The sequence below is a fragment of the Pteropus medius genome, unplaced genomic scaffold, assembly GCF_902729225.1.
Source record: "Pteropus medius unplaced genomic scaffold, Ma_sr-lr_union100, whole genome shotgun sequence".
NCBI lineage: Eukaryota > Metazoa > Chordata > Mammalia > Chiroptera > Pteropodidae > Pteropus > Pteropus medius.
Window position 1 is genome coordinate 22,602,521 of NW_024340692.1, and position 534,354 is coordinate 23,136,874.

At 37.5% G+C, this 534,354-nt stretch overlaps 3 protein-coding genes, 2 long non-coding RNA genes, 1 other non-coding gene and 6 pseudogenes across 11 annotated transcripts; 7 read left to right on the plus strand and 5 right to left on the minus strand.

The window, feature by feature from the left end:
• Window positions 1–32,238: 32,238 nt before the first annotated feature.
• On the minus strand, window positions 32,239–32,491 carry LOC120588216 (dynein light chain 1, cytoplasmic-like; annotated as a pseudogene).
• A 13,138-nt stretch (window positions 32,492–45,629) lies between these two features.
• Window positions 45,630–316,146, minus strand: LOC120588271 (guanine nucleotide-binding protein G(q) subunit alpha). Its single transcript, XM_039845612.1, has 7 exons — window positions 315,477–316,146; window positions 220,706–220,890; window positions 132,509–132,663; window positions 116,402–116,530; window positions 113,700–113,829; window positions 56,184–56,337; window positions 45,630–50,804 (listed from the first exon to the last, which is right to left on the minus strand). The coding sequence occupies exons 1-7, from the start codon at window positions 315,610–315,612 to the stop codon at window positions 50,614–50,616; spliced, it is 1,080 nt and encodes a 359-aa protein (XP_039701546.1). The 5' UTR covers window positions 315,613–316,146; the 3' UTR covers window positions 45,630–50,613.
• On the plus strand, window positions 122,994–123,112 carry LOC120598387 (uncharacterized; annotated as a pseudogene).
• Window positions 256,124–256,242, plus strand: LOC120600089 (uncharacterized; annotated as a pseudogene).
• Window positions 305,493–305,612, plus strand: LOC120591110 (uncharacterized; annotated as a pseudogene).
• Window positions 316,147–324,042: 7,896 nt separating the features above from the next.
• LOC120588447 (uncharacterized) lies at window positions 324,043–430,919 on the minus strand. Of its 5 annotated transcripts, XR_005649251.1 has the most exons (9): window positions 430,828–430,919; window positions 427,925–427,984; window positions 414,192–414,282; window positions 413,963–413,974; window positions 413,783–413,926; window positions 331,941–332,035; window positions 328,798–329,090; window positions 327,741–327,871; window positions 324,043–327,026 (listed from the first exon to the last, which is right to left on the minus strand). It is a non-coding gene; the product is annotated as an uncharacterized LOC120588447 (long non-coding RNA). The 5 variants fall into 5 exon arrangements; XR_005649269.1 differs by lacking the exons at window positions 413,783–413,926; window positions 413,963–413,974; XR_005649259.1 differs by lacking the exons at window positions 324,043–327,026; window positions 327,741–327,871; window positions 328,798–329,090 and adding an exon at window positions 331,492–331,673.
• A 44-nt stretch (window positions 430,920–430,963) lies between these two features.
• CEP78 (centrosomal protein 78) lies at window positions 430,964–456,247 on the plus strand. Of its 2 annotated transcripts, XM_039845742.1 has the most exons (16): window positions 430,964–431,492; window positions 434,263–434,435; window positions 434,528–434,600; window positions 435,558–435,661; window positions 437,048–437,222; window positions 439,244–439,357; window positions 440,680–440,744; window positions 441,008–441,119; window positions 444,067–444,199; window positions 445,396–445,441; window positions 446,723–446,860; window positions 452,893–452,970; window positions 453,402–453,568; window positions 454,528–454,699; window positions 455,020–455,067; window positions 455,626–456,247. In XM_039845742.1, the coding sequence occupies exons 1-16, from the start codon at window positions 431,240–431,242 to the stop codon at window positions 456,181–456,183; spliced, it is 2,409 nt and encodes an 802-aa protein (XP_039701676.1). In that variant the 5' UTR covers window positions 430,964–431,239; the 3' UTR covers window positions 456,184–456,247. The 2 variants fall into 2 exon arrangements, with proteins under 2 accessions (XP_039701676.1, XP_039701764.1); XM_039845830.1 differs by lacking the exon at window positions 455,020–455,067.
• Window positions 456,248–466,890: 10,643 nt separating this feature from the next.
• Window positions 466,891–481,700, minus strand: LOC120588795 (uncharacterized). The gene is made up of 3 exons (XR_005649324.1): window positions 481,502–481,700; window positions 467,539–468,110; window positions 466,891–467,447 (listed from the first exon to the last, which is right to left on the minus strand). It is a non-coding gene; the product is annotated as an uncharacterized LOC120588795 (long non-coding RNA).
• Window positions 481,701–481,765: 65 nt separating this feature from the next.
• PSAT1 (phosphoserine aminotransferase 1) lies at window positions 481,766–506,351 on the plus strand. The gene is made up of 9 exons (XM_039845936.1): window positions 481,766–481,936; window positions 485,239–485,299; window positions 486,227–486,296; window positions 488,633–488,838; window positions 489,623–489,795; window positions 491,295–491,464; window positions 497,969–498,097; window positions 504,466–504,603; window positions 505,241–506,351. The coding sequence occupies exons 1-9, from the start codon at window positions 481,877–481,879 to the stop codon at window positions 505,344–505,346; spliced, it is 1,113 nt and encodes a 370-aa protein (XP_039701870.1). The 5' UTR covers window positions 481,766–481,876; the 3' UTR covers window positions 505,347–506,351.
• Window positions 500,587–500,726, plus strand: LOC120598914 (small nucleolar RNA SNORA57). The gene has a single exon (XR_005651786.1). It is a non-coding gene; the product is annotated as a small nucleolar RNA SNORA57 (small nucleolar RNA).
• Window positions 506,352–515,000: 8,649 nt separating the features above from the next.
• On the plus strand, window positions 515,001–515,119 carry LOC120593479 (uncharacterized; annotated as a pseudogene).
• Window positions 515,120–529,108: 13,989 nt separating this feature from the next.
• Window positions 529,109–529,227, minus strand: LOC120596340 (uncharacterized; annotated as a pseudogene).
• Between the last annotated feature and the right edge of the window lie 5,127 nt (window positions 529,228–534,354).

Sequence of the window (534,354 nt, forward strand, 5' to 3'; positions counted from 1 at the left end):
CCTAGACGGGCTCCTTCCGCTTTCCGGATGCCCCAGCCCAAGTAGAGCTTGGCCAAAGCTCTTGATCCGCTGGGCAGTCGGCCTGAAAGGTGCGGCTGGGCCTGAGCCCGCTGGCGCTGAGCTCAAGAAGCAGCTGCCACTGGGTTCAGTTAAATAAGAGAAGTGCAAGAGTGGAGAGTAAATATCCTCCGAACCCTTTCTTACAGCGCCAGACAAGGAGGGCTGGCCATGGAGAGAATGGAAACGGGCTGGCTGGCTACCTTGCATTTTATGATGGGAAAGACTCCTGCTTTGTAGAGAGGGCTGATACGTTTCCAGCAACACCTGGCATCTTCCCCGCCCCAGCCCTGAAGCCTGACAGCTGCCTTGCAAAGGTGTGTCCGCACAGCCACATTGGCCCGGTTTCTGGAACGTCGGGATCATGTTTGAGCTGCATTAATAAAAACTTATGTTGAACAGCACCTCTGTGTACTCAAATGGCACTACAGAATTCAGATTCTATCTGATTTTGTCTTCTGTGTAGATTTTGAGGCAGAGAGCAAAACGAGGTCCATGGGAAAAGCAGAAAAGGGAAGATGGAAGGAGGGGATCTTGGCCACAGCAATGAATTTTTTTTTCCTTCTTTCAAGTCACCATATGCCACTTAAACCACTTTATGGCGTTAGGTAATTAGCTAATGCTTCCTCTATTAAGAGTAAGCAGTAGTGCCTTTTATATGAGTAGCATATATTTAATCAATTCAAACGGAGGAGTTTATTGAGTGGAGAGAGTGGTATGTGTCATTATATAAAGAACTTGGCATAATGATGCTATCTGGCTGAAGGTCTTATTTATTTTACAGTTTAGAGAATGTAAACAAATCAGGCATTAAAAATGAATGTGCATACATTCTTAAATTCATGACTGTTTTCATTTCCTTGCAAGCGTAATTGACAGTAACAGTGACCCCTACAGGAAAACTGGATATTTCCCATTTGATACTTGGCCATTTAGTCACACATTTCTCCCTTAGCCCTTACAGATACACTTACACTTTGAGAGTAAGACCTCTTAGCTTCTCAAAATAATAATTGCATCATAATTATTAGTATTTTTTAAATGATTAAAATTAGGGAAAATTTAAACTCCAAGTTAACTGGAATAACTGACCTGTTAGGTCCAAAGTTGCTAAGATTTCAAAAAAGATACAAAACATGTTGCTTATGGTAAATGTGTGGAACGTTCTTGGGTTGACCAATTTGGTAGTAGGTGTCAGAAGCCCTAAATGCATCCATCCCTTTTGAACAAATGGGTAATTCTCCCCTTGAGAAATAATCCCCTTAAGAAGCCATGACTTATGTGCAAAGGTTTTATTTCTAATAACAATAATGCAAAATAACCTAAATGCCCAACAACAAGGAATAGGTCAAATAATGGTAGATTCATGCAATGAGATATTATATAGTTGCTATGTGAATGTGTTAGTAGCGAATTTGAATAACAATGAAAGATTTGGGGGAAAACAAAATATATTGAGTGAAAAAGGCAAGATACGAAAATATAAACAGTATGATACAAATTTTATGGAAACACACATTTTTAAGAGACTAAAGGGACATATTCTAGCAAGGTAAGTTACTCTGATTTGGTTGATTTTAATTCTCTGACATAAAACTTTTTGAGGCAACTCGATTAAAGACGTCTAGGCCTCATTCTCCTCAGCTATAAAATGAGAACGATGAACCAGATGAAGCTCAAAGGGATCTCCCAACTCTAACAATTCTTTGATAGTTTTCACACTTAAAAGATAAAAATAATCATAAACCTAAAGTTTTTATAGAGCATTGGTAGCTAGTGAGAACTATAAATCTAGGATATCACAAGTCAATTATTTTTATACTACTATTATTTGTATCTAATATCCTTATTTTCAAAATCTGAGGGCAGGAGGAGAACAATTTTAAGTTATTAATTCTTTTACAGCATCTTACCAGGAAGAGGAAGTTTTGAAAAGAGATCTTAGTAAAATAATATTTGTTTTCATTTTTTTTACAGAAAAGAAATAGAATAGAAACAAAAAACATCAAAGTATGCTGCATGTATTATTGTTTCATAAAACTTTTATTTCAGTCATATACATGAATATCAACTCTTAAACAGATCAGCCATCAGTAGGGGTTTGCTTGTCCACATCCCAGGTAGGTTGAACTAAATATTCCCAATTTTTCATTCAATTTTTTGAGCACAGTGTGTTTTCTATAAAGTTTTGAGTCCTTCTCCCCTCTCACCACTCCCCACCACTCCTCACCTAACCATCTTAGGTTGTAGATGAGCAGGATAAGTTCGAGATGTCTCTCTACTGTCTGCCTATTGTTGACTTTGGATGAGTTGATGGAGTATTGATGGATATTTGTAGCTGATAATTGTAGCTGGTGGACAGATTTACTCAACGTCTATTTTCCTAAGGCAGTCAACATGTCACCATGTTGCTCTAAAATATTCTCTGCCTGAAAACCAGAAACTATTTGTTATATAACCTCTACTGAAAAGACTAGAATCACAGTTGTGCACTGCATAATGACATTTAGGTCAATGATAGACACCAAGTATGACAGTGGTCCCATAAGATTATATTGGAGCTGAATCTCCTGTAACAAATAGAAGAGAAATATGTGGTTCAGGATGAAAATTTTCTTTGACAGGAACAGTATTTGTGGGGGCTTTGCAAAGCTGCTCCATGAACAAGGATGTGGTCTGGACCAATATCATGGGTAAACTGGCTAGGTAAGGCACAGATCACCTTTACAATGACTGTCAGGAAAGAGCGAAAGGTGGCCTGAGGATCGATAAAAATAAGAAATCAAGGTGGAGCGAGAAAGAAACATAAGGGATTGTCATGGCAATGTGATTTTGGCTATTGCATGTTGGAACAGTGGTCAGATTAAGAAACTTTGTGGTACTATAAAAAAAAAAAAAGATGGCATTTAATATAGAGAGGCGGTAGAACTGAAGACTCAAGATTTTGACTTTGGAAACTTGTTTTTGGTTCCATTGACCCTGTCTTGCGCAAAGTTCTCTCTCTGGAGTTGAACTGATGGAAAAAAAGAAAATTTATCTATTATTTACATCATTATAACCTGAAAATATTTCCAAAGTACAGAGACAGGCTGGCTCCACACTACCACAGAAAACTTTGACCAAATAGCCAGTGGCACTTAATACTTGTTAAGGTAACACCTGTGGACCTGTGTCTTTGTACAGGATTTTAGGTCCTCAATAAAGAATTATCAGCAATGTACTCTGAAGATTATCAAGCTAGATCTGGGAGGGCTGTAATGCCCTCTGAATATGTGCTCCTCTGTGGCTGCAACAGGTCAGTGGCCGACTGTTTTAAAATCTGACTTTTCATGAGAATTAAGTATCTCAAGAATTTAAGGAGTAAACATCTTTTTAAGAAGTTTGGAGATTTTTATTATGCTTGTTTTCTTTTCTTTTCTTTTTTTTTTACTTGTCTTTCCCCTCTACTTACATCACTCTCCTCCTGAAGGAACGAATATTAACAACTTTGTATATTTTCTTCTCTGTTTTTTATGCTCTTATAATGATCCACAGCATAAAAAACACAGGAGTCTGTCATCATTAGTTTAAAAATGAGACCGTATTACATGAACTCTATATTTTGCTTTTCTCATCCAATGATACTTTATGGAACTCTAAGGGCTGGCTAGCTCTGATTCAATCTTTCATACATTCATACATAGTATTCCATGACATGAAAGGACATTTTATTAAACTTTGCCCATTCGAGGAGCATTCATTTTTATTTCCAATTTTTGGTCACTAAAAACAAAGCTGTAAGAGCATCTACGTATGTAAATTCTTATTCACTATGCCTTTATTTCTATGGGATAGATTCCCAGGAGAAAAAGACTGCTGAATTGACGGCTATATCTGTTTTTCATATTAATAGATGTGGCCATATTCCTGTTCAAAAAGACTAAAACAATTCCATTAAAAATATGAATACCCATGTCCCTACCAACAATAAATATTATCACTCATTAATTTTGGGCAGCCTAAAGGGATACAAACAATATTAAAGTTTGCTTTCCTTTGTATTTCCCTGAATACTCATGAATTTGTACATTTTTTCACAGTTTGTTAGCATTTGCATTTGCCACACTGTGAATTATCTATTTACATCTTTTGCTCATTTTAAAAAATTGGGTCATTTTTCTTTTTCTTGGCAATCTGTAAGAGCTCTTTTTAATTACATATCAACTTTGTCATCTGAATTACAAATTTTCAAATACTTTTTTTGTCTTTTATAATTTTTCATGGACTCTTTTGCCATAGAAAATATTCTATTTTTACATATCCAAATATCTCTAATTCCTTGCACAGCTTTCAGAGTTCCAGTTTTTGTAGGATGGCCTCCCCGTTTCTAGATTGTACATGCAGTATCTTAGATTTTCTTGCAAGCACTTTTATTCTTTTGTTTTTAACATTTATTTAATCCATCTGGTGTTTATTTTTGTAAAATGTGTAAGATAGAAGACTAATTTTATTTTCTTCCAGATGGATAGCCAGTTGTACCAACATCATTTATTGAACATTTCATCCTTTTCCCAATAAATTAAACTTCAATTTAATGTAAAACATCATGTCTTACATTCTCATATTGACTGAAATCTATTCCTTCGAGTCTATACTGTTCCACCAAGCTGTTTATTACTATATCCATACCATCTTTGTTTGATTATAGGGGCTCTATGGAAAATTTTTGTATCTGACAGGACATATCACTTGTCAGTGTTATCAAACTCTTCTTAGTTGTATTCAGATATTTATTCTTCCATAAGAAATATATCAGTTATCAATGGCTTATCCCCTAAACTTCAAAGCATAACTTTAAACCTAACTTCAACTGCCTTCTTGACATATTCCCTGGATATCTAATAGCCGTCTCAATTTAACAAGTCTAAAACAAAATTCTGAATTTGTTTTCCACAATTTATCTTCCTGCTATTGCTTTCATCTCAGCACCACCAAACCCCCAATTGATTGCCTCTTTGCTCCACCTCCCACACCTAATCTTATCAATTATGGATAGGCCTTAAGTCACATCTTGAATTTGTTTTGGTACCACCAGGTGCAGCCACCTGCTTTTGTACTGAGCAGCTCAGAGGATGTCACACAGAATTGTCCTGTATTATGTTACATGTGGTCCCTCAGGTACGTTCATTTCTCCTTTTACTGCCACCACTTCTGACCAAGCCAATAGCAGTTCTGACCTGGACTAAAACAATAGCTTTGTCACTGGTCTTCCTGCTTCCACTCTTGACCCTCTAAAATCCACTCACCATAGAATAAGACAGCCACAATGAGATTGCAGAAGTCTAAAACATACCCCATCATTCTCAAGATTAAAATTCACCAAAGGCTGCTGCTGTTCATTTGCATAATACCAGATCTTAGAAAAATGGGACTGATCTCTGTTTATTTATTTATTTTCCCTCCCTCTTTAATTCCTTCCCCCTACACACACACTTCCACCCCGACCTATGGATGTTGCCATTTTCCCTTAAGAACTGGATCTCTGAAGGCGGTGTGTCTCCTCCCACACGCTCGTGGCATGCACCTGAGGCCTGGCGCACCCGGGGGTATGGTCCGGGGGCCTGCCGCACTCAAGGGGCCTGTCGCACCTGAGGCCTGGTGCACCCAGGGCACTCGGCACACTCAGGGCACTTGGTGGGGCCTGGCACACCTAGGGCCTGGTGCACCCGGGGTATGGTCCGTAGCTCCACCTCGGGCGTGAACCCAGAATTTTCTACGTGTAAAGCAGATGTGCTAATCACTACACTATGGAGCAACCCCAAGATCTCTGTTTATTTTTATCTTGGAGCAGAGGCGTTGTTTTTCAGGGAAAAAAAAAATATATATATATATACATATACACACACACACACATATATATATATATACATATATACATATATTTGTTTTCCTAGGAATTACATAATGTAGTACAAAACAGGCAAATATCAAATCACAAATCCCATACTGATGACTTTTCCAAGACTTAACTTTATTGTTGAGAATGTGATCTGAACAAACTTTGATGGTGCAATTTTAAGATGATGTATATATACACACACACATATATATATATATACATATATACATATATTTATATGTCGTGTAGGTTGTCTAAAATGCATTTAAACTAAAAAAAAAAACTCCACCTTTTTTCTTTGGCTATAACTGAGGGCCTTTGCACTATCTGCTCTGCTGCCTGAATCGTGCTTCCCCCAGATCTTGAAATGTTTCCTTTCTACTTGCCAGGTCAGTCTCAAATGTGACTTATTGAGTGCAAACTTCCCTGACCACTTGGTCTAAAGTAGCCACTCCTCCCTGCCTCATCCACTTGACAGCATCACACTCTTGTATATTCATTGTAGTTTCTGTCACTGTCTAATTTCTTATTTTCTTCCTTCTTTACTTGTTTATCCTCTTATTCCACCAGAGAAAGAAGGTAAACTCCATGATAGGGAGGATCCTGACCATCTTATTCACCAGTGTATTCTTAGGGCCTAGATCCAGGAGGCCACATCATCTTAAAATTGCACCATCAAAGTTTGTTCAGATCACATTCTCAACAATAAAGTTAAGTCTTGGAAAAGTCATCAGTATGGGATTTGTGATTTGATATTTGCCTGTTTTGTACTACATTATGTAATTCCTAGGAAAACAAAACACTGCTCTGGACCCTTGATCTGTGGAGATAAGATCGTGCTTGTGTTTGCCGGAACATGTTGATAATGAACAACAGAGACCCAATGTAAATGCATTTAAGTTAAAAATAGAATTTATTGGCTCCTAAGACTGAGAAGTTTAGAGATGCTAATGGTTTTAAAATCTGCTGGATCCAGGTGCTAAAGCAATGTCATAAATAAGCCATGTAGTGCTTAATGAGTATTCATGAAATTAATGAATAAATAACACCTACCTCATTGGATTGTTGTTGAAGATTAGAAGGGATAATATATGTAAAACCTTTGACTCCTTGCCTGAAACTAGTAAATACTTATTAGTAGTAGATAGTATTATTTTTAAAATATCATCATCATCATCATCATCATCATCATCATCATCATTTTTATACAACAGCTTCATTTTTATACAACAGCTCTATTCATGATTACTCTGGTACTGTGGGGAGAAGAAGGAAGAGTTCATACTTTGCACAGTCATTTAGAATAATTCCAGCTGTCTGGGAGCAATGGCAGACAGGAATCGTGTTACAAGGCTTCCCAGCAGAGGCAGAGAAGTAGACAAACACCTTGCCTGGCCTGTCTGAACCAGATAGGATTTAGCCATTAAGTTCTCTTGAAAGTAAATGTAAGTTTAAAATATCCAAATCAAATACGCAGTTTTTTAAAGGTCATCCTGAATGGAGCAAACATCAGAGGACACTCCAGGTTCTCCTCTCCTAAATATTATATAAATTCAGTATCTTTTTTCATTATTTTAAAATCTATAAACTTGGTAAATACCAGTTAGAATTATGTGGAGTTGAAAAGAAAATATGCAGTCGCTTTCTATCCTCTTTAGTACCTGAGTCACACCTTGATGACTTCAGACACATGAAAGTCCACCCGCCCCCTTGTTAATGTCATTGATGAAGTTACAATGGCCAGAAATTCTTGGTCACTCTTTTTTTCAAGAGGCGGGGCATGTGTTCCCTCCTCTTGAAGCTGGGAAGCAATGTGGCTGTTTTGACTGATGGACTATAGTGGAAATGAATTACACTGTCAGTTTTCAAGTCTAGGTCTTAAGAGTCTAGCAGCTTCCATTTCTTCTCTCTTGACTTACTCAATCCTGGAGCCCTAAAATGCCCCATAAAGAATCTGAAAAGATCACCAGAAGAGACTCTGAGACTATATGGCTAACCTCATCCTTCCAGCCATACCAACCAAGGTGCCAGAAATGTGAGTCAAGTTATCCAGGTCCTCCAGCCAATCCAACTGGATATCACCAAGTCACCCCAAGTCAATACCACATGGAGCAGGAAAACTACCAGCCAAGTCTGCCCTAATTTCTGGCCCACAGATCCCAAAATATAATAAGATGGCAGTTGTTTTAAAATACTAAGTTTTGAGATAATTTACTAAGCAGCACAGGTAACATTAACCCTCTCGTAATATTTCATATAGTCAGTAATCTGCAATCAGGTTACTTCTGAACTGATACAGGGCCGATCGAGCACACCAGAAACAGCCACAGGAAGTCTAGAAGCAAGTTGGACGTTATAAATAAATGGTTTGGTGGCCAGAAAGACTATATGACAACAGCTTCACTTTGCAAAATGTTACCTCTTTCTTCTGATTACTTAGAGTATGCAGGTACTGTCATGTCAATTAGGATATGGAGGACCCAGCACACACAAGCAATCCAAAAAAAACTTGATAGTCATATACTAACTTTTTTGAGCTTGTATTACAACACTGGTGTAATAACAATTGTGAGAAACAGACTTATCCTTATGGATCTCATAATCTACTGGAGAAACTATTTATTCAGAATTATTTGCCCAATGATTTTGGTGGAGGAGATTGTGGGGGAAGAGAAGGCTACATAATCCTGTAATTGTACTATGGAACTCTGTCCAAATCCCATTTGAACAATAAAGTTAAGTCTTAGAAAAATCAGCAAATTGTGATGCCTCACATATATGGGATTTTTGATTTGATATCTGTCTGTTTTATACTACATCAATAGCATGGAAAACAAAACATTCATGAGGACCCTTAATTTGTGGAGCTAGGCTAGGACTCTGCCTGTGTTTGCAATGACATGTTGATTGCAAGCAACAGAGACCTGATATGAACTGACTTAAGTTAAAAATAGAATTTATTGATGATTAGAACTGAGAAATTCAGAGATGCTCTTGGTTTTAGGCTCTGTTGGACCCAAAAGCTGAGGCCCCACAGGACATTTGCTTTTCCTTCCTTTATCTCCCTTCTCCCTCATCTTTTTCCCCTCGGAAGAAGTGTCCCCTCAGGCTGAGGTGGAAGCTGAGGCAGATAAACTGAGGTGATAAGTAGCTGCAGCACCTTTTCATCCCTCTGCCTTCTTAGCATATATTTCATGTTTTCACTGGAGTCTACATGCCGGAACTCTGAGTTTAAAATAGATTCACACTGTTTTTCTAGCAATAATGCTGGCATGATTAATCATAACTTTGAATCTGCAATGAACACTGATTCACTATTGTTTGTAGCATGTATTTAGTCCAAGAAAAAATAGGAGGAGATGTACTGAGTGAGACACATGTTTGCTCAGCATCTTTTAAAGAGATAGATACTCATTCACCATTCTATGAAAATCTAATCCCATCTATATGGTCTTGCTTCTAAATCCATGGTTGAGCACATGATCCAGGTTTGGCCTATCAGAGCATTCCATCTCCTTAACCACAGAGATTGGTTTAGAGGTGTGCAAATGACCCAGGCCTAGCCAATGAAAACACTCCAACCTTTAACTACAGAGATTGGTTCAGGGGATGCTAATCCTTCTTGAAACTTCCTTGAGCCATCTGAAAGCCTATATTCCCATTTTTCTAGGATATCTCATTTGAAAATATGAAATAACCTGGGGCGCTGGTGGTCATCTTTGCAAAGATATGGAACCTCTCCACCTGAGTATGATACCAACATAGCCAGAACAACAGCCAAGAGATAGAGAAAAAGAGAATCCTCCTCCCATAATCTGAACTCCTGAATCCAGATTCTTGGTTACTTGAGCCAATAAGTGTCCTTGTTTGTTTAAGCCAGTACAGATTGGGTTTCTATCACTTGCAACCAAAAGAATCATGGCTCATGTACCTAACCTATAAGAAATGAAGAGGTAGCTGTTAGTGGGTGGGAAAAATTGAATACTTTGGTTTTCATTAATGATTATTTTACAGTGCCATAATATTTCAGTATCTTCTTATGACCTTCAGTAAGAAAGACTAATGGTAAATGGCCATCAGATTCTTCCTACTTTGTCACAAAAATAAGTTGGATATGGACCAGGAAGTAGTCAATATAAATGCACAAATAGGTCATTTTAGAGCTGGCATGGAGATAGCTTTTTGGTTTTACATTCTGCTAAACTCTCTTTCCTGATTGTGCCTTTAATTATTGCTTAAGGATCTGTGGTCAGATAGATTTTTTTTTAAAATGCACGCGTTAGTAAACTTTTCAGGTACAAGTGTAGCAAATTTACAAAATTTTCTGAATATGTGGAAGGATCTTTATCTGTTAAATTCTTGAACCAGTTCTAACAACAAGCTTTCTCTTTTTAATATGGTGTACGCTGATTAGTAAAAGCCAACTTGTCAGAAAAATTTGTACCTGTACGGAGATTATTTAGCTTAATCTGAAGAAATAAAAGAAATAAAGTTATTGCTATTAAGGCTGGTCATTCTAGCACTAGCACCATAGAATTTAGAGAGCAAAGGAATCCTGGTAAAAAATTACATAATCAAACTAAAAGACTTCTCTTCAGTCTGAGTGCTTTTTGTGTCTCTTTTGATGATTATTTAAAAGTGATATGGGTTCCCTCTGGCATTGTCTTTATTTTCCTTGGCTGTTTATTCATTGTGTGTGTCTCTCATTGCCTTAGACCCTGCAATTGATAAGTGCCTTAGAAGGAACTGGCTCCGAATGACCTGCTTGCTGGTGCTAACATGTCTGACAGGTTTAGTGACCTCACCATGCACAGAAGGAGCTGAGCCGGCCAGGCACAGGCTCTTCTCTAATGGCCAGCAACCAAGTCTAGGGTTATTTCTGATTTCAAATCCTAAATTTGGTTTCAAGGCTATCTTTCAAACTAGCCTGAGAAAGGCTGTCAGTCAATTAATGCCTTTCTTCCTTCTTTCACATATGTTTATCAGAGGCTATGAGAGTCTCTTTCTCCACCTCTCTCTCTCCCCCCGCCTCTCTCTCTTTTTTTTTTTTTGCAATTCTGTCTTTTAGAGTATAATTCAGCTGTAATAAAATTTATTGTCTCAAATACAGTCCACTAATTAATTCAAAATATCCATTTCTGATTTATTTGTTTCTATAAACGTAACTAAATTTAAAATTATATTTTTTCTTATGTATTTTGGGAAGGTTAATAATTTATTTTTTAAACTTAAATTTTTTTTCAATTACAGTTGCATTTAATATTATATTAGTTTTGGGTGTACAACTTAGTGGTTAGACATTTACATAACTTACAAAATGATCCCCCCAATAAGACTCTCTCTCTTGATGGAACTTTCAGTACTGTCACAAAGATAGGTCTATCAGTACACCTACAGCACACCCTAAAACTGCTTAGATGTGTACCCTGGGCTCTGGGATCACTGAGGAGGGGAACGTATGGAGCTAGAGAGTATTTTCTCTGTTACAGACATTTTCTTGATGAGTAGGCTAGTGTGTAACCCCCTTCCTTGCAAATAGCCCTTTCTCAGAATATTTCTAAATAAAAGAAAAAATCTATTTCTAGCTCTATGTGCTATATAACTCTAATATGGCTAAAATTTTCTTACTTTTTTATTTGGAAATTTTTCAAATGTACAGAAAATTTGAAAGAATAATACAATGAACACCTGTTAAGCTTTCACCTAGATTCACCAAATGTTAACATTTTCCCGCATATTTGCTTTATTTTCTCTTTTACTCTCTTGAAATATGTATTGGCTGAACTGTTTGAAAGTGAGTTGCAGACATCATGGCACTTCTCCCCAAAATAATTCAACTAATATTGCCTAAAAAATAAAGCATTCTCTTACAAAAACCCAATATGATTATCACGCCAAAAAATTTAACAATTCCATAAATAATTTAATATACAATACATATTTAAATTTACTCAATCATCTCAAAAACATCTTTTATAGCTTTTTCTAAAACCCAGGATATGATCAAAGTTTCCGCACTGCATTTAGTTTTTATCTCCTTAGTCTCCTTAATCTAGAACGGTCCTTCTGCCTTTTGTTGTTTTTCGTGCTATTGATTTTATAACAAATTCAAGCCAATTGTAGACTATCCTGCAGTTTCAATTTATTTGAAGGTTCTTCATTATTTGATTCCAGTTTTAAAATATTGGCGAGAACACCACAGGCCAATTAAGTAGTTCTTATTCTATCATACTAGTAAGCATGTAGTGGGAATATGATTCAAATGTTAAATTATTACATTAAAACAAATCAAAACCAAGAAAACAGCCAATTTCTTTTCTGACTGATGAGAAGATCTTACTTAAGATCTTACTATTCAAAGGGTGGTCAGCAGACCTTCTTAGAAATTCAAAATCCAGATCCCTCCCCCAGATATATTATATCAAACCTACTTTTTAAACAATATTTCCAGGTAATTTGTATGCACGTTAAAGTTTGAGAAGTAACATTCAAGGAACTAAGGAGAGCAGTGGTCCCCAACTTTTTGGCACCAGAGCCCTGTGCTCCTTTGAGAATATAATGCCTGGTGATCTGAGGTGGAGCTGAGGCACTGATGTTAACGCTGGGGAGTGGCCGCAAACACAGATTAAGCTTTGCTTGCTGGCTGATCACCCCCTGCTGTGTGGCCCAGATCCTAACAGGCGATGGACTAGTACCATCCATGTTACCACTGGGCATTGGGGAACCCTGAACTAGAAGCTGGGTGTCTGCAATACTGGATTTTCCAAATCAAAGGGTTATTTGTGACAGACATTCTTAGGACATAATATCCATTTCCTCTTTTTTCTAACTAATAGGAAAAATTTATACTTAACTGAAAATCTATATTTTCAGTCTCTCTTAAAGTTAGACGTTGCCATCTGACATGGTTCTGGCCAATAAGATGGAAATGAAAGTCACTGGGGGAAGACTTAAGAAAAGAGCACAGATTAACCTGGCAGACACATTTTGCCCTTCCCCTTCTTTCTTCTTGGTACATGAATATGAAGGTAAAGGTGGAGATACTATGTGTGACGCCAAGGCATTAAACTACATACTGAGGATGGCTACATGGCAAGAGCCCCCATAGAGCCCTGGACCGCCTACTCTGCATCTCTTTTATGCAGGTAAAGTGAAGCCTCTGGTTTTAAGTCACCGAGTTTCCTGTTACTCATAGTCACACTCAGTTCCTAACTAATACACCATTCAAAGGATTTCTTGACAGAAGATTTTGGGAAACCACTGGTATAGAGGCATAAATATGAACAGAGGCAGATACTTTCTTGATTTTTTGCTTCATTTATAATTTTGTCCATTAAGAGAGACTGAAATGTGAAATGCATTGCTTTTCCACTTGTGAACAGAAACAGCTGGACCTCCTCCAGAGAGCTGTCATAGGGAGACAGAGTCCTGCTGTAAGAGCATTTTCATTTAAATTCTTGAATCTACAGATAGGCAATAATGCATGCCTTTTGCTGAATGTGAAGAATATCTCCCATTAATGAAAATGCATGAACAAAGACTCATGCCATGTTGCAAATGTTTTTCCTTTTCATATGACAACAATTCTAGTCCTCTTTGGTGGCCCACTATCTGTAAATTTCTTTAGATTTTACCAAAGAAAAGGAAATAGGTGTATGTATATATGTGTGTGCATGTGTACATTATGGCATATATTTTTCCAAATTATTCTGTATCTTATTCTAAAAACAATTGGAAGTAGTTCTTACATCTCAACTTTCATCACCATCCAGTACTTGGCTTCTTCTCAACTGGGTATAATTAATTCCTGCTTGGATATAATGAGTTCTCATTCATCTTTGAAACCCTCCCCCCACCCCATATTGGTAAGCACCTCGTACTCAATAGAAGGGTTGAATATTTGTTTAATGAATCTATTTGTTAAACATTTGTTAAGCATTCTATTTGCAAGGACTGTACCTGGCCACAGGTTGGCAAGCTTTTCTGTAAAGGGCCAGAGAGTAAATATTTTAGGCTTTACGCATGAAGAGGCAAAAGTAAGTATACTATGTAGGCACTTACATAACCATTTAAAATGTAACCATTGAAAACGTAAAAGCTACACTTACTTTACACCATATACAAAAAATTAACTCAAAATGAACAAAGACAAATATGAGCTAAAACTATAAAACTCTTAGAAGAAAACATAGATATATTTCTTTATGACCTTGGATTAGGCAATGGTCTCTTAGATATAACACCAAAAGGAAGAGGAGCAAAAAAATAAATAAATATTATAAAAAAGAAAAATAAATTGAATTTCACCAAAATTGAAAACTTCTATGAATCAAAGGAAACTATTAAAAAAAAGTAAAAAGGCAACCTACAGAATGAGAGAAATATCTGCAAATCAAATAGCTGATAAGAGTTTGATATCCAGAATATATGAAGAACTGCTGCAAGCCAACAACAAGACAAATAATCCAATTAGAATTTTTAAATAGGCAAAGAACTTGTATAGACATTTCTCCAAAGAAGATTTACAAATGGCTAATATGCACATGAAAAGATGCTCAACATCATTAGTTATTAGGGAATACAAATCAAAGCCACAATGAGATACCACTTCATATCTAAGATAGTTATAATTTTCTAAATAAGTGTTGGTGAGGATGTGGAGAACTTGCACTTCTGGTGGGAAAGTAAAATGGTGCAACCACTGTGGAAAACAAGTTGGCAGTTCCTCAAAAAGTCAAACAGAATTGCTTTATGACCCAGAAATTTTACTCATATGACCTAAGAGTCCTAACTGATAATACGTGAACACTTTCCAAATCACTTTCATGTTCATTATCTCCTTTAAGTCTCACAGCACCTGAGAGCAGTGGCAGAGTGAGAGCTCAAAGAAGATCTCCTACCTCCCTACTAGGCCCCCTTTTTTGGGTTGCATAGCCTTGTAGAGGCAGTGGTAGGCTTTGCTGTACGAACAAATGTGTCAGGCCTCAGCCAAAGTCAAGGACATCCTCAATGCTGGAAGTAGTACCTTCATCATGCAGCCAAATGCTGAAGACAAGATCCAAAGAAAATAAATGAACAAAGAAAGGCTGTTATTTCCTAATGTGATCAAACTGCATGATTTATTTGCTTAATGGTAGCTGAGAAAGAATATAACATGTAACCATTCCCTTCTTAAATCTTGTGTGATCCTTTTAAATACAACCAAGGAGGCAATCTAACAGAGAATTCTTTTGATTTTCACTTGCTACTATTCACATAAAAATAAATCAAGAACAAGCCATAACACCAGTCACAAATGACCACACATACTACTTACGATTCCATTTGTATAAAAGGTCTAGAATAGGGAAATCCAGAGAGACAGAAAGTAGATTAGTGCTTGCCAGGAGCTGGGGAAAGGGAAAATAGGGAGTGACAGTAAGTATGGGTCCCTTTTGGAGGTTATGTAATGTTCTAAGATGAGATTACGGTGATGATTGCACAACTCTGTAAATATTCTAAAAAACATTGAATTGTGTACTTTAAACTGAAGTTTATGCCTTGTAAATCATATCTCGATAAAGCTGTTAAAATGAGAACACTGATAGGAACGTTGCTGTTCTGGTTCATAACTCTATCTTCTAATGTTAACAGGAAACACAAATAACTTTTATTTAATAACAGCAATGTGCCAGTTGTTTATTATATTATTTAATTATCTCTACAATACTATTAGGTATGTATTATTATCCCACTGTACAGATGAAGAAATCGAGGCTCCAAAAGATATTATCTGCTCAGCATTACATAGTACCTAGGAGTTTGTACAGCTGGGAATCAAATCCGGATCTATCTGATCCAAAACCTTTGGGCTTAAGTTTTTGGCTTATTCTTTAATTATGTGTTTTGTTTTGTTGTTATAGCACTTATGGTAAAGATTGTTTATTGAAAACAGGCAGACAGTGTCTGGTTTCTGCAATATACTGAAATATATGTCTTAATGAAGCAATTACTCATCATGTCTCCTCTAACTACTCTATCAAAGGCTCTCTTTGTGGGGGGCAGGATGGCTGGATCATTTCATTAGAGGCTATGGGTGTTAAATGATACTACTTCCCCTGCACCTGCCAGTTCTTTAAAATACTCATTCGTCTGGGGTTTTTATCTGAAAGCCAGCCTGTAGACTTGTGAATCCAGCTCATAGCTCTGGGCACTCAGCTTGGATGAAATTGTGCTGTCAAAGTCTTTTTGAGCTGAACACTTTGTTCGTACTCTGCCTACTTGGAAAACCCTCAAGATTTCCTTGTGTTTCAAAGATTAGCTGCTTTGGGAATCACCAGAGAGGCTCCCTATATTGTTTATTTAAATGTGCTGGTTATCTTTTTCTTTCTGTAAACGGACTTGGATTTACAAGAGGTACTATTTGGCAGAAAGTAAAATCTGTCTTAAATTTCTCCATATTTGGCAATGAATTTCTCTTTAGCAGATTTCCAATTACACTTCATTGATGCATTTCAGCTGGTCCTTTTTCCCTGTTATATAAACTTAAGAATGATTATTTGGACTATGTTTCAAACCAGTCTTTCTTGAACTTCAACCACCAAACACTGCTAAAATGCACCAGAAACTCTAATTCTTTGCCAGAGTTTAGAAACACCACTTGACATTTTTCAACACCAGAATTTCCATTTCCCTGTCTATAGATTTTTCAGATATTTAGAAGCTTCTTCCTGTATATGCCTTGAATCTCTTTCACTGCCTCATTGGTGGCCAGTAATCCAGCCTCCCTCTCATTGGAGAGAGAGGTAAAGAGAGGTGAGCTAGACAGAAAAGAAAGGAAAGAAGGAAGGAAGGAAGGAAGGAAGGAAGGAAGGAAGGAAGGAAGGAAGGAAAGAGAGAGAGAGAGAGAAAGAGAAAGAGAGAAAGAGAGAAAGAGAGAAAGAAAAGAAAGAGAAAAGAAAGAAAGAAAGAAAGAAAAAGAAAGAAAGAAAAGAAAGAAAGAAAAAAGAAAGAAAGAAAGAAAGAAAGAAAGAAAGAAAAGATAGAAAGAAAGAAAGAAAGAAGAAAGAAAGAAAAGAAAGAAAGAAAGAAAGAAAGAAAGAAAGAAAGAAAGAAAGAAAGAAAGAAAGAAAGAAAGAGAGAGAGGAAGAGAGAGAGAAAGAGAAAAAGAAAGAAAGAAAGGTCAGGAGCTTGTTTTAAAAAGTAGAAAGTTCACACCAGTGACCAAGACCAGAGACTCACCCAGTGTTCACCAGTGGGGAAACTTCAAGTGCAAGCCCCTCAGTGGCTGCTGAATAAAAAATGTTCATTCTGGCACAAGTTGCTGAGCCAAAGATTTGAGGAGTGGCGTGTGTCTCTGGGGGTGAGGGATAAGAATAGTTTGTTTGTTATCATCGAATAGCAGCCTCCCCCACCCACTTATTGACGATCACCATCTATTTTGCCTAATGAATCTTTCCAGAAAGACAATTCATGCTTATACGTTTTATCCCTTATTCTCTAGCATGTTTCCAAGTGAGCATGACTTCTTTGTAGACAGATAGGCACCATGCCGTTTATCTCCTGGGATTACATGTTTCAGTGAGTTAAAGAAAGGCTGTTTTTAATGTATACAAACAGGTGTAAAAATACAGCAGACCCGTTGCTCTTCAGGGGGTGAAAGTATTTGCAAATTGACAGCAGGGAGATTCTGAGAACACAGTGTTTCAAACAGACTTCCCACACAATTGCTTTTCCATACATCTTCTCCTGGCACTGAGCAAACATTTTAAATTGCCAGTTGTTCACTGAGGTTGACAATAAATTCCAGCAGGAATATATTTAATGCCCTTACAGAATTTTGATGAAAGTGACTTTTGGTTCTCTGCTATTCCTATAAAGCCAAACAAACTTGGTATTTTAATGTTGTCATTTCTTTTCATATCATGGAAACCAAAGCAATTGTCAAATAAAAGACACCAGGAGAAACTAATGGAATTACAGAACGGTGGAGCCCTTTTATTTTAGAGATGAGGAAACTGAAGCTGAGAGAAGTTAAAGTGACTTGCCTAAGGTCACAGAGATTGAGAGTGTTCATAGAGGGGGCATCATATTCATTTCACTGTGTGATTGATCACTAGATCATATATGGAAAGAAGCTGGTCTTTTATGCCATCTGAAGCAGATCAACACTCAAACTAATGGATACATGCAAAGCCTTATATAATGAAGGGAGGAAAGTGTGTTAATTGTTCACAGTAAGAAGGGGAGAACTGAGGAAGGACTGGCAGTATCCCCAGAGTGGCAGAGAGGGAATAGGGAGCAGACCACATAGGTGCCAACAAGATCTGCGAGATCCTGGTATTACTTGATCCCTCAAAAATAGGATTATCAAAAATACAGCTATACCTCAGAGATATTGTATTCAATTTGTAAAAACACATCTATGAAGCAAAATAACATGGAGTGCAATAAAATCAGATACTCCTGTATAAAAAGGCCAAAGAAGGCTTTAAGTCAGTGGCTCTTAATCTTGGCTACTTTGTAATCACCTGGGGAGCTTTTAAGAGTCTGGATACCCAGGCTATACCCCGAACCAACTTCAGCTGTGTGTTTTCAAGGTGGTCTCAATGTATGTGCAAAATTGAGAATAGTTCCTCTAGATGAATCTAGGATAGGCCCGGTAGAGGAACGATAGATGTAGGTTATCCTTTGAGGCTGACACTCTCCTTTCTAAAGTTTCTGAGTGCCGCTGCCAAAAATGAGGCATTATTCCCTTTTATATAGTTGATGTTCTTCATTAGTAACAATATAGTGACAGATTGGACATGTGCTGAATTTGGGCCACCTGGGTATTGACCACTTTTTTTCCCAGTTAACTGCTACTATGTAAGAAATCACCCTCAAACTTAGTGGCTTAAAACAGCAGTGACTATTCTGAAGTTTCTGTGAGGTGGTTGGATGATTCCTCTGCTGACTTTGCTTGAGTTCAATGACACAGTCGCATTCAGCTACGGGGTTTGCTGGGCTGACACAAGACAGCCTCACTCAAACATCTACAGTTGGTGTTGGCTATTGGTTGGAGCATCTCAGTTCCTTACAGGGTGGTCCAGGTCAGCATTCCAAGAGACTAAAGATGGAGCTACAAGGTCTCTTAAGGGCAAGCCTTAAAAATCACATCACTTCACTTCACTTCTGCTGCACTTTAGTGGCCAAAGCAGGTATAGTGACCAAGAGAATGCATCTTGCAGACTTCCCACTCTCAGAAATGTAATTGGCCGAGGGCCTCAGCTACAGTGCTTTGAAATCCACTGCTGAATTTGTGCAAAAGCCATAGGCTGGATATTAAGGCAGACCTATTGCTGGGAGACGTGGGACTCTTTTTTTTTTTCAGCCAACTTTGGCTCAAAGACTCCTCAATGGCTGTGTCAAACCTTTCTTAGACACTTCTACTCAACCTTCTCTCCCTCTCTCCTTCACTCAGGTTCAGACTTGCATCAAGTCCGATGGCTCTCTTGGCTTTCTCTCCAAAACTTCTTTCACACAAGTGCTTCCCCTAATGAAATCCTTGTATGTTTTTTACAATTGTCTTGGCTTCTGCTTCTCAGAGGTCCTGGATTAACACAGCAACTTCCAAGACCAGCTCAGATTCAATGGGAGGAGAAATAGGCTCCACCTGTTGATGTGAGAAGCAGCGTAGTCACACTGCAAAGGAGGATGAGAGAAACTGTTCCCACCATCTTTGTACACAATCCAGAATGGTTTCCTTGTGGGAAATGCCTCCTCCTGCACTCAGCACAGGTGCTTTGAGTGAAGTTGATCCTATTTCCAGATCAGCATGGACATGTGATAACAATGGAATGATATTAATAGGTGGGGCCTTTGAGAGGTAATTAGGTTCATAGGAAGTCATGTGGGTGGAGTCCTCTATGAAGCAAATGGTGTCGTTATAAGGAGAGAAAGAGACTAGAGCTCACTCTCCCCGCCATGTGAAGACTGAGTGAGAAGCCAGCCATCTGCAAACTTGGAAGCAGTGGTCCTCACCAGACACCAGCTCTACTTGCCTCTTGGTTTTGGACTTCCAGTCTCCAGAATGGTGAGAAGTAATTGTTTGTTGTTTAAGCCACCTGGATTATGGTATTTTGCTATAGCAGCCTGAGCCAAGAAGGTAAAATATCTAATAAGCTGATTATATGTCGAGATAATATTTTGGATATATTGGCTTAGATAAAACACACAATTGTAAATTTTACCTTTTTTTAGTTTGCTAACTAGAAAATACAAAGGCTTAAATTTGTGACTTGTTTAATATTTCTATTGGATAGCACTACCTTTAAATAACATGTTTTTAAGAAATTAGATCAATATTTTTAAACAATTGTAGATTCACATGCAATTGTAAGAAGTAAAACAAAGAGATTCCTTTTCTCAGTTTTCCCCAGTCATAAATTCTTGCAAATTTAGAGTATAAGATCAAAACCAGGATATTAACACTGATATAGTCAAGTAACATTTCCATCATCACAATGATCTCTCGTGTTGCCCTTCTGCATGGGGGTGCACGGTATCATACCCAATACCATGCACCCCCACTCTCTTGGTAACTCCTGGCAACCACAGCACTGTTCTTCATTTCTATAAATTGTCATTTCAAGAACACGATATAAATGGAATCACACTTATGTAACCTTTCGGGGTTGGCTTTTTTCACTTAGCATATTTCCCCAGGGATTCATCCAGTTTATTGCATGTATCGACAGTTGGTTCCTTTTTATTGCTGAGTAGTATTTCATGGTCTGTATGTACCACAGTTTAAACATTTACCCATGAGAAAAGACGTCTAGGTTGTTTCCAGTTTTGGGCTATTGCAAATAAAGCTGTTATAAACATCCATGTACAGGTTTTTGTGTGAACCTAAGTTTTCATTTCTCTGGGATAAATACCCAGGAGTGCAATTTCTGGGTCGTATGGTGGTTGCATGTTTAACTTCTAAGAAACTACCAGACTGTCTTGCAGAGTGACTATACCATTTTACATTCCCATTAGCAATGCACAAGTGATCTAGTTCCTCCACACTTTCCCCAGCATTTGGTGTCGTCACTTTATTTTAGCCGTTCTGATCGGTGTTGAATGATATTTCATTCTGGTATTAATTTGCATTTCCTTAATGCCTAATGATGTTAAACATCTATTCATGTGTTTATTTTCCATCTATGTATCTCCTTTGGTGAAGTATCTCTTCATGGTTGTGCCTATATTCTAACTGGAATGTTTGCTCTTTTACTGTTGAATTTTAAATTCTGTCTTTTCTGGATACTAGTGTTTTGTTTTTGTTTTTGTTTTTTATCAGATATGTGATCTTTTCATGCTTTTACCAGGGTCTTTAGAGCAAAAATTTTTATTTCTGATGAAGCCTAATTTATCAATTTTTTTTATAAATCATGGTTTTTGGTGTCAATCCTAAGAAATTCTAGCCTAACCCTATATCCTGAAGATTTTCTTATGTTTTTTTCCTAAAGATTTTATAGTTTTATGGTTTACATTTGAGTCTATGATCCATTTATGGATCACAAAATTAATATGTGTATACTGTGTGAGACTTAAAGCTGGAGGTTTATGGGGAGTTTTTTGTTTGTTTTGGTTTGTTTTTTTTGCCTAAGGATGTCCAATTGCTTCAGCACCATTTGTTGAAAGGGTTATATTTTCTCCACTCATTTGCTTTTGTGTCTTTGTCAAATATCAGTTGGGCATATTTGTGTGGGTCTATTTCTGGGTTCTCTATTCTGATTCACTGATCTATGTGTCTGTCCCTTCACCTATACTAATATATCACCTATACTATGATATCAATTATTGTAGCTATATAATCTTGAAATCTTTTAGACTGGTTCTTTCCACCTTATTTTTCTTTTTGAAAAATTAAGTAATTCCATTTACTTTGTCATTCTATCATTCTGTATAGAATAACCCTGACTATATTAAAAAATCTTGCTGAGATTTTGGTAGGAATTGAGTTAAATCTGTATATCGATTTGAGAAGAACTGACATCCTTACTACGTCGAGCCTTCCAATCCACAAACACTGTGTGTCTCCATTTATTTTATCTTCTTTGATTTCTTTCATTAGCATTTTGTAATTTTCAACAATGTGTTCAGTATGTATTTTGTTAGATTTACACCTAAGTGTTTTTTTTAAGCAATCGTAAATGGTATTATATTTTTAAATGGTGTTCATTGCTAGTAGATAGAAATACAATTGTTTTTTTGTATATTTATTTTGTATTCTGTGGCTTTGATAAACTCACTTATTAGCCCAGGAATTTTTATAGATTCCTTAGGATTTTCAAATAACAATCATGTCATCTGCCAATAGGGAGAGTTTTATTTCTTACTTTCCAATGTATATCTTTATTTACTTCTAGGATTGCATTGGCTAGAATTTCCAGGACTGTTGTAAAAAAAAGTTGTGAGAATGGACAAATTTGACTTTTTCTCAAGCTGAGAAGGAAAGTATAATTTTAGCTGTAGGTTTTTGTAGATACACTTCATCAAGTTGAGGAAGTTCTCTATTTCTATTTTTCTGAGACCTTTTGTCATGAATAAAGGCTAAATTTTGTCAGGTGCTTTTATGCATGAATTAATATAATAATGTAATTTTTCTTTTTTAACCTATAAGTATGGTGGGTTAGATAGAATGGCTGACTTTCAAATATTAATTGAATTTGGTATCCCTGGAATAATCCCCACTAGATCATGGTACATAAATCTTTTTACATATTGCTGAATTCTATGTTAGTATTGCATTGGTATTGTTATGTATTAAATGTTGGTGCCACACCCCCTCCCCAAATCATATGTTGAAGTGCTAACCCCTAATGTGATGGTATTTGGAGATGGGGCCTTTGGGGAGGTAATTGGAGTTAGATTAGGTCATGAAGGTGAAGGCTTCATGATAACATTAGTGGCTTTAAAAGAAAAGGTAGAGATATAGCTGTTTCTTTCTCCCTCTCTCCCTCTTCTCTCTTTTTCTCCCCCTCTCTTCTCTCCACATGTACATTCTGGGCAAAAAAGCCGCATGACAACATATTATGAAGGCAGATGTGTGCAAGCCAGGAAGGGAGCTTTGACCAGGAACCAAATTGGTTGGTACCTCGATCTTGGACTGTCTAGCCTCCAGAACTGTGGGAAATAAATGTTTATTGTTTAAGCCATCCAGTTCATGGTATTTTGTTATGGCAGCCCAATCAGGCTAAGACATATATTCATGAGGGATATTGGTCTGTAGTTTTCTTTTTTTGTACTTTGTCTGATTTTAGTATCAAGGTAATACTAGCTTTATAAAATGAATTGTTAAGTGTTTCCTCCTCTTTTATTTTTTTGATGAGATTGTGTACAATTGGGATAATTCATTAATATAACAGAATTATCCAGTGAAACAATCTGGGCCTAGAGATTTATTTTAGGAACACTTAAAGTTATAAATTCAATTTCCTTAATTATTACAGGGCGATTCATATTATCTGTTTTATATTAGGTGAGTTGTGGTAGTTTGCATTTTTTGAAGAAGTTACCTAATTTGTATGTATGTAGCATTGTTTACAATATTCCCTTATTATAATTTGGTGTCTATAGTAATATTCCGTTTCATTCCAGATATTGGAAATCTGTATCTTCCCTATTTTCTGTTGGTCTTGCTAGGGGTCTGTCGATCTTATTGATCTTTTCAAAGAACCAGCTCTTTGTTTTACTTATTTGTCTCTATTGTTTTTCTGTTTTCAGTTTAATTCATTTCTACTCTTATTAGTTCCTATTTTACTGTTTTTATTTTTCTTGTTTCTTGAGGTGCAAGCTTAAATTATTGATTTGAGATTTTTCTTGTTTTTTAATGTATGCATTTAGTATTCCGCATTTCACTCTCAGCACCCATACATTTTCACAGGGTGTATTTTCATTTTCATTCAATCTAATGTACTTTTAAATTTTGCTTGAGATTTCTTCTCTGACCTATGGATTGTTTAGAAGTACTCTGATTAGTTTCTAAGTGCTCTGATTGTTCCCATTTAAAATATAATTGTCTTAAATACTTCCTCTAAATTCATTCATATGCTTTTTTTTTTTTTTACTCTAGTTGGGTTTATTTTTTGATAAAATATAACACATTGAAAGAAATTTCTAACTTTCCTACCCTCTTAAGACTATCCTGAAGGTCATCTAAGTTCTTGATGACTCCCAATCCTCTTAATTATTAATCATCCTGATTATGATGCTTATTGTCTTTTGCTCCAATATTTCAGTTGTCATTGATATTACAGAGCTCTTAAACATAATGTAATTAGCTTTGTTAGCATTGTATGTGAAGTAAAAGTCAATAGAATTGAGAAACCTAAGAAAGAGAGGTTTAGTACATTTCCTTTGTGATTTCTCTTTTGGCTTCAGAGATTTCTTTTTCTTTTACATTTAAGACTGTATTCTGTTTTCCTGAATTTGCCAAAGATGTGACTTTCCTTGTGTATCATGATATCTATTATAGGATTTTACCAGCTTGATGGCAGAGAAAAGTGACATATGCCACAGATCCATTACCAACATTCACAAGAATGCTTGAGGTACTCCAGAGAGTATACTTTGTTACGTGTGGACCGAACGGCTCACAGTGCACCCCAAAGTTATCTAAATGCAGCAAAATGGGTTATAAGAAGGAATTTTAACAATTTCATTTAATCTCCTTAAATTTTGCACTCACAAGAAGAGACGCTAACAACTTTGAAGATATAATCTACATGAAACAAATATAGGAAAGGATTTGAGACAGGAAGGAAACATATCTACATTCCATTTCCGGATTCTCTATTAGTCTTTGTGCTCTCAGCCTAAAAATTCTCAATATCATGGGTCCTCTGTCCATGGTGGCTGAATTCCATTTAAAAAAAGAGGCATTAGGATAAAGAGTGATCCTTTGCCATACCATAAATATATTCCCGATTCTTTCTCTGACCTATGCCTAGCCTCCATATGCTCCCTAGATTAGGCCCAGTTTGGGAAGTTAATATTTGAGTCACATATGTGAAACACATGTTCAGCACAAATTTTACAATAATAAAAATCCAACTTTATATTCACTAGGAGACTAGAAGTAACTAAAAAAAATTGGTTGATGAGGCTGGGATTTCCTTCTCAAAGGGCTAGATTGTTGACTATGTCAGAGAATGAATGGTCTAGGGAGAAAATCTTTAATATTTTGTGTTCAAGATAACTGATTTCAAGAGCCAAAACAGAATAAAATTAATATGCCCAAGGAAAGAAAGTATTAATTCTGCTATCTACTTGAGTTTTATTTTATTAACTGACATCAGGAAGGAAAGAGTTATAAGAGCAGTTTATAAGTTAACTCTGTGTCACAGCGGGGCAGTAAGCCAATAAGAAGAAATCAGTGTACACTTTGTCCAACTGGTGTTTCATCGTAGCTCAAATGTACTAATGCTCAAAGAATGTGCTTCACATAGTTTGCTTTCCACATCATTTTATCTACCCTGCCCACCCCACCCCCACCACCCACCCCAAACATTCTCCATTCCTGCAGGGTTCATGGCTTCCAGGTTTTACTTCTGGAAAGTCTTGCACTATTTTGGCAACCATGACTTCATCTGTAGAAGATTCAGGCTAAGGCACAATGCCTGCTCTGAGTTCTGACTGACATTGTGCCAAGTGACCTCAAGGACGGAGTGATCAACTCTTGGGTCAGCCACCCAGTTGCACACTGATCTAGCTGGACTATGAGAAAGGAGGGGAATTCTCAGTGTAGCACTTGGGAGAATTCTCAAGGTCACTTCTGTTTGTGAGCTTTCAGCTTGAAAGAATATCTGACTAAAAAAATATCAAGGTTGGGGCCCAGTAGGAGTCAAGGAATGCAGAGAAGTGTACGTTAATGGCCCTGAACCTGAAGGTTTCTTTAATGAAACAGTTAACTCCTGTCTGACTCTCTTACTATAGGAATTATCTGGAAGGCTCTAAGAGGAATGTGCCACATGACACAACTCTGACTGATTCATGCCATCTCTGTTCTGAGAGGGATCTCATCAGTTGGTATTTTCAAGCTGTGTCCAACCATGCTAATTAGAAAAGGTTTTTGATCCTGTATTGCTTTCCTATTGCCGTTGTAACAAATTAGCACAAATTTAGTGGCTTATTATCTTTATGTTAGTTTATTATCTTATAGTTCTGGAGGTCAGAGGGATGATGCAGGTCTCACTGAGCTAAACTCTGACTGATTCATGCCAAGGTGTGAACAGGGATGCATCCCTTTCTGGAGGCTCTAGGAAAAAATCTGTTTTCTTTTCCAGCTTTTAGAGGCTGCCTGCTTTCCTTGGCTCATGGTCACCTCCTACCTTCAAAGCCAGCAATGGCTAGTTGAGTTCTCACATCACTCCAACACTGCTGACTCTGCTGCCTTCCGCTTCCACTTTTAAGAACGCTTGTGATTACAATGAACCCACTCAGATAATCCAGGATAATCTCCCTCTTTTAAGGTCATATGATTAGCAACCTTAATTTCATCTATAACCTAATTCCCATTGCATGTAGTTTGACATATTCACAGGTTCTGGAGATAAGGTTGTAGACATCTTTGAGGGAACATTATAACACCTACCGCAGACCCCCATTGCCTTTAGAAGTTCTTGTCACCAAAGTTTAATAGTTCGTAGTGTGTTTTCACTTGTCATGGAGGCTGTGAGAAACCCTCCCGAGGCGCTTTTAACAGTCTAGTTTGATTCCCCAAATCTCTTTATCATTGTCTGAACCTCTTGTTTTATTTGGAGCTTTGGAAGGAATTCCTTCTTATGTGACATACAGTTTTGTTTCTGAGGCTTGACAAGCTGGGCACAATGTATCACACAAGTCCTATTTCACCTCAGAAAAGAAATTAGCACTAGTGAAAAAGAAGGAATAAGAACTGAACATCTGTTTATGAAGGCCTTCCATTCATCCAAATGTGTGTATTTATTCAATCAACAAGTATTTATTGAGTACCTGCCATGTGTCTGGAAATGTGATAAGCACTGGGAATGCATTGGTGAGCAAAACTGGTGTTCAAGTTCTTTGCAGTCTAGTGGAAGATACAAATATTAATCAAATAGTCATACAACCAAATGTAAGGCTTGTGTTTAGTGCTACAATAGACAAGTGTGTGGCACCACAAAAGACCATAATAAGGAGATTGGAGCTAGCCAGAGAGGCTGAGGAAGGCTTCCCTGAGGATAGCAAAATAAATCTGAGCTCAAAGTGAGGAGTTAATTCAATGCTATAAATAAGACAAGAATACTCAGGGAGAAGGGACTAGCATATGCAAATGTCCTATAGCAGGATGAGGGATGTGGCGTAAAGAAGGGTAATACAGCAGGAACATAAATAAGGTGAGCTTGCTGCCAGGTGAGCCTGGCCACGTAGATTATGTTAAAAGCTTTGTCTTTATCCTCAGAAGTCATTTAAGAGTTTCAAGTTGGGGAGAGGCGATTATGTTAATGTGTATTGAAAATTTGTCTAGCTGCTTTGAAGAAAACAGATTTTAACGGGGTCACCTAATGGATGTCAAGTCAACAAAGACAAGTTAGGAGGTTTTTGCCATAGTTAAGGTGAGAAGTCTTGGCTTCTTAAACCAGGGTCATAATGATAGACAGATGCACATTAAAGGAGTATTTAGCAGGTAAAATCCTGAAACAATGATGGATTAGGTTTAGTCAGTATGAGAGAGATGATATAAGGAACATTGGGCAGGAGGACAAGAGTAGATTATGTCCTTGTTAACTTTGAGCTGTCTTTCATCTACTGACATGTCATGTATTTATTTGAATATATGAGTCTGGCATTAGGCTTACAGATATTAATTTAGGAACCATTGGCATATAAGTGGTCATTGAACTCTCCTCAGAGCTGAAAGAAAAGTGGCTAGGAATAAGCCTCCAAGTTCTCCAACATTTAATGACTTGGTGAATCTGCAAAGAAAAGACTAAGGAAACAAGAATAATGGGGAGAGTTTCATAACAGAAGTAAAGAGTTTATTTCACAAAGCAAATTGTAGTCCATGGTGTTCATACTTCTGATATGTGAGATAAGGTCTGAAGAATATCTTCAGACCTTATCTCACATATCAGAAGTGATCACTACTAAGCTTAGAGCTCTTGCAAAGCACTGGTAGAGTGAGAAGCCAAACTGGAGGAGGGTAAAGTGAGGAATAAAAATAAAGAGTGTTGATAATTCTTTTGAGTGATGGTATGAAGAGAAAAAAGTGGGGACGTAATTAAAGGAGAAAGGGGATAAATGTGAATTAGGTTAAGTTCGCAATGGTGTTGTGCAGTCTTCTATATTGCTGACTTTTTTCCTGTTATTTGTTCTACCAGTTACTGAGAGAGGGGTGCTGAAATCTCCAGCAAGGATTTTTTTTGTCCATTTCTCCTTTCAATTGTGTCAGCTTGTGCTTCATGTATTTTGAAGCTGTTATTAGATGCATATGTTTAGGATAATGATATCTTCTTGATGAATTGACTTCTTTATCATTATAAAATGTTCCTATTTATATCTGGTAATATTCCTAAAGTCTATTTTGTCAACTATTAACATAAGCAACTTTTTTTCTTATTTACGTATGTTTTCCTATCATTTAACTTTTTGTAAAAAAATTGACTATCTTTTAGGGCAGTTTTAGGTTCACAGCAAAATTGAGCAGAGGTACAGAGATTTTCCATATCCCTTGCCTCCAAATATGCACAGCCTTCACCTGTCTCTAGAGAGGTACATTTGTTACAACTGATGAACCTCCACTGATACATCATTATCACTCAAAGTTGATAATTCACTTTGGGGTTCACTCTTATATATAAAGACATATATTACCGTTGACATATAATATACAGGAGAGTTTCACTGCCCTAAAAGTCCTCCATGCTCTGCCCATTCATCCCTCCCTAATTTCTTCCCCCTGGCACTCAATGACCTTTTTTGCTGTCTCCATAGTTTTGCCTTTTCCAGAATGTCATATAGTTGGAATCATATAGTATATAGCCTTTCAGATTGGCTTCTTTTACTTAGTAATATGCATTTAAGATTCCTCTATGCCTTTTCATAGCTTGATTATTTATTTATTAGAGCTGAATAATAGTCCATTGTCTGGATATAGCACAGTTTATCCATTCACCTACTAAAGGGTATCTTGGCTGCTTTCGAGGTTTGGCAATTATGAAGAAAGCTGCTATAAACATTTGTGTGCAGGTTTTTGTGTGAACCTAAGTTTTCAGCTCATTTAGGTAAAGTACAATGAGTGCTATTGCTGAATCTTATGGTAACAGTATGTGAAGTTTTGTAAGAAACCGCCAAACTGTCTTCCAAAGTGGTTGTATCATTTTGCATTCCCACTAACAATGAATGAGAGTTTCTGTTGTTTTACATATTTGCCAGCAGTTGGTGTTGTCAGTGTTTGGCCATTTTAATAGGTATGGAATGGTATCTCATTTTGATTTGCATTTCCCTAATGACATATGACGTGGCACATTTTTTCATATGCTTATTTGTCATCTGTATATCTTCTCTGATGAAGTGTCTGTTCAGGTCTTTGATAATTTTCCAAGTGGACTGTTTATCTTCTTACTGAATTTTAAGAGCTCTTGGTATATTTTTTTCCTTTATCCATTATGTCTTTTGCAAATATTTACTCCCAATGTGTGGCTTGTCTTTTTATTCTCTTGGAAGTGTCTTTCCCAAAGCAGTTTTTAATTTTAATGAGTTCAGCTTATCAATTATTTCTTTCTTGGATCCTGCCTTTGGTGTTGTATCACCATGCCCAAGATCATCTAGATTTTTTCCTATGTTATCTTCCAGTTTTATAGTTTTATACTTTATGTTTAGGTCTGCGATCCATTTTTGTTAATTTTTGTGATGGGTATAATGTAGATTTTTTTTTTTTTGCATGTACTTATCCAGTTGTTCCAGCAGTGTTTGCTCAACAGACTATTGTTTCTCCATCATATTGCCTTTGCTCCTTTGTCAAAGATCTGTTGGTTATATTTGTTGGTCTGCTTCTTGGCTCTATATTCTGTTCCATTGATCTGTCTATTTTACCAATACTCCACTGTTTTGATTATCGTAGCTTTAGTAAGTCTTGAAGTCAGGTGGTGTCAGTTCTCCAACTTTGTTCTCTTTCAATATTGTGTTGGCTATTCTGGGCCTTTCGGCTTGCCATATAGACTTTAGAATTAGTTTTTCAATATCCAAAAATAACTTGAGGTGGTTTTGCTTGGGACTGCATTGAATCCATATATCAAACTAGGAAATATTGACACCTTGAAAATACCGAGTCTTCCTATCCATGAACATGAAATATCTCTCCATTTATATAATTCCTTATAGCAACATATTCCTAGTTCCTCCCTCCCATCCCTTGTGTCTGTGCTGTCATTAACTTCCTTTATGCATAAGAATATATATATAAATAATCAAATACATTTTGCTGTTATTTTGAATAAATGGTTATCCCTTAGAGCAATTAAGAATAAGAAAAATAAAGTTTTTATTTATCTTCATTTATTCCTTTTCTGATGTTCTTCTTTTATTTATGAAGATCTGAGTTCCTGACCTATATCATTTCTTTCTCTCTGAAGAATTTTTAACATTTCTTGCAAGTCAGATGTACTGTCAACAACTTCCCTCAATGTTTCTTTGTCTGACAAGAACTCTTTCACCCTTGAAGGATAATTTCAAAAGATAGTTTTTTTTTCTCTCAAGCCTTTATCACTCACTCTTTTTTTGATTGTGTGGTTTCTTATAAGAAATTGGACGTAATTCTTATCTTTCCTCTTCTACAGGTAAAACTCGCAAAAGTGTGGGTCTCCTTGGAATTTTTAACTCATAGATTTGTCCACACTGAACATCCAGTAGTTCATCAATTATAATTATTCCCACAGAGGCTTCTGTTTACAGGTTTCAGATCCAGTAAGTTGTGATTTTCTGTCTCTTCCATTTTGGGGAGCAGCAGTTTGCCCTCCCCAAAACTGATCTCACTTCTCAATAGATCTAAGAAGAGTTGTTAATATTTCACATTGTTTATCATTTTATTTGTTTTGGGGAAAGAGTGGCAGCATCCAAGCTCCTTAAATGCTGGACTAGGAAAGAGAAGTCTCTTTTCACTTTTAGCATCCATATCCATGTGTTCATAGTGTTTCTTGTAAACAGCATTTATTTGGTGTTGCTTTTTTATTCAGTTTGATAATCACTGCCTTTTATTTTGCTGTCAGACCTATTATTTCTACATATTATACATTCCACTCTATATATTTTTTGATTTTAAGTTAATTATCTTTTAAAGAAACAAAAAAAATGAGAAAAAAATCTCATGTTTACTCACATATTCATTACTTCCAGTTTTCAGTTCTTTGCAAGAAAGAGATCCAAGTGTTCCTCTAGTTTATTTCTTTGAAGAAATTCCTTTAACATTTATTATAGTGCAGGTCTACTTGTAGCGCATTCTCTCACCTTTTTTTTCCCCTCAAAAAGTGTGTCTTCAATTTTTAAAGAACTTCTCCTATTGGATATGGATATCTGCTAATACTTTTTTCTTCAAGCGCTTTAAACACAGCATTCCATTGTCATAATAGTTTCAGATAAGACGTCTGTTAATTTTTATCTTCGTCCTTCTGGATATATTCTGTCTTATTTCTTTGGCTACTTTTAAGTCTTTTCTTTTCTCCTATTTATCACTGGTTTCCAGTAACTTGATTATAATGGGTCTTAGTGTGGTTTTGTATTTATTATACTTGGGTTTGTTGAACTTTTAATACTGTGGGCTTACAGTGCTCATAAAACTAAAAAAAAATTGCCATTATTTCTTCAATATTTTTTTCATCTTTCTTTTTCCCCAGCTTCCCCTTTCCTCAGCTCCAGAATTTTCATTCTGGAAATCTATGTCAATTTACTCTAAATGTCATCTGTGAATTTTTAATTTCACATATCGTATATTTCATATCTAGGTTTATTTGATTCTTCCATTTTTTCCTCGAATTACTTCAAAGATGTTTTTGTTTGTTTTTACTTCTCCAACAGATTTTATTTTTTTAAAAGGAATCGATTTTTGAGGAGGAAAAACATGGGACAGAGAGATATGGAATAGAAAATAATACAAATGTAAGCTGTTTTGCTAATTATTTTATAACTACAACAAATGAGTACAGAGAATGAACACAAAGTTCAAAGATCAAGGTGTTTTCTTAGGCAAGGCTGAAGACTTCTGTCTCTGCTATTTGGATTTAGGCTGCAGCTCTTGTTTTTGGATGAATCACTGGATGTGTGGCACAGTCCATGCTTTAACCGGATTTGAACAGAAGAATGGCCACTTGGCCTGTGTAGAATTAGATGAAGTATTTGGTTTCATGTGTTGGTAACTACCAAAGTTCCGCCTCATGATGCAGTTCCAGGTGGGATTCTACTTCTTGTCAAACTCTTCCTTAATATGCGCCATGATGTCCTTCTCGTGTCTTATTTCTCCAACTACATGGGGTCCTGTTGCATTTTCTCTGACATATCGACATTTTTTATCACATCCTTTCGGTTTCCCATGGTTACAGTGAAGCAGGGGTTGGTGGATTATAAAGGTCTCCGGTGGGGGTGCTGGTGAGGCTCAGACCCAGTGGGAGGTGCCATCGTCGACCCTTTTCTTTTTTTTAAATAGAGGAATAATTGACATATATTAGTTTCTGGTGTACAACATGATTCAATATGTGTAAATATTGTGAAATGATCACCACAATACGTCTAGTTAATATCAGAGTACATAGCTACTGAATTTGTTTATCTTGTGATGAGATCTCCTCTCTTAGCAACTTTAAAATATGCAATGCAGTATTAACTACAGTCATCATGCTGCATATTATGTCCCCATGATTTATTTACATCTGGAAGTTTGTACTTTTGACCCTTTTTACCCATTTCACCCATCCCCAACTGCTGCTTCCAGCAAGACCTATCCATTCTCTGTATCTACGAGATTTTTATTTTTTAGATTCCATATGTAAATGAGAACATACAGTATTTGTCTTTCTCTGTCTGAAGTATTTCACTTAGCATAGTGGTTTCAAGGTCCATCCATGTTGTTGCAAATGGCAAGTTTTCATTCTTTTTTATAGCTGAATAATATTCATATACATGTATAATTTTTTCTTTATCCATTCATATATCAATAAACACTTAGATTGTTTCCATATCTTGGCTACTGTAAATAATGCTGAAATGAACATGTGTGTGTGGATATCTTTTCAAATTAGTGTTTTCATTTTCTTCAGATAAATACCCAGAAGCAAAATTGCTGGATCATATGTTAGTTCTATTTTTAAATTTTTGAGGACTCTCCATACCGTTTTCCATAGTGGCTACACCAATTTACAATCCCACTAACAAAGCACAAGGGCTCACTTTTCTCCACATCCTCATCAACATTTGTTATCTCTTTTGTTTTTGTTAATAGCCATTCTAACATATGTGAGGTGATATCTCATTGTGGTTTTGTTTTGCACTTCCTTGATCATTAGTGATGTTGATCATCTTTTCCCGTTTGGCATCTGTATGTCTTCTTTAGAAAAATGTCTCTTTAGATCCTCTGACCACTGCTTAATCAGATTGTGGCTTTTTGCTGTTGAGTTATAGGAGTTCTTTATATATTTTGGATATTAACCCCTTATTGGATATATGACTTGCAAACATTTTCCCCCTTTCAGTAGGTTGCCTTTTCATTTTGCTGATGGTTTCCTTTGCTATGCAGAAGCTTTTTGGTTTCGTGTAGTCCTGCTTGTTTTTTTTCTTTTGTTGCCTTTGCTTTTGGTGTCAAATCCAAAAAATCATCACTAAGCCTTATGTCAAGGAGCTTACCCCCTGTTTTCTTCTAGGAGTTTTATGGTTTCAGGTATTACATTCAAGTCTTTAATTCATTTGAGTTAATTTTTGTGCGTGGTGTAAAATTGTCGTCCAATTTCTTTTGCATGCAACTGTTCAGTATTCTTAACACCATTTATTGAAGAGACTATTCATTTCTCATTGTATATTCTTGGCTCCTTTGTGGAAAATTAATTGACATATGTATGGATTTATACCGGGCTCTCTATTGTTTCCCATTTATCTGTGTCTGTTTTTGTGCCAATACAATAAAGTTTTGATTACAATAGATCTGTAATATAGTTTGAAATCTGGGAGCCAATCTGTTGCATCCAGCTTTGTTCTTCTTTTACAGGATTGCTTTGTCTATTCAGGGTCTTTTGGGGTTCCATACAAAATTTAGGATTGTTTTTTCTATTTCTATTTCACTGAATCTGTAGATTGCTTTGGGTAGTATAGATAATTTAACTATATTAATTATTCTTGTTTTTGAGCACAAAATATATTTTTATGTATTTGTGTCTCCACTTTCTTTCATCAATGTCTTATAGTTTTCCAAGTATATATCTTTTACTTCCTTGGTTAAATTTATTTCTCAGTACTTCATTCTTTTTGATGCAATTGTAAATGGGATTGTTTTTTTAATTTCGCTTTATGACAGTTTGTTATTAGTGTATAGATATGCAGCATATTTCTGTACATTGATTTTTGTATTCAACTTTACTGAATTCATTTATTAGTTCTAATAGTTTTGAGGTGAAGTGTTTAGGATTTTTCATATATAATATTGTCATCTGTAAATAGTAATTGTTTTACTTCTTTTCTAATTTGGATGCCTTTTATAATTTTTTTCTTTCCTAATTGCTCTTGCTAGGACTTTCAATAATATATTGAATAAAAGTGGCAAGAGTGAACATCTTTGTCTTGTTTCTGATGTTAGAAGAACAGCTTTTAGCTTTTCACTGTTAAATATAATGTTAGCTGTGGGCTTGCGATATATGGCCTTTATTATAATGCATTTCCTCTACCCACTTTGTTGAGAGTTTTTATCATAAATGGATGTTGAATTTTGTTGAATGCTTTTTCTGTATCTGTCAAGACAGTCAAAAGATTTTTATCCTTTATTTTGTTGGTGTAGTATATCACATTGATTTGCAAATGTTGAACCATCCTTGAATCCTTGAAATAAATCACACTTGATCATAGTGTGTAATCATTTTAATGTATTGTTAAATTTGGTTTGTTAATATTTTATTGAGGATTTTTGTTGAGGATTTATGTTCATCGGCGATGTTGGCTTGTAATTTTTTCTTTTGTGTCCTTATCTGATTTTGGTAATAAATGAGGGTAATGCTAGCTTCATACGATGAGTTTGGAAGTGTTCTCTCCTCATTGTTTTTTAAGAGTTTGAGGAAGATTGGTATTCTTTAAATGTTTGGTAGAATTCACCAATGAAGTCGTCTATTCCTGGATTGTTGTCTTGGGAGGTTTTTGATTACTGATTCAATTTCCTTACTAGTATTTGGTCTGTTCATTTTCATTATTTCTTCATGACTTAGTCTTGAAAGGTTGTATGTTTCTAGGAGTTTATCCAATTCGTTCTAGGTTGTCCAATTTGTTGGCATGGAATTGTTTATAGTAGTCGATTATGAATCTTTGTATATCAGTTGTAACTTCACCTCCTTTAGTTCATTTTTTTGAGTCCTTTTTTTTTCTTGGTGAGTCTAACTAAAGGTTTGTCTATTTATCTTTCAAAGAGACAGCCCTTGGTTTTATTGATTTTTTTTTTTCTATCATCATTTTAGTATATATTTCATTTATTTCTGCTATGATCTTTGTTATTTCCTTCTACTAACTTTGGCCTTTATTTGTTCTTATATTTCTAGTTCCTTGAGATTTAAAGTTAGGTTATTTGAGATTTTTTCTTGTTTCTGGAGATAGGTATTTTTTGCTATGAACTTCCCTTTTACAGCTGCTTTTGCTGCATCCCATAAGTTTTGGTATTTTGTATTTTGATTTTCATTTATCTCAGATATTTTAAATTTCTTTTTGAGTTTCTTTATTGACCCATTTGTTGTTCAGTAGCATGTTGTTTAATCTTTACACATTTGTGATATTTTCAGTTTCCTTCATGTAATTTATTTCTAGTTTCATACCATCATGGTCAGAAAAGATGCTTGATCTGATTCTGATCTTTTAAAATTTGTTAAAGCTAGTTTTATGGCCTAACATATGGTCTATTTGGAGAATGTTTCATGTTCACTTGAGAAGAATGAGACCAAGTTTTTATTAAATCCTTGAGCATATTTATAATAGCTATTCTAATGTATTTGTAAATTCCATCATCTCTATCATTTGTCTTTCCAATGACTAATTTTTTTTTTCCTGGATATGGGTTGCATTTTCTGCTTGTTCACCTGTCTACTAATTTTTAATTAGACATTATGTATTTTATGTTTTTGAGTGCTGGACTTGTTGTATTTCAGGAGTATTAGACTTTGCTCTAGCAGTTATTTGTAGATAAGCTTAATTTTTTCAAGGTTTTTTTTTTTCCACATTTGCTATGGTGGGTTTAGAGTAGCCCTTACTTTGGCTTAATTTAACCCTATTTATGAGGTATGATCAGTGAGAATGCCCCTCTCTGGTTGGTTGGAACTCGAGCATCTACCAATTCTATGAGTTTGGAGAACTGTTATTTGCTTGGTCTCATGCAGTTTCACTCTATGCATGCATGCTTTTGTATTGAGCAACAACAAACTCAAGATCTGTGACCTTTATGCAGATTTTTGGAGCTCTTTCTTTGTGCCACTCTCTTCATTCTGGTAGTATGCCCCACAAATTCCAGTCACCTCATCCTTCTGAACTCTAATCTCTGTGCTCTTCTTAGGATTCCCATTTTTTTCACTATTGTCAGAATGTATTTCTGGAAATAAAACCTGATGATTATAGGGTTCATCTAATTTGCTTTCTTCCTGTTAGAGATCACAACTCTATACAGTCTGTTGTCTAATATCTGAAAACTTTTTTTCCAGTGTTATAGTTGTTTATACTGGGAAGGTAAATCTGGTCCCATTTACTCCATCTTAGCCAGACCATGAGAACGTAAAGAGGGTAAAGTATGGTAAGAAAAAGAGTAGAAAATACGTAGGGTAAGAGACATACAGGTGTAGGCATACACTTCCTTTTATTTATTGTTCTTGGGGATCATTAAATATTTTGAATTTGTGACTTGATGCATTTCATCAGTTTAGAAAACTTCTGTTTAAATTGCCTTTTACCATTCTCTATCTCATCTCCTGGGATTATTTATATATATATGAGTGTGAGTGTGAGTGTGAGTGTGTGTGATCTTCATCTTCTCACTGATACCTGCATGTCTCTTACCTTGTATATTTTCCACTCTTCTTTTTCCGACCACACTTTATCCTCTTTATGTTCTTGTGGTCTGGTTTCAAGTTCACTATTTTTCTCTTTAGTTATTCATAAAGCAGTTCCTTGAATAATGTTTCATTCAACATTTTGTTATAACTTTGATTAGAAAAAGAAATTTGATTCTCAGCCACTGTCTGTGTGGAGTTTTCACATCCTCCCCATGTCTGCATGGATTTTCCTCGAGTACTCAGGTTTCTTCCCATATCCCAAAGATGTGCACATTAGGTTAATCGGTATGTCTAAATTGGCCCAGTATGAGAGAGAGAGAGGGAGAAAGAGGGCGTGAGAGAGCCTACACCCTGCAACAGAGTGGTGTCCTGTCCAGGGTCGGTTTCTTCCTTGTGCTGCTAGGACAAGCTCTGGCCAATAGTGACTCTGAACTGGAATAAATGGGTTGGAAAATAATTATTGTACTTGTTTTTATTAATCTTCCTTAAATGTATGTATAGCCCCCATTTATTTTAATGTTTAATTTTACAAGTGTTTTGGGTCTTTATATAAAAGTTTGGTGATGTTTTTATGATCAGAAATATGCCATAGAAATTTAATTCTTGTTTAAATCAATTAGCCTATGGTAAACTTGGTTTCATTATACATCATTTCATTAAGTCACAGTTTTTGAGGGCTTATTGAGGACATTAAGTGAGGACTTACTGTAATCTGCAAATAAGTCACATCCTGAGTTCTTAATTTAGATTACTGATTTTTTTCTTCAGTGTTCATTAGTTCCTCTTCACAATTACAAGATATCTTCCAAACTTCACTATCTTCTTCTCTTATTTCATTTTAATCCAAATTCATTTTGAAGATGAACTTCAGACCCCATACATTTCTGGTCCATCATTACTCTTAGGTTGTAGTCTTTATTATTCCCATCCCACGGTGAGATATTTCAACTATACCACACTACCTAGTTGGCACTGAACTCTAACACCTATCCTTTTAATTGTAAAAGGTTAATAAAAAAATGTCACAAAGCTTCTCGGCTTCTCCTCTGCCCTTTCTGGAAATAATAAATGCTATCAGAGGAAGAATGGACCCACACACTGGACTCATTCTCCTGGACTTTTGTCATCTTCTGTATTCTGGTCCAGGCATTATTCAATATCTCATCAGCTTGTCCATGCCTTTAAGAAGCTGCTTTTAATATTTTGTCTAGCTCCTCTAAATGATCTTGTTGAGATGGTTGATCTGTATTATCTAGTCTGTTATTCTAAGAAATAAATGTCTCAAGGGCCAAGTTGAGGTTGAAGTTATAGTGGAAATAATCTGCTCTGTTTGGTCATTCTCCCAGCTTCCTTCAGCTTTATGAGTGCAGACATAGGGAAATAAGTTGGCTTCAAGTATGCAACCAGTAGACAAGTTTGGGTAATAATAAGTGTAGAGTGTTTTCAAGTTTGTTATTTAGTTCTAGAATATGAAATCTAAGCTGAATAAGAAGGAAAGGTGAAGAAAAGAGAAGGCTGGTGAATTGGGAGAGAGTGATAAAAACCCTGAAGAAAACCCTTAGTTTTCAGGACAGTTGAGTAGAAATAATTGAAAAAACAATTAGGAAGGGAAGTTGTAGTCAGATGTTTCAGTGCTTTGACAGTAGAGAGATTACAGATTCAAAGAGTGATTGTGAAAATTGGTGGCTAAAGTGGAGTAGAGGAATCGATCACTGGAGATAAAAATGTAGAGTATCCAAAGTCCAGGCTGCCAAATGGGTCATTCATATAGATGCTGAAGCCACCCAGGGTAATGTCAGAGAGGTTAATAGGTGGTAGCAACAGGAGGAAACTAAGCATGTTTATTTTCTAGATCATGGATCAATGTTTTGCAAAATCTTTACAAATTCCTCTGTTTTCTTAAATGCTCTACTGATACCATCTGATGTGGATTGTTTTACTACTAAATGACCTATGCACATTTAGTATATGCTTTAATGATTTTAAAAACCTGGACTCATGATGCAAGGCCCTGTTGAATGACTGACTCAACTCCCATTCCCAACCTTCTCCTTAGTAGTCCTTTTCCTAGAGTCAGCCATATGATACAGAGCTGGCCAATGATATATAAGCAGAAACCTGCTATGGAGTGTCTGGAAAAACTCTTGTTTTCCTGACATAGGTAACCCCATCTCTTTCTTCAGTGTTCCCTTATGTGCAATAATGATGTTTGGCACTGCAGCAGCCATCTCGTGACAATTTAGAAATGGCCTAAAAACCTTAGAGATATCATCAATGTTGTAGTTGAGTCATCAAAGAGTAAGCAGCACTATCTTTGAACTTCCTGATATGTGAAGGAGGGGAAAGCCTAACTGTCACTTTAGCAGACTTTTGTGTCCCAAAAAAATCTTAATACACATGGTAAATAGCAGGTGTAAACTCAAATATATGAGTTTGTAGTAATGAATTGGCCTCTTCCGATGGTCACAAGTGTGTCCCTCAGTCTGCACCATACTGTTTTGCCCCCTCACCGCCCCGCCCCTCCCTTGCCCCAAACTAAGCAAGAGTATGGACAGACTTCATGTCAAAAATGCAGTTCAGAATTAAAACAGGAATTGATCATTTTCTCCCTAGTCTATTCCATGGATAGTACCCCATATTTGGTGGATTATATGTAATATAATCTATAGTACTCACAGTACAACTTATCCCTAATGTTAATTTAACACAGCAGATTCACAAAGTGAGTTTATGGAAAAATGTCCCATTTAAAGTAATAAACCTAACTCTAGAAGGATGTCAAAAAGATAAAACAATCTTCTCATTCTTCAATGGTTTCGTGGATGCCCTCAGACTAGGCAATCCTGGAGGTATGAGCGTGCATCTTGGAAAGGGTAATAAGTAACAATAAAATAAAAGGGTAATAAGCTTGGAAAGTTCTCAACCATCTGAATAATTGAGATGAAGGCATATTTTAAAAATTTATAAATGATGAAGAAAAAGGATAAGAAATTATAATACATTTTTGGTGGCTAACTGGAATGGAGAAGTCAGTCTTGTTACAGATTTTCCTGAATCACTCATATTTTGAACTATTAAATTAGTCTCTTGGTACCTAATTTCACAACAACAATTTACTTCACCCTAATTTCACCCTTCCCCACCCCCAAGTTTATCTGAATTTTCCTCCAAATTCCAGACACATTGGCATATATTCTTTTTATGGATGTCTTTGAATAATTGTTCCTTTAAATATATTAAGCCATCACTGGATTTATTTTTTTTCTGGAAATATCTTCTCACTCTTTATAGAATTATGCCCACCACAAGCATTTGGGTAAAAGAAATCTAGTCTTATGATTTAGAATCCTGACAGTGCCTTCTAAAAAGATAAGAGCATTTAATTTTGAATACAATTTTATTTAGCTTTGAACCATCTCAAAAATGACAGGCATGTGACTACTACTCAAAAACTCATCCTTTACAATCTTGGCCAAGGACTTAATAAAGTAATTAGATATCTAAATACAATTTAAGTACTTTCCAACATATTTTAGAACAATATATTCAGACATTAGTATTAACAATTATGGCATAATAGTTTTTGCATTGGCAGTGAGCCTCTCATTCTAAAGTCCTGTTTTATCAAGATTGAAAACATAGTTTCCTTATTTTTTCTAAAGACATATGTTTACCAACCATCAAAAACTAGAAAAACTTATTTGTTTTTAAAGAAGGCAGACACTCCCTTTCAGAACATGGCCTAGATGTTTTTGTTATAGTTTTCAGTATATGTTCCCTCTTCTCTGATTTTCCCTCAACAATTAAATGTCACTGTATATACCAATTCTCTGATGGAATATCCTTTCCTCTTTCCTCTCTGCCTCTAAGTATGTCAGCACCATCCACTGGCCAGGGGAACATGACAAAAATGCATTTGTGTCTCCAAGGAGGCAGCCGACCTGACATATCTGGAATCGATTAGTCAGGGCTGGTGTGAGGGCTCGTCCTGGAGGCAATGGCCAGGCCTGGGCAGGTGGAGGAAAGGAGTAAAGAAGCCCTCTAAACAGAATGACAATAGGGTTGAAATGTTTGCATCACTCTTCAACAATTAAAAATGATTATCTCTAAAACTGCTCTAGCATTAGCTTCCAGAAAAAGGTGGAATTTTTTCACACACACACACGCACACGCACACACACACAGTGGGCCTTTATAGTGAAATTTTTTTATGCTAGGGTTCCAAGTGCTATCAGCTGCAGTTGAGAGTCCACTGGAAGCAAAGTGTTTATTAGCCTTAGTCGTGACAGGTTCTTGACAAATCCCTATGGTTGTTTCCCCACATAAAAGCCACTACTGGATGGTCTTATGGTCTTAACTGGGATTTCCCCTACAGCAGACCTGTGTAAAGGATTTTGGTGCAAGCTGTTTCTTTTAGGGGCGACTCCAGAAAGCATAGGGACAGTGTGGAAGTGAGGCAGGGAGGGAGAAAAATCAATAAAGGTTGTGTGACTGAGTGGGTTCCACAATAGTAGGTGGGCTCAGCCTACTGGGGACCCTCTGAAAGAGTGTGTCGGACAAGCCTCGGGTGTACCCACTGAGGGCCAGAAGGTGCAGTATGTATCCACCAACTCCTGTATCTCACAGGTTATGTCACTCCTGAAGCATTAACTTTTGGTTTCTGGTCTGTGGCCAGAGAATGCTAAAAGGCAGCTCCTGACCTGAAAGAGAATTAATTGTCTGCACTAAATCCTGTGTGGATCAGGAAACCTGGAAAGGTGGTCACCCTCAGCCAGTCTGAGACTAGTGACATAAGAGCACAGCTCCAAACCCTTTGAATCTGACTTTAGTTCTGTGCAGGTATTTGTGTGGTATGGGTCTGGGGTTCTGGGAATTCATCATCCTTCATGGGAAGTGACCAATCTGCACAGGGAAGACTTAATGCAGGAATAGAAGCGATAACATCCAACAGTGATTGTGCACAAAATCATGCAGGCCCGGCCTTTGTAATTTAGATGAGATTACATCCAGTTTCTGTACCTTCTCGAAGATCCTTACACCCAGTCTCTGCTAGAAATACAGCTCTTCATCTCTCAGACACAAAAGCCCCAGACTAGGTTCATCTGCCCTTTTAAGAACATTATTAATTTGCCACAATTAGGTGTCCTTTCCTAAACAGAGCACAACTCTTTAAAGATGCCACCTGAAAAGACTGGCAAGAGAAAAACAAAATTAAAGAAAACATTAGCCGTGGACTTTGTGATCTTTTCCGTCTTGCTCATGCCGATATGAATTATTTTCTGTGAATTCAAATGCTTCTAATAACCAAGGGATAAGCAAGTCTGACTATATATACTCATGTATTTACATATGTATATGTGCGTACACAAATTTAAGATGAAACTATTTTTAGATTCTAAGTGTATACCTACATGTATAGAGAGATCAGTTTTTGAAAGAGGATTAATCTTGTCACCTAACATGAACATTTGTATAGGTTTTTCCTTTGTTTAGCGATTATTGAGCTGCTTGGAGACATGGAAACATTACACACATGTGCACACACACTCACAAAGTGTTGGGTAAATCTGATATCCAAATTGATTTTACATTCTTAACTCCCCAGCTACCTGGCTATCCATTTCTGCCATTCCTTTTGGGAGTTTAAATATTTTGTACTTCAGGCCAAGCTGCCACTTCTGAGCATATCATGAGCATCTTTGGTAATTAGCTCCAGGTCACAAGAACAGGAGTGTGTATGCTCTGGGAGCTATGAGCTGGGTGGACTTGTCCAACTGCCATTTTCCCAGGTTTACAGAAAGGCCTCGTCTTAAAGGACTGAGGGTGATGCGCAGGTGCAGCTTAAGAGAGCCCGTTGTTAGTGCCTCTTTCCAGCTTGGAGTTTGGTGACGTAACTCATCAGTAGCTTAAAACTGGGCATGGTGGATGTAATTATTTACCCCATGGCAATCAGCACACATTACAAATCAGTACCACAGTCCTGTACCATCCCCCAACCCCTTCCCATTATTAACCATTTACCAAGATACCACTGAGTGGGCCCTTTTGTATTCCATAAAAAGCAGGCCACTTTTGTTAATGCTGCCCTGATACCAGGAATAGAATCGCTGCTGCCATAACCCTAATGCGGGCCCTGCACCTCAGGTGTTGCCCCAACTGGCCAGAGTGGCAGGCAGTATAGGATTCCTAACAGGTTTGGCCTCCTAGAGCCCCCTAGGCAGACACAAACACGAACTGCTCAGCCACTGTGTTAGCTTCTGGACACATGGTGTGGAATTCCCATTTGTACACTTCTAGGGCTTGCCAAAACTCATTTACCAGTCTGTCTTTTCCTGGTCACCGCATTTCTAAAGTTGCTTTAAATATCCACCATAGGCATATATTGGGCAAACTGGGAAGAGAGGGAAAGTCCCAAGGGCCTTTTATGGAGGTCTATCTCGCTGGGACAGGCCCATGGCCCTCTAAGCTGCAAAAACACCTCCTCCAAGGCTACAGAGGCCAAACAAGGCTGGGGAAGGCCACATCAAGGGATGCCTGCCAGCAGCTTTGTTATCTTTTGGTTTAATTACCCTCTTAATTAAAGAGGGTAAGTAAGTTGCCTTCTTGTATCCACAGGCTAATGAGACAGAAAAATACTCTGGCCTTTGCATTCTTGAAGAAAACAGGAAGAGAGAAAATCAACACAGATCGGATTTCAAGTCTTGAGGCATATGAATTCAAAGAAAAATGAATCTTTTCAGAACTCTCCGTACATCTTAGATTTTAAAGAGATTTACATTTTATAACCAGGGCCTTGTTTTGCAGAAACCTGGGAAGCTCCCTTAGAATGGTGTAGTTACTTGTAACAGCTGAATCCATATTTTATTTAGCCATGGCAGTGAAACAAAGAAACAATGGTAATTCATAGATAATTTAAAACAGAAGAAAACAAACCAACTAGAAACTCACCCTTTAATCACTCCCTTCCATTCTCCAATCCTGACCAAAATTTCAATAAGGGTTTTAAATATGGAGTAACTAACGAGCATGGTAGTGACTCAACTTTAGACAAAGGAGAAATGCAAGACACTGGCTATCGTAACATCAGAAATTGCTCTGTATACGTTCTGAAAGAACCATTGTTCCTTAGCACCAAGTTCCTCCACCACTTTTTACTATGGTTTAACTGGTTTCTTAAGAGGTAGCACTCGGGCTATCACAACCTAAGAGCAAGATAGGAGGCGAGGAAGGTGAGGAGCCAGAGAGAGAAGCTTTCAGCTACTTTACTGCTTCTATAAGGATAGGTCAGCAAAAAAAAAATCTGACTAGGCAGGCTTGCTCTATGAGTCAAAAGGTCAAGTTAAAATATTTGGCTCATATAATGTTCTGCAAGTTCACTTTTTTTTTTTTTTTTTTGGTGGACAGAGGGTCTTCAAGATGATGATGCAGATGGACCTGGCTCCTAGAGTGGTCCAGCCATGGCCAGGCCAGAGTGGGGAGAGTTCGGGGCCCACTTAACATCTCATTTCCTCAGCAGAGAGGTTGTGGCAGCTGATTACTGCAGGCCTGCATAATATGACAGTCCCAAGTCATACCATTCATTCCCTTAACAGTAAGATCCAGAGAGAAGGGAACACCATCTACTGGAGATGGCCTCTAAAAAGTGCAGGGCTAGGACAGGACAGCCCTTAAATCAAAGGCTTTTAAGTAAAAATGACACTTTCTTCTGCAGAGTATTTGGGCAGAACAGTATTCTGAAAACCCACAAAATTCCACTAGCAAGGACTAGGCTGCTGAAAATACCTGATCACAGGTAGCAGGAACAAGTTTTGCTTTTGTTGGGGTTTTAAGTCCCTATATAGACACCGATTTTCTAGAAAAACACTTGCCACCATCAACCCCAACCACAAAATTGCTAGTGAAAGAAAAGCTACTTTTTAGCGGATTTCAAAAGCCTAGATATGTGTTTCTAAAAGTCACAGACATGAAGGACACCTATACCAGGGCCTTTTTCCCACTGGAGTGGACCCATTCACTACCAATGTTGAACTGGGAAAACCCTAAACCAAGCATCATGGCCCCTTTAGGCCAGGTTCTTCTCATTAGAAGAGTGCCTCAGATTGAAAATAGGCAGCTCTTTCTAGGTCTTTATTGAGCAGCTATATAAATTTATTTTTACAGCTGCAACTTTAATCGGGGCATTTTTTTTTAAGCAAATTTGATCTATATTACCAATATGAATATTTCTACTAAAGGAAACTGAAGTTTCTGATTATATACATAAAGGAAAAGACTTTTTTTGGTTGGGTTAGAAACTACTGAACCTGCCTACTTTGGAAAATGCATGTGCAGTATAAAGTGTTTTAAGGAAAGATTTATTCCAATACTGCTCATAATAAAAAACACTGGGAGAAACTTAGGCAACTTCGAGAGAAGCAAAACTAAAGAATGAAGAATACTGTAGTACAAAATTATGGCCAAAAATACTGTATTTTTAACCAGCAAGATCATTGGGGCATTATTATACAACATTAGGTGTTTTTTGCAAAACTAGTTCCCATCCCCAAACAATAGACAATACATGCATTTGAATGACATTTTAAGAACAGTAAATATGATTCCTTTAAATACTGCAAGTTAAAAATGTTTTCTGACAAAACTCCCTAAATACATAGGTCTAGTAAGAGCTTCCAATGTGATGACAGGTGAGGAATTCAGCAAGAAGTTGTATTTTGAGAGTTTGTTGAGGAAAAGAAATCCATTAAAACATGTTTTTCAAAATATCCTGAACAAAGGTACATAGTAATTTTTTCTTTCTTCCTAAACTTAAAAATATTCTGAAGAATATCTTCCTCCTGTTATTTTGTCTACTATAGCTTATAAGAAAGTTGGAATTCCTTTATCCAAGTAAAATCCAATTTTATCCAATAGATGTCTTAATAACATGTAAAAGTCATTTATTATTGGGTTGGAATTATGTGGAGAAATGGAGGTATGTGATAGATAAGGGAAGTAAGAAAGAAATATTTGAGCACCTACTATGTGCTAGGTATGTATGCATACTTTGAACAGATGATTCTAGAGGCAAGAGTGCTATTGAAAGGGCATTGGTAGTTGGGAAGAAGGCAGGAAATGGTTTGTTCTGTTATAAAACAAATGACAGGTTTAGACTCTGTACTAAGTGTCTACTAAATAGCAGGTGTCTAGCTCCAAAAATCTCTAGCTAATCATATACAATAAGCCGTTTCTTTTCCTAATTTGATGGAACCAAACTGAAATCCTGAAGACAGTTACCAGGACAGATCTATTAACGCTACATATGCTGGAAATATGTAGAAACAGATAAACATACAATATTACTTGTTTTAATTTGTGTGTGTTTCTAACCAAAGATATATCTTTGGAAGAAAATATGAATGTATACCAAGCACACTTTATTTATATCAATTGAAATGTTCTCAATTACCAATTAAGTGGTTTTAAACCCTTATTTAATTTTAAGAAGAGCAGCAATATACATTACAATATTTGGGTACACTTTATTTTTATATGGGTTAACATTTCTACTATGTTTCATTTCATTCCTTCTTTTTCGAGAAACTGAAAACAAAGGGAAATTGAGGGTAATTTGAAGGTTCTTTCCGACCAGCATCTGAGTCTTGCAGTATCTCATTATGCAGCCCTTTCTTCCCATTATTTTTTTTGCAAATAATAGTCATTTTGACCCAAATCCAGCATAAATAGCATTTCACTGATTCCTAACTTAAGACAACTAAAATTTACAATCATGTGGCAGTATAAATTTTAAGATTACAGTTCATACACCTTGACAATCAAGATAGTCTGAAGTAAAAAAAGTAAATTGTCCTTTAGCTGAATTACCTTTAAAATATTAGACCTGCTAGTTAATCTACAAAAAAATACAAGTTTCAGGTGTTCTTCAAATAACTTGTAGATGTCATCTGCTAGTAAACAACATAACATATGCAGGTTCCTAAGATTTTTTCCCCCCAGTCCATTCATGACATTCAACAGAGCTCTTTATATGGCAATGTTTAAAACAAAAACAAAAACTTTGAGGGGATTTATTTACTTTTGAATGGGTTTATCATTTCCCTTTGTTTCAGCTATGAGGCACAGACTTCTGAATTTAAGCTCTGTAAGGCATAGTACAAACCTCCAATTTATAAATAAGGAATTCTCTGTGGGTTATAACTGCCATAATATGCAAAAAAAGGGAAAAATCATCTGTAAACTGGTACACTGCAATGTGTTGGGTGAGTCATGAAATGGCTGCTTGCCTTGGTATGCTGAAGAAAGGTTTTTGTTTTTGAATAAGACATGCCCAAGTCACCATAAAACTCGCCACAGGCTTCCATTGCCTAGAGCATCACTAGGAGTCCAGTGGCACACGCTTATAACGCTTGCAATCACAATATAATATAAAGCATGAGTAAACTTTGTTTTTATACAAAACTGAAAAGAATCCCTTCCCGCCCCCAGCCCCTTCAATAAAACCCCAAAGAAACAAAAAAGAAAATCCTTTAGCTTCGATTGACTAGTGTGGATACAACTAGGTTTCTATGCATCACTGCAGCTAGGGTGATCAATTTTTTCCTTTCTCAAGAGAAGGGATCTTGTCATGCACCCTAGGAGAAACAGTGAAGCCACAAACCTCAATTCTGCATAGCAATTCCATCCCAATTTCATAAAGACAAATTATAACAATCTTTCCCTGTTTTGCTCAGCTTTTTCGAGCTTTGAGATCAGGTTTAATCAACTACAATCTACTATAGCTCTATTAAACAGAATATCTTGATTCCCTACAACGGTAACACTTATGATCTTGTGATGAGGTTTTCTCTATACATACTGTAGGCCTTCAAATGTTTACTTTTTTTTTTTTCTGCACCAAATTTAAGATTGCCCTTTCAGGCAAGCAGTGGTCTCTAGCTGTTAAAACATTTCCTTAGTGGATCACAATAGCTTCTAAAACTGCCTTTCTAATAAAGGCCACCAGAGAGGTAATACTAAACTGTGCATTTGCCAAATAAGAATATGAATCGTATAAAAGCTCACATTCCAATCCTAGGTCAAATGGCAAAAGTTCTACAAAGTTGGTTTCCATGTTTGTATAAAAGCTCTGACTGATTTTATGTATTTTGCTATGAAATTACCTTTGGGTCTTATAATCAGTATACCTCTACTCAGGAATGTGCAAATGATTTTATACAGCACGATGCTAGTACCGCTCTGTACGATAGTAAGGTTTTTTTTTTTTTCTTCTTTTCTAAATGGAAAAAAAAAATATCCCTAGTCAGAAATAAACTGACAAATTTACATTCTCCTCTCTTAAAAAAGTAAATAAAATAACATTATTCAAAATGTGAATTAGCTATAAGACATACAATACAATTACATAGATACATATCAATACAGCACATTCAATCTGCCAAAAAATTAATGATTATAAAGCCAGTATGGATGCTGCAATATCAAGAGAGAGAGATGTATGTACAATGGTTAGAGCAATCGTAATTGTACTATACCTACAGGCAGTCTGTTTCTTAAATTACAGGTGCTTTCTGAGCAAGGAAAAAAAGTAACCTGTGTTGTCTGAGGCTGGGAGAGTAAAGAATGAGAACATCCCATTACTATTTAATAACTCTTGTATTCATCTAATAAGCTATTAATTTTCTCTCTCCCCTTTGTTGTTCCAAGAGAGTGATTTATATGGAAGTTTAGACTCGTGCCAAATAGTATTGTAGTTAAAATGAGACCAGTGTCATGGCCTAATTTTAACTTCCCAGCAGGTTTTAAAACAATCATGATTTATTTTCTTAAATCATATTTCAGCTCAGTCTGCTTGACAGAAGCTCATCAATACATGTGCTGTATTTTTTGCATTTGTTGAAAATTGCACATATAGAATTCCAAACATCTCTCTTAGTAGGTTCAGTTACATAAATACATGTTCTACAGAACACTGAGAGGTTACTTTTGAGTCGAGTCCATAATTCTTCCTTAAGTTCACCTTAACCAGTCACCAGTTTAAAAAGATCCAAAGGTGGTAAACTAGCAGTAACTTCAGATTTTGCAAATTAAAGGTGTCAGAATAATACTATCAATCAATGTTCTTGGCAGACCTACTTGACCTTAAAGAACATACAGAGAGTAAAATTGGCTTTGAATGAAGAGACACAAGCAGATTTCATGTTGCATCACAGAGGACACTTTTCCAAATTGTTGATTTGGACACTCAACATGGAACACGGACACTAAACAATGTGATTTAAGGGCAAAGAAAAGAATGGACCATAAGAATCAAATTTACAGTTACCAATTGTTTGGCAATTGGTGTTTCAGGTTCACAGCCAATCATTTTAGGCTTCACAGTCTTATTCTCTTACATTTTAAGATACTGGCTTTTATCTTTTAAGTTCTTATTCTGCTTCACAAAAAGCCAGCTTTGGCAACACATACCCATAATAAACGTCATCTAAAAATTGTGGTCCAAACACTAAGTAAAAAAGGAAAAGTCTTAACCAAGGGGAAAAAAATTAAGAGCATCTATGAAAAGGCTCTGGGTAGCAGCCATTGGATAATGTAGTGTCTGTTGGCATATTTTTTGGCATCGGCGATTTAAAGAGAGGGTAAAAAAAAGAAAAAGCAAGGAAAGGAGGAAGGACAATGGCACATGGCATTTCAAAAGAAATGACTCCTTCTGTGTGTCTTTGCCCTTGCCTTATTGACTTCTGCATATTTTCTGAGTAACCAGCTATGGCTGAAGGAAGAAAATGAAAAGAAATGACACTTAACTGTTATATGGGCATCCACTGTCCCAGCCCAAAGTGAGGCAAGACAATATATTTATATTAAAAAAAAAAGATATGTGTATCCAGAGCAATACATTTAAAACCATAGTATTAATACTTATAATCCTTCAGCAAAAACTACAAACTCTTAAATTAAGCTGACGTTGATGGCTTAAATCAAATGACGTTGTCCTGACTTTTTCATTCGAGAGAAAAACCTGACCAAGAATGGAACTAGGATAAAGGCCATTGTAACCAGGGAAAAAATCAGGAGGGAGGTATGGGTTAGGGAAAGGGAAATCAGCTTCATTTTGCTCAATAGAAAAGAAGAGAGAGAGAAAGAAACAACTCTTATTTTTGTGAGTGCATGACTGAGAATTTAAAATACATTGAGTCACAAGGTTTTGCCTAAAAAAAAGAGAGGAAATGTGCTGGGACTGTACTTCAGCATCCTGTTTTTCCTCTGAATAGTTTAAATAAAATCATAATATTTACTACAAACTCTGTGGACACGCTCACACAGAGTCCAGGACGGCAATAAATTAGTATTATGCAAATTGCTTTCCACAGAAATACAGTCCCTCTTGTATAGCTTCAAAAGCCCACCAAGGAAGGAAAGGGCGCTGTTGAGGAGGCACAATTAGACCAGATTGTACTCCTTCAGGTTCAACTGGAGGATGGTGTCCTTGACAGCAGCAAAGACAAAGCGGATGTTCTCGGTATCTGTGGCGCATGTGAAGTGGGAGTAGATAATTTTGTCACTGTCTGGGTTCAGGTCCACGAACATCTTCAGGATGAATTCTCGAGCTGCTTGGGCATCTCTCTGGGGTCCTGTTGGCCAAGGGAAGAGAGAGACAGTTTGTCAGCTGATCCACTAATGTGTTCAATAAATGTTTGTTGAGTCAATGCCCATGAAGATGACATCTGTACCGCACATTTTATAAGGTATCTGCATTCTTTTTCAGTTAGAGTTGACATGCAATACTGTATTCGTTTCAGGTGTACAACACAGTGATAAGACAAATAACTTTTGAAGTGATCACCCTGATGAGTTTAGTACCCATCTGACACCATACCTAGTTAATACAATATTAACTATATTCCTTATGCTGTACTTTACATCCCCATGACTTTTTTTATAACTGGCAATTTGTACTTCTTAATCCCTTCACTTTTTTCACCCACCCCCACAAGCCCCTTCCCATCTGGCAACCACATTTATTTTCTATATTTGAGTTTATTTCTCTTTTGTTTGTTTTTTAGATTCTACATGTAAGCAAAATCATTTGTTTTTGTCTTTCTCTGTTTGACTTATTTCACTCAGCATAATACCCTCTAGGTCCATCCATGTTGTTGCAAATGGTAAGATTTCATTCTTTCGAATGGCTGAGTAATATTTCATTGTATATATGTAGCACATCTTTATCCATTCGTTGGTTCCATATCTTGGCTATTGTAAATGATGCTGCAATGAACAAGGGGGTGGCACATGTCTTTTCAAATTAGTGTTTTGGATTTCTTCAGATAAATACCCAGAAGTCCTATTTTTTAATTTTTTAAGCAACTTCCATACAGTTTTTCATGGTGACTGTATCAATTTACAAGCCCACCAACAGTGCACGAGGATTCCCTTTTCTCTACATTCTCACCAAGACTTGTTTGTTGATTTATTGATGATAGTCATTCTGACAGGTGTGATTTTAATTTGCGTTTTCTTGATTAGTGACGTTGAGCATTTTTATTGGCCATCTGTATGTACTCTTTGGAGAAATGTCTATTCAGGTCCCCTGATCATTTTTCAATTGGATTGTTTGGTTTTTAGCGTTAAGTTATATGAGTTCTGCTCTGAAGATCTGATATGTTGTAATCACCTTCCCCAACACTACTATGTGTACTTGCTCCTCTTTGTCAATTTATTTTGCCCATCTGGTTGTCCATCCATCTGCAAAATGTGGTTTGGTGAAAACAGGCAGATGGCTTGAAGGCCAGGCTAAGTTTAGCTTTGATTCCTTGGGTGATATGGAGCCACTGCAGGCTCTTTATTAGGGGAGTGATAGCTGACTTCTATTGGATTGAGTTGGTCTCAGCTATATATTGTGTGCATACAGGCATAGCTGTCTCAAGCTCTCTTGTCAATCTGTCCCCACATGTACCTCTGTTATGGATCACTTTACATTTTCCAGACTGAAATCTGTCAAAATAGAACACCTGTTCTTAAGGTCAGGTCCATCTACAGCTGTCTTCTGCAAACTTCTTGTGTTTTTGAGCACACCACATTTATGCAGTAGTCAACTTACACTGTGTGATGGTAAAAAACAATTGGTTTATATTTTTGTACATTTATTTAGGGTCTCTTAGGTGACAAGCACTGTCTTAGCTGCTTTTAAGAAAGACTGTGATGTATTTATCAGGATACATTAAAAATATTTAATTAATAATTTTGCAATGGGTTTTTAGCTATGACATCAAACTCACGGGCAACAAAAGAATAAACAGACCAATTAGACTTCATCAAAATTAAAAACTGTTCAACAAAGGACATTATCAAGAAAGTGAAAAGACAACTTACAGAATGGGAGAAAATATTCGTAAATCACATATCTGATAAGGAGTTAATATGAGAATATATAAAGAATACAGATTTCTCCAAAGAAAATATGCAAATGGCCTATAAGCACATGAAAAGATGCTCAATATCATTAATCATTAGGGAAATGCAAATTGAAACCACAATGACATTACTTCCTGTCTATAATGATTGTAGTCAAAAAAGTGGAAAATAAATGCTGGTGAGGATGAGGAGAAATTTGAACTCTTGTGGTGGGACTGTAAAATGGTGCAGCTGCTGTGGAAAACAGTTTGATGGTTCCTCAAAAAGCTGAGCACAGAATTACCATGTGACTCAGCAAATTTTTTTTAGGTATATAGCTAGAGGAACTGAAAGAAGAAACTTTAACAGATATTTGTATGTCAATATTCATTGCTACATTATTCACAACGGTGAAAAGTAGAGACAACTCAAGGGTCCAACAAGAGAGGAAAAGATAAACCAAAGGTAGTATACACATACAACGGAGTACTCTTCAGCCATTAAAGTGAAGTTTTGATGGATTTTACAACATAGAGCCAAGTAAAATAAGCCAGACACAAAAGAATAAATATAGAATGATTTCACTTATACAAGGTACTTAGAATTGAAATTTGGGTCAGTAATTAAGAAAGCTGGCATCAATATTAAATGAAAAAATGCCATAATTATAAATGCTATAATTTCATATAAACATATAAAATTGTCCTATCTTTTTCAATGTATTGTGGTTACTAATTTCATAGCAATAATAAAAAATACTTAAAACTAAACTTAATAGATAATTAGAGCTGGAGAGCTCATTTTCATAAAAACACTAACTTGCTAGCTTATGAATGAACTTCACCCACATGATTTTATACTTACCCTATATGGGAAAAAGGGTCTACTTTTTATTCTTTAAAAAAAAAAAAACTCCAATGAATATCAGAACTAGACTCAAGTTCACTAAAGAGTACTTGGAGTGTGTTATGTTTTTATGTATAAATTATATTATTTGCATAAACATAAACTATAAATAAATCATTATAGTCATCATAGCAGGAACAAAATTTCAGTCTTTATGAACAATTTTGAAGTTCAGGTCCATGTGGAAATGGTAATTTCCCTTACTAAAGAGAAATACAGAAATGACATTAAGATTAAGACTTTGTAAGTGCAGAAATGTGGAAGTGTGAAATTTTAATACTATAAACATGTTTATTATAAAAACATCACTGTAGAGTGGGCCTAGAGTTTTTTCAGTCTTAGCTCATCTTATAAAGGCTTTGAGTCTGATGAAATGACAGCTGCATTTGCTTTGTGACTAATAATCTGTCTTTTTTTTTTTGCGGCCAAGTTTCCTATGTGTGTTATGTGTATACTGGGGGAGATTAAAAATAAATAACATCTTCAGATTTTAAAACATTCACAATGGACACATGTTGGATGGAAAATGCTCATAATGATGGAGAATCTGGAAAAATCATTGGACAAAGATAAGATGTTGCATAGAGAGAGAGGAAAAAAATTGTACCCTCCAAAACCTATCACAAAAAAGAATTAGAGCAGAAAAATACAACCAATGTGTGGTGCAGTTGTGTATGCTACACCAAGTAGCCTGAGCCTCTGTGAGGCAGGCTATGCTGTATTTGTCCTTTATCATCCTGTATATAAGCACATCATGAAAACATGCATGTCTATAGGTGGGTGCTATGTGTGGAGGAGAGGGTTCATTTTTCTCTGCTGATTCCAACTAAATTCGGAGAAAAATTATGAATCTCTCTTTTCAGGGGTCTAAGCCAAGCATATGTGTTTCAGTGCAAGGCAGATGTTTTGTGCCCATCTTACTGAGGTAGATGTGTTTAAAGAACTAGCCTGTTGCTGTGGAAGAGCAAATGAACTACACGCGAAGTTACTTCCTTCCACAGTTTCATCGGGAACACTGAGGATTATCTTCTCAGGCATTTATGATTTGGTGACAAGCTGGTGGCAAATTAAAAGGGGTAAATGTAAAAACACTGTTTAGGCCAGGAAAGCATTTGTTTTTAAAGCAATAGCAGAGAACAAAGGAAAAGGTACTTGGAAAGAGGATGGGAACCCACTGCTAACAAAAACAATACTATCTCTAACACCTGATAATGTCCACAAACATTTCTGTTTTCAGTTCAAACTTCAGAATCTTACACGTATCTGGGAAGGGACCTTCAGTTCATTGAACATGTAATGTTTCTCTTCTGTGAGCCAGCACTGGACCAATGCATGTGGGAAGAAAGGACAAGTAAAACTTCATCTCTGATGTATTTACTCACAGAAATATTCAATATTCATATTGAATCTTAGTGTTTTGAAGTAATTACCTTTCTGAGGGAGCTTTCAGAAGTACAAAAACACTGTCGAACTGATACCCATCCTGGATATGTCGATAAGGTAATTTTAAAAACAGCCTGTCCTCTTGCTGTTATGTGCTCTCTCTCTATAATAGGTCCTTTGGGTTTGTACTCTTCTGTGGCAGATACTGTGCTAAGTGATTTACCTATATAATTCCACTCAATCCTTTTTACTTAGGAAGAAAGTAGTTAAATAAACTTGTCCAAGGCATCATTGCCAGTAAGTGGCAGAGCTGGAACTCTGACAGTCAAAGCTTGTTCTCTAACCACTATTCTGTCTAGACCAGGGTTTGGCAAATTTTCTCTGTAAAGGACCAGAGAGTAAATATTTTAGGTATTTGATCTCTGTCACAACTACTCAATTCTGTTGCTGTAGCATGAAAGCAGCCACAGACAGTGCCTAAATGAATGGGTGTGGCTGTTTGAATAAAACTGTATAAAAATAGGCAACAGGCCACTCCTTATCTAGACTCAAGTAGTATGGGGGTGGGGAAAGATACCTTTCCCCACCCGCTACATAAGCTCTTACAGGCCAGTGGCTGTGACTCCCTTGTTTTAGAGTGGCTGGATGTATTTCTCAGAATGAGTTGGGTATCATGTCTAGTTGTTCAGGATTTCAGTCTAGGTGAGGAGGCAAGATCTGTTTGTAGGTACTGTCCCTAAGGATGGGATTTCATCGGCCCATGAAGCCTCCCCAAAGTAAATATTTCGTGAATATTCACTATGTGTCAGTCATCATGCTAAAATGTCACATACATGATATCTATTACAGTTTACAAAAATAATCCCATGAGTTTGGTCTTAAGGCCCAGAGCAATTAAGTGACTTGATCATGGTTCTATAAAAAGGAAGTATCAGAATGAGATTTGAATCTGGATAGACTGACTTCAGAACATGGGCTCTTGATCATAACTGTGTCCTCTCTCTAGAGAGAGGCAGAGGCAGACTGTCACCAAATGAAAGGGAATTAAAATGGTGGATACACCATCGGTTAAAACTGTTCCCTGCTCTGACATACTTCAAAACATAAGAAGTTGTTTTCTTTTGCTATAATGTTCAGCATTGTAATGGAATGAAATGTTCCGTATCATTAAAGGATAGAGCAAACAAAAATTCTTACTTCCTCAATCACAACATGCTTGCTTCTGAGGGCAAAGACAGCCAGGGTCCACTGCAATGCATTAGCTTTTGCACTGATCTTGTGAGGCAAAACATCTCCCCAGCCACTGGGCTGGCTAAAGACTGCTGACTTACCATCATATTCCGGGAAGTAGTCAACTAGGTGGGAATACATAATTTTCTCCTCTAGAAGATCTTTCTTGTTTAAGAACAGAATAACTGAGGAGTTCTGGAACCAGGGATATGTGATAATTGTTCTAAAGAGTGCTTTGCTTTCTTCCATTCGGTTCTGAAAAAAATCATCAGAAAAACAAGGCATGAATTACTCACTCTGTGAATTATGTTTATTTCAAAAGTTCAACCTATCTTTTGTATGCATCTGATTTTTGTAGCTTTAGGCTGAACTGTAGCTTTTATCAGAATTTACATGCAAACGGTTCAGGACAGGTAGGCTGTTTTCATTATTCAAATTCTCAGGTTGACAAGCAGAAGGAATAATAAATCTGCTGAGACAACTCCTTCAACCTTAAGAGAAAACAAATCCTAGAGAATCATGTATCTGGCACACTGTCATAAATTTTCATGAGAAATTATTTGTTCATGACCAAATACTTAAGATCTCAATTAAGAAATAAATACTAGGCTTCATTTTGCATTTTCTAAACCATATTTAATTTGGGGCCTCAGAATTAACTTTAAACAATGAAAACAAAGTTAATTCTTTGCCCAAAATACATCCATATTTCTAGAATTATTATGACTTACTATATTAATATTTAACTCCTGATAAGAAAACACATGGTGAATATATTTTTACATCATAGATTTCCTATTTATTGGAGCACCCTTCCTTACTATGTTTCACTATAATTTTCATACAGAATTGTGGAGATTATGTGGAGACTATGTAATTACTTGGAGATACAAATGTATTCCTCACCTTCAGCATTTGTGACAGTGTTCCCACCTGAACTATACTATCAAGCCAACCTTGGTAACAAAGAATCTCAATGGATTCTCAAGAAATTGGCTGCTTGCTCTATAATGAAGATGCAAATCAAGGCCACTCCTGCATCAAATCTCTTTAAAAAATGTATTCACCAGCCAAAAGCTAGAGAGCCTCCTGGCTTCGTCCACATCTCATTACCAGTCCTTCCTCCTACAGCCACACTCTTAAATCATTCCCATCCTCAGGTCACAGACAAAGGCAGCAGAGTTGGGGAATCCTCTTTTCCCTGAGAATGGGCATGCTTACTGGACACATACACACACACACACACACAACTTTCCAACCCCCTGACTTGGTTCTATGTGTTATGACCACATTTTGGGCAATGGAAAAGCCTGGCTGGGATTGAGCCCACTTTTACTTCTAACAGGAGGCTTGCTGATTTAAGCCAAGAATCCTATTCCCCTGGCTCCTGGTTGGTTCAGGATCCAGTCAATCTAGGTCCCAGTCACTCAGAACATCCTTTCCCTGGTTTATGGTCTTTAGCTTAGCTAAACAGCTTAATTGGTCCAATCAACCCCAGGACTTTTGCTGGGAACACTAGAACAGAGAAACTCCCTCTTATAAAGAATGTGGAAGAGGAATCATGTAGCCTCAGGTGCTTCTAACAGCCATCATGAAACAGAAGAATAAACCAGGTCCTGCTCACTGCTTCTTCAAACCTGAATTGGCTTCTGGTCAAGATGGCAGGGTAGGTAAATGTTGTGCTTGCCTTCTTCCAAACAAGCAGCAACCAGCCTTAATGTATCTTGAAGCTTTTGCTAAGTGGCCCCAAGCACAAGGGTTGACCAGTCTCAACTTGCATTGTAACTCCAATCTGGTGGCCCCAAGCCTGGCACAAGTGGTGGCTGGCTTCAGCTCACATTGCAGTGCCCACCAAAGGGTCTCAAGCTTGGCAGCTAGTCTCAGTTTAAAGTGTAGCCTCTCTAAGCTTGGCACAAGCAGCAATCAACCACAGATTACTTTGTAGTTCTTATCAAGAGGTCCCAGCCTGGCACAAGCAGCCACTGATCTGGGCCTTTACCGGAGCCTATCCCAAGAGGCTCCAGAACCAACATTAGCCATTGGCTGGTTTCAGACCATACCAGAGTACTGCCCAACCAGCAACATAAGACACCCAAAAGACAGACACAAGAGTCCCACCAAAGTGACTCCTGCTCTGTGGGGTCAGCCTGTACAAAACTGCTCATCCACTGTAGTCATGGCCAGCCCTCAGAGCCAGTCAGCCTGAGGGTCAACCCTACCATGGAAGTGCCAACTATATTGAGTTGAGCCACCCGCTGAGGCTCAACTACAACAGGAGGGCACACACAACCTACAAGGGACCTCCTGGAGCACCTGCCTCAGGTGATGGGGGAGACTGAGCCAGTGGGCCCAACAGGAGACCTTCTACATAAAGCTGCTCTGTCAAGACCAGGAGACATAGCAGATCTATCTTATACACAGAAACAAACACAGGGAGACAGTCAAAATGAGGAGACAAAGAAACATGACCAAACAAAAGAACAGGACAAAACTCCAGAAAAAGAACTAAATGAAATGGAGACAAGCAATCTGATACAGAGTTCAAAATACTGGTTGTTTAATGATGTTTAATGAACTTATGGGGAGAATAGATGAATTCAGTGAGAACTTCAACAAAGATAAAAAACATAAAGAAGGTAGAAAACATGACAAAGAACAGTCAGAAATGAAGAATACACTAGAGGGAATCAACAGTAGAACAGATGAAGCAGAGGACTAAATCAATAATCTGGAAGACAAGGTGGCAGAAAATACCCAATTGGAACAGCCAAAAGAAAAAGTTAAAAAAATGAAGATAATTTAAGGTACCTCTGGGACAACACAAAACATACCAACATTCACATCATAGGGGTACCAGAAGGAGAAGAGGGCAATGAATTGAAACCCTACTTGAAGAAATAGTGACCGAAAACTTTCCTAATCTGGCAAAAGAAACAGACATACAAGCCCAGGAAGCACAGACAGTCCCAAACAAGATGAATCCGACAAGGCCCACACCAAGACACATCACACTTAAAATGCCAAAAGTTAAAGACAAAGAGAAAATCTTAAAAGCAGCAAGAGAAAAATAGTTATGTAGAAGAGAGCTCCCATAAGACTGTCGGCTGATTTCTCAACTGAAACTCTGCAAGCCAGAAGGGATTGGCATAAAATACTAAAGGTGATGAAAAGCAAAGACCTATAAACAAGATGACTATACCCAGCAAAACTATCCTTTAGAATTGAAGGAGAGATAGAGTTTCCCAGACAAGAAAAACTAAAGGAGTTCATCACCACTAAACCAGAAATGTTAAAGGGATGTCTTTAAGAAGAAAAGATAAAAAATATGAATAAAAAAAAAAAATAGGAAAGAAAATTCCCACTGACAAAAGAAAACAGTATAAGCAGTAGATCGACCAACTGTAAAGGCAGTACAAAGGTTAAAAGACAAAAGTAGAAACACCATGTATAATTACAACAATTAATAAAGGGACACATACAAATACACACACACACAAATAAAGACAATAAAGACAAAATAAAAAAATAAAGACAAAAGCAATAAACACGAAGGGGATGAGTAAAAATTATAGTGATTTAGAAAGTGTTCAAACTTAAGTGACCATCAGCTTAAGACTGCTATAAACGTAGCTTGATATATATCAAGAGCATTGGTAATCATAACCCCAAAATCTATGATACACAAACAATACAGAGAAAGCAACCCAAACACAAACACAACAGAAAAAGTCATCAACATACCAGAGAACAAGAGAATAAGAAAGGAACAGAGAACTACAAAAACAATCAATTAATAAACTGGCAATAATTACATAGCTACCAGTAATTATCTTACATGTAAGTGGACTAACTGTTCCAATGAAAAGACATAGGGTGGCTGAATAGATTAAAAAAAAACAAAAACAAAAACCAAGACCTGCCTTCAAGAGACTCATTGAAGATCAAAAGACATACAACAGACTGAAAGTAAACGGATGAAAAAAGATATTTCATGGAAATGGACATGAGAAAAAGTCATGGGGATGTAAAGTACAGCATAGGGAATATAGTTAATAATATTGCAATAACTATATATGGTGTCCGATGGTTACTAGATTTATGAGGGTCATCACTTTGTAAAGTATGTAAAGGTCTAATTACTGTTGTATACCTGAAACTAACGTAATATTGTATGTCAACTATAATTTAAAAATAAATTAAAAACAAAACCCCCAAAATCCCCCATGCCTGAACTTGGTTATACCTCTGGATTTTTAAGTAATATCAGCCAAAAAGTACCTTTCAGTTTTTAAGCTAGTTTCAGCTGTCGTCTTTATTTTGTTTGTTTCTTATTATAGCAAATACTTCTAGTTGCTATACCTAGGTACATCCTCTTCCCAAACAAGCTCTCAGGTGAGGCTGATGCTGCTGACTCACAGAGCACACAGAACTGGAAGGTGCAGAAAGATTGATGAACCATGGACACAACACAAAGGGCTCTATCCCATTAGAGTGCCTGAGTCCTGTGATAAAAATATAACCATGCTAGCTTCATTCTTTTTGTTTTTCTCAATTAAGGGGAGCTAAGATTCTGATTTTATGCTGTATTAGTTGTTTTTCACTCCACAGTGAAAATCACTTATGTTTCCCTGCCCCCTGCCTGCCCCCTGAGAATATTTACAAACCAACATGCTCCGATCAAAGTGTCTAACCTACATCCTAAATGGACCAAATGAGATTTTCACAATGCCTCACAAAGTAGTGGAACATGCAGAATGTGAGGCATAATTCACTTTGCTCAGGAAAAATTGCAATCTATGAGGGAACAGCAGATCCCAGGACACTTCGTGGCACTTGCTATTGAGTCATTTGCCAGGGCATGCGGTTTCAAGGTAGAAAACAAAACAGCAATGTATGAGACACAAGTATGGCTGATAGCAAAAAAAAAGTTTTGCTCACCTCTGAAGATAGGTTTTTAAGACAATCTGGCGGGTGGTGCTTATCACACCATCCTCTCTTTGGGTTTTAACCAGTCAATTCAAAGAAAACACTAGTAAAGATTTTACTACCCCAAACACCAGGCTCTCTTAACTGCACGGTCCTGGCCTATGCCTGAGGCATAGTGAGAAAGCTGGAATAGAGGGAGGAGAGACTAGATAGGCCTGCCAGAAGAATGTCCTGCTTAGTGTCTGCCCCTCTACAGAGACGGAGATGGAAAGAACAAAGAGACCACAGAGAGTGAGGACAGGCTGTGAACAAGTGAGCAGTGTCCTGGTTGGCCTCCATGCAGTCTCCTTGCCCAGACCACACTTGCTATGGACTGAAAATGTGTGTTTCCCCAAAATTAATATGTTAAAATCCTAACCCTCACCGTAATGGTATTAGGAGGTGGAGCCATCAGGAGGTGACTGGGATTAGTGCTCTTATAAAAGTGACCTCAGAGAGCTCCTTCACCCCTTCTACCACATAAGGACACAGTGAGAAGACTGATGACCACCCATGCACTAGGAAGCAGGCCTTCATCAGACACTGAAACTGCCTGCACCTTGATATTAGACTTCCCAGGCTCCAGAACTGTGAGAAATAAATGTTTGTTGTCTATAACCCACCCAGTCTATGGTATTTTGTTATAGGAGTCCAAATGAACTAAGACAATGCTAATCAGGTGACCTTCCTGCGTGGGCTGGAATCAGTGAAAGGGTAGAGTACTAAACTGGGAAGCATTTACCCCGATCCCTGGTCCTGGGAGGATAGGCAGCCTGTTTCCCCCCAACTTTGTAGCCACAAATGGAATGGTATAACCACTGAGTGTCCTTCCTTGTCATCGGAAAAATCCCTATTCAAGCCATCAGCAAGGGGGTCATACACCTCTAATCTTTAAGATCTCAAATTGATTCTCAAGATGTCTAATCAGCAGAAATCACTGGTATTTTATACAATCCCCTGCAACACATGACTAATGCTGCCTACAGGGTAAACCCCAAGATCCTCAGTCTGGCATTCACAGCTGAGCATAGACTGATCCTTGTGCCATCTTCAATCTAAACCCCTACATAAAAAAAGCTCTCTTCTTCACATAAATGGACTCTATATCACCACTGTCACACAAGCGTGATTTACTTTCCTGACCTGTGGCCTGTAATGCTGTCCCCACTGCTAATCCTATAACATCAACCTGATTTCCCCAAGAAATCCCTTCCTGATCCCCATTGGGCTGACTTCTTCATACCCCCAGCACACACTGTCCTATTCTTCATTTGCCTACCAGTCGGTAGACACACATTAAAGGTATGTTAGAGGCTGGGAACGACAGTTTGGTGGAGATGGGGCTTGTGTCCCAGAGGACTGAAGAAGACAAGAGTGTCAATGTATAATTACAGGTCCACATGACGGGCTAATAAAAGTGGTAAATAGAAGGAGAGGAGGTCACATAAGAAGGAAAGATTTGACTGGAGAAGCCTTAAAACCCAATGTAGTTTTGAGTTGAATCTTGATAGATGTGGAGATTACAAGGAGAGAACAAAAGCAAAGGACAATTTACAACCCTTCGAAGAGCTCTGTGAAAATTCTGCCTCACTATTTCCTCTCAGACATAACTCATTGAAGAACATCTTATAATTACTTTATTAAAGAACACTATTATTTTAAAAGACAAAGACTAGTTGATTTTTTATGTAATGATCCAGGTAATGTAAAATTTGAATCAAAATGATCATTTGTAGCTTATCGAACACTGAGTACTTGAAAAACTCACATACATCGTTAACACGGATGTTACTAATTTAGGTATGTTAGGTGCATAGTCTCCCGGGTATTTATTTCATTTACATAGGTCAACTGGGTAAATAAATATGAGTCAAAATAAAATTAACTCCGAAGCCTTATGGGAAAAAATTTGCAAGCCTGATCTTCTGCATATGGGTTTCCTCCCTCGATTATTTAGAAAAGAGCTTGGCGTGTTTGATTTTATATCTCCAGCAGGATCACATTGTTATGTGTCCTGTCTGATGTCAATACTACCAGAATTTAAACATATTCTGTGCCAAGCTCCTGTTGTTGGAAGGAGAGGGGAGGAGGGGAATGTCTGAGTTGTGAGCTGGAGACTTTGGTTTGAAACAAAGGCTCTGCCTTAAATGCTCTGTGACCTTGGGCAAGTGACTGAACCTCTTTCCTTGTATCTCCCAGGGTTTGGGAGGACAGAATGAGGCAATGCTTGTAAAGCACTTAGCTATGACCCCAAAACACAATAGCTTTCACTGGTAGCCACTATCGGTGATGGCAAAATTGCTACATAAGACCCTCTTCTTGGCTTAGGCAATGCACTTACCTCAAATCTCTAGCCAAAATCCAAATCCAGTGAAATCTTTCTATTCCCTGGAATTGTACAAAGTTAATCTATTCATGATTTTGCGTCCAGATACATCTGATTTATGAGAAATGAGAAAATTATCCAGCTTTCTGCCACTTTTGTTCACTTAGAATATTTCTTCAAAATCTTTAAAAAAGTTCAATACTCTCAACCGCAGAGCAAAACAAGAAACAACTGATACATCATATAAATGGAGCAGTTAGGATGAGAAATTAAAGATGCTCCCTAGCCATCCCACTTCTACCATCCAAATCAGACACCAGGAATAGAAATGGTAAGGATACCAAACTCAGCTGGACAGACATCATTTCCTCCATCATTTTCTTAGTCTTTGCAAATCTTTGCAATGATTATTTGAGATCAAATTTGGCATACTCTTTAGGCTTGAAGACAGCTCCCAAAGGTTCAAATATTAAAATTTCTTCCTATGAATCAATGTACTCTACCTGCACAGGATGTTTAGAGAAGCAAAGAAATAAAATATATTTGCCTATTACCTTCAGGTCTAAAGTTTCTAGGCAATGAGATGAGATCACAGAGCAGGGCCTTGCTAAGGGAACTGGTGCAAATCTGTGTGTACTGTAGAAAGGGAGTGGGGGAGGAAAAAAGGAAAGAGAAAGACTGGAGGGAAAGGTCAAGGAGAGGCAGTCATATACCCTCAGACTAAGGAGAATGGAGACCAGGTAACTTCCTTCAGCTGGTTCATCAGACATTTCTTCCACCCTCAATCTCATGAAGACCAACCAGTTCCACCTATATTTCAAACTTATCTACATTGCTATTATCTCTTTGTTTCCACTGGAGCTAACTGGAAAAGACATAAATTTTTACGTAATCAAGATACAGATTTACCTTCAGAGTTTACACAGAACAATACTCATTCAGCATTCCAACCTACCATAAACTCCTTGGGTTATGTCCTCAATCACATAAAATAATATTTTAGCAAAAACCAACCAGGTGGCCATGCACTGACCAGCCGAATAAAAAGCCACGGAAACAACTAGCTAGAGTTACAGAATATAACTGATACTCGAGTGGGCAGACTCTTAACTAGGAACTATGATGGACACATTAGTGCCGTGTCAAGAGTCCAAAGGTAAAACTTGGCTGAATAGCACATGTTCCCATTGCATTGAGGTTATTTTCTTATAAAAAGCTCATTCACTGAGGTCCACTTAGTATCATTTTGCTATATTTAGCCAGAACCAAACACAAATTAAAATGAACAATAAAGAGGAAAATACAGATTACTTCCACAGATATTAGTGATTCTTCTTTTCCTTGGGCATCACTGGTAAGGCACAATAAACATTTAATGTTGGCTCCAGGGCAAAAGTTAAGGCGAAAGACTCCATTTGTAACCCACTTGTTTGAAATTGAAAGAACAGTAAACAGAAGAAATGGGGGTATAATTTTGAATCACAAATACATGCAAACTCCTCCAAGACTGAGTACCAGTACCATGGCCCTTCATTCCCTAAGAACCTGAATTTCTGAAATTCTGATCTGACCTGAATGTTAACAGCAGCAACAAAACAAAACAAACCCTCAATTGTAGAGTTAAATTTTACTTGGCTCTCTTCAAGCTATACTTATATTCATATTCTTTAATTTTTTATTATTTAAAATAAAGTTCAATGATATTTTCCATTATAAAATTAATATATGGTGATGACAGTAAATTAAAGAAAAAAAAGCAGAAGGAGGAAAAAATCTCCATGGTTGAACTGCCCACATAAAACTATTGTTTTCCTGTTAACTTTTATTTTCTTCCAATTTTTAAACTACGTATAGTTTTGGGGATTATTTTATATCAATGCTGTCTAAAAAAACTTTCTGAGATAACGGAAAATCATTTTTATACCTACTGTCCAATTTAGAAGCCACTACGTACATGTAGCTACTGAGCAGTTGAATGGTGGTTAAAGCAATTGAGAAAATTATTTTTAAATTTAATTTTAACTAATTAAAATGTAAATAGTCACATGGGGCCTGTGGCTACTATATTAGTACAGTATTAAAGGATTGTAATTATCTTGTGTATAAAATTTTATATCCTGTATTTTGCTCTCAACATTACATCCTAAGATTTTTGTTTTAAAATTCACAAATATTTTGAATTGATTTTTAAAGTTATAGTAAGCTTAACTAAATTCCAATTAAGATAGCTTTTTTACACTATTATAAACAGCACTATAATTTACAACTTTTTATATAAAGATTTTTATAGGTAAAATTTTCTTTATAGCAGCATATCAAAACATATTGCAAAATGTAAGGCTCTTGATAACAGACTACCCAAATAGCTTTCCAGAGGGGTGAACGAGCTCATGTACCCTGTAGTAATGTGTGAATTTGCTCAGCTTATTGTTCCCTCTCGAGAAAGTTCTTTCCTTTCAAAATCTTTTACATATCACATTACATGTGGCATGAAATGACACATAAGACAAAGAAAAATTATAGCTGTCGTGGTTTGAATTTTTTTGAATATCAGTGAGGCTGAACATTTTCCAAAAGATTTGCTAACCTGTAGTATTTTCTCTTTTGTGAATTATCTGTTCGTGTATTTACCAATGAAAATTATTTGCTCATTTATAGATTTGTATAAACTCTTTATATACTGAAGTGATTTATTTTAGTTTTTATTGCTTTTTGTCATTTTGAATTTTGGGTATTTCAAAGAAGTTTTCTGGAGTGTGTTTCAAATCAGATTAAATTGTTTTCATATTTTTAATCTTAGAAAACAGTCCTGCTTTATTACAAAAATCAAATGTCAGTTTCCCAATGGGTATTTTCCTTAAAGCCAATCTGGTTTCTTGAACTAGCTAGCTCGGTAAATGTAAGCCATAGCTCAACCTGAAAAAGTATTCTGCAATTTATACTACTGCTGCTGTTAGCAAGGAGCAAAGTGTGTTTGAATGTCAGCTTCTTTTGTTTTGGTTGTCCAGTTTTGATTGCACAGTTGATGAATAGTAACTTGGCAAAATTACTGAAGACTTTGGATAGAGAGATATAGAAACAGGCTGTGGGGATATAGAAACAAGAGATTAAAAAGAAAACAGGCTTGGATGATACAATTGAGTTTGGCAAGCCTGAATAGCCTGAAAAGGTCCAAGGAAGATTTGCTCTACCTACACAAACCAATCATATACACATGGGTACATCACACTGAATCTGAGCAAATTCCTGGTGTGTTATGCCAGGAACGTCTAAGTCTGGGGAAAGTAGGGGTGAAATGAAATAAACTAAAGCAATACTGTAAAACATTTCCTTTATTGCCTCAAAATTTTTTATGGATGGGTCAATTTGGCCCAGAAACATGTGGCTGCCTAACTCTTTGGCAAACACAATAGAGTAATATCAGTGTTAGGAAAACGATTTGGTTTGCTTATGTCCAAAGAGATTTAGTTTGAAGGACTTTCTACATTGCTTTTTGGGGCCCTGTCCAATGGGATACTGCTTGACCTGACATGTCCATAATCACATACACACTGAAGTTCTTATTAACTCTTAGTTCCTAAATTTTTTCTCTCCTCCTCTACCCTCCAAAGACTACAGATATATGGCTAGAGTTCCCACTGAGAAGCATCAGACAATAGGTAAAAAACAAAGAATTAAGATAGGGAATCAGAGTAAGTTTGGAACTGAAGGACAGCAATAAGCTGATAAATTGATTAAATGACAAGAAAAATAAGGAGAAAAGAGGTGTAACCTGTTGGCCTGAAAGTTTGCTTTTAAGGAGTATATAAAATGTTCTGAACATAAGCCCCCTGCAAAATGAACAGGTGCATTATATTCCTAAGGATATTTTACATTTTTGAGCATAATGATTTATCATAAAATTAATACGGCTTTTTAAAGTCTTATTTTCAAGAATAATATATAATGAAACTTTTTTGACTCTGATCTGTATTTTTAGCTATATGAACGTTATATTTATTTTATACGAAATTTAATAATATGAATGACAACTAACATTATACACCAGATCGTTTGAAGCACTTTAGTATGTAAAGGGGGCTTTTCTGTAAAAGACTAGATAGTAAATATCTTAGGCTTTGCAGGCCATACTATCCCTGTTGTTAATAACTCTGCCAAGGTAGCAGGAAAGCATTTATGGACAATACACAAATGAATGAGTGTGGCTAGGTTTCAATAAAACTTTGTTTTGGACATTGACATTTGAATTTCATACAATTTTCATGTGTCAATAAATATTACAATTTTTATTTTCTTCAACCACTTAACAATGTGAAAACCAATCTTAGTTTCTGAGCTGTACAATAACAGGGAGTGGGCTGGATTTGGCCTAGGGGCCATAGTCTGCTGACTCTTGACGTAGGACAACATTTAATTCTCACATCAACTCTAAGCCATAGTTACTGTTGTGATTCCTATTTTCTAGGTGAGGAGACTGATAAAAGCAAGTTGAGTAACACAACTATATGCAATTAAATAACTATCATGGCTATTTCATATACACACACACACACACACACACATATACATATATATGTATATTTCAGTATATTGAGTTACAGTTTATGTTCAGAGAATTTGTAATGTATGATGAAGCACACATATGTGAAATAAAGCAAAAATAGTTTTTGTCCTATACATTTGTTGTAATATCTTTGTGCTTTAATTTTCTCCCTATGTATCTTTTTTTCCATAATTCTTAGTTAAGTTCTGAGTTTCTATATTTATTTTTCCTTTTGTTTTTTTTAAAAAAAGGAAAAAGCATGCATTTCTTTATCTCCATTGCATGGAGGATGAAACATAAGAAAACGAAACCAATGTTTTAATTCATTTGCTTAATTTTTAGTGTCAGGGCAGTAAGTCTATTTACCCAGATGTTATACACATGTAAAAATGCCTTTCCAGATGGTTTAATACCACACATCTGGCATTCTAAACTAATAAAATTATTGTGAAATAGTCCTAATTTGAAGTTGAAGATATATTTTTCATGTAACTTTAAATAGCCTTTAAAAAATAATTCTACAAACATTCTTAGGTAAAAAGACACTAATAGTTCTGTCTCTGCTTTTACTCTCTATTGTCTTTTTTAGTAGACAAACCACTCAAACCACTCAGCTTCTCTTATGTCTACTAAAGGGTATGATTATGGGTTTGTTTGTTTTTTTTTTTTTTTTGTAAACTTTTGCCTAAAATTCTTTTGTATGCATTATTTGAAGTCTTCAGTAATTTATTTGACTCTTGTTCTATTACAGTGGTTTTGACAGTATACATTAGAACCAAGTCCTGGCACCTTTTAAAAGCAATGTTTACTGTCTGCTTAAAACAATTAGTCTCCCCATCTTGAATGATTTACTGGTAGATACAAGAAATTCACCCAAATACATGTGGCCTGACTCAAATGATCCCTGTCCTTGGAAAACAATAAAGTGCTCAAATATGCTTTGCACTAACAAGCTTTTAGAAACCATGGACTCCTACCTCTTTTTTAAATCTTAGCATTCTGTACAATGTGCACATGACAATTATTAATACATAAAATGCAAGAGTATCATAAAATTTACAGGGAGACTAAATATTTGTTCAGTGAAAGTATTAACCACACCAATGAAAAACTGAGAACTGGTTATAGTGTTAAGATGGCAGAGTATGTAAAAGCTGTGCCTGCCCCCTCTCATGACCACATTAATTAAACTACAGAACTACAGAAATTACAGAAGAGCCATCTTTGGGAATCACCTGAAGACTAGCTGAACAGAAGTCCTACATCTGGGGACACACAGAAGGGGATATCTTGAGACTGGTAGGAAGGGCAGAGACATGAAATGGGCTGGTCCTACACCTGCGTGTGGCAGTTGAGAATGAAATATCTTGGCTGCAGAGGTACCCCTGAAAGAGCAAAGGGTCTCCCCGCTCCACAGTGGGCTCCCCAGCCCAGGGTTCCAGTGCCGGGAAGATAAGTCCCCACAACCTTTAGCTGTGAAAACCAGGGCAAATTGTGGATGAGTGAGACGGAGGGTTGAGGGAGTCACAGATGTTCCTCTTAAGGCATCTGTATGAAGACTTACTCAGTGACAGACTTACTTGCTCTGAGCTCCAGTTCTGGGAGAGCAGCTCAAAAGGTGCCTGGGACATATGAGGAGGAACTGAGTTGTATGGCTTCAGGGTAAGGGCTGGAGGGGCAGCTTTCTCCCAGACACAAGTGCTGGCAGAGGGCATTTTCCCTTTGTTGAGCCCTGCCCAGCTTGGAGACCACCATATCTGAATCTCTGGCAACGTAGCTGACACTGGTGGCCCCGCTCTGTTGATTCCCTGAGATCCCACCCCTCCCAACTTGTATGCTTATCTAAGTCATCTCCAGTGGATTTTCCATACACATGCCTTTCTTGGTTCATGCTGTGGATTTCTCTAAAATCTCTCAAAGGTTCACAAAACCTAAACAAGCAGCATTTGGCCTTGGTGTGCCCTATACCTTTTGCTGAGCAACCCTAAGCCTGGCACTAGCAGCAGCTGGCCTCAGTTTGTGGCTTGGCCTCTCAAACTTCCAAGCCCAGTGTGGATGGCAGCCATCTGCAGATTGCTTGGTAGCTCATGCCAGTTGGCCCTGGGCAGGGTACAGGCTGCAGATGAAGTGGGCCTCCAGCAGGACCCCTCCCAGGAAGCCCCAGCCTGCACACTCAGCAGCCAGCCTTGGTCTGAGCTGGAGCACCACCTGGAGTCACACTGGAGGACAACACTCCCAAAAGGCAGACAGGGCCAGCATCAGAGCTATGCTAAAGTGAATCCATCTCTGTAGGGTCAGGGCTGCACAACAGCTCCTACATTGGTCACAGCCAATCATCACAACCAATTAGCCCGAGGTTAGCCCCTCCCACTGATAAGCAAACAGCAACCAAAGCTCAACTACAACAGGATGGCACACACAACCCATACAAGGGACACACCTGGAGCACCCAGCTCAGGTGACCAGGGAAGACTGTGCCACTGGGACTCACACAGCACACCTACTACATAAGGCCACTCTACTAAGAGTGGGAGACAAAGCAGCCCTACCTAATACATAAAAACAAACACAAGTAGGCAGTCAAAATGGGAAGACAAAGAAGCATGTCCCAAATGAAAGAACAGGACAAAGCTCCAGAAAAAGAAGTAAACAAAGTAGAGACAAGCAATCTACCAGACAGAGAGTTCAAAACACTTGTGATAAGAATGTCAAATAACTTAGAGGAAGAGTAGATGAACTCGGTGAGAATTTTAACAGAGAAAACATAAAAGTGGACATAGAAAACATAACCAATCAGAAATTAAGAATATAATAACTGAAATGAAGAATACTTTAGGAGGAATTAACAGTAGATTAAATTAAGTGGACTGAATCAGCAATTTGAAAGACAAGATAGCAGAAAAAACCCAATCAGCACAGCAAGAAGAAAAAAAGGGAGGATAGTTTAAGCAGCTTCTGGGACAACATCAAGCGTATCAACATTTGCATCATAGGGATTACAGAAGAAGAGAGAGTGAGCAAGGAACTGAAAACCTGTTTCAAGAAGTAATGACTGAAAAGTTCCCTAACCTGGTGAAGGAAATAGATAAACGAGCCCAAGAAGTGCAGAGTCCCAAGTAAGACAAACTCAAAGAGGCCCACACCAAGACACATCATAATTAAAATGCCAAAGGTTAAAGACAAAGAGAAAATCTTAAAAGCAGCAAGAGAAAAGCAATTAGTTATATATAAGGGCACTCCCATAAAACTGTCAGCTGATTTCTCAACAGAAACTTTGCAGGCCAGAAGGAACTGGAAAGAAATGTTCAAAGTGATGAAAAGCAAGGACCTACAACCAAGATTACTCAGCAAAACTATCATTTAGAATCAAAAGACTGATAAAGAGCTTCCCAGATAAGAAAAAGGTAAAGGAGTTCATTATCGCCAAGTCAATATTACAGGAAATGTTAAAAGGACTTCTTTAAAAAGAAGAAAAAAGAAAAAAAAGATTAAAAAGATGAATAATAAAGTGGTAATAAGTATATATCTAGCAATAATTACTTTAAATGTAAATAAGTTAAATAATCCAATCCAAAGATAAGGTGGCTGAATAAATAAGAAAACAAGACTCTCATATATGTTGCCTACAAGAGACTCACTTCACAACGAAAGACATACACAGACTGTGTAAAGGGATGAAAGTAAAGGGATGAAAAAGGATGTTTCATAAAAATGGAAACAAAAAAAAGTTTGGGTAACAATATTTATACCAGATAAAATAGACTTTAAAAGGCTACAACAAGAGACAAAGGACCCAGTTACCCTACTTCTGGATATTTATATGAAGAAACTCAAAACGCTATTTTGAAGAGACATGTGAATCCATATGTTCAATGCAACATTATTTACTGTAGCCAAGATATGGAGGCATCTTGGGTATCCAATCAATAGATGAATGGATAAAGAAGAGGTGGTGTGTGTGTGTGTGAGTGTGTAATGGAATATTACTCAGCCATAAAAAAAAAAATCTTGCCATCTGCAACATGAGTGGACCTAGAGGGTATTGTCCTGAGTGGTGTAAGTCAGAGAAAGACAAATATCATATGTGGAATCTAGAGAACAGGATAAACAAACAACAGAAACAAGCTCATAGATCAGAGAGCATTTTGATGGTTGTCAGATTGGGGGGGTGGTGATCTGGGGAGATTGTAAGGAGGAGGGGATCAAGAGGTACAAACTGGTAGTTACAAAATAATCATGGGGATGTAGAGTGTAGTATGGGGAATAAGGTCAGTAGTAGTATAATAACTATGTATGGTGTAAGATGGGTGATCGTAAGTTATATAAATGTCTAATCTCTGTGTTGTATACCTGAAACTACTATAACATTATGTGCCAACTATAATTGAAAAATATAGAAATATAAAAATTAAAAAAAAATTTGCTGACAAAGAACGAGTGTTGGTGAAGATGTGGAGAAAAGAGAACTCTTATATGCTGTTGGTGGGACTGCAAACTGGTACAGCCACTGTGGAAAACCTATGGAAGTTCCTCAAAAAATTAAAAATGGATATACCTTTTGACCCAGCAATTGCACTTCTGGGTATTTATCCAAAGAAAACCAAAACAATAATCCACTAAGATCTATGCACCCTTATGTTCATGGTAGCACAATTTACAATGGCCAAGATACGGAAGCAACCTAAATGCCCATCAACAATGACTGGATAAAGAAATTATGGTTCACATATACAATGGAATATTAGCCATTATAAAAATGAAACCCTACCATTTGCAACGGCATGGATAGACCCAGAGGTTATTATGCTAAGTGAAGTAAGTCAGAGAAAGATAAATACCATATGATTTCACTTATATGCAAAACCTAAGGAACAAAAAGAACAAACTAATCAAAAACAGACTCACAAAAATAGAGGACAATTTGGTGACTGCCAGAAGGCACGAGATTTGAGGGGCTAGGAAAATTGCGTAAAGGGTTAAAGAAGTACAAATTAATAGTTGATGGTCATGGGGATGGGGAGCACGGCATAGGGAATGCAGTTAGCATTAACGTAATGGCTAGGTGGAGAGCCAGAGGAGAGAAAGAGCAAGTAGGGGGATCGTATTATAAACTATATAAATGTCTAACCAATGTACTGTATACTTGAAACTAATAAAATAAAATTTTAAAAAACTGCTGAATGACTTCTAAACATTTTTAATAAAATGTTTTTATAAAACATTTGCAATATAAACTTATTACTAAATTGGGCAGTCAGACAGAAATATTTTTAAAGTATCAGAAAGTTGTACTTTCTGCAGAAAGTTGTACTCTGGGTGTTATGTAGGAATTAAAAGATCTCTTCCAGAAGGTAATAATCAAGTAAGATCAGATATAAGTCCAACACAAGTAAACATCTTTAAAGACAACTAACAGAAATATTAAAATCACACAAATCAGCTTCTTCTATAGTGAAATAAATGAGGTGGGAGTGGTGTGTGTGTGCATGTGTGTGCGCGCGCACACACATTCATGTGTAATTCAGAGATCATGAAGAAAACAGACAACTTGGAAAGGCCTGAAGGAAGACCTGGAAAGATCTGTACTTGTGGTCACAGAGACACAATCATTAGACTTTATGGAGATTCAGTGGGAGAGGGCTCACGATTGGCATACAGCTTTGAAAGAGGAAATCCGATTTAAAACCTTTGAGGTGAAATAACACTTCAGGTATCCAGACAATATAAATGTTGGAAAATTTATGAACTCACAAATACAAATGTGCTGGAGACCAGAATATCTGAATAAAGGTAAAAGGAAACAGTATCAAAACTCATTCTACTGTTGAAATGGAGCAGTTGAGGGAAATGGACATTTCATATCTCAAACTGCCAGAGGCAGAGTGAAGTAGAAAGAGTTTAACCACTGAGGATGAATGTGTGTTGTAAGCTGGCTAACATCCAGTTTATTGTGGAGGTCCACTTTGGCTGATGGTCTTTGCAGACTGATTGGTAGCTGTGCCATAGCTGTTGTTAAATATTTAGTGTGTTTCTGAGGCTTTGTAAATTTATAAGCTGTAAATTTCATTCAACTCAGAGAAAAGCATCTGAAATTCCCCAATCTGTCTTTTCTACCCCTACCAATATTTTCATCTTTAAGACTGAATAAAGGATTAAGGAACTGCTGCTCCAGATCTAACTCTGAACTATCCAGTAAAAGCTCAGAAACTGCAAGTGGAAGGAATTTTGGGTGACAATGACATGAGTTCTTAATGGCTGTGAGAACAGACAGGGAGCACAGGCTCTATGCATACATATTTCTGCTAACTTCTTAACAACTAGAATCAGGGTGCAAGGTGAGAATCAGAGTCTAAATTACCCTTAAAAGTACCCACTGGTGCCCATAAGATCATCTTGCTGTACCATATGTCCAACACAGACTGCTATTCCCCTAGTGTTTAGAAAAGGTCATGGTTCCTTTAGTGAGCACCAGATGAAATCTGGTTTGGGTTTGGGTTTGCAGTTAGAGACCTTGTTAAACAAAGAATTATTATCACCAGAGTATCACACCAGGCTCACACCTGGCACTATGAGCTGCTTGCCCTAGGTGAGACACGTAAGAATTGAGATGAGCTGTGTGAACAATTGATTCCATTTCTCCATCTCATTATTTCAATGTTTTCTTTCTCTAGGAGAAAGGCAGCCTAGAGCCTTTTGTTTAATTTATTTCCTCTTTCTCTCCTTTTGTCCTCCCCCCCCCTTTTTTTTTGGCTGATATCTATAACTACATTTTCATAAATCTATTTTTGATATGATTCTACTGTATAATTCCACAGTATGTGTTTCTAAAAGTGACACTAACCCCAAAAGATTTAGATAGTCAAAGACATGACTTAGACAACTTAATCCAATGCATTGTGATGAAAGTGAAAAGAAACTTCCAAAATCATCGTGGCTGCAAAGGAAGCTTCCCCATGATCTAACCTTTTAAAAAGACAAAATGGGGTGTGGAGGGAGGAACTGCGAAGAAAATCACATAATCAAAGTTACTTAGGTAACGTTAGGACTCAAAAAAATTACTGTCAGGTTCTATGCTTGTAGATGCTCAAAAATTGTTAAAATAAATGAAGGTAAAAACTGGAAATAACTCCAAAATTTAAAAAATGCCAAGAACAACTTGGATTGAAAAGAAATTTTCAGAAACTTCCAGAAAAAGACATATTTACTCTTTTCTGTTTCCTGAGACCTCAACAAAATGAAACAACAACAAAACCTAATGAAGAAACTGGAAAACAACTCCAACCACAGATGTGAAAGAATATCTGCTAAATGTGTAATATCAGCACTGACCCAGAAATGATGCCGAAAGCCATTAAACACCTGTTTCAGCCAGGCTGAGATTTATGAATGTAATTGTAGGATCCAGACACACTCCAGGGATAAATTTCTACTCAGAACATGGAGGGCTGGAGGTATGAACTAGTCCTTGGAGAGGCCGAGGAAGAGCAAAGTGGAGGTCTAGTTCCATAACTCATAGCTGTTCAGGAAGCAGAACTGATGCAAAGAACAGCTGAACGATGCCACTTTTATATTCTCCAACACCCAGACTCCTAACTCATTGAACTCCTTAAGAGGAAGCAGGGAACAGAAAGCTGATTAATGACTGACTACTGCAAAATACCCAGAAATTCCAAACTCTGAAGAATTATTTCCAGCATGAAAAAGAGAAACCTAAGCAAACAAACAGGAAAAGAAAAGAGAGATCAATGCAGAAAATTGAAAATATATTGAAAAAGGGGAAAAAAATCTTCAAAAAGACATTCTTGAAACAAACAAAAAAGAGGATACTGATTTAAAAAGGGGAAAAGGGGACTATTTGGAAAATAAAAAGAGCTCTTAGAGTTTCAAGAATAAAATCTATGAAAGCCAAAATATAAGTAAACAAAAAAGATGATTTGGAAGGTAATTCTAGGATAGACTTTTCAGGAAGGAAAAAAAAAAATGGAAAAGTGGAGAGAAAAGTTAAGAAAAACGGGGAAAAAATCAGTCAAAGTAGTTCTCCAGCCAAAAGAAGTTATAGCAAGAAAATATGGAAAGGAAAAGATTTCCAAATGAATAAAAAATTAAAATTTCTTATGATTGAATCTCTAAGTTATAGGGCCCCAGAAGGGTTAGGGTAAAAAAAAATTTACACACACATACACACACCCCCCAAAACAGCTCCTCTCTTAAATTTGAGAATGTCTAGGATAAACAAAAGTTTTAAAACTTTCCATAGAAAATAGGGTCACATATGAAGAATAAAGAAGCAGAAGAACCATGAATTTTTGAAGAGGGATATTGGCAAATAATGGAATAATATATTTGGAATTATCTATATCTGAGAATTCTATACCCAGCCAAAATATCAATCAACTTTGAGGGCAGAATATGGCCATTTTTATATTTGAATGAAAATTTAAAACTATCTCTCTTGGACCCTTACTCAGAAAGCTATAGGAGGATATGCCCCAGTAAAATAAGGAAATAAACCAAGAAAGAATACAATATTGGATCCAGAAAAAGAGAATTCAACACAGGAAAGAAATTAACTTCCAGGATGATGGTAAAACAAGGTCCCAGGATGACAAGTAAGATGCAAGAAAATAATCAGTCGATTATAAAAGGAAGGCAAAAAAAAAAAAAGAAGACCTCCAATTAAAAAGAAAAAGGAGTTGATATGTGATCTGATGTTGACTGTGTTTTGAAAGATTTCACAGGTCTTTTGATGAATTAGAAAAGAATCAGCTAGCAATATACACACACAAAAAGAAAAAGGCATTTATTAACTCCAGAGAAAACAGTTGACCAAAAAATGACTGAAATCACAATTTACTACTTAGCTCATCAATGACCAACATTTGTACTGTCGTACAGGGTAAACACTAAATTACAAAATTGCGATATCACTATGTTGAAAAGATGGGAGAAGAAATGAGTGAGTGTTAAAACACCATTATCTTTATCCACCATAACGCAAACACAATACACCTGACCAAAAACGAACAAAAAAACAGTAGTATAAATATGTTTAGAGATATGAAGAAAATATCAGAAACCAAGAGATAAGAGTTGAGATGAGAGTCTCTTATCAACTGTGGAGCGGTGGCAGTTGAGGAAGTGCCATTTTAAAAACTATATATCTTTTAGTTTTTCAGCTTTGTACACACATTATTTGATTTAAAAATACAAATTAATTTTTAAACTTAAAAAAATGTACTTGTTCATGTGCCAAAAGAAAAGTTCTGGGAAGATACGCACAAAACTGCTGGCAGTAGTTACCCAAATTTGGGAATGGAAAAGAAAGGGTAAGAATATGGAGGAATTTTTACTCTCTTCTATAGCCTTCTGTATATTTAGAATTTTAAATAATGAACATGTATTATCTTGATTATTAAAATGATAAAAATTGACTAATATATTTTAATAAATTAATAATATATTTATTTTATATTAAAAATAACATAAAAATAAAAAAAAATAAGACATCCAAGGAAAAGACAAGCCCATTGCTGGAAGTGACACATGGTGCAAAGTTGAAAAATGTCACAGAAAACCAGAACCTTTTAACTCCTACTTTGCTCCTGAATACCGTCAAGGAGAAGACATTTCATATTGAAAAAGACAGGATCAGTAAGAAGAAAATAAGATTGGTAAGAAGATTATAAGAGGCCACCCTAATTGCTCTAAATAATATCAAGTCATTCTAAGGCAATCCACCAACCGAGGTCTAGTTATTACCATTTTCATGAACATTAGTCTATATGATTAGCAAGGCCAGTAGGGAATGGGTCCAAGGATCCTGAATAGTGATGGGGAATAGGGATGGAATGGGATGGGGCATGGAAGTTTGCCCACACCTTAGGTATTCTAAAGACAGCACAAAGGCTCTACATATCTATCCACTGTACCTCCTAGACAACAGCAAGGGTGATGAGAAGGAATTAGAGACCATTCTTGTTGACTCTAGGAATGTGCCTAGAGCTCATAATTCCTGCATGAGAATTTATTTCTTGAGCATCAGATCTGGGATAGGTGGTGGATGTTTTACTTCAATTAATTCATGCAGCCTTGTGGGATGAAGTATTTGTTTCTGCCACTGTACAGATGATGAGAGCTGAGGCTTTATTTTGAATTTCCCTGTCTGTAAAGTCCATGTTTTTTCTACTAAGCCATGTTAGATGATATCAATTGGTGAGAAATTTTTAAAAAGTATTCTCATTTGGAAAAAGCAATGTATTTAAGATGCTGAAGTTCCTCATGTCTCATTGTCTAGGAGGACAATGTAGCATAGAGATGGGTAGTCAGGAGAGCTTAGTTCTTAGCCTAGTCCCCAAGGCCATGTCTTGAGAAGTCTTTTCACCTCTCTAGGCTCCAGTTTCCTGATCCAGAGATGAAATAAAATCCAGTGGAAGGAATACTAATAGGATAAATATTTTCGGTTATTATTTTTACATAGAATACATTAATATTCATTCACCCTTACATTTAAATCTACATCTCATTGCACATAAACAGTTTTTTAAAAAAATTAAAAGCTGTCATTTCGAGGAACTAAAAATCTAAAACCAAGGCAATGACAGGATGGTAAATGACTGAGACTCTCCTAAAATGCTCTAGAAAGATCAAAGGATTCAGTACTGTTCTGGGAAACGAAAGTAGGTGTTCATAGCACTCACTCCCCTGATACTCTCAATTAACTTTTAAGGACCTGATGCCTTAAGTAGGCGCTACAGTAAATGTGGAGCATAAATTGCCATGCGTTAAACAGCTGTGGAGGGTGAAAGGCATAGATCGGTTTCAAACAACAACCTAGCCCAGTAGGCTAAGGGGTAAAATCCATCACTCTGGGGCTGGACATCTTTGAAAGCTCTGGGTAATAAGAAAAATTACTTAACTTTTTTTTTTTTCTAAAATTCTCCAGTGACAGAGAGAAAATGTCAACTGCTCTTGTCAAAAAAACAAATGGAAATCAGTGGCACAGCATGTATATGACAAATGTTTAATAAGTTACAAAGTAAATATAAATGACAAGTGTTTAATAGGTGGATGTTGGCTCATTAGGGTGGGAGTCAAGTCCAGGTACTACCCCCTGAGCCAGTCCCAGGAGCTGCTCTATCAGAACTGCTCCTGTTATTAGTCAGATTCCACCAGTGTGAACAAGTTGGGCACATGGATGGAGTGATTTGGGCTGGGGGCAGGGTAAGAAGGAGGCCTGAGAGAAGGGCATGTGTCCTGCTTGGACCCTGGCTTCTGACATTTCTAGTGGTTGACTGTATCCAGTCAACCTGTATCCAACTTTTTCATTCTCTGTGTTTTTAGCCTCAGCATTTAGGAAGGACATGGGGTCTTCATTCTCCACTCTCACCCCGGGCTCTCATTGCTGTACCTGGTTTTGACATTTTCTCTTTCTCTCTAGCTGCCCCAGTCAGAACATGTGTGTGATTACCAGACCCTTGTGGAGGAAGAGGCTCACCGGTACAGAAACAATGAACTGATGCCAATCAGACTCTCATGAAGTGAGGGTGCTGTGCATTCACCCTAATGTACCTGCTGTAACTCCCTTAACCAGGTAACAGAATATTTTCAAGGAAAACAGGAAGCTTTAAATATGTTAGCAGGTCCTTCTCATCTTTTCTTTTCTCTTATCTAGGTTTCTCAGGAATATGTATGTATGAGAATAAGTTTCTGATGAGAACTGAGACACTTAGAAATACTCACAGACATAAATGATATATATGCTAAGTGTGGATCATTTTTTCCCCTGGTTGCTAATACTAGGACTTGGAAGGATTTTCTAGGCCAACAACTGTTGCTGTAATTCCACTTACTGTGTACACAGTTCAAAGAAATAAATTGGCATTTCCCTAAAATATTTTTCTAACTACTGATGACAACCCATAGTACGAAATACAATTTACACAGCAATCCAGTAACACACATATAGACACATGCAGCTGAAACTAAAGTTTCAGGAAACAACATTTTTCCTTATAATATGCAATGTACTCTATTCTACTCAGTTGCTTGTATCTTCTCTATGTTCTCTCAGGCACGTGTATTTAAAAATTAATGCTGAAGAAGACTCATTAATTTGATTTTATACCCAGCAGTGGGTCTTGAGTGCCAAAGAAAAATGTTGTATAAATTCTGTATTTCTTCACTTGTTTAGACTACTTCTCAACTGTACCAGACCAGCAAATATTTTGCAAGATTGGGCTAAAAAGTCTCTTTAGCCAAGTGGATACACAGCTTTGAAGTCTTGTGGTAGAAATCCTCATTGGCAAAATAATATCTGATTAGTCACATCTAGTACATCTTTAAAAAATATTGTCTCCATTGAAAATCAGCTGCAACCATATTTTCCTTTTATAAATGCCAATATTAAAAAATAAATCACACAATTCCTTTCCATCAATATGGAAAAATTCCTACTGCATGAACTAACAACTTCAATTATACTGACCCTTGTGTTTGTTATAGGATTATTAAAAACAGATGTTTTGGACACTCAATCTTTCTTAAATGTAAAATATGTAAAACAAGCAAGCAAGCAAATCTGCCTCTCCCCAGCAGTGTTAATCCTAATGAAATTTTACTTAATTAGCAAATATAGATGGGGCCTTAATATTTTAAATATAAAGAGGTTCTTACGATAATATAATCCAATTAGTAATTATCAGGCTATCATCATTAGGTAACTTAGAAAAACAAGTAATCTGAGTTAGTCAAGGTCATTTCCAAGATGGTATACAGAGGCTGACACCATGCCTTCCATTCTCCAGCCAAATGGAATGGCTCAACCTTCTTTGAAAATGTCTGTAGTTTTTGGTTTTATTGCCTTTATTTCTACCATTCTTTCTGAATGCAATATCCTTAATCCTTACCTCCCTTCATTGAAAAAATGGCCTATTCTGAGCTTCAGCTTAAAAACCACCTCTTTATTGAGGACTCCCTAGTTATCAAGCTAGAAAAAATATCTCTGAAATTATACATGGTTTGTTAATATCATTTGTGATATTAACCCCACCTTGAAGTTTCATTACAATTATTCATGTAAATGCTATATCATCCCTGATAGACTGTGAGCTTTTTAGAGGGTAATGGCTGTATCTTACTTATTTCTATACTCTTCCAACACCCAAACATAACCTTGTCGTGGCAAGTGATCAATAAATTGTTGGGTGAGTGAACATTTTGAACAAGGGTGAAAAATGTCATATATCTAAAACAGTAGAGTAGTATGTATTTAATGCTACCATAAAGTGATTTTAATACATACCGACTCAAGAATCTAATAAAGGGAGACACAGTACTGCTTTGCCTTTCTAAGTTTTCCCCTTTTAGTATATTCCTTTACAAATCTGTTTTCCCTTTACTAGTCTAAAGAGCATGCATCATGTGTAGTCAGGGGAATCCCATTTAGTAATTAAAGGTATAAGGGAGCTATTAGGCATCTGCTTTCAATATTATTCCAGGCATGGGAATCAGTAAGGGCCTACCTTTTCTCCCAAGTCACTGCCTAACACCTTGATTTTGGAAGAGTTTCCCCAGCTTTCTTTATGTTCTTCCCTTGCTAAGGTCTGCAATGATTCCACATGTTCTGTGGAGGTATTACCAAAAAAATACGTAGAAATATTCTAGAGTGGGTTGTGTGGCTTTCCTGATTGAATATGCAGGCCTGATGATCTTATACTGAGAATTAACTCTAGGTGAGCCTGACATGTAACCAGTAAAATGAGCAAGCAGATGCTGTAATCCTCACTTAAGTAACTTATATGCACGTTAATATAACTGCATGTGTTTCAAAACGGCCAGAAAAGAAAGGACATGAAGAAGTGGGGTTAACCTAGAAGTAGCCAGACATTTCATGATGGGGGGTGGGTGGGCAGGGACCAGGGGACCCAGGGGTATAGAGAGCTGTGATCTCCCTCAATGAAATGCTGCCACCCTGTGGATACCAAGAGTCAGAATCTGCATCTAAGTCAACAGCTCTTCCTTCTCCTTAGTGATAAACAAGAAAGACCTCTCACTTCCTGTAATTTCAATTTGATGGCTGTTGCCAGGACAACTAGGAAATGAGGTAAGGAACAGAGAGACCTCCAAACAACAACAATAACAAAAACAACAACAAAACTAGGTCACTGAAGTGAAGTTATTATATTAATTCTAACAGGAACTGTGGCCCTGCCAAGGGAAATGTAAAAATGAATTTGAAATGAGCTGCCACTGTCCTGAAATATGATGGTTACAGGTACACCGTGCTCATGTTCAGGCTGTGTGAGAGACTCATATATCAAAGAGTGCTTGTAAATGATTGTCTGGGATGCGGATGACAAAATGACTTTCTCAAACTCTTATCATGCACAGTGAGAAGGAAAACCTAATTTTTAAAAATCTGTAAGTCACTTGTAACTCAATACCTCTGGTTTTTTGCAGTTGAATTGTCAAACAGATAACAAAACAAACATGATGTAGAGAGGTGCCTAGGCAAAACTGCAGTTAATGCACCTCAGTAAAAATGGCAGGAGCATTCAAAAGTACCATAGAAACTTCAAAATTTTAAGATGAAGAAAGAGTTCCTAAGGTTCATCAAGAGGCTTATTAGGAAGTGACTCTATTTGATACTAAGTAGTGTCTCACTGATGCACTGGGCAGGTGGAGTAGGTACTCAATAAATGTTTGCTGAGTCAATGGACTTGCCAGGCTGAGAGAAGTTCTGATAGGACGGATGTGCACAAGTCCTTCATACTCCCACTCAAGCATTAAGGAACAAGGAGGACGGGAACACTGAGTTCATTCAGACCCAATCTCCTCTATTTACAACAGATCCAACTGTAACCTGCAGAGGTTGAAGAATTTGCTCCAAAACCCACAAAGCATTTCTGGTAAAGCCAAGACTAGAATTCAGTTTTCTCACCCTTCAGTGCAAGGCTCTCTGTTTCCTTGTTTTGCTATATGGAGCTGTCTCTGTCTCTTGATAAACCTGTAACCCTGAATGTTGCAATTTCACTGGGTACAAGTTATTCTGCCTACGAATTTTGTCTTGTTCCTCCCAGGTGATTTCAAATTGAGGGCAATTTCAAAATTAGCATTCTTAAAGATGGAATTTTAGTGGCCTTTGCTGAGGATTTTTTTCATAAATGAATAGTAAGGAATTTAAGTCCACAGTTTTGAAGTCCCACTGCTCAGACACATGCTTGAGACACATGTCCTTCAGTATGACCACTGGGAGGTGGTTCGTTCCCCCTCCCTCTCTCCCCCCCACCTCTCTCACGCACACACACACACATACACACACACATCTTGAAGAAAATGGTTTCAGGTTATGATATAAAACAGCTGCAGAAGGCACATCTTCACATTCACTTTTACAGTCTAACATGTTTTCTTAGCTGTAAGATGATAAATAGTCCCTCTGTGAAATTGTCAGTCCTGCTTACCTTACCTATGGATGGCCGTGTAAAGATAACACTGACTTCAGAATGATGAAGGCTAAGAGCTTCTCTTTAATGGGAGAGCAAATAAGCAGCTTTCATAGATTAAAAGATGCCTGTAGTCAGACAGACTCAAATATAAATAATAAACATAAATCAGTTTGGGAGGATTCTCAGGCATGTGGTGATATGTATAACCTGATAAACAATACTCATGATGTAGAAAAAACTACTTTTATGCCCTAGATAAGTCTAGAAATACCAATTTAGTGTCTATCTGGTAATTGTGTTTATTATTCTCTAGCATGCTTCCTAAAATGCTTATTGCATAATATGAATGACAGCGGGATATTTAACAATGTTAAATTACTCTGTGTACTTACTAAATGCGGCAACAATTTCCTAATTTGAAACAGGAAAGCAAAATCTCCCAGAACTCTCCTGTCACGATGGTACGTTGGTCAATCACTTTCTTTTGTGTGGGGATCAATTTCACAAAGCCAAAGTCAAGCAAAAAAATTTCTCTTGAAAGCAAAATCTCAGACTTCTCCCTGTGAGCTCTAATGAATGGTGTATTGAGGAATGACAATGGAGAAATGTGGGGAGGCCACATTAAAAAGGAGTATTCAAAAATCCTAGGGTCTCTTTGCTGGCAACCCTCTACCTATTGTTAAGTATCAGCCTAGGATCACTTCCTCAGCACTGGGTCCCTCCAAGACGGGGTTAGGTGACTTCTGTTTCTGTTCTCATAGCCCTGGCACATGGAAATGCTTTCCTGCCACATCGCGCTATCACTGCCCGCTAACTTGAGGGTCTCCTCCATTGGGCTGGGAGCTTTCAGGACAGGAGCAATATCTTGCTAAGCATCAAGAAGAGTTCCTGAGACATTCTTCTTGAGACACTCCATAAATAATTCTTGACAAAATAAATAGGTATTTTATATGGATTATCTCATTTAACATTCATAACAAGTTCCCAAATCATAACAGGGATTTTAATTTAACGACTCCAGTAAAAAGAGCAAAAAAAAAAAAAGCATTACCGAACTACAGATTTCTCTTGTTCTACCATTAAATTTATATAAATTTAAGCCAATTCCAAGCTCTGGATGGAATAACAGAACCCTGATGGCAGATAGATGCCATGTGGTCCTGGGCAGTGGGCATGTTATGACCAGGTAAGTGAAGATTTTGCCATGTGAGTGCCCTGAACAGGATTTGAGGATCAACAGGAGTCATTAACAGGAAAGACAAGTTTCAACACATGCCAAGCATGTCAAATTAGGAGACTTACTTTAAGGGCACATTACAACATGGATGGAAACATGATATGGTTGTGGATTTCTGAAAAGCCAAAACTGCAGACAGCGACCTCACTAGGAGTCTGCTCTGCCCCTGTGTCAGAAGCTATTCACTATCCACTCAAAGAGGTTTCTCCCCTTTTCCTGTAATAATAGAACTGTAGCCAGAGAAATGACTTCCCAGCTAGACTCCACGTCCAAGTATCTCTTCAAGTTCTATGGGACCCTATGACTAAGTTCTTGCAAGTGGAACATGAACAAACTGATGTGTGTCGCTCCGTGTCTGGGACTTAAAACTGCAGGTGTAACTCCAACATGCTGTTCTCTCTCTACTTTCAGCTGACTGTCACTGATGTGGCAGTGACCCAGCTTCAACTGCCCACCTGAAAGCCATACCCTAGAGAATGGCTGAGTGATGACTTGACAGAACTGGGCTCCTGACTGGCCACGAAGAACAGAGCTGCTCTGCTGAACTGGATCGCTTCCTTAAAAGATAAATGAATGTCTATATTTTTAAGCCACTGTATTTTCTAGATTCTTTGTTATAGCAGCTGAGCTTTCCTCTAACTAGTAAGTTCTCTAAGGAAAAATTTAAATCAGAGGGAGACGGTGGCCTCACGTTTCTGAGCTTCGAGTTTCCTTATCTGCAAAATGAGAAGGGTAACTAAAATCCTTCCTGGCTCTAAAATTCTATGATTCACCATTATTCTTGTTCCCATGAGACCTATCCAGTCCCACTCTAGGAGCCCTGTTCCCTAAAGTTTACTTTCACTGTGCCTTGTCAAAGTCTGCTCCATAGCTTTCATTTATACTGATAACAGCTTGTTATCTCAACTTGGAGCTTTTGCCATTTACTGAGGATCAGTGCCTTAAAGGATTGAGCTCCTATTTGAAAGTTTAGGTACCAAATGGAGTTGAAGAGATTTTGGAAAGGCAAAGGCTTTTGATGAAATGATTCCAGTGAAATGGAACCTTCAAGCTAAGCTCTGCTTGTATTAAAACATAAACATGCTGAAAATGTGTTATAGCTGTCTCCCAACGGACAAAAACCTATCCTCAGAAGTACTATAGACAATGCCTCATTTTTTTTTTTTTTAACCAGCAAAGGAACCATCCCCCAGGACCCAGGGTCATACAATAATTTATCTCATGGCTACCCCAATATTTACCCTAGACCTGCAAATAATTATCAATTTCTGTCAGGTTAAAAAACTCTTCCCCATATTTCTATGATTACTCCCATATCCATTAAATCATTTTCTCTCCTTTTTGCTTCCTCCCCAGATCATTAACATTTCCTATCAGAAAGAGAACTGCTAATATGACTTTCACATCTGTATCTCTTAGAGCCCAGTATCTGCTCTTACTGGTTCATGTCTCCAATTCTTACCAGCATAGGAAATACCCATTATAACATATCTACCACTATTACCAATCCATGAGCTATTACCACAGAGCTCTCACTACATCTTGGACATCAACTTGTATAAGATTGTTATCAACCATAACAGCACTTCTGGCTTCTACCTGCTCTTTGAATCCAAATGTTCTCTAATTTCACTCACTGCACCCAAGCCTTCCATTGGCATACCAATTGCTTTTTCAACTTCCAATAGTTTAGTATCTAGCTCTGAGAGCACATGAAAGCCCTTTTTTGAGTTTCCCCCAATCGACATATAGCTTCCCAACATATAAATATCATACACATTTGAACTGCTTTGAAATTTTCTAAGCCTGCTATGTCCAGATATGTCCCTAAAGCTAAAAGCAAAATTCTAAATAATACAAATATCAATCATCCCAACTATAATATTTCCTGATTAAACAAAGAGTCTAAAATATTATATTAATTTAAGCCAATTCCAAGTCAAAGCAAAGTTTATCTGGAAACCTCAAGTAAAAAGGGTTATTTCTCTCCAGCAGGGAGGCCGCCTTTAATTATTTGTGTGCATTGTCATGCAAAGGACATTTGCCTCACATTTGCTTTCAGAATTCTATTTTACCCATTTTCTTCTTCTTTTTTTAAAAATTAGTTTATTGAGGTAACATCAGTTAATACAATTCTATAATTTTCAGGTGTACATTGTCATTTGACATCTGTATATTCTATTGTGTGTTTGTTTACCACCCAAAGTCCAGTTTCCTTCAACTACCATGTATTTGATCCCCTTTACCCACTTCACCCTCCCCTAAACCCTATATTTGACCCCCTTTATCTCTTCTACCTACCCCATCCTCCTTCACCCCACTAGTAACCACTAGCCTATAGTCCATGTCCCTGAGTCTCTGTTTGTTGGGCTCATCTGTTGCTTTTAGGTTTATATCTGACATATAAGTGATATCATGTGATTTTCAACTTTTTCTGTTTGGCTCATTTTGCTTAGCATGATTATATCGAGGTCCATCCATGTTGTCGCAAATGGCAGGCAGTATTTCATCTCTTCTTATGGCTGAGTAATATTCCATTGTATATATGTACCACAGCTTCTTTAGTCAATCATCTATCATAGGACACTTTGGTTGCTTCTATGTCCTGGCCACTGTGAATAATGCTGCTATGAACATCAGTGTGAAAATATCTTTATGGATATGGGTTTTCAAGTCTTTGGGGTAAATACCCAGTAGAGGGATTGCTGGATCATGTGGTAGATCAATTCTTAGATTTTTGAGGAATCTCCAAACTTTTTTCCATAGTGGCTGTACCAATTTGCAGTCCCACCAGCAGAGTATGAGGGCTCCTTTTTCTCCACATCCTCTCCATTTGTTATTACTTGTCCTGTTGATTATAGCTCTTCTAACAGGTGTGAGATGATATCTCATTGTGGTTTTGATTTGCATTTCCCTAATAGCTAGCGATATTGAGCATCTTTTCAAATATTTGTTGGCCATTTGTATTTTATCCATTTTCAAACTATCCACTTTCCTCAAATTACCTTTTGTAATAATAGCCCTTTCCTCTAATACAGGTTGCATATGTGTTTGACATGATTTTCCTTAAAGGTACTCAGTACAGGCATTAACATATAAGAGTTAAAGCAACACATAAATTATAAGCCCTGAACAACATTATAAATGCTCTAAGACAATATCAAGAAATATATTCAAGAAACATTAGGTAGGAAAAAGCTGTATATTTAGATGGCATAAATGATATGTATTATGTAACTGTGTTTTAATGGCTACTAAATACCGAAATACTAATTTCTAAACTTAATTGTTGGCTAGCATTTAAAATGAAAATTACATACACATGGTAAAAAATTTTTATCAAAAATATAGACAGAAAAATAAGAATTCCTTCCCTCCCAGATCCATGTTACCTTCTTGTGTTCTTCTGTATCATTTCAGAAAAAATGTGTTCATATAAACTTATAATATATATTTATGTATAATTTTTAGATAAATAGAAGTCTACTACATATATTATCTGTGCTTTCCTTTTTTTCATTTAATAATATGCTTTTGAGACTATTCTACGTTAGCACATATGTTTCTGAAAGACCTCGAATAATTTTCTGACTCAGTCATCTTAATGTTTATTTAGTTTTTTCCAGTCTTTTACTCTGTATATAAGTTTTTGTACAAATGTGCACAAGGAAGTAAAACGGGGGAGGCGAAAGACATGCACACTTTAAGTTTTGAAGGATATCCAAAAATGCTTTCAAAAGAGACGGCTGTACGTTTAATTAAAAAAAAAAAAACAAAAAAAAAACCACTATCTTGATGGTAAAGACTAAAAACAGCCAATTAAAATAAATATACAGATAAAAATAAATAAAAGGACTCTAACAGAGTGTCCTTAAGATATAAAACTATTACGGTATGTACAAAGCCTCTAAAGACATACTTTCTTGGCAGAATTATGCAGACCCCATGAAAATACATATTTCAGATTTTACAGATCAATGTTAGCAATGTAAAAATGATATTTAAAACAATGTCATGCCAATTTTATCAAAACTGATCTAAATCTAATGCTATTATATACAGAGCAAAAATCATAATTTTGTAGCTCTCTAAAATTTTTAAACATTTCAGCAAATCACCATTTTGGTCCTTTCAATTAATAATTAGAAAACATCTGGATGTTGATTGAACATGAAAAATCTAAATCTTTTTTTTTTTAATATTTCTGTTAAATTCAATGATAGCAAAAGTGAACTCTTCTTATTAGACATTTTTCAAAAAAGAAAAATGGCATAGTCCCTTGCCAATCAGAATTCTGAGATAACATGTTTTTCTACTTATATGCCACATATTTTAAAGCCCATGTTCTGTTCAGCTCCCTTAATCAACACCTGCAGGATGTGACTGTCGTCAGTGTTTCCTCTGTTGCAGATCATGATGAGGGCTAAGGAACAGCGCTGAGGCTGGAGTGACTTATGCTCCCTTCTTCAGCATGGAACCCAGGAAACCATGCCCTCGGCTATGGGATACATTGTGGAAAGGCCAGGCAATGATACCGATATTTTGTTAGTACGTGAAGAATGAGAAAGGAAAAGACTAGTGATGGAGGCAAGTTGAGGAGGCACAGAAACAGAATGGAAAACTTTAACAATGTAAAACAAAGCTCAGGATTGCAATATGGGTACTGAAAAAGCTAATCCAACAAAAGGGAGCAGAGTTTTTGCCTCACTTTGCCTTCTAGAACTTTTACATGCTCTGATAATAATATTCTATGTGTAAAGTCATTTAAATTGCTTTCCACCACCCCTGTTTTCTGTGGAGCAACGATCTCGCCTTTTGTGATTTTGTTAATTGCTGTCCTTTTCAGGAAGGTAACCCTTACTTTGTTGAGGGATTACTGTACTGTGATCAATCAAGTGCCAAGAAATATCATTTACATTCATTACAAGGGTAAATAAAAACTGTTACTCTGAACATGACTGAGCTGTACAAACATCAGGTCGAAAATGTCCTGCCTGGTGGGATGATTCTGTAAACAGACATAGAGTAGAAAACAAAGCACATTGGTAATGCAGTGCCAATCTACTTAGAGTAAAGACAGGTGAGAAACGGAGTGTGAAAATCTGTAAATGATTAGCAGCCTTGAGCATTTTGAGTGGCTCTGGGAAACCTATATAAATGTCCACATCAGTGCTATTTCTGTACTTTCTGTAATACATTGCTATAAAATAGTTGTATTTTGTTAGTAGTTCTGTTTTAATAGCAGACTTATGTATTATTGGTAATGTTTAGTACCAACACTACTGAAAGTGAAAGTTGTAGAAAGTTAAAAAATAGTGCCCAGATTTCATTCAATGCCATGAGAAAAGAAAAATAAGAATTTCTATCATTTTACGATTGAAAAATACAAAGCTATGCTCCCAAACAAGAAGGTAAGATTAAGTCAGAGAAATATCAGGTTCTAGTCTCAGACTAAATTTTTACATTAACAGAGCATTAGGATCATCTGCATGCATTTAATACAATCTTTTCATTTAATAAGGGTATGAAGATTTGGATATTAAGTGATTTTCCCAAGATTAATGAGTAAATTAGTGAAAATTTGTATTCCTTATCTGTAACCCAAGGGTCTTTCGCAACAGCACTATAGCATCTTGCTCACATCCGTAGTTTCCTTTACTCATGGAAGAAGCCCATACTGGGCTCTAGGACATTCTGGGAAGACATTTTAACAGTAAGCAGTGCCAACATGGGGAATTAGATTCAGTACCAGGTCGGAAGTGAAAGCCCTGCATGGAAGCCTGGCTTCACCAGTAACTAGAGGTATGACCTTGGGCAAGTCACTTAACCTCACTAGATCCCAATTTTTATTTTATAAGGAGAAGGTTGAAATAGATGAACTCAAACCTTTAATGCTAACATTTTGTAAATGTGATTAGTTTGTTCAGCTGAACATAAACACCATATTTTTGTGAAGTGAAAAGTCTTTGTCACGATAGCTTTAGAATTTATCTTCAGCTTTATGCAAATACTTCATGCAGTAGTTAGAGTACCACCTAGTGGACATTTGGCTGACTTGAGTAGCCAAGAGTAATGAAAATTTCCATTTAAGTAAATGTTAGAACTGTTTATTTTTTAAAGAATCAAAGGATTGGAAGGACATTTAAAGGTCATATCACTCATTGTCCTTAACTTTAGGAAGGGTCAAAAATAACTATCTTAGACGTATGAAAATCTGCTTATTTATTAAAGTGATTGAATGTTATTATTTGGCATGCTAGAAAAATAACGACTTCAAAAATTGATATCACCTATAGAATGAGAAAATATTTGCCAGTCATATATCTGATAAGAATTTAATATCCAGACTACATAAATTACTCTTACAACTCAACGACAATGAAAAACGTGATTCAGAAATGGACAAAAGAATTGAAAAGACAGTTCTGCATAGAAGAGATACAAATGTGCCAATAAGCACATGAAAAGATGCTCAACATTAATCATTAGGAAAATCAAAATCATGAGATACAAATTCACATCCGTTAGGATGGCTATTGTTAAAAAAATAAAATAATAAGTGTTAGACAAGAATGTAGAGAAATTCAAACCTTGTATATTGCTGATAAGAATATAATATGGTATAGCCACTATGATGAATAGTATTGCAGTTCCTCAAAAAATGAAAAATAGAACTACCATTTAATTCAACAATTCCACTTCTAGGTGAAAGAAAGAATTGAAAGCAGGAACTCAAAAGAACTGAAAGCAGAAACTTGAACAAATACCTATATACCCATTTCCATAGCAACATTATTTAAATACCCAAAAGGTAGAAGCAACCTAAGTATTCATCAATGAATGATGAAATAAACAGAATGTGGTATATACATACAATGGAATATTATTCAGCCTTAAAAAGGAAATTCTGACACATGCTATATGAATAAAACTTGAAGACGTTATGCTAAGTAAAATAAGTCAATCTTAAAAAGACAACTGATTCCACTTATATGAGATACTTAGAGTAGTCAAATTCACAGAGACAGATAGTAGAATAGTGGTTGTCAGAAGCTGGAGAAAGAAATATGGGGAGTTATCGCTTAATGAGTTCAGTTTCAGTTTTCAAAGATGAAAAAATTCTGGAGAAGGATGGTGGTGATGGCTGCATAACAATGTGAATGTTCTTGATACCACTGCACTGTACATGTAAAAATGATAAATTTTATGTATATTTTACAGTACAGTAAAAAATTGATATCAGTGTGAACTGGAAAATGAAGTTTCTATTTTTAGAGAAGAAAAACTCTTCTTTATTTCCTTAAAGCTTTGTTTTTAACTTTCTTTAGTTCCTTTTCAGTGGTTTAGAGTTCATATATAATACATCATTAACTTAATAAATACGCACTGGAAAGAGTGAATTGCTCCTGATAACTGTTGAAATACTTTCATAAGGGTAATGTGTACTTCTCAGAATCCAGGAGAAACAAAATAAACACCATTTTATTGTGATTTTTGACTAATAAATAATGCACATTTGATGAGACTTCTGGGTCTGATTTTCCTGAGCTTGACCCGGAAGAGAGAAGTGCTAAATGTGAAAATGTTCATTCCATTCCAGGCTGGGCACAGACATGAGAAGAATCAGATGTTGCATGGCCTTCAGATGCCTGGAGTGCTGGCCATGCAGCTTGCTGCCACAGTATGTAGCCCAAGAGCAGGTGTAAACTACTGACAGCTGGAGTTGCCTTTGCTGGAAGGGACTGGGACTCTATGAGAAATGACCAGCTTTTGTCTTCAAAGAGGGGGCTGCGTGGGGCCTCTTTGGGAGGCTACAAAAGGTATGGCTGTCTTTAGCAAAAATTTATGAAGTTAAACTTTGGGTTTTGGTAAGTGCTTTCCAGTGCCTTTCCCTTCTGAAATACTCTTTACATTCCTGCACTTAATCCATCTCTGAAAAATGTGCTTTCGGAAAGAGATACTGGGAAACTAAATTTATTTAATATACAAGTGTCCCAGAAAATGTGTATTGGCATTTTAACAGGGTCTGACATAAGCCAAAAATACATGAACCTCTAACTTCAGAATTCTTGATGTCAGTCTGCTGGCAAGGATAAGGGATGGGGGAAAGGGATGGTGGTTCCCCTAAAGCAGGGTTTTTCATCCTTGGCACTATTGATATTTTGGGCACGATAATTCTGTTGTGGGGGGGCTGTCCTGTGCATTATGGGATGTTTAGCAGCATCTCTGACCTCTCCCACTAGATGTCAGTAGCATCCCTCCAACTGTGAGACCCCAAAATGTCTCTAGACATTGACCCTTTGCTGTTCCCTGGCGGGGCAAAATAGCCTCCCCGTCTCCCTGTGGAGAACCACTGTTCTAAACATACTATGTAGGTGGTCAGCTGCTCTGCCAATATATAGCACTAGCTATTCCTGCCAAGGTGCTCACAATCTCACTAAGGAATTCACATCAACAATGAAACTATTAGAAAATAGTACAAGCCGAGATATAAGATTAAGTGCTCAAAAATGCAAACAATGACAGTAACTCCTAACAGATTTCCACAAGAAGCTTCCAGTGCAATATGATAAAATGAAATGAGAATATTAATATCCAAAGAGAAGTCTCTCTTTTTCTTTAAGATGACAAAACTGCTTAAAGAGAAGAAACAATATAGATCTCAAATTGGACTGTTTTCAGAAGACTATATGCAAAACCTTTTATCTTCTTATCCCTCCTCAGCCCATACTGACTTTTAATGGAGACTGTTAAATCTCGAAGTCATGGTGCCCCCTCCACATTTGCTCCTTCTGCAAGGGAATAAGCCCTAAAAATCCTTCCTCCAAGTGTAGGGAAGTTATTGAGTTTTAATGTTTTGAGGGTGTAGCTTTATACTGAACCTCAGGTAAGTAGCAAATTTCCAAAGGTGAATATTTTAAACTTTTAAATTAGGAATAATCAGTCATGATTATAATAATCATTTTTATAGCATTTACTATGTGCCAGGGATTCTTCTAAATACTTTACATATATGAAGTCACAGAATCTTTACAATAACCCTAACACTGTTGAAAAACACACTATCATTCCTGACTTCACAGCTAAATAAATTGAGGCACTGAGAGCCCCAAGGTCAAATAGTGAGAAAGTAGCAGGTCTGGGGTCTGAATCTTTTAGAATTCTAAGCACTATTTGCTCAAACTGATAATGTGAAGTTAACTCTGAATAACCCTGGATACTCAGATCTCTTTAGGCCTCAATTCCCTCAATTGTAAAAGATATTGAACTAGATGATTTGTTATGATCCTTCCAGTGCCTAGCTCATAATTGATGCTCAATAAATATTTAGCCCTGGAATTTTCTGCCATGACACATTCAACTCAGAGACAAGAATGTCTCCATCAGAGCCTGACATTCAAACACGGTGTGGAACAAACACTGAGCTTGGAACTTTAAGACACGGGTTAAAAGGCTTTCCCATCGTCACAAGATCCAGCTCATCTTCAGTTTCCCTCTAAGACAATGGACTGGTGAAATTTAGTGCAAAATAGAATAGAATACACTTTTTCTTTGAGACATTCCTTTATATCTAGAAGTGCTTCCTGAAGAAACTGTCTCTCTCTGAACTTTTGGTTAAGCAGGTTCTCCTTTAACATAGCTTAACACTCAGAGGATTCGAAACCAACCTGATGGATTTTGAAACCTATAGAGAACTTCAGTTAGCACCGAAGGTGCTACAGTCACTCTGAAGCCTCTGCTGTTGGCATGATAAAGATTTCTCTTCCTGCAACATTAGTTATGGCCTAATAATGCTCTGAATGGAGTTTTGATTCAACAGTGACTTCTGGATATACCCACACGGATGATAACCAAGTGGAATGAGATAGCAAACTCAGAATCCTTTAACCCTGGCGAGTGATGTGCACACTGTTAAAACAAGGGTCCGTATTGCCCTGGAATACAAGGAATGAACTTAGCCTTTGTTCTTTGAACCCTACTGGAGTAGCACTCTATATCAAACAGCTAAGCAACAGTTAGAAGGACAAATCTGTCAAACAACAAAAGAAAGGGGGCATAGCTGCTGGACAGAAGAAATAGGAATTACAAACACCCCTCGACATTCAAAAGCTCTATATATATCCCACGCAGGCAGAAGGTTCAATAAGAATGCATGGGTTTCTTATCTACTGAGACTACGATACTCACTCAAAAGAAGAACACAGACTGTAAGAATCCCAACAAGAATTCTCTCATACTGAGAGACCTATTCTCTCAGTATAAAAGATAAATAGAATCTTAGTGGAGATTGTGTACTTGGGTAATGAAATGGCAATGAGCACTAGTTTCTCCTCATGATGATGCATATTGGTTAACAGGACTGAATAATTGGCAAAATGATTGGCACAATTTGAGAAATTTCAGGTTAGTTTCAGAATGTACCATATGGTCGAGAATATTAAGAATGATTACATTAACTTCAGTGTTTAAAGTGATATATATCATTTCACGAGATTAGGTTTAAAATTCATCTTTCATTTTTTAAAAAGCAGTATCCATGGGTGAGAAGAAAAAGGAAGACAAAGTCCACTAATGAACAATCAATTCATTGTCTAATAATGGATAGAATTTTTATCCAGTTAGATGTTGGTTCATTTACGATGTGCTCAATGCCTGGAGGATTTGTAGACAGGCAGGCAAATACTTCATTTCCCATCCCAAGATCCAAAAAAACAATCTCAACTGAAACCAGAGACCAGAGCTTGCAAGACTCAAAAACACAGGGAGCTTATTATCAGCGTCAACAACAGGCCTTTGTCAGGAAAGGCCTCCTTGCCTTGGTGTCTTTTCATTACTGTCTTTCCCTTTGGAAAGAGCTCTACTGTGAGCTATAGCATCTGAAATTCCAACCTGTGAATCATTTAGCCGGATGGCTCCGAACACCCTACATTCCAGCTCCAATATCTTAGGAGCTTTCTCTCTTGATTTGACAAGGCCCAAGGCAAGACCTTAGGCAAGACCTCCATATCGGGGAGAGAGGAACTGAACAGCACGGAAGCTCAGGCTGTTTTAGTGAATGTGAATTAAAACAAATGATTATGTATGTTTTGTATCTGTGCCAAAGCAACCCTTACTAGGCATAAGGCAATGTGGAAATTGATTCAAAAGCAAAGATAAAATGCTTTTAAGATTTTTCCTTTTTAGATTAAGAAACCTGAAACATTGCTTCACCCAGTTAACCCATAGTTTTTAATTAGTTGGGATTTGGGGAAGGGTGTGGGGGTGGGGGATGGGGTCTATCCACTATTCCAGTTCAGTGGGGGACCCTGAGATGGGAAGGAAGCACTGGCATACGATCACTGTGTTAGAAACTCAGTTTAATGAATACATAACCTGAACGCAAGCTCTTTTAAATTCAATGCTGTCTCTTTCCTTTTAGTTAAGTTGACAGCCTATTTAAGGGATGCGGGGGCAGTGAGAGCATGAGGAGAAATGGGGCATACATTAAACATAAGGTTGGGCTGCCATGGCTTCAACGATTACTTTTTGACCGTCCTCATTGGGCATGTCATTGGGGAAGTGAGGCAAGAAATCAGCTGCTAATTACAGTATGTATTAACATGCTGCAAATTAATCAGGAAGAACACATTTAGTGTCATTTTTAAAAAAAGAGAATTCAAACTAAGAGGCACCAGGTGAAACTAAGTTTAATAGAGAATTAAAAATATATTCCTCTTGTAAGTATCATGTGCCTGGTGAGCACAGGTGAGCACTAAGGATATCCAGAGCTCTATGGGCACAGGCTCAAATGATTGTCATGTGTCATGCTTAGTAGACAGAACTGGCTACATAATTTGTGGGGCCTTGTGCAAAATAAAAATGTGGGCCCTTATTCAAAAATTATTAAGATGGTGACATCAGAGAATTAAACCAAGCGTGGGGACCCGTGTGGCTGCACACTGGTGAAGCTGGCCCTGTAAGTGGAAGGCTTTGTACGTTAAAACATACAAATTGAGTGAAACATGGAGCAGTAGTTGTTTTTGATAATGACTTTAATGCTAAATCGAGTCACAGGAAGGAAGAAAAAAAAACTGCCCTATGGACTCCCCAACCAAAATAAAACAAAAATCCAGCCCTGTTGACTGGGAGGTTGGGGGCAGCGGCTTCCCATTTGCTGCTGTGTGCCACTTCATACTCACTTTTCTTCCCAATGCCTAGGGTCGATCCCAGTATCAGGCAGACCACCTCCCCATTGATGACAGTCATTTACTGGTGAAGGGCACTATGTGATGTAGACCTGGAACCTTTCTAAACTGCGATCCACATTAACAAATACATTCTATATTGTATTTAGTCCACACACACACATGAAACAGTTTCATGAAACAATAACTCTCCTAACTCATTGTGATTCCCTTTAAGATTTTCTATTCAATTTTATTTAAATCTGTTCTATTTCATTTTTAAAAGATGCTGTTCATGACCCACCATATGGAATTCACAGACCAATAATAGTTCCAATTCACTGATGTGTTGAAACCTACAACTTGAAAACACTGTTGCACTGTGTGCTCTCTGCCATGACCCCCAATCTTCTGGAAACTCAACCTGCCTCTGGCCACTGCGTCAATGTTAACTTACATGGAGACAAGTCAACATCTTACATCCCCTGTCCCTAATATTTTCAGTTTGGAGTTGGAGAAACTCCCTTTTCTCTTGGGTTGCTACGCTGGGAAGATGTGACTCAAGGTCTGAGGAGGGAAAGAGAGAGATGGCCGGCCAAATCCTTGGTCAAGGAGCCCCTGAGGCAGCTTCCTGGTTTTATGAGCCACTTTGTGCTTGAGCTAGTTTGTGAGAATTTCTATTGTGTTCCACCACAGAGTCATGACTAACACAAACACTGTGATAAATAAAACATGTAAGCACATAACAAATATGTTATGAATATGATGAGTAGCTGTATGTTAAAAGCCATATTGATTTCAGTCTCTCTTTTTTTTTTTTTTTGCATTTTAAAACCTTTTCCTTGTTATTCCTAAAAGAATTTTCTTAAACATGAGCTTCTTTGTTTTTTAGCATTTGCACAAATAACACTTTCCCCCATGTTTTATCTTATGGAACAGATATCACTTAAGTCTATTACTCTGGCTGTAAGATATAAATGTCAAATCAAAGAGTTCTCTTAAAGAAGACTGAATTAGCCGCAGATGATATTGTTTAGAAATGAAAGTTGTAACAGCTTTTCTTTCACTATTAAAATTAGTGATACTATGACTTATCATTTACTGAATATCTCTGTGCTCCAGTAAGTTTACATGTTATCTATTTTAATAATCCTCATGATACTTTGGAACAAATAATATCCCATTTTATACATTGAAAGGGAGGCCAAGGGATATTTTGTTCAAGATTACCCAGCATGAAATGGGTGGAGATGTGATTCAAACCAGGATTCTTTCTAATTTCTTTTTCCCTGTTGCCTCTTCAGAGAATGTCCTGAAGTCATCCATCACAGCTGTCCAATGTCCCTTAAAAGAAATCTCCATTCTCTTATTCCTTTTTTAAAGTGACAATTCATATTACATAAATTGGTAATTCAAAAAAATATTGCTTTTATTCATTTCTTCATAGGCGTATGTGTAAAAACATGTTGAAGCTGTCCCCACAGCAGTTTTAACTGAGGCAGCAGAAGAAACTTAGTGAATGGCAATTATTCATGCCCCTGAATTTTAATCTAATCTCGCTAAAGAAAATTTTATGTAATCTGGACCTCCCGTTAAATACTAAACCTAGAGTGTCATCAAATCTGCTATTTTTCTCAAGAATAACAGAGCCACAGATAATGATCTTAAGCTTTATGAAAATGCAAATTCTCTGTTAAAAGGCAAACTCTTCTCTCTCTCTCTTTTTTTTTTTTTTTAAAGGGAGAATCAGATGGTACTCCAGAAAGACCCCAGCTGGTTAAATTTGGCCACCAAAGTGGTCCAGATTCCTCTGGCTTTGAGCCCATAGCATTTTCATCTGGTTGTCTACAGTGTAGAGCTTTCATTTATTTTGAGCTTTAAACCCTCTGCATTTGCTCCATCTAACGTGCACAAACAAGAGTTGAGATAAATTCTGGACTTATAAAACTGTCTCCCTTATTTCAATGAACTCCTTAATTTGTATGATTTCTATAGGCTGTCTCAGTTTTGAAGACATTTTGAGCCAATTGACAGAAAATGGATGTTTGCTGATACTGCTAAGCTTCTTTGACTAGTCATTTGTACTGATTTCTTTATTCACTTATGTCTCCATCTTATCCTTCTTAAAGTAATTAGGGAAAGAGAAAGCAGCCTAAAAAGCTTATTTTATTTCACTAGATTTTAAATGATAAACATTTAAAATAGATTTAACTTCTAAAATATCTATCATTTCTTTAATTCATAGTGTATGCGTGTGTGTATGTATGTATGTATGCATGTCTGTATGTGCATATACACATACACACATATATGAAAAAAATTAGAAAATGTAAATAAGAAAAATGGATAAAACCTAAGGACAAAATTACCTTTAAGCCAACCATTCAGAGATAATCCCTGCTAACAGTTTCACACTAATCTTCTAGACGTTTTTGTATGCATCAGTAATAAAACCTGTGTTATATATCTTTAAAAATCAGACGCGTGCTATCTGTTATTTTGAAATAATTTCTTTACATCGATATATAAAGAACAACTTTCTAATATTTATTATACATACATATTATCATTTTAGTATCTAAATAGCATTTTATTTTTTAGATAAACTCTGATTTTTTTAAACCAATCTCCTGCTATTAAATCATTTAGTTGTTTTCAATTATTCACAACTATAGACGATGTTGTGATGGGCGACCCTCTACATATCTTTGGGACATGTAGCCAATTAAATAATTAGTATAAATCTATAGAAGTGGAATTACTAGATTAAAAGGTATAACCACTTTGAAGGATTTAAAAAATTACCATGATTGGCAGATACCAATTTATCCTCCTACCTGTAGCATGTAAGTATATCTATTTTTCTACATCCCTCTTTCTTTCAAATCTTTCCCATTCTAATAGGTAAAAAGGCACTTTCAACCACCAATTATGTTTTTTTAATTATGCAACGGTCAGGTTTTCCTTTAAAATTCAATTTAGAGAAGCTCATATGGATGATGAAGCAAGGACCTCCCAAAATCCACTCTTCCAAAAGAAGGAATAATTGGCAAAATTTTTAACATCAACTTTTTCAGAACTTTGAAAATTAAACAGAGGCTTGCAACCATATAAACAGCAATTACTTAAGAAAAATAGATGAATCTGGGTGAGAACAGTGAGTTTTGTGGTATTTTGGGAATAGTGCATGTAATCTTAAAAACCAATAGCCTCCGAGCCACAGAAGTTGTGAAAACTGGCAGTACTATTAAATGTAAATGAACTAAACACACCATCAATAGGCACAGATTGGAAGAATTAATTGAAAAAACAAACAAACAAACCATGATCCAACTATATGCTGGCTATAAGAGACCCACTTTAGATTCAAAGACACAAATGGATTGAAAGTAAAGGGATAGAAAAAGACATACCACACAAAAGTAATCAAGAGAGTTGGTGTGACTACACTAATATGAGATAAAATAGTCTTTAAGCCAAAAATTGTTATCAGAGACAAAGAAGCACATTTTATAACAATAAAGGTTAAATCCATCAAGAAAGCCTAACAATTATACACATATGTGCAATGAAAAACAGAGCTCCAAAATACATGAAACAAAAACTAACAAAATTTAAGGGAACATAGAAAAGCAAACAACAGTTCAAGACTTCAATACTTCACTTTCAATAATAGATAGCATAACGAGGCAAAAGATAAAAAAAAAAAGATGACTTGAAGAAAACTATAAACCACTAGACCTAACACATATCAATAGATATTTGACCGAACAGCAGCAGAATTCATATTCTTTTCAAGTGTTCAGAAGGCAATACTCCCCAAATTAACATACATCAATCCTATAAAATTCCAGCTGAATTTTTTTTTGCAGTAATTGAGAAGCTGATTCTAAAATTTACATGGACATGAAAGAGACCCAGAATACTCAAAACAATCTTGAAAAAGAATAAAGGTGAAGGACTTAGTTTCCAATTTCAAAACTTACTACAAAGCTACAATAATCAAGACAGTGTGGTATGGGCTGAAAGACAGACATACACATCAATAAAACAGAATCAAGAATTCAGAAATAAACCTGTATGTTTACAGCCTACTGATTTTTGACAAGGGTAGGAAGACAATGCACAGGGAAAGAACAGTCTTTCAATAAACGGTGCTGGAATAAGTGAATATCCACATGCAAAAATAAAATAAAATAAAATAAAGTTGGGCCTTTACTTAATATCATATAAAAATTAACTTAAAATAGATCATTATAGAAAATGTAAGTGCTAAAACCACAAAACTCTTAGAAGACATAGTTGTAAAATCTTTGTAACCTTAGATTAGGCAAGTTTCTTAGTTTTAACACCTACAGCACAAGTAACCAAAGAAAAAATAGATAAAGTAGACTTCATCAAAATTAAAAACCTTTGTGAATCAAAGGACACTTTCAAAATAGTGAAAAGACAACCCACAGAATAGAAAAACATATGTGTAAATCATATTTCTGATACGAGTATCCATTATATATAAAGAATTCTTACCATTTAACAATAAAAAGATAAATAAGACTATTAAACAATAGGCAAAATAGCTGAATAGTTCTCAAGATTATATACAAATGTCCAATAACAAATGAAAACATCATTAGTCACTGGCGGGGAAAAATCCACAATGATACGATTTTACAATTGCTAGTATAGCTAGAATAAAAAAGGCAGACCACAACAAGCATTGGCTAGCATATGGAGAAAATGAAACCCTAATACATTACTGATAGGATTGTAATATGATACAGCCACATCAAAAAGCGTTTGGCAGTTTCTCAAAAGGCAAACATAGAATTACAAAATGACCCAGAAATTTTACTCCTAGAAATATCCAAGAAAAGAGAAAATATATGTACACAGGAAAAACTACATAAATGTTCATAGTAGCATTACTTGTAATAGCCAATAAGTGTGATCAATCCAAGTATCCATCAACTGATGAATGGATAAATAAAATATGGTATATCCATACGATGGAATATTATTTTGCAATAAAAAGCAAGTATTAAAACATGCTACCACACGGATGAAAACAAAAGGTCACATATTATGATTTTATTTATGTGAATTGTCCAGAATAGGCAAATCCATAGAGACAAAGTAGATTAGTGATTGCATAATACTAGGAGATGGAAGGAAAGGAGAGTGACTGATAATGAGGACAGGGTTCCATTTTGGAATAGCAAAAATGTCCTAAAATTAGAGACTAGTGACTTCCTTTTTCCAGCCTAGCATGTGGGGAGCTTGGAAGTTGCCACTCTGCTCTAACAAATAAAAAGGTAAACAATGAAAAATTAACAACTCTTCTTAGAACGGGACGGGTTCACTTAATACAAGACCTTTTTCCCCCAATAAATACATGTAGTACTGTAAATGTATTTTCTCTTCCTTATGATTTTCTTAATAACATTTTTTCTCTAGCTTACTCTATTGTAAGAATACAGAATACATAAAACATACAAAATGTGTCAACTGGCTGCTTACGTTATCAGTAAGGCTTCTAGTAAACAGTAGGCTATTAGTAGTTAGGTTTTGGGGGAGTCAAAAGTTTAACGTGAATTTTCGGCTGCACAGGAGTCAATGTTCCTAACCCCAGCATTATTCAAGGGTCAACTGTATAAAAACAATTAGATAGTAGTCATGTTTGTATAAATTCTGTGAATATACTAAAATCCATTGAAATGTATACTTTAAAAGGATGAATTTGATGGTATATGAGTTATATCTCAATAAACTGTTAAGAAACTCTACTTAATCTTTCCTACTTCCTATATGGCTAGACCTTCAGTCACTACAGACTCTGCTTCTGAAATATTCTTTCCTTCCCAAGTTAGTCATGACCTATTTAACTCACTTCCTGCATGTGCAGTCTGCCCACGGCTGCCCTCACCCTGCTGCTGCCACCAACTGCTTTCCTACTGCTCAGTCCCCAGCTCTTACGAAAACACTGAGCCTTTTCTGTGGATTCTCCCCATCTGAAAGATATGATACTAGCACTTCTGGTTTGCTTCTTGCATAATTGTTTTGTTTCAGCAAACATTTCTGACATAAAAAAATCTTGATGACAAAAAGAACAACTCATCATAAAATATAAATATTTCAAGCTTATAATGTATTCATAATAATGAAGTCTCAAAATGCAAATAGAAGTATGTAATTAAAAAATAGATAAGTTTACAATCAAAGTCAGAAAAAGTTTTTAAAAATCTCAGTCAGTGAGGGGGTAAAAAAACACCCACATACTGTTTTTCAGATGGCTTTATTATTTTTCCCAAAAAGTGAAAGAACATTTTTTCTTCTTTTTTAGGGATGTATTTCTGTATACTTCAATGAGCCAACCAAGCTATACTAAATATTTTTATGACACAGATTGGCAGAATAACTTGATATATAGTATACAATGTATATTACTTATATGTTTTTATTATTATTATATTTATTTAAAAGAAATATAAAAAATAAAAAAAGAAATATGTACCTTAAAATAAAAGTTTAATATATTTACATTTTCTCCAATATTTCCAAATAGTTAATTCATACTCAAGAATTTTAATATCAAAGAAAAATTACATGCCAGTGGTTAGTGACTTATGTTTATAATGTTAAAATGCTGGTGTTAATGTTATTATTTAATTTTTAAATAAAACTCCAGAGGTAATATAACTGAAAGCAAAAAATTTTATAGCAAATATCATGTTAAAACGTCCATTTCCAAAACATAAATGTTATGCACTACAAGTAGGAAGTAAGATTTCTTAAGGAGGACAGGTATAGAACAAAGTTTAAAAGCCCAATAAATTGGGCCACATCAAAAGATCTCATTTAAGGTGGTAAAGAAGCAAGTAAAGGAGTGGCAGAAGTTATCTACAATAACTTAAAAAGGACTTGTATCAAGCGTATATAAAGAATTCTATATTATTATTTTTAAATAAAAAGCCAAATCAATAGAAAACTGGCAATAGAATAGGCATTTCAAGAAGAGGATACGCAATGGTAAAGAATATACAAAGTACTCAATCTCCCTCTAAACAGAGAAATGCAAAATTCAACCCACAATGAGATGCGAATACATACCCTATATCCTATCTGCATTGGCAAAGATATAGATCAACTGGAATACACATATGCCATTGGTGGGAGTATAAACTATTTCCAAAGTTCAAACTGGCAGGTAACTCCCTAAAAAGTATGTCCATACCTTAACTCCAGAACCTGTGAATGGGACTTATTTGGAAAAAGGGTCTTTGCAGATGCAATTAAGTTAAGGATCTTGAGATCCTCCTGGATTATCTGGGAGGGCTCTAAATCCAAAAATAAGTGTTCTTATAAGAGTTAGCCAAGGAGAAAATACAGACACAGAGAAGGCCAAGAGAAGACAGAAGCAGAGATTGAGCTATGCAACCACAAGGAATGCCAATAGTTACCCAAAGCTAGAAGAGAAAAAAGAGGGTTCTCTCTAGAGCCTTCGGAAGGATTTCAGCCCTGATAGTATGCTGATTTCAGATTCCTAGCCTCCAGAACTGTGAGAGAACAAATTTCCGTTGTAACGTACCAAGTTTGTGGTGATTTATTACAGCAGCCCTAAGAAACTAACTAATTCAACTACTGACTGTAGTTGAATATACACATTCTCTCTGAACTATCAATTCCACTGCTGCCCAACAGAAAATCAGGCACGTATAAACCAAAAAACATGAAAAGACTATTCCTAGCACCATTATTCATGATAATTCCAAAGTGAAAACCACTCAGATGTTCGTGAAAAGCAGGATGGACAAATTGTGGTATAATCATTCCATTTTAATAATATACAGTAATGAAAACGAAAAACTACAGCTATATACAACATGGACTTATCTAACAAACATTATTATGAACACAAAAAGCCGACACAAAAGAATGCATTTAATTTCATTTCTATGAAGTTCAAAAAAAGGCAAAATTAGTTTAAGTCAAAACAGTAGTCACCCATGGAGAAAAGGGGGTAGGTGGTGATTAGATGGGGGCACAGGGAAGCTTCTGGGGTGCTGATGTATATTGCTTGTGATGAATGGTGATTTCTTGGATTTATTCACTTTGTGATAATTCGTCAAATCGAACACTTATAATTTATATACTTTCCTATATATGTATGTCAATAAAAACATTAAAAATAATGTCAGTAACTGATCGAGCAGACAAGAAATTAGTAAGGATATAAAAGATTTGAAAAACGTAATTAACAATTTTGTTCTATTAGACATACCCTAGAACCTTGCATCCAAAAATATGAAATTACAATTTCAAGCACATGTGGTATATTTATAAAAACTGATCACAAAGACATAAGCAATGTTCTAAATGGTAAATGGTGAACTATACCGTGTCATATTTATGGATGGTAAAACTCAATACTGTAAAGTTGAAAACCTAACTTCAAATTTACCTATGTATTTATTAAAATTCCAATCAAATTTGTTTTTAAGAATTTAATAAGTTGAGCTTAGAAGTCAAATAGAAGAGTAAAGGACGAAGAGTAGCCAAGAAAACTCTAAAGAACAAAAAGGCAGGTAGATTTGATGTACAAATTATAAAACTAGTGGTTTGATAACTTTTACATTGGTATCAGGAGTAGTAAACAGATCAACCAAATAGCCCAGAAAAAGACCTATGAGTGTAATAAAACCTTACACACATCGTGTGTGTCATTAATATCAATGGGAAGGAGGACGTTCAGAAGAACTAATAAAATAAAAAATTTTATAAAAAATTATAATAGGTCTCAAAGCTAAAAGGTAACGAAGAATTACCAGGCCAGAATGCAAGAAAGGACAAATCTAAAGAACTGAGCTATTACTTGGGGCTACTTTTCCCACGGAGGTATTTGCTGATTGTAGAGGTGGCAGCTGAGAGGCTGAGGGGACGGGGCTCTAGAGAACTATCACTGCTTTGCACTAGGGCTGTGCACTAGGAGTGAGGGTATGCCCAAGTAAACAGGCACACGCAGAGACTAGAGCTCAGTTACTTAGTTACCAAAAGGGCTAAATTGAAAAGACCTGACAATACCAAGGGCTGGCAATGAAGGGAAGTGACAGAAACTTTCAGACATTGCTGGTGGTAGTATAAATTGATACACTGACTTTTGCCCAGTCTACTAAAGTTGAAGATAAGTATTCCTCACATGCCGGCATTTCTACTCTTAGGTGCATATCAACAGAAAAGTGTATACCAAGAGACATTTACCTGAATATTCGCAGTAGCGTTATTTAAAGTATCCCCATACTGGAAACATACCAAAAATCCATAAATACCAGAATGGATAAATAAATTGTGGTATTCTAATGTAACAGAATATTATATAGCAATGTAAATAAATGAATTATACAGAATATAGGATATATATACCTTCCAAACATAAATGCTGAGTAAAAGAAGCCAGGCTCAAAAACTTATGGATGTTCAAAATAGAATACTGTTTATATAAAGTACAAAAAACACAGTATTTGATTCCCTCTGTATAAAAGTTAAACATAAGTAAAAACTAAACTATAGTGGTCAGGGCTGCATATTTAAGTATTAAAATTAAAAAGAAAAGCAAAGAAGTGATTACCTTACAGAACAGTGGTTACCTGCTGGGGGAGGGGCACTATCAGGGCTTTGGTGGTCTTGGTGATGTTGTTTCTTGACAGGGGCGTTGGACATACAGATGTTTTGTGGTGAGTCGGTGCACTGTACATTTTTTATTTGTATATTTTTCTTTATGTGTACGTATATATTTCCTAACTCAAAAGGTTGAAAAAACTATCAGCAGAGATGAATAATGGATTTACTATTCTACAGATAGTACTGGGACAATCGAACAGAAATATGGCTGGAAAATATTAAATCCTTCCTATCATACACAAAAATCAATTATAGATGTATAGAAAACCTGTGTAAAGCAAAGCTTTGTAACTTTTAATAGAAAGTAAAGAATATATCTTGATATTCTTGGGGGAAATAAAAAATTCTTGAAGAAAATACAACAATAAACTAATAAAGGAAATGTGAGTTGACTAAATTAAGATTAGAACTCTTTTGTAAGATAAAGTGAAAAGACAAACTATGCACTGAGAGATAATTTCTATGTGTATAACCAGCAAACATTAATAACCAGAATATATTTAAAATTGTGTATGTCAATTAAAAAAAAAAGACAACCCCACTGGGGATCGGGGTGAGCGGAAGAACAGGCAAGGATAGGAAAAGGTAATCTGCACTAAAAACAACGTGACTCGCTGAGAAGTACATAAAACACAGTAGGGCTTATTCACATAATGGAAGTATACGACGGTCTAAATAAATGAATTAGATCCATGTGCAGCAACATGAAAGAATCTCAAAAACAATGCAGAGTTAAAAAATTGCAAAATAAAATAATTTAAATAAAATTTACAATCATGCATTATATCTAGAATCCCATATTACACACTGCTTATCAACACACACATATGTAGTATAAAAGTGAAAAAATGCTTAGGAATGGTAAATGCCAACTCGAGGCTACTGGATTTTTCTGGGGAGGGACAGAATAGAATCAGAGAAGGTTACATAAGGTCTTTAATTATATCGGTATCATATTATTTCTGTGAAAATAAAGATTTAAAGTAAATATGTCAAAATTTTAAGTTTTCCATAATTTTATACACTCCTGTTTTACTAAAATAGTTTATAAAAACAAAAATAAACATAATCCACTTCCCTAGCTATTCCCAGTTTTAATCCCACATCAAGTTGTGTGTTTAGACTGCACAGTATTGGCCCATCACAAACTCTGATATTATGGCACCAACTTACAACCGAGGGAAGCTTAAGAAACAGCCCTTATGAATTCTAATATTTGGTTTCCTGGAGGGATATTATCATGGATAAAATTTACTACCTCCCATAGCATCTCTTTATGAAGTTACAGGAGAAGTCACTCAGGCTCAGTAACAGGAGAAGCTGACTTATTTTAAAGACACAGTGAATCTTTTCTTGGTCACTAAGAGATGCTCGACTAAATTGTGAACTATCACTAGGAAAGGTAACTGGTTATGTGATTTGTGTTTCAATTCTTAATCTTACTCTCCAATCCTTACTGTGCTTTATTCCAGATTTTTCAGGTGATTTATTTTATCCAACTGTGTGTGCAATTATGTAAATACACGAATATAATCATTAAGGAAAACTTTGATAGATTATATTATATTAAAACTTACTATCTCTGTTCATCAAAAGATGCCATTAAGAGAATAAATGGCAAGCTACAAAGTGAAAAAAGATGTTTGCAATACGTATGATAAAGGGCTCATATCCTACAAATCAGTAAGAAAAAATAGATAATCCAAAAGAAAAATGGACAAAGCTAATGAATAGCAGAGCTAGAATTCAAATCCGAAGTCTTACTTTATTTTACTTAAAAAAAAAATATTTTCAGTTATTTGTAACTCTGTTACTAGTAACAACAACATCACTATTCATACTTGTTCTTCACGAAATCTTAAAATCTTTTTTTTTTTTTTTTACACTTTGGTAGGGGGGGGGAGTACAGTTAATAACCTTCCCTATAATAATTATATATATTAATTAGTTGTGATTATAGAAATCAGACTATATCACATTATTTTATAGTCTTTTTCATATAATATAATTCACCTTTTCAAAACACTATTGCATACGTTATACTAGTATGGGTTCAATGCAAAGTCTTTAAAAGATTTCCTACATACATTCACACACAAAATGTCTAATGTGCCTGCTTTCCCACACCCTTGCCAGCACTAAGTGCAGGTCTCTGGTTCAAACTCAAAAATGGTGAACAGAAAACTTCCTTCTAGCTTCCTTCAAGCAATGAAAACAAAAAAATTAAGGAGTAAAATAATGAGGAAACAAAAATGGTGAGGAATGGAAAGAAGTTTCAAATAGGGACACATGGCTGAAAATGAACAAAGAATGAGGAAATGGGAAAGGGGTTAAATATTAAAAAGTAGGGCATCTTTCAGGAATATCCTCGTTAATCAGGCCATGAATCTGAGACAAGTGTACCAAAGGCTGAGAAGCAAGATGTAGTTTCTAATTTCATAATTTGATTAAGAATCAATAAAGGAGAGTTAGAGTCAATCTAATCATGATCAGACATCTTAACTGGATAACTTAACTCTACTTCTAAGATTCCTTTAGATATTTCCTTTGGAGTTCCAATTTTTTCTCCTCAATTTTTAGTCAGTTTTCCTCTCAAAGCTGAATTCTTTTGGAAAAAATTCCCAAAGCTCACTTGGAGTTTTTAGAGCAGAACAAAGTACATATTTCACACGTTTAAAGGAAATGTTCAAACTTTGGTTGCAGTTGAATAACTTTGAAATGGCTTCATTTTAAAACCTAGTAGAGGAGAAATATCCAAAGGGAATGCATATTGTGGATTATTCGTTTTAAGGTAGTTCAAAATCAAATGAGCAATACAGGAGGTCTGCATGACTAGTAAAGGATCTCTGGCTGTTCTACTGTTACCTCTTAAAATAATAAGAGCTTACAGATAGAGGAAAATTATTTAAATTCCTTCTTGAAAAGGCAGGATTTTGATTTTACTTCCTTGGTCTTGGCCACCCTTAAAAGCTCCTCTTGCTTTTCTTCTGAGTTTGTCTCTAATTTCTGGAAGACACCGTGAAGGACGGGAAAGAAAGCTGGCCTAGAAGAGCAGGAGATTGAGCTCTGGGTGACCTTGGCCATGGGTCTCAATCACTCCATACTGAATCGTCATTGTTATAATGCATACCAGCAAACCTTGGTCAATCTTCACAGGGAGGTCAGCTGGTAAGATTCAAATGAGTAATGGTTTAAGCAAGTTTTGAACAAGTATAAAGAGCTTAAGGTATGATAAATGTCTACTGTCTTCTTTTACTAAATATATTTTTAAATCTACTGAGCAATTCTAAGATTCAGGTTTGAAACAAATGTTTATGAGAACTAATGTTGGAGAACCCATCTTGGTTCAAAGGGGGGACTAGGGTATGGGAAATTCTCTTGATATGTTGAAAAGACTAAAACACAACTGGTTATGATCAATTCGAAAGGATTAATATAAGTTAGAAACGCACAGTTAAAAAAGTGGAGGGGAAAAAGGTCTAAATCTTTGAGATTCTATAAAGTGTTCGGTCTGTAAGACAGATCCAGGGTCAATGTCTAAGAAGGCATCTTTGTATTAATGCTCAAATATTCATGTACCAGAAAACCAGATAAACAAAGACTAAAAAGACACTGATAACTGAAATATATTACGCAAATGCCTTATTGTGTGCTCTGGGCTCTCAGGGGCACTGAAATAATATATGCGTGAAAAGATTACAATGGAAATGTTGGCTCTGTGCTGATGTGTTATCATAGTGAACATCAGACAGCAAAGGGAATATGCAAATCAACACAGCTCTATAACCCTGATTATTCTTGCCTACTATTTGATAATGTATTTCCTTCTTTGGAGAAAAAACATAATAAAAGAAATTCATTCTTCAAACTCTAGGAAGGCTGAGAATCTAAACAGACAAAAAGAGACCTACATAAAATTTTAAGATTAATAAAGTTTTAGAAATATTAACAGTAAAAGCAATAATCTAAAATATTTCTCTTACTTGCTTTTGCTAGTGGTTTGTAATGCATTTTCCACAGTTCCCCAGGATAGAAAGGAGGCTGTCAGCATCCATTCCCAGGTTTTTCTCACAAATATATATATAACAAGGGAGGTACAACAAAGTCTGTTTTGATTAAAGTTATGAATATCATATTTCAAAACCAACAAAATGTTAGGGGCTTACTTCAGTTTTGTCTCACCAAAAATAGAAAATTTAAGGGAAGCAGAATTCTTTAGTTCCAAATTTCCTTAATAATTTAAGAAAGTAGAGAGGCAATGATATTTTCATATATTAGTACAACTGACAAAAAAAATAAAAAAGGATAATGTGACTACATTCCAACATTAAAAAATACTTTTGACAATGTTTCCTAATTACCAACCGTGATGGCTATCGCTAATATGGATGAAGTAATTAAGGAGGACTATTTTTCTTATTACGCTTAAGATTATCTGCAATACTACAATCAAGCTTGACTTGAAGCCTGAGAAACAAATACCATCAAATAAATTTTAGCTCACAGAATTATAAGATAGGCTTTAAAAATATTCACAAGTAATAGGGAATTCTAATGGAAAATAATAATTTACTATTTTAATTTGTAGCATAATGTATCACCATAGGAATCAAAGAAATTGAAAAAATATTTTTAGATGTAGTGCCTACACATTGAATGGCAAGATACTGTGGAAACTTTAATTGTGATATCTGATAATCAAAATAATGTCATCTTACTCTAATTAATATAAAATAATATACTTTTATATAAAAACCTGATCTCATAATGTCAGGTAAAAAATGGAATAAATGATCTGTAATGTCCAGATAATTAAAGGGCTGGATTGTCTAAGGAATTTACTTTCTTTTCTATTTTGCAAATTTTAAAGTGGTAAGTTGATTGGCATTAGATCACAACATATATTTCTTTATAGATACAATGCATTTATCTCATATACAATGTGTACTGACAAACACATTATTTTCCTTTAGCTATAATGTAAACAGTGACATAAAAAAATTAATGTGTCTTACATCTTATAAAAGCACGTCTCTTTTATGAAGTCTTTTATAGCAAAGTTGATTTTTTTTTTTTCATTTTTGTATCTCTTTAGATACCCTGGTACCCAGCACATAGTAGACAAGCCCTCGAAATATTTTTTGTCATGGTTCAACATTTAAAAAATAAGAAATGTTGTCATATGTCTGCTTCCAAAATATGCAGTATGTTCAAAATACTACATCCAAGGCTTATGGAACAACAAACAGACACAGATATAAAGATAGAAATACAGGGAACATGTTCCAAGACCCCTGGTGGATGCCTGAAACTGCAGATAGTACCAAGCCTTGTAGATACTATGTTTTTTCCTATATAAACATACTCATGATAAAGTTTAATATATAAATTAGGCACAATAAGAGATTAATAACAATAACTAATAATAAAATAGGACAATTATAACAATACCACAATAAAAATTATGTGAATGAATTATTGTCGAGAACTTTCACCTTTTCACTTAAAGGAAGCACTTTCCGGCTTCTCTGTGGCATATCTGAATTGCCAATATCACTACTCTTATACTTTGGGACCATTATTAAGTAAAATAAGGGTACTATCACTCTATGGTACTATCACTGTACCACAGAACACAAACTCTATGGTACAGTGATAGTCAATCTGAAAACTGAGGTGGCTACTAAGTGACTAATGGGTGGGGAGCATATGCAGTGTGGATACACTGGACAAAGGCATGAGTCACGTCCTGGGTGGGGCAGTGCAAGATTTCATCATGACACTCAGAATGGTGCACAATTAATAACCTGTAAATTGTTTACTTATAAATTTAACTTATAAATTATTTATTTTTGGAATTTTCTATTCCATATTTTCAGACGACAGTTAACTGCAGGTAACTGAAACCACAGAAAGGGAAACCATGGGTAAGGGGAGACTACTGTATAGAGATATCATAGCCAAAATTCTGATGGCAATTGATTAATTTTGATAACTGATTTTCAGACACTTATCAGGCAAACGCTGATAAAATTCATTCTTAAAAAAAGAAGTTCTTTGATTGATTCAAAGGCTTATATACCTACAACCCAGGAAAGATTCTGAAATGCATAATAGGTAACTCTCAGTTCTATATGGGATAATGATTCATGAACTCTATCAATCCTACACAGAAAAGAAATGATATGGAGGATTAGATGTGTATTTTAATGGAGATATTAATACTCGTAGGAAAATAAAATACTTAAAAGGACTAAGAAGGCAGAATTCTTCTTGTATACCTAAAAAATTTACAATATTAAAAGTATATTTTAATACATCAGATATTATTTTAATCAGCTACCAGAGATATTTCACTTCCTTCTCTTTATTTTCTACCCTATTAGTAGGATATTTAATACTTACTACTGGCATGTCAGTCTACAATCACTGCCTCTATCAGGATATTAATGGCCTCTTCTCCATTCCTCCAACACACACACTGAACTTCAGCTCAAAGTCAGTTTTCTGTGCCCCTTAACTAGCCTCTATAACCAAATCTGACTCATGATCAAGCCTTTATCATTCTCAAAATCCACATTTATACCTGCTAGGTTTTATGTAATGGGGAGGAGATTATAATACAGAATCAGTTCTCCAGACAGGCATATCAAAGATACTTTTTCACTTATTAGTAGACACAAAACTGTGCAATGCCTATAGAGTTCTACAAGAGCAGAAAAATCACATCACCAAGACACACCATCGCCTTATGAGGAACTGATTTAGAGCCCAGCTGCAAAGTCACTTTTGCCAAGAGAAGTTTTAAATTATGCCAAGAGAAGTTTTAAATTATGAGTACTCTTTGGGACCCACCCACCGCACAAACAATGATTTAGACAAAATGAAAACAAACAAAACAGGCTGACTCAGTCCAAAACTCCCAACTCCATCCTGCAAGAAGACTATAAAACAATCTGATTAGCCTAAGGATTTCTGTGTTATTTTCATTTTCAGAGCCTCTGCATAGTGTGAAAAGTATCAAATAGGGTCTAATTAGACCTGAACATACGGACCTGCTCATACATCTAACAAAATGCTTACCTTTCTGAATATACCATGTGGTACCATAAGATTATTTTTGATTATTTTAAAAATCCCCAAATCAGTAGACAAGAAAGCAATGAAGTCAGTTTACTCCATACCCCACGCCCGACCTCCTGTCATTTATTTGAACCAGATATTAAATTAACAATCCAATGCCTGTCCAAAGAGCACTCACCTCATTGTCTGACTCCACGAGAACTTGATCATATTCACTAAGTGCTACTAGAAACATGATAGAGGTGACATTTTCAAAGCAGTGTATCCATTTTCTTCTCTCTGACCTTTGGCCCCCGACATCGACCATTCTGCAAGGTTAACAATATTTGTATTAATAGCATATAAAGAAAAAGTCAATATAAATATAGATTTTACTTATAAACTTAGGGAAAATACTCTATAAAAAGAGTTCGAGTCTATTTTCTATTACCTAACAAAGTCAAGACATTCTGGGTAATAAATCATGATAGTTACTAGAAATTTACCAGATGTGTATGAAAATTGTAATTTTGTAAAAACTATACCTGTGCCAAGCCAAGGAAAATGGTGCTTTATTTAATCAAGCACTGAAGAGTCAGAAACAAAATGAGGTTTTTTTGTGTTAAGCTCCAATGACAAATACTGACTTCAATCTATTTTCCTATAAAATGAGAATAAAGATCCTCATATATCTTAAGGATGCTAGAAATGACTGCAAATACATTTGAAGATGTAAGATGCTATACATTTCAATATGTGTGTGTGTGATGCTTCAACTAAATGCAAATATGACTCCACTGATCCTTTATCAGTAGGTTAAGCATTTTGGGCTGTTTTTCCTTCCAATATTTGCAATAATTTGGGATAGGATCAGTTATTTTGGGTAATATAGTGTAATTAGCCTTAAGTACAAACCAACTTACTAACCTACCAGAAGTGAAGTATATAAAACATTAAGATGCTACAAGATGTCTCATTTGAAATATTTCAAGGATTTGTTTTTAATACATTAGTTCTGTGCTGGGTTACTGCTCAGGAACCAAAAATGACATCAATTAATTTGAGTGATAACGTACATGTGGAAATACCTAGCACTATATGCCACTGAATCCAAGTTTCTTCAAACTATTGTTCCATCTCTCAAATAAAATATGTACAATGTTCATAAGATAAAATACTTTCAGAGAATGAGAGTTTTAGGTACAAAAATTTGAGAGCATGACTCTTCAAGCACTTGCTGAAAATTGCAGTTGTTCCTCATGTTCTCCTGCCTCTAAGCATTAAACCTAAGTAAGAAATCAAGATTCTTCCAGTAACTGCTTCTAAAAGTTTTCTAAGGCATGGAAGAGATATCTGAAGGACAAAACAATGGATCCATGGAGACTTACGACTATCAGCATCAAAACTAGAATTCTTAGGTCTTCAAAAATATTAAAATGCTAGCTCTTCCCTGATGCGGAGTGAATAAGATGCTACTCATTTACATGAAATCCTCATCCCATGAAATTCTGTCACACTAAACTTCACAACATGCTTTTGATGGTGGCAGAAAATTATTTTTCTAAGTTATTACTTTTATTGTAGTGGTAAAAAAATGTCCATTAAAAGCTAGTGCACATAATGTAGAAAAAACAAGATGTAATAGTAACCTGGTTTCAAAGGTCACTAATTATAAAGCAATGAGGAGATAAAAACTCTTCATGAAATGCTATATGTTTTTAAAAAATATTCTGTAATATGGTTATAAGAGGAAGGAAACTTAGGTGTCTCAAATTATAGATATTTAAATGCTATGAACTCGAAACTTAAGTAATGCCAGAGCTGTAAGCAACCTTGGTGATCATCTAATGCAACCATTTTATAGATGGAAAAAATGAGGCTCAGAATTATTTCCAAAATGTCACCCACTTTATGAATATGTCTATTAGAGTAGCGCATGGCAGCCGGAGGTGACCACAGGTAGAGACAGATTAGAGTCAAACACACAGTGCTCTGGCAGGGAATGATGGAGGGCCTGCTCATCAGAGTCACATGGGAGAGTTACACAGGAACAGTTACATTACTCCTACTTCATAATTTCTTATTGCATGTAGTTTTCTCCAAAAGGTTGGGCTCTCCCAAGGAACTCAACTCTCTACGCTCATATAGTCACGTCTTCATTTCTCAAAGAACCTGTGGTTTGAATTCCAACTAAAAGTAGAACTGAGAGTGCAATAAGAGATTAAATGAAAGTATATCAGTATTGCTTACTTCTCATCTTAAACAAACAAACAAACAAACCTATGCTGAATATTACCCAGAAAGAACAGCAGCAGTGAAGGAGGAAGTAATAAATTTTCATTCTATTTTCCTATGTAAATTTAGACTAGGTTGATGAATCTATATTTGAAATCATTTAAAAAATTTTCAAGCAACTTATTTTAGGAATATAAAACATCCCATATTTTTATTGCTATTGAAAAATTCTACAGTAGTACAAGAGGACTTGGAGGAAACAATGACATGAAACTTTCTGACAACATATACTTTCATATTATCAATAGTCATAAGATCATTCGTATCTGATACAAATCTAAAAACATATGCATTTTTCTTCTAGTTAAAATGATTCTCCAAAAATTATAGTAAGGACAATGTCTAACTAAATTTTTGATTACCAGCAAACAGACTTCATTGATTTTTTTTTTTTGGTGATTTAATCTGAAATGAGAAATCTACCCATATATCTTTCCTCTGTTTCCTCTTTCAGGGACACATTATTCCATTTGTGTATCTAATGATAATGACTGGTATAAAGATAGTATTATTTTAAAGCCTACCCATGATTTCAGCATTTATACTTCACCAAAAGTACTCAAGGCATAAAATCTGGGAAGTGGGTGGTATGGACTCAGGTACTACCTGAAAATGACACTTTGTAAGTCAAAGGGGTATTCGATGATCCCTGTGGTGGGGACTCGAACTCTAAGCACATCTTGTTGCGTAGGCAGGTAGGCAGGGTCGGCAACGCGGTCCAAGTCATTAAGATAGCTAGAGGAGGGAAGACACGAGAATGTCAGTGATATCATCACACCACATCTGCCTATGGAAAGAGAAGAACAAAAATGAATCATAAGAAAGAAGTGAAGAAAAGAAAGAAAAATATCAGAAAGTGGTAGAGAAGTTTTGGGAAGTCAAAAGACAAAGTCAATCTTCCAGTGGTTGGAGCAAGGTTACCCATCTATAGATTACCTGGCTCACTTCTCATTTCTTCTCTTACTATCAGTTAGAACTCATACAAGAGAAAGGAGGAGAAGAAATCAAAGGAGTCTCCTACATTTTACTTGTTTAGCAAGTGGTGGATAAAACGAGAGTTTAAAGCAAATAGTTTGAATTACATATACAAATTCTATTTGTATAAATAAACAGATAACAGAATTACACATAAGATCAGAAGGGTTTCTTTTTTTTTTTTTTTTTTGCCTTTTTGCAGAACATCAGAGCTTATTCCTGGAATGTATCTCTTTATTCCCTTAAGAGAGGACAGCAGGATATCATATCCTAAATTCTGCCCAGAGTCTAAGTGATTCGTGATTACGGTGAAGCCACAAGATTTCTAGTTACCGAGGTAACAATGTCTAAGGTCAGATACTCCCAGTGTTTAGAGTCGCTACATCTAAACTTTAAATTTATCTGCTTATATTAGACTTCTCTATTCCTTTGGAGAAAAATAAGACACTTTTTATTTTGAAATAATTTCAGACTCATAAGAAATTGTAAAAACATTACTAAGAATTCCCCTGTACCCTTCAACCAGCTTCCCCTAATGGTAACATTATATGTAACCACGGTACAGTATCAAAACCAAGAAACTGACATTGATCTAATATTATTAAACTACAGACCTTATTGAGATTTCATCAGTTTACACACACACACACACACACACAAAACACACTCACTTTGGGAATATATTGTTCTATGAAATTTTATCACATGTAGAGTTTCCTACAACCGCCACAACAATCAGGATACAGAATTGTTCTGTCACCACAAAGAAACTGCACTGTGCTACCCATCCCGACCCTAACTCCTGGCAACACAGATGTTCCTATCAGAACAATTCTGTCATTTCAAAAATGTTATATTCCATTCACTTTTCATTCTCTCAAAGTGAAAAAAATAATTTGCAACTTTGAGAATGACATAATTTGGTATAATTGATGATAAACAAGTGAAAATGACTGTTCTGCATGGCATCCTTGTGATTTCAAAGAGTCACTATGCTCACCTTGGCCCTAGGGAGGATGGAGTACAAATATGGTTTCAACACCTAACTACAAAGTATAGACACAAAGTAATTAATGTGTTGATAAGATTTAAAGAAAAGTTGGAACCATTAATAGAATTGGAAGTGGTTAGATCCTCAATATCTTTATGCCCACAAACTAGAGACGGTGAGTTCTGAGGTATGTAGCAGGGAATGTCTGGTGCAGAGCATGTTATAACTCAGCAAGCACAAACATTCAGTTGATGTGACCTACCAATGGAAGGACTTGGTCTCAGTGATCATTATTCTTGCCGTTGTACCCAGAAGACTGCCTGGCAATAGTACTCAATGAATATTTGTTGGTTAGATGGATGGGTTTCCTATGTTGAGATTTAGTTTCAGTATTAAATATTCTTACTTGTGGTGTTCCATATTAATGAAATTATTAAATTTGAAACTGGCTGTTGAAAAGAAATGCTACATTAAATCTCTAAGATTCATGAGATCATAAAATAGTAGAGCTAAGTCAGATTTTAACAAAAAAAATTAAATTACTGCCTTTTTAGAGGTGTATCAATCCTTTAAGACAAAAAGGTAGCAGCTTGGAAATTCCTACTGCAAAGCAACTAATTAGTATTCTAGTGACCTTACCCCAAACACATCAATGATTCTCTAGCTGGCAATTAGCTCTCTACTGACTGATAGGAACCAGCCTGATATCTTTAATTATCATAAAACTGGCTAAAAGACAAAAAGGGGGAGGAACTGGGAGAATGTGGGCATGAGAAGCAAAAAGGACATATAAAAACGTACCGAACCCAAAATTTTAGTTGATATCTTGGCATGGTCTTAGAGTCATCTGATGGGGTTAACAAGACTATGTTCCAAGAGATGGTCTATATCTCATTCTGCAGATAAACCAGTTAATCACACCATAAAAGCAAAACCAATGGGCTACTCTGTATTAATGGATTTTTCTGATTTATCAGCTCCTTGATTTGAAAACTTGGGATGAATGTACATTTTGAAACCTATAAGATCACCATTTAACTACTATACACAAAAATTTAATTCAGAGGAATCAGAGAACTTCCAATTTACATTGGCAAGTTTGTTCAGAAATATGCTGCCCAATAAACCATTTCTACTCACTTAACCCAAAACACAGAGCTCAGAACAGAGGGTGGCTGATTCTTGTACAGAAGGTGCTGTTGTTCTCCTGCGGTGAAGAAAAATCGTGGTTTTCTGCTTCTTAGAGATGAACTAAACAGATTATTCATTGCCACTCCGTTTTTAACACGTATTTCCACAGGAGACTTTAAAGAACCAGCACATGTAGTGGGAAATTACCTGTCACACTGCACAGTAGGAACCTGGCTAGTCTTTCTTCAATTTAGAAGAGTGAACTGAGCTCCCTGACTAACATACTCAGGTAAGATAGAATCAGGGTACAAACCTGTGACTGAAGGACCACTTACATGAGTGTAGAGGCTGTCCTAAAATAATGACAGTGGTATCTCTCTGTGAACCTGAGGCATTAGCTGAATATCTAAAGCATTTGTTCTTGCAAGAAGATTTTTTTTCCTCTTCACCTTTCTTTTGCTCCTTTTCAATGTCAGTATAGTTCATAGAGAGTAAGAAGAAAAGCATAACAACAGTGAACTACTGAGTGCTTGCTAGGCTGTGTTCTGTCTGCTCCTTGCCCAGGTGTCATCGTATTTCATGGCAAGGAAACAGCCATCAAAGATGTTCCATATACTTTTGATTAATGTGAAAGTGAATGGTAGTTCTTGCTTGGCATTCTTACTGCTTTGCCTCAGTTGGATGGTAGAAGAAAACGCTCACTCTACTTGGAGTAAAGAAGTTAAATTAATCTAGTTAAAAACAACAACAACAAAAAGAAAACTGAAAGGAAATGTGTCAAGGCCTGCTAGTTGCAACAGACATTATCTAGAACCAAAACCAAAATTAAACCACTAAACCCCAAACACCCCAAAATAAGGTGAAAAAAAGAAAACAACAAGAAACCCTCCAAATAAACAAAAGATACAAACTATGTTCTCCCACAGAAAGGTCTGGGTGGCTCAGAAGTTACACCAGGATTGAGAATATGTCACAGATAATTTGTGAAGCAAGTTAAACCTGCAGGCGACCAAGACCAGTGTTTTCTACTGCCAAGGAAAGGCCAGCATGGAGAGCATCTGCCTGGGTAAGTCCCAAACCCACAAGCCCTCTCACTCTAGGCTTACAGGACACGGAGGGACTCACAGCACCTTCTGCGTTTCACAGTTTCTTAGGGGAAAAGGCCATTCTATTTCCTTAGAAATGTAGTTCTGGTATTCTGAGACCAGAGCATCCTCATTTGTTGATTCCTGTCACATTCTGAGAAAAGGTAATGGAATAATCTCTTAGCTGAATTGTACTTTCCATTGAGGCATTTCATATTCTGAGGAAAAACGTTGGTGGAATATATCATGTTGGATTATTCCATTCATTTAACCTTTTACAAAGAAACACCAAGGTCTGAACAAATTTATATTGCAGAGTAAATTCAGAAAGTTAATTATAGCTATAATTTGTTTTGTAGAAATGATTTTGAGTGGCTGCTGAGGTCATTCTCAGGGTGTTGCTATGGTGACAGGCACAAGGTACATTTCCAAGGCAATGTATGTTTAACAAGTGGCTGGCAGTAGCTCTCTCCCGATGTCAGGGAGAGAAAGCTCCCATGGTATACAACAGATTTATTTAACTGTCTAGGAGACAAGGCATGTTTAGGACTGTGCTAGAAAATAGGAGGTTTAAGTTGATTAAACTCATCTTACTCTGATCCATTCATGGGAATTTAATGACTTGCCATTGCTTTGTGATATTAATAATGGATAACTTCATAATTGATTTAAAAAAAAAAAGTCAATATTTTCCACATATATTTGCTCAGTTAGGCCTCTCACACTCTGTGAGATCAGGGACTATGATGACATTTGTCCGAGGCTGGTCGCCAACACTCAGCCGAGGGCCTGGAACACAGCAGGTGCTCAACATGTGACCCAAATTAAAACTATTTTATTAAAAATACTGTAGCAGTTAGAAAGACAAATTACATCTTTTACGAAAAAAAACAAAGGAGTAGGGGCGCTGTTAGCCACCCAACGCCACAAAATAACCTCTCTGGGCTACTACTGGCCTGCATTATGTAAAAACTAAATTCTGAATTAAAATGCCTATGATGAATGTAAAGACAACACAGAAAAGAAAAGCAGTATTTCTTTAACTTCATTTAGTAGATGTGCTTCCTGTTCTTCTTTAGATCCTGGACACAAAATGATATAATTTGCATATAATATCCATTTTATGCCTATCAAGCTTTCTAGCCTTGGAATTTACTCTAATCCAGTGCAAATGGTGGGAGTGAGTGGTCTCTTAATAACAGGCAATTCTCACACAATCTCTTTAATGAAAGAAACAGGTTTCTGATGGTTTTCAGTGAAAAGCAAAGCAACAAAGAGACTCCTGTAGTAAATTTTCAACAGTTCCTATCATGAAAAAAATGCAGGGCCATCATCTGGAATTGAACAATACATTTGACCATGACACTCTGATGCGTGTTAAGGATATGAAGATTCCTAGGGTATGATCTCTGCATTCAAGGAGATTACCAACTTGTGGGAAGAAAGGGGTTAAATGAAGATGAGAAATGATGGGGTTCAATTCAGGTGGAATGAACCTTTTTTTATTTTGGACAGAGTCATTTTCTGAGAACCTGTTTGAATTGTCTCTAATCCTTGGTGATTATCCACAAAACATCTTTCCACAGCAGGACTGATATGCATGAAAGACTGACAGACAGAAATCATGTACATTAGTTTATTATTACACCTTGTAACTGCTAAATTCTTTATACATTTAACTTCAGGATCATCTCTGGCTGTAGAAAAAAATTAGAAATTCAGAAATCAGATATAATTCATTACTTTAATGATTAAAATATATATGAGAGAAGCTTAAATGTCACTAAAACAATATGCTCAAGTCAAATATGGCATTTTCTCTCTTGAATATGTTTTTAAAAGACATGCTAATTGTTCCTCAGTTTTGACAATAGTTGGTCGGTCAATAACAGTTTTGAATTGACCTTCAAATTTAATTTATGCTCCAATTTGACATGTCATGAGAACCTATTAAAATTTTCTTAAAGTAAAAAAACCTCACTACTTATGACTAGAAGGTTAATTGAAATCTAAACTAAGAATAGTACAGAAACTAGAAATTCAAGGTTTTTTTTTAATGAAGGAAACATGAATAACATTTAGATATGATTTGGTAAGTTATCTACATCACATATGGGTGGGGTTAAAAAATTACTGACATACAAGCCTCAGCAATTATACTAAAAGGAGGAAAGTACTTGTGAGTGGTAAGTGAAAAAAGAAATCTCTGATATTTGGTATAAATCCAATCAAACCTAGTAAGGTAACTGAAAACAGCAAGTTGGGCATTCATGTAGCATGCTATGGGGTGTGTGTTGGGTTCTTCAACTCCTTCATAAGGACCTCCTTTTGAAAGGTTGTGTTTATAACACACTTGCAGTTCATGTCGGATATTGAGATGAAGTTTTGGCACAGAAAGTGACTCTTGGTAGAATTTCACATTTTTAATTATTAAAAAGAAGGTTAGAAAAACTAGGGCGACTTCGTTTAAAAAAAATTAAGAAGACCTCATTGTGAGAAGAACAGTCTCAGGGGAGTTGAAAGCTAGATCATGCTATGAGATCTTATCTGACACTGTCAAAAGCAGTGGAAGCTAAGGAGAAATCAGAAACATGCAGTTATTGAACAGCTGAGATATGACCACAAGGGTTCAAAGGAAAAAAGTAAAAGATACTGTCAAACTGAACTTAAAAAAAAATAGAGTTAAAGTAACAGTTCTGCAAAACTGCAGTCCTGAGGGGAGTCAAGTACAGCTTTTGGTATCAAGACGAACCCAAGTGAATCCCTCGTCTGGCAGGTCCTGTAGCTGAAATGAGCCTCCTTGATGACCTGGTTAGGCTGGTTAGCTGTACAGGTTTGCTCATTACACAAACACTTCCATTTCGTGAAGAGCTCATTTTGTGGAGGGCAAATCAACTTTCCTTTTTAACACATGGCACATTATGATTAGAGTTCAAGGAGGTGTAGTATTTATAACAGGTATTTTGTTCATAAGAAGTTGTTTTCAATACGAAATTCTGGGTATAAAAAGATTCTCGTCTACGGCTATGCCACCCTGAACAAGCCCGATCCCATCTGATCTCGGAAGCTAAGCAGGGTTGGGCCTGGTTAGTGCTTGGACGGGAGACCACCTAGGAAGACCAAGTGCTGTAGGCGTAAAAAATAAAAATAAAAAATAAGGGATTGTAAGCTGACAAGGTGCTTGCAACCTGTGAGGTCAACCAAGGGTTGCCTCACCTAAATAAAAACAAACAAACAAACAAACAAACAAACAAATAAAACAAAGATTCTCAAGAGAGAATATTCTGTGGCATAAAAGAGAACTGTAAGAGATCATGCATTTCAATTTTTTCTTTTCCAAAGAACTAAGCTAATCCAGAAAATCAAATTTTAAAAACTAAGTTAAATATCTCATAAAATATTCTGTCACTCCATTTGGTAAATAGTTTCAGTATCTTATAATTCTTATATATGGATAGTTGATTCAAACGTCCATAAGAGACCAATGGTGTCAAATGGAGAATAGGCTGAACTACTATGTGTCTGTCAGGCGAAAGTCAGGGCCAGGCTCAGGCCTGGGTAACAGAGATATTCTTATGTCTGTTGTTCAAGCAAATAAACTGGCCTTGTAATTAAACACAAACCAACAACAATGGGGAGAGAGAGAGAAGGAAGAAGGGAAGTAGAGGCCTTTTTCAATTTGCCTGTTTGGCTTTGTTAAGTTACTCGTCTTTTACATGATAACTTTCAAAGTTGACTAATTTTAATCCAATTTTTATACTTCTAAAACATATAACAACACCAGAGACTGCTTTTTATTCTAGCTTGCCTGTCTTGAAATGTAAAGGCAGAGCTTCACTCAGTTAATTTACACAAATTTATTGAAAATCTGTTACAGTTAAATTCTGATGTACTTGTATGTGTTGGAGGGAGGGGGATGGAGCACAGGGAGTTATTACAAAATACTTAAAATATATATATTCTTTGCCTTTGGGACAACAGGCTACCTGGAAAGCAAAGATAGCACAGATGAATCAATTAAGAAATAATTAAGTGCCAAATTGTGAGCTGCTAACTATGAATGTAATAAGAAGGGAGAGATGATTATGAAGCATAGTCACTAGAGAATAGTGTGTAGAGAAATGGCAGATGAGTTACACCATGTAAATGAGAAGAGAAAAGAGAGATGATAGATGAGAAGAAATTAGTAAAGACAAAATTTACTTATCCTTTTATTAACTTATCATTTGACAACTTTCACTGAAAGCCAATACTGAAAGCCAGGCACTGTGTTTAGCACTGAGTGGGAACCACAATGGAAAAAAAAAAAAGAAAAAAAAGAACATGAATCCTTTCCTCAAGGAGCTTGTACTTTGGCAATGGAGAGAGAAATGCTATAAATAACCATACTACAATGCAAATATGATGTAGGTCATAACAGAGGTTCCAGTGAGTACAGCCAAAAGTCTGATACGAGCAAAAAGGTCACTGAGTAAAACTGGTCTCTCGTGGTCATGTCATCTTAACTTGGGATACTAATTCTGTAGGATCAGGAGCTTCATTTTGACAAGGATGATGAGGTCTAGGGAGCTGGTCATACTAACCTAATTGAACTAGTTATAGAACAAAATTTAATTCATAACTTTAAATCAAGAAGCCATAGTGATAATGACGAACGGTCAGAGTCCAAAGGCTGCTTGGTAGGCAGAGAGGAAGGATGAAGGAACCTAAATGACCTTAAGGGTTACAGGAAGATAATAAGGTTATCTTCTGCTCTCCTCTGGCTAGAGTGAGATTGTCTTCCAGTCAGTTCAAGTTTTAATAGGCCTCTTAACAAAAGCCTGTCAGTCCTTATCTTTGGTTCAATTGATTGTTAATCCTATCACATTCTCTTTAAGCAGCTGCTGCAGGCACTGTGATGGTTCAAAAGCCAAGACACATGAGACACAACCCTTGCTCTCAGAGTCAAATCAACTTAATGAACATTTCTGGTCATTTATATCATCTTTAGTACTAGACAGTCTTTGCATGGCATTTAGAGGTATTGTCAGGGAATACAATCTAGTGCTCTCTGATGCTCACTTCTTATAAAAAGTTATATTGTCTAAAGCAGGAATACAGGCCATCATTCCCTCAGTACTTTAAATCTTATCTCTGAGTTCATCCTGATCAGGAGTCCTAAACTAGGTTCTATCTAAATGGTGTGATAAAGGTTAATTGGAATTTTAAGTATGGGAGGAACTAGGGCTTGTGGAAGTTCTTGCACTCTACATAATCAGGAGAACCCTATAGGAAGAACTTTATGTTTCTAATAAAGCTCTAGGGTTCTAACTTCCTTTTTCCATTCCTCTCTTTTCCTTTCTGTAAATACCCTTCCATCCTAGCACTCAGAGTTTGCACATGGCTTGCCATGCCTGCACGCTCTAGGTTGCAACACTTCCTTTTTCCATAATAAATCCTTTTTGGTGACAAAATACCTAGTTGGTATTATTTTTCAGTCTAAGAAGCAGAGTACTATTTGCCTTTCAACATCTGTCTTTTTCTATAGGAGGGACTTGTAATTTTTTTTTAATCAGACGGTAAATATTTTAGGCTTTGTGGGCCATTCAGTCTCTGTTTCAACTATATGGGTGCAAACCAGCTATAGACAATACATAAACAAATGAGCTTGGCTGTGTTCCAATAAAACTTCATTTATAAAAACTGGCAGCAGACTGAGTTTGGCCTGCAGGTTTGCCAATCCCTGTTCTCTAGTAACAGTACCCTGGTTTCAGGTGGGTACAAGGCCATGCTGAATAGACAGTGGAAAGGACTGTAAGATAAAGAAGCCAAACTACTGAAGGTGCAAATTTTCTGCTAATATATGAGCAAGCAGCAAACTGACAAAATGATGTGTGTCTATCACACCCACTGTGTCCTTCATGCAGAGTGAATGAATGGGCACACGGGTGCCAATGCAAGCCCTTTCTCTACTATGCCCCTGTTATGAAGGTTAGAGAGTGTTCAGCATACCTAAGCTTTATCTTATCATCTCTAACAGCTCCAAGCATTCTGAAAAAGGAATAATTAAGACCTTAGATTCATCAGAGTTCACTGCAGAAAACAAATACGGGGTTTTTGTTTGTTTTGTTTATTAATTCTTGCAAAAGGTTATTTGGCTCATTAGGTAACAAAACAAAACAAGAAGTAAATATGTCACTTATGTGAAAAAATGACACCCCGTGTTATTGTCATTTTTTAGAAAAGAGCAAACATATTCAAGATCATTGCCCTCTTCTGAGTCTCAGATAGCATTTTTAGTTATTTAACCATAAAGAATAATTTCTCTGTTCATTACATTTTCAGGTAAATTTGGGGGTGCCAGGTTTTCACTTGACTGCATAGGATAATGGTTCCTCAGTTAAAGGCATTGTACTGTAGTGGAATCAAAGGACTTCGGGATTTAGAAGAGAATTTTGAGATTATAGAACACATACCAGTTTCCAAGGCAAGTGAGGCTTCTACTTAGTCCAGGCCCCAGAAGTGGTTAAAGGCAGAAGGTATCTGACTGCTGGCTAGACTCTGACCCAATGTTCTTACCATATAAAAGTCTTGTCTGCTTCTGAAAGCCTGCAGTAGGCTTATACTTCTTTTTCTCATCAGATCAAGAGCAAAGTCAAGATGGCTGTGAGAGGCAGAGTCAATGCTCTCTGAAGTTCAATTATCTGGCTCATCAGTGAGGAAATTTTTATAGCAAGATACCTCTTCAAGAAGGATTCAGCCCTAAATCACATAGATGTGCTGACCTACCTCTGAAATTCAACATTCAAATTCCTTGTGCATTTTAAAATTAAGTTAAAAATTTAAGCATGAAGTTAGAAGTAAACTCCAATGCTGAGTTATGCCCCAAAGCCAATTTATTCATGTGCTTTGGATTTATGGGCTCTGGAGCATGTGAAAATTTCAAGAAGGTATCTGATCTACTGAACTCCTTAAAGGGGACTTCAGTAAAGCGAGATTAGGAATTATTTGGTCTCTTAAATTGAACACAGAGCACACTTTTGCCAAAAGCCTGCAGAGTGAGGATTTTTCTCACTATAAGTCAATACGATGAAACTTGTGTTCTCTGGCTAATGTCAGGGAGCTTTTGGTACTGTAAACAGTGAACTCATTTGACCTAAAGTCTTAGTTTATTAAAGCAGGTGGTGAACCCCAGAAAAAAAAAAAAGTAATCCACGGCCATCTGTTTATTGTGCTCTTTATCTAAAGATATGTGGAGCCCTTGGGTTTTTTTTTTTTAATCGATAACAAAAAAGTTAATAAAAGAATCTGCAAAACTCTTCAGCACCTTAGACTGCTTTTATTCTTGCACTGAAAAGAATTAGAAGAATGGCCCAAATTAAAGCCAATTGCAAACTTATCCCAAACTGCTTACTCATCGTCTGGAATTTCCCACCTCCTTGTTTCTACCAGTGCTGCCTATTTTTTGAGACATCTGATTGCTTATTATGATCAGCAAGTTGGCTAATCAAAGTAGAAAAAGGGAAGCTTAAATCATTTTATTGTGTCCTTCTTATTTGTTCTTTTCGACTACAGCAAAAAGTTACTGTATGGAGTACAGGGGTTGAAGAGGGGTTAAGACTATGACTCAGAACATCTTCCACGTTGTATGAATAATTAGTTGATGCATTGTTAAACATGGCTATATTTTGGGATGATAATAAAAACCCTGCTGGGTCTGTTTTTTAGTAAATTCAATATAATTTTCCCTCTTTATACATATGAGATTACCTATAGGCAATGCTGATAAGGATTAATAAATAACTGTACCTTTCATGGTGAATGATTTATCTAACCATACATATTGATCTATTTAGTCCACTCATCCATCCATCTATCTATCTATCTATCTATCTATCTATCTATCTATCTATCTATCTATCTATCTCCCATCCATTCATCCTCTGTGAGGCTGTATTTCACAGTGGTTAAAAACTTGGGCTCTGGAGACAGCAAATCTTAATTTAACTCCTACTCCTATCATTTACTAAATGTGTGACCTTGAACAAGTTACTCAACCTTTCTGAGACCAGGTTTCTTCCTCTGTTTAATGGGGATAATAAGAAATGTCTACCACTTTGGGTGGCTTTGAAGATTAAATGAAATAACTCATATAAATAACTAAGCACAGACTCTAACATAGCATGTGTTAAGCAAATAGCAGCTATTATTGTTTTTGATAATACAGCTTTCCAGATCTGACATTCAAAAACAGCAGGAAAAAAGACTTGAATGTCTTTAGCTCTGAAACTTCACTGTTCATCCATAATGGCTGAAGAGAGATAGCATCTACATCATGGTCATTAAAACAGTGGAAATTACGCATCTATTATTTCATCTATAAAGGTCAAACATGAGCAGTAAGGTTAGGGTAGATAGACTTTAGTAAACATGATAACAGATACAAAAGAGATGTGTACAAAGACAGATGGCAAAGCAACTCACTATTTTTGGTGCTGGGTGAGAATTACAGTGCGTGGGACTCCTGATTTGGGTCTTGAAGGATGAATAGGAGCTCACTAGATAGAAGAAGAAAGGCATGCCTGGCCTCTGCTCAGTATTCCTGGCAAGGGGCCTGTGCTGACTCTGACAACCAGCACGGTCCTGGAGAGAATAACTGATATGTTCCAAACTTTAAGCAGACGTGCCTGGCAGGCCCCAATTCTCACACTGCTAGAAATTGGATATCTCTGTGTTCCCTCTAAATCTAAACTAAAAACCCACAACTAGAGATGGTGTACTCAGAGAAGGCGGTCCTAAATCCAGAGAGATTTCAGTAAGGTAATGATATTGTATAAGAAATTAGGTCCACAACATTAATGAAGAATTTATTTTAATTGTAAAGAGAGCAAAAAGAACATAGGAACCCCACATGAAGTAAAGGAGGTAAGACACACCAGCAGAACGTACACAAAAAAGTCAGAAAGGAAAAGGCATAACAACTAACCTGAATAGAGAGAAAGGAATTATTTTGAGTTATTCTGTGAAAATGCATTCAGTACTAGGAATCAGAGATGCTCAAAATATGGGACCTATATCCTCATTAGTGTTCTCCCTGTAGTTCACAGAGTATTTGCAGGGACTATACTGGAAAAAATATGTAGAACACAGCAGCAATCGGGTGAATCTAAAATGCTACTTGTCCTATCCTTGAGCTGGGAGAGTTTTCCTGGCTCAAGAAAACTGCCCGGGACTAAGATGGGGAAAGAATATGGTGACTAATACTCAGGCCTTTGATGTAGTAGGATAAAGGCAGGCCAGCCGGGTTCCTCCATCAGTGATCTATAAAGAGTGCTGAGAGAAAGGAGTGAAGGGTTAAAGACGTACAAATTAGTGGCTGATAGATGGTCACGGGGATGGGGAGTATGGCATAGGGAATGCAGTTAGCATTAATGTAATGGCTAGGTGGAGAGTCAGAGGAGAGAAAGAGCAATTAGGGGGATCGTTTTATAAACTATATAAATGTCTAACCAATGTACTGTATGCTTGAAACTAAAAATTAAAAAAAAGTGCTGAAACTTCCTGGGAAGAGATCAGAAATACGGAGCCAGATAACTCAGGTTTCCACATACAACTCTTAACCTAACTAGCAAAAATTGATTGGTTCTATTCTCCTTAAAGTAAACAGAGTTTTCTAGAGAATTAGGGTGTCAGTGTCCTAATACTGGGGTGAAACTTCACCAACGATGGGTAAACCAGTGCACATCACTGCATAATACGCATTCTACTCAATGTTTAACTTGAATCTAATTAAGTCTTCAAATGTAACTTCTAGTTTGCAGAAAATCCAACAGACAGAAGAGAAAGTTAAATCATGACATGAGGTGGCTATCAGGCCAATTCAAGCCAGTGAAATGCAAAATAAGCCTCTACTACATTTAAACAGACTTAAGAGACACAACCCAAATGCAATGTATAGTCCTAAAATTGACCAGCTCTAAAGGACATGTTGGAAGAAAATGAGAAGTCTGAATATGAACTAGGTTTAGAATTATAAAAGTAACTGATAATTACTTTTATATTTAGGATGTAGAAAATGTTCTTTTTCCCCTTAAGGGATGCATACTGAAATATGGGTATAAGAACATATTATAATTTGCTTTATTATTTCTGCATAAATATATGGTTAAAAAAGAATTAGGTGTATGTGAATACACATATACCCACACATAGTTTAGAAAATCAATTTCTCATTAGGGGAAAGAACTGTTTAAAGAATAATCATTTGAAAGGTTTAGATTAGCCTGTCCCAGGTGCCCCAACATCTTTAGCTCTAGCATGAGCAATGTGCCCCAAGAGCAGGCGGTTATGGTCGACACGGAGTATATGACAGCATTCTAAGATGGTGGCTTTCCCAGAATCACAGCTTTAACAGGGGCCTGGAGAAACTGTCTCGGATGGATAGATCTTGGTCCTAAAGCAGTAGATGTGGCAGCATCCAATTCTCATAGTAAGTAATGTGTACCTGTTTAGTAATCCACAAATCTAAACTAAGGGAATGCCACTAGACATGTGGTAGAGCCTTGTATCAAGAATATAACCATAGTAGCTAATAAAGGTGTCCACGGGGCAAAGTGGAATCTCTCAGAGGGCCTATACCGGGAGCAGAAGGCAAAACAGTTGACTAAGGGGGAGACCTAATCCTGGTAAGCACATAATTATTAAACATTGGTGCCCTGATGCTCTAAATAGCAAGTCCTCTCTGTAGGGAGAATAGATATAAGTGACAGGTAAAGAATGAAACAGGTGAGAGGAGGAAGAGACAGGATTTATGATAAAAAGACAGAGGTTAGAAATGATGAGAGGTAGAGAATTAATTAATAAATATACCTTTAAAATGGAAGATTTATTCATTAGTAAGGGCCAGGAGTGGCATCACAGTGGCAAAGTGAGAAGTGAAGAGGAATTAAAGGAGAATCAGTGATGAGGGCAGAGGGGTAAACAAGATGATAAGAGAAGACATAATGAGCAGGAACAGGGAATGAGGGATAAAGCACAACAACAACATGGGGAGATAGATGAAATTTGAAATGGCAAAGGAAACAGAAGGACAGAGGGTGCAGGAAGTAAGAGAAAGACAGCTGGTCAAAGGTTGAGGGGGCAGAATTTGGAACAGACAAGAGCTGAATGCATCTTTTTCATCTTTGTGCTCACAGAAACATATAGTAGGAGGTCAGGAGCAAGGAAAAGAGGGAGGGAAGGAAAGAGGGAGGAAGATGGGGAAGAGGGATGAAGGCAGGCAGTTAGATAGCAGATGAGAAAGACTGGGAATAGAAAGAACGTGAAGGTGTGGAAGAAGGAAAAAGAAAATAAGGAACGAGGAGAGCACACATTTCAGAGGCACGTGAGGGGCTTACATTAGATAAAGTATGATTGACACAATGCTCATGAACACTCTATGTCACAATCCAGAATTATGTAATTCAAATTTACTTTAAAAATACAAGAACTGTTTTGCCCAGGCAACATTTCTGTGTCTGACCCAAATTATAACTTATCTTATACAAATGCCTGGAACTAGGGTAAAAGCATAGGAAAACAAACAAACAAACAAAGCTGAACAGCTCTTGGATCTTCTATGCATTACTGAGTGATGCCAATCAGCCTACTGGGATCCTTATTTTCCCCATGATCCTGCTCTCATCCAGAGGGTCATTTCATCATATGAACTGGCCTGAGGCAGCTACATATTTTTTACCCATTCTTCTGTTTGCCCAAAACCAACACAAGAGGTGAATGCTGGTTAACATAATTAATGTAGACAGAAATCTGGCTAAATACCACAAAAAAATCTATTTTTCAGGCGCCTGATTATCTAGATTGCTGACTACATTGATTACATTAATCCAGTGACTGCCAAATCTCTACTTTCTTTTTGTTAGGTGGGATTTAATCTAGAGAACTCAAAGATCTCTCTAGGATGCAAATCTCTCCGAGGACACATGACTGACAGCTCGCAAAATAATTTTGGCATGCATACAAAATTAGACTCATATGCAATTTTCATGCAAAGGCAAACCTATCCATCAACATAATAGTGGCTCCCAGAAAGCAGTCAAGAAACTGGAAGCTGGAAACTAGGAAGTCTGATGTTTTAGAAGCAATAATCAAACATATTTGTTTGCAGTTTTTACTGTGTGTAGGTGTTTCCTAGCGCAGAATAAGATTAGAAATTTTTATTAAAAATTATGATTACAAGATTTCATATCATAAGGGAGTATGTGTTTGAGAATTGCTGGTTTACAATTTGGGGAAAGAGATGGATTAGTGAACTCAGATTCCTAGAGTCTTCTAGAGTTTGTTTTCCCAACAGAAAACAGTAAAAAAAACCCACTCCCTAACTCTTGATGCCAGTCCTCTATGAGGTTGGCATAAGTTTAATATTGATACTTCCTAACTTTCAAGTTTGAATCAGATACTACATAAAAAGCACAGAACAAAGAGTTACCACTGCAGAGCACCTGCACATGAAAGTAGAGAAAGATCCAAAGGATGTCCTGGGTGAATACTTACTATTTGGTAGAGTCAGATAGCTGATATTCTCGTCGTCTATCATAGCATTCCTGGATTCCAGGATCATTCCATAAACTCTTTATTGCATCTACGTATGGATTCTCAAAAGCAGACACCTTCTCCACATCAACTTCTCGAACTAATTGTGCATGAGCCTATTTAAAAAAAAAACAAAAAACAAAACAATAGCAGTTTTAATCTCGTTTCCATCACTTTGAAAAGTGCCTTTGGTTCGCATGTTACATTGTACACAATTGACAAACTGGTTTATAATAAAGTAATGCCTTATTTATTTTATTTTATTTTTTTGAGGAAATCCAGTCTCATCTTTCCCTGTAGAGTAAATCTTGAGGCTACTTAAAGATGACTAGAAGAAATCAGAGTGTTCAGCTCTCATTGGAACAAGGAATGTGACCGTTTTTCAGTGATTATCATAATTCTAATGCAATTAATATTATTAAATGAAAAAAGACAGGAATAATTATCCCCTCTGTTTATAGTTTATTATAATCAGATGCATAATATACACAGCCCATGGGTATTATTTCTTAGCAGGAACTCAATTAGACTCCTCAACTACTCAGGACTAGTTTCTATAGTTCGCTTTTGAGATAAGGTATAAAACCACTAGAAAAACAGTTAATAGTAATAATGATTTAATTTGAACAACAGAAACCATTCTCACTCCATTCCCACAGACCTCAACTTATAAAATCTGTATTTTATACCTGCCTTATCTACATTATCAGATTGAGGACCTTATTCAATTTTTTAACAAGGAAAAAGGACTTCGTTATTTCATTATACAACATTAAGCAGGAAAGAGGTAAAGAGATTAAAAATTTTTCAATAAGATTGATATAAAAATGTATGGTCACCCCTCCCCCCCCCCAAATCAACCATAATATATACCCCTGCTTAATAACTCCAATTAAAATAGGTTTCATGAATGTAATATATATGCAAATTGTACATACACATGAATATGCAAACAAATATAATAACTAATTACCTTGGAAATTAGAGGCAGATGGCTAATAATTTATTCAAATAGTCTTGATTTTACATAGAAACACAAACTTTTGAACTAGGTTAGTGAATGACTATCATGATCACATGATGACCTAATTATTCATTTCATAAGAGTTTTAAGCAGACTGAATTTTAGTAAATTTAATCTATGTTAGGCCCCTTTTCCTTCCTTCTCTTCTCATGAGTGGCAGGGCCCTATGTCATTAGACTAATCTTGACTTTAATAAGATTTTAAGAAGCCCTACATACTAAGACTGAAGAAACCACCTTCCTTGCTAGTTCTCCTCTGATCTTAACAATCTCATCTAGGAACTGAGAAGCCCCAGCTCTACCCTGGACCCCAATCTTGGAAAACAGATCCTTGTACTTGCTTTCTATACCTAAGTCCCTATCCAGACAACCTGCCTTGTTATTCCACCAGCGATCTTGCTAACCTGGAGTCCTGTTCCCTAGTCCCACTCCAGTTTCTCGTGAGATTCACCCTTCAGAAGCATCACTGGCTCCCCAATGAATCCCCAGTGGTGTGTTCCAATTGGTTCCATAGCACCTGTTGGTCTGTGTTGATACCAAAGACTGCACTAGACCCATCTGCTCTGCCTTTGACCTGTTGAATTAGACCTCCTCCAAACACAAAACACTTGTTGTGTGGGTCTCCTCCACCTTGTCCAGCAGGTATGTCAACCATCAAGATCCAACCACTGCTTTTCTGCTCTTGATTACTAAACACGATCATGTTCTAACTCTTTGTGTCCTGAGACTTGACAATGATCACCTTCAGTATAATCCTAAATTAGAGTACCCATGGGCATATCTATATTACAAGGTTCTCTGGAGGATTCTGGAGGGCAACTGGGGGCAGTAGTGGGGATATATTGATGGTTTCCTACTAGATATACTCTTAAAGATAGGGTTTTGAATCAGACTCTGCTTCTTCTTATGACCTGGGTAAATTGCTTAATCCTTCCAAAAGTTATTCCTGGTGGGGAACACACTGCCCCACCAGCCTCATGTGACTCTGTTTTGTGTTATAATCTGTAGAATCAGTGCTTCTCAAAAGGTGGTCCACTCACCAGCAGCATCACCTGGGAATCGGACAGAAATGCAAATGAACGTGGCTTGGCAATCTCTATTTTAAGAGGCCCTTGAGATGATTCTGATGCATGCAAAAGTTTCAGAACCATCGCGTATAGAGAACCACACAGATGCATTGTGATCATAATTAATTGCCTGGCTGTCTACAGAATTGCTATGGGAAACCAAAGATAAGAGTCCCACAGAAGCAAGGGTCACTCCAAAGCACGAGTCATTAACAGATGTTCGTAAGGGCTAGAAAACTATAAAAGAGAGTAAAACGGGCTGGATACAGGCAATAGTGAGTGATGGGAATCGTGGCACACCGAGAAATACGATCACTAATTAAAGAGGGCAGCTGCCACTTAGCTCCAAATAATTGCTGCCATTGAGAATTCAGGTCCATTGTTGCCAGGTCTTCCAATTTTTCGATGGAAGCCAAAAATCTAGATTTTTCTGTAAAATATCTCTAATTTTAAACCTTAGCAACCCTATAAAAGATAAAGTGTATCTGTGCCTGAGTTTGATTGGGGGCCATTCGTTTGTAGCATTTGTTCTTAAAGAGTCTTTTCCATTTGCTTCCCTAATAAGCTTGACCAGTAACACTATGTCCTGCTCAGAACCTAGAACATGGTGCTGGGCACTGGTTAATACATGGTAATATTTAAGTAGTTATCAGCACTCTTCTACACTATTTTGACAAACTATTAAACTATCCATAGGGATAAATGGTTGAACCTTTCTCTGAACTGGGTAACAGCTATGTAGTGACACAGGTTAATGTAGACAGTATTTTAAAAGCAAATTTCATACTCACTACACTAAGCCAGCCATGTCACTTGGAAAAGAAGTTCTGTTTCTGTTTCTAGAGAAGTTAGCTTCTGCCAGAGAAAACAGTTTCAAAATACCAGATACTTTTCACTATTATGGTTAAATGTTTATTGGACCCCATTGAGATGCTAAGTAATATAGCAATTAAGGAACTGGACATGGTTCCCATGGGGCATGGGAATGGGAGGAATGGTCCATACAGATGGCAGCCAACCAAAGCACAGGATTATATGTTCTAGTAGTAGGAATGAGAGGGAATTTTCAACCTTTCTATCCTTAATTTCAGTTAACTGTAAGGTATTTAAATAAAGACAATATTCTCAATAGTGTATTACTGTAACTTTCCACTGAGAGCCTGCTCCTGTAAAAATGAAACAATTTTTATTCAGAAAATTATAATTTCCTAATTGGGTCTATCTCTGCTTGCTTCTTCCTATGTCTGGAATGTCTTCCCTCTTCCCTTCTGTACCTTCTTTAGCTTTTGTTCTGGGACTGTATCATACGCCATCTCTTACAGGAAGTTATTCCTGATTTTCCTCCTCTCCCTAAAAATGTGATCTCTTGTTCTTTTTGAACCATGGAACTTCTACATTTTGCTTTATGTTAATTGTTACATCTTGACTTATCCCTCTTATAGACTATACATTGAGTGCAGAGGCTGTAGCTTAACTGACTCTTAATTTCTTTTGGGATCCGACCAGAGTGAATGTACAACAAATGTCTGTCTAATTTAAGTGCATTTAACAAATCATATAAATACCAAGTTCTACAGGTGATAGTTTCTTGAGGAAATCTTCCATCCATTACCAATTCTCACTGCACTACATAATCCTTAACAGCTCTTATCCCGGCAGCTGGTTTACATGTATTTGTGGTATTTGTTAATATCTTCCTCCCCAATCACAGTTTAAGTTCAAAGACAAGCTCAGCATTGCAGTATCATGGCTGAGCAGAGTGCCTGCCACCTGGTAGATGCTAAATATTTGTTGAGTGACAAATGCAAGGAAGAGTGGAAACTGTATTATACTGAAAATCAGGACATCTAACTTTTAGTCTCAGCTTTAACCCTAACACTAGCTATAACCCTTAGAAGAAACTCTTTTACATCTTTATAATTTCATTTTTCTTGTCCATAAGATGAAGCAATTGGACCAAATTATTTGTCTAAGGTTTCATCTAGCCATAAACTATGAATATAAATATATAATAAACACATCTACAATGAATACAGTTATGACATGGTCTCTCTAGGAGCACATAATATCATTTATTGAAACAAGACTTCACTATTCTCAACAGTGCCTGACAATATAGAACAGATCACAGTTAAGTCTGTACATGAGTAATGCTACATGTGGATTGAGCAAGTAGAACTCAGTACAGACAAAGGAGGTCAAACAAGGTGTCACAAAGAAGATATGGTTTATCTACCAGGTAGAGATGAAAACGTGTGATGCTTTCAACCAAAAAGAAAGAATAGATGAACAAAGGTTTGCTGGACAAAATAAACATGGCACTTTCTTTTAGCTGAGGGAGAGAGGGAACAGGGGGGAGACAGTCTAGTGAGGAAGTTTCACACTATTAATTCAAATTAATCTCCAAAGTGAAAGCTATAATATAAAACATACCAGCTATGAACCATAACTTAGAAGTCAACCTCCAGCATCCATGAAAGTATATAGCCCTCAAAAAACACAGATCACCACTTTGCATTTACCCAGGTCAGAATTTCTAAGTCACTTTTACTGCCTCCTAAGCTTTGTTGTTTAATTCTATCCTTACTCTTTTGGAAAATGACATTCAAATATAATCAGCTATATAATTTGCATTTATGTAAGAGATTTCAAGTGAAGTTCTCTCTAAGTTATTTAAAAGTATGACAGAAGTTTTCAACATACACATAGAATTTTAAAATTGCCTATATAAATGTCCCCAATGGAAGTTTAATCTGCTCACTTTTTTAATAATATTCTGTATACAGAAAGAACGTTTTTTAATATGCTAGAGTAAGAAGATGAATGAGACCCTTTTCAATTTTTCCCAAATGTCCAATGTGAATAGTAGTAAAAATTATAAGTAATTATGTAAAAATAAACAATACTAATGAAAAAGACTATGATAAAAAGGAAAGAAGTCATTTCTAATATTATAAATAACAAGTCGATTACAACTATCCTTTTTATTATGAACACTGTACACAAAAAATCTAAACAGATATGAGTTAATTAATCATAAAAACAAAATGTAAAATATAATTCTATTTCTTTTTAAGTTACAGCTGAGCACACTGGATGGAAATATTTAATGGTGAATGCTGGCTTTCAGAATTCTTAGCAAACTGGTGGCAAGTCTCAGAGGAAACATTGTGAGAACTAAGTAGCTACTCAGGAACTCTGGCAGAATTCTAGGGAAAGACCACATGGAAACCACAAGATATGCCAATGTGGTAATAGCTTGTTTTCATGATTTGGTGGTCATAAAATTCAGGTAAATCCTAAGATATGTTGAAATTTCCATGGTTACTTCAGCAAAGGGAAGGAAGAACCGAGTTCCACCAAAGTGGGTCTTACTCTTTCCACAGACTAAGATGAAACAAAAAGGATCTTACAGTCACTTTGGAAGGATTTTCAAAAACTCATTAACACCTTAGCGTGGTTTTAGGCTGGAATGTTACACCTATTCCAGCTCCTGTACTCCAGAAGTAGAAAACCAAATGGTAATTTCCACATTTGTGGAAGCTCTTAGACACAAATATTCAACCCATTAAATCTGTTCTGTTTAGAGAGATGCCCAACACACACCTCTAAGTTGGAAAAAGTCCGTGAAACACTGTCAGAGTCCGTTTTAATTCTGAACTGAGACTCACATCATCTCTTTTTTTCCTTGGTGCTTATTTTCATTTTGGCATTTGACTCTAGAGAAAAAACAAACTGCAGACTCCTAAATAAACTGTGAAAAAAGAATCCTAGGCTTTTTGTTTTGTTCTCTGCTCAAAGGAAGTACAAGGTAAAAGAATGAACTCTGAGATCAGATTGCTGTATTGTAATCCTACCTTCACATTGTACAAACTGAGCTTGACCTTGGGCGAGCTATTTAACATCGGTGAAATGGGGTAATAACAGCACCTATCTTAGAGTGTTAGAGGACAGAATGCATGTACAGGCAAAGCCTAATCACCTAAAGCTACTAGTTATTTAAAAAGCAAAAGACAAGGAAAAATAGCAGAGAAAACAAACTGCGGTGTACACATCTACTAGCTTCTGTGGCCTTGGGCAAGCCACCCAAACCTTAATTGGCTCAGATGTGAAATAATATTCTGGAGATCAAACTGGATATTGGATCTCTGGGTCCTCAAATTTGCGAGCACCCCTTAGTATAAAATTTCCTATAGAAAACTTGGACAAGAACTGTCCTTTCTTAGACCATCACCGTCTCTGACTGCATCACAATTTGAACAGCTGACCTTCATTAAGTGCATTATAAACATAGGGATAGTCGTGGATGCATCTTTTTATGAGCATTACTGCATAAATGACACAGAACAGCAAAGTCACACTGAGCTGCTGCTAGCTGGGTTCACGCAGCAAGTGATTCATTCCCACAGTTCAGCCTCTCCGTGTTTATGATTTAACTTGTGGCTCAGCAAAATTACAAATTACTACGTGACACAGCCTTTTGGAGTCTCTGATGAAGCTTATAAATCCTCCATGTAGAATCCTTCAGAGCTAGGGATTTACTGATTTTCCTTTGCTAAGCACCCATGTCCTTCTTCATCCTGGTATATGAGGAGACCACTGAATCTCTTACTGAGAAATCCAGAGAACCAGGAGAGAAGAGGAAGACTGAACAACAGCTTGAGATCAAACCAGGCTTCAATCATAACTGTCACATTCCAGCCCTGTGTCTTTATGCACATCACTCAAGCTTCCTGAACCTCAGCTTCCTCATCTATAAAATGGAGCAAGTAATATATTGTAGGGATGTTAGGAAATTAAAAGAGTTGATAGTAAAATGCCTAAAACAAGTATAATTACCTGAATTCTTGCAGTATCTCAAAATTACCATTAATAAATATATCAATAACATTTATCTACCATGTGTCAGGTAATGCACTAGACACTGATAAAGCAGAGAATTTATGTTAAATAAAATTAGGTAAGAAAGTTTGCTAAACTGTCACATATTATTCTACACTAAGATTTTACAAATTTATTATACCATTATTAAATTTGTTCTTCCATCATTAATTTTTATTATTAATCTCCATTATAGTATTTGCCATGTAATTAATGACTATAAGGTATACTGTTTCCCCCCCAAAATTTGCTGAAAGTATTTTTCTTCCTTTGGCTTTGCTTCACTGTAAGCTGTATTTGCTTATTTTGATATCCAATGGATTCCTTCTTGGGTAAAGGAAATATTTCCTTTTATTTTTTTTTTATTTAAAATAGTATTTTTCTTTTAAAGAACTCAACCTCTTTTTTAGTCATACCACTATAATTTTTTCCATGTAATATATTCTTCTATTTTGTTCTTTGCTTATCTTTTTCCTTCTTCATGTTTGTCTGCCATGTCATAATGATCGGTATCAATGACATGTATTTCAGATACCTGATGCAGAATGGCATAACATAAACCCAGCAATTCTGTTGACTGATGTAATTGCATGGTTCCATTACAAAGAATTTTGCCCTCAGATGCATAAAATCTTGGGATGCAATATAAAATTTTACACTATTTGAAATGCTACTTATTACCTTCATGATGATGACAGCGATATCATACTATGGGAATATATAACTACATATCAATGTGTGTGTATATATATATAAAATGAGTACTATAAAAGTTTATTTTCAAAAAATTCATACAAATTCAGTGATAAAGAAGAAATTAGAAGAGGGGACTCTTTTAAAGATATGCATATTCATTAACATTCAAAATAATTAGGTATACCTGTACAGTTGCCATCAAAGAATATTTGAGGAACATTAGTTACTTGGGATTTTAATGGCTGCTTATTTGAAAAACGGGTTCTAAAGTCAAAATCAGATAAATGTGTACAATGATGGTTATAAAAAGTCAAATAGATGTCTCTACTGCAGAACTCAGAACCTTTAACAGGGTAATGGTGTTAGGAACACATGAGCACAGGGTAGGGTTGAAGATATTATTGTATTTCTCAAACTTATTTGTCCATGGCAGCTTTTTCTCCCTCAGATCAGTCATTGAGCCTGGTCTTCTCATTGATCACATTTTGAAAAATGCTGACTAGAGAAAGACTCCCAAGAACTAACTGGGGGTTGATTTTACACAAACAAAACAATTAATTGACTGATGCTCCCCCAACTCTAGCATCCTAGGTAAATGCCTGCTTTACGGAATCAGATCATCTTTCTTTTTGAGATTACTTTTTGCATGTGGTTCGTTTCCTGGTATTATGTCTCAGAAAAACCTAATCGTTTAGCCCTTTGCAATGTCTGTCCTCCTACAATCTTATTAACCAAGGGAGCATGCTGCTGCTGGTTTGGGATTTTATTTTGTTTGACAACAGGAAAAATAGATAAAGATGATTCCCTTGTTCAGCTTGGTAGACTTTCAAACAAAGCCAGAAAAAAATAAAAAGAACAAGCTTCTTAAGGAAGGGTGGCCCAGATGCTCTCAGGAATTCAAGAGTCCTGCACAGGAAATAATCTTTCTGGGACATCCGATGTGAAACCTGACCGCTGCGGCTTCAGAAATTGTGTTCAGGAGAATTGAAAGTGAAAGGTTCATGGTGCCAGAACCTTGTGAAGAAAAGAAGCTTCTTAGTATGCTTATTTAAATATCCCTTGAATTCAGAGAGCAAGAAAAGATTCCAAAAGAAAGAATGTAAAAAGAAAGGACAGAAATGGTGCCGACTTGTCCTATGAAGTAGAGTAATGAAATGTTTAGAATCTAAGTAGCAAGAATGTAAGAAAAATAAAGAAACCTACATCTCACTAGGGATTATTTTTTTCTGGTAAATTAAAATAATATTTTTTTGAGGGTAAATAAGTTATATAATTTGTCACTTTGAGAAAGGACCCAAATTTCAGAAAGATTGTGGAAAAAAATCAATTGTAAATTACTTGGACCAATGTTGAGAAACCTGTAACTTTCTAATGAGAACATGATGATATAGTTTATAGTCAACATGACACTTTTGAGTATGAACATGGTTACTAAAAAGTTAATGTTATATATGTTTGAAATACTATTCATTGACCAATAAATCATTCTTATTACATTGATATTATTAAAATGTTCTCAAATATAAAATTTTTCAAAGTAAAATTTACATATATATGTGTAGGTTAAAGTAAAAAAAAATGAGCAGAATTTTTCTTAGTTCATTCATTTCATTTAGTCATGTTCTTAGCTATATCTGTTCCTAATATTGTGTCCCTGACAGTTTTCAGAAGACTGTATTTTTTTCAACATGGTTATATTGTATATTTAAGTATTTCATAAAAATGCCTGTAATATTCTTCGAAATTGGATTAACCATTTAGGTTAATAAATTTGAAACTGTTAACATTTTCAACTGGGTCTTTCTCTATAGATCTTAATATTTTTAATTCAGAGATATCCTCTTTTAGGGGCTGAAATATTTGTGAAGCCCAGAACAAATTGGGCTAAATGGAAGTTATTCTTTACTCCATTATTTTTTCAAATGCAAATATGTAAATACTTCAGTTCAAATATTTTCATAGGAACTATTTTTATGTATTAGTTGATACTATTATTCTTTTACAAATACTTTTAGGAGATGAAACTCATGACTAGTAGATTATCATAGCTTGCTTGGACACAATTATGACTTATATGTGAGTCATAACTAATTTCAAGTACATTTCTGCTCCACAGGCTTCTTAATTTAATAAGTGTTTTATCTATCATGTCACCATGCACCATCAAGAACTATATTTATGTAATTATCACAAAATACTTTTATTTTAAACATTTTTTTAAGTAGCAAAAGCATTTGTCGTATTATTCAAAATATGATGGATATTTCAGTTTACCAGAATGAACTTTCAAAATTCACCTTGATCCCATGAATTAAGGGGCAGGGGGAAATCAAAACAAGAGCTATGTATAAAGATTTTCTTTTGCTAAGGGATTTAAGAGATTAATAGCTATTGCTTCATTTTTTGTACATGTATAAGAAAAGTTGGGATAAAAATGAGTTAAATTAATTTGGAAGGAAAGTCAGTTGATCTAAATGAAAAGTCATGCTTCACAAAGTGGTATAAAAATACATTTAGTGTTAAAATATCATCTTTGGGCATAATCTTCTGAAAATAACCGCTAACCTTTGAAGTAGATGCTGATAGTTTTTCAGATCTGTGTCCTTTCAATTGTGTGTGGTTGATGATATCACTATGGCTACAATGGTGGATGCTAAATATCGACAAACCATTTTGTATAAGTTACACATTATCGTTAACTTTCTTGAGAAACAAAAATTCTGTATTTAATTTTTTGCTAAACATGCATTTTCAGGTATTTTTTAAAGCTTATTATGGCCCAAAAGACTTATTGCAAAATAAAAGCATGATCAAACAAAACAAACACTAAAAGATGTACAACAAACAATAAATGATAAAGCCATTGAAGCAAAAGTTTTCAGACCACCGTGGCAAGACTGCTCAGCTTTGATTTTTCACAGACACCTAACATAATCTCCCACTGATCCTGCTCAATGACGGTGTGGTGTTTTAGTGGACCTCACAGTTACAGACAGACCAGATCACAGCCTGATTGACTAATAACTGCATACGGATGATAAAGACAGCAGCGCCACATCCTCTATACTACCTCAGGGGCTGAAAGGAGTTGACCGCCCCTCATCACTCTTTTCCAAACTGACTCCATATTAGCAATGAGTTCCCACGTGCTGTCTTGAAAGAGAGATAGAGTTGCACTGCATCTGGGAAGGATTTGGAAAAGAGTTGGAACATCTTTCAGATTTAACCAAGTGTTAAAGTGAGAAATCTGTTCAATGGCATGGGCAAAATCTGGCAATACAAAATGAAAGTCTATCAAATCCATCCTGGCTTTTTTTGGTGCAGCTATTAAAGAGAATGCTTCATTAAAAAATGAAACACTGGAGCAAATGCTGAACTGGTGGGATGCTGGGGCAAAAGGTGTAAACTACAGGTGTCTTGGGCAAACCACGACTTAGGATCAACCTATGTCTGGGGCAGAGTTGGATGAGAGGACTCAAGAAGCCTAGAAGTGAGCTAACGGTCTACAGGCCTAGTTGGTCTAGTACAAACAAATTTTTTAAAGGGGCCAAATTTTTTAAAGGGACATTCAAGAGGATAAGAGGCTGTAGCCAAGTAGGCTACCGTCTGCCTCTCGCTATTGTCAATAATGATGGGAGAGAGCAATAATTCTTCATGGAAGTGAGGGTAGGGAGTATCTAATATTTCTTATATTCTAGCACAATGCTAGGGCTACTCAATAAATATTTCTACAACGGAACTGAATTGTCTTCCTCTCTGATATATCTGTCCAGAATTGCGATCTAATAAGACTAAGAAGGAATAATGACCAGCAGTGAATAGTGGAAGCAGTCCAGGAAGCTGGGAGGCCTGGCTGGGCCTATGGTATGACCTCTGACTAGTCTCTTAGCCTTTATAGGGTAAGTGTTGACTTCTGTAACTGGGACTGGATTAGAGAATAGCTAAGATGCCTTGCCCTAATGATTACATGCTCATTCAAACATAAGCTGGGGTGAAATGAAAATATTTAACCAGTGGTATGGCATGGCCACTGACCAAACAGAAGAGCAAGCTCTGGACTTCTCTTGCATGTCTCACATCCACCTGGTGGACTACAAAGAGGCCAGGAGCATCCCAGATAGGACTGGGGCTGCTGGGATCACTTGGAGAACTTAGGGCAGTGGCTATATTACAATTTAAAAATTTTTAACTCTGGTACTGTGTTATCAATGTTAGATAAAGGGTGAATACACACTCAGCCAATGAGTACTATCTTTGAGTCATAATTGTGTTAATTTTATTCAAAAGTTATTATTCTTATCTGATGGCGTAGGACTGCTTACAGAGCAAGCAATAAAACGAAAACTGAATTTCCCACTAACATTATTGATAACGTACCTTTTTGATTCCACTCCTCCTCACACTTCTAACTCAACGTTTTTTTGAGGTAGCCATTCTATAACTCCTAGCTTCTCCACAACAGCATTCGTTTATCTTGCAATGAGAAGCCCACACCATGCTATGTTCCCTGCTTTGCTCAACAAATAAAGCATAAAGGCCAAGAAAAGACCTACCTACTAACTTGGCTTTGTAGATGTGAAAGTGTTATGTTTGTACACCATAAAATTCCCTGTGCCATGCAACAGCAATAATAGTCCTGTCTAGGAGCTTGTGGCTGCTTTGGACACAGCTGCAGTTTGTGGCACACCAGCAGCCTTGAGAGCCCAGAAGGATGATACAGAAAACAGTGGAAGGGCTGATGTAACCCTTGTACTAAGTGATAATAAGTATTACTTACTTGTACTAGGTATTAGTATTTGGATGAACATTAGAATCAACTAGAGAACATTAAAAAACACTCATGTCTAGGTCCCACCCTTGGAGATTACAATTGAATTGGTCTGGGAAGTGGCCAAGGTTTGTTTACCGCACCTTAGGTGGTCTAATGTACAGTCAGAATTGAGAAACATTGGTGGAGACTTTGGTCTCCAGAGCAGGGGTACATAATCACCCATGGGCGTAGAAAGAACTATCAAAATCTATGTGTTTAATCAGAAAAGGAGAAAGATAATAAGTTTTAACTATATTTAATGGATAGAAAAACAATGGCCCCCTCGCTCATCTGACAGTCGTGCGGGGTGTCCAGGAGTCTTGAGAGGGAGGCAGCAGGTTTCTGGGGAGTCCTGTCTCCTTCACACTTTCGGTGTGTTGCTGCATAGCTCCACTAATATGTCCCCAGTTAGTAATTTACAGATTTTATTATCTTAAAGAGTAGAATCCTGACAACAGTTTAGAATGAGAAGGGGAATGATCAGATATTTTGAGCCACAAGTGGTTTTCTAATTATATGAAGGCAAACCACTTTCTAGAACTGGATAACTTAAAAAAGATGAGTTGCACATTTTTCTTTTACAAAATGACAAGTGTTTTAAATATGCTGACCTCTCTCCCCCCGCCCCCCATTGTCATGATGGGATGAAGGAACAGCCTATTTGGCTGATATTTTAATAAAAGTAAACATTTAATCTATTTCTTCAAGGTCAAAGAGCATTTTAACAATAGTGTGAGAGAAATTGCTAGGAAACGTGTGCTGTGAAAAGAGCATTTTGAAAATCGATATTTGGAAATGTTTCCATTGTGATGTGATTTTGCTGTCAAAACCAATGTAAGGTGTGACCCTGGACGCAAAAACTATCATATGTAAGCGCGTGAAAAACTTGGGGTGAAAAATCTTTTAAAGAGTTTCAGTGGAGTTTTTAACCGATTTGTTAAAGATGAATAATGTAACACCTTTCGATTAGTTTGAAAGAGCAGCTGGCTGACATCAGTGAAGATGGAAATTTACTAGCAAAATTTCAATTTTAAAAATCTTTGAATTGGTGAATGGAATTGAAAACGAGCACGATGATTTAGTAGGCACAGCCAATGATACAGTTCCTTCCATTGACAGCTACATATCTTATGTGATATCCTTTCAATTATGAGACATTAAAAATAAATACTGAATTAAACTGAACTTAGAACCAAACCACTGAATTACTGTCACATAGTATTAATTAAATTTTTAAAAAAACATTAAAATGTTTTATATTACAAAGGACTCAAAATTTTATGAAGCGTAATTTCAACAAAAGCCAAAATAATTTGTATCAAAGGGATGCATAATCAAAAAAGGTTGGCCCATATTCTGTTTGTATATTTAGTCAGCCACTCTAAAATCAAAGATCTACAGTGAGGAAAAAGGAAGTCTGTGCCAGATACTGTAGACACTGGTTACCTGTCAAGATGGTAGTGTACAAGAGGAAGATGAGGAAAAATTAGGAATTCTGTCCTATAGAGTGAGCCATGAAGAAACCTCTGGAACTCTGCTAAAAATTGGTTTAGACATCGAGCATAATTACGTCAGCAGGCAAATATACATTTCAACAGTTCCATGAATCTGAGGAGAAATTGTGCTTTGTATTTTTATTCTCCTGGTTTCTCATACTATGTTTTTATATGGTGGGTGCTCTAGATACTGTTGACAAAAGCCAATTATTTTTTGGTGGAAAAACTGTACCATCTCAGCAGTATAGCAGTAGGATCCACTTCCACTAATGCAACATAAAATCGCCATTCTTAGAATTGATAATACGTTCTGCTGATATCATATCTACCATGGTCAGCCACTCTGAAGTAGAAAAATTATTAATTAGTATTGCTGCATTATAAAAAGCCTCTGTTAAATATAGTACAGTGGAAAACTACGCAACAGTGTTCTGAGCCCCAGAAAACACCCACATTCAATCTGTTAGAATTATCTGTTTCACACTCCATGTATTAATATTTGGTTTAGTTGCTAGAATCACTGAATATCTTGATCTTGATATTATTGTGCCTGTAAAAATGCCCATGTGATATAATGGATGCTGTTATACAGAGATTGCATCTCAAGATGATCACAGAAACATCATTTCTGCTTTTGAAATATTATCCTGAAAAGCAAATCTTTAAGGAAATGAATTAACTACAGGCAGTAAGTACTTATGAACATTCTTACGTATTCATATAACTCCCCTTCATTTTCCTTACAGTGCCAGGGTCTCATGTGGCCTAAACTAGTTGTATGCAACAGCCCTCGCCAGCTTGCCTCTCAGAATGCATTAACTAGCAAAGAATACTCCAGTGGCTCTGGATCATGTGCTTCTCTCACCTGAAGTGACTCTGCTCTGGATAACTGAGGATATAGCACATGTAGGTCAAAGACATCCTTTACAGAGATTTAAACCCATCCCACACTCTAGGCAGCATTTAGAGCGCACTCCCCCTACCCCACTCTTCCGCTGTTTTCCTGTTTTTCAATATGGGACATAAGAATCTGAATTTTAAGACAAAAATCTCATGCTTCTTAATGTTCTCCATCCATCATACACAACTGTTCTACTCATTTTACTGGAAGTGTCTTTTGCTCCCTGCTTGCTGATTCATAATGGATAAGAGTTTGAAAAGGAACAAACCAAATCCAGGCTAGGTTTCACCTACTAGAACATTTTCTTTTTCCTCAGACCTAGATGTCTAGTAACAAAGCTCTTGCTCCAATTATTTACATTATTCGGTTTGACAGACATCCAGCCCTGCAGAGCTGTATGTATATATTACGCCACGGTATAGCACTAGAGAGTGAGAAGAAATGGATATGGTGCACCAGGAAGAACATATGCCTGGGGTCCAAGTGTATGGTAACAAAATATGTTATCTAGATAGGTAAGTAACCAGAGCATGCACAAAGTTAATATTAAAGTGTATATTTAGAAAAGCACCCAGGAAATCTCCCAAAACATGATCTTGGATATTTCCAAGTCTATGACAACAGGTATTTCCTGTCCCCCTTGTTAAGGTTAACAGAATACATTATTTCCTCTATTTTTCCTTTGACAGTATTCCTCCTATCATTTATTGGGGATGATGTGTGAAATATTTTATTCTACTTATTATCTGAGCACCTATTTTGTACACGGCACTGATATAGGTGCTTTAGAATACACAATGATGCAAACTGTTAGAGAGACAATCATGAAGACCAATAATAAAAGGAAGGAACCCGGAAAAGAATGCAGACAAAGCAGAGTTCCATTAAGAGGGAGCCCCAAATGCACTTACTGGGGAAGTATGCAGATCCTTCTGGGAGCTCTTCATATGTCCATCCCCACACTTAAATCTCTGAAGGGGAAGCTGAGTGAGCACAGTCACCTTGTTCATTTGTCACGTTACTTACTGCACAAGGTCCTATGCCAAGGGGGGCAGTGGGAACTGAAACTCTGCCGCATGGTGCTGGCCAGGCACAGTGTCCACGTGCTGCAAGGCCTTTTCCATGTCACGCAAAGGCACTGCTCAGATAAGGGCAGGCCTGTAGGAAAGGCGCCAACTGTACCAGCCCATAGCTATTTCTCATCTTTGCCTTCAACTGGCATTTATGGCATGTGCTACATAATTAAACAGCAAATTACACACTGTTGTGTGCTGTTCTTGTTTTATTTTATATTTCTAAATATCACCTCTCTAGCTAGACTTTCCCTGAGGAGTAGTATATCTCTTCGTTGGCCAGTTCAACTCCCTGAGCTCCCCTAATAAGTTTTGAATGTCTATGTTTTAGGTATCTGTTAGGACTAGAAGTAAACAACTAGTGGGTTGGTACCCAACTACTTTCCATTAATGACAGACAATTCCCCAGGGTGTGTGGTAAAAAATTCTCATTGCTTTCTAAGGTTATCTGGTTCGTAACTCCGCACTTGGCCATGTATAGACATGAAACCATTCTTGAAAAGATAAGTGTATATCCTGGGTGTAAAGTTTAGTTTCTAATTCTTCAGATGCTCATGCTGAAGAAAACCTGAGACTTGAGAAGTTTTTCTGAGAATAACCCTCGTAGGATAAAACAGTGGCTTTGGAGAGCAAGGAAGCCAGCGAGCTCCATTTCCTCTTTAGGCAGTGAGTCTGGTCAAACATACACCTATTTTTAACCCTGCATTCTATTGCTAAGCAGGCAATTTGCTCAATAAGGCAAGTTGCAAATGTTTTATGTAAATTGTACAGTTGCCACTCTTTTCTTTTGTAGAAATAGGCTCTACATAAGGAGAAGCTGATCCAATAGTTAAAGTATGAAAGACTTGGCTGTTGTAGAAAAAACATTTTCTTTCAACATCTAGGCAAAGACAGTTTCCAAAATTCCTAAAGTATGATAAAATTAAAACCACATGGAAAATGGTGTTGAATTTTTTATTTTTATTTTTACATAGAAAACATTTTAAAATATGTAATAACACATTTAGAATTAGGTACTGGGTACCAATGAATATTATCATTCTGAAATTGAATGTTGAAATTCTCAGTGTTAAAAGAGAAAATAAGTAATAACAGCTGCACATAATGACAGTGTCACACCTCAACTATGCATTTGTACCTGCTGAAATAGAGCAGTTTGAGATTTTTGTTTTAGCCCTTAAATGCATACCAGGTGAGTTCTCATGGAAGAAGCTCAGTTATAATATTTCCCAATTCCTCATTTTGCTCTCCTGTAATTTATAACCATTTTCGGGAAACACTGGCTATTGAGAGATTAATTATGACATCCATTATGAACTGTTAAATAAATGCAGGATATTGCTTTTTGAATCATTTGTTTAAGGTTTGTGATTTCAGCAGGCATGATTTTTATACCAGTAGGCCAACTAAAATTGAGATTCCATGGCTTGGATAGCTTTTGGCAAAGAATTTTTTAAATACATGATGACTCTACCTTTTTTTTTTTTTTTTAACAGAACACTATGGAGATCAACATCATCAGCCAAATTTAATGCACTATATTTTGCAACTCTGGTTGGTTTTAGAAAGAATTATAAACCTTACTTGAGAACAAAGCCTGACCCACATTCGTTGAAAATGTCCTGAGACATTCTGATTCCTAGTGTAGATGCTGGCAGGACAAGGAGATGGTACAGGTACTGGAAAGGTAGTGACTTGTGACCTTGGGAAGTAAGAACAGTCTCTGGCTTATTGAGGTGATCACTTCATAAGTTATTTACATATTTAATGACTATGTTGTACACTTGAAACTAATATAATATTGTATGTCAATGGTAATTGGAAATTAAAAAAAAAAGTCTCTGGAATGGGGAAAAAAATCCCACACACCACCTCCAATGTTTTGTTTATTTGTTTGTTTGTTTGTTAACCTGACTAGGGAGATAGGAATAGGGAAGTTCTACTTCTGGGTCTTTGAATTTACTGAGTTCTAAGAGAACTATATAGGCAAGTTCTGTCATGGTATTGGTTATTTGAGTATTCAACTTCAGATTAGCAAGATAACACATGACTAGGTGATGTATTTCTTTTTTTCAGTTGTTCAGTAAAAATTAAACTCCACCCAAAACAAAATTACAAACATGTTTAATACTCTTCAGACTAGAAGTGACTAATGAGGAGATAAAATCATGAAATCTAATGCTTTAAATCTAATGATTTAAAGAACTGGGATAGGAGTATAACTTTTACAACATTGTTTTGAATCAAAGTAGAGAAATTTTTTATACAGTATAAAATTAATATAACCACATATAGTAAGGACAGAAAAATGGCTATCTTTGAGCAATTACGTATGCTAGGCAGGCACAGATTTAAGCACTTTATATATATAATAGAGTATGCATTTAATCTTTACAACAACCATAGAAGACAGGCACAGACTGCAAAATAATGTGTCCAAGGCCACTCAAGCTTATAATGGCAGAGTCAGGATTTAACCCAGTAAGGCCGGCTCCAGAATGCCTGCATCATAAGGGTACATGAATAATGCAGGCATAAACAAAAGCTACCTGTCTATGTGCTGTAGATAAAGAAGCTGAAGATAACAATTCTAGGTTATTGGTATAGTGGAAAGGTTTCTAAAAGTGATTGCAAAATATGTTTCCTAGTAAGATGATTTTAAGGTCTTAAGAAAAAAAAAGAAAGAAAGAAACCTGGAATCTGAACATTTAGTATTATAAACTTATAGCCAAAATAACCAATCTAAGCAGCTTTACTTGAGGAATGATGGTTAAATATACAGGCTTGACTAGAAGCCAACAGGTGGAATAAATTAGGCCTGAATACCTTTTCTTGCATTTTCCTCTAGACACTCTCATTTCATGATCCTGTGATTAGAGGGCCCAAATCTATCAAAGCTCTCTCTTCTAAACTCCAAGAAAATCCAATATGCTTTCAAATGTTCCATGACCATACTGTTTTGTCAAATCTTGAAATTAGAGGGTATAAGAAAGCGGTAGAATTTCTGTTTTTAACAGTAAGCTTCTGTGTCTAAATATGTGAATATGTTTGGGTAGCTTCCTTAGAGCAAACACCATATACCAAACCTCTAGGCAGAAAAATCAAGCCAGGATCAAAGGCGGAAATCTGAGTCTTCTCCAGAGTAACCCTTAATGCCAGAAGCTACTGGAGCCATGTCCACAAAGTAAGGAGGGAACTCTATAAAGATTCACAACAGACAAAAAGGCAGGGGATAAAGTACTCATCAACTATTCTTGAAATAATAAAACTGTAACTAAAAGATGTTTAAATTCAGTCAACTTGAGAAAAGAACTTGTAGAAAATCCTGTGTCTATGAAGCCTACAACTAAAATTAAATTGTGAAATTTATGTTTACAGAACACATTGTGGATATTATTCATCTCGACAATGTAAAAATAATACTAATAACCTGCACATACTGAAGGGTGGTTAAAGAAGCAGGACATAAATGGTTTCTAATTTCCTATATTTCACGGTAGTGATTAAATAGATGAAGCCTACATTAAATGTACAGTTTTTAAAACTGATTTCAAAATTATGATCTTTTAAGAAAATAATCTTCCATTTTTAGCTGTAGGAGGAACTATTAGGAATTAATTTCCTTTGTGAAGAAATGTTTATCTGATATCGGTAAGCTTTTTTTAGCATCTCCTTAATTTCTCTCTACTACTTTAGTTAAAATAAAATTAAGTTAAATAATTATACATAATATTTGTATAAAAAAATCACATAATAAGTTAATTGGTCTTTTTCTCTATGCATTTGGAATGATGGTCACCAAATGCTGTCAACAGCTGTTTCTCAGGAGTGGGATTCTGAATGACTTTTTAAAATTGTTTCTTTATAATGATTGACCTTTTAAAAAAGTGTATCATTTTTCAAAAAAGAATAAAACCATTCTCAAAAAAGCATCAAAATGACTTCTAAATATATTGACATCAAAAGATGCAAAAATATATTGGAACTAAAATGTAGACTGTAATATAGTGAAACACCATTTTTATTTTAAAAATCTACATGCATAAAATAAACTCCCAATAGAGAGAAAAATATTAAGAGTGATTATACCCAGTGGGATATTGGGTGATTTTAATTTCTAAATTGACCTTTACCATTTTCTGATTTGTCTACAAAGAACAGCACTATCATACAATTTGATACAAATAAATGTACACATTCAAAATACAACCCTGACAACTTTTACTTGGGTGTACCTAAGATTTTTAATGAAAATTCTGAAGAGAAGATGATTTCTGGATAGTACCGATGACTCTAATGAGAAAAAAAAATCTTACTATGAAAGAAAACTTTAATTTCTGAGAGGTTACTCCGTAAGAGATGTGCGGGCTCAACTTAAATAGTATCCCTTTCACAACTGATGCCTTTGGGCTCCATACTGGCTCAGCTGGAGACTACCCTTCTCCATCACTTGTTGCTCTAGAACTTCCATTTCTGGTCCTCAGGCTCTGCCTCTCTTCTCCTCAGGTCTCCTGGTGGACGGCACTACATTATTAACAGGTGAATAATCAAAGTTCTTTCTGAACCATGTGTTACCCAAACTGGCAGTCAGACTTGACTGATGATAAAGACCATAAAGCCTCATCAAGGGCTTCGATTTTTACAGTAAAATGAGATGGTTGTTCAAACACTGCTTTATTTTAGGCAATCCTTCATTAGCTTATTCAAGATAATTAAAGGAGAATTAAGAGTATGATTTCTGAATGGACTGAAATCTGTTCTCTGTAAATCATTACACCTCTCAACAGTATCCAGAAACGATGAGCTACAATATACCCAAAGTCCTGGCTAAGCATACTGGAAAAAAGGGGGCTGGAATTTGACATTTTCAAATTATAGCCTTCCTACACAGGCCAAACTCTGCTTAGGACTCCTCGTTGGATTTCACTTTAAATACAGGTTTCCCCCCAAAGGTCGTTTTGCTTTCCAGCATGAGCTGCCACGTGGATGCTGAAACCATCCTGGGACTGCCAGGGACAGCAAGGGACTCACATGCTGCCTGGCTTGACACATCACTTGTTCCACAACCTAAATGAAGCTCCATGAACTGAAGAGAACAAGAAGGGCAGGGAAGTACAGTTTTGATGGTGAGAGCTGGCTCTACTTTACTTTGAGGAAACATCTGATGAATGAGATGTGAAGGTGGCAAAATTTCTATCTCAAAGTAACTACCTTACTCTGTGTAGTGGGTTACAAATCTGAATATTACTCTCACATTTCTGATAAGACTAAAAAAAGCTGAAAAATATACAAGAACAATATATTTACTTAGAACATTAACCAAAAGATGTCTTCCCCAATACTTCAGCATTCCTATGCCCAATTTATGATGACAGGGAGCTCTGTTTTTTTTTAACACTGCTGAGATTTCTGAGAAGGCCAAGTTCAACTTTTGACTGTCTGTTTTACTTTCTCCATCGGCAACTGGAGAGTACAGCCTTTCCAAATGACTCTATGATTCATCTCTAATTCATTTTTCCTGTCTGGGAACCTGGACATATTTCTCTGCAAATGCTCAAGAACCACGTTTCTTTTTTTTTTTTTTTTAAAGAAAATGTTACAGTTCTTCCTCTGCCATTTTGGATGCACACTGCACTTGGTAAATGGTTGACTGAATAATAATTTTTTAGAATACATAGTCTGATTATATGAAAGAATTCATGTACTTCTAAATAGAACATTTCTTCCTTTTTAAAAAACATGAATGGATTAGCATATAGTTAGGTGCAAGTTATTATCTCTGTTCTCATTCCTAGACTGGGTATTTGGTGTAAATGTGTGCATTTTATTGTTTTATAACTTATATGTTATATAAGTTTTATGTCTGAATCAAATATTTTAAATGAAAAAGTGAACGAGTGAACGATGAACCTTCCAGTATTAATGTTAGAGTTCAGGTCGGTCAAGAGAGGTGATTTGCCCTCGGGCCTTGAGTTGGCAGGGGCACTTCCTTTATCTTTGAGCCCAGGGTCACAATGTAGACTCTTCCCTTCCCTTCAGGGACAGCAGTGGAAAGAGAGGAAAGGAAGGTGGCGAGCAGGGAAAGCAGGTCAGACATGACCACTTCCAAATACTGCAAAAGGAGTACCAACTCTGCTCCAATGAGTGGCATGGATGGAAGGGATATTACTCCCTCTGCGGTGACTGCCGAGTCCCATCCTGTTACATGTGCACCCCAGACATTATGTCTCATGCATTCATGTTTAAAAAAAACAAAACCAAAAACAACTCAGCCCAACTGAAACGGATTGAAGCACAGATACATATATATACACACAAAGAACTTTCACTAATATTTTCTGCCCCCATGGGAGTTTATGCTGACCTATAAAAGAAAAAAAAAATCTCTGTACAAATATATTAGAGAACCTTTCTTAACTGCTTTGTGGTCAGAGACTACATTAAAAATAGATATTGGAAGCATTTAAATAAAAAAACTATCCAGCATCTTACAGTGAAGTCAAATTTTGCATTGACATTTCCTGTGAGGGCAAATGGGACCAAAAAAACCCCAAAACTTTCGGCATATATTTAAAACAGCATGGCCACAGAGAAATGATTGGCAATGGGACAATCATCATTCTGCAATTTTCACAATAAATTGGGGAAAATCACTCCAATTTGCAATAAATGTTCCTTTCAGGTATATTTCTCAGAGTAGGCATCATATTTTATCCTAAGTTCTTTTTCCCTCCTTGCCTCTTAGTTGCATTCTAGATTTTTGTTTAAAAAGAATCTACAGTAATCACTATTATTTCTTTTAGATTTATCAAGGGTTGTAACCAATTATTAATAAGTAATTATACACACAATAAAACGAGTAAGTGAAACAAACTGTATCTATATCACATCAACTTTTTAAAAGACACAGTTTGGCATTAGCAAAAGTCCTCTGATATTGCCTTTATTATATGAATTATTCTGACTAGGCACCATCCTTAACATTGAGATTTTATTTTTAAAATAACAAGGAGAAACTGAGTCAGAGGTAACTTCTTAGCAGGGAGGCACAGTGGTTTCTTGGTGAGGTAAAGAATTCTGTTTTCAAGTCGGGAGTGTCCTCTAATGCCCCAAACCATGGCTTCAGTTATGTTATTCAGGAAGCTCTGCATGATATAAGCAAAGCCATTTAAAATGAGACTATCTTTTTACTCCTCTGCAGGTGTATAGCTTAGAAATCACTATTTGACCTGGAAATTTCATTTTCAGTAAATCAACACCCCTCCTCCTTTCAGAACTTTTATGCCATAAGAAATTATATTAAGTTGAACTTCCTTCACTGTTTTTCCTCCAACAGACAGATGTCATTGCAAGTCAGCAAGGGAGCTGCAACATCCTCCAGCCCTACCCTGGCTGTCCTCAGTTCAACACTCAACTGTTTGTAGGGAGGGATGGTAGCATCTTCTGCTGACGTGAACTGGATGGGAGCTGACTCAGACTCTAGTGCTCTGATCATGGCGAGGAAAGCTGGGTTAAAACCATCAAATGAATTCCCTCTTTATGAACTGATCAATCCTGACGGGACCAAGTGAGCAGAAGGGCATACTCAACAAACAACATTCCTCGGCTAAGAAAACAGATCCGGTTTTCATCGAAACCAGTTTAGGCATGCTATTGGGTGGAATGTAGGAAGAAACCCAATTAATATTTGGCGATGGAAAAAAATCTTGTTTTGGAGAAAAGAGCTTTTTCTTAATTCGATTTCTATTTGCTATGTTGTGGAGATGTTTTGTTGAAGACTGCATAGAGAGAAAGAAAAGCTGAAAGATACATGTCATCAGGCTTATGGCATGCTTTCCAAGGCCAGGGATGCTGGGACATCGAGATAGTTCTGGTTCCCCACATGCTGCTGACTCCTGGGCCTTGGGATTCTCTAAATCTTGGTAAGACAGCCCTTCTGCTGCCCCAAAGACTTCCAGGTATATGCTCCGACCAAACTGAGTTCGCTTTGGGGCTTCTGGGATATTCTGATGAGTATATGCGTCTTTTGTAAGGCTCTAGGAGACATGTGTACATGAAACTTCAGTGCAATGATATCCATTATTAATAGCACCACAGTGACCCATGATTTCTATTACGGCAATGCCTAAGTACGAAAGAGAATACCACCCTCAGGTTATCGTGGCAGCCCGTTTCCCAGCAGATTATGGTATACAAATGAGCCCTGTAAGCCTTTGCCTGGCAGAAGACAATGAAAAGTACCAGTTCCACATCTAGGCAAGAGGACAAGACCAAGGCAAATTGGAAGAAGTAGTGAGAGGGTTCCTCGTCCTCTTCTTCAATCACCCTATACACTCTGCCCCTTTCTCTATTAAAATAAAGTCTAGGGTGGGGGGATCCACTCAGCTGACTGAATAAATATTTATATTATTCTTTATATTATTTCTCCCAGGGACATAAGTGTTTTAATCAGAGGCAAATGCACAGGAATAAAATAAACCATCAGAATAAGTTCTAAGGGGAAGGTCTCAGGCTTCAATCAGCTGCTCAGTGTAGGATGGCTCCCTGATATTCTAAAAATCATTAATTGTAAGAAGAAATTAAAATTGGAAGCTAAGAATATGAATCTCAATATAATACCAGTTCTCCATGTGCCCTTGGGCAAGTCATTTAACATCTCTGAATATGTGTATTTTTAATCTATAAAATAAAACTAAAAGTCTTCTTAAAAACTTTTATCTAACTCTTTATGAAACTATGAGGATTGAGACATTAAATACAAAAGTGTTGCCAAAGTGCAAAGTGCTACTCTAACATGGCATTATTTTTTAGGATTTCAACACTGTGACTAGTTGGGAATATAACTCTAAGAACTAAAGATTTTAAAACAATCCATTTTTGCATTAATTCTTGGTTCCACTTCTTGTCAGAAACCCTAAAATGGTATTGCATTTCACTTTCCCCTGATTATATCTACTGTTTGCTTCTTGTAATAAGCCAGTGGCAATTGTCAGAAACAATTGTTGAATCTAAGTTGGAGCTGGGCCTTCCTTTTTTAAACAAAATCCTCTGGTGGTAAATTCCTTCAGTGCACTGTTTCATTATAAGCTTGAGATGGAATCATGGAAATTCCATAATGTCCGTTTGGCATCAAGAAGAGATATAGGTCAAATTGGCATACATAGGAAACATTAGAAAATCTAACGAGTTCCTTTGTGGACATTAATTTAAAAAGCAGTTTCATCTGAGCAGTTACTTAAGGAAAATAGTTTCAAGTGCACCACATTAATTGCAAGGCTTGTACACACCCCTGCATCGATCTTTCCCTCAAAATCTCATACCTATCTCTTTACAATCAGAAAGATGGCCTCCTCATCCAGAAACACCAAAAGAAGCAAAGATTCCTACTACGACTTTCACAAGGTATAAACAATTTGCAATGGATGAACAATGATGGGTATGAGAAGTCACCCCACTTGAAGAAAGACTGCTATCTTGGAAAGTGTAGCACAGGAAGACCTAAGAGAAGGGTGTAGGCTGGTGCAGACAAGAAGGTCCTAAAAGAATGTCATTGTCAAAGAAAGAAAGAGTTGCTTGCCTGGAGTGGGAGCTATATTACAAGCAGATCAAAAAGAAATGTGGCTCAGTGAAACCATAGACGGGCAGAGGCAGGAAAGGAGGCTAATGCGCTAGCTAAGCATTACACATGCTGCTTATTATCCTTTAGGGAACGAGGCCCACATCACAATGTGCTCAAAGACCAAAGGAAGGTCACAAACCAGCAGCCCGCCAGCAAAACGCAGCTTACAAACATAATTTTGGCCACAGTCTGTTCATGAGCAAAATATTATTTTAAAATATTGAAACAGCACCTGATATTAAAAATAACAGAAATTTCACACAAAAATCCTGATTTCTGCCTTCTCTTGAAAAATCAGGAGATACATGGCAAGTCAGGGCTTGCAATTCCACGAGGCAAGAGCTGCCGAAAGCCAAGTTGCAGCCGCTCACTTCCTACAGTCACTCACTCTCCGTGTTGCCCTGCCGCCCCACTCACTTCGCTAACCTGCGGACATGCAGGGATGTGAGTTGTTTTTGCCCAGCCAGAAGAACAAGCCGGTTGAGAGAGATTAATTATGATAGAAAAAATGGGGACTGAAGGGGAGAGATCCTTATGAGTGTGCAGCAATGGATCCAAAGAGGCCTGGGCAGTCCTGAGTGGGCCAAGAAGACCCCTTCCAGAGTCGGAGGCAGACAGAGAACTAGTTAGAAGGTAACTCCTCTAGAGAGGAGAGAGATGGTTGGACCATTTATCATGTTATTTTCTCCTTTATATCAGAAAATGTGGCAGAGGGTAAAGCACATGTCCCTTTTAACCTAAATATTGTGACTAAGGCTCTCTCCTTGGTTAACCCTCCTGTAGACAAGAGCATCCTTAGAGCCTAATATAATAACATTTTTGTAATGATTTAGTGGAGCAAAGCACTTTCATATACCGTTAATGCATGCCTCAACCAGAATTTTGTGAGCTATAGTAGGCAAACAGTATTATCACATGCTATAGATGAGGAAACAGAGGCTCAGGAACTTCGATGGAATTCAGACAAGCCTTTTGCCACTACAACCCACAGATTCACCATTCGTCAGCAATGACCTATCCTGTACTGCAAGGAACACTGCACCAATTAAACCTGCCTAAAACCGCAGTCGCTAAGATACCATTAGCGCCGACCAGTGATTTAGGAGGTTTTTCTCTTACTCCGATAATCTCTCCCTGAGCAAATCCATCCGCCAAAACTGAGACCGCCAGGAGTTTGCTCAGCCTGCAAGGCAATGGTCAGTTATGTCTAGAAACATCCCTTATTTGTTCACGAAAGTCCTGCAAATATTTTGGCAAATAAATTCAGAAAGCCGGAAACGCTAATTATTAGGCAGAGACAAACCCGCAGTAAAACATAAACAACAAAGTGCCTGTTCAGGGCTGCTATTCAATGCGCCTTCCTGTTGCCAGTGCCACAAAAAACAGGCCAGGAGTGGCTTGGAGGAGATGGAAGAGGAAATGACCCTTTAAAGACCACGTCCTGCAGGCAGACTGCGGCCCTACCACTTGCTACAGCAGATATCAGAAAGGAAGGGTGGGCAATATAATTTGCAGGGAGAGAAAAATGGTTTTAAAAATGGAGTTCCTAAAGAATACTGTTTAGGTGGGGCGCTTACAATTCTGTAATGATAAACTTTTTTGTTTTCAGGTTGGGAATGAAGTGAGTGGGAAGTAAAGATTTTGCTCAACTGGTTGCAAATGCGTGCGGACTAGTCCTTTGTAAAGAAAGATATGCCCCTCTAGGTCCTCCATACGTGGTTGTGCGTTTTGTGCCTTGTGCACTGGTGAGCACAGTGGGTCAACCTGGGGCCTGAAACCCTGCTGGCATTCTGCTCACTGAGTTGTGTGCCTTGTTCAGCCAGAAGAAACATCTTTTTATAACTGGATGTCTTTTTTTTTTTTTTTCATTTGCACAAAGGCACACCATGTATTGGCAACAGCCCTGAGCCTAGGTAAAGATTTGCCCATTTCAGCTTTCGGTCCTTCAAGCCTGTGTCATTTTATGTGTCAGGCAATAAATATAGTCATGTTTGACATCCTAGGTTTGAGCACCAGCCTCACACAAATCAGGTAAGTGATTTTCTGCTTTATTATCTCTGGCTGGAGCAATGAGAACAGCCCCACCTGCCCCTGTCTCCTTGGGGCCATTGTGAAGTCACTGCCAAAAGCTTAATCATATTTCTTTCTTCAACGTGCCTAGAGATGTCTTCCGCAGAGCCTTCCTGTATATTAACATCACCCTCTTCCTCCTCATTTAAGTTCAAAGTCAATAGAAGAATAAAGATTCTAAGTTCAATGACGTGCTAAGTGGCAGAGGGCCACAGGCCCAGTTTAATAGGGCAACTTCCATTTCCCAAGCAAATTACACACTTCCATGTGTCTGAATTCCAATCACTGTTGCAGGTCCACAAGTCACTTCACTAGAGTCTTATGGTGAAACACTTTAATAAGCAACTTCATTGCTGACATTTCTGAGGCAGCAAATCAAAAATCGAACCCCAAATTGGCTTGTTTCCCCTGACAGACTGCTGGGATACAGATTCCTGGCCAACTACAGAAGAGCTGGCAGCTCCGTACCTCTTCTAGAGTCAGCTTGGCCGGGGCGACGCTGGAACAATTGGTCTCATCGCCTTCTGAGATGACAATTAATTAGTGTGGTGGGAACAAGGCAGTGCATCCAGGGAGCCGAGTCTTTCCCCTTTTGAGGGCTGTGGCACTGGCCTCTTGTCAGAGCCAATGTCTGCATCATAAGATGCACTAGAGATGGTTTCTGGCCACCCTTCAGGTAGCCTACAGGGGTACCAGGGATGGAAGACCTCCCGAGGACTTCTTTGTTGAGAAAAAAGAAAAGGGAAAGAACACCGGTAACATTAAAAATCCGAGTCAAAATCAGAGGCAAATGTTCAGCAGCAAAAGCAATGGCATGTTAGAGAACACACCAATCTAGACATAATAATAAAGGAGAAAAGGACAAATGTTTCATTGAGAAGTGCCTCAGAGTGTGGCATGCAGAAGAATATGTGGTGACAGGAATCCAGCCTCATTGAGGAAAATTTGAGCTCAGTGACAACATCCTCGGCAGGCTTTATTAGGCGCCCGTACCAAATGCATTGCTCAACACGCTGTGAATGAGAATGCATGAGTCACAGGATAGCACCCCTCTGACTCTAGCCGACAGCAAAGGACATCGCTTATTTAACTGTAGAAAGGATGACTGATGACGCCCAAGGGCTTTCCAGAAAGGAACATAATATCTTGTCACAGGGATGGGTGAATTAAAACGTGACTCTCAAAACAAGCATCCTAAAATTATTTAAAAACTAGAATTATTTAAAAAATAAAGAACAGTTTTTCACAAAAGATTTTATATGCTTTATAGAGTAGCTCTATTCCTAAGCTACAGACAAAGTCTTGATATTGGGTTGGGGTCAGGAGTTCAATTAGGAGCCATATGGAATTTAAAAATAAAATCTTGGTTTAACTCTGACCTCCTGGATCCCTTGCCTGCCAGTTCTTTCATTTCCTCTTCCAGAAAAACTGAATTAAAATGGTCATCCATACTGGCTTTTCAACCTGTCCCCTGCCCCTCCTCTGCTAGCCCATCGTCACTCACCTTCTGCCTCTACTGCTCCACTGACCCTGTGCTGGTCAAGATGATCAAATCCAGTGGGCCCCTTTTAGGTCTTCTTTTACTTGTCTTCTTTTCAGTTTTGGCTAAGAGTGACTACTCTGTCTGAAATTGTGTTCTTCTCTGATTTTCTGGAAATATATTCTCTTTTTTCTATAATACCAGAAGCACTTTACCCTTCCAGCTTAGCTTCTTGCCTGAGACCCTGGTCAGTACCTCCAAATATCTTCTAGGCCCTCCACCTCATGTCTCTAAGCACCTTCTATCCCAACATGTCCCAAATACACCCCTCATCTGCTTTCCCCAAACCCCCAAAGCTGGTCTTCCTCTTCTTTATCTGTCAGAGTTAATGGTGCCCTCATTTACCTTGTCACCTCAGCCAGAAATGGAATAATCTTGGTTCCTCTCTGCCTCCTGAGTCCCCCACTTCCTATTAGTCACTAAGGATTATTTAACCTACTTCTTACCCCTCTCTCATACTGTTGGCCTCCTCTTCATCTCCAATTGGGCTGTCGTGGGTCTGGACCACATTCTCTCCTACTTGGACCACAGAAACAGTTTCTAAATTCATCTTCCTGCTTTCAGGAAGCTTTCCTTCAAATCCACTCTCCATACTGCTATCAGATGATTCCTCCCCAACACAAACCCAATAATATCACTCGCTGGCTTAAAATCTCCCCATGGTTCCCCACTTTCTATAGGACAAAGCATTTCAAATGTGAACCCTGTAGAATTTCTTGGTCTCTTCACCTCCCACTCTGCACCTTTAACTTTAGCCAAAGCAGACCTCTTTTCAGTTCCCCAAGCCGCTGGCAAGCCCATTCGTAGCACCATGATTCTGGAGGTTCTCTTGGCCTTGTGTGCCCTTGGCTCATCCTTAAAAACGTCTTGTCCTTCATGAAGCTTTTTCTCTGAAGCCTTTCCTGACCCTCCCCATGCCCATCCCCAGGAAGGCACCCCTGTCTCTTTACTTGCACAGCAAATGTGCACCTGCATGGCCCTGTCTGTCATGTCCCAGGGCCATGCAGGGAACAGAGACCACCACAGAGACCACCACAGAGACCACCACTTTTCTTCTCTTAAATAAAGTGCTTGGCACCTTGCAACCATCAATATTTTTTCCTGGAAAGAAAAACAGACGATGTTACTTGTTCCTAGATCTTTACCGGTGTGTGTAACTTCACAGCCCTTCTTTCCATGCAAACCTGTGCTTATCAATGTACAAACTGATATTCATTTCAGCCAACAAGGACATTTCTAAGATGGGGAAGGGGCAGCAAAGTTGTGCGGCTTGCCTAAAAGCTGAGAGGCAAGATTCAGAGACCTAGGTTTTCAGATAAAAGGCCCATATTTTTCCTTTATGATGGACAAAAAGTTTGTAATAAACCTCCCTCAAAACAAGATGTCTGTTGTGCAAGACATCCCTCTCCCCTGGAACAAAGTTTTTAATGTGCAATGACAAGTCTTCTAATGTGTATCATTAACTAGGTATTCTGGGCATTTTTCTGTGGGTAGCCAAGATCTGCGGTTCCCTAGAAAGTATATAGGACTTGTGCTCTAAGGTCATTCTTGTCCATACAGAGGTCACTGACAAGGACCCAAATTTAGTGGGAAAGTAAATGACATCAAGCCAATCTTAACATCAGTGTTCTAACTGTTTTGTTTTGATTTCTAAGCTTTTACATGTACCTCTGTTCTAGTAACTGTGTCCCTGCCTAGTCCCCCATCAGTCTCTAACTCGATTATCCCCTTCCAGCCCCATCCTGCCCTGAGGGTTATTACAACACTGGTAGCGATATGTTGTGAGAAGCTTGCTCTGCCTATTTTAATTATGGCTGCCCGACTTCCTTTTGCTACAAAGACCCCCTTACTTTCTGCTCCATCATTTTTCAGCCTCATGCAATGCTCACCCCCATACCAACTAAGCTGGCGTCTCCTCTTCAATGTATTGTTTCAGTGGAAAGTTATTTTTTTTGGCTTAAGAGGCTTTCTCTTCCAGCTCTGCGTGAAAATCAGCAAAGATTCCTGTTCTTATCAACTGAGTGCTTAAGTAAACAGAGCAGGTGCCAGAGTCAATAGGATCTGGAAAATGAGATTCTGCTGAAGATAATTTGTAATGGGGCTCTACTGTCCTGCTGACATACAATCAGGAGTTCACACTTGGTGGAAAGGGGAAAGAGCCAGAACTTCACAAAGGGGTCAGGGCTGGTTTGCCTGCACCGAAGTGGTCAGGGAAGGTCCATGCTTTCATACAACCAGACAGAGTTTCCTCCTTAGCTGGAAGAATGCTCTCATTTGCATACCCAGAGAAGAAAACACTCCATTCTGCTCTGCCCTCATTTCAACAGAGTTGAAATGTGCCACCTGACCACTTCTCCCACTTAGGATAGCGCCTCTTTTGCGTGCACTCAGAGTTCAAGTGCTTTGGCAAGCAAAGAGGAAAGGGGATGGACTGGAACTGTGCAGGGACAGAATAACCACAGCAACCATGGTTTCCCAACTCACTCTGCCCTGCCAGGCCTGGGAGCACCATGCCCACTGAACAGGGTGTGCTGTTCCTAGCTCTCCCAACTGCTGCCACCAGCAGAGTTTGAATGGTTGGTTCTTCCAGCCCTTCGCTGCAATGTGAACTTACACTTCTCCAAGAAATACCGCTACTCAACTCTGGGGCTATGGAAAGACTCTTGGTACAGTGCTCTTTCTTCTACTCTTCTCCTTTGTCCTTCAAAGCATAGCATGTTTTCCAGGCTGCTCAGGTATCTCAATATCTGATGAGGAAACCTCACAGTTTTATATTTGTAATGAAATCCCTGGCCTTGAATTTACAATTATACTTTCTCTAAGGAGTTGAAAGAACTTGACATCAACTCCTTGATAGTACTTCGATGGCAAGGCAGAGGCGACTTCATCTTCATTTTACCAGCGGGAAAATGGAGACAAAATAAGATTGAAGAATTTATACCCTGGCAGTCAGTGGTGAGGCTCTCAAAATAGTGACTCTTTTAGCATACTCCTTCAGGCATACACAGACAGAAAAAAGACTTTCCAGTAGACCATATATTTCCTTTTTCTCTTTCTATAAAAATTGATGGTATTTTAGAAAAGGACAAAAGAGAGACAAAAGCGGGTAAGAGTTGTTACCAACCAAACTATGCCAATAAGAAGAAAATTTTAGAAAAGTACACTACCTGTCACTTTCCTACTTTCTACCCAAAAAACAGAGAGAATTTGTCAGTAGCAGTCAGACCTGAACTGGAGTTACACTACTGTGTGGTTCTGAGCATATTTTAAACTTCTGAGTTCCTTATCGGAAAATGAAGATAGAGGTGGTTGTCTCAAAGGGATGCAATGGGGATTATATGAAATGATACAAATAAATAATATTAACCGGATCTAGCACGAGGCAAATGGTTGGTTAGTTTAGTTATCAACATTATTTATACTACTGTATGAATAGCAGATTCTGACTTCACTCTGTGAGCATAACCTTTTATTTCAAAATCATTTACCATGAAAGCAAACCATGGAAACCATTCTCTTAACCAACAACTTGACAATCTTTCTGATGCTATAGATGGACCAGTAGAGCCAAAGTAATTCTAGATTATCCGTCAAGCCCTGAAAAATTTTGATCAAATGCTAGTTTTAAAAATGAACCCATGACATGCACAACCATAAGTCACGGCAGAGACAGACATGTCGGATATAATACAGAACAGCGCACGGGGGGCTACTCCTGAGTGCCCTATTATTCCATTAAATTTCAATTTAGGATCTTTGTAAAATTACGGGAAAAAAAAAAACAAAACCAAGGCACTATTTCATTAGAAAAAAGCAATTACCTTTTATATCTACCCTGTCCCATTTCTAAGAATCTTTCCACTATTACATAAACTACCTAAATGAATTTTGGAGTGCCTCCAGGCAAGAGGACAGAGCTTGCTGTGTGATCTGTTGATATGATAATGACAAATCATTGCTATAGAAAAAAGAGTTAGGGGTTCTAACTGTTTTTGAACCAAAACTGGAAGAATCTCTTTCTGGTTTTTATCCTGCAACCCAAATATAAAACTACTATTTCAAATGGATCACATGTCTCCTTAACATCCTTAACTCTAAAATGGAGATCCCCAAACCCCAGGCTGCAGACTGGTAGCCTAGTAAGAACCAGGCCACACAGCAGGAGGTGAGCTGCAGTGAGAAGGAAGCTTCATCTGTGTTTGCAGCCGCTCCCCAGAACTAGCATCACCACCTCAGTTCCACTTCAGATCCTCAGGCATTAGATTCTCATAGGAGCACCAGTGTCAGGTACCAAAAAGGTTGGGGACTGCCGGTATAGGGGACTGCTGAGTTTCCTTTTGGAAAAGTACTCAGTCTTTTTTTTTTTTTTTAATCACTTTTAGCCTAGAGATGAATGTATTTAAGACTATTATAAAATGCAATGGCTAAAGAACACTTTCTTATGAGAGATAAGGACTGACCAACTTTAAGGTTAGACATAATGCAACAGATAGTCTCCATTAATGTTTTAGGAATTACTGGTCACATTAATTTTAACGTCAAAATTCTGGAAACATTTGCTATGGAAATTATCATGAAATATTCAAAAGAAATAAAAATAGGGAAGATTTTTCATGCAACCAGACTAAACATAGGTTGTGTCAGTGATATGTATGCTTGGGAGTTATCTGTTCATCGACTGGTTTGTTCATGTTTACTCTTTCTTTTTAAATGGACCCTGACGCCAGAAACAAATCAGCAAGAGGTAAAAACATCCTATTTTCTCTGCCCTACTCATTCATGAACAAAAGTCTGAATACCTTTTAAGGAGATGAGGCCAAGGCATTCATTCTTCCTCTCTCTCTACACTAAGCCAGTGTGATCATACATGTGAGCTCTGTTGGTGTGGTGTACCTAATGCAATCTACAGGCACAAAGGTGTAGACAGTATAATTTATCAGTTGGCATGGTATGCAGAATAGTGATAGCGACTCTGCTTTTCTGTTAAGAGAGTATAATTTCAACATGTAAGATTTGCTCATCTAGAAGTTTGTTTTGTGTGAAATAGAAAAGTGTAGTTTATTAAAAAAAAACACCCTATACTTTCAAAGAACAAATAAACAGTCTTTCTGGGAAATGGATACTTCAAAAATAGGAAAACAGAGTATCTGATAAAGCTCTGCAAATAGTCCACTGATTATTGCCTTTTTCCCCAGAAATGATTACGGTGACATAATATGAAAGTACCACTGTGCCCTTGTCCCAGCCCAAAAGAAACTACACAGAACTTACATCTTTAGAATGGTCAGTTGGCATCTTAGTGAGGAAATTTCTCTGAAAACACAAATGGAAGTACAGAAAGGAAATAAGATGAGATATGAAAATTGGCATAATGAAGGGAAAGTCAGGGGCAGGAAAAATTAGGATTAAGAAAGCAAAAGCAATTACAGAGGATACAAATAAATTAAAAGCAGCATAGAGAAACTTGTTAAAAATTAATGAACAGGTTGTTTTGTAAAAAATCCCCTTTCATAAAAAAAAAAAAAAAAAAAAAAAAACCAGTAAAAGTGAACTGAAGTATCGTGGCTTCTTGGCCAGAGATGTAAGCTATGTTTTAGATCACAACCCCAAAGAATGATTTTCCAGGCTTATATTTTGATAATGATTGGTATACCTACAAGACTAGTTCATTATCTCACCTTTTTTAAACTCTTTGTTGGCTGAAGTGAGGTCTGTTTTGCATGAAAACACATAACATGTCTATCATTAGAATAAAAATCCCATAATTAAACATGCAGAAACAAATACAACTATCCAAAGCAAAAAGACAAATACCACCACTGGTAAGTTAATCTATTTAAACATTTAGGGGCAAAGATGCTGAGTTTTAACTTCTTGGTGAAAGTCAGTTCCACTACCTACCAATAAAAACACAATAAAATGAACTCTAAAGAGAAATTTGCTATTTGCTATAAATGTCATGACTGGCTGTAGTATGAGAACTAAAAACAGGTGAATCAATCATAAGCATCTATTGATATTTTATAATTGCATTAAACACGAAAAACATTTGATTAATGTCTTATATTTAATACATGCTTTCATCAAAATATGCCTACAATAAACATTCGAGACAAAGGAAGGAGAAAATAACACAAGCTACAGCTTAAATCCTGGCATAGGGCTTTGCTCATGGGTCTTGTTTACCAAATATTTGTTGAATGAATAAATAATCTAAATACCATTTTATTTGCTTTACATTTTGGCATGGGAAGTGTCAGCTTCTCAATGAAAGGCATTCCCGGGCCTACACAAGTTATTTTCATTGTCTGACAGTGGGGGCAGAAGCTGTGATTTAAGAATATGGTTTCCCCTATAGTGAACCTCACACTCTGGAGGAACTGAAGAGAGGTGTCTACTTAGTCTTGAGACTGCAGATGCACCTTCTCCCTATGAAAGCCAAGTACAATAGCTCAGAGCAGAGGAGACAAACATTTTACATTTAAGGGATCGGTGTGCTGCATCAAGAAATGGGGAATTTAGAAATATAAGTACGTGACTACTAACAAGTAATTAAGTAATTATCTCAATCTTTTAACAAACTGGAAACTATGTTTTTTTTTTCTGAGGAAGTGAATAATATCGGTATCTCATACATGAATAGTTTACATTTGGCAGCATGTAATATCTAAATGATTATTTTCTGATGGAGAACACCTTATCCCAAACTTCGACTTTATGTGGTATCTTAAGATCTCTTTAGAAACACAAATTAAACTTTTCCCACATGATTATGGCAAAAAGGAAAGGACAAAGAAAGACTATCAAAATTAAGGAGATTTCCTCATATAAACTTTAGTTTTATAATATATACTTCTGAATACTTTCTATGGGTCTGCTCAACAGGCAATTAAAAAGTATTCCTGGAATAATCATGTTGTGTATCAATTAAGCCTTTGTCACTTTTTCATTATTTTACCTTGAAAATCAATAACATGAAATAAATAAGAGATTTAAACATGACTTCTTACTACCAGTTCTTTAAATTTATATTTAATTGAAAGAGAATTCTGTGAAGAGGGTGGAAATAATTTGTGGAATCAAGAGGTGTTAGTACCATCCGGATCCACACCTCCTCCAAATTCTCTGTCACTAAGTCCTCCCTTCTACCATCAAGAAAAACCGAGAGCTGACCTTCTTGGTAATATGATCACCACCACCTCTAAAATCATGGTAAAGCTGAGAAGTTAAGCAGGGCCTGCTGGGCAAAGCGAGAGCGTGAAATTCAGACCCATTCTGGTTCAGGCAGGTGGGCTCTCCTCAGCCATGTCTGCATAAGCATCTTGCTACCTCAGGCCCTTTTCTTTAGCAAACAGGGAATTCTCTGTTGTAAAATTCAATCACTTTCAATGGGCATCTAGAACTTGACCTTTATCTCTTAGCTTAGTGAGATTAGTGGCGTACAGTTCCCTGCAATACCATTTTTAACAATCTCACATTTCTTATCTAGATCTCTGTTTAACCTGCAGGAATCCAGACCCTCCAAAGCATACACACTGCATTTCAATCCATAGATGGGGAGTGGGAGGGGCCCACCTAAATGCCTGGCCTGAATGTTAATGCCTGTTAACAACAAAGGGAAAGGCCTTTCTCCTTTTTAAAAGTCCCTTTCATATTCTGCCGTTTAACTTAATGAAAAAACAATTTATACATAAAGCTTGTTGAGGAGGCAATAAGGCTCCTTTTGGGTTTTGAATTTAGGTTACATGTTTCACATAGCATTAAGGCTTCTTTTTATTTCCTTACAAACTCCCCAAGAGCTTTTTCAAACAGAGCTGTCAGCTCTGTTTGTTCCAGTCTCTGATTTACAAAGAGCCCATGGATGAGAGCAAGTACCAAGTGGGGAAGTTGCTGTAGCATTCCCATTACAATCCTGCTTTTGAATCTCTGAGCAGGAATCTACCCCTCCTGCTTTGTGCAGCAGCACACTCTGCTCACCCCAATTCTGGCAGGTGGCACATGAGGGGGCACCTGAGGTTCTGGGGGAGGAGATGGTTTTCGGCTCCGGCCCAAACACAGGATTAAGTCTCCAGACCCATTTTGTGTTTACTCTTTTAGCACTGAGATTCTCATTCTGGAGACGTGTAACCTGGACCACATAACTCAGGAGAGCTTCTCAATACACAGCTCGCCCACTTGAGGATCATTCTCTAAACCCATACCAATGAGTAAATTAAAGAAGGTAGGGTGTTCAGCTGCTAAAAAATCAGTCCCCCTTGGCCATTTGGAGTGCCTGCCACTACTTTCTGTTCACTGCCAGACCAAGGGTTGATGTCTTCACTTCTTACCATTCCCTAATCCCCCTCCCTGTCAGTCTTCTACTCTTGTGGGTAGCTGAGATGGCTTCAGGTCTCCAAAGGCCTACTGTAGCCTTTTCTCAGTCTTTATCCTCCTCTGTAGTGCATGACACCATCGGTCACCTTTTCCCTTGTGAAACTGTTGGTTGGTTCTCCACTAACCCCTCTAGCCATGTGTCCTTTATCTCCTTAGCCACTTTCTCTCCTCTGGCTACCTCTTGTGTGCAATGGTTCCCCTAGAGTTCTATACCAGCATGTTATTTTTCTTTCTGCCCTGAATTGACCATGTTGGTCATTCCTTGAGCTGCGGCTACCACCTACATGCAGGTTAATGCCCAAGTCTCTCACTTCTCCAGCCCACTCCTTCAAAGCGTCTAAATCTGCTCTGTAATAGCCTGTGGGCATTTAAAATCCTTTCTCTAACCTGGTGAGGGCTATGGCGTATTCCAGACCAGTTACTCCTTCCCTTGGCCTCCAGCCTGATTTTCCTGTTTCTGTTACTGTCTTCATAGTTCTATACTTGGGTCCCCTCACACCAGCTCTAAATTTCAGCCCCTTGGAGCACTTTTGCTCCTTTGCCCTATGCACCAACCACAATAACAGAATCCTGCCTCTTCCTCCCTAAAATGGTCTCCCATGACATCCCTAATCTCACATCACCTGTGTGAGTGCCCACATCTTCTTAAAGATTAACTCTTAGAAGTAGTTTTTTCCAGTGTCCTTTGAACACAAGGCTTCTCTTCTTGCCATTACTATTCTGTAACACAACTGTGACACTTTTCATACTGCTGATAACAAAATGAAACTCAGGAGCTAAGAGCTACTGCAAGTATATCCTACTGCAGATATATTTGGAATGGCTATCCTAGTCATTCCTTTAATGAGTGTTTTGTTTTGCTCTCACTGAAGAAGAAAGTAGATGCAAAGTAAATTAATAATGATTAATTTAATGATTTCATTAAATCAATTCCACACTTTGATCCACTTATCTGTTTGGCTACACTGCGTATAATAAAAAGCCTATTAAGTTTATTAAGCCATTAGCATGAAACTTGAAAACATGATTTAAAAATCACTTCCATTTGTGTAATTTAGAATGTTTGCTTTAAGTAAAAAAAGCACTGAATGCCTTTTAACATAAGGATAGCAACTCTAAGCCCTGGCAATCATAAGTTCCAGAGTTATAATAAGATCCAAAGTTCAAGAAAATTAGCTTCATTCAGGATGTTCATGTGTTTGTAGATTTGGACAGACTGGATAACAGCACCTTTTCGATGGAAAACAAGATTTTAAAATTATATTTTAAAGTACTTACTGTTGGGCTGGCACCAGCCATACAGAATGCAATAATGTATGAAGCTAATTGTGTAGGATGAAGAGTAATTGCATAAATCCACTTTGCAGCTATTCTGGGTCATAAAAGAATGAAGATCTCACTGGCCTCAGGAAGCCACTTGTGAGCTAGCAAAATTATAACTTTTATGCTAGATTTAGTAAAGCATGCAGTGGTAAAAACATTTAACTCCTCAAGCAAAGAAAAAAAAATCCCTAAATAAATGCACAGACAGACATCTATAATTTATCCTCTATATTAGGAAGGCCAGGAAATGAATGATTTAGTTAAGTGTAGTTTCATGTGAAAATTTCCAAAGGAGGCTAACTTTCTATTCTTCCACATTGAATGGAAAGCAAAAAAAAAAATTCCCAGACTAGGATTACATATCAAGGTTGCCCTGAGCTGAATCAATATTTTTCAATAGCATAGCTCAGCCCCCCAGGACATCTACAGGCTGGCTGGATTAGGGGGAGAAAGGAGCTGCTGGGGTCTGGCTTCCACGTGCTCTTTCTGACTGTTCCCTGCCAGACAATGCATGAGGGAGGCACCTCACATACATTATCACTAACAATGCCAGTGACCTGGAGAAGTAGACATTATTATCCCTGATTTATAGATGACGATACTAAGTTTGACAGAAGGTAAGTAATACTGCCCTTGATCAAGGAGGTTGGTTAGACTCGAAGGACTCCCTTTTCACTGGCAGTGGTCCTCAATGGAGGTTGACTGCCCCACAGGAGGTATTCTGGTTGCTACAATGGCTATGGGATGCTACTGGCATTGAGTGGGTGAGGACCAGGAATTTCAAATGTTCTGTAACACACTGGACAGTCCTCACCCAAGGAAGAATTGTCCAAGCCCACATGTTGAGAGCACCCCATCAAGGAACACTGCACCATGATGGAGACTGAAGGGAGAGAAATCACCTTGAAAGGACTCACCAGTTCGTGTCATCAATAGGCTGAGGTGGCATGAAGACAGCAGGGAATTTCCACTACCACTGGTGTCTAAGAGAACATACATGAACCTTTTCTTAATTAACATCATGTAGCTAACAAAAGGTGGAACCATTTAAAGACTTTACTAAATACTTGAAGATAAAAGGGAAATACTGGCTAAAACATGAAACTACATTACAGCTTCTATCCCAGCTTCTAGCCTTGATGATGGCCACATCATCACTGACTGCTTAAGAAACTATACCGGGAAAGACAGTCTCTGGAAGTCAGGACCTAGGATGCTTGCAGGTTATGTGGTGGACAGGTTCGGTTTGCTCCTCCTGATGCCCCTTCTTCCTTCTCCCCTGCTCACCAGCTGGGGTATACTGCATCAACAGTGCCCCTGCACCGTCTGGCTTTCAGATGGGTTCAGCCAACGGGGAGAGACTGGGAGGCAGAGCATTTATTTCCCTGGCTCCTTCTATATGAGGTTACCTTAGGCTAGGTGTACTCCCAAAAGAAGCTCATAGCTCTGCTGAAGGTAACAAACTGATGCATCTCTCATTCTGCAGTAGGTAGAATAATTCCCTACCCCCACCAAAGGATATCCATGTCCTACTCCCCAGAACCTGTGAATGTGTCATCCTACATGGCAAAAGGAAATTAAAGTTGCTTATCACCTGAACAGGGATTAAAACAGAGAGATTCTCCTGGATTATCCAGTGGGTGCAATGTAATCACAGGGATCCTTAAGAGTGGACAAGAGAGACAAGAAGAGGTAGGAGTGAAGTGAGAAGGATCTGATCCGCTACTGTTGTCTGTGAGGATTGAGGAAGAACCACAAGCCAAGGAATGCAGGAGACCTCTAGAAGCTAAAAAAAGGCAAAAAACAAAACAAAACAAAAAACAAAACAACAACAAAACCCTGATTCTCCCCTAGAACCTGTAGAAAGGAAAGCAGCTTTCCTGACACCTTGATTTTGACCCATAAAATCTGCTTCAGACTTCTGACTTCCAGAAGTCTTCTGTTGTTTTAGGCCACTGAGTTTGTGGTAACTTGTCATAGTGGCAATAGGAAACTCATACACTCTTTTCAGGTAACCAGTCATTCTGCTGTCAGGCCCAGGTCAATGAATCTCCCTGGTGGCTCCCATCCACACCTTTGTCAGTAGCTTCTTTATACACAAACCCTTCTCTAATCATCCTGATTGTGCCCTTGTTAGAACCCAGAGTCACATACTCCCACCATATCACTTGGCTTTTTCCTGCTAAAAGGAAATCAACCCCTTTTCACTCTTAGCTCCAAATGGAGCCAAATATATTAAAACTCAGAATTCCTCTATGTTTGTCAGTAATCTGTCGATGAATTTATTTAACTACACAAACAGTTCATTTTGTTATTCCACATTTCCTTCCCTATCTGAAAGGCCACCAGGCCAACCATCATATCAGAGTCAGTATCAAGTCAGTTCAAAATGATAATAACTGACACTTTTTCAGAATATCATTTCAAGAAACTACATATAATTTATAATATTATGAGAATAAAAGGGTTCTTTCCTCAAATTCTTAGCTATGCATTTTTGTGAAATTACTGAACCTATAGTAAGAAAGCTATCTGCTTCAAAGCCTGAAACTTCAGGAACTTTCTGGCAATGCCAGCCTTGGTTAGAAAAATGTTACTTCAGGATAGCCTAATTAGACACTGTAAATACCAAGAAGTGAAGTCCTTGGAATGTTCATGTAAAAAGCAGCATCGCCAAGTATGTAGAACATTTAACTGTTGGGAAGTGATAGCTGAGTGGTCAATGGCAGTGGCAAGGAGTGTCATAGGAACAAAGCTTGACCACAAGGCACCCAGAGTTCTAGCCCCAGTTCTGCTAGTCACGGTTCTGTGTTCTTTGGAAAGTCAATTATTTTCCCTCTGTATCTCAGCTTTTTTCCGGCCATGAAAAAGGAAATCAGATCTTCTTTAATGGCCACTCCAGCTCCCATGTTCTATGACTCTATGAAGTATTGCGTTGGAAAGCGCTAATAAAGAGTTGAGTAGCATTCATTTTAATTAGCCATAGCAATGCTCATTCATTCAGTCAGTCAATAGTTATTGAAGATTTACTCTGCGCCAGTACTATTGCAGGGGCTAGGGATAAAAATGATGACTAAGACACCTAATCCTATCCTTGAAGAGCTTACTGTTTAGAAGAGGAACATACATTAAATTGTTAAAACTGCTATATTAGAAGTTTACATGAGGTTCAATGGAAACACAGACAATTGTATTTGATTGTGGAATTCTGAGATGGGGTGGGAGCAACCATGCTTGATAAATTCTGCCTTATAATAATTATTTACCATTAGAGCTGGTAAAACAAAGTTGGGCAGTGATCGAAAACAACAACAAAAATAAAAAACCAGATTATTATAGTCAGAATGGTTAGTTGTGATATCCTGTCAATCTTTATTGACTGCTATGGCTGAGCAAATTATCAAATTATCAGCTGTATATGCTACTATTGATGTATATACCATATCGATGGACAAAGTAATCTGATCAGAACTTCTTTAAAAATTTCACACAGTAAGTGAAACTTGCATGTAGCAATGAGTTATAAAAAGAATATAAAAACTGAGTAGTTCTTAAAATGTAAATTAAGCATCAATATCTTGAGTTAAAAATGAAAATAAGCTTAGGAATTAGCAGATATAAAATTTTAGTCAATATTTTATCTAAATTAAAATTAAAACTTTTTAAATGGAGGAATACTATGTTGTTTTTATTGAAAGACAGTAGCCTATAATTTATTATTTTCTAAAGTTAATTTAGTGTCTTTAAAGAAATATATTTATGTTATGCATCTTAAACAGAATTAGAAGATATCCTCCATGTTAGATTTTGAAAGAGTTACTGAGCTTGAAGAATGCATCAGTTGAAAACAGAGCTTCTTTGATAAAATGGAGTACATTCTGAACATCCTTTCTATATCTCTCTCCTGTGCAGACACCGACTTTTATCACCTTCCCTGTGCCCCATTTCAAGACTCAGCTCAGGTCCCACATCTTCTGTAAACCCTTGTCTGAGCATCCTAGCTCCCTAAGAACTCTACACTCAGGACTGACTGTTTGTGCCAGTCATGTGGGCTCTCATCTGTAAGGTCTTAGTTGTTGTTGGTTTAACTATTCATTTGTATTCATTCAACTAAAGTAAAAATTCCAGAGAAGCTAGCACCAGATTCCAAAATTCCTGGCATCACAAATATTATCTTCCTTCTCAAAAATACTTGTAATTTATGTCATTTTGTTCCTTGTAAACCACTGAAAATCCTCTTTAGGTCAAGGCTGAGTATAAAGAAATCGAGCTTCCCCAATAAGAACCAGATATGGTAGAGTGTTAATGAAAGGTAAAAATTGAATGATTAATTTGTTTCAGCCAAATCATCATATTTAAGATTACAACTCACCTGAAACAAATCCCAAAGTGTGTAAGCGGAGAAAAGTCAAGCAGAAGGAGAGCACTCCTGGGTTCAGACCATGGTGTGCCATCACCCGAGATGGACCTCGGGAGGACAAAGAAAGTCTTCCTTTGTGAAAGGGAGGAAGATTGACAATAACTGGGCATGGAAGCATCACATGCAAAAGCACACATTAAGGAAAATAATCTTGATTCTAGAATAAAGTCCTTGCTATGAATTAAAGTTGTATGCCACTGAGAATTGGCTCATCCGATCTGGATTACTTCTAAGCACATATTATGGAATATGACCAGAGATAGGTCTAAAGGACATGCAGGAATAAAAACATCCCGTCATCACTGAGTCCCTTTAGGGGGACTCTAGTAGGCTGTGGGCAGAAATCACTTATCAACCTGGACCGAAATATTAGCTTTGTGGTGTAAATCTATGTGAAATCTACCAGGCTCAAGCATAAATATCAGCCCTCTCAGAGCTTGGCAGAGCCAGTTTTGCTTAAAAGTAGTCAATAATTTGGAGTTACTGATACTCTGACCTCTTTTCTTGTCACAGATGTAATAAGGAGAAGCAACAGCATATATTGATATACTTTGTTTTCATAACTACATATCATGTATACAGTATATGAATATACAATTCCTATGTATATTACTTAGTGAACTAGAAGCAAATTATATTTCTAAACCAATTCAATCTCAGAACAGTTCTATGGCAATACCTTTCAAAATAACCGACTCTGTCCGAACCAAATGGAGTTCAATGTTTGGTGTGGCACAGTCATCTATTTTTTTCCATCTGCAATAATGTTTTTCAAACAAAAAGTCAGTCCTCACTGAAACAGACCCAAGTTTATGAATTTTGAGTCAGAGGATATTTAATGATTTGTGGCACAGTCTAAGAGATCTTTAATAAGGAAACGGTTTATTAAGTTCCTTCTTAAACGATGAGATTTCCCGAAATTTAACTCTTCAAGAAACAGAAATGCTAAATACCTGGAGGCAAGCTGTATTTACTGACCTAGTCCATATATTTCATATTATAAACAATATTATTTTCAACTGTTTCCCCACTGTCTTTGTCAATATTTACTGACATAAAATTTTCTTTCTAAAGAAGCGAATTATGCAAGTAATTATTCATTCTATCATCATTTTGATAGGGGAAAAAAAAAAACCACACAGAACTGACATTCGGGAGAGGAAATTTAACTATATAATTTGTAGGACAAGCCTAATTAAATAAAGTCAGAAAATTATATTTTCTACTCTCCACTGCCAAGCCATTTTCTTTCACAATGGGAAGAACAAGCTCCAACCCTAAGCACTTCAGAAGAAAACACTGAAGAAAGAATGATAACATTAACAGGTCATGGTTGCCTATATTTATCACAGCATTTCAGGGACATATAAAATATGTAATAAAGAAGAGTGGATGTATAGGAATATAATCACCTGAGTCAAGAAAGCAAAATAAGTGTAATCAGTTTATAGAGAATTTTGAATTATCCCCTATTGGAATAATTTAGTTACCTGAAGTGGTAAACAACCATATTTATTACATAAATGTAGAGAGTAAGACAGGAATTAAATCTTCTTAAATGTTACTTTAATGACATCACTGTCTTGCTGAAAAATTCCTAACTGCTCTCAAATGGGTCTAGGATAAAATCCAAACTTCCCTGTGCAGCTTATAAAAATGCTCCTTCATTTGACCACTTCCTACCTATATAATTTTAGAACTACTCCTCCTCAGCAGGGCCCTGATTCACTCTTCTCTGAATGGACCTTACTGTATTGTCTATGTTCAAACCCATCCCCCTCCGGGACCGCCCTCCCCACTTCCCATCACTCAAGGCCTAACACAAGGTCCCCTTTTGCCATTAGCCTCTTCTAGCATTCGAGCTACAGAGAACACTGAAAATATTTAGAATTTCTAATTGGACAGATAGAAAAAATTATAATTTAAATATCTATATGTGTGTGGAGATAAATTCTCTTTTAAGTAGTGTCATGATAGTAGAGACTTTGTCTTTCAGACCTCTGAATCACCTACAATCAGAAACACAGCTAGAACGGGATAAATAACTGCTTCCCTTCATTACTTGGCTCTTTTCAATAACTCTTGAAGGTAAAATGCTCTTATGACAATTTTTAAGAGTAGGATAAAATATGATCTTCTGGGTCAGGAAGGCTACAGAGCTTAATCAGCTAATGAATGAAGAATTTTTGAATAGTTTCCTTTGGGGATAGTTCAGTTATGTGATATTGATAAACACATTTTTTATATATAAATGAGGTTAGAGGAAGCAGTTTGAGATATGTTTGAAATATCAAAGAAAGTTTAATGCCTTTTTTAGGTGCTAGCTTTTTGCCCACCAGTGGCACAAGCTTTATCCCAATCATAAAACCTCAAGCTGTCTACTTGAAATTGGTACATCTCAGTGAATATAAATTATATATCAAAGTTAGTTTTGTTTTTTCTTTTAATTTAAAGCTTTGTGATGACTCTTGTCTACAACATATACCATATAATAGGTTACACACAGTAGCTAAGAAACCAAAAATTAGTTGACAAAAGACAATTCAGTTTCTTTTTTTCTTGTGATACCATTCTGTTTCCTCTGGGTTCCCCAGAAAGGAGTTACAGTCTTTTACCCAGCACTGTGCTCTTTCCAAATCGCAGACACTATCCCTTACCAGGAGTATGCTCAGGAACCAGGGGCGAGTAGCTGGCCCCGTGATCTGCTCAGACAAGATGGGTTAGATGTACAGCTCAGAAAAGTCATTTTCAGAACACTCAGACTGGCTTAAATTTCTCCTTGTTTCTCTAAAGCACAAATGGAGTTTTTGATTCTTTTATTTTGAGAGTGGTTGGAGGGGTGAGGGGATTCTTGTTATGAAATTTCACATGGGTCTTCAACAGCCGCAGGCTTTTCTGGTCCTTTCTAAAGTCGTCTTTAAAGGCAAGGTGTTCAAATGCTGCTTCTTGGTTCCTCTCTCCTTCACCTTGCTTTGCTCCAATGTCTGACTCTATGATGAGCTCCCAGATGGAGTGATAAAGATGTGTCAGCTGTCCAGAGTGTGCTATAAAAGTATCATATTTTCTGATCTAAAATAGAACTGTAGAATGTTACTACCTGAGTGGACAAATGTGAAATCTACGGTTCTCTAACATCATTGATCAGTTGTCATAAGATGAAAAGTACTCCTGTAGGACGACTTGAGATTTTCTGATTATCTGAGCAACACTGAATTTTCCTCAGGGTGTGTGTGTGCGCGTGTGTGTGTGTGTGAACATAAACAACCATGTGCAAGGGGCAAAAGTGGAGACTAAAGGTTTGGACAAAACATTTCTATGCTCTAAATTATTATCTCATGCTAAATTTAAAGTTTTGCTTTAAATTCCAGGGCTAATATGGATTATATTTTAATAGTTCATCCAAATCAAATAAAAGGTAGCTTGTGTCCAAATTTTCCTGGAAAGCAAATGTTATTACTTATTTGTCAGTCATATAACATCATACTATATTATATTATTATATATTATGTTACTCAATATTTCTAGAGCATCCGATACTCAGCACTGAGCTAAGTAATTTGAACTATGTGAAATGGAATACCACTGCACTGTGGTTTGGTTGTAAAATGTGTACTTAAAGTAAAAATTGCATATGGTCAAAATTAACTGTGAAAATTCCTGAAATCACAGTCACATTACCCATAAACTACTAGTATCTGAGTTCTTGAAAGCTTAAAAGCCAAAAAAATAAATTCTTTTGTTTCTATTAGCATTCCTTTCCCTGGAGCAATGGAAGTCAAGGCTTAGCTTCTGAGGGGGCACTGCGTGTGAGCTGAACTTGCCATGTGCTAAATGTGTATATGACACTAGGAAACTCACACTACAAACAGAATTTCATATGAGATACAGATTACAAAGCACATTTTAACTCACTTTAGCACACTTATTCTTGACCGCAATTTGTGATTGGTGTGAAGAAATTATCCTCCATTTCACAGATGGGAAGACTGAAAACCAGAGAGATGGAGACAAAGTCCAAGGTCACACACATGAAGACTCTCAGAGTTTCTGACTCATGATCCTGTGCTTCTTCCAGCATATCAGCCTCTCTCTATATATACCATGTACAGACACATGAAGAGGGCTTTTATACACACTGGAAAGCAACATAATATACCTGAAGATTGCGCACACTGATAGCATACTTTCCCAAGGGTTAAGGACTAATGCAAAAAGAACAGAAACTCCAAGGTGAAATCTAGCAGAAGGATGATCTGGCTTAGAGGAAAGTAAGAGGATATTCCAGGTCATGAGAATGTTCCCACAAAGGCAATGGAGGGAGGGAATAGCAAGCGAATTTGCTTTGCTGGAAGGAAGAATGTATTGGAAAGTACAAAAGAACAGGGTTTTGTGTTCCTCCCTTGGGGTCTACTCCTGGGGATGTTACAACACTCCAACACCCCACTTAGCTGAAGAATAGAAACAATTGCAGTAATGGTGGTAAGCAGATGTTTGCCAGCACAATGAAACAGCTTTATCTGTTTGCACATGCAAGGTACAACAGCTGATACCTAACTCATGGTTGGGTACAAAAAGGAAATGAACCTTATTATATTTATTATCCTTTGTGAGGCTTGACTTTATCCCCAAAGGAAATAAATACTTATGTATTCTCTAACAGGGCTAATGTAGAGATGTCTATCTATTTTATATTTATTTGCAGTGCTCCTAAAGTTGAAAAATTTCCCCCAAATGAAAGTATACATAGGAATCAAATCACTAAGCTGCTCTTCTCTTACTGCAAATAATGTATTTTCGAGTTTGTTGGCAGGTGTTTTTGTTTTTGTGGCATTTCCGGAGACATAAGAATAAGGAAGAGGTGTGAAGAAGAAATGTTTGGAGGAAGACCATGAAAAGCAGCCACAAACACTGCTTCTGGGCCCAAGGGGCAAGAGAATGCAAGACATCCAAAAAAGGCTGGGCATTAAACACATTAAGGACAGAAACAAAACATTTATTGCACTGGTGTTCAGATTTCGTATCATGAGTGGTTCACACTGAAGCATCTAAAGCCTTCCATCATTCCTTTTTCTTAAATACAGAAAACAGCCAGGCTGAAACAGGCACCTCACACTGTTTATGAGGCTGACTTACCTTGGGTATGTCCATTTAAAAAAGGTAAAATGAATCTTTCTTTAAAGTCCCATTTACCTTTTCTGGAACCTTCTACCTATTTCTGGCCTAGGTATGATCTCTCAGGGCAGTAACCCAGGTTCCAAGGTGCCCTTCCCATCACCTGGTCCTATTGCTCACCCTATGTCAATCTATTTTATTTTAACCCACTAGCCCCCCTAGTTTCGTAGATAAAACTAGGCACCAGAAGCCTCAAAAGAAAATAACTGGTTATTTTAAGGAGTTTGGAGCTCATCTTTGGGGCAGGGGGTTTTCCTAATGTCCATCAAAACCCCTTAAATTTTGGTAACCACCATTTCTACTTACATTCAGGGTAGCCAGGTAAAGCAACCCATCTGAAGTTAAAAAGTTTAGTGTGATTTATTTGACCCATTGAGATTTACAGAAAACCAAATTCTCCAGTTACTTGAGAAAACAGCAAAGGAAAGAATAAGAGATGATTTTATCACTGCTTCTGAAAACTAACATCCCTCGCACCACTCCAATCTAAAAAAGGTCAACTAATTACCCCACATCCTAGAACAACCTCCACCTGTGTTAGAAATTAAATCTTCCAGATCAGGGGTCCCCAACCGCTGGGCCACGGACTGCTATCAGTCTGTGGCCTGTTAAGAAGCAGGCCACACAGCAGGAGGTGAGCAGCAGGTGAGAAGCAAAGCTTCATCTGTATTTGCAGCCTCTCCCCAGCACTAGCATCACCATCATCACCACCTCAGCTCCACCCTTGATCTTTAGGCATGAGATTGTCATAGAAGCTCCGGTCCCTAGTGCCAAAATGGTTGGGGACTACTTATCTAGAGAGCCTATGTGAAACTCTGCAGTCAGAGAGCAAGGGTCACATTAACTCACATCGTTGCTGTTAGAAAAAGTATACACCTAAGTATAATTTAACTTCTTACCAGAGTTCAGCAACAATAAACTGTGCTATCGCCAAAGACAGCAGAATTCACCAGCCAGGCTGACAAGCTATTAGGTTGAGAGTGTGAGTATTCACCACAGGCAGGTCCATCTACTCCTCTGCTAATTACTTTATGGATTTGCTTCCCGCAAATATGATCTCCATGGAGCTCTTGGGAATGGGGAATTGCCTTGGAAAATGTCCACTTTCATAGATCAGGGTAAATTTTAATGCCAGTAAAGAGCCTCAGAAGCTGAGCTCATAATCCAGTCACCCTTTCCTGGTTATTAGGAGAATCACAGAAGCCACAATGCTGAAGGCATCACTTTACACTTCAATCAGGCAGACAATGGGAACCTCTCAAAGAGAGTGATAAAAAATGAAGGCCATGCTAGACAGACAACAGAGTTCATGGAAACCAAATGAAATAAAATAACCTGAATCCCTATCCATCCATCCAACAAGTCCATGCCACAATGAGACGAACTAGTTTAACTTGCCATTGTTATTTTTCAGTGTGTGTATGTGAGGGGTGGGGGGTGGGTTGGAGGGAGGCTAAAAAGAGGAAGAAGGAAAAGAAACCTACATTTAGAGAGGTAACTGATATGCAGCAGTTTCTCAAAATCCAGTCACTCACATATCACCTGCAAAATTTTCTGCTGAATTCGCATACTGCCAGGATTATCACTTACTTTCCATTTTTAAAAGATACCTATATCATGGCTATAAATGAAAAACAAATATCACATTCCATATACACTTCCAATAAACATAAAATATAACAATTTATTTACAAAAATAAAGCAGTTGCCCCCTGAAGTGGAAAGGGAGCAGGCCTGGGATCCCGGAGAGCAGGGCCCCAGTGAGCACAGGCACAGATGGCAGTCTAGTCTCCTTCCCCAGGGAACGCCCGGACAGGATGCAGGGCTCCTGCTCGAATGGGCAATAGAATGAACTACCCGCTGAGGAAAAGCGCTTGCTAGGCAGGCCTGGGTTAAATTCCAAGCACCAACCACTGTAAGGCTAGCAGGGTGAGTTTAGGCAAGTTACTTAATCACCCTATTTCACAGAATGGCCACAAACCTACTTTTCACAGTGGTTGTAGAAAGCAAATGAAATAATGTACTAGCACTCAGCACTTCTGCTCGATAAAAGGACAGTTATTGCTGTTGTTGTTGCTTTAATTCTAAAATGAGGATAGGCAAACATAGCTCCTCTATAAGACTGCCCTAAACCCATAGTTTTCAGCTAATGTTTATTAAGGGATCTGCTTACTAGGTGCCAGGCATTACGCTAAGCACTGGATGTTAATTCTCATTTGAGCCTTATCTCTTTTGAGCCTCCCAATAACCCAATAAGGTTAAGCATTATTAGTATCTCTCTCTTACAGAAGAAAAAAGTGGGACTTGCCTCAGGTTATTCAGTAATAAATCAGAGAACTGGCTTCCATTCCAGTCTCTGTGAAAACAATCAAACACTGTGGAGAGCTGTAGGAGTGTGAGCTATCTACAACACCGATATCCTCAACTTGACTTTCATTGCTTCTTAACCACACAGTATAACCGTAAAAGGCCAAAATTCTCCACAAAGAGGAACCGAGGGGAAAAGAAATGAAAATAGGCCTTTGCGTCTATTACAGTATGAAATTAAATGTAACAAATCCTTTCGACTAAACTTATTTTGAACATACTAGCCAAAAACTTATACTTGGGAGCCCTTAAGATTAATCATTTTCAATATTGACATTCCCAAGAATGATGACAACGTCAGTGAATGGGGTAGCTGCAATTAGCCTGTAACAGTTTTCTCTAATAATGTTTCCAATGCTTGTCTTGCATACCTCCAAAGAATATTCTGTGGTAGCTATTCATGTATCCTGTACTTTCATATAATTGATCTATATTCCCTATTCCATTTTATAGACTGTCATGATGCAAGTTATTATTATTATCAATTTTCCTTGAAATTTGTTTTAGTGTCATGAATACAAAGTACAAAAGGTCTCAGTAACAGAAATAACTCCTCCAACATCCCATGTGATGATGGAAGTGGGTAACAACCCATCAATTCTTTTCATTTTGAATTTTGGAGCTGAACTCCAGCTGACAAGTTAATGTATTTTCAAGCATGAATTCTATACATTTGTTGAGAGACTCTGTATTATTTTTCAAATTAGGAGACTCTGCCAAGAGGGAAAAAATATAGGTAGGGTAATAAATGTTTATTCTCCTCTTAGAAAGCTTATTATTTGAGAGGTGTGATACAATTACGGTAACCTGCTTTAATTAAAAATTTTCATATAAAATTATTATGATCCCATTTTGTTTAATCAAATAGGAATAATACATTTTTATTGACATGGGGGCAGGACAAAAACTGGCTTAAACTGCCCTGCAAACAACACAGTCCCCTCTATAACACCCACTTCTCTGTTATTGTAATTATTTACTGCCCTGAAATTCGAGTTCTCTTAGCTCCAATATGTGTGTTCCGACTACAATTGACCCTTGAACAACACGTGTTTGAACTGTGTAGGTCCACTCGTATGCAAATTTTTTTCAATAAATACCTGTACTGTCTTCCATCCAAGGTTGGAAGTCCAAAGATGTAGAAGGCCCGTTGTATGCATTATCCTACTCTATTTTATACAGAAGACTGGAGCATCCATAGATATTGGTATCCACAAGGGGTCCTGGAACCAATTCTTTCAGTTTTAGGAGAATTAAAAATTATATGTGGATTTTCGACTATACAGGGGTAGAGCCCCTAACCCCCGCATTGTTCAAGAGTCCACTGTACTCCCCTCCCTGAATGTCCAATATGTTTTCAGTCCATTCCACTGGCCAAAGCTCACTCTCTAACTCTCTTCCACAGACCAACTGCTTCCCGATTTGGCCTGGTTGCCACACTTTTGATGAGCATGTCCCTCTTTCCCAAGAACCTGGGTGATCCATGAGGACAGAAGCAGAAGTCTCATTCTCTCCTCTAATCCCAGCACCTAGCGTAGTTTTTAGAACATGGCATATAATCAATAAATATTTGCTGAGTGAACAACTGTTTTTGTTTAGTCTCTACCTTAACTGCCAGTTCCCAAGAGCATTAGACAAAGTTCTGGCTCTCTAGAAGGAATTATGCAAAAATAGTGAAGGTTTTTTTGTTTGTTTGTTTTTTTTGAAGAATCCCTTCCAAGCACAGTAATGGCAAAAAGGGGAAGAGAAAGAGAAGATTGGAAAACTATGTGCTTTTGATTCAAAATTGCGGATATCTGGATGCCACCTCTATGCCTTACAGGTTAGGTGACTTGGGCAATTTAATCCTCATGGGCTGGGTTCTTCATTTCTAAAATGGGGATCATAAGATCTACTACAGTACATGTTATTCTGGGGATTTCAATGCATTGTAAATAAAATGGTAACACACTTCCTGGGCCATAAAATGCATTAATTATGTTGGCTTCCTTGCTTTTAACAGAGTATCTTTTCAAACTCATTACTTGATATATAGATATCATGATAATCAAGCTGGGAGGGAGGGGTAGTAGGGTATAAAAATTAAGTTCTATTACAGTGCTATTAAGCTAAATGTTTGAGATAGAAATTTTAAAGTTTATGAGATTCTGAATAATATTTTAAGATGAACAGAATAATGAGTCTGGAAAGTAATGACAAGGGCATCTGAAAAATCTGGAAAAGATGTAGAAAAAGACTGCAGCTTTAAATGTAATTCTAAAATGCCTATTTTTCTTTTCTCTGTGGCAAGTCACTCTTAAATTGTTCTTATTGGATGCTGGATTGTCCTTACTGGACATATATATGCCTTTGAGTAATATCTGTTCAGACTCACAAGAAGCAAATTTTAACCTTGATGATTATTTTCTTGACAAACAACCACTCAATATGTAATAGATATCTGTGGACAAGGCTTAAAATATTTAAAAAATTATACATAATGTCTTTATTGATTTAAAAATGTATTCTTGCAAAGTAGCTACTCAAGGGACAGATTTGACAGTGTGAGAATAGAAAGATTTAAGTTGTGTCTACAAACAAATCAGATCAGATCTGAAGAATCTCATCTAACCAGTTCACTGAGGTTGAACTTAAACTCTGCCCTTTGGGTTCTGCAATGTTGCTGAGCTTGAAAACTCCCAGTTGGATGTATTTTATCAGCCTCATTTGGTTTTCATGATGTGTGCATTACATTTTCCTTCAAGAAAAACACAAGTTCAGTAATTCGTTTAGTGTCCAAGTATGCTGCACAACACATTAGTGAGCAGAAAATTGATTATCACCTCAAGGAAAGAAGAGAGAAAATTATTTCATAATTGATGGTATTTAGAAATGATTTTATCAACCAGGCCTTCTAGACAGAAGCACAGTGTCCCTGAAAGGACCCTGCCATGGGAACTAGAGAGGGCAACTTTGTGAACTAGGCTCATAGCAACACGATGGCTAGTTCGCACGAGCTTGGGAACAAGTCCCGGAACTGCCTATGCCTCAGTTTCCTCCACAGTAAAATGGGATAAAATTGAGAAAGATGTCCTGGCTGATCCTTTAGCATTTAAGGATTCACAATAATTTTTGTAGTTCCACTGAACTCCAAATAGATTTATACCTTTTTGCGTAGAGCTTATTGTCAATAAGCCTGGATATTTTACTGAACCATATTTTCATTTTAGAAAGTCTAGTTCATTAATTTCATGGTATCATAAATTTTATTTAGCTGAGTGTGAAAAAGAATAGGCAGTCATCATGGAGAGTTTTTTGTTCTTTCTGGGACCGATTTGATTTCCATTAGTTTATCCCTGCTGATGCAGGTACATATCGAGTGTGTTTTACGTTTTTCACTGCATGAAAAAGCCACTCTTCCCAGCGTCTGCCTGTGCATGACAGGCCTATAGTTTAAGACAGTACTCTAGAGGCCCATAAGCAAGGTAGGAACTGGGGCTGAACACATTCTGGGTTTGTGTGTATGGGTGTGCAACAACACCTTGAAGGCCAGGAAAGACTTCTTGAAGTCCTGGATGAAGGGCACATCCTTGTCTCAGAGCCTTGTTTCTGGTGTGTCCCTGGCAGGCATACTGTATAGGTCCCTTCTCTCTACAGGTCTTGGCCCAAATATCAGCCTCTCAGTGAGGCCAATATCTTCTTTCTTTCTGTACATTTGTCATCCCCCTTACACTATTATTTGTTTTGTTCATAACACTGATCATCTCCTATCATACTATGTAAATGACTGTGTTGTTTATTTTCTATAACCCCCCATACACACACACACACACACACACCTACAAGGACACACACCACAATGTCGCTGCACAAGCACAGGGGTTGTCATCTGAGGTAACCTGAGCACCCAGAACACCACATGGCACATAGAAGAGGCTCAAAATCTCTTCAGTAAGTAAATGAGAGGTGTCTCTTCAACTCCTTTTTTAACAGATGCAAGAGATGGTTGACTCCTTCAGTTATGGCCTATTTTCTGCCCAATTATCATTTTTTACTGAATTGTTATGGACACCAAGCAAGAGTGTACAGAGGATTCATACCCTGAGAACTGCTGCTCACTAAATCAGCTACCAAGAATTATTTTAAATGGTATTATGAGTGTACTGCCATGTCTTTCTTTATGCAGTTTTGTGAAAAACAGACCCTGCGAAGACGTGAGTTGATTGGAAGTTCTTTTCCCTTTCCCCAAATGATACAGAAATTGAGAGAGCAGAAATGCTGATCCAGATCTTATATTTAAGTGACCTAAATTGAACCCAGAATCCTAGATAAGTAAGCCATCAGGGAGGGCAATGAGGCAAAAGCTTCCGAACCAGCAAATAACACTTCTAGGAATTTATCTAAAGGTGGCAATCAAGCAAATATTTTCAAGAATTTCAATGCAGCATTGCTTATGTTAGTGAATGACCAAAAACAATGTAAATATCCAACAATCTGACGGTGCCAGCTGTTTACAGGCATACAATGGGAAGCTGCACAGCCACTAACACGGGGTAACAGAAAACGGTCAAATGACATGGAAATTCATTCACAATGAGGTTCTCGAAAATGGCATACTGAGATCTAATTTTTGATACAAGAAAGAAGAAAAGCAAAAGTAAAAAGAACGGAAGGACATATTCCACAAGTAATCATGATTCATGGTCCTGGGAAGTAATACTTGATGGAAATTTTTCTTCTTTTTCACTTGTCTGTATTTTTTAATTATTTTTGTAATAAAGAAAAACTTTTGAAGTACCTGTGTGCAGATGAGATACATAAGAACATGAGAGTCTCAGTGAAAACTAAACGAGCATTTAATGTAATGATTTTCACTTGTCTATTGTTCTTATCGTACATATCAATCAAAGGCATGCTTAACAGAGAGTTAGTGCCTTTCTGAGGAAAAAGCAAATTCTTGAAATCAAAATGCAAACATTTCAGTTCACAGCTTATTAACCTAAGAAACTATGTAAGAAAACAGAAAGTGATCAGCAAAATCAATTAAGATATTTAGGGGACTGGGAAAAACATAGTTGCTGGAAAGAGAAGGGGACATGTTTTTCTCATCTGAATTCCATCGGTTAATAGAAATGCAGTTTATATCCCCAAAATTACTATGACAGTTTGTGAAGTAGGCACTACCAAGTTTGTTTCATACTGTCACAGGCTCTCAAATTCTTCTCAAGATTTTGGTGTATGAGAAAAATGTGTATAGCTGAAGAGGATGCCTTCGACTTACTAATATGCTCTCAAAACAGACAGAGGGAGACTTCTCTGAAGACAGAAAAAAGCTCTGAATAGATGGGTGCTCTAGGTGAGAATTAAATTGTACAAAAACTGCCAAAAGAGACAGCCAGCCCAAGAACAAGCTCAAAGCTAACATTTCTATAGCTTCAGAAATACTCTCAAGGTTGCAACTGGGGGAGGGGAAAATATATGTGCATATATAATATATGAAAACAGATATAATTCCTCCATTCAGCAATATAGGTGATTACTCTCGCACTTGCTTCTGGCCAAGTTCCTATGGGGGTGTAAAGCCTTTTTCTCCTCCAATCTGTGGGGAGACCAGCTGCCTTCAGGATGTCGCACATACCAGCTGTCTCTAATCAGTGTGCTGGCCATTTTGCCCAACGTCTTCATTCTACTCTTTGTCAGAGGAAGAGAAAACAATTACGAAACCAAAAGGGGGCTTATTTGAAGTGGGGGAAAAAATTTAAAGCATGAAAGACAATAATGAATGAAGCAAGCTGCAACAAAAGTGGACCTTTCCATAATGATGAATAAGGAGTTAGGAATCTCAGTTCTTCTTGGTTGCAGACTAGAGATGCCCGTATGTTATTTCACCCTACCCTACTGCCACCCCCAAACTGAGGCCAAAACTCTATCCTGTACCTCCTGCCATCAATTTGCGCTTTCAGGAAAGCTCATCTTTTCCCAATGAAAGCATTCTGTGCCTGGTCAGTCTTGAGGTGCAGTTGGCACATCAGTCTCCTGCTAATACAGCCTAAATTTCTGTCAGCACTCTCTGAACTGTAAATGTCTCCTTTTTTACTAGGGAAGGGCCACTGCCCCAAGGACACTGTGAGTTAAGAAACTTGCAGAATTCAGCAATTCCTAGCAAGGGTCAGAGTTCAGAGAGGGAGGCTTTGAGGAAGAAGTACTATTCTCTCATTTGGGACTTTGTACCACAGTTTAGTTCTTAAATGAACAATGACTGTGAAGATTCCTCAAGAAAAAAGCCAGAAATGTTCACTGTCTTTTAATATAGGCAGCATTTTATGCTCTATCCTTGGTTCTGTTTCCTTTAAGAGCAAAAAACTGCCATTCATTTCTGTTTTCTAAGCTGTTCAGAGAGCAAAAGTCATAGCAGCTGCTTCCAGGAAGGAAGAAAGCTTCTTTAAATGGGAGGAATTCAGTAAACCCATCTGTCAAGATTTCTTGCTCTTGAATCATCCCTCTGAAGGTTATGCACTTCAATATCACACTGAAGCGGACCTTGTTTTTGGAGGAGTGGCAGGTGTTTTACAATTAGGGCGTTCATTTACAACAATGAGATGCTGTGCGTTCAACAGTGAAAGATTAGGGGGGGAAAAAAAAAACACTTCAAAACCCAATTACCCATGCTCTTGTCTTGTAGCTAGCCACACTGCTGCGAAGAGAGTGCCCATTCTCTGGTGCAGGGGCTTTCCACCTTGACTCTACATCAGAATCATCCGAAGGTGGACAAGTTTATCAATTCTGAACCTCAACTTCCATCTTTACAAAATTGACATCATAGAACTATGCACAAAGTTCCTAGTGCTCTGCTTGGCATACAGCAAGCCGTCAGTAAAAATGGCAGCCACTGACTTTTCCTTTTTTGGAAGCAGCAGACACGGTGGAGAAAAGCACTGATATCACACAGCCATAGATTGAAACTCCATCTCTACTATTCATTAGCAAGGTGATCTTGGGAAAATCCACCAACTTCTCCACGCCTTACCTGTAAAATGGAGAATATAGGGGTACATATCTGCTGGGTTTCTAAATACTACATAAGACTACATAGATTTCTGGCCCATAACAAGCCGTCCAAAGCTAAGGATTATAACCGTTACAATAATACCAGAGTTGAAAGGGTTTTAGTCCCACATCATCATTTTATAACTAAGAAAATTGGAGCTCAGGGAGATGAAGAGATTTGCCCAAGATCTTGGCCTTTCCCTGAACCTCCCTGTGCTCACACGCATAAGTACACTGACGGAAGTCATCACGCTCACAGAGCCAAGAATGCTCAACAAGCCAGATACACAGCAAAGCAAAGGGGATGATGAAAACAAAACCCCAAGAACAAGGTAGAATTTTAAGAGAGCTCTGCTGAGGGCCCAGTAGGTTTTAATAAACTATTTTCTTTCACCTTGTTAGGGGGAGGGAAAAGAAAACAAACACACCGACAGGGTTTTTCCTCTCCTGCACAACTTTCCTGAAGGTTAACCATGTTTCGGTAACTGAGTTTGGAAAGAAAGAAAAAGCATAAAAAGTATAAATTAGGTTTTAAAAATTTTCCCAGGAACTATGGTATTCTACATTTATAGCCCACAAAGATTACCTTTACCTTTATAGTTTTGGAAATACGAGTCCCCAAATCTAAAGTCCCTTTTCGAACTCACTAAAATCATTCGTGATTTTGGAAAACTTATATTTCCATATGTTGATCTTTTTTAAAAATGAGTGTGAAAGAGGAGAATGAAAAGGATGAGAAGTGTGATATTGTGATTTATAATAAGAAATACATATTTGGTCTTCATCCGTATTTCTGGTACAGAGTTCCTAGAACTTAAAATTTCCTAAGTGATAAGAACCATAAAAGTGTAGGGAGAGTCTTCTGTTATTCATGACAAGCCCCAAAGTTCACGTTAATGAGTGACTTTTGAAAAACACCTAGATAACTATAGGATGGGGCTGGTTGTTAGGGAGAACCAACCATATGATTAGAGGGCTGGAACTTTCAGCCCTTCAAACGAATCAACCACCAATGGCCAAGGTCTGATGGTTTGATCAACTGTGCCTACAGAATGAAGCCTGCATAAAAATCCCTAAAGTGCACGGTTTGAAGAGCTTCCAGGTCGGTGAACACATGGAGGTGCTGGGAGAGTAGCTCGCCTAGAGAGAGCATGGAAAGCTCTGTGCCCTTCCACATACCTTGCCTTATGTATCTTTTCTATCTGGCTGTTCTTGAGTTATATCCCTTTATAATAAACTGATAATCTAGTAAGCCAATTTTTCCTGAGTTCTGTGAGCTGCTCTAGCAAACTGTCAAACCTGAGGAGGGGGTTGTGAAAACCCCTGATGTATAGCCAGCCAGTGAGAAGCCCAAGTAACAACCTGGAATTATGACTGGTGTCTGAATGGGGTTTGGGGGACAGTCTTGTGGGCCTGAACCCTTAACCTGTGGGGTCTGACACTAGCTACAGGTAATAGTGCCAGAGCTGAATTGAATTGTAGGACATCCAGCTGATGTCACAGAAATGTTTGGTATGGGGGAACCTCACCCCATATTTTGTGGCCAAAAGTGTAAAGCAGAATATAGAGAAGACAAAAAAAGTGGTATTATCATCTTAATGATATGTCTTTGGTTGAAACTAGATTCACATAAAATAACCATTGATATTAAAAGAACTAAGAATCTTCCCCTTAAGGTTTAAACTTTTAATATGATTTAGTGACCTACTAAAATGCTCTAATATACTGTTTTCAGCATTTAGAAAAAGAAAAACAGTACCACTTACTTATTGGTAAAATTAAATAAATCTGGAAAAACCTGTCAGAAAATATATTTATACAATTTAATTAAATTGAATTGTTTAGCAGTGACTGTGCTCTTCAGGAAAAAAAGCAGCATCCTAGTAGCTAATTTCTAATATTTCAACCATTTCTCCCAGAAAGTAGGAGCATTATGAATTGCTATAGTGCAGAAAGAATGCCCCATAGACTCCTGGAATGAATTCTGAGTTCTTTTTAAAAATGGATTCCACTGGCCTAAAAAAAGGGGGGGCTGGTTAGCAGGAAAGATTTTGGTTGGCAGGACATTCAAATATATGTCATTGGATAATAGGGTGTTTACAAGACAAATTAAAGAGTAAATGATATAAAATAAACCTTACTGAGAACTGAATATTGTCTGCGGCTCTATAATCAATTATAACAAAGAAGGTAGTAGAAGCTACTACCCTAAGAACCCTGTATCTCTGCCTGACTAAACATATGGATAAAGCTTAGCAAAGCCATCACTTCAGCCAGCCTAAAAAATAAAACAGAGAAGCAGTTGCCTAGAAAAGCTGAGTGGGGTCTCCCACATTTGGTAAAGAGCTTCAAGCTTGCTTTTGACTGATGATATAACAAATAAATGAATCATAATGTCTGAATACTGGCAGAAGCACTCCATGTTACTTAAAAGTGAAGACATTTCCTAAATTTCAAAGTAAAGGATCTTAAAGCAGATTTTCCTATTTTTCAGTTTATAATTTTTAACCAAAATTAATTTAATTTTTTTTTTTTGCCTTTATCAAAGAAAAGAAAGAAACCATTTTTAGGGCTTAGCCATAAACCGCTTATTAGGCTTGAAATAAATCATCAGATTGTTTCTTATTTGCTTGCTTCACTACCTAAGCTTCTATCTGCCCCAAAGAGCAGTTTACAGTTCTATAAGTAGTTTTATGCTCATGCATATAAGTAAGGAATGCCAGCTAAATTGGGGACATTTGCTGGGGTGCACTATTAGTTTGTTCTAGACATCACAGCTAGAGCTTCACAGAATCTTAATCTAATAGTCCTCCCAATTGAAGTAGAATATATTATTATTCATAATATTATGTAAATGCCTAATAATAATACATAACATTAATACATGATATAAATGATACACATTATATGTTAGCATATAATTAGTATTATATATTATAATAATCATATGCATATACATAAGTTATACATACACACACTTAATATTATTCTCAGGAGCTTCTGCTGTAATTTTGCTGAATTTTATGTCAGTACTAGTATTTCATCCACACGCATTCAATAAGCATTTACTAAGGACTTATCATGAGCCAAGTATTGGCTCTTTGGCTCATGTAATGATTCTATTTCTTAGCAATTACTCTAGATAGATAGTTTTCAAAGTGTGATATGGGTGCCCTTGGGGATTGCTGAGACCCCTGAAGACGTCTGAGAGGCCTAATTACTTTCACAATAACACTAGGTTGTGCTGTGCCTTTACTGCTCACATTCTCTCATGACTGTGCAGTGGAGTTTTCCAGAGGCTACAGGACATGTAATAGCGCCATCGCGCTGACAGTTAATGGAATGTGTGCTTGTGTATACTTGTGTTTTGACAGTGTCTCAATTTCAATTTCTGAAAAGGTAAATATCAATAGACCTAGCTCATATAAACAAAAGCCCATACTGTATTCCACAAGAGTTTTTAAGAATGTAAAGAAGTACTGAGACTAAAAAGTTTGAAACTCTCCAATATAGATAGCAATAACTCCTCCTGTTACCATACAGACTTCAGATACTAATTCTTTGGTGACTTCTGGAACATTTATTTTTTAAAATTAGTGTTCCCAGAGAAAATATCTAATTAAGAAAGGACAGCAATAATAGTTCTACGGAACAACTTTACTGAGTGTGGCAGGAAGGAGGCAAGTGGTTAGCTACAAAAGTAAAAACAGTTTAAATGTCTATTGAACGTCAGCAATCCCGATACCTCAGTACAAGAGGACTCTATAATTTAAACTTAAAAAATACTTACTTGGGGTTATCTTGTGATTGGAATTCTGCCTATCTTAAAGAAAAAAAAAAAAGAGTACCTAAATCTAAAAAAAATAAACACTGAATCTGTTTATTCTGCATAAGGGACACCAAATGAGAAAAATGTCAGCTTTTGGAAAGAAGTCTTTGGCCTGGGTTTACAAGGAAGATAAGGAAAATAATCATTCCTGTAAATCAGAACAGCAAAGTGGGAGCTTCCAGAATATTCACTCACTAACAGCCCAGCAAAGTCTCTCCAGTGTCTGATGCATCAAGGCACTAAAGCCATTTTCTCCCTCAGAGACAGCAGACAAAGGGCATGCATAAGATTCCATTTTCATCATGGAATAGAGAATCAAATTAGAAAATCAGAAAAATGTTATTTTCGGCCCATAAGGCTGAACCCCCTTTTGTCACTCTATATCCTTCATGCCCAGAGTTTCCTTTGATACGCTATGTATCATATCTCAAACTAAACACCTCAAAACAATTTTTGATTCCTTCCACTTTAGTCAAAATATATCTACTGAATTAAACATTTGAAAAAATTTACTTAATACTAGCTTATCTTTTATAATGCTGTTTACTCATTTCTGAAGTTTCTAGCATCTTGCCTTTGTCTGTAAATATGGCATTCCAGGCATTGTCAGAATATTTTCAAAGAGGGATCATTACCGCAATGCTTACAGACACAATGCTGATCCTTCCAGACCCCAAGTCATGCTGCAACTTCATTTCCAATTTGCTGTCTATGTAGGACCCTTGATACTAGACAGAAATGTTTCTTGCTTTTTTCTTCTTCCCGTTATTATCATAGTCTCTAATGAGAGTTCTGCTTGCTGTATTAAATTAGTTTGCTTCTCTTTGTCAAAATAAATCATTGTTTATTTCTTACCCAATGAACTACTATCTCTGCATCTATTCTTTTGTTATTTTTTCTCCAGAATCTTAAGTTACCATAGCCTAGAAAGTTTAACAAATTGCCATTTTATCCCATTTTAGAGCTTTTGCCTTGATCTTTAGAATAGTTTTCCAGTTATGAGATAATATTTTTCTAAAAGTCAATTTGCATTAATTTTACATACAGAAATTGTATAACATACCAAATCATACATAATGAACTAAAACAAGCAAACCGATAAGTTAGTTGTTCCTTTTATCTACTTAAAAAACACATAAAAACATATCTTCCAATAGACAATGGTTTGTTTGTTTGACACACTTTATATTCTTTTTTTAATATTTTAGTCTTTAGTTTTTAACTAGAATTTTATCCAAAATTTTTTTCCTTCCAACACGAGATCCTCTTAATACTGTTCCCAAAAATGTAATTGCCAATTTACACATATCTTTGCATTGGTTTATTTGGGCAGGCAGGCAGAAGAACACTATACTCCTTCTACAGTCTTTCATGGCCCTTCCGTCAAACTCCCAAAGAAACATGCCGTTTGACTGGTAAAGACTTGAGAAATTTACCCACGCCAGCCAATATAACTTAAGCTGTGCCTAGGAAAGCTTTAGTAGCAGCTATTTCCTAAATGCTCTTATTTCATTCTGAAAATATAAGGGGCAGAAAAACATGAGAATTAGAAATGAGTCATAAAACAGCATTTCACTAGTAATAAAAATTCTAACGAAAATGCATTGAGGAGAAGTGATCAAGATTCTCACACTCAGTTTTCAAGAGATAACATCTTTGTGCAGGAATCATTTGCCCAGAGACAGGACAAATGAGAATATGTCACTCAAAAGTCCTGATAAAAGAAGGGAATGCTTTAATTCCACAATATGTTTTCTTTATACATCCTTGTTTCAGAGTTTAACTTTCTAATTCATTAACATAAGATTCAAAGATAAAATACACCTAAGTCAGCAGTTCAGCAAAAAAGAACAGCTTTAATTTTCCTTATTTTGATTTTTTTCTGTAACTATTTCACAATTTTTAAAATCCTCATACATATTTTCAACTAAGTTATTCTTATCTTGTCTAAGCTCATTGGCCAATCCCAACACACGGTCTATCCTTTGTAGCAGCAGTTCTTATCTGTTATCCAAAAGTTTAAATAGTTTCTGTATATTTTTGCTGGATTCTTTCTCTTGCCCAAAAAGTTTTTTTTTTTTTTCCAGGTAGAGGGGAGGATGTATATGTGATGTTGGGGGCATAAGACAGGGAAATGGTTATTTTAATTTTAAATCTTAAATATCTAGTAATTTACTCACCTTCCCTCAATACATATATTCAGAAAAAAATTAGTGTTTATTTTGCAAAGCTCAGTACACACTGCCATTGCTCTGTCTTTTTATGTGAACGCTGCGTGTGTGCCTCCATCAGCACTCGAGCCTCAGGGCCCTGCCTTTGCCACTTTTGTGAGGCCTACTCTGCCCCAAGTATTTGAAGAAAGAAGTGTTCCCTTTCCGCTTATCTTGCTCTAATGGATATGTGAGGTCAGAGCTTTAAAGAGTACACTAGTTCTTATAACTGGAGCCTCTATGCCAGCAATACAGAACATGCCAATATGTGCAGTGCTGTTCACTCTTCCTGTGTGATTTGGTTAGAGCAGATTCCAAAATTCCCTTCCTCTCATTCTCAGTTTTTTTTCTTCAAGCACGTTTTAGCCTCTGAGTAACTGATCCTTGTGGACAAACGCCTTTGAACTATAGCTTTGAAGCCAGGGTATCACCCCAGGCATGAAACAAGATGAGAAATAAGCCTTTAATTACTAATTTCACCAAACTCAGCCTTTTTTCACAAGCCAAGTTTCTACCCAGAAAGAACCCCCGACCCCACCCCGTTTTTTTGTTTTTTGTTTTTTTGCTTTCTAATAGGTCTTGAGCACCAAATTTGTTATGTAAAAACTTACTGGATTTTAGTTTCACTTGTCCTTTTTTGGCATCTAGAGAATCTTAAATGTAGCCTTGTAAATAGATTTCAAGTCCACTGAATTCTCTAGAATGCTATCAGACACGCTTGAGGCTTCTGTTTTTACCTTATTTTTACAGTCGGGCCTTATCACTTCTCCTCTCTCTCCCTGGCCCCTCTGAAGCACTCCAGCAATCACTGGCACCTTCTATCATTCTGGTTGCCATGTAAATACATGAAGTAGGCTCAACTTATACTACCACTACAACTGATCATCAAATGCAAAATGAACCGTCCAACACTGGTTTCTCCCAGGGCAATTCCCATGTGCACGAACAGTGTTCAGAGTAATATGATATTTATTGACTTATAAGAATGAATTTCATAATCACAGCCCATTCAGTGACATGAAGTTCCTCAGTGCTGCAAAGCATAATTTTTAACAATAGTCTAAGCAATGTTTTGTTAAAAACTGAAGCTGAAGAGCATTATTGAAAGTCGACATGACCTGGGTCTTATTCCATGGCATTAGTGGTGTGGAAATCAAACACATGCTAGCCATTCTTACTGGATAATGCTTCATTTATGTGGCACAGATAAGAACCTATGAGTGTGTTTAAAACACTGAATGATCCCTCTTGAAATAATACAGTTATTTAGTTAATAACACAGACTTCGAAAAGAAAGCAAACCTCTTGTCATACTTTGTAAAGTTTTTCTTAACCTCTCAAATAGGACAAAAATTAAGGAGAAGTGGATAGACTATACGTGAATTTAAATATAGTACACAAAAGAGTTCCACCGAAATGTCAGTTTTTTTGTTCCATCCAATTCCTAAATACTTGAGGATAAACTGCCCATCTCCTGGATAGTCTAAGAGACTTGGAAACCAGCTGGGTCATGACCAAAGAGGTGAACTAGGAGGTCATATAAGCACTTAGAGCATAAGCTCTAAGTGAATGTCTAGGTTCTTGTTTATTTGGTACCTTGAGAAGAATTCAAGGAAATCGGGTCCTTGCATTTGAGCCATTAGATTTCAAGGCCTCAGCATTCGGCAGATCTGAAGTGTGGCCTCCCACAGGGGCTCCCCATCCTGTCTGTCGCCGTCTCCTCCTCACTCTTACCGCAGTACTCTGTGCTAAACTGTTGTGACCTCTTACACATCTACATACCAGGAACTGTGTGAGGGCTCCACAGCTCCTAAGCCTCCGAACGGCCCTTCTAAGCAGGCTTCACGTTCCCCTAGGTCAGAGTTGAGGAAAATGTGGTCCACAGAAATTACCCAAAATAGCAAACAGGAACAGAGCTAGCATTATAATCCAGGTATGCCTAGTTTCTAAGCTCTTGTTCCTCCTAGCATGTCATGTCATTTGGGCTATTCGTCTATATTAACTGTACCACATAGGTAAGGATTTAGTAACAAACAGTAAAAAAGGAGTATTTATAGTTAATACATTGATTCAACAGAATTATTTTGTGATAAGATGTTGAGAAGAAATAACAAATTACTTTTTTCATTGATCATATAAGCATTATTTTCCAGAAATGTTTATTTAATAATGAACTTAAGAATGGTAACAAACATTTATGAGTACTTACTCTGTGGAGAGCACTCTAGTAATTAATTCTTTTATGAGTCTATTTAATTTAATCTTCACCCTGTGAGTTAGCTATTTTTTATCATTTTCCAAAAACATAGATGGAGAAGGAAGCACAGAGAATGTTACTGATTTGCCCAAGATCACGGCCAGTGGCAGTGCCACTATTCAAATCTTGGTAATGGAGAATCTGACCACTGGGCCATCCTGTTGCTACCTGACATTCAGGGAACTGGCTCTGGTTTCATGGACAGGTAAAGGAAGCCTCAGAGCTCAGCGGAGAGGAGAGACACTGTGGAGAGACCCTTCCTTTGGTCTCTGGGTCTCAGGCCCTCAAAAGAGTAGGGGCAGGCGAGCATGGCCTTTTGGTGGGAGTAGATAGCTCTTGATATCCTTCCTTCCATCTTACGGGAGATGACAGAGAACAGAGAGAACAGGGCAAAGAGCAAATACTGAAAATCCCTACATTGAAAAATATCTAAATTTGTGCAATTCATTGTAGAATAGTAGGAGGTTATGATGAGGCGGTGAGGCATCCTGAGTTGAAGTCTGCTCACAGCTTTTACATACAAATGTAGGGAGTTATTAGCATTTATTTAGTTAATAAATTCATTATCTCTATTTTAAAATATAGGAATTTATAATCAAAGCTGAATTGGAACATCTGTAAATTACTTGAAACTCAGTAGCAGTTTCCTTCTAAAGAACTTTAGAATTCGGTCACTTTAAAATAAACACTATGAAAATTTTCAAATATACATAAAACTTTGGAGAATGGGAAAATGAATCCCTGTAAATCTTTTGACAATCATCAAGATTTTGCCTTTCTGTACTGTTAGCTTCACTTATCCCATCCTTGAATACTGTTCTGCTAAAGTGTTTAAGAGCAAATCCCATTTGTCCTAAAGCTGTCACTGATCCCTATATGCTTTAATATGCATCTCAAAAATTCATACAAATGCATATAAAAATAAATTTTTATAAACCACAATGTGATTTTCAAGCCTGACAAAACTGAGAATAATTTCTTGCTATCAGGCCTGGTCCATATTCAAATTTCACTAATTATCTAAAAGTTGTCTATCTTTTTTTTTTTTTTTAATTTGTTTTGTCAAAACAGGATCCAAACAAGGGACACACATTGCATTTTGTCTCTTTAGTTCCTTTTAATCTAGAACAGCCCCTGCTCAACTTCCTCTTTTTATCAGCCAGTGACTTACGAAACTACCTCAATTAAAACTAATTTTATTCATTTCATGCTTCCAATTATTTACTATGCACATCAGAACACAGTGGACCTGACCAATACCTTCCAGCCTCAGAATAAGTTTTCAGTTCCCTTACTTTTTGTCTTCAAAGAAAAACAACCACATAGGACACATCATAGGGGCAGCTGTGTTTTGTCTTCCAGAAGTTATCTACATTACTAAGGACTAAACATGTCTGTTATTACAATGATACTTAATTACAATGGGAAGCACAGTGAAGTCCTATTTGAGAGACTGGTAGGAACACAGCCAACCCACCCCTTTGCCCCATTACAAAGGAGGCACCAGTGCCAACCTGGGTAATTCTCTCAAGAACAGAGCTGCCCATTGTTAATTATGGAGTCTGGGGAATTAGCAGTCTAACAGATGACTGCGATGCAGGGGGAAAATCAGTTTGCCATATCACAGAATGTGCTCAGCTTATTTTCTGTCAGGGGTTTTTAATTATTTATGATGAAGCTCTATTGCATGTTTTGTAATAATAATGAAGTCTTAGTAACACGAAACCTCACTGAACCAGGGCACGGCTATTAAAGCTTTGCTAAGAGCAGGGCAAGGGAGCCAGGACTTCTTACCAGCTTTTTTTTTTGACTAGTAATGACTATCAGCTCTGTAGACAAAAAAAGGGAAAACTGGCCAACTCTGAATGGCAAATCCAGTTTTGTCAGTGAAGCCACCACCAGTGGCAAAACGACTCTGAAATGGCCTTTTTGCTTTCATCTGCTGCAGCTCCTTCCTGCTCTGCCCTCACTCAGCTTGCCTTCAGCTCTGGGCTTAAACCAAAGGCTGATGAGCCCTGACAGCCACCCCAAGCGAAGCTGCCAGTGGGTACGTCCCCTGAGAGTCTCATTAAGATTGTCTCCTTTTTACACTCCTGGTTTATATTCTGTGAACTGAAACAACAAAAAAGGTATATGTGAATGAAGTGAGGACACTCGAGATCTAGGCGGCTGCTGCAAGTGCCCACGTCAACCAAGTCCACAACGTGACGCTGGAAGGCACTGGGGACAACTCCTTCCTGACCCCGCTCTCCCTCGGCACTCCACAGTTATTCATTCAAACCCATTATCTTCGTTCAGAAATTACCGTGATTTTTTTTTAAAGAGTTTCTCTGAAGAAAAAGCAATCCAAGACGTGCTTCATTTAGAATAAAGAGAGTGAATTAGGTAAGAAGGGCCAAGAAGGTGGGATGGGAAAAATTATTCAGAATTATCACGTACCCTAAATCTATGGAAGGGTGACATCTTAAGAGGCAATAAAATACAGCCACTCTTAATTACCTAGAGGCCTACTGTTCTGTCACTGGATAATCTAGGCCATTCTTCCTCTTTCTCTCCAGTCCGAGGTTATTATCTCACACTGCATTTCTATTACTTAGTGCTAATAAAAGGCACAATACATCACACACTTGCTATCACCACTTTCCTACAGCTTATGGGTTCCTGGAGGACAGGGAATGCGCTTATATCAGCCTAGAGGTTTGCACACAGTAGGCACTCAGTAAATAACAGCTTTAGCAAAGAAGTCCCAGGAAGCTTCCCTGCACCCACCTCACCCAACCAGACTACTGCTAGTCCACGGCATGCTATAGTGTGTCCTACTATAACACCTATTACACTACGTTGTAAACTGGCACGTCCTTCCTTGTCTGCTCCTAGCTAGCAGTTTAGCAATTCAAGAGCAGCTTAGTTGTTAGTTATGTATAATGCTTAGCACAGTGTTTGCCACATAGGTGTTCATTAAATCTCCTGAATGAAGAATGAATGAATGCATGAATAGGGCAGAGAATGAAATCTATAGCCAAAAAACTACTTTTTTCCCTCAAATAAATTATATACAAAAGAAAAGACATAAAAATTGAACACTGATTCCACAATTCAAAAATCAACCTATTGTTTATTGTATAACCATCTAATATTTTTGCTATTCACTTCAATATATACATTCCAGGGTTTTTATTTCCTTTATTGATAGATATTTGGGTCATTTCCAAGTTTTCACTATTATAAACAATGCTGTACAGAACCTAACTCGTGATTAATGTCTGTGTGTGTGTGCACACACACATGCAGACTCTGCTTTGTGCCAATCACTGCACTAGTTAGGCCCTTAGGACATAACAGTGAGCAGATACTAGCCTGGTCTCAGGAAGATGAGACCTTGGTAAGAGATGGACATTCTTCAAAGAATCACATTAATATATTTACATATATATATATATATATATATATATATATATATATATCTCACAAAATGGGATAAATGCTGAGAATGAAAAGAATAAAGTTATGTGAAAGCATCTCATACAAGAATCTGATAGAATGAGGAGGCGGGTGGCACGTGCAGAAGAGGAAACGTGGTAGAAGCACAGAAGTGAAAGACTATCTGGCTGGACCTCAGAGAACACTGGTGGCAAATGGCATCTTTGCATACATCTATGAGCGTTTCAGTCACACATTTATTTAACAAGTATGTATGTACTGAGCACATATTACAGCATGGAACTCTGCTAGGTACTGCCGATTCAGCAGGAACAAAACTGACATGATCCCTGCTTTCATTCTAGCAGAGCAAATTCTGCAGAGAGGAATTCCTAGCTGAAAGAGAACAGTTTAAATTTCATCAAACTGCCTATTTTGGAGTTTGTTCAGCCCTTCCAGGGCCCACTTGTTCACTAAGTTAGCAGACTCCTCAAAGCTATTGTTTGACTGAACTGGGTTTATTGGCTTAACATAGTTCTTTATTAAGTCAATCAGTGATCCTGGGGCTGCTGAGTTGTCTCGGGCCAGAGGGACTCCACAGCCTAACAGAACCACATGTACAAACACCACAATCAAAAAAGACACTTCTGACACTCCATCAGGGGACAGGAAGATATTTTACTGCAAAAGCTTATTGCTAAATTAGATTTGAGGCCTCACTGAAGATTTAAATTATTCATGTTATACCTGTTCTCACTTATCATGGAAAATTGAAGGATGACTGTATGGAATCTGCTACCTAGTAGGGCAGGCTGATAACATCTACTTGTGGTTAGATATAGGTGCTCAGTAATTTTCAGCAATTCATCTCGCGTTCACCCTCTTTCACTAATTCCCAATTATCTGTACCCCAAGCAAATTTTTCCTTCATTTTTTCCCACAATCTTAATCCCTCACCCCCCACTTCACTCACTCCTCCCTTTCTCGGCATATGCTCTTACCCACCAGTCCTGGGGAAACTGGTTAGGATGGTCTGTCAAAAGCTGCCTTCTCTACTCGAAACTCTGAATTTCGGTTAATTCTCTTTTCACTTCCAACAGTTTCAAAGCAATAGGTATCCTGCTTCTCCAGAACTTTGTTTTATTTCACATTCTCCCTATTGTCAACGATTTTCCTCTTTACCAGCAAACTTCCATTGACCTACCCAGAACTCACGTCTCAAGTTTGAAAAACCAACAAAAACACTTGTTTGAATCTTGCTTCTGTGGTCTCCCCCTCAACCTTGCCATTTCTCTCCCACATTAATCCCCTTAGTCCTGGTTGGGATTCTTATCACCTCATTTCCAAGGTGTTCCTCCTGCTTCTAGAAAGTGCCCCGTGTCACACTCTGGCCTCACTTGCATTCTGAAAACACAGACTCCCATTGCCTCCTTCTGCCCTGGGCTCTGGGATGCCCCACGACAGTTGCAATCAATCCTGGGAGTGTAGAATTTGAAGGTTCTCACAATTTGGTTCCCCAGTACCTTTCCAACCTGACCTCCTGCCTCACACCTTGCTGCCTTTGGTTTGTCCTATTACTCAACTTTCCCTGGAACTGTCCTGTGCTTTCCTATTCTGTGCCTTCCCCAACTCCCATTCATCTGTCAGAATCGTCCCTGTCTTTCAGGACCCAGTGCAAATATCAGCCAGCAGAGCCTTTCTGTTCTCTTCCACTTTACTCTTTCAATATCTGGTAAAAGTCTGTGTCCCTAACTGAATGACACAATCCCTAGAGGCAGAGACTATACCTTACTCATCCCTGTATTCCTCACACAGCTGGCATACATATCCTGGTTTTGAATCCATCTTCTCTGTACTTTTGCGATGTCGGCCCAGGGTTTTCTGAATTCGGTTTCTTTATTGGTAAATGGGATTAGTAATACCTTTTCAGGATTAAATTTCAATTTATTATAACCCACCGGGTGAAGCAAAATGAAACTTTCAGAATTTTCTGATACCTAAAGCAAGCTCCAAATATAAAAAATGTATCTTATTTGCTTTTTACTTGCTGTCATCACAATTTCCAAATAATATACTTTATCTGATGAAAAAAACATCCTTTTCTCATACTTGTGGTATATCTCTAAGTTTCACTAAGCATGTTTTTCAATAATATTGCTTTGGCTGTTAGCATTAGAATCCTACTTAATTAAAAATCTCATTCTCATTGAAGACTTCCATGATAAAATTTGCTGTGCAAACAAAGTTGAGAGAAATAACAGGTGATGATGGTAACAGATGAGATACCTGGTCTGACATGGCACATTGGCTAAACCGTTTACTTTTAAATGGCAATAAAGAAATAAAGGAAACTGCGAATATTAAAAATAATAAAGGACAGGTGATCTAAATCATTTTTAAAAAAATCAATCATCCACCAAATGTTATTAATGATGCATTTTGATCAGACTTAAGAAAAGAGTTTATAAAATCTAAAGTGGGGTAAAAAAATGAGTACCATATTCTAGATGAAACAGGATAAATTTGATGGAGACTGTGAAATTTCACCCAGCGTTGTCTGTGGTCGCCCTAGAGGGTGTACAAGTTCTGTCTAATCAGCCAGCCAATTTCCTTAACCATGAGACACAGAAACGGAGTTAACTTACTTCATAGCCTCTTTTACTTCACTTACCACCTCAACATGCAATCTTGGAGTTTCTGCTTTAATAATTTTGCAATTTGGCCCAGACCTCAGTATCACACACAGCTCGAAACCAGAGGAGGAAGTAAAATTTGTAGCTGTCACCAATATCTAGGTAGACATCATAGTCTGTAGGTGGAGATATGAGGAAGTCCAGGAAGGAGCGGCCAGTATCTTAGTCAGAACAAGGGCTAGAAGGTACCATGAGCAATACAGGTCAGAGGTCATTAGGAGAGAGGTCAACTCAGGTCGGTAGGGCCAGGTACTTTCAAATGAGAAGCAGACTGGACATAAAAGATTAAGGTCTGAGGTCCAACTCTACTTAAGTGGGTTTGGTCATAGACATAGAACTCGGGCAGCAAGAATGGAGTTGGCGGTTAAGAAGGCCTTACAAAAATTACAAAAGCCTGGGTGTTAGATTCACCTAGAGGTGCCATGTATCTGCTTTGGAAGCCTGAATATCATTTCATCTCACAAAGCCTCAGTTTCCTTTTATTTATGGAAAGGAGAGGACAGTAGCAGGGAATGTGAAGAATAAAATGGGACACTTAGATGTCCTAAGACAGCTGGTTCCCTGGTAGGCACAAATAGCTAAGAGTGAATTCACTCTCATTAAACATTAATTCCCTTCCCTTTCCCCAGGAGCTCAGGGAAACTCTTCCACTCAGGCTCTGTCTGGTTTACAGGAGGGCAAGTGATCCATCCTGAGAGAGAAGGGAATGAAAAGGGGAGGAAGCAAAAAATTTCTGACACTGGCCGTTCTACAACAACCTATCATTAAAGCACAAGTGAATATACTTGTTTTTAAAGGAGACAGGAAAAAAAAAATGTCCAAAATTGGACTGGTATCTAACTGCAGCTGCAGAGTTGCATGACTTTGAGAGGTCACCTAAAAATCTGTGCCTCTGTTTCCTCATCTAACAACCAGGCTACATGTATCTTCCATGTTTCACGGAAATACTAAAACAAAACAGAAAATACCATTAAATCATTTTCAAATTGCAGGCAAAATGTAAAAGCCCTTACAAGGACAGTGATGAGATGACTTTTGACTTTTCGTATCTATTTGGATAATTTGGTAAGCCAGGTCAGACTTGCTGACCTAAGATAAAGCCAACCCCCGTCCCCTGCTAAGCTGAACATTTCCCGGAGCAAGTTCCTAAGAAGACTAATGATACATCCTGCTCTTACTGGGAAAGAGAGTTTCTCCTATTACATTCTGGCATACTTTTGCTTTTGTTTAGTAAATAGCTGACTGCAGAGACCACAAATAATCAATTTCCAGAACACGAAAAGATCTGAGTGATGGAGTTGATGGAAGTTCACACTTGCTTATGTTTTAAAAACAAAGTTTACAAAATAATTAGTTCTTAGGTCAAATAATTAGCAAGTCTTTTGGGGTGACCCACATTAAAGTTGGTACAGGGTAACATTCTTTTACATTTCTTTGACTCCAGATTGTTGAAATATATCAACATATTTGAAAGTGATGCATCAATTATTCAGAACAATGTTCGTGATAGGGTCTCTAAGGAAGCAGCTAGAGTCTATACAGGCTCCTTTCAAAAAAAGACACACAAAGAAAGATACACACACAAACTTGCAAGGAAATGAAATGCAAACTATAAAAAAAAGTACGATAGTGAGATAGTGTCAATAGAAAAATTTCTAGTTTGCCTGTAGTATTCTATTGCTCAACTAAAGAAAACTAATCTTCCTAAATGATTTATCATAAAAATGGTGCACATATGTGTTTTCTCTATGTTCAGAAGAATGGCCTTTATTTCAAGAGCTCGTTCTCTATTACCAGGAAATAAAATTCAATCAGATATTAAGGATGATGAATACGAAAGTTCCTCTCATTTAACATGGAACTTTAATTAATATTGAGTTATCAGATATATTTACTACATTTGTAACAGTACCATTAGTAAGAATTATATGGTTATCTGTACTGTTTTATTATAATAACAGTAGTTACACTGAAACTATAAAATCACTTCTATGATTATTACTATTATTATAATAATCTGATTATAATCAGGGCTAGGCTACCTTTCTCTAGGCTCAGAGGCTGGGTTCAGATAATCTGCTCAGTAATTAAGCTCCTCAGGTGATATCACATCTTACCAATGTCTGAGAACCACTGTCTCAAGCTCAGACCTACAAATGAAATGCTGGAACATCAAAATTCCTCTTCAGAAGAAGCAGTATGGCCATAATATTTCACATCTGTCAGAAAATTCTATGAGGTAACTGCACGGGGTCACTGGGTATAGACTTGCTTAATCTTACCTATAGGTTGATGATGTAACTTGGAGAGATTTCACACTGAATTCTTCAGATGTAAATGCCATTCAATACCCCTTTTGCATTTAGGAATTTTCTGTCCAAATGATCCTTGAAGGAGTACTCATCGTATGTACTGCCATACTTGTCCATGCTAAAGGAACCAAAGGGACACTATGACGAGCCACATCTGAGAATGAGCACAACATGCCAGCCAGGGATTAAACATATATCTGGCCTAGAGCTTGCTGACACCTACACAGATCTTTGTTCTTTATCACAACTCACTTTTAAAATGAAATAACCAATGCAAGTGATACACCTGACATAATATCTCCAAAAAAAATAAAATAAGATAATAGCTCCAGTTAAATAATTTGCAAATGTCACAGTCTCTGGAATGAATGAATTTAGAAGGTCTATGGCCAAACAGTTTGAAAAGAAATATATCATTAGTATTAAACAATGTAAATTCAAGTATCACTTTCACCTTTTAGATTGAAAAGACTTAAAACACTAATAAAACTCAGAGGTAGCATGGATGTAGTAAAAACAGGCACAGTCTGCCCCACATTGTAATCTGGTATGATCTTTCATGATGGCAATTTAATAATATTTATCAAAAGCCTTAAAAGTATGTATACATCTTCACTCTGTAATTCCATTTCTAGCAATTTATCCCATAAAGATGTTCATTATAGTACAAGTGAGAAAGCATATCAAAAAAAAGTATTTGTGGTATATATCCAATGAAAACAATCATTATTTATATACAAGTTCACACTCTATAAGCAAAGTGCATGTCTTAAGCTTCTTCTGGCCCTAAGAGAAATAAAAAATTCTTATTTTTAAAAAGTTTAATTTCACATTCATCAAATATCCATGTTATCAGTCAAAGATATAAAGAAGAAATAAAAAAAATGCACATGATCAGAAAACAGAAGTCAAATAAATGGTTGTAAGAATTAATTTAAAAGGCCCATTATCAGCTCTTTTTGCTTAAATTTTTATTCATTTATTCTACAATATTTACTGCATTCGACTGTGAATCAGGCACTAAGCTAGGTACTAAGGACACAGCAGTGAGCAGAGCAGTCTTGCCTCTGGCAGGGGCTGAAATGGTGGAAAAACAGTTGGAGGGGCCGCACAACTCCACCTACTCTTTCTCAGATGGAAATTAAATATGTGTGTCCTGGTGTCAAAGGTGTTTATGGAGTTAAGTACATGAGTTGCCTTTTGGGAATTATGAAGTCCAACTCTGGTTTTAAAATCCAGCCTCATAAACTTACAAATTGAGTGATTTGGGACACACGTTTTAAACATTTTTCATCTGTTTGGAATACTACTAAGTACACCTCCCATTTTTGAGCATGTTAAATACCTGGCATTGCGCAAGGCCCAGAAACACTAGGCAAAAGTTATTTCTCTCCTTTTCCTTCTTTTCTCCTTCCCTTTTCCGCACTGGACTGGTCGCCCTTGGTTGCAAACACACTGGAGTCAAGATAATGAGATACTCTGACTATCAAGGAAGAATCAGTCAATGCTCCTTGATCCTAGCAGTAACAAGGATCCTTCACTTAACATTCCCCACTGTTGTTTACAGTCTAGACCAGCTTAAGTCCTATCAGAGGCCAGGCCACTGCTTCCTGGAAACCACTGGTGTACCTGACAATGGGAACCCATGTCTCATTCTTGGGTCATAGCCTCTTCGATATCTTTAAACAATTTATAATTTCTCCTTAACTATTTTGCCCTTTACCCAAAGACCCATACATCTCTCCTGACCCAGCACTTCCTGGGAAGAATTTGACAACAACCATTTAGTAGACACTTAGTCTGATGTTACCATCCTAAAAGTTTTATATCTGTATTCAATCGTTAATGCCCACATTGACTGTATGAAGTGGGTACCATTATTATCCTCACTTTTCAGATGAGGAAGGCACAACTTAGAAGTTTAGGAATGTCCTTTGGCTGAAATTCTATTAAGGTATAAGTTCTGAGACCTTCTCTCCAAAGGGTAGCCCACTGATGATTTCACATTTCCTCTGGCGATGGAGAGTCAATTATTTCAAATACAGCTCTACTTCAGGCAACTTTGACGTCACCTGGGAGCTTATCAGGAAAGAAAATCTTGGGCATACCCCAGATCCACTGAAATACAACCTGCATATTAACAAGGTGTCCATGTGATTTATATACATGGTGACATTTGAGAGCACTGTTCTAAAATATAAAATCACTGTTTCCAACTTTTTATTCAGTGAGAATGACCCAAAGCTTCCACTGGACTATATGACACCTTTACGTAAATTAGAAAAAGGGATCCCATGTGCACACAGTGTTTGGAAAAAACGATAACGTCAGTGTACAAAAAAAAAGGCAACTATTCCTTGGGGCCACTATTCTCTCCCATGGCTGGGCACAAACTGGACAATATCTACTCAGACCATCTGCAAAATATATGGTGGTATTGGCCATTTTATGCCAATTTCATCTTTGAAGTGAAGTAGTATCTTCATACTGACACTGTACTTGGCCCTGGTAAGGCCAAAATTCCTAAAACTCTGACAGTATTGCTAACACTAAATTTTCCATTATAATATGGAATATGGGATCAAGGTCAATTGAAGTGTAACAGAATCCAAAAGTATTTTAAAACCCAACTTTAGTGAGGGTTTGGCTGCAGTGTTCTATAACCAAAGAGCTACACACTCTTACCCCTTTGCCATGGGCACAGCCTGTTAACAGAAAGTAAAAATGGCTAAAAGAAGGTCAAGAGAATGAAGACTAGGCTAGTCTTCAGGACTGCACAATCACCTGAATTGCTGAACTCTTATCACAGAATCACTGGAAGTTCACCACCTCCCAGACATGTCAATGTCTACTGTCAACACAGTCTTCTTTTTAGCTCAAACCATTAGACTTTTTACCACAGAGGATGTGTGTACATCCAAAGAAGCAGATAACCCACCGACGATTCCAGTACTCTTGTACAACTCAGCAGCGATACCAACTTTCTTGATATAAGCCAATAATGCCACTCCTCTAAGTCATTTTTCATTTTAAACAAATAATACAAGATTATAGAAAACTGCATAATCATCTTACAAAGTACTGGTGGCAACAACTTAAAGCTATCTTCTTAGCAGATTCACTTCAAGAAACATAAAATCAGGAAAATAAATGTGTTCAAAGTATAAGTTTACAACAGATTAGCCAAAATTAATAATCACAGCTTTTAACGAAGTATTTTTTCAGCTCTTGAAAGGTGTCATAATATAATAGAACACAAAAATGTCATTATTTTTTAAAGTACATTTGCTTGCTGATATTTGTGTTTGGATATATGTACACCTGTTCATGAAGATTATGAATATTCTAACTTATACTATTTAAAAGCATAATTATGTAGCAAGTATAATTGATTTAGGGCAAAATGACATGGTGGAGTATGGTTTCTCAGAAGTAATAAGATTTTAGGCTTTGATACACGTGACTTAGGTAAGCAATACTGCTACTTTGTCAAATATTAAGGAAGGCCTACTGTAAATATCTCCATAAACAAAAAGTAAGCCCAGAACTGAAATTATTCCTTCGGTGGGGTGAGAATGAGAAGGAACAGTACCAGGTACCCTCACCAGATCCCTTCAGGCTTCATTAAGCATTCACTTTCCTTCGTTCCAACAGATACGTTCTGCCTCTCTAATTGAAAGTAGATGGACTAGCTTAAAATTAAAGGGGAAAATTATGCATTACTTGGTTAAAAAAATAAGTATTTATGTGATGCTTTGCCAGGAGTTAACCAAGAACAGCCAAATGACCAGATTCACAACTTCCTACTCAATCAAGTGTGTTAAACTACGACACGTGTATTTAATATGGTGGCTGTCAGTCCCCGGACCTTCAAGGTCTGAGGGTTGAAAGGGGTTTAGAGGGAGACTGCTTAAGCAGAGTTCTCTCATGTGTTTGGACGAATGAGTAATGTTCCTTAAACTGCTTACTATTTTCTTTTTTTAAAAAACAGCCAAATTAGTTTATGTTGACCAGTACATAGGAGATAGTTTTTTGTTCATTCATTCAACAGAGTAGAACAGTGTGCTAAATACTGTGCTAATTTAAATAATGAAAGCCCAGTCTCTACCCTCAAGTGTGAATTTTCTTCCTTTCACCAATTTTAAACAATGACAGACACATGAGATGAGTTACTTCCAGATGAGATGGGCTGCGAAGCAGACTGGCCACTGGTAAGCTGAGGAAACGTTACCTGAAGACAGTTGTTATATATGTACAACATGGAGAAGATGCTGGTCTTCATCAGCTTTATCCCCACATATATAAACAGGGTCCAAAGGTCATTTCTAATGCACAAGACAATAATCACGCAGGAATATGTGTATATATATACAACTGTGTGTGGATACCTTTGTCTACAGTTCTGCCTGTGCTTTATACCCCTACTTCAACAAAATAAAGTACTTTCCAATATCTCAAGACATAAATAAATAAGAAATTTATGCGATAGGGCAAAATCAGCTTGCATAACCCTCTTTCTTACCTGACTATAGCCCGTTCACTCAGCCAGACTTAGAAGGTCTATTTCTACAATAGTTGGAGACCACAAAACAAAAAAGAAAATCTAGGTGAGCCTGTTCATTCCCTCTAAAATGCTATAGATAGTGAAAATATGAAATCAGAAAGGATTCTGGTCCCAAATCAGCCAAGTTAGTAGAACCCCATTGCACTCATAGTCCAGCCACCACTCTTGTTAAAGGAAATGCTAAAGTGAGAGAACATATGACCCCACTGAATAATGACAAAGCCACATAGCAACTCCATCATCCCTTGTAAATGAAATATCTGATAATAAAAATGTCACGTTATTAATCTAGGAAAAAAGGAGTCCTCTACTGAGCTAAGCAGCCAACATAGACTGAATAAGGAAATAAATTGAGGCCCCAAGAAAGGAAAGATGTTTGTGTTATAAAGAGCAATTACTACATTTGGATTCACTCTGGGAAATCTACCCATTAGTTAAAGAAATATTCTTAAAGGTACCTTAAATTTAAAGTAAATAAATTCAGCTCTTGTACAATCTTGAAGAAGAAAACCAAAGCTGAATGACTGACACTGTACAGTATAAAATTCACTGCAAAGCTCGGGATATACAATATAGTGTTGACACATAGATACACAAAATAGACCAATGGATCAGAGTAGAGAGTTGAGAAACTCATACACACATTCACTTGATTTGTAACAAAGGTGGCAGACATGGTATTACATTGGGTAAAGGATGGTATTTCCAGTAAATGAGTTAGGTTAATTAGATATCCATATGGGAAAAAAAAGAGTGAGCACCTTCACCACCTCGCATCATACTCTACAATCTATCTGAAGTGGATTTTAGATCTGAATGTAAAGTGTAAAACAACAAAGAATTAAAAATAAGAGACAATAGGTTATCTATATGACATTAAAGTAGGCAGAGATTACTTCAAAAGGATACAAAAAGTACTAATCAGAAGGAGGAACAAACGATAAACTAGACTTACTATAATTAAAAACTGCTTTTCACTAAAAGAACCAAGAAGAAAACAAAAATTAAGCCATATCTTTAATATATAAAGAATGCCCGCAAAACAATAAGAAATAAGAAAACACAATAGAAAAAAAAAGTAAAAGTATTTTATAAAAGATAGCCAAATGGCCATTAAACATACGAAAAGGTACTCAACGTGCCTACTTATCAAGTAAATGGAAATTAAAACAACAGCGTAATACCGCAATCCAGCCACCAGAATAGCTAAAACAAAAAGATTAATAAGATCAAGTGTTGTCAAGAATATGGAGCAACTAGAACTTTCATACTCGGCTGGTGGAAGTATAAATTGGTACGATCATTCTGGAAAATTCTTCGGTAGCATCTCTATATTGACACTGATCAGATGTATACCTTCTGACTCAGTGATTTCAAATCTTAGGTACATACCCCAAAGAAATGTATGTTTATGTTTACCAAAAGACAGATACAGGAATATTTATATTGGCATTATTTATAATAGCCCCAAACACCCAAACTTACATGAACAACAGGATATATAAACAAACGGTAGCATATGCATAAAACAGAATACTATTCAACTGTGCCGTTCAGTAGAGCAGCTACTAGACACATAAATTTAAATGTAAATTCAAAAGATTAAATAAAAGTAAAAACAGTTCCTGTCACACTAGCCACATATGGGTTCAACGGCCACATGTGGTTAGTGGCCACTGTGTTGCACAGCACAGACATAAAGCATTTTCATAAAGTTCTATGTGGGTATTGCTATTATGGAGCAATGGGAATAAATGCATTACAATTACAAGTAACAACATGGGTGAATTCCACAAATGTAATGTTGAGTGAAATAAACCAGATACAAAAGAACATATAGTATATGCTTCTATACACACAAAGTCCAAAAACTCACAAAAATAATCTATGTTATGAGAAGTCAGGATGGTGGTCACTTTTTAGGGGTTGGAAATATAAACAAGAAGGGAGTATGAGAAGACCACTGAACCTCTGGTCATTTTGATTCAGATCAACAGATACAGATGCAAATGTGCTCACAATGGTAAAATACATGCACTTGATACTGATGATGTGTGTACTTTTTTGCATATAAAAATTTCCAAGAGAGACAGACAGACAGACAGAGAAGAAAGCACCTTAGTCTATTGTTGAAGTCTTTCTTTGTTTCAGAGTCCCCTCTGATGAAACTAAACTCAAGTTACTCATCCTGGATAAAGGATAGCATGCCTTGGGATTATGGATTAATTTCAGCCAAAAAAAAAAAAAAGGATAAAAAATCTCATATTCATCATCTTTTTTTACATGGCTGGAAGGGGTATAAAATGAATATAGAACTGCAATCAAACACAGAGTAAAGAGAAGAAAATGTGGCTAGAAAGTATTTCAAGATATTAAAAGAGAAAGGAAAGTAGATATTCAAAGGGATTTTTGAAGTTATTAGTACTAGGGAATCAGTGGTGACTCAACTCCCAACCAGAGTCCTAGAGAGAGGGAAGAGGTGATTGATGGATCATGTCAGTCATGAAAAGTTTCTAGATTTCTTTAGACAATTTATTAGAAAGAAAACTCTAAAAGATTTATAGAAGCAGGAGTAGAAAGTGTCCCTATGAAAAAGTGCTGGCTGTCTTTGGTGGCTAGTCACCAATGCAATTAAAATAAGTATCACTAAACAATACCCACGAACCCTTCATCTGATTTGGAATCTCAAACATTGTTTAAAAAAAAACAAAAACAAAAAACAAACAACCTACATAGATGTAAATATTATAATCACTTATGATATTGAGATGCAAAGAAAAATCTCCATTGGGCTAGAGACCATCGTCGAAATGAATCTGTTGTTTACTATCCTTTTTTTCTATAATTTTTATAAGTGCTCTGGAATGGACAAAGTTCCAGAAAGGCAGGAGCTTTAAATTATAACCAAATAACTTTAACAACGGATTTGTCTCTATTAGAATTTTGGAATCAGAGAATCGGCACGAGAGACAGCGCTGAGAAGGATTTCCGAAGTTGTCTAGTTCATCCCTTGTCTTATTTCTGCAACATTTCCTTAAAGAATCTCACATGTTAAAAATACATTCTATTTTTGAACACATCCAGATAAGGAGATTTCTCTATCTCCCTTGGTATCCCATTTCAATGACTGTCACTTCGAAGAAAGTTTTCCTTAAAAACCTCCTAAATCTAGTCATACTGTTTAAATTATTTTCTGTTTATTTTATTCTGAATAAAGATGGAAGATTAATAGTATTCATTCTCTTCATGATGACAATTTATTTTATAACTTCCAAACTCTTTTTTTTTATTTATAAGACATTTTTCACATCCGTTATCTATTTAACCCTATTATTATCTGTCCCATTTTACAGATGAGGAAATTCAGGCTTAGAGAAGAAAGAAATTTAGGCTTAGGAAGGAAATGTGACAAACTGAAGGTTACTCAACTATTCAGTGCTTGGGCTCAAACTCAGTTACTTACTTCATAAATAACTGTTACTAAATCACTAACCCCTGAACCTCCTCCTGCACCCCCACACTGAACAAGCCCAGAAGAAGCAACTGTTCTTTAGGACAGGCTTAGAAAATGCTGAGCAAAATTGGAGGGTTTGCTTCTACAGAGAATCCACATGTCACTTTATCCTCTAAATTGACAGTGTGATTTTGCAGTGAATAATTGTGATTTGTGCATCATTCCTCTTCTTCTACTAACTGTACCCAGAGTCCCCTCAGGGACTGTCAATCAAATTGCCCAGCTTTGTCCAGAGAGCTAGCACAGAATCCAGGGTACACCAATCGGGCAAGTTTTTCCAGGAATTTGAATTTTGAGTAAAGTCAAAGAAGACTGAAAACAGCCAGAATTCATCTGTCTCACAGAGAAGTTCTCCAGACCCGTCCTGGTTTCCAAGAGCTAGTCCTTCAGCTTCTCCTCAATTCTTGGAGTGAACTCATAATCCCACAAATTCTCTTTCTACTTAAGTCAGCCAGTTTTGGCTTCTGTTGCTTGCAAGCAGAGAACCTTGACCGATACGACTCTTCAGAGGAACAGATTAAAATATATGCTGATTAACTTCTGCTTTTACGATGTGCTTATTAAACTGGTGGGAAATATTAAAATGAAATCTGTCTCTTAGCATTTTATAAACTAAAAAAAATTCCTCATGTTGAAAAAAGTACAGTAATTTCCTATTCAACTGATCAAAGACAGGAATAAGTTGGCAAGTTCTTCAGAATCCTGCTATCTCTTGAAAATGGCTTCTGCTATCTTAGATTTCTTCAACAAATACAGAAAATTCAGGAAGTTGTAAATTCTATTTAACGATACTTTCCCTGTGACACATCCTCTCTTAAAGAGTTCAGAGAGGACGAGAGGAACTGTAGCAACATGTCCTCTCGGCCTCTACACTCAGGAGAAAAGGAAACACAGGTGTCAGGACTGCATACTCCTGGCTAGTTAGTCAAAGGCAGCTGCAGCCTAAGTGCTAAATGAGCCCCAGTCATCAGGACTAACAAGTCTAAAATCATAAACTAGAATAGAAAAAAGGTGACGTTACCTACTCAGCATTAACTCACAGCTCAGTTCTATGCGATAACTATCTAGAGTTCACTTCTTAAAGAAGCACTGCATCAGATTCCTTTCTCTTCTTCAGATTGGCAAAGAGACCTGAGGCCTGTCCATACTTTGAAACTGCCACAAGAATACCCTGATTTCACAGTTCACAGAAATTACAAGGCAATGATAAAGGGTTCCAGGATCTATATATCTGGAGCAATCTGCTCAATGAACAAAAGGTCCTATAACACTGTGGTATGTTGTGGAGGAGACAATGACTATAAAACCAGAAACTTGCTTACCATAAGGTAATTTGCAATGTGACTGAGAAAATAAGGTATGTGCCTGTGAAATAAAAGCAGGCAATGAAGGAAGAATGGCAACTGCCGGGTATAGGCAGTAAGTACACAAAACTGAAGGGTCAAAACCTTGTGATCTACTTCCCCACATAGATCTTCAAGACAGTTCTTAGCTATGTTAACACAGAAACTATTCACCTCTTCCTTTTTGTTAAGAGCTGATTTCAGCACCAAAGGAAAGAATAATCAGGAAAACACGTCTTTATAAGACAGGAAACCAAAAAATAATGTGATGAAAATTCTCTTTTGGAAAATAAGGAATGACACAGTAGTCTCACAGTTGAATGCCTTGTACCTAGTAGAGGCTTAAACATATCTTTTGATTTGACTAAGTGACAAATATTTAATCCTTTTAATACCAGCTATCAACAGTTGTGTTTAGGGAAACGGCAATATTTAGAAATAAACCCTAGATCACATACATTCAGAAGAGTCCTCAAACGTGTTCTCTCACTTGGGCTGAGTCCAAGCAGCTCACCTATAAACATTACTTGTTTAGCAAAGAAAGTCCAAGGACAGGATAGCAGATACATAGTCGGGGAAGAATTCATCTTTATTTTGGTAAAATTTTGGAATTTATTACAAGCCACTCCTGAATTAGTGAGCCCTAGAACACTAAGTAAGGTCTACGAAAAGTCATGCAATATCATGCCACCATCTGGGACAGAGATTGTGGCCTAGACTCCCCCTCACCACTATGCTAGCCCCTAACTACAACTTTTAATCCAATGTAGTAATACTTACACAGTAGAAAAAGAAATTCCGATATTCTGGTATGGCATTCCATAGCTAGAACAAATTTCACGGCAAACAAAACTGTGAGCAATTTCCCAGTTAAGAACAGGCCACATCACGTGTAAGTTATGCTTTACCTAATAAAATATATGAACTCAGAAATAAGTACAGATAGGCTGGACAATACTGAAAAGTGTTTGTTTTTATTTATGCTACTACTGTAGATTATGGCCAATGTGGCACTAGGTACAAAGCTTTTTAAAAAATGAAATGGTTATTTATTTTATATCTTTAGTGCTATGAAATAACATAAATCACAATGCATTACTTCCCAGTAATTGCTAATAAAATGCATACTAAATACTTTAAACTATTTATAAAATATAAACCACTGTAACCAAAAACTTCTGTAAAAAATTCTAAACAAAACGTAAAATGTTATTATTAAGTAAGTATCATAGACAAGAAAATAACATCGAGACTTATTAGCCTAGATTCAAAACCTTTCATAATAAGCACATCGTAAACCATATTTTGGTTCTTATTTTCTAGTTCTCCTCTAGAAGAATTCTGCTCAAGGTAAACTGACCAATTTAATTTATACACTGTATGCACATTCCTTTTTCTAAACATTTAGTTCAAGCATTCCTCCTCTCCAGTGTGCCCCTCCCTCAGCTACTCCCTGCCTCTTCCTGAATTGTAAATTCCTGCCTATTCCTGATTAAACTCTGAATCTCCAAAAGCACATTGCATTTATTCTCTTATGCACATAAAACAATGTTGACAGCTATTTGCTGATTTAAGTCATCAGCTCAACAACTCTGGGGACAGAAGAGGTCAAGACTTTCAGTTGTTTAAGCTTACAAAGCATTTACCAATTCATAAAACAAGAATTTTCTGAGCCTCTACTATGTACAAGATACTATGTTAGGGACAAGGATGACTACCAAGATGGAACTGGCACAGTTACTTTCAAGGAGTTTAGAATCTAGACAGGAAATGAGATCAATACACAAATCATCATAATTAATACAAGCAAGACAATTATAAGTACTCCACTATGGGTTCTGCTAAAGGACGGTGGGATTACTTAGTACTATGAGGGAGAGTAGAAAAGAACATTAGGAGGAAGAGGCAGTTGGGTGGAACAGGAAGGAGACAACAAAATTCCTTAACAAGCATTAACAAAGGCAAGGAATGGGAAGAGCTCAGGAACTTAATGGATAAAGTGAGGGGAATGCGATGAGTTAGAATATATATATGTTGTAGTGAAAATGGAATAAATGCGAAAGTAATTTACAGTATGAATTAAAGGGGATTAAACATATTGAAGAATTCAAGGTCAGCGGACAATAATGTCACTATTTTAGGCAGTATTTAAAGTAACCAAAAGATGTGGGAAGATTTCACAGGATAATTATATCTGAGAAAAATTGTATTAATATAATACAATTTTTATATTGTATTATAAATATAACTTTTTATGATGTTGATTGCTAACTGAATCAACATAGTAAAGTCTACTTAACTATAACTGATATAAAGAGCTCAAATAATGCATATTGTTAAATATTCTTCAATGTGTTGCTGTATGAATAAGGTATAAATTCCACTCCACCTTCTACATCTACATAACAATGATTTCGATATGAAAATCTAACATCTACATGACAGTGATCTACATGTGGAAATCTAACATCAAGGCAAGAACCTGAAGGATTCTTCTGGAGCATCTAAGAAAGATGATTTTTTGGTATAATTTACAAAGATTATACTATATTTTAAGGTGTAAGCTGGCAACACATATCAATCATACCACACGACTGGAAACTCAGCCAGAATTCATTAGATTGCCATGTTATCAATCAAATATAGATTGGTAAAGTCACTGGTATTTAAAAAAAAAAAAAATCCCGCAACAGAATTGTCTCACAACTGCAATAAAACAAGCATGCCACCTATTTCAGAAACTCATTACACTGAGATTTCTTAGGGACAAAATAACACTGATCCTTTAAAATTCAGACTGCTGAGAATTCCAGGCAGCCTCATCTGAGTTGGGCGGCATACTCCCAGGCTCATAAAAGGTTCATGCCCAGATCTTTTCACTCTTGAGAACAGAAGCAGGAAGGATTATTTGTGGAGGGTCTCTATGTTATTTGGAAAATAAGAACACTACGTGTGAGAGTATCAGATAAGAAATAGCCAATTAATTTCAAGGAATCATCTAAGAAACAGAAATCTCTGATTTCAAGATTATTTGTACAGTCAGATGCTTCTAGATAGTAACAGAAGTGAAGGTGCACAAAATTGCTTTATTTTACCTATGATTCATTTTTGTGAGTTAAATCTCAGTTTATGAGTCATACTGGGCATGCCAACTCCTTGCTATTACCTATTAATCCTGGTATATGGAAATATCCTTGAGTGTAGATTATCAAGAGTACTAAGAGAATGAAACTTCTGATTGAAGGCCCTAAAATACTGCTGGTACAAATGTGGTGTTTTGTCAACAAGAGGTGAGGTTTTACCAGCTTGCTCTAAGATCGACAACTACACGCCCCAAGGATCAAAGACTGCATCCATTGGGGGCCTCTGCACAGGTGTCACTCCCTGGTGTAACTTCCTGTGGGGCAACTGAAGCATCACTCAAACCTGGAGCCACCATCATACGCGCCAATCTTGTTTGGCATCACGTATCTATAATATTTGGAGTGTGAGTGATTACAACATTTGTTTCCACCAGAATAAAAAACTCCGTTTCCTGTTTCAACTAAGAGATAATGCTGGATATTGGAAATGTTTGTTTTCTAAAAAGCTGACAATTTAGATCTTCCTAACCCTTTCTCAAGTGATTTTAGAAGTTTCCATGACTTTAACACAATTGCAGAGAAACGCGTTTGAAAGGTTATTGGAAGTGACAGATGGACCTATTTTGAAATAAAATTAAGCCTATGGTACTATTGAAAGGAAGTCACGAAATCCAAAATTAAACCGGACAGACTGGTCTTAAGCTGTTTTTGTTCTTTTTTCAAAGAACTATAAAGAGTGGGAGGTTGAAGCAAGGCCACTGCCTCATCTCTGAATTCCCTCATTTTGGTCAGTTTGTCTTGAATTTACAAACTGTTTCCTTAATGGAATGTGCACCCTTAAATTTTAAACTTCCACATATTTATTGCTAAGAACACAACTCTAATTTTTTATATATGTCACTTCAAAGATTTAAGAAAAAAACATTTATAATAACTTACTGAACCATTAAAAGATTCATTTAAGAGATGAAAAAATGTACATTTCAAAAAAACCCACTATGAATCCCAGACACGTGAAGAGACCATTTGCACTATGGACAGCTTTGCCGGCGGTTCCCATGAGGAGCCAGGCCTACCTTATTGTGCTCGTACTTGTAGGGGATCTTGAGCGTGTCCATGGCTCTGATCATAGCCTGCATGGCCGTGAAGATGTTCTGATACACCAGCTTGGTGAAGCCCCTTTTGTCTTCATCGGAGTATCCCGACCCGTGGATGATTCTCATTTGCTTGATAAACGTACTCTTGCCACTCTCTCCTGTCCCTGAAAGATGGACAACAGCAGCTAGTCAGACCACGACACCTTCTCACAGTTCCCAGACAACTCAACTAGAAATGGTGGCCCAGAATTGGCATTTCCCAGTGGCCTGCATCACAGGAGAGTGGCATTGCTAGAGGTGGAAATGCCACCTGCAGTGAACACTTGGCCAAATTAGAGGGATGACAGTCCATTTCAGAGGCAGAGGAGCTTAAAAAAAACCCTGTCACTTCTTTGGAAGCCACTCAGCATGAATTTTGATAGTGATTTGTAACCATGTATCTTCTAAGAAACACAATGAAAACAGCGTCTTTTGAATAGAATAAACCCTTGATAAAGCTCTCTTCCCTGGAGAATATCTGAAAAGTTTCCAGAAGGCTGGGTTATTTAGGCAGGATTTGAATCTGGAAGTGACAATGCACTTACACAAATGCTGTTCGGAGAGTAATAAGAGAAAAATACCTAAAGTTTTCTAGACATTTTCTTCTTATTTTAAAATGGGGTATACAGAGAGTATAGTATCCAGATAGAAATGAGGATTTTTCTGGACAGCAATTGCACTGATTGCTAGGGGGTTTGGTTGACTGATTATTCTAAGGAATAACCTAGTTCAGAATTACTATAGTGACTTTCCTTCCTTCTGCCCATTCTTGATAAATAACATGGCACAGGAATTTATTTTTACTGGATTTTTTCTTCTGTTCTGTCTCATTTTTCCCTTCAATATTCTTTTTCTGGTACCATAAACCTGAAGTTAATCTCTAACAAAGCTACAAATGTCTGTGGGAAGAAGGAAAGATGGAAAGATGATATCATTTCACTGACTGACAGTACATTTCTTCTACAGGGAATATAAAACTATGAATCTAAAAATCTTCCTCTTTCTAAATGTTAATTGACTTTTTTTATATATGTCACTTCATTTCTGAATTACTTCTCACTCACTTTTGAATTTCCTTGAGATTTCCAAAACAATAAATGTCTTTGTCTTCCCTTAACAATGTGAGAAAAAGTTAGAAGTACCAATTTAGATATTAAAGATGGAAGAATACGATAATAAAACACAGATGACTTTGTGACCAGTGTCCTTACTGCCATTTCCTATCGAGGGGGGAGAGGTGGGGTGGAAAAGGAGAACTAAAACCAAGACTACAACATCTACCCTAATTTCATTTTTCTGGTGGTTGGATTTCATTACTATCTTTACAAACAATCACAAAAATTCAAATAAGTATTACAGTTTTCATAGAAGCACTCTTAAGTGAGTACAGATGTCTTGGTAAACACAGAAGTCTCACACAGTTACAATGAAAGACTATTCCTAGTCCCATAGTTCTGCAGTTGCCAATTCCTTTATCATTTCCACATGACTTTTAATAAAGTGATCTGGAATTCCTTGAAATATAAAGTTAACACTGCAATGTGAATGCTATCAACCCATTTTAACAAGCTTAATCCAAAGAGTTGAAAATATTTTATAATCCCAACCAAGAACACTGGACAAAAAGGAAAAGTATCTAAAAAGTAGCATCTCTAGTAGAAATAATGCTATAAAATTGTTTCTCATTACTGATCAACAATTTGTAGAAAGAAATTAGTATCTTGACCAAGCAGTTCAAAATACGTGGGGGGAAAAATCTAGATTGTGTCTTTGAGTATTATCCTTATCACAGAGCCGACCGCTCTGAGGGCCCAACTCTAGACATAATCATCAAATCGAATCTCTGCCAGTTTTTTCCACAACAAAAACAATAAATCTTAGCGAGTGAGGTTAACGGTATGAGGAGAAAAGGAAAGAGAATCAGGCAACAGGGTCTCTTTCTCTTGGCTATCTGAGAAGCTCTGTATACTCATCTTCTCAAAAATAAAATAAAAAAAAAAAATAAAGGCAAAAAAGTAGGAGACGAAATATAAACTACACTGGCTAGTGATTCATTTAAGTCTTGCTAGGCAAGAACCATCTGCACTTGGCACCTCTTTGGGCCTAATCACTAAGCCCCTGGGCATCACACTAATGCAGACTCCCAGAGGTGGAATATGGGACTGATGAATGAATGTGGAGGAATTACAAGGAAAGAGAAAGGAATTGAAAAACATCGACTCCACAGTAAGATAATTTCCTGTTGCCTCAGACAGACTCAGAGCTCTTCTCTAACCATTTTCTCATCTTGCTTGGTGCTCCTGGGGGCTGACTGGCAAGGATTTCACACCAGCTCTGTCTGGTCAGTCTTTTGCTTGGATCAAGTCCATAGGAGACACCAGGAGGAGACCAGAGAGCAGAATGAGGATGGGGTATTTATTTCCCCAGTTCTCTCCCCGCAAAGGCATCACAGATATGCTGTGTCCTCTCCAAAAGGCCCAAGCCCCAGCTGGGGGGCCCTCTCCATGTTCCTGCAACCACTCCCTCCCTTTGCCCAGCTGTTTTGGGGCCCAGTTATTGCACTAGTTCTCACTGGCCCACACCTTTGTAAAAGGTTCCTATATAAAACTCAGTCACTCAGTCGGAGTATGCCACATGGGGACCCTGACTGGTACAAATGCCAAAAGGAAAATGGGGGCAGCTTAATAAGATTTAGGACAGGAAAGGCAAGGGAGTGGAGGGTACCCACTCTTCTTTCTCTGCCCTTTCTCTATAAATCTTATTTAAAAGGTGCTTTGTAGTTTATAAAGTGCTTCTTAGTCACTAACTCACACTCAACACTCTTCTAAAGGGCAATCACGATGAAGAAATGATAGAGCCCAAACCAGAATCTAGGGCTCCTGACTCCCCCCAGACCATAAAGTACTAATAAATCCAGTACCTGTCCCCCAGAGCGTATGCGTGAACCCTTTTTTGCCCCTTTCTCTAAGTCCAATCTCTAAAATATAGAGAGAAAAAGTGGTCTCCTGAATATCCCCTCTTGTAAAGGAAATTAAAATAAATGTATTCAACCCTTTACGCTTTGCCAAGTACTTTGAAATACACTGTCGTTTTATCCTCTCAGAAATCTGTGAGGGAGATGTGTTTACCCTCATTTCATGCAAAAGTAGAGGCCTTGGAGAGGTGAGGCATCATAGCTAAAATGACATGGCTAGTAGCGAGCAGCATGAGGGCACAAGCTCAGTCTTTAGCTGCCCAGTTTGGGTTTGCCACTACAGTTGACCCTTCAACAACATGAGTTTGAATTGCTCAGGTCTAATTATACAGGAACAGTTCAAATCTCAATTGTTCAAGGGTCAACTCAGCAGTTGGGGGTCTGCTTACATGGAGGGCAAGCCGCAGTTCTGTGTGGAAGGTCAGCACTCCTACCTGCCAAGTTGTTCAGGGGTCAACTGTTCACAGCTGCCACAAACTCAGGATAATTAACTTCTTCTGCCCAGAGTCTAAAAATGTCCCAACCTGGCTTTGACTACACCCATCTTTTATCCATTTAAGCTAATTTTGAATTTCTGAATACTAATTCAATTAATGGGGACCTACTTTGAATCTTGGTGCCATCTTCTAATTGACTAGCCATCCCTCCTAGGTAAATTTCACTTATGAACTTAATGTTCACGCTTTGCTTTTATTGCATAAATGCAGCAGATTGAAAGTGAAGGCAAAGCTTCATTTAAGAGAAAATTCATGTGATGCAAATGCTGTAGGTAGAATGATACAAGTAGTCAAGTTAAGTATTATTCTGTACTAATACTGGATTTGACCAAAAAGAAAGTATATGGACTAAAACATCAACCGAGCGAAAAACGCAGCTTCTTTATTCTGTAAAGAGTTTTATTATGGAGACAAATGAACTGTTCTTAACAGATGTGTAAGCCAAAGAGCACGTACTTCTCTTATTTTTATAGACTTAGACAATATTCTCAGGGGTTTGAAATGGACGTTTCGACAATCTACTCAAGATTAGGATGAAAAAATATTTGGTACAATAAAAAAAAAAGCTATTCCCAAATTATACAAAATGATGTTCTCTAAGGCCACATGAAAGTATAATGAGAAACTTCACAATTCTTTAACTATGAATGAAAGAAAGCAGACTTTTCTACTAGCAGACTGCTTTGCGAATGCAGTGATGGCTAATTTCTTTTCGCAGTGCAGGGCACAAATACCTATCCTGACCTATCCAAAGAAATATAAATCTACTGTTTCCAAACCACTGGTAAAATAAAATCTAATAAGGAGCTCTGACATGAAATGCCTGGGGTGGGGGTTGGGGTCTCATTATTACTAATTTGAATATATCGCCAATCTAATCATTAATAACTTTCACAAGCATATCAACACACACAAGGTTATGAGTCCCACAGAACTCCTACTTTCCTTCTTCAGTGGTCTCTAGAAGTATGGCTGAAAATTTCCCCCAAAAAAGTCATTTGTACCTTTGGACAAGTACTCTGCCTTTTCTTATTCCAGCTCATCAAAACACCCAGAAATTAGACTATTTAAGAATCAAGCTATTAAAAAGCCTACTTCATGCAGCATGCGTAATTGGCTTTGAGAGATACTTAATTTTTTTCTCTTCTCTACCCACTGGATTAGGATAAAGCACAGAGAACAATCCCCCAGTTCATTTCACATATCCTTCCATCAGAACAAACATCAAATGTGAATTTAATATCCTAGTATGGAGTGCATCACTTTGTAAGCAGTTAGAATACAGCATACGAGACAGATGCACTGTCACACACAATCCGATGCTTCCATTTTAGGCTTCGCCAAGAGCTTTTCAACACAAAAGGATTTCCATATCCAGCCTCAGTCGCAAATCCATACTTACTCCATGCATCCTACCCATACTAAGCATCTCTAAGTTTACTCTGATTATTCTGCCCATTGCACGATGGAATCTGTAAACAGTTCCATCCAATTAATCACTAAAGGGAGGAAAGCTTTTCTTGTCTCACACTCTACCTGAATGACAGTTTTAAATTCAGTAATATATTAACTTCTTAACGGCTATGTATTATCATTTATTGTTGAAAGTGATCATAGATTCATTGGTTCCTCTCTCCACTTAAGTTGGCTCCTTGGATTATACTTTTTTCAAAAGAGCTGTGAGGCACAATCCGTGTAGAATTGCTCAGTGCCCTAAACATGTCAGCTACTATTGTCACTGTTCTGAAGGACACTAATGTCCCCAGTTTCCATACAAGGGCCCTGTAAAATAATCACTGAACACTGCACTGTCAGGAACTTCGAGGGTCCTCAGGGTTCATTCCCTTTATCCTGAAAAAAGAGAATATACCCTCTCTGGGCCTCTTACAGACTCAGAAAGACCAACACCACTGCCATCTCTTTTAGGCTCCCAGGAAAAAAGAGACATGCCAAAACAAAGTTATAAAAACTGTGGTATTTAAAGTTGTACAATAAATATATTTGTTTCATCATGCCAGTGCCTCTGATGACTGTATTTGGAGATATTGTCAAACCATCAGAACTCTATATCTGAAGGCTTTAATTAATGTGAAGGCTCAGGCCAAATGCCCCTGCCCTGCCCTCGGGATTGGCCAGCACCCAGATAAAGAGCGGCTAAGAACAAACCCAAGTCTCACAGTGCTCAATTATAATTCAAGTCACTGTACTTAAGGTCCACTGTTTTAGGCCAAGAGTCTAAAATATGGAATCTAAGCATTACCAAAGCTGAACTTGGGCTACTTCCACATAAACTTGGTTACAATAGAACCAGAAATTTCAATGAAGAAGTTTCTAAACCACAAGCACATCGTCGACTCACACCTGCCAAAAATTAATAGACTCAGATAAAAGTGATTTAATACACTGGGCCAAAACACAATCCATGTGTTGTTCACGTTCCAGGCTACAAACTCTAAAATACACGTATTCTGCCTTCTGCCCTCTGGATTCTCTTCTACTTAAATTATAAACCTGAATCTGAAACGGAGCAGCTCTAGTATCATAACTACTACTCCTTTAAAACTGTCCTTTGAGGGCAAGGGTTGGGGATACTTAACCCTTTAACCACAGCAAGGTCTGGTAGGAGGTAGTAGTTTTTAAAATGTAGCACAGAAATTAACTATCACCAACTGTGAGTGGAAATTGAATAGATAGGTTAAGTTAGCAGTAACCAGGACAATTAATAACAACTTACCCAGTTAGGTTGTTTTTAAAGGAATGAGAGGCAAAATGGATTGAAAATGCAGTTTCTTAAAAATATCTGTTAGTTCACCTAGTCATAGTTGTCTCAAAGCTGTAGTATCCTCTGGGGAAAGTACCTGACAGTGCTTCCAGGTTACTCAAAGGTACAGAGCATTTTCTTGGAAAATCCACTTTACCATGGAGTGTCCATGGCAAATATCTGTGTATTAAAAACTAGCATCAGTTAGGTGCACGATCTTCTGAATTTACTAAAAACCATTAAAATGTACACTTTTACATTTTAAATGTGAAATTTGTGGTATATTAATTATATCTCAAGTTTTAAAAAAAAATTAAAAACTAACACTAGTATAGTCTGGAGAAGAACAGGATGTTTACATGAATTTTCATGCTAAAACTTTTTCTGGAGGTGACTTTGAGCCATCCTTTCCTCCTGGAGGAGAGACTGTTCACTCTCTTCTGCCTCTGGGAGTGTTTCAGAGAAAAAGTTTGAGAAGTCCTGAGCTCATTTTACACAGAAGGGAAGTGACTTGTTCCAAGAATTCTGCTGGTTGACAACTAATTAGGAAGAAGATGGACTAAACTCTACCACGGTCTCCTGTCTGTCCAGGGCCTAATCTTCTGTCCTCGCAAACTTTCTTTAATAAAACATTTTTTCCAATTTACAAAAGTTATAAATATTATAGAAAATTCAGAAAAATGAGTTTTCAAAATTGCTAAAATTTGAACATTTTAATACATATTTTTCCGATCTCCTTCTCTAGGCAAATGTACTTTTACTGTCTTTTTTCTAAAATAAAACTGGAATAATGCTGTACTATTATTTTTCACTTAATATATTATGATAATTATCCTAAGATACTAATTATTCTTCAGAAATAGTTAATAATGTTTGTCTGAAAGGCCATCATAAAGGTGTGGGGTTATTTAACAATTGCCCCATTGAAACAAATTTTGAGTATTCCTAATTTTTCATTTTATAAATAATGCTGTGATAAACATCCCTGAAGAAAACCCTTTGCCTAAATTTCCAGTTCCTTAGAAGAACAACATAGAAATGTGATTAGGTGAAGTTACAAAGGCTCTGACTACCACATCGTTGTACAAGGTGACACACACATCAGACTCCTTTTCCCGCTTTTTTTTTTTAACAACACTATACTGTTTTAATACCTACAGTTTGAGAAACAAAAAGAAATCTTTTTTAATTTTCACCTTTACTTATGAAACTTGTTGCATTTTTTGTCATTTGTTATGTCTTTTATGAACTTGCCTTTTTTTTAAATTTGAGGACTCAATGTCTTTCTTATCAATTTCTTAAAACAAATGAAGTTTTAAAAACAAAATGAATTCTTGGTTATAAATACTTCCCCAACTTGTCATTTTCTTTTCATGTACTAACAAAATTTGGTACATAAATTTAAATTTTGCGTTTAATTCATCTGTGTTTTCCTTCATGATTTCTTTAATTGGTTTATGTTTTTAAAAAGTCTCAAATTTTTACTTATTCTAGCTTTTGTGGCTTTATGTTTTACACTTAACTAATCTACCTATATTTTGATGTGTGCTGTGCAGTGATTTTTTTTTTTAACAACCCAAAGACTTTTCCCCCAAATCATTCTATACTTTAAAGTTATTTTGTCAAAGGAATATTTCTAAATATAATGGAGTGTTTGATCCAAACATGTGGTTTTTCATGTCTTCTAAAGTGCTTCCAAAATGGTGATCAATTAAGTATATGGAATATACTGAGTCTCTTAAAGTATCTCGGCAACATTCCTTTTGTCTCTTCTTCCTTCTGTCTCTTCTTCCTCAGTCTCTCTAACCAAGTAGTAGATAAACCTTTCCCTCCCTAAGATTAGATTCTTGCTCCCTGAACATTTAAAGGCTTCTCAAGAACCATAGACAAGATATGCCAGGATGTCAAAGATCTTAATCTCTCTCACACCTCATAAATTTATGTCTACCTATATGACATATTCTGCATATGCTGCCTTTCTAAGCTCTGTGACCTTAGGGAAGTTACCTGTCCTCTCAAAGCCTGTTTCTTCACCTATAATACTATTATCTACTTTATAGCTCTGAGTTTTCACTGAGTTAATCCAAGTAAAGCACAGTGTCTGGTACATAATAAGTACTCAGTAAATACCAGCTATAACTTACAATGAAAAATAAAGTGGAAAAATGAGAGAATAGTCTGATAGAGGGCTGTGGAGTGTGCAAAAATGCAGTAATCAAGATAAAAAATATTTTAATGCAATAATTTTAAAAATCAAAATTAATGTCAAAATAATCCATGATGAAAAAAATACGATTTTTAATAAAGACAGGATCAATAACAGTGCTGAGCCATACTGTCATCTCAGAAGCTGGGTTAAATTCTGTATCTAAAGCAAGTACCTTACTCACTCTTGTCTTGGCCCTGATTCTAATTCACCATTCACCAAAATAACTGAGATAATCATCTCCAGTGTCTCAATATTTAAAGCCACAGTGTTTGAAGATTTTTGCTTGAATAGTTTTATTGAGTATATACTCCATGCCAGACATTCTTCTAGGCATCAGGATACATGTAGTCCCTGCTTTCACAAAGGTAACATGCAAGTGTAAGTGGTAGATGACAGATAAATAGACAGAAAGACAGATAAAAAATAAAACATCAGATAGAGATAGGTGTGATGCATTAAAGAATTAAAGGATAATGAAATATAGAGTGATATAGTAGCTATTTTAATTTAGGAATCCAGGATAAAACTTTCAAAGAAGGTACGTTTATACTGATACCCGAATATTCAAGATATAGCCATAAGAAAATTAAAAAAAATAGAAAGCATTCCAGACAGTGTACCAGCTGACACAGAGATCAAAATGGAAACAAGCTTGAGTGGCATGCTGGAGGGCCAATGCGACCGAGGTGAATTGAGTGGTGGGGAAAGAGGTAGATGATCATGCAGGAGCCTTGGCTACAGAGGCAGAGGCAAATCATATGGAGTGTAGTATTTCAGGAAACCAGTTTAGATTTTATTAAGTGCACTAAACAGCTTCAGAAAATTTTAACCAGGGACGTTACATGGTTTGATTAATGCTAAGTAAAGAATGGATTATAAGAACAAGCTAGTAAGGTATTTCAATAACCCAAACAAAAGATAATAGTAGTTTGGACCAGAATGGCAGGAGACATGATGAAGAGAAATGGAATCATTCAGGATCCTGCGTGGAGATGATAAGTAGAAAGGGGAGAAGATGAAATAGGGATAACTCCTAGATTTTTGGATAGATAGAGGTCCTAGATTCTTAAAGCCTGGAAATGAAAAGATTTGGATAGAAAGAGGCTCGTTCAATTTGTAATGCTTATTCATTCCAAGCAGAAGCACTTTTGTACACCTACAAGGTCCACTGCATCGATGTGGAGAATACACATGAAACAGCAGATGCAATTTGTGTCCTACATTCTCTAGGCCTCTAATAAAAGCAAGGACACAGCCATAAACGAAGTCCTTATGCTAATGCATGAGTCAGAGCACACTGCAAAACCAGGGCTATAATTTCATTTCCTGTGAGATAAAACTCCTTATGTAAAAAGGTACAAAACTTTTTAGCCTCTAAGTTACACACACACGCACGCGCGCACACACACACACACACACGTATCTATTTATTTATATTTATAAAGTGGCAACATTACTACATGCACACTTCTTTCAAGAAAACCAGGACTTGACTATTACTTGGAATGCATAAAGATACTAAAAAAATACCAAGTCATAATAACAATAAGCAAGAACTCTTCAGAATAAATAACCACCCACAGATATTTTTACATTGATTATTTTGGGTAATAAAAATATGAACGGAAGCATTCTAGATCTTTTGGTTACACATAATCATAGACTGCATACTTTTAAAATGCACCAGGTGGGGATTGATGAGACATACTTTGGAAAGCACTCTGAAGGCCTCAGTATACCTGTGATACTTCCTCAGGGCAGACCTGCTCTTGTGGCCCTCCCTCAAGGATTAAATTCGTAGTAGAAGAAAAGGCCCAGGACCTTTTCGACCTCATTTCCTATTCACCAGGAGATGATCTACAGGCAGGTGTGTGGAGTGGGAAGAGCATCAATGGCTGTGAGGGGCCCTCCGAAGCTGACCACACTGGGGACAGGGACGTGAACGTGGTCACTCGACCTGAGTGCTGAAGATGAGGGAACTGGCCTGGGTTACCTCAAGAGTTCCCTCCAGCTTTCAGATTTTATGATTATTGTCTTTCTCTGTCTGTTGTACATCATTGAAGACCATTGACTTTATTTCTCCTGAGGCAGAAAAAAAAACTTGGCCTATTATTTACTATGTATTCAAATACTAATTCAAATTAGTTGACTAAAAATTGTAGTAGTCTTCTTTCAAGGTTAATATGTCAAGATATATTTTCTTACTTTTACTCATGTGGCTTCTTCACTTTGCATCTCTAAAAATAATCATCTTTTGAGGTAGGGGAATTAAGGTGCTGGAGGAAGCAAGCAAGTACTGCTCCAATTAAGAGAAGCAATGATCAGGGCTGTCTCACAAAATATACATGAGTATTCAGATTGCAGAGCACTGCATGCTTTTTTGAATTAATATCACCCCAGTATTTTGAATAATGACACTAGGAATACTAAAGAGAACTTGTGTATGTTCAGCATCTTCCTGATAATCATAAAACTATGACAGGATCTTAAAGAGAGAATGTGTTAGGGAAAACAAAAGTGAGTGGTTATCAGGGACTTCTAGAAGTTCACTACTGTTCCTTTAGCACCTGAGATTTAATTAAAATGAAAACTAAACTTAGAGAAATGTTTCCCTTTTCTGAAAGAGAAAGAACCAGTTTAAAACTCACAAACACACACACACACACACACACACACACACACGCGCGCGCGCGCGCGTGTGCGCGTGCGCACAAGCAAGCCAAACCTATGTATGCATTTGTTCACATTTTAAAAATTCTCTCTTGGAGGAAAATGTTGATGCAAATCAAAACTATAATACCTGCTGTGGGTTTCATTCTCAGCATGAATACCACCCAATAAGGACCCTTAAAGCTAATCATTCCAAAAGGCTAATTTGGGAGGATTCAACAACTACACCATGGAGAGATGCATTAGGAAATCATTTGGGTTCTCACTTCCCCTAGAAGCATAAAACAAAAATAATTTTTAAGATTCAGCTTTTTTATAAAGCTAGAACATTTACCAAGGGAGGGAGGAAGTGGCCACTCTGTATTCAGTGTTCAGGAAACCTTGAGGAGAGAGACATGAAATGGCCTTGTCCTTTGAGATTTGAACTACTCCAAAGCGAACCAGGGATGCACCTTGCACTGTCCAAAGACAAAGAGCAGCATCTGGCACCCACCAACTGATGCTAAGATAATTTCCCAGGCATTAAAGAGGTGTACCCTAATTTGTTTCATTAATTTAAATTTTATCCTCTAATTTATTTTGCTTAATGGCCCCATGTTTCTCGAGCCTCCAAGCCAGTGACAATAACAGATACTCAACAGAGCAGTTATGAAGCAGGGCTCTCCCTTCTGCTTTTTTCTCCCACTAGTATTTTCCAGAAACAGCAATGGTCAACCTGTCTCAAAAAGTCAAAAAGTGCCTTTTTCCTCACTCTAAAGTAAGTTGTACATGGAAAATACTCCTTCCTTAAAGAACATAACACACTCTTTGCTCAGAAGGATCACACCTAGAAACGTATACCCACCCAGTGGGCAGGAAAAAAGAAAGGACAGTCTTACAACCTGGTTTGCTCTTTGAGGAAGTAAAAGTAGAGAAAAGCACATTGGTGCATTTTAATAATGTTTAGTAAGGCTGGCACATATGATGACTTCCTATCATTTGACTAATAAAAGGGGAAGTGAAACTAATTACCTTCTCAATTTAAATTGAGCCTCTCCTCTGACTAAACAACCCATGGAATTGTTCCAAGAAACAAAAATTTGACTTAAAGGGAAAGAGATTCATAATCCAAAATAACGTTTAGATCTTGGAATGGACCTTGATTTTAGGTCACACGACCCAACAAATGTCAATATTACATCAGTATATACGCCAATGTGATTTCTTATAAACTGACCTAATAATACATTAATATAACATTTGAGGCTATATAATTATAGTAGTTTGAGTAAAAAAAAAATGACCAGAAACCAATCATTTTATGTGCAACATTTCTCTGAAATATTTCATCAAAGAAAAGGTAGAAAAGTCATTAAGACATTTAATGAAAGCTTGTATCACCTAGACAGTGCTTGCTCACCTGCACTAGTAAAGCAGAAGTTTGCAAAAATAAATCAACTGAATGCAAAATATTAAAACAATTTAAAAAAAGAAAAAGAAATATTGAATCACTGGGCCTTGCAAAGTGTAGTGATATCTCCAGGCATTTACAAAACCATACACATAAACACATGTGCATGCATCTAGTTGGAGCAGGGCTTCAGAAACCAAATGCTTTAGCCTAATGCTGACAGTAGAATAATCACTTTCTTATCATATCTACGTACAGCTTTCACTAGTTACCAGTGACATTTTTTAAAGCCTGTCAATACACTAAATATTAAATGGAATGACTATTACAATATTCTAGATATTCCATAAAGAAAGATAGAGACTAAAGTTGAGGAAACTTCCCCGATCATGCATTCTTGATAATAGTATTGTAAGGTGATTAAATCATTATCTGTTGCTTGTATTGAACTACAACAACAAGAAAAGGAATTTCATGAAGTGTAGGTAATAAACTTTTTAAACAGCTTTATCGAGACGTAATCAATATACTCTACAATTCACCCAATTAAAATGTATAATTCAATGGTCTTTAGTATAGTCACAGATGCATGTAACCATCACCACAATTCTACAACATTTTCATCTTGAGTAGTAAAACTTTAATGAGTTGCCAAATATCTAACTAGCCAAAACATCAGACTACTTAGTTAGAAAAAGCTTGCTGCTAAATGCATTCCAACTCCTTTTAAAGTATATTTTTATATTTGGGCTTTGTTGTAGTTGCTTTGTTCTTTTTCCACTTAACACATGCTAAAGAGTTTGGATTTGATTCAACAACCTATGAGGAGCCATTGAAAATATCTGAGGAGGTGTTAACTGTATTATAGGAATCCATTAAGAGGAGGCATGGTATGAGTGGATAGTTCAGATTTCACAGGAGAGAAACTAGACAAAGAAATGGGACCAAAGAAAGCTACTGCAAAGTTCCACAGGAGGTACAAGCCTCAATTTGTGTGGTGAAAATGGCAAGAAGTAAGGACTTGAACAATACTGAAAAGGCAAAACAGGCAGGTGTGGCTCTAGTCTGTGGTGGAGCGGCAGAGAGAGGAGTCACAGAGGACACCATGGCTCATACAGGGAGACTGGGGAAATGAGTGCACTTAAGCATAAATGGGGGATCCAGAAAGAACAAAAAAACTGATTTCAGGGTAAAGCTGATGGGCCACTTTTAGACGTGTCATGTTGGCAAACGCATTTCTAAGGCATGGGAGAGGCTAGAAGTGTAATTCCAGAAATCATCCTACGGGGCCTATGGAAGGGAACGGGTGCTAGGTATGCACAACGGAATGCTCAAGACAGGGGACAAAAGCATCTGGTCGATGCAAGAAAGCTTCTGATGGGGTGGAACAAGCAGGGGGAAGCAGGAACATGGGACTGAGATGGCCCACTGTTCCTCTACATGCGAATGGCTACATGAAGGAAAAAGGGCAGTCCAGAGGAGAACTGGGAGTGAGATCCTGCCTAGGCTGCTCCGGGAGAGACAACAATAGAAATCAAGCCTGTCACGATTTACAGTGTCATGTCTTCCCACTGTACCTCCTATGTGTCAGGTATGTTCGCCCGATGCCTTTGTAATGCAGCAGAAGGAATGAGGGGTGAGAAAGGTTCTAGAAATGCTCAATAAATAGATATATTTAGGGCTTTTTATGACAACGGCCATTGTACAACATCTCAGAAGCACCAGTGGGCCAGAAGAAAATTCCAAATTCTATTAATGCATGCAATAGCTAGGCTTAACTCATGTGTCTTCGGTCTGGTCAGAAAATTATTCTCCTGCATCATGAAGGTCTGAACAAGTTTCTTCAAATCTTCCCAATATCTTTCAGTCACCTTACTGAAAGTTCACTTATTTTTACTAAAGCGAACTAAAATCTTTGGAAGAATACAACTGATGCCCCAAATTACTGCTCAATGTAAGGTCTTACAAATTTCACCACTTTGAGACAGTATAAAGCATATGTAATTCCAAAATATTAGATCCTCTTTTTCTTTCCCAACTCATCCCCAGAAACCGATAATCTAAACAGCTGAGAGACAGCAAGGAAGAAAATTTAAAAAATTAAAACCACAAATCATTAGCCATCACAATCAGCTGGGGGAAGGAATGATTCTGGAACTTTAATTTCAATCAAATTTTAAAGTGAGTAATGATTCTGTCCAACTAGAATTACTAAGTCCTCAGAATCAAATATATCATACTATAAAGGATATTCTGAAACCATAATATGCTAGGTATTTTGAGACATGACCATTGAACTCTGTGCATATGAACAACACAAGACAATGTGGCAAGCCTAATTATTTATTTTAACCAAATCAAAAAGTGATTCAGATTGAATTACCCCAATTTTATGTACTCACTGAAGTCCTGATATGTAAAGAATAGTGTGACCATATAATTTATCATGTCGATTTGGTAACTTCTGAGAATGAAAGGGGCACTATTAAAATTTATGCTAGGACAATATATGTAAATCACAATAGTTATAGACAAACTGAGACACCTGGGTGTCCCAATAAAGGTATTCTGGAATGGAAGAGGGTTGTGACACTGCATCAGAAAAGGTGAAGAGATGCTATAAGGGTGAAGAACACAGGACACAGAATAAAAATGAATATCAGGGCTAGTACATAGTCCTAATATTATAGGATCAAGAGCTGGAGATGTCACTCCCACCCCCAAAAGTGACATTTATCTCCCAGACTCCAGACTGGGACCTTTAGTGTTTTACATTAGAGAGAAAATCAGGAAAGCTTTGTATCAGATTGCTGTGCCCTTTTTAGGTAATGCCTTATTATGTGATTGCAAAAGAAAATGAGAAGATAAATTCCATGCTGGATGACACTTTATAAAAGTATTAACATGCAAAACAATCCCACAAAAATGGGAGACCTCACAAATTTACCTTTGTGTTAGCCCATGGAAGCAATGCTACAAAGGATATAAACTCTCATAAAACATAATGCATTAAAAATAGGATTTAACAAACTGGGAGAAAATATTTGCAAAAAACTATAAATAGTTCATAGTGAAACATATAAAAAGCATTTGCAAATCATATTTAAAAAGAAGAAAAATCTCCCAATAAAGAAAAGGGCATCAGAAAAAATACTTGAAATAATTAAAAAAATAACTTAGCCTCACTAGTATTAAGAGAATTATAAATTCAAATAGTAATGACAAAATATTTTCACTTATTAAATTGGCAAAGATTGTATATATGTGATCATATTCAGTACTAAGAAATCTAGAGGAAAACTAGCAGTCTATACACACAGAGGGAAATGCAAATAGCTACATCTTTTCAGGGAAATTCAGTAACAGCCATCATGTCTTAACAATGTTGCATAAACTGCTCCAGGGATTCCATCTTTAGGGACTTTTCCTGAAGAAATAATTATGAATTTTGCAAATATTAGCTATGTAGGACTTGTATCCCATAATTGGCTGAAAACACCAAAAAATTAAAAGCTAAGGCATTCAACAATACTGTAAACTGAGTCCAAGCAACCATGAAAAATGGTATTTTATTTCCTTTAATCAAATACAAAAATGTTCATGATAAATATTGAAATAGAAAAAGTGGATTACAAATCCATATGCAAACATCATACCAGTTCTTGAAAATTTACTTACACACAGACACACACATAAATATATAAAAGGGTGGGGTGAAAAGATTTACAATAGTCTTAAAAGTGATTAGCTCTGGGTGGTGAGATGAGCAACTTATTTTTCTTTTTGTTAACATATTTTCTCAATTCAATAAAATGAATGGGTATCATTTTATAAAAATCATTTTATAAAAAGAATGTTGTTAAAAAGAAATTGAAAAAAATATATTCTATCCCCTCACAAAATTTTACGTCATAGAATCAGTGATACTGCTGAAAGAATACTGATATGTAAGTCAGAAGAAGTAAAAAATGAGGTGGTTTAGAGCTCTATTTGGACTTCCCCAAGATCCAGCCTTCTGAGAACAAAAATGGGATAAAATACACAAGACGATCTTAAAGCGCGTTCAAGTATTATGTAAAGAATTATTCTACTAGATGGCCAATCTTTAGCAGAACATGTACTTTGAGTCGAGTTGTTTTTCTTTTCAATTCTGCAGTGCTCCATCAGTCTGCTTTATGAGTATCATGATGCATTTGCAAAACAGTTGGCTGGACAGAGTATAAAGTGAACTGACATGCTGGATTAAAACCATAACCCTCACTTCATTAGAACTTGTTCTCATCAAAGGAAGAAATAAAGAATAGGACATTCCCAATATGTTTCCTGGGAAACACCACTAAATTTATTAATGATAGTTCTTGATCTCAGGACCTTGAACACAGTAGGGGTTCAAAGAAAAAAGGTTGATCAATAATTATTTTACCCCCAAAATTTCATGCATACAACTGTGGGGTTCAGAGCTATTCACCCCAAGATGTGCATCTGTGGTAAGGGGATTGTTTTGAGCTAAGGGCAACTTTAGCTGCAGGCTCCGGAGACATTTCTGTCCATCCCTTGACTACCGGGAAGAACCTAAATTAGGGGCCTTGCCCCAAATGGGAAGTATCAGAGATAATCTCTCTTGGCTTATTTATAGGGTAGGACAAACTTCTATTTACTAAATATCTGATCTGTTCTTATCATTCTGTAATGATCTTTTGATCCTTTGAGGACTGCAAGGCACCTACCTCATTCCCAGCTCAGAATGTCTTATATATCCACATTCCCTTCTATCTCTGACCTTCTCCTGTACATGGATTATCTCTGACTCTCACACAGGTGGGGTTCCCATACTAATGTATGTATTAAATTTGGGTATTTTCTCTTGCTAATCTGTCTCATGTCTATCTGGTTATTAGACTAGCCAGAAGACTCTGATGGTAGAGAAAAGTCTGTTCCTCTCTCACATAACCAATATTTTACCAATAGCTATGTTTGGGTTGTGGGACTACAGGTACTGTCATGTTTTTCTCTGTATTTTATAAATTTCAAAATAGTATTTATTAAATTAAATGTTAAGCAGTCTTTGCAAATCTCAGGAATCTACTGTACTTGGACCCAACCACTAACCTGCTATGAACAAGTCAATTTATCCATGTGGGTTTCAGGTTCTTCAAGTTTATCAAGGAAAGGGCTAGAATACAATAGTGTCTAGCACAATAGCAGATAATGCTTTAAGACTGGTGACTCTTTAATGAATAGGAATAGTATCTATGAATAAAATATTATTTGTAGTGGTTCCACTAGTTCCAGTTAGCACATAAGGCTAATAACTACAAATGGCAGATACCTGTCATTTTATAATCTATTGCTGACCTTGTAAACTCTCAAGCCAACACAGATGTGAAGATTATTCTAACCTGTAGAACCAAAGAAAGGGCTCCACTCAAGGGTTTTGGTTCAAGAGCCAAACTTGAGCCTTAAGATCATTTAAAAATCAAACTACAAAACACAAATGAACACCAGAGATGTTAACTACAATATATGCTGTCACATGTGCAATGCGTCTTGAGAAAAAAAAGCGTATGAAATATTTGCCAAGTATGATATAATGTGCAAAAGAACACCAAGAATGCTAGCCCCTTTTCTGCGATTAAAATGTTTGACCTTGAGAAGTCATGTAAATAACATGAGCCAAAATCCTCTTACATGTACAATAAGAGATTCACACTAGAAAAACTCAAAAGTGCTCTTTATTTCTATCATGATATAAAATGAGGCCACCCTTAAAGTTTGGTTTTTGCCACAATGCAAAGTGGGAAAAACTCAAGTACCTTTGTCATGAGAGTGACTAATGTCTTATTTTAAGACTATCCCACATCATGTTAGGCAACTATCAAAGTAATGCTGTGAAAAAATATTTTAATAGCAAGAGAAAATATTCATCATACATTAGAGGAGAAAGTAGGAAGTATGAACAAATGATACCTGCTCAAAATCTACTGATGCATACAGAATAGACACGTAATATTAACATATAGTATCTGGTGGCAATACTAATGATGTTTTTATTATTCTTTTCTGTATTTCTTAAATTTGGTATACTTGAACATATATTATTTTTAAATCAAAAGCTATAATAAATGGCATTTTACAAATATTCCAATAGGTCTCACAAGTCTTCAAGTGAACGACGTAATCTGGCTCCAGCCCTTTTCTTTCTAAGTTTATTCAAATTATAAATATTGTTCAAATATTATCATAGATAGAGGTTATTTTATAATGCTTTGTATAAACTGTAGGCTGTCATCATTCTTCCAAGGCACCCAGTCACCTATGTGACATCAAGCTGCCTCATCCTATCTACCCTCTTTAGATTAGACACTAAACCATTCCTCGTTCCTCCCCCATTAAACTTAACCATTCTGCAACCCATTCTCTGAAGCCCCTTTTGGCCCAGCCATTGGGAAGATGTTTGGGAGCAAGTGGAGCTTCATAGGCACCTCATGTTAACCTTTGCCGACTGCCATCTCTTCTCTTGCGGTATTGATTGCTCCAACCTCTACTGGTCTGCTATTCTGACACCGACTTAAACTTATCCCGAGTGGGATTAACCATATGAAGTGCAATCACATAATCAATGAACATAATAAGACACACTGCCTCTTCAAAATAGCTGTGATTCTATAATTACCTGCTCATGAATGCAGTGACAAGAACACCTGAATAATTCAGGTGTTCAAAATCTAAACACTCTGTTATACACCCAGTTCCTGGGAGGGCCTAAATTAAAAGATGGCACGGGAAGAGAGAGAGAGCTGTTCAGCTTGGGAGGGATGTTGCATCCCAGAACGCTGAGGGTCTTGGCCCACCACAGCCGAGAATGAAGCAAAGCAGCTGGGGAAGTACAGAGGGCTGTCAGCTTTCCAGTTCCTTTTGAGTCTGTCTTCGCAGTGAGACTTCCTTATTTGTTTGAAGTATTGAAATTCCCAGAATATCAGGCACACCCATACTCAAATGGAAGTACAAAAACACACTACAAAGCCAAATACAAATGGTTCCTCCACTATTAATTGGAGACCATCCATCAGATAAGGTTGATTTTCTTTTACATGTTTAATGTGGCACCTTCACAAAAGAGATAAGAACACTTTATAAGGAAAGACTACTTGCCAGCTTTGAAAAGTTAGCACTCAGAACAGATAGGAAGTGGCTGTTAAGTTGCTTTACACAAAAAGTAGAAAAATAAGTAGTAAACAGAAAACAGATTTTCTTGAATTCCACAGTTTTGTTACCACTAAACTAAATTTACTGCCTTAGGTCATGTTTGTCTGGATTATGATTATATGCAAAACCTCAGCCAAAACTGCTCTCTGCATTTTATTCATGTGGCTTTTCAAGAAAGTGTAAAATGATCTTTGTGTTTATTAAGAATTTAGAAAAACCTTTCTTACTTTGGAAAATGCTAGGTTAGAGGTAAACTGCATACTCAGAAAATGAAAAATAGATCCTCTTAGGGAAAAAAAAATGGTTGTCCTAATTATACATGGATGATCTAATTAAACTGTCATTCACAATTCATTAAAGCTATTAATAAATTATAAATGGGAAAAATGGATATTACAGTTAAATTTACAGGAGTGTTAAAATCTATTACATATAAAGACAGCCAAGAACTGGTGGTGAAATTTCCTAAGTACGTGAACTTTAGACCTCACTTAGGGATTCTTAAACTCCTCATCTAAAGGCTCCAGACCTACACCTCCTCATTTATAAATGAGGAAACTGAGGTCTGCTGCAGTTAAGAGAATTGCTCAAGTCTACATCCTCTAACTAATTTTCCCAGCACTTATATGGTTGCCACACTTCCTGAATTACATGTGTTTCTTGGTTCCAAACAGAAAATGCTAGCATGCCTTGCTGCTGTCAGTGCAAAGGACGGTCAAGAATCCTGGAGCAGTTCACAGAATAAATATGAGAAGAAAAGTTAACTGATGTAGAAGAGAGAAGACCAAATACTGAAGTAGACACATCACCAAGAGAATAACCTCGCTGCTAGTTGATCCGCATGAAGGGAGAAACAGTAGAAACTAAATAAAACAGTAAACCTTTAGTAAATCTGATGTGTTTAGAAAAACAGAGTTCCTAGGAACTCCAAGGCAAATAAAATATGCTACTACTCTACCTACCAAGAGAAAAAACTGCACTTAAAACATGATAGTATCACACATCGACCAAAACAGCAGAACTTCTATTATGTCAGAAAAGGTTTTAAAGAACAAACTTCCTTTCTAGCTCTAGGAATCATGTGTTTTCTTCTTCTTAAGATTCCCCATTTTAAGGAAGCCCCCAAATTACCTAGGTAAAGCAAACTCCATCAAAGACAGGCCATGTTGCAGTGTCAGTGAATGCCTGAACCCCAATCCTCGCATACAAACCCAGGACATATGTACTTCACCACTGGACTGCTGGAAACTAACCTATTAAAATGACTCAGAATCAAAAAAATATATAAAATGTATTTTGTATTGGTGTCCCCTGTATTTATTTTACACATTAGCATCATATTTGTGATGACTTTTAAAGTGCTTGCTGAATTGCTGGTCCCAGTTAGGGGGACTGGCCCAGATTCTCAGGAGAGACAGATCCAGGCACTATGACTAGCTGTGTGTCTTGGGGCAAGTTGCCTAACCTCTGCTGACACTTTCCTCATCTGCAAAATGAAGATAATGATGCCTATCTCAAAGGGTATTTTTGCAGATGAAATACACGTAAAGCCCTTAGCAGACCAGCTGCCACATAGCAAAATTCTCTATCTATATTATAGTAAATAAAGCCCAAAGCTGATCACCCTCATTTCCCATTTCTGCCCACACACTGGCCATACTTCAGGCTACACCCATCTCCACACACCTGTCCCTCCCTTCCTCCAACAAGCAACTTTTCTTTCAGACCAGCAGGCTTTTTCACTCCCTAGTCCCCCTTTTCCCACATGTCCTTCTCTGCCTATCGAAATCTCCCTCCATCCTGTCCTTTAAGTTGGCCCAATCCCCCTGATGCCAGTTGGCTGCTCCTTCTATGTCTATTATGTGATTACATTTGGATTATAATTACTTATGTAACAAGAAAGAAATTTATTTACTGGAATGGAGAGAGGGGGAGGCAAGGACCAGCCTGTCAGGGCAATTTCCATGTGGCAGTGGGAAATTGGCAGGGGCCAGCAGGGCTGCAACTTCCCAGGGAGCACAAACTTTGGGGAGGGTCTCACTGTGAAAGGAAAACAAGATGCAAAAAGCATGAAATGTGACTCTGCCCTGTGCTAATGATGTTCCCATATCTTCTCCAAAGTTACTAAATATCACAAAAAGTCAAATGTGAGTGGATGTGGATGTGTGACCATGTGCGTGTGTGCACACACACACACAGAGAAAGACAAAAGTGTGTGCCATGACAGTGTTTTGTAAGGGTTCTGAAAAGCCTGAAGCACTAAATTCACATTCACGCTAAGCTGTACCCAAATGTAAGAAGGGCAGTGAGTACTAACTATATGAGTTACAAATGTTTATATGTCCATTTATTTCCCTCATTACACTATTCTCCCATTATGAAGTTCTCATGGCTAGGGAAATCATAAGGCAGAATGGTTAAAGCACTTCTTCTCAAACTTGACCATGTATTCAAATCACCTGGGAATAGAATTAAAATACACATCCAGATTCTACAGGGATGGAGCCTGAGACACTGCACGTCTAACCAGTGCCCAGGTGAAGCTGCTACTGTAAGAACACGTAAGTAGTAAGAACTGAGAGCACAGACGCTAAGGCCCAGCCTGTGTTCACAGCTTGGCTCTGCTACTTAATATGGCTGTGTGATCTTGAGCTCTCTGGGCCTCTTTTTCCCTTAATCTTAAACATGAGTACCTACTCATAGAGTTGTTACTGAGGATTAATGAGTGAACATGTATGAACGTGTCTAGAAGAGTACCCAGCACAGAGAATGTGCTAGATAGATGTGAGCTCTTGTTATTGTGAATATTAATTTCTGAATACCTCCTGCACCCATCATAATAGTAGCAATTCAAAAAAGCAGAAATCAATGTTTTTGAATAAAGTTATATTTGAATAAAGTAACATGTTCATCAGATAATATGAACAATAAAATAGTATCTACATCAAAATCCTAAGAGGACATGACTATAATAAAACATAAACAGTATTTAAAATTAGCTATTTTAAACTGATAAGTTTATCTTCCATCTCTCAAAATCTCAGACTCGGCTTCAACTAACTGTCTCAACTCCAGGACACAAACTGTTGGTACTCACTGGTCAGGGTGGCCTTTCACCATTTTCCAGCCAGGAGAGGGAGCTGAGGCCTGATACAGGGTTACCAAAGAAGGTGGGGGCCAGAGATGTGGGGATGAAAGAGGGCATGGAAGCAAAGGTCTGGAGTAGGGTCAGCAGGCATGGGGTTCAGTCAGGAGGGCAGTGTAGGCCACACAGGCTACAGCCACCTCTAGTGACAGTTCAGGTCCCCCAGATGCAAGAATTAGCACACAGTCCTAAAGTAGACTTAGCGCAAGAAGGTGGCCGCTATTATTTACTGAGTATCCTTTGTGCATCAGGCCCCAGTCATCCTATTCATCCTGATGGTGACTTTGTGAGGTTAAGTTTTATTATCCCCAGTGTGCAGCCTCGGATGCTTCCCAGTATTGTTTGAGAGACTCATTACCCATCCTTAAAATGAATAATCCCCCAGCAGCTGACCCTAGCCCCTCAGGACAGAGAGGCCCAGCAGGAGGAGTAAGGCAGATTGTCATGGCAGTGTTCTTCAGTGGGAGCTAAACCAGAATTCAAATTCAGAAACTGAGAAGTGACTCTGGAAGCAAGACAGAAGTCCGAGGTCAACAGGGACCACACCACAGGTCAGCAACAGTGCCAGTCACTCTAAAGTGCAAGTCTAAAGCCCCTGGCTGGGACAAAGAGGGATGACAGCAGCTGAGACAGGGCCACCACCAATACCTCACCCCAGGTCATAGTCCTGGAAGGTGAGTTTAGGTGAGCTAAAGGAAGGGAAGTCTATTGCTCCAACTGTAGGGAATGGGGGGTGGGGCTGGGGAGCAAATATCAGGCCCAAAAGAGCTGGGGGCTTCACTATACTTTTAAAGAAACACACTAAGAGATTTGCATGTAAATTCTGTGTGCAGTAAGCTCTTCCATATTTCCTATATCTTTGTTCATAAAAGCCACCTTGGTTCAGAATCCTATTCTCCGATTCCCTCTTGAATTCCCTGCAATCTGGTTTTTGTCTTAAACTCTTGGAAGAAACTACCCGCAGAAAAAATTCTACCTTCATGTGGCCAAGTCTTACCCCATCTGGTGTAAAACAACCCCTCTCCCCACCACTTCCTGTACTTTATTTCTTACAGATGTACCTCTTTACCCTGACTCTTCCGTATTAAAAAAAAAACAAAAAACAAAAAACCCTCATCATATCTGGTTTAAACTACACGCTGTAATGTTCTCATCAGGTTCCCTTCCTGAAATGATGCTCCTTTGTCAGCAATTATAAACGATTCTATTAAGCTCATACCCATGTGTCGGTTAGCTCTAAACTCATCACCAAATGCCTCAGTTCCCTACAAAGGTAATTTCTCATTTCACGGAACTACATCTTTCCCTACCTGCAACAGGTCACACCTGCTCACATCTTCTCTGCACTGATTCTTTCTTGATTTGTTTCTGTCCCTTCATACTAGAGGGCTGTCACTATACCATCTAGGAAATCACGTTATAACATTTAAATTCCACCTCTGAAATCCACACCAGCAGCCATTTGTTCCAGTAAATCTTCCTCATGAGGCATATGGCTACACTTCCGGGCTCATCTGCACCCTACTGTCCACCCATTCCACATCCTGGTTATTTCAATATCTGCTTTCTCATGTCTTAAAAACATTTGTACAGAGAAATATGAAAATGCTTAGAAGCAGTTATCTCAAGGGAGGGAATGAGGAAACAGAAGGCAGCCTTTTCCCCTAATCTCCATGCTATTTGAAATATTTTATGTTCATACACTGCACTTATTTTTCGCTAAATACTTTTCACAAAAGAACCAGTTAACTTGCATAAAAATATGTATATACAGGGACAGTCACTGCAATGTTCTCATGGCTAGGGGAAAAAAGGATGGAAAATAACAGGTAGAAACTGGAACAATCAATAAATGGGGTCTTGGTACAATAAGATTACATTTATAAAATAATACTAGGCAGCTACGAAAAATACTATGTTGTCACTGGAAACATCTGCAATGTATAAAAAAAGAGGTTATAGAACAACTTTTAATTTGAAAAAAATCTGCATTCTTTAGATAAGATTAAAAGCACTGTGAGGACAAGATTTATATCCTCTATCTTTACCCCAATATATGTTGTTTAAGGCACATCTATAAAATACGAACGCTGAATGAACATAATCAGCCTTTAGAAGAATCATCTTCATTCATTTATTTTAATCATTTGGCTCTTGTTAAAGATATGTTTGTACTCACCTTTCACAAACACCTTCAGAGCCAGTTTACAAGTTATACAAGATAAATTAGTCTCAAGGCCTTATAGTTTACTTCACTGTTCATCTAAAACGTTATTATCTAGATGGTCAACCTATTTATGAAAAGCCCAACTTGTTCTCAATCCACTGTTGGAATGAGCCCCTCGCCTCCAGAGGAAAGGCTTCCTTGCAGAGAGGAGGCTGCAAAGAAGAACTCCAAAGCCCTTTCTACCACCAACCTTTGATTTTTTTACATTCAGTTTGAGGGAAAGAAGCTTAAAGGGGTTATCTCGAAAAGTCATCAGATCCAAGAGCTCTGAATGATCTCAAAGAAAAGTTACATTTCAGTTTCCTCAATAAGCTTTTTCAGTATTCTTCACTCTACCCCAAGGATCAGTCAAAGTGACACAAAGCAAGTCTACTGATGCAGGCCAGGGGAATGGCATTGATTCTGGGCTGAGACTCTGCCTTTACACCACAAAGAGCTCTGCTCCTCACCACACTCATTCAAGCTACCTGCCAAAAGGGATATTGATGGTCATTAGCATAACCATGAGTGCATAAAAAGGCAAAGCTCAAATACATCCAATTCCCTATTAAAAAGTTTCTTGGGAAGGCTGAAATTGCATAATATCTGTATTTTGTATTTCTCTCTCCCACTTAATAATGTGAAAAATATGCACAAAGTTGGGTTGATTCAAAGCAAAAAATATATTCAGTCGTATTTAAGAAGTTTTTGTGATGTTATTCTAAAAGTTCCATTGGGGTAAAACATGACCTAACAATTTTACAAAACAAAGAAGAACATAAAGAAACCTTTTAAATTGCACTTTCAAAGAACTTTCCCTGCATATGTCAAATCCAATATAAAAATAAGAACAGCACACAGAATATTTTATAAGAAATTCTCTTTCCTATTTCTCAACTTTTAGTCATTTTATAACAAAAATATAAATGGCATACAAAAAAGACACTAAGTATATTTGTAGTATGCCTTTATTCCAATGGATTCTTAAGTTTATTATATTTTATTTTCAAATGATTAACTTAGAACACTAAGGAAATGAAGAAAAATTAATATTGCAGACAAAAATTTAATTAAGTTTTAGATTTTATAAAATTTTCTTTAAGTTATTTATCAAATTTCAATACCAAAGAGCCAGTATGCATTTAACTTATATATGCATTTAACTTAGTGTTTTCCAAATTCAATTTACCATGCTATCGGAAATGTGTTACTTGACTACTAAAATGCAACATTTGTTTCATTCCATCTATTGCTTAATAATTCATAGATAAATATCTAAGAAGCCCATTAATAAATAATGAACAAAAACAAAATATTAGATGCTGTGCTAGTGACTCAAACTAAAAGACAAAATTGAGACTGGGAAAACATGAAAAACACTTCTAATGGGGAAAGCAGAGAAATAATAAGTATATATTTAAGAGCCCTATCAAAATGAATAATTCTCTATAATTCACTATAGAAGTTTTAATAAACATAACAAACTATTTTTAAGTTAGATCATGGACAAAATCATACACTTCAATACAGTTGTATCATGTTGAGTTCCGAAGAGTATCATCTCCATTAAGCCTACTAGATGGAAACCACTGCTGACAATGCGGAGGCGAGGTTAGGTGAGGCAGGCTCCTAAGACGCTGCTCTGGGAGACACCCCCAGCCTGTCTGGTGTGCTCTCGGCAAGGCCCATCCCTGGAGGTAAAGGGCCAGGTGTATTTTGACAAGTTCTTGAGATGCTTCTGATGTGCATCAAAGTTCAAGAACCCCTAATTATTCCCTGCTGTCTCTCAACAAAATCATTTCTGGGTGTTTATTGTTATTTCCATGTACACGATATTTAAAAAAACAAACAAACAAACAAACAAAAACCAATCTGTATGCTTTGAAAATCATTGAGGGTTTTTAAGGCAATATCCAAAAGCTGGTGTGAATAAGATGAGAGAGCTCCATGGAGGAATGGCACCGTCTCCCCTTTGCCCTTTCCAGAGGAATATGCCTTGCAGTGTGCGCATTTGCAGGGGAGGAGCCAGAATTAGAAACTGCTTCAAGGGTCTGTCTCCCAACAATGAATCCCTGCACACCTAAACCCAGCAGCAGGCCTTCTTTTCTTTCTTAAAAAGAAAAAAAAAACAAAATCTGAGCATAGTTCATGTGTGACTGCTTTGTTAAGTAATCCTCTTAAGGCATTTAATCTGCCTGTGTTTGAACAGATAATAAATGCTGTGGCTATCAAAACTAAGTAAATCGAATACAGCTGGCTGGAAATGAGACAGAACTAAGTAACAACTGCAATGAACTCTTACACCAGGGACCTAGCTTATTATCTGGTGTGGCACAGTCCTTCCCTTAAAACCCAACTTGACTCTTGGAATTTATCCTCCCCCAATAAATGCCCACTGTTGAAGAAACAACCAATTAAAGTGTTATCCCTCAGTGTCAAAAATATTTAATTCTCTATTCCCATCAAACTCAAAAATCTGGTCCCAATATCTGATACAACATTGTATCTCACTTAACTGAATGTTCAGCACAAAACATAATGCTTTCTTCCAGAAAAAGATTTAATATGTCTTTGAAACTCCGCAATGAAAACTGTTTCATTTCCTTATCACCTTCGTTTATACGCGACCTTGAAAAGTCGTTTTAGTCTTTGCTCACATCTCATACCAGCAAATGGTAATATCATAGAGACAGGATTCAGTTGGGTTTCAATGAAAGAGGCACTGTAACTAGGTTTCCACCTCTCTGGAACAGGTATTTTGTCTTTTTTTCTTCCTCATTTGTTTAGCTCAACAACATGCCAAATGGTTTCAGAGAATTCCAATTAACAGGAAATCATCTTCCTTTCTATTCAATAAGTGTCAAAGCAAAGAAAGGTGCGTCTAATGCATCATCAACTTGGCCACGATGCTACCATCATAAGACTCAAGGAACAGAACTGACAGCCCTCGAATTTTCAGACTTGTGTTTCAGAAGCATCCTGATGCTTGCTCAAACAGAAGAATGATACCCAGAGTCAGGCTCAATAGCACTGTTGAGCATACATACCAGTTGTGTGACTTCCCCTCTGTTTCAGAATTTCCTGGACAGTTTAACATCAAATATGATCAGTGTTGAAAAAAGCTTGTCATATTTCAAAAAAAAAATGTTAGAGCTAAAAAGACAGAAAATTAGAATCCCAGAGTTGCAAAAGGCCTTCAAGATCCTGTCTCTACCTCAAACTCCTTATTTATTACAGACACATAACCTGAGGCCCAGAGTTATTAAGAGACCACGCTAAATCCATAGCAGGCTAGTGGCAAAACCAGGCTTGGCAACGAGGCCTCCGGATTCTTGCCACAGTGCTATTAGGCTGACAAAACGTCCCCAGTCATTCCTGTGTTAACCACCAACACAATAATAAAGTCTGTCTAAGAAAAGCAATAGTAGTGTCTAGAGAAAACTCCATAGTAGCACTCTGGGTAATATGCTCAATTCTCATTGAATTTGGTCCTGCCCACTGCATGATTTCTGTTAAACCAGGTCTCTCCTGCATAACCACAGAATAATAGCTGACCAGCTAGTAAACCTGAAGTAGTGAAGATGCAAGCATAGCACACTGAATACTGTCAATGCTGAAAATGTTCAAATTTCACAGTGATTGCTCCAAGATAAGTATGGGAGGTAAGGAGAGGCTTTGTAGCACCTTTACTCCTTACTGACATCAAAGAAAAATACTTGTTTCTATTCATATACAAAGCAAATTTGCATTGTTATAATAATAAAATAACAGTAAGTTCCATTAATGCAAAATTTAATAAACTATGCAAGAATTTTGCTCAATAATTCTCAAAAAGCTTAAACCAATTTATTAAAAACCTGACTAGTGTAAACATGAAAAGAATAAAACAGGTATGTAATTTGTCTACTTCAAGTCACTTGGTAGATAAATTTTGGATTAATCTAAGCTCTTTTTATAGGTATTATAAACCTTTAGATTTGCAGTACATAAAGGAAGTGCTCTCTGGTAATAACTTTGCCTAAAATATTCAGTAGACTTTTTGATTTAGGTATATCCAAAAATCATCCTCACTTAAAGCTGTGAAACAACGATAACAAGTAATCACTGTTTCCACTCAAAATCAAGAGGTGATGTTTCCCTTCTTCTGATGATGATTCCTCAGCTGCCTTTGGTGGGTCCATTATAAATAATACATTTCACGTGAAATGTTTTTGATTCTTTTTTTTTAATAAAGATTGTAACAAGAATATATGTATTAAATACTTTCTATTTACCAGGCATTGATCTAAAGAGCTTTACCTATGTTAACTAATTTAACTCTCCCAACAATCTTATAACAGGTAGGTAATATTACTATTTTACAGAGCAATCCAGCACCATTCCATCTGAAACTTACTAGATCCCCAAACTGAAGGAGAAATGTATAGTCCAAAGACAGAGAATTTGAAGGTAACTGTTAAGGGAAAAAACTGTTGATTACTTGTGCAAATTTAAATCCCTACCATGCTGCTATTATAATCCTGTTGTGATCATTATACACTACAAAACGTCCAGTTTCTTTTCTCATGTCTTTGGAATGCGGGTAAAGCTGAAAAAATGGTTTCAAACTCCAAAAGATTAATGTTTTCCTTTTAGTCAAAGGATTCCTTACTTTCAAAGCCATACATCCTATGAAAAGATCAATTTCCAGGACAGCCATTGTAACCCTCTTGGATTAGCACTACTCGGTTACAGACTCCCTTCTTAGCATTCTAAATTCTAGTTTTCAACCTATCTCAATCCAGTGATGAGTAAAGAGCCCCATGAAGGGTGAGGAAGGAAAGCGCCCTCTCACCCAACTCTCAAAGGAAGAGAAAATGTGTAAACGAACTGCAGCTACGGAAATGGAGAGGACCATCTCTGTGCAATGCAATATGCATTTAACTGTACTCCAACATTAAATGAGACCCCCTTCACACTGACTGCTGGGAACTAGGGACACACTGCCTTTTTCCTTAAAGAAAGCAGGTAAGAGAGTTACAGAACTTGTGAATAAGACAGGAATTGGATGAAAGAGGAAATGGTACAGAGAGTTACACATCATTTATTCTGGGTTTGGAAATAGGCATAGACATTTCCCAAATAGCCTGCATAGATGGGCAAAGAGAATAGCATAGGTATCATTCATACCTACGTATAACATTCTGACACAGTACTTTGAATGAAGATGACAGCTAATAAAGTAATCTCGTTTGAGAGTGTAGCTAGGGACAGGATAATAGAAATAAATGCTGACAGTGTTAAAATAATAATGATATCCACAACAGATAAGGCCCCTGTCTCTGTCCCTGGGGGGGCATGCATCATGTAACTTGCACTACACACAGGAAGGGGCAGAGTCACTCTTGCATGGGAAGCAATTAATGAGAAGTGAATGCTCTGATGGCGGGAGGAGAGCATGGGGAATTTGCTTGTTCTCATCCAACTAGGTCAGATTCACAGAGGCGATGGAATTTCATGAGTAACTTGAATGAAAGAAAGGTCAGATATCTGCACGCTAAAGAAGCAAGGAAGGAGGGGGCTGGAGGCATCGGGTAGCCCACCTTGTTTAATATGGTGTTAGGCTGGCCCCTCCATCACAGGAAGACAAAAGAACAGTGTTTTGAGGTCCCACACTGCTGGAGGGAATAAACTATAGGAGCCTGGGGGCAGAGTCCAATCAGAAGAAAGACAGCAGGATTTATATAGGCACAAGCTTATTGCCACCTAAAAGTTTCTGCTGGCCATGCTGCCTATGTGATATGTCAGTCGAGTGGCATCTTACATAGTGCAATGTCCTAAAGAAAAGCCACATTTTGAATGGCATGCATGTTTTTACAAGATCAAACATTATGTTATCAGTCTATGGTTAACTTTATAAATGTGTCATTTCAAAGACAAATTTTGCCTTTAGACAGGCAATGTGGACAAATTATTTTATATTTCTGAACATTAGTTTCTTCATATTAATAAGAAGAACAGCAGAGTAGCTATTAACTGATAAACTTGTTTGGGAGGATTAAAAGGGCAAATAAATGTATTTAGCTTAGTATCTGGAGCATTGTACATTTTCAGTAAATGTTGGCTTTTTTTCATTATTTCTTAAAATCCCTTCAACACTCAGAATTTAAAACTGTGTACTGATCTACCTTTTCATGATGTTATGGGCTATGTCTCCATTGTAGCCTACTGACAATACAAAAAGAATAAAGATTAGTCTGAACAACTGACCAAATAAAATGTAATTTAAAAAGTGCATCTATAGCCCCAAGCCATAAAATACATTGCTAAAACAACAATAAATAACTTCCAGATTGTGCAGTATTGTGGACTGCTTAGGCTTATTCACTAATGTGAAATGTTCCGGACTTCCTTTGGAGGTTATAGAACTGACAAAATGTAAGAATGATTATATGTAAGACTGATGAATATTTTTAAGGAACCAACTTAGGTTAAATTATTTGTTAAGGTTAGGGATGTGCTTTTTACCTGGACCAGCATCTCTTTACCAAGATATCTGTCACTAAGTTCCACAATCTAATGTTATTAACAACCAGCCAGGTGAGGGAAACACAGAAAGCCATGAGTGCGGGGCAACAGGGATTAGCAGGCACTGTGGCCAAGCAGACAGTTCAACCTATCTAAAGGCAATCAAACCCAAAGAAGGTCATGGTGGAGGTGAAGGTGAGACATCACCAAGTATGCAAAACAAAATGCAATCAAACCCAAAGAAGGTCATGGTGGAGGTGAAGGTGGGACATCATCAACTATGCGGCTGCAGGCAGATTTCCACCCACAGACTAGCAGTTTACAACCCTAATAAATTCTTCAGTTCTTTGATAATTTCCCTTTTTTCAACTCAAAAGGTATTCAAAGAGTTATCAGTAATTAATACAGTTCTCTGAAAAGAGAAATAAAGAAACAAATGATCACTCTGTTGTGCATGTAATATAAGCCTCAATGTCACTGTTTTTCAAAGGTATGGTGTACAAATACTTGTACTGGAATCATACAGGGAATGAGCCCCACAGAGTTCGATATTTAATGAGCTTCCCTTTAATATAGGTTTTGGGTTTTGTTTATCATTAGGACTCAGGAAGCTTTAATTCTACTTAAAATGTTTTATCAAATCACCCTGCCCTTTCTTTTCAAATCTTTTCCTTCCTTTACTCTCTTATTTTCCTTCTCTTCCAAAATACCTCAAAAGCAAGATTACTGAAAGAACTGATATTGGTTAAGATAAGTAGCCTATTCTTTTTCTACTAAAATCTTAACTTTATTTTAATACATTTGAGACTTGATTATTCTAAGAAATGAATTTTAATACTTTTGAATATAATTTTCACATGTTTTAAAACGTACCAGAGATTTGTTTTTATTCAGGTAATCATGAGGCCAACATCCTCATGATTATGGAGATAACTGCCATTGGAAAGACAGTTTGCTGCCTACAGTTTTCAAGAGAAGGGACATGCCACACCATGCAGGACCAAGTCACATCATGTGGGGCCACACAGAGAAGTACCAGGGTCAGTCAGGAGGCACAGGGAGTGAGAGAGCATGGGGAAGGGCCTTTACTGTTGTTTTCAGATGGGACTGGCTTGTTTGAACAATTTCAGTGGGCTCTGGAGTGTAGGGATTCCCCTAGTTGCCTGTTACCAGGCCCTGGGGTGATATTAGGACAAGAAAATAGTGGTTCAACCTGTGAGAGCTCTAAAGGAGGTAGCTGGCAGGGTATGGCTCTGGACTGGTTCGTTTGCATATGAAAAGCATGCTAACGGGAGAGTTATTTGCTAGTTTCTGGAATGAGCCAGCTGGGATAAACAGTCTCTCCAGGATCAGCAAAGCCCTAGATGCCAGATCATCAAGAATACAAAAAATAAGAAAATACAATTAACAAAAAATGTTATTTATAAAAGATGGGATAACTGAGCTAAATTAAGACCACAGAGAATCCAAAATATCATTTCAGCCTATTACATCAACTTTCCCTCCACCAACACTTAGAACAAGTAGAAAAATAAGAAACATAAGAGTTGACTTTCTTTCTTTCATTTTACATGCCTATTTTTCTAATGCAGTACTAATGAGCACAGAAAGCCTGCAAATCATTTTGTATAAGCAACCACTTCACAAAAAATGTATGAGATCATTCTCTGTATGAGATATCTTTAACACATTTCATTATTTGAAACACATAGTTCAGGATCTAACAAACAAAATAGTTTAAAATACTGCTACCTTCTATCTAGCAGTCCCCAACCTTTCTGGCACCTGGGACCCGTGCTCCTATGAGAATCTTATGGCTGATGATCTGAGGTGGAGCTGAGGCGGTGATGCTAGGGCTGGGGGGCGGCTATAAACACAGATGAAGCTTCCCTGGCCGCCATTCACCTCCTGCTGTGTAGCCCCATTCCTAACAGGCCTCGAATCTGTACTGCTCTGCGGCCCAGGGGTTGAGGACCCCTGTTCTATATACTATCTAACAAAAATAAAATAAAATACTCTTTCCTTTGAAAAATACTTTCCTTATAATACCTGATAATATTTTATATATAAAATTAAAATGACAAAGACAAATGACTCAGAACCTAATAGATTATACCAGAGTTTGAATTTATACTCATTACTGAAAACAAATACTGGGAAACAACTAGGAAATAAAATATATATATATAACAATTGTTTTAAGACATTGGATAAGCGGCAACAAGAGATACAAATAAGGTAAATCCTGTAACTGCCCCAGACAACTGCCTGAAAGCAGTTTCTACAAAACATGGCAAGGACAGAGATGGGAAGTCATGGAGGCTGAAGGCTAAAATTTGCATGTTGGAACGCTGGAAGGAGAGAGCTGCACAGTGAGAAAGTTCTAGAGATGTGCACAGGGCCATCCTTGAATCTTTAATGATCTATGAATGAGCATGGTAACAGTCCATGAGGCTTGGGAAAGAAACACAGAAAGCAAAGTCCGAACGATTTCCAGAGTTCACACATATTCATGTTACCACCAGTCAGAAAGGATAATACATGAATCATTGAGCCATCATAAGTGAAATTTAAGTAACCACAGTAAAGCCTACTCTAAACTTATTCTAATTTAAAAGCAAGTCTAAAAATTATCAAACTGATTCCAAGTGAACTGTTGCATGACAGAACAAAGACCACCACTATTTAAAGGAATCCAAAAAACCCAGGAACCAACAATGGAAGATTCACAATGTCTGGCATCTAATCCAAAACTACTAGGCAAATAAAGAAACAGGAAAAGATAATCTACAAGCAGGAAAAAACTCAATAAAATTAGACCCAGAAAACGTAAGGATGTGGGAATTAGCAGACAAGGATTAAAAAAAAAAAAAAAAGAATACTATCTAATTATGTTCCACAATCTTAAGAATGTAGGAAAAAACATAAACATGATAAAAAGAGAACGAAATGTAGAAAAAGATCCAAATGGAACTTCTAGAAATTAAAAGTACAATATCTAAAATGAAGAATACAACAGATTGAAATAACAGCAGATGAGAAAGTGAAAAGAAACCATAAGTGAATGAGAAGACATAGCATGAGAAATTATCAAAAATGAAGCAGAGAAAGACAAAAAAATTGGAAAAACTGAAAAGTCTCAGTGATGCGTGGGACTATATCCAGTTATTTAACATACCTAGAATTTGAGTCCTAGGAGAGGACAGAAAAGTGGGGACATGAAAGGAAAATGTCTGAAGAAACAAAGGGAAAAAGGTGCATTACATATAAAGACCCAACTATTTGCTGCTTTCAAGAAATACTTCGAATATAAAGATAAAAAATGGTTTAAAAGTAAAAGGATAGGAAAAGATGCACCATGGTAACACCAGTAAAAAGAAAACTATAATGGATATGTTAACAAAGTAAATTTTAAAGTAAATAATATTATCAGGAATAAAAAAAATCATAATGTTAAAAGGGTTAATTTATCAAAAGGACAGCACTCTTAAATGTTTATATACCTAATAACAGAACAAGAAGCAAAAAAAAATAGAACCACAGGGAGAAATAGACGAGTCCACAATTATCTTTAGAAATTTCAATACCCTTTTCTCAAAAATTAGTAGAACAAATAGATAGAAAAGCATGAAAGATATAAAAATGTTCAACAACACAACCAATTTACCTAACTGGCGTTTATAGAAACTTCTCTTGACAATGAAATAAATATTATTTTCAAGTACACACAAAATATTTATCAAGAGAGACCATATTCTGGGCTATAAAACCAGTCTCAAATTTTAAAATACTTGTCTATGGCCATACCATCCTGAACAAGCCTGATTACATCTGATCTCGGAAGCTAAGCAGGGTCAGGCCTGGTTAGTACCTGGATGGGAGACCACCTAGGAAGACCAGGTGCTGTGGGCGTAATCATTAAAAAAAAAAAAAAAAAAGGTATCCTAAGCTGACAAGGTCTTTGCAATCTGCGAGGTCAACCAAGGGTTGCTTCACCTAAAAAAAAAAAATTTAAATATTCATACAACGTATGTTCTCCAACTACAACGGAATTAAGAATCAATAACAGAAAGATATCTAAAGAAATCTCCCCAATATTGTACAAACTAAAATGCACATTTCTAAATAACACATAAGAAAATAATGAAAAGGGGTATTAGAAAGTATTAGGAATTGAATGATAATAAAAACACATGTTAAATATGGAATGCCGTTAAAGTAGTACTTAAAAATTAATACCACCAAAACACCTACATTAAGAGGAAAAAAAGGTCTCAAATCAATATTCTCAGTTGCTACCTTTAAAAATAAAAAAGAGCAAATGAATCCCAAAATACATAGAAGGAAATTTAAAGATCAGAGCAGAAATGTGTAGTTCTCCACTTAAACAAATAAAAACATGGTTATCTAGGTACGCACAGAAGTAGCATCTGAAAAAAAAAAATCTCATGTCTAGTCCTCATAAAAACTCTCAGCAAACTAGTAATAGAAGGGAACTTTCTCCACTTCATAAAGAGAACTACAAAAAACCTAGAGCTCATATCATACTGGAAAAGACTGAATGCCTTTGCAAGATCAAGAATAAGACAAAGATGTCCTTTCTTACCACTTATATTCACAATATATTAAAAGTTCTAGTCAGTGCAATAAGTCAAGAAAAAGAAATAAAAGGCATCCAGATTATATAGAAGTCTTTATCTCAGAGGGCTCCAGAAATAAAAGGCATCCAGATTATATAGAAGTCTTTATCTCAGAGGACTCTTTTGGAGAAATTGACAAGCTGATATAAAATTCATATGAAAATACAAGGAGTTGAAAGATCCAAAACAAATTTTAAAAAGAACAAGTTTGGACAGTTAATATCTGATTTTAAGACTTATTAAAAAGTTACAGTAATCGAGACTGTAGCATTGATGTCAAGATAAACAGATCAAAGGACTATAAAGGCCAGAAATAAACACACACACACACACACTACACACACACACACAGAGCGGATTACTGACAGAGCTGTAAAGACAATTAGGGGGAGAAAGGATAATCTTTTCAATAAATAATGCTGGAACCACTGGACAGCCATACACATAAAAAAATCAACTTTGATCTAACCTTCATACAATCTATAAAAATTAACTCAAAAGATTTTCCATGTTTTCTTCTAGAAGTTTTACAGTTATAGGTTTTATATTAGATCTAGAAAACAGGAGAAAATCTGTGACCCTGGGTTAGCCAAATATTTATTAACTATGATACCAACTGCATAGTCCATAAAAGAAAAAAACTGATAAAAGGGATTTCATCGAAATTAAAAACTGGTTTTCAAAAGATACTGTTAGAAAATAAAAAGACAAAACACAAAGAAAAAACGTTTACAGAGCATATATCTGGACTTATATCCAGAAAATATTAAGAACTCACAAAACTCAGTAAGAAAACAAGGAATCCAAAGGGGGAAAAATGAGCAAAAGATGGGCACCCCCCCACTAAAAAGCAGATGGCAAATAAGCACATGGAAAACTACTCTACATTAGTTATTAGGGAAAGCAAAGTAAAACCACAATGACATACCACTTCATACCTACCGAAATCACAAAAATTAAAAGGACTGACCATATCAAGTGCTGGCAAAGATGCAGAGCAATAAGAACTGTCACAGACTGCCACTCAGAATGTAAAACGTTACAACCACCTGGAAAACAGCTTGGTAGTTTCTTTAAAAATTAAAAATACACCTACCTTGTGTTCCAGCCATTCTACTCTTAGGTATTTTACTCAAGAGAAAAAAAAGCATCTGAATGTTTTTAGCAACTTTATTTGTGGTAGCTAAAAAACTGGAAACCATCCAAATATCTACCAATAAGTGAATGGATGAAAGAAAACGTGGTATATCCATACAATATGTCTCAGGAAAAAAGCGAGGCTAACTATTGGTAGACATGACAATACAAATGAATCTCAAAATAATTCTACTGAGTGGAAAAAAAGACAAAAGTGGACATATGACATAATCCCACTTAGTTGTAAAACTCTACTAAATGCAAATTTGTCTGTAGTAACATGAACCAGACCAATTTTTGCCCAAGGGCTGGGAGAGTGGGAAATAGGCAACTTGGGGTTGTAATGGGAATATGTCCATTATCTTGATGGTGGTGATGTATATAAATGACAAAACTTATCAAATTTTATGTTAAATATATACAGCTTATTGTGTATCAATTACATCTCAAATATAACATTATGAAATGTTATAACAAACTATAAGGGTCTACCTAAATTATATTTTACTAGGATCATATTAAATACAAGCAGAATATTTTGCTATATATGTTTTCCTTTATAATAGGAGTTTACTAAATTGCAAGGTACAGTATAAACTTTTTTAAAGTCGTTATGGTTCCCCAAAGGAATAAAATTCATTTTCCTTAGGCTTGGTTTACTATAGGAATGCCTCACGATAGCACAGGCACTGAATCTTATTACCAAAACTTCACCCAAGGGAAAGTAAATAGGGCATTAATAAACATTAAAACAAAGTTCACTCATCATAAAGTTAGGAAATTCAAAGCTAGGAGACCCATGAGGCGGAAGAGGTAATGAATTTGTGGAAAATAATGATATACAGTCTGGGACTGCAAACTGCCTCTTGAAATGCCCATTTTCCAGTATTAGTCTTTGGCGCTGGTGCTGGACCCTACCAACTTCTAATACTCTGTTCTTTCTCAGTGTCTGGACTTGTTTTCTCAGCAGAGGTCAGAGGCCTCTTCCTCCTCTTGTGCTCTGTGGCTTGCCCACTGCCTCTGCCGTGGTCAACACTGATTCCTGCCCCAGGTCCGGGCAGTCCATGGACTGCCACTTTCTTTGAGACACTCAGTCTTAATCATTCTCCCTAGGGGCTTTTCTTTCTCAGTTCTCCTTTTCTGAAATTTCATCTGCTTTTTAAAACTTTTCCAAAGTGATGGTAAGCAACCTTTTTCAAGCCCAAGTGCCTTTCTGAAGAGAATGCAACACAGGAGTTGGAGAGTGGGAAGCTGCCTGGTCCCCTGCACACTGACATCCCTGGAGGTCTGGCCACGGCTTCTCAAGTGGAGTGAAAAATTCTATTCCCAAGTCAGAGTCAACCATGGTCACTCCACACCACAAAAGCCTGTGTCCCATACTGCAGCTTTTTATAGTTGAATGTCACCTGCACAATTATTAGGCTTCGGACACCTGCTGTGCCTAGAACCACTCCCTCTCCATCAAAATCTAGGTGCCAGTCTTGTTGGCACAGGTCCATTCCCAGCCTTCTCTGTATTCAAAATGCTCTTTCTCTTCCTCTTTTTAGTCACCATAAAAAGAAGTGAAGTACTAATACATGCTATGACATGAACAGACCTTAAAAACATTATGGTAAGTGAACAAAGGCAGAAACAAAAGGCCACATCTTGTATGATTCCGTTTATATGAAAAGTCCAGAACAGGGAAATCCATAAGCATGGAAAGTAGATGGGTGGTTATCAGGGCTGGGAGGGAGGAAGAGACAGAGTAACTGCTTTCTGGGATGATGACGATATTCTGAAATTAGACAGTGGTGATGGTTGTACAAGTCTGTCAATATACTAAAATCCACTGAACTGTATACTTTAAGATGGTGAATTTTATGTAATGTAAATCATATCTCAATTTTCAAAAAGATATCTCAAGAAATGAAACTGTAGAAAGGCATGAACAAAGACACTGAGGGTGACATTTGCTTACAATAAGTATTTTAAGACTGCTTCAGATAAAATTAAGTCCCTATGGGCTAAATGAACCACTACATTCAAAACGTGAATTATTTTCCTTTTTTCTCTGCAGAATGAAAAACTAAAGATTTCCTTTAAGTGTTTTCCAATTTTTATACCAGTGATAAGTGTATCAAGATGTCTGAGTGTTCATTACCATACGGTTTCCTTCCTCTTAGACTTGGAAGTCTATCTGGAACAACCTAACGCAACAGCGAAAGAAAAAGTCATTTGAATTAGGCTATTAGAAAAAGTAGTGACATTCGATGCATTTAATATATTTCCCAGACACTGTCTCAAATGCTTTCCATTTCCCAATCAACAGCACTGCTCTGTTCTAATAGATCTGGCCATCGGCTGTAATTGGACTCCAAATTAATCTTCATAAGTGTATGAAACCAAAGAAAAGACAATGCTACCTGCCAAAGTACAGGGACTAATATGCCAACCTTTTTAAAGAGAACTCAGAGAGAAAACCAGAGCCAGCGTTTTTAAGGGCAGGGATTTTGTGGGGAATTGCTGTCTGTGGGTAAGTATATTCTCCTCTCACAGAGCCTGGGGGAAGTGATCCACCAGCATCCACATCCACGTGAGGACAGCATTCTTCTCCCCAGTGATGCATGGCTGCGGGCACAAGACTACTACAAACGAAAATGTTTTGGACAAATCATGGTAGGACGGCATTTTTCTACCTGAAGAAATTATAGTTTATTTACTTTTATAGGCTTGCTTAGTCCACCCCCCCACATCTGTTATTTCTAAGTGCTGGGAGATAATAGTAATTCCTTCATAAGGCAGCCAAGCAGCCCATTCAGTCTGCTACAATCGCGTGAATGCTCCCTTTGGCCTTGCCACCTGCAGGTGGGAAATACAACTGTGGCTCTCTTAATGATTTCACACTCCTGTGATTCCCTGTAATTTCCTAACACACCCGAATTACCATCCAGGGCCCTGAAGCAGCAATTTAAGAATTTCTGCTGGCCTGAAAGTTAATGCAACCATCAAAGTTTCCAATTTAAACTCAGGAATTAGCGTGTTTACTGCCCAAGATCTTGCCTCCCTATACAATTAGTCTGATCCACCAGTTTAACAGCGCCTGATACTGAAGAATAAAATTAAGGCCAACTGGTTAACAGAAAAGTCATAAAATGTAGACATCTACATCAGGCAATAAGTAACTGAGATGTCCAATCCTTCATCTGGTGAAGGAGAAAAGTGGTGGAAGTTAATATATATTATATATTACTATCTTTATATATCACAAGTTTTACTAATATTCTAAGAGTTTTAAACATCACACAGCAATATGTTTTTCAATAGTTTTGGCAGCACTGGAAAATATTCCAGCTTACTTTCTGGCCACATCAACAGTTCAATCCTATGGATTTCCAGGAAATCTGAGGCAGTTCTTTGTTTAAATACACGAAGATATCACATTCATGTATTGAATGCCTACTAAAATTGCATGGCAAAAGTAGTGAGCTGTCAGTCTCCATGTGTTCCACAGACACAGAGAATCGGTAACCCTGCTCCTCAACTCACAGCCAAGTTCTTCATGAGCAACTGGATGCTATAGGTTCGAACTTTGTTATGAAAGCTGACATGGTCACAAGCCCCTCCTTCTTGTCTACTCTCCCCACAGTCGATTATATATTGCCAACCTACATCACCTCTGCCCCAACATGAGTTTCCTTCCCCAGTTTTACTCACTAGGCAGCTAACAAAGGACCTAAGGACACACAGCAGTCAGAGAAGCACCTGGGGCCTCTCAAAGGTATCAGCTGTGGGCCATATCAAAACTTGGGGTGTTGGCAGAGATTTGCCCTTCTCTCCTTCTGCTAATTTTATATACGTACAGAAGGAAAAGAAATACATCACTTTCACTTTTCAGGAAAAAATATAAAAGGGGAAATACATTCTTCTTCTGGATGTTCCATGGTCAGATCCACCCAAACCACAGTGAATGCATTTCCTAGAACATCTGTATCCCATTCCCAGCAGAGCTAAAAACATAACAGGTGACTGATAATTCATTTTAAAATTTTGGACCTAGGAGGTTTGTCCCACTCCTTGAACAAGCAGGCTTCTCGACACTATCTTTTGAAATCTAGAACATCAGAATCCAGTAAATAGAGCTTAAAACAAACAAAAAAAAGCCCCATATTCATGATTTTTCAGATTCAAGTGATTCCATCTTTGTCAAAGAACTATGTACGACAGTGCAAATGTTACCTATCTGGTCTTTGTGCTTTTTAGTAGTGACTATCCATATGTGCCTACTGAGCATTTGAAACAGTGCAATTGAGGGACTGAATTTTTAATTTTTCTTTACTGTTAATTAATTTAAATTTAAATTGCCACATGTGCCTAATGTCTACCATATTAATGCAGGTTTAAACAGACAGGTCTGCTCCTCGAAAAAGAAGAATAAACATCAGCAAAACGGCCTTGTGTCAAGATCCCAGCTCAGCCACTTATGACCTATTGACCTCGAGAACATGTAAAACAGCATACTAGTGAAAGAAGTGTCATGAAATTAAACATGGGAAAGTAAACAGGGCCCCTTTCCAGTCCATCTTAGTTGCCGTGCCATCAATGGACGGGATATAAGAAGACATCTGCCCCCAATTATGCTCCTGCAGAGAAAAGCACCAACCAATCAAAGCCTGGAATGGTAGATACCAACTTCCAAAGGTAATTTGTTTCTGGAAAATGAGACTGAAAATTTCAATCTCTGTTTGATATACTTTTGTACTCTTTGGATTTTTTTTCTTATATAAAAAATCTTACTTGATCAAAAAAAAAAAAACAATTTGTAAAGTGCTTCTCCAAGGTTTTGGGTTTTTTTTTCTAGTATTCCCAAAGATGGGATGGTGGCAAGGGTGACACAATAAATGTTGGTTCACAGTCCTTGAGCAGATTGGCAGCCAGTCTCTAGGACTCTGAGGCTTGGCTGGATGCCAGCTCCACGTCTACCCTTAATACTCAAGGTTCCTAAGGGCAATGCAGTTAATTAGATTAACCAGGTTAACATCAGTGCCTACAGGACTGGAGGTTTCCTCATCCATTCCAGTCATGGAGATGAGCCCTCCTGTGGTCACATGCTAAGTTATCAGCAGGAAATTCTTCATAAATATATCTATGATAGTTAAGAGTAAATGAAACTCTTACACACCATAAACTGAACATTTCTGAAAGGCAATTTGACAAAACATGGACTTAAAAATACTTATTACTTTTTGATCCAGTGATTACATTTGTAGGACTTTGCCACATAGGGGAAAAATCAGATAATCAAGTGAAGATGTCTATATAGGAATGATTGCTCAATATTTTATATAGTAAAGAATGGAAGCAATCTAAACATTCATCAACAGAGAACTGACTAAATTATTATATATTTATAACATGAAATATTATGCAACCCATAAATAAGCAGATTCATTCTGATGTAGAAAGATGTTCAAAATGTTACAAAATAACATGTAAAACAATATTTATAAAACAGCCTATGTAATTTATATACATATGTATGTATATCTGTGTCTGTGTCTACCCATAGGAAAATGTTTAGAAGGACACAAACCAAAAGGTTTGTAAGTGCTTTACACTGGAGAGCAGGAACTCAGGTGACTGATCTACTCACTGGTCATCTGTTACAGTGCAAATTTTCTTCCTATAATACATGCAGAGTATTAAACAACAGAAAAAAAAAGGCTATCACTGGTGTCAGTTTTATAGGTGAATTTTGCCAAACTTTCAGAAATCAACATAATTTAAATTCCATCACAGCACAAAAAAAGTGGGAAAAAAATTTTAATCCATGTTAGGCTAGAATAACAAACAAAAAATGCTACAGAAAATCTAATTTATGAATATAAATATAAAATCATTAAAAATAGCAAATTCAGCAATATATCAGAATAGGGGTTATTCTCGTAATCCAAGAATACTTAATTAGACTATATAGAGAAGTAAGTTATCACATAAGTCAAAGTTGGACAATTAAATAATCATCTCAATATGTATGTACTGACTCTATCCTAATTTTAAAACAAAATAAACCAGGAGTAGAAGTACCTATCTTTAATGCGATTAAAACGATTTCTTTTTCAAATTCCCAACAGTAAAACACTAAAGGTACGCCCATTAAGTTCAGGACCCACATAAGAATTCCTGCAATAGTATGTATCACTGAACACCGTACTGGAAGTTCTAGCCTAAATACTAAGAAAAGAATTAAAATGAAAGAAACAAATACTAGAACGGAGACAAAATTATTATTATTCAGAGACAATATAGTTGCTTAAGAAAAGAGAAACAAGTGAAAAATTCTGTAATAATAGAATTAAGAAAGTTAAAAAATATTTCACAAATATTTATCGAGTATGTACCATAGTAAATCCTGTCATAGGTGCAAGGGATACAACAGTGAATAAAATGCACCCAGGGTGCATTTTAGAGCCTAACAAAGAATAAAAATATAAGTTCTTCATATTCATTTTTCCTATGTTCATGAACAAAACAAATGCAGGTGACATCAGTTTCCATGTTCAGGCAATTCAGTAAATGGGCTTCATAAGCCCACTTATAAGTATACAAACATCAACAGCGTTTCTATAATCAGGTAATACCAGTTACGAGATATAATTTAAGAACAGTCTATCCACTACAGCAATCAAAAATAAAATATAAAATATGTAGACATAAATTTAACAGGAAACATGTAGAGTCTATATAAATAAGAGTACAAGATTTCACTTACTGAGGTGAGAGAGAGAGACAGAGACAGAGACAGAGACAGGGAGAGAGCGCGAGCAAGCAGGCACACACACGAGTGAGGGGACACATTTAAAATAAAAAAAAAAAGGAGGCACATCATGCTCTTAGATTGTAAAAGTGTAAATTCTCTCAAAATTAATCTATATATTTAGTGCAATCACATTCAGAACACCAATGGGTTTTTAAAGAAGTGACAAAACAATTCTAAATTTCATTTGAAGAATCAACGGGTGAGAATGGGCAAATACTTTTAAGGAAAACATGAATTCCAAAAGAGAAGTCCTGACAGCATCCACACATTTTCAGACAGAGGTGGACTGAGAGTCTGGCTCTGCTGCAAGATGACTCTCCTTGTCCTGTGCAGCTCTAAAGGCTGGTATGTATTTTTTATGGCTTTACCTATATAATCCCTTGCAGCAGAGCAACTCTCCCCCCAAAAGGAGGCCTCTTAAGCCAGATGTGTGTGAAGCCACAAAGTGTAGGAGAGATGGCTGCCAGCACAAAGAACTGAACTTCATTAACAAGGGTTCATGAGCACACCGAGATTCAAGTCAATTCTTTGATGGAAAAGGGGGGAAAACCTGGTGAATGCACTTCCTGGGTCTTTATGTTCAGTATTAATGATTTCCAGGAAACGCTGGAATTGAGCAACTGATGAAAGCCCTTATTAGGCTATTATGAGATAATAAGGTAAAATTTAATTTTATCCTATGATGAATATTATACCATATATTGGGATTCCAATAAAAATCTGAAATCAAATCGATAATATTTAGTAGTTACATTTACATCTCAATTTTTAATAGCATTTTAGAATATAATTCATTCGCCCACACATTTCCTAAACATTAACTCCCTCCAGTGCTTGAAAGTGGATGAAAATCCAGTATACATGAAGAATAAGGGGTTAGGCCTGTTTTACAGATACACATAAAAGACTGAACAACTTACCATATACCACACAGAGCAAGTGAGCTGCAGCTGAGACTGGGGTTGAGCTTCCAATATCTGGGTCTGAACTAGGGACCCCCGCCCCCTCCTCTCCCTTCCTTTCCCACAGTCACGCTAATGAAGCTAATGAGGTCCAGAGGATCTTAGGCTATGAGCTTCTATCCCCACATGCACTGTCAGCTGTATTCTGTTCTGAAACTAACAGGCCAAATGCCCAAGTTTGACCAGACAGCAGTCCTTTAAATTTTAAAACTGATTGTTCCAAAAGGGACCAAGGATAATAACTAACACATGTGTGCTTACTCTTTGCCAGACACACTGTTCTTAGGACTTCAAACATACTTATGTAATCTTTACAACATGCTTCACGAAGTAGACCCTAGTACGATCATACCCCAATTTATAGATGACAAAACTGAGGCATAGAGAGGCCACTTAACTTCCCAAAGGCCATAGGAGCTGCTAACAGAGGAGCTCAGGGGTTCTGCTCCAGGGCCTGTGCTTTCTATCAGGGTGCAAGTCTGCCCAGCACCACACCTACCAACACAGAACTCCAACTCTCTGTATACCCGAAGGCCAGCTAAGAGCACTCTCTGCACTGAGAAAATATGCAGAGGATGGTCCAACCTAAATTACCCTTAATATTAGGTTTAATTAATACAAATTGCAAAACATGGCTAATTGCTGTTGTTAAATCTTCGTACTTTGTTATATAACTGAAAATATTCTTGTACAGTGTTTGAAATTGTCAAACTAAAAATCTATCTCGAAAACAATGAAGTTAGCCATCATTTTTGAAATCTTACTTTGGTATCAGCCCACTGTGGCAACCCCTCTCTGAATGACTACAGCCTTGCTGGGGTGGCCCTTGGTGCCCCCGTCTTGTGTTGGCTGTGCATATTTATCTTGTTAATCAAAATGCAAGTTTCCTGAGAGCAAGGCCATCCTATAAAATCCTGCAAAACACTCTGTACACAGGTACTTAAATTTTTGGTGACCAGGGATACAGTGGAATAAATATTTTCACTGTGACAAATGAAAACATTTAAATCCTGTAAATAAATCCTAGACGGCCACATTTAATCATTTTGACAATTAACTTCCCACTGCTAGCATTTTCTCTAATTCATCACGTTTATGGAATGCTGACTGGGTACCAGGAATTGCAATGAGTGCAATATTCAAACTAAACCAGTTAAGCCACACAATTGTCCTATGAGAGTGTCCCCATTATATAATCAGCTCCATTTTATAGAGGTGGAAACTGAGATTTAGAAAAATAAAGGAACTTACTTAAGGTTCTACCACTTGTAAGAGATGGTGCTAGAATTCAAATCCAGGCCCTCTGCTTCCAGAGACTGGGCTCTTAACTTCTTTCCCTAACTATCCCATCCCCTACCCTCCATCAAGCCCCACCACCAGCTTAAGTTAGTTCACCAAAAGTTTATACCTACAGTTCCACTTTCCTCACGATCTCATTTTCTAACTAAACTTTAGTACAATATTAATAGCCTTTAAATGAAAGGCAATAGCAAGCATAGTCCTACACAACTAACACTGTCAAGAGGGTCTTGCGTCTCATATGCTTTAGTGTGTTCCTTTGACGACCCATCAGGTAATCCTTCTGATCTTTGCATCAGGAAGAGCTGTGCCTCTGTTAAACAGTTTAAGGACTCTACAAATTTTATAGCTGATGAGGTATTAAGCAAGTTGCTAAAAATAGGAGGTTCAATGCCCAATTTAAGGTCCACTGAAATGTTTAGGTGTATATATAATTTCATTCTGGTTCCATTTTTTTCTCAAATTATGTTATAATACATATCCAGTTATACATTATAATTAAATATATTATGACTGTTTTGACTTTTTCACCTACTTGTAATTTAAATACTCTTACATGTAATGAGAGCATTTTTTAAATGCTTTGGGGGCAAAATGAAATATATGTAACTGCCCAGTAGATGTTCAGCTCATTTTCAACAATGAAAACAGAAAAACAATTGGGAGACAAAAGTCAGAACAGGAGGAAAAACTGGCGGCCCATGGACTTTATCCACCCGACAGGCTTATTTTTAAAGTCTAGACAGTAGTTTTAAATTTTTTAATTAGTTGTCAACATTTAAAATCCAAGAGATTTTATATAAAAGTCCAGATTCCTTGTTTTTCTTGAAAAACTGGAAGCTCTGGCAACCCTTTAAGCCTACTCTCCATACATGGCAACATTTGAAGCTGAACAACAGCTTCTATGAGCCATGAGATTTTGTTTGCCAAAATCTCCACCCAGATGGTGCCGCTCATTTAAAACCACCCGCCTCAATTCACTGTGGCATTTGACTTTGCAGTCCTGGGCTAAGTCAACAGCAAATCAATTCTTGATAGAGAAATATGCAGCTACAATTATTAGAATTTTCCAGCTGCTGGAGGACCTCAGAGTACCCCTTTTTCACTCCTTTATCTGAAAAGATGGGATTAGTTAGAAATTTGGCTGGAGAGAGTCAAAAAGGATAAAGGCATCTATTTACAAAACCTCCTAAGCCAGGGAGCATCTTTGTGCTGCTGGCTCTAACTCCTTACTTAGTAAGTTCCTTCTCCAGCCTTTCCCCAGACTCATTTCCCACACAAACCTAATCATCAAACTGCTTGCCCTACGGCCACACTGACTTAGGCTAAAAGCAAAAATGGCACAATCAAGTCTTCATTCTTCCAGGGCTCCAACCCCACCAAGACGCCTTTCCTTAACCACCCACCTGGAGGCGCCATGTACACAACAATCTACTTTTCTCAAGGTCAAAACAAAACCAAGCCCCTTCTTGAAAAACAGCTGCTGCAGCCATTGTTCAACACACAGGCATTTGGAGTGTTCATGTAGAAAAGTCAAAATTTCCCCTTGCAGGAAGTTCCTGGAAGGAAGTTGGTGCCCTGAAGCTCAGCCACTCCTCAGACCAGAGAAAACAAAGGCAACACAGGCATCTATTCCCCAGGACGGCCACAGCATCCCAGAATAGGAAGCAGGATCCTGAGGCAGCAGAAGCATTAGTGAGCTATGCAGGCTTTCTGGGCAGGCTCTGGTCAGATGAGCCTTTCACTTTGCACTTGTGAGGAAAAATGGTGGTTTGGGGGCCACATTTTAATCAGGATCCAACCATGAAACAAGCTGAAGATTTGAATGGGGTTGTGGATATCAGTTAGTTATTTGTCACCCACCACTGTCCTGATTCTAGAGCCCTGTGGAAACTAGAGCCCACTGCCATTAGCAATAACAGTACCTGGTGACCAGGGAAAGCAGCAATGTACTAGTACACGTGGAATGTTACTCCTGACACTGTACATCCGCAATGGTTGAAATTCTTCTTAAAGTATTTTAAAAACAATACGTGTGCATTTAAATTTTTTCCAAACAGAACTAAGTGGTAGTAAGTGGTAAGTATCTCTGGACCCATATTCCCCACTTCCACTCTCTTTCATTATTATTGTTTTTATGGTCCTTCATTGGTTATCAGTTGAACCAAACAATAAAGAGGTCTGTATCTCTTTTTTATATGTCCACCTCAGAATCTTATTGACTGACCGACCGCCTGCCAACCTCATATCTAACTCATTCACACTTCCTTTACCTCTAATTCTTCCTAGTTTTCTGGATTATGCTATTTTTAGTTCTTTAATTGGTTAGCTGTTTCTTGTTTCAACAGCATTACATAGTCTTTCTTGATATCCCACCATGTAAGAGAAGGAAATAAGCATCCCAACGCATCACTCTCTTGCCTCTCTTTTCCTCCTGCCATCTACCCTCGGACTTCTATCAGCTTTTCCACTCTTTTCATATTGCCAGGTTTTTAAACCTTTATTTGTTTGTTCTGTAGTTGTAACTATATCTTACCTGTTTTATGTGGAGATTAATCAATAAGCTATTTAGCCACATTTTCGACATTATGATCATGCAAATATTACTTCCTGAAGAACCAACAGCAGTGCTCAAGTCTTGGAGAAGGAAATATAATCCTCGATCAGTGAACTAGACTAAACCTCAGGGTCAAGTGGGTTCTCTTTTCTTACATGTCATTAAATGCTCAAAATTATTCCACACTTTAGTTTGCTTTAATTTTCACATTATAAAAAACATATGAAAGGACTATTTGATTACCACCAGTCCTAGCCAATATTTCTGTCCATGTGGTTTTTTTCAAATGAAAACTACATTCGTATGATTTAAATACTATCCAGTGTTCATCCCTTTCTAACAAAAAAAATGCATATTCCTGTGAAAGCACAAGGGAACAGTTATTGAGCTAAACAATTAAGCCAATAAAAAGCACCCCTGAGGTCCAAATGCTCTAAGGCATATGCCCAATGGGAGAGATAACACCAGGTGAAGAGATGACTCACTTAGCATGGCTACTTTTTCTTTTTCATTTTTTTACCCTGTGTGCAGGCTAGCTATGTGATTTAGCTTCTTGGCTACCTGACTTTTATTAGTTCATTTGCTTTAAAAAATAATAGCAACAAGATATAATTAAAAACATATATAGTCTTCAATTACATACTTGACAGTGTTAAGAAACAGAAAATGGGTCATAACACCTAGCAGAGAGTAAATTGCTTCTTCCAGAAGATAAATTAATTTCTAAAACAGGCAAAGTTACAGGAGAAGCAATGTTGAACAGAAGAAAGAAAGAGCAATGGTTTGGGTGTAAGACAAAGCGGAGTTTAAATTCTGGATGATTACCTGCCTTGCAGACGTTGGGAAAGTTACTGAAGCTCTCTGAACCTCTGATTCCAAATCTGTAAACAGGCAAAATACCACATCTCTTGCAGAGAAACCATGAAGATGAAATAAGATGACATGTGTAACACAACCAGGACAGTCCCTGGCACTTACAAATCAGTGCTTAGTAACACTAGATCTTACACGTCCAGGCTCAAGTGTTTCTCGAATTAGCTATAATGAATGGAGACCAGGGATTAAGCTGTACTTATTCAAGTCCTAGGAAGAAATAGGAGAGTGGGGTGGCAGGCAGGAATTGTTAAGAATCTAGTCATAAACTAAAGGAATTGTACAAAATGAAGACAAGACATACAATGCTAAACAAAAATTTGGTCAAGGATAATGTTACTACAAAATTCTTTTAAATTTAGACTTGTTGCAAGATTTTTTTAAAGGCCTCTTCTTTGATTATAATTCTAAACAAGACACATTAGAATATTAAGATCTTTTACAAGCAATATATATATACCATAACACAGACAATTAAGAAGACATTCCAAAAAATACTACTTTACTAATAAAAAAAGAAAAATCCATAATTTACAATTAATCTAAATTTATAGGTTTTTAAAAAGAATAAGGCTCTCTATGAATCACTCCAAAAATTGATTATGAAACTATGAATTCTAGAATTCAGGATGATAAATACTCCCATATGTTGTACATATGTAAGAGTCATGCACGGAAACATGGTGTCACTAAAACTTCTCCAAAACCATGGCAATATTTCAAGCTCCACCTCTCAGTTATACGAATTTTACTCTCTGAAATCTAAACATTCTCTTCTTTAGTTTGCTTGTACCTGCTTAATCCATGCTATCTCACTGATGTAAATTTAAAATGATTTCTAGCCAAGATGGCATTACTAGACACCTACGTGCTTACAAAAATAGCTTCTGTTTGGAAGTGAGTGGTGAGTTGTTAGGATGATCTAGACCACCATCTAAACACATGAAATTTTCCATATTTATTTAGTTTTTTAGTATGTAATATTATTAATGTCTCTTTTTTTTTCATTATTTAATTGGCTTTTCTTTCACTGTTTCTATGTAAGGTTAATATTAAACCTGCTTTATATTTCTACTCACTGCCAACGTCATGCCATTTAATAGTATTTCCTTTAATCCGTCAAGACAGAAAAAAATGGTATTTAAAATTCTCTTTAACTCATCAAAAGAAGGGAAGGGACATCCAAGTCAATAGCAAAAAAACAATCCAATTAAAAAATAGGCAGAGGATCTAAACAGACATTTTTCCAAAGAATACAGACGGCCAACAGGTAAATTAGAAGATGCTAAACATCACTAATCATCAGAGAAATGCAAATCAAAACCACAATGAGTGATCACCACACACCTGTTAGAATGGCTATTATCAAAAGGACAAGAAATAACAAGCGTTGGCAAGGATATGGAGAAAAGGGAACTTTTGTGCATTGTCGGTGGCAATGTAAATTTATACAGCCATGATGAAAAACAGTTCAAAGGTTCCCCAAAATATTAAAAATAACACTACCATATGACCCAGCAATTTCACTTCTGGGTATTTATCTGAAAAAAAGTGAAAAACTAACTCAAAAAGATATATGTACTCCACTGTTCATTACAGCATTATTTACAATAGCCAAGATGTGGAAGCAACCTGTGTCCATCAATGGATGAATGGATAAAGAAAATGTGGTGTATATATACAATGGTATATTATTCAGCCATGAAAAAGAATAAAATTTTGCCATTTGTGACAACATGGAAGAAACTTGAGGGCATTATGCTAAATGAAATAAGCCAGACAAAGACAAATACCGTATGATTTCACTTATATGTGAAAGGGAAAAAAAAAAAAATAAGCTCATAAATACAGACTGGTGGTTGCCAGAGGTGGGGGAAAGGGGCTGGGAGAAATGAGTGAAGGGTGACTGACAATCAAAAGGTATAAACTCCCACTTATAAAATAAATAAGTCGTGGGGTGAAATGTACAGTTAATATGATACCATATATTTGAAAGCTGCTAAGAGAGTAGATCTTAAAAGTTTCCGTAAGAAAAAAAAATTCTGTAGCTATGTATGCTGACAGATGTTAACGAGACTTATTGAGGTGATTATTTCACAATACTATATACAAATACCAAATCATTATGCTGTATACTTTAAATTAACACAAAGTACATCAACTACATGTCAATTTCTTAAAAAGGGAGGGGAGAAATAACCAAAATCAGTCCCTTTATTAATGTGATACTTTCAACTATCTCTGTAGAAAGCAAGTGATAAAATCCTGTCCTCCAGAAAGGCACAACCAGGAGCCTTGGTGGCAGGTGGGGATGGCTACAGTACCCCGGGGCAAGTCAGAGTGAGGTAGGTATAAAGGCAGAGGCACAAAAATAACATTTTCTGTGAATCAAGTAAATTCATGGCTCATTGTCCACTCCAGGTTGTAAGCTCTGTTTTGTAGCCAACTCAAACTCGAGTGAGCTGAAGTGGTTTGAGAATACTTGTTCTTTTGCCATCTTTATCTTAAATCTAATTTTTTCTCGTATTTCATGGTTATTGATCATATCCCCAGTCTTAATAAAAAGCTATTAGGCACTTCGAGAAATTATTAATCGGGTATTCATCATTGCTCTAGAACGCTTTTTCCCATAGCACAGAAACCAGAAAGCTGCTAGGATTTTCACTCTGCTGCTCAATTTTACCTTTATTATAATTCCACATCACTTCCTTTATGCTAGTTAACTACCTAACCATCCATAAGAGTGATTACACATTATGGAATTATGACTCTAACAATTAGCTGACTGGATAGGTTTGAGGAGTGTGCTATGCTTCTGTGTTTAGCCTCCTGAGGTAGAAAAGTATCTTGGTATTTGATCCAGGTTCCTACCTGGAGGCTGGGCCACATCTAAACCATCCCAGGGTAATGACTTGAGAACCTACTGCTCGCTCCTGGCACAGAAAGATCACACAGTCTTTGCAAAGCGTGACTGCCATTACGCAAAGCATTTCATACATGCTCATCGTTTTTGTCTGTGTGATTATGGAAAGTTCTTTCTACAGAACATTTTTAGCAAAGCAGTATCACTATTCTCAGAAAAAGTTTTAGAAAAAGGAAATGATTCTGGTCTTCACAAGAAGGCTCAGGCTCAAATTCCACTTCTGACACACACTAAAAAAAACGAGGGAACTGTCTGACTGCTGACGTTGGCAAAATGCATGCGCACACACACCAAAGCGAAATCCTCTTATCTAAGAAGTGGGCAGGTTAAAGAACAATCAATTATGGTAATGGAATTATGGGCTACTGAAACTCCGTGGGAATTTTTCACAAGGAAACTCTACATCTTTTCATGGGGTTGGCAGAATGTAAGAGACAGACATATACAACACAGGGGAGCGCAAGACTACAATCATGCCTTCAAGTTACTATACAAACATTAGCTTTTCTTAGAAGTAATGTGAACTTACTGAAAAGCTTTTGTGAAGGTATTTACAGCACCTTAAAGTTTCGAGGTAACAAAAATGCCATCAGTCATTGCACAGTAGTGAAAAATGCATTCTCATTAATGAGTCCTCTACCTGAATCCAATGTTTGATTCTGTGTTTTAAAAACAGCCAAAACCAATTCAAGCGATAACAAGATAAATGTTTTTAGAAACAGCATCATCAAGAAAATACATACATGGGTCTTTAATTGGTACCTATATGATATACCAATGCTTGATTCTTCAGATACTTACACTATCCAGCTCTCTGTTGGACTGACGTAGAAAAGACTGAAGAAACTGCAAACACTTCCTACACAGAAACAGGCATTTTGTTTTTAACACAGCATCTAGTTCCATGTAATAGCATGAACTCATACATGGTAATAATATTTGCACAGTACATATTTATGGAATGAATATCAACATCATATTTTCATGGAAAGCAACTGCATCATTTCTTAAAGGCTCTTATGTAGGAGGGCTGACCTATCAGTAGCCAGTTCATGCTGCTAAAAATCTACTAATATGTGGATGTGGCTCTGTTTATTCTCTTCCAAATCTCTTTGGGTAGCCTCAGGGTATCTCTACAACCTCTCAGTTCTCAGCCTGCTGGGAGACTTCCCACCGCTCTGTTCAGTGAACCCTGAGAGAACTGGTGTGACCTTGGGCCTCTCTAGAGAGCTGTTTCCACCACTCCCATAGTTGGTGGCTCTGCACTCTGCTTGTTCTCTCAAGGCCCTCCTGCCTGTGCACCGGGTTTGGCTGTTTTATGAGCGGCTGTTCGTGCTCATTGTCTTGCATTTTATGGAAACCTAGCAAATGTATTAGCAACCTGTGCAAGTAAAATCAGCATCACTGGCATGTCTGACGTTGGCTTTAGCATCATCAGTAGAAAAATTTGGTGACTCAAATGACCACTCATTCTGTTTCACTCTTAGTCGAGAGATCCTCTCCTGGGAAGTCATAGTCTGAACTGTATCCTAGAAAAGTCCATTCAAAGACACCTCAGGGACAGCAGGACTGACTGGGATCCTGCTGTGCATCATTCATTTTGCTCAGAACCAGGGGATATGGAAATAAAAAACCTAAACTTTATCTCTTCATCCAAAGACAACTTCCTTCCCCTCAAGAGTCATCCTGGCTCATTGCCATATATGCAAATAGAATTTTGGAGGAAAAAAAAAATAGCTAGACCACGTGGTCAGGTATCAGAGCATGGCACCAACAGGAAGTTGTTTTATCTCAGGTGAACCACATGTGGAACTGTGATTATTATGAAATGCATTACAGAATTGGTGAAATAATTAACCAAGTCTTTGGAAAATAAGAGATTCCTAGAAGGATAAATTCATTTTATTTTTATTTTGTTTAGAATTTTTTTACAAATTCACATGCCTTTATTGTCTTAAACATCTTTTTTTTAACATTGTGAAAAAAAATTTCCTTCATATAACACCTCTACAACTTGACTCATGGAGAACAAACAGGTAAGTTATCAGTCTATTCTGAAAACAAATTTGGTCAAAATTTGAAAGAACCCAGGTATGAATAACTTTGTAAGTAATGTTTATTAAGTATAGAGCCCTAAAGTGGACTTGTTTAAACTTCTGATGTCCTCTGCCACCACGGAATTATCACAATAATGCTCAATGTGTGGGATGAAATCATGAATGCTATGCCATCTTGAGGACTTGTAAGAACTGAGCTGTAATATTAATCCCTCTCTGGGGCCTACAGTTTTGTATTCGGAAGCCCTGGGCTTGGGCCCAGAAACCTGCGGTATTAACAAAAGCACCCCAGGGGCTTCTGGTGCAGGTGTTCTGAAGCAGGGGTTCCTTCCACACCTTGAGAACCTCGGCTTTGAAGGGCACAGAGTAGAGCCAGGGAGAGAAACTACTTGGTTTACCACTGGAATCACAAAGGGACCAAGTTCCCGAGTCATCAAAGAAGCAATCCTCAAATATATTCAGGTATTTAACAGCTGAGGGAAAAAGGCAGAGAATTACAAAATTAAAGTGAACCACCTAATTTACTGAACATCTCAACTCTACAGCAGAGAAAAGGCAATTTTATGACTATCTGCTCCGAAGCGGTTTTCAAAAGAGTCTGTGGAGTTTTGTTTTGTTTTAGTTTTCCTCCTAAGGAAACCCAGATCACATTATATAATGAAAGAAGCTGAAGAAATTAATCATGAGCTGTCATTGTTTTGCAGAAACTTGTATTCCACATTGTAAAGGATAGTTGTATACCATTTAAAATACTACATACTGTTAACAGCTACAAGGGGTTAAGCTTCACTGCACAAAATGCTATGCATGACTGGGTATTGCTAGATGAGTGCAACTAGGATTTTTTAAAAAAAGCTGTCACTCATTTCAAATTCACATGAACTATGATCTTCTTGACACGGCATGAACATGAACTCTTTTTCTATTTATTTTTTTCCTCTGGAAGTTTGACTTTTATGTAGCCTTACTATCTGGATCTCAAAGACACCTTCACCAAAAAGTATAATCCACCTTGATTGCTATTTCCTAGCATTGCCACAGTTTAAAGTCCCACATCAATATTTGCTTATTCTTCAGCCATGTAGATAATGGCCACCACCACTTTTTACCTTGTCACATAGCTGCAGCCTAGATATCCCGGTCTTACTTGCTATTTGCACACACACTCTCCATCCAACAGAACCCTGTTGCTCTAAGCAACACTATTAGCCTAATATAAACAGCCATTCTCTTTCTAAGTAACCTTTGAATCTTATTGAACTTCCCAATATTGTGTGCCCTGTTACAGAGATCTGGATTTAACACTTGAGGCTCACTGTGACTGCTGCTAGTGAAACATCAAAACCATCTCCTTAAAGTCAGGACTCTCAAATCCACTCAAAGGTCGGACCTGAAGTTTAAGTTTCTAGACGAGGTCCATCCTGGCCCCCCCCTACCATTACACCCTCTCACACTGCCTGTCTTTTTTTTTTTTCAGAATTTTGATCATGGTGTTGAAATTATTTATCTGTATGTGTACTGGTGAAAATGTGTTTTCCCTACTTGTTTGGAAGCTCTAAGAGGATAGGGATCTTACTCTGCTGTGTATCATTGTATTCCTAGCACTTAGCAAGGTACCTGGCATATCACCAAAGAAATTGTTTTTTAATAATAGAAACTATTTGAGATTCCAAAGGTGTAAAGTTCTAGTCCGGCAAAGCTGGGTACTACCACTGTCACTTTCAGCCTGGTCTGGAATGTGGGGGTCACTTGTTCTCCTTCCTTGCAATACATGATGGTGAGCCTGATGCAATGTTCTCTTCTTTGCCTGTCATCATGCTGCTGGGGTAGCAAAAACAACACTAATTCCATATGAAATTCTGCCTTCATTTGGTTTATTATCTACAAGCAGCACCATACAAACTGCAAAAGTGTCAATATTATCTTGAGTGTTTCTCTGGATCTGCAGAGTCACTGGCACCTGGAAGCTACTGGGTGACTGCCTTGGAGCCTTCCAAAATGCCTGAAGTCAGGCCGGAAAACTTTTCTTGCAGTTGATAACTATACTGAGAGCCCATGTCTGGAAGACTATCAGGGTAAAATATGCTGAACAAAGCCAGACACTGATTCACTCTTGGTGACAGAAAAGGACTGGACACCACTAACCCGGTAGAAACATCTAAAGGAGGTTTTCCAATTAAGTAATACCATGTCCTGTGAATCTCTCTCAGCAGTCCACCTGCTTGATCACAGCCAGGGCTCTAATCTGTTTTCATTCACTCATTCATCTGGCCAACAATATTTTCTAAGCCTCTACACTGTGCCTGGCCTCATACTTGGTACTTGAGGTCTAGCAAGGCACAAAACCTCTCATGGATCTTCTAGCAGGGAGAGACAGATATCAGGCAAATAAATGTACAGAATGCAAAAGAGTACTGAAAATTCCTAGGGGGAAAAAAACAAACAAACAAGAAAAAGCAAGAGGTTAGAATGTGTTATGGGGAATGGTAGTGAGGGAAGTCCTCATGTAAATGACTTAAGTAAAGGCTTAAAAGAGAGGAGGGAATGAGATATGCTGATTCCAAGTGAAAGCGTAGTCCAGAATACACATACCTCAAAGGCAAAGTCTCAGAAACATATGGGAGGATGGCGGGTTCAAGAAACGTCAAGGAGAATGGAGGGAGGCAGGAACAGAGAAGGCAGAGGACTTAACCAATAGGTCCTCTAAGATTTTAGCTTCTACTCAGAATGAGACAGGAAGCTCTCAGATGGTTCTTAGCAGAGTAATAAAATAGCTGCCTTATGCTTTAACAGGATAACTGACTGCTGGTGGAAGAGTACACTGGGAGGGAGGGAGAAAGGGAAGGCAAGAGAACTTCCTTTAATATCTCCACACTGGAAATAGTAGTTTTTGCTCTATATGGTAACCAAAAGGCATTTTGGAGCATATTGATTAACCTGCCAAAAAAATCTGATCAAGCACCTTTCCATCAATAGAGAACAGAACTGCTATTTTCTCATCTTTCTTCTTTAGAAGAAGTATGGTATTTCAGAGACATGGGCTTCACGACAGACCTGATTTCAACTCCCATCTGCTCCACTGTAGGATAAATGTAATGGGCAGAGTTACATTTTCTCTTTTAAAAAAAAAAAAAAAGATGAACATGCCACCCACTGAACGTGGGGCCTGGCAGAGCATGCAGGTGATGAATAAAGGGTAGCTGTAACTATCATTACAGTGATGATATTTAGAGACCCCCAAGGCTTTGTCAAAAGTCCAAAAGCTGTAGAAGGTCAATGAAGACACAGTAGCATCTTCTCCATTTACTAATCTCACTGCCAAACCTTCTTTAAAGTACAATACCAGGGACTTTTTAAAAACTGGTACAAGTCTAAATACTCACCATTTCATCAGGACATCACTTCACGAGATTTAGCAAGGATGGTAATAGTTGTACTAAAACAATCAAAGACGGGTGTTAGCTATGGACTTAGAACTCCATTATTCTTGATGATTAAGATAAAATGATATTCAATCCCAACCACATGCCAGATGCTGCATAAGAATTTCTAGATAAATGCTCTAGTAAATGTTTTAAAATAATTTTTTTTTTTTAGCAAAATCTATCTTCTCTTCACAAAAGAATGAGTATTTTTTTCAAATAACCTAGAAAACCAAAGGTTTCATTTGACAAATGTATTTCCTAATGTTTTTTAAAAATCCATTCCTTTCCAATATTGTCTCTTTACAAAGGCAGAGACCTCTGGTTGCCTAACCAACAACCACTCCCCCTAACCCTTTCTAGCAAAGGCCCGATGCTGTTAGGGTATCCATACCTCCCTTACATACTTCAAGGGATAATGGTAGTAGCCCTGCCCTCCGTTCAGGGGTGAATCCTGAATCCCAACCAAATAGGATCATCACTGCATCCAGGGTTTGGTTCCCCTTGCTGGGGAAGTGAGCTGACCGTGATGGCAGGTCTGACTCAAGAGACTTAGAAAAACTGAACACTGATATTGGCGGTGGCTATATGTTGGAGGGACCTTGGGGAAGTTTGCCTTACTCCCAAGAAGGAAATACTTGGAAAAAAAGTGAGACCTTTTTGCCTCTAGTTTTGCTGTATCTAGATATGGAGCTGGAAGCCCTGTGGCTGGCGTGCTAAGTACCTCAGGCAAAAGAATCCCAAAGAAGCCAGAGGCCAGAACTGTCACATCTAGAGCCTTCCGTATCTCTGGACTTGCTTGCTCCACAAAAGAATTAATTTCTTCCTTTCTGAAGCCAATTAGAATTGGGTATTTCTGCTACCACAGCCTGCTAAAACTTGTTTTAATAAATGATTACCAATTTTCTTTTAACTCAGTATTACAGTTGAAATTATTTTGATACATGACATCACATTTGTGCAAATAGATGACCTTTAACCTCTTATTTACTGCTTTTCATAAGTGTAATATACATTCCCTTCTAAAAAACATTTTTAAACTTTATAAATGAACTAACTGAAATCTGAGATTTCAAAAAACGTCTTCATTTTTATTTAACTTCACATATTTTTGTTTGGTTATTTACAAAATCTCATTAAAACTATATGCCCACATATGCTCATGGAATTTTGATAACTATAAGATTTACTGTAACCTCTGAGCTCTGCTTTTCTTCTGTAGATATTCAGTGCCTTATAGAATTACAGGGTTTTTTTTCCCTACAATAGTGTCTCAAGAATCCCATGGAATGTATGCATGTGCATGTTTATATCATATATACGTACAAGCACACGTACGTGAGAATCCACCTTCTCAGAAGTTGCTCTTGGAAACAACTTAAGTATAAAAAGGTGTTGGAATCTAAAATTTTGCCTAAGCATTTCGCCAAATGACGGCTTTCCTGCAAAACAGATTCACAAAAATTGAGTGTAGTTACGATATGCCAATAAACAGCATTTCCTCCCTTTCAGCACACAAAGAGAAGATGTTTATTTGCTTGCTTTCTTAGACACACATGACCTAAGAATGCATTCCTTGCATAACTCCATGTTGACCTCTTTTATATGTACAAAAGAAAATCTCTACTGGAGTCACTTATCTCGATGCCAAATTAATTTTCTTCAAATGTATTTACAGAGTCCTATTAATTTCAGATTTCGAGGCGACTTACATACTCAAACTACAGAAACTGCTTTCAAGTATCTACAATAGAAGTTGAACAAAGTGAAACAAAAAAATCTTAGTCGCAAAACTGCTTTTATGTTAGTTTGACAATATTTGTCATTTATACTTGATGTATCATTGTTCACCATTTACAGATGACGTATCACCTCAAAGCAAAGCAGGTGGACAGTAAATGGAATTGTGGATATTCAGGTGGCTTACATGGCTCATCAGGTTAAACTGGTCACTTCTAGGGATGTACGACATTGTTTTACTTTTTTTCTTGCAGTGATGTTTCTAGCAGAAAGAATATATTATGGGTTAGAAACCACTGTGAAATGGTAATGGCCTCAAACCCCAGAAAAAGCCTTTTTGTTTCAACAATAAATACCATAGTCCTTAACTGGGACCAGCAGGAGACAGAATCACTATGAGAATCATCTTTTCCATATTCCATCTTCACATTTCCACTCCCTTACTCACACTGCCTTTTCAACTCCTTTCAGAGTTCCTTTCCCTTTTGTTTTAAACTTCCCTGTACTTTTTCTATCATTCTCCTCTGCAAAATGGAATCATGCAAGAAATGCTTAAAATTGGCTAGTCAATTACTTTAATTTCCACAAGGAAGTGAAAATTTTCTATTGAGCTTCTGGTATTTATTATCACATACAAATTAAGTCATGAATTGGAAAGACTATAGTCACCAAATACTATATTGCCTTATAGGCATGGGAAAAATAGGAAACACTGAAATTTGTTTCTTAATTTTCTTTAAGCCTCTTGGACTATTTGAGTGACAGAAGGACAGTGATCTGGCCAAAGGCCTCAAAGTATAAGAAAAATTCCTTAAAAATAAAGACTGAAAATTCTTGATCCAAGTAACCGCTACAAAAGGTATGGAAATAATTTATTTTGTCTCTGTAACTCTTCAAAAGCTAGCAGTGGATTTGAAACCAAAAAAGAGAATAGGTAGATTTTAGCTGGAATCAATTTTTTTTTGTATTCTAATTTCAAAACATTCCTTATCCTCTAACAAAACACATTTCAATATTGTTAGCTTAAATATCCAGCTATGTTAATGGCAACCCTATATATAAAACATAGTGCCTTTGTTTGCATTAGCAGCTCATTAAATTCAATGCAAGTCAACTAATTTAGCTCTCAACATGCTGTAAAAGTCTAAACCACTCTCTAACAAAGAAATACGCTATGGTATCCAGTCTTTTTAATTAGTTGTCAGAAAATACTAGTAACAGCAGATATATAATAGACTATCAGATTTTCCAGCATTTGTCTTTAGTATAAGTAAAGCAAATAACAAAGGAATATAAACACTACTGATCTATCTATGTCTTGATCTAATGAGAAAAAAGTATATAAAAGTACAGATAAATTTATAATTTATTATTGAGTATTCATCTTTATAATATTACTTGAAATCTTTCAATAGAAAAAAGAAAAATGGTATTTCAAGACCAGTCTAGTCATATGGACACATAATTATAAAATATCATTGTGAAATGATTTATTTAGAATTAAAGTTAGTTCATAAAATCATGTTTTAAACTAGTGAGGTATGAAAAAAATTACTGTAAAAATCCTTATGAAGTGTGAAAACACCTATAATTTTCCTATAATAAAGCTGTTCTCTAAGCTGAAATATATTAAGGTTGTTTTAGATAAGGTATGTCTGTAGCTATTTCTGGACACCAGAAATCTGTTAACACTCTTTCAGGACTTAATTAGCCTCTTACTCTGCTTGCTTTCTCTTTACGATAAGAAGTCTTTGAATCTGTTACTAACCCTTCAGAATTGTGCAAAATATTTCATCTGTCTTTTTTCTTGGGCTACTGTCATTTTCGATTTGTCTATTTCATGATGTGTTACTGGTTTCTAGCACCCATATTAATTTCATTTTTGCCAACTCCTATTTCTATGTCCTCATTATGATACACCTCAATTAGTAACAGTACTCCACACTCAAAAGTCATCTCTCTTCTTATGTTCAACCAGAACCACAATCTTTTATTCACGTCTAGACTGAGTTACTTCTATGTTTTCCTGCATTCAAGCTTACTTTTACTTCCTTCCCCCTTTCCAAAATCATTAACTTATCTCTTATAAGGACCGTTATTTTTTTTTTTTTCCTATAAGGACTTTAATAAAACTACCTGAAAAATTCAAGGCATTCCCATATAATATCTATCAGCAGTTTCTTGGTTCTAGGCCTAAGTATGGACCACATATGATTAACCCTGGAATTAGCTGAAACTTCTCCTCTCTCAAAGAAGATAGGCTAACATTTGAATATTCTTTTTAATAATAAGTGTTACTTAGTTTGGGAGGTCTTCACCAAAAAAAAAAAAAAAAAAAAATTTAGACTCATTTTAAACTCATTTCCCATTTGCCCCGAGAATACTCTCCAGCAGCACTTGTGGCTGCAGTGTGTACCCCTAGATAACTCGCAGATTACAGTTTTAAACTTACCCCCAAAGTTTGCCACAAAATATCTCAATTTTATTATTAATTTCGCATCACTCTAATGCATCGATAGTCTTTGCAAACAGATGACATCATTCTATTTATAGCATTCTGTTTTTAGTAGTGGGATTTCCATTTACAAAATATAGTAATTCTTGATCACTGAAAATGTCAAATCCTAAAAACATAGCATTCCTACACATGATGTTAACATCGTTCTCGAACAGTTGTTAGCTGAAGATTCATTTGATTTATGTTTACATTTGTTACATTAAGATTAGAGACAAGTTCTGTTTAGAAAGAACACTAAGAACAGTTTTTGCATTTTATTTTCACATTGAAAACGAGTCAGATTTGCTTTAGCCTCAAAGAGTGTGTTTATGTAAAATTAAATTAACACTAGCAGTGAGCTGCACTTTTTCTTTTTTTCTAAACAGGAAATGGGTTAAATAAATGAGAAATACTCTCCTACTGAATTAAGTCACTGATATCAGAGAGCAGTCCCCAACCTTTTTGGCACCAGGGACCAGTGCTCCTATGAGAATTTAATGCCTGATGATCTGAGGTGAAGCTGAGGCAATAATGCTAGCACTGGGGAGCGTCTGCAAACACAGATGAAGCTTCGCTCACTAACAGCTTGCTTCCCGCTGTGTGGCCCATTTCCTAACAGGCCACAGACTGGACCAGTACTGGTTCGCAGGCCAGGGCTTCGAGACCCGTGATATAGGGGGTCTATTTGTTACAGCAGTTCATGTTACTCTATTACAATACTCTAAATTAAAAGTTAATGGTTAAATAATATTTACTATGTGCTGGACAAATTTAAGTACTCTACATATATGAACTCACGATTTAATCCTCACAGCATTGATAGCACAGATAAGACAGTATTGTTAATACCACCAGTTATTGATAAAGAAACTGGGCAGAGAGAAGCCCTGCAGCTTGGCCAAAATGCTACAGCTATTAAGTGGCAGGTCCAAATGCAAATTCTGCTTCTATGGCTCTAGAGTCCATGCTCTTAACATGTGTTATGCTACTTCTCCTAATTTTCATAATTCAAAGGAATATTAATATGACCAATGATGGTACAACTAGGGTGGAGGAGGATGAAGGTTGAGGGAAGGTGTGTGTCACCAAGAAATCTTTAGGGTATAAAGTTAAGGTGGGAGAGCAGAAGGATAGGCTATATCATTAACACAATATTGTATATGAAGACATACACTTATCATTCCACAGATAATTTTCATTTCTGGAATTCATCAGAGACTTCAGTTTCATAAAATGACAGGAGTTTGTTTTCATTTAAAAGATTAGGTTAGATAAATTTAATTCCTCAGAAGTAAAAAACTAAGGGATCTATGTGACTCGTCTTTGCCATACTTTCGACTTGCATATAGAAAGAAGACTAAGGAATTTCTTGTTTAAAAAGGGATGTATCACTTATTGGGGCCTGCGACATGACAACGGTCAGGACCCAAGAGCTCCTCAACAACGCACAGAAAAATACTCTGCTGTTCCCAGGACTGCTTCCTACCCACCTCCCCTGAATTAGCTGGGACTTGTGGTGGTTTAGGGCTCTATTTTATTTATCCTATTTTTGATAAGTTTGCACCTTAATGAAAAATGCACCGATTTTCACTACAAACATGACAACAAGCACGAAAACTATCACTGAAGTCATTTGTACCCAGCTATCAGAAACAGGCGATCGTCAGATAAATTTAAGATTTTAAAATGTCTTGTCTTTGCTTACGCACATAAAACTTAATTTTGTAACCCTTATATTTCACAAAAAGAATCCAGACTCAAAGCTACACTTTGTTCTGATCTCATTAAATTAGAAATAAGTAATGTTTTTTTAACAACTGTTAACTGTTCATTCCTTCTATGGACATGAGTCAGACAGTGCTGTTCCAGAATAATAACAACCGCTAACTTTTATTGAATATTTACTACTGCAAGGTCCATTGTAAAATATTTAACACAGATTATCTCATTTATTCACTGTGATTATCCACTTTATAGGAGAGGCAACAGAGACTTAAGAAGATAAAGTGACTTTTACCCTTTATCACACAGGTAACAAATGTTGAAGAGCCAAACCCAGGCTGAGGGATACTGGGGCCCATATTTTTGGCCAGCGTACTCCTAAAAATGGTTTGTGAGCTGTCTCATCAAAGCAAGTAACAGTAATATCAAAGGAACCTGCTGAATTTCCTCAAAGCCTCTAGATTATGTACTCATCCTTTTCTAAGAAATGTAAATTGGAAGGGCTTGAGTTCCCCTCCCACATTCAACAAGCACGTCCACCTCAGCCTCTCATATTTCCAGAGATTCTTGAGGGCTTAGTGGCTCTGTGATCTCCAGCTCCAATTTCCTGCTGCCACCAAATTCTCTATCTCTGTGTTGCCTGTTGCCTCTGGCCTGCTCTTTCCCCATCAAGACTTGGTGTCTCACCTGGCCAGCTAACAGAACTCCTGTGGTCAAGAGCTATGTCTGCTTCCCGGTACAAGGCCTCAAGCAGGTAGGTGGCTGCTCTATCAAAGCAATAAATGTATGACCTGACGGAGGAGGCTGCAACTCAAGGCTGGAACTGGCCTACATCCTCGCTGGAGGCCCAGATTCACACTGTAATCATGCCAAGCCATTAATCACGGGCACCCTGTGATCAAGCGCAGTCCCCAGGGCACTACTGCATCTCATCCTGAAGGGCATCTCAAGAGGAGAGTTTGAAGAGGTCGTGTAAATGATCACTATACTGCTAATAAATATGGTTAGTGAGTTCCTTAGAAATACGATGAACCACATCAGGTGGCTTATACCAAGGAACAAGCTGAAGGAAAGAAATGCTGCTGCATTTCCTTCACTGAAGGCATTACCAATAGCCAGCAGAATCAAAAAATTGATCTCAATCTCTCCCTCCCTTCTCCTCCTCCCCCGCCACACCCCCACACACACAGAGGCCAGGGCCCAGAACATCAAGCCCTTCCTCTGATGCCTGTGTAAGAGCTAGTGGCCATTTACTAAGCAGGAAGGGCAGGGTCAAGCCGCTCGGCTTCCTGTTGAAGGCTGCCTCAGGCGTTCCCACTAACTGATAATGAGAATACATTCACAGTTCACCAGCAGGAGCAGATGCCAAATGAGAATAATGGCACTGGCATCTCTCATGCTGCTTTTTTGTGTGGAGCATTTTAAAAAATAATTTATACGTTACCTACTTTCAAAACAGATTTAAAGTGAGAATCACGTTTCTATGAAATACCCCAAACATGAATTGCATAAACCACTGCCTCATGCTGAATAGCACTCCGTGATGCTCAGTAAATCTATGCTCCAGTTCTCAGCCAAGAAAAAAGTGGCAATATCCCTGTTCTCCACATTTCCTTCTACTTTCCACATCTGGACTGTCACTGCAAACAGTTCCCTGTCACATAAGCTCAGAGCACTGAATTCAAATCTGACTTTATAGAAAATACACACATCCATTACCTTTATGGAAATATCTTCGAATTCTCTGATAAATATAGTCACGTAGAAATTATTTTCTGCTATATCAACATATCCAAACAAAAATATATTGCATAAGATTAAATAAGTAAAAATATTAATGAGGTTCATGAAATCACTATTGAATAAAATTATCAGTATTACTTTGCACTGTATAAAACCAAAGACAAAAGTGTTTACTAACTGTATTTAGGAATCACCACAATAAAACTTGAAGAAAAAAGATGAATTTGTAATAGAGGGCCATTAGTCTGGCACATGTGTAGCCTAACTGTAGATGTTTAAAATTATCCCTATCCTAAAAAGCAAACAGAATCAGCAAGCGAATAATTTTGGCTTATAAGATTCTTCTAATCATCTAACAAAAGAATTTGCTCTATCCGGGAAATGAGGGCCTGCCTGGATGGCTAAGAAGGATCTGAAATAGAAAGCAAATTTTTCTGATTTATATGCTTCCCCTCTCTGCCGCTAAACAATCTCTTTAGGCTTGAGAGACAAATGTTTCTGCATTTTTCTAACTCCAAGCTCAGTATTTCAACAGCTGATAGAGAAATTCATTCACTCAGAAGAGTCTGCTGTCACAAAAAATGTTCTCTAATAGTGGAAAGATTACATAATGTCAATCTGCACAAGAACTAAGGAATTTGGCCTCTAAAGACAAAATTGGTATAAAGACCTCCGTGTTTCTTGCCAGGTGACTGAACAAAGGAAAGATTCAAGCAAGCCTTTGGGGAGCTATTTATTTCAACAAATATTTATCGATTGTCTATTCTGGGCCTAGAACTGAACTAAGAGTTGAGTATACGTAGAAGAAAAGGAATAACAAAGAAATGATTTATTCTTATAAAGCTCTAAGCCAACTCTAAAATCAAATTTCACATACTTACCAACGAAAATCACCAATTATGGAAAATTAGAAGTCAATACAAATAAAGAAAGAACAACTTCTCATAAGTAGATTAGTTCTCTAAGTGAGAAAAAAAAAGTTATTAAAGCTCTAATGTAACACTGAGTATCTAGCCTTCCTGGAGCCAAAATAGATTAACCTCTCATCAGTTTTAGATCATAATTTAAGAAAAGAATAAGTTAATATGTTTAGAAGTTACTAAAAGCACACATTAACAGAGAAATCTGCTTGTAGAACAAGACACTTCTGTTTTGGGAAACTAACAAAGCTTCAAATATTAGAGAACGTATACTATTAATAACCAACATCTATCACCTTTCATTACAATTGAGAGAAGTAAAAGGAGGGTAATTAACATAAACAATTCATTTTTTTTCCTGCATTGAAAACTATGGGATGATTTACTGGGAAACCTCATGCAGACAGATTTAAAAAATAAGCCTACATTTCATGCCAACAGAATTTAGAGAAACTCGTCAGTCTGCTGGTAAATCTGCTAAACCCAAAAGTTCAGTCATTAGTAACAAAAGGACCTTTAAGGTATATACACACATTATCATTAGACAAGATTATGCAGCAGATGATATATCACATTTATGTCTAAGAAAGGACCATGTGGCCGAGAATTTTTTGTGTCAATTCAAGTGAAAGTGGTTGCCACTAAAATAACCATAACTCTAATAAAGAAAGCTTGTCTGATGATACATGCAGAAGACTAAGAGTAAGCGAAAATGAATACATAATTACAATGTGTCACCTCACTGACATGGATTACACCAACAAGTATAATAATTTGCTAAGATTACAGACTGATAATTAGCCTTCCAATGTGGGACTGATAATACATTGTTCCATTAGCATTAACTTAAGATTATTTTAGAAAGTAACTATAAACGCCTGCTCAGACAGAACTACTAACAGGAAAACAGCAAATTCTTATTATTCACCTTTTAACTTGGTAAAATTTACTAAAATAACCTTTTTCTTAAAAGATACATCCTAAAACCTACACAGAAAAAAAAGTTTAAGAGCATTTTAAATACTCTTATGAGATTCAAAACAGTTAATAACCAAACAGTACACACTTACCAATCAGAATAGACACAGCAACCAATCAGAATAAACACAGGTTTAAAAAAAATAAATAAAAATAACAAGATAATGCTGCAGTAGCCTTGTGACTAGCTGAGTATCAGATGAGAATATAACTGTCAGAATACAGAAAAATAAAGAAATTAAATAAAGACATCTATGTCTTGAGAACTACTTCTATAAAACAAGGAATAAAGGTCTTGGGTTTGGGTACAAAACAGAAATACCCGAAAACGGTGGAGTATTATAATGTACTTAGTAAGCGGAAATGCTAATAGCGATCATGAGCTAATCTCAGTCAGTTGAATCAGAAAAATTAATACTATTTTGAATTTTCATACCTCTTTGCATTTTTGTTTTCAAGAAGCCATGGATTGAGCTGGAAGACCTGAGTTTTGCTCTGGCCCCAGCATCCATTAATTGGAAACTTAAGAGGAGAGACAAAGGAAACGAACATTTACTGAGATCCCCTCATTTAATCAGCCTCATCATCTTATCCATTGTTAACAACCCATAGGAGAAGATAATACCCTTAGTTTACAAAGAAAGGAGCTGTAGATCCTGGGCCTTAAGAACTTAACCAACTTTACAAGACTAGTAAGTAGCAGGACTAAGATTCTAATATGGAGGGCTCTGTTCCTCAGGGTCACATAACTGCTCCAGGCCACTAAAGATAGGGACTATGTTTATTTCATCGCAATTTTCTATGTTTCAAATGCAATCTCACATGTGGAAGGACATCATAAAGCAAAAGAAGGTTGTAAATTTATCCATAAGATAAGGATTTGTCAAAATGAAAAATCTTGATACCATTTTTCAGTGACTTGTATTTTTTTCTTTGCATTCTTCTTAGCCATCAACCATTCCATATAATATTACGCAGTAAGCAATGAGATTGAATCAGAGGAAGACGCATTTCCTCTACAAACATACTGAGAAATAACTCCCTTATCTCTTGCTCCTTCCTCTGAGCTACCTTGCAGAAAGGATCTAAGGAAAGATCCAGGTGTCAAAGGCTAGAAAGGACTAAAGTCAACAGGACTATGAAATGAACATTTAAAGTAAGTACAGATTCAAAGACAGGAACACAAAAAAGACATGATAAAAAAGAATTGAGAATCCTGATCTGGTTCTTGGTTTTACTGGAAGGCAGAGGCATCCTCCATAACTTTAGGCTTCATCTGGACACCAAACTAGACCTTGGGTACTGAGGCAAACAAGAGCTGTAGAGTCCTTGATCGCCTTGCAGTCTCCTCTATGCTGGCCTACTTTTCAAGGATGAGCCAGAATACTGTACATTCTCTGTGGCAATCCCTAATCACGCCAGCCCACAATCCTCCCGTAGATAAATTCCTTTATATGACAGGATTATACCTTAACAACTAGGAATAGGAACTCACAACTTATACAAGCTGATGAGAGGAAATACATGAAATCAGGACTGAGTTGGGGGGGGTGGGAATCGAAGATATCCAATTGTCACTGGACAGCCCTAAATGCTTAGAAATGGTTTTCTATTATTTTCATATTGACTATCTTTTATCCCTACGTAAATGATTCATTCAGGGCAAAGAGAAAGTCTAATATTTCCTTTCAATCAACCACAAAACTAGATACATACAAGGTCTTAAATACTTAGTGGTTATTTCATATAAAACATCAGAAAAGTTCCTTATCACAGAAAGTTTTTTAAACACTGGATTTTATGAGTTAAAGGAAAAATGAAATTTGGGAGAAGGTATTCAAAAGGAAAAGGGCTTTAATAATTTAGAGGAAATTTAGCAACCAGGTCCAAGATTTGCTTTAATCTTTATGAAGAGAAAACCAAAATTTTGTCCCTCATATAGGAAATCTGTTTGACTATAAAGCAACGTGAAAAATAACAACAACAAAAAATACACAGAAATTCTTGAAAAAAATGCAAAGCAACTTCAAGTGGGAAAATTAAATGAAGTAGAATTAGCTAACCCTAAACTTTCTCACCAGAATTCTTTCTCTGGAGCCCTTTTCTGTTTTGGCTTTAAAACTGCTTAAGTCCTTACAGGAGTAATTTTTGCTTTCTTCCAAGGCATTCTGCTCTCTTGTACCTGTTAACTCTAGCCTACAAGGACCAGGCAGGCCACTGTCACCTGCAAGGATGTAAACCCAGAAAGGAGGCTCTCTTTCTGGTATATCTTTATCTTAGACTCTCAGATTAGGAATGACAAACTAGTGTCACTGGGCTACTGTGAACTGCACTTGTAATACTTGACCTAAGCAGAGCAAAGCAGCAATCCACTCATCCACTGCACAAATTCAAAAGCATAATGCGTGCTAGATGCTGCTATGAAGGAAGATGAAGTACAGATTCCACTTTCAGGGATCCACAGTCTGGCATGTAGGAAGAAAAGTGCATAAATAACCATAATTACAAGATGGAGCCAACTTTGACCCATCCAAAGCAAACTTCCAACTGCCAAGTATCTGTACCTCTCTGTCCTACGGCTTCCACCAAGTCAGGGGCAGCCACTTGACAGGCCAAAGGTGGCAGGAGAGCCCCAACTAATGACTATCCAGAATTAGTATATTATATCCCAGCTCCCTCACCCTTCAGATGGACTTTAAAGCATCACTGTCCTGCAAAATTTGGACTATAGACCTGTGCCAGCAGCATCGCCATAACTCAGAAGCTTTTAAGAAATGCATTATAAAAAGGTCTTCAGGTAAGTAACTAAAGTTTGAGAAGCCCTGCTCCACACCATCTCTCAGAGCTTCTTCCTCGGCCTGAGCATCCGCTGCCCACGATGATGGCTGGTTTAATAATGCACCTTTATCAGCTGCCTTTCCTTAGCTATCTCACTTTTCCACTCTCTCTCCAATGCTTCCTGCATTTACCAAATAAACACAGACATATGACAAAGATAAGATGTCATGGGATTTCAAAAGGGACTCCGATTAGTACAAAGATCAGAACTGTTGAGAAAGAGGTAGCACTTGAGATGTGCTTTGCACAGGCAGAGATGGAAGAATAAAAGGCAACTTGATGGAGGCTGGCTGAAAGGTAAAGTGAGAGTAGCAACAAAGGTGTGAAGATGGGGAAAGGAAGAAAAAGAGTTATTGCCTGAGTTTAGCCAGTGTCAGATGTATGAAGGCGAGCCAAAAGAAATAGGACTAGAAAGGAAGGGTGAGATCAGATGAACTTAACTGACAGATGAAGATATATGGCCTTTATTTTGTACCTTGTATAAAGTAGTTAACAATTTGAACAGAAGAAAATCATAAAGAATATAATTTAAAAAGAATCACCTAAGAGCAATGTGAAAAATGCAGGGAGGGTGAGGAGTTCCTGCCTACACTGAACCTCATCATCTGTCACTCTTGTAAGTTCAGCCCCCTGGGGAAGTAAAGGTTTGCCTGGTCCAGCTTTTAGAAAGAGATCTAATACTACCTGAAGGGTAAATAACTGAGGTTCTATCTGTACATAATAATGTCTGACTCACAGCAGTGACTGAAATGGATTATGGAAGAACAAAAATAATAATAACATCACTGTGCATTTATTTGGATAGTGATTTGGTGTTTTTAAAGAGCTTTCACAAACGTCTCCCATGAGCTCCTCCCAATACCCCCGGGAAGCCCTGGCGCACTGCCAGGCTGCAGTGTGAACACCCTGACCCAGAGCACTCCATGTTAACTGGGTTGAGACCTTCAGGAGTTGATGCTGGAGTCTGTGTCAGGGGTCCCCCAGCCTACCATTAGGTTCAATGATTCATTTGGTGGACTCAAAGGACTCAGCACACAGTACTCATCGCTGTTATTAATTACCACAAAGCAAATTCAGCCAAGAGAAAAGGTGCAGGAGTGAAGTCTGGAAGAAATGAGGCACAGGCTTCCAGGGGGCCCATCCCAGTGGTCTCATAGGATGCACTTAATTCCCTCAGCAATGAGTTGTGAGTTGTGACAACACGTGTGAAATTCCCCTGAGCCTAGAAATCTAGTTTTTATCAGGGGTCAGTCACCATCTGCCTAGCACCTGCCAAGATTCCAGACTCCCAAAGGGAAAGCAAGTATTCAACATAAACCACGCTATTTGTACAAACAATTCAGGTACTGTGAGCCACTCTAATTAGTTCTGAGAGTAATGAGAACTTTCTTGAAATCCAAGGTCCCAGATGCCATCCAAGGGCCCATCCTGCAAGTGGGACTTCAAAAGGATAGCAGTCAGGCCTGCTAGGTTAACTCTTTCCTGCACAGAGTCGCAACTACATTCTTGGAGCTCGAGTTCTAATCATGCTATTGATTTAAAGCTCTGGCTACTCACCTGAGGCTAACTGTCATAAATAGTGTTTGGAGGAATTTTGAGAAGTCGGGTATGTTAAATATAAGGATATAAGTGCATATGCCAGTTCTTGGAAAGAATTGTTCTTACCTATCAGCTAATTCAGCAAGTAGTAGGATATAAAACCAATCCACTATGTGTGTATAAGAAGAAATGTAATTACACATTTCTAATTGGCTACAATTATGTCAATAAAAAAAAAATACTGTATATAGCTCCTGTCCCAAAAGATCCCAATTCATTAAGATTGTCTTCTTCCACTGAAATCTGGAACCAACCAAAAAAAATAAATGTTGCTTTTAAATACAAAAAACCTTAGAGGAAAAAACTACCAGACAATAAGGAATAAGCCTACCATTGCCCTCTGTCCCCATTCTCAGCGCATGTCTGATTGGTACCGCCAAAATAATAAATCACCTAAAATCCCAGGACTAAAATATTCCTAAGTATCATTTAAACTGAAATAGTGCTTTTTTTTCTTTTCATTTTATCATGCTTTCAGAAACAACACTTAACTGAAGGTCTCCCGAAATCCAATTTTTGCAAATTTACTGCAAAGTTATGATGGAAGCTGAGCTGTTTACATATGTGTGCTAATTTAAAATTATCTAAAGTAACAAAGTCAGGTTTGAGACTCCCCTTCTAACTCACAAGAAGATGATTTGCAATGTAATGCACAATTTTCTTAACCTCAGAGATATGGCCTTGGCTGGATGGGGCAAGAGATCACATGAGGTAAATGGATGCACTTCTTGACCTGCCAGGAGCAAATTTCAGTTCTTTGCTAGTGAGGTTTAGCATTGTGTGTGATGTTATTCCTCTTGAAAATGACAGAGGAACCAAGCATTCTTTGCAACCTGCACTATTCAGCTTTGCCAGAGTACTTAGCCAAACAGATCTCCCCGCTAGGCAGTCAGGATTGAGTTTACATTCAGAAGCCAGACTGCATTTGTACCTAAAAAGCCCTGGTGCAGAAACTATGGTTTTAAGGTAAGTGAAGTTTGCCTATAACTTATTCATCACCCCGGGACTAAGAGGAAAGAAACAATCATAGGGAGAAAAAAACATTCCACTAAAAGAATGATTGCTAATATCTGTCCCTTATCTTTCATTTTCAGCTGGAAAAGAACACTTGAAAGCACAGTAAAGAGCAATACGAAAGATGATTTTTTTTTTTGCCAAGGACACTTATGAAAATGAAAATCTTTAGACTAAAATATTTAATTTTAAATAAAAGAAATAATATAATTGTATAAATACAGATTCTGATGCTGATACATTTATTCACTGTACTCTCTTATTGAGCAAGCCACCCACTGGAAAACAGAGAAGACAGGGGGGAAAAAAATCAAACTGCCTCTGCACCATCTGATTTATAATGAGTTCTATAAATTTATATGCAAGAACATACAAAGATTGGAAAAAGCACTCATGTAGCCATGTATTATAATTTCAATTTTAACAGATATGAACTATGCTTCATTTGCTCAGAGTAAATGTCAGCACAACCATATTTTTAAAAAGAAATCCTGACCACTGAAATTACACAGGAAGCATACTTACAATGAGGGCAGCTCCCAGAGCAGCACTTTGACAAATCTGGGATGCTTCTACATGCAGTCCTTATCTTGTGAGTCCGCACATCTTGGAACACAGCTATAACTTATACATATGCAGTCGGCACATTTTTAAAAACTCAGGTTTGGCTTCCAGGGCTGAAATCTCCAGAAAGGTATATAATATCTTGTTAACCATAACTGGATTTAGCATAGTGTGCCCTATTGTAAATCCAAGTATAAAACAATTTTACAACATTGCTATAAAAGCCAAAATTTGTTTAGAGTAATTCTCATGAGTAAGATAGAAGGAAACAAAAATGACTTCAGGCATTTCAGCAGGATATAACAATCGAGGCTAGAATAGAACACATTCTGGTAAATTACCAAATTAATGAAGAAATAAACTTATTCCTCACAGCACTGCTTACAAGCAATGAGTCTGTTTTTCCAATGAGGCGAGACTTAAAACAATGATATTAAACCATGTTTGAGCAGCCTGGATACCTACAGCACATACACATGAGCAGGGAAAAAGACTGCCCCTCTCAAGGTGACACGTTCCAATCTTTACACAGTCACCTTTTTTGTTAAAAGTTCTAGTATGAGGCAATCAATATCCTGGGCTGATCACTGTTCAGAAATCAATATCTACCCACTGTGAAGAAGGGCCTTCTACCCATGGGTAACAGCTACATGGGCACAGGCGACTCAATAGAGACAGTGGACAATGGTCTGCATAAGAAACAGAATTATTTACTACCAACCCCTCTTCCACCATCCAGCTGGAAAAACTGAGTTTATTTCACATTAGATATGTATATCTTGTTTAAATAAAACAAATTCCACTCAACTATCGAATTTCCTAAATGAAAAATGTAATTACTAATTATGTGAGCATGATGTTAAATTCTGTAAAATAAAGTACAGGTTTCCCCCATTATCCAAAAGTAAAGCGTTCCTATAAAACCTTTCGTAAGCTTTTGAAATGGCATAAAACAAAGACAGAATTACCATTAATTTATATGGAATAAAATTTGAGTGTTCCTAGACCCCGAATTCAATACACACTCAATGTTTTTATTTCGTTCACCAGGATCGAAACAATTATGTCCAGTTTTATATTAAGCATTAACACCCTTACAAGTTCTCTCAGGCTCTTCTGATACCTTAGGACACGTCTTGCTAATTAATTCACAAAATACACAGAGTTGAAGTACAGATGCTCACACAGTCCGAAGCTATGCGGCTTGATGCTGAGATGCTGAGTGTGGTTCCAGGAAGGAGCTTGGCGGGGCCACTCTGGCTATTCCGGTGCGCATTGCCTCTGTAACAGCTCAACTTGCTGCCAAACAAATACTGAACACTGTTTTGACTTTTCACTTTTTTTTTTTTTTCATAAAAGCAAAAAGCCTCTTTTGGATTTCTTTTGTTTAGCAACAACAGGTACTAACTAAGTTTTTCGTAAAAGCGAAGTAGCAGAGTATACCTGTATATAGAATTGTAAGGTAGCTTTCTCTCTTTAAGAGCCAGGTGCCTTATGGCGAGAAAAAGAGATTAAACCAATTTGGCTGTAAAGCAAACAGGTACTAAGTGAAATGTGCTTCTCCAAAAATATCCCTTTTCTTCTACATAGAAATTAGAACTCACAGAGGACAAGGAATAAGAAAATATCCCTTCCCTCCTTAATGATCATGGCCATTATTAACTGGTGGCACTTAAACATCAGAGATTGAGGAGAGATGAAAATAGACCACCCACAGGGCAACCCGATTTCCTCCTACAGTAGGTAGGCGCACGCAGGCCACAGTCAAGGAAGGAAGAGCCTGTGTACTTTCTCTTGATTACTCTATACCCTTTTATACCAACACAAATTAAAAATTGAGGTCAAAGTCAGGTAGTATATTTTTGTCTTTATATCTTTTAGGTAAGTAAACAACGAAGTAACAACTGAAGACCTGGAATCAACAAGAGATTCATATTAATGATGGACTGTGAAATCTAATTGAAATAGGTTCCTCTAATTTTCCTCTGAGAACGAATGGGGTAGGATTACAAATGGTAAAAGTTGGGAAAAAAAAAAAGTTTAAAATGATCCTGACCTTAGAAGGATGTTCCCACAAAATGGGATGAAATTCAACAGGAATAAGAACACTCAACAATTGAAAAAAAAAAAATCCATGCAAATACATGATAAAAGGATATGCAAAAATGCAGAGGATTGTATGCAGATCATAGATGATCACAGGTCAAAAGCAAGGCTAGAAATGTAGTACTGTATTGAAAAAAATAAGTAAGAACAATCAAGGTACTGGTAGAGAAAGCCCTCTTCACTCAGAATTGCTATATTTCTTGGGACGATTTATTAAGATAAAGATTTCTAAAGTCACATGTATCTCAGTTGAGGAGAAGATGCAGAAATATTATCTACTCTGACTTCAAAAAACCATACCTCAAGTGTTAGGTTCCATTATGGGTATTTTTTTTTTTTTTTTTTAAGAAGAAAACAACTAGGACGATAAGGACAAGATTTTATTCCTGCCTTACGAGAAATGATGGACAGAACTCATAATGTTTCACATGAAGAAGAAAGCTAGTCCCGGGCATGTCATGCGGCCAACTTCAATTATTCATAAAAGTAGATGTGTGTTCCGGTGGGTTCCAGAATCCCAGTGTCTCTAAGGGATGGAACCTGAAACTAGTTTCAGGACAGATTTCAGCTCAATATATGAAAAATTTCTAACAAATATAGATGACCAAAGAGAGTCACTGAAAGTAAAGGAGAAAAACTAACAATAAATTAGGGGATATTACAGAGGTGGCTCAAGTATGGGGTGCAAGCTTGGACTCTAAAGCACATTGTTAACTGAGATTCTATAATTATAACTATGAAAGACTTCACATGTGTTAATTATAGTCATCAAGACTCATAAAGCAGACTTCCTGGAAAGATGGCAAAATGCTCTAAAAAAACAATAACTTTCTTTTTCTATCTCTCAGAATGCACAAAAATGGAAAAAAATAGAGAGAAAAACCTCATCTATATTAATAATAGCAAAGAACTGATAGATCAGAAGCAACACAAATGTACCAAACGGGGAGAACCTATTGGAGAGGTCTATAGTACACAGCACTTTTGGTTGTAAAACAGTGCAGTGTCAAGGGAAGCAAGTGCCAAAGGTCCAGCACCTGCCAACTTTGAAGAATAAGTTACATGGTATTAGATCTCACATTCCTACCTATACCGGCAGTGGAGGAACTAAAAAAAAATAGATAGCCAACTGATCCTGACTTTTTCTCTGACCTGGCAGGGTGGAGGGCTGAAAGCATGCCAACTTTGCAAAATGGTCTAAAAATGCAGAGAAATATACCCAACTGATGCACAGAACAAAAATCCCACAAACAGCAAAGCATCATTCTGAACGATTTCTCACCAAAGTGGCTGGCTCACCCAAATGAGGAGGAAACAAATGGAAATGGTTATAAAATACAACAAAATTAAGAAGCAGCAAAGCTCACAGACTGAAGCTGCCCACCGTCAGAGCCCTCCCTACCACCCCAGACAACTAAACAGCTAAAAATAGAATATATACCATCATCTCCAGCTCCCCAAGCTCAAGTGCTAAGGGAAAAACACAAATAGTCTCAAGACAAAAAGGGAAGGAAGTCAATGAGATTTCACTCACACTATTTTTGGACAAACAGTAGGGCCAGACAAAATTTGGAACATTCCTAAGAAAAAATGAAGACAAAGCACAGAACATGCAAAAAAGAAAATGAAGAGGATACTTTGGAAGATTTACTCTAGGAAACAGAAGAAAAGAACGAAAGTATAATTGCTTTGTACTATCAAGAAAATTTAAGAAAATGTGGACTTTAAAATGAGATATTTAAAAATAGGGTAAGGTAGAAAGAAACTGTCAGCACTAGGAAAGTACATAAGAAGGAAAAAGGATACTGCAGAACCTAAAAATGAATTTGAATAATCAAAAACATATAACAGGCACTTCAGTCATTCAAAACCTATTTATTAGTGTTTGACATTTATATGCCAACATTGCCAAATCAGTGTTGCGGATGAGAAATTGGAGCAAATCACACGAGGAAAAGAATGGAGAAATGAAGCGATTAGAGGAAAGTTGACAGCTTTGTTAGAGAAACAACAGAAATCCGATATATAAATAATTGGTGTGCCTAAAGAAAAAAAAATTCTTGTGGAACAAGAAAATATTCAGTAATGAGTTGGGGGAAATCCTTAAAATAAAAAAATAATTATACAGATGGAATGGGTTCAAGAGTGTTTCAAGATAAATAATAAAGGGGAAATACTGAAGCATAACCTGGTAAAATGATTAAACTTCCATATTAAAGAAAGAAAGAAACAATCAAATATAAAAAGCAAATCATGAAGAAAAAATATTCAGGCTGACTACAGACTTCTTCTCAACAAATTCAGATGTCAGGAAACAATGGAGCAACATCCACCATGGAGCAAGCAACATGGATGGAAAACAGGTGTCACCCAAGAATTCTACACCCATGCAAGCCATTGTTAATATGTGAATGCCATAGGAAGGCATTCTCAGATACACAAGAACTCAGAAAATATGTCATCCATGGATCCTTTGTGGGAAATCTATCTGAAGGTATAATCTAATCAACTCATAGGTAAATGAAAAATAAATCAAAGTACACAATTAAAGAAACTGAGAAAAGAAATATTTGGTTACAGGCATTTACTTAAATACAGAATACTAAATATGTAGTTTTAATTGCACATACAAATATATATAAATATTAAAATTTCTGAAAGAAAACTAAATAAGTGATACGAAACAAAAATACTTAAATTTCTTTCCCTAGGCTTAACTAGAAATGATTCCTTATGATTATCCCAGGTACTGAATATGAAATCCAAGGATTAAGGGTTTTTAAAAGTGTGAAAATAAATTCACACGGGCTGTAAGATCAAACACTAACTTTATGCCAACAAAGATGAGCAGAAAACACTGAGGAAGGGGAACACATGTGGAAGGGATAGCAAATCATTCCAATTGTAAGAGAGTCGATATACTCAGTTTGAACAGTCAGGAAGCTGTCATCAAGGAGAGGAGAAGAGACAAAATGTGGATTAAAACTATCCTGAGTATCATGTATATCTCTCATTCCATCTGACATAATATCCTTTTCATATTCACAGTAAGATAATTTCAGTTTCCTAAATGGTTAGTCTTTCAACGACCATCAATAAGTTACAAGGATAGACTTGAACCTTCAGAAAGACATCTTTAGCCATGGACAAGTTTATGTTGTCTTTATAAAAGTTTTATCATTTGATACATTCGATGTTGTCTCGGAGAAGACTGTTAAAGAAAATAAAATATAGATATAAAATAAAATGTGGTAATATTACTACTAACGATTATAACTTAGAATACAAGTTGAAGTCTGGTTTTGCTAACTTGACTACGCAGACAGGAGTAAAAAAAGTTCAGAACTTTTCAAATCAATACCAAGGAAAGCAGAGCATGGAAGCAATGCAAATTAGGGGTTGGTAAATTACACCCAGAGTGCCAAATCCAGCCTGTTGCCCATTTTCGCAAATAAAATTTTAGTTGAAAATAGCCACGCCATTCATTAACCTACTGTTTATGGCAGAGTTGAGTAGTTACAACATAGACTATATGGTCTCAAAAGCCAAAATTTTTTACTATTGGATCCTTTACATAAAAAATATCCCAACTCCTGGTAATAGGTGAACAAATTTCTCCACTGTGCATTGGAGGGACACAACAAATGCTATTTCATCTCTGAAGCTGATAAACTGAGAAACATAACTTGGAGAATACTACTAAAAGTTATACAGACTACCAATAGTAAAATTAAAAGCAGATTACATATCTTTCAAATTATCAGAGGTGGAAAACACAACAAAAAATCCAATACGAACCAAAAACCAAAGGAGAGAGAGGAGGAAGAAGAAATGGTGAGGGGGAGCAAACCATTCCAATTTTAAGAGAGTTGAGAGTTGTTGTCAGGAATCAACAAAAGAATCACAAGATAGCAATGACAAGAAAAAAATTATTATATCGACAACTATACCTATTTAAGGAAAAAGACTCTCAAGCCGAGGTTAAAAAAAAACAATCCCTGAGAGGAGCAACAACAAAGTTTAAGAATAACTGAAAATAAATAGAGAAGCAAATGGAAACAAAAGGATCACTTTAATACCCAACAACACTGAATTCAAGATATAATAGCATTAACTCACATAAAAAGTTAATGTTGTAATGATGAAAATTTCATTCTTGTGGACATTTTTTAGGTACTTCAAAAAAGAGTACTTACATATATAAAGCAAAAATTTCTGGAAATAGGAAAAATTGCCATAAACACTAGAGTTATGAGAATTCAGTTCAATTCTCAGTGCTCAGCAGAATCACAATATATCAATAAGAGTGACCACAATATAAGCAATAAAATTAAATAATACACATATATTTGTTTTGACTATATATCAGGCTACAATAAATTCCAAAAAGTAAAAAGATTTCAGAACATATTCTCCCATCAAAGCAATATAAGACTAAGAATAAACAAAAAAGGTTGAAAAAATTTATATTTGGAAAATTTTAAACTACCTTAAACAACCCTGGTTCAGAGATAAAAATCAAAATAACTTTAGAATGTCTGCAAAAAAATATGAGCACTACCCAGCCACAAGTAGAAAAATTCAAAGCTTTAAACACTTAATTCAAATCAAAAAAATATTAAAATACATAATCTAAGAATTTTAATTCAAGAAAAGAGAAAAAGTACAACCCAATAAACCTAGAAAAATTGCAAGAAAGAAAGTAATAAAAATAAGGCAAAGACATTAATAACAAGGGTGCCAATGGTAAAGAATATGTCTTTTCAACAAATGGTACTGGGACAACTAGATACCCACTTCTAAAAGAATGAAGTTGGAGTCCTACCTCACACCATATACAAATATCAACTCAAACTGAATCTACGACCTAAAACTACAACTCTTAGAAAAAAACAGGTACATAAATCTTTGAGACCTTAAATTTAGCAATGTTTTTTTTACATGGCACCAAAAGCACAAACAACATAAGAAAAAAACTGATAAACTAAACTTCATCACAATTAAAATTTTTGTGTTTTGGTACCATTTTGAACATAGCCAAACCTGTCATATAATCTTATCAGTTCCATTTTCTTTTTCCTCTTGAGACATTCATCGTAGGGCACACCATCCTTCTGTAGATAAAATGATCAATTTTCCAGAAATATCTTAAGTTAATAAAGTTGAAGCTAAAAGTGATTTTAAAAAAAGCCTAACTAAACTAAATTCAATGAAAAAAATACATTGGACACTAAAAAGCCAAAAATATGATACAAAAGATTTATATTAACATGGCAAGATATCCATTACATATTACTGAACCAAAAAAAAAACCCAAAAAGTCAATTACATACAAGACAGCATATGTTGTGTAATCTGTGATCTGTGATAGTGTGAATTTATATGGGTATTTCATTTTCATTTTGAAAGAAAAAGAATACTAAAGTGATATGTAAACACTACATTCAATCTAGTTTCACCCATTACCATAGCAGTAAATCTGGCTTTCATGGAGTTTCTAAAACAGGTTAAGATTTTTATTTTAAAACAAAATAGCAAAAAATCAAAAAATGATTTGGAATCGAAGTAATTAAAAAATTCTATATTAAAGATACAAAACAAAGAAAAAGAAAAACAGCGACTGGAGCTATTTGCAGTAAATATGATAAAGGCTTGTTTCATTTGTATGTTCCAAACTCATAAACAGGCAAAGGAAATGAACAGACAACTTACAAAATAAGAAATTCAACTAGAAATGAACATGAGAAAATGATCATTCTCATTAGTGATCAAATAAATGCAAATTTATAATTATAAAATTACCATTTTGTCTACTTATTGATAACTCTCAACATTGCTCATGATGTTGCAAATTGTATACAATCATTTCAGAAAATGTTTTAGGTATGTCTAATCAAGAGCCATGAAATTTTTCATATCCTCTGACTTGGCAATAACATGTCTATTAATCTATTCTAACAAAAGTGTATGTGTGTGTGTGTGTTTAAAAAATGCTATCTCCACCAAGAACTTCATCATAGCATTCTTTTGAAAATGGAAACACTGGGATAAATCTGAATGTCCGAAAGAGAAAGAGAAAGCAAATCAATATATATGCTCTAATAGAATATTACATAGCAATTCTAAATATTAACATGAAGTCTATATAATCACAAAGAAAATATGTACGACTTGTTAAATTGGATAGTATAATTAAATCTATGGAAGAAACATGTAAAAATAAAAGACTAGAATAGAACATATCAAAAAATCATGTTTATGTTAGATTGATACATTTCGGATAAATTTATGAATGTTTTAAACCTTTTTTTCAAACTATAAAAAATTATTATATTATTTCTAAAATGTCAAAATCACTGAAAACAAAACAGAAAAAAATGTTATTAACATAGAATGGGCTGTTGTTCTTTCAAAAGTCAACATGAAAACAATATATTTCTTGAGAATGTAAGAAAATTCTTAAGTAGAAGAAAATAAACACTTCTTGACTCGAACTTTATCTATTAAATACAATAGTTTTTCTCATTATTAAATGTTTTTACTATTTTAGAAAGCAACCAAACCACCAGAGGATATATATCTCAAATGCTCTCCCTTATTTCATCACCAAAAGAGAATACAATACAATGTAAACTCAAGCAGTAGCATATTGTTTGAAGATACATGATGTATAAAAGAATATTTTTAATAGAAAAAATAAATCACTGTGTGACCCTGCGATTCAGTACTAGGGATGCACAATGTATTAATTAATTCTGGGAAAGATACATTGTAATTCGAGTGGCAATTCACAGATAGACTTTGTGAAGGAAAAACCCTAAACGAGAATCTCTGTTCCCATAGTAAGCATGGCTTGGAGTGGAAAGTCCTATAGAAAATTTGTTTCTCAAAAGACAAAGCTGATGATTTTCATGAAAATATATTTGGAGTCAAAATTTCCCTAAAGAAATGTTAATGAAGTCCTATGATTTCCTCCATTAAAATGTAACCCCTTTGCCAAGAATTATATGGATAGAGAAATACAAATTATTTAGTTGAAAATGATCAAGCAATATACAGGTTAGGTATCCTCTCTCACAGAAGATGGGAAACTTATGGAATTCATTATTACGATACTATGTACCCCAAAATGTTCGGTTATTTCTAATGTGCTTTGGATAACATCTTAGCTGGCGACTCAATGAATGCATAAGAGGAGAAACCAGAATGTTCACAGAGGACATCCAATGAATACATCAACACTTTTCCATCTCCAGAATCTATGTCCAATCCAAGCCCAGCTGCAAGAGGAATCAGTATAATCATAATTCATTAGCTCATGACCCATTAGGAAGTCATTGGGAACAAAAACAGAGATTGATTTCAAGTACCTTCTCATTCAGCCTATATATGAGTCAAGAAATCCTAAGTTAAATCTATCATGAACAAATGTAGCATATTTTGAACGTTGGTTCATAACTGGAAGTAGGCTTTGGGGACCTTGAATAATCTGAGAAAAAAGTCTACTTCTGGGGCTTGGATGTGATAACCCAGAAAGTGAACAGCTCGTAAGAGAACACAGCCAACAGACAAGAGTCTTTCTCAGATAAAATTTGCAAACTATTTCTAAACAGGCATATCTCATTTTATTGTACGTTGTTTTATTGTGCTTCGCAGATGTGTTTTTTTACAAATTGAAGGCAAGATCCTCCCAGAAAGATTACGTCTTGCTTTATTTTATTGCAATACTAGCTTTATTACGATGATCGGGAACCAAACCCGTAATGTCTCCAAAGTATGCCTGTATTACATGCCCATACCTGAGAATAACTCCACTTGGCAAGAATATCTCATACTACTCATCTACTTATTGCCTTAGGCAACTGAAAGCTGCCCTATCGAAGGCAGAAGCCAGCTAGGTGAAAGCAGACTTCCTAGACAAGCATCTCTTAAGAGGCATTCTAATAACCTATCACCAAATTAGCAGAGTTCTCAATATAGTAATAGACGCATTTCTATCACCTTAAACGGCTGACAGAAAAAAAAAAAAAAACATGGAGGAGCCATGTTGTAAATTTTTTTTTTTAATATGTGAATGAGTTTTCTCAGGATACTGCTTGATATGAGATCTGGGCTTAGTCTATCTAACCACCTCTGGGAGCAAAAGGACAGAAGAGAGTGCATACAACAAAAATTCCTCCCATACAACCCAGATTTCTACACTTGCTCATCTCCCAGCCCACAATGTGGGAGAGGAAGGGCAAGGTAGATGTGATAATGTTAAAGAAATGCAGCAGGACAGTGGAGCTGACAAGAGGAAACTGCATTGGCTTGGCTCTTCCTGATCAAAGACACCAAGCCAACACACAGGGCATCTCTTCTTTACTCTCCTTTGCTTCCTTCCAGAGCCTAGAGGGTAAATGGCTACCATCACTCCTATTAGCAATGACTCCCTCTGTACTGCCAAGCCCCTCTTTGGATCCCCCATTACTCTCCTTCGCTGTGACTGTTTTCCTTTTCCCCTGTACCTGTCCAACTCCAAATCTGAAATCGATGTAAGTGAGCCTGAAGCTGATAAGATAATGAGAAGGCCATGGGCCAGGAGCAAAGTAGAGGTTGAAGAATGTCAAACACCTGCCTGGCACCTCCAGTGGAACTGGCTCTTGTAATAACATAGCTCTTTGATCAGGAAGAACAAGAGTGAGAGTCTAGCTGTTTCTTTCTCCATCATAGACCCCCTTCTCCAGAAAGCAGTCAAGAGACATAGGAAGTTGCTTCTTAAAGTTTCTCAGAGTCTACGGCCATGCCACCCTGACCAAGCCCGATCCCGTCTGATCTTGGAAGCTAAGCAGGGTCGGGCCTGGTTGGTACTTGGATGGGAGACCACCTAGGAAGACCAGGTGCTTGTAGGTGTAAAAAATAAAAAATAAGGGATTGGAAGCTGACAAGGTCCTTGCAATCTGTGAGGTCAACCAAGGGATGCCTCGTCTAAAAAAAAAAAAGTTTCTCAGACCATGTCTATGACAGTTCAGAAGCCACAGCAAAAAGTAAATATACATACATATATATATATGTGTATATATATATATATATATACACACACACACATATATATACACACACACATATATATATACACACACATATATATATATGTAACTTTTAAAAATAAAAATGTATGAAAATTCCTTACTTCATGTTACGGATATGTCCATCATTATGTTTTTCTGACTTCAATGAAAGCCTCCAAGGGAAAAAAAAATGTGTACAATAAAGCACACAGTAATGGAAGAAGGGACACAAATGGTCTATCCTAGGGTTACTTTTAAATCTTTCCTGGAAGTCCCTGGAAAAGGGACCTACTGGATCCAAATACAAAGCAGTTTGCCAAATGTGCTCCAATAAGGTGTATGAGACACTCCAAATGCCCAGGCCCAAATGGCCTACCTGCTCTCGCTGAAACTGGCAGAAATAGCTTGGGCAGCAGAGATTCTTTGTAAGCAAATGAAAAGCATTGCTTAACATCCAATGAAACAATAAACAAATAAAAAATAAATAGTAGTAGTAAGTCACAGGTAGCTGCCTAAGAGTCTCCAAGAAAACACCAAGGCCTGAGCAGGGCAGTGCTGCAACACTGATCCTCTCAAGCTCCACCTCTGTGCCTCCCAGGATGTTGCTCTTCCTGCAGGAAGCAAGAGACCCATGCTGATATGACAGGAGGCTTTTGATACCATTCCCTGTGAAGGCGGTGAAACTATCAGCAGCATGCCAGGCAGCAGGAGGGGCAGCTCTGGACAGACGGGCTAATGCCTCCCCCTCACTCAGCCCTCTTTTCACAGCTCTTCCCCAGGGCGCTTGGAGTTACTACTAAGGAGAAAGAGAGGGGAGTGAGGGTGGCTAGGAGAGCCCACCAGCCCTGGCAATGCCTCCTGGGACAGCCCATCACTCTTGGAGAGGGCTGGCGCTCAGGCCCCCTGTCCAGGGATGAGTTTGGGGAGAAATGGGCTGAGATACCAAAGCTGCAGAGGGGAAGCAGAGAAAGTTCCAAAGTTCAGACTGCCCTTAGATTTAGTCCAATCTCTCCATTTTACAGGTTTCTATAGAAACAGTAAAGGAACAAACAAACCAAACACCCTCATGTTAGTTTAGAAAGACAGGGAAGGAGAATTTGACCGCCTTTCAGGTTTTAGAAAAAATACACATATCTAAACCGCTATGCAGACTCATTCAGAGTATTTAATTCTTTAGCTGAATAAACCTTCACAAAACCACTCTGCCACTGTTTTTGCATGATTTACCAATTTTCAAAAATACTATATCACAAGTGTTAGAACGACAAGAGAGTTCTAACAAGTACTCTGACATTCTTTTAAGGGCAAACTAGGAACAAGAATTAAAGTCATCCTGTATTATTAGAACAAGTCACAGGAAATGGGTCAGCTCTTTAGGACAAAAGGAAAACTGCATTTGCCATCTGCAGAAAAAAAAAAGTATGATATAATGAAGGAGCTCTGAAAAGCGTAGGTCCTAAAATATCAATTTACATGGCAAGAAAATATCATTGTATCTTTACCTTAAAAAAAAAAAACAAAAAACAAACCCCTACTCAGACTGTAACAAAAGCAAAGGCCCTGCTGATGCCTTTCTCCCTATCTGTATGGAAATACAATTAGATGTTTTTTAAGACTCTCAAGTAACTAAGATGAGGATGTTCAAATCGTTAAATGAGGAACACACGCTATTACTCAATACAGGCCTACAGCACCTTCTCCCCTTCTAGCAAATGCACTGCATCCTATTTTGAAACCCAGTGGCCCATGATAGATTATCTAGCACTGGCTCACTAACTCTCTGCTGGTAATCATGATCCCCACCCTCTGGAAAATGAAGGAGAATTTTACATTTCGTTCAATGACAAGGTACTTGGTTTTGTGGACCTAAGTGTTGCATGAAGAAAGTTAATCATCTCCCAAAGGCACATTCACAAGTGTCTTTCTTTTAATGTAGTAAAGCACCCAACTTCCCCTCACAGCTCACAGCCACATGATATTTGAAAGTATCAACTTAGAAGTTCCCTAAATTGTAAAGAGAGGCACATACTAGAGAGTCTAAGGAACCTCTCCTAGAATTTGTTTAAAGAAGCTGTGATGAAAGAGCCAGTGGAGGTGAGTAGTATTCACACTGAAGGTTTTTCTTCGGGAAGGGGTGGGGGGAACTACAGCAAATAGTGGAAGACTGAATAATGAATGGATAAGACATTGAAGCATTTCTATCTAGAAACAACCAGTATGCCGCAGTCACCAGGAAATACATGGAAGACACCACCGATCACCCTGCTGCCTGCCTCTTCAGCAAAAGGAAACATAAAAAAGAAAAAATTAAAAACATGAAAAGACTATTTAAAATATTAAAAAAAAAAAACACAAAGAAAAAATGCTATTTCGTTCTTTTTCACAAGTGATAGTGATCACAAAAAGAAAAAGTCAAATTCTGGGAAGATGCAATTAATTCATAATTTCTGTTCTCCAAAGGGAAAAAGAGAGGCTATCTTTTAGAAATAGACATGAGTATGTTTCTAAACATCAGTATCCACTTCTTGCAACAGAGCCAAGAAGTCTCACTCTAGCTCTTTTTCTTGAATTTGTGGATCAATTATTATTCCTTTCTGTGAGGTGTCAGGAATATAATGGCATTAATACCATTCCTGTTCCTAACCGCACCACAATCCATTAAACACTTCCTTGAAACATCAAATGGCTCACAACGCAAGATTAATTTTGTAATAAAGGTACGTGGAATTTTCAAATTTCAAAGGACTTGTGTGTAACAGTTTTCCATTCAAACTGCTTGATAGGCGCTATTGACTTTTCAACCTGAAAAAAATACGAGACTGTTCGACTGAATCATTCTCACTAGAGAATGGAAGAGAAGCAGGCATGGAAACAAAGACAACTCTGATTTTGTCTTTAAAACAGAATTCCCTTTACTGTGCCCCAGGTGGCCCACGAAACAGCAAATAGGAGTGGCAAATGGTGAACATATGTATGATATCATTAGAAGAAAGCGAGAAGTTTAAATTCACGTCTTCCAACTCCTCTGCTTTCTTCTGGGAACCGGGCTGCCCACTCTGCAGCCCCCTCCCAGCCACCCACCCCCTCCCTGTTACTGACAACAGAATCATCATTATAAATAGAGCAAGGCATTGTGCTACACTGAGATACAAAGAAACAGGAGTAACTATCTTTGCCCTCATGGAGCTACCAATTTAGTTAGAAACCCAGGGCAAGTGGTCATTTAGTTTCTCATAATTAAAAGCAAAGAAATGATACCTCCAAGGAAGTAATACATATATTACTCAGGAGTTCAAATTCTCAAGATCATCTGCTTTCCCCAGTTGTGTAATACCCGGAAAGCTTCCACAATGACCTTCATATTATTTTGTCTTTTTCTTTGTATTAAGAGCCAATAGAAAAGCCAAAGCCAGGAAGAATAACACTCAGAAGAACATGTCAGTCCAAAGGCATCAACTGTGAAACAAGAACTGTGAACAGTGCTTGTAGCCTTTCCTGTTGGCAAAAAAGAAATAAGGAGTGTCTCATGTAGCACATTATCTTGCACATAATAGGTGCTTAACATTTGTTCATTTGACCAGCATTCTATATGCAGCTGTTTTTTCCTATGGTATGCCTGGTGAAGGGAAAAAAAAAAAAAAGTAGAGGAAATGTTTATTTTCCAATAACTAGCACATGTTTGTTGAATAAATTAATTTACAATTTCTTTATAACTTTATTTTAAAATAATACTCATACTGTTCTTAAAATTGAACCATAAAGGCTTTTAATAAAATATTCTGCACTGACTTCTGAAATTATGACTAGGTATAAAGGTCAATCCCAGAGCTATTTAACGAATTCAGTTTTCCGTTCTCAGAATCACAATTTTGTAAAGTCCAGATTCATGACCACCTAGTATTTATGAACTCACTTTCAACAGCATGTTTAGGTCTTTTTTTTCTTTTTGCATGTTAAATGAGAAATCAGATTTCTACATATCAGTAATGTAACAAATTCAAAGGTGACTGTCGAACAACTTCCTATAATTTAATTAGCAACAGCTGTTCACACAAAATAGTGTTTGAGCCTGATAATAGTTCTTTCTTTAATGTTACTCCATTCGGCAGAACAAAACATTCACTGTTTACTGTAGTCAGTTATTGCCACAGATTTTTAATTACTAACAATCACACGTTTTACCTTCTATTGCTATTTCACCCTTCCCTAAAATTATTTCTGCAAAGATCTTAACATTGCTTTAAAAGCCATTATAAAAGTTTCCTTTTGAAAAATGTCACTGCCCTCTCCCTAAACTAGGAAATTAGTCTTTAAATTTGTTGTTACAAATACTTGTATTTCCCTCAACCTAAAACAGAGAGTCTGGAGGAAACAGATTCCCTCCCTGTTCTTAGAGAGAAAGCAATCCTAACCTTCTTAAAATGGCTTCTCCCTCTTTCAAGATGTAGCCTTTGAGCTCCCTACTTTCACATCTCTAATACCCAATCAACATTTCCATTAAAATCAACAGAATAACCTCCCCTCAAAGAAAAATTACTATAAATGCTAGAACAAAATCATCCTTGAAAAATCTTGCTCATTTCTTTTCAAGTATAAGTTTGCTTGGATCATGAAGAAAAATCTGTTCCTTTTTTCTGCTAAGTTTAGCATAGCCACGCAGCCTCATAACTGCAAAAGCTGTTTCAGGTCCTTAAAAATTCAACTGTAATAAAAATAATAACTACATTTAATAAACATCTCTAAAAATCGAACATAACCATCTCTTATAAAGTGCAGCTGGGTTTGTTTGTTTTTTAATGAAAAAAAGGCTATCAAATTTATTTGTAATATACAAAATGGCTACTAAATTATTCTCTGGTTCTCCTTTCTAAACTTATGTGGGGAAAAAATACTTGGAGAAATATACACAAGATAATTTCACTGTTCAATAGGGTTTTAATTAGTTTCAAAGCTCCTAAATGAAGAAATAACATATAAGTACAGGACTGACAGTTAATATGGCAGATATAGACAATGAATTTATATGGTTCAATGCAAAAATCCTATCCTGAAAGTCTTTGTTACACAGAGGCACAGTTTTGATTTGAATAAGGATGTTCCCACTTCAATCTTCAGTAATAAAGAATAAGTATTTTGTTTAAAAAGAAAAAAGAAAAAGGAAATGCATCTAAATAAATCCTGACATTTAGAAATATATTCAACCCTTGGAAGCTCAGAGAGTAGCTGTTTTGGCCTTAAAGGAGCCTCATAAACACCATATTTTGGTACTTCTAGGGAGACGCTGTTATTAGGGCTTAGAGGGGTGCTTTCATCCTGTGGTTCTGGTGGCCATCCTAGACATTACTAACTTCTAGGTTAATTCAGGGAATCAACACCCCCATTCTTACTCCAATGAACTCTACACAGCAGTAGAGGGATGGGTGCTTTTCTCCATGCCTGTAAGAATGAACTCTCCATACAGTCTAAATTTGCCAGAGCATTCCATGCCTTCCATGCATCTTCCTGCATATAACTGTGCAGTTTTCAGTACAAATGTATAGCTCTCAAATTAAAAATGTTCTACCTGCAATTCCTAAAATTCTGTATTCGATCACTGTGGTTCTCCTACCACGGATAAGTAAATCATAAAAATCTGTTCAGTCACCACCTGTACCCTAAAGAATTTAAAAATTCACTCCAATTAAGAAAAGTGTATGGCAAAAAGACAGTAGGGTTAAATTAGCGTCTACACGATAAAAAGTAATCAAGTCATAAAATGGTTTCTTTTTCTTTTTTTTTTTTTGCTTTCAACTTTCATACTTAAAGCATGAACTGTTATCATTCCAAAATGCACCCAGCACAGAATTGTGATACACTAGCTCAATATGTGATATTGTGTCTACATTAGCACTTTCCATCCTAGAATGCATTTGTATTCAATTGACTTGAAGAGTTACATACAATTTTTAAAATATCATTATTTTATCTGTCACAGGTTAAAAACATTACATGTCACCATGTCACTCTAATTTATTCATTATTTTATGGTCCCAATTTCTATCAGGAAGTTCATTAAATAAATTTCCTCATTCAACAAATACTTACTATGAACATTCTATGAATTAGATATTGCGCTAGAAGCTGGGATTTAATAGTAATACAGACTCCTCTAACCTCCAGTCTAGAATAGAAAGAAAATCTACTTACATATGTAATTCATTTAGAAGATCTAGATCATACATTGTTCCATTAAGACTGGCCTTAACTATGCCTGTTTTCAAAATGTGGAATCCAATCAATAAAAATGGTTTGGTAAACCTTCCTAGTAATGATTCAGATCTGAAGAGTAAATATTTCAAAAACATGTAAAATCAGAAAAGGAAAAAAAATGTATCTTCAAGGAATTGAAAACATTTCAGCATGACTATCTGTGACTGGAAGCAAAGACTTAAATACATTGATGTTAAATAGTGTGACCTATGTATCACCAAAAGAAACATTTATTTAATATTCATGAATATTCATCAGTTAAAGGAAATATAATGTTCTTTACATCTAAAAAGTACACAAAAATTTCAACCAAGTTTATTAATGAAGTAGTCTCTTGCATATGTATGTAGAATATAAAGTTTTCCTTGAGGTGTGAAAGAAAATAAACACTAAATGAATTCAGAGAATGAATTAGTTAAAGGAAACAAGAAAATAATTCAAAATTAAATATGATATTTTATGGTGACTGGTTTCTGGATTCATTTTTAAAAAAGAATAAAAATCAAAATATATATGTTGCTGTAGAATTTCAAACACATTGGCATAATTGTTGTATGTGAATCAAAATAGCCCAAATTTTACTGCCATACTTTGATCAGGCAGGTAATCACTATTTTCCCTTTCTCTATATTATTAATATATAAAATTAAATAATTACAGGGACAAATGCAAGGGTCCCCTGACAAATAAATCCATTTCCATTAAAATGACGTCAAGCTTTGAACTAAAATTTACTTTGAGAATAATTTACTCAAAACATAATTTAAATATAAGAGTGATTCTTCAATTTAAATAAAGTAACTAAAAATACTGAATCACTGAATCACGAAAGGATACATCTTGTAACCTCCTTTGGACAGCTATCACTTAAATGAATGAAGGAACCAGAAGACTCATGGAAGCAGCACGTCAGGAGTTCCTTAAAGGGAACTCTTCCCTAACCTTCCCTTGTTCAAATCAACCAATTCTCTCCTAGACTTGAAAAACTGTGAAATCAATCACACGTCCATTCACACACACAGATCTACATTCTGCATATAGCATTTACTATATAAATACATAGGTATTATAGTAATTTATTACTAAAGCAACATACCTAGAACATGAAGCTATAGCAGATCTTATATGATATCTAGGCATCATATTTCTAAAAGAAAGTTGTATAATTTTTAAATGTTACTTCTGACTGTAGCTGCTAAATGAAAGCCACACTTTTCTATTACTCCTAACAGGCCATATTTGGGGGCTGGGGTGGAGCTGTATTAAAACCTACTCAACTATCTAATGAGAGAGAAAAAAAAAAAAAATATATATATATATATATATATATATATATATATATATATCCACACTACCACCACTTTACTAGTAAAACTGTTTTAATTTTTCCCTCATAAAATTATCTCCAACTTCATTTTTTAAAGCACGGTATGTTATTTAAATGCACGGTATGCAATTAAGCATCCATATACGTGTATTTCCGTAGAAGTCCTTCTCCTAGACATTGAAAACTAGCCGAACCTCCAGGGCTCTAACTTACAGCTGCTAGGAACCCAGAGCTGTCACACTGCAGGCAATAGGGATGGCTTAAGAGACCTCAAACACCAGATTCACAGCTAAAGAGAAACAAGATTGTAAACAGGGAAAAAGAAAAACTGTTTTTAAGTCTTTCTAAAACACATGCTTTTCCCTTAACTGTGCACTTAAACACTCTATACACTTCTCCTGCCCTCTGATTTTTTTTTCTCAATCCTGGTAATTCAGAATATGTTCGACTACATGTTTTCAGCCATTAGAAGTAACCCAAAATGAGAATAAAAATAAAATAAAAAGATCTTCATTTTCTCATTGCAGCTTCCCCTCTCCTGCCTTCATTTCCTAAAGCCCACCTCTTTTATCCAGCACTTTGCCTTCTGTTCTTTATAAACATGTGCACATCTATCTAACCTGGTTTCAAAATGAAGACATAAAGCATGGCATGTGAATTAACCATTTGTAACTATGTGTAATTATATTTTGTTCCTTCTTGTAAATGACCGTGTACATAAGCAATTCAGTCGAAAAGGCAACTGATTCCTTGAACCAGGAGATGGAATGCTCAAGAAAGAAAACGCATATTTCGCCAATCCCGATTGACAATACATTTTCTTCCAGAAATGTATGAGAAACTTATTTATTATGCACGCAAATATCCTAAACGCAAGTGCAGGCATTTTTCAGGCCTGTTACTGCAAAGCTGTTTGCTCTCCTACCACAATAGCTCAGAGTTATGTCACACTGGCTTGTATAGGAACCCTGATCATTCATTGATTCTGAACATTCTCTCAGAGATAAAAATCAAAAAAATTTCTAATTGAGAAGGAGCATTCTCTTGCTAACTTAGTGTTAAGGAAGAATATTGAGGGTTTTGGGGTTTTTTTAAAAGATTAAAGGGAAATATTTTTGCTGTACACTTCCCGTTTTCCTTCTAGCCCAGATTCCAAAGATATTAAAATTGCTGTCCGTTTTAAACAAAAGGTTTCTATTTGTTTCCATTAGAGTAATTGAGAGGCTACACTGGTTTTCAATAGTAACTATTGTGAATTCAGGCCTACATCTGGGTTGCCTCATTAAACAAAAGATACCCGTCGCTGTCAACAACCACACAGCACAACGTTTCCCTATCCCTCGTCTTTATCTGGAAGGAATGGTGCAGACGAGAAACACGGCTGTCACCACCCACCTGGTCAAGAAACTCTTCTGGGGTCCTTCCTTTCGGTGGTCTGGTGGCTAGAGAACAGCACTTGTGTGACACATTTGGGCTTGCCTCCCCGCCCCCACCCCCAGTACACGAGCTTCCTTTCTTTAGAGGGCCAACCACTCGGTCTCTCATCATCACTCCTTGGGAAATCCAGTCGCGGCTCTGCCCACCGTCCCACCGATTCCTCCTGACCCCAAAACGCACTGATAATCGATACACACTGACCACCCCACCACACGCCATCCCCCAACGTGCCCTGGCTCCGCTCGTCACCCTCGGGCCATATGTACACAGCTCCCCACTCCACCACCCCACGGGGCGCCGCGGCCACGACACTGTAAGTTCAACCCGTCTGTTAACCCCGTGGCCTCTCCAAAGTGATTTGCCATTTATCAGATGCACAGCAGATAAACGCGCACCCCGAATGCACGGTCCTCAAAAACACCCAAAGGCATACTCCGAGGCCCGGGGCAGGGCAGCCCGACCCCTCTGCGTGTGCGTGTGCGTGTGTGTGTGTGTACACATGCGCGAGCACGCGCGCCCCTATGGGTGCGGGTAGTGGTCGGGGGCGCGCCGGGGGAGGGTAGGTACCTGCGGCCGGCGCCCGGGGGCGGGGGCCGCGAGGGGCAACTGCCCTGGGTGTTCCGGGGTGGCGGGCAGGGGGCGCCGAGGCCCGGCGGCAGGGCCCGCGAAGGCCGGCCCGGGGGCGATACTCACCCAGCAGCAGCAGCTTGAGCTCCCGGCGGGCGTCCCGCTTGTCCCTGCGGAGCTGTCTCTCGATCTCGTCGTTGATCCGCCGGGCTTCCTTGGCCTCCTCGCTCAGGCAGCACGCCATGATGGACTCCAGAGTCATTCTTCCAAAGTGCCTCCGCTGCAGCCCCGCCGGCACCCCCTGCTCACACGCGCGCACACACACCCTCCCGCCCTCGCTCCCCCGAGGCAGTGGTGGCCGCCGAGCCCTCGCCGCCCGGGCGCGCGTCTGGGACGAGCTCGGGGAACAGCCGCGGGGGCCGCGGCCAGGGCCGGGGCCACCAGGTGGGCCGGGGTTGCGGCGGGAGCGGACGTCTGGGGCCGCCGGCCGGAGCGAGATGGGCGCGGGAGGCGGGCGCGGGAGCTGGTTCGGGGGGCGCGCGAGGAAAGGCCGCCGCGCCCGGCCTTGCTCAGACGCTCGGGGTTCCTTCCCCAGAAACGGGTGGCCCGCCTCGCCCCCCGCGCCGCCGCCGCCGCCGTTCCCCTAAGCCCTGCGCCCGGCGGCGAGAGCACATCCACCGGGGCGTCCCCGCAGCGAGCGGCCGCCGACGGCTCTCTGCGGCCGGCGTGCCCGGCGTGCCCGCCCCCCTCCGCCGCCTGACACGGCTGCCGGGCGCCCTCCGCCCTGCCCGCGCCCACCGCTCGCCCGGCCGCCGCGCGCCCCGCCGCCTCTGCCTCCGCCTCCGCCTCCGCCTCCGCCAGGCGCCCACCCCCGGCCCCGATTGCCAGGCGCGGAGCGGCTGCTCAGTGCGCGCCCTCCCCCTCGCCACACACACACATTTTCTTCTTTCTCTGAACTGGAGCACAGATCCGGGAGGGAGGCGGCGGCGGCGGCGGGAGGTGGAGGAGGAGGAGGGAACGGGCGCGGGAGGAGGGAGCGGGAGGCGGTGCCGCCCAGCCCCTCCTGGAAGGCTCTCCTGGGCTCGCAGCCGCCGCGCGCGCCTCCCTGTGCGGCTCTCGCCTCGCCCGCGCTGCTCCCGGGTTGGGCGGGCCCCTCGGGCTCTGCGGGCGCCTCCTGCTCCCGCGCCCTCTGCGGGGCCCGCGGGCACAGCGGTCACGGCCGCCCCCGGCGGGGGTGTGGGCGGGTCCCCGTGGTGCAGCCGGGGCCGCCGCCAACCTGCCGCTGCCGGCCGCCCGGGCGTGGTAAAGCAGGAATATGGCGGCCTCTGCCTGCCTTTCAGCCCACCGGGCCCGGTACGCGGCCTCGGCCCTCCGGGAAGCCGCGGGATTCGGCCCCGCGAGTCCCTGCACCGGCTGCCCCCGCGCACACCCTGCCCAGCGCCCCGCAGGCGGCCGCGGCGCTCTCTCTCCCGGCTCCCGGGCAGCACCGATCCCCTCGCGGGGCTGCTCTGCAGCCACTTCTGTATTCTTTCGCGTTCCTATTTCTAAAACGCCATTTGATTAGAAAGTATCTCTCGTCACCTGTGATCTCAGTTCAGTAGTAGAAAATCAGATACAGTCGTGGAGTGCGACTAGAAAGGAGAAACAATTGTCACTGGTTCCCTTGGGCGGGGATGCGGGGGGAGGTGCAGGAATTAATAAGCGAAACTGTCTGCAAAGTTGCTGGACATATAAATCTAAATCTTGAGCAGAAAAATGAAGATGCCCAAGTTTGCAAGCGCTTCCTGATAGCTTCCAACTTTTCATTCCATTGACGTTGTTTTTGTTTTTCAGAAGCTCTCATTTTTGAGAAGGCACACGACGTTTAACTGCCAAGTAATCGAATTTGTTCTTCTATACCGAGACTGAATTACGGATGACTGCTGGGAAAATGCAAAATAATGTGGAAGAAAAGAAAAAGAAAGAAAAAAATAGAAAAATGGGAAAACCAAGATCGCCCCAACAAATTTTTTCTATTATTTTGCTTTTCCACTCCACTGGGGCTTTGTACTTAAACATGTTTACATATTTTGTTGTGCTATAGGACTGATAATGGCCAAACAAAACAAAACAAAACCGTGCTCATTCAGGTTTTATGGGTTTAATAGCTACAAGAGGTGAAACTCATATTGCTTCCTACCTCAATGGAACCTGAAGTCTTAAAAGTAAATTGTATTTTACGAAAGGAAGCCCTTTTTCACATTTAGTTTTCTCTGAGATGTGTCTTATGCAACCTGCTGATGCAGAGTGTAAAGTAAGGTCATGACGGTACTATTGCTACAGGTCAAGAATGCACGTAGAGTTCTTAGATGACAGAGGTGCGACTACTTTCTTTCATTTGCCATTACCTCCACCTCTCTCAGGACTAGATCCAACAAGTCATCAGACATAAGATCTATATTTGAGACTCCCTTTTTAAAGGATATTTGGCCTAGAAAATGATTAAATTTCACCTTGGCCAGGAGAGCAGAAAGGACAAACTTCACCCCCTTTATGTGAATGTCTACAGAAAGCCACTAGACTTGCTATGAAATTAAAATTTTAAATTAAGTGACTAATGAAATTAAAGATTTAAATTCAATATGCAGAAATTTTAAATGGCTTCAGGGCGAAAAGTTAATTATAAGTTTACATCTTCTAATATATATATGTATATATATACATATATATATAGGTTCTAATTATATATATATACATATATATACATATATATATATATATAGGTTCCAGAGAGATACAAAACGCCAGAAAACCAGATGACATCTTCTAATATATATATATATATATATACGTGTATATATATATATAGATAGATAGATACCAGATGACATCTTCTAATATATATATATATATATACACGTATATATATATATAGATAGATAGATAGATATTAGAAGATGTCATCTGGTTTTCTGGCGTTTTGTATCTCTCTGGAACCTATATATACTATATACATATATAATATAACTATACGTTCAAATATGACCGGCCAAACACTACTCATTGTATATATATATATATATATATATATGCTCAACATGCTCTGCTCCCTGCTCCATATCTCACGATATTAACCTATATATATAGGTTCCAGAGAGATACAAAACGCCAGAAAACCAGATGACAGGAAGTTTCTAGTGTCTGGGTTTCCTAGTCAAGGATCTCTGAGATTTTTGAAAATGTCTCTAAGACTGTGCCATCAAATTACCAGGTAATCCATTTTGACTGAATGGACCTATTTTTTTGATGGAAGGAATTAAACTGTTTCAATACACTATAGATACAAAGTCTGTTTTGTATCCCCAACATTAGGGACACTCCTTGGCACTTAGTAGATACTTGAGTGGATAAGACAAACCAATAAGAGGATGTGCCTTCAAGTATTGAGAAGAAATCAGGAAGCAAGGAAAATCAACACTTTATAGTGATAAAGCTATATATACGGATGTCAAGAAGGACACAAAAGTCCAAGTGTGGGCCCATTGCTATCAGACAGCTTTGCATATATATATCTGGAAAGCATTTGCCAAGCAAATATTCATACAACCTAAGTTAAGCAAACAAAAATCCATGTAGAAACTACTGAAGTTGTTGACCATGTTCTAGAAGCAAATATTCTAAGCAAATACTCTAAAATACGCAACTAAACGTGGATCGTATTACAAAGTCCCACTTCATTAAATCAAACAATTACTTATCCACTGCCTATTATGTGTAAATAAGGCGAAAGTGCAGGAAGTGATATTAAGACAAATATTATATGGTCCTTGCCCTCAGTAAGTATATAGTCTTAAGGCATGTGGTTCTGAACAGCTATAATAAAAAATGTGAAATCAGTTTGTATTAAAGTCAGGATAGAAGTAACAATATAAAGGTATAAAAAGAAAGGAACAATTCATTCTCTTCTGGAGAAGATGTCACAGGAAATGGGACATTTGGGTACACCTTAAAGAATGAATAGGTTTTCAATAAATATATCTGTACCACTAAAGTAGTAAATCGGCATTCCAAATCACTCCAGACAGACAGATGATAAACCATTTTGAGAATTCCAGGGCAATTACTTGATAGCTGAAAAGCAAACCACAAAATCCTAGGAGTTTGAACACTGAATGCCAGAGGAAAATGGGAAGACTGTCACCTCTTCTATGGTATCTTGAGATGGATTCCTACCCCTTGATCATAACCACCCTGTCCTTTAGATGGAATTTCAGGAGGGGGGGGGGGGGCAGGGGAGGGAGGTGGCCCAAGTCATCGTTTAGTCTCTAGAAGTAATCCTAGAGTCAAAGAGTGAAAAAGGTTGCACTGCCATAAAGGAGCTCCTGGGGAAGGAAAAGCCCGCTCTCCTTTTCTCAGAGTCACTTGGCATTGCTGCTTCACAGCATGCACATCACTGTAATTGTCTATTTCTCTTTGTCTCTGTCTATCTCTGCCTCTCTCTCTATTGATTAGGAGCTGCTTGAGAGCACAGACTTTGTCTTTTATAACTGTTTTCTGGGCACCCAAAAGAGTGCCTATCCTAGAACAGATACTCAGTAAGTGATGAACAAAGAAAAGGATACCTGAACCTCCATCCACAGCAGACACACTCACAAACTGCCTGTGCCAGGCAATGCGCCGGGCCAGACGCCTGAGGCACACAAAGCCCTTAAAGGCTTAATAATCTATTTGAGCAGACAGTCCACATGCATAAAAGAATAAACAACAATGCAAAATGAGAAACACTCACTGCTAATCTACAGTAAAGAGAATGGATTGCTAGGAATTGAAAAAAAAAAAAGCAGTTATCCTGGCCAGCATTCAAAGCAACCCAAAGATGTATGGATAGACACACGATGGTCACCTGAAAGACCAATTATAAGTCAGCCTGAAGCATTGCAGGTCCTACAACAGCTGGGAAAGAGCTCCTCTGTGCACAGCTTGCTGGCACAGCTGTCTGACCAAGGAGTAAAGTGGCCTTGCTGGTATGGAAGGCAGGCAAGCAGGCCCAGAGAGACTTAGAGAGCTGCAAATGGCGCCACCTAGAGGAAAGTTTTTATAACAGCAGAAAGATTATGATTCTTAGTTGAAAGAAAGGGTTTTACCGTCAACATGTGGAAGATGAAAAACCAGGTGTGAAACAGAACACCTTCTTCTGAAAGAGAAAATACCCACATTGCAAAGCCACCAAACTGATATTCTAGATGAGGCAGAGTACCTCAATGACGTCTTTCCATTATTACCCTCAGAAATGTTTCCAAGTGATCCTCTGACTAATCAAATGCACGTATTTTGTATTTATCTAAGGTCAGCATTATCACAGGAAGCATTGTACTCACAGTGTAAAAGCCATCCGAGTCCCACTAGACTGAAAGGCCCTAAGTGGCTTATCAGATGGGAATGATTTTTAAGCAAAGTAGACCAGGGTTTCAACCACCAAAGCCATTTACTAATGTTTGATGAATGAATGAATGAATGAATGCTAAAATCAGACAGTGAGGTATCAGGTCACCCCACATTGTGATCCAAATCCTTCTGGCATCTAAAGGATCGAGGATAACTAACCAGTATAAGTTTCCTTCCTGCCCTGGAGTGTTACTGCAAGGTGGAGTTACCTGTCTCCTAAGACTCTCCACCTTTGCTGGACTTCCACCTAAGACCAAGGATGGTATTTGACCTGAAGAAGTATTGCTTTTGCCTTAACGGTGCTACTGAAAATTTTGAATTAGCTATCAAAACTTGAACATCAAGAGATTCATACAGAAATCAGGGTTTCAGTTCCTGGTCAAGACCTGGGAATCTCAGGCCTATATTCCCAGATGACAACCATTCTCCCCATCTGATTTATTCCCCATTGCTGTAAAACCTGGACCAATTTATACTCCCCATTTAACAACACTCTGTACCTGTGAGCATTCCAGGTGGACCATCTAAGGCAGCAGAATGGGGAGTGGATTTGGGAATTAATCAGTTAAGGTAGTTAAGGCAATTGATTTCTTTCCCAGTCCTTGTTTCCATGTTTCTAAATCAAATAATCATTTATCTTATTATACTTGTCTTCCTCTGATGATGTTTCATGTAAAGCTCAATAAGGAAAGGGATTTTTGTCTGTTTTGTTTACTCCTAAATCTAGCACCTAGAATAGTGTCTGGGATGGAGTAGATGCTTAAAAAACATGTGTGGAATGAATGAAAAAGAGATCCTCCAATTAAAGAGGCCACATATTGGCCACATGGCAGTCTGCCTCTTTTCTTTCTTTCCTTAGCCAGATGGTACCCACCAAAGTTGGCTACCTTTCTAAAACATTCCTTGGCCCTGTGCTTCAAAATCTTGCCTCAAATGAGTTCACTAAGGAAAATTAGCCATCACTAGGCTATCAAGAAAGCTGGGATGCAACATTTTTGTTCAAAACCCAGATGGAAACACCTGTTAAATCCACCTAAATCAACTTTATAGGAAAGCTGATATTCCTAACACAAATTCATTTCAAGTAATGTGCATGTTATATTTTGGAGATCATGACACAATATGTAGTCAAAGTTAATTGCTCAGTGTGTGATAAATTAATGATACACAGCACATGTTGATAAAAAATACATAAGTAAAGTGTCTGTTGTGCTGTCTTCTTAATGATTGAAATGGTCTTAATATTAACCTTTCAATTAATTATTATCCTTGTACATTTTTAATCTGCCATTCCGAATTTTATCAGGACATAAGAAAGCCAGTAGCTTTTCAGTTTTAAAGAGGAATATAAAATATCTCTTCCTGACCACAAAATTAGATATAATAGTTTCTCTCATTTTATTTATTTATTTCCTTTCCAATCTCTTAGGCCTATGAAAATCTAAGCCACAGAAATTTCTAAAGGTCCCTTTTAAATTTGTCAATATACTTCCACCTTTTCATCCTTATACAAATTCTTAAGAACTAGATTTGGAGTACTTTGGACCATATGGAATGGGGCCTGGAATAGGATGAGTTGAGTGAGGCACTATTTCTTCCTTTTTTTTTTTTTTTTTTTTTTTTTTGCCTTAGGCTCCAATATGCTCTGCACAGAACTATCAGTGGTTCCCCTTTTATTTAAAATTTTATTAATTTGTTCTTCATGGATTTTTCCATTAATTTTTTTAAAATTAGACTTAAAATATGATTTATCTTGATTACTGAGATTTTGGGCACTCTCTTAAATTTTGCACCTAAGGCAAATGTCTCACTTGCTTCACCTTTTCCTGACCTAGGTATAGAAGTTAAACATGAATTGCCATACAAGTGGAGGATTTATCACTCTGAAGAAGTATCATGCTGTAGAGGATTATCCGTTTTTTACAATTTAAGAATATACATGATTTCTGCCTGTGGAACCGAAACAAAGAACTGGTTTGAAGAGCCTTTGACTGTTCAAACAGAAGCAGCTGAAGCTTCCACAGCCACTCCAAAAACGCATGGTATCAGGAAAATCAAACCACCAAAATCATAAGAAAAATGCAGTAAATGTTACATATTTTCAGCTCATTATTTGGCTTACATTAAAAAGCAAAGACTATGGAATAAAGAGACCTAGGAAGCCATGTGATCCCTGAATTTCTTTTAAATCCAGGAATCATTTCTTAAAGTGTACTCAAAAGCCAGTCTATAAAAGGGCGAAGGTACAGGTGTAACAATTAGGGAGGGGTGACATTGAATCCCCACACTTCCTCCTCTTTCCTCTTCCTTCGGGCCATTTTTGAAACCTCTGAGCTGATCTAATTGGCACATTTTCTGGCAGGAGTCATTACCTAAAAATTGATCCAGGTTCTACAGCCAGGAAGTGGCAAAAGCAGAACTTGAACTTGGGTTTTCTCACAATTTTCTACTCCTGATCCCCACTGCCTTTAAACTGAAAGATTCCTGGGGGACGTTATATTTGGTCTCCACCTTTTCTAGTCTCAGAACTTGTTATCTTTTTGAAAAAGGGTCAGTGGTCCCTTTCATTTTTGACCTATTCTTAGGCAGCCCATAACCTACTGATAATAAATCACAGCACCGTTGCAGGAATATTTGTATTTTCAACAAGATCAAAGCCATGGGTTAAAATGTGGTCTGATCCTTGGCTACACATTAGAATCACCTGGGGAGACTTTAAATAATACTAGATGCTAGATTCGCAACCCAAATATTTGGATGTAATTGGTCTGGGGTGGAGCTTAGCATATTTTTAGTATTTTTTTTTATACCCCCAGGTATTTCAATGTGCAGGCAAGATGAGAACAATTGAACTATAGTAATAAAATGAATTACATATGTGCAGACCTCAGCTAGCAGGTGCACAATGCAGCCATAATTACCTACTCCGGCTGGGAAGTAAGGCCAGTCCCGCCTAACACAGGGCCAGCACTAGGCTCAGTGATCACTGAAACCCAGCTGGTCCTGTCCCTTGCCTACTGTCCCTTTAGACCTTTTGATATTTTTCATTTCCCTTTTCCCCTCATTATTTTCTTAAATTTTTAGATCAATATTGATTGTCCGGTAGGAGGAGGGAGGAGCCTCAGAAAATACAGGAAAATAAGTAGACAAAAATGAGTATTACCCATAATCCTAAAACCCAAAGATAACCCTTGTTTATAATATTTGTTAGGCTTTGAGGCTTTTCTATTCAGATGGATAGACATGAGATTATTTACAGTTACAATCATATTGTACATACTGGTATTTATTTATTTTTAAGTTACACAAGCATATGGAAAAACACTCAAGTAGAACAAAATTTTACAGAAGTCTCCCTTCCACTGTCAACCCACCTCTCATTTCCCCAGAGGCAAGCAGTGCTACTAGTTTTTTGGCAGACTTCCAGAAATAGCTATGCATTTACATATATATAAACATATACATAAGTCTTTTAGTTACAAAAGTGATTGCCTACTATACAACCTATTCTGTAATTTGCTTTTCCTACTCATGATATTTCTCAGAGATCAGTCCGTATCATGCACTTTTTTGACACCATGTAGTTTTCCATTGTAGATTCCCCAGTTTCTCAACCAGTCCATTATGGATGGGTATTTGTTTCCAGTGTAGTACTACTTTTAAAATAAATATTTATGTATTTATTTATTTGTTCCTCCCATAATTCTTTTTAATTCACTGAATGTGCTTCGAAAATTATTTTAGTGGCTGCTTAGTGTTCCATTGTATGAATTTATAATATGTTCAAATAATACTGAACTGCTGGATTTTAATATTGTTTCCAATTCTTTATCATTGTGAATGGTGCTGCAATGAACAATCCTTGTATACAAATTTTTTGTTGGTATCTCCATGTCCCTAGAATAAATTCAAATTTAGTCCAAAGCACACATGCTTTTTAAGGCTTTTGATATATAGTGCTAAATTGTTCTCTAGAAAGTTGGTAGCAATTTATATTTTTACTAGCAATGTATGAAAAGTCTCATTCCTCTCATCTTTGTTAAACTACAAGTACTGATTTAAAAATTATGGAAATGGTTTGGTGTCAAAATATTTGTGATTTTCTTCTAACTGTAATCTTTCTTCATTATGAACTACTCTGAAGCTTTAATAATTTCAGACTTTTAAATAAACCTATGCATCTGTCTACGAATCATTTGTAAACACTTTTAACTGTATAATAAGCCATGTAGATAAAGCTAATTTTTAAAAATGTAAAGTCATCTTATTTTAGAGTTTAAATGAAATATAAAGCCCATAACTCAGTGAAAAGTCTACTTGGTAATACATCTAAAATATTCCAGGCTTTCTTTTAGCACAAATCCACAAGACCCATAGTTTGGCTACATTTTGAGTTTGTCCTATATTTCTAAAACTTCATTCCGAAGATTTGAAACACCTTTTTAACTCTGCATCTAGGGGTATAGCTTGCCCAAAGCAAATAAAAACCCTACTGGCTAAGCCTTCCCTTTCATTCACAGGGAGCTAAGGAAAGGATCAGTTTGTTCAGCTGCATGAGGATTAGATCTCAACAGTGACATTTTGCAGGGATCAGGGGAAAGACGTTAGCAATTACTCAGGGAAAATATAAAATTGCTCCCCAGGAAGATAGGAAGTCCTATTTATTATCTACCTTATCTAGCCATAGGCCACGCGCGTATTTTTGCTATTGTACTTGTAGGGAAAAATCTCTAAATGCAGTACATGTCAATTGATTTTAAAAGCTAAGAGCCAGTTAAGTAAGGGTAAAGCAATTTCACAGAAAACCCTTTCAGACCATTCACTGCTTAAATCTTTTTAAAGTTATCACACACCATTTCTCTTGGACTCTATGTCCTGCCAAGTGATTAATATCTGAAGGTTTGGAATCACTCAAATGCACCTCAATTATAGTTAGAACTTACCTGAAGTACATGCCTTGTAAGAATTTTAGTCGGGCCTGCCTGGAGAATTTTGAGGCATGTGGTGGAATGTCAATGAGATGGCAGATTGCTCAGGTGCCTGTTGTTGGCTCTGAAATGCCACCTAAGCTATGTCATTGTGCCAAAGGTATTTATTCCAGTGTATATCTTTCCACAGGGAAGGGCGCAGGGCTGCCAATTCCACTAACTGCAATTCCAGGACTGCAGATCCTAAACTTCTTCAAGGCAAGACTAGAAAAAGAAAGTTTATCTGAGGATTTCTGAACCATTTCTCTTTTCCTCTCCATGAAGAATACTTCAATGGCAAGTTGATCCATGTTGGCTTTGGTGCTCTGACTTTATGAAAGGCAGAATATTGGTAAAATAGCACGAAAATAATTCACGTGTCCTCAATACGTCATATTCAAATTATTTGAATTTTATTTATTCTCAGACCACATTTGTCAATTTAGTAGACATGTCTTGCAAAGGCTGCTGTTATGTCACTGAATGGCTTAACCTTAAACTATTTGAGGTAACCATAGGCACCATTATTGACAGGTCTTAGGACTGGAGTTGGCAGGCATGGTATTAGCATAATAAGAGAGGTTTGGGCAGCAAGTGGGGAGGGTCATGCTAGTTTGGCCACTGAGGTCTGACAAGACAGATCCTCCTGTAAGTCCTGTCCAAGGCAGTTTAGTATTACACAGTGTTCAAGCATTACAGCCACATGAGCTCACGGTTCAAAAAACTTCATTCATTCATTTCATCATTTTTACTCATTCATGTATTCATCCAACTCCCATTTTGTAGCAAGGCAGGACACAAAAAGAGGAAGGAGTCTGTGATTGGAATGACTTGAGTCAAGATCAGAAAAGCTGACCACAGGCAAAAAGGTTGGAACCTAGGTCTAGTTCCTGCGACAAGCCCAGGGCTGGGGAATTAGGTTCGAGGGAGGTTAGCAGAACAGTACTCAGGGGCAGGGACCAAATCTGGTGCATGACCTCAAAGGGAGATTCAGCACAGAGTGACCTGATGCTGATTGCCAGAAAGTCTGGCTCAACCGGAAGTCCTGGCTTGGTCCTCAGAGCTGGAGATAGGCCATTCCTGTGCTGGGCGCTAATGGTCCCATGTGCTCTTTGGAAGAAGGGAGCAAAAGCAGCTTGTGCTTGACAATTCTTTTCTTCCAAAACAGGATCAGTTTAGTGATTTCTAGTTCTGGATTTAGTTAAAAGCAGTTCCCCAAAACTGTAGATTTCTTCAAAGTTAATCATTTGTAATTTTTTTTGCATTCCTCAACACCTTTCTGGGCCTAAAGAAAAACCCACAAGGTCATATTATTGCAAAGCTTTACACACAAGTGAGTTTTTTAAAAAAATAACCATGAAAATTTTAAATCATTAAAATTGCTTCCCCATAAATATTAATATATTAATATATAAATATTAATATGCATCCCCATAAATAACATTTCTAGAACCCCACATATTGTATTCTGAATTTTGTTAGTAGTTAGTAATTTCATTAATTATTCTTTTGGTTGTGAAAAATGGAGAAAGATGAGCATGCATGATAGGGAGAGAAAAAAAGAAGGAAGGCAGGAAGGAAGGAAGAGAAATATGTTAATGAAACCCGAGGATACATGATTGTGAAGGACACACATGGAATCCCCATTTCTAGATCTCAGGATAACAGTAGAAACCATGTAGCTTTTTATATTTCATAACATTATTTTGTGATTGGAAAATAACACAGGCTTACAGAAAATTTGGGAAATATGAAAAGTATAAAGGAGGAAAATAAAATTACTCTGCAGTTCAGCATGGGAAATATTTTGCTATGTACCATTTGTCTATTTTTTATGCAAATAAAAATATGAATGTTTAAAGCACAGGATTATTAGGTAGCACATCCCATTTTGAATGTCTGCTCTTTTTATTTAGTAATCTATTATTTTTTCTTATCCTTACATATTTTACAACGTGATGTTATTTTATCATATGAACATTTAATAACTTATGTTCACCTTTCTCCCATTGGTGCATATTTAAGAGTTGACTTTTTCTCCTTGCTATTATAAATAGCTTTATCACAAACATCTTTGCTGAAATCTTCTTGAGCATCCCTGAATTGCCATTCCAGGCAGAACTGTAATAACTGGGACAGAGAATTCAAATCATCTTAGAGAATATTTTCACAGACATATTTCAAAACTAAAAAGTTACCAAAACATAGAAAAGAGATGATCCTGTTTCTTCATCTTAAATAAACTCCCCGATTCTTACCATGATCTATTAGTCTTCATGTCTCATTCTTCCCACCTGGCCACTACTGATCACATGGTATTTACTCTGAAAGGAATGCTACCTGGTAGTACAGGGCAAACAGAACAGAGGGAGCCAAGAGCCAGGCCTATAACCACTGGTGGACACTGAGTGTGCAATGGAGGAGCAGTTCCGGCTTAGAACTGATCGAAAAGGCACAAATGTTGATCAGATGTGGCATCCACAAGGCCCAGTAGGATCTGTGGCCATTCAGGGCTACAGGGCTACAGTTCTAGAAAATGGAAGGACCAAACTGTGGGGAATCTAGAATGAGAGCTACTGAGGTATTAGGTAGGTAGGAATTACATGGAAGATCTGTTGATAAGTTTAGCCAGGCTAGAGTTCAGAGGCAGGGATTTGGTCTGCAAGATCAGGAAGTTGCAAGAGTCAGACGAGGAAGCAAGGAAGTAGGTCCTGGCCTGGGATCATACTTACGGAATGAGAAAAAGTTCTGACTTGGGGTTCAAATAAATGCATAAATAATCTGGAGCACAAATCCCATTTAGGGGAAGCTGTGTCAGTTAAATTAGGCTAAATTTTACTATAGTAACAAACAACCCCTAAATATAAACGGTTTAAAAGAAATTTGTGCAGAGCAAGTCATATATCTAACTTCAAGAGGCCATGTGTCTAGGAGGAGGGGTGAACCAGAAACCTTGGTGAGTACTGGCAGTGGCTGCCAGATAATGACCAGGCTAAGTTCTAAAGAGGAGACACTATGAAGGGAGGAAAGATTCTTGATGTTTAACCACAGCTTACCTGGAGTCCTAAGTTCTCTTTTATCTGGAACCTACAGTAGTACTTAAGTTTCTGCAGACCGGAAGTCCTGTTCCAACCAGCATGAAGAAGGAGCAGCAGAGCCATGGTGGGCACTGATTCTGGGGGACGGTGTAGTTAGAGAAACTCCACAACAGCTGCACCTTGAGCTCATGACCAAATAGGATGAATTCTAGTATGCCCAGGCTATTAGGGTCGCCACCTTAACCGTCCTTCAAATTTGTACTTTTAGATAGTTGGTGGCAAAAAAAGTAGCGTTGTCATGATTTAGTGTCCTAGGGAAAAAAAAAAAAGCATCTGTGTGCATCCAGATTTATAGTTTTAAATGTCAAACAGCTGAATGACATTGTGAGCCATGTTAATCTCAGATACGAATATTTGGGGACATTTGTTTAAGGTAAGAAAACCACCACCCCAGCATCTCGTTCTGGTGATGATGACAAAATGATGGAATCTTAGTTTTTGGAAGGCCTTCTCAGGCTCTTTACAGTCCCTAAGTACTTCTAGAACATCTTTTGCCTTTGGGACTGTGCAGGGTGTAGCTCCTGACCTTCAGCAATTATACCTGAAAAATGACAGGAGAAAAGAAGCACTCGCTTTATATTCATTTCAAACATAGTTCAGATTTGGGAGGATCTTATGAAGCTTCAGAAAAATGCTAATTTCACATTTAAGTCACCAAGAAAGAAATTTGTGGTTTTTCTCTTCGTAATAAGCTTTTCTAAAGGAAGAGATTTCTCACTTAGATGTAGTTTATCAAATCTAAAGTAGGGGGTGGGGAATAATCAAGTAAATTCTGTGGAAATCATTTATTTTACTATATAGCACCATACAAATGTCATGTCAGCGTAAACAAAAAGTGTGACTTATAAACATTCTCCAATATGGGATACATTTTTGCTAATTAACAGTATACTCAGCAAGTAAGCTGCCTAATTGATTTGCAAAAGGTTAGGGTTATCAGAATGGGCTTCATTGTCAATATCATGATTAGTTCTGGTACAGATTCTAGTGAGGTATGTGACCTGAATAAGCATGTAGTTCGGTTCCTGTCTGCATGGGATCATTTTGGTAGCTACATGCCAAATATCAAGTGCTTGCACATCCTAACAATATGTGATTATGAAGATCCCTAGAACTTTACTTAGATTCCTTACAATGTTTTATTCCCTCTGCAAAAATAAAAAAATGTTTAACTATAAGAACCATTATAAATTCTCGCTTTGCAAAAGAGGATGTATATATTATAAATATTTGACATATATAGAAAATTTAAAATGTTAAAATACTGTATCTCCAGGGAGACTTTCAAGATTAATTTCTTGCAAATCTTTGGAAGTCTTTGAAATAGAAAAAAAATAATGCCCTCAGAGGCAGTCTTCTATGTGTTGGTAGTCAATTCAACTAACTTGACCAAAAGTAGGAAGTCTTATAATTTATAATTTACTTTGTGATTTATCCAATTTGCATGTGATAAATATCATTCATAATAGAAGAATAACCCTGCTCATCAATCAAGAAGACTCATGCAGGGGTTGAAAATGATGCAGGTATCCCATAGCGACTGCTGCCAAATTGTCCCCTGTGTCTTTATGTCCTTATGCCCAAATCATTGAGAATGTAACTGTAATTAGGACCCTCAACAGGTTAGAAAGGCAGAAACTAGCATTTCCCATGCCTTGGTGCATAATGGCTCAGCAGTTTGGAGAAAAAGATATAGCTTCAAACACTGGAGATTTTGAAATACAGGTTAAGAAATATGGGTTAAGCCAAGAAAGTCAAACTTGAATACTTTTAACTGACTAATGCAATAAGGCTTTCCTTAAGGAGATGGTCCTAATTTTTTGTATTCTCAGTTGAGCCTTTAAATTTCTTCCATTTCTGATGCTTTTAGAAAGCAACTATTTTAATTTTGATCTTCAGGTTGCTGAATATAACCGCTCCTCCCATTTTCCCATCTTGTACCGATGCATTTTTGTTTGGTGGAGACTTATTTTTCCTTTTTAATTAATTGTCAAGCATTGTGACAGTATGAAAAAATGGGCATGCTCTTATCTTATAAATTGGCATCACTTTTCTGAACATCCATTTGGTGACAATAAAAAATATTTTAAGTAAATAAATAAAGAAAAGCCTGAAAAACATGTATGTTTTTTTGACTTAGTAATGACATTTCTAGAAATCAATCCAAGAGTCAAATATTAAGGAATTGACTAAATATATTACGCTACATCCACATGATGGAATATGAAGTAACCACGAATAACCATGCTATATCAAAAATAAGTAATGATAGTAAAAAATGTAATGTGAAATAAAATACATTGTTAATAAAAAAAGTAGGTCATCAAACAATGTGAACAGAATGATCCTAATTATGTTTTTTTAATTATATATATATATATATATGAGAGAGAGAGAGAGAGAGAGAGAGAGAGTGTGTGTGTGTGTGTGTGTGTGTGTGTGTCTGGAAGGTTTTATACCAAAATACCAATAGCTATATCTTCGAAAGAGGATTGTGAGTGATTTTTACTGTATAATTTCTACTCTTCTGTATTTTTAAAGTTTCAAAATGAATCCATTTTACTTTGAAATTAAAAAATTTATATTTAAAATACATTTATTAGATGTACAAGAATGTGAATATATTTAAGGCCATTAGTCTATACACTTACAAATGGTTAAAATGGTAAATTTTTATGTTATGTATATTTTACCACAATAAAAAGGATACATTTAGTAGTAAATCTAGGTGTCCTTGCATTTGGTGATGACTTTTTAGATATGACACCAAAAGCATGATTCATGAAAGAAAAAGTTGGACTTCATTAAACTTATTAACATCTCCAAGAAAGACGCTGTTAAGAGAATGAAAACATAAAATACATTTGGGGAGAAAATATTTACAAAACACATATATGATGAAAGACTGATATTCACAACAGATAGAAAATTCTTAAAACTAAAAAGAAATCAGATTACCTAATTTACAAATAAGCAAGAGATCTGAACTGACACCTCACCAAAGAAGATAGATAGATGGCAAACAAGCACCTGAAAATATGCTCTACATCTTATGTCATGAGAGAATTGCAAATTTAAAACAAGGACATACAACCACTTACCTATTAAAATGGCTAAAATCCAAAACACTGATACCACCAAATGCTGGCAAGGATGTGGAACAACAGGGACTCTCATTCATTTTTGCCATTCATTGCTGGGAGGAATGCAAAATGAAACAGTCACTTTGGAAGACAATTTGGCAGTTTCTTACAAAACTTAACATACTCTTATCATACAATCCAGCAATTGCATTCCTTGGTATTTGTCTAGATGAGTTAGAAACTTATGACCACACAAAAACCCGCACGTGAATGTTTATAGCAGCTTTCTTCATAATTTCCAAAATTTAGAAGCAATCAAGACTTGAATAAATAAACTGTGGTACATCCAGACAACAGAAAGAAATGAGCTATCAAATCACAAAAAGACATAGAGGAAATTTAAATGCACGTTATTAAGTGAAGGAAGCCAGTCTAAAAAGGCTACCCACTGCATGATTCCAACTCTATAACATTCTGGAAAAGAGAAAACTATGGAGATAGTAAATAGATTAGTAGTTTCTAGGTTTTCAGGGGAGGGAGGGATGAATATTGAAGCACAGGGGATTTGAGGGTCAATAAAATTATTCTGTATTATACTGCAATGGTGGATATATGTCATTATACATTTGTTAGAACCCATAAAATGTATAACACAAAGAATGGATCCTAATGTAAAACTAGGGATTTTAGCTAATAATGTACCAATATTGTCTCATAAAAATAAACAAAAATTACATTAAAATATTATTTATCTTGAAAAAATATATTTACTAACCAAAATAAAGGTCACTGTTTCCAGTCACAATTCTGCTTTTAAAATATTTATTTCCATTTCCATAATTATCCCTTGGTTACTCACTTTTTTTATACAGTTCAATTTTTTATTTTAATTAAGTCAGAATATGCACAGCACATGCAGGCTATATCTAAACTAATATAATAAGCTACAGTGACTTAAGTTTCAATCTTTGCATTCGGCAAGTTTAAATCCATCCTTATGTGATTTTAAAACCTTATGTACTAACTGAAAATATTGCTCACTGATAAAACTTTCTCAAATACTATTGCTGAATGTACAGTCACTCATTTTGCCAATACAACAAAGATAACCACATGTCTGAGTATTGCAATGTGCCAGACATTGACTGAAAAAAAAAATACACACAACTAACAAAACTCATGCAGTAAACATCTAAGAATCTGAACACTTCATCAGTGTTTCGAAGTGTTTCATTAATATCTTTAGACAAGTGTATCAAAACCGTGGCATAATATGAAGAAGGCAATTTTGTTTTTACCAGCATCAGAAAGTTATATCTACACTGCCAATGCCAGGTCTGCTTAATTTTACTTAAAAAATTGATATGACAACATTACAAACTCACGCTACCCTGAGATTAGCATGCCATGGTAATTTATGGTGTCTGACAGCAACCCTAGAAATTTCAAAGCAGATAATTTTCATATTATGTAACAGTAATATGATTACTGATTCAGTGAGAGCCCCAAGTCCCATCCTTTTTACATTTTGATTAATAATTTCACTATCTTGAATAAATAATCCCTATAGAGTTTGGGGATCTAATTTCTCAAGATTCTAATAAATGTTTCAGTAGAAACCAGGGCAAAATACTCACATGTATAAACCTTAAGAGTTCTGTTATTTCCGATGATAACACAGCATTAGGGAAAAGGAAAAATAAGATGCCAACAGTATTCATTTAACATAAATATATTATAAATATATTTATTGTTCTCTGTGAATACACATGCAGGTGTAATTTTCACAGCACGGAGGCAAGACAGGACTTCAGAACTGAGACTGGGACTGAAAAAGCCTCTTCTATCTGACAATTGAGACAAATACTATAAGCAGCAGTGTCGAAAGTGAGGTGGCTAATTCAGTCCCAAGAGATCTGCTCAGGTGCATAGCATATAACCAAAGGGGCCTCCTGGCACCATTACTACTCAACGATACATGGGCTTACAAGGCTTTTTAGTTTTAAAAAAACATATTCATCAGCTGGAAATATATGAGAGTTAGAGTTAACTTTTGAAGTGAGGAAGCTGGACAGAACTGGGCACTTGAGATGATCCCAGGCACATAGCATGGAATTGAGTCTAAGACCCCAGGTCCCTCAAAGAACCTGGAGTGGAATCAGTTAGTCAAATCAGAAAGTCGGTCTTTTCTGTAGAGCAAACACACAAGCTCAGGTCCCACTATGGATATGAATGGGATTATAATTAATTCATTGTTGTGGTCACTATTGTGGCTTGGCTGTCTGGGTCTTGCCAAGAAGCCAGAGAGTGACACTAATATTAACTTTATTTTCATGCATCTCTCTGAGATTAAAATATTAATTTAGTCCATAGAGAAAAACATGGTCATTAGACTTACATACTATCATGAGAGCAATTATTCCCATCAGATATCAGTCCTCAGGATTCAGTCCTTGCCTGGAGCTATGCATTTTGAAATGCCAGGTACTTTCTCATATAAGTTGGCAAGTCGTCTAGCTTGCTGTTTGATGTTGTAATCAGGTAGTTGATGTTACAGATTAGTAGATACTCAAATCTCTGCCCTACAGGGAGTGCTGACATTGCCATGAAACAACTTGTTAAATTTGGCACTCTGTATTGCATATCTGGTCTGCTAAACGAGTATTATACAAAGGGAAGATGCATCATATCTTAAAATTATAGAAGTGTAGAGCTGAAAGAGACACTGAATATCTAAACTTGCACTCTCATTTTATATGTATTCCCCCAAACATTGTACAATCCTAGAGGGCATTACCTGCTTCTTTATATTTGGAATGCAAAATACCTTAGATTTTTTTACTTTACAACCCCTCTGAGAAGGGAATGCTCCTGTTTATTGTATGCATGTCTTTGCTCCTTGAGTCTCTCATGAGAAGGCCAAGGTTCCTCCAGGGTGTGGTGCTTAGTATGTCTAAGGGTTCAATCTTGCCTACTATTGCCTCAAAATTAAAGAGGAAAATTTAGCCAGTTCCCCAGTGGATCTTTTCATTGCCCCACAGTGTCAATGTGGAAACAGAAAGTGCAGTGGGTCCAGTGTAAGGCCTTATTTATCATACCAGACTTCCCTGGTTCTCCACAAGTGCCAGAGGCAAAGATGGATCAGGGTTTCCAATGTTAAAGCCTCTCTAGGGACACTTTATACACAAAGAAAGAACCATTTTTCCCCACCCACGATGTTAAGGAAGGGTTCTAGTGTCGCCCAATGTATGCATAGAACTAGTTTCCACCAATCTCCACTATTTCTATCCTTATGATGAGTTTTTACATCAGGGGGATTTTCTTTACCTTGATATATGAAAATGAATAAATTTTCTTCTTCAGGAAAGACTTTCGTGAGGTCCGGTAGGGCCAATATTTATCATCTCCATCTGAGTTAGTAGTTTATTTATTTATCCTCTATTTTGAAAAGCAAACTTTGGATTGAGAAATAAGTAAATGGAGAGTGAAGGGTGGGAGTCAGGTGTCTCAGTGTTAGATGGAGAGATTACAGATAAGCAGAGGGAAAGGCTAAAATAAACCATATGGTACTGAAGTAGAGTTATAGACATTACTATAAACTCATGTTTAGCTTACTACAAATACAGATGGATAAATACAGAAATAATTACAGGTATATCTGTATACATACACAAGTTAGTATACACGTATATATTTTCAAGCACTGTTCACTGCAAAGGCCTAGAAATAACAATACGGAATAGCAGCAAGCACACCTGGTGCCCGGATGTTGGTATCTAATACCAATAAAAGGAACCTGACTTCATTGGAGAAATGACTGATTCAATGACTGGGGCAGGGAACGTACAGGTAAGTCTGGAGCAGCTTATAGTGCCAGAAAGTAAGAAAGTTCTAACAACAACAACAACATGATTGGAGAAAGACAAGGGAAAACAGGAGCCAAATATAGGAGCTGCCAGTGGCCAAAGCTGGAACAATTTGAGCAATAGAATAATTAAGGCAGGGCTGGATTATAATCAAAGTGTAAAATGAGTCCATTATAAATAAATATTTGAATGAATAAATGTGGGAGAATAACCAAATCTCCTACATAGAAGAATTCCAATTGATTTGGAAGGAGAACATAATTCCCCACTCCTTTAGTATGAGCTGAGCATAATGATCTCTTTCCAAAAAAGTATAGTATGGAAAGAAGGAAAAAGAATAACTTTACAGTGGAAAAACCTAATTCTAACTCAGCCATATAAGTAAGTTTCGTAACATCAGTCATGTCATGTTGATAATACATACCCTTGATATGATGCAATGGAATGGCACATTATCTCTATGCTGTTCCTCCCCCAGACCCTAACCTCATTCTAAATAAGATGAAAACATCAGACAAACCCAAGAGAGGGACATTCTACATAATACTTGACTGGTCCTCCTCAAGACTATCAAAGTTATTGAAAACAAGGAAAGTCTAAACAACTCTCAGTCTTGGGGACCCCAAAGAAACATAAAGAATACTTGTAATATGGTAATCTTAGTGGAATCCTGGGACAGGAAAAGAACATTAAGTAAAAACTAAGGAAATCTGAATATAATATGGACTTCAGTAAATAATAATAATGTATTGATATTGCTTCCTTAGCTGTGACATATGCATCATTCTAATGGCAGATGTTAATAACTGGGGAAACTGAGTGCAGAGTACATGGGAAGTCTGCTGTTTTGCAACTTTTCTGTAAATCTAAAACTATTCTAAAACAAATTTTATTTTTAAAAAGTTAGAAGTTTGAAAGGAGGTGACTAGCTTTGTTTTCTATTTGTTTCTATAGTATGGGTAACTTGTCACCTATTTCTATTTTATAAGATTGTCACTGCAGTAAAAGGGTATTGTATAGAGCCAGATGGAGGATTTATAGCTCCCGTGGATAGAATGTGACTGATTTTCTCTCCTAGCGCATGCTTCTCTGGCTCTTTAGCATTCTGCTGCCTTTGGCCAGTGAATTGGCTGCCTTCCTGGGTATGACAGATTGCTAACTCTCCCAGGCCAATTCACAGGCTGAAGATCTCCTTAGCTAAATGGAGGAGAAATGTTGATAGTGTCTTTGCCAGTCACTGTTTTGAGTGCCATTGATACTTTCAAAATATAAACAGGACAGGGCCTCATTTGAGGAGTCTTTCCTTATTTTTAAAAAACTATCCTCTCACAGACAGTTTGGGTGTGTCCTCTTTCACAATGATGTGTACTCCTCTGAATACATCTTTTTTCCATTCACTGGCCCTAGAGTTGGGCACCTTTGTCATTTCCGTAGTTATGTGGCCCTGTCTCCCTGGCCATTGCTGATTGGATAGATCACTCCTGGGCATAGTGCACTGATCAGGATTTCTTTCTAAAGAAATTTCCATCTCAGAACTGAATTGGCCTCTTGAGTTGAAGAGATGAAAACTCTTGGGAGCTGTGGCACAATTATTTTTAGCCATGTTTGTTTCCTGATGCTTGTAGCCAAAAGTAGTATTGATTTAGAGCAAATCTGTTTCTAGTGAGCAGAGAAGAGGGTGAGAAAAGAAACTAACATAATGATGTGTCCAGTCTTGCACTATGCAGTTCGTATTTATCATCTCGAGAATATCTCTCTTAGTAAAATAAAAATTGACCCAGTAATATAATCGTGAGATCTATGTCCTCATCAGAACCTTGATACATCTTCAAGACTTAATTCAACAAATATACTGATAAGAGTGTGACTTTTACCTTTCTCATTCTAAACCATTCCTGAAATATTTATTGTTGTGGACATATATTGATTTTGGCTCCCCAAGATCCATTCATTGATCTTCTGCTACCCAGATTCTTGATTTTCCTTGACGAAACTATCCTCTATAGATTAAGTCATGCTGAAAAATGATCTACCCCTAGAGTTTTTATTACGTGAACCAATAAAAATCCCTTTGCTGAAACCAGTTTGAGCTGGGCTTTTGTCATTTGTAATTGAAACAGTCCTGTTTAATGTACTTCCTAAAAGCACTTATCAATAGGCTCACTTATTTCCTCTGTGAACTCTTTGACTCAGCTCTAAGGCTTCTCCTATTTCCCCTCTCTCTCCTGCCCCACCCCAAAGCAACCATGTGTGTGTGTGTGTGTGTGTGTGTGTGTGTGTGTGTGTATCTTCTAGCAGGGCCTTGGTTTTAAAATACACATCATTTAAGAGACAATATGGCTGGTAATTTTTCAGACTTGGTTAACAAAAAGCGTTTTAAGTGCTTGATTGAAAATCCTTCTCAATTTCTATTTCTTTCCTAAGAGTAGAAAGTACTGTCAAAGATATGTCAAGGCATGAATCTTGGCATGCAATCAAAATAACAAGAAAAAATATAGTTTACATTTCATTTTCATATGTGTTACTTCCTTTGATCTTTAACATGTGAAGGAGATGCTGTCTTCATGCTACGAGAAAACAGATTCAAATAAGTTAAGGGGCTCACTCATAGATCCACAATAATGGCTCAGCATTACATAGGAGGTGTCAAACACCTTTTATATTTTAAACTAATGTTGGAAATATATTACATTTGCATTTGCATTTCATAGATATAGAAACTGAGACAAAAATGTCAAAGAACATGCCCAAGGGCAAATCACAGGCATGTACTATTCGATATCTGCTAATCAGCAAAATCAGAATTTGAATTCTTCTGACCCAAGTCAAATGACTTTCGTATAGCATTGTTAAATATAGCAACATGGCAAAGCCCAATGACTGGAAACAAGAATGAATTCGGCCACATGGAGAGATTATCAAACTGGAATCCGAAAGCATTATTTATTTTTAGCACTCTAATAAAGATGCATAAAGGTTTATGTATTCTGCATTAAAATTTCACTATTTTAACTAAAACAAGCTAAAATAGCTTACAGAATAGCACATATGTTTAAAATATTTTGGAATTTTCAGATGGAGTGTTTAGCTTTTTATTTTCCAGTTCCTAAAAACCAGTTAATATATTGTATCCTCCAGTCCTACCATCTTTAAATCTAATTTTAAATCATTTAGCATTTAAAATTATTAAGATTACCTTGGAGAAATAATATTTCATGAGTAATATATGACATATATATAGTTAATCAAAATATAATGGTTTATTTCAGAGAGAAAGACATATTCTTAAGAAGGTTAATTGAACCAGAGAGGCATGTACATGTGTGTACGTGTGTGTATGTGTGTAAAACTGCAGCTTTAAATTTTCTTGATCAACAACTGCTCTTAAAGAGGAGATCTGAATTTTTAGTGATTTAAAAACAATAGGATTATAAATAACTGTTGATTAGAGCAATTCGATTTACAGATGTCTATCTCCAAAAAATAATTTGTTGTTTTTGACCAAAATTTTATTATTACTTTTTTGCTATGTTTCTCCATTGTCCCATTTAAGAAAATATGATAATGACACTGATTTCTGCACATTTATACAAAAAAAATGAATTTGTCATAAAAATTTCTGTGGTCATCTTACATGGGAATACATCATCCCAGGAAGAAGATTGCTAGTCACCAGCTAGCCCGACAGACTCTTAGGTTAGACTTGGTACTTTCCAACTCCTGTCCCAAACAGTAGAGACCAGGGTGCATTGAGATCCAATACCCAGGGTTAAGCCCCAAATCAGGCTGGAGAGAGAGAAAGACCGAGCCAATGAACTGGGCAGGGAAGTCAAAGCAAGTAGGAGACAAAAGAATAGGAGCAGAGACAGCAGAATGGAGCAAGCACATTTGGGATAGATGCTGCGAGGTGAACTGTCATGGAAGGAAGGGGGTGCTTCTCTGATACAGAGCCCTTAGGGGCCTTTCTTAGAAAAAAAAATCTACAGAGCCTGAGTCATAGCATTGTTCTACAGTGAAATTTTGCTTGATTACAAATAAGGAAGTCTTTCTTTTCCATTTTCGAAAACATTTTACTTTGGAAAATTTCAGACATATACAACAGTAGAGAGAAGAGGATGATAAATCCCCAGATACCATTATCCCTCTTCAGCAATTGCCACAATTTTGCCAACCTTCTTTCATTTATCCTACCCCCTACTTATTCACTTATTATTATTTTTTATTATATTATTATATTATTTTATTATTATTTTTGCTGAAATACTTTAAAGCATAGACATCAGGCACTTCATATTCTTCATTATGAATCTCTAACTGATACTTCATGAAGCATCTCCAATTGATAAGTAAATTAAAATATTAATATCTTTCCATCACCAAAATGTCCACTATATTTGTGAGTCTGTTTTTGATTAGTTTGTTCTTTTTGTTCCTCAGATACCGCAGATAAGTGAAATCATATGGTATTTAGCTTTCTCTGTCTGACTTATTTCACTTAGCATAATAACCTTTAGGTCCATTTATGTCATGGGGAATGGGGAGCACGGCAGAGGGAATGCAGTTAGCATTAATATGATGGCTAGGTGGAGGGTCAGGGGAGGGAGGGAGCAATTGGGGGGATCATTTTATGAACTATATAGATGTCTAATCAATGTACTATATACTTGAAACTAATTTTAAAAATTAATTTAAAAAATTAATGTCTTTAATGTTATATAATACCATGTTTATATTAAAATTCCGTGATGGTCTCAAAGGTATTTGGTTTGAATCATGATCCTAACAAGATTCACATGTTGATTTTGATTGTCTTGCCTCTTAAGTTTCTTTTCTTCTATAGTAGTCCTCCTTGCTCAGCTGCCCCTTTTCCATGTCTTGATTTGTTGGAGAAAATAGGTCATTTGCCCTGTAGAGTAACGTCCCATATTTTAAATGTCACTTAATTTGTTCTTCCATCTCTCTGATTTTCCCCAAACTGGAATATAGATAGAGTACTTGACTGAATTCAGATTAATTTCTTAGGCAAGAATATGTCATAGACGGTACTATAAAAAAAATATTTATAACCTATAGGCCAAATCTATAGGTATAGTTATATTTGGCCTGCATAGTATTTTATGTTTTATTTGACCCATGTAGTTTTTGAAAAAATGTTGAATTAGATTCTGAATCAGCTCGGGTTTTGGCAGGAAATGGATGGCACAACAATGAATGGCAAGACAATATGGGACATGGAGACATTACATCCCCATACCTGGAAGGGCTTCTGGACAGGAGCTTTTGGTAGAGGGCAGTAGTCACAGCCAGCCTAACCCAACCCAATACCTTAGAGAGAGGGAAATGGTGAAGTAGCATTTCTTTTTCAGTGTCCTCCCTCCCTCAGTGACCACTGACTCCCACTGGTTGAGTGCAACAGAAAGCTGGAGGCATGGAAACCCATTGACACTCTCCCTAAAGCTCAGCCTCTCCCCAGAGCTGGGTCAAGAAAAGGTGAAGAGTGGATCTGGAGGGATAAACATTTGCCAGTATTTACAAATTGAAAGATTTTTATATAAAATTCTGTATTATCATGAGATATGTGGCAGACCCCAATCCTGATGTTGACCACTCACCAGCACTAAGCAGGAGCTGTCCTATGGCAGGACACAGGAATGGTGCTGTGAATCTCTGATCATTCCTAGGAAGAAAAGGAGGGCAGATAGGAGAGAAGCCTAGAACTGGCCTGACTACTTACCTGGAAGAAGCTGAGATTTTAATCTAGAAGGTGCTGAGTTTACATTGAATTGTCCAGATTATGGATTTTGCTATTAGAAAAAAAGCTCAGTTTGATTAGAGAAAAATAAAGAAACAACATTTTTGCACACTTGAGTACTGCATTAATATGAAGTATGGTAATCAACATGGTAACAGGAAAAAGAATACAGAAAAGAAAATCTTCTTATATTTATAGGTATGCTGAATACACATTTTGGCCGATTGCCACATGTTAAAATGGATATTTTGCTAAAGACAATAATTATGTTTTATAATAAACTTTTCATTTACAAGAATAAATCTGAAAATAATTGCTTAAAAGCAATTATTATAAATAAAAATTTTATTTTTTAAATTCTTAGTCACCAAACTAAAATTTTTGACATTATCATGAAGAAACGATTATTTCTCAGCACTGCCAGCTCCTGTGTTCTTACTAAGATCACTATACTGCACATTGCTGACACGAAACATATAGGGCCACTGTACATAGTAGTTCAAGTTATACACTGTACAACAGTGGATAGTGCCATTCATTGTGTGGGGTCTGTAAATAGGTATTTTTCTGTTACTTTCTGTTCTTCTTGATATTATTTGTTATTTCTGGGTTAAATTTGATTTATCAGGGATATTACTGTATATCATTTAAAATTATTCTTCCTTGTGAAATGTTGACATGTAAAGTCAGTATTTTGCTTCCTTCTATGATGAGAAGAATTCATAAATTAGAATTTTCTTTATATATACATGGCCCAAATGGAAATAGGTAAGATAAAATACAATTCTAGAGAATTTAAAAATGTAATAACTTAAGGGTTTTTAATGTAAAATTATAAAGAAAATTTTATCAATTTTACAGATATTAGAACTATGACATTATCTAATCTTGAATATTCTGTGTTATAGTTTTTAAATTTTTATAGGATTTGTAAGTATATAATATAACACATACACTTCCTAAATGTTTCCAGCTAATGCCCTCACTTAATATTCTTATTAAGTATCAATCTATTTTCCTGTTCGCCTAATTATTTGAAAATTCCTATGTGCTTCTGTGAATAATTTTATTTAATTTTAATTTTATTTTATTTTTAAATAATTTTAGTAACTTTAAAAGTCACTATTAATTATCATATCATGTTATTATCATATCATGTTATTACAGTAATTATAGAATTTCAATATATAAAACACATCAGGGTATATTTCACTTCGACTTACTTGTAGAATGAAAGCAAATATTTAGATTGTTACAGAAAATTTGAGTGACAGGTATTATTGGCATAACTGAAGCTGTTATGCCGATTATGTGTGATGATGACCTAACCGAATACATGCTTGTTGGTCATGGTCAAGATCAAGAATATGAGCAATGAGAGTGAAAAGGGCAAGCAGCATTTTAGCCTTCCAAAGGAAAAGATTGAAGTCAGAGCCAAAGTACAGATTTTGGCAGAACATCAAGACAGAAGACAACATAAGCGTAGCCCTAGTTGCTATCTTAAAATACTATTCTTCTGTATGAACTTAAAAATAAATGAATGACTGTAAAAACTAATAGCCATTAGGAAAAAAGAAGTAGCTAACAAATACTGAGAACTTACTGTCAGATTATTGTAACAAAAACCTTACCCTTATTCAGTACACTCCTCCTGACAGCCATAAAGTCGGTACCATTATTATGCACAGCTCAATGATGAGGAAGTAAAAGAGAATTGAAAAAGAAATTATCCTGTTTGTGGGAGATCCACACCCAAAACCTAGTTTAGTTTAGTATGTGTGGAGTTCAGTTCAAGAACTTGTCACGAACTCTGGCTTCCATAGAGAGGCAGGGAAAGAAAGGAGAAAGTATCCTTGGGGCTCCTTGCTTAACCCAACAGCTAGCAAACGATGGAGAGCGTAAAGGCCTGGAGAATGTGGGTCAAAAGCAAGAGGTGGGAATGATGAGAATAGTGAGTAGGAGACAAGAGGCAGAACTAGGAAACAAAGCTTCTCTTTCTTAGATGTTTCCACTCTATCCCCTTTTCTCCATTTTCCCAGCCATTGCCTTGGCTCCCGCTCTCTTCATGTCTCTCCCGAACTATCGTACAAAACTGGAGAAGAAATTTTAAACTAGGTTAGAGGATAGAGATAGCACATAAAACAAAGGTCTCATAGTGTGAAAATCACTCTTAAATATTTCCCACAAAGAACAGCATATATGGCTTTGTGTACACAATCTAAATTCATGCACATCAAAGTTTGAGAGCCACTGAGCTAACATGAAAAAAAAAAGAAAGGAAGAAAGAAAGAAAAAGAAATTTCACGTGTCTGGGAAGTCAAATCAGGCTTTCTTTAAAATGACTATCAATTCCCTGTGTTGATGGTAAATGGGTGGAGAATTTCAAAGTGTTTACTCAGTTTCATTAATATTAAGGCTCCTTAACTTTAATGCATGATAAGAGATTTTCCTTTCCTGTTGTTGTAAGGATTTAAGGAGCCACATCCTACAAGGGGATTCAGTTCTAATGTCTCAGTATAAATTAAGCTAAAGTTGTATTTATCTCAACTGCCTAAATTTTCTTTCTAGAATGCAAATGTGATCACATCATACTCTTTTATAATCCTTCCATAGACAGAGCTGCTGATCTTTGATTTCATTGTCAGTAATTACAGGGGACAATAGGTGGGCTAAAAACCAACCTTTCTCTCCAATGGAGAGATATTTCATAGCCCATTCTCCTCTCCATGTAACCATGTGACCGATAGGGACACAGGTCACAGTTTGGGGTTTATTATTAAACTTGATTTGGTTCACCATTACGTTGTTTTGGTTAAGCCACATGGGCAGTGTCATATTATGGTTGCAGCCTCAATCACCATAAGTGGCATAATCCAAGGCCACTCAGACTTCAGGAAGAGTATATGAATTTATATCCTTCAGACCGAAACAAGGGTGTGCCCTTCCGAGTATTTGTACACTTACAAGGGAAGCAGGAAGTGTTTACATTCAGAAGCTGCTGTTGATGGCATCAAGTATAAGCCTTTTCAAAATCTCGCCCCTGTCAACCAGCTTCAAACTCTGCCACTACCCACATGTATCACATATTCCTACCACTTGTGCCCTGTATAACTCCATTCCTTTTCACATTCAGCACTTTCTGTCTATAATTCCTTTCCTCAGTCCTGCTTTCCAGTACTTTTCTTTGATGATCCTCTTGAATGACTTCTCTACAAATTATTCTTTTCTGATTTACCTCCCCACCTAAAGTTCTTCTTTTGACATCTCATGTAAGTCAATGATCACTTTTCTTAACTATAATGTAATTAATTATTTACTGAAAGAAAAAAAATGGAAAGAAAGAAGAAAGGAAGGAAGGAAAGGATACAGGGAAGGCATGGGAGGAAGGGAAAGAAGATTGAAGGGAGGGAAGAAGATGGGGAAGGAGGGAGGAGATAGTTTAGAATGTAAGATGTGAGGCAGGCTTCTCTACAATGGGTAGGTCAGAGGATCGAGAATATTGCTTCACCAGCTACAGCTCCTTACTGTCTGGTAGTCCATAATATCTCCTAGAAATCTGAAAGCACACATGTCTCACTGCTCAAGATTTACGCCAACATCTTCCAATGCCCAGTCAGGTTTACCTGACAAATTCATCTTGCTGTTATCATAATTTTGCCTCTGTTCTCTGTGAACTCCTATCCTGGCCTCATCATGATAAACACTTTGACTTTGCCCTGCCCTGAGTTACATCATAAAGCATCCTACATTAACTTGATTATGCAGGTCACCATGCTCTTTTCTCTTCTTCTTCATCTACAGGAGTGGGCAACAAAAGGGTTTCTCTGGCAGACAAAATGAATGTTTGCTTATTTATTAATTCACTCATCCCCTCCACCCATCCATTTACTCACTCAGCAAACATTTGCTGAGTTGTACTAACTGGAAGGTGCTTGCCAGGGACTGCATGATCTACTTAGACTAGAGATATGCTCTCTTCCTCTCACAAAAAAACCCCCACATAACTGTTCTTATCTTATTTCCTTTGCTGGTCTCTTATTCTTTTGTAACAACCTTTTATTTAAAAAAATGAACTGTACAGCAACGGTCAAGTAGTAGGCAGGCACAGCAATTCTGGAAGCATCTATGCTGTGCTAAGTTTACTCTTAAATCCTTCCGGCAAAATCTTGCTAAGAAGCTCTTCTCTTGTCCAGTTTCCTCAGAAACATTTTGCCTCAACCATTTTAGGTTTGTCCCCCAGAAAAAGCCCCCACACAAGATGTAAGTTCAGGTAGTCTGTTTGAGATGGTTTCCACAGTAAACACGAGTGACCATAAGAGCAGATTGGGCTTTACTGTGACCTGGTTTTGGAGCAGACAGGAACAACCTGACATACACTAGAAGAGAACAGGCAGCCACCTGGAGTAAACTTATATTATCTGTCTTCAACTTCAGTTATTTCATAAATGAATGCAACACAAAAATGTAAGCATTAACCACAAATGGTTCAAGAAGTAGTTCCTTCAATGGTAGTCCTTTCAAAATTCTACTGCTTAATTTAGAAAAAAAAAAAAAAAAGATGGGGTGGTAGTGGTATTTTCACTCTTACTAGCTCTGCCAGCCTAAGACAGTGGTCAAAGCTGTGCTCTGAAGCATCCCAGGGTGCTGCCCAGGGCCCCCGGGCCTCCTGGAGGGCGGAAGTGGCCTGGCTGCAAAGCTGCTCTACTCTTCCATTACCATGTTATTCCTGCTCTGTTGATGTGCTGCTGATGACCATGTACTATTATTTTTAAAATGGAAACATATAAGTTCTTTTCAATTTTAATCTTTACAGTTTTTCTGTGTCTATACAAATAAAGAATGTTTACTATAGAAAACTCAAAAAAGGCAAAAAGAATAAAATAAAAATATTCTGATGTCACATAGAGATAATCACTTTTAACATTTTGGTGTCTATCTTGCCTATATATATAGAAATTGCATACATTTTAATACAAAATTAACATCACATTATTCATCTTAATGTATAACTTTGTTTTTATAACTACTAGGTATAAAATTTTTCATGTAAGCATTGATTTTTAAAGATTTCAGTTCATACACTGTATAATGTTTTACTAATGCTATTTGATATCTGTAAATAAAACTATTTTATAAGGAAGTGAGGTACTCATTTACCTTTTACTAATGGGTATAATTACATATAAAATCACCACTCAATATTTTTTAGCCATCAAAAATTCTCTTTACCTTAAGAAGCAGAAAGTAGCATTTAAAACAAAACAAAACAAAACAAAACAAAACAAAACACAAGAATTTCTCTGCAGTTTTATCTAAAGATTGGCCTTTATAGGATGTGAACATTTTAGGATTTGATTCATAAGAACATTTACATTGACCTTTTGCTCAGTTTGCTTTGGAAATGTACAAAAGGTGAAGGATTTAAGCATTAGTAAATGCTTTTAATAAAAAATAAATTCCATTTCTCCTGGGAACAAGAGGTCATATTCTTTATTTGAACAATGTTAGGTAGCTATAAGTGAAAAGGAAATCACAGAGAAATTACTGATCGAAAAGAACTTAAATTTTCTTCCCCGTATATAAAGGCACCAATTTACATTCAGCGATCCCTCCCTCTCTATACTGAGACAGTTACAGTGTATTCTCTGTTGAAAATTACTCACTTTTGTACAGTGATACACATCTTGAAACAGTCAAACATACAAGCTTATTGAATTCTCATAAAAAGCCTATAAGTTGGGCAGGCCAGGGTTAATATTCCATTTTATAGAGGAGTTTGGTAAGCCAACTGCTAAGATGGCCACCAAGGATCCCCACCTGGTATGCATGCCCTTATGTAACCCTTACCCCTTGAGTGCAGGCTGGACCAAGTGACTTGCTCCTAATCAACAGAATACAGCAAAGGTGATGGGATATCACTTTGTGATTAGGTTAGAAAAGTGTGATTTCTGTTGAGGAGTAGGCCCTCTCCATTGCTTCTCAGTTTGCACACTTGGATGAAGCAAGCTGCCATGCATGAGAGGCCCACATGACAAGGAAGTGAATCGAACCCTACCAACAACCACGTGAGCCTGGAAGTGGATCCTTCTCTGGTTAAGCCTTGAGATGACTTCAGTCCGGGCAACTCTTTGACTGCAGCTCTTGGAAAGCCCTCAAGTACAGAAGCGAGTTGAGCCATGCCCAGATCCCTGATCCATGGAAACTACGAGATAATAAACGTACGTTGTCTTAAGCACAATACAAATCAGTAGATAACTAGTACCAAGGGTACACTGAGGCTGAATGTAAACTGTCTGTGGAAATAGTAAACTATGTCCACAAATTTTTAACATTCCTGCTAACCAGAGGTGAGTTTTATGTCCCATATGTTGCATCCATCCACAGCGTACACTGAAAGTGATGCTATGTGACTTCTAAGGCTGAGCTGTAGAAGGCCACGCAGTGTCTACTTTGATTAAGAAATACTTTTGAAGCCCTGAACTGCTGTGTAAGAAGTCCAGCTACCCTGAGGCTGCCACGTTGTGAGAAAGCCAAGCCATTTGGAGAGGCCTCATGTAAGCACTCCAGTCCACGGTCGCTGTTGAGGACAGTCACATCCCGGCCCTGGCACCAGACAAGTAAGTGAATAAACTTTCAGATGATTCCAGCCCCAGCCATTCAAGTCTTCTCAATCAAGTCCCCAAACATCATGAAGCAGAGACAAGCCATGCCCCCTTGGTGCTTTTTGAATTTCTAACTATGGGATTTCTGAACATAGTGAGAAGAAATGCTGTTTTTTCACTCTACTGATTTCGGGGTTTGTTACACTGTAATAAGCAACTGGCACACTGCCCAATGTCACACAGCTTGGAAGTAGTAGAGTTGGAACTTTGATCCAAGTCTTCTGATTCCTACTTCAGCATTCTTTCCACCACTTCCAGATGTTGCCTTTTTATCTAGAATGTTTATGTTTCTTTTCACTTATTATGAGAGAATCTCTACTGCGGTGGCAGTGGTCAGCTTAGGCAGCGCATTGGAATCACTAGAAAAGCATTAAAAATACCAATGTGAGTCCTGTTCCCAAAGATGCTGACTATGTGGCCTGGAGTACAGCCTATGCATTAGGATTTTCCCAAAACTTCTTAGATGGTTCTAATATATGGCCACATTTGAGACCCACTACTCTACATCAACACACTGATCAATGTAAAAGATCACACCTGTTAATGATCAAATCAGTTCTCAATGATCCATCCAAATGGAATGAAGCAGAGACAGAGAGAATCCAAAAGAGCAGATTAAATCATTATTCTATTATATATAGATTATGTGTGAGTGTGTGCATGTGCATGAATGTGCACAAGAGCACCATTGTGTGTGAGAGAGTATTATGAGGCAGAAGATCAGTTTTCTAACATCTGTACACCAGGCAGCATGCTAAGCACCACAAGTTACAATAATACTAACACCGATATGTTTGTGATAAAGGAACTTACCCTCCAATAACAAGAAAAAGAAAAGAGCCTTGGAATCTTTTTGAGGGGTACTACTATTCCACCTAACAAGACTCATCACACAGGTCAATCATAATAAGTAGAGACCATGAAGTATTGTTGAAATATAAGTGCTGAGCATTGGCTAATCTCACTAGCAAAATGACTTGATCCTGGAATTCCAGCTTCATTGCTCTCAAAAGTTAAAACCGTGTGCATATCAGATAAATAGACACATATTTACAGGTCACAGACCTTCAGGGTCACTTGTAAACCTTTAGAACCACAAAAGTTAAAATTCTTAAATATGAGGGTCTACTGAATTCTATGAACTATATAATTCAATAAAGATATAAACAGTAGTATGGTAGCAAAGAAGAAACAATTGCTTTTTTGCGATTTGTTTTAACCAAGAAGTTTTCAGAAACTTGAGTGGAAGGAGAAATTATCAAGAATGTGTGTGTGTGTGTGTGTGTGTGTGTGTGTTTTAGAGTGCTTACATATACATAAAATTACTGTATTTATAAGCTACATATTAAAAAGCTATAAAATTATAGACAATATTGTATTATAATCATCAAACTTGCTAAGAGACTAGATCTTAATCATTCCCTCTCAAATAGAAACAATAACTGTGTGATGTGACAGAAGTACTAACTATCTCTATAATGGCAATCACATTACAATATATAAATGTATCAAATCGATATATCGTACAACTTAAATTTACACAATGTTTCATGTTAAATATATTTCAATTAAACAATTGTGATTAAAAATTTTAAAGCTATAAAATTGTTCTTGTTTGCAGTGATGACAAGAAAACACTGAAATTATGTACTCAAACAAGGTAAATTATCAAACAATGGAAGAAAATGACTTCATGGAAAATGAAGCTAATAATTGAATAACATGCTTTGAGGGGAGAAAGGTGGTATGATCACAGAAACTCCACCTCAATTTGATGAAATTACACAACCATTTAGAAATATATGTCTGTGTGTGCGCATGTGTGTATATTTCTAAGGTTATAGATTTATGTACCATAAAGAAATAGGCAGAGGGATCAAGACTGGAGAAAATTACACTGCACTACCTGAAACATGGCTGACCTATAGTTCTAATTGTAAATGTATTACTGTTCATGGAAACATGGCTCCAAGATAAACAGCAGGTTCTCCCCTTAGTGGACACCACTTGTGTGTGTGTGCCAATGAAATACATTAATTCTATCTTTCTCCTCCAGTTCTAACTCAGCAGGTCTGCGTGTTTCCTTGACTGGCTGCCCATTAAACCAGAATCTATCATTTGCAAAATGCTTTTGCTAGGTGTTAGCTTTAAGTTGTGTCCAAGAATTATCCCACTTTGCCAACCTCAAGCTTTCACTAATTCTTGAAGCACTTAAGAAAAGCACTTTGCTTTCTCATTTCCTACTTCAGAGAGACTGTCCATATTCACACTGAAGAAATGGTAAACAATAAACCCCACTGTACTTCTTGGGCAAATCTCCATAGAAGAGGTATTTTTTGAGCTGGCCCTGGAAGAAGCTTGTTGGAAATGGTCAGAAGTTTCTAAAACTCACAATGCAAAGCTTTAAGAATGTTTATATCATAGTTAGGGAATTGAGAAGTAAAACTGGTAGAAAATAAATCACATTACAAGACAACAATATATCTGAAAATGCTTAAATGTTTGGCAAGTACTCGGTATCAATAATTTATGTTATGACTTTAGAAAAGGGAGAAACCTCCCTGAGATAGACTGGACTTGAAGTAGGTAGACTTCAGCAGAATGTTGAATTGTGTGGACATTACCTAAATGGAAAGAAGCAGTAGCAACAGAAGTAAAGAAAACACAATATGTAAGAGGACAACCACACATCAATGCACTCCCTTGTAGAGAGGGAAGAATCATTCAAAAGTGTGTTGGCGGCTAAATATTACCACCTTGAAGTAGATTCATGCAATTTAGTAATTTATAAAATTAAGTAATCTATAAACATCTACTCCAAAGTTGACTGTGGCATTCTGCTTTTAGTGGCAGCCACTTTCATTTTGATTCATCACTTCCTCTTCCATGAGCTGTACATCTGCACTTTCACATGGAGGGTTAGGGGTTAGTGAGCAAGTGGGCCAAGGAAAGAAAGACAGAGGGAATTGGTTGGATCTTCCACTAATGACTCATTGTCTTGCTCGCAAGCAGAGAAGAGATGCTGTGATCTATTGATGCCTTTCAGCTTTCTATCCATGCTAAGTTCATTCTCTATTTTCTAGGCAGTTTCTTTGACAGTTCTGCAGTAATCAAATGACGGAGGATATCATTTTGATAATTAAATACATTTTGGTTCTTACTGCTTGATATTGCATCTCTTCCCATGGTAGTGCACAATGCAGAAAGTGGAATTGCTCTGCTGTCAGTGATAGGCAAGAACAAGCTTTATAATAATATTTATATAAATAAAAAAATCATTTGTGAAGCAAGCAAAGCCTAAATACATACATACGTACATAAACCACAAGTAATTAAATACATAGAAAATTTGAAAGAGGTGTTGGGGAGCAGGATAAAGCAACTATTTAATTTTATTTTAAATTTATAGGAATCTTAATTTCTAAGAGATTTTTCTCCCTTGCAAGTCCTGTTCACATGCTCTCAGAGTTTAAAAAAGAAATGTATAGGTGGGTAGAATCTATGGGCATTTGCTTAGGGCTGGTTCAGAAAATCTGCTCTGCAGATCTTTACGTGATGACAGGGCATCACCTTGATGTATTGTTAATCAATAAAAGGAATTTGCAGAACAAGTGTAGTATGACAGGAAAAAAAATGCAAAAAAAGGATGTGTGTATGTATGTATATATGTATCTTTGCATCTATCTTTTATCTATCTATCTATGCAGAGAAAATATCTGAAAGAATATACACCTAATTGTTAATAGTGTTTAATTCAGAGGAGAGAATTTGGTGGGGTAGAATAATGATGATGAAGTATGACATATTTTACTTTACATATTTCTGTATTGTTTGAATTGTTTGTAATGAATTACTTTTGAAGTTTAAAGATGCTTCACAAAGAAAAGATAATAAGCAAATAAATCACCATCTGGGATCTAAAATACAAAAATGAGTTGTTCAAAATGACAGTATAATGATTTTTTTAAGCAGTGATAAATTAACTGCTTTGATACCACTATGATGTGTTTATAAAAGCTTATGAGGAAAAACAACGAATATGCTTGATTGTAACAATGCCTTCGGTGGCAAATATCTTATTCCCTGGAAATAACTTGGAAAGAATAGGAGATAAACTATGAAGATGATGGTGCTATAATATGGAAAGATCTGGGATCAAACTGTAACATTATTATAAACATGCATTGGAGGTGATAAAAACAAAACAGAACAGCAAAAACTTATGTGCTTAAGAAGATATTGGGTGCATTTCTTTAAAATGTAAATTCAATTTAGTAGATATTATTGATTACACAATGTTATGAACTGAATTATGCCCCTCCCCCGCATCTACATGTTAAAGTTCTAACCCCCAGTGTAAATGTATCTGGACACAGGGCCTTTAAGGAGATTAAATGAGGTCATAAGAACAGGGCCCTAATTCAATAGGACTGGCATCCTTATAAGAAGAGACACCAGGAGTATATGTGCACAGTGGAAAGGCCAGTAAGAAGGCGACCATCTGCAAGACAGGAAGAAAGGTCTCACTAGAAACCAACCCTGCCGGCAACTTGACCTTAGACTTTGCAGCCTCCAGGACAGTGAGAAAATAAACTACTGTTGTCTAAGCCACCCAGTCTGTGGTTCTCCGTTCTGGCAGCCCAAGCTGACTAATACACCCACCACATCACATGTAAGTTGTGCAAGAATGGAGGGAAGGGTTACAGAAAAGAACGAGACAAGGACTCTGCCTTCTAGGATCAAAGTATAGTAGTTGGGGATTAAAAGCATGAGTCTGGAGCTAGACTGCACTGTGTGACCTTCAGCAAGCTACTTTTCTGAGCATCAATGTCCAATATGTAAATTGAGGACAATAATAGTATACAGAAATATTATGAGAATTAAATGCTTACTATTTATAAAGAACATAGAACAATGTCTGGCACACAATAAACACAATTTAAATATTTATTAAACAAATAGATGAGAGTGTTCCCATTAGAAAAGAGGATGATATCAGAAATATGAAGATTAAATTTAAATAATAATGGCTTGTTTATAATTTTCATTTAACACCTCAAACTTATATATTCTTTACAAAAATTATGGAGTACCTCTCTTAATGCAAATCTAAAATATGATATTTAAAAAGATAAAATTAATAATGATGTATCAATATTGGTTTATTAATTGTGACATATACGATCCTACTATATGATGTTATTGAGGGGGAAGTTGGGTGTGAAGTATATGAGAGTTCTCTATCTTTGCAACAGTTCTATAAATCTAAAAGTACTCTAAAATAAAAATTTATCTTTAAAAAAGAAGATAAATTAAGAAGTGATAATTTACATAGATATTGACCATTAAATGATAGAATTTAGGAGCTGAGTCATAGTAACTTTTAATTCCCCTTCATCTATTTTACAGAAGGTTGGATGAAACTTCCTTTATATCTAATTATCAAGATCAAATTCATATAGAAAGCAAAAGGGAGCAGAAAAATGAAGAGAGCGCTAACCTAGCAAGTGGGATGCACCACAGTTAAGTTGAGTTCTGCTTTGAGCTGGAGTACATGCTTGGGTACATCACAGTAACAGTCTGGGCCTCAGTTTTCCATTGGTCACTTTTAGCTCTCACATTCTGGATTTGAACTTGATATGCAACAACTTCACAAAGTAAGGCAGTTCCAGGAAGCAGACTCTAACCTGAAACTTTATTCAAGCCTATAGAAAAAGTACTGTAGGCAGTTTGTCAGTTTTTTAGTATGTGAGAGTGGATTGTGAAACAACTAGCCAAATACATTTTTAAAAAGACTTAGCATTCAGGGCCAGGTTTTCAACAAATCAGTCATTCAGATTTGGAAAGGAGTAACCATGGGCCAGACCTGACACCAAAATATTTACAGAAAGCTTGCCAGAGAATGATGACGTTCTAAGTAAGAGAATGCTATATGAGATGTGATTAACAGATAAAATTTGATACAGAGAAAGAGGGGCCTGGAATTTTCCTACAAAGGTAAATGAACAAGAAAGATTATGAACTAAGGCAATAAATTTTCAAGCCAAAAAAGAAAACTTATAAAGGTTTAAAATAATGGAGCCCGATGCCAACTGATATTGAAGAAATGCCATCACCAGTAATATATAGACCTGGCTCTTAGAGCTACCTGTTGAGAAAGCACTGAAGAATAATGACAGCTGTTCAGTCAACAAATTTGGGGAGAAACTCAACTGCCCTAAGACTCTTTACATTACACTACCAGTTTTCATGAACAAATTGTTGTTCATATTATAATGTTTACTATAAAAATTATAATATTTTCCTATTGTGAGATAAAATAGTAACACATGATTAATAACCACTTACAAATGAAAACTCAGTGATTCATGGGCTATGATTTCTTCTTCACCTAAGTAAGTCATATTCTCATCCTAGCAAATTATTAAACACATAAAAGCCCCATGTCCTTCGTGCCCTGCATATAATTTGACCTAATGTGAGTGCACATTGATGTACAATGAAGTTTATTTTTCTTTTAACCATTTTTAACAGCATTGATAGAGGCAAAAGTTCAAGAAAGTGGACAGCTTCTACATTGGCTTTGAGCTTGATATTATTTAAAAACTTTGAGTCTGAAATTTTGAAAACTAATGGCAATCTTAATTGTTCTTCTAACACTATTAAATAACCATTTTAGGAATCAATCCCTTCCGACTGACATACATGGGCAGATAATTTATGTTCTGGAAATAATGATGTGTTCTAGGTAGAGTAAAAGGCATTCTCTTCAGCTTACTTTCTAACTGGAAGTTTGTTTCATCAAGCAGAAATCTGGAAGGAACTAGTAAGTGTTTTTTTAATAATTGATAGTAAACTCTACTGATATAAGGACTGGAGCATGAGAGCAACTTATGCAACAATTTGTTCTTCTGAGCTCTCATGTTGTAAAAACAGTTGTTGACAATCAACATGACTGAAATTGCAAATACTTTGTGTGGTTTTTCTATATGGATATGCAATAAGCTAAATAAAATTTTGAGCCTCAATTGGTCCAATTTCTAACCACTTTATTCTAGTTCAGAGCCACCACATTACACAAACTCAGGAGGCATTATTCACATTTTATTCAGTTGTAAACCATTGTACATAATGTGGATGGTGCCCTCTTTGAGTTGTACAATATAGTTTGCCTGCTGTAGTTCATAAAAACTACAAAATGGAAATGTGTATCACTCAACCTTAAGTTACTAAAATCTTTCTCTCACTTTAAGAGGATTCAGATTTCAAAGGCCATAGAATTTTTTTGGAAAGAGAAATCCTGTCTTAGTTGTTTTGTTTTAGTTTCATTCCTTTTCCTTCCGAGTATTTCCTTCTTTGGGACAAAGGCTCTTCTCCAACTCTGAACCATTTTGGTGATGTTATCAATAACCAGGGACTACAGTGATGGGTACGGCATCCAGGCCTGACCAATCATGGCCCCATATTGCTTGGATGATAGTGATTGGTCCAAGGGTAAAGCGTGTGATCCTAGCTGAGTCGATCAGAGTTCTTCCACGAGATTTGATATGTAGATATAGTGCTGTGAAGATGTAAGCCTGAGAATGTTGGCAGCCATTTTCCCCACTAGAGGGAAATCCTGCCATGTAAAATAAGATCAAGAAACTAAATCAAGTAGAGAAAAGAAGAGTAAAGGGATGAGAGGCGGAGGAAAATACTACTAAGGACATAAACTTGATTCTATCAATTTACTACCAACCTCCCAGTTATGGTGCAAATAACTTATAATTTTTTGTTTACTATAGACTGAAATGAGTTGCTATTGCTTGCATTCAAAGGAGCCTTGATTACCAGAGCCCATGATTGCAAGTGTTTCATTCCTCCCAGGAAACTGCTTAGAGTAGAGTTGATTTAAAGCCATAGAGTTCTACATTCTCTATTAGAATCAGAAAAGTTTTCTTTAAACACCGAATCTCTGGCATTATGAACTCACTTGACCCATGATATTAATGCAATATCTCTGGGCAATACTCAAGGTTATCAAAAATATATAGCAAATGAAGTAAGTGAAATTAAAAAAAAATCTTCTATATTATAAAATCTTTCTGAGCAGAGTTACTGAGAATAAGAGACACTTGTGTTAATACCACAAAGTGTTCACACTTTGCCACATTAAGCAAGTAGAATTCATTTCACTTTTTACCATAGTATAAGGTTCACACTTTCCCACATTAAGTGTATGACTAGAGAAGAAGTCAAAATGTGAGCATTAGTTCTAACACTAATTCAATCACTAAGGTATTTGGTGAACTTGGAAAATTATATAACCTCTCCGAGCCTCAGTTTCCTCACTGCAGAAATGAAGACATTTTTAAAAATTTGTGTATTTAGATTTTCTGTTTCTTGCATTTCACTGTTTCTTATATGTATTCTGATGCTCACACAAAGCTTGGCACAGAATAGATATTTAACAAATAATTGTTAGGAAAACTGGATGAATTAATTAACACATATTTACCTAATGCAATGTAATGAAAAATATATAAGATAAACAAAGTAAACATCAGAATACCTATCACAGTTGCTTATAAATATTAGGGTTTTTTTCTTCCCAACTTTCATCTTCCTGGTGTTGAGATACAGACCATTTAGTGTGCCTGATGTTTGGCCACCATTTCTCACACTGAACCTCTTTATTCAAAACCTTCCAGAATTCTCTATAAGACATCTTTGATGATTAATCCACTAGCTCCAAAGCCAGCTTCACTGTGTGTGCCATAGTACAGCTTTAGAATACCTTGCTCCATTTTGCATGTCCCTATGTCCCCTTTGCTTATCCTCTCTCCTGATTAGATCTCATTTTCTAAAGTGTCTAATACTGGGTATGACACAATGTTTTTTCATTAAATGGGATACTAATGATTCTCTGACTGAAACAAAAATTTACCTGCTGGGAGCAAATTGGAGTTTTCCCTGTTACTTTATGTAAACTAACTTAAGGCATAGGCCCTTTTATTTTGAATTTGCTTTCTTCTGCCTATATAGGGCTGATTCTAAACCTCCTATTTCTCTTGAGGATAAACTATTTTTTTAAAACTCAAATAATAAATGCTAATAATACCATATAACTTTACAGTTTAAAATGGCTTTTCACATACATCTCTTCACAACGTATTAGTTTAGCCTGGCTTTCGGAGTACAACTGAATTAGGCTGGAATCTTGACTGAATTACATAATAGCTGTGTGTAATTTTAAGTGAGTTACTTAACCTCTCAGACTCTCAGTTTCCTCATTTGAAAACTTGAAAGAAAATAGCATCATGCTTTTAGGAGTCAAATGATATATGTTAATCATGTACCATGGTCATAATTTAATCAATGGGATCTAATAAAGGTAGTTATAATTATTATTTTTAGTTTATTATTATTATTTTATATTATTATTATTTTATAAACAAGAAAATCAAGGCATAGAGTACAAAGGAAGCAATCAGAAGGCTTTGAATAAAGACTTTTGATTCTAAATGCTATATTCCAATCTACTTCTTTGCCTTCCCAGCAAAGCAACCTGCAAAGAGCTTCTTCATACTTTCTTTAATTTGATCTTTGTAACAACCCTAAGTGATTTATGCAGAAAATTACCCTTTAGCTCTGTGGGAAAGTGAATTTTAATGGATGGGTTTTAATGGCTGTTCGAACTAATTGAAAAGTTTGGCCAGCATCACAACCCAAACAAGAGAAAGTAGAGCATAAATACAAAATAATGCATATGTAAACTGAGATGACCTGGCCTAGAGAAGATAAGGCTAATGGCCCTAACCCAGGACAGATGCATTGAAAAGTGACTCACAGAAACTGGAAAAACTCACTGTCACATAATACTCAAAGGTGGTTCCCTTGCTTTTTTGTTATTTTAGTTAATTGTCCAAAAAGGTACAAAGAGGCCCCAGAAAAAAGCAAAGAAAGATTTTTCTTACTCCCTCAACTCTCTTCATGCTTAGAAGGCTAGGTTGTTATTATTATTAGTTTAGAAATGGTAATATTTAACACTATAGGTAGCATTCACTGAGTGCTTAATTTGTGCTAAACACTTTGAAAGTTATTTTAGCTCTAATTCAACAATCCTGCAGTGTAGGTATTATTATTATTATTATTATTATTATTATTATTATTATTATTATTATTAAAGAGAAAGGTTAGAAGAGTTTTCTGGTTACAAAGTAAAGAGTAAGGGTCATATGTAGAAAGGAATCTTGCAAGAGAGAAGCTCTAGCTCATACTGCTGGAATTCTCTTCCCTTCCCTCCTTCCCCTTCCCCTTCCTTCACTTTCCTCTCTCTTCTTTTTCTCCCTCTCCTCCTTTCCCCCACCCCTCTCATCTTTGTTCTTCTCTTTCTCTCTCTCCCCACTCTCCCCATCCAGAGGCATGCATCTACCTACCTACCTCTATCGATCGATCTATCTATCTATCTATCTATCTATCTATCTATCTATCTATCTATCTATCTATCTATCTATCTATCCATCTATCTATCATCTTGCACTGCTGCGGAATGAAACAAGTATATAATTACCGAGAGTTCTGCCTCAAAGTACAATAGTCAGCTTAACTGATGTTTTGTGTTCTTATCCAAACAGAACGTTCTCAGTTTCTCCAGGCATCCCAGGTAACCCCTCGTTGTACTTGAGGCATTCTCCTGAATAATGGCAACAAGTCTCACACCTCCTGTGATTCTGGGGAGTGATTCCCAGAGCTGTGAACCCACATTTCCTTCTGAACTGCTGCTCTTGCCTCCCTTCTCTGTCCTCTGCTGGTTTCTGAGCAGCTCATATTTTCCATGACCTTTCACTTTCTCTTTCATAGCCTAAGGCACCCTCATTACAATAGTCTATGTGCTTCAGATTTTACTAATGGGATAATGGAGGTGAATCATATCTCAGGATAAGAAACAACCAAAAATTGAGAGCAAACATCACTGGTCTTAGAATCCTTGCCCTTCTCTGCCATAGAAAATCGATTTTAGGCTGCCACTCTTCATAGCCCCAACAATCACTATGTTGGCTATGTGGTGTGGTCTGTCATTTCTATGTAGACTTTTGTCCCAATTATTTCCCTCAAAGTACCAGAGGCCAATATAAAAATCATTGTTACCTTAGAATGCAGAGGAATTGAGTCCCCTTTTTAATTCGGTATCTTCCATGTCTGCTAGCCTGGGCTCTCTCTTTTATCACCAATACACATATTGAAGCATCTTCATAAAAGAAAGATAAATTTTCCCCTGAATAGTTTCTGCTTTGACTTTCAGAGAATATAAGCTGCTATCGGTTTTCCTCTTTTGTTTTCAGTGCATCTTTGTTCCTGTCATATTTACATTATCTCTTAAGCTAAAGGATCAGAGATCTCATCCCATCATAAATCTAACACTGTATGAATAAAAAAAAGAAATTAACACAGTGTTTTTCCTGAAGGTAGGGAGTATGCCCCTTCTGACATATCTTCATGAGATATCATTAACATTCAGGCAGTTTCAAGGCACTCATGCTGTGGCTGTGAGGGAAAGGTACATTTGGGAAGCTGATGGAAGTTACCCTTCATCTGGAAATCTCCATCAATCAACTAGGCTCAGCCATCATTCTTGAATAGGTGTGCATCATTTGTTTAACAAATATATACTAAGTGTATATGAAAGTGTCACAGACACCATTAAGCACCATTAACCCAATGGTCAAGAAAGGATTAAAAGCCTTTGTGATAGATGAAATAACATAGTTTTGTTCTAAGGACTATGGGAAAACGAAAGAGGAGAGCTACCGACTCTGGCTGAAGAGTTCAATGAAAAGTTCAGCTTGATATTGTCAGATTTCTTCTTCTTCTCTATCCCATTGTTTTGCAGTTGATTAAATTAAACTGTAGTTTGAAAGATGCATCAGCTAGACTTGAATTTCACATGTATTAGTGCTCTGGCTCGTTTAGTTTTTGGAGAGAGGAAAGGTCCTCCCTGGAGTTGGGCAGTATGGTGGCCCCAGGATTCTACCCCAGGGATATTGCTTACATCATCTATTTTCCATAGAAAATTGGAGTTAGTGATCAAACGTTATTATGGAAGAGGCTGCATTAGCAAAGTGGAAAGACTCTAGTATTGACCCTTAGGAGGTCTACGTTTTTAATTCTCAAGTCATTCATTAACTGGATAACAAGAGTGAGCCTCATTTTCCTCAGCAGTAAAATAATAAATTAAGTGATTTGAAGATTTTGAAGGTCTATTTCTGATAGAAGATTGTGAATCATTTCAACTTTCAGAAATATTACATTGTAATGTCTACGTAAAGGAGGAGCTGGCCTCATTTATCTGTTAACTCATTTACTATTCATTCATTCCCAGAACACTATAGTTAAGATTATGAATTTTATGGTCAAATGGACTTTGATTCTTAACTTGGTTTCTCTACTTACTAGATAAATGACTTTAGACAGTTAACTTATTGACTTATTTGTAGTCCTGTTTCCTCATTTATAATTGAAAAGAATATTACTTTCATCACAGGACCATTAGAAGGTATATGAGTCAGGGTTCTTCACAGAAACAGAACCAACAGAAAGTTTGTGTATATGTGTGAATGAATGGATGGATAAATATATAGATATGTAGATATATAGATATAGACATAGACATAAAAATAGATATAGAGATTTTAAGGAATTGGCTTACATGATTACGGAGGCTGGCAAGTCTAAAATCTACAAGCTGGGTTGGCAGAATGAAGACCCAGAGAAAAGTTGATGCTGCAGCTTGAGTTCAAAGGCAGAATTCTCCCTTTCTAATGGAGGTCAGTCTTTTTCTTAAGGCTTTCGATTGATTGGCTGAGACCCACCTACATTATGAAGGGTAATCTGTGTAACTCAAAGTCTACTGATTTAAATGTTAATCTTATTTTAAAAAGACTTTTAAAAAAGACTTTCACAGCAACATTTAGACATGTTTGACCAAATATCTGGATACTGTAGCCTAAGCAAATTAACCATCACAGAAAGAGTACTGATAATGCAGAGAACAAGTTTAGTGCAATGATTAACACAAACAACAAGTGATAAAAATTAGCTATTATTATTGTGGTTGTTGTTATTATTCTTTATTGAATACCTACTTTTTATTTTTTGCTGCATACTAGGTTAGGTTCTGACGACATAACATCTCACAACATACAGTCTTGGTCCTCATGGAACTTACAGTCTAGACATGGACCTTATTAAGCTACCTGACCATATAATACAGTGTCCTGAATACTATGAGTGCAAGAGTACTATAAAAAATATGGATACTATGAGGATACATAAAAGGGGCCTCAAATCAGAATGGGTTGAGGAGCAAAGATAACTTAGCTAAGATCTAATGAGTGAATAGATGGTGGTCAAACAAATGGACATGGGAGAAGGAGGAAGCAGATGTATGTTAAGTAAATAAGTACATGGAACTAAAAATGAGAAAGACCATGCAAGTAGTTTGTCATTTTTAGGGTCATAGGATGGAAGAAGAAAGTGACAAAAAGGTAGACAGATTGACAGGGTTAAGCCTGTAGAGGGCTCTTACCAAGCTAAGAATTTTGGACTATCCCCAAAGCAATAATGACCTAAATTATGGTAGTGATGTTGGAAATGGAGAGAAGAGACAAATTTGGGAGATCTGAGTAAGTGTAATGGATAAGGCCTAATGATTAATTGTATGTTTGAGGTGGGGAGAGGGAAGAAAGCTAGGACTTAGGAGTGAGCTGGACTATGTTTAGAGACTTCTATAACTCTTTTGGACCCAATAAAAGGGTATTTTGAAGATTGCTGGAGGACTTTGCTTTAATTATTCACACTTTTGGTTCTTCATTTTCCTCATATGTAAAATGAAGATGTTGGACTCAATGCTCTTTGAAAGATATTGTCTTGCTCTAAAATTCTACAACCCAGTGACTACTTTTTAGCTTTGTACACAAATACATTATTTTTGGAAATGCTTTTTGTACTCCCAATAAACTAAAAGCAATAAATAGCATCATCATGCTGGTATTTAATTATGATTTTACAATTATTACAGGATGTCACAATAACAAAGATCAGGAAATTAGATAATACATGCTAGTATCTTTTATAATGTTTTGTTTAAACTGTCAAATAGAGGTGGTTGATGCTGCAGATCTAAAAAGATTAAATGAAATGTTCTAACTAGAATCAAAGTTGGTAAGCAAATTTCTATGAATAGTGAAATGGACCCAAAAGCTGATTGGTGAAAAAAATGCATAGGAGAGATAAACAAACAAGCTCTTTTCTTTTTTCTTTTTCTATTGTGTTTGAAAGAAAAAATTATTGATTGCTCTGGTTTCAAGTACTTGGTTTATCTTTTATGACACTTGAAATGCAGTGTTTGCTCTACAGCTTAAAGTTTATTTGGTGTGCTAATAAAGGCCCTGCAGAAACTGAGGGAGAGAATAAAATCAAATAAGGATTTAAACTGAAAACTAGTCCAAATGGTCCTTGTGTCCCTCCTCAAACTGAACTTGAACCATTATTTAGAAGTCTTTTTGAACAAGAACTGAATGGCAAAAAGATTTTCAGAGATAATCTGATATAAGCCATTCGGAATCTGGATGGGTTACTGAAGTCCTTTTGACCTGAAAAACTTACAGAGCTAAACATAAGGCTGTGATTCAACTCTCTGATCTAGTAGAGTGCTGAGAGCAAATATCTTGCATCACAAATACCTTATTTGGAGATAGTTATCATTATTTAGTTTGGCCCACACAAAACCATTAGAAGACATTTTATCAAAAACTCAGAATGCAAATTAATTTAGGTGAAACTCAAGTTTGGGGGTGGGGGAGTATCTATAACTTGCTAGACAACATCTTAAAAATAATCAGCAAATTCAGTTTCAAGTAGTGTTTTCTCATCTTATTTGCACTACAGACCATATTAGTAACTTTAATTTTCTTGGAGGAAGGAGGGGAGTTCATGTTCAGGCCTCATTTTGACAAAGTCTGTCATGTAATGTTACCAAGTTCTATTCTAAGGGCTATGAGATTTACCTAAGGGCTCATCTTCCTCCCTGATTTAACTCTAAACCTGAGAATTATCACTTCCTGAAAGACATTCTCAAATAACACTTTCTGTTGTACAGCTACAACTCTAACTCTTTCAGTGTTTGAAATATAGATCAAATTTTTTTAACAAATGCTAAATGTAAGTTTACATAAATATTTTAATAATTTTAGGCATCTTATTCCAAGGCAATAAATGAATTCAGCTACCTCTAAGATAAATGAACTATGACAGACTTAATCTGAATAATAATATTTTATATAATTTTGCTGATGTCATGCTCAATCTATTTTGTCTCTATTTTATTATAATTCTCTAAAGACAAGGACAGTATTTATTTTTCAAAGTGTGTTTCAAGTATTCACTGGAATTTTCAGTTCTTGTTGGTACCCAGATCAAAGGAAGTTGGCCAAGGTGGGGCATCAGTCCAGGTGCATTCATTCCAGCATATGGAGTCCAGGATCGAGGAACAAACTAGAACTGAAGATGCTTCCTGAGTTGGCAAGGAAAGGAGAGAACCAGAAGTATGAGCCCAAGTCATCGGAGAATGTAGATGGGCAAGTCAAGAAAATCGAGGTAAGTGAGCAAGTGCAAAGGGTAGGAACAAGACAAAAAAGAGAGATGAGTCAAGGGTCAAAAACTCTGCTGAAACAAAACCAAGTGGGAAAAAGGGCAGGACCCAAACCACCAGTATTCTGTTGTGCCCACAGTCCTTTGGGCAAGTTTCCATGTCTCTGTCCTTATGTTCTCTTAGGTAGGGCAGATTCAACACCTCTTGAGCCATGGGACATTTTTTCTGGCCTAGAAGTTGTCCTTAGTTGCTTGTTGGCCCAACTCTGATGCCTATGATAACATCTTTCAAGCAGAGGAAGGAGGTTGGGAACCATCCATCATTAAGAGTTCAGAGAAAGGTAGAAGAAGTCCGAGAATGTTTTTGTCTTACTTCTATTTATTTATAAACCCTTACCTCCTCTCATCAGAACCCTGCTCTTTAGTACAGTGGCTTGAATTTATCTTCAGAGTCCATTTTGTCCTTGACCTAGATCCAAGGTCTCCTCCTTAGGGAAGATAGTGAGGTGGTGAGGGAAGATATAAAGCTTTGAGTATTCCCTAGGGAGTTGCATGTGAAGCTAAGATTCCCGTCCACTCTGATCTTTTCTGTATTAAGCCAGCTACACTATAGACCAGCGAGAGTTCACATGGTTGCTATGCACCCTTCACAAATAAATATCATCAGAATGTTAGAGAAAAACAGCTTTTCTAATTTGTGCCATCAGTCCTCTTGTTTATCTGGGACCAATGACATGGACAATTCAGGCCCTCAAAACCAAAAGTGAATGATGTTCTAATGTAGTTGCAGAATCCTTAGTCTAAAATGTGATAGAACCTCACTTTAAGCCACACATACGCTAGACAAAGGAAGCCTCTTAGTCTTTTCTCCATCTACTTAATGTTACCAAAATGAAACACAAAACAAAATAAAACACTTATCTGCTTAGATTTTATAGCAAAATTCAGATAATAATGTATTATATTAATAAAATATCACATTACAGTATTAAGATAGCTCAGTACAACATACACATACCTTATTATTATCAATTCAATCTCTTTGCATCATAGAGAAATTAAAATCCTATAAAAAACAGAGGCGTTCCATTTAGATGCCAAATTCTTTTCTTTTAGCAGCTGTAACCACAGGTACTTCCCTTAGAATCAGGTAGCCAGTTCTTCTGAATGTCCAGAGTTAGAGAATTCCAATTTAAAGTCTCTCATGTGTATCGCTTTTCCAAAATTCCTTAGTGTCAACTGATCACTTAAAGTATCACTGCAACAAACCCATGCATACAATTTAGACAAGATTCACAATCCTTAGTATCAATTTTCTTAGACCGAAATGTTTCAAAACATGATCTAAATAAATTAAGGAGTTGCTCAGCAAGAATAGGCACAGTGGGCACAAGCAGAGGGGTATCCCCCAAAACTAAAGCAGCTCCATTTTAAAAGGTTTCATATATATATACATGTGTGTATATATATATATATAGGCTCCTCAGAATATTTCATTTGAAAAATAGGTATTGATCTTTCTGCAAAATTTTGAAAACTATTGCCTTATAAAATAGTGTTTTCCAAGCCAAAGTAGTGTTCCCAGACACCAATAAATAACTCCTAATCTAGCATCACATTGCTGTTATAGCTGTTGATTTTGGTTGGATTGGAGGGGAGGGAGGCTTGGAAGGAACAAGCAGAGAAAAGTGAACAGAATAAAGAGAAAAGCATCATTGTTTCTATTCACCAAATATAACCAGTCAATCTATTCCAGTTGTCCAGTGACCATCATCTATGAATTTAAAACTCAAGAGACTTCCCAGCAATTTCACTCCTAGGTATTTATTTGAGAGAAAAGACTAAGACCAACAGAAACCTTGTTTGGGACTGTTCATAGCACATTTATTCATCACAGCCTCAAAATGGAATCCACCCAGATGTCCATCAGCAGGACAAATGGTATATGCATGCAATGGAATTACTCAGCAATAAAAATGAATAAACTACTGATATATGCAACAACATTAATACATCTCAGAGTTATTGTGCTGAGCAAATGAAGCCAGACCAGATACAGAAGAGTACACACTGTATGATTCCACTCATATGAAGTTAGAATAGGCAAACTTAATCTATGGTAGAAAAAAATCAGAACAGTAGTCATAGTCAATATTACTGTAATGGCTGTGTACAGTGCCAGATGGGTGTTAGAGTAATCAGGGAGATTGCTTCATTAATTATACAAATATTTAACCATTGTACTGTATACCTGAAACAAATATAAAATAATAAAAAATGCAAAAAAAAATCCTTGGAATAAACATCACTATGTTGTATTATCAGCCAAAAAAAAAAAAGAAAAAGAAAAAAGAAAAAGAAACAGAGGGTAGGGGGAGTATGGAGGAGGGAGGTAGATGGGGTAAAAGGGATCAAATATGTGGTGACAGAAAGAAATCTCACTATGGGAGGTGAACACGCAATGGAAATATATATATGCCTTACTGTTAAAACATTCAGCTGAAACTTACTGGAAATTTTGTTAACTAATGTCACCACAAAAAAGTTAATAAATTAATTTTAAAACACCAGTGGTAGCTTCAGGGAAGGGGTTGACTGGGAAGGGACATAAAGGCAGTTTCTAGAGTGATGGAAATGTTCTACATTTTAATTGAGGTATAGGTTACATGAGGATATTAGTGAAAACCAATCAAACTATACACTTCATGTCATATTACAACTCTTGAAAAAATTGTATCTCGATAAAGTTAACTTGTAGGGAAAATATTCAACTGAAAAATTAGATATGGAAAAAATGATAAAAATATAGAAAAATATCTTTATGAGGTCAGGGTACAAAATAATTTCCTAAGGAGATAGACAAAGTTCTATACAGAAAATGATAAATCTCTTTATCAAAATTAACTTATATGAAGAGATACAGAAAAAGCCAATTCAGAAATGATCAATAAACATTTAAAAGGATGCTTGACCTCACGAGTAATCAAGTAATCAAATTGTTAAAAAAAAGAAACTACTTCATATCTATCAGATTGGTAATAATTTCAGAATCTCGTGATCTGGCAAAGCTGCAGGATTGCAAATCATATTGTGCTGTGGGATTGTGTATCAGTCAGCCATTTTAGTAAAAAAGCACATTCTAGTACCTAGTAATTGAATTTCTGTTCTAGATTTTAGAGAAACTAGTACATGGGCCCAAGGAGCACGTGCAAGGATAGTTAGTGTAGCAGTGTTCACACTAGTGAAAAAATGGATTCTACCTTAATGTCCATTAATAAAGAAATGAATAAGCAAAACGCGGTATATGCACATGATGCAATATTACACGGCAGTGAAAAAGAATAAACTAGATTGACATGTATCAAGATGGCTAGATCTCAAAAACATGTTAAAATAAACATAATACTATATTTAGTTAATAGAGACCTACTCATATCCAAATGCATAAAAACTAGAACAAATGATCCTACAAAAATATTGATATTGGCTATATCTGGGGAGTAAAGACAGGAAAAAAAAGTGAAGTAATGGCTGTAAAGGATTTATCTGAAATGTGTTACTTAAAAATACCTGGAAGAAGTATCCACATGCAAATTTAAGTGAATCTCAATTCATTTCTTATACCATATATAAAGATGAACTAAAATCATAAACATTTAGGTGTTGATTCTAGTTCATGACCTTGGGTTATGACAATGACTTCCAACATTTTCGTCTTGTGACTAACCTCTCTGTTGAACTTTAGACCCATGTATACAGCTGCCTACTTGACATGTCCACTTGGATGCCTCACAAGCATTTTAAACTTAACTTATCTAAAAATGAAGCTCTCATCTTCTCCCACTAACCTATTCTCATCAGAGGTTTATTTTTTTTTATTTCAGAAGACCGAAACTCCATCCTTCCAAATGCTCCTACTAAAAACCGTTGTAACATTGTTGATTCCTCTCACTCACACTACTTCTTTCCACATCTTAGTTTGAGGCATCATCATCATCTCTCACCTGGATCATCACTACAGCCTCCTAATTTTGTCATCTTGTTCCCAAGCTTGCCTTTCAAGAGGCTATTCTTAACACAGAAACCAGGATGGTCTTCCTAAAATGTAACTCAGATCATAATATTGCTCTGCCTAAACTCCTCCCAGAGCTTCCCATTTTACTCTGACTAAATGCCTAAGTCATTAAGAGAGCCACTGCGGCAGGGCCCCATCTCTCTAACCTTACCCCCTGTTACTCTCGCCCTCATTCATTCCACTCCAGCCACACTGGTCTCCATGCTTTCCTTGCACATTCCCAGCCTGTTTCTGCTAAGGTTTTTGCCCTGGCTAAGGTTTTTGCCCTGGCTCTTCCCCCAAAAATCCACTTGGCTAACTACTTCATCTCCTACAAATCTGTACTCAAATATTGCCTTCCCAATGAGACTTACTTCAGGGAGACTTACTGTCTCCTCTACTTAAAATGGCAACCTGTCCCTCCCTCTGCTTATGCAAATCTCTTCCCATGCTCTGCTTTTTCCATAGCATTTTATGGCTTTCCAATATGTTACATAATTTAACTATCTACTAAGTTTTTAGTTATTTTTTTCTCCCCATACTATGTAAGCTCCAAGAAAGTAAGAGTTTTTTTGTCTGTTTTTTTGAAAACATAGTCCCAACACATAGGCCAGTGCCTAAAATATAATAGAAATATTTGTTGAATGAATGAAACAGAGAGAGGTTATATACCTAGTTCTAAGTGTTTTAATTACTCATTTGAAAAGAAAACTTGAATAATAAACAATTGTTTTCTCCTTCTACAGAAGCAGAATATAGCTCCATGCAGTCTGTTTGGGTAGCTTCTATGAGGAAGAGTGCTTAGCACCAGCACCTACAGCCCTTCTTAAAGACATGACATACAGCATTGTACTGTGTGTCTCATTCACCTCTTCTAGAGTAAAGTCAAGTTCTCATCAGTTGTATCACCCACAGCACTGGGCATTTTCCTCTTTATGGAGAATATAACATGCTGAGTTACAAGTATTTTTCCTTATGAGAAGGAATACACAGTCTGTGGTGTACATTTATAATATACTATTTGGGATTTAAAGATGAGTTCCCGAAAGCTGTAACTCATAGAAAGAACCAATGTGAAATTCTGTGAAATGAATTTTCTATAACTAGGTTACTGAGTAAGGCTGACTTGCCATCAGATATACCTTGATAAAAGATGTAACAAATGACTGTTTGGTGCATTCTGAATTGCCAGCAACTGTAATTCTCACAGAGAAGCAAGTGACCACTTCCTGTAGTAAGAACTTCAGAGAGCTGATTTGTCCTCAACTGGGTCTCTCCAGGGTGAGCAACACAAGACTCTGGGCCATGCGTTCCTCATGTCCTCTACTTGGCTAGTCAAACCCAAGCTGACTGACTGCAGAGCCCATCTCTCAGCCCTGATGGTAGACTGCCTTCCAAAGATTCAGGCTTCTGAAAGAAATCCAGATGATGTTCTCCCTGCTCTTTGGCACCAACCCAAACCTTGACCTGGTCTCACATCTAACCTTCCCCACTCCTCTCAGCATTACAACTATATGGCTACTCTCGAGCTGCTGCCCTTGGAAAAAGTGAAAAAGATTAAAGATAAGATTGCTTGGCATTTGATGAAAAATTTGAAGCATTTGTTTCCACAATTTGTTTCTTCCACTGAAAACCAGATTTCTAAGACTCAATGTCAGAAAATAAAGGGACGGAAGGCAAGAAAAACACTCTGTACCTCCTGAAACATCGAGTTTGCCCATACAAACTCTCAGCAGTCTGACCACACATCCAAATACCTAGATTTATAGCTCCATCTCTCAAAATTGGACAATTTGCTTCAATGAGAGTTAGCTAGACAGAACGATTGAAGATGAAAAAAGATATTTTAGTATATATTGATGACTAAATTGTTTCAGTGCTATATTTTTTGGTTGCAAAAGTAAAATCAGCTCAAATGTATATATAAAAAATAATAAATTTCAATCACAGTGACCATCTTTTCTTGTGGCAATCATTTATCCATATGGGACTCACTTCAAAATGTGACATATTTTATGGTAGCTAGTGTCTCCTCTTTCACAGTGGATACCTGGTGGTAATTATCAGGACAAGGTGACTTTGTAGTAAATGTACCAGAACTTGTAGAAATACTCACTTCACTAGACATTCAGGTTTCCAGGTTTTCCTATCAACTCCCTGGTCACTTTCAATCTCATTTCTGGTCCCTCTTACTGCCTGTTTCTAACCATAGAACTGACTGCCACAGATTTAGTCCTTGAATCTTTTCTGTATCTTTATTCTCTATGGTGATGACATCGGCCATTCTATTTCCAGCCCAGAACTCCCTCCTGAATTCTAGACTCTTCTAAAAGAAAGGTTTAATTGACATCTCCACTTAGAATATCAAATTTAACATTCCCCGAACTAAACTCCTGATATCTGCTCCCGCCCCCACCACCATCCAACAGTCTTCTCCATCTCAGTAAATGGCAACTCCATCATCTAGCTGCTCAATCTAAAATCCTTCACTCATTCCTTTCTTTCATAATGTCCCACTTTCAACCATTCAGCAAATATCACTGGATCTATATTCAAGTTGTATCTGGAATTCAACCACTTCTCACCACCTCCTCTGCTAGTTAAATTGAATCCATCACCATCTTTTTCCTGGACTATTGCAAATAGCCCCCTAACTGGTTTCTCTGCTTCTATTATTGCCCCTCCTACAAACTCTTCACTGCCCCAGTGGCCCTCACAATGCAGTCCTAGATCAGCAGCATCAGCATCACCTGGGAAGTTGCTAAAAATGCAAATTCTCCTGTTCTATGTCAGACATACTGAATCAGAAACTGGGGATGGGCCTAGAAACTATGTGGTAACAAACTCTCCAAGGTGATCGTGGTGCTTGCTCAAATGTGAGAACTACTACTCTACAGAAGTGGTTAGCCAGAATGATCTTTTTCAAATGTAAATTTGGTCAAGGTCACCCCTCTCTAAATCCTCTAGTGGCTTTCCAACTCATTAGAGTAAGAGCCTGAATCCTTATGATGGCCCGCGAGGCCCATTGTGACCCTTCCCCAGTCCCACCACATCTGTAACCACTTCTCTATTCTCCCTCCACTCACTGTGCCCAAGCCATTCTGGCCTCCTTGCTTTGCCTCAGGACCTTTGTACCTGCTGTTTCCTCGGCCTGGAACACCCTACCTTCTCTTTCCTCCCACATAACCACAAGGTTTGCTTCCTCCACTCCTTCTGGTCTCTGCTCAAATGTAGCTTACCAGAGGAGCTTTCCCCAGCTATCATCTTTAAAATAACAACCTCCACTTCTTACTCCCACTCCCTGTGCTCCTCTCCCCGACCCTTACTCTGCATTATTTTCTCCATCGTGCCCATCAACACCTGACATAGGCTATACTGTGCTTGTTGATTTAATGGTCACTGCATCTCTCAAGAATATATGTTCTATGAGGCAGGGATCTGTGTCTATAATATTTATTGCTATACCACCAGATCCTGGAACAATGCTAGCATATGGTAGGGCCTCCATAAATAGTTAAGTGAATATCCAATAAATGATGATCAAAGCATTCCTCTGGGGAGATGATGCACTCATTCCTATGATGTTGCCATTGCTCAGAATATTGGAAGAAGGGAAATCAGGAGGCTATTTGCAATAATCCTAGAAAAACATGATGGCTTCAATTCAAACAGGTGGATAGCAGAGGAGGTGGCTTCTGGATACATTGACTATAGATCCAATGGGTCGAGTTCAACTTACAAGTCACATATGGAAACCAGTCTCAGTATTTAAGAGAGACCACTGCTTTAAAAAAGTAAAAAATACAGTTGCTCAGCTTTATCAAACACATTATTTACCAGTCCCAGAATTATATGACATCTGGCTATTGCAGAAATCGAATTTCCCCTTGAAAAGTGAAACACAGTATCGCTGAAGACATTCAGAGACTCTGAATGCAATTCCCTATATGATGAAAGAATAATTCTGATTTTTATTGAGCAAATTTTTATATTTGTGTGATTTAATTCTCACAGCAATCCTCTGAGATCCTTGTTATTAATCTCATTTTTCAGGTGAAGTAAATGAGGCTCAGAGAGGTAATCCAAGCTCCCAGCTGCAGAGTGGAAAGATTTAAATGCAGGCTGGTTCACACATTTTCTTGATGAGTAAGAGTAATGCTTTGGGAACAAGCATACATGATCTCTAGAAGAAAACACTTATGTTGGGCATTTCAATATGTCTTATTTTTATCTTTCTTGACTTCACACTCACATCTCTTAAGCACAACTTCCTGAAGAGTTGGAGCCCTGCAACAAATACAAAACATCACTAGAACGTCGAAGCCAGTTCTATTTTCCCGCTGCTCAGGCTAGGAATGGAACCTCTTTTCAATGGCCAAGGTCCTGGGTCAGGTGATGCAGTTCCTCTAGACACTGTTTCCAGTGTCCCAAGAGAAACCATTGCCATTGCCATGGGGATTTGATGCTTTCCAGGGCTATGTAGCCAGCATTGTCTAAGGACAAGGAACTTATTGTTCGGGTAGAAATAGAGGGTGTTTCTCACTGGGGATTTGGACTTGAATAAGGATTCACATTTCAACAATGCCTTCTTTTGTAAAAATTAGTGATTTTTTTCAGGCTTATGTGTTTTGTTTTTTTTGTTTTGTTTTGTTTTTTTTTGAGACTCAGATCATAACTCCTAACAACCGTTTCTCCTACAATGTTTCTTAAGAATGTTAAGTATGTGCTCCTAGGTGTTAGGCACTCACAAAATAAACATCTCATCGCAACTCCATGCTGCCCAGGGAAGACCCTGAAATTGCTATGACAAAAGGTTGGGGGGGGTGTGGGAAGAGATGGATTCATAGGTGGGAACTGGCACTCTTGGAGAGCGACATCTAATGCAGTAGTAGACACTTTAGATGTGTTATCCCAATTAATCCTTATAAGCACCTACGCAGATATTCTGCAAGGTTTACAAATGACAAACGTAATTAGGTAACTGGAACAAAGTCACATAGCTGGTGAGAGTGGAATGTGGGATGCATTCCCAGATCTCACTCCAAACCTGTTCTTTTTCTGTTTCCTGTTCTATGCTTCTTTGCTGACCTTTTTTACACTTTGGTTTTCTCAAATGAGCCACCTGGCAAAAAGAGTGCACGAGATGATGCTTGTGAATGCCTCTGCCACAGGGCATGTCACATAATAGGTACGGTAAGTCCTCACTTAACGTCGTGGATAGGTTATTGGAAACTGCGACTTTCAGCAAATGACATTAAAATTGGTAAAGGAAACCAATTTTACCATAGGCTAATTGATATAAACAAGAGTTAAATTCCTACAGAATATTTCTGCTCATAAAGACAGCACCAAACTTCTAAATAAAGACCAAAAACACTTCTAATAGTAAACATTAAAATGAATGTGAGGTATATGGACATTTAAGAAAAATTAATTTAAAAAGGAAGATAATGATTTTCCAACCCACTTATTCCAGTTCAGGATCTTGGGTTGTCAGAGCCTCTTCAGGCAGCTCAGGGTGCAAGGTGGATACCCACCCTGGACAGGATGCCCTTCTATCACAACCAATTCCACATTCAGATTGGGACAATTGAGACATGCCAATGAACCTCACGTGCACATCTTTGGGATGTGGGAGGAAACCGGAGCACCGGGAGAAAACCCATGCAGACATGAGGAGAACGTGCAAACTCTAACAGACGGGGGTTTCTGGCAGGAAAACAATTTTTTTCCTCATAAACATTATAATGAAATAACATTAATCAAGGACCTGCTATATTCAATAAAAATAAAAAGTTCTCCTCTCTGTGTTCCTTTTGCACTGCCTCATCTTACCTTTTAAAATTCTCTTTCTGTTCTCTTATTCTTTCAACTCCTGCTTTCTTTTCCTTCTCATATCCTTTTCTCTGTAGAAAAAACTAAATCTAAAGATCTTATTCCCAGTGGCAACATAAGTTTTAAAATTAATCCCCTGGGAATAAGCCAACAAGAACAATGCAAGGTCCATGTGAAGAAAATTGTAAAATTTTGACTATATAAAAAAAAAGCCCTGAATATATGGAAAGCTATACATGTTTCTGGATGAAAGACATATTCTAAAGATGTCAACTTTCCATATTAATCCATAAGTTCAATACAATCTTAATAGAAATCCTAACAGGAGATTTGTCGAACGATAAGCTGCTTTTAGAATTTCTGTGGAAGAGAAAATGCACAAGAAAAAGAAACAAAATTAAGGAAAAAAGAAAAAACAAGAACAATGAGGAAGGACCTGACATTTCAGTTACCAAAATATACTAAATTTACTTTAATTAAACAATGTCATATTGCTTCAGAGTAATATGACATGAACAAATGGAATGAAAAAAAGTTCAAGAACAAAGAGACATTCGAAATAGAAAAAGGAAGCATTTTAAATCAGATTTAAAAGGATATATTATCTTCCTTGATTTGTATTAACAATCATGTGAAGTAGAGATTATTTCCTCCATTCTATAGATGAGGAAACTGAGGCTCAGAGAGAGTCAATAACTTTCTGGAAGGCATGTGACTAAAAGCGAGGAGTCTGAATTTGACCCAGGTTCTAATTCTGAAGTTTGTGTTCTTAAGCTAAGAGCTAACCATAACTTTCATTCTATGTCATTTACCTTTGCATAATACCATTGCAGGGTGAGGGGAGAGGGAAGAGAGGAGTTTGCCAATATGAGGCATTTAAGAGTCCCATGTTGTTTCAGAAAGGGAATATAATTAAAAGCTTCTTCCATTATCCAGAATGTTCAGTTGTGAATGGGGCAATGAATTTCTATGCCAGACTGGAAATTTATAGCTGTGAGGACATCCTGAGAATTCCCATTAAAATGAGAAATTATTTGAGCCAATGAAGAGAAATGAATCTCCCACTTTTGAGCCTTAGAAAGACACCTCCAGGTCTGGTTTTCTGGCTTTCCTGAATGCCAGTGATTCACTCATTATGTGATTAAGTGATGGGCTTATGTTTCTAGAGCTAATGATTCAAAAGCTTTCTGTGGTATTAAACTGAGACACATGAAAAAAACAAAAGGTAATCAGAAGCATTCAAAGCATTCAAAAATTAAGATTCAATTTCTGCATTTGATAAATTCTTCATCAAGGAAATCAGTAAAAATTTTAAAAAGCTGTAATATGATATACAAAGAAGTAAAAAAGCAATCAGTTTTAAAATGTACAGGTTGCCTAGAATGCTTAGGATAGTTAAGACTGAGACATTTTTCACTTGTCTTATCATGTTGCATTTATTTAGACATGTGCCTTTGAACACTCTTGAGTAATATTTCTCTTTCAGCTTTGACGGATGAATGGGGGAGGAAAAAACTTTCCTCTACCCTTCTAGGTTCTTCTACCTGGTCTAATAATCAAATAGACATGAGACAGATTAACAAGAGAAAATGGCAAAATTTAATTGAATACATATGTGTGAGAACTCCATATGAGAGAGTCAGAGACCCACAACACTCAAGAGGTGCAGAGACAAAAAGGCAAATGAAATATATATGGCATTTTAAAGTGATGAGGTAAGAAGGCAACTTGGGGGAAGGTCATTCACAGAATGATAAGAAGAGCAGGTGTTCAGTAACCAGAAAGTGGCCCTGGACTGTAGATAGGTTATAAAAAGTTATTTATGGCGATAATTCTTATTATGGGCAAGACCCCTAATTTGAAATTCCAAAGTTTCTTGTGAGCCCAAAGGGTCTCAGTTGCATTCAGCTGAAAATAATCCACATGCCAAAGTGGAACATTTTTGGGATGCCTGTTCTGAACCTCTTCAGTATGTAATTCCTTTAATGCCAGAAAAACCCTTATAAGCATCAGAGAATATAAGTTATACAGAACTATTTATGTAAGTACTTCCAGCAAATTGCAGTTGGGCAGGCTTCACTTATTTGGGTTCTGGTATATAAGATATTTGAAAACCTCTTAAGGCACATTCAACCAGATGGACCTTAAGGTTTGTGAGTGTTCCATCATCCTCAGCCTCTAAGAAAACAGGAGTAGAAATAATTATCTTTCCATCCAAGCAACCCTTGGGCTTCCTCAATTAGAACTTTCATTTTGCTCAGGGCCAAATTCAATTTAGAATACGAAGTAGGGGATTTTACCTTTCAGTCAAACATCTCCATTTCCTCCCAATCCATTAGTCATTTGTGTCTTTCTATTTTTTTAGTGTGGCTGAACACACCTTTTTCAGTTTCTCTAATTCATCAAAGTTTTTCTTTTTCTTACCTAGAGCCTTTGCACCTATTGTTACCTCTGTCTGAAACACTCCCACACCCCCTCTCCCTGTTCCAGCTGGCTCATTCAGCTTAAAAATCGACCCCTATGAGTCTTCCTTACCACCTGTTGGGTATGTCCCTCTACTTCTCTCCATTCGGTTTCGATACTTTAAAAATTCATATATCATTGTTTATTTCTTTCTTTAGAGCCATAATTGTATCTGTAAAAAAAATTTTCTTATTATTTCTAACTTTTTCGACAGGACTATAAAGTTTGAGTGTAGAGATTAGGTACAATATAATCACTGTTCTATTTGTGACCTTACAGTACATGCATACAATACTAGTTCCAAGTCAAAAAGTGGTACATATTCAAAGACGCAATAAGAGATGACAACTACAGAATAATATTCTTCATAAATACAGATGGAAAAATCCTTAGCAAAATATTAGTAAATGGGTCTCAGGAACATATAAAAGCAATTATATGTCATGACTAAGTGGAGTTTATCCCAGAAATGCAAAGTTTGTTTAACATCTCAAATCAATTAATGTAATGCATTATATTAATAGAGTGATGAATAAAAACCATATTACATCTCAAAGATGCAGAAAAAGCACTTGGCCAAATTCAATAGCTATTCATGTAAAAATTCTCAACAAAATTCCTCAACCTGCTAAAGGGCATCTCTAAAAAAAAACAACAATTAATATTACTATACTTAGTGGTGAAAGACTGAATTCTTCCCTCCTAATATCAGAAACAAGACAAAGATGTTCATTCTCATTACTCCTATTCAAGATTGTACTGGAGAGTCTAGCCAATGCTAAGGAACCAGATTGGAAAGGAAGAAGTAAAACTGTCTTTATTCGAATATGACATGATTTCGAATATAGAAGATCTTAAGGAATGTGCAAAAAAATCTACCGAACTAATAATCTAGGTTAGCAATGTCAGATATAAAAATCAATTATATATCTATAAGTTCACAATGAACAATCCAAAAGCAAAATTAACAAATTAACAAATCAATTTCATTCATGATACTTAATTCAATGCAATCTTTACCAAAATCCCAGCAGGCTTTTTTGTAGAAATTGATGAGTAGATCCTAAAATTTATAGAGGAATGCAAAGGGCCTTTAGAATAGCCAAAGGCATTTTGAAAAAGAAGAACAAAGCCAGAGAACTTACTTTACTTGATTTAAGACTTACTATAAAACTTTGGTAATCAAGACAATGTGGTATGAACATAACGTTAGGCATAGATCAATGGAACAGAATAGAGAGTTTGCATATAAAGTATACATATATGGCCAACATATTTTTTGATAAAGTTTCCAAGGAAATCCAATAGGATAAGAACTATCTTTTAAACAAATGATTTTGGAAAAATCACATGGCTAAATGCAAATAATAATAATAATAATAATAATAATAATAATAATAATAAACATAGCCCCTTTTTTCATACCACACACAAAAACTACAACAGATTATAGATCTAGGTATTAGCTGTTAAAGAAAAAACAAAATGGCATCACTCAGGCTAAATGCCCATGACGTCAAACCTAGATTTAACTCCTGATCTAATCATAGTTTGAAACTCTCCCAGAAACATAATCTTAATCAACCAGTATGGAATTTTCTGTCAAGCACAAGGTAATCTGTCACGTAGGCCTTCTCCATGCTCCATGGAAAAAAGAGGTGATTTACATAATAAAAATGCACCCCCTTTTCTTCCCCCAAAGAAAAGATGCCCCAACCCCAAACAATCTTTTCTTTCCCTAATAGTTCCCTTGCCCCACACTTCTTCCTATAAAAAAAACTTCCAGTTTGTGCATCTCCTCAGAGCTCCCTTCTGGTTGCTAGATGGGATGCTGCCCATCTCATGAATCACTTAATAAAGCCAATTAGACCTTCAAATTTACTTGGTTGAATTTTGTTTTTTTAGCAGATATAAAACTATAAATCTTCTAAAAGTAAAAAAAAAAAAAAAAAAATATGATGAAATTCTTTGTGATGTTGGGTTAGGCAAAATTTTCTTAGATAGGACACCAAAAACAAACTCCATAAAAGAAAAAGTTGACAGATTGGAGTTCATCGAAACTGAATTTTTGTCCTTCAAAGTACAACATTAAGAAAATGAACTGACAAGCCATAGGCTGGGAGAAAACATTTATAAAACATATAACTGATAAAGAACTTAGATACCAAATGTATATAAAAAAGATTCTTTTTGTATCTCAATAATAAGACAAATGGCCTAATAGAAAAATAGGCAACGTATTTGAATAGGTGCTTTGCCAAAGAAGATATATGACTTGAAAATAAGCACATGAAAAGATACTCAATCTTATTAATCACTAGGGAAATGCAAATTAAAACCATAATGAGATACCACTACACACCCTCTAGAAAGGCTCAAATCAAAATGTCTGACAATACCAAGTATTGGCAAAGATGTAGAAGGACATTGTTTTTGAGGGAATTCATGTGAGAGAAATATAAAGGAGTGCTATGTGAATAATGAAACCTAATGGAGGAAATATGATTTATACTCATTTGGGCAAGTTTCCAAATAGTTCTACTGGACTACAAGTTCTCAATTTAAAAGTAAGAGAATTGTATTAGAAGACCCATATAGTTCCTTCCTCAGTTGGAGTTAAAATTAATAATATACTTGCTATTCCGAGAGATTTCTTATGTTCTGCTTTGTCTAGACAATCCTCATGTTTATACTGGCTCTTTAGCTTCTGGAGGTTCTTCCTATAATACTCTTTCACTGCCATCACCTGAACCTTGCAGATTCATCTTGGTGACCAGAAATACTCTATTCCCAATGCCATTGATGCTGTAGGCTATAAGAGTCAGGAGAGGCTAAGTTATGCTGCAGTAACAAATGGTCTCCAAATCACAATGGCTTGTAACACAAAAATTTATTTCTCATTACACTTCATGTTTATTACAAGTCAGTACAGCTTTGCTCATATTTTTTTTACCCTGAAGCTCAGGCTGATGGAATAGACTCTATTTGGAACGTTGCCAGTCTTGTGGTTGAGAAAAAGGAGAAATGGCAAGCCATACGCTGGGTCTAAAAGCAACTGTCTGGAAATGGCACCTGCCACTTCTGCTTACACTTCACTGGCCAGAGGAAATCTTAAGGACTGGCCTGACATAAGTGGAATAGGGAAGTATAATCCTTCCTTAGGATACAAGTATTCAAGAACAATAATTCAGTTTCCCACATGTGTTATTGCTATCAGGATACATGTTGTTTATGTGCCTAACAGGATATATCTTCTTCTCTGTCAGGATATATATGCCATTGCATAGGGACAAGAAGCTTCTCGGTCTTTGGATAGGACTGAGTTTCTGGCTGGTGGATTGGTCCCCTAGTTCCTCCCTAGGCCATGTTTCTAGCATTTGTCCTTCTCATCTCATATGATTTGGTTCCATGAGGAACCAATCCATTGTGGATTTTGGGTATGCCTTGGGAGCACCCTTAGGTCAAGACTGACAAGCTTAGAACAAGCATCAGTTGCCTCCTTTACTCCGCCTACCAGCAGCTGGGCCAGAGGCCTTCCCTCAGGTTCTTTTTTGACTTTTATAGCTTCTTCTTGAAAAACTGTTTTTGTGTTATTTTATTATCATTATATTTTTCACCTTAGCCAACAATTTTGTAGCACACTGCCAGCATATTCAAATTGTCCTGTGTTTCTTTCTAAAGTTATTTTTTTTCTTTAGCACTTTTTTTAAATCCTAGTTCATTCTAGGTTTTGGCTGGCCTGACACTACTGTCACAGGTTTCTATCATTCTTTTCAATTTATTTCTTTGTAACTCCTATTTCCCCAGGCCTCTCAAGGCTATGAGTACAAATGAGATCATGTTTACAGTAATAGCTCAAATTTCCTTAACTCATGCCCACTTGCTCACATAAGACCTTCTGACCTTACCACAGGTCTCTCCAGTTATTTCTGGGTGTGCCAGGAATGAGGATCTGGGTCAGGAGTCCTCTCATATTCTTCCGTCTAGACCCCCACCCCATGAATGTCCACTGTTGGTGGACTCGCCTTGGAAATTAAGTTATTTAGGACTCTTTGTCTGCAAGTCACAAAAACCAACCTGAGCTAACTTAATCAAAATGGTATTCTTTCAGAATACCACTGGCTCTTAAGAAAGTTCTATTAGACTAGAAAAATAGAAATAGATAGTTCCATTAGACTAGAAAGTTCTATTAAGTTAAAAAATTTAAGAAGTTTCCCTTTTTTACCTGGCATTTCTGGGCATCTGCTTTATTAGCTTGCCCTTGCAGACTGGACTTTTCCACCTTTAAACTCTCCTCTCATAGGGAGATTCCCTAGTTCTCCCTAAATCCCAAATCCGATTTCTTTCTGCGAGGACACCATTTGCTCACTTTAGATCAGAAGTCCAGGCCTGGATTTCAAGTAAAGTTAAGGGTGAGAATTACTTAGTGAAATACAGGAGTCCGGACTTTCACTCGGTAATTTGGCAGAGACAAATGGGAGAGAAAGATTTTTCTTGAGTTTGCCAGAGCTTCCATAACAAAGTACCACAAGCTGGGTGGTTTAAACAACTGAAATTAATTTTCTCACAGTTTTGGAGGCTAGAAGTCCAAGATCAAGATGTTGGCAGGTTTGATTTCTCCTGAGGCCTCGTTCCTTGACTTGCAGGTGGCTGCCTTCTTACTGTGTCCTACATGGTCTTTCCTCTCTGCTTGCATATCTTTGGAGTCTCTCTGCATCTTGATCTCACTGTGGTTTTGATTTGCATTTTCCTGATGATTAGTGATGTAGAGCACCTTTTCATGTACCCGTTGGCCATCTGTATGTCTTTGGAAAAATGTCTATTCAGATCCTCTTCCCATTTTTTAATTGGATTGTTTGCTTTTTGCTATTGAGTTGTATGAGTTCTTCATATATTTTGGATATTAACCTCTTATTATATATGTGATTGGTAAATATTTTCTCCCATTCAGTAGGTTGCTTTTTCATTTTGTTGATGGTTTCCTTTGCTGGGCAGACGTAGTTTGATGTAGTCTCACTTGTTTATTTTTGCTTTTGTTGCCTTTGCTTTGGGTATCAAGTCCAAAAAAAATCATCACCAAGACCAATGTCAAGGAGCTTACCACCTATATTTTCTTCTAGGAGTTTTATGGTTTTAGGTCTTGCATTCAAATATTTCATCCATTTTGACTTAATTTTTCTGTGGTGTGAGATAGTGGTCCAGTTTCATTATTTTGCATGTGGCCGTCCAGTTTTCCCATTGAAGAGACACCATTTATTAAAGAGACTGTCCTTTCCCTATTGTATATTCTTGGCTCTTTTTTCATAAATTAATTGACCATATACGCATGCGTTTATTTTTTGTCTATTGTTCCTTTGACCAATATGTCTCTTTTTATGCTAGTATCATACAGTTTTGATTACTATAGCTTTGTAATATAGTTTTAAATCAGGATGTGTGATAACTTCAGCTTTATCCTTCTTTCTCAAGATTGCTTTGGCTATTTGGGGGCTTTTGTAATTCTATATAAGTTTTAGAATTGTTTGTTCAGTTTCTGTAAAAAATGTCACTGGAATTTTGATAGAGATTACAGTGAATCTGTAGATTACTTTGGGTAGTATGGACATTTTAACAACATTAGTTCTTCCACTTCCATTTATTTGTGTCTTCTTCAATTTCTTCCACCGATGTCTTATAGTTTTCAATGTACAGGTCTTTCACCTCCTTGGTTAAATTTACTCCTAGCTATTTTATTGTTTTTGACGTAATTGTAAACATAATTGTTTTCTTTATTTCTCTTTCTGATAGCTCAAGGAAGGATGGTATGGTAATGTAAATGGAGGAGTGGAGGAGTGAGAGCACCTGTATCTATTATTTTGGATGGTCTGGTAAATATAAATTAGGCCTATGCCTCTATTATTGATAAGAATTTTGTGAGGCTTAATGATCTTTGAAAACTAAAATATATTTTCCATGACCATAATTTAGCATTATACACATATTGGCTCCTTCTGGGAGTGTATATAAAATTTATGGAAAAGGAATGTGCATACCTGAATGAAAGAAAATAGCTGCCTGTTTGTGACTTAATATCAACTATGAAAGGACCAAGTACTGACAAGCTGATTATAACATTAATGTATACAAAAAGCAGTTAGAGCAGAAAACAAAAGTAGCTTCAAAAATATAGATTTTTTTAAAGTACCTAAGCCCAGCAGTATTTACACCCATTGCCAGACATAACTGATCTTACTATCTAAGAATCCTAGGTAAAAAATGCGGATGTTGAAAAGCCAAACATGGCCTTTAGTTACTCTTTAGATCTTTTGCTCAAACCCAGGCTCATTGTAATAAAGAGTTCCCTGTGCTGTGAACAAGATAATGGAACAGAAGTTTTTGCTACTCCTTTTAATTGATGAGTATAATTTTTTTAGATAAAAAAATCTTTTTTTTCACTAATATTTAATGAAATTGTTTTTCTCCCTCTTCATGAGACATGAAAATTATTCCCATGAAAGCACAAGACAGATGTGAGGTGATTAGTTTTCTTGATATTCTGCCTACATACAAATTGTTTGGTAGAATTTCCCAGAATCATCATGCATATGTAATGTGCGTATGCATGCACACACGCGTGCGCGCGCGCACACACACACACACACACACACACACACATAGTGAGAGGGAGAGCGACAGAGAAATGGCTTATGAAAGACTATAAACTAGCTCTATACTTTAAATAAGAGAAAATTATGTGAATATCATCCTACTGATCAAAACGTATTGACATATTATCTTGGGGAAATGCTTATGAAAAATAATACATAAAAAGAGTAAGATACTAAATTATATTCTTCAATATGACCAACTATGTGACCTAAATTCAAAAGCATGTAGAATATTAGATGTGACTTCTGGTTACACATTATAGACTAAATGCAAGCATTTCCCTGATATCTCCTGAAACCACAGTAAAATAACAAAAGAGCTGTTAAAAAACAAACAAATAAGCAGAATAAACCCAAAAGGTCAAAGAAGATGCCATTAGAAATGCCAAGAAAGGAGAGATGTCATTTAAATTTTAGATTCCGAAAAGAAGATATACAAGTGATAAATGACTTGGAAAACCAGAGAAAGCTAAAGCAATAAGGGAGAAACAGATAAGAAAACCAATTCATGCCACCTTACCCAGGAGAAACTCAGGAATTGGTGAAGTCGATTATCTTTGATAACAGAGGTGTAGAATTGCTAAAAAGTCTATTTTAAAAACATTTAGACCCTCTAGGTCTCCTTGCTGCTCTCATACAGCCAGGAGACAACCCCTGGCAAAAGACTGAAGATTTATTTGTAAGAGAGTTAAACTGGAGGACGTCAAGGAATTCAGATAAATTATTGGATGGAGAGTGGTAGAAAAAGACAGACATTAAGTGATGATCCCATTTTCCCTCATTCACTTCCAAGAACACAGCCTGCCAAATTCTACACTTTTTTATATTGAAGATTAAATTCTTCTTTGCTCTGGCTTAAGAAAAAAATACCTACAGATATTGACAATTGGGAATTTCTTCACAAAACAGCCAGATTGTCTTCTAGGACAGTCCACCTCACCGCTTGCACACAGAGCTTCCGATAGCAGCTTTCAAGGCCCTCACTTATTAACATGTTTGGAAAGCCAAGGACCTCCAGCCATTTGGAGACAACCCCTAACAGTAAGCAGAGATCAGAACAGATGGGAATAAAAAGAGACCCCAAGGAAAACAGTAAATACCAAGACCAGAAGAAAACTTCAAATCATTTACATTTCAGAGATATGAGAGAAGTTATTACATCCAAAAGAGGGCCAAGTTGCTGCACTGAAATTAAAGATATAATAGCTGATATATAAAAATCAATATTGGTTGGAGAATAAAGTGGGGTATCTTCTAGAAATTAGAACAGAAAGTCAATGAGATGGAAAACTGGAGAGAAAAGATAAGAAAATGAGAAAATCAGACAGAAGATTCCACATCTAACTAATAGAAATTCTGGAAAGAGAGAAAGAGAAAGAGGAGAAAATTATTAAAGAATTATACAAAAAGAATTTCCATAAACGAAGAATGAAGAAACTGAGAGGAAGGGCCTATTGAGTGCTCCACATAACAAGTGAAAAATATGTTCCACATTAAGATATATCATCACAAAGTTTAATAGAGAAATGAATAGATTTTCCTGATTTAATTAAACAAATTCAGATTACACTTCTTTCAGAGAATTTGAAAATGAAAAATGAATCGGTGATAGTAACATAAAAAATGAAGCAAACAGAAAATCAAGGCCAATATTAACAGCATTAATACAAACAGTCATACAATAAAGAAAATGTAATTAGGTTAACTGCATGGTTTAGTTGTGAATATTACTGGTTCGGTCACAATAATATAGATACTGAATATACATATTGAAATATGATATAAATCCATTGGGATCATTGTGGGAGGGGAAGTGTGTTTTTGAAAGGCGAGGAGTGGGAAAGAAATAAGAGGGTAAATTGCATCTTCCACAGGAGAAAGTCAATAGATAATACCTTAAAACAAACAAACAAACAAACAAACAAACAAAAAACCAATAAGACAAATCACTAAAATAATTAAGAGTGATTGTCCCTGGGGAACAAAAATTGGGAGGTAGAGTCGGGGGGAGGAGATGGCTATTTTAATAAGCATTATAGATATATCGTTTTGTTTAAAAAGTTAAAAATACTGAAATAAATAAAAAATAAAATTCTGGATAAATTCAGTAGCTGTCTCTGGATAATATGAGAGATGGGTTATTTTTACTTCTTTCTAATTTTCTCTATTTTAAAAATTTTCTATAATTCACGCATGCATTTTTAAGAGGAAAAATAACACGCTTTAACCTTTTAAACTATAGTTTACTAAACTGAAAAAAAAAAGTATATCTAACTTTAAGTTGCTTACCAACCTAAATAATTTACAGTATTAATAATGGGATGTATCAACATGCTAATAAATATAATAACATTACATATATAGAATAACTATATTTGACAAATATAACATTACATATATATGGTGAAAACTCCTTTTTTTAAACCATTAAAACAATATAAAGATGGAAAGGAACTATTCACATGTAGCCAAGAACATACTTGCTTGGATCTATATAAAAACTTCCAAAAGCTCTTTCGTCTTTCAAAACACCATTAAGAGTAAGCAAATTTAAAGGGAAAATAAGTAAAGCCTAAACAGCTTTAAGATTATTCATATTTACCTCTACTATCTTTTATCAGTGCATAAATTTATGTTTGACTTAGTCATATTCTGTGTATACTTGCATAAACTGGTTGTGGTTTTTCTCTAAAAGAAGCGTCGCTAGGTATGGGATGAATCTGAGGTAAAAGGGCTCAGGAGGGGAAAGTGGCAAAAAATGATCTGGTTTCTTCCATTTCCTCATCTTTAAAATCCAATAGTTCCTCTCTTAAATGCATACGAGAAATGATATATTTAAATCACCTGCCACAGTGCCCGACTTATAGTGAATTTGCAGTAGATATTTTTCCTTCCCTCATCACACTTTTATATTTTAAAAAATATCTAGAATAATGCTTGTATATGATAGATTGTGAATAGCTAGCTATCTGTGGTATAAAAATGTCATACTTTCAAAGTCAATCATTAATCTCACCATTAGCTTTCTTTTTTTTAGGCTAAGAAATCTTAGATTTTTTTTTTTTATAAAGGATTTTGTAATGGACTTAATATTTTTGGATATATTCTTCTCTGAACTTTCTCCAAGTGCTCCATTGTGGGAGACACTCCTGGTTGCCTGTCCCACAGTCATGTGCTCATGATGCCTCTTAGTGGGAAGAGATTGTTTACCATCATAGGCTGAAGTTTTCCAGCATCCCTTGATGCCAGAGAATGGACAAGTGACCCAATCTTGGCTACTTGGCATCTGATACAAATGTGCTGGGGAAGCTTTTGGAAAGATGTTCTTCCTTGATACCATAGAAATCCTCTCCTTCCCACTTTCATCACTGAAGAACATGATGCTTGGAACTATAGTAGCCATCTTGTGACCATGAAGAGAAGCCAAAAGAATCTCAGAGAAGCTGAACCATGTGCTACCTACCTACAAATTCTAGTTTTGTGAAAATAAATAAGCTACTTTTACTCAGATGTTCTGTTCCTTATAGCCATAAGTATCTTTCAAATTCATTCATGATAATCTTAAATTGTGTAGCCTTATAATGGACACATTTGGACATTATAATAACCAATGCTGGTAAAATGGGTAGATTAATACCACTTTTATTTTTATGTACCAGCTAATCAAGAAGTTTCCTTTTATCTAAGCTAGATCAGCATATTACCCATTCTCTGAATTGAATTGGGTGGTAGTGGTTGCCTTCGAACTTCAGACAGCATTGTCTGATTCTAAACTAAAACCTATTTTTTTAAGTCATGAAATTCAGAAAGGTATAAAAAGAGAAGTAAAAATCATTCTTAGTTCTACTTCTTAGAGAAAATCATAGTTAATATTTTATTGTTTCCTTCCAGACTGTTTCTATCTGCAATAACTTTAGTTATTGTTGCTATTTACTTATGTTATGACAGAATCGGATTACTCCAGAGAATAAATTGGTGGTGTCAGGTGGCTGTCAAAAACTTGAAGTTCTTCTATTTACATAGTCAGAGGAGCAGCAGCTTATTAGCATACCTTCGTATTAGCATACGAAGCCCTAGCCTCGTAATCTGACATGGAATTTGTCTATCCTACTTTTGAGGTTTATACTAGATACTGTTTTTTAATTTCCCCTCTCTGATCAAATCTATTCTCTGTACCCAAAAGGACAGATGTTCACCAGGGGTTTGGAAGTTTTCACAAAGAAGGATATCTGTACTGACTCAACGTGTTAAAAGTCTGGAGTTGGCTGGGAATGAAAGCTACTTTCTAATACAAACAGAACCAAACTGGCAAATCAAGAAAGATGACAGTCAGAATTGCAGAATCTTGAGGGAAGATAGTTCCAAAATGTGGGGAAAGATTGAGGAGAGTAAGTATGCCTGGGAGATGATGCCAAAAGGTATTAAGGGGACCATGCCTTGGGATGCGAATAGCTTTTAACCACTTGCTCCAAATCTATAAGCTGCTTTTCCATCATTTCCAGTGGTTGTATGTCCAAACTGTATATTGATGAATGTGATATTTTCAAAACTCTCTTAACTACATTTCATTTAAAAAGATAGACACTGGTGGTTGTGGCAATGGGTGATGACAGTGGGGTCAGGGAGGGGAGAGGAGAGAAGCAAGGTGGGGTGGAGTCAAGCCTTGCCTGCATCACTGAAGCCCCCTCAGCTGCCTTCAGATAAGCAGGAGACCTGCTGTGGACTAAGGAGAGTAGGGGAGCCTAGCGGGGCTGGCCTCTCAGCCCACCAACTTGAACTCTCATCTCTCACAACTCGGCCTCTAAATATTATAAACTTAAGTGACTCAAGCCTTGGCTTCTTGGAACTGATTGGCATCTCTCAGACCTGGGCCTCCATAATAGCGGTGTATTAGTTTCCTGGATGTGCCATAACAAATCACCAAACACTGGATTACTTGCTACAATGGAAATTTATTGTTTCATAGTTTTGGAGACTAAAGTCTGAAATCAAGATGTCAGCACAGTCAAGCTCTCTTTCAAGATTCAGGGAAGAACGCTTCCTTTCTTCTTCTAGCTCCTAGTGTTTGCCAGCATCCTTTGGTTTTAGATGCACCACTCCAATCTTCTCCCTGCATGTCTTCGCACAGTCTTTACCGGCATCATCTTAGAAGGACAGCGGTCATATAGGATTAGAGGCCCATTTTACTCCGGTATGATCACATCTTAACGAATTACATCTGCAAAACACTATTCCCAAACTAGGTCACATTCTGAAATACTACTGGTTAAGACATACACACACACACACACACACACACACACACACACACACACACACATATATGTGTGCATATATACATATACATACATGTATGTCTTGTGTATATAAAACATATATATGACGTATAAGACATATAAATAAAACATACATATAAGACATATGTATATGTCTTAACCCCTAGTATACATATAAAATATGTTCTTTCAACAAATATATTTTTGGGGGGGATACAACGCGGCCCATAAAAGTGTCAAAAGATGATGATTGCATGTTTTAGAGATTTTTTTTTTTTTAATGGAATATAGTTCTACAAAATTTCCTTAAGATTCGTTGGCCATATATACACTTGTGATGGACCCTAGAAATACTTCTATGTTGGGACTGGATTTTGATTCTGAAGAATTTTAAAGGCAGCATCCCCCTGTCATCAATACTAGCACACTGGTCAGCAAAGAGAAAGTGGAATTAGAGAACAACAGAAAGAAGAAAAGGACAGTTGCACATGGAATTGGGGCAGAAACATGGAGGCAAGGTAAGAGGCACAGCAGAGACTGAAATCCAGGAAAGTCATCAGGCACAGAGACAGCTACTATCCCCTGCTCCCACCGGACACATGGTTATGGATTTCTGCTTCTCATTATGTCTGTTTTTCCCCTTCTTTTTCTAGATACTGTTTCTCTGTTCCATTTACACCCAGCACATAGTTTCCTTTCAATGCATCACATTCGACATCATATACTCATTCGAAGCTACCTAGAATCTTTGTTTCCCAACTATTTCCTGAGAGAATCAGATTGGACTGGAGGCATAGGAAGTATTATTAAGTACACAGGACTGCTCCTTTTGTATGGCTTGAACTAACCTAGTGGCAGTGAGAATGAAGATGATGAATGTTCTATAGAGATCTTTAAAAGGCAAATACAACACAACTTGGTAATAAATTTGTGTGAAGGGTGATGGAGAAGTCAAAGATAACATCCAGATAGTGTCCTCTGACCCAGATTGACAGAGTATCATCTATTGAATATATAACCTATTTTAGGGAAGAGAGAAAGGAGGACATAGTCAACATGATTTGGTTGCTAAAGCTTCTGTTTGAATAAGAAGAAATGTCACTTCTGCTCATATGTTACTGACCAGAACAAGCCATGTGGCCAAGTCTAATGAAAATACAGTGAAGCAGTTTAACATTCCCAGAGGAAAGTATCAAATGCTAGCAAATAATATAATCTACCACAATGGTGCTGCTATTCACTAAAATTATTGTGGAATATATGTGGGGATATAAAATATATGGAGTAATAAAGCCCCAAATGTGGCACTGGGCATAAGGGTGAACAGTGGTCCTACTCTTTATCTCAAGGGTCATGGACTAAAGGAGACTATAGATAAAACAAGAAGTAAAATAGCACTCAGTGAAAATGTGGAGGATGTAGAGATATTTGCCACATAAAATAGAGCTTCCTGGGATTATCGTGGAAAGGTAAAGGAAGGTGGAGTTCAGTGGGAATCAGGTCACACAAGATAAAGCACAAAGAAATATGGAGGAGAATGTTACTGTATCCCACCTAAAGTTCGAATTGTGTATAAACATATAAAAGGCTCTGAGAAGTCCTGCAGTAAAGATTTTATGAAATGTATTAGTCCATACAGACCTCCCCATTTTTTTTCTATTAACATCAAACAGCTTCAAAGAACGTACTTTGAAAAACATTCCTGTTGACAAAGAGAAATTGTGAATTAAAAAGACAAACAAAAACTCATAGACATAGACAACAGTATGGTGGTTACTAGAGAGAAAGTGGGGTGGGCAGAGATAGGAGGAGATAAAGGGGGTCAAATAAATAGAGACGGAAGGGGACCTGACATTGGGTGATGAACACACAATGCAATATACAGATTATGTATTATAGAGTTGTACACGTGAAACTAATACTTTATTAACCAATGTCACCCCAAGGACTTTAACAAAATTAAAAAAAATAGAAAGACCATTGTAACGTCTCTATCTGTACTTACAATCACAGAATTTTGAGAACTGCTTGGCAACAAAGAAAAAATCTTATGGAAAGGTTTTGAAATTTTGTTATTTCAAACAAATATTACACAGAATCTTAGTATATAAAACAGAGAGAAGCAGAGCTGTCTTGGTTTCATCAGGCCTGAGAAGACTAGAGCCCCACCTTGTTCGCTTTCTGTGCCACCCCTCCCACCTCTGACCCTACAAAAGCTGTGTGGAACCTTAAGAATTGGAAAAACATTGGCTGAAAAATCCATAATCTAAGACAAGTCCATTATTCTTGGATGAAGAGACAACGGCATAGAGTTACATAACTAGTAGCACTACAGTGTCTGTAGTACAGGTCCCTAACGCCAGTAGGCAGAGTGTATTTTCTATTACATTATGCTGCCTTATGTCTTTGTCCTACCACTTGTGTATCTCCCTGTGATTACTGTTACTCTGTTGATTCCTAATATCACAGCATCAGTGAACATAATGAACTCTTTTCTTAAGAATCTCCTCGGGAATAGGCATTACATGGAGAATCATTTAGCCCATTACTGGTGCACAAATAATAGCATCCTAATGGCATGAACAAGCTAATGTCTCTACCCAAGTGTCAAACTACTAACAGAAAGTGACTTGGCCACATGCCAGATTCTGTTTCAAAGATTAATAGCCTTTTAAAAAAAAAACTTCCTGAATAATGGTTTATCCCACCTCAGAATAAGATAAAAATGATTTTGAGAACCAAATTTTCAACAGATTCAACTTTTGAAAATATGGATATAAATGTGCTCAAAAGATTTCAGAAACATTCATATAGGTACTGAGAAGCACTTAACAGCCTCCAAGTTTTTGCATGTCTCTTTGCTAAAGCCTCATTTACTAATCAATGTGCCCTTGGGAAATGGTATTACTATAAAACCCAAAACTTGTATATTAGATTTTATAAATAATGGAAAATAAGTAATAGGGACAGCATTGTCAAGAGCAGAAAGCACTTGCTCACAGCCTCTTGAAAGCTCCCATTTTGTAATGCAGGAATTACCTTAATAAATGGATCCACTTAATATCAATCTAAGTTTCTCTTTTACATATATTTACAAGGATTTAATAGATTGCAAGGGGCAGGGTTGTTTGGTTTTTACAAAAAATGAGATCACACTATAGTTATTATTCTAAGTGTCTTTTTTCATTTAAAAATATGAGAAACTTATTTCCAAATACTTAGGAAGTGACCTCATTCTTTTAATAACTGCATAATATTTTACTGCACAAATCTACCCCAGTTTATTAAACAATTTCCCCTTTTACAGACACTAAGGCTTTCTTGTTCTCTGATAGCATCAGATGTTTAATTCTTTACAATCTTTGTCATTATGAGGAAAAATACCTTGTTGCATTAGTTGGCGTTTCCCTGATCGACAGCAAGGCTGAGCTAATTTCATCTGTTCCTTGGCCATTTAGAATTTTTTCTTCTAAACCGAGTTTGTAAATATTTGTCCATATTTCTATTACATTGTTTAGTTTTCTTACCAATGGGTAGAAATAGTCTGTATATTAGAGTTCAGCCCAAGCCTATCTTGTCTTTCAAATTTGTTTATATTTTCCTTTACCATTAAGTAGTTCTAAATTTTAATGTCAAATTTTCAATCTTTCCCTTTAAATTTTTATTTCTGTGTCTTATTTAGAAATATTTTCTGATCTGGAGACCAAAAAGTTTTCAAAATTTTGTTTTATCACATTTATGTCTTTGATCCATGTGGCATTTATATTTAGGGATGGTATAAGGTAGGGATCCAGTGTTATTTCAATCTGGAAAACCAATTTTCATTCAGTCTTGATTCTCTTCCATCCTTAAGGGATTTTCCTCAAATGCATGTTCAAGGCTGGGTTCAGACATATCCATATTACAGTCCATAGGAAAGGGAAAAGGGAATAACCATATTTTCTTTTAACTAAGTGAAGCTGACATTGCGCATACCACTTTTACTCCCATTCCAATGGTCAGAACTTAGCCACGAGGCCGTATGTAGCAATGAGAGGCTAGGAAAGCAGCCTTTAGCTGAGCATACATATGCTAAGGAAGAAAGTGAGACTGGATTTGAGTCAACAGCCAGAGGTCTTCACCAATATCCATTTCTCCCATCTTCCTTAGTAATAAAAGGAACTTTTATTTAGGAAAACAATAGTTTCAACTAAAATAAAAAAACTCTCTTGCTCCTTGCTATGGTTACATGACCATATGAAGAACTTGATGGGTGAGATTTCTGGGACAGATCCTTCAAATAAGGACAGCTAATTTGGTATATCTTTTTTATCATTTCCATATCCTATTAGCTGGGATGTAACATTACTATTGGAATTGTAAAAGGCATCTTGGAACATGAGGCATATTGAGAATGAAAATCAAGCACTTAGGATGGCAAAACACAAAGTCAGAGGGTATCTTGGTGGTTGATGACTTCTCAGAACTACTGCACCAGCCCTGGATGGCCCATCTGAAATTTTTTTACATGACATAAAAATAACTTCCTATCTTGTTTAAATTGATTGTTACTTTAAAATTTGTGTTATATGTCGCCAGCCCCTTCTTAATTTATTTTCAGTTCTTATTCCTCTTACATTATTTATCTTATTGCACAGGCGCTTTTCATGTAATGATAAATAGAGGGGTGAAAAACTGACATCCTGTCTTATGTCTGATTTTAAAGAGGACATATCTAAATTTTCTCTATTAAAATTAATGTTTGCTGTGATATTTTGGTACACACCTTTTGTCTAACTAAGTGGAAGAAAATATGAAGAGTTTTTAATCATAAATGGGCGTTGAATTTAAATTAATAATTTTTTTTCTATCTTATTAAGATGGTCATATGGTTTTTCTTTCTTTAACCTGTTAATATGGTATTTGCCATGAAAAGGTTTTTCTAAAAATTTCTACAGCATGTTAAGTGCTGTAATGCCTATACCAGGATCTTCCCTGATGTTCAGATTTATCCAACTACATTTTTGAGACTATTCTTGAATATCTAATAGGTATCTCAAAATAAAAATATTTAATACCTAATTCTTAAATAGACTCCATTCATTCTCCTCCCCCAGCGATTCTTCCACTTGGCAAATGCACCTCCATTCGCTAATTTTTCAGCCTCATATTTGGAATCAATCTTATCTATTCTCCTCCTCTTACATCCTACATTGAATTCATCAGAAAAATCATACCAGCACTGCTTTAAATACATATCTGAATTTTTCCACTCTTCGACACCTCTATTTCTTCTATACTGGCCCATATGGCTTAGGTTAAGTTCTTTGGGAACTGATTCTGAGATGGTGATTTGCAGGCAGAAAGGTTCCTGTGGCATTCTTTCGAGATAAACAATTGTCAATGAGAAAAGAAGTAGAACTGGGCAGAGAGAGAATTGAATTGAGATGGAATTGCAACAAAGGTCTCGGAAGTTCTGGAGCTGCAATGAAAGGGGGAGTAGACTTTAGACCTCAGGGTTGATTGTCATTGGAAGCAAGCTACCCCTGGGGAGTGGTGTTTCACTGAGCATTGCAGTCTCTCTTTGATAAAGGGCCACTTTCTGGATGAGAGTCAATTGAAAGTCATCAGGTCAGCATTCCTAACATCTAGAGGAATAAAATTTTCCATCCTGAAAGGGGGATTTAGGTGGGATACCACAGAATCCACTATACTGTCTCCCCATCAACTCTCCCAGTCCTACTGCAATAGTTTCTTAATGGTCTCCTACTGTCTCTGCTATGTCAGCTATCAAGATTTATTATAAAATGACAGTAATCAAAAGAGAGGATGGCACATAAAAAAAAAAAAAGTAGAGCAGAACAGAAAATCCAGAAACAGACTTACACAAATACAATCACATGATTTATAACAAAAGGTGGACTTCTCAATAAATAGTGAGGAGTCAATATCTATACAGAAAAAAATAAATCTTGGCTACTATATTATACCATGTAAAAAATAAATTTTAAATGAATTGAAGATCTAGATCTCAAAAGTAAAACTATATTATTTGTTTAAAAATATATAGCTTCATGAGTTTGAGATGGGCAAAAATTACAATTTATAAATGAAAACACTGATTATTGGGCCATACTAAATTTAAGAACTTCTGCTCACTAAAGACAACTTTAAGAGAATAAAAACACAAGATATTTTCTCTACTTACTTTTAGGATTTTCAATTCATCATTGGTCCTCCACAATTTCACTATCGTGCTTTGATGTGGTTTTCTTTATGCTTACTTTGCTTAAGGTTCATTAAATTTTTTCGATATGTAGGTTTATCCTTGTCACAAAACTTGAAAAATTATTCAACTATTGTTGCTTCAGAGTTTTTTTTCTGTATCCTCTTCCTTTTGGGACTCTTAAGTATACATATCTTAGACTGCTTGATATTTTCTCACAGGTCACTGAGGTTTTGTTAATTTATTTTTTAGCTTTTTATTCTCTCTATGCTTTATCTTAGATAGTGTCTATTGCTAAGTCTTCGACTTCGATGATCTTTTCATTTGAAGTATCTAATATGTTGGTTAGTCATTCCAGTAAATTTTTTATTTCTTATAATAGTTCTCAGTTCTAGAATTTCCAATTTTTTTAAAGCAGTTTAATTTCTCCTGATATTCCCTACTTATCCCTTGATTATGGTATGCTTTATTTTTAAACTTTGATCATGTTTTAAATCTTTGCTCATTCCATTATCTCTGTCAATTCAAGGTGTTTTTAATTAATTGATATTTTTCCTCATTATGGGTTAAATGTTCCTGCTTCTTCACATATCTAAAAAGTTTTTATTGTATGCTGGATATTAGCTGTTATTTTCTTAAGTATCTGAATTCAGTTGTCATCTTATTAGAGTATTGAGCTTGTTCTGGAAGGTAGGTAATTTACCCGAGGATTAGCTTAATCTTTCCAAGTCTTCTTTACAAGGTTTGTTTGGAAAGCTCTAAAGTGGCTTTTTCTACCGCCACCACGCCGAGTACTTGATTAGCCATATTCCTATATTATGGCCTTTCTCAAGTCTCCCTTATATGCTCTGGATATTCAGTAAATTCTCCCTACTCACGGTGGTCAGTACTCAAATGTCTCCCACTCCTGTGCCATCCCTGGAAGGTGCTCATTTCAAAGCATTCTGGAAGTTGTTCTTTCCATTATAGTAGTTCCTTCTGCCCTTGTGAAGTCTAACCTAGTGAGTGAATATTTTAGTAGCTGGTCAATGTTCAAGGAGTTTGTTATGCAGATATCTAGATCTTCTTTTGTACACAACTTCCTTCTCTACATTAGCTTTCTAGGCAAATTTTAGCCACTTCAGTTTCTCTGAATTCTGATCCCTGTCTTCTCACCTCATTGAGACTGCTGTGCTCTGTTTGGGCTACCTATCCCTGTGCTATCTTTCTTTCTTTTTTTTTTTTTCCGTTTATCCCACATAATAGAAAATTCAGAGATAGGGCAGCTCCAGAGTAGCTGATTTCAGTGGATCAATAATATCAAGGAACCAAGGTCTTTCTACCTTTTGGCCTTCCATCTTGAGTCTTTGGCTTTGGTCCTCAGCCTTTCACCCTTATGATCACAAGATGGGTGCAGGAGCTGTATAAGTATCTTGTCCACATGCAGTTAGTTGTCCGGTAGCAGAAAGTAGGATACTCCTTCAAATGTCCCTTTATATGATCAAAGAAGATTTTGTCAAAAGCCTCTTATTGATCCGAATTGTGCCACATGCCCTACCTAACTTAGAAGGTGGTAGAACTGCCATGACTGACTTAGACCAATTATAGCTTGCTTCCTAAGACTTGGAAACAACCCAGCCTCCCCTGAAGCAAATGGCTGCTGATGATCTAAATAAAAGTAGCATCCTGTTACAAGCAAGAAATTGGAGGGAATAGCTATTTGATACACAATCAAAAACATCTGCCACTGTGTCTATTCCTTTAGAAAAATCTAATTATGTAAATATTAATAAATACATCCTTATTTTAAAGAATTCTTCAGATGATTGTTTTATTACTTACATTCTTAGGCTCATAATACTCCTAATTATCTGCTGGCTGTCTCAGAGTTGATCATTTTCTCATGTGGCTTATAATTCTCTTATGATGAGCAAAACTTCACTTGGGATTTATTTCCCCTTGATGGGAATTTTATAAACAGGGTTGTAAAAGTGGTCTATGGTTCCAATATTGCTTTGTCTAAATGTTTGCTTCAGTTGGGGTCCCCAAGAGCTTTCACTAATCTGAGACCTGTTGTTATATTAATATTTCACTGTGGCGAATGCCACACTAAATGTGTAATATGAATTTTTATTTCACCCTATGCATAGTCCAGATGTGGAACTTTGATGTCTTATAGAAGGCATGTTTAATTTCTACCTTGAGGCTCACAGAGTCAAGCTCTTTTTTGACTTCCCAGGACTGGTGAGCAGTTTTTTCAAAAGTGGAGGCCCTTCCAGGGACCTGGTTTTATCCAAGATTTATCATTCTCAATGAGGCTGTCTTACTGGACACCTCCAAAGAATACTATTCACAGGGGAGCTGTCCTTGAGGTTCCCATTCTCGTTGCACTCTGTTTCCTCTAAGCTCTTGGGGGCTCAATTCCAAACTTGCAGCCCTGAGACACGATGTGTCATCTGAGTTCTCCCCTCTGGGGGATGTCCTTTCTTTGAACTCTGTTAAGTACTTAATGTTTTTTAACCATATTTTTTCCAGCAGTTCAATGTGCTTGTGCTTGAGGGAATGGGGGTCTATAAGTTCAATTTACCATGTTACCAAAACATTTTATTTATAAACACTTAGTGTAGCTTTATTTTTTACTTTTATATTTTATATATACTTTTATATTTCACTTATTTTTATTGTTTATTTAAAAATAGCTTTTTGTACTTTTATATTTTAATCTACTTACAGATTATTTTTTCAGATGATAATTGGAAGAGTAGATGTTTAGAAAAGTTACTGTTTTGTCTGTTGATTTTGTATTCTGTATATCTTGCAGATCAAATATTCATTTTTGGTTGTTATTGATTTTCTTACATTTTCTCTCTATGCAGTCATATTGCCTGCAAATAACAGTGTTGTCTCTTACTTGTATGTCTTTCTTATATGTACATCTCTTATCAGTTTTTTCCTGTTTTATTGCATTGTCTATGATGTGCTATGATGACTGGTAGTTATGTTAGTAATCACCATGCCTAACTTTACTAGAGATAATTCTAAGTTACTATTTTTTTAAAACAGGTTGTGGTGGGTATGGAGATACACTGCCCAGATACCCTTTCAAAGAAGGACTTGCTGCCGCAGATCTCAGTTCCCTCAGCTACAGAGACCTGCCCCAGGCAACAGCATATCCTTCCAAGATGCCCCATATCCAGCAGTTGATGGTGGTGGGATATAACCCTATAGGTGTCCAAGACAGGACACTGCTGACGGGCTTCTCTCTGCCCAATTCTGCTATCTTCTCTCTTCCACAGGCACTGATCCCTAATAAATATTCTGCACATTGAACTCTGTATTTCTGTAACATCCTATTGACAGTATATAGACCTTTAATAATCACTTATTTCCAATTAATTTGTAATTTTAGCTTTTAAAATCTCTAGTCCAAGATTCACTTAGAGAACATTCTTAATTTCAGTTGTATATGTGACTTACACACATATAGCTACCTAAATATTAATATTTTAGATTTTATTTGATTATTGTCCAAGAATACAACCTAGTACATTTCTCTAGAATTTACTGAGATTTTATTTGTGGCCTAATGTTTGGTCCAGTGCTACATATTTTTCATGGCTATTGGAAAGAAATGTGATTTTCTGTTTATTGGAAACACGCTTAACAATATATCTATTAAATTATTCTTAATAATTGAATATACAAATTTGCAAAGTTTTATATTCTTATTTAAATTTTTATATTTGATGTATCAATTATGATACAGCATATTACATTTTGTCACTATTGTCATGTATTTTCATTTTCTTTTAGTATTACTAGCAGTTATTTCCTTTATGTATTTTGGTTCTATGTTACCTGGGGCTTGATTTATAACTTTGATCTTCTTGGAGGATTCTACGTTTTCTCAATAAACCTTCTTAGTTTAATTCTTTATTTTTGATTCTGGTATGTTTCACTAAATATTGCCATATGCTTTAATTTTATTAGCCTTTACCTAACATAACTTTGCCTTTCTTTTATTTTAGTCTTTCTGTTTTGCTTTTAATGGGGTATTTTTAACCCTTTTTGAAAGGCAGTATCTTTTAATATGGACATTTTACTCCTCCTGAGTGTGAAATGCTGCATCCTTTTTAGACTTGTACAACTTGGCCTGGAAAAGCAAGAATAATTAGATAGGAATAATCTAACATAAGTAAGAGTTTATCTTTTCACAATAAATTAAAAAACTTTTGAGCGGCCCATTTGTCTGTGTTTCAAAAAGGCTTCTAAGTTAATTTGCAATTTGGACAACTGGCCAGGGACAAAGACATCCTGAAAAGAGACCCAAGCTAAAGAACTCTCTGAAAAAAATCCTCTGAGGATGTGCCTTTCCAGCTGTGGGGAATAGCCTGGGCAGCCTCGCGACTTCTCACCCTTCTGCTTCCAAGGCTAGAAACTAGAAGTGAAAATAAGTGGTTAGAAAAATATATATGTATGTAGAATGTGGTCAGGGCCTGAAGTCAGAGTAAGAGTAAAAAAGAGATCAAGAACAGAGGTATAAACAAAGAACCAAAAAAAAATTATTCGAAGACAATTGCAATAATACCAGTCCATTTTAGGGCTCTGCAAAGCTTCCAAAAGCCATATTGCTGATGTTGAAGCATCTCATAGAAAATACTAAAGTAAACCAGTTTGTTAGAATCACTTATTTTCCCTCATACTGTTTATATCTGTTGCCACATGTTCTCCAGTTTAGGATTGACAAAAAGGCTGCTGGGAGTAACTCATAAAGACTAAGGGCTTGATTTGTTTTTATACCGATCAAAAAATATGGCTGCTGAATACAAATTCAAATACCTCTGTATGGTTGAGTGCTTTTTTGGTGTTCATGGATGCCTGAGGACTGTTTATTTTGGGAGGCACATTGGTATTCATTTCCACTAGAAAGTAGCAAAAGGAAGCCAGATCTTTTTTTTCCCACAGAAGGGGAGCAATAAATATTTTTTTAAAAATATTTAGGAAGGAAGATCAGTGATAAGCAGGAACATGTCAAGAAATATTACATATCCTGTTTTAGGAACTTTGGAAGTGCTTAGTGCCCGAGAAATCAGCAAAGCTGCTTTTGTTGTAAGGAAATGGCAATTTAAAAGTAATCTATTTCTAAATCTCAAGGGTAGTACTGTGAGCCTTTCCAAGAGTCTGAGGTCTAAGTACAAAGAAAAGGGGAAATAAAAAGTAGGGAACAAGAAGAACCTAATTTAGAAAAGAAATAGCCTATTCTGAAGAAATGCTAGACACAGATATTGTACTGGGCAGCAGACATTTTCATGCGGGATTGTTTGAATGACCAATAGATTCCTAAGTGGAAGATCAGTTAAGAATTGAGTCACACAGGGCATTAGATATGAAAGAATATGGTATATCCACCTTGTAGAGGATTGGCCTATTATTTCTTTCTGAGTTTTTAATTTTATACAGATGCTCTTCTAAGCTAAAGACAGTGATGACTCCGGTGTCATTTAATTACAGCACATTTCTTCAACACTCACCTGCATGGCTATTAAAATAAATTTATCTAGAAAAGGCAAAGTTCTTAGCCACTAGGATCTTGTGCCCCAGACCAAAAGAACCCATCTGAACTTCTAACCAAGAGTAAGGTGGACATATGACTCATGACAGCTCATGTGATTTCTGGATATACATAATGGTTTCCCAGTCTGTGGGACAGAGGGATCATAGTAGTTAATCTCTAAACAGGTTGGAATTGCAGTAGTTAATCTCTGAGACCCAGTTTTGTGGAGAATGATACGCCCTCTCCTATGTCAGCTATAAATCTATTCAATTAAATTGACACAGCAAAATCGAGTAATATATTCTATGGAAACAAAAGTTCTAAGATTTAAGTCCAAAAATGTTTATTGTAGCAATGTTTATAGTGATAACAAGACTGGAAACAACCAATAGTCATTTTTAGAAATGATCAAATGAATGTTGGTACTTCCATTTATGGAATATTATGTATCTATTTAAAATGAGTTAGACTATATCTATTGACAGCAGATATAGGAGCTGACATCTTTAGAATGCTTACCACATATATGTCAGCTCCGTGTTGTACACTTTACAATCTTATAAGATGAGAACTATTATTTCCTCTACTTCATTTTGTAGATAAGGCAACTGAGCACAAAGATGGTTAAATAACTTGCCAAAGATACCAGAGATAGTTAGCAATGAGCCAGGATTTAAGCCTAATCAGTTTAACTCAAGAATCTATGCCTTTTTTGTACCTACGCACTAGCTTATGAGTTGCAGAGAAATGGAAAGACATACAACATTTGAATAAAAACAAGCCCCCCCCAAAAAAACTACGTTATGTGTTCATGTGTTTATATAAATTTATATGAACATGAAGAAAAGAATGGAGGGATGCAACCAGGTTATTAACATGGATTAATCGGGGGAGGCAGATGTGAATAGGGATGGATATAGTAAGAGAACTGATTAACTCTTCATTTATATATCTTTGCCTTGCTTTCCAAGTTACAGACAGCACATATCTAATAGTTGTATCTCTAGTCTGACTGATAAGGTTGTTTGTGCATGCACGATACATTCCAGAATTTATTCAGCCTCTAAAGAACATTTATTAAATATTTGCTATGAGGCCAACACTAAGCCAGACACAGGGATACATAGATTAAAGATATCTAGAGCAACCTAAGTGCAGAAGACAGGCAAGTATAGCATGTGATAAGTGTTAGGACAGCAGCAAAATAATAATAATAACTATAATAATGATGATGATGATAATATACAGTAAACACAGGCAGGGCCCAAGAGTGAGAATCTAGAGCAACCTAAGTGCAGAAGACAGGCAAGTATAGCATGTGATAAGTGTTAGGACAGCAGCAAAATAATAATAATAACTATAATAATGATGATGATGATAATATACAGTAAACACAGGCAGGGCCCAAGAGTGAGAATGGTGATGGGAAGAATGGTAATCTTGAAATGTTTCCTCAAAAAGTGGCACCAGACAGTGTTAGTTTAGCAATCCCCGATGATCTTGTTATTGTCTCATTTTCTTTCACTTCATTCCAGTTCAGTTTCTGGTTTAGAGAAACAATAAGGCAGATTTAAAAGGCAGATAACCTGGGCTTTGGAATATGGTAGGCCTGGGTTTGAAATCCTAATCTGTAATTTACTAGTTGTGAAATGTTGGGTAAAGTGTGTTTAATTTCTCCAACCCTCAGATCCTTCATCTGTTAAAGGCTTATAATAATAACCACTTTTAGTCCAAGGTTACTGTCCTGGGTATCTATTACTGCATTAAAAATCTCCCAAAATTTAAAGGCTTTAAACAACATCGTGCATTTTGCTAGTGAATCTAGCAATATGGTCTAAGCTCAGTGGGGATAGTTTATCCCTGCTCCACACAGTATCAGTTGAGATGTCTTGACCACAGCTAGAAGATCCTCTTTCCAGTTCACTCTCATGGCTAGCAAATTGGTACTGGGTCCTTTCTACAATGTTTTTTCCATGAGGTTCTTGGGGCTTTCTTATAGCATGGCACCTAGATTCTAAGGGCAGATGTTCCAAGGGATAGGAAGTACAAACTGGCACTCTCCTCAGGCCTGGGCTCAGACTAACATCTGGGCCCAGGCTAACATCTGCTAGATTCTAATGGTCAAGGCAGTCACAGAACCCACCTTGATTCAAGGGAAGGAGTGTATTGGGAAACTTTGAGGAATGCAAGTGTATATACCTCATGGCCAAAGAAATTCCTAGGCAAAGAAATGCAGGTTCTGGCAGTAGGAATTTGGGCCTGTGTGAACTGAAGAGATAAGTTTGAAGGGTTATGCTAAGGCATCAATAAGGCAATATTCTTCTTATCAGATCCACCCCAGACTATGGTGGGTTTGGTCATCTCATTATAGACTGTGGGTGGATTTGGTAAGAAGAATATTGCCTTATTGATGCCTTAGCATATGAGGTATAGGAATTTTTAACTATGGAAACAAAATAAGTATTCAGTAACTGATTACAGAATGAATAAATGAATGAGTGAATGAGTGAATGAATAAACATTAAGAAAATTGGACAGGAAAAAAAAAAACTAGAACCTAGTATGACAGAGCAAACTATAACCAAAATCCAGCCTACCACCTGTTTTTGTAAATAAAGTTTTATTGGAACACAGTAGCATCCATTTTCTTATGTGTTGTTTATGACTGCTTTCATACTACAATGGCAGAGATGAGCCATTATGACAAAAACCTATGGTCCGCAAAGTCAAAAATATTTACTATCTGTCTATTTACAGAAAAAGTCTGCAGACCTCTATCATAGACTACAAAAATCTGAACAGTCTACATCCACATTTCTTATCAGTTCTCCCCTATTCTAGTTTCCTTAAGGGGAGAGAAGGGATTTGATTGCAACACTCAGGAGAAAAAAAAAAAACTCTACTAGCACCATTTATAACAGATGCAACTACCATGAATACAGGAAGAAGAGAAACAGAGCAGAGAATCTAATAAATAAAATATAGTGTTATTAAACAATTCATTTAACTGCTTTTTTTTTTCCTGTGGCGGGGCCTGACTGTGTCATATTTATACCATATTTGGTTGCCATTTTGCCAAGGAATCTCAGTTAGGTACCAATCAAGGGTCCTTGATGACAAACAACAAAAATAAGTTCTAGGTAATTTAGTCAGAAAAGAATGAATTAAGATATTGGATAGCTCACTTTATATTCAGAAAAGATGAATAACCAAGCCTAGAGGTTACATAGCAAGGAACAGTATCCAAAAATCTATAAATCTGGTCACACAAAGTATTCTACTGCTAGACAAGAAAACTCTCTTGTAATACTCTCACCACCCCTTCTGGACCTTGAACCTGGCTACAGATAATATTACTACTGCCTCTAGAAATGAGAGAGCAATCCAGGATGCCATGTCTTCACAATTATGCACAGTCCCTGAGTTTTTGTATCACTAGTAACACAATCAAATTCTGACACAGGGGCACCTGGCTGGGGAGTTTTAGGTTATACTGTGTTTTAGCTTCAAGGAAGTCAAAAAAGGAGAATCTGGCTTCCATGGGTAAGAGTAAATCTGTCCCCAACTCAGAGTGTCCTGAACTTTTAAATTTTCTTGACTTTCTTTAATGTTCTTGTGTCCCAACTGCAGCAGAGACTGTGAGAAGAGATTCGACTGTTTTCTCTTTTCTTTCACTTATCTGTAACAGTGTTTACTAAGGGTAGACCGCATGAAAGCAATAACTTCCATTATGCTTTGATTATGAGCACGCATCTGGTCTGGGTCTGAGCATGGGCTTACCTCGCTTAATCGAACACTCATTGGCTGTGTTAAATTTGCTATTTCTCAACTCTTTCAAAAAAGTTTCACTATTAAATAGAGGACAGGGGTGTGGGAGAAAGAGAAGGAGCTTTTTAAAATTATTTTTTATTTATTTGTTAAACTGTAGGAGGAAATATGAGCATATTTTCCCACTGAGAGAAAAGAGTTTATAGAGAGGGAAAGGTTGAAGATACATTGGTAGGGGACAAAAGATGAAAAGGGGCAAAGTATTCATGATACTATGATGGTACTGCAGCCGAGAAACAAAGAATGTCCAAATCATGATTTGTTATTTACCACTCTTTGCTACGGAATTCCCAAAGGAGGGCGCCAACTATGAAGAATAATAGACGAAAGGGAAACATTATTACTTTTTAAATTAATAGAGAAGATAGACAATGCAAGCCTCCCTCATAATATCTATCTTAAAAAACATGCCTAAAACCTAGAAACCTAAGGCCTTTTGTTCCCCCACGTGTAAGCAACACACTTAACTATACTTGCAGAGAAAAGGATGGCCTGTACTTTGGCCCACTTACATGTGTAACCCCATGAAACAAAAGAAAGTGAAGAGCAATGCTTACGACTGTGACACTATTGAAATTCTGGACCACATAATTCTTTGTTGGGGAGAGGGGTGTGCACCTGTGCTTTATAAGATGATTAGCAATATCCTCTGACCAGAACCCACTAGATGACAACAGCATACACACCCTCTCAGGTGTGAAACCAAAAATGTTTCCAGACTTTGACAAATGTTTCTGGGGGAGGTGGGGAGACGAGGGGGGAAGAATTCCCCTATCTCGGAACCACTGGGGAAGAGAATGGCTGGCCTGTCCTGGGAAGCAGACTCTGCTTTGTTTCTGAGGTAAGAAGGCAAGAGAGTAGGCCCTACATGGACATATCACACACACACACACACACACACACACACACACACACACACTCTCACACTCACACACACACACACTCACACACGTTAAAAATACCAAATGCCCAGTGACTGTCCAGAGCTCTTACCATGCTGATTATCAACTCCATCTTTCCCAGGGAACCAGTATCAGGTGGGCTGAGACAACCGAGGTGTCCCCTTCACTTTCATTCTCATTTCTGGTTGCCTCTTATCCCTTTGGGAGGGCAAACAGAAATTAAGGACCAGTGATGTAAAGTATGATGGTTAATTTTGTGTGTCAATTTGACTGCGCTAAGGGATGTCCAGATAGATAGTAAAATATTATTCCTGTGAAAGTGCTTCTGGAAGAGATTAGCATTTGAGTAGACTGAGTAAAAAAGATTGCCCTTACCAATGCAAGTGGGCATCTTCTAATCTGTTAAGGGCCTGATTAGAACAAAAAGGTAAGAAAGGGTGAATTTGTTCTCTTGCTTGATCTGAGACATTGGTCTTCTCCTGTGCGTGGACGCTGGTGTTCTTGGTTCTCAGGCTTCAGATGGGGACTGAAATTTACACAGATTTACATTGGCTCCCCTCGTTCTCAGGCCTTCAGCTTTCCCGGATCTCCATCTTGTAGAGGGCAAATTGTGGGAGTTCTCAGCCTCCATAATCGTGTGAGCCAATCTCTCATAATAAGTCTCTTTATCTATATCTATACCTATTTTATAAAATACTTATACATATTTCTCTAGAAAAACCAAACCAATACACAGGGATAGGGGAAGGGTTGGTTCCTGGGACACTAAAAGTAAGAAAGTCCCAGGCAGCTCTGGATAAGGTGCTTACCCTATCAGAGCCAAACAGTATTTTAAAGTAGTGGAGCTTCCCTTAGCCTTGGAATAATTGCCCCAACATTAATCGCTTCATCACTTTTCCTTAGAACCCTCCTAGAACTGTTTAGTTTAGCTATTGTACCCAAACCCCTCTAAAAATGAGTCACAACAGTACACTAAGTTAACTTAAAAGCCACAGGTTACTTAAAGTAAGAAATTCACCTTCTATTCTATTTTACATTCACTATGTGCAATCATGGTGTTCAGACTGGCTTGCCAGAATTTATCCCACAAGTCTAAATAAAATAAAGAATATCCCAAATTTGAAAAATGTGAATTTTGTCCCATTGAATTCACTAGAGAGAAACTGAAGTCTTAAAACAAAATTCCCCTCCCTTTGCTGAAATTTAAATCTGAAAGAAATTATAATCCATTATTCTCACCATCTTCGCTTCTTATTTTGTTCACTCTCAGTTGGAGTTGCTTCACTTACATGGAGTCTCAATTCCTTTTTTCGCAGCTGTGGCCTAGAACATCTTCCACTGGGATGGGTGGAGCTCCTGCAAACCCCTCTAAAACTGGATTAATCCAAACCCACTTGTCTCACCACTCTGGTTTTCTCAAGTTCATAAGTGTGAGTAGAACATATAAGAACATCAATGGATCAGCCTACACCCACAAAATAAAAGTGAATACCAAGTCTTGACAGTGTTTATTTCCAAGCAAAGTTATTTCTCTAGCTTCCAGCATATGGTATAATCCAGACCACATTGCTGTTGGCAGTCGGAGAACATAGCAGAGACTTAATGTTTTCTTGGGATAGGTGGTAGACAAAAAAATAAAATAAAATAAAGGAGAGATAAAATAGATGTGTTTTATGTTCTTCTTGTTCTGACTGTAAGACCAACAACTGTTTTATAAGATGACCACATTTCTTTTTGAGTTTTGAAGCAAACTAGAGTCTGCAGGTCCAGTGTTTAGGCACGAGCTTTTAAATTTCCTTTTCAGCTCTTAGATTTTTAATAATCTCATTGAATTTTTTCTGTATATTGATCTGACTAATAAGAGTTCCTATTTCTCTTTAAACATTTGTTTAGAACAAAATCGCCCTCCATGTCAAACCCAACCCCACCCCACACAGTTGAACCCCCAAATTTGACTCATATCGATGGTTTAAGCTTATAAAATGAACATGTTAGAACCAGCGTGAGGCCATGTGCTAACAGAAACCATGATGGTAAGGAGGTGGGCTAGTGAATTCCAGGACCTAAGGACAAGATACATAAATCCAAAGCTGAATTCCACAGTAATTTTCTTTTCCTTGCATCCTCTTCGAAATAACATAAAAAGAAACTAGATTTGGAACTATCATTCTAGTGCCACCTACCCATGCCAAGCACTAAGAATTTAAACTCTAAATGTTTCACGCATTAGGTCCTCAAGGCCTCAGGAATCAAAAGACTTTTACAGTTTTAAATACCAGCCTACAGTTTTGCTGAGTAATACATCTGAAATACGGGATGCAAGAAGGTGCAGAAATAATATCTTTAAGTTTCTGTGGGAAATTTTGACCTAGAGTTCTTCATTAATCTAAATCAATATTTAAAGATGATGGTAGAAGAAATGTTTTCCATCTAGTTTATCATCCATAAAGCCTTTTATAAAGAATTAAGTAGGAATGTGTTCCAGAAAGAACAAAGTATAACAAGGAAGATAAATATATGGAATAAAAGAACAAATAGGGAGTAAAAATACATCATCACATCTAAAAAAACTGTTGATACTATGGTCGAGTAGTACAACATGCATATTAAGGTTTGATGTTAATGAAAATTGAAGCATGATGTAAATTAAATCTGATAACCCAGATGTAAATTTGTACATTATTTCAGGAAATAAAAGGTCTCAGAAGCAGTGCTGGAAGATTTTGAGTGCTGTAGGTAGAGTCAAACTGGGAAGATTCGAGAGGGATTATGAATCATGGAGAGCTTCCCTAAATAAGCAAGGATGCTGATGAAAGAATGTAAGTTAACATTTTTATTAGGGATGGATTGTTTAGCGCCTTTCTAAGAAAAATTCTGAAATCTGAAATACATCTGGCCAAAAAGGTTTCAGACCTAATAGTAATTTAATAGAAGGTGTGGCAAAAAAACTTTTTCTCTCATAGTATATAAGTGCTATATTCTGGATAACATTAAATTTTGCTTATGAAATAGAGCTCATAAACTGAATAATAAAAAGCTACTCAAAAGGAAAACAAAGCTGTACTGTTGAAAAGATAGCTAGATCAGTATTTCTCAAAGTGAGGTCTGGAAACCAGCTGCATCAGATACTCTGAAATGCCTGTTACAGATTCTGGGGCCACACTGCAAACTTTCTAAACAAGCTGCTGCAGGTAAAGCTGGAATCTGAGGCTCATCTTCCTTGGAACTCCCAAGGAAGCATATCTCTCTTATGTCATTTACCTCCCTGCTTTGTGCTTTGTTTATGTGCTTATCTCCTCCCCATAATAAGATTTGAAGGTCATGAAAGCAGACTTCCATGAATATCTTGCAGTACACAGCATATTGCCTTTCACAGAGATATGCTCTGACATATGCAATTGTGTTTATGTTTCTTCACAACATTATTATCTGTCAAAGTGCAAGAGGAGTTGATTTGCTCAAACAGAACCCTGTGCAAACATTATTTTAATAAATGTTTGTGAATAAAACTGTTTTGTGCTTTTCATTTAAAAAAAGAGATTATGGAAAATGTTCCCTCACCATGATCCTTCTCCATCAAAATTAGGGTTGTTTACATTTAATTATATAGAAATCTAATGTACCATTACAATGAAAATAGCATATGATATCTATAAATGCAGGTGTAAAATATACACAGAAGACGTATAATATTTCCCAAAATAAGCAAGGAAGCATTCTCCAGAAGAAATTCCACACCTTGACCATACTACCATCCTCAATTCTCTTATCACAGTTTAATGCCAAAAGCAGAGAGGATACCTTTGTAACTTCCTCTCAGATCCTAGACCCAAGAAAAGATTAAAGGAATGGTAAAGCTAAGAACTATTTAGCTACAAAGCTACAAAGCATTACCTACTACTCTGTCTCTACACCTTTTCTTTTGTTGCCAGGTATTTCATCAAAGGCATTGAATATGAAATGGGCTGACCTCATGTCACACAGGACAAATGGGAGGGAATTACATAGGACTCGCAAAAGCATATGATGAAAATTCAATTTTCTTCATTATATAAAGAAATATTAAAATGCACATAAACAAACACATTTCTTTGTTTTGAACATTAACTTTCACTAATACTAATGTAAGTTTCCTTTACAGTGATGTCTGGTAAAACAAACTTCTGAGATACCATTCTGGCATGTGTCCTGAAAAAAAGAGTTCAGAGCAGTGTCACAGGACATTTCCCAGTAAAAACAGCCCTGAGAATGTTTATGATTAGGTCTCCTGCAATAGATAATTTTCATTTCTATTCTTGACATTTATTCCTAAGATATCGATTAGGGGAGGGTGGTACATAAACCATCTCTTGGCTGCCCCTATTGATTCTGGAACTTCGAACACAGGATGTTTTTAAAAGTCACATCTGGATACACAGAGGATAAAGCTAATAAACAACATACCTGACTCACAATCCCCAATACTGTGAAAAGGAGAGGTCACATCACAGGATAAAGCACAGAAAGGAAAACAGTCTCCAGGGAGCAATCCTGAGATTCATTAATGTACCTTATCATTGATTCTGCAATAGAACCAGCAGGAGTCGTCCTAGCCTCCCATTGGGAAGTAAATAATTATTCACTGGGAAAGGTAATTCAAAGGGGGTCCCTATAGAAAGCAAATTAACATATGTAAGTAACACTATTAGATTAAAAAAAAAATACCCCTGGAACAAAGGAAATAAAGTATAGAATAAAAGAGTATAAACTGTAACAATGTAAAATTTCTACTAGTTTTCTCCTCTCAATTCCTATTAGTTTTCTCCTCTCAATTCCTCCATTACCTCTAAACTAAAAAACAAAAGTGACAAGCATCACTGATCAAAATAAAACAAAATGCATCTTGCTTGCAAATACATAAAACACATAGGATTACAAAGAATACCAATAATATTGAAATACAGTTGTCAAGATACTGAAATAATATGTTTGTGGTAATATATATGCTGCTTTATTAATCAACAGCAGTACTTAGCAGCATGACTACTACCATAATTTTAGAATAAATTATATTGAGAGGCATCTGCAACAAGTGTAATGTGATATGCACATGAGAATCTCCACTCAGAGTCCCCTGACACATTTATTCCACTGTCAGTATGAGGGCTAACATGTTTGTTTCTGATGGATGACCCCCTGAGAAGAAAAAGCATTGAGAAAGCCCTTGACTATTTCAGTTCTTCTCTCCAGGATCTCTGAATCTGAGGATGAGAACAAGTTGCTGTAATTATGGAGTTCTTCGTGAGTATAACCAATCATAAGAGGTTCTTTGAGACTTCTCATACAATAAGCCTCAAGACTCTTTCAATCTCTTTCCCAAATTTCAGTGCAGCCTAAAGGTTGCCATTGAATTTCAGAACCCTTACAACTTGGACTATGAACACTAAAAGGCTGGTACCTGGACTGCCACAGTGATTTTACTTGCAATAAATCTTACCACATGGGAAGCAAACTAGAGTCTCCAATGTCAGCCTTGGGAAAGTTTGGGGTTGGGGAAGCAGTGAGGTTCCCCTGGTAAGTATATCCCTGTTCATGACATATTTGCTTGCTGGAGACAGGGTTTCAAGTCACTGGAACATGTCTGTACCACTTCTAGGGAACTGGGTTTGGTTTTGGTGCCTCCGATCTTAACTCTTATGAGGTCTTCCTCTTGGAGTGTTGCCATCGCTGTCTCCTTTTCCTCCTCATTCCTAATTAGTTCCCACTAATCACAAAAATTCAGGCAACTCCAAGGGTTTGTGGTAAATCTAATAATTTCTGCACATAATTTTCTCTCATTCTGATCTACTTTTATTTTTTCCAGTACAGCTCCTCTATCCTTCATCATGTATGGCCACTGCAGATTTCCCTTCAGTATGAATTAGTAATTAAAGGATTTCCTTTTATGTTGATTCACAATTATGATTACAACTGATTCCCAATGGGTTCTATGAGCATTCTCCATGGCCCAACCAAGAATATAGTAAGAGCACAAAGAACAAGCCAATGGCAAGTGACTGGAGCAGTGGCTCTCAAACTCTGCTGCATGTTATAATCACATAAGGAAGTTTTGAAAATGCTGAGTTCAGAACACAACCCCATACCAATAAATCAGAATATGTGGAGTGAAACCCATTCATCATTACATTGTTATCACAGCTATTAAAAAAATGAAGACAACTAAATAAAATGATTATCTCACTATGTCTTTGGGTAGTAGAACTATGTATTCCTCTTTCTGACTTTCTAATTTTCTTTGTAATTTTAGTTTTTTGTGACAACTACGTCCGGCTTTATGATATGTAAATAATCCACTTTTGCTTTAATAAATGAACATTTAAATTGGAATGAAAACAGGATTACAAGTCATCATATTTTGTGGAAAGACTAAAAAATAAAATAAAATCCTCTTGCACTGAAAAGGGATGAGGAAAGATGATAAGTAGAGGGAGTGGGTGAATCTGAAATGAACTTGTTTTCCTCCCACTTCTGTGAAAGACTTGAGCTTTCAGTAAAGCACATGAGATGACAACACTGTTGTTCTTCACCTCAGGTTTGTGGGTTTATGAGTTTTAGTCAATCCTGCAAACTCTTGAAATTATGTGAAACTATTGAGCTTCTATAAGTATTTTTCTAGTAAAAGACTTAATCGAGTTAACAAGATTTTCAAGGAGATTTCTGACCCAACTGCTTCAAATACTTCCTGTTTGAAAGTGTGATCTGAGAATTACCTGCATGGAAAACACCGTAGGTTTTTGTTAAAATTCAAGTTCCAAGTTCTACTCCAGGCCTGCTGATTCAGAAATTTTCAGATAAACAACAAATATTTTTCATTATAAGTAAGTCCCAATTTTTCCATGGGTCATACTTATACCACCACCCAAAACAAACAAAATTCAATTCCTGCCACCTACAACCACAAAGATAAATCTCAAAAGTATCATGCTAAAGGCACAAAAGGCTATGTAATATATTATTTCTCTTATATGACACTGTGGAATAGGTAAGCTTATAAAAACAGAAATGTGATCAGTGGTTGTCAGAGGTAGAGGGTGAGTGAGGGACTGACTAAAAAAGGGCACCAAGAAACTTTTGGGGGTGATGAAAATAATCTATCTTGAGAGTAATAGTAGTTACATGATGTGTACATTTGTAAAAATTTGTAGAACTGTACACCTAAAAAAGGATGAATTTTATTCTATCTAAATTATACCTCAATAAACCCAACTTTTAAAAGTCATTGTTCATCTGAAATTTAAATTTAACTGATATTTTTAATTGCCAAATCTGGCAACCATATCTGACGATGAAATGAAAGAAACTTTTAAAATGAACTTTCACCGAAGCATCCTATGATAGGTGATTGGATAAAGAAGATGTGGTACATATATACAATGGAATATTACTAAGCCATAAGAAAAGATGAAATACTGCCATTTGCGACAAAATAGATGGATCTTGAGATTATCGTGCTAAGCGAAATAAATTATACAGAATAAGTTGAGAACCATGTGATTTCTTTCATCTGTGGGACATAAAACTGAAAACAACAAACAAACATAACAAACAGAGACTCAAGGACACAGCAGATTAGTGGTTATCAGAGGGAAAGGGGGAGGGGAGGTGGATGGGGTAAAGAGCTAGAGCTCTTTCCTGAACTTAATGCTAAACTACCAATCACTGAACAAGTGAGATTATATCACTTGTTTACTGGAGTCGGAGACAAACTCTAGATGTTTACAGTTAGTGGAAGCAACCATGTGCTTTATACTGAAGACTGCCCTGTTTTGCAATGTACAGTAGCTAGCGGGAAGAAATTTTTGTCTGATCATTCCAGTTTGGCAATTTCAGACAGGGCTGGTGCCTCTTTGTCGGCTAAAACCGGGAAGTTTGGGTGAGAAGTTGCTAATGAAGGGGCGGTGTTTTCCCTTCTGTTTAAGTAAGGGATCTGCAGACTCTAAGGACCATCTTTTTGGTAAAGGAACACTGCCACCTAGCAACAGAATCAAGTATTCTTCCCAGGCTCCAGACAAAGGATTGACTGCAGCTACGCATTTTCAAGTGCACAGATTTGTAAATTGAGGTTTTGGTTGCTTTCCATTTAGCATTTAGAGTGTATAAGCGTTCCACAGAATGCAGGGAGAAAAAGTTATCTACCAGTAGTGTTTAGGTTTGTGAAAAGCGAGTAGAAAGGAGCTTTTAAAAAAGACAGTAATATAAATAAGAATGGATTCCGTTTAGCATACACCAGGAAGTATGAGAATAAAACAAACAAAACTAAATAGACTTTGTTGAAAGAAACTTCCTTCTGCCAAAAACTATGTGGATAAAATTCATCTGTATTTTACAATTCATAAAAGTGTCCACATTTCTGAGATACACGAAAGACTGAATAAAAATTACCAGCAAATAATACATAGTATCTCACATACAAAAATAGCATGACTCAGAAGTGTTAAGCTTGGCTTCCACTTGAGATTCCAGGATCACCTAAGTGCTCCCCAAATCTAGCTAATCCTGAAGTCTTCATACTCATCCCAGAAAAATTCACAGTCTCATGCCACGTATGTTTCTAATATAGGGGATAAATCTTACCATCATAAAAGAAATACTATTAGTTAAAAATTTCCCAAGCATTTTATATAGGCCTTTTTGGGTCTTTTCTTGCTTTGTAAGGGGGCTGCAGCTAGTTAAAAAAAGAAAACTCTTGCAACTTGTCAACTTAATAATTACTCTTGTCTTAGTGCCACCAATTTTAATAAATATGTTCTTATGAACTGTAGCAATGAAGATTGTGTTGCTATAATTAATATTTACTATCCCTTATTTGACACTAAAGAATCATGATTCCAAAGTAACACAGACTTACAGTTGGTTACCATGTATGGATGTTTTACAAATTTGTACAACCTCCATCAATGAGATTATTTAATACGGAAAAAAAAAAAATTTCTAATGTTTTAACTTTCAATCAAACAGACTTATTGAGCATTTACAATAGGCCAGACACTGAGCAACAACAAGCTTACATAAAGGAGGTAAGTATCATTATGCCCACTTTACAGATGAGAAAAGTGAAGCAATTGGAACTCCAGAGGGTGGGAGAGACTCCTTGCTGATAAAGGCAGTAAGTACTTGGCTACATCTTAAACCAGGCTGAAGCAGGTAACGCTCACATAGTTAGCTAACCTACTTCAACTGCATCTTGAGGAAAGGATGGTTGAATCCAAAAGAAACCAGCGGCCAGATCCCAAGGCTACATTCTTACTCCAAAGGGTTGCCACCCAAGGTCTCAAGTGTCTCAAGTAGGGCAGTGGACACGGGGCAGTGTCCCTTTAAATCACTAACTTTTAGGGTGGTTTGTTATACAGTAATCCAATGCTGTATAACAAACCACCCTAAAAGTTAGTGATTTAAAGGACCAACTATATTTATCTTGCTTATAAATCTGCAATTTGAGCAGGGATCAGAGGGGACAGTTTATCTTTGTTCCACTTGGCATCAGCTGGCACAGATCGAAGACTAAAACTGGAGTCATCTGAAGGCTCATTCATTTGCATGACTGGTGATTAATACCAGCCATGGGCTAGAATCTTACCTGGGGCTGTCAGCCAGGACATCAGTATGTGGCTCCTTCATGTGTTCTGGGCTTCCTCACAAAATGCTGGCTGAGTTCCAAAGGTGAGCACCTTAGAGAAAAAGATCCAGACTAAAGTCTGATTGCCTTTAAGACCTAACTTTAGAAATTATTCAACCTCATTGTCGTGGTAGAACAGTGTCTACCCCTCACCCCAAAAAATATGTTCAAGTTATAATACCGAGTACCTGTGAATGTGACCTTATTTGGAAATTGGGTCTTTGCAGATATAATAAAATTAAGATGAGGTCATACTAGATTATGGTGGGTCCTAATCCAATGTCTGGTGTTCTTAGAAGATTTGAACACAGGACACACAAGGAAGAATGCCATGTGACAATGGAAACTGAGATTGGAATAATGCATCTACAAGCTAAAAAATGCCAAAGATTTCTTGCAACCACCAGAACTGGGAAAGGCATGGAACAGACTTTCCCTCAGAACTCTCCAAATCTATCTTACTGAAGCCTTGATTTTGAACTTCTAACTATAAGAGAATAAATTTCTGTTGTTTAAGCCATGCAGTTTGTGATACTTTCTTATGGCAGCCCTAGGAAACGTATCGTCAGGCGTGCTGCATTCTATTTATCGAGACAGCCACGAAGTGCCACTCAACCTTAAGGGAGAGATAAATAGACTCCAACTCTTGGTAGAGACTAATAAAGACTGTAAGAGAATGCTGGATTTAGTATACTGCTATGGTCATTTTAAGAAATGCAATCTGCCACAAGTAAAAAATCCCAGTCCAAATAAGCCAGACGGAAAAAGTTGAAAACCACATGATATCATTTGTATGTGGCATATAAACCTAAAGCGACAAACAAATAGGACAAACAAACAAGAGACTCATGGACATGGACAATAGACTAATGGTTAGCAGAGGGTTGAGGGGGAAATGGGAGGGAGACGGGATAAAAGTGGTCAAATATGTTGTGACAGAAATAAATATAACTATGGGTGGTGAACACACATATATATATATATATATATACGCATGCGCCTGACTGTTGAATTGTACACCTGAAACACTAGATTTCGTTAACCAATGTCACCATAATAAAAATAAATAAATATTTTTTTAAAAAAATCTCAGTCCATAAGATATGAACATCTTTGGGCAGCTGCTTTGCTGAATGAACTCTGTATCTTGACATAGATAAAGTTTTCAGTATACTCTACCTGTTGCAAAAATACCAGAGTTAGCATTTCCTTCTTACCAGATTATGTGTTGGGGTTAGTTAAGTAAACGGAGGTTTGTCCTGGGAATATCCTATGGTTCTTTCAAACCACAAACTCTCCTTTGGTGAGAAGACCTTGGGTTTTAAGAATATGACAAAGATCACCAACATGAGAGGTCATCACCTGAGTCTCTAGTCCTGGTTTTCTACCTAATGAGTGACTGAGAATCTCTGAACTTCAAGTTGGAAAAATCTAACACAATGATAGATATGCAGTATTGTTCATGAGATTGTAATCAGAAATTAATCTTCCCAGGCTCTGGGCTTTGCTTAGTCTCTAAGCCTGCCCCCATATAATAGGAGCTAAAGGGTGCTTTTCTAGATCCATAATCCAGAAGCTAAGGCAGGTGAACAGCTAGAGGGAACCAGGTGAGCCACACTGCCCCAACTTCTCTACCCCTTTAGGAGTAAAGGGTGGCATTGGTACAAAAGGTGGCTCCAATGGCTTCTTACATCACACATTCCTGGGGAATCCACATCTCCTTTGCCATGTCCTTTCTGATCTCACCCTCTGAAGTTTTCAGGAATGTTGCTCCACTCAGTTCTTCCATGCTGTGTCCCAGACAACACAAATGGGGACGAGGATGAGGAAGCACTAAGGGTCTTTGGACCCTGACTTCAAGTGGTCCAAGGCAAGCCCAGGACTACTAAACCCTACTAAGCCACGTGAGCTAAAGGGGCCTGGAGGACACCTATTTTGGCTCCTCCAAGTTAACAAAGACCACAAGGTGGTGATGCAACCCTGATGACTGAACAGTTTGCATCAAGGACAAGATCTGACAAACTGTCATCCAGCATGGCTAGAAAAGGCATGAAGATGATTTTCCCAAGACAGGGCAATGCCTGGCCTAACAACATCCATGCAAATACTGTCTTCGTGTTTGCACATAAAACATTCACATCATGCTGGGATGGTATCCAAGTGCTGCACATTGATCCAGTCAGGCAAAACGTCCTGTGGCCTGAATCAGTAGAGGGAAGAGAGGACAGGATGGGAGCCATGTTAGGCAGAATGCAGACATTCCCATTCCTTCTCCTCTGCCACCTCATTCTTTCTCCTCTTCATTCCTTTTCCTCCTCTGCCACTTGAACATCCATCAAACTTCCCCCCACTCTCTGTCTCATTTTTTCCCAGGATCTCTATGGCTTCATGGTGAACTCTGCCACTACTGATGGATGGGTGAGCCCTTTGTCCTGTATGAAGTCACCAAGCAAGCTACCATGGAAATACTCTGTGAGAATAGTTTCCTCTCTGAGAAGATGCCCAACCAGCAGGAGACCTCAAGGTTAAGTTCAGATGGTTCCCAGACAGGTAACACTCCAGACACAAAAAAAATCCTCCTAGAGAAGTGGAACTTAATAGGCTTTGAAATCAGGGATCCAAGTAAAGAAGAGGGCAGGGTGAGATGGAGGATTGCCTGAAAGTGCTTTCAAAACAGTAGTTCTCCTCTTGAACCATCCACTTCAAGCACTGCCATTGCTTCAAAAATTCTAGCAGTTAGCTACAAAAACCAAGGCAAAAGATCAGTGAGCCTTCCCCAGGATATTTTTTTTAAATCTTGGGAAAAAGGCCTCCAGACATAGATATTTGAGTGTCCAACCACAACCGGAAGCTCACCACACAGCCCTTCTAGAGTAAATACACACATCTGTACACAGAATGCATATACTTAAGATCCTATTCTTAAAGATAGACAGAAATCCAAAGGTCATCATACACTTAAGAAAAACCTAAAATATAAGACTTATACAAACAAGCAAATAATAGAAATTGGAGGAAAAAGAGATAAAAAACGAAGCTGAAGAAAACTATAAAAAGAAACTACCTATTATTGATATCTTCAAAAGTAAAATAAAATACTGCATACTTGAAACATGATTAGAATACCGGAAAAACTGAATGATATAGTACAAGAAAGTATACTTGGAAGTCAAAAATAATTTCTGAAATGAAAATAGTTCATAGGTAGAATGGAAAAAAAACTTTTAAGATGTGTCCCAAAGAAGTGAACTAAAAGACAAAAGGAGAAAAGATGAGAAAATAGAGGCTTGGTCCAAGAAGATAAGCATCCGACTGGACAGGTCCTCCAGACGGGAAGAGAAAAATTATTTTATAAGCATATGCTGCAGCGTAGTCAGAACTGAAGGACTGAATTTCACAATATAAAGAGATCACTGAGTACCATGGACAAAAAATGAAAAGATCCATAACAAGTCACATCAACAGGAAATCTGAGAGACCCTGGGATAAAAATAAAAAACACTTAGGGTGTAAAGAAGAAAACCAGGTATAACTAACAGTAGGGAAATTAGAATTGCATTGGATTTCTCAACAACAGCAATGGAAGTCAGGTCTGGTGAAGAATGTTTCACACTTTTGACTTAAAATGATTCTAAATCTTCGATTCTCTACTTTCACAAACTATTAAGCATGAGGGAAGATGGAATAAAAGCTTTTTCAGACATCTGAAGTTTTCAAAATTGACTTCCTTTTCACTTAGCATCAGGAAGCTCCTGGAGGATATATCACTACTAAAACAAGAGGGAAAATATAAGAAAAGGAAAAATTTAGCATCCAGGAAATCGGGTCCCTGGGTGGCAGCTATATAGCAGGTCCAGAAAACAAGTAGTCTATATTGAATAAGAGGATGTAGGATTGTTAGCGGGATGTCTTCAGGGGAATAAAGGCAATGACTGTTTGATGATTAGAGCACGTAGGAAATAGGCATGAGATTTAAAGTACATGGGAAATCTGGTTAATTAAAAAACAAATTTGTAAATTAAAAAAGTATTGGCTGCACTAAGAAAAAATATCCCAAGAGAATTAACATAATTAGAGTATACTACAATATACAGGTCTAAAACTGATGACTCAATAAAATACTGACTAAAAACACACCATTTTAAAATATGGAGATGAATTTTATAAGAAATGGCTACAGTGACTTTAAAGCCATAGCCTTTGGGAAGCAGGACTAGAGGTGGAGGGGGAGGGGCTTTGGAAAGGGTCCTATGTTTTTTGTTATGAGACTTTTTAGCAAGATTTGACATTTCAAATAAAGGGCATGCATTACTCTGATAAAAAATAAAATTGGTTTAAAAAATAACCAAAATAAAAATGAGTATTAATCAAAGGTTTATGAAATCTGAAGTAGAACACTGTGAAATCTTTAAATAGGAAAAAAAAATGTGTTCTGTGATCTCCATTTCCGTGAGTTTAACAAAACTAGATATTCTGAAAATCCCTCCCATCACAAAATACCTAATGCTTGATAAATTAGAGCAAACAAATCTTTAAATTTCTTACTAAGCTCAAAAGAAATAACATGGTCTTAAATAAATTTTTTTGTAAATGCTGAAACAAGAGTGGTATGTCAACACAGAAGCCCAAGCTGCCCTAAAGTATGTCCAAATCAGAAGCCTAGAGATATGTGGGCTAACCGCCCACAGGACTGAGCAAGATCTAAGCCTTATTCACCTTTGTACTCCAGCCAGAGCTGTCTTCATGAGCAGTCCCCAGGGCTCAACACTCAGAAGGGCTCCATGCTTGGTTTAATAGTCTACTGTCATTGTCTTGAAATTCTTAATTTTATCTTCCAACTTATATTTTCTAAGTGAAGTCCATGGGAGCATGCATTTGAGGAGCAGATACATACAATATGCATGCCCACTGTTCCTTGCTGCCCAATTCGTATATAGCAATTGCAATGCCCATGTGCACACAATTCGGATGGACCTGTGATGGGTGGGGGTTCAGCAAGACTCAAAGCCTGTTACCTGTATGACTGAGTAAGCGGAGGTGCTGACAGCTCTGAGGCCACGCTTTACATTCTAATCAGAGTCCTTCACACAAAGAGAAGGCAATGGTGTTTTAAGAAACATGAACAACCAAAGAACTTACTACATCCTTCCTCACTCATTTAGTTCTCTGTGTTAGCCAATTGCTTTCACTGAAAATGATGACATAGAAGGAAAGGGAAAGATAGAGTAACCCATAGTTCCTTTCCCTTTCAGTCCTTTACATATCAGTACACTGAAGGTAAAGACTAGTGGTAGAAACTGCATGTATTAAGAGGTGAAATTAAAAGTTAGTTTTGTGCAGCATCTCCACAGTATGGATAAGAAAGACAGATGCAAGAATAAATTATGTAATTGTAATTTTTGCATACAAGTGAAAAGCTCTTAAATTTGCACATAAAACTCACATTATACAATATAAAGATGAAAGGTAAAATTCATGCTGATAATGTAAAATTTTAATTTTTACTCAGAATAAGTAAAGATTATGATCAATAGCAAATAAAAAATGCCCTGACTAGTTTAGAGACAGACTTAAAAAATATATTTTATATTTTAGTACTGCTAATACCACTTTTCCTGCTTTCTAAACAAGGGACCCTACATATTCATTTTGCCCTGGACCTTGTAAGTTAGGCAACTGGCCCTGGACATCTCTTCAAATTAATTTAGAGCCATAAGAGTGAAAAGTTTGACATGAGGAGGTCATTCATCTCATCCTCCAATAAGCACCAATTGTTTTTATTGTTGTTAATTACACAAGTGACTTAGATTGGGTACCTGAAAGGAGAATCTGAAAGGGGGAGCTATTCTAAGACAATCTGGGGGGATTGGAACTGGAAGAAGGCCAGAAAGAAAGTTCAATTTCAAGTAAAATCCCTTGAAGTCAATAAAGTCAATTAGAGTGAACTGCAGGGGAGCTGCATAGAATGAAAAAGTAGGTCTTTGAAAAGAGTTGCTCAAGTGAGAAACTCAAGCCCTCAGTCCAAGAGCCTATGAGGAATGAATCCTATCCAGAACCACATAAGCATACTTGGAAGCAAATCTTTCCTTAGTTATTGAGTTTTCAAATGAAATCACAGCCCCAGCAGACACCCTGATTACAACCTGAGGAAGAAGCACCTAGCTAAGCCACACCTAGGTTCCTGACTCACGGAAACTGAGATAATAAACGTGTGTTGTCAAAAGTTGCTAAATTTTGTGGTAATTTGTTATGAAGCAATAGATAACTAATATATGGTATGAACTCTTTTGCATCTGGCTTTTTTCACTCAACATGAAATTTGTAAGATGCAGCCATATTTTTGCATATATAACAAGAGTTTATTTGCTTTCATTATATTTTATTGTATGAAGTTACCACAATTTGTTCTCTTGAGAAATATTTGAATTATTTCTAGTCTGTGGCTATATAAATAGTACTTCTTTGAACATTCTTCTGCATGTCTCCTAGGACACATATGTACACAACATCTGCTGACTACATATTAAGAGTGCAATCGCCAGGTCATAGGCTATGCATATATTCGGCTTTCCATAGTACTGCCAGCAGTTTCTAAAGTACTGATAATTTACTCTCCCAACAGCAGTGCATGAGAGTTCCAGTTGCTCCACATCTTCGTCAGCTCTCTTTTTCATATTAGCCATTTCAGTGGGTATGTAATGTTCAAAGAAGCACTATTCATATAGCCACAAACTAGAAATAATTCAAATATGTAATGATTAATTCGTTTGTTTTTAAATTTAATTACTTAACTTTCATTTCCTTCATTAGGATGAGTACATCCAGCTTTTTGGTTATTTTTAATATTTTCTTTTTTGAAGTACTGTTTCAAGCGTTACTCATTTTTCAGTTGAGTTGTCTGTCTTTTTCGTATTGGATTCTAAGATAAACTGGAATCAATTATCCAGAAGTATTGAAAAAATATGTTTGTTTGTTTGTTTGTTTGTTTTGCCTTTTCACTCTTTAGTGATCATTTTTTCCATCACTTAGATCAACAATCCATAGAGAATTGATTTTTATACATGGGGTGCAATTGGATCAAAATCATTTTTTTCTATATGAAGACTGACACATTAGCATTTATTGAAAAAAAATTTTACCCACTGTAGTGTCATCTTTGATATAAATGAAATAAGCATGTATATCTGGGTCAGAGTCCAAACCTTCTGTTCTGTTCCACTGCTCTATTTATTCTTGTGTCAATACCACATTGTTTTAATTATCACAGTTTTAATGAGTCCTACTGTCTGGTAGTATAAGTCCTCCAGATTTGTTCTTCTTTTTCATAATGTCTTCCTATTAATTGGCTCTAAGAATTTCCATGTGAATTTTAGACTCAGCTTGTCCTTTTACACACACACACACACACACACACACACGCACACACACACGAGACTCTGATTGCTATTGCGCTATTGCATTGAATCTACAGAAAGTTTGGAGATTATTGATTTACAACATTAAGTCTTACAATCAATGACCATGATATATTTGTCCATTTAAGTCTGATTTAATTTCTCTCAACAAAGTTTTCTTCTGTGTGGAGTTTTTCCTTATGTGTTTGATTTTTAAAAACATTTTTATTATAAAATAAAACATAGATTCAAGAAACCACAAAAAACAAATTTATAGCTTAATGATATTATTAGACATACCCTTGTAATCACTACCTAGGTCAAGAAATAGAATTTTGCCTGAAGCCCATCCATTTGACCTGATCCAATTATAAAACCTTTCTTCCAAAAAGCAATCATTTTCCTAACTTCTATAATTAACTCTTCCTTAAATTTCTTTATAAATTTCTCACCCAAGTGTGCCTCCCTAGACAGCATGGTTTAGTTTTGCCCAGTTTTAAACAATTCTCTTCTCTTTTAATCTATGTCACTTTTTAATCCTTTATTACCCTACAATTTATCTATGAAGAATGCAGGCCACTTGACCTGTACAGGCTTCCACAAAATGGATTTTGCTGAGTACATGTTCACGGTGCAGTTCAACATGTTTCTCTGTCCCTTATATTTCCCGGAAAATAGGTAACTGATCAATCCTTTTGAAAAGACTACCTTATTTCATCAGGAAGCAGATAATGTCTGGTTATCTCTTTTTTTTGTGATATTAGCAGCCATTGATACTTGATGACTCATTAGGGATTGCAAATTTATGACATTCTAACTTGATCATTTATTTTTCATTTATTGGCTGGAATATTTATGAACAGATCTATCTCTTCATCTACAATTGGGTTACACAGTAGTACAGTTCACAGAGGAAAGACAGGATAAAAGCATGGTCATTCCCCTATCCCGCCCCTCTTCTACCTTTTTAAAAATCAGTTTTCATTATAATGAATTCTTTTTTGCAATTATCCTCATAAGTTGACAATTTGGGTTTTTGGTGTCCACAGAAACCGATATTTAAACACATTTGATTGGCTTCAAATGTTCAAAAACACTGAAGTGCAATTTTTTCCATTGTCCATGGAGAGCCTCTTCTCATTTGGCTCCTGAGTCCTTTTGAAATTTCTCTCATAGGCTTTGATAACTTCCATGTTATTTAGTATCACAAGGTTTTCTAAGCTTATCTCTCAGAAATGCTCCACAGACCTGAAATCAGCTATTTTAATTTCATAACCCGGGCTCTATCAATGTTTTTTGCTACTGAGTTGGTTATTATTTCTTGGCCTATTCAATGGACAGGGATCAGATGTGCTTGTGTGTGTGTCTAGAATACATCGTGGTGTTGGTTGTTCTGGCTTAATAGTCTCACTATTAATATGCAGTTTCTATTATTATTATTTTAGAAAAGTTTCTTGAATTATACTATTAGTATTTGTTGTTTCAACTTTGTTCTTTAAGGGTTCTATAATTTATATGTTACCTTTTTTGCCTATGTTTAATATTCGTCACTTTCTCTTGAAATGTTTTTAACTGTTTCTGTTTGTTTTAAAATTTTAGAATATTCTATAATCTTCATTTATTTTTCATAAGACATTATCTGTTGTGTTTATTCACTTTTGTGTTTCTCCTGGTGAAGATTTTACTCCAAAATTTTTTTTCTGTTCTAACTCATCCTGAGATCTGTTTTATGTTTGAACATTACACCAACCATGCATTACTAGAATAAAACCAGTTTGGTTGTGTTGTATTGTTATTTCACATATATCATAGATATAGTTGGTGCTCTTGTTTATAATTTTTGCATATATGTTCAGAAGAGAAACTAGCCTGTGATTCCATTCTTGTAATATTCTTTTCAGCTTTAGGCTAAAGTTTATGCTGACCTCATAAAAAGACATGAACAGTATATTCTTTTATTTCTGTTTCCTGGAAAATTTGTATATAATATTGCTGCTATTTCTTCTCTAAGTCTTTGGAAGAATTTACCAGGAAAGCCATTTACCCCTGGAAATTATTTTCTGTAAAGGTACAAAATTACACAAACAATTTTTCGAATAGATACGGGATTATTAGATATTCTTTTCTTTCTTGACTTAGTTTTGTTAAGTTGCATTTTTAAAAGTGTGTAATTCAAATGAATTTTCAAATGTTTAAGTATAAAATTTATCATAATTTTAATAGCTTTACTGATATAATTTATATACCATAATCTCATCCATTTAATATACACAACAGCTTTTAGTGTATCCACAGAGTTGTGCAAGCATCACCACAATACAACTTTAGAAGATTTTCGTTCCCCCTACGTAAAAAAAAAAAAAAAACCTGTACACATTATCAGTCATTTCCTATTCTCCCTCAGCCATAGGCAACCACTAATCTACTTTCTGTCTCTACAGATTTGCCTATTCTGGGCATTTCATATAAATGGAATCATACACTATACGGTCTCTTGTAAGTAGCTTCTTTTACTTAGCATAATGCTTTCATGGTTCATCCATGTTGTAACATGTATTAATATTTAATTCCTTTTCATGACTATTCCATTGTACAGATAGTCCACATTTTGCTTATTTGTTTATCAATATATCGACATTTGAGTTATTCTATCATTTGATATTATAGATATGCTTCTATGAACATTCATGTACAAAGTTTTTGTGTAGACATAAGTTTTTATTTCTCTTGAGTATATATGTCTAGTAGTGGAATTGCTGGATCATAGAGTAACTTTGTGTTTAACATTTTAAGGAACTTTCAAATTGTTTTATAAAATGGCTACATCATTTTACATTCTCGCTATCAATCTATGTGAATTTCAATTTCTTGTCTTAAGGCCTAGCACATGCTCTACCCTGGAGAACGTTCCATATGCATTTGAGAAAATGTGTATCTTGCTGCTTTTGGGTTGAGTATTGTATAGACGTTAGGTTTAATGAATTTATAGTGTTGCTCAAATCTTCTATATCTTGTTGGTCTTACGCCTAGTTGTTCTACCCATTATTGACAATGGAGTATTAAGTCTGCAACTCATATTGTTAAATATGCTATTTCTCCTTTTAATTCTTTGTATATTTGGCATTCTCTTATTAGGTGCACATATGTTGATAATTTCTATGTCTTCCTGATGGATTGACCCTTTTTGCATAACAAAATGTCCCTCTTTCTATCTGGTAACATTTTTTTTTGTTTTAAAATCTATTTTTCTGTATTAGTTTAGCCATTCTTGCATTCTTATGGTTTTTATTGCATGACATATATGTTTTTGCCCTTTTACTTTGAACATGTTTGTACCTTTGAATCTAAGGCGTGTTTCCTTGTAGACAACATAATTGATATTTTTAATCCAGTTTGACAATCTCTGCCATTTGATTGGATTGTTTAATACATTCATATTTAATTTTGTTACTGATATGGTAGGATTTATGTCTGTCATTTTATCCTTTGTTTTCTATGTTTTATGTTTTTGTTTTTGTTGTTCCTCTATTCTTCCTTTACTGCCTCCTTTTATTTAAAGCGGATATTTTCTAGTGTAATGTTTAATTTCTTGCTGATTTTTAACTACATTTTTGAGTAATAGATGCTCTAGGACTTATGATACATGTCTTATCAGAATCTACCTCAGATTTATACTGTTTAATGATAGAAATCATATAAAGCTACCATTGCAGTTCTCCAGAAATGTTCTATACAATGCTGATATTAATGAAGAATATGTGAATCTCAAATCTTTAGTTTGTATTGTTCCATCATCAGCAATTATTCTCCCAATGTTGCAATAACAATAGTTGAGTCTGAAGTGTACCTTCATCTTTTCCTAGAAGTCATTCCGCAAGTTCAAAAAGTTTTCAAAGTTGTAAAAGTTTCCATGATGTTTATCAAGTTTGCAAATGCCAATGAAAATGCTAAGGTAGCACTGTCCAAGATGCAATATTCTTCCATGATATCACCCAACAACTTTAAATATATGCACATATTTTAAATACAACTTAGATCTGTGACATGCTTTAGCCAATGGAGCGAGCAGACATGATGCCAGCAGAGGCTCTAAATGAGCTTGTGTGGTTGGGCTCATATTTTATGTTTCAGTGACCATTATGACAAGAGTGTGCTCTGGGAGCTGCTGCTCCACAGTTGCCCCATCTTACGCCACAAGGTCCCAGAGTAAGATGTGTGAGACAGATTTCAAATTGACCAAAAGCATGGAGTAAAAGCAGCCATCTGGAGGTCTAAAGCAGTGTCACTACAGCTTACCCATAGATACAAGAAAATCAAATTCTTGTTTATGTCACTGAGTTTTGGAGTTATTTGTTCCACAATATTTTTGCATTATAATCAGAAATTTTGATAATTCTTGAACTCTTGATGCCTCATGGTACAATTCTCATGGTTAAAGTTTTCCTAAATTATTTTGTGCCATAAAGACATTTCCCTAAACTTTTATTAAATATAATGTAAACTTCTTCCCATTCATTTTCTGCAGGTATGTAGTTAAAATGTTTTTTATAAATCTAAAAGGATGGAAAATTATAAAGGAACATCTTTGTGGATAGCTGTTATTCACAGGAAAAAAATTACAACCGAGATGGGCATTTTGCTGAGTATAGAACACTGATGCCCCCAGTGCCTCTAAATGCCAAGAGAACAAAAGCACTTAATCACTATTGAATCCTGTTCTCTCCACTTGAGAGGGAGAACAGATTGTTCTAAAGTAGTGGAGGGATGCTCTTAGCAGCTATTTGCAACACTCTGTGAGCTTAGGTATTGTGTTGCTACGAAGCAGAGTATCGTCTAAACGTAACTACAGAACCTTGAAACTGGAAAAAGAGAGAAATAGCCAGAGAACATGTCCTCATGGTGATCCATTATTCATTCGTTCACCAAATATTTACTGATCAGGTTGACTATGTGTATAATACCATGATGAGAACTGCACTGAATACAGAGATGTGCCCCCACTCTTATAGAGCTTAGATACTAGAAGGACAGAGAAGATATGGATGCCTCATGGCAATTCCAGATGTGTCCCATTAAATTGTTTATAAGTTCAGAGGAGCAAAGGGATCCATATCTTGCTTGGATTCTCAGTGAAGTGTTCCCAAAGAAGGAGGCGTAAGGATGATGACTAGAAGAATTTTTAATATTATAATAGGCAGAGCTGGGATGCAGCAAAGATACAGAGACAATTAGACCCATAAGATTTTTTTTTTAAGTCTAGAAAGTGAAGTTAAAGCCAAATTATGTCCATCTTAAGAGTTTGGGCTGTATTGTGTTGGCAATGAGTGTCATGGAAGGTTTGGAACAAGGCAATGGCAAAGTCAAAAACCTTGAGAGGTGTACCATGGATTATAAACCACTGTAAGTATGCAGGCCTGAAATGAGGCCACTGGTGGACTGGATTACTGAGAATGAAAGGGAGTAGGGTACAAGACAAGGCTGCAGAGATCATAGCCCTTCATGCCCAGGAGATATAGTACACTGCAGACTAGTTCATTCAAAGTGCCAGTGCATAATGATATAAGGAGTTTGTAATAGAATGTTACTCAACACACTACTTCCTTCATCAAGAAAGTCTGGCCTGCTGAAATAAACAGACATGATTTATATTCTGAAGCAAGCTCTTTATCTTATAGAACCATAACAGTTCTCAACCAGCAGCCAGACTGTGGACTTCGCATTGAGTAGCACCATTTTAGATCACTGTGAGGAGGTCGGTCTTTATCCTAACAGCAACAGGAAGTCGTGGAAGGATTTGAAGAGAAGGTAGTGGTGGCTGCATTATGGACCATGTATTGGAAGGCAGCCAGAGTTAGTGGAAAGAAAACAAGGAAGTTTGTGTCTGAAAACTAATTTTCCTCGTGAAACGAGAGGTATCCTCTTTAGGTAAGAGAGCAGGAATATAGAACAGAATCTAGAGGTGCCATGAAAAGAGTAGAGGAGGCTTAGAAGAGCCATTGTGAATAGCTCTAAGTTACGGAGTAGAAAAAAGAAATGGGGACCACATGTCACTTAACATAAGATAGCCTGTGTTGTTGATAGAGCCCTGGGATTGGCTCCAACAAACATTGCTCGAAAAACAGGTCCAGAGAAGATGCATGTTTGAGATTAGCAGACGGCATTAACATTGAGGTTTCATGGACAGGTAGGTTGGCTTGGAAATCTGGGTATAATGTTGTCAGGATGGATTAAGAGTGGTGTAGAGTGAATAAGAGGTAAAATGATCCCACTTAACTGTATTCTAGTCAAACAATTACTCACCAGACCCCTGAAGGAGGAGAGCCAGTTTCTTGTACCGCATGTTCCTTCCAAGTCATGCACCTGCAGGAAAACCAAAGCATTTGTCTTAGGCCAAGCATAAACCTGGCCTGTCAGAGGATCCAGGGGTGCTGTGCAGAGGCAGCTTTTGCTCACTGTGTTCAGGGAAGCATGTGGGTAGAACCCACCAGATGCTGAAAGGAAAACTAAAGTCATAGGAGCCAAAAGAAGAACTATTAAGCCATAATTAAATGGAAGTAGAGGAGAGATTATCTGGCAAGCCTTGAAAGAAATCTTGCCAGACAGAAAATAACTAAGCTTCAGGAAAATGAATTTTAAATTAATTGTGTTAAATGATTAATTAATATGAAGGTTTCCCTAAACTGCATTCATAGGCAGCAGCTACAAGGCGCTGATAATGACTTAAAGGGAAAATAGAAGAGAATGCTCTAACAGTCATTATTCAGTATTTCCTACGTACCAATACTATGCTAAACATTGGGAATACAGCATAAATGAGACATGGTCCCTGCCTTCAAAGAGATTACAGTCTATGGGAGGAAAACCATCTAAAAAGATGTTTATCATTGCATATACTAGTGTTATGATACAGAGACATCAGGGAGTAGAGCAGTTAGGCACTAAACAGGCAGGGAGGTGAGATGAGGATTAGAGAAAGAAGACATCCCAGGGAGAAAGCTGGGAAAGGTGTGGAAATTAGCCCACTAAGGAGGGAGTAGAGGTGGAGGGTCCCAGGTAATGGAGCAGCATCTGTGAAGGCCCAGACAGGAATGATAAAACATCAGAAACTTTAAGCAGTGTTGTGTGCCTACATTCAGGGAGGAATGTAGCAAGAAATAGAAAACAGAAGCAGTCAAATCACGAAGGAGCCTATATGACAAGCTAAGGAATACAAATCTGACACCAGGCAATGAGAAATCTTTGGCTTTCCAAGAGGCAGTCTGATGTATGGAGAGAGATATTTTTGTTAGAAGTCATCAGCCTGGAGAGGAAAGTAAGCCTGAACACGGGAAAAGATCACTCAGAGAAACTTTGAAATGTCAGAAGGAGTGAACCTGAGGATGGGAATCTGAAAAAACACCAATATTTAGAATGAGTAAGCAAGAGACATCCAAGAGTGAGACAGAGAAGAAGGAATTAGAGAAGCGTATCAGGTGGCTTCATGAAAAACAGGGAAGAGGGAGCTTTAAGAAGAGAGTGGACAACTACATTAAGTGGTGCTGAAGACTGACAAATGGTTGTAGCAACAAAGAAATCATACTGAAAATTGGCAACAATTTAAATTGCCATTAACAGGAAAATAGACAAATTACTGCATTTTCCTACGTGGGCATCCTATATAGCAAGGAAAATATATCAACCAGATCTTTACATGTCAGCATGGATAAACCTAGCCAGGAAAAGGCTAAATAAAGCAAGTAGCAGAAGAAAACATAGTAGGATGTTATATGCTGTTTAAAAATACAAATGTAGCAGAAATATAAAAATATACATTGCAATGATGTAAAACCAAGTACAGAAGAGCAGTTATCCAGGGTCAGTTAGAGAGCGGTTGTGATTGGGAAAGTGGTTAGACAGAACTCTTCAACAGGAATGGTAATGTTTCATTTCATAAGCTAGTTGGAGGACAGAGGAGTGTTTGCTATACAGTCATGCACCACTTAATGACAGGGATAGTTCTAAGAAATGCATCATTAGGCAATTTTGTCATTGTGCTAACATAAAGTGCATTTACACAAACCTAGATGGTATAGCCTACTACACACCAAGGCTATACGGTATACCACTGTTGTCTGTCATTAACCGAAACGTCATGGGGAAAGGAGATGAGGCTCATGACTGAATATATGATAATTTGAGCACGTTGCATGTACTAATCAGTGACTACACCTAGAGAATTTTAGTGGAGTGTGCGCATGTTGGTAATGAGTGGGGGTATCCAGAACGCAGTGGGTGGAACAGGAATGCTGTAAACATAATGCCCAAGGCCTGACCAGATGACTATGATTGTTCCAGAAACTGGATACAAGTACATACAGGTTCGGAGGCCAATGTTAAAAGGTAAACTGAGGCATATTTAAATTTTTTTTTTAAGAGTTTATTTGAGCAAAAATCAATTCAAATCAGGCAGCACCAAACTGGAGGTGGTTAAGAGTGCTTTACCAAAGCTGGGAGAGACTTTTATAGGAAAAAGGAGGAAGCAAAGCATAGAAATTATTGACTGACGATTTAACGCCGATTTGGCTGTTTGTGACTGGTTGTCCTTAGCTTTTTGATTTCATAACCTTGAAGCATTTATAGGCTTAGATTTTGGTTTATATATGTAAGTTGCCACAGCTTTAGTGACACATCAGCCTAATGACTGCCTTATTTAATTCATTTAACACCAATTGTCTTGAGTTCTTCCACTTACTTAGCTATAAGTCACTTCATCTGCCTTGGTTTCTCTTTTGTAAAATGGATATACAGTAGCGAACTCTCTATGGAGTTGTTAGGAAAATTAAATGATTTCATACTGATTTCAGTGCTTAAAATAATGCCTAGGAGACAGAAAGTACTAGCTATCAGAGTTAACCATCATTATTATCAGTACAAGGAGATCAGTAGTAACCACAATAAGATCCTGAATACTTGGAACACTACAATTTGCCAACAATCATGTGAGGTAAGAAGAAACTACGGAAATTAAATCTTTGCAGAAATTAACATAGACGTTCCTACATCTCTTATTGACTGTACTAGCTCTCTCCTGGGCGCTGCAAGAACAGACACTTGTGAGAAGTTTAGAGTACTTTTCAAAATGCGTTGCTACATCCCTATCTCACTTTTATTCGGATCAATCAGTAAACCCTTCTTGGGAACTACGAATTCCAAAAACCACTTACCTTTTGCTCCGCCCCTGCCTCGAAGGACCCGCCCTTCGGCCTCAGGCGCCGTCTCCACGAGAGGCGGGGCCTGCGTGCAGACGCACGAAAGCGCGCTGACGTATTCGCGCACCGCCTCCGCCGACACCCTCCCGCCGGCTTGAACTGCAGCCCCGCGCATTGTAGGGCAATGAGCCGGGCGCCAACGGCCGGCGCCAGGGAGCGGGACGCAGCGCGGGAGCGTGGGGTTGAGGGGTGGCCTAGCTGGGGCCCCGGGCCCTGCGTCCCCTGGCCGAGCCACCGCTCCTGCACACGCTGCGGAGCCGCAGCCGCCGGGCCGTGGGCGTGCAAGGGGCCGGGGTGCGAGCCAGGTTCCTAGGCGGGTGTGGGAGTCGTCTCCACCGCCGGCGTCCCCTGAGCCGGCTCCCAGGCCATGATCGACTCGGCGAAGATGCGCCGCGACTGCGCGGCCGACTTCTTCTCGCACTATGAGTACCTGTGCGCGCTGCAGGACTCGGTGCCGCTGCCCGCGGTGCGCGCCTGCCTACGGGAAGGTGTGCTGGACTTCAACGCCGACCGCCTCCGCTTGGTCGACTGGGCGCCGCTCCTGAGCACCCTCAAGATTAATAAAGATCTGCCACTGGTGTCTATCAAGAGCTTCTTCCAGCCGTGGCTTGCCGAAACAGGTTTGTAGTTCCCGCCTGCAGTGGCACTAGTGTCGGTTCCGCGAAGCGGGATTTTAAATGGTGCAAGGTAGAGCCTGGACGCTGGAACAGGTGCCCAGTGCCAGGGTATGTGTGCAGCAAACGGGGCGTACGGCCTAGAAGTCTTATTAGCTCGGTGACCCTGGGCAAGTCCATTAAGGCCTTTAGGTCTCTCTTTTTTTTTTTTTTTATCTGTAACATGGTCGTAACAGGACCCACTCGATGTTGTGATGAGCACTTAGCACGGTATGGGACATCGTCAAGCATTTGACAGATTTTTTGAATGTAGAACAAAGCGATTAGGAAATTGACACATCCCAGCCTTTTACTTCATTTCCTTTTAAGACTGGGCTCTGTTGTGGGTGGTGGTGGGGGATCGTTCTGATAGCATCATATAGTCGAAAGAGCATAGTTGTGAACACAGCCTGGGGTTTGAATTGCAGGGCTTATACTCTATGACCTGGGCAGGTTACTTTCGAACTACATACAATCCCCACACTTGTAAAATAGCATTAAACACCACTCTTTTCATGGGTTCTTAGAATTAGCATGTTTTGTGTGTAAAGTATACTGGCACTTGATGAGCTCTGTCAGCACCAAGCACTGCTAGAGACAAGGCTCCTGCCCTGGAGGATCTCCCTTTCTACTGGGGGAGGCTGCAGGTAAACATAGCACAGTAGTCAGTACTCTGGAAGGAGTGAGTTCTGGTGCTGCAGAGACAGAATAGGAGGGGAAGGCTTCTTGGAGAAGGCGCCATTCTTTCGAAGAATGTGTAGAAGATACTCAGATGGCAGGAGGGAGCAGCTTGTGTCAACGCTTGGAAAATATAAGCATATATGGCAAAACTAAGATACAGCACCTAGAACATAGGATTTGAGAATGAAGTGAGAGTTGAGACTAGAAACCTGGCCAAACAGGAAGAGGCCTTGTTTGTCCTGTCAAAAGGTTGGATTTTATCCTGAAGGCGGTGGGAAACACTCAAGGATGAGATGGAATTTTGATTTGGAAGCCCACTCTGACATCCACGTGGAAGGCAGTTGATTGGGAGAAGGGAAGATTGTAATTGAAGGGTCCCAATTAAAGTATAGAAAGGGAGGACTGGATTACAGAGATTGAAGAGACAGAATGGATGGGGCCTGGTGACCATTTAGAAGAGGGAGGGCAGCAAGAATAGGAGACAGTTTAAAGCAGCACTTTACTGTGAGAGGCAGAGCATAGTAGGAAGGAATTAGGAGTGGAGAAAGGATCTTAATTCATCTTTGATGCTTTAAGAGCAGCCTGTGAGGCTTCCAAACATGTCTGCTAGACAGGTCTGGGCCCAAGGTACACATCCGAGCTCTAAGAGAAGACAGGAGTTTGAAGATATGGGAGAGACTGAGGTTACCCACAAAGAAGGTCCAGAAAATCTGGGTCTGAAAGATGTTTTTGAAATGGACACAGTTGAATATGTTCATAAGTTTGAGAGAAAGTAGCCAACAGAGAGGGAGTGTGTGAATATCTAGAAGAAGAAATGATTATTGACTTATTTTTAAAAAACCTGCACACTTATGTGCCTGCCCCTTTTCTAGGCTCTGAGGTTCGTGTTGTCTGTTACCTCTTCTGCAAGGACAGTTCAACTCATCACCTGGTAAAGAGAAGTGAGATTATTCTCTGCATCTCATTCAGGAGTAGGAACTGTTCTCTGCCTCCAAAGGGACTGTACTTAAGCAAAGTAATAACTTAGAAGTCAAAAGAAGTTACAGTTAGAAGAGACTTTAGAGTCAAGGCCACTGTAGTCAATCTTGCCTAATATTTTGCATTGAATATAAGAAAAATATATTACACAGACCATTCTCTTCAGAGTTCTTTCACCGAAACTTCTTTATGTCTTGCATCCTGTGGATTTAGGTTGTAGATTTTAATCTCCTAGATTTGCTTCTTCATCCTTACTTATGTTTTGCCTGGACTGTTGCAGAAGCATCTAACTGGTTTTGCTGCCCTTGGGCCTAGTTTTTCTTAGTTCATCTGCTTACTCGTCTTGAGTGATCTTCTAAAATTAAAAGATGTGCTTAAAATAATGTTTATAACGGCTCACTCCCACAGGATTCGTGTATGTTGGTTGCACAGCTTTGTTGTGCACAGAGACATGATATCTGAGCCGTGCTCTGCCAGGCCTCATGGGGCTCGTTATCCCTGAGGAAGGGGTGCTTTTCTAATCATTCCCGTTATCTAATTGGTTGTTAGCAGTGGATCACCTTTTTTCCTATCCTGCAGAGGCACCCGTTCCAGTGGTAGCCCCGGTCCTCATCACCTATGGGACAAAAGCCATTCTCTCTCCCAAGCTTACTTTAGCCAGCCTCTCTATTTTAATTTCTGTCTCTTCTCCCTCTTGCACACCTGGCCTTTAGTTATGCCCACCTGCAGTATTGTCAGTACCCAGCAGGAGTCAAGCTTGGAAGTCTTGGCATATGTGCTACTCTCTGCAGTTTAAGCACCTCCCACTCCGACTCTGTGTAGTCATTCTCATCTTTCTAGATCCAACTTCAGAGTTATCTTGAAGCCATCATTTAGGTAAAACTTTTTGCTTCCACAGGAACCTCTGCACACATAATTTGCTTTGTAGCTCATGAGGTTGAAGCTTTGAGTATATACGTATCCCTCCTTAAAGCGAACTTTGGGGTAGGAATCATTTCTGTGCCTTAGCACAGAGCAAATGCTTTTTAATGAAACAATATATGATTGAAATCACAAACATTACAATATTTTGCTTTAGGTTCTGACAGAAGTAAAGTTTGCAGAAGTCGTGTTCCTGCTATAAGAAACAAAGATGTGACCTTCCAGCTATGTAAAGCTCTTAAGTGCTGTTTAAGCATATCAAATGCTCTAAAGAACCTGGAACTAAATGGACTAGTTCTGAGAGAGAGAGATTTAACTATTTTAACAAAGGTAAGCCTTCTCTGTTGTGTCTTGAGAATATTTGATAGTTGCTTTTGGGAGAAACTAAACTAATAAATTTTAACCTTTTCTCCCCATTAAAGGGATTGAATAAATCGGCGGCTTTGGTGCACCTGTCTCTTGCAAATTGTCCAATTGGAGATGGAGGTTTAGAAAGTGAGTTTCAATCTTATTTAAGTCTCTTCCCATAAGACTGGTCTCATGATTCCCCAACGCGCTATATTAATTCCTATCTGGACCTTTTCTTAGTGCTGCTTGATACTTTCTGAGCTAATTTTACTTAAGGTTGTGTTAAGCTACAAGCCACACAAATATATAATATTTTGTATTTTCTGTTTTTGTGTTTGTTCATCTTTATGTTTCTCTTTAAGAAATAGTATGAGAAGAAAAATAGCAATATGTAACAGGAAAAAAATCATTATCTTTAAGTAGTTAGAACACCTATATGCAATCATAATTATAATGCACTGTGGAAGGTGCTAAAATAATATATGCAGAGATCTATGAGAGCACATAAAAGGCCAGCAAACTCGATGTTGATAGGGGTGTATCATGGAAGTAGTCACAGAGAAGGTGATTGTTGATTGGGGTCCTGAAGGATTAGTGTGTGTTGACTGTGTATGGTAGTGGTCTGGAGGGGTAAGGAAGCCTGCATTTCAATTTGAGGGAACACAGAGTTTGAAGTCTTCTATCTTATAGTTCTAAAATACTGCATAGCACCTAATAAAATTATGGGTTTATAGTTGGCATTTAAATCATCGATTGATAATCAAGATGAGGTTATAGGAAATGAAAATAGGAAAATTTATGTGTTTTAGGTTTTCCTATGTCTCAAAAGGTCGATAGTACTTTATGGAGTGGTTGGGAATAAAGTGTGCAATATTCAGAGTTCAATTTTAGCATCTAAATAGAATTAAACTGTTGCTGTAAACTGGAGTAACACTTTGTTACTGATATATTTTAGAGAGCACCAATCCATCAGTTGTCTGGGAAGAGCGTAAATAATTTTAAGAGTACAGCTATACACCTCCAATAGACTCAAGAAAAGCAGTAAATCAAGATTAGCCAGATTGTATAGGTTCTTCAACTTACTGGTTTTTTTTTTCCTTTTAGTTATTTGTCAAGGTATAAAGAACTCTATCACTCTTAAGACAGTAAACTTCACGGGGTGTAATCTGACTTGGCAGGGAGGAAATCACATGGCCAAGATCTTAAAGGTGATTTATATTTCAACTTTCATGAAATCATTATGTAATTGAAGCACATTAATATTTTGATACAATATGGCAGTTATTTTTGATTGCAGTTTTAGTTTTGTTGAAAGAATATGACCAGTTTTCAGTTTGGGGTTCTACCATTTAGTAAAGGTAGCCCACTTAATCTTAGAAATGAAAGATTTAATGTATAATACGTTATAAACAATACTTTCATGTATTTTTAGTTATTGAAAAAAATTACTGTGATACTGTGAAGAAAGTTTCTGCTATTACAGCCTTCAAATGACTTAGGTCAAATATTTATTGTTAACCGCTAAAATTAATCAACTAATAAAAATCCCTACATTAGCGTTTTGTAAATATAGTATTTGAAATAATGACTTAACTTTATAATGGTTATGACTACTATATTTAGGCATAAAATTATGTAATAATTGAACATGAAGGCTTTTTAATAGTTTGATGGTACAGATCAGAGATAAGTAGATTATGACTGGTAGGTCAAATCAAACCCATCACCTCTTTGTAAATAAAGGATTTTTTTTGAAACATAGCCACATCCATTTGTTTACATAGTAGCTGTGGCTAGTTTTACCCTACACCAGTTGAATTGAGTAGCTGATGCGGAAACTGTATGACCCACAAAGCTAAAGAATTTACCTTTGGGCTGTACAAAGCAAGTCCTTTGACTCCTAGTATAGAAAACAGACAAGAGCAAGGATTCTGGAACCACATGACCTAGGTTCAAGTTCCAGCTCTCTTGTTTCATAGCTCTTGACCATGGACAAATTACTTAACCTCTGTGCTTCACTATGTGATTAAATGAACTAATTTCTATAAAATAGTGCCTGGCACATAATAAGCACTATGTAAATCTTTGCTGTTATATCCATTTGTTGCTTTAATAACTTATTGTTAATAGAAAAATGACACTAATTATTGTCCTTTTAGAGTGTCATAAAAATTTTGAGTCTTTTGTTGTTCAAGAATGTAAAATGTTTTCTTGTGAGATGCCCAATCAAGTGTTTAGAGACCACTAGAGGACAGAATGATGGAATTGAAAGCCTAAGCAATGATAGAATTTAAAAACCAATTCCCTGACTTGGCAGATAAGAAGAATAAAATTCATAGAATATAATTGAGTTGTCAAAGTTTGCATAACTAATTAGCAAGAGATCATCCAATGGCTAGAGTGTAATCACTGGCAAGCTAGAATCTGGGTCACTGGACTGCTGAATCACAATAGACTATTTAATCTCTCCAGTTGACTCTCCTAGCAAATATACTTGGTAGGTGTGTATAAATTGCAGACATGATGAGCTATACTCAGTAGGCATACCGTTTCCTTATTCAAGTGTCTTAATTTCATCTTATTAAACCTTGAAGTATCAGACCATGAGAAGACATGAAGAAACCTGGGCTGAGAGTCTTCGTTATAGGAGACCTGATCTTGACTGTATGGCTGGCTTGAGGCGCATCACTTTGAATTGCAACACGCTCATTGGTGACCTTGGTGCACGTGCTTTTGCAGAATCTCTTAGTGAGGATTTATGGCTTAGAGGTAAATTCTAAAATTGAAAATATTGAATTTTTAAATATTAAATATGCTTAGCTTTTGGCTCAATACTGTTGCCATAGGAATAAAAAATAAGCCTCATGTTTTCCTATAACTTTATTGTGCTTTTAAACTTTTCTTAAGACTTGCATATATACTTTATAGAAAATACAGAGTAACAGGAAGAAATTACCCATAATCTTAATGCCAAGACATAATCACCGTTCATTTTGGTATATGTACTTTCGGTCTTTTTTTTCTATAAATATGTTTGTACACTTAGAGATTATGAAAATGAAATCATAGTATAGTTACTATTTCACATCCCTGCTTTTTTCATTTAATGATGGATCATGCTATACTCTATTACACCGATGTGCAATAGTTTATCAATTCTTCGCAATTAGATTTAGACAGTTTGTGATTTCCCCTGTTGGAAATACTAGGTAGTGAATACTTTGTATATTCATTTCTGTGTCCATCAGAATTACTTCTGTAGAATAAGTTATAAAAGTGGAATAACTAAGTGTGACATATTTCTATATATGTTGCCAAATTGCCAGCCAGAAATGCTGTGCCAATTTATAGGCCACCTGAACAGTGTATGTGAAGCCTGCACCCTCAAAAATACTGGCTTGTGTTACTTTTAAAAACTATAAAACTGCAAAAATGAATACCTCCCCACCCTTTTTTTAATGTACATGAGATAACTCCAAATTTTATAATTTTTTTACTTAGTATGAGCATTAGTATGAGTATAGTATGAGCATTTTAACAAGTCAGTAAATCTGCCACCTCATTTTTAGTGACTGTTCAGATTTCCATTATATGAATATGCCATAGTGCACTCAGCTTAGTCATTCTTGTTAGATACATGTTATTTCCAGTTTTTCACCATTATGAACAGTACTCTGATACACATCTTTGCCTACATCTCTATTTCCTTTGGTTAAATTCTCAGAAAGAGAGTTGCTGGGCCAAAAGATATGCACATTTTAAATGCTCTTAGCCTAATCTGTTAGGAGAACAGTCACATTTTATTGTTTTAACTTGTATTCATTTGATTTACCAGAGAGATTTACTGGCTATTTTTATTAGTTCAGGTAGGTCCTTAATTATGTCATGTGTCCATTCTTCCGTGGTAGGAGTTGGTAAGGGTTACATTATATTCCGTCAGGTCCATATATCTGACTTGTTATTTCTGTGTGTCATGAGGTTTGGAAAGAATCCATTTATTTTGATGTAATGGTATGCACAGCATTTTTTTAAAAGCTCATACAATAGTTCTTCTTATGTAATACTCTTTATACCAGTGCTTTTGTGATGATCCTTTAGGTTTGAATGAGTGGGTTGTTCAACTTCAGAACTGCTAGTAGTTATGATCATTTGTTCTCTTCTTTGTCTTACCTTTTACCAAGAGAGAGTTCTTGATCACCATTCTTTCATAATAGGCTTTTAGCGTATAGAAGCTTTTTGCATATTTAATATATTTTGTTTGGATAAATTCTACATTCTTTGGATTTGTCATTTGTATCCCCTTAGACTTCTTTTCTCTGCCTTTTTATTCTAAAACTAACAGTTATTACATTTCTTCTATCTTGTTTTTCCCCTTTTAACTAGTTTCAAGAATGATTTGGAACTCAAGAACATGAAAAAAAATATATAGTGTAATTTCTGCATTCCACCCAGTTTTTGCCACTAGCATCCTTGCTAATTATGACCTGAGATTCATTTTGTGATGTTTTTCACTCATAGATTGTATTGAGTTATTCTTCCCTCTATTTGCCAAATACATTGGTTGATTTACTGAAAGCAGGATAACCGTGGCACATCTAAGAAGAGTTTTTTATTGGACTTTGCGTTATGTGTGCATGTAAACTTTTTAAAAAATTATTTTTAGTACCTAATACCAAAAACCTGTCATGACTAGTCTTGTGCAGAAATCTTCTACACATGAATAAGTGAGAACTGTCTATATGTTAAGTCTGTATAGAGTTCGCAAGTGACCTTTTATCTTTCATCAATAGCTCTTGACTTGCAGCAGTGTGGCCTCACCAATGAAGGAGCAAAGGCTTTGCTAAAAGCCCTTGAAACCAACAGAACTCTGGTTGTTCTGGATATAAGAAAAAATCCACTTGTTGGTATGTCTCCAGATTTTTTTTTTTTAGTAACAAATAGCAAAGCAAAAAGAATTTGTTCATGTATTGACAGTTTTTAAAACCTAATGTGTTTACTTTCCTAATCTTATATTTTTTTAATACAAAGTTGTGCCCTCATGGAATTTAACATTCTAGTGGAGGAGTTCACATAGAAATGAGTAAACAGATAAGCAGTATAATTTTAGATAGTAGAAAGCACAAAAATAAGGTGAGGAGTCTGAAGAGGGCAGTTAGGATTATTAGATAGGTTTGTCAGGGGGCAGCTTCACTGGAGAAGTGACATTTGAGTGGAAGAGACCTGAGAAGGGAGGGGCAAACCATGAAAGATCTGCGGGAAGCACATTACAGGACAGAAGAGCGATGGGCAGGCAGGCATGTAGGTGGCAGGGTGGATGGAGTATTTAAAGAAAAGCAAGGAAGCCAACATAGCAGAAACACTAGGTGAAGGAGAACATGGTATGCTGTGAATCAAGTAGCTAGCCAGAGGCCAGATCTTGTAAGATCTCGAAGGCCAGAGTAAGGACTTATTCTAAATGGATTATTCAAAATGAGCAGAAAATGATTTGAGCTGGGAAGAGGCATGATCCTAATAGTATTTCAATAAGATGACCCTGGCATAGAGAGTAGACTTCTGGGGAGATAAAAAAGGGAAACAGGGGGACCAGTTAGAAGATTATCACAGTGGTCCAAGTAAGAGATGGTTATGGCTTAGCTTAGGGTAGAAAGTTAGAGCTGGTGAAAAGTGGTTGAATTCAGATTGTGTTTTGAGGCTGTAGCTAATAAGATTTGCAGATAGATTAGATGTAGGGTATCAAGGTAATAGTAACAAAGAAACAAGTCCTAGATGATTGTGTGCAGCTGGGTGGTACTACATACTGAGAAAAAGGGGGCTGAGGAGAGGAGCACATTTGAGGGAAATTGAGACTTTGATATAGTAGGTGCCCTTTTAAGTATCTAAATTTCTGAGCAGTGCCACACTCTTTGCTTTCAATACAAAGGTATCCAGAGTGTTTAGATTTGATCTCTCCTGCTGCCAAAATAGTAGCCATCAGAGGGCAATATGTGAGGTGGCATACTTCTTAGGTTTTTGAGTAACAAATTAGAATACTCAAAATGGAGAATAGATATATAATTATATTACATGGATTTCATATGGGAATCAAAATGGAGAATAGATATATAATTATATTACATGGATTTCATATGGTAATCTTATGAGAAAAGCAATAATTAGTCGACTTTTCTTTTTAAATGGGAATATCTACTCATTAGGAAACAAATACTATAATTTCATTTTATTTTAGATCATTCTGTGATGAAAGCAGTTATCAGAAAAGTTCTCCAGAATGGAAGGAGTGCCAAGTCAGAGGTATAACATATTTTAGTTCTCTAGGAAGAATTTCTCTGTTTTTGATTGTTTCTCTTCTTTTTTCTAATAAAGTAAAATTATCAAGTTACTTTTCTGCTATTTTAAGTTTTTAGCTAAATGGTTTTTCTGTTTTTGAAAATATTGTACACATCTTTATTTTAGGGTCGCAGAAATGCAGATTGTAAACCTTTTAACTTAAAATATCAGAATAATTTAATAAGTTACTTGTAGCTGAAATGGAGTGTTTATTATTTTCCTTCCAGTATCAGTGGACAACTTCTCCATCAGTGAAGGAACCATTCAAAACTGCTAGACAGAAAAAGAAAACTATAATTCTGGGAAGTGGTCGAAAAGGAAAAGCTACTATTAGAATTGGTAACTCATTCCATCTTGGTTTTTTAATGCTACTAGAACTTATACCCTTTATATGTTCTAGTATACTAAAACTAAAATTTCTTCTTATTGTATGATAACCAATATTAACTACATGCATATTAGAACTATAATTGTTCTGATACAGATTATGAAAATTTATAGAATGTAGGAATAAAGATTTTAAAGAGATGCTAATATTTTCATTTTTTAAAATTAACCAACTTTATTGTTTGTTTCATAAAAAGTTCATTATTTTGAATATATTTCCATGTTAATGATTACTTCTAATACTTTGCAGTTGAAATTTGAGGTGCACATTAATGACAATTTTAGCAGTGGCACATTTGAGTGGTGATTTTTTTTTTTTTAATAAAGAATTATCCTTTTCTGCTGTAAGAAACAAAATTTCTTCCCAATTTCTTTTTCCCTTTGTTTCCTCCTTCCTTGGAAATTCCCACCTACAGTTACTGAATCAAGTAACACCTCACTTCTTTCAATGATAAAATAAGAAACTTTAAAGTATGTATAATCCTTATAAAAGAATGTTGCAAACAAGTTTATTGATCCTAGATGGAAAATTGTAGAAAAAAACATTTTCTAAATGTTTGCTATAACGTATATTTAATTTTCCAAATAATAGTTAACCCAGAATTTTAAAATTAAGCTTATAATTTATAGCCAGATGTAGTTTTTAAAATCTTTATAAAACTCTTTAACGAACACTGGTGTAAATTTCACATTCTTCTCAGTATGTAAATTAGATATAATCCAGTTCTACTGATATTTTTATACTGTTTCTATAGATATCTTTTATTTTCTGGAACACATCTTTAGTCAAAAATAGCTTTTTTATTCTTTTTTGTGATAACAATAAATGGCAGAGTGGAATCAGTTAAACCAAATCTAATATGAACCTGACCCTGTCTTGTGAATAAATTTCAATTGAAACAGTGAAACCATAAGGTCTAAATAAAGGAAGCAAAATAAATTGTTCATTTATAATCTGTCAATTTCCCGGGAAAAGGTTTGTGGTGACTTTAGTTACATACTGGATACATGAAGATCACCAGACAGTTAACAATTTTTTATGTAATGCTACCTGAAATTTAAAAAAATTGTTTGACTTAATACCACTGAATTGTACTTTTAAAAATGGTTAAGATGGTAAATTTTATGTAATGTGTATTTTACATAATTTTCTTTTAAATGTGTTTGAAGATTTTGTTTAGATTTTATAAAGATACTGTATGAGTATAACAATGGAAGTAAAAATGGAAATCACCTCTAATTCCATTATCCTATGAAGCAATACTTACATTTTCATTTTTTCCTCCCACTGTCTATAAACATAATTCCATATTGCCTAAATATAATTGGCCATTCTTATTTCACTCATATTAAATTAAAATTTTATATGATCTGTAGTTATACTTTTTAATGCATTCACAAGGTTTCATTGAGTTGATTGGTCAATGTTTTAAAGTAGTGAAAAATTGGAAATAACCTAAATATTAAATAATTTATATATAATATCATAAACATTTTCATAAATATAACTTATTTTTTACTGTTAAAATATATTAATCAACTTGTTTTGTCAATAATGTATTAAATAGTTGTTAAGGGTGTTCATTAAATCAAAAGAAAGCTTACGATTTGCCTACCAATTTTTATTTCAAAGCAATGATATTTTAGTAGTCAAATAATATATACAAAGAAGTTGAGATTTGTGATAGCACACTAAGTATACATTATTAAAAGCTTATATCATGTATAAACCATTCCTAAAAGTATCTAATTTGGTGATTTGAGATGATGTTAGAAACAAATATATGTAAATAAAACATGTATATATATATAACATTAAGAATTCTATAATTTTAGTGTGTAGTGGTACGTAACAGGACATCATGGAATGAGAATAAAACAAAAATTTTTCTCTTACTGAGCATGATTAAACAGTGGAAATATGACAAGTTGACGATCTCACTGAGCTAGTTTATGAGTAATTTTATTTCTTGGGGTTTTTTTTACTTGTTTTTTGTTTTTTTATGTTTGCCTCAGTTATTTGGAGACATAGAGGTAAGCCAAATCAGTGTCTGGCTATATAGGTAGACCCGGGTTAGTTTAGGGGTTAAATAATTGTATGAATTGTTTCACATTCATGTTGTAATGATGTGTGCAAAAATGAAGATAGACACTTTTATTAGATTTTTTTTTTTTTTTACTTCCTAACAAGATAAGTCTAAATTCTTTTGGTTTCAATTACAAATATATTTGCAATAGTTTCTGAAAGTAAAGGAAAAAGTATTTATATACAAACCACATACAAACATTTTTTGCTGGAGGGTAATTAACAAAAGCATGATAGCATAAGATGAATCGAGCTCCTATATATTTTAAGAGGGATATAAATTATCCAGAGAACTCACACAGGATCATGTGGTGATTATCAAAAGGCTATACTATATGAAATATTTGTCTTAGGGTACCATGTACACGATTTTACATGCCATCCCAATGCTACTAAAGTAGATCTATAGTAAAATAGATTTGAAGGATAACTATAACCATTTTAACAAACATATTGTTTTCGATAACAGAAAATATTTAAATGTGAATTTTAATATGTGGTTTATTCTAAATAATGTATTAACATTTAGCTTTTTTTTGCTACCAAATATTTCATATAAAGATACTCAACTCTTAGTAGGATAAGTGTCCACATTTTGCTCTTTTATCCAATGGGTTTTGTTTCTTTTGTGTTTTCTATTAAAAAATCAAATATGCAGTGAAGGTCAGGATAGTAACATTGACTCACCTACCACACAGCAATTTTCAGCCTTGTAACTTTGATTGTTTAGAAAAATTAATCCTAAATTGATAATTGCTTTGTAGACCTGTAGTGCATCTTGAATCTTTCTTTTAATGCTTTCTCACACTGTAGGATTGGCTACAAAGAAACCTATAAGTAATGGAAGAAAACAGTCCCTTGGTAAAGATTATGCTCCTGAACCTCTACCGCCTGGTGTGTCTGGTTTCCTGCCATGGCGTACTGCAGAACGTGCAAAAAGGAACAGGTAGAATATTTCCTATCTTCAGTCATTCAGAATTCTTTATTTTGGAGTTTCTATGATGTGGGAGGTCTCTGGTGGTTTCTATAGAGGAAGAAAGATAACTCACACATGGCCTCTGCCTAGTGCACCTTCAAGGAGGAAAAACAAAAGATAATTATATTTGAGAGTTTCAAGTTATTTCTTGAGTGTCACAACAGATTTAACCCTGTGGGAGTCAAGAGGAGACTAAAATTATCTCTAATTATGCAGGTGAGAATGGTTTCATTAAAGGCAGGTGTAGTTGAGCCAATCTCTGCAGCGCAGAAATAGGACTTTGGATATGTATGAATTAGAAGAAAAAAGACATTTTAAGCATGAGAAATAGTTTAGTGCAGAATGGATGAGAAGTATGGATTAAACTTAATCTGTACACCTCATTTTAGTGAATCAGATTTAGTGAATCCCACTAGACTTAACTAGTTTTAGCTGATTGCTTACCCAGGGGATAGCTGTTCATAGTCATTTTTGTCATAGAAGTGTAAAAGTCTTTTAAAATTGTTGAACTATGTAGTTTTAGGCTTGCTAGTGAATTAGATTGCTATAGATTATTTTCAAATGATTTACTTGGTAGTATTCAAGAAATTGGGGATTAACAATTGCTTAAGAAAAAGAAAATTGATTTTAAATAGGACTTGAAGTAGGTGCTATGTAAAATATCTGTTTAGTTGCTCACATTAAATTGATGTCTGTAGTCTCCGTTGGACAACTGAGACTACTTTTTTAAAAATGATAACGAGAGTTATTATTGCATAAACTTTAGTGCTGAGGCCTCAGTTTTTGCACATTAGTTTTCTATGTTCGCACATTAGTTTTGTGATTTCATATCTTCTTGAGACACTTAATAATCTCAAGTCCATAAAGAGTCACAAATTAGAGAATGATTAATATCACCAGTTAAAGAAGTCAGACTGGAAATCTCAACCATACTGAACATAGAAACTGAAGGTGCCTCTCAACAATTCAGAGTTATCACAAAGCCAATCTGCTAAATTCTGTTTAATTTTCTCCATAGCAGAGCCTTCCAGGTCCTTATTTTGAACTCATTTATTTTTATAATTCTATATGGATATTGTACATAATCCAGACGAGTTTTATTGACTGGGGTTAACTGGTGATGTATTTCCATTAAAATATAACCTAATTTGTTTATATCTCTATAGGGGCTTCCCATTTTTCAAAACTCGTGATGTATATAATCAGTTGCAGGTATGTAGTTATCATGTTTATTATATAGAGGAGGTTCAAGTGGGAAAGGTGGAAGGTCATTCTCTTTGCTTTTTAAACTTAACAGTTTTTCAAGAAACATTTCCCTCCTTGAAATAAACTTATTTAAAATTTGTCAGGTCACTCTCTCAGTGCCACTTTGTAGTTGTGAGGATATGGCACACACTGGGGACCTTGTGATTGTTTCATCTATAAACAGGCTGTTTCTCCAGTCCACAAATCAGCTGTTACTCAGTGATATGAATTTGAGTGCCGTTTCTGACCCAACACATGAATCTGTCATATTAAAAAATGTCCTCATGCTTTCAAGAAATGCTGTTTGGGGGCTATGTAAAGCCAAAATAAAGCAACAAATCCCTAAGCCTCTGTTCTCTCAGAGCACGTCTCCCTCTCTCACCAAGACCACACACGTTCCCGGTCATACTGCCTCATGGTCTTGGAGCAAATGAATCCTGGTTCTCCTTCCCAGTTATCCTGGGAGACTGGAGTTGCTCTGTAAAAGGTAGCACTGCTGAGACTGAGAGGAGAGCACCCTAGATGTCAGTACTGACCCCTCATGCCCAGAAGAGGAAAACCTATCTCATTCTACCATTGGAATCTTCCCGTGCTGCTGGCTTTGCTGCTTATGGTCGAAATATCTGTAGACTTTTTATGGGGTTTTGACCAGATCCATTTTTAAATGTTTGGAAACATCATACTGAACAACATTCCAGTGGCAGTGAACTTGACAGGAAGGTTATATTAATATCACACTAGTTATGGCTTATGGATGATGAGAAGATGAAGTTTTTCATGGGTCAGTTTTAGTTGTGTATGTGTATGTGATTTATTTTTTTTAATTCTAGTTTCACTTTCTAATTATTCTTGTAATTCTTATCAGTCCCTTATTGATAAATTTTCTTCTTAAAAACTACATTGTCTTCTAAACTTTTTATGTCTGATGGTAGAGAATAAATTTCTCATCTGCAGTATAAAGTTGATCTGAGAAAAAGATGTTTACCCTGGCTTCTCACTTGGCTTATATGAAAAATATTTAATAAAATCATATAGACAATTCCAAGTATTAATCCTAACCTATACAACAGAATCGCATATAGTAATGCAACAAAAATAAGTTAGTCATTTTATTTCGTCATTGCTTGTTTTAGACTAAGGAGCAGTGAAAGATATCAGTAAATAAGTTTTTTAACTCAGTTCACTTTTGTTAAATGTTCTTTATATTTGGTATCTGGTGTATATTATCTCTTATACTTCTTCTTTAAGCAATCAAATTTTCCTGTGACTGTGACAGTAGAGAGTCCTTCCTCCTCAGAAATTGAAGAGGTTGAAGAGGTCGATGACTCTTCAGAAAGTGTTCAAGAAGAGCCTGAGAAAACCAGTGTAAAACAAGAAGCATTACAGGTACAAAGCATTACCATTTTAAAGATACAGAGGAGATTATTTTTCACACTGTAGTTGTTAATCTGGTGGAAGCCTGATTACAACACTGGACAGCTTGCCTGAGGGTTCTGTTTCCCCTTCCATCTGTATTATATCCCCTTGAATGTTCCATAGCTTAGACCAAGGTGAAAATGGATGTTTGAACTCTAAGAAATAAAAATCAGTCTGATCTCGGAAGCTAAACAGGGTTGGGCCTGGTTAGTACTTGGATGAGAGACCACCTAGGAAGACCAGGTGTTATAGGCATAAAAAATAAAATTAAAAAAAATAATAATAATAAGGGGTTGCAAGCTGACAAGGTCATTGCAATCTGTGAGGTCAGCCAAGAGTTGCTTTGCCTGAAAAAAAAAAAGAAAAGAAAAGAAAAACGTTATCAGTAATATATTTCTTTTCCTTAGAACAATACAGTATATTAGATTTAGGGAGAACCTTAATGATCATAAGATAAACTCCAAGAAATTTTGTTCTGAATGAAGTAGTTAGCTGATTCAGTCCTCATATTTTACGGACCAGGACATAGACACTTCTAGCTGAACTCTCTTTCTAAAGGAGGAAAATATGACTTTATTTTTAACAAAAGAAAAGTGGTAAAAAAGTTTTGATGTTGATATTCTCCTTTCCTAAAATAAAAATCAAGAAGGTACATTATATTGCCTAATAAACCTGACACCTAATGTCATTCCATACTTCTCTTTACATGGATAGAAAAGTTGGTTTTATAAAAAAGTTTTGCACTTCAAAAGTACTATATATTTATTTTATTTCAACTTTAATGCTGAGCCGATGATTTGTAGTAAATAAAGGAAACACCAGGTGGGGGACCTTGTCTTTTTTTGTGCTACAAAGTCCACATTTAATTTTTAAAAATTATTTAGTGTAATTTCCTTTTAGTGTAAAACCTGATGGATTTAGAACTAGTTATCCCATTATTATAGGACTATGGAAATTACTATTTGATTTTCAAAAAAAAAGCCAGATTTTTTTAAAGTTAAAATTAGTGATAGTGATATAGAGAAATTTTAAGGTAAGTACTTAGAAAATTATGAAATGTTAGAATAGGAAGAATCTATAACTATAGATGTAGAATTAATTACTCCTTTCATCTTATAAATAAGCACCTATAATTTATAGCACTTAAGTGGTTTATTCTAAGTTGCAGCGTAACAGACAAGACTCTAGAGCATCTAAACTGCATTCATTGTCATTTTAGATGTGTTGTATTCATTTCCTTCACCAAGCAACTAGAAGATTGTATTTCTAAAAGTGATTAGAGACATTGGGGAAGACCAAGAACATTAGAAGCTTTTAACTAGGGAATAGCTGACTCAAGATGTGCTGAGGACCCTTTCAGCTCTCAAATGTCCTTTAAGAGTTAAAAAAATAAGTTACCTATATCATACAGTGGGGAAACTATAAAGCAATAAAATTGAATGAACTAGAGCTATAGGCAGCAATGTGGATGAATTTTTAAAAACATGTTGAGTAAAAGAAATAAACAAGACTGCATACACTGTGATTCTCTTTACATAAAGTTGAAGTTGGCAAAACTAAACTATATTGTTAGGGATGCATATCTGTAACGGAAATTATTATCAGAAAACGAGGATGGTTTTTAACTCTGGGAGGAGGGAAGGGGCTTGTGATGGGGAAAGGATATGAGGGATTTTTGAGATGTTTAAAAGTTGTACTTACAGACTTGAATGGTAGTTATATAAGTATTCTCTTTATTTGTCACTGAGTTTTGTTCTGTGCACTTTTCAATATGCATGTCATATTTTACAATTAAGAAAGGTTGCCTCTAGGCAGCTGAACGTGTGTGTGAGTGGGCTGAGACTACCATTGACTGTTAAACGACGTGGGATTAGCAGCACCAACTGCCTGTGCACTTGAAAACCCAAGTATAATTTAAGTTAGCCTTCCCAACCACCAGTTATGAACAACTCAGGTTTGAACTGGGTGTCCATTGAAGAAATTCACATTTAGGTCAACCCACACAGTTCGATCCCTCCTTGTTCAAAGGATCGACTATTTTAAGCCTATCAGTACTGTTTGCAGTCACATATTCATCATTTAGCATTACTTGAACGTATTCTATGTATCAGGCACTCTTCTTAGTTTTATATGTGCGTTAACTCATGTAATCCTCACAAGAACTCTGTGATATGGGAACTTATCTCCATTTTATAGATGAGTAAATGAGGCCAAGAGTTATTGAATTTGTCCAAGGTTATATAGCTAAGGGTTGGGTCAGGATTTTGCCCCCAGAGAATCTGAATTTTTAAAATATAATCTAAAAGAGAAATTCACTAATCGTAAGCAAAGAAATACCCGTTTAGGAAAGACAGCATGTTTTCACCTATCCGGTTAGAGACAAACATTCTTTCACACACAAATCTTGTATTGGCAGAGCTTTTTCTTTCTCAGCAGTTATTATTGATTGTCTGCATTGTGCTCTGCACAGGGGCTAGAGATAAATGCTTAAAATACACTCCCTTCCTTCAAATATCTTTAAGTGAGGAAGTGAGCCAACAGTTATCATAGAGGTTATTTACCAAGCGATACTTTGCTGTTACCAATATAAAATCTCAGAGATCTTCTGGAAAGTAATTTGGAGATAGGTACCTCAGAGCCTTAAAAATATTCATTTGCTTTGATCTCAACCTCATTTTTATTGATGAAAATTATGCATGAAAATTATGCTAAATATGAAAAAGACCATGCATAAAAATAATTATTTTGTCTCGTAACAGTGAAAAGTTGGAAAGAATTTAAGTGTTTAACCATAAAGGAATGATTAATATGGACTAATAAACCCTTTCATTGGAATATCTTGTAGCCCACTAAAAAAATCAAGGTTATAAATCCTCTGAATGTATGAGAAATTATTGATTCAATGAAAAATTAAATGAAGTCTACGGCCATGCTACCCTGAACAAGCTAAGCAGGGTCTGGCCTGATTAGTACTTGGATGGGAGACTACCTAGGAAGAGCAGGTGTTGTCAGCGTAAAAAATAATTTAAAAAAATGAGGAATTGTAAGATGACAAGTTCCTTGCAATCTGTGAGGTCAACCAAGGGTTGCTTCACCTAAAAAAAATTAAATGAAAAAAAAAACTTGAACATAAAATTTGTTATCCAGTATGATGGGAACTTTGTTCCAGAAAAATATCAACAAGTCAGTGTACATAAGGGTGGAGGGGAGAGCAGATGACAGGAAGAAAAATGACTCCAAAACCTTATCATTCATCTTACTTAAGTAATAGAATATCAGGCAGTTTTACTTTCTGATTTTTTTTGTTTTGTATTTCATTTTAAGGAACATGATTTACTTTGTAGGAGGAGGGTACACTTTTTCATAAAAAAATTTACATTATGTTTTAATTCCCTCCACTAGAGGGAGAAACCATTTCATATAATGGTACTTTGATGTGATATTTAGAACTAGTTAAGAATGGAGTGTTTTAGTCTATTTTCTCTGATTGTGGTGAGGGTTTTGTTTGCTTATTTGTTTAGAATCTCTATGAAATCAGTTTTAAATATTAAAAACATGTAAATAGAAGAATTTTACAGTTTTTTTTCCTATTTCATCAAAATTTTGGCTGGCTGAACTGGTAATAAAACATTAAAGGATTTGAAGTTATTAGATTGTTTATTAAGTTTTTAAACATGTTCTGTGTATAAAAATATATATTCATTGAGCAAATTTTTGAAAACAATGAAAAACTTATTGAAGGAAATAAAAGCCACCTCTGCGTGTACACACACCTAATCTGCCCTTTTATCTTAAAAAAGTATCAAAATATTTTGTCAGGTCACTGATTAAGCTTATGGACAGTCACCCAAGAAAAACACACAGATATATTTTGAATATAGAATTCCTGAAGCCCATTCATTAACTCTGGTTGAGACTTCTTGTTATTATTGTTTTTTAGTGGCTTCATAGAGCATTCCTTCATATGAGTGTGCTAGTTCTATTTAAACTAATCTCAATTTGAAAGCTTTTAGCCTACTTCTAGGGTTTAGTTATAAACACTCCTATGACATCATGCTGGTAGGTAAGTCTTTGCCCACATCGTTGATGATTTCCTTAGAGTAAATTCCTGGATATAGGATTGTTGGTATGCATTAAAAATCACTCTCCAGAAAGTGGTGCCGGTTTCCACTCCAAATGATGGCATATAGAGTTCTTTCCCTCAACAGACACACCAGGGGTAAACTAAACTTTAAGTTGAAATTCCTAATTTAAGTGAAGGTTTAAAAGCCTTTAAAATATATAAATATACCTTGCTGATTTAATAAATATAGGTTGTTTTTTTTTTTTTATTGCTGCATAAGAAACCAACCCAAGACAGCGGCCTCAAATAATAATCATTTATTTTGTTCATGAACCTGGGTGTTGAGTAGTATATTAATTTTCTGTTACTGTAAACTTAGTGGCTTAACGTAACACCTCTTTATTAGCTCAGAGTTCTGTAGATTGGTAGTCCAGGCACGGCAGCGTGACTGGGTTCTCTGCTCAGAGTCTCAAAAAGGTGAAATCAAGTTGTCAGTCAGGCTGTGCTATCTTCTGTTGTCTCTGGGAAAGAATCTACTTCCAAACTTACTCAGCTCATTGGCATGACTCAGTACCTGCAGTTGTAGGATAGAGGTCTCCCGATTTGATAGGAAAGCTGGCTATTAGTTGGGGCCAGCCTTTTTGGCACCAGGAACCAGTGCTTCTATGAGAATCTAATGCCTGATGATCTGAGGTGGAGCTGAGGCGGTGATGCTAGTGCTGGGGAGCGGCTGCGAATAGATGAAGCTTCGCTTGCTCACCCACAGCTCACCTCCTGCAGTGTGGCCTGGTTCCTAACAGGCCACGAACCTGTACTGCTCCATTGCCCGGGGTTTAGGGACCTCTGAGTTGGGGGACAATCTTAACTCCTAGAGTCCTTCCTGCTCTTTTTCTTGCCACAGGATCATACTTGACTTTTTCAAAACCAGCAACAGGGAATCTTCCTCTTGTCCCTTTTGTACTTTAGGTTTTCTCCAGGAACAGCCAGTCCCTTTTAGTGGGCTGCCTGATTAGGTCACATTCACCCAGAATAATCTCCCTATCTTAAGATCAGCTGATTTGATGAACCTTAATTATATCTGCAAAAATCCCTTCACTGCAACACCTATGTGAGTGAGTGGATAACTGGGAGGTCTGTGTATTTCAGCAGGTAGAATCTTGGTTATCTTAGAATTCTGCAGTCCACAAGTAGTGTCCCTCACTTCAAGGGTCTAAGTGTCGCATTTCTTGGAAACTGTAAGGAGGTTCTCCAGTGTCTTCCTTATGTTATTAGCCCTGGTTAATGGTGACAATACTGCTTTTGTTAACAGGAATAGTACCCAACTTCCTGAGTTCACACGTGGCTCTACTACTTATTAATGATGTAGCCTCAGGTGTGACACTCTGCTATGCTCTGTCTATTTTCTCATCTGTAAAAAAACATGGAGTTAGTAACCATTCTTTCCTCATAGAGTTTTGATGATTAAATTATTTAATGCCTAAGAAACTTCTAGAACAGTACTTGGCATATAGTACAGTGCTCTAAAGGTGTTTACTTAGCAAAAAATGCATTTGAATCTGCAGTTACATAATTCAGGTGTGTTGAGCATGTTGACAGGGCTTCCTTTATTAAAAGGACCCAAAAATAAAAATAGAATTTTCCTTTCTTGGTCTTAAAATTTTTTATTTCTGACTTAACTATATTAAACACATATGCCTTTTATGGTGAGCTGCCACAAATCTGTTTTGGAAAGAGTGGGAAATCTTTAGTATGCTAATTTATTATATTTTGGTGATTAATTTCACTAGCGTGGTATATTGCAAGTAGTGGACTATAATCCTGAAATCTGAGTTCACTTCTGGCTCTGCCCCTAAATTTTTGATGAGATCTGTAGCTGGAAAGACTTTAGGATAGCATCATATGAATTGTTTATAATATTTACTCTGTTTCTTCACACTAGGAAAAACTGGAGGAGTGCCTAAAGCAGTTAAAGGAGGAAAGAGTAATAAGACTTAAGGCTGACAAACGAGTCAGTGAGGTAAACAAGTTTTTTCTTATACTTCCGAGGGTATTTTGGCTTTATTTTCATTTGATTCTAAGCCATATATATATAGAGTTTATAAACTTTAAAACTGTAGTATATTGCAAATTGGTTGTACCATATGAGCCTTTGTATTTACTTATATTTAGTGGTCATATGATGGTCTGTATTCCAGAAAGCATATTTTTAAAAATGTAAAAATCTTACATGTGTGTGTGCATGTGTACATGTGCGCTTTTATGTGACTACCTTATTTTCTGTTCATAATGTTTCTTTTCAAGACAGCACAATACAGATACTTGAATTAGATTAATTATAAATTATCTACAAATTTTTCAATGTTTTATTTTAGTTTTAATACTTAAAAACTTTTCTTTTGATGACAGTGAGAGAAAATCGTGTCAGACATTTTCAATCTTCTTTTATAGCTGGAACATGAAAATGCCCAGTTAAGAAATATAAATTTCTCTTTGTCTGAAGCCCTTCATGCACAGTCATTGACAAACATGATCCTGGATGATGAAGGTGTTTTGGGCAGCATTGAGAATTCTTTTCAGAAGTTCCATGCTTTCTTGGATCTCCTTAAAGATGCTGGGTTAGTTAATTTCTCTCTCCATGGCATTCTTCTCTTCACAACTATAATGGTAGTTTGCTGAGAAACTTGAGCAATTTTCATCACTTCCATAGTCATATTCAGTGTGTAATTATATAATTTATACATAATATAATTATACATAACATTATACATAACATAATATAAAAATTATACATAATTTTTTTAAAATAAGGAATTAAATTTTAAAAGAAATGCAAAATGGTAACCTGTTTTGATAGAGAGCCCATTATTAAAAGTAACCTTTATTCAGAATAATTAATAAGTATGGTTTTTAGTAAAGACTAAATTGAAGGTAATTTTAATTGAAAATATTCTAGAATGCATAGGAATGTCCCTACTTTTTATTCATTTTGCTTATTAAATAAATTCGAATTAAAATTATTTTTGTTCTAGATGTAAAAATTGTTACTAATCTGTAGGGCAAATATAGATATAGATCACTAGTTCTCAACGAGGAGTAATTTTGCTGAAAGAAGATGCCAAAAGAGAAAATTGGAGATTGTTAATTGATGGAGTAATGTATATGAATAGGTTGGTCTTGGAAAGGAAGGAATAAACACATTCTTGGAAACTGTAGGAAAGGTGGTAAAGAACTGTGGGAATAGAGATGAGAGACAGTGGATTAGGTGCATCGTAGATGTTGAAGCTGCTAGTGAGACCTTGTTTAAAATGGAGTGGTGATAGATAAGAAAATAAAATCAAATGGTAACACACTGTTGGGAGCAGAGAAACTGCTTGAAGGATTAGCTGATCTGATACGGTCCCAGAGAATGAATATGGAGAGGTCTGTGAATTTGGGAGATAGAGGCTTGTAATCTGGAGTAGGATATTGGCTTTTCAGATTTTAGAAGTATTTCATGATTAATGATTATAGGTATGGGGAAATGTAAGCTGTTCTTATATGACTATAATAACCCTTGCCTTTTCCTCTTATTCAGGCTTGGGCAGCTTGCCACAATAGCTGGTATAGATCAGTCAGACTTTCATTTACTAGGTCGTCCACAAATGAATTCCACCCTTAGTAGTCCACCTAAAGAAGAAAAGAAAGCACTTGAAGAAGAAAAAACAGAATCAAAGCAGAATGCCCTGGGACAAATGCAAAATATCCAAGTAAGTGGACAGAACAGAATTTAATGATGCTAAGAATAATTAGCAGAAAGGGAGTTTCCAAGTCAAAGAAAATAATACACTCTGTCTCAGTTCACATGCTTAGGAGCTAGCAACCTCTTTGGGGACCTTTCTAAATCTGAGATTAATAAATCTCTGCCCATTTCATGATACTGTATTGTCATAAATAAGAAAAACTGGAAGTTCATTTGAAAATTGATGACTTAAAGTAAACTATCCTCAGTGCAGGAAAAATGAAGCATTAGAGAAAATATTCCAAATTTTAAATTGTGTAAATGTCTATTCTATCATATTTTATCTAGGTTTCTATTTGTATGCAGTCAGCTTACAATGAAGGAACACTAATGAAGGTACAAGTACTGATATAGATAATTTTTAAAATAAGTAATCCAGATATAATTAATAGGCAGTATATCATACTTAATCACCCAGATATGGGAATGGGCGGGGAAAACCTGTCTGCTGCTCCTCTAGCCTTACTTGGAGCCCCCAACTCCTGTCTCAAACAATCTCAGACTGATGGTGGGAACTGAACAACTTGAGAACACAGTTCAGTCACAAATTGGGTACTGCTGACATGTAGCTGGAGGATAGAAAAGAAATTAATTTTCCTAGGGAATAAAGTCTTATTATTTTTGATGAGGGAAAGGGAAATGGGTAATAATTACTTCAAACACAAAAGTCTGAAAATGTAGTAGACATAGCCTTGGGTATAGTAAAGTTAAGTTGAGAATCACTTGGAAAGATATAATTAGAAAAAACCTGGCTCTGAAATCTTCTGAGTAATTAATTGATTGTCTTAATAAAAAGACCACAGAGTAACATTGAAGCTTTAGACTCTACTTTTTAATGGTTGGCTTTCTTCATTACTGAATTTTTGTCTTGTTTTCTTTCGTTTTTCCCTCCAGTTTCAAAAAATTACAGGTGATGCTAGAATTCCTTTGCCTCTTGACTCCTTGCATGTTCCAGTTTCTACTCAGGAGGCCTTAGACACTTGCAAAGACAACTTGGGAGTCCAAGTCACTGAGCAGCGGCAGGGGTCTTTCGAAGAATTCATTGCTAGAACATGTTCTCCTTCAGCAGATGTAATTTCTGGAAGTCAAAGAAAAGAAGATGAGTTGTCTAGAAATAGCAGATCTTCTTTAGAGAAAATGAGCAAAACAGGTGAATATACCAGAAAACACTCTGCTAAGAAACAACCCGGAAAAGACCTGCATTCCTGCTCTGATTCACCTGTAAACCAGAAAAACAAAGGAATGGGGCAAAATAGCTCTTTGATTAATGAACCAGTTAAAAGTGAGTCTTTGAAAAAACAGATTTCTGTCAAGAAAGAAAGTAGAATAGTGACTGTTTCATCCAAGACAGCTAAAAGTAACTTCAGTCTATTAGAACATTCTGAAAGTGACACTCTTGGATCTGATTTTGAATTTCAAGAAAGCATCCATACTCTATCACGCCTGACATAGGTCTAAATCTTCTGAAATTATGTTTTTGCCTTAAAATTTTAATAAATTTCTTATGTTTTCATTATGGCATATGGTGTTTTTAGATATAGGACCACAGGAGCCGTTAGAGAAAGATTTATGTATTCTTTTCATTATAATGAAACTTGGTTTATGTCTTCTTTCGACACTCAGCAGGTATTTGCTGAGGGCCTGATAAGTACAATAATCTAGGTATTACTGTTTTCAGCAATGAACAAAACAAAGCCTTTACCCTCATGGAACTAATAATCTATGAAAGGAGAAAAAAGTAAACAACAAAGCAGGGTAAGGGGACTAGAAAGGGATGAGAGTGAATAAATGGAAGAGTTTTGCCATTTGGTTAAATGTGGAAATATTATAAATCACATGGCCAGAAGCCATTGACATATCCTAATTCATAATATCCAGAGCAGCGTACATTTGCCAAGTACTCAACCATGTTTGTGGATTACAGCAACTCTGTAAGGTAGGGAACTAGTATTATGCCCATTCTACAGATGAGGAGGCTAAGAAGATAATGTGCGTAGTCCAAAATTACACAGCTATAAATAAGTAGTAGAGCTGGTATTTGAACCGGAACCCATGCTCTTAATCACTTTGTTAATCCTGTTTCCTTGTTAAGAAGAGCTTAAGGGAGACATTGAGAGAAAAGCCGATGAGCAATAGAAATGCAAAAGAGTGGAGCTATAAGAAAGCATACCTATCCCCTCCCATCATCTAGGTAGTATTGTTTAAAGGCAGAATATATAAAAGTATGTGAACACATGTCTCTAAATTGTGCGTCTCCGATAAAATGTGTGCAGATAAGTTGTTAGAAAAAAGCTGGAGTGTCAGATTTCTTCTAGACGGTCCTGCCTGATTGTTATCAGAAGAGCTACCACAATACTATATAGTTCATTAGTCATGGATTGACTGTTATGGGAATAAAACAAGGAACAAGATGTATTCTTGGCCTTTTTACAATAGAGTGAGAGAGGAAGACACACAAGCAGATGTCTTAACACTGCATGTTATAGTCTATAATGGGAATGCTTAGGGAGTTTGGCCAGTGTTTGGAAAAGAAGAGAGCTGAGGGGCAAGAAAAGTCATCTAAGTAATACCTAAGCTAAGTCTTGAAGGACTAGTTGGAAATTGGTGAATAAGATGATGAAGGGAGAGGCTGATCCAGGTAGAGGGAATAGCATAAGCACAAGCACAGAGCCATGGGTGTGAGTGGTATGTTTGGGGAACTATAGCGACAAGTAGTTTAGAATTAGTGGAATGTCATCTGGCAATAGCAGGTGATGCTGAAATAGAAAGCAGGGAGAATGAGAGCAGACCTTACAATCCATGGTAGATGGAGCAGTTTCTTTTTCCTCAGGAAATAGCTAATAACAGGATTGAAGAATGGAAATGATAATTTCAGGTTTGCATTTTAGATCATTAGCTCCAATATGGAAAATCAATTTGAAGAAGCATGGAGGTCATGCCACACTCTTCTGAGGAGCATTATTTTCTGAGTGTTATTTCAACACTCCCACTTTCTCCTGTCTCTACCGAAAGGGTTTCACGGACAAACATAAGGGATAGCCTGGCTTAAATAAAGTTAAGCAAGTTTCTTATTGTATGACTTCTTAGAGCTGCTGTAGATTAATATTCATTCTGAATCTCTTAAGATAGGTATATGGTATGTAGCCTTTCTCAAATATATTTTTTTAATAGTGTCTAACAACTGGTTCCACGAAACACCAATTTGGTAACTTAAGTAGGTAACAGCAAGTGGAAAAGGGTCTGAAATAAGGTTTAGGTGAAGGGAGGAAGTATGTTTTAATTTATTTAGGAAAATAGCAGATATTGGTTATGGGAAGTAAGGAAGAAGTAGGCAGAGGCTGGACTCCCATTTGTATGACCAGGGTTGGGTGCTGTTATTGAGATCGGAAATAGGGGCTAAAGAGAACTGCATTGGGGAAAAGTTTTATTTTGAACATGAATTTTAAAGCACCTGTAGAATTTAGGAAATGACAGAACTGAACATCCATATGAAGACATTTTTAAAATATTGTATTCAAATAAAGATTTGCTGTCTACATATAAGCAGTAAAAATCATGAAAGTGGGTGAAATTACAGAGAACTGTGAGGACTGTCAAAGTTTAAGTGATAAGAAGGAAAAGGATTCTGAGAAGAGAGGTGATAGAGTTTCAAGAAGGAGGAAGTAGATACTGTCATGCTGCAGAAAATGTAAGTATCCATTAGATTTTGACAGGTTCTTGGTGACATTAGACCAATTCAGTGAAGTGGATAGACGAGAAAGCCAAATTGCAGTAAATTGAGGGGACAGTGAAGACAGTGGGTATAGGCCACTCTTTGAAGGAGTTTGGATGAGAAGATGAAGTAATTAAAACTTTTTTAGAATGAGAGGAACTTAAATTTTATAGATTGAAAGGAAGGAACCAATTAAAGGAGATGCTAAAGAGTGAGAGACTCATCTACACAGCGGGGTCTCAGAGGACATGGGAGCATGAGATACATTGATGCTCTTGAAAGATCTGAAAAGATGGGGATGTAGATTACTTGGTTCCTCAGTGAATTTGAGATGGCTCACCTACATATGTTCAGTGCAAAATGATTAGATAAGTAATTCAGAGTATTAGGGAAACATGGAAATATAGGTAAGAAATCAGGGACAGGGTTCATACTGCAAAATATATAAAAATGACATACTCAGAGTTGGACAGATATTGGTAAGTTTGGAAGGAAATAAAAGTGGGAAGAGGTAGAAATTAAATGAGTTAGCCTCATTTTTCTTTGACCACAGATTTTAAGATACATACATAGACATAATATAGTTTTAAAATTCTTTCATATTTTATGTTTTATCATGAAATTATTCCATTAAGAATTTAAAATATGGATATTCTGCTGCTTAATATATACATTAGTCCTTTGATTGTTAAATTTTCAATACATACCTGAAGTAATATCACTTCATTGAAATACAGTATTCTCTTGGGTTGTAGAAGGTTACAAGCATGTACCTTTACTCAGATTATTATATACCTTTGCTGAGTATTTACCAGAGCATATGCAATCTATACAAATAGGGGATTTTTTTGGTCTTTGTTTTTAATAGCATCAGATGTGATACTATAGCAATTAGCTCATCATCTTACCCTAATCCACCCATAATTACTAGTGGTCAAAAATTACTATTGTATGCCTAACCAGTACTAGATTCATTATTCAATCTTATTTCAAATGGATACTTACAGAATCTCTAATCTCAAGAAAGGAACACTTGATTTTCAGAGCAACAGCAAGAGAGGAGATGATTAGGTTTTTTAAAGATTATGATTATAAACCACGTGCTAGAACTTACGACTGAACACATTCTTTTACTCTTTTAGAATCCAGTTGAAATGACTGAAGAAGTATTAAAACAAAAATAATAGCGAAGTTGGAAAGCCAGAAAATGAAAGTGGAATATTTAGAAAATAAAAAGCAGATTATTGAAGGATCAGTTAATTAAAGAGTGGGATAGCTAAGCCTTTCCCCTTATCTTTGAAGCACCTAATCCTGGAGTTTGTTACCAGGCTAAGGCTAAGAAAGCAGCTCTCTGAAGTGGGAGTTCTGAAAGGGGCATTATCCAAAATGACTACAAGGAAAAACTCAAGATAAACTACACATACTCACTATCTGACTATGGTGACCTGCCACTCCCTGTACAATCAACAGAGATGCCTATAATCAGAATTTGTGATCATTGAAAGCAAACCAGAATTCTCGTTTGGCTCAGGCAAAGCACTTCAAACTTTAGTCTTATGTATAAATATGGACAGCCAAGAATTATCACATTTGAAGAAAACCAGTAACATAAAACGGGCCTCCAACCCCCGTGATGCAGACCAGTACTGGTCTGTGACCTGTTAGGGGCCGGGCCACACAGCAGGCAGTGAGCTGCAGCCTAGCAAGCAAAGCTTCATTTATTTGCAGCTGCTCCCCAGCACCAGCCTCACCGCCTCAGCTCCACCTCAGATCACTAGGCATTAGATTCTCATAGGAACACTGGTCCCTGGTGCCAAAAAGGTTGGAGACCGCTAAAAAGGAGACGCCAAATTAAAACAACCTGTTCAAGAAAGTAATTAGAAGAAACAATTTTAAAATTAATACAATTAAGATCTTCAGAGATTCATAAGGATATTTCATCCATAAAGAACAGGATGTTAGAAAAAAGAAATAGAGTTTCTGGAAATTAAAAATATGATAATGAAAGTAAAACAAGATGGACTAGATAGCAGAATGGATTTAGTTAAAGCTTAAATTCATGAAGTGGAAGATTTGATTGAGGGATCCCCTTAAATATGCACTGCAAAGGAATGAGGAAAGTTTTGAAAGGAGAGAATCCTAGAAGAACACAGTAATTGGCATATAGTAAGTGCACAAATGTATGTTGAATTAATGAGTACATAGATTCAGTATTAGGCTTATCAAGAACTAGAATAAAACTTTAGGAATTTATAAGCAAAAAAACCAATCTATGAAAGATTTTAAAACAAAGAAACTGATGTCATGTGATCTGCCATTTCTTTATGATCACCAGAGATGCCTATTATCAGAAAAAGTAAATATTAATGCATATGTGAAAATAAAGTGAAATAAAATTCTAGGTTTTAACACAAATAGCAGAGTAGGATATAGAAAGCATGTTCAGGATCTTATTCAAGGAAAGGATTGTTTACTTCTAGCTGTTGATCGAAAAATACATTAAAATATATTTAAAGTTAAATGTATATTAATAAAGATAGGTGATAACTGCTCCAACAAGCCCAAAGTCTTGGTGTTTTAAAACAACATATGTTTATTTGTGTTCATGCTATATGCCTTTGACAGATTGGCTATGGCCCTTACTCCATATCACCCTCAACCTGGTGTGGAACATTGCTGGGTTCAATACCCAAAGAAAAAGAGTGTGATGCAACATATACTGACTTAAAGCCTCTCTGCTCAGATGTAATACATGCTAATTCTCACATTTTATTGGCCAGGCAAGGCCCAAGGCCATGCTTGAGTTTAACAGAGCAAGAAAGTGCACACTTACTGTGTGCCAAGAAGAAAGAGAGAACCAAATATATGTCAACTGAATAACTACCAAACTACCAGGAAAGGGAGGATGGAGTTTAAAAATCCAAGAAAAGGCAGGAAAGAAAAAAGTAATAAGCTACATAGAGGGGAAAAAAGTAGCAAGACCAAATGCATTTCTCACAATAACTATGAGTAAGTCAAATTCTGGAATTTCTTAAGCTCAGGTAAAAACACAAAATCCAACTATGTGCTGTTTGCAAAATACAAATCTAAAAAAACTGTGATTATATAGAAATCGATAAAAGCATACCAGGCAGATGCTAACAAAAGTGGATACAGCTGTGTTAACTCCAGACTAAACAGAATTGAACCCAAGATGAAAACCATTAAATAGGATAAATAAAAAGCTTTTGGGGACTAATAAAAAAGTATAGTTCTAAAGGAAAGATTTAAAAATTATATATATATATGTATATATATATATACGCATACACACGTGTATACATATATCTGCAATCAAAATCTGTTTTAAAATTTATAGAATGAAACAAATATAAAGAAAAATAGAAAAACCAATTATGAGAGAAACTGTAACATATCTATTAAAAATCAGTGGATTTACCACTATACACTTACTAGAATAGCTAAAAATTTAAAATACAGTATCAATTGCTGGTGAGGATACATAGGAACTAGAATTTTCAGAGACAGCTTATAATGCAAAATGATGTGGTCACTCAAAACAGTTTGGCAGTGTCTTTAAACAAACACCATATGTCTGCCCTGGGTATTTTAACCAAAAAGATTAAAATTCATGTTGACATAAAAGCCCGTACATGGGTGTTTATAGCAGCTCCATTCATAATCACCAAAATGCCTTCTAACAGGTGGATAGATAAATAAATAATGGTGCATCCACACAATAGAATATTATTCAGCAATAAAAAGGAATAAATTATTAATACACATAACAACTTGGATGAATCTTAAAGTCATATGCTAAATGAAAGAAGCCAAAAGGTTACATCTTTAGGTAATCTCAAAAGATTATATACTTTACAATTCCGTTTATATGAAATTCTCGAAAAGATATTAATAATAGAAAAATCAGTAGTTGCCAGGCATTTGGGTCATGGGAGGATTTGATTACAAAAAGGCTATGCAAGGGAGTTTTTTTTCAGTGATGAACTATTCTATTTTCTGATTGTGGTTATGGTAACATGAATCTATACATATGTTAAAATTCATGGAACTGTACAGCCTCCTGCAAAAAAAAAGTCATTTTTACTCTACAATAATTTTGAAACAAAAAACTCAGGCCCCTCCCCTTTCTACCAAATGTCAAGATAGGGAAGATATCATCTAATAAATATTTTGTATCTATCAGGAATATAAATTCTTTTGGAAAACCTATAGAACATTTCTAAAAATGATTCATATTAGAGAAATAAAAATAAAAAGATTATACAGATCATGTTTTCTGCATAATGTAAAATATCTAATAAAATGGAAAATTTTAAATTATCTTTTAAATAACTCATGGGGAAATCAAATTACAGACTATTTAGAATTAATAAAAATTCTCAAAACCTAGGGAGTTCTGCTAAGTCAGGTGTTAGAGGAAATTTTATAGATTTTGATTTATTTTTCAGAAAGAAAACTGAAAATAGGTGAAATAAATTAGAAGCTAGAAAAAAGATAAACTGAAAGAAAGTAAAAGTGAGGGATTTAAAAAGTTAAAAGCAGAAATAAAATAGCAAATTTGATCAATAAGACAAATGTTTTCAAAAATAAAAGGCAAACCTTTAGAAAATATGATAAAAATAGCAAGAAGTATATAACAAAAATATATTACCAGCATTAAGGATAATTTTTAGAAAGACACCTATAAATAGAGAAAGTTACATGGAAGTATTATTTATAATTTACTCCCGATATGATAGTATGCCTTCATTCCAAAAAATTTGAAAACTGAACGAAGTACGAAGACTGTAAAAAATAGATTCTAAAAAATGACAAGAGGTAAAAAGTATAAACAGACCAAACATCTTCGGAGAAATTGAAAACGTAGTACAAGAACATCTTTAAAAAGCAAATATTATTAGACAAACCTTCAAGGAACACATTTATTTGTAAACCATTCCAGAGGACAGAAAAAGATATAAAGCTTCCTAGTTCGATCCATGCGGTTAGCAAGATTCGTGTACCCACAGTGCACGAATGAAATACAAGGAAAGCTGATAACCAATTTTACTTAACATAGGTGCAAAATCACTGTGGCTCACTAAATTAACAATGACATATAACCTTCAATGCTGAAAAAGCATATGATAAATCCAACATTCTCCGGTACCCTTAGCAATCTGGAAATATAAGGCCACTTCCTTAGCTTAGCTTCTGCAGCTTGGTTAAACGTCACCTTGGTTAAATGTTACCTATTGCTAAAGAAATTTATAGCAAACTTGGTGAAAATTTTGAAGTATTCTTGCTAACTTAGACAAAAGACAAAAACAGTACTAAAAAATATACATGATGGAAAGAGACAAAACTCATTATTTGTAATAAGTTTTTTGTCTTTGCCAGCAGCGCACACCACAGCAGCCTTGCTGCTCCCCACCACACACACACACACACACACACAGCCCGTGATGATCTACTGACATGCTATTACAACTAATGAGAAAGCCTAGTGAGGCAGGCACAACAACATACCAATATCAAAAGCTTTTGTATATATCAGCAATAACCAATTAGCAAACATGAGGGAAGAGATCCTGTTCATCTGGAAATAAGGTTAACAAGAAATGTAATGCCTATATAAATAAAAAAAAAATCTATACTGAAGAGTATGAAAGGAGACCTGAAATACAGAGAAGCATGCCACATTTTTCTGTAAGACAACTCAACATAATGTCAGTTCTACCAAATGATAAATTCAAGGCAATTTCATACAATCATAGCAAGGTTTTTTAAATGGCTATGACAACCTGATTATACAGTTCATTTGGAAGACATAAAGCACAAAATAAATTTTGAATAGATAATCAAAGCAATCCATGGAGCCAGGGTAAGTGAAATAGTGTGGTATTGGCATAGGAATAATCAATAGGTTAAAGGCAGAGAACAGAGAATCCAGAAACAGAGCAATATATATGTGTGGGAATTTAATATTTGAAAAATGGTGTTACAAATTAGTAGGGAAGAGTTGAACTACTCATGATGTCGAGTAGTCATCTAAGTAGTTATCTCTAAGAGTCAGAGATAAGAATGTGCATTGAGGCATTTTTTTGAAATAATAAAAATCAGAAAACATAATTGTATATGAATGCAGAAATTGTTGAATTAATACATACCAGGTCCTACCATGCGAGCAGACAAAATAACTCTATAGTGTGGACATGAAAATATTTGTAAGATATACTGATATGAAAAACAAGTTGTACAATACTACTTATCGCACACTCCTGTTTACATTTATATGGTTAAAAATCTATTTACATATATGTAGCATACATGTGTCCGTGTGTGCACCTAGAAAATAGCCTGTAAAAACACTTATTAGGCTGTTGACAGTTTTGTCTGCCAAAGGCAATAGGAAGTGGAGAGGAAGTAGGAGAGGGGCCTTTTCATATTTTATTCCATTTACTTCTAGGTTGTTTGATTTTTTTAAATAAGCATGTTTTTATGGATGACAAAAACATTCTTTATTACAGAAAAAGCAAATATCTAACCTTTTATCCTATATAGCCTATGCCCATCTATTTTTCAAAATGTGTCTGTACTAATATCTATGTGAATGAAAATGAACTTTACTCTGTTCCCTGCTTTCAGAGCTTTATACCCCTAAGGTATTTCTACATAGCATATTTAAACTTTTTATTTTTAACCACAACCCACAGTAAAAATTATATTTCGAGAAAAGTAAAAGGTAATCATCCTGGTCCACACCTACCTTGTGTGTACACATAATAAATAAAAAATTTCATCAAATCATTCTTATTTTTCTTCTAGTGATTCACCTATGTGTTTTGTTCTATTTCATTCTTTGGGAAAAAATTCTGTTTGCAACCCACTAAGTAAGTTTTGCAACCCACTAATTAAGTTTCACAACCCACTAATGGCTCATGTCCTGGAGTTTGAAAACACTGGCTAGAGTGCTTCCAGCATTTGCTCAGTCTATCTCTGATAAAACTGTGTGCATAGAATGCAAGTCTTTCTCCCATTGGCTTTGTTATTTTATGTCTGACAGTTGTTCTCCCTTTGTGCATTACCTCGAAAGCCCAGCTTTCTTGAGCTCTTTAACACTCAATAGTCTAAATTATGAGTCCCCTTTAAAGACCCTTTTGTTACACTGAAAGCCTGAGTTTTCAAATTGACATATCTACAGGAGAATTCTAAAATATAATTTGATCAGAGTTAAAAAAAAGAAACAAGAATGTCCTGTAACTTAAGGCTGTGTGACAAGGCAATCATCTGGCATGGATGGCTGGCTGCTCACAAGGCATACGATGTACTATAGGAGTTGAAAGGCCTCGACCTAATGCTCATGTTCTCCTAGTACAGTTTGTGCATTTTACCCACTGTGAATTAAAAACACCAGAAACAACCAAGTAGTTTAGAAGTAGATAAGGATACCTCCTACAGATTAAATAATTATTAACTGTTCCTGAGAGACTAGTGAGGATTAATTGGTTTATTTAATGTCTTACATAGTCATCAAAGTCCTTGAAATGGAGGAAAGATTTATCTCTTAAAGAAAAAAAAATGAAAAACTAAAAACAAAGCTTCATAAAATCTCAAAATTTGATAATCCTAGCTTAGTATCTTAAATGATAAAATTTGAGTAGGGTTTGAAAACACTAAAATCAGGTCGAACGATAAGAAAAGATGCTTAACAAGGAGTAAGTCGTACAGATCTAATGCACGATGTAGTGAATATAGACAATATTGTATGTTAATCATCAAGCTTGCTGAGAGACTAGATCTTAATTATTTCAGCCACTAAAAAGAAATAATTATGTGATGTGATAGAGATGCTAATTATAACGTCAATGCAATTATATCACAATATATAAATGTATCCAATCAACATGTGCACCTTAAATTTGCACAATGTTATATACCAAATATATTTCAATTAAAAAAAAAACAACTAAAATCAGTTTGCTCAATAGTCAGCGCTAATTTCTTGATACCCAAGTCAAACTTCACCCAAATCTTTCCTAATAATTGAATAACTCATATAACAGATAAGAGACACTTCATACATTATTCCAAGATCTGAAAACCTGTAAGAGGTCCAAGTTGTTCTCTTTAGATCAAGTAATAGTCATACAAGCTATGGTTACAGTCAAGTGAACTGCTGGCTCTTTTTGCGATAAGTGGCTAGAACAGCAAATATGAAGCTATGAAACATGATTTTCTTAGTTTCATGTTCTTTATGGACACTTAGACTAATATCGTTTTCTACATTTTCTCTCTTCTCCAATTTAGTTAATACAATAACTATAAGTTAAATTGTCTAATGAATCAAAAACTTTTGGTAGGGTTTTCCATTCATTTTTGTTTTAAAAAAATTAGTTAGAATTTTTTAAATTAAATAACTTTTGTCAGAAATCACGAATCTTAGAGCAAAGTCCATAGTCTTTAAGGCTTATATTTTCAACACAATTGACAGGGTAGAGCTTACTGTTTTCCTCATTGATAGGAGTAGATTTTCCCTGAATCTTTTATTGGGGGTTAACATTCAGACCTTTAACTCTGTGTTGAAATAAAGCTTCAGGCCTAAGACCCTCAGTTGTCCATGATTTTGCCAGGCTTTTCCAGAATTTCTTTATAAAGAGGACCAGGATTGAACTTTCCACTAACTTGAGTTAAATATTCTCCACAATTTACAGAGAGATTATAAGCATTTAGGGTTTTTTCATGTTGGATCAACTTGAAACCCATAATTCTTCCCTACAATAAAAAAAGATGCCTCTCCATCTGACTATTTCTCCATCTCTCCCACCTCCCTTGAAGGTGAGTCAAATACCATGAGTCTTGGGCTAGAAAGCACTGGCCTTCAAGGTTGTTGGATTTCCATGTATGTAGTAGCTTACATTGCTGTTTCGGTCCTTCAGGCCACTCTTCATGTCACAGGCCTTGCCAGTGACTTTATGACAACCAGTCTTCCTTCAAAAGGAACCTAAGAGAAAATAGAAACAGCTTCAATTCTTCAGGGGCTTCAGAGTCCCACGTGGAAAAGGCAAGGGGCTTGCTAGTATTGGGAGTCTTACCTCCAAGTAGGCAGAGATGCCTCTTCAAGGTGGGTTTCCTCTTAATGGTTTTGAGAAGCAGCTTCTGAGTACAACCACTGCAGCACACAGCCAGAGCCAGCCTTGGACTTCTGCCAGGGAAGGGAAGGGCCTAAGCAGCAGGACTGATCCCATGAGAATGGCTTTCTCCCCATTTAGTTTAAGTTCAGAAGTCATGGACTCCAGACAACCGTCCAAAGATTGGCATCCTGGAGAGCCTGAAGCCAAGACTGTTTTCCAGTGGAAGCAGCTGCAAAAAGAGTCCAGTCTCTCAATTGGTGAATGAGACCCCTCTGACAACCCCTGAACCGAAAAAAAATTGGGGCAAAAATAATTGTGAATTTTTAATTTCTTTAGAGCTCAACCTTCAAAAGAAAGGCTATTTATTTTTTTAGACTTTAATTCTCTACTAAGAATTTAATAACTACGTGAAGCATTTCACGTAGTTTAAATCAGGGCATTTTAATATTGCTGGCATTTATTACTTGGAGTAGTTTTATGCCTTCATTTGAGTTCATTGCATAATCTCCAGTGATCTCTGTTGACTGTTCTACCTGGGAAAATGGAAAATGGAAAAAAGATTAGGAAGTGAATTTTCAAGCTAGGTCATTGGTAAAAACCTCAAGTAAATTTAAGCTGTGTTCTATTCAGAGCCTTTAGGGTCCCATTCCAACCGCAGGAGAATTCACAAAGGATTCCTGATGACGGCAGGGAGCAGCACTGCTCACATGTACTAAGCACCTCTTCCCAGGAAGAACAGCTGCTTTTGTGCAGTGCTGAGCCCTAAGCGTTAAGACAAACATTTTCCCTGCCCTTTATGTATCAGCCTAAGACCATATAGATGAGTGTCTGCCTTTTCAGAGCTTCTGAGGACTAAGCTTTTGTTCTTCTTTTCAGACTTCCTTCTATCTCCCAAGATAAAGTGGCTTATTCTGGCTGGAGAGGTCGGCAAGTGGTCATTATGCAAGCATGACCTCCTCCCTCTGGTTCCCTTTTGGATCCTGGCTGTTCCTAGGCAGCATGCGATCTTCCTTCTAGTCTTGTCCTTTTTCTATAGTAAATTCACCAGAGCTTTCTCTGACTCTGTTGCAGGGTGGGGCACAGCAGGCCCGCCATTGCCTGGTGAGTAAATTTCATTTGGTGACAGACATGGAATGGGAAGCCTGGCTTCCTATTCCATGTCTGTCACCAAATGAAATTGGACCTGGCTTCTAGTCATTGTCTCCAATCCATCTTGAAAACTACTGATGCTATTTTGATCCCTACTGAGATCTATTGGGCTTCTGTGAATAAGTTTCAGTTGGAGGGGAGAAGGGTAGGATTACTTAGTGCCCTAAAAAGTCAACACTGACAGTCTTCTTTCACGTGTCAAAAAACACGGCAATTAACTCTAGAGTCCCACCTCCACAGTTTCTGTCATCGAAAAAACTGACTTCCTCAGTTCCAGTTAAAAATCCTGGGGAAACCACCTCATACTCACTAGGATGGCTACTATAAAATAGCAACAAAGAAGCAAATAGAAAATAATAAGCATTGGCAGTGATATGCAGAAATAGGAATGCTTGTGCACTGTTGGTGGGAGTGTAAAATGGTGCAGGCACTATGGAAAATAGTGTGGCAGTTCCTCAAAAAATTAAAACTAGAAGTACCATCTGATCCATCAATTCCATTTCTGAGTATATACCCAAAAGAACTGAAAGCAAAGTCTCAAAAAGTTATTTATACCCCCATGTTCATAGTAGCATTACTCACAATAGCTAAAACGTGGAAGCAATCCAAGTGTCTGTTGACCAATGAATGGATAAACAAAATGTGGTATATGCACACAATGGAATACTATTCAGCCTTTAAAAAGAAGGAAGTTCTGACATATGCTACAACCTTCATGAAGACATTATGCTAAGTGAAATAGCCAGCCACAAAAAGACAAATACTGTATGATTGCACTTTCTGTGAAGCACTGAGAGTAGTCTTAGAGACAGAAAGTAGATTGGTGGTTGCCAAGGGGCTAGGAGGAGGGGGACGGGGAGTGGAGAGCTGCTTTTTAATGGATACAGTTTCAGTTTTACAAGATGAAAAGAGTTATGGAGATTGGTTACCCAAAAATGTGAATGTACTTTGCTGAACTGTATACTTTAAAATGGTTAAGATGGTAAATTTATGTGTATTTTAGCACGATTTTTCAAGCACCTGGGGAAGATTTTTGATGAACACCCCTTGGGTAAGGGGATAATTCTTAAAGCAATAAATTGTAGCCAACAGGCTGAGCCTTTAGGTCAGCTGAGCCTCTATTCAGATGCAGGAAGGAGCACTAAATGTCTGCTACTGCTGGCCTTCATATAACTGGAAACTAGTGGGACATTGGAAAGCTCTGGAATGCTGCGGCTGAAATATATCTGTGACAAAAAAAAAAAAATTCAAAATAGAACTGAAGTCATTGAGGTTTTTCTAGAAATACCAATTCTGTAGTTTTTTTTAAAAAAACAGTCAAAAAGAAAGGGTGAAATATTTTTTCTTTCTGAGTTTCCAAGCTCAGAAGAAAAAAGTTAGTAAATCAGAAGTTCAATCTGAAATGACAAGACAGGAAGTTCAAGAAAGACAGATTTTTTAGCTGAAGCTCTAGGACAGATAAAGTGTTCTTTATCTATAATAAATATTTCCCAATGATGTCTCGTCTTCTGATTTCAGCCATTTAAAGTTGTGTGCAATTTGCAACAATAAGGATTTAGTGATTTAAAAATAAAAACATCTCACTTTGTAATATCATCTAGCACTTTATTTTAGGATAAATGTTAATCATTGATTTTCAGTTGAACCTTGGATTTCCACTGAGTTCATAGCTCATTCTGAGCAGTCTACCTGCACGGGTGATGAACTGGAATGTCTGGGGGACAGTATACAACAGCAATGCATCTCAGGATTCTGATCAGTGACAAAAGTTGAGGTGAGGTCACCTGGCTGAGCTATGTGAAGGAGGGAGTAGGCGAGGGGAATATGTTAGTGTTTGCCTCCCCAGACCTCTGCCTTTCTTCTGCCAAGAGCATCATCTTCTTTTAGAGTTGCACTAGTCCCACTGAACTTCAATATTGTGGTTCAATGGGTGCTGCCAATCCTGTTGCTCTGTGCTCCTGAGGGCAGGAGTGTGTGTGCAACCGAAAGGCCCTGTAGTCCTTTCCAGATAATTTTTAAATGAGAAAAAAGGGAAGAGTCCCTTTTTCTCTTATGGTAAAGCACTTGGCCATGGTTTCAGGCCTGAGGAGAAAGCCAGTTTGAGAGAATGAACCAATGTGATGAGAGAAGCAAATATTAGAGAGAAAGACATCCACAAATGCACACCTCACAGCAGGTAGGGGTTTTGTCCAGGCTGCACCAAAGTGAAACCTTACCCTTGTCTACCTGCCCTGAGGTTTGGTTCCAGGTTGCAAGAAGGGATTAATTTCCCTTCTACGTAAGCTTGTTGGACCTGGATTTTCGACACTTACAATTTAAAAAGTCCAGGGATGCAACTAAATGCCCCTAGCATTCCTAAAGTGAAGGAGCTGTTCCTCGAAGATGGACTAGTGACAGGATTAGTCTACTGCCTTCCCTTCATCAGAAAACAAGTAGCAGGAAAAGGTCTCTTGAACATTGGTTTAAGAACGAAAGAGATTGATCTGGTTTCTCCTCCCACTATTAATGTTCTGTGTGATCTTGGATGAGTTACGTTTCTAGTCCTCTGTAAAATGAGGGGCTAGATAATACCATCCAAAGGGCACTTTCAGCCTTCATAGTCTTTCAGATACCTCAACGTCAATTTGATTTATGCTAATGAGTCTTCTTTTGATTTTGCCCCCAGCTCTGCCTTCAGTTCTTTGCTCACTTCTTACTCACTTTTTAATAGAGTTTAACATTTAGTCCTTCTTGAGTTGGCTAGAGGAACTAATAGGGAAAAATAACATTCCCCATATCTCCCCAGTTATACTGAGTACTCAGATATTTAGTAATAAAAAAAGATATCTATTTAATGTCAGTATAGGGCATAAAGAAAGTGAAAGAAAGGAGAATTTCAAGCTGTCCATGCTGCATTCTGGTCTAAAGGTTGGATCTGTCACTGGCTGATGTTTCACTGCAGAATGGAAGCGGCCACAGGTAGAAGGGATATGCAGCCAGAAGCTGAGTTCTGCTGTTTGAAGAGAGGTTTGAGCTGCTGTTATGGAAGACTCTTGGAACAATTCTCTGTGTAAATCTATGTTCCCCCAGCATAACCATGAAATATCTTTTTAACAGCCTGGGAACTTTTAACAGAACTGTAACTATTGTTCTTAAGCAAAACACACTAGGGTTTCTGTGTTCCTTTCAGGAAATGTTTTGTCTGTGCTGTGAGGAAGAAGATTAATGTGGTGTCTCTTGAAAGGGCTAATTCACATTGAACACTATGCTTGAAAGGGCTAACTCACATTGAAAACTATGCTTGCTTTCATTCCTTTGAAATGTGCGTGTGTGTGTGTGAGTACACATGTGCCTGAAAGAAGTTGAAGATTGTGATTGGTTGACACCACAAACTTTTAGTTTTGGTGTTGAGAGAAATAACAAATGGGTCAAAGGATTTCTTGGAATAATTATGCTTTCAGAGGCTTAGCTGAACTTATCAGCAAAATCTTTGGTTGGCGCCTGCTAAGGAGTGAACTTCACCAGCTCTCGACCCTGGTGCTATCTAGACTGTTGGAAAGTCTCACTCTCAGATGGTGTTTTGTATTTGTACTGACATTGTATTTGAGAGAAAAAAGAAAAAGGAGCCCATTGTCTAGCTTCTGTCACTTGGTATGCTATGATTTGTTTCCTGGTGATAAAAAGAATCAAAGAGTAGAATTACTCAAAGAGGAGAGGCATCCCCAATTTTGAGTCTTCCAATGTCTTCCAAACAAGCAAGACACAAACCTGAGCAGTTCTGGCTCTCAGATAGGCTCACCTGCCTTGCCTTCCATTACTGACTTAAACAGGATCTTCTCATCCCAAACTGTTAATTCAGAAATGGAACATCAGACCTTCTCACTGGTTTATTTCTTCCTAAGGCCCAAATGGAGGAGTAGGCGGAATAATTTCTGGCTTAATTAATTTATCCTGCTTAGTTATAACCAAAAAAGTAAAGTACATATTCGCATGTATGTGACATGCGAATATGTGCACATAGCATTTTATTTCTGGCTTCTTTACATTCTAAATCAAACTTTGCTTAAAGTCCGTTATGTACAATAGAAAAGTGCATAGCAGTGCATGCAGTATGCTACCACTTCTATAAAAGGAAGAGAAGGAATAAATACATATTTATATTTACTTATGTTTGCTAAAAAAAACTCTGAAACATGCAAAAGCAAATGACAGAAGTGGCTACTAGCGGAGATGGGATGGGGCCTATACGGGTGGAGGACAAGGAAATTTTCACTATAATTCCTTTAGATGTTTGAACCATGTAAATGTATCACCAATTCAAAAAATATACATGGTACCTAAACTAAAATTTTCCTTCAGGGCTGGACTTTCTCTGTCAACATTCTGAATTTCTGCAATGTTTGAACATTTTAAAGCAATCATGTATTACATTTGTCTCAGGAAAACTTAAAAAGGGGAAAACTGTTATGGAACAACAAATGCTATTACCATTTTCTCTACAAAATGAGGTCTAGGAAAACAAAGCAAAACTATCAGATGTTTCTCCAGGGACTAAAACAGTGTATAAACACACAAGTTCAAAAAGTAGGGAAGAATTTCCTAACCACTGGGTCTTCTATATAAACATGTCTCAAAATTTGTATTGCAAATCAGTTAGAAAACTTCTCCTCTGAGCCATAGTCTCGGGGATGGTTAAAATGTCCCTATGGCACTCAGCAATTGCAGAAAAACTGAAGACCAGGATAATGGCAAAAGCTAACTTGGTGATAAACAGATAAAAAGAGGTGAGAAGTAGTTTGGGGTGAAATGGTGTCATAGATCTACAGAGAAAAATGGAAAATCTTAACCAAGGCTGCTTAAGATACCATGGATTGATTCTGGGGTTGGCAGAATAGGGGAGTATCACCAGTAAAAAGTCACCAGAAAACTATCTGAAGCCCTTATCTGCTATTTGGAGAGGATGCAGAATTTTACTGAGGGCATGGCAGCATCCCAAGGCATCAGGGCGAGGCAGGCATGTCCCTGCTTGTGCAACTTCTTCCTCTGCTGACACCTTTCACTTTCTAGATCTCCGCCGTTGCTTAGTTTCAGCTTGTGTTTCTCTGAGCTTGTTCTCTTCTGGAAGAATTTAATAGACTTTATCGACATCTTTAAGTCATTTTAAAAAGCAAGGAAGTGTGTATAAGATGAAAGGTTATATTCTCAGGACTAGAAATGCAATGGTTTGCTTTCAAACCAAATCTTCTGGGTTCGATTGAGCAGATCCTTGGTGTTCCTGGACAAATCCTTGATCTGGATTTCAGCTTCTCCCTGAGAATAGGTTACTAGCAGGGCACAGGACAGGACACCTGTGAAGCCTAGCCTGGCAGTATCACTTTACCTCTTTGGGCCACTTTCCTCATCAGAAAGTAAAGGAGTTGTGCTGAATTCTTGAGCTCTGTGATTTGAATTTGATAACAAACACTCAAAAATATGTGTAACACACACTGCAAACATCATAATTAGATGTATGAGAATAATCCCATGTTGTTTGAAAGAGAGTAGGAGATTTTCACTTTATTTTCATAGGCACACTTGGTCATTTTCTTTCATCTATAACCTTAGAGTATAGAACGCATACAGAGTTTCTTTTGACCCGAGTTCCATATCACCAGTATACCTACTTAGGGTTCATTAATCTTCTTTAGTTGCTCAAGAAAGTTTATTAACACTTAGAGATTTGAGCCTCATGGGGCCAGCCTGGGCATCGAGTCATTCTACTGCCTAAGAAGGTTTTTTTTTTTTCCTTGCGATATAAGTTTCAGAGATGCTAAGATAGCATCAATATGAAGATGATGATGATGATTCTAAGCCTCCACCCCAACCCTTGGGCAGTCACCTGGGAATGGCTTTGTGCTGATTTATAGGAGAATGTCATTTTCCTCACCGCCGCCCAAGGACAATGCTGAGAGAAGTTGACTCTCAGAATGTGTGGGTAGATGATTCTAGATGACATTCCAAGATTCCTTCCAGCTCTATGAGTTTGAGAAACAAACGCATACTATTCCCGGCCCTGCTCCTCTAACCACCCCTTCTTCCTCGACAAAACCCACTCCTTCGACAGCCTGCAACTTGCCAAGGCCTGCTGTGAACTTTGAATAGCTTTGCAAAATCAGAGAACTGTGATTGGATCTGGTGCTAATTGGATAGACGTGAATGATGTGGTAATCTCCTACTTGCAGCCTCACTCAGTGAAAATACTGACTTAGAATTGTATGGTGACATGTTAGTACTCGAGGCAGCAACCAGCCATTCAACCTCAGCAAAAACGCCTTGTGGGAATATGGGTCTCGGCAGTCACAGGCTCTTAAAAGTTACAAAGTGGCATCCCAGGACCACCAGGAGCTTCTTGGTGATCTTATGCCTCTCCTCACCCCACTCTTAAAATAACCAACTTTTACAAAAATGATTATTAAATTTTCAATGTTCACTATAGAAAATTCTGGAGAAATGACAGATACCCACAATTTCTTTCTCCCAGCAATAAAGACTGTCAGCACTGTCCTTTATTTCCTTATTCCTGTCCTGTGCATTCATTCACTCAAGAAATATCAAGCATGTGCCATGCCTGAACGAGGTGGGCATAGTTTAAGCCCTCAGAGAATGTGTATTTGAGGGTGGATAGTGAATAAGTACATAAGTATTTCAGAGACTGGAAAGTTATGAAAGAAACAACCTGGGATATATGACGATGAGGAACAGGAGGATGAACTGGGATACTTTTGATAAGGTGGTCAGGCAAGAGGTAAGGAGCTTGTATCTGAACTTTGGACCAAAGATTGGGCAGAGCCAGCTTTGGGGAGGCAAAGGGAGAGAATGCTGAGGGAAGGAGCTTGAGAGGGTCCTGGGACTGAAGGGGCAATTTGGAAGTCAGGCAGGTCAAGGGCTGAGCCAAAAAGTGACTGAAGACTAGGTCAAGTAGGGTCTTGTGGGTCCCTTAGTCATCGCTTTAAATGTAACAAGAAGCCATTAGAGGGCCTAGCAGGGCAGTTATAGATCTACTTCATATATGTTTTTAAAAGATGACTGTTGGTGCTGTTTGGAGATTGGATTCTAAGGAGGCAAACTGAATGCAAGGAGACACATCTGGGAGCCTAGACAAGACCATGGGAGCGTGGACTAGGGTGGAGAAAGAGAGAAGCAGATGGACTGTAGAAAACCTTTGAGGTAGAACAGACTTGCTAAGAGACTGAACATGACAATAAGGAAAAATAAAACTTCCTTTAAAACCTGGCTGAATGAAGTGGGAGATAATTCATTAATAATGGCAAGCAGTTTTCTGTCTCTAGAAGTGAAGGCTTCAGCTTTGGAACAGACCTCTATTTGTTTCAAGAAAATTATCACAATAGGTCCAGTATTTAGAAATTCGTTCTTTCACTTAACAAATCTTTATTGTGAGTTTACCCAGGACTAAGCACTGTTCTGGGTATACTAGCAAACCAAGCAGAAATAAGCCCTGATCACATAGAGCTTGCATTCTACCACACAGGCAATACACAGTAAATGACCTAACTATATAGCAATGTTAGGTGGTTCATGCTTTGAGAAAAAAGTGAATGGTTAGCAGGGTGAGAGGAATCAAGAATACCAGGTGTGGAAAGGGAGATGTTGATATCAAATAGGGCAATCAAGGCAGGCCTCATTGAGCAGATGACATTTGTAAAATAGAAAAGAATTATATAATATATAAAAATGTAAAAGGATATAAACATATTAAACACCAGAAGCTCCAGGAAGGCAGGGACATGGTACACGAAAGGAATGCAGGACAGTTAGTTGTCCCTTGAACAACATGGGGGTTAAGGATGACGACCCTCTCAGAGTCGAAAATCTACGCATAACTTTTGACTCCCTGAAAATCTGATTATTAATAGCCTATTGTTGGCCAGAAGCCTTACCGATAACATAAATAGTCAGTTTAACACCTATTTTGTATATTATATGTACTATATATTCTATATTCTTACAATAAAGTAAGCTAGAGAAAACAAAACATTAAGAAAATCATAAGAGAAAATAAATTTACAGTACTGTACTACATTTATTGATACTGTAAATTTACATCATCTGTTTTAGATTATGAGGTTTGTCTGCAAGTTTTTTCGAATTGCTGATTGAAAAAGTCAATGAGTAAGTGGACCCACACAATTCAAACACATGTTGTTCAAGAGTCAACTGTATTTTTCGAATGAATTAATGAAGGAGTCTGAATGCATCTGGTAGTGTTCTGGTTTGGGAAGTCTGGGATTATAAGTTTGAGTAGAAATTCTGAGTCTAGGAGGTGGGCATTTTTCTTTCTTTTTTTTTTTAGTGGGAGATAATCATTTTTATGTTTGCCTGTGTGTGATTAGAGATGGTTAATTGTGGTGATGGGGGCAGCTTTTGTTTTCATTTGATTTTTCCTATTAAGCATATTCCTATGCCATTAAAAAGTCTTTGTATGCATACAAAGTTTTAATAGTGGTATATAGCAGTTCACCATCCACATAAACGATGCTGTATTGAATTCGTCTTCCCCATGTTTCCCCGTCACTACCTTCCAGCCACACTGCCCCCCTTCCTCTTCTTCTATTTCATTTCTATGATTACAGAGAGGGCTTTCACACAAGGCTGCTTTGAATTTGAATTCTTATTTTTTATTGATCTTTGCTGTCTTCCTGTATCAAACATAAGCCAAAAAATAAATTAAAGCACAATCACTGTTTATTTCTGAGGCACTATGTGTAGTCCTTTGGAGATGGGACTTAGTTTGGGATATGAGAAAAAGAAGGGAGCAGAAACAGGACTTTCTGAAACCTGAGCTGGCTCCACCCCTATGATCCCTGGCTTTGCTCTAGCTCCTTCCTTTGTCTTAGTAATTGTTTTGGCACCCATAAAACAAAGCAAAGAATAAAACCACCACCTGATTATTAACACCATAAAAGTCATTCTAAAACTGAGACTTGATGGTTTCTATAATAGGCACAGGTAGACTTTGGACAGGTGATTAAACAGTGCTCTGTGGCCCATTTTCATGCTTCCATGTGGAACCCTGGAGCGATGTAGTCCAGGTAAAGAGGGTTTATCCAAAAAATGCATATGCACATGATCTGAGCCAGCACGGCTGGGTGTAGTGAATAGTGTGTCTATGCTGGAAACATGGTGACAGGAGTTTTGCTCTTTAACTCACACACAAAAAAGTGGTAAAATAAGTACATTTTCAGGTTTCAAAAGTACATTTGCCCACTGGTCCAAAGAGAGCACTTCTCTTAAAATGACTCCTTTAGAGGCTTTACTTGTGCAAAGCTTACAGTGGGATGCTCTTTATACACATCATTTTATTGTCTGGTGGTGTCAGAATAAAAAAATGTAACAGGATTTGGGTTTGTTTGTTTTTTGCTATATAAACTCTGATGACTCCCTCGCACCATTCCTCATTTTTTCTTTTTTTTTTTTGAGGGGGTTGTCTCTCACTCCATGTTTCCTCAAATCCCTAATTTGCATTCGTTTTTATTCTTAGTATGACCAGTTTTTTCAGATTCATTTGTATGTCTTCTTTTTTTTCATTCCTCATTTTCTCTGGAAATAATAAATGGTAAGGGAAAAAAATCATTAGCTCCAATGACAAAAAGGGCAGCAGAAATGATCACACTTCATTTGAAATAGGTTTCTTCCCTGCTCAGGTTTGCCCTCTCTTCTCATTCTCCTCTAAACAGGACAGGTGATCTGACTGGAAATAGAAGCAGAGCCCAGCACCATTCATATATAGTAAGGGCTCAATAATACTTGTGAAAATTGACAAAATATACATTTCATAAGAAGCTTCTTTTTACCTGCTAAATGAGAATTTACTCAGATGGAAGGGGCCCTCCTGAAATTCAAGGGTGCCTTGGGCTGTCTTTATATGTCTGCGCTGCAAAATATCCAGGGTGACAGAATATTTTAAGATTAAATTACATTTTCCCTAGCGTTTTTCCCTTTCCTGTTCCTTTTCCTATTCAAGCAGGTAGCTGTCTTCCGTGTTGAATTAAGGGCACAACACTATAGAACAGCCCTTAGGAGAGCTGGTGACCTACATGCTGAATCAGGCCTACAATGAAGCCAGACTTGGCCCCTCACAATATTGATCTGTATAATGTTTTCTAAAATTTAAATAATAAAAATCTGAGCTCCTGGTTTTTCTTTAAAAAACTGAAAGACAGTTTGAGCAACCTTGTTTGCCCACCTAGCACAAACAGCTGGATCTGAGCCTGCAGCTGTTGCATTTAGAATGGCATATTAATTGGGATCACGTGAGCCACTGGAACAAATAGCTTCTCAGGTTTCAGTGGCATAACACAAAATAAGTTGATTTCTCACTTATGTATAACAAGCCCAGAGCAGGTGATTCAGAGATTAGGGCTCCTTCCTTCCTGTACCTCCACCATCCCCAAGGGCCTAGGAGTCTTTGATTTCAGCCTGTGGAACAGGAAAAAAAAAGAAGTGACATCCTCTGCTCCATTTCATTGGTGGGACCCAGTCACGTGACCCACCTACATGCAAGGGGAGCTGGAAAATGGTGGAGCTGGCTAGGCAACGACTTCCTGGTCATGACCCTTTTCCATGGAAGGGGAAGCACAAACATGTGGTGGGGTTGTACAACTTAACCACTAATGGTTGTGTGTATTCCAGCTCACCAGAGTCCCACCACCACCTTTCTATCTCAGTGTAGCCTGAGAAATACTGGAGTTTGTGGCCCTGGCTTAAGGTATTTGTGGACAGAGTGTGAGAAAGAAATATAAAAAGAGATGGATTCTCCCTAGAATGAAAAACAGATTCCCTTGGGCTAGGAGGAAGAGAGACAGAGGTAGCAGGTCTCTGAGAAGAGGGTCTGTGTGCTTTATTTCTTGTGATATCATCTAGGAAACTGCACGACCCTAGGAGAAATGATCGCATGGCATGTCTTGGCAGATGGAATGATTGCCACTCCCACCCCATCTTAATTTCCTGCGTCCCTTGTGAGACATAAAAGTAGTAAGGAGCTATATGACTGAATGAAGTAGCCATAGAAACTTGGACAGTAGAGACAACTCAGCCAAATTTTCTGGGGACAGAGGACCAAATGTGTATGGGCTTCCTTCTCTACCCCACATCAAGGGACTATGTAAATCCCTGAAGTTAGGGACTCTAGGAAGGAGGAAGACTAACTTCCCCATCCCTACAGGAGATTTGTAGCTAGGCGAAGTCATTATATAAAATAATCGATAAGTGACAATTCTTGCACACCTGAGTTTATGAACTGAGATGCATACCCTCTTTAAAGAGAAAACCACAGGTCCAAAATGATGTCACTTGTGCTAAAAGCCCACGATACCAAACCTAGATTTGATACTTGATCTAATTGCAGTTTCCCATAAATGTAATCTTAATCAATCAGTCTGGAATTTTTTTGTCAAGCACCAGTAAAGTCATCTGTCACATAGGCCTTCTCCATCTCCCATAGAAACAAGAGGAAATCACCATAAGAAGCCCTTGTCATTCTCTTTCTTCCAAGGGAACTGGCCTGGTCTAAAAGGAATCCTTTTCTTATTTGGTCCTTTGTCCCATCCATCTTCCTATAAAAACCTTCCTTTTTGTACAACCCCTCTCAGCATCCTTCTAGTTGCTAGATGGGGGAATACTGCTCAGATTTGTGAATCTCTTAATAAAGTCAGTCAGATCTTTAAATTTACTCAGTTGAATTTTGTTTTTTAAACACCATGAAATTTTACCATTTTCTAAACGAAGGTGCTGAGGAAGGCAGTGATCTTGTTCATTTCAGTTTTTTTCTAGAAACTGCTTTCCAACCCCCAAACCCAAAGCAGTACCTCAGATCCCAGCCCCATCCTGCCCACATACCACAAAAAGCAAACAAAAGGCCAAACCCTGTCAGCTTACAAGCCTTTTCAAACGGAGTAGCTGACACTATGGCTGGTGTTACAGAGACCCAGGATAGGCACTGTGTGTATTCCTGGTATGTCAATTTTGCTCAAAGAGTTGGGAAAATATTTTTATAGTAAAGGAAACCAGGTTAAATTATGGAGCAGAATGCCAAGTTCGCATTTAAAAATGATGAAATTCCAAACTCCAGAGAAACTTCCTTCTTGTTTTAGAACCCCATATGGATCTCCACTGGAGTTCGAGAATGACACTTCTGTAGAAACGTTTGAGCAGCGCTGGCCCTTCTCCAGGCCTGGCTCTGGGCCTCTTCCCTGGCTTGGGCTGCGGCTCCCCAGGAGTATCACCTTCCTGCTAACATATCCTCACATTTCTAAACTCACAGCTTGTTAGCGCTGGAGCAACCTGAGAGCTCTCTCCAGGTTCCGGCTCGCACGTTTCAAAAGAGAAAATGAAGAATCAGCAACTTTAAAGGACTTGCTTAGAGAGCATTCAAGCTTCCCAGGCCAGTGATTCTCCCAGAATCCTTGGCCACCTCCATCCTTTAATCCTGCAGGAACTCTGGGCCCCTGTGCAAGAGCAAACAACCTCATTCTCCTACTCCCACCCTGGGCCCAGGCCTCACCCAGCAATTCCAACCTTGGGGGCCCTGCCTCTTCCCTGGAGTATCTGAAGCCGTGGGGGTGCTTAGAAAAGTTTGGTGAATTAATGACTGCTGATTCTGAAACAAACGCATTAGAGCCCAGCCCAGGGGCTGGTGGGGGAGAGGTAGTTAGATAGGGCGGGGGTGGGGGGACGATTGGCTCCGCATCTCCCCCAGTGGCCAAAAGAGAGAGGCTGGGATCAGGGTTGGAGGACCCACACTGGCCTGATCAAGAGCGCAGGATCACCAACTTTGGTTGACGAGGGCTCTTCCTCCGCTCACGATCCTTGGGCGGGGGCGCAGCAAAGCACGCTGGATGGTGCAATCTCGCGCACGCCTTGCACTGATCAAGAAAAAAAGGGTTGAAACAGTAAACACCAGGAGCAACTGCTCCGGGCCCCTGCTCATGAGCGCGACCAATGGAGATGCGAGCCCTATTGCACAAACCAATCAGCGCAGGGCCTGAGACAGCGCGGGCCAATGGGGGCGTCGGCTCCGCGTTGGAAGAAGGGAGAGAGTCGGCGTCGCGGACGGACTCGCGCTGCCCACGCGTTCGGTTGTCTCCTGTTGACTTGCTGTCCGCACCCTCGCACAATGGATGCCCCGAGGCAGGTGGTCAACTTCGGGCCGGGGCCCGCCAAGCTGCCGCGGTCGGTAAGTCCCCGCGAGCGTGCGCGGAGGGTGCATCCCGGGCGGGAGCACAAGCGCGGGTGGCGGCGCGTTTCTGCGCGGGTAGCTGTGCGCCCTGCGCGGTGGCCGTGCATCTCTGCCCCAGGCGCTGAGATCTCCACTCCATGTCCCTGAGCCCCCCAAACGTTCTGCACAAGCGTGCACGCCCAGTTCAGGATCGCTCGCACGTGGGCTTCTGGAAGACTGCACTTGGGAGAGGAAGCTCGGCGAGGCATGCCTGTGCAGCTGCTCCGGTGCGTGCACGATTCGGCCCGCCGGGGCGTGCTGGCCCGCCGGTGCTATGCACCTGAAGACTCCCTGCGATTCTTCCTTCGGGCCCGGGCGTGGGCTCAGAGGAAAAGAAAAAGCTCTCATTCTGCGTTGCCCTCCCCCGGCAATGGCGCGAGCCAGGCAGTATTGAGTGGATGCATGAATGGACACTGAATGAATGGTGAATGGGGATCGCGTTAGCTGGAAGGGATTGCAAACTGGAGGCCCACTCATGGCCCCCGGTAAACAGCGTTTAGTTCGAACCAACAGTTGGGAACATTGTTTTTCAGAAACGTGAATTTGAAAGCTTTCCAGTCCAGCTTCCCTCCTTGTTACCCACAAAATCTACTCTTCCGTAGTCTTTTTCTTCACAGTGTTTCATGCGTTCAATCCAGTTTTTTAACTGGCTTTGTCCCCAAAGCATTCGAATAGTCGTACTCTGGTAGGCACTGGGCTGCTAGCCCAGTCAGTTCACAAATTCTGGAGCAAATGAATGATTGGATTCTCCCCCGAGCTCTAACCAGACCTTGCAAGTGGCACCCACTCCTTGCCTTCCCAACCCCCAGCCAGGTTCCAGCTCTTTCCCTCCCCTACATCCCCCGCTGTGAAGAAGGCAAAGTCTCTGATGTACCTTGAAGCATTGACAATCTGTTGCCCCTGCTGTTAGATTTTTATCTTTCTAACCGGGATGACTCTGATAATATGTTGTAGCAACATGGGGCACAGCCAAGTACTTTACAATTATCCATTGTTGAACAGGGTAGAAATCTCCCTAGAACAGAGTCTTCTCTGTGTTGTTGTAAGAACGGGAAATCTTACGATTTTAGAAGGAAAAGGGCAGCTTACTTTTCTAGGGGTAGCACTCACAGTGGCCGGGAGAACAGGACTTATTTTTTCTCGATATTCCAGTTTTAGGTGAGATTTTTCTGCTAGAGTTGTGTAAATGTTTCCTGTACCCTCCTCACTATTTTTCTCTCTTCATCTTTTGGATTCAGATTATTTGTTCCCTGTATAATTTTTTATGCATTTATTATAATGGCAGTTGTCATCAGTAATACAATTATTTATTTATTATTTATTTTCCTGGGAGGATTTTTGCCCTCAGATATGCCCTCTAATGGGATAGGGGAGACAGATGTTGCTTTGTATGTGTCTTGATTTAATTGAATTATGGAGATTAGCAAAGCTTTTCAAACCTTGACTAATCTTAGTGAAAAATATATTTTACAAAATGACTGAGTACATGCATGTAATTGTTTAAAACAAAAGCTTTATGAAATAGCCTAATTAACTATGACACATACAATTTACATTCTATTCTGTTCTAATGTTTTCATTTTCATTTAAAAAATTAGTTGTGACCCGCAAAAGCATTCTGTAGTTTGCAAAAAATAAACCCCACTGGATTAGAGGGCTGTGCTTTTTGGTGGAAACTTAAAACTTTGTAATGATTTTTGGATATAAACTTATAGAGATATCTTTTCAAGGAATGCTGTTTATAAGAGAAATATCTTAAATTTAAAGATGATTCTATCATTGATGAATGTTTCTATTTAATAAAGGGAAGGATTCACTAAAGTTTATTGGATCAGACAGTGCTAATAAGGATCCAGAGTTTGCAAAACAATGACAGATTCTTGAACCCCCTTGTCAAGGGAATCTTTGTTTAGTTTTTTATTTTTCAAATATTGTTTCCTTAGACAAGTCACAATCCAGTTTAGGTTGTTTTTTGATCTCCTCCTTAGCCTATATCTTCGGAAAACATCTCTGATGGCAGGATGCTTCTACAGAGGACTTATCACCTGTTTTGTGCACATTTCTGAAGTTTTTCTTTCTCTTTTTGCGACAGTTCTCACATACACAAAAGCAGAGAAGGAATAATATAATGTAATCCATGGACCTATCTCTGAGATTGAACAACTATGGACATTTTGCCAATCTTGTTTCAACATGCCTTCCCCCACACCCTCTTTCTCCCCTCTTGCCCCTGGGTTATGTTAGAGTCATCTCAGTTGTCACGTTTTGTCACTCATAAATACTTCATTTTGAATCTCTAATTAAGGCTTGCTGTCTTTAAAAAAAATAGGAGTTTTTCTTTTTAGTTTATACTTATTTGCATTTTACTTGCCCTTAGGGAAGAAAAACAATGGGTATGGGTCTCCTCCCTAGTGAGCTACTTTAGCTACAGCCCTCACACTCCTCCCCTCTCCATTTCCTGACTTTGGGATTGGCCCTAAACTGAGTCCTGCTTACCCTGTAAGGGATGAAGTGGTTATGGGACTGCAGTGATTCTACAAGATGGGCCAAATGGCTGACCCAGGGCATATGGCTAAGTCACCCTCAGGAACTTCAACTGAGATTCCTCATCTGCAAATTAGGGATAAGAATATCACCTTCCTGGCTCAGTTGTTGGAATCAAAGATCAGTAAATTAGTCCTCAGGAGTTTTAATTCATGGCAGGTGCTTCATAATTTATGCCTATCCTACCTGTCCCAGTCAAGCACCTTAGATAAAAATATGAAAAATCGAGTTATCTGTTTAATTTAGGCCTGATGTTTTTGTTGTTCTCGGAACCCAGGACTTCATGCATTTTGTGCTTTGCTTTAAGAGAATGGCAGATGTCATGGAGGGAACATTTTCCAGGTTTTTTCCAGAGATTTTATTTTGACAGTTGAGTCATCGTCAGAAAAATTGTATACTTGATCATTTTCTTTTAAATCCAAATGAATGTTTATATCTAAGTAAATTCATGCCTTTAGAAAAACCATCCTAGCATCAGTCATGGTTGGTAATTTCACACTCAGTTTGTGTGTAAATTGCAAAATTGCATCTGGGCTCTGTGAAAATGGTGGGAGGAAGGGGATTGGCTGTGGATGGGGTAAGAAGCTTCCAGACCTCACCTGGCTTTGGTCTGTGGTCTGTGGACCCCTTCCCCTGCCCCTTCCCAGGTTTGTATGTCCAGAGGGAGAATTGTACACAGAATATTCAAATCACCTATTTTCTTTTCTTTTTTCTAGGTATTGTTAGAGATCCAAAAAGAATTACTAGACTACAAAGGTGTTGGGATTAGTGTTCTTGGTAAGATTTGCTTTTGGATTCTGTGAATGTCCAAGTTTCACAGAGAACTAATTTAAGTGCATCAAGCCTAGAATTTCTACAGTCTTCCTATAGGCCTTTATAGATGTATTTTTAAATTTTAATAATGTCTATTACATTTTTGTTGGAAGCAGTCTTGAAATTGACATAACATAAATGCTGGTGAAGGGTTCATACATTTCAACTTAGCATTTCATAATTGGTTTTGCTATTCATACGATCTGAGATGAGAAGATTCTTACTGCACATTTACATGCTGTGTTCAAAACATAATATTGCTTCATATTCATTTTAGTTTTTACTACACTTAAAAGTGAACTTATTAAGAGTTTAAAAGTACACAAGCTTTTTATGGAAGTCTTGCCCATTAATAATTTCATTAAGTTTCTCTCCCTTATATTTCTAGCGAAAAGACCTTTGAGTTCTAAAATTTACTTTCTTTTATTTAATTTTCTTTTTCTTTTTTGGTAGTTCCAATGGCTGTATAGTATTAAGAGACCATAGGTTTAACTGTAAGCTCATGGCTATTTAATAGTGTTCCTGTGAGTTTGGGACATGTACTTAGGTTTATGTGAAATAACAGTGTAGCATAGAATTTAGTACTGTTGTTTCAAAGGCCAGTCATTGCACACAGACCCATGTTTGTAAGAAAGACGGAAAGACATCACAGACACTCAAACTGTGCCACTTGAAAAATGATTCTGCTTTGACCATAAGCCTATAATTTTTGCAGTTTCAAAATTAATTTGGATTTTTCCCTAAACAAAGTGAGCTTTGGCCCATAATTTGAATGCAAAATAACTAAAATTGCCACTTATATTACTTGCAAATTTTGTCATTACTTCTGAAGTTACTTGTGTTCATTTGATTTTGAAGTGGAACTTTTTTTGTTTATCTTTCCTTCTACAGAAATGAGCCACAGGTCATCAGATTTTGCTAAGATTCTTAACAAGACAGAGAATCTTGTGCGGGAATTGCTGTAAGTTTAAAATTTTAAAGACCAAACTGCATTTCTTTTGTCGAATAAGATATATACCTGGCTGTCTGTTGTATTACTTTCTATACTCTACTGTTTAGAATATTTCATAATTAAAAATAATCTTATTAAGATTCCCCAAATTCACTAAATTAGTACATAATGCTTTTTTACTTGTTCCCCATCCCGCATTTGTGTGTTTTTATTTTATGTGGTGTTTCCAAGGATTTGAAATCATTATATCTAGGAAGGATTTTCCAGCACTGTGGAAGTTCAAGTTCAGCTGGCCTAAAAGGGATTTAAGTGCCAAAGAAATAGTCATCTTTGACAGCATAATTAACCATAATCTGGTTCACTGATTCTGGAAGTATGAGCCTCCTACTACCTGTCAGAATTATCTAGTGGGGAGGGGTATTAAGAAATTCAAGTGCAGGGCTCTACCCAGACCTGCTGAGTTAGAATCTCTGTAGAAACTTTATTTTTAACAGGCTCCTTGGGTCATTTTTAGAGTTCTGAACTTGGGGAACTGCTGCTCAAATGAAGTCCTAGATTATCTGCACTGCTTTTCTTGTCTAGAGGAAACCTTGTTCTTAAATAGATTGCTGTTTAAAGGAGAGATTTTATAATACATTTACATAAACATAAGAATACGGTAACCTTGAAAACCATTTTTTTCCTGCTCACAAGACTAGCGTAGAAAGTTTAGAAAAAAACAAACAAATTAAACTGGAATTATCTATAATCCTACCAGTGAGGAGTAATCATTGTTAATGTTTTAGGGTCCATCCATGCAGTCTTTCATCAACAAAATTGGAATGATATTGAGCATTTCATTACTTTGCTTTTAAATTGCCTTGATAAATGCTTCAGATAAGGTGGGCTTGGTGCCATTTCCATGAGGAGATGTGGAGGCCTGTTGTCATGTGAGTGCTCATAACCGGTGATCAGGTGCTTGGCTGCAGATGCCACATCTGCTTGCTGGGTCGCATGTCATGTTTACAGAACAATCATGTCCTCCATGGAGGAGGCATTTGGAACCTTGGCCCTATGTGGCATTTGACCCACATGGCTGTGAGCCTCTTCAGACTGGACTCCCAGTTCAATTTGTGGGCCTATCCCTTTGTCTCCTGACCAAGTTTCTGCCTTGTACCCCTGTACCTAAGCTTCTGTCCAGCGCCCTTCCATTCAGTTCTTGGTCTTGTTAACTGCCCTACATCTGAATAACATAACCTTCGAAGCCAGCCTTGGGCTCTCAGTCCTCCCACTTGCTGAAAACCTCATGAGTAGAGCCTTCCTGTGTACTTTGCTATCCTACTGAGCATGGTTTGGGCAGACACCATGCTCAGACCCAGATATTTGTACATTACTTATTTCCCAAGACCCTCTCATGTAGACTTGGCCTTTGGTACTTACGCCTCTGTGCTGGAGCTCTGTCCCCGGCCATCTGCCTTCTGTCTGCCTGTTCCCAAGTTCTGTCCTTGCTCAAAGGCTTGGATTTAGGTTCCATAGACTAGTCCCTCTGGGGCTGGCCTTATCCTACTGCCTATAGTCATTCCAGCCATAATCTTAATTTTCCATGCTGGAGTCAAAAAATTTCACTCTTAATCTCAGTGTGTATTGGGTACCTGATTATGTGACTAAGACTAAAACATGATCAAAGATCCTTCTCCAGTGTCCACTTGGTTCATAGCGTGAGCAGCACATAGATACTTTCAGGATTTTTGGTGGCAAGGAACAGAAGAGAAGTCCAACTCATGGTTTAACCCAACAAAGGAATGTTACCTCGCATAATGAAAGAGTACAGGGGTGATGTAGGAGCTCACATGATGTCAGGAAGGGCTTTTTCTCCATCTCCTAGCTCTGCCTTTTATGTGGCATCTTCATCAGATGGCCACCATTGGCTGCAGGATTATTTCCTACAAGTTCATTTTTTTCCCCCTCAATAGAAACAACTTCTCTTTCCCAAAAGTTTGATCAAAGGTCTCAGAACCAAACCCCATTGGCCAGCTTGGGTCATGTGCTGCTCATCCCCTGGAGCTGGGGTTGACTATCGTAGAACTATATGGACTGAGAATGGCAGCGGGATGATACTCTAAAGGAGCAGCAGGGTGTTACTAGCATCTTTCCAAACAGTAACCATAGGCTGCACCACAGGGCCAGTAAATAGTTGTCCGAGGACTGTACAGATAAATGACTAGGTTGGGGAAATCAAAGTGGTAGTGGGACTTTCCCGGTTCTTATAGTATACCCACCCAAAGTAGAGCGCTGGTAAAGCATCACTCATTCTCCATCTTTGACCCTGTGAGTCTCTATTAACTATCTCCTGTGCTTCTGCCCAGAGCTGTTCCAGACAACTACAAGGTGATTTTTGTACAAGGAGGTGGGTCTGGCCAGTTCAGTGCTGTCCCCTTAAACCTGATTGGCCTGAAGGCAGGACGGTGTGCTGACTATGTGGTGACAGGAGCTTGGTCAGCTAAAGCTGCAGAAGAAGCCAAGAAGTTTGGGACTGTGAATATCGTCCATCCTAAACTTGGGAGTTACACAAGTGAGTGCTGGGAGCTGAACTGGACAGTGAAGTGCTGACTAGGGCCCCCTCCCTCCTCAGGTTTCCCTTTCCCAAAGCAATCTACGGTTTTAATTCTTTCCTCTCCTTGTCAGTAGTTCCTTTGATGCCATTTAGACTGGATGCCTGTACTAGGTAAGACTACTAACTGGCTGCTGCAGAAAAAGTATAAAAATCACTTAGCTGAAAAGCCTGGGGCTGGTTTGGCTTTAGGTATGGCTTCATCGTGGGCCCCAACACTAGCTCCAGGAGGGTCTGCAGTCAGGAAAGCTGTTCCTTCATTTTTAGAAGTTGGCTACAGCCTCTTCTGACCTCGTATTCTCCCCAAGGTTCAGTGCCTTTGCTCAAATGCCCCAATAACAGTCTCATGTGTCCCATTCCAAATCAGTCATGTGACTGTGCCCAAGTCGCATTCTGCCTTTGGGGCTATGGGTGAAATTGGCATCACTGGAACCAAATGAGCTGAGAATGGGGGAGGCTGGATCCCCAAGAGGAAACTATCGGACCATCAGTAGACATAGGATGACAAGAAAAAACCCAAATACCTACTCCACCATTCTTAAAGATTAAGCAGGGTGAGATTGATCATCCTTTCAGGATGGTGGTGGTGATTATAATGTGAGGTGGATAGGGTGCTTTCCCTTGTGAATACTTCGGAATCAGTGTTTCGCTGCTAGGGGAGGGTTGTTATTCCTGGTCAACTCTCGTCTACATAAGGAAAGAGGGGAGTTAAAGTGTGGCGTCTCCAACTTGTTTTCTGTGATAGAAATTCCAGACCCGAGCACCTGGACCCTCAGCCCGGATGCCTCCTATGTGTATTACTGTGCTAACGAGACCGTGCATGGTGTGGAGTTTGACTTTATCCCTGATGTCAAGGGGGCAGTGCTGGTTTGTGACATGTCTTCGAACTTCCTATCTAAGCCAGTGGACGTTTCCAAGGTAGAGTGCAAAAGAGGCTGGGTGGGGGGACCCCAGCGTCTTGGATTCTTTAGGGCATTTAAACATATACTGGAGCAGGAGAGGCTGACATTGTTGGCTGTGAGAACGTTAGTCTTGACAGTCTTGGTCCTGTGTTAACGAGTGCCTCACAGGGACGCAGTTGGGTCCTTGGGGAATTTATCTACCTTTGCGACTGGCTCAATACTTTGGGAGTGGCTTGCTGTCTTCAAGGGAAGATGCAGATTATTCAAGCTCAGGGGGCCAATGAAAGAAGCCCACCTTGCCTCATACCTCTTTATCTCCAAGAGCATTGACAGGACACATAGACTTTGTGGGTGGCACACCAAGGCGGGCAGTGGTAGTAGTGCACCAGGTGCACGCAGCAAGGGGGTGTATTATCTGAATAATTTAAAACAAACTAAATGGTAGGCTGCTTTAAAGAAAAATGATGGTAAACATAAAACATAAAATTTACCATTTTACCCATTTATAAGTGTACACTTCAGTCGCATTAAATACATTTCACACTGTTGTGCAGTCATCACCACCATCCTTCTCCAGAACTTTTGATCTTCCCACACTGACACTCTGTACCCATTAAACACTCACTCCCAGTCCTCCCTCCCCGGCCTCTGACAACTACCATTCTACTTTCTGCCTCTGTGAACATGACAACTCTAGTTACCTCTTATAAGTGTAATCAGGCAATATTTGTCCTTTTGTGTCTGGCTTATTCACTCAGCATAATGTCCTTAAGGTTTATCCATGCAGCAGCACATGTCAGAACTTCATTCCTTTATAAAATTGCATAATAATATTCCATTATATGAATATACTATCTTTTAGTTATGGCCTGGTTTGTATTATCAGTCACCATGTACTAGCAATTCTAAACAATATCAACTATAAAACACCCCTGCAGGCCAGGTGGTATCCATTCCCACTTGAGATGCCACTTCATTTTCCTGAAGTTTTCATGGGGAAATGTGGGAGAGGGTTCTATATCTTACAAGGCAAAGTTTCCTATGTATCTTTAAACATTTGTTTTCTAAAATTACTTCTCTCAGGCAGCTTGTCTTATTATTTCTCCGCATTCTTCTGATTGTCCCTTTATACAAATATAAATGGATTAAAAATTCTGTTTCTTTTGGTTACCAAGGGCAGTTAGCCTCCCTATTTTAAAAACCAGCTTGGATATAGAAAGGAAATATGCAGAGTGAATATGAATATGTATAAGGTATTTGCGGTGGTAGGTGTGGGCTAGCCCCTTAAATTGAAGAAGAACCAGGCAGACACATAATCTACAGGCCTTTGAACTCACGAGTATTGATTTTGCTGTCTCAGATGGAGACTTTTTTAGAGAAAGAAATGCATTTCGAATAGGAATAGAATAGTTACTTCCTCATAAAATTGTGCTTTGGAAAGAAGTTGGGAAGTTGAAATACATTTATGAAAAATGACCAGGTACACCTAAAATGGCATGTTTTTCTTGTTTTCAGTTTGGTGTGATTTTTGCTGGTGCGCAGAAGAACGTTGGCTCTGCGGGGGTCACGGTGGTGATCATCCGTGATGACCTGCTGGGGTTCGCCCTCAGAGAGTGCCCCTCGGTCCTGGAGTACAAAGTGCAGGCTGGGAATAACTCCTTGTACAACACACCTCCCTGTTTCAGGTAACTCCGGGGTGTGGCTCATGGACCAATTAAGGGGATTTTTTTCCCGTCGGAGCAGACGTGACTTTCTAGTAGAGCGTGTTTCCATGAACCCATGACCTGATAGCCTAGAGATCCTATCGGGGTTCTCCGTCCAGCTCATGTCTCTCTCGTTACCCTCTGTGTACTGTCGATCAGTCTTCTAGCCCTTTTTTGGGGCGGGGGCGTGTTTTTATTTGATCTTGGTAGCCTTGGTGGTTCACCATTAACTCAGAAGCTCTCTGTAGGTGAAGTGCTATAGCTGCATCTCAAACAAACAGTGCAAATTTCGAGAAAAACTTTTCAAAGGCTGGGCCTCCCCTATGTTCTTGTCTTTCCCTGCCTGGCCTGTAGGAAGCCATCTGCTTGGGAGCAAACGTACTGGCTTGGAACAAACTCCTTCCTAGTTTTTCACCCAATCTGCAGGTCCTGTGAGCCTGACTTCCCATTAGCCAAGTGAGAGAGGCTGCATTGTAGCCCTTTCAGGGAGAGCAAAACTGTCTTGCATGCAGTCATTTAACTCCCAGACTCAGATGGTTTAGCAAAATCTTTGTGATACCTAGGATTTAACATCTGCCCGAGAGATTTTACTGCTCACTAGCTGTGTGACCTCAGGCAAGTTGCTTAACCCAGGAGTCCCCAACCCCTAGGTCACAGACTGGGTCGCACAGCAGGAGGTGAGTGGCGGGCAAGCTAGCAAAGCTTCATCTGTATTTGCAGCCGCTCCCCAGTGCTGGCATCACCACCTCAGTTCCACCTCAGGTCGTCAGGCATCAGATTCTCATAGAAGCACCAGTCCTTGGTCACAGAAAGGTTGCGGACCGCTGGCTTAACCTTTCTGCAGCAGGTTCTTTCAGAAGTAATAATAGTACCCTCCTTACCGGGTTGTCGTGAGGATTAAATGAGTTGATATATATTATATTTAATGTACATGGCACTTGGTGTTTCATAAATGTTAACTGCTATATTATTATCATTGTTGTTTTTGTTATCCCAGAGCCTTAGCAGTGGAGAGAAAAGCTAGAGTTGATGGATTTATGTTTCCAGGGCAGCTATACCTTATGTATATGACCCATTAACCTCCTATGCACCCTAGGAGGTAGGTACTCTTAGTACTCTTCTCATTTTGCAAGTGAAGAAGCAAGCAGAGGCCATACTTCTAGGAAGTGGCATAGCTGGGATTTGAACCAAGGTATCCTGGCTCCAGAATCTGAATGTGTACACCCTGTACTTTAATGCCCTTCACAAGCAGAAGTATCAGTATGTATCTGTGTTTGAAGGATACTGCCTTAGGAGAGTAGATGGCTGTTGGAGTCCAGCTCTTAAACTCCTGGATTTTTCCACAATGGCTGGACGTTCTCTTAAAAGGGTGCTGGGGCTAGTGCAGGCATCTGTTCCATCTGGGTTGGGACTTTGTTAGAGGTCTCCCCACTCGATGCTGCCTGTAGAAAATTTCTTACACATAATTTGCCATAGGAAAGAAAAGTTTTTTCAAAGTTTCGATTCTCATGGCATCTCTGCTGGTTTTCCACATAGCTCACCTGAGGCAGAGCAGCTCATTTTGTGTCTCCCACTTTCCTCAGGGAATGGGGTACTCTGGGCTAACTCTCCTGGTCACCTGTAAGCCCCACGGTGTTTCACTAGGGTTAAAAGTGTTTCTGAAATGCCTATTAGGAATAGGGAGTTATGTGGGGGTGGTGCTGAATCTGTCGCTTACCTCTAGGGTTTTAGGCAGTGGAGAAATAGTGCTCTCTGGCTAACTGGGAAATGAGAACTAGGCATGCTGGGTGGAGAAGGCACGCACAGTTGGGGACCCTCAAATGCATGGCCCCTGGGGAAGGGGCTTAGGTGCCAGGCTGCAAAGTGGCAGGAGGTGGCTGACTTACTTGATAGAAGGTGGAGCCAAGGCCTGTCTCTGAGTCAGGTGGGTCCTTTCAGGGCAAGGCAAACGCCACCACTGGCTTTGGGAAGGGAGAAGGAGGCAGAGAGAGCCCCATTCCTGAAATGTGGCCTAAAGGCTGGCCAGTTCTGATTAGAGTACAACCGGAGGAGCACGGGGAGCTGTCACAAATCTGGCACCTTCTCCAAGAGTTACCAAGAAACAGATTTTATTATTATTATTATTTATTTATTATTTTTTTTAAGGCAAGGCAAACCTTGATTGACCTCACAGATTGCAAGGACCTTGTCAGCTTACAATCCCTTATTTTTTTTATTTTTTACGCCTGTAGCACCTGGTCTTCCTAGGTGGTGTCTCATCCAAGTACTAATGAGGCCCGACCCTACTTAGCTTCCAAGATCAGACAAGATGAGAAAAACAGATTTTTTTAAAATGTAATGAATATGTTCATATGCTGTTTGTTAATATTAGGGTGAAAAATCATCAGGAACAGTGAGAAAGGGGGCCAGTCTGTTCACTGGGAGATGAAAGCGTCTTCTGGAGTCAGACCTGAAGACACAGGAAGTTGTAGAACAGTAACTTTTTTATAGGGTCACTTTCTAGCCTTAGGCCCCAGTCCTTGACCTGGCTTTGACCAGCCGGGTTAGCTGGTTAGCTGGATGGAGGGTAACAGGAAGTGGCGGGGGTGGGGGTGCATGAACTTTCTCCCCAGAACTTTCTTGCTTGAGGGAACAGGCTGAACCACAGAAAAGGGCAGAAAAAGGGCTAAGTTTCTTCCCTAGACAGATCCGAATAGTGATAATATAGTGATAATTGATGCCACCCCAGGACAGGATTGTTAATATTTGATTAGAATCATGTAAATGTAGACGATGAAAGAGACTGGGTTCAATGTGTTCTATTCCAGGAGAACACCTGGAAGTTGCTTTGCTTTCTTTTACCCCAAAAGAAGAGAAAAGGAACAAAGTAAAAGTCTGTGTGATTGAACAATTATACCCTGAGTCTATGACTTGAAAAAGGTAGAGTTCATTTGCAGTACTTAAACAATCAGTGTTAGAAAATTGTAGCTCACCCCAGTGAGAATGAGCTCCATATAGACGTGCAGATTTGTGCAAAACATCCTCCTCAATCCTTGAATGTAAACTGATAAGGCACTCAGAACACTCTGGAACTTTGTATCACATAGAATTCCTTGAAAACGTCCCAAGTTTGAAAAGAAGCCTTTTTAAAAATCAGAGCCAAATGATTATAGGCCCTGGGAAGTTTGTTTGAGCTGTGCTGGAAAACTGGCCTTCAAATACTTGCCTGTAGCTCTGAGCAATGAATTGGAGTGGAATAAAGGACACTTGGCCATTCTGTTTAACTCTTTAGTAGAACATATTAAGCTCAGTTAATGGATAAGCAAAAAGATGTCTAAACTTTTCTCCAACCCCATTAAAGTTTTTACTTACTATTACTAAGTGAACATGTAAGTATAAATTCATTTTAGCTGTATTTTGAGGTAGACTAACTAATAAACAAAATAACCCTACTAATCCAGGCCACCTTTCTTATCGCAGTGTCAGGATAGGCTTTCCCAGCGGGCTTAGCCTTGTTAACCATCAACTCCAGAAGCGCAGTTAGAATCTTCAGAACAGCCAGGGAGAGTTTTGGGAGACTTTCCTGTATGCTTTTCTAAGCCCTAGTGTACAGAGTGTATTTGGTATTTTAAAAAACTTAAAAGAATAACACATGCTCTTAGCAAAGGTTTTAGAGCCTGCTGGGGTTACCACTGTTAATTGCTTGCTGTGTATCCTAACAGACCCTTAACTGGGCATATGCAAATGTATAGAGCCATATATTTAATTATGCAAATGGCACTTTCCCATACACACTGTTCTGTGAATTCCTTTTTTCCACTCAACAAAAAACTATGAACACTGTTGTATCCGCTCAAATGCCTGCCTTTTTTCCCCTTTGAATCGCTGTACGGTATACCATAGAATGGATACGCTGTGATTTACTTAGTTATTTAATAGCCAGGCTTAGATGGTAAACCTATGTCGGGAGTTTACAGGTGGCATTTTAGAAGTGAACGCATAAATCATTTAAAAGTATTGCAGTACACTGAGAATGGAGAGAACTGAGACCAAGTTGCAAAAGCTGCCTAAGCATTTTAGGGCCCTGTATTTTGAAGATTTTGGATTGTATGGGGGTAGAAGCATGAGTTACTAATGAACTGGAAACCACAGCAGAGTCACAGGGACCAGATATCCTTCCATGCCAGGGATGACTTCTGGTCCCTAGGACAGCCCTCTGCCTCTTGGTGAGGCTTCATATGCACCTAAGCTAAGGGTGCTGGCTCCAGACAACATGTAAAATGGACGGGCTTTCTCATGACTCTCCCTGGTCAGATGGCATTCAGATTAGCCAGAGAGCATGGGCAGTGAGCCTGAGCCTGACAGCAACTGAGAGGGGAGCGTGTTATTGCTGAGGTCTTGGTGGGACTATGGACCTGGCCTGGGTCCTTGCTGCAGCTTTGATTTTGGTTATTGAAAGAGCAGCTTGGGAACCCTGGGATAACAGAACTGCAGGTACAAAAGCAAAGCGTGACCTCTGAAAAGTACTGTTGGTGAACAGGCATGATGGTGGTTTTTCTTGGTTCTTGTTGTGGCGGGGTGTGTTTCTGTGGTTTGTGGGGAGTGAGCAGTTTGGGGTTAGATGGTATCTTAAAGAATAGAGTAGTTGGAAGGCAGCGTTGCATCTGAAATGCACACATGACCACACATGCCCATATGTGCTGTGATGCCTGTGTAGCAGTTGCACTTGGCAGCTGTGTTTGTGACTCTTGGTGCCAGCCCGGCTACCCCACTAGCAGGTGAGATGGTGGTTGAGGGCCCTGGAGGACCAGGGAAACCTGAGGCTTGTGTTACTGGTAAAAATAACTTGGGCTTTAGAGTCAGACTGATCAGGATTGGAATTCTGGCCTTACCGGCCCCTTTCTGGGTGACTTTTGCCAAGTTAAGCTCTGAGCCTCAGTTTCCTCATCTGTGAAATGGGATAATGGTGGCTCTGACCTCAGGATTACTGTGATCAATAAAAGAGAGAGCAACTAGCAGAATACCTTGCCCAAAGTGGACCTCCGTAATATTCGTTGCTTTCTCATTTCTTTCTCCTTTTCCCCTCTGATTGTCTCAGTCTTCGCCCAGAGATATATATATACCTGAGGCTATATTTACTCTAGGGCTGTTTTCTGTTCTGATCTCTCTTCCCTTTTCTGCAGCTAGCTGCTGTTTCTCATTCCTCCCAGGGCTGTCTGGAGAGCTAGGCTGGGGAAGCTTCTGAAGAGGCTGCCACCTGGTCCTGGGTGCTGGCTGCTTTGCCCAGTGCCCGCTGGGCACCCATCCTTAGCTTCTGCTACCTTCTGGGGGTAGAAACTCCAGGGTCCTCTACCAGTCAGGTGAGACAGTAAATGAGCTAGTCAGTGTCTTGGGCTTCCCTGGGACAAGCCTCTGGCTATTAGAGTGTCTCAAAGGGAGGCTTTCAGAAAGTCACTGGGGAAACCACCCACTACTCTTCAGCATCGGGTGTTTCTGGCTTAGTTTTGAACAATTAATAGTAAAGATACTATACTAACCGCCACTGATGTGGCCCACCTGCCACACGCCTGGCCCTGCGTCAAGCACCTCGTCCATCCCGTCTCCAGCAGTCCCCACAAGAGCCCTGAGGTCTCACAGGTGACAGAGAATTAAAATATTTGGCTCAGAAAGAAATAGTGCCAAGCTGCAGGAGGGACCGAGGTACAGCCGGACCTCTTGAACCAGGGACACAAATTCTACCTCATCTGTTCTTTTTCTGATCCTTACTTATCTCTCTTGAAATGCCAGCTTCATATTTTCAGATGAGCTACCTTCAAGTATTCCCTGGGCTCTTTCCTCGTATCTCACAGTTTCGCCAACACACATGTCTGCCTCTTTCTCCTCACTCCCAATTCAGAGAATTCCAGGGAAGGCTCTAGTTGTCTGGGTAGGGCTCCTGCCACACTGCCTCCTGCCAGGTGGAGGGCCCTGTGTCAGGGCAGCGGGGGTGGAAAAGCTGAATACCACGTGCTCTCAGCCTTCTAAGACTAGGACACGTAGAAATATAAAGTGAACGGTAAAAACTGTGGGAAGTATGGGCAGAGGGCTCTGGTAGTTCAGGAAGTAAAGGGCTAACTGTAACTGGGTGGGGGTGAGGTCAGGGGATCTGCAGATGCTTGTAGTGGGGACCAGATGTCAGCAGGTATAGGGGGAAGGAAGTGTGTTCCAGGTGTTGTGAAGTTTGTATTAGGGCTTAGGCTGGACAGGTAGGGACTGATATGATATCCTGTGAGAAGTTTAGTGAAACTTCCTTTCTGAATGGCCCTCAGGGGCCTGGCACTGGGTCGATCCCAATTCCTGCTCCGTAACATGCTCTTGTCCTTGGTCTCCACGTGGCCCCCTCTCATCTTGTCTGTGTCTAATGACATATTTAAGTCTGTTTTAGTGCAACTTAACAGTTGGCTTGAATCTTTCCAGTTTTGCAAAGCTGAACTAAGTGGATTTTTTTTGCTTTAATCTTTATTTCAGCATCTACGTCGTGGGCTTGGTCCTGGAGTGGATTAAGAACAATGGCGGTGCAGCGGCCATGGAGAAGCTTAGCTCCATCAAATCGCAGATGATTTATGACATCATCAATAATTCTCAAGGATTCTATATGTAAGTCGATGGATTTTTTTTTCACATTTTGCCTCTTGTGAATTCAAAAATGTGTCTATGCCTGATCCTTTTAAAAGGCAAATGATGCATTCACCTTTCTCTGAGACACCGAAGTGCTGGTTAGCAGGGTGATCCTGTATTCCCACCCCAGGAATTCCCTGCTGTAGGCCTGTGTCCTCGTGGGTGGTGACATTTCTTATACTAAAGACATCACCCTGGGGAAGATTCTCATTTCACCTCTGGGGCAGACCCCTTCTCCCACTGCCTCCTGCTTCCTCTGTATGCGTCCTGGGTTTAAAACAAAAACAAAAACAAAATATACTTGGTGGAAGTTCTCAACTTTACCTAGAGGCTGTGCTGGAGACCCTTGGTGTAAACACCCACCCTGGCCCCCTCCATGCTAATTTACCCTTTTAGGAAAGTTCACTGATTCCCTTATTACCAACCCCATCCCCAGTCTGCAGTCTGTGAATGGATGAGTTGACTGCTAGTTAAACATTCTTGTGAATAAGTAATTCATGAATGTATTGAGCACTGGAGCAGCTTCTGTGAGTGGTACAGAAAACTTATAGACCTTATATTGGTCTCCTTGGGCTGCTGGAACAAAGTATTGCAAACAAACTGGATGGCTTAAAATAACAGAAATTGATTCTCCTCATTCTGGAGGCCAGACAGTCGAAATCAAGGTGTTAGCAAGGCTTTGCTTCCTCCAGAGACTCCAGAGTCAAATCTATTTCAGTCTTGTCCAGCTTCTAGTGGCTCCAGGCATTCTTTGGCTTGTGGCTGCATCACCCCAGCCTCTACCTCTGTCTTCACGTGGCCTCCTCCTTTTTTGTGTGTCTTCTTTTCCAAGGGTAGATCACTGGATTTAGAGACTGCCCAGATAATCCAGGATGATCTATCCCATCTAGATAGACCTTTGCTTAATTGCATCCGCAAAGACCCTTTTTCCAAATAGGTCACATTCACAGGTTCTTGGGTTTAGAATATGGATATACCTTTTCAGAGAATACCATTCAACCCCCTACAACAGACCTCTCACCAAAATGCTGGATGTGAAGTATCTAGTACAGTGCCTGATAAACGAAAAGCTTAGCAGATGATGTCTTCATTTGCTTTTCCTGTCCTTCAGGATGGGGACAGGTGTATGAGGACCAGACTTTATCCTGTGTGTTTGTGTACATGCACATGTGTATGGGTATGTATATATGTACATATACATAAATGCTTCTGCTTTACCGAGCTAGAACTCTGTTCTTAGTGGCCATTACTGTTTGAGGTTTAGTCTGTTTTAACAGAAATGTATGGCTGATAGTAACATGGAAATTTGTACTCTCTTTGAGAATTCAGTGGGCCATATAGGACAGACAAAATAACGTCTCTGTCCTAACATATAACACACCTCCCTCCATAACCACCCATGGGTTGGGGATGGTGGATATACTTTTTTTATTTTTATTTTTTATGCCTACAGTACCTGGTCTTCCTAGGTGGTCTCCCATCCAGGTATTAACCAGGCCCGACCCTGCTTGGTTATACTTTTTTGGACAACTAGGATAAAGCAGCATGCTCTTGCACCTCTGCCCTTAAAGGGCTTGATGCCTCCCCCTGTGAGTTCTAGTCCTGCACTGACCCTCCAGTCCAGTCCCAGAGGAGAGTTCAGCTTGGCTAGATGCCTTGGCCTTTGAACTCCTCTCCCACTTGTGATCTGGAGGAAGGAGGTGCACACTGCATTTCTGTTTGCTCTGTGGTTCTGTATAGCAGAGGCAAGTGCAGGCTGGGGGCTTGGTGCTGGGGAATCTTCCTCCCTAGACCCTGATATGTACATGCGCAGGCCAAGGTACCCCACTGGAGCCATTTTAAAATGCACGATTAGCAGTAGATGGTCCAAGGAGTTCGTAGCCAAGGGCTAAATAATGAAGCACGAGCTTGGAGCAGGAAGCTACTGCTTTAGCTGGAGGTGAGGGGAGGGCTTTTGAATGAGCTCGAACCTTGGGCGAGAGTATAGTTGGGCAGAGAAGAGGGAAGAATTTTTAGGAAGGTTGAGAGTGGCCCCTACAAAGACATTGAGGGAAGAAAGTACAGTGTGCTTGGGGAGCAGAGTGTGGGCTCCCTGGAGGGATGGCTTGTGCTGAGATTGGAAGGAAAGTCTGTGGGAAGGGCTGAGGACATGTAATCCACTTGTCGATTTATCCATCCATCCATCCTCTTGAGTACTGACTGACTCTCGACTAGCCTTGTTTTAGGCTCTGGGGATACGCAGAAGACAAAAGTCATCTTTCCTGATTCCCAAAGAGTGCTCAGAACCTAAATATGAGTGAAAGCACTTGGCGGCTATTGTGGTGGGGAGACTAGTTTTTCTATTAGTTTTTGGCTCTAAATATTTCTCAGGAAATGTGTAGGCACAAAATTGAAAGACAGAAGGAAAGATGATGCCCCTGGGAAAAATCCAGGGCCTTAGAAACAAATTTTAAAAACGCATAGAGGATCCTCCTCTTCTTGGCGGGGATCAGGCTTTGGTCCCGGTTCCTGTAATGTAGGGAGGCAGAGGGACAGGCCTCCGCCCCTCTCCGTGTCATGTCTTCAGTGCTGATGGCTTCCAGTCCACCAATTCTACACGGGGGAAGAAAAAACATAGAAGGAACTCTAGGAATCCCCTGAATTCTTTTCCCCCAAGGTTCTTTAACTGCAAACACCCAATCTGGCATTTCCGAAGCCAGTGTGGCAGGCTGGTCTTCTTGTGGGGAATCTAATCATCTTCCCACCCGAAACTCATTTACTATGAACAGCCTTGACCCAGAACTTGCATCTTCTTCAGAATTAACCTCTTTCTGGGAATTTCCATCCATCCATGGGCCACTTGCCCAGAAAATGTCACCCTAGCTCATGACATTCCTGTGGGACCTTGTTACCAGAGTCAAGAGCAGACTTTCACTCCCTCTCTCTTTAGTGTTTGCAGCTGAGTACTCATTGGTTGTCTTTGTACTCACTTGGGTTTTCAGGAAATTCTTTACTTTCAAACTATGGGAATATCGCCCCAAAGGGAGGTGAGACACTTTAAAGAGGAATACCAAGTAACCTAGAATTAGATGGTGCCATTCGCCACCACCTTTGCTTCTAGTTCTTGTCCCCTGTTCCTTGCCCCCTGAGTCGTAAAGCATCCCCTTTCTGAACACAGTTCTGGGTGGTTGGCTGGCGATTACACCAGCTCTGCCACTGACCCTGGCAGAGAACTCAGAGACTAGATAAGACAACTGTAGAAATCCCTGTGCTCATTCCATAGCCCAAACACCCACACAGCACTGGTTGACCCCAAGATGAGCTCACGTGAGCAGTATAGCATCTTGGGCTTAGAAGCCCTGCTTTGCTACTAGCACGTGAACTTGGGGAAATGACCCAGCTGCTCTAAACTCAGTTTCCTCATCTGTACAATGGATGTAGTAATAGTATGTACTTCTTATGACTGTCATGAGGATTATGTGAAAAATGCATGCGAATAAAGAGTATGTAATACAAGGGGTAAGAACATGGGCTCTTGTGCTGGTTAGTTGTACAAAGAACTAGAAACAGCGCTTGGCACATAGGGAGCATTCCTTAAAGAGTTAGCTCCATCCAAGATAGGCCACGTAGGCCACAAAACAAGTCTCAATAAATTTAAGAGGATTGAAATCATATCATGCATATTTTCTGACCACAATGGTATGAAACTAGACATCCATGACCAAAAAAAACCTGAAAAATACACGAACACATGGAGACTAAATAACATGCTACTAAACAATGAATGGGTTAACAATGAGATTAAGGGAGCTATCAAAAGCTACCTTAAGACAAATGAAAAAGAAAAGAGTTGGCTCTAAATATTATTTGTGTTTATTATGGAAAGCACTTAGTACATTCCTGACACAGTGCTTAATATATATTAGATATTATCTTTACTATTATAAAAATGTCCAAATGATAGAGTTCATATTCAGACTTGAGGTCACCTTTCTTACCACCTACCTTCATGTGGAGTGGGGAAAAAAATTCAGGTTTCCATTTTCTCTCTTCCAAAAACTCTGATTGCTTCTAATTGCTCAAGGATCCTATCCAGTTTCCAGCAGAGCGTATCTGCAGGCCTTTCACCGTCCAGGCCCTACCGTGGCCAGAAACCCAACACCAGCTGCATCAGAGAGCCTGCTGGGGTCCCCATGCCTTTGCAGATGCAAGTTCTCTGTCACAATGTTCGTTTTTCATCTCCTGTCCTAACTAACAACTCTCATGTCCCCTTCTGTGACTCCTTTCAGCCTTCTCTCAGGCAGAATTCCCTGTTCGGATTTGCTTCCACAGCCCTTTGCTGTTGCAGCACTTCTCACATGGAATTTTAATTCCCTACTCAGCCATCTCACTAGAGTGGGAGCAGTTAATTCCTTTTACTCTTTTTTTTTTTTTTCCTTCCCTTCAGTCTCATACCAGAGATACTCTTAGGCACTGTTTAAGTATTTGTTGGTTGCCAATTTAATCTTTAATTTCTAGCTTTTGTGTCGTGATTCATCGACTCTCACAATGGATAGGTAAATAGGGTGGGGGGCTCACTATAAATATGGATTCTTCATTCTTTCCGCTGTTAGTTTTTTTTTCCCCCCCTTAAATTAACTGTGCTTTTTTGCCTCTCCACCTCTATAATTGGATGCTCAGTTTGGGAGCCTGAGGCAGCAGAATATAAAAAGATGGTATCCACTGAATTTTTAATTTAAATATCCACCATGATACTTACCACCTCATAAAAAGGGGTGGCGCCTAGAATTCAAGCTCAAAGCCAGCCAGCTATGAGATATTTGGTTTCCCTTATTTGGTTTCCCTTCTCACGTCTCTTCTGCCTGTAGGTGTGCACTTGACTCCTATTAACTTTAACAGGAATTATGTATGTGCCCTCAGGGAAAAGCGTAACTTTTAATGGGGGCTTCCTCACGCTGCTTTTATTTGCTGTTTAATTTTAATGACTCCCACTCTGTAGAAGTGTAAGACTAAGACAGGATGTGCTTGAAAATGGAGAAAGAGGATCATTACATATTTTTCTCTTATTCCAGAGTAGCATGTCATTTGCTCTTCCATTTGTCTCTTTTGGTTGTCAGTGGAAAATAATTTTGGCTGCTTATTTTACAAATCAGAAACTAGAGTCAAATCTCTATCCATTCCTAGATAAAAAGTTCACTCATCATTTCTGAGAGTCTGTGTAAGCCCTGTGCAAGGTGCTAGGAATAAAAAGATCAATTTATTGAATTTAGCAGATACTCATATCACATTTACTCTGTTCCAGACACTGTTTTAAAGTGTGATAGTTATCTATTCTTGCATCATAGAATACCCCAAGACAGTGACTCAATATGACAACCATTTTCTTTGCTTGTGATTCTTTGGGTCAGCAGGTTGAGCCAGGCCCAGCTGGGTGGTTCTGCTGCTCTCACCTGGGACCACTTATTCAACTGAAGTCATCTGGTAATTCACCGGAAGCCAGTGGTTTTTTAAAAATGGTCTCACTCACATGTCTGGTAGTGATGCTAGCTGTTGGCTGGGCTTTTTATTTCCAGCAGGGCTAGCTCAGGCTTACTTATGTGGCAGCGGCAGTGTTTTAAGAGGGCAGATATAGAAGCTACATGCCCCTTGAGGCCTAAGCTTGGAAGTAGTACAGCATCACTTTAGCTGTAATCTCTTGGTCAAAGCAAGTCACAAGGCCAGCTCAGATTCAAAAGATGTGATGAACTAGACCCCATTTATTGCTGGCAGGGCTGCAGAGAATTTGTGACCATTTAAAAATATGCCACAAAAATTCCCTATAAATACACTTAATCTTCATTCACATCAACCTTATGAGATAGATTCCATTATACTTCCCACTATTCAACAGATAAAGAAAGTGAGGCACAACAGAGAGATTAGTAACTTACTCATGGTCACACGGCTTGGGATAATACAGTGTGACAAGTGCATTGAAAGCTGCTGCACATTATTTTTAAGTCTTTCAGCCACGATTAGGACCAATATTTTTTTCTCTGTGGACTTGTAGAGAAAGAGTCACTCACTGTTGTGTAGCTGTCGAACCACTGAAACTGTCTTAACTAGTCTGAAATGGGGGTATTATTATTCTCAATATTCAAATGAGGAAACAGGCTTGTGCAAGTTAAGTACAAGTCACATAAGAGAATGCTAACTCCCTGTTTCATATGTAACAGGAGTCTCCCTAAGTAAATTATAAATGTCCTAGGCAGGTCTTTTTTTCATTTCCTTTTTCCATTTAGAAAATGTTTAACTTTTTTTTCTGTTGATTTGTTAATGGCAGTTGCACATTTCAGAAAAGTCACTGGAATAGTAAACATGTTTTTCAGATGTCCAGTGGAGCCCCAGAATAGAAGCAAGATGAATATTCCATTCCGCATTGGCAATGCCAAAGGAGACGATGCTTTAGAAAAAAGATTTCTCGATAAAGCTCTGGAGCTCAATATGATCTCCTTGAAAGGTCATAGGTGAGTACATATCCAGTCCAGGAACTTGTCAGAGAATGGGTTTAGGTTTTCAAATGCAGAACGAAACAGATCTTGGAGCCTGCCCAGCTTGGAGTAGCAGTTATTCTAACTTGTTGGGAAAATCAGTTGTTACAGGATTAGTCCTTCCTCCTGTAGCTTATAGAGCCCTTAGCACAATTCCCCCGCTGAGAGCATGGTGAAGCCATGTCTTCCAGGGGCTTTTGTCAAAATTACCCTTGAAAATCACTTAAATTGCTCTTAAAGCACAGGGGTTGCCATCCCATCTCTGGTGAGGCTGGTACAAACCTCTTTGGTGTCAGAACAGATCACTGTTTTTCAGAGGAGCATCAGCTAGAATAGTTAATCCTGCATGCTCTATGAAAAATATGTCCTCCACATGAGAGGCAAGAGACCTACCCTGCAATGGTTATACCAGCTCCCTGCACTGCAGGCTCCTGGAATAGTTGAGTTCATCTAGGTTATGTGTGAGAGCATGATGGACTTTCACTGTATTAGGGAGAATTTTCTAATGATTAGATATCTGAACACCTAGCCACCTGTGGGGTGACTGGAGAGAGGGTGGTCTGATGCTGAATTAGATGCTTATGTTAATGGTGGCATCCTTTGGTCTTTCTAGATCTGTGGGAGGCATCCGGGCCTCCCTGTATAATGCCGTCACGATCGAGGATGTTCAGGAGCTGGCGGCCTTCATGAAGAAGTTTTTGGAGATGCATCAGTTATGAGCACATTCTAACCAATATATACTCTGCCTCTGAATAATGTACAAAATTTAAAGTAGCTTAGCAATGGCTTCAAAAACTTAAACTTGATATTTTTCTTAAAGAACATGCTTATTATAGATTCTTTTTTTTTCTCAGATAACAGCAAAACATCCACAGCTCTACAAAGCTGCTGTGACTTAACAGACACCTTAATTTTGACTTGAACTGGAAGCATTTTAAAAATCTTCCTTTAGCTTTTCTAACAATTCCAGCTTATGTTATCTTTGCTGCTACTTTTTCTAACTAGATCTCAGTATTCATACTTGCCTGTGGACTGACTTAAAGTGCAGTTAATTGTTTCTGGAGATGCCCAAACACACAGCATGGAGGGTGGGTGCGGGCCACTGGGTGCTGAATCTTGATCCTTTCCAAAATGACAGCAGTGGGGTGTCCTGAGTTCCACAGCTGTTAATTCAGGTTAACGTTGACCATGTGGTGAGTGTTTAGGAGTTCCAGGCTAAAACACAAACTGGAAATCCTTCTTTATACTGTTATTCTCATAAAGAGATAAAAGTGACACACTATGTGTTTATATAGCAAGGCCTGTTTTTAATACCAAATAGTTTATATCTCTATGCATTTATATTTCTAATAACGAGGTTCTCGATGATGTATGTAGAGACTTTTGAGAAATACGGTTCTGTCTCGCCTCTCCCCTCCTCCCTCTTAAAGCCACTTCACAAGATTTTGAAGTTCCTTGATTTATTTTCCTTTTAGTGGGTAAAAGAGAAGCTTGGCTTGTTGGTTTGTTCTTTATTTTTCAGTTATGCCGTTAAACTAAAAATCTCTGTTAAACTCCCTTATCGTTTGTTCACTTGACTGTTCTCATTACAGTGTTTGACTAGAGTGATGCTGTGAGTTCTGGAATATTCTTATTAAAGCATCTTTTCCCCTATTGTTCATTCAATGTCAGTATTTTATGTTGAATACGTGAAAGACATTAAAGTCGTAAAGCATCTAAATAAACCTTTGTAAGTGAATTTCTTTACCTGCTTTTTACACAGATTGTTCTTTTTTAAACTTTATGATGGGAAAACTTGAGTCTAAAAATAGCATTGTATAAGGGTAATATAATTTAGTTTAAAGATGGAAGACTTGAGTGCTGTGCATTCATGTTTGTTTTTTTTTTAAATGGTTCGGCATACTGTGGTAGCTTTCTGTTGGCTTTTGGAGTGAATATTATCAGCAAAACCAACTTCCAGCACAGCTCTCAGTGTAAATTTCCATGAACTCTATCCTACTCAGGCCAGAAATAGTGCCAATAGGATGGTTTTGAGCAATCGTCATGTTTCTTTAGATTGTGTAATGAGGACTGTACTGAATTCTCATCCCAGTTCTGCACTAGTCGGGTTGGTTATTTGGGTTCCCCTGGTCAGGGCTAAGCCTTATGGTCTTCGTTTTCTCACCTATAAAAGAGGATTTACAATAACTCCCCCATTTATCTCAGGGGTGTTTAAGAATTCACAAGGGCTCAATGTAGGATGTAGGTAATAACCACAATAAATGTTTAAATAGCAAAAGCCAGCCAGTTCATGGAATCCAACAAAGTGGTCACATATAATAGAGCCAGTGTCGTCTTCTTCATCCTTTCATGTGACGACTGCAAGTCCCTATGGTTTGTACCAGCCCGAAGTTCCTCAGATCTCACTTCCATGGCCATGGCCCCCTCTGTTTTTGACCCTCAGGAGATTATTTCGACAGCCTTATCTCCTCCCACCCACCCATTTTAGTACAGCCAGATGGACTGACAATTCTCCTTGTGCTTCTCCTCGATACATAACAAATCCCAGGCTTCTTAGCTTGACAGTCACAGCTTTCTAGCATCTGGCCTGGCCTCTGTATGTTTATAGTTCTTAAAATGCGGCTTGCATTTGCCCATGCTATGACATAAGCCTGGAGGTCCTGCCCCGACTTGGCATGATCAGCTTTCCTTCAAGATGCTTCCCAACTTCCTGACCTTGTTTGTGTCTCCTCTATTGGAACAATGCTCTTCCTTTGTTGTTACAAGGGTAACCCATTTATCCCATCCCAGTACCTTCCTTCTGTTATTTACTGAGATGCCTGCATGTCTGCCTTCTTCAGCTCCATCACTTGCCATCTTGCCTTGCCCTGAGGAGATGCTTAACAATTGTCTGTTTAATGAATGAAAAGTTTTAGACTGGTCATGTTGGTCTTCCAGAATTTTGCAAACTGCCTGGAATAAAGAGGGATAATCTCACATATATGGACTTTTTTAAATTTTCAAAAGCTTAGTATACAATACAAACTTATTTTCCACTAAAATGATCAGATAGGACTGGTTGAATGAGAAAATTTAAAATCTTGGAGGGCTCCCAGACTTATCCTTATGAATCTGAAATCTTTTGGAAAGTGATCAGCAACTGCATTTGTCCAAGTACAAAGGGTAGTTCCCATTGTTTGGACACAGATTGCTGCCGAAGGCACTCATTGAGTGAAAACCTTGACCGTAGTATGTCTCAAGTGAATGAACTGATGCCAGTTTGCTGACCATGTATGGAGGGGTGGGAGAGGAGATTGGGAGGCTCCTTGGTCAGCAGGCTGCAGGAGCCAGAACCAGCTGGTCTTTCCATTAAGATGACCAGCAGGGGAGATAGACAAGTAAGTGCCTTGAGGAATCTGTGAGTATAGCATCCTCGTGTTCCTTCAGATCATCCAATTTGTACTTCTTTCCCTAAACTGAAGTTTTATTTTTCTCAAAATTCTCGACAACACATAATCATACTAATGCCATCCAAGTGAGAGAAAACAAAATCGTTCCATGTTCCTTATATTTACCTTCCAACACTGCTTTGTCTCCAACACTGAGGTTTTATTCTTTGTCCATGCAAGAAACAAAACTGTGTTCTGTCCCTAATTCTTCGTTCCTTCATTACTCTATGTTTATCTCAGTATCAAATGCTTTCTCAACTAAGTGCAACTAAACATGGAAGGTTTGCAAAGCCCTTAAGTGAATTATGTGATGTAACAAATAATTATTTCCTTCCTCCTTTAGAGCCGAAGAGGCACTAAGACCCTTAAAATGGACAAGACCCATTGTTAGGTGTCCAAGTCTGTCTAAGGCATTAGCAGGTCTGGCCTTGTATCACTATGATTAATGTTTATTGCGTTCCTTGGGGAAAAAAAATAAAATGAAGAATTTTCTTACGTTTGATCAGAATGAACATAATTAAAAAGTGAAATAATACTACTGAGTCTGAGGAGAAATCAATCACTTTAATTGGAAAGAAGATTCGTTGCCTCTGTTGGTAATTGGGCTCTTGGTAATTTAAAATCAGAATCCATGACAGTTTGTGATAAATTGGCTCCTTTTGGGCTGAAGAAGGTAAGAAGTTCTAATTACCCCTGGATTATTCCAGAGTAGATGGAAAAGCTTGATCAAAGAGATATCGAGAGAGAGAAAAGCTAGCAGTGAGCATAGAGTTATTGAATTTCTTTTTAAGAAGCTAAAGAGTAAAACAGTTCATTTGACATGACATAAACAAGAACTTGGAAATCCCAGATATGTAAATTGGATTTTCTAAGAAAATAGGAAACTAGGCATGTTAGAAAAAGTTTAGGTACACAAAAATTCTATAGTTAGGTTATAGAAATTAGCCTTACTTGTCAGCGCATGAGAATATTGACAACTTTGTACCTCACTTGGGGAAAAGTATGGATTTTGCACTTTGAGTGTTTAAATGTATAAGTAATTGGTTCTAAGTTTAAAGAAGTCCAAAATGTTTTATTCAAATGAAAACAATTTAGTAGACATGTAGACAGGGCCTTAATTATTGAATTGTTGACTGAGTCACCGTTGGTATCCTAGCCTTTGTCTCTATACCAATTGTCTAAGAAAACCTGAGGAATAAGCTGGATTTTAGGTTGATGCACTGGGTTGTAAACTTATTTTGAATCATGTATGTTTATTTTATATATCTGTGTAGATGTACATATATAGGTATAGCTACAATTTCAAATTTACAGAAAAGTTGCAAGATTAGTACAAAGAACTCATATATGCTTTACCTAGATTCACCAATTATTAACATTTAGCTTCATTTACTTTGGCATTCACTCTCTGTATATACATTTCTTTTTCTGAACCACTCAAGGGTAGTTGGAGACATTGTGCCCCTTTACCTCTAAACAATGATTTCCTGAGAACAATGATATTCACTTACATAATCATAGCAGTTTTTAAACATCGATGTTATTGACAAATCTACAATCCATATTCAAATTTTGCCACTATTCCAGTAATATCTTTTATAGCTATTTTTTTTTTTTTTATCCCAGGAACCAGTCCACAATCATGCAGTGCATTTAGTTCTCACATGTCTTTAGTCTAAATATGAGACAGTTCTTCAGCTTCTTGGTTCTTCAGGTTATTGGCAGTATGTGGAGTATGGGCTAGTTGTTGCATAGAATGATCCCCAATCTGGGTTTGTCCTCTGTTTATTCATCATTGTTTCAGGTTATGCATTTTTGGCAAAGGGACCACAGAGATTATATTGTATGCTTCTTGGTCCATCCTAACAGGAGGCACCTATTGTCTATCTCATTGGTGTCTTGATTAAGGTGGTGTCCATGAGGTTTCTCTACTGTCAAATTATTTGTCTCTTTGTAGTTAATAAGTAATTTAAAAGAAAAATCTAAAATATCAGCAAAGGTATGCAAAAGGTACATCAAGAAGTCAAAAGCCAACAGTTGGAGGATATATAATCCAGGAGCCCTGAGAGTAAGAAATACACTTTGAAAATGTGAATAGGATGGGCAAGTGTGCTTTTAGTGAACCAGGAAAGGAGGAAAAGAATATGATGCGGATATAGGAACCAACTTGTAGAATTTTCCTTCACTGTCCAGTCAGGTTTGTTTATTTCTCAATAATTTTAGTATCGCACCGCTTTGGCGACACAGACCTTTAATCTAATAGCAGCATCATGAACCACACAGCCTGATTATACTTTGAAAGATGTCATATAACGACCTAAAGTTGCTTCTGATGACTCTAGCCTAGTAAAATAGCTTTCAAGAGAAAAATAAAACATTGGCTTGCATCAAGCAAGCCAAGTAAAAAGCCAAAGGCATCTTAAGCACCTAAGAAGTGAAACTTAAGCCTGAAATATAAGAAATGTAAAAAGTTATAGGTTATTCTAGGGGGAAGGGAATAATTATCCAGCAGAGCAAAAGGCGGCTAGAAGCTGAATCATTCCTTCCTGTTTCCTTCCCCTTCTCAAACCATAGATCCATTAGGTTGAAAGTCTAGGGGTTGAAGCAAAAATCTTCAGAAGTTCTTGGGAAATGACAGGTGAGCAGGTGAATAACCTCAGGTAGCAAGTGTTCTGCTATAAAATGCACTGGAGAAAATACTTCTGAATTTCTGATGCATTTAAATCTAGGGCAGTCTTAATACATTTTCTAAAGAAATATGTTCAAATTAAGGCTCTAGTTGACTGTCACCCGGTCACTTCTCTCATTAAGCCGTGTCCAATTCTTCCAGCAGCACATTAGTCAGAACTTTATTCAGTATTTTCCATGAGCAAGGTTCTTATGGATACAAAAGCAAGCCAAAAATAATCAAGATATTAAATCGATTAGGATTTTGTTGGTCACAGCAGGGAAAACTTGATCCAAGCTGACTAAAGGGGGAGAAAAAAAGAGAATTTATTGGTTGATTGGTTGATATAACTGATAAGTCCCCAAAGCAGTGCCAGCCCAGGTGTGGTTTGCTCCAGAGGCCCAAAATATATAGCCTTTGGGTCTACCTTTCTCAGACTCCACACCTTTGCCCTCCTTTAAGTTGTGTTTCACAATAACCACCATGGTGACATTGTCTCTTCAGAATAGCTCTATGTCTCTGCCTTCTTAGCCAGAGTGCTCAGGCTCACTCTATTTGAGCTGCCCCAGGTCAGGTTTTCATTTCTGAACCAATTACTAGGGTCCGAGGAAGGAACGTGTTTCCTCTAGATGATTGGAATACATCACTGCCAATCCTTGGAGCCAACCACATAAACCACATGGAAGCCCACACAGTTCGTCAAGTAAATTCTGCTTTCTGTTGCCCTCATGAAGCTCATGGCCTAGTCTAGGAGGCAGAAAATAAACTAATACAATATATGCAGTAAAAGAACACAGTCATGAAACTATATAAGGGGGACACAGTCTAGACTGGTAGGTGGGGAGTAACATTTGTGTTGAGATCTGAATGGTAGAGCAGGGGTTAATCAAGAAAAGAGATTAGGGGGATGTTTCCATAGATTAGTGGTTAGTACATCTGCTTTACATGCGGAAGGTCCTGTGTTCGAGCCCCAGTGGAGCCACGGCCCATAACCTGGGCACGCTAGGCCCCCTGGGTGTGCCAGGCTCCAGATATACCAGGCCCCAGGTATGCGCCACAAGTGTGTGGGAGGAGATGCTCCACCATCAGAGATCCAGTTTTTAAGAGGAGATGGCAACATCTGTAGGTCAGGGGTGGAAGTTGGGGGGTGGGGGGAGTGGAATTAAAAAAAAAAGAGATTAGGGAGAGGTGAGTCACTTGTTATTAGGAAGACATTATCATTTTATTTTCTCTGGAGAGTTGGTATGTAATATTCAAAATACTGAACAATCAGTATGGTACCCTAATAGCAGGGAACTGTAGAGGCCACAGTTCCTAAGGGTGACTGCGGGAAAGCACCAATTGGCTGCAGGTGGACTGGGGAGAGGATGGGAAGGGGTCAGATGAGCAGCTGGCATTGGCCCACTGTAGTGCCTGGGCCACTCTCTTTCCTGCTGGATCTGAGACCAGCAGGGCTGAGGCTTGAACAACTACTATTAACCAACTACGATGGAAGTAGATAGACACGTAAGTACATAACTTGTATGGCCGCAGAGGTGTGTATCTGCTGGATTTCAGCCCTGAGTGTACCTCATTCTTCTGGGTCTCTTCTCACTGTCTACCAACCACCTGTTCTTTCTTGTTTGATAGTATATGTTGACCAAACATATAGATGATTATATTGGTAGCATGGGAAAATAATCTACATTCATGCCTGATTGATGTTGATAAGGTTTTGTCCCAGAGCAAATTAATAAATGTTTCCCCAGGTTCTGCAGGGCATCTTAAGCATTGATTTTCAACTAGAGGCTTCTGAAAGTTGAATCAACAACTTCCCTAGGTTTGTGAGGTGAGGGGATCTCAGCCTGGAGTTACACATTGATTCCATTGTAGAGTTTTTAAAACTCACATAAAGAAATAAACTAAGATCTGTTTAAGGTTTCTATTAGAAAACCATCCCAAAATAAAAAGAGTTAAGACATTCGATCATCCTTGGCACCACCTTCCCCGTCCCCGCTGCCTATTTTAACCCTTGCAGCAGAGCTCAAGCTTTAGAGCTATGTAAGGACTCTCAAAACTGAGCCAGAGCAATCCCCCAAACAGCTGATGTTCATCTGTTAGCTTTGTGCATGCTGAAAGCATTAAAAAAATCATTTCCAGTTATATCTCTTGTCATTTCCCTTTAGTCTACAATTTCCTTCTCTAAGTTCCTCTCTTACAGCCTGAAACCCAGAACTAACCTCTCTAGCTTGGATGGGTATTGTCATCAGCCTCCTTTTAGTCTCTGAAGCATATTTCTTGTTTAGGTCTGAAGTCCAGTCCTACAGGTAAATAAATACTCCCATCCACAAGTCACTCCTCCATCCATCCAATTCAGTCACATTTACTTATTCATTTAACTAAATGTGGAGCAGTATTGACAAGACCATTATCTTAAGCAATTTGGAGCCCAGTGGGGAAACTAAAATGTGAGCAATTGGCATACTCTGGGACAAGTGCTCACTGGGTAGGATTGCCAGATAAAATGCAGGATGCCCAGTTAGAATTGCATGGTTTGTTAAACCTGGTAACCACCGGGGAAAGTGTCAGGTGCAAGAGAACACACAGGAGGACCTGGGAGGCTTCCAAGAAGAATGCCTTTGAGGCCAACGTGAGTCAGAAGAGGTTGGAGGATAGGGAAGTGTTTCAGGAAGAATGTGTTGTTCTTTTCATGTGAAGATGTGGACTCAAGCAGCCCCAGGAAATTCAAGGGCGTGAAGTTCAGGACAGTTGGAGCATGGAGGGTTAGAGAAGCTCAAAAGGGGAGGCTGGAGAGGCAATAAAATTCTGCCATTAAATCTGGACTTGATCCTAAGCGCTGTGGGGCCCATTGTGGGACTTTAAGCAGCAGAGCATGTAAGATTTGCATGTGAGAAAATTCCTGGCTAGAGTGTAGTGGCTGGTGAGAGGGGGAGTCTGGAGACAGGAGAAGGGAGAGTGGTGCCTGCTGCGGTAATAATAGTGAGTGATGGCAGTGGCTGTGAGGAAGGGAGAAATGGATGAGCTACCTAGAGGGTAGATGATGAGATGTGGGAGATGAGGGAAAGAGAAAGGTCAAGTATGACTTATGTAGTGACTGAAAGACAGTTCCACTCAATGGGACAGAAGACACAGGGATGCACTCCCTGCCTTTTCACTGCTCTGCTCTGTATCACGGGGCTGACCCCCGCAAACCCCATGTCCAAGATTTTCTTGCCAACTTTTTTTCCCCTCCTCTTTAATTCCTCCCCACCCCCACCTCACCCCTGACCTATAGATGTTGCCCTTTTCCCCTTAAGAACTGGATTTCTGAAGGAGGGGCACATCTCCTCCCACAGGCTAATGAGGTGCACCCGGAGTATGGTCCGTGGCTCCACCGGGCGTGCGAACCCAGGACCTTCTGCATGTAAAGCAAACGTGCTAACCACCACACTATGGAGCCACTCGCGGACTTTTTTCCAGGGAGTGTTCAACCATTGGCAAGAGATTGGAGGGCAGGACGAGGGGAGAAGCTGGGGTATTTCTCCCTCCCCCTCTGCACTAATCAGACACTAGTAGCAGGGCTGGTGGCTGCTTTGCTTCTGTGTCCCTGCTCCACCAGGCGGCTGCTTCCATCTGCATTTCCAGCTCCTGCCTGGCAGCCCTGGCTCTGGCTATAGCAACACCACCTCCCTCTTTGCCCCTCCAGACATGGGGTGGCTGTGGCTTCGGCTATAGTGACTCTCTGGGTTGTCCTACCAATTCACTTGCCCTTTTAGCTTTTCCATCACCATATGAAATTTGCTGTATCGAGCTGTGTGTCATGGCTGTTTTTTTGAGTGGACATGAAGTAATACGGGCCTGCTGAGTTTGAGGTGCCTGTATGAGACATTTCAATGGTGACGTTTAACAGCAAGTCACATATAGAGGTCTAAAGCTGCCAAGAGTAGGCTTGGATGGAGACAGATTTAGATGTTAATTTAAGCCAGGGGCATGGATGAGATCTTTCAGGGAAATGACATAGAGAAAGAACAAAAAGCCCGAAGAAACACCACAAAGAAAGATCAGCTAAGAAAGAGATTAGGGGCATGACATAAGAGAAGAAACTATCATGAGGGTTGGGCAGCACAGAAACAAAGGAAAGATATCGTCAAGATAGAGACATTGTTTAAGATGGTAACCGCTTGGAGGTCACATAGGTAAGGACATGGGACACAGCAGACTGAAGTGTAGATTGGAGGGGAGCAAATAGGGGCAGGTTGAAAATCCTGCTGTGAAAGGAAATAAAGAGGAGCAGCGGGGTCTGCGGCCATGCCTCCCTGAACAAGCCTGATCCTGTCTGATCTCAGAAACTAAGCAGGGTCAGGCCTGGTTAGTACTTGGATGGGAGACCACCTAGGAAGACCTGCTGCAGTAGGCATAAAAAAATAAAAAAAAAATAAGGGATTGTAAAATGATAAGGTCTTTGCAATCAGTGAGGTCAACCAAGGGTTGCCTCGCCTAAAAAAAAAAAAAAAAAAAAGGAGCGTGTAGAAGGACACAGAATAGAATGGAGGAGGGCGTTTCCTCTGGGGAGAGCCTTGTGGCTACTACACTATGAGTGGGAAGGGTCCACAGAGGAGTGCGTGAAGATAAAGAGAGGGTGGCGTCTTGAGCCCAAAGAGGACTGGTTCACATCTTCGTTCAGCTCCCACTGACTGGACATTCCCTTTCTCTACTTTCCACGCAGACTGTGGAGGCTGTCCCTTAACTCCTGGGTTCAGCTGTGCTTGATTCATTTCGCTTCCTCTTATCTCTCAGTACATCTGGGTCATATGTCATGTGAAGGTTAAGTTCTCAAAAAAATTACTAACAATGGTTAATTTTCTTGAGCAATCACCGCGGCTTGGACCATGTTGGAGACTGACACACTGATGCAGGAAGCGACACCCGACGGAGGAATTTGGATGCTCAGACAACTATGTTAGAGGAAGAATTTATTGCCAGCGGAGAGCATTGGGCATTCAATAGACCCAAAGCATGATCTCCCTTTGGTTAGATTTCTTAGTTTATATACCCTTGCTGTGTCCATGCAAGGGGCATGTGATTCCTTTGTCTGAGGTTTCACGTGTGCCTCATGACTCAGGATGGGGAGGAGGAGCTTCGTGTGGGGGGCTGCAGCGGGGGAGGAATTCCCGGACCACTGGTTTTACAGGTTGTTTGTTTTGCAGAACCTGTGACCTTGGTGTTATCAGCACCATTATAGGATTCTCAAACAGAGAGATGAGACACCTAGGCTATAAGCAGAGAGCAGCACTTATTGATGCTGCCACCTGCTCAGCGGATTCCTATCCAAAGGCTGAGCTCCGATTGTAACATAACAAGCAGTTTTACACAGTCTTGTTATTCCTACACGGCTACAGAGATAAGGAAGAACATTAGTTGGTTGGCAAGCCATGAATCAACACATGTGAGCTGGAGAGACCTTGAGGTGGGGGAGGTCACTATGGGAAAACATGTTAGCTGGAGAGCACTGGGCAGAATGGGGGGAGAGAGCAGTTATAACTGGCTGTCGGTCATTCCTGCAGGCCTTTTCCTTTGCATTTTTTCAGATGCCTCCTCTCCTCTCTCAGCACTATTTCTTAAAAAGCCAAAGTAGCCCATTTTCCCTCTAGCATTGGGAGAGATGATTGTTTTTCTTTTGAGAACCTGGGATCGACTTGCACCTAGGAATAATATTGCTTGAAAAATGCAAAAGGTGAGCTGCTTCGGCTAGGAGAGGCCTCCAATATGGAGAGCGCTTTCCTTCCCTAGGCTATCTTCTCTGACATCTTTCCTTGTTGATAATGTTGGGGGAGGTCATCGAGAGGATGTGACCTCTGGTTGACCCTTGAGCTGGATGCGGGTGATCTGAGGCTCCTCACCTCCTCCCCAACCTCGGAATGTACGCTCTGCCCGCCATTCCCACAGTGGGAACCGTTTCAAGGACGCAGCCTCGAGAGAGCCATGCCTTGTTGAGACCACCTCGATGGCACACATGACCAAATGCCGTTAAGGCCTCTGCATAAACTCTTAAGATTCTGGCGGAAGGTATGGAGACCTACTTGTCTTGTGGACCAAGATGAACCTCGTAAGTAAGTTTTCCTTGCTTCTTAAAACTGCCATCTACCAATCTAAAGTGGCCTGCTTCTTTCTTGCCCCCAGTATACGGGGCCAGTTTGAGAACCAAGGAATAATCTTAATGCTTTGCTTCCTTCCAAGTATATACAAATTGAACAATTCCTTGTGATGAAAATTATACAAAGAACCAAATATACACTTTACATTGTGTCCTTAAGGAATTAGCTTGTGTTAAATGTACATGTTTCTTCACTATTCTTGTTCTTTGGGCTGTTTTTTTCATTCATGTCTGCTCTTGTTTAGGTAATTGTCTATTAATTTATAAAAATATTTTGTGAATTTGGATATACTATGTTTTATTCTCAATTTCAGTTTGCATCCTTTGTTCTAATCATTGGAGTGCTAGTTTCAATATGTTCATGATAACAAAAATGCTTTTGAGAAATATCTTATATTTGCAGAGCAGTTTACATAGCATATGCATACGCTCTTAGTTCTTCCTCAAAATCCAGCTTATCATGGATGAAATTTCTCCCACAACTGTGGGGTCAGCTACAGGCTGGCTGTCAGTAGTGCTGGGGGTGGAGGTGACTGGCACACATGTCTCTCATCCCCCACCAGGTAGCCAGGGCTTGTGCTCATGGTGATGGCAGGGCTCCAAGAGCTGTAAGGCATCTCGAGGACTAGCTCTGAACTGACATACCATCATTTCTGCTACATTCCATTGGCTGAGGCAAGTCACGAAGTGAACCCAGATTCAAGGGTAGGAAAACTGACTTTACCTTTCAGTGGGAGAAGCTGTAAAGTCATGTTGCAAAGGGTGAGGCTACAAAGAGACTATCAAGATCCATTTTTGAAATTTTAGAAGAAAACTGCTGTCTTCCTCCAAGAGATCTTCAAAAACCTTCATTTTTCAAACATCCCAGATTCCTACAAGTTGCCATCTCTAGCTTGGTAGTGCCTAAAAATTCCCAATCCATTTTGGTTAGGGGGCAAGTCGTAACAAGAGTTGTCTCTCTAAATGAGGAGCTCTATTATTGACATTATGTTGCCCCTCATACATTACTTACAAGGTTTCCCTGTATGTGTGCGCAATTTCTGTGTACATCTTGAGAAATAAATTGTATAGGTCTCTTTCACATTCTCTAGAGAGGTTATAGAGGCAGTAAAAGTGTCCAGATTTGTGAGAAATTGGAATAATCAAGAGTTACCTGTATGGAATGCTGTTAACGACAGCAGTTCACACTAGAGTACTTTTCATCTGAGACACTCAGGGTCTGTTAATAGATTAAAAGTGGTAAAAGACAACCATCTAGAGAATTTTCATTATCTTGTGCTTTGAAAACTCAGGTTTTCATTGGTTTGAATGGGCCTGAAAATACATTTTTATTACTAGGAGCATAGCCACCTCTCGCAGTCTTCTTAATAAAGCAAGGTGAGTTATAAGGAATCATCTGATGAAGGGTAAATGCACCATACTCCATTTTAAGAAAAATATAATATAAAAGTCTTACTGTGGAAGAAAATCTTTATATGATCTTTTAAGAAAACCTTAAGAAAAAAGAAGACATGACACTATATTAAATTTAAAGCCAGTGACTTATAAGTAAAGAAAAGCAAAGACAGTCTGATTAGGGCTGTTGTATTGTTCTGGTATTTTTTATGTCTCATCCATTTCTGTGGCCTTTTTTAGATCATAAGCTTTTAGGGCACAGAGAACAACTCCATCTTGATGTAGTACTGAGCAAATGCACCAAGAGGTTCTCAATAAATAAGCATTAAATTGTAAGTCCAGAAGGGGCTTTGAGAAGCTCTCTCTTTACTCCCTGGTCATACTGTTCTAACCAGATTTTTTTTCTTTAACTCTCAAAATTCAGAGACTCCAAAATCAGAATTTATTTCTCACCTTGGCCTTGTGCTCTGCCATGGACATCTGTAGAGCAGTGTAAACTCTGCTTGGGGACCTTGGCCCACCCTCCTGACCCATAGTTAGAGCTGCTGTAGTGTGATGCTGTGCTAAGGGGCTGTCTCGATAGGACTCTGGGCTAGAATGTGCCTTGGTCATGTTTTTTTTTTTTTACAAAAGCTTGGGTGCTTAACCACTCTGGCCCCCAGTCTTATTTACAGGTTCTGGGGAGGATTAAATGAGCTTGTGTGATATCCAAGTGACTGAGGCAGGGTACGTATGGAATGAACCTTTGCTTACTTTTAATTAGCTGCAGAGAAGAACATGACCCTCAGGATGGCATACTTGGACTTGGTGGCAAGCTTGGCACTTCTCAGATGTCATCATGCATATGCATCTCCTATGGATCTTGTTAAAATGCAGATCCTGATTCACTAATTTTGGGCTGGGGCCTGGATTCCGTTTCTAACAAGCTCCTGGGTGATGGTTGTGTTGCTGGATCGTGGCCTCAAGATTCTATCTCCTGCCTTTCTCCCTGTTTCCTAGCAGAGCAACACATCTGCCCCTGGGAGGAGAGAAAACATCTGCACTTCTCTCTCAGGCAAGGGGCCTGTACCACCAGGTCATGGTGGGCAGAAGAGACCTGCGGGCTATGAATCTTGTTCCAGGCTCCTGGAATTGAAGGCAGATGGTCTGGTTTTAAAAACTGGCTCTCCCACCCTCTAGCTGTGTGATCTTGGGTAAATCATTTAACCACTCTGTGCCTGTTTTTCCATCAGCAGCAGAGGGATAACAACAGTACCTCCCTCAGGGGATTGTTATGGGGATTAAATGAGACAATAGGTGCAAGCCCACAGCAGTACTGGAATATAGTAAACACTCAGTAAACACTTAGCTCTTATTTTTATTAGGAGACTCCTATTGTTGGAAGATACGGTGTCAACATGAGTAAATAGTCTCTACAACAAAAGTTCCTACAAAAATGTCAGCCTCCTTCTCTCCTGAAGCTTGGACACAGGACAGAAATGGGTGGAGTAAATAACCCCACACTAAGGGCCTGTTACCTCCAGCAAGCAGGTCAAAGGGCTGCTTTGTGGGTCAGTGTGTCAGTCTCTGTCTGACTAGTCCTTTCCTTTGATTTCTCTCCCTTCTCCTCTGTGGGCGGATTCACTCTTTATTGCAAGAAGAGAGAAGGAACTGTGCACTAAAACAAACCTATGCTTATTTGGAAACTTCGCAACTTTTTAAATAGAAAAAACTCCGGACCAAGAGAAAGGAACCATTCAGGATGCTCTTTAATTGGCTATTAGTGCACTTACTGGGTGGTAGAAATCACTTGGCCTTTGGCTCCAGACCTTGCTGGGCTCCTAGGGCAGGCATTAACAGCTCATTAACGCACGCCCTGTCACTGCTTTACTTCCTAATTAATACTGCCTGCTTCAAGGATAGGGGAACATAGCTATAAATTAAATTGTTCTATCTATTGCTTCAGCAATGAGGAAGGAAAAAAATGTAATTATCACCTCATGCCTGTCGCATTCATGGCTGGACTAGAAAATCAGAAGGATCAATATGAGTTTTAGTTTCTTAATGTTCACCTCAGGGTAGAGAAAGGTCTGTCCCAAACCCAACCCCAAGCTGAGGTCAGGAAGCTGGATTTGATGGTGTGTAGTCATCCCTCAGTTTCCTTATAGTATCTCAGAAGTACGGGAAATAGAATGATCATGTGTAGAGCAGATTAGCCTCATTCTCCTCCCAGGCTTGAGGAGAGGAACAAAAGAGGAGGAAAAGGACTGTCATGGGTGGTTGGGCAGGTTGTGCACTCTATACATCGTAGACATAGGATATTTGCATATATTATTATGATAACTTTCTGACAGGTGGAAATAAGTATCTTGAGGAAGTATCTTTCTCTGTTTCTCTTAGAGGACATAGAAGTGCTTCTCAATGGGGATGATTTTATCTCCTAGACTATACTTAAGATTGGAGACATTTTTTGGTTCTCACAGATGGGTGGTGTGCTACTGGCATCTAGAGGGTAGAGGCCAGGGATACCGCTAACCAGTCCTACATTGCACATGGTAATCCCCCACAACAAAGAATTACCTGCCTCCGGTCTCAAGATAAAGGCGAGCCTGATTCTCATTCTGGCACCTGCTCCCTGCTTGTTCTGGAAGTGTTACGCTGGAAAGGGAGTGAGCCATTTCTGACTCTATAGAATGACTCAGCAGTCTATAGTGTACCGCGTGCCCACAGGGGCCGACATGCCCAGAGGAACTCAAAGCTACTTGACAGCAGGGCTATGTCCCAGACAGGGCTGTGGATAATGGTGGCAGCCATCATGAGAAAACCATCTTACATTGGGGCCCTCAATTCACCAGGCTCAAGTGTCTCTTTCTTCTATCCCATGGGCCTCTGAGATGAAATACCTTTCCTTCTCTCTTCATAGCTTTCTACCTTGTGATTCCTTGCCTCTCAAGAGGGGGGCACATTATCTTCAGATTTGCCTTCCATGCTGCCTCCTAGACCAGTTTTTGAAGGTTTTGTGGATGATCAATTGGGAGATACAGGTAAAGAACAGACGGAAGACAACTCCAAGGCTGGTGCCTGGGTTTAAATCCCAGCTTTTGCATGTGCCAGTTATATAGCCTTGAAAGATTCAATGAACTTTCTGTGCCTCAGTTTTCTTATCTGTAAAAGGAGAATGAGAATAATGTGCCTGTTTCATAGGGCTATGGTGAGGATCGAGTTAATACATGCAATGTGTTCAGAGCAGTGTTTGGCATGTAGCAAACACCATGGAAGTGGTAGCTGTGCCAGGCCTTTTTCCACATTCACTTTTGGGGCACAGTATTCAGTTGCTAGGGCTACCAGACAACAGAAAATATATTTAAAAACAGAAATTTATTTTCTCATACTTTCGGTGGGTGGAAGTCCAAGATCGAGGTGTCAGCAGGGTTGGTTTCCTCTGAGGGCTGTGAGGGAAGGACCTGGTCTAGGCCTCTCTCCTTGGCTTGCAGATGGCCAGCCACCTTTTCACTGTGTCCTCACATGGCCTGCTTTACTTCTGTGGGCATCCCTGGTGTCTGTGTGTTCTTATTTCCCATTCTTATAAGGATACCAGTCAGATAGGATTGGGATCCACCCTAATGCCCCATGTTAACTTATTTATCTCTTAAAGACCCTATCTTGAAATGTAGTAACATTCTGAGATACCAGAGGTTAGGGCTTCAATATATGAATTTTGAGAATTAGCTCAGCCCGAACACCTGGCAAGGACCTGGTAACAACACTGACATAGTCCTGAGTGTTTAACCGTGATTCCGAGTGAAAAGAAAGCCAGGTAGACCTGGAGGGCATTATGCTAGAGAAAGATGAATACTGAAGATCTCGCCTATATGTGGAATCTAAAAAAAACTGAACTCATAGAAAGAGAGAACAGATTGGTGGTTGCCAGAGGCAGGGAGTAGGGGGCAGGGGAAATGGGTGAAGGTGGCCAAAAAATTTTCAGTTACAAGATACATGAGTCCTGGGGATATAAAGTACAGCATGGTGACTCTGGTTAATACTGTATACCCACCCCTTGATTTATGTGGATTATCTGTTCCATAGGTCTTTTTTTTTTTTGTGGAAGAAAACCACATAAAGAGTCCACCAACACGGGGAAAAAAACAAACCTAAAGAAATAGGCCCATATGAATTATAAAAATATTTATTTCACATGTTTTCACCAAAAAATGCTAATAAAAATTCAGAAAAACCAAAATAGATTTTATTCACTGTCGGTGTCTTACTGTAATCTAAAGCAATCTGCCTTCCCTTTTTAATTTGCACAAAATCACTGTACTACTTCGGTTTCATTATTAATGTTTATGTTTTAGGATGATCTTTTTCCTACCTTATCTTTTGCTAAGTTTTCATAAATTCTTTGATATTCATTGCGACATTAAAAAAAGTTTTCAAAATTTTAAGGTTGATTGGATGTTTGGATCAATATCCAGAATTGCAGTTTCCAGTTTCGTGGTCAGTTGAAGGGCTTTGTAAATATTTTCTGCAGTGAGTGAAACTGGCGCAAGTTCACTGTCGTATTCACCAGCAGGATGAGCTTCAGCTAGTAAGTGAATTAATTCATTATCTGTTAATTTGTGATCAACCAGTAATTTGTTACTATCATCTATATACAAATTATGAAAGCCTTTTTCTTCAAATTAATTTAGTAAATTAATAATGCCAGTTAATCCCTCTTCGGTTGTGGAAACCGTATTCCCTGGTACAACCAGCAAGCACTTAAAGTTGATGGCTTTATATTACTCAAAGCTAAAGCAATAGTCTTGATACAACTTAACATTGTGTATTTATTTCAGGCTTCTGTAACAGCAAGTAATTCATTATCTTCAAGTTTATTAAATATATACTCTATTTAAACTCTGTTATAGTAAAATTCTGTTTAATATAATTAATCATAAATGTGGAAATAATGTTTTGATTTAAAGGTTGGATCAAGGAAGTTATATTTGGTGGCAAATATGCAACTTTTATATTTGGATGTTCTAAGTTATGTGGATGACCAGGGACATCATCTAAAAGTGAAAGTATTTTAAAAGGAAAACATTTTTCCTTCATACAATTTTCAGCTTCTACAGCAAAACATTTGTAAAACCAATCCCAAAAAACATCAGTAGTCACCCATGCTTTTTTATTTGCCATCCAATGAATGTGAAGATCATTAATAATTGTGTGTTAGTAAGTATTACTAACTTTGTATGTTGCTGAGTTAAGCTATTGTTTTTTAGGAAGAGTAATTGCCAATAATGGAAATGAAAAGAAAGAACCTCATAAAATAAAACTGTGTATAAAATGTTCCTGTAAACGGGGGAAATAGTTAATGAATATAAAAAAATCTCGCGTGAAAAAATACCATGTAAATTGAGGGATGGGTTTATTGAATTCTTGAAAGTTGCTAAGAGGGTAGACCTTAAAAGTTCTTATCACATGGAAAAAAATTGCAATTATATGAGGTGATGGATGATAACTAAACTTACTGTAATCATTTTGTAATGTACATACATAATACATACATCAAATCATTTTGTTGAATACTTGAAATGAATACAATGTTATATATCGATTATATCTCAATAAAACTGGGAGAAAAAAAGAAGACAGCCAACATCTCAGGTATAAAGCCTCCTCCTCTCTTCTCCTTCCCCCTCATGTTCAAGGTAAGACTTCAGGCCCAGGTCTTACACCTGCCTTAATTATATTTCTATTAATTGTATCAACAAATGGTAGGTGCTTCCCTTCCCATCCCTTCCTTTGCTAGCTATTTGGGGATAAGTTAGAGCCACACTATTAGAGTGATAGTATAGTTCAGATTTTTGTAGAGATATCACAATTTCAAAAATTCTGTCCTCTTGTCCACCTAAGAATACTTGTATTTTTTCACACAAAATTGGGTTTAGAAATGATGGCCATGGTGACTTCTGTGCCAGGACTGTAACTTGGCGGGGTGAGGAGAGAGTGGCAGGTGACAGGTGGGCAAAGCCAACAGCCAGAAAGAAGAGAGAAAAATTAAAAAAGACTCAGAAAATTCATAATTCTAGAACGAATCCCCAAATAATGACAGTTTATTGTAGCAGCTAGTCTCTAGTTTGCTGCCAAATGTATTCCTCAAATGGCATGCTAGTAGGAACATTTAATACAAAATTCCTGGCTGTAAAATGGAAACATTAATACCTGCTTGCGTTCGAAGGTCGTTTCAAGGAGTAACGCTAATATCAATAAAGCCTCTTAAAAATGAACTAAAGTAACGTGGAAAGTATTACTTTTCCTCTCAATCACTACCAAGCAATGGCTTTACTTATACTGAATCCTGGAAGTGTCTTTGAATCCTGGAAGTATTGCAATGATCGTCTTCATACCTGCCAAATATTCCTGCACAACATGTACAAATGATTATGGCTCAGCTCTCAGGCCTCGCTTAGGAGCTAGTGTATGAGAGGATCAAATCGATACACATTACGGCATCCTCAAGGGTCTTTGGCACAGGCCTATAGATTTCTTTGCTGAAGGCATTTGTTAATTGGACAGCGGACCCTGAGTGGCAAGAAAAATGTGCTTGTCAGCTGGGAATAGTTCCTCCCAAAATCAACAGATATAAGCAAGGTGATTTGTGAAGGTTGATTAGAACATGGTTTCTATGTTGGACAATAAACTCTATTTATGATAGTCTCCCAGTCATTAAGTATCTCTGCTGTAAGAGAAAACTGGGGCTATTAACTTTTTCAGATAGAACCAGAAGGAAGAGTGATCATTTCTTTTATAAGCAGAAGGGAAGGTTCTGCTCAATAAAGATCAATTAAACATCTCTGTTAAAAGGCTGCTTGGAGCCAGTGCCAGTAGAAATTCGACTGTATTAAGCCAAGCTCCTTCATTCCCTTCACCCCACCCCCCACCTCTGTATCTTGCACTGGGGAAAATTTTAAGAGGACACTGGCAGTTATAAGCCCTATAAGGTGACAGAAGCTCTCACATCTGTGGCTGAATGATCTTTGATGCTGAGTGACTTTTCATGCATTTAGCAGGGGCATCCCCAGAGGACTGCAGGCAAATCAAATGCTCCTCTGGATTCAGCTGAGCATCAGTCATCCTCATGAAAGAGTAAACAAACAAACAAACAAATAAAAACAACCCCAAACCAAAACTACACACACACACACACACACACACACACACACACACACACATCAGTAGATTCCCTGAAAGATTACTTGGTGGTCAGAGCTCCTAATTCTCAGGATGCAGGAAGAGTTTTGGGGACTCTTGGGGGCCCATTATGTAAAGAAAGCCCTCCCCAATTTCCACCAAAATCTTACACTTACTATCTCATTCTAGTCCTTTAAAATACCTTGCACTTCTGTTCTCTGGTTTAGACTGTGTCATCTAATGTAAGTTCCATCTTTTCTTGGTCAGAATTATCTGCTTCGCTTTCTTCCACTTCAATTATAATACCTACCTGACAGTTAAATTTTCAAACACCTGTTCCTCATCGAAGACGTAAACTCCTTGTTTATCTTTTCATCCCCTATTACCCGTCCACATCCAATATCTGGTTTGATGCTTTGCACATGACAAGCATGTTGAAATAAGCCTGCATGTTGGTCTTGGGTAAACGTCATTGCAGTAGGAGTTTTGATAAGCATATTCCTGAAAAGCGGACTGAGTCAGGGGAGAATCTAGATAGGATGAATGAAAATGGCTCTAAGGGGACTCATCCATCTATATTTATACCCAGAGATTGTTGGACTTAAAATCCCCAGCAGTAACTCAGACATCAAAGCCCTGGGCCTCTTGTATTAATTTTTTTGTAGTTGCTGTGTAACGAATGAGCATAAACTGAGCAGTTTGCCATACATAACTTTTTTATCTCACAATTTCTGAGGTCAGAAGTCTAGGCATGTTGTGGCTGGATTCTTTGCTTTGTTGGGATGTCACCAACTGATGTCAAGGTGTCAGCCAGGGCATGGTGCTACTCTGGTGTTCAGCATCCCCTTATAAGCTCGCTTAGTTATTGCAAAAACTTGCTTTCTTATGATTCTAGGACCGAGGACCTTATTTTTCTGGCTGTCAGCCAGGGCACTCTCAGCTCTTAGAAGACACTCACTTTTCTTGCCACATGGCCCGTCCATCTCTAAAGCGAGCAATGACTCTCCCTCACGTTGAATCTTCCTCTCCTTTTGATTTCAACTCCTCTGTCTTTGACCTCTAGATTCCGGTCTAATGGGCTCAACTGATTTCAATCAGGTCCATCAGGATGATTTCCCTATCTTAAAGTTAACTGATTTGGGACCTTAATTACATCGGCAAAATCCCTGCAGAGTAAGACTTAAATAAGCGTGTGATTGGTTAATTGGAAGGTTTCTATTCAGCAGGAGATAGAAATGTTGGAGGCCATCTTAGAATTCTGCCTACCACATTCAATATGCTGAGGCGAAAGCTTCACCTATCTGTTTGTGTTTGATCTGCTAATGTCCATTATGAGTTGTGCAGACAGGGAGGTTATTAATCTACATCTGATATTAAAAGTGCTGCTCTCTGAAGACACAACCTTAACTTTATCCCTTGATAAGGGTGATGTTTCATGATGTTGAAAAGATTTTCATTAGATCAGTTGCTTGATTGAGACACAGCCTTAGTGAAGTGACAAATAGCAAGCATTAATGTCTTTTATAATGGCATTATGAATGGTCTAAGAAGGGGTCAGCAACTAAAGCCAGACATGTTTTTGTAAATAAAGTATTGGTCCACAGCCATGCCCATTCATTTTCGAATTGCCTCTGGCTGCTTTTGTTCTGAGTAGTAGTGACACAGCTCTTTTGGCCCACAAAGCCAAAAATACTCTCTGGCCCTTTACTTTGCCAACCTCTGGCCTAAAACCGTTCCCATAGTTCTCTGGATCATTTGTTAAAAAGAATTCCTGGGCCTAACACAGACCCACTGAGTCAGAACCACCAGGGTAAGGGGTTAGGGAAATTGTATTGAATGGGCTCCCCAGGTGATTCTTATCACCAGGGAAATTCTGATTTCAGGTATGCCTTCCGGCCAGGTAAGGGGAGAGCTTTTAAAAGAGGAAGTGGGTGTTGCCTTCAAGAGCACAGACTTTAAGTTCCCACTATCCAGGATGCTTCCCAGCTCTGCTTCTCACCAAAACTTACCGTCGCATGTAAGTCACTTTTAACTTGCAGTTTCCTCATGTGAAAAAGGAGAATAATTCTAATTCATTGTTAGTGTGTGTCTACATGTTGAATGCCTAATACAGTGCTTCATAGTGGTCACCCTTATTAAGAGGAGGAGCCCTGTATAGATACCAAACAACCCCACTGTGGAAACAGCTCATAAAATAGAAGAGCCCAGTGGGGCTTTATGATAATAGTCCACAGTGCATAGGCGTCTTCCTTAGAAAGAAAAACTCCCTTAAAGGAATCTTCCATTGTGTTTTGGACAGAATAAAGCTCTCCAGAAACTCAAAACTTCCTACATGTCATTGAATATTGTAAGAGGTTGTGATGGATTATTTTAGGATATTACTGAGTTTGCAATGGAATATTTAACTTTATGATGAGAACTCTGGTACTTAGCAGGAAACTTTTATTTTATTTTTTTTCCTATTTCTGAGGTCAGTGCTTTTAAAAAAAATCACTGCCTGATGAGATCATGCAAATTAAGCCATCCCTACAGCAGTCGAAAAACTTTTTAGATAAATTGTTATGCCTCTATCACATAAACTCTTGCAAGAAACAGGACTCCAATAATACTTCAGGTTATCAAGGAGTTTCATATTTTACTGAAAGGGAGGAAAAATCAATCTTGAATCTTTTAGTCCAATGACCAAAGAATTACTCCATTGATTTTGTTTAGCTACCCAGGTGAGCAAGCAATTTATCTTGATTTAATCTTATCTGATTTAAAGTTTACTTTTTCTGGGAAACATTAATTTGAATGTTAAATGGATAATAATTCTGTAATACTATACCTTCTTTAAAGCCACTTTACACAACTTATGTAAACATCTAGGGTAGTTTCCTCAAATGTTTTCTTAAATAGGTAGAATTTGTTTGTCGCGTGTTGTTCTTCTTTTCAACAGAAGAGGGAGGCAAAGGCTTGGCTAAACAGTGTATCAAAGAGCCAGGCAAGGGGGAAATGGATTCACATTCTTCGAGGAACGGGTAAACAAGAACAGGACGAGTTCTGCCAGCTGTTAATTTAGATTTTGTGAAAGGAGCGGGGAGGAGCACAACTGGTAAATGAGTGTGTTCTTCCAATTTCTGAATTTTTTTAAACTTCATTTTTAAAAGAAAGTACCAGTTGGGAACTGAGAATAACAAATTTGCCAGTGGCGGTGAGGAGAGGAATAGTCTTCATTTTTGTTAAACGCAGTGTTGAGATCCTGCAATATCCTAAAACACAGCTGGATGTGCAAGGTAGTTCAGGATCTGTCTGAACTAATCTCCTAAACAAACTTCTAGGTCACCGGGCCACCTAGCCGAGCTCCAGGCTGGTGACTACTGGTGCTGTCTACTCCTTTCTGCTCAAAGGGAAAAGCCAGAAGTGCTGACTGCCATGCATGCTCATGCGTGCTTTCCTGCTAAGATTGTCTAACTCTGACTCTCTTAGGCTAAGGTCTCCTAGGCAGAAGCCCCTCCTCCCTCAACTGTTAAAGAGTTTCTATGGCTCATACGTGCCAACAGGCAGCCAGGGACCTGCTTGTACACCCTGGTGAGAGGCTGCTGCTAATGGAGAATTCAGAGGGGCTTCGCCTAAGAGGGTAGCCATCTTGGCTGGAGGCTGCCTTGATTTTCTGTGGCTTTTGCCGCGCGCGCGCGTGCGTGTGTGTGTGTGTTTTAACCCGCACAGCACTTGGTATTCTTAAGTAGTCTCCCATCCAAGTACTAACCAGGCCTGACCCTGCTTAGCTTCTGAGATCAGACGCGATCAGGCACGTTCAGGGTGGCATGGCAGTAGACTTCTCCTTTGGTTTTGAAGGGAGCAAAGGAAGATGCAGAGCTTTAGTTGATGGAAGATACGAACATTTGGGTTAGGTTCACTTCAGAGATTCATTTGCCCCTGATATTTATAAGAGTGATATCATTTTCTTTATGTTCTGTGTGTGTGTGTGTGTGTGTGTGTGTGTGCGCGTGCGCGTGTGTGTGCGTGAGCGCGCACGCGCGCATGCCTAGTCTCATGGAAATACCAGGGGAATGGGAATAATTGCAGTTAGTGGTAACTTGAACTGGGTTGACTGTGCTGCCACTTAGCAGCAGGGTGACTTTGGATAGGTCTCTTAACCTTTCTGGTTTTTCATCTGTAGAATGGGAGCTATAATACCTGTCTAATTTTTCTCTAAGATTGTTGTGAAAAGCCAGTGAAATATGCATTTGAAAGTGCTTTTGAAATGGCAATGTACTCTGTATACAGTGTTTGTGGCAGATAGCATCCTAGTTTGAATTTAAATGGAATTCAAAACTGTGATAGTTAACAAGAAGAGGGTAAGCAGGGCCAGGACTGGTGTGAGGCAAGCAGGGTAGCTAGGGTGCTAGATTTAAAGAGGCACTCCCCCACAGGGGCATTTATATGTTGGGTCTGAGCCTTCCAGGCCCTGAGAGTCAGTGGCTCCTTAAATTTTGCACCTAGCCACCTTGTTTACCTTACCTGAAGAGTATAAGTAAAACAGACACCTGTTAAAATTATAATGTGATACATGTTCATTGTTACGAAGCCCCCCAGTACCTAATCTAACTTTGCAGAAGTTACCACGGGGACAATTTCTGCGGTGGCTTTCCTTACTTTTTATATATGCAACCTTCAACTAGGCTTCTTGTTGTCACCTTAGAGGCAGCACAGAAACATGCAAAAGAAACACAAATCTGATCCCCAAACCTCTTCTGTGTTCTAGATCTTTGTCAAAGGTTTATTTGCAGACTCTGAAGGAGTTGCATTAAACCCTGTGACATTTGGGTCACTTTAAACCTTACTTCACCCTGCTTTTTCTCCCATGGTCCAAGTCTTTAGCAACTGTTCCAAGATCTCCATCCCTTCTCTTTCTAAAAACTCCAGGTACCTCTTTTCTTCCACCTCCTGGCTGGCTCAAAAGAGTAATGAGGCTTTTCCCTTTACTACTCCATACAAACCATCCTGCAGATTTGGCCCGGCTGGGGTCAGAGGCCTGCGGGTGTGATGGTCCAGGAGAGATAGTGCAGATGCAGTGCCGCCCGGTGGCCAGCTGGAGAGGACGGACTTGTTTGCAGGTACAGGCACAATATTCTTGGGAACTGGAAATGCCATGAGGGCCATTTTACCGGAAGTTGAAGTCCTGCATGAATGGCAGGGAGATTGGAGCCAGTAGTGACATTTGGGTTATTGTTAAAGAGACTCCCCGTGTATCTATAGGCTGGTGCCTGGGACACCTCAAGTTATTGTTGCTTTTGAGTGAATTTGCATTTTATGTCTCACACTGTATCTACACAAATTAGAACAACACAGAGGCAATATATCAGGAGCAAGTCATTCTCTAGGCAGTGCTTGTCTGACTTCAGCGACCTCTGCTACAACTGTGTGGTCCATAAGCGATCCACTGAGAGGAGATACTGAAAAGCTGAATGCAAATGAAATCATTAGCTTAATGTCAAGGCGGGTGTGTTCTTCAAAGGAATCCTGGAGTGAGTTCTCACCATACCTAAGAAATATTCTGTTACCCCTACTCAAGATCCTAAAATGACTGCCTGATGTAACAAATCAACTTCTGGGGCAGCTTGTTAGCCCTTTCTCCATAATAAGACCCACTGTATTATGAATCCTGTTTCCTGCAGTTCTGGTCAGGGCAGGTGCTGTCATCACTATCAGCAAATGGGTATGCCTAATTTCTGCTTCTAAATCTTGGCTTCTGTTTTTCTACCTTCTGAAATGCCACTCCTGCCCCTTTAGTAATCAATGCCTTTCTTAACACATCTTGTGTCAAGTCCTCTCAGCCAACTTGGGCCTGGAGTGACTTTTCCTTTTGTAAATCCTGATGTCATACATTTGATATAGTCTCTCAGCTAGACTATGAATTCCTACATCGGTGATGCTTAATGTCTTCATAGCCCCTTGTAGGAAGATTGTAGACTCCCAATGATGTAATGTTTAAGTAACTTGCGACATGATGAAAAAACATAAAGCCAAGTGATTTTTTTGGATCTTCATATATTAGATTTTCCTCGAGTAGATTTAAATAATCTTCTCTCATTCACTCATTCATTCATTCATTCACTCACTTGTTTATATATACATATATCAAGTGCCGGATGCATGATACATGTCAGACACATCTTTATTTGGCAGAGAGTGGAGAAAACACCTTGGTTTTTCTGGAGCTGTGACAAATAGGTCCTCTATGGGAAGGACCCTCATGACTCACCACCATGATTTTGAAGATGCCTGTTTCCCTACTTGTGATGATCGGATTTGTCCTCAACATTGTTACCTGTCTCCTGTAGACCTATGTTAAATGCTTAAACAAGGCTGGGCATGAATATAGGGGCATAGTCTTCCACTTAAAATGGAGATATATGCCTGTGAAAAGTATGCCCACCAATGTGGAAATCAAGTCAGTTGCTCATCACAACAGCGCTAGTCTTCCTGGATCCAGGATTAAGACCCCAGAGCACTTGGATCGTGTCTCCTCACATTCTTAGGCCTGGTGCACTGCTCAGAAAACTCTTGTTGAATGAGTGCTGTTTATACTTCTGTTGGATTCAGCTCTGCTTCCTCTTGTTCTGCTTTGTGTCAACTTTTTCTATGTGAGCAATGTTTTCCTGACCTCTGGGTTAAGAGTAGTTATTTAATGCACACAGGCCAATGGGTGAACTGCTAACTGGTAGAAGTTCAGGGGATCTAATATCTTGGGAGGATTTATACCAATTACTTAACTGCCTGAATACCATGTTCCTTCATATTAACTTTGTAATAAGATGAGCCAGGCCTCACATTTATCTCAAGAAGACAGACTTATCCAAATCATCTATATTTTAGCAGGCGGCACCAAACTTCAGGCCTCAGAAACACATTTTAAATAATTCTTGTCATGCCATATATTTTAAGTATCATTAAAAAGCCATTTTCTTACTCTTAAAAATATATGCACAATATATTTTATGAAACCTATAACAAGTCTATGAAAAATTGATTATTTTTTCCACAGGGATATGTTCAAATGATTTTCATTCTGCTCACCAAATGAAAAATCTAGCATGCATTATGTCCTTTATCTTATTTACTCCCTCTCATGAGTATAATCACCATGTTCTCAAACAAAGAGAAATGGGTTACTCTGTTTGAGTAGTCAAATAATTTCCCGTGGTAGGGAATGGTCTTGGTGCAGATCTAAACTAAGCATAGATTTCCTTTTCGAATGCTTTCTTGTCCTGTTCTGTGCCTCCTTTCAGTCAGATCCATGTGAACTGGGTCAGAATATAATATGGGTGCTGGTGAAATGTACACGTGCTGAAAGCAGATCACTTTAGGACCCAAGGAAGATGCAAAGAGAGCTTCAAATTCAAAGATTAGAATTGTTCTTCCTTTTATTAGAATTTTTTTTTTTTAAATGAAAAATATGTGCCAGTGCCTCCACTTACTTCGGTCTCCAAGTCTTATGGCCCTCACTGCTACAAGCTGGTCATACAGAGGCTGCTCCCAGCATTCACTGCCTCCCTGTTCCTTAGGCTCAGAACCGTGGTTGGGGTGGGGTGGTGGGGGGGCGGGATAGGAGAGGGATGGGGTATTGCCAACGCTCGCTTGTGCCCACGTCTCTTCTGAACTCCTTCCCATCAACTCTTCCATCTGGGAGTCCTGGATACTAGTTAATCCTCCCAAACATACAGAGCGTAGGGGAATCGGGCACCTGGTGGAAGTGATAGTGGAAGAGAGATAGCGTCTTACCTATAACTAAAGTGCAAATAGAATCAGGCTTCTGAGCTGGGGTAGTTGTACACACAGTTCTTGTTTCACAGACAAGAAAGAAACAGACGTTCAAGAGACTGTTGTGATTAATTTTGGGTACGGGGGAATAGGAGAGTCTAGGGAAGTAAGATTTGCCAAGCAAAGGAAGAGGGAGTTGGGACAGGAAGACGTGGAAGCGTGCCAGCGCCTGACCTGACGAGGGAAAGACTGAAGCTGCATGTGGCTGGCGTGGACAGTGGGAGGCGGGCAGTGCACCATGGGTGGGGTGGAGGGGTCAGAGTCGAGACATGACAGTGATTTGTGAACTTGAATACTTAGACTGGGGCCAGATTGTGGAAGTTCTCAAGTACCATGGTGAGAGCATAAATTGACTAACTGTACCTTGAAGGGCCATGCGGATTTTTGAGACTGATACTTTTGAGAGTGTGATTTGGTGTGAGGCTTTGGAATCATCTTGAAGAGAATTTAGAAATTTTCTAGAATTTAGTGGTTTTAAGCTTGTGCTTTGATGACACTTCCATGCCTTGGGGGACCTTTCTGGTGGGAGAGTCTGGGAAAAGAAGGCAAGAGGCTGGGATCTTAGGCCCCTGCTCTGCTCCCACTGATTCAGGCAGTTCCAGGTGAGATTTCCTTTCTTTTTTTATTGTGATAAAAAACACATAACCTAAAATTTACCATCTTAACAATTTAAGCATACAGTTCAGTAGAGTTAAGTATATTCACACCGTTGTAAAACAGATCTCCAGAACTCTTTTTACCTTGTAAAACTGAAATTCTATACCCTTAAACAACAATTCCCCTTTTCCTCCCTCCCCCAGCCCTTGCTAACTACCATCCTACTTTCTGTTTCTATGAATTTGGCTAACCAAGTAAGATTTTTTTCCCCAAAAAACAGTCATGCAGCTTAGAAGGTTTGGAAGGCTACTATCCATCATTCCTCACCATCCCCCAACTCATCCTTAGACAGTAAGAGCAGTGAGATCTTGGAGGCCTGGGAGGCCAAAGTGGCCACACAGTAGAGATGTAATGAGTGCAGATATTTAAGCCAGATTGCCAGGTTCAGATTCTGATTCTGATACGCACTCTCTCTTTCACTCTCTCAGTCCTCTCTCTCCTTCCTTCTCTCTCTTTCTCTCTCCCTCCCTCCCCCCCTCCTT

Coding starts and splice junctions, on each gene's coding strand:
- LOC120588271 (XM_039845612.1), bottom strand. CDS start 315,612: ATGACTCTGGAGTCCATCATGGCGTGCTGCCTGAGCGAGGAGGCCAAG. Junction 113,830..116,401: donor TTACAAAGTGTCATTTTCAG/GTAGTACCTGAG, acceptor TTAACCTTGCAG/AATGGTCGATGTCGGGGGCC. Junction 56,338..113,699: donor TCGTGGAGTCAGACAATGAG/GTGAGTGCTCTT, acceptor GATTTTTTTCAG/AACCGAATGGAAGAAAGCAA.
- CEP78 (XM_039845742.1), top strand. CDS start 431,240: ATGATCGACTCGGCGAAGATGCGCCGCGACTGCGCGGCCGACTTCTTC. Junction 439,358..440,679: donor AAGAAAAAATCCACTTGTTG/GTATGTCTCCAG, acceptor ATTTTATTTTAG/ATCATTCTGTGATGAAAGCA. Junction 441,120..444,066: donor AAAAGCTACTATTAGAATTG/GTAACTCATTCC, acceptor CTCACACTGTAG/GATTGGCTACAAAGAAACCT.
- PSAT1 (XM_039845936.1), top strand. CDS start 481,877: ATGGATGCCCCGAGGCAGGTGGTCAACTTCGGGCCGGGGCCCGCCAAG. Junction 485,300..486,226: donor TGTTGGGATTAGTGTTCTTG/GTAAGATTTGCT, acceptor TTCCTTCTACAG/AAATGAGCCACAGGTCATCA. Junction 486,297..488,632: donor AATCTTGTGCGGGAATTGCT/GTAAGTTTAAAA, acceptor GCTTCTGCCCAG/AGCTGTTCCAGACAACTACA.